Raw genomic sequence first — 527,908 nt, 5'->3', positions numbered from 1 at the left:
GCCAATCGCAGCGCCAGCAGCGAGGAGAGCCATGATTGGCCACAGGCAGGATGCCTGTGGCCAATCATAGCTCAGGCTGTGTAGTGCATGCCCCACACTATATAAGGCCGCCATCGCGGCGGCCTCGTGTAGTGTGTTGGCGTCTGAAGCAGTGGGTGTTCTGTGTACCTTCAACACAGTACACACCGATCGTTTTCGGCCGATTTTCTATCTTGCTGTTGTGTAGTGGTTATTGTCTGCGTGCCCTGACCGCAGTATATACCGCTATATTCACCTCACCTATATAGCTAGTGATCTATCTTTAATAATAGAGCTTGCAGTCAGCAGTGTTAGGAGATAGTGCGTGCTGTCTGCGTGCTCTGTACCCAGTACATACCGCTATATCCACCTACATAGCTCTTCACTATTTGAGCCCACTTGCCATCTGCAGGAGTTATTGGAAGTTGTGTGTGCCGCCAGCACAGCACAGTATACATCTGTATATACCCCTTTATCTCTGGTGTTCTCTGGTTATTGTCTGCGTGCCCTGACCGCAGTATACACCGCTATATTCACCTCACCTATATAGCTAGTGATCTATCTTTAATAATAGAGCTTGCAGTCAGTAGTGTTAGAAGATAGTGCGTGCTGTCTGCGTGCTCTGTACCCAGTACATACCGCTATATCCACCTACATAGCTCTTCTCTATTTGAGCCCACTTGCCATCTGCAGGAGTTATTGGAAGTTGTGTGTGCCTCCAGCACAGCACAGTATACATCTGTATATACCCCTTTATCTCTGGTGTTCTATAATAAAGGCATCTGCAGGAGTTAGTGGGTGTTGTGCCTCCAGCACAATATACACTACCCAACTGCTGTTTTACCCAACTCCCTTCAGGCCATTACCATGTCTGGAAGGCCAGCAAGGAGAGGCAGACAGGCGCGAGCCGATAAAAGAGGGCAAGCAGGCTCTGTGTCTAGAGACAACAGTGCTGGTCGTGGACGCGGTGCATTGTCATCAGCACGTGGCCATGGGACATGCTTGTCCTTCTTTTCGGCAGCTGGACATGTTGAACCGCAACATGCCAACGACTTGGTAGAGTGGATGACCAAGCCCTCTTCATCCTCCTCATCCTCTCTCACCCAGTCTCAGGGTAGTAGCAAAGCAGCTGCCAACGCATCGTCTTCCCTCCTCTCAATGTCATCATCAGTGACTCCTTCCCTAGACCCACCACGTCCTCCTGAGGAGTCTCCTGAACTCTTTGAGCACAGTGTTGGGTACATGCTCCAGGAGGATGCCTAGTGTTTTGTGGGCTCTGATGATGACACTCAGCTAGAGGAAGGCAGTAGCGTGAGCGCAGAGAGAGGGGATGCTCAAGAAGGACAGCAATCTGGCAGTCATGTTCCACAAGCTGCAGCATATTGCCAGGTTTGCTACAGCGATGAAGAGGGAGGGGATGATGAGGGCACTGACTCCACGTGGGTGCCTGGAAGGAGGGAGGAGGAGGAGGGGGAGGAGGCACATGTCCAACGAGGCAGGATGCCCTCCGGGGGCCAGCTTAGGGGCAGCACACCGACTGAATCACACTGCAGAGCTCCGCCTGTGCAGAGCGCTGCCTCTGCGCGTTATTCTAACAGTTCTTTGGTGTGGGCCTTTTTTGAGACGAGTGCATCAGATCGCACCGCTGCTATTTGCAACATATGTCTCAAGCGTATCTCACGTGGCCAAAACATCAGCCGCTTGGGCACCACATGCTTGACCAGACATATGTTGACCTGCCATGCAGCTCGTTGGCAAGCGTACCTCAAAGACCCACACCAAAGAACAAAGCGGACCTCTCCTTGCTCCTCATCAGCTGGCATCTCCAACCCCACTAGACCTTCAGTCCTCTCTGAAACCTGCTCTGAGAGGAATGAAGGTGTAGAATTAGGTGTGTCACAGCCAAGTGCTTCCGGGAACTCTGCTAGCGGTACACCCACGTCCGATTATAGCAGGCAAATGTCCCTGCCCCAGCTGCTGGACCGGCGGAAGAAGTTCACTCCCAGCCATCCACATGCCCAGCGGTTGAATGCTAGCTTGGCTAAATTGCTAGCACTTCAACTGCTGCCTTTTCAGTTGGTAGACTCGGCCCCCTTCCGTGAGTTTGTACAATGTGCGGTTCCTCAGTGGCAGGTCCCCAAACGCCACTTTTTCTCACGGAAGGCGATTCCGGCTCTCTACTGGCATGTGGAAGGCAATGTCCTTGCCTCGCTGGACTGGGCGGTCAGCGGTAAGGTGCATATTACCGCTGTGTCATGGTCCAGCAGGCATGGACAGGGACGTTACCTGTCTTTCACGGCCCATTGGGTCACTCTTCTGGCAGCTGGGAAGGACGCAGGACAAGGTGCAGTAGTGTTGGAGGTTGTTCCGCCACCACACCTCCAAAATGCTACTATTGGTTGTGACACACCTCTCTCCTCCACCCCCTCCTCTTCTTCTTCCTCCATGGCCTCTTCCAGTGCTCTGTCCTCAGAACCAGCGGTGCTCCGTAGGCGTTCCAGGGGCTATGCAAGTACGCAGGCAAAACGATGCCATGCCGTGCTTGCGCTGGTTTGTTTGGGGGACAGGAGCCACACTGGGGCGGATGTTTTGTCAGCTCTGCAGGGCCAGGCCGAGAGGTGGTTGACGCCACGCCAGCTTAAGCCAGGAATGGTGGTTTGCGACAATGGCACCAACCTCCTCTCCGCCCTCCGACAGGGACAACTGACCCATGTGCCCTGTGTACCTTGGGCAGGTACCCCGGCTTACAGGATGTCCTGAAGCAGGCCAGGAAAGTCTGTGTGCATTTCCCGCCGATCATTTAATGCCTGTGCTCGGCTGGCTGAGCTCCAAAAGGAGTTGAACCTGCCCAAGAACCGCCTTATATGTGACATGCCCACCAGATGGAACTCAACATTGGCCATGCTGCAGCGGCTGCACACGCAGCAGAGGGCCATCAATGAGTACCTGTGCGACTACGGCACCAGGACTGGGTCAGGGGAGCTTGGTTTTTTCTCACCACGCCAGTGGGGCATGATCAGGGATGCATGCACTGTCCTGTCACCATTTGAGGAGGCCACAAGGATGGTGAGCAGTGACAGTGCATGCATCAGTGACACTGTAGCTCTTGTCCACCTCTTGGAGCATACGCTGCATGGAATAATGGACAGGGCACTTGAGGCAGAACAGAGGCAGGAAGAGGAGGACTTCCTTGCCTCTCAAGGCCCCCTTTATCCAGACAGTGTTCCTGTTGTGCCACCCATCACACAGGAAGAGGATGAGGAGGAGGAAGAGGAGGAGGAGGATGATTGTGTCAACATGGAGGTGGAGGCTGGCACTCAGCATCAGCATCAGCAGCAGCAGCAGCAGTCTTGTAGGGATGATTTACAGTCCCAAGAAACACGTGGACTTGTACGTGGCTGGGAGGAGGTAGCTGCGGATCATGTTGTCCTTAGTGACCCAGAGGACTCCGGACCGAATGCCTCAGCTAACCTACGCTGCATGGCCTCCCTGATCCTGCAAAGCCTGCGGAAGGATCCTCGTATTCTTCGGATCAAGGAGAGGGACCATTACTGGCTGGCCACTCTCCTTGATCCACGGTACAAGGGTAAGGTTGCCGACCTTATCTTGCCATCGCAGAGGGAGCAGAGGATGAGACATCTCCGGGAGGCCTTGCAGAAAGGTCTGTGCAACGCGTTCCCAGAGACTGGGAGGTTACAAACTCCTGGTCCTGGACAACGTGTTGCTGAGGCATCGGTCAGAAGGAGCGGTGGAGAAGGTGGCCGTCTGACTGATGCTTTCAGACAATTTTTTAGTCCGCAGCCCCAAGGTATGATCGGTTCCAGCACCCATCGCCAGCGTCTGATTTACATGGTGCAGGAATACCTAGGGGCAAGGTCAGACTTGGACACCTTTCCCACCGAAAATCCTCTGGCTTACTGGGTCTTGAGGATGGATCACTGGCCAGAGCTTGCACAGTATGCAATTGAGCTACTGGCCTGTCCTGCATCCAGCGTTCTTTCGGAACGCACCTTCAGTGCTGCTGGTGGCTTTGTTACCGATCACAGGGTGCGCCTGTCCACCGAATCAGTTGATCGACTGACCTTCATCAAGATGAATCAGTCTTGGATCACCCACAGCTACCAAGCACCTGAAGCTGATGTAACCGAATAATTTTTTTTGAAATACCACATCCCTTCAAGACTGCCTATGCTGATGCTGAGTGACTGTCCTGTTATGTTGATTGTCTATCCTCTTCCTCCTCCGCTGATATGTTGGAAGAACATTTCTGGTTCTGGTTGATGCCATCAGCCCAATTTTTCTGCCCCTGTTTAACAGGGGCGTTTAATTACAATTTTTGATGCAATGCTTTGCAGCAGGGCTAATTCCTGCATTAAAACTAGAGTACCGTATATACTCGAGTATAGGCCGACCCGAATATAAGCCGAGGCCCCCAATTTACCCCCAAAAAAACTGGCAAACTTATTGACTCGTGTATAAGCCGAGGGTGAGACATGCCTGTCCATCCCTGTGTGTGTGTCCGTCCATCCCTGTGTGTCCGTCCATCCCTGTGTGTCCGTCCATCCCTGTGTGTCCGTCCATCCATCCCTGTGTGTGTGTGTGTCCATCCATCCATCCATCCCTGTGTGTGTGTGTCTCCATCCATCCATCCATCCCTGTGTGTGTGTGTCTCCATCCATCCATCCATCCATCCCTGTGTGTGTGTGTCTCCATCCATCCATCCATCCGTGTGTGTGTGTCTCCATCCGTGTGTGTGTGTGTGTGTGTGTGTGTGTGTGTGTGTGTGTGTGTGTGTCCAGCCTACCTGTGTCCCGAGCCTTTGTCCCGAGCCTCCGTCCCGTGTCGTGCCTTGCCTTCGTGCCTTGCCTTCGTCCCGTCCCGTCCCGTCCCGTCCTGTCCCGTGCCGTGCCTTGCCTTGCCTCCGTCCCGTGCCCTCTTCGTCGGCGGCCATTATAAAATTCAAAAGCCGCGCCTCCTCCTTCGCCTGTGATAGGCGGAACACTGAATTTCCCAGCAGCCTGTGTTCCGCCTATCACGGACGTCGTATCATCCTCGTCCGTAGTACGAGGATGAGAAGATGCCCGTGATAGGCGGAACACAGGCTGCTGGGAAATTCAGTGTTCCGCCTATCACAGGCGAAGGCGGAGCCGGAGGCGCGGCTTTTGAATCAGAATGGCCGCTGTCTGTCTGCTCGACACGCTGATCGAGCGGGCAGACAGCGATGACTCGAGTATAAGCCGAGGGGGGCACTTTCAGCCTCAAAAAAGAGGCTGAAAATCTCGGCTTATACTCGAGTATATACGGTATATGGCAGAGGCTGCAGTGTGGTGGCACCAGCACCAGTGCCTAAGGCCCAATGTTTCTGCCCCTGTTTAACAGGGGCGTTTAAGTACAATTTTTGATGCAATGCTTTGCAGCAGGGCTAATTCCTGCAATCAAACAAGAGTATATGGGAGAGGTTGCAGTGTGGTGGCACCAGCACCAGTGCCTAAGGCCCAATTTTTCTGCCCCTGTTTAACAGGGGCGTTTAAGTACAATTTTTGATGCAATGCTTTGCAGCAGGGCTAATTCCTGCATTAAAACTAGAGTATATGGCAGAGGTTGCAGTGTGGTGGCACCAGCACCAGTGCCTAAGGCCCAATTTTTCTGCCCCTGTTTAACAGGGGCGTTTAAGTACAATTTTTGATGCAATGCTTTGAAGCAGGGCTAATTCCTGCAATAAAACTAGAGTATATGGAAGAGGTTGCAGTGTGGTGGCACCAGCAGCAGTGCCTAAGGCCACATTTTTCTGCCCCTGTTTAACAGGGACATGTAATTACAATTCTTGTTATAATATTTCACAGGAGGGCCCCTTCCTGTGCCCACCCAGAGTAACGGTGAGAACTTATAGTGTTGTGGCACCAGCACCACAACCACCAAAGGTCAATTTTTCTACCACTGTTCAACAATGGCATGTAATTACAATTCTTGATATAATCGTTCACAGCAGGGTGCTCCAGCGCCCACCAAGAGTCACTTTGAGGGCTTACAATGTTGTGGCAAAACCAACACCTTGTTCCGCCATTTCTGCAGAGCATATAGAGCAGGCCCCTACTTTCAAACATCCAATTTACAAACATCTCCTACTTGCAAACGGAAGGAGACAACAGCAAGTGAGATGAAAAAAGATGGACGACAAAACAAATTATACAGGGGTGATAACCCTTCCCTATGTTTTCCAAAAAAGCTTAAAAATACGAGGTGGAGCTGTCCCCTTCCTGCACTTGGTATCACTTCGCCTGGGAGAGGAGCCGGCGCGATTGAGGAAGCATCTGCTTATGTGGCGGCTGCCTGCTTCCTTCACTGCCAACACCGGCTCCATGCACTCTGATGATCTAGGATGGCGAGCTGGCAACCTAAACCCTAAATAAACCTTAAAAACATAGCGTGAACTCTATCAGTTAATCTTACACTGAGAAAGTTAAAGTGGTTATAAAGGCAGAAGGTTTTTGCCCCCCTCAATCCAGAAATGTCCATGAGAGCCTTGCCTCTCCAGGGAATCGCACACAGAGACACACGGAGCTGTGGCTCGGGAGCTAGCCTGCTTGGGTGCCCCCACAGCAAGCTGTGGGGGCACCCAGCAGGAGGGAGGTGCCAGGAGTGCCATCGTGGGACCCAAGAAGAGTAGAATCCAGACTGCTCTGTGCAAAACCATTTCACAAAGCTGGTAAGTATAACATGTTTGTTTGAAAATAACAAAACAGTCCACAAGTGTTGTGATGATAAATCCTATATATACACCTGGTGTCAATCTCCACCACCCACCACCTTTTAGTGATCTTATGCATCAGTGCCTCCACCAAAAGATGAAAAACAAGGTGTCGTTTGCGCTTATGGCTTAAAACACAGCCAAAGCCTTTCACCATATCAGGTAACTCTCCAGCACTGGATCTCGCCTTTGTCACCATGTTGTAAGCATGGATTTCTCCCCCCTCATCGCCAGCCCGCTCTTCGGAGGATTCCGCCAGGGCACTTGGTACTGGAGCCAGTTGACAGTTAACACTGGGCGCCAAACCCGTGATGTACACTTCAGCCGTAACTCTCAGAAGTTACTTTACGGTAGAGAATAGAGCTGACCCCCTATATATATATATATATATATATATATATATATATATATATATATATATATATATATACAGTGCTCAGCATAAATGAGAACACCCCAACAGATTTGTTAGAAAACCTTTACTTTCCTTTCAGAATCAAAATTTTCTATAAGACACTAAACTACAAAATACTCCCACAAATGCGGGCCATTGATTGCAAACAAATTGTTTTAATTTGCACACACAATAATTTTCCTAACAAATTCATTCAAGACCATATTGCAAAAATGACTATACCCCAAAATCTTAGGAGCAAAGCTAAATTTTAAACAACAAAATCTTAATTAACAGGAATTCAACAGGTGTCCAGCAGACAGTTGATTATAAAAGGGCATTACTTAAAGCGGAGTTCCACCCAAAAGTGGAACTTCAGGTTTAAGCACTCCTTGCCTCTTTACATGTCACATTTGGCATGTCATTTTTTGGGGGGGGAGTGGGTACCTGGTTTTGAGAGGTACTTCCTGTCCCACTTCCTCCTTCCATCTTCTCGCCTAGATGACTCCTCCTCTGCCCGTAGGCGGCCCCTCCCTCTGCAATCTTCGAGGAAAACGTCACAGGTCCCAGCTGAATGTCTGGCACATGCGCAGTGCGCGCCCGGCTGTAAAGTGGCAAGCTGCCCACAGTTGCAATGATGGTGCCACAGAGAGGAGGGGGAGAGGAGTGAGGCTTCAGGGGGCTGCACAGCTGGACCGTGGTTCAGCTGAGTGTCTGTTTATTAGAAGTCAGCAGCTACACTTTTTGTAGCTGCTGACTTTTAATAAACTTAAAAATATGTGGAACTTCGGTTTAACAAAAAAAAACAACCTTCCCATGCTGTCAGCAATGGCACCACATGGAAGAGAAATGTCACAAGGCCTGAGAAAGAAAATTATTTCTTTACACAAGAAAGGTAAGGCTACAAGAAGATCATTAAAGCTTTACTTATCAGTCAGAATACTGTAGCAAAAGGGATACAAAAATTTAACAAAGATGGAACGGCAACCATCCCAAAGAAATGTCCAGGCCATCCACAGAAGTTAACACCCCAACGGGAGCATGATGAGAAGGGTTAAAGAAAATTGCCATGCAAGTTCACTGTAGTTAGCTAAAGAATTAGAACGCCAAACTGGGGGGATTGGTTACCGTGATAGAATATGTCATACATTGCAGAGGAATGGCATACTTGGGTGTCGTCCATGAAGGAAGCATCTCCTAAAGCCCATGCACAAAAAAGTCCACCTAGAATTTGCTAGGACCCATGCTGAACAAGAAGAAGACTACTGGGACTCTGTACTCTGGAGTGATGAGACCAAGATAAATGTTTTTGGAACTGATGGCTTAAAAACTGTATGGCATTACAAAGCTGAGGAGTACAAAAAAAATGCATGGTGCCTACAGTAAAACATGGTGGTGGTAATGTCCTTCTGTGGGGCTGCATGAGTGCTGCTGGTGTCAGGGAGCTGCATTTCATTGATGGTGTCATAAATTCCAATATGAACTGCTCTATATTGAAAGAGAAGATCACTCCGTGTCCATGGTCGTCATGCACTTTTCCAACATGACAATGATCCAAAACATGCATCTAAGGCCACTGTTGCATTTCTGAAAGAAGAACAGGGTGAAAGTGATTCAGTGGCAAAGTATATTTCCTGATCTGAACATAATCGGGGAACACCTATGGGGAGTTCTGAAGAGACAAGTTGAGCATCATTTTCCATCCAGCATCCAGGCTCTAAAAAAGGTTGTTCTTGAAGAATGAAAAAAGATAGATGTTGCAATATGTTGCCAACTTGTTCATTCCATGATGAAAAAAGTGGTATAATATCCACGCTTGGTAAAATTATTAGGGAATGTTGAACACTACCTGTGTGTTTTTCTTTGTTTTTGCAATGACATTAATTGTGTATTATCGAGCTGGTAACACATAGAAGCAGGCTTTTTCTAAATTTCCGGAAATTTTTTATTTTAAATGTAATATTGTAGTTGTTCTTTTTGTCCACAAGATGGCGATGTATGTGGATTTAGGCTTTAAGGAATAATGTGCATTTCCAAGCTATTGCATTGAGTATAATGCCTTCAGCTGTGATAATTTGGAATCTATCATTGCTCTGTATCCAATCAACATCATTAGAGATGGCCTTGCGGTTCGCCCGGCGGTCAGTTCACGGCAAATTTTACTCATTCGTGATTCGCCAAACCGGTGGAGTTCTGGCGCTGTTCGCGGCGGCCATATTTGTTTATATTGTGAAGAACTTTGACCCATGACACATCCATCATGGGGAACAGGACAGCCAATTGAGACATTTCAGCACATGGACAATTGGACATTCCCCCTACCTTATAAATACAGTAGACCTGATCTGGCGGCCATTTTACATTCTATCTTTTGTCAGTGTAGGGAGAGTTTGCTGTGTGGAGCAGGGAGAGACTGTAGTGACACAAATCACTAGCTATTAGGTCCACAAAAGTCCTTTTAAGGACTGGTATAGGTGTACAGTATATAGGGTTCAGGTGCACTGCTGCTGACTGCTGTGCTGCTGATTGCTGAGTGCACTGCTGACCGATTCTGCAGCTGTCTTTTGTCAGTGTAGGGACAGGACACTGTGTGGAGCAGGGACAGTCAGTTTAGTCACTAGCTATTACTATTAGGTCCACAAAGGTCCTTTTAAGGACTGGTATAGGTGTACAGTATATAGGGTTGTACACATATAATATACTTTCTTTCAAATATACAAAATATATTATGGTGCACTGCTGACTGCTGTGCTGCTGATTGCTGCCCGATTCTGCAGCTGTCTTTTAGGGACTGAGGGACAGTTTGGTGTTCTGAGCAGGGACAGTCTGCAAATCATTAGCTACTAGGTCCACAAAGGTCCTTTTATAGGTGTACAGTATATAGGGTTGTACATGTATAATATACTTTCTTTCAAATATAGACAGCATAATATACTTGACTGCTGTGCTGCTGAGCTGATTGCTGCCCGATTCTGCAGCTGTCTTTTATCAGTGTAGGGACTGAGGGACAGTTTGGTGTTCTGAGCAGGGACAGTCTGCAAATCACTTGCTACTAGGTCCACAAAGGTCCTTTTATAGGTGTACAGTATATAGGGTTGTACACGTATAATATACTTTCTTTCAAATATAGACAGCATATTATACTTGACTGCTGAACTGATTGCTGCCTGATTCTGCAGCTGTCTTTTATCAGTGTAGGGACTGGGGGACAGTTTGGTGTTCTGAGCAGGGACAGCCTGCAAATCACTAGCTACTAGGTCCACAAAGGTCCTTTTATAGGTGTACAGTATATAGGGTTGTACACGTATAATATACTTTCTTTCGAATATAGAAAGCATATTATAGTGCACTGCATGCAGTGCTGCTGACCGATTCTGCAGCTGACGTTTCTCCATGTAGGGAGAGACAGATTGGTTTTTGGAGCCGGCATAGTCTGCAATTCACTAGCTACTAGCTAGCTACTATTAGGTCCACAAAGGTCCTTTTAAGGACTGGTATAGGTGTACTATTTGGTGTGTAGTATATAGTGGTGTAATACACGTATAAAATACTTGCGCATATAGAAACAACAACATCAATTGAGCACTATCACTAAATCGCTCAATAATCACAAGATCCCCTATCAATGGGGTTTCCCGACTGAGCTAATTGTGAACAAAAATGGGGTGAAACATAACATCCCTACCGTGGGAGAAGGTATCCAATTGCTCTGCACTTGGGGAATCATTCCTGGAGAGGAGCCTCAACCCAACCTAAAACATCGCCCTAGCATCCACAATGCCAGCAACACCCATCCTACTACTTCTGCAGATTCAGTACCAGATTAGTGGTGTAACCATACACAACCAAACACTCAAGTACTATGCTGCGCCTCGGTGCCTGCTCATAGCAGATAGTACACAATCTTTCACCCTCACAACCGCCAGCAGCCTCAAATATACTGCTGATCCCAGTTTCCCCCACCCTTACTGTTAATACTACCTGCAGTAATCTCTTCTAAACCCCTTCTTCTCTCATCTACCCCTTTCTTGCCTTTGAGAGCACAGGAGTCAGCTTACCCATGGAACAACAACAACAGCTTCTCAACGTCCGCCCGTCACATCAAGAAGGCAACTCATCAATTCCTTGAAGAAGACATTCAACCCAACTAACTGTAAGTAAAGTTTATCACATATAGAATCCACGATCATACACCCAGGATGCCAAAATTCCTCTCTCTTAATTACAAAGGGTTAAACCACCCAGCCAAAAGAAAGTCTATGTGGCGCACCGCACTTGACTCTAACAGTGAAGTGGTGTCCATTCAAGAGACTCACTTCATGCGGAAAGCAGAACCTAAATGCACCAACACTCACTTCACTCACATATTCAAAGCTTCTGGACCACAGAAGAAAAACTGTGTTTTGATAGCCATCAAAAACTCTGTAGCGTTTTCCCTACATGATAGTATGATAGACGATAAAGGAAGATACCTAGCACTTGATTGCACCATAAACACTACAAGATACACGTTAGTAAATATTTACTCCCCCAATTCTAACCAGATCAGATTCTTAAAGAAGGTGATGAAAAAAGTCAACTCTTTCCGACATGGTCATCTCATTCTTTGTGGCGATTTCCATGGATACTTCTTCCCACAATAGCAGACGTTAATCCCCAATGGGAACGGGAACTTTTACCAGGACAAATGATATACGATGTTTGGAGGTGTCATCACCCCACTGAACAGGAGAACTCCTTTTTCTCCCATCGCCACAACTCCTACACAAGGATTGACCTTTTCTTAGTGGACAAATGGCTTTTACCCAAGATAAAGGATACCCAGATCTCCACTATAACATGGTCGGATCACGCTACTGTCACCATAATGACGGAGGACACTCCTACACTCACCAGAACCTTCTGCCTTTATTCAGGACAAACTAGAAGAATTCTTCAAACTGAATGAAGGGACTGTATCTAATGAAACTATGTTGTGGAATGCCCATAAGGCATTCATAAGGGGGATTATAATGCAAGTGTGTGCAAGGGAGAAGAGAAGGAGGACTCAGCATCTAGACACACTCACCTCTAGTATCAAGATTCTAAAGGCAAGCAATCAAACTACACCAGACCTCTCATTAAAAAATGAACTGACCCGCCTTAGACAGGAGCAAAGAGTACATCTATTAGACACTTATGAAAAAGCACAAATACGCTTTAGAGCCACACATTTCTCTACAGGCAACAAGGCAGGGAAAGCCATGACCAACAGAATAAAAGGTAACTACACCAAATCTAACATTTCACATCTCTAACATCCTATCATGCGGAAAAAATTGCTAGAGCCTCAAGCTATAGCTGATGCATTTAGTCTCTATTATAGCACATTATATAATTTAAAAGATGATCCTGACACTACACAACCTTCCATATACCGAATAGATGCTTTCTTAGCAGAAATAGACCTTTCCAAACATACACAGGAACAACTCACTGCTCTTAATGCTCCCTTCACATCAGAAGAAATACTACCAATTATAGCCGCCCTGCCGGCTAACAAATCACCAGGAGCAGACGGCCTAACAGGCGAATACTAGAAAAGGTTTAGCAACATACTTGCAACCTTCTTAACTAGAGTTTATAACGATGGTGCCTCCTCCTCCTCTCCCCCTCGAGAAATGTTAAGTGCATTAATCATCATGCTGCTGAAGCTGGGGAAGAGCCCACCTCCCCACAATATTTTCGGCCCATATCGCTCCTTAACCTTGATACTAAATTATATGCAAAACTTATAGCCACAAGATTACTAAATCTGATGCCCATGTTGATACACAGAGACCAATCAGGATTCACAGTCGGAAGACAAACTTACGATGCCCCACGCAGAATTATAAATTTGATACACACAGTTGAGACGTCCCGAATGCCTTCTCTACTCCTTTCTTTGGATGCAGAGAAGGCGTTCAATAGGGTCCATTGGTTGTATCTTAAGGCGACCCTCTGTAAATTTGGCTTTCAGGGACCTATTCTGTCGGCCATTCTAGCACTATACTCAACCCCAAATGCCCAGGTATACAACTCCGGAATGCTATTCAAACCATTCAGAATCACCAATGGCACCCACCAAGGTTGCCCACTTTCGCCACTGATTTTTAATCTTATGATGGAACAGCTTGCTGAACATATAAGAAGGAACCCATCAATCATCAAACTCAAAATAGGCTCATCTGAACATAAAATCAACCTGTTCGCAGATGATGTAATTATTATGATCTCCAACCCCCTTTCTTCCCTGGCTTTGGTACAGCAGTTGTTACAAAGATTTAGTACTATATCATATTACAAAGTGAAAGAACACAAGTCCTATATATTGGACTTAGGACTAGATGTAGTAACTAATGCCTTACTTAGAAATAAATTCCTGATGGGGAAATTACATACTTAGGAATCACTCTTACTAAATCCACAAAAGGGCTCTTCGCAGCTAATTATGTCGAGCCCAAACAAATGCTTCTCAGAGAAACGTCTAAGGGGTTAATTGAACAAGCTGAAGTTAGAAACTGATTAGCTACAATGCACAGCTTCACCAGATTTTGTGTGCACCAGTTTTAGTAAATCCCCCCAAGTGCAAATCCTCTAACCATTGTTATAATGTCTAACACTAGTTCACCCCTACTTGTTAGAGCAACAAGTTAACTATTCTGTGCCCTGTTTTTACAGCGCCAAAACGAAAAATGGCCATATACTGTAGTATATATTATGATACATAATCTCTCTAGTGCGGTTTTGCAGAGATGTGAGTGGGTAGGACAGTAACGTTGCTAGGTGGGGAAGGGGGGTACGGGCCGCACCAGGGTGACACCCGCCAGAGGGGTGACACCTGTAGATTGCGGGACCGCTAACATCGCCGCTGCCCTGATGATCTGCGCCTCAATCTGTGCCCAGTGGAGCAGACTGAAGCCACCTCTTCCTCCTCTCTGTTTACATCCAGTGAGGAGGAGTAGCCCGAGGGACACACTGCTGTGTGTGTACGTCCGCGGCCACGCTGTTCTGAGGTCTGTACTGTACACTTATATGTCTACTTATAAGTAGAGGGACATGTGTGGGGGGGGGGGGCGCTATGGAAGGGAAGAGGGGTGCCTATGCTGATGGGGGGGTCTGCACTAAGGGGGGTGTCTATACTGTGGGGGTCTGCACTAAGGGGGTGTCTTTTCTATACTGCAGGGATCTGCACTAAATCAGGGGTGTCTATACTGCGGGGGTTTGCACTAAGGGGGTGTCTATACTGATGGGGGTCTGTATTAAGGGGGGTGTTTATACTGATGGGGGTCTGCAATAAGGGGGATTTTATACTGATGGGGTTCTGCACTAAGGGGGATTCTATACTAATGGGGGAGTCTTCACTAAGGGGGTGTCTATACTGCGGGGGTCTGCATTAAATCAGGGGTGTCTATACTGCGGGGGTTTGCACTAAGAGGGTGTCTATACTGATGGGGGGGTCTGTATTGAGGGGGGATGTTTATACCGATGTGGGGTCTGCAATAAGGGGTATTTTATACTGATGGGGGGTCTGCACTAAGGGGGGTGTCTATACTGCGGGGGTTTGCACTAAGGGGGTGTCTATACTGATGGGGGTCTGTATTAAGGGGGTGTCCATACTGATGGGGGGTCTGTATTAAGGGGGGTGTCTATACTGATGGGAGGTCTGCACTAAGGGGGTGTCTATACTGTGGGGGTCAGCAATAAGGGGAATTCTATACTGATGGGGGGTCTGCACTAAGGGGGATTCTATACTGATGTGGGGTCTGCACTAAGGGGATTCTATACTGATGGGGGGTCTGCACTAAATGGGGGTGTCTATACTGATTGGGGTCTGTATTAAGGGGGGTGTCTATACTGATGGGTGGTCTGCACTAAGGGGGGTGTCTATACTGTGGGGGTCTGCACTAAGGGAGATACTATACTGATGGGGGGGGTCTGCACTAAGGGGGATTCTATACTGATGGGGGGGTCTGCACTAAGGGGGATTCTATACTGATGGGGGGGTCTGCACTAAGGGGGGATTCTATACTGAAGAGGGGTCTGCACTAAGGGGGATTCTATACTGATGTTTAATTTCCAGCACTGCCTTAACCCTCTTGGGCATGGAGTTCACCAAAGGTTCATAGGTTGCCACTGGAGTCCTCTTCCACTGCTCCATGACGACATCATAGAGCTGGTGGATGTTAGAGACCTTGCGCTCCTCCACCATCTGTTTGAGGATGCTCCACAGATGCTCAATTGGGTTTAGGTCTGAAGAAATGCTTGGCCAGTCCACCACCTTTACCCTCAGCTTCTTTAGCAAGGCAGTGGTCATCTTGGAGGTAGGTTTAGGGTCGTTATCATGTTGGAATACTGCCCAGTCTCTGAAGGAAGGGGATCATGCTCTGCCTCAATATGTCAGAGTACATGTTGGCATTCATGGTTCCCTCAATGAAATGTAGCTCCCCAGTACTGGCAGCACTCATGCAGCCCCAGACCATGACACTCCCACCACCATGCTTGACTGTAGGCAAGACAGACTTGTTTTTGTACTCCTCACCTGGTTGCCACCACACACGCTTGACAGCATCTGAACCAAATAAGTGTATCTTGGTATCATCAGACCACAGGACATGGTTCCAGTAATCCATGTCCTTGGTCTGCTTGTCTTCAGCAAACTGTTTGCAGGCTTTCTTGTGCATCATCTTTAGAAGAGGCTTCCTTTTGGGACGAAAGCCACGCAGACCAATTTGATGCAATGTGTGACATATGGTCTGAGCACTGACAGGCTGACCCCCACCCCTTCAACCTCTGCAGCAATGCTGGCAGCACACATACATCTATTTCCCAAAGACAACCTCTGGATATGATACTGAGCATGTGCACTCAACTTCTTTGATCAACCATGGTGAGGCCTGTTCTGAGTAGAACCTGTCCTGTTCAACTGCTGTATGGTTTTGGCCACCATGCTGCAGCTCAGTTTCAGGGTCTTGGCAATCTTCCTATAGCCTAGGCCATCTTTATGTAGAGCAACGATTCTTTTTTTCAGATCCTCAGAGAGTTCTTTGCCATGAGGTGCCATGTTGAACTTCCAGTGACCAGTATGAGAGAGTGAGAGTGATAACACCAAATTTAACATACCTGTTCCCCATTCAAACCTGAGACCTTGTAACACTAACGAGTCACATGACACCGGTGAGGGAAAATGGCCAATTGGGCCCAATTTGGGCATTTTCACTTAGGTGTGTACTCTTTTGTTGCCAGTGGTTGCCAGTTGTTGCCAGTGAAAAGCAAATTTACACTGTTATACAAGCTGCACACTCACTACATTACATTGTAGCAAAGAGTCATTTCTTCAGTGTTGTCACATGAAAAGCTATAATAAAATATTTTCAAAAATGTGAGGGGTGCACATTTTGTGAGGTACTGTATGTGTGCGTGCATATATGTATGTGTGTGTGTGCATGTATGTGTGTGTGCGTGAGCATGTGTGCATGTATGTGTGTGTGTGCATATATGTGTGTGCGGGTGTGTGTATGTGCATGTACTGTATGTGTGTGTGTGCATGTGTGCGTGTGCACGCATGTGTTGATATGTGTGTGCGCATGTGTTCATGTGTGTGCATATGTGCGTTTATATATGTATGTGTTTGTATAACATCCTATACATTAAGGTGAAAAAACACCTGGCAGTGACCAGCCACCCCGTTTTACTTTCCTGAGCCCTGGAATCTCACACACTGGAGATACGCTCTTCCTCTGGCCAGGGTTCTCGGCTCTTGATTGGATAGATTGATAGCAGTGCAGCCATTGGCTCCCACTCCTGTCAATCAAATCCAATGGCGCGGGCGCCGGGGAGCGGGGTCGAGTCTGGTATTCGTGTCTATGGATGCAAATGCTGGACTCAGGAGCACGCCCGCAAAGTAACCCCCTTGGGAAAACACTTCTCCTAGGGGTTATCTGATGCGGGGAGGAGCTGAAAGAGCCACAGAGGGGCCCCAGAAGAGGATGTTCAGGGCCACTATGGGCAAAACGAGCTGGACAGTAGAGGTAAATAGGATATGTTTGTTCTTTAAAAAAAACAAAAAAAAAACAAGCCTTTACAATCACTTTAACCGGTTCCCGACTGGCGCACGCTGATGTACGTCGACATAATGGCACGGCTGCGCAAATGAGCGTACCTGTACGTCCCTTTGAATTTGCCGCCATGCCACCGTATGTGCGCTGGGTAGGAGCGTGGGTGCCCATTGGACTCAATGTCCCCAGGGATACCCGCGATCGTCTCACGGAGATAAAGAACAGGGAGATGCTAATGTAAACAAGCAACTCCCCATTCTGCCTAGTGACACTATCACTGATCATAGCTCCCTGTGATAGCTCATCCCCCCTGCAGTTAGAGAACATCCCTAGGACACACTTAACCTCTACAGCGGCATCTAGTGTTAACCCCTTCACTGCCAGTCCCATTTACACAGTAATCAATGCAATTTTAATCGCACTGATCGCTGTATAAATGTGAATGGTCCCAAAATTGCACCAAAATTGTTCAACGTGTCCGCCATAATGTCGCAGTCACGATAAAATTCCCCCGGCTTCGGCCTACTCCGCACCAGCTTCACAGGCCTCGGCTGCAGATCTCACGGATTAGGCTATGGAGGTAAGCGGGGTCACCTCACCTACGTCCCCTGCCTTCACCGGTCCCCCCCCACCCCGTGGGCAAGCCTCAGGGACCCCTCACAATCTATCTGGGGATGCTAATTCGCCATCCCCCGGAGAGGATGGCCATACCAACCGCATAGCACAAGCGGTGGCGGCCCTGCTGTCTCCAATGATCACCACCTCAGTGGAAAAAGCTATTCAGGCTGGTATGAAGCAAATCAAGGCCCAGCTCACAGAGCATAGTACCAGGCTTAATGAACTTGAGCACCGAGTTTCTGAGGTGGAAGATGATCTCTATCAGTCCCAGGCCGCAGAGCAGTCTCAGGAAAAAACAATCCAATATGTCATCCAAAAATTAGATGATTTGGAGAACAGATCCAGACGATCCAATTTGCGATTCGTCGGTGTCCCAGAGTCGCTCCCTTCAGCCGAACTGAACGACTTCTGCTCTAAACGCGTGCCAGAGGCCATGGGACTCTCGGGTTTCTTCATAGCGGAAAGGTCTCACCGCATGGGTTCATTCAACGCTGACCGCAAGAACCCTCGCCCCATTATTGCCAAGTATCTCAATTATGCAGATAAAGCCGTTATTCTTCAAGCATTCCGGCAATCCCCATCCTTGCATATTGATGGTGTCAAGATACTCATTTTGGCAGACTATTCTATTGACGTGTCAAAGAAACGCAAACCCTTTCAACCGATCTGCTCGGAACTGTTTAAACTGCAAATTAAATTCTCTCTGGCATTCCCTGCAGTGCTCCATCTCAAATCCCCTAAAGGGGAACAACTCTCTTTCCAGGACCCCTCTGAAGCAGAAGCGTTCCTACGGTCTCTTCGTTCGGACACACTGCCAGTCATGCCCTCCAAACCGGCCTCATCAGTCCGAGCGTTGGATCAGAGAAGCCCTAGGAAGGACTCACCAAAGCGCTTTAGAGCATCGGCCCCTGATCACCGACACCGTACTTTTCCGCGCTGAAGCCTCTCCTGTCCCCATATGACGGATTCTCCTATTTCCTTCCTCCGCCCGGGTCACAAGGCAAGTTATGTTAAGTAGCGGTTGCTCGCTACTTTTGTTACCCTAACTTTTATCTCGCCCTCCCTCCATCATTCCTGATCCCAGGTTCGTTGCTCTCCAGTACCGGGATCTGCTTTTCTGCCGACCACGGAGGAATTGGACGCTGGGCACTACAGGCCTCCTGCCTTTGCCCCACTTCTGATGTTTTCCCCGAGTTCACGTAGAACTGTTCAGGTTACTTATATTACTGCATTTTCTCTTATTTTCCACTATGCTCTTTGCTGTTGTTTATATGTCGTATTGCCATGCCATGCATTACTGTAGTTACTACAACATGTCAGGTTCTAGCATGACTCCACTGTGTATCTTCCCCCTCCATTACAGTTCTGCCGCCACGCTGCGACACTTGTCCCAGAATCACGTGCTTACTGAGCATCATGGGGACTGCCCGCTGTCACTCCATCACATCCCCGGGGCTCTGCTTGAGGAGCTTCCCCTCCTACACAGTGAACTCATGCGGAAAAAAGAGAAGTGTGTGCTTATGTTTATTTGTTTGGTTATTCTTGTTTCACCACCGTTTTCCCCCCATGCCCCCTCTAAACTTACCCGCCCCCCGTTCTCCCCCCCTGCTCACTTGGGTTCACCCCTTTATCCATACAGGATCCCTGGAAAAGGCCCCTCGTCTCATATCTTTATTAAGTCCAGCCTAGACCACCTAACCTCCCATGCTCTTTTAAGACAGGATCCCAGCCTTCCAAGTCCACAGCTATTGTCCCTCTTAGAGTAGTCTCCTGGAACGTCAAGGGTCTCCGCTCTCCTCAAAAGAGGGTGAAGATCCTTCGACACCTTAAACGTCTCTAGGCAGATATTGCCCTTCTACAGGAAACCCATTTACTTGCATCCGATTTCCCGCGCATGCAAAAAATGTGGGTGGGTTCAGTCCATGGAGCTGAATCATTGGGACGGAAGGCTGGTGTACTGCTTCTAATCCACAAAAATCTTCCATGCACAATCCTATCCACCCTCTCAGATGATAAAGGTCGTTTTTTCACCGCCACGGTTCGGATAGGCACTAAAGAGCTGTTCATCTCCAACGTATATGCCCCTAACAACCCCACTAAGCAATTTTATACAGAACTCTCTACATGGCTACTTGGCTTCACCCACCTACCTCATTTGGTAGGAGGTGACTTTAACGATGTCATGCACCCCTCGATAGACAGATCCTCTCCAAAAAATCAGACACCAGGCACAGCTATATCGAACCCTACCCTATTCGCATCCACCATGGACTCCCTACACATGACAGATCTATGGCGTCTTTCACACCCCGTCGACAGGGAGTTCACGTTTTACTCTAATCCTCATAGATCCCTAGCGAGGCTTGATCATTTTTTTGGGTCAGACAATATCATTAACTTAACTTCAGATTCCGAAATTCACGACATTGCGATCTCAGACCATGCTCCGGTAGCAATCTCCCTAGACAGGCTGGATCTCCCCCCTCACCCTAACCTCTGGCGCTTCCCAGCTTTCCTGGCCAACAATTCAGATTTCATCACATATTTAGACAAGGCCTGGGCAGAATACTCATCCACAAATGCCCTCCATTCTGCTAACCCTAACCTATTCTGGTATGCCGGGAAAGCGTATCTTAGGGGGCGCATTATTAGTTATGCCACATCCTTTAAACGCAACGCTCTCCAACACTACAAATCGGCCAGTGCCAGGCTGCACGCTACCCAACAGCAGCTATCCTCCACTAGTTCCTCTAAGCATCACGATGAATGGGTATCAGCCAAGGCAGCTTTTGACAACTGGGCTGACACCCTTGAACGTACGAAGAAGGCTCACTTGGATGCCACCCTTCACAGGTACGGTAATAAAGCTGGGAAACTTCTCTCCAGATTGTGTAAAGGTGGCCATCGCCCCACGCACATCACCTCCCTCTGCGACCACACGGAACGCACACACTCCTCCCCTCAAGCCATTAATGAGACAATGTTGCGGTATTACACGAATCTATATGCCCCAGACCCCATCGTACAACAAAAGGCTCAGTCCTTTTTAGACACTCTATCACTCCCCTCCGTCTCGATGGAGCAATTGGAGACTCTCAATGCCCCCATCACTCTCCCTGAAATAGAGAATACCATCCGCCATCTCCACTCACACAAAGCACCAGGCCCGGACGGCTTCACTAGTGACTTTTACAAAAACCATATCCACATTGCGGCACCCACACTTCTCTCCGTTTATTCCTCGATCTGGACTGGAGGTCCATATCTCCCTTCCGGGAATCAAGCTGTCATTAAACTCCTCTCAAAAAAAGGAAAGGACCCGCTTCAGCCCGGATCGTACATGCCCATCTCCCTTCTTAATTTAGACGTGAAAATCCTCTCAAAGATCGTTGCTACGAGATTGGCCGATATCCTACCCCACCTAATCCACCCAGCCCAATCAGGATTTATCAAGGGTCGAACGGCCACTTTAAACATCCGTAAAGTTTTATTAGCTCTGGAAGCAGCCAAACAAAACCCCAAGGGTACCTATGCCATCATCACTTTAGATGCTGAGAAAGCCTTCGATAATGTCAGCTTTGACTGGCTCTCCTTGACCCTCTCCAAATTAGGTTTCTCAGGCCCCTTCAATCACCTCATTAACTCTATGTACTCCTCCCCTACCGCCAGTCTGGTAGCGGCTGGCCTCCTCTCACCAAGCTTTCCCCTACACAAAGGCACCAGACAGGGCTGCCCTCTATCCCCTCTACTCTTTAACATCGCCCTCGAACCTCTCTCTAGGTACCTTTACCATACGGCACCCCTCCACGGCATAAAAATAGGAGGCAGGGAACTCCGCACATCCTTGTTCGCCGATGATATACTTATCTTCACGTCCAATCCTGCAGCTGACATACACACCATTAAAGGCGTTTTCAATGAATTTAGGCTGTGCTCAGGGCTCCGTATTAACTACTCCAAAAGAGAGATTTTACCCATTGGCTCCCACTCCACCCCGTCCTGGGCTGTTGACTCTCTATTTTCGGTTGCCCCTTCCTTCATCACATACCTGGGAATTAAAATTGGGAAATTGCCATCCTCATTGTACCAGCTGAATTATCCACCCCTGCTCTCTAAGATATCCCAAGAATTGACCAACTGGATGGATCTGCCCCTCTCGCTCCTGGGAAGGTGTCACCTTGTGAAAATGGTCAGCTTTGCCAGACTCTTATACCCTATGCAAACTCTCCCACTATTGCTCAAACACAAAGATGTTACTTCATTGGATTCTGCTATCTCCAAATTTCTGTGGCACGGCAAAAGACCACGTATTGCCTACAAAAAATTACACCTTCCCAGGGGCAAAGGAGGTATTAGCTTACCTAATGTTAGACTGTATAATTTAGCTTGTCTACTTAGAACCAGCCTAGATTGGAACACCCACTCATCCAGGTACTCTAATTTTGAATTGGAATCTGCTATGGCTCACCCTTTCTCCTTAACTGCCCTGCTGCATTGCCGCTGGAAGTCGGTACCCCCCCCCCACCAACACAACCTTGTCCTCAGAGACACAGCGATAGCATGGAGGGAGTCAATGAAGCTGGCTAGACTTCCACCCTTCATATCCATTCACCTGCCTATTCAAGGAAGTCCTTGCTTCACTCCAGGCCTTCAATGCAAAGCTTTCTCGGATTGGTCTGCACGGGGGCTGTCCCTTTTCTCCTCCCTTTGCGACCCGATTACTGGCAGACCTCTACCCTTTCGGACGGTGATGGACTCATTCTCAATCCCCGCCTCACACTTTCTCCACTACCAACAGTGTATCAGCTTTATTAACCAGAATTGCAAGGAAGATCGTCTTCGTTTCCATTCCAGCTTCATGGACCAGCTGATACGGGACAGATGCTTTAGGATCTCTGATGTCTACAGACCTCTTCTGGAACGCTCAACGCCACCGGCCTCCACTACCTCCATCGCAAACTGGTCCTCGGCCTTCCCAGACCCCGACATCGTCCACAAGATTCTGCTGGGTCTCAACAAAGTACTGAGACTCACGCCCAATGAAATCTGGAGGGAAACCCAGCTCAAGATCGCCCACAGGGCCTACGTCCCGTTTCTGTCTCCCAAGTCCAAGCAAGACGGGGCATCCTGCCCCCACTGTCAATGTTTGAAGCCTCCCCTCTCTCATCGCTTTTGGTCTTGCCAGACTATATCCACCTTCTGGGACCAGGTCTTGGCTTTCATTTTTGATATCACTTTGCTGAAATTACCCAAGGATCCTCTGCTCCTAATTTTCGGATATTGGGACCCCTTGCTGCTGCCATGGTCTACTTCGTCAGGTGCTGGACCCATTCTAGGGCCCCACTCCCAGCATGCTACAGTCGACTGGATCCTACTATGTCTGCTTCAGGCCCGTCGCCTCATACTCCGTTTTTGGCTCTCGCCTCCTGGCCCTCCGGCCTCCCAACTTCTCAAGGACCTTCTATCTCTCCTGTACAAGGAGAGGCTCATGACTGACTTCTCCCATGTCTACCAAAAAGCAGCCTTCTACGCTAAGTAGCGGTTGTTCATAACCGCAACCATGTCACTACCTGATCAACGTGCATTGGATCAACTTTCTTTTACCTACAACGACTCGTTCACTCCTAATATTTCTCCATGACTTACTTCATTGCCCAGATTGCCATGGATCTTTTTCCTTCCCTTGGTTTCTTCTATGTGGCCATTACTTATGAACCCCTCCTTACGATATTTCTGTGTTCTTAATCTGCTTTCTCTCCCCCCCCCCCAGTCCCTTACCCTCCCCTTGTCCTTCCCTACCCCCCCTCCTCCCCTTCTCCTCCCCTCCTCCTTAATTACTTGGAATTATAAGTTTGTAATCAGGCACTTGATCCTTTGGGGAGCCGGTCTTAGCGCCTGCTCTGTTTAGGGTTCAAAATAGTCCCCGATCCATCCAGTTTGGTCCCTATTGCCCTAGACTACTATAGTATTACTGTTCGCTGAACTCTTCTGTGTTTCACGGTTTCCTCTGCCCCAGGGTTTGCCCTGGATATGTATATCTTCTCTTTTTATCACTGATTGTGCCTTTACGTAAGCCTCTGTATGTTCTTATCTTTTCTGAATAAAAATTATTTTTAAAAAAAATTTAAAAAAATCGCTGATCGCCACCATTAATATTGAATTTTTTTTATAAAAATGCCATAAAACTATCCCCTATTTTGTAGATGCTATAACTTTTGCGCAAACCAATCAATAAACGCTTATTGCGTTTAAAAAAAAATATGTAGAAGAATATGTATCGGCCTAAACTGAGGAAAAATGTTTAATATATTTTTGGGGGATATTTATTATACCAAAAGGCAAAAAATATTGCATTTTTTTTCAAAATTGTCGCTCTTTTTTTTGTTTCTAGCGCAAAAAATAAAAACTGCAGAGGTGATCAAATACCACCAAAGGAAAGCTCTGTTTGTGGGGGAAAAAGACGTACATTTTTTGGGGATATTTAAAAAACAAGAAACTGGCGCTGGAGTTATATGGTGAAATAAAAATATACAAAATAAATAAATGTGCAATATTGCAGCTGCTGCTACATAACATATTGGGGATTATTTACTAGAGGAAAATCCACTTTGCACTGAAAGTGTACTTGGAAGTAAAGTCGCTGTAGATCCGAGGGGGATATGCAAGGAAAATAAAAAAACAGCATTTTAGCTTGCACATGATTGGATGATAAAATCAGCAGAGCTTCCCCTCATTTCAGATCTACCCCTCAGATTTAGAACAACTGCACTTCCAAGTGCACTTGCAGTGCAAAGTGGATTTGCCTTTCATAAATAACCCCCATTGTGTTTATGGGCACGAGTTGTCACACATATTTATATGTATATATTTTTTTATATTTGCCAGCGCTGTTTGTCACAAGTTTACAATTTTGTTTGGGAGCCACGTCCCACGACCGCGCAATTGTCAGTTAAAGCGACGCAGTGCGGAATCGCAAAAAGTGCTCTGGGCTTTGGCCAGCAAAATGATCTGGGGCTTATGTGGTTAAGGTTGTAGGTGATTTTTTTTTAAGGGTTTGATAGGGAGCACTAATTTAATGACGAAGTGGATCAGTGTGGGATGTAGGGCTTTGTTAAAAACTACACCTATCATTTTTAGCTTAAGTGAAAGTTTTAACAATAGCAATAGTGTGAATTATACAGTGCTTTTATAATAGCATGTAGATTGTAAAAAGGCTCATTTGGGCAGCACGTATGCACTATTTAATGGCAATAATGTCTTTACTTTAAAAGACAAGATCCTGTTAAATGCTCTAACATTGAATACTGCATTTTTCTATTTCGTATTATCATTACCAGTGCATAAGTAATGTCTTTTATTATCTAAGTACAGTTAAATGTGTCCTCAGTTGATTTGTGTTTTACTGTCAAAGCAAAAGGAAACAGTTTTCAGAGAAGATACAAATAACTCTCTTGTGATATTTTCATTCTGAAAACTTTTCAGGTGTCATAAAGTTGTTAAGACCAAAGAAAAATGTATCTTGTCTGCAAGAAGAATGTATTTTTCCAGAAAACAGAATGTGCACGTCTGAAAAATAAAGATACGTGTTCTGTCCTTGTCTACGTGGTTTATGTTGCTGTACAGTTTTGATTTGTGAAAGTCATCTGGTCTACATTTAGTGTGACAACAGGGTGATTTACTAAAGGGGTCATTATGTGGTTTCAGGGGACCTGCAATAATTTCCGATTTTAATGTGTTTGGGATAATGATATATTGTAATGCTAAATTAATTTGAGGTGTGGCCATACTAAATAATTATCTGCAGTCAATGTAATGTTGTGAGTAGTGATGGACGAACTTCCGACAGGACGTTTCGCGAACGCGGACCACGAACGCAGCCGATAGTTCGCGAACCGGAACGTTCACAGCGGGCCCCATTGACTTCAATTGGAGGCGAACTTCGCAAACCTACAGGTCAAATTTGCAGCCACAAAATAATTAATAGCTGTGCAAACATAGTCCCACCACATGGCCAATGACATAACACATGTATGAGGTGAATCTGGGATCGACAACTACAAGCATTCTTTTTTTATATGGGAAATTGTTGTGACAATTCAGGACTGTGGAGTGCATGAAGGCAATGGAGGAGAGGGAAGGTCAGGGTAGGCAAAGAAGAGGGTGCAGGAGATGATCACCAGCAGTGTGACATACAGCAATGACACCTGCACCGTGATAGAGTCATCTGACAAAAGCACCGTGATAGAGAGCACTGACATCAGCAGCATGACATAAAGCACTAACACCAGCACCGTGAAATGCAGCACTGACAGCAGCACTGTGATAGAGAGCACTGACATCAGCAGCGTGACATACAGCAATGACACCTGCACCGTGATAGAGTCATCTGACAACAGCACCGTGATAGAGAGCACTGACATCAGCAGCGTGACATAAAGCACTAACACCAGCACCGTGATATACAGCACTGACAGCAGCACCGTGATAGAGAGTACTGACATCAGCACCGTGATATACAGCACTGACACCTGCATCGTAAGCAGCCCCAGGAGGAAGTCAGCATAGCACAGGGATGGTGGCATAATGAGCATAGCACAGGGATGGTGGGAGCCCCTCATAATAAGCAGCCCCAGGAGGATGTCAGCATAGCACAGGGATGGTGGGAGCCCCTCATAATAAGCAGCCCCAGGAGGATGTCAGCATAGCACAGGGATGGTGGGAGCCCCTCATAATAAGCAGCCCCAGGAGGAAGTCAGCACAGCACAGGGATGGTGGGAGCCCCTCATAATGAGCATAGCACAGGGATGGTGGGAGCACCTCAAAATATGCACAGCAGAGGTACAGCCCCAGGAGGAAGTCAGCACAGGGATGGTGGGAGCCCCTCATAATATGCACAGCAGAGGTACAGCCCCAGGAGGATGTCAGAACAGCACAGGGATGGTGGGAGCCCCTCATAATAAGCAGCCCCAGTAGAAATATGACACCGCTCAACCTCTTCAAAGAGGAGGGTACGGGCATATAGTACGGTGTGCTTTTTTTGGACAAGGAAGTGAGCCAAATGAAGAAAGAAGGTCTCTGTGCTCGTTTAAAAAAAATGTTTATAAACATATACATGGTCTACTGGTCACATGTGTTGAATTCCTCCGAGTACGCTTATCGGTCACGATCCCCCCTGCTGCGCTGAACGTCCTTTCGGACAGGACACTGGATGAGGGGCAAGCCAACAGTTCGATTGCAAATTGGGCAAGCTCTGGCCAGAGGTCAAGCCTGCCCACCCAGTAGTCCAGGGGTTCATCACTCCTCAGAGCGTCCACATCGGCCGTTAACCCGATGTAGTCGGACACCTGACGGTCTAGGCGTTCCCTGATGCTGGATCCGGATGACACCTGTTGATGGGTCGGCTGAAAGAATGACCTCATATCCGAAGTCACCAACACATCTTCAAACTGGCCTCTTCTTGCAGGCGCTGTTGGATTGGTACCCGCAACTCCTTCTCTGGGAGTGGGAATTGCTCCTCTGCCAGCGCACGCAAAGGCAGAATGCAGCATTTCTCGAAGCAAGGCCTGGAAGTGCTCCATTCTGCCAGCCCTCTGTGACGGCGGTAACATTTCCGCCATTTTGTGTTTGTACCGGGGGTCTAAGTACGTTGCCACCCAGTACTGGTCCTTGACCCTTATGCTTTTTATACGGGGGTCCCTATTAAAACACTGGAGCATGACGGCCCCCATTTGCACTAAAGTGGAAGTGGTGTGGTGGCCTGGCTCCTGCTCATCATCCAGGATAATGTCGTCCTCTTCATTCTCCTCTCCCAATCCACGCACAACAGGGATCCCAGAAAGGTTTAAAGCATGCTCTTCTTGCTCCTCCTCATCCGCCCCAGCACCATCCTCCTCTGACTCCTCTTCAGACTCCTGTTGTTGACTTGGCTCAGATAGAGTAGCCCCCCCTGGGAATTCATCCAACATTGCGACTTTCTCATCTTCTCGCTCCTGCTCCTCCACAGCTTGATCAACGACACGACGCAATGCACGCTCCATAAAGAAGGCATAAGGTACCATGTCACTGATGGCGCCATGGCTGCAACTGACCAGTTTGGTGATCTCCTCAAATGGGCGCAGAAGTCTGCATGCGTCGCTCATGAGCAGCCACTGGCGCGGTGAAAAAAAACCCAGCTCCCCAGAACCTGTTCTGCTGCAGAGTTCATACAGCTAGACGTTAACTGCACGTTTCTGCTGGAGCAGCCTATCAAGCATATAGAAGGTTGAGTTCCATCGCGTCGGGCAATCGCAAATAAGACGTCTGACCGGCAGATTGTGTCGCCGCTGAATGTCAGCAAGGCGAGCCATGGCCGTGTAAGATCTTCTGAAATGGGCCGAGATTTTCCTTGCCTGCCGCAAGATGTCCTGGACCCCAGGGTATTTGACAACGAATCGCTGCACGACCAAGTTTAAGACGTGTGCCATGCATGGCACGTGCGTGATTTTGCCCGGTTTCAATGCACTAAGCAGATTGGCACCGTTGTCACACACCACTTTACCAACTGTCAAATTGAGCGGTGTTAGCCACTGATCTGCCTGTGAACGCAAAGCTGAAAGGAGTGCCGGGCCAGTGTGGCTCTTGGCTTCCAGGCACAACAGACGCAGCACGGCATGGCAACGTCTCACCTGGCATGTCGAATAGGTTCTGGGGAGCTTGGGCGGTGCAGCGGAAGAGACGCTAACAGCGGAAAAGGAGGAGTCAGCCGAGGAGGAGAGGGAGGAGGATGGAGTAGGAGGAGGAGGAGAAGAAGAGTCAGGCCTGCATGCAATCCGTGGCGGTAAAACCAAATCTACACGGGTGCCACGGGCTACATGCTTGACAGCCGTCAGAAGGTTCACCCAGTGGGCAGTAAAAGTGATATACCTTCCCTGCCCGTGTTTGCTAGACCACGTGTCTGTGGTCAGATGTATCTTGGCACCGACACTGTGTGCCAGAGATACATTCACTTGCCGCTGAACATGGCCATATAGCTCTGGGATGCCCTTCTCTGAGAAATACTTCCTTCCTGGGACCTTCCATTGGGGTGTTCCAATGGCCACAAATTTGCAAAAGGCCTCAGAGTCCACTGAGAAATACTTCCTTCCTGGGACCTTCCATTGTGGTGTTCCAATGTCCACAAATTTGCGAAAGGCCTCCGAGTCCACCAGTTTATATGGCAGTAGTTGGCGGGCTATGAGTTCTGACAAGCCAGCCGATTGGGCAAGAGGGTTATCCGGCGTCATCATTTTTTTTACGCTCGAACATTAGGCCCACGGAAGCTTGCCTTTTTGCAGAAAAACGTGAGCTTGGCATGATGGAAGGTGGAGTGGAGGACAATTGTGAGGAGAGATAAGAAGGAGAAGTAGAAGACGAGGCTGGACAGTGAGAGCCTGGAGTGTGGCTTTGTATGTTCCGTTGCTCCCACTGGGCTCGGTGATGGCTGCTCATGTGCCTTCTTAAGGCGGTCGTCCCTAGGTGAGCGTTGGGCTTACCGCGACTAATGCGTTGACTGCAAAGATTGCAGATGGCAACGCTATTGTCAGCAGTGGACACGTTAAAAAAAGCCCACACTGCAGAGCCATGTGCCGGTGTCCTGGGAGCGCCAGATGTGACCGTACATGCTCGATGACTCGCTCCTCATACATTTGCATTCTGCTTTGTCCCTCCTGTGCAATGTAAGTTATTGCTGCTTCTCCTCCCTATCTGCTGGTCCATATCTCCCTCTGAACTCCCCTCCTCTTCCTCTCTTGTGGGCATCCACGTGACATCACTAGACACGTCATCATCGACGTCACCTTCCCCACCGCTATAAGTAGAGATCTCGGAGTAGGCAGCAACACCGGGGACAGACCTCCTCCTTGGGCTGATCTGGGAACTGTCGTCAGACTGCTGAGTAGCGGTTGTTGCTACCTCCTCTTCCTGATCCAATACCAAGAGTGGCTGCGCATCATAAATATCTTGATATGGATCGGAAAATAATTCCTGTGACTCAAGCGGAAGGTATGTGGTGGTGGTGGTGTTGTTGGTGGTAGTGTCTTTGGGGGTGCACATAGCAGAGAGTGAAGAAGAGGGTGCAGATCGAGAGGATGAGGAGGGTGCAGAAGAGTAAGGCTGAGTGAGCCACTCAACCAAGTCTGGTGCGTCCTTTAAAGTAATTGAACGCACCTTCTGCAACTTCCCACTTTGGCTCAAGCCTGTTGCTCCTGCCCTACCCCTACCACCCCTGCGGAAGGGCCTGCCTCTTCCTCTGCCTGTCATTTTTTAAATGACCCTGTGACAAAACTCTCAGTCCCTTTACCGATGAAGGCATGCTGCAGTATAGGGCAGCGGTCAGCAGTAGTGCACCTCAACCCTATGTATTGTGGACCTATACCAGTCCTTATAGAATAGCAGACTGTACCTCACTCAACCCTATGTACTGTAGTACCCTATACCTTACCAGTCCTTATAAGGACCTTTGTGGAACAAGTAGGTTGTGTTTGACTGATTAGCAGACTGTACGTCAGTCCCTATACCGATGAAGGACTGCTGCAGTATAGGGCAGCGGTCAGCAGTAGTGCACCTCAACCCTATGTATTGTTGACCTATACCAGTCCTTATAGAATGGCAGACTGTACCTCACTCAACCCTATGTACTGTAGCACCCTAGACAGACCAAGTTACCAGTCCTTATAAGGACCTTTGTGGAACAAGTAGGTTGTGTGTGACTGATTAGCAGACTGTACGTCAGTCCCTATACCGATGAAGGACTGCTGCAGTATAGGGCAGCGGTCAGCAGTAGTGCACCTCAACCCTATGTATTGTGGACCTATACCAGTCCTTATAGAATAGCAGACTGTACCTCATTCAACCCTATGTACTGTAGTACCCTATACCTTACCAGTCCTTATAGGGACCTTTGTGGAACAAGTAGGTTGTGTGTGACTGATTAGCAGACTGTACGTCAGTCCCTATACCGATGAAGGACTGCTGCAGTATAGGGCAGCAGTCAGCAGTAGTGTACCTCAACCCTATGTATTGTGGACCTATACCAGTCCTTATAGAATAGCAGACTGTACCTCACTCAACCCTATGTACTATAGCACCCTACACCAAGTTATTACCAGTCCTTATAAGGACCTTTGTGGAACAAGTAGGTTGTGTGTGACTGATTAGCAGACTGTACGTCGGTCCCTATACCGATGAAGGACTGCTGCAGTATAGTGCAGCGGTCAGCAGTAGTGCACCTCAACCCTATGTATTGTGGACCTATACCAGTCCTTATAGAATGGCAGACTGTACCTCACTCAACCCTATGTACTGTAGTACCCTATACCTTACCAGTCCTTATAGGGACCTTTGTGGAACAAGTAGGTTGTGTGTGACTGATTAGCAGACTGTACGTCAGTCCCTATACCGATGAAGGACTGCTGCAGTATAGGGCAGCGGTCGGCAGTAGTGCACCTCAACCCTATGTATTGTGGACCTATACCAGTCCTTATAGAATAGCAGACTGTACCTCACTCAACCCTATGTACTGTAGTACCCTATACCTTACCAGTCCTTATAGGGACCTTTGTGGAACAAATAGGTTGTGTGTGACTGATTAGCAGACTGTACATCAGTCCCTATACCGATGAAGGACTGCTGCAGTATAGGGCAGCAGTCAGCAGTAGTGTACCTCAACCCTATGTATTGTGGACCTATACCAGTCCTTATAGAATAGCAGACTGTACCTCACTCAACCCTATGTACTATAGCACCCTACACCAGGTTATTACCAGTCCTTATAAGGACCTTTGTGGAACAAGTAGGTTGTGTGTGACTGATTAGCAGACTGTACGTCGGTCCCTATACCGATGAAGGACTGCTGCAGTATAGTGCAGCGGTCAGCAGTAGTGCACCTCAACCCTATGTATTGTGGACCTATACCAGTCCTTATAGAATGGCAGACTGTACCTCACTCAACCCTATGTACTGTAGTACCCTATACCTTACCAGTCCTTATAGGGACCTTTGTGGAACAAGTAGGTTGTGTGTGACTGATTAGCAGACTGTACGTCAGTCCCTATACCGATGAAGGACTGCTGCAGTATAGGGCAGCAGTCAGCAGTAGTGCACCTCAACCCTATGTATTGTGGACCTATACCAGTCCTTATAGAATAGCAGACTGTACCTCACTCAACCCTATGTACTATAGCACCCTACACCAGGTTATTACCAGTCCTTATAAGGACCTTTGTGGAACAAGTAGGTTGTGTGTGACTGATTAGCAGACTGTACGTCGGTCCCTATACCAATGAAGGACTGCTGCAGTATAGTGCAGCGGTCAGCAGTAGTGCACCTCAACCCTATGCATTGTGGACCTATACCAGTCCTTATAGAATAGCAGACTGTACCTCACTCAACCCTATGTACTGTAGTACCCTATACCTTACCAGTCCTTATAGGGACCTTTGTGGAACAAGTAGGTTGTGTGTGACTGATTAGCAGACTGTACGTCAGTCCCTATACCGATGAAGGGCTGCTGCAGTATAGGGCAGCAGTCAGCAGTAGTGTACCTCAACCCTATGTATTGTGGACCTATACCAGTCCTTATAGAATAGCAGACTGTACCTCACTCAACCCTATGTACTATAGCACCCTACACCAGGTTATTACCAGTCCTTATAAGGACCTTTGTGGAACAAGTAGGTTGTGTGTGACTGATTAGCAGACTGTACGTCGGTCCCTATACCGATGAAGGACTGCTGCAGTATAGTGCAGCGGTCAGCAGTAGTGCACCTCAACCCTATGTATTGTGGACCTATACCAGTCCTTATAGAATGGCAGACTGTACCTCACTCAACCCTATGTACTGTAGTACCCTATACCTTACCAGTCCTTTTAGGGACCTTTGTGGAACAAGTAGGTTGTGTGTGACTGATTAGCAGACTGTACGTCAGTCCCTATACCGATGAAGGACTGCTGCAGTATAGGGCAGCAGTCAGCAGTAGTGCACCTCAACCCTATGTATTGTGGACCTATACCAGTCCTTATAGAATAGCAGACTGTACCTCACTCAACCCTATGTACTATAGCACCCTACACCAGGTTATTACCAGTCCTTATAAGGACCTTTGTGGAACAAGTAGGTTGTGTGTGACTGATTAGCAGACTGTACGTCGGTCCCTATACCGATGAAGGACTGCTGCAGTATAGTGCAGCGGTCAGCAGTAGTGCACCTCAACCCTATGTATTGTGGACCTATACCAGTCCTTATAGAATAGCAGACTGTACCTCACTCAACCCTATGTACTGTAGTACCCTATACCTTACCAGTCCTTATAGGGACCTTTGTGGAACAAGTAGGTTGTGTGTGACTGATTAGCAGACTGTACGTCAGTCCCTATACCGATGAAGGACTGCTGCAGTATAGGGCAGCAGTCAGCAGTAGTGTACCTCAACCCTATGTATTGTGGACCTATACCAGTCCTTATAGAATAGCAGATTGTACCTCACTCAACCCTATGTACTATAGCACCCTACACCAGATTATTACCAGTCCTTATAAGGACCTTTGTGGAACAAGTAGGTTGTGAATGATTAGCAGACTGCAGCAGAAGGGCAGCAGTCAAGTATAATATTCTTTCTATATTTGGAAGAAAGAATATTATACGTGTACAAGCCTATTACCATACCACTGATACCAGTCCTGAAAAGAACCTTTGTGGACCTAATATAGTAACAGCTACTGATTAAACTGACCCTCACTGCCTCACACACTGCTTCCTGCCTGTCCCTATATAAACTGACAAAACATAGGCTACTGGAACAATAACTGGAACAGCACTTTTGTGAACCTGATAGTAACAGCTAATGATTAAACTGACTGTCCCTGCAGCACACACCGTCCTGTCCCTTTCTCTACACTGACAAAAGACACTCAGGCTGCTGCAACAATCAGTATCACAGCAGTGCCTCAAACCTATATCCTGAACTACACCTAACACCTATACCAGTCCTGAAAAGAACTTTTGTGTACCAAATAGCTACCGATTTGGGTCACTGCAATCTCTCCCTGCTCCACACAGCAACCTCTCCCTATAGTGACAGAAGAAAGAATGTAAAATGGCCGCCGGATCGGGTGTATTTATAAGTTAGGGGTAGGGATGAGCTTCGTGTTCGAGTCGAACGTACGTTCGACTCGAACATTGGCTGTTCGGGCGTTCGGCGAAATCCGAACTCTTGGTCCGTTCGCGTCAAAATTCGTGTGGCGCGCGCGGACCACAATGCACTGCGGTGGCGCAGTGCATTGCTGGCTCGTGATTGGCCAAGCATGCACTGTGACCCCGCATGCTTGGCCAATCGCAGCGCCAGCAGCGAGGAGAGCCATGATTGGCCACAGGCATCCTGCCTGTGGCCAATCATAGCTTAGGCTATGTAGTGCACGCCCCACACTATATAAGGCCGCCTTTGAGGCGGCCTCGTGTAGTGTGTTGGTATCTGAAGCAGTGGGTGTTCTGTGTACCTTCAACACAGTTACACACCAATCGTTTTTGGCTGATTTCCTATCTTGCTCTTGTGTAGTGGTTATTGTCTGTGCCCTGACCGCAGTATACACCACTATATTCACCTCACCTATATAGCTAGTGATCTAGCTTTAATAATAGAGCTTGCAGTCAGTAGTGTTAGGAGATAGTGCGTGCTGTCTGCGTGCTCTGTACCCAGTACATACCGCTATAATCCACCTACATAGCTGTTCTCTATTTGGGCCCAATTGCCATCTGCAGGAGTTATTGGAAGTTGTGTGTGCTTCCAGCACAGCACAGTATACATCTGTATATACCCCTTTAACTCTGCTGTTTTCTGGTTATTGTCTGCGTGCCCTGACCGCAGTATATACCGTGATATTCACCTCACCTATATAGCTAGTGGTCCATCTTTAATAATAGAGCTTGCAGTCAGTAGTGTCAGGAGATAGTGCGTGCTGTCTGCGTGCTCTGTACCCAGTACATACCGCTATAATCCACCTACATAGCTGTTCTCTATTTGGGCCCAATTGTCATCTGCAGGAGTTATTGGAAGTTGTGTGTGCTTCCAGCACAGCACAGTATACATCTGTATATACCCCTTTAACTCTGCTGTTTTCTGGTTATTGTCTGCGTGCCCTGACCACAGTATACACCGTGATATTCACCTCACCTATATAGCTAGTGGTCCATCTTTAATAATAGAGCTTGCAGTCAGTAGTGTCAGGAGATAGTGCGTGCTGTCTGCGTGCTCTGTACCCAGTACATACCGCTATAATCCACCTACATAGCTGTTCTCTATTTGGGCCCAATTGTCATCTGCAGGAGTTATTGGAAGTTGTGTGTGCTTCCAGCACAGCACAGTATACATCTGTATATACCCGTTTATCTCTGCTGTTCTATAAAAAAGGCATCTGCAGGAGTTAGTGGGTGTTGTGTGCCTCCAGCACAATATAAACTACCCAACTACTGTTTTACCCAACCCCCTTCAGGCCATTACCATGTTTGGAAGGCCAGCAAGGAGAGGCAGACAGGCGCGAGCCGATAAAAGAGGGCAAGCAGGCTCTGTGTCTAGAGACAACAGTGCTGGTCGTGGACGCGGTGCATTGTCATCAGCACGTGGCCATGGGACATGCTTGTCCTTCTTTTCTGCAGCTGGACATGTTGAACCGCAACATGCCAACGACTTGGTAGAGTGGATGACCAAGCCCTCTTCATCCTCCTCATCCTCTCTCACCCAGTCTCAGGGTAGTAGCAAAGCAGCTGCCAACACATCGTCTTCCCTCCTCTCAATGTCATCATCAGTGACTCCTTCCCTAGACCCACCACGTCCTCCTGAGGAGTCTCCTGAACTCTTTGAGCACAGTGTTGGGTACATGCTCCAGGAGGATGCCCAGTGTTTGGTGGGCTCTGATGATGACACTCAACTAGAGGAAGGCAGTAGCGTGAGCGCAGAGAGAGGGGATGCTCAAGAAGGACAGCAATCTGGCAGTCATGTTCCACAAGCTGCAGCATACTGCCAGGTTTGCTACAGCGATGAAGAGGGAGGGGATGATGAGGGCACTGACTCCACGTGGGTGCCTGGAAGGAGGGAGGAGGAGGAGGAGGAGGGGGAGGAGGAGGAGGCACATGTCCAACAAGGCAGGATGCCCTCCGGGGGCCAGCTTAGGGGCAGCACACCGACTGAATCACACCGCAGAGCTCCGCCTGCGCAGAGCGCTTCCTCTGCGCGTTATTCTAAAAGTTCTTTGGTGTGGGCCTTTTTTGAGACAAGTGCATCAGATCGCACCGCTGCTATTTGCAACATATGTCTCAAGCGTATCTCATGTGGCCAAAACATCAGCCGCTTGGGCACCACATGCTTGACCAGACATATGTTGACCTGCCATGCAGCTCGTTGGCAAGCGTACCTCAAAGACCCACACCAAAGAACAAAGCGGACCTCTCCTTGCTCCTCATCAGCTGGCATCTCCAACCCCACTAGACCTTCAGTCCTCTCTGAAACCTGCTCTGAGAGGAATGAAGGTGTAGAATTAGGTGTGTCACAGCCAAGTGCTTCCGGGAACTCTGCTAGTGGTACATCCACATCCGATTATAGCAGGCAAATGTCCCTGCCCCAGCTGCTGGACCGGTGGAAGAAGTTTACTCCCAGCCATCCACATGCCCAGCGGTTGAATGCTAGCTTGGCTAAATTGCTAGCACTTCAACTGCTGCCTTTTCAGTTGGTAGACTCGGCCCCCTTCCGTGAGTTTGTACAATGTGCGGTTCCTCAGTGGCAGGTCCCCACTTTTTCTCACGGAAGGCGATTCCGGCTCTCTACCGGCATGTGGAAGGCAATGTCCTTGCCTCGCTGGACAGGGCGGTCAGCGGTAAGATGCATATTACCGCTGACTCATGGTCCAGCAGGCATGGACAGGGACGTTACCTGTCTTTCACGGCCCATTGGGTCACTCTTCTGGCTGCTGGGAAGGATGCAGGACAAGGTGCAGTAGTGTTGGAGGTTGTTCCGCCACCACGCCTCCAAAATGCTAATATTGGTTGTGACACACCTCTCTCCTCCACCTCCTCCTCTTCTTCTTCCTCCATGGCCTCTTCCAGTGCTCTGTCCTCAGAACCAGCGGTGCTCCGTAGGCGTTCCAGGGGCTACGCAAGTACGCAGGCAAAACGATGCCATGCCGTGCTTGCGCTGGTTTGTTTGGGGGACAGGAGCCACACGGGGGCGGATGTTTTGTCAGCTCTGCAGGGGCAGGCCAAGAGATGGTTGACGCCACGCCAGCTTAAGCCAGGAATGGTGGTTTGCGACAATGGCACCAACCTCCTCTCCGCCCTCCGACAGGGACAACTGACCCATGTGCCCTGTGTAGCTCACGTCCTTAACCTGGTGGTGCAGCGGTTCTTGGGCAGGTACCCCGGCTTACATGATGTCCTGAAGCAGGCCAGGAAAGTCTGTGTGCATTTCCGCCGATCATTTAATGCCTGTGCTCGGCTGGCTGAGCTCCAAAAGGAGTTGAACCTGCCCAAGAACCGCCTTATATGTGACATGCCCACCAGATGGAACTCAACATTGGCCATGCTGCAGCGGCTGCACACGCAGCAGAGGGCCATCAATGAGTACCTGTGCGACTACGGCACCAGGACAGGGTCAGGGGAGCACGGTTTTTTCTCACCACACCAGTGGGGCATGATCAGGGATGCATGCACTGTCCTGTCACCGTTTGAGGAGGCCACAAGGATGGTGAGCAGTGACAGTGCATGCATCAGTGACACTGTACCTCTTGTCCACCTCTTGGAGCATACGCTGCTTGGAATAATGGACAGGGCACTTGAGGCAGAACAGAGGCAGGAAGAGGAGGACTTCCTTGCCTCTCAAGGCCCCCTTTATCCAGACAGTGTTCCTGCTGTGCCACCCATCACACAGGAAGAGGGTGAGGAGGAGGAAGAGGAGGAGGAGGATGATTGTGTCAGCATGGAGGTGGAGGCTGGCACTCAGCATCAGCATCAGCAGCAGCAGTCTTATAGGGATGATTTACAGTCCCAAGAAACACGTGGACTTGTACGTGGCTGGGAGGAGGTAGCTGCGGATCATGTTGTCCTTAGTGACCCAGAGGACTCCGGACCGAATGCCTCAGCTAACCTACGCTGCATGGCCTCCCTGATCCTGCAAAGCCTGCAGAAGGATCCTCGTATTCTTCGGATCAAGGAGAGGGACCATTACTGGCTGGCCACTCTCCTTGAACCACGGTACAAGGGTAAGGTTGCCGACCTTATTTTGCCATCGCAGAGGGAGCAGAGGAAGAGACATCTCCGGGAGGCCTTGCAGAAAGCTCTGTGCAACGCGTTCCCAGAGACTGGGAGGTCACAAACTCCTGGTCCTGGACAACGTGTTGCTGAGGCATCAGTCAGAAGGAGCGGTGGAGAAGGTGGCCGTCTGACTGATGCTTTCAGACAATTTTTTAGTCCGCAGCCCCAAGGTATGATTGGTTCCAGCACCCATCGCCAGCGTCTAATTTACATGGTGCAGGAATACCTAGGGGCAAGGTCAGACTTGGACACCTTTCCCACCGAAAATCCTCTGGCTTACTGGGTCTTGAGGATGGATCACTGGCCAGAGCTTGCACAGTATGCAATTGAGCTACTGGCCTGTCCTGCATCCAGCGTTCTTTCGGAACGCACCTTCAGTGCTGCTGGTGGCTTTGTTACCGATCACAGGGTGCGCCTGTCCACCGAATCAGTTGATCGACTGACCTTCATCAAGATGAATCAGTCTTGGATCACCCACAGCTACCAAGCACCTGAAGCTGATGTAACCGAATAATTTTTTTTGAAATACCACATCCCTTCAAGACTGCCTATGCTGATGCTGAGTGACTGTCCTGTTATGTTGATTGTCTATCCTCTTCCTCCTCCGCTGATATGTTGGAAGAACATTTTTGGTTCTGGGTGATGCCAGCAGCCCAATTTTTCTGCCCCTGTTTAACAGGGGCGTTTAATTACAATTTTTGATGCAATGCTTTGCAGCAGGGCTAATTCCTGCAATAAAACTAGAGTATATGGCAGAGGTTGGAGTGTGGTGGCACCAGCACCAGTGCCTAAGGCCCAATTTTTCTGCCCCTGTTTAACAGGGGCGTTTAAGTACAATTTTTGATGCAATGCTTTGCAGCAGGGCTAATTCCTGCAATAAAACTAGAGTATATGGCAGAGGTTGGAGTGTGGTGGCACCAGCACCAGTGCCTAAGGCCCAATTTTTCTGCTCCTGTTTAACAGGGGCGTTTAAGTACAATTTTTGATGCAATGCTTTGCAGCAGGGCTAATTCCTGCAAAAAAACTAGAGTATATGGCAGAGGTTGCAGTGTGATGGCACCAGTGCCTAAGGCCCAATTTTTCTGCCCCTGTTTAACAGGGACATGTAATTACAATTCTTGATATAATATTTCACAGGAGGGCCCCTTCCTGTGCCCACCCAGAGTAACGGTGAGGACTTATAGTGTTGTGGCACCAGCACCACAACCACCAAAGGTCAATTTTTCTACCACTGTTTAACAATGGCATGTAATTACAATTCTTGATATAATCGTTCACAGCAGGGCGCTCCAGCGCCCACCAAGAGTCACTTTGAGGGCTTACAATGTTGTGGCAAAACCAACACCTTGTTCCGCCATTTCTGCAGAGCATATAGGGCAGGCCCCTACTTTCAAACATCCAATTTACAAACATCTCCTACTTGCAAACGGAAGGAGACAACAGCAAGTGAGATGAAAAAAGATGGACGACAAAACAAATTATACAGGGGTGATAACCCTTCCCTATGTTTTCCAAAAAGCTTAAAAATACTTTTTTTGACTGGAGCTACACTTTAAAAATGTACAAGTTGAAAATTACAAACAAATTCAACTTAACACAACAAACCTACACAGTCCCTGTCTTGTTTGCACCGCCTGTATACTGCTGTTCTGAGTATATAGGGCCTGGGGGCCACACACATTTCCTTTTTTTAATATGGGTACGGGGTTCCCCTTAATATGCGTACAAGACCCAAATAGGCTGGTAATGGGCAGGGAGGGCTACCCATGCCATTTTTCTGAATGATTTTCAACCATATTGCAGGAACCAGATATAAGATTAAAACCGCAAGCAGTTTTAAATGGTGTTATTTCCGTTTAATGTCATTTTGTGCAGGGACTGTTCTAAACACGGGAAACACGTGGCACTTCACAGGCATACTACAGACACCCCCCAGGCACCATATTTAAAGGAATATTTCACTTTTTTTTTTTCACTTTAATCGTCATTAAAATCAGTGCTCCCGCAAAAACGGCCATTTTTAAAAACATTTTAGGCATTGACCCATGTCCCCTGGGGCAGGAGCCAGGTCCCCAAACCCTTTTTAGGACAGTATCTTGCATATTAGCCGTTAAAATTAGCACTTTCCATTTCGAACGTTCGAGTCCCATAGACTTCAATGGGGTTCTAACGTTCGTAACGAACGTGGGGTCCGTTCGAAAGTTCTGGTGCGAACCGAACCGGGGGGTGTTCGGCTCATCCCTAGTTAGGGGGAATGTCCAAGTGTCCATGTGCTGTAATGTCTCAATTGGCTGTCCTGTACCCCATGATGGATGTGTCATCATAGGTCAAAATTCTTTTACACAGTAAACATGGAAGTCCGCCGGGCGAACGGCGCCAATAGTCCGCCGAACGGGCGGACCGCGAACAGCCGAAATTTGCCGCAAAACGACCACCGGGCGAACCGTTCGGCCATTACTAGTTGTGAGTGCCTGGTTCTACATATTTCTGCAAAAGTGTTAGAATATATAATTATTCTCTCGATATTCTGTAAAATTATATTGATGAGAAAAGTCCCAAAATAGAAAGTCCTTCCAGTTCTTGTGTAAAAACTCAAAAATGGATTTAATAATAAAATAGCATAAGATTACAAGAAAAATATTAAAATGCAAAATGTAAAAATAATATCAATAATGTAGTTATATTCTTAAGATAAATATTGTATGTCTCGTTAGATGTGTGTGTCTTCTCATGTCTGCAGTCATGTGAGCCCCAAAATGTCTCCTAACTTAACCATTTCAACCCCGGAAGATTTGGCTGCTCAATGACCAGGCCATTTTTTCCGATACGACATTGTGTTGTTTTATCTGAGAAATTACGCAGTCAAGCGATGCTGTACCCAAACAAAATTGACATATTTTTTTCCCCACAATTAGAGCTTTCTTTTGGTAGTATTTGATTATCGCTGCGGTTTTTATTTTTTGCGCTATAATCAGAAAAAAAAGCGTACATTTTGAAAAAAAAAACACAATATTTTGTACTTTTTGCTATAATAAATATCCCCTTTTTTTTTTTAAAGCGCATTTTTTCCTCAGTTTAGGCCGATATGTATTCTTCTACATATTTTTTATAAAAATATATATTCATATAAAAATAAGCAATAAGCATATATTGATTGGTTTGCGCAAAAGTTATAGCATCTACAATATAGGGGAAAGATTTATGGCATTTTTATTATTATTTTTTTTTTTACTAGTAATGGCGGTGTTTATTTTTATCGGGATTGCGGCATTATGGCGGACAGATCGGACACTTTTGACAAATTTTTGGGAAACGCAGGTTTCCGTTACATCAGAGGGGGGCGGGGTCACCCACATGTCATTGGGGAAGCCCGACTTCCCCATTTGCGTCAGAGGGGGGCGGGGTAAGCATATAAGAAACGTCAGGCCGTCGGGATCCCGCGGTGTCTCCTCCGTGGAGACCAAAGATGGATGGATTCGCTGCGCTGGATCAGATCAGCCATCACTGGACCCCAGAGAGATGATCATCCGTCGCTGGATAGCAAGAGTGGATTACCACCACTGGAATCTTTTTTTATTTATTTTTTATTTTTAATAAAGGACTTTTTCAAAAGTGTGTTTGTCTTATTTAACAATTTTTTACACTTTCTTTGTGAAATGGTAGGGGTACTTTTGTACCCCCTTACCATTTCAAAAAGGGGGGCGGGATCTGGGGGTCCCCTTGTTAAAGGGGGCTTCCAGATTCTGATAAGCCCCCCGCCCGCAGACCCCACAACCACTGGCCAGGGTTGTGGGGATGAGGCCCTTGTCCCCATCAACATGGGGACATGGTGCTTTGGGGGGGGACCCCAAAGCATCCTCCCAATGTTGAGGGCATGTGGCCTGGTACGGTTCAGGGGGGGGGTGCTCTCTCGTCCACTCCTCTTTTCCTGCGGCCTGCCAGGTTGCGTGCTCGGATAAAGGGTCTGGTATGGATTTTTAGGGCACCCCACGTCAATTTTTTTTTAAATTTGATGCGGGGGAACAGCACTTCTTGAAAGGGGCACTCAAGAAGAGGAGGAGCCAGGAGCACCACTGAGGGACCCCAGAAGAGGAGGATCGGGCCACTTTGTGCAAAACCAACTGCATAAAGGAGGTAAGTATGACATGTTTGTTAATGAAAAAAAAAATTAAGGTTTAGTTATCCTTTAACCAGTTGCCAACCAGTCACCGTCATTATACTGCGGCAGAAGAGAAGGAGACCTCTACCATGTCAGAAAAAGAGTGTGGTGCTCCCAATCCTGGTGCAATAGAGCAAAGATAAATAACCCCTAAATGGGACTTTGAAAGACCACCAACTCTGATGTAAAAATAAATATCTATAATTTGTTAAATGTAAATCTAGACAATGTGGTCATAGATAAAAAGACATGTGGGGTTGATTTACTAAAGGCAAATAGACTTAGATTAGTAAATGAGCAGAAGCTCTGATGACTTCCATCATCCAATGCAAGCAAAAATGGAAGCACAGATGGGCGCCAGACCAGGATGGCAGAAAACTTGAAATACAATGCATTTCCAAAATATGTATGGCAGTGAGTGTGCTTCGCAGTGTTAAGACTTCACCCATAAACAGTCAGTGCTTATGAAGGGTAATTGAGACAGGATGTCGCTAGAGCTTCAAATGTAGCTGCTTAGTGAGTGAATGATATCCAAAAACCTGAAGGGTCTGGTATGGATATTTAGGGGGAACCCCACGTCAATTTTTTTTTAAATTTGACGCAGGGTTCCCCTTAATATCCATACCAGACCTGAAGTGCCCAGTAATTGCATTTGGGGGAACCCAACGCTTTTTTTTATCAATGACTTTCAATGAGTGTTCTCTGTATTACGGGAGCCGACAATTCATTATAGCCCCGAGTGATTTTAAATGACTTTTTTTCCTGCAGAAATGACACTTTGTGCAGGGACAGTTCTAAGCACGGGAAACATGTGCCCCTACACAGGCATACTATAGACACCCCCCAGGTACGAAATTTAGAGGAATATTACACTTTTATTGTTTCACTTTAATCATTATTAAAATCACTGCTCCCAAAAAAACGCCAGTTTTTAAAACTTTTTTTTGTATTGATACATGTCCCCTGGGGCAGGACCCAGGTCCCCAAACACTTTTTAGGACAGTAACTTGCATATTAGCCTTTAAAATTAGCACTTTAGATTTCTCCCATAGACTTGTACAGGGTGTTCCGCGGCTTTTCAAATTTGCAGCGAACAACCCAAATTGTTCACTGTTCGCTCGAAGCTCACCCCTATCCCCCACCCAATTCCAGAATCTTTTCTCTCTGTCAAATATTTTCTCTCTATGTCGAATATTTTCTCTCTGTCGAATATTTTCTCTATATAATCTTGGACTAATAGAGGTAAAGTTAGGCACATTCGACCACAGGTTCAATAGACACAGATTGTTATTGTCAGAGTCACGTCGAATCTCCTATCTATATCGAACTGTTGTAACAACGAAAAACAAAAATAAAGCATTTATTTATGTCGGATCCTTCGTTTTTCAGATTCTGCACATTCGTTATCGTTTGTCAAAATGATAACGAAAGTACCTGAAATTCGGACGAAGATGCATTCGGATGAAAACTAATGCACATGTCTAGAAGTCAATGAAAATCTCTATGACCTTGTTACATGCACCACGTACATGTGTTTAAACTTTTCAAATTTGGCACTCCAATCCAAATTACATGCATACGTAGTGCATGGCCTACATGCTCAGGGTTTCAGTTTTGCTTCTACGTAATTTCAAATAGCAAGCTATTGAGCTGTAAGTTTGAAAATGATTTGTTAAGCTATTGCTAGACTTGCCGGGTTTCACAAGTTTGTTGCCCAATTACAGCAAGTTTACATTGCATGACTCCAGATCAACTTTCTTTGCAAACATTCAGCAAGTCTGCTACAAGTTCTGGTTCCGTTATGTTTTGCAATAGTTATCCCACCACAGTAGACTGTAGATTTGCAGAGCTATTGCAGTAGACTCTTCACTTCAACTTTGCTCTTGCTAGAGACTTGACACACAAATCTGCTACAAATTGCAAAAGTATCAACGAGAACTTTTGCTTCAAGTCTCTGCAAGTGTGCAACTTGCCAGTGAAAATGTATAGCGAGTTAACAATACTTACAATTCAACACTGCCACAAATTTGTGGCAAGTTGTCCTTGCAATCTGGAATGGTGTTGGTACTTCAGTCCACTGCACCTCATTTTTATGCTCATCCCTTATGCTTACCTGTTTGTAATGCACAAGAGGTATTCCTGAACATACCATTGCAGGCTCAATATTCACATACAGAAAGTGTAATGTATAACCTGTTAGTAGTTAGAAGTTTCTTACAGCCACCAATCACATGGAAAGCTGCCTTTAAAGTTTAAAGTGGAGGTCCGCCCACCGCTGCAAAAATTAAAAACCAGCAGCTACACATACTGCAGCTGCTGACTTTTAATAATCGTCCTGGAATCCAGCGATGTCGGCACCGCAGCAGATCTTTCCGCTGTTGGGTGCTGCCGCCTCCATTGCGAGTAAGAGAATCTGGCAGTTTAGCCTTGCGGCTTTATGCTGGGAACCCTACTGCGCATTCTCGAGGCACTGTTCCTCTCTCCTACCAGGGAAGGAGGAGGGAGGAGGAGGGAGCCCTGCGGTGACGTCAATACCCGCGGCAGAGGCTCCCGGAAGTGGGGACAGCATACCTGTGAAAGACAGGTATCTTGCTCCCCATCCCCCCCCCCCCAGAAGGTGCCAAATGTGGCACTGGAGGGGCATAGGAGTAAAATGAGTGGAAGTTCCGCTTTTGAGTGGAACTCCACTTTAAATAGGGTACTTAGCACATGATTCAGAAAGAACCTTTCTATATAATGAGCTATCTGTATTCTGGCTTCAGAACATCAAAGAAAACTGAGGAAAAGGGCTTATTGGCATGAGCCCACAGGTGTTAATATGCTTTGCATTGACCTACATTGCATTGAGTTACAAAGACTCTATTTTAATTCATTTGACTGGCAAACGACAGATCAGTGTACCTAAAATGCAGCCCTTTTTCAATGCACCAAACATAATAGAATCTGGAAACAAACTACTGTAAACAATGAATTTGCTGATGGCCATACATTTTGCATTGGAATACACATCTTGTTGATAAAAAGGTAAATTTAGTATACTTTAGCACAAATGCACCTGAGAAAAGAAAATAAGAACAAGAATGTAGCTGTTGCCAATAACTAGTTGCCTTTTATAGAGGAAAGATTTTTTTTTTGACCTTCTAAATATGTTTTATAAATATTTATAAATATTTATTTCTAAAAATTGGAAATTAAATTTTAGTTCTGTAAATATATTGCCTTTTATTGTTTTTTTTTAAATTATAAAAGCTTTTGTAAAGCTGTAGAAAATATAAACCAAACCATCTATTAGTTATCAAATCAATCAATACAATAGGCACAAAGAAAATCTGTGCTTTATATTAGTAATCATTATGTTGTACAATGTATTCCATGTTAAAAAAAAAAAAAATACTTCTATAATTTTATGATGCAAAATGTTTATGTGGTATTACACCAAAAATAGAAAAATGGACCAATTACACTTACAGCTCTTTAAAAGGACACTAGTTTTAAAAGATGCTATAAATGTGTAGTCTGCTAGTAATTACGCAAACTGTGCTGTATGAATGTTTGCAGAAATTTAATGAAGTATTGATAAAACTATTTCTCAGTAATTGCATCATATAAATAAATGCCTTATGGTCCGGACACCAAAAAAATTATAATACATTAGCATAAAATCTTTAATGTAACTTATACACAGAAGTACAATATCCACATGACACAAATGCATTATTAACACCAAACTATTTCTATTACTTTTCCAATTTTCTTTTATAAAATGTGAATATGAAGACTCCTACTGTGAACAGCATTTCTAGTTGTTTTTATTCTAGCAAATGTTTAGCCTGCAAAGTGTCACTCATAATGAAATTGGGCACAGAGGTATGGCAATGTTACCAATAGCAACCAGTGAGATTCCATCACTACCTAAAAGTAAACATGAGCACCTAATTACTATCATTGTCTGGTTCCTATGTCATCATTCATGGGAGCCTTCTGCGTTTGTTTTATTTAACCACCTGAGTTCTGTAAGGTTTTACCACCTTCTTGACCAGGCCATTTTTGAGTTCTTCAGCACTGTTCTCCTTTTATTGGCAATTGCTTCACCATGCAACACTGTGCTTAAATTTAATTAATATCATTTTTTTTCACACAAATAGAGCTTTCTTTTGGTAGTATTTGATCGATCAACACTGGGTTTTTCGCTATATAAGCGAAAAAAGACCAAATATTTTGAAAAAAACCCCAATATTTTCCACTTATAAATGTTTTCTGCTACACGTCTTTGGTATAAAAAACAAAAGTGTATATTAATTGTTTTTTGTGAAAGTTATAGCATCTACAAACTATGGTAGATAGGGGTGCAGAAGTGAAATGTGGAGGGGGGAAAGATAAGATGTGGCTGGGGGTGCAGAGGTGATTGTGGACTGGGGGTGTAAGCTGTGGATGGGGGGTGTGCAGAGGTGACAGGTTGACAGAGGTTAAGAGGGGAATTGTGGATGGAGGGAGGGGGCTGTGTATGATAATGTGAATTGTGAAATGCGGGGGTGGAGAGGGTGAGCTGGCTGTGGATGGGGGGATGAGCTGTCTGTGGAGAGGGGGGAGAGGGTAAGGTGTGGATGAGGGAAGAGAAGGTAATCTGTGGGTGGGGGGTGAGCTGTGAAGGGGAGTGTAAACTGTTGACGAGAGAAGAGAAGGTAACCTGTGGGGGGGGGGGGGTGAGCTTTGGAGGGGGTAGGGTGAGCTGTGCAGGGGGGGGGGGTGAACTGTGGATGAGAGAAGGTAACCTGTGGAGGGGGGTAGGTTGAGCTGTGGGGGAGAGGTGAACTGTGGATGAGAGAAGAGAAGGTAATCTGTGGAGGGGTGAGCTGTGGAGAGGATGAACTGTGGGGGGGGGGGATGAACTTAAGAGAGAAGAGAAGGTAACCTGTGTGTGTGGGGGGGGGGGGGTGAGCTGTGGAAGAGGGAAGAAAAGGTGACCTGTGCATGGAGGGAAAGGTAACCTGTGTGTGTGTGTGGGGGGGGGGGTGAGCTGTGAGGTAAGGGGTTGAACTGAAGAGAGAAGAGAAGGTAACCTGTATGTGTGGGGGGTGAGCTGTGGATCAGGGAAGAGAAGGTGACCTGTGCGTGGAGGGCAAAGTAACCTGTGTGTGTGTGGAGGGGGGGGCGGTGATCTGTGGGCAGGGGAAGAGAAGGTGACCTATGCGTGGAGGGGAAGGTAACCTGTGTGTGTGGGGGGGGGATGAGTTGTGGACAAGGGAAGAGAAGGTGACCTGTGCGTGGAGGGAAAGGTAACCTGTGTGTGTGTGTGGGGGGGGGGCTGTGGACAGAGGGGAGAAGGTAAAGAACACTTTACTTCTTTGGGGATGGGAATAGGGTGGGGTTGGAGGCGGGGAGTTGACTGGGGAGGGTGGGTTCCGGCATCTATTCTCTGAGAAAAAAGCCCTGGTATAGAGTATTTGAAAATTGATCAATTCCGATGTGCTCATGGCCTATATAATTTTTTGAGGCCCTTAAAATGGCAGGACGGTACAAATTCCCCCCAAATGACACCTTCTTGGAATATATACAGTCTGAGGTATTTAGTAAGAGGCATGGAAACATTTTTGAAGTTACAATTTTTGGTCACAAGTTTTTGGAAAATAAAGAAGTTAAATATTTTTCTTTACATACTGTCCCCAGTGATGATCATTGTAATAGCAACTGTCATGAATGGAGTACATTCATGGCAGCTGTGATTACTAGTCATCTGGGATTGGCTACAGCTAATCGCATAGTGATCACATGATCCCCTAGCCGCCAGAATCTGTACCAGTACCAGAATCTGCAATGGACCTCCTGACACAGTGGTCACCAGAGGGGCACGCTGCGCACCCCTAACCTGGAAACAGTTGGATGACATACATGTACAGTATGTCATCCAGCCTGCCTGTGCCAGCCACCCACAAAAAATGTACTGTGGGTGGTCGGCAAGTGGTTAAATGCAGAAGAAATTGATCTGGGAACTGTAGGCCCCATTCACATTGACCTGCAATTATATGGATTTTTGTGCCCTTATAGGACATTTATAAATGTATATAAATGGATGTAATGATTTTAACGAATATAATGCACACTGTACATTTACTTGTGTTTAGGTGTATTCAATTTAGTTGCATTAAGGAAAAATAGAATTCTGTGTTGTGTAAACATTTGTATACATTTACACATGTGTGTAAGGCTTCATGCACACGAGACGCAGATGCAAACGCTGCTGGACACATGTTGAAACCGGCGTTTAGAAACGCGCGGTTTGCCGCGATTTTTACCGCGATTTAGCGGCGTTTTACCACGTTTGCGTCTAGAAGCGTTTAGTTAAGCTAACATCATAGACCCTCCCCAGCTCAAAAAAGCAGTATTATTAACTATTTCAGCAATTTTGTGAGACCAGAGTGAGTAGCAGCAGCTGTGAGAGCTGCAGTGTACTTGTATTTAGCGTGTCACTTGCCACGGCACCTGCCACAAGTTGTGGATTGTCCACTTGCCACGTCACTTGCCACATCACTTGCCACGTCATCTGCCACAAGTTGTGGATTGTCCAACTGCCACGTCACCTGCCACAAGTTGTGGATTGTCCACTTGCCACGTGACTTGCCACATCACCTGCCACGTCACTTGCCACGTCACCTGCCACAAGTTTTGGATTGTCCACTTGCCACGTCACTTGCCACAAGTTGGGGATTGTCCACTTGCCACATCACCTGCCACGTCACCTGCCACAAGTTGTGGATTGTCCACTTGCCACGTCACCTGCCACAAGTTGTGGATTGTCCACTTGCCACGTGACTTGCCACATCACCTGCCACGTCACTTGCCACGTCACCTGCCACAAGTTTTGGATTGTCCACTTGCCACGTCACTTGCCACAAGTTGGGGATTGTCCACTTGCCACATCACCTGCCACGTCACCTGCCACAAGTTGTGGATTGTCCACTTGCCACGTCACCTGCCACAAGTTGTGGATTGTCCACTTGCCACGTCACTTGCCACATCACCTGCCACGTCACTTGCCACGAGATGTGGATTGTCCACTTTCCACATCATCTGCCATGCCACCTGCACAAGCTGTGGATTGTCAACTTGCCACGTCACCAGCCACATTACCTGCCACAAGTTGTGGATTGTCCACTTGCCACGTGACTTGCCACATCACCTGCCACGTCACTTGCCACATCACCTGCCACAAGTTGTGGATTGTCTACTTGCCACGTCACTTGCCACATCACCTGCCACGTCACTTGCCACAAGATGTGGATTGTCCACTTTCCACGTCACCTGCCATGCCACCTGCCACAAGTTGTGGATTGTCCACTTCCCACGTCACCAGCCACATCACCTGCCACAAGTTGTGGATTGTCCACTTGCCACACCACTTTCCACGTCACCTGCCACGTCACCTGCCACAAGATGTGGATTGTCCACTTGCCACGTCACCAGCCACATCACCTGCCACAAGTTGTGGATTGTCCACTTGCCACATCACTTTCCACGTCACCTGCCACGTCACCTGCCACAAGTTGTGGATTGTCCACTTGCCACGTCCCTTGCCACGTCCCCTGCCACGTCACCTGCCACAAGTGGATTGTCCACTTGCCACATCACTTGCCACATCACCTGCCACAAGTTGTGGATTGTCCACTTGCCACGTCACCTGACACAAGTTGTGGATTGTCCACTCGCCACGTCACTTGCCACATCCCCTGCCACAAGTGGATTGTCCACTTGCCACGTCACTTGCCACATCCCCTGCCACAAGTGGATTGTCCACTTGCCACGTCACTTGCCACGTCACCTGCCACAAGTTATGGATTGTCCACTTGCCACGTCACATGCCAGTCACCTGCCACAAGTTGTTGATTTTCCACTTGCCACGTCACCTGCCAGGTCACTTGCCGTGTCACCTGCCAGGTCACTTGCCACGTCACCTGCCACAAGTTGTGGATTGTCCACTTTCCACGTCACTTGCCACTTCACCTGCCACGTCACTTGCCACAAGTTGTGGATTGTCCACTTGCCACATCACTTGCCACCTGCCATGTCACTTGCCACAAGTTGTGGATTGTCCACTTGCCACGTCACTTGCTACCTGCCATGTCACTTGCCACAAGTTGTGGATTGTCCACTTGCAATTGCAATTGTTTAAAATATTTTTCTAATGGTTTTTCATCATTTGCAATCATTTTTGAGATTTTTAATGTAAAAAAAAGGTCACCTTTAAAAACGCATATAAACGCAAACGCGGCTAAACGCGGTAGCGGCGTTTTGCCGCGTTTTACCGCGTTTTGCGTCTGAAACGTGGACATTTTTGCTTCTGAACGCATTTTTTTGCTTCTGGAAAAACGAGATTAAACGCAACTGCATAAAAACGGAAAAAAACGAGACTGTGTGCATGGACACATAGGATAACATTAAATGAGTTCAGGGGCAGTTGAAAAAACTGTCCAACTGCATCTGAACGCGCGTTTAACTGCGTCTCGTGTGCATGATCGGATTTTCCGACAACTTGGTCCAACCGTGTGTATGCAACAGTTTCGGACACAATCCGTCGGACAAAATCCGTCTGACAAAATCCAACGGATTTGGTTGGCAGAATGTCCGACCGTGTGTACAGGGGCTTAGAGCAATTTCTATTGCGTTTAGAATGGGAAAGGGTTTTTGCTGTTGGCATCCCAAATGGCAAGATTTATTTTAATTTTCTTACTTAGGCTGCTTTCACACTGGGGCGGGAGCAGCGTCGGCGGTAAAGCGCCGCTATTTTTAGTGGCGCTTTACCGTCGTTTTAGCGGCGGTGTGCGGGCGCTAGCGGGGTGGTTTTAACCCCCGCTAGCGGCCGAAAAGGGGTTAAACCCGCCCGCAAAGCGCCGCTGCAGTGGCGATTTGCCGGCGGTATTGCCGCGGTGTCCCATTGATTTCAATGGGTAGGAGCGGTATAGGAGCGGTGAATACACCGCTCCTTCACCGCTGCAAATATGCGGCTAGCAGGACTTTTTTCACCGTCCTGCCAGCGCATCGCTCCAGTGTGAAAGCCCTCCGGCTTTCACACTGGAGTTAAAGGGGCCGGTTTTTTTCAGGCGTTACACAGGCGCTATTTTTAGCGCTGTAACGCCTGAATACCGCCCCAGTGTGAAAGCAGCCTTAGAGATGCAATAGAAAGGAAGAGGAAATCTAACCTTTCACAACTGTCACCAGAACAGGTTAAGAGATTTTTTTTCTTACTTTCTATGTCAATGAAAAGGTCACAGGACAAAAAATGATAATGAGTTCCGCAATGGGGACACGGACAATAATAAAAATATGAACTAATATAGAAACAAGTGCGACCACCTGCCTGGAACGTATGTATGGAATTCACTTTGAGAAATAAATATTAATGGGAGCTGATACCTTCAGAATAGAAGCATTGAAAAATAAATATATAAAATAAATAATGAATAACTTCTCCAGCTTTCTGCTCATGTGCATAGACAGCCCAAAGACAGCAATAGTAACCTTCACTGCTGACATAAGCAGAAAAGAAATGAACAAAGAGCAAAATAGTTTGCTGTTTCTAGAAAAATGTGCCTCCAGAGTGATCATGCCACTGAAAATGTTTAAAGGTTGTCTATAGATGTGCCTAGAATGTCAATGGACGGTTCGCCAAGAATACCTTTCTGCCTAACAATAAAATGGAGTAAAGCTATTTTCTTCCCCCAGTACTATTGCTGCCACTAGTTTATCTTAACAACCCTGAACACATCCATATACAGGGGAGCATGTGTTCCCAGGATGTACTGTATGGGACTGATTGGCTAATCCCCAATCCTGAACAATATCACCTGATTAAGAGGTTGACTTAATTAATCCTTTGTAAGCTCCGAACACCATCCAACACAGAGCATACACAGAGTTAAAGCTTAAACATTTGTTACCCTAATATATTTCTTGCATTAAGGTAAAACATGTTTAAGTATCAGCATCCTCCCCCTCCTTTGACTTACCTGAGCCCTCATTCGATCCATCGCTGTGCACATCTGCAGCTTTTCTCTTCCCTCACTTCTGGGTCTTGTTGGCTTTGCTGGGGCACTGGGAGCCAATGGCTCCCAGTTCTGTCAATCAAAGCTAGTGACGAGGGAGTGGGGGGGGGGGGGGGGCGGTGCCGAGGCACTGTCTATGTCAATGGAAGCGGCTTCCCATGGGGGCACTGGACATAGAGGAGGGGCCAGGAGTATCAGCGGGGTACCTGAGAAGAGGAGGTTTGCGGTCACTCTTCAATTCCATTGCACAGAGTGGGTAAGTATAGACGTGACTTTGCACAGGAGGGCCACCCTGCCACAGTATATTTGCGTGGGGCACTCCAGAAGAGGTTAAAAAAATAAATAAAAATTACCTTTACAATTTTAAGACTGAGAAGTGATTGAATAGTAGGGAAAGGTGGGTGTGAGTGTGATGGGGGAGGTAGCCTGAAGGGGCAAAGTGACAGAAGGTAAGTCATGAAAAATTATTTCAGGGCTATTCACAAAATAAAGGATATATATACTGCATATATCTCTGCAGAAAAAAAAAAAACCTGCCAAAATCACTTTACTGTTGCAACTAGTATGAATGATATATTAAACTGTATTGTTCCTTCTTTTGATCACTCCTTCATTTTTGCAATTCTTTTTCTTTTCAGAATTCATTCTTCATATATCACATTGGAACATTGACAAGGGACAATTACACTGTAATTTTGTCCATGGGATCTTATTTTCTTAAACGTTCTTTTAACTGGGTCAGTTAAATTAGATTGATGTAGAGCTGATGCAGTACAATTTAAGAAGTGTGGACCTGGAAGCTATAGGCCAGAAAGTCTAACTTATATCATGTGTACATTGTTTGAAGTTATTGTAAGGGATGATGTTCAGAAATCTATAGCAGAGAATAATATAATGCAAGAGAATGCGCATGAGATCATGAAAGAAAGGTAATGTCTAACAAGATCAGCTTTTAAGGTTGAGATCATTTAAAATATAGATGTTGGTACTAGTACTGATGTATTTGAATTTCTCAAAAAATATATTTTAATAGTTCTACTGGAATCATAGCTGTCTCTACAAGTTGTTCAAATCATGCTACACTTATCCATGTGTAACCTGACCGAGTGCATGCACTGATTAAGCTATTTAGGGAATAGTGATGGACGAACTTCCGACGGGACGTTTCGCGAACGCGAAACGCGAACGGACACAAACGTTCGCGAAAACGACCATTCGCCGCGGGCTCCATTGACTTCAATGGGAGGCGAATTTCGCAAACCTTTAGGTCGAATTTGCGGCCACGGGGTAATTATTAGGGGGTAGCACGTAGTCCCACCACCTGGACAATAGCATAATACATGTATGAGGTGAATTTGGGATCGATAACTACAAGCATTTTTTTTTTATTTGGGAAATTGTTCTGACAATTCAGGACTATGGAGCTAATGAAGGCAATGGAGGAGAGGGAAGGTCAGGGACCAGGGTAGGCAAACAAGAGGGTGCAGGAGATACAGAGCACTGACAGCAGCACCGTAATACAGAGCACTGACATCAGCACCGTGACATACAGCGCTGACAGCAGCTCCGTGACATACAGCGCTGACAGCAGCTCCGTGACATACAGCGCTGACAGCAGCTCCGTGACATACAGCGCTGACAGCAGCTCCGTGACATACAGCGCTGACAGCAGCTCCGTGACATACAGCGCTGACAGCAGCACCGTGACATACAGCGCTGACAGCAGCTCCGTGACATACAGCGCTGACAGCAGCTCCGTGACATACAGCGCTGACAGCAGCTCCGTGACATACAGCACTGACAGCAGCTCCGTGACATACAGCGCTGACAGCAGCTCCGTGACATACAGCGCTGACAGCAGCACCGTGACATACAGCGCTGACAGCAGCTCCGTGACATACAGCGCTGACAGCAGCTCCGTGACATACAGCGCTGACAGCAGCTCCGTGACATACAGCGCTGACAGCAGCTCCGTGACATACAGCGCTGACAGCAGCTCCGTGACATACAGCGCTGACAGCAGCTCCGTGACATACAGCGCTGACAGCAGCTCCGTGACATACAGCGCTGACAGCAGCTCCGTGACATACAGCGCTGACAGCAGCTCCGTGACATACAGCGCTGACAGCAGCTCCGTGACATACAGCGCTGACAGCAGCACCGTAAGCAGCCCCAGGAGGAAGTCAGCACAGCACAGGGATGGTGTGATCCCCTCATAATAAGAACCCCCAGGAGGAAGTCAGCACAGCACAGGGATGGTGGGAGCCCCTCATAATAAGAACACCCAGGAGGAAGTCAGCACAGCACAGGGATGGTGGGAACCCCTCATAATAAGCAGCCCCAGTAGAAATATGACACCGCTCAACCTCTTCAAAGAGGAGGGTAGGGGCATATAGTACGGTGTGCTTTTTTGGGTCAGGGAAGTGAGCCAAATGAATTAAGAAGGTCTGTGTGCTTGATTCCAAAAATTGTTTATAGACATATACATGGTCTACTGATCACATGTGTTGAATTCCTCCGAGATCCATGCCTCATTCATTTTTAGAAATGTGAGGTAGTTAACACTGTGGTGAGCTAGGCGAGTACGCTTATCGGTCACAATCCCCCCTGCTGCGCTGAACGTCCTTTCGGACAGGACACTGGATGAGGGGCAAGCCAACAGTTCGATTGCAAATTGGGCAAGCTCTGGCCAGAGGTCAAGCCTGCCCACCCAGTAGTCTAGGGGTTCATCACTCCTCAGAGCGTCCACATCGGCCGTTAACCCAATGTAGTCGGACACCTGACGGTCTAGGCGTTCCCTGATGCTGGATCCGGATGACACCTGTCGATGGGTCGGCTGAAAGAATGACCTCATATCCGAAGTCACCAACACATCTTCAAACCGGCCTCTTCTTGCAGGCGCTGTTGGATTGGTACCCGCAAATCCTTCTCTGGGAGTGGGAATTGCTCCTCTGCCAGCGCACGCAAAAGCAGAATGCAGCATTTCTCGAAGCAAGGCCTGGAAGTGCTGCATTCTGACAGCCCTCTGCGACGGCGGTAACATTTCCGCCATTTTGTGTTTGTACCGGGGGTCTAAGTACGTTGCCACCCAGTACTGGTCCTTGACCCTCATGCTTTTTATACGGGGGTCCCTATTAAAACACTGGAGCATGAAGGCCCCCATTTGCACTAAAGTGGAAGCGGTGTGGTGGCCTGGCTCCTGCTCATCATCCAGGATAATGTCGTCCTCTTCATTCTCCTCTCCCCATCCTCGCACAACAGGGATCCCAGAAAGGTTTAAAGCATGCTCTTCTTGCTCCTGCTCATCCGCCCCGGCACCATCCTCCTCTGACTCCTCATCAGACTCCTGTTGTTGACTTGTCTCAGATAGAGTAGCCCCCCCTGGGAATTCATCCAGCATTGCGACTTCCTCATCTTCCCGCTCCTGCTCCTCCACAGCCTGATCAATGACACGACGCAATGCACGCTCCAGAAAGAAGGCATAAGGTACCATGTCACTGATGGCGCCATGGCTGCGACTGACCAGTTTGGTGATCTCCTCAAATGGCCGCAGAAGTCTGCATGTGTCGCGCATGAGCAGCCACTGGCGCGGTGAAAAAAAACCCAGCTCCCCAGAACCGTTTCTTTCGCAGAGTTCATACAGGTAGACGTTAACTGCACGTTTCTGCTGGAGCAGCCTATCAAGCATATAGAAGGTTGAGTTCCATCGCGTCGGGCAATCGCAAATAAGACGTCTGACCGGCAGATGGTGTCGCCGCTGAATGTCAGCAAGGCGAGCCATGGCCGTGTAAGATCTTCTGAAATGGGCCGAGATTTTCCTTGCCTGCCGCAAGATGTCCTGGACCCCAGGGTATTTGACAAGGAATCGCTGCACGACCAAGTTTAAGACGTGTGCCATGCACGGCACGTGCGTGATTTTGCCCTGTTTCAATGCGCTAAGCAGATTGGCACCGTTGTCACACACCACTTTACCAACTGTCAAATTGAGCGGTGTTAGCCACTCATCTGCCTGTGAACGCAAAGCTGAAAGGAGTGCCGGGCCAGTGTGGCTCTTTGCTTCCAGGCACAACAGACGCAGCACGGCATGGCAACGTCTCACCTGGCATGTGGAATAGGTTCTGGGGAGCTTGGGCGGTGCAGTGGAAGAGACGCTAGCAGCGGAAAAGGAGGAGGCAGCTGAGGAGGAGAGGGAGGAGGATGGAGTAGGAGGAGGAGAAGAAGAGTCAGGCCTGCATGCAATCCGTGGCGGTAAAACCAAATCTACACGGGTGCCACGGGTTACATGCTTGACGGCCGTCAGAAGGTTCACCCAGTGGGCAGTAAAACTGATATACCTTCCCTGCCCGTGTTTGCTAGACCACGTGTCTGTGGTCAGATGTATCTTGGCACCGACACTGTGTGCCAGAGATACATTCACTTGCCGCTGAACATGGCCATATAGCTCTGGGATGCCCTTCTCTGAGAAATACTTCCTTCCTGGGACCTTCCATTGTGGTGTTCCAATGGCCACAAATTTGCGAAAGGCCTCCGAGTCCACCAGTTTATATGGCAGTAGTTGGCGGGCTATGAGTTCTGACAAGCCAGCCGCCAACCGTTGGGCAAGAGGGTTATCCGGCGTCATCATTTTTTTACGCTCAAACATTAGGCCCACGGAAGCCTGCCTTTTTGCAGAAAAATGTGAGCTTGGCGTGATGGAAGGTGGAGTGGAGGACAATTGTGAGGAGAGAGGAGAAGGAGAAGTAGAAGACGAGGCTGGACGGTGAGAGCCTGCAGTGTGGCTTTGTGTGTTCCGTTGCTCCCACTGGGCTCGGTGATGGCTGCTCATGTGCCTTCTTAAGGCGGTCGTCCCTAGGTGAGTATTGGGCTTACCGCGACTAACGCGTTGACTGCAAAGATTGCAGATGGCAACGCTATTGTCAGCAGCGGACACGTTAAAAAAAGCCCACACTGCGGAGCCATGTGCCGGTGTCCTGGGAGCGCCAGATGTGACCGTACATGGTCGATGACTCGCTCCTGATACATTTGCAGTCTGCTTTGTCCCTGCTGTGCAATGTAAGTCATTGCTGCTTCTCCTCCCTATCTGCTGGTCCATATCTCCCTCTGAACTCCCCTCCTCTTCCTCTCTTGTGGGCACCCACGTGACATCACTAGACACGTCATCATCAACGTCACCTTCCCCACCGCTATAAGTAGAGTAGGCAGCAACACCGGGGACCAACCTCCTCCTTGGGCTGATCTGGGTACTGGCGTCAGACTGCTGAGTAGCGCTTGTTGCTACCTCCTCTTCCTGATCCAATACCAAGAGTGGCTGCGCATCAGAAATGTCCTCTTGATATGGATCGGAAAATAATTCCAGTGACTCAAGCGGAAGGTATGTGGTGGTGGTGGTGGTGGTCGTGTTGTTGGTGGTAGTGTCTTTGGGGGTGCACATAGCAGAGAGTGAAGAAGAGGGTGCAGATCGAGAGGATGAGGAGGGTGCAGAAGAGTAAGGCTGAGCGAGCCACTCAACCAAGTCTGGTGCATCCTTTAAAGTAATTGAACGCACCTTCTGCAACTTCCCACTTTGGCTCAAGCCTGTTGCTCCTGCCCTACCCCTACCACCCCTGCGGAAGGGCCTGCCTCTTCCTCTGCATGTCATTTTTTAAATGACCCTGTGACAAAACTCTTAGTCCCTATACCGCTGAAGGACTGCTGCAGTATAGGTGAGCGGTCAGCAGTGGTGCACGTCAACCCTATCTATTGTGGACCTATAGCGGTCCTTACAGAACAGCAGACTGTACCGCACTCAAGCCTATGTACCGTAGCACCCTATACCAAGTTACCAGTCCTTATAAGAACTTTTGTGGACCAAGCAGGTTGTGTATTAGTGTTTAGCAGACTGTACGTCAGTCCCTATACCGCTGAAGGACTGCTGCAGTATAGGGCAGCGGTCAGCAGTGGTGCACGTCAACCCTATCTATTGTGGACCGATAGCGGTCCTTACAGAACAGCAGACTGTACCGCACTCAAGCCTATGTACCGTAGCACCCTATACCAAGTTACCAGTCCTTATAAGAACTTTTGTGGACCAAGCAGGTTGTGTATTAGTGTTTAGCAGACTGTACGTCAGTCCCTATACCGCTGAAGGACTGCTGCAGTATAGGGCAGCGGTCAGCAGTGGTGCACGTCAACCCTATCTATTGTGGACCGATAGCGGTCCTTACAGAACAGCAGACTGTACCGCACTCAAGCCTATGTACCGTAGCACCCTATACCAAGTTACCAGTCCTTATAAGAACTTTTGTGGAACAAGCAGGTTGTGTGTTAGTGATTAGCAGACTGTACGTCAGTCCCTATACCGCTGAAGGACTGCTGCAGTATAGGTGAGCGGTCAGCAGTGGTGCACGTCAACCCTATCTATTGTGGACCGATAGCGGTCCTTACAGAACAGCAGACTGTACCGCACTCAAGCCTATGTACCGTAGCACCCTATACCAAGTTACCAGTCCTTATAAGAACTTTTGTGGAACAAGCAGGTTGTGTGTTAGTGATTAGCAGACTGTACGTCAGTCCCTATACCGCTGAAGGACTGCTGCAGTATAGGTGAGCGGTCAGCAGTGGTGCACGTCAACCCTATCTATTGTGGACCGATAGCGGTCCTTACAGAACAGCAGACTGTACCGCACTCAAGCCTATGTACCGTAGCACCCTATACCAAGTTACCAGTCCTTATAAGAACTTTTGTGGACCAAGCAGGTTGTGTATTAGTGTTTAGCAGACTGTACGTCAGTCCCTATACCGCTGAAGGACTGCTGCAGTATAGGGCAGCGGTCAGCAGTGGTGCACGTCAACCCTATCTATTGTGGACCGATAGCGGTCCTTACAGAACAGCAGACTGTACCGCACTCAAGCCTATGTACCGTAGCACCCTATACCAAGTTACCAGTCCTTATAAGAACTTTTGTGGAACAAGCAGGTTGTGTGTTAGTGATTAGCAGACTGTACGTCAGTCCCTATACCGCTGAAGGACTGCTGCAGTATAGGGCAGCGGTCAGCAGTGGTGCACGTCAACCCTATCTATTGTGGACCGATAGCGGTCCTTACAGAACAGCAGACTGTACCGCACTCAAGCCTATGTACCGTAGCACCCTATACCAAGTTACCAGTCCTTATAAGAACTTTTGTGGAACAAGCAGGTTGTGTGTTAGTGATTAGCAGACTGTACGTCAGTCCCTATACCGCTGAAGGACTGCTGCAGTATAGGTGAGCGGTCAGCAGTGGTGCACGTCAACCCTATCTATTGTGGACCGATAGCGGTCCTTACAGAACAGCAGACTGTACCGCACTCAAGCCTATGTACCGTAGCACCCTATACCAAGTTACCAGTCCTTATAAGAACTTTTGTGGAACAAGTGAGTTGTGAATGTTTAGCAGACTGCAGCAGAAGGGCAGCAGTCAAGTATAATATCCTTTCTATATTTGGAAGAAAGAATATTATACATGTACAAGCCTATTACTGTACCACTGATACCAGTCCTGAAAAGAACCTTTGTGGAACTAATAATAACAGCAAGTCTTTAAAATTACCCTCACTGCCTGACAACACTGCTTCCTTCCTGTCCCTATACAAATTGGCAAAAAAAGAGAACGATTAGTGGTTACTGGAACAGCTCTTTTGTGGACCTTGATAGTAACAGCTAATGATGATGATGATGATGATGATGATGAAAGACTAATCTGGCTGTCCCTGTAGCATACACCGTCCTTTCCCTTTCTCTAAACTAACAAAAGACACTCAGGCTGCTGCAAGAATCAGCAGCACAGCAAACCTATCAACACCTAACACCTATACCAGTCCTGAAAAGAACTTTTGTGTACCAAATAGCTAGTGGTTTATCTCTCCCTACTCCACACAGGAACCTGTCCCTATCTTAACAGAAGAAAGAATGTAAAATGGCCACCGGATCGGGTGTATTTATAGGTTAGGGGGAATGTACAAGTGTCCATGTGCTGTCATGTCTCAATTGGCTGTCCTGTATCACATGATAAACGTGTCACCAAAGGTTAAAGTTCTTGTATACATTAAACACGTAAGTCCGCCGCGGCGAACGACGGAAAAAGGCGTTCGAACGTGCGGACCGCGAATGTCGGAAATTCGCCGCGAAACGACCGCCGGGCGAACCGTTCGGCCATCACTATTAGGGAAGCTTGATCCCAATGGGTGGCTGTCTGTTACAGTAAGTGTATTTGCCGCTAAGGTGGATGTTTCTGAATTTTCTTCAAACTCAAAGTGATTCATGATAGATAACAAGTATTTAACTGACTAGTTTCTGACCTTGACCTGGTTTGACTGGCCTAATGGTTTTATCGTTAGATCAGACCATGAGTTATATTTTACTGAAGTTCCCTAGTAATTAAGCAGATCATCTACCTTTTATTCAAGATCATCACTGACCATCATGTACTGTAGCCTGGCATATAAACGTTGGGAATATCCAAACAAGTAAACACGTGAGCGCAGAGGTTGCTACAGTTGAAGCATGTTATAGATTGGCTATGACACCTGACCCTTAATCTGTCCTTTACATTTCCTCATGACTGTTTGGCACACAAGTTAAAAATGCAAGGGAATGGCAAAACCTATGTACATTGAAAAAGAACTTTTAAAAGAACAGAATACAAAGCCATTATGAAAACTTTGAGAATTAAATACTGGATTACTTTTAGCAGTTTTTCACTGTAGAGATTAGCGTTGTGCTCTCTTGTATATAGGAACTTTGGTTCTCAACAATTTTTTTTTAAACAGCCATTTTTTTCGAGAGCAGTGATTTTAATAATGCTTAAAGTGAAACAATAAAAATTAAAAAATCCTTTAAATATCCTGCATGGGGGTGTCCTTAGTATGCATGTAAAGTAGCGCATCTTCCCCATGTTTATTACTGCAATTCTAAAGGAGAAAAATTTAATTTAAAATTGCTCTCAGTTGTAATGAATTGCCAGTTCCCGGCAATATAGAGTAAAAATAAAAGAAGAAAATGACGTAGGTTCCCACCACCAGTGCATAGCAGGTCCTTCAAGTCTGGTATTGATATTAAGGGAAACTCCATGCCAAAATGTAAAACAAAATGGCGTAGGAGTCCCCCCAAAATCCATATCAGACCCTTATCTGAGCATGCAACCTGGCAGGTCAGGAAAGGGGGGGGACAGGCGAGCGCCCCGACCTCCAGAACCATACCAGGCCACATGCCCTCAACATGGGGAGAGTGCTTTCGGGTCCCCCCAAAACACCTTGTCCCCATGTTGATCAGGATCAGGGCCTCATCCCCACAACCTCCTTTAACAAGTGGTCCCCCAGATCCCATCCCCCCATGTGAATGGGTATCTGATACATTCTACACCTACACATTCCTCTAAAAAAGCAGTGAAATGTGACAAAAGACAGCTTTTCACAATTCCTTTATTAAAAATGTTGTCTTCTTCTTTTCCCCGTTTTTTCCTCCATCTAACTCTGGTCTTCTTTTGGTTTTATCCTTCTTCCTCTAGTTTCTTCTTTCCCCGCTGCCTCCTCAGTCTTCCTCTGCTTCTTCCTCCGGTCCTCTCCATCTTCCTCAGGCTTCTTCTTTCCCCGCTTCATCCTCTGGTCTTTTGCCGCTTCCACTGAACCTCCTCCGATGCTGCGATGGGGCGGATGGCGTCACTCCGAGACCCTGCCCCTTGTGACTTCACCACCCAGGGCATAATGGGTCAGTGATGTTACAAGGGGGTGCGGTCTCCTGTTGACATCTTCCACCAACCACGCCCCATATTTATATATGAAATGTGTACTATGGAAGCAGACAGATTGGCTGGCCACAGAGTCATAGGAGGTTTGTTGTTTTCATGTTCAGCAGGTCGGTGGCGGGAGCAGCGGAGGAGAAAGACGAGATGAAGCAGGGGGAGGTGAAGTTGGAGGAAGATGAAGAAGATTGGAGGAAGAAGTGGAGGAAGATGGAGGAAGAAGTGGGGGAAGAAGAAGCAGGAGGAAGAAGAAGACCGAAGGAAGGCCAGAGGAAGAAGCTGGGGAAAGAAGAAGACATTTTTAATAAAGGAATTGTCAAAAAACAGCTATTGTCTTTTGTCACATTTCACTGCAAATGGGTAGGGGTACAATGTGCCCGATTCCCATTCACATGGGGGGGGGGGGGATCTGGGGGCCACCTTGTTAAATGCATTTCCTGCATTAAGGTAAAACATGTTTAGGTATCAGCACCCCCCCCCCCCCCTTGACTTACCTGAGCTCTCATTCGATCCAGCTCTGTGCATGTCTTCAGCTATATACCCTCCCCATGTTGAGGGCATGTGGTCTGGTATGGTTCGGGGAGGGTATGGTATGGATTTGGGGGGCCCCTATGCCATTTTTATTACCTTTTGGTGCAGGGTTCCCCTTAAAATCCATACCAGATCTGAAGGGCCCATTTTTTATGGTGCTACATTTAGCAAAACAGTTAGCATTAGGGTTTTAAGGGCTCTGCTCATAGGAAATTTGTCTAAACCTTAGAGTGGACACAGCTTTACTTTCAGTGTATTTTCTGCTGGAAGCTGCATTTCTGTGTACATGATTAAGCACTGAGATCAAAGAGCAGAAGGTCAGCAGATGTTCCCAAACCATGTTTGCATGGTCAGACTGGAACAATACACACACAACATTGACAGCATGGCCACACAAACCCACTTTTGATGGAACAAATGCACAAGAATGTCAGCAAACAGCCCTAGTTGGGTGTTTGTCAATAGGCACAATATCATTCATTCTTCCCCAAAAATCACAGCAAAAAAAATGCAATTTTAAATATCCAAGTCCCTGTGCATGATTATTGCTAACAAACCTTAACATCAGTCCCTGGCTGCAATGAGCTTCCAATCTAAAGTCCAAAGCTAACTTTCTTACATTAGAGACTATTTCAACAGGAGACAAATAAAATATCAGCATGTCTTTGGATTGTGGTGAGGAACCCACACAGGGGGAACATATAAACTTCAATACAAGCATTAGAATGTTGGGGAATTGAACCAGCAATCCCAGGGCTGCTAGATGGAATTGCTACCCATTTAGCCAGTAGGCAGCCTCACACATGTTGTCTGCATCTCTGTGGTGTGAACCAGCCCTAAGTTCATAGCCATGCTCAGTGTCACAAGCAATATACAATATATTGTCTAAAGTATTGGGGCACCTGCCTTTATACGCACATGAACTTTAATGGCATCCCAGTCTAAGTCCATAGGGTTCAAAATTTATTTGGCTCACCCTTTGCAGCTATGACAGCTTGTTGGAAGGCTGTCCACAAAGTTTAGGGGTGTGTCTATGGGAATGTTTGACCATTTTTCCATAAATACATTTGTGAGGTCAGGCACTGATGTTGGATGAGAAGGCCTGGCTCAAAGTCTACACTTTAATTCATCCCAAAGTTGTTCTAGCGGGTTGAGGTCAGGACTCTGTGCAGGCCAGTCAAATTCCTTCACCCCAAACTCACTCATTCGTGTCTTTATGGACCTTGCTTTGTGCACTGGTCCAAATCACTTGGTGGAGGGGGGATTATGATGTGGGGTTTTTTCAGGGGTTTGGCTTGGCTTCTTAGTTCCAGCAAAGGAAACTCTTAAGGCATCAGCATACCAAGACATTTTGGACAATTTCATGCTCCCAACATTGTGGGAACAGCTTGGGGATGGGCCCTTCCTTTTCCAAAATGACTGCACACCAGTGCACAAAGCAAGGTCCATAAAGACATGGATGAGCAAGTTTGGGGTGGAGGAATTTGACTGGTCTGCACAGAGTACTGACCTCAACATTATAGAACACCCTTTGGCTGAATTAGAGCAGAGACCGCGAGCCTGGCCTCACAAATGCACTTCTGGAAGAAAGGTCAAACATCCCCATAGACACACTAAACCTTGTGGACAGCCTTCCTAGCTTTCCCAAAAGCTGTTTTAGCTGCAAAGGGTGGGCCAATTCAAATTTTAACCCTATGGACTAAAACTGGGCTGCCATTAAAGATCATGTGTGTGTGTGTAAAGGCAGGCATCCCAATAATTTTGGCTAGATAGTGTATCTGGCAAGATTTACAATGGTGGTGGAACCCTCCTACTCGTAAATACTACATTTGGACATAGTTTTAGAACCTGAGTTAGAAGTTATGTTTTAACAGCATAGGGAGATGAGACAACTTCTCTACATGAAGTAGCATGTTTGGGATTCAAACCAGGATGCTCAGGGATGCTAAGCAGAAGTTCTAACTTCTAGCCACAGAGCTGCCACACGTGAAAACCTCCTACACATAAATACACATAAATACTGCAATTCTTTGGACATACAGGTGATGGAATTACATTACTTAAGAGTAATTACCTAAGAGTAATTCTTCTTAATTTATTCTGTGATCGTTGGTGGGTGAGTGTAGAATAGTGATATTACCTTCATTTTTTTGGAAATTACATTTTGATTTCTGATGTTGGTACACAGATCACATTTTTGGGCTCAAATTATGATTATTTGGAAATAATAAAAAGCACCAAAAATTGAGACTCATTTTAAATTTGCAAAAGATATTGTTTGTGGTTTGTAAAGACACCTGTGTCGGTTTGGGTAAAAATCACTGTGAGATGGAGAGTAACAAGTGAAAGTGACAGAGAAAAATATATTTTACTAAAACATCAAACATTCCACATTCTAGCATTCTTAAAAACAAATTAGATTAAGTAGAAGCAACAATGTTGCAAAGGAAATTTTATTTCAGACAAAGATACATTTCACCTCAACATTAAAAGGATTTTTTTGGGGAAGTTACAATTGTACCATTAGGATCAATGGTTCAAATTTGCATTGGACTATAATAGCACGGATTTTCAATCCCCAAAAATGCTCTTTAACACATCGCTCATTTTGGTATTTACTATAGCTCCTTGTAAAAAAGATATTGGAGCTAAAATTAGACTATTTACAGGTCTAAGCATGCTCTGTGGTGTTGGCACCTAGTACAAAAATGGGGGGAATTTATGTCTTCTCAGACTCTTAAAGATATTTCAGTGTAGAAATCACTTTTTCACACAGTTTAAAAGCAGATTATCTTTAAACAATATACTGCATATTTTAGTACCATTTATGCATATATATCATGCTTTAAACATTATTTCCATGTGCATTACTCCAGGCTTTAGCAGAGTTAGCCCTTGTATACACGGTCGGACATTCCGAAGGAAAATGTCCAATCGGACCGTGTTGGCGGATAATCCAACTGTGTGTGGGCTCCGTCAGACTGTTTCCGTCGGAATATCCGACGGACAAAGTTTTAGCCCTTGTACACATGGTCGGACATTCCAACGGAAAATGTCCAATCGGAATGTGTTGTCGGATAATCCGACTGTGTGTGGGCTCCATCGGACTGTTTCCGTCAGAATATCCAACGGACAAAGTTTTAGAGCTGGGCTATAAAACTTTCCGACTACATGATCCGATCGGACATTGTCCGATTGTGTGTAGAGAATTCGGATCGGACAAAGTGCCACGCATGCTCAGATCAAATTCCTAGACCAAAGCTATTGGCTACTAGCCTGAACATAGTCCCGTCGTAACGAAATAACGTTGTCACATTACGTACGATCAGATTTTCCGAAAACTTTGTCCGACCGTGTGTATTCAACACAAGTTTCGGACAAAATCCGTCAGACAAAATCTGACGGATTTTGTTGTCGGAATGTCCGACCGTGTGTACAAGGGCTTAGAGCTGGGCTATAAAACTTTCAGACAACATGATCCGATTGGACTTTGTCCGATTGTGTGTAGAGAATTCCGATCGGACAAAGTGCCACGCATGCTCAGATCAAATTCCTAGACCAAAGCTATTGGCTACTAGCCTGAGCGTAGTCCCGTCGTAACAAAATAACGTCGTCACGTTATGTACGATCGGATTTTCCGACAACTTTGTCCAACCGTGTGTATGCAACACAAGTTTCGGACAAAATCTGTCGGACAAAATCGTACGGATTTTGTTGTCGGAATGTCCGACCATGTGTACAAGGGCTAAGGGTTTGGGCGCTATTTGTTTTCAAGGAACTATAGTAAATTTGAGTTTGTGAGTATTTTTTTTATCAGCGCTGTAGTGAATACCTTTTTAGCGCTAATTAGTGCTAATTTCCACCGCTGCACTATAGTAAATGACCCCCAGAGTGTCTCAAAGAAAACATCTTCTGCTAGGCTCTGCCTATAGGAAAAAAATATATTTTTATATCAGTTTAATGTGTGTGTATTTTATTAAATGTTTATGTTTTAAAAAATAATATATATATATATATATATATATATATATATATATATACACATTTGCGCCCAAAGGTTTGCATACCCTGGCAGAAATTGTGAAATTTTGGCATTAATATTGAAGATTTTACCCCCTTCCTGACCAGAGCACTTTTTGCGAATCGGCACTGCGTCGCTTTAACTGACAATTGCGCGGTCGTGCGACGTGGCTCCCAAACAAAATTGACGCTCTTTTTTTTCCATAAATAGAGCTTTCTTTTGGTGGTATTTGATTACCCCTGCAGTTTTTATTTTTTGCGCTATAAACAAAAAAGGGCAACAATTTTGAAGAAAATGCATTATTTTTTATATTTTGCTATATTAACCACTTCAGCTCCGGACCAATAAACACCTTAAGGACCAGAGGTCTTTTTGCAATTTCGCACTGCGCTGCTTTAACTGGTAATTGCGCGGTCATGCAATATTGCACCCAAACGAAATTTGCGTCCTTTTCTTCCCACAAATAGAGCTTTCTTTTGATGGTATTTGATTGCCTCTGCGATTTTTTTTTTTTGCGATATAAATGGAAAAAGAGCGAAAATTTTGAAAAAAAAATATATTTTCTTCTTTTTGTTATAAGAAAAATCGAATAAACTAAATTTTAGTCATACATTGAGGGCAAAATTTATTCAGCCACATGTCTTTAGTAAAAAAAATGTCAATAAGCGTATATTTTTTGGTTTGCGCAAAAGTTATAGCGTCTACAAACTAGAGTACATTTTCTGGAATTTACACAGCTTTTAATTTATGACTGCCGATCTCATTTCTTGAGGTGCTAAAATGGCAGGGCAGTACAAATCCCCCCCAAATGACCCCATTTTGGAAAGTAGACACCCCAAGGAAATTGCTGATGGGTATGTTGAGCCCATTGAATATTTATTTTTTTTGTCCTAAGGGATTGAATAATGACAAAAAAAAATAAAAATATTTTTTTTACAAAAAGTTGTCACTAAATGATATATTGCTCACACATGCCATGGTTATATGTGGAATTGCACCCCAAAATATATTCCGCTACTTCTCCCGAGTATGGGGATACCACGTGTGTGGGACTTTTTGGGAGTCTAGACGCGCACGGCACCCCGAAAACCAATCACCACCTTCAGGATTTCTAAGGGTGCAAATTTTTGATTTAACTCCTCACTACCTATCACAGTTTCGAAGGCCATAAAATGCCAAAATAGCACAAAACCCCCCAAAATGACCCCATTTTGGAAAGTAGACACCCCAAGCTATTTACTGAGAGGCATGTTGAGTCCATGGAATATTTTATATTTTGCCACAAGTTGCGGGAATATTACAAACTTTTTTTTTTTGCACCAAGTTGTCACTAAATGATATATTGCTCACACATGCTATGGGCATATGTGAAATGACACCCCAAAATACATTCTGCTGCTTCTCCCGAGTACGGGGATACCACATGTGTGGGACTTTTTGGGAGTCTAGTCGCGCACGGCACCCCGAAAACCAATCACCACCTTCAGGATTTCTAAGGGTGAAAATTTTTGATTTAACTCCTCACTACCTATCACAGTTTCGAAGGCCATAAAATGCCAAAATAGCACAAAACCCCCCCAAATGACCCCATTTTGGAAAGTAGACACCCCAAGCTATTTACTGAGAGGCATGTTGAGTCCATGGAATATTTTATATTTTGCCAAAAGTTGCGGGAATATTACAAACTTTTTTTTTTTTTGCACAAAGTTGTCACTAAATGATATATTGCTCACACATGCTATGGGCAGAAGTCAAATTACACCCCAAAATAAATTCTGCTGCTTCTCCCGAGTACGGGGATACCACATGTGGGGGACTTTTTGGGAGCCTAGCCACGTACGGGACCCCGAAAACCAAGCACTGCCTTCCGGATTTGAATATAAAATGCTATAAAAAACAAACTAACCAGAGTCACCCGTAACACTTATACGGTGATCAGTGGTGAAAGGGTTAACTAGGGGCAATCAGGGGGTTCAAATTTTTATTAGGTAGTATATGGGGGTCCCTGGCGCTATATAAAAACCTGACGGGGAACCTAAATAACTAACTGGCTAACCAGCGTCACCAGTGACACTTATACTGTGATCGCTGGTGAAAGGGGGTGAAAGGGTTAACTAGCAGCAATCAGGGGGTTAAAACCATTATTGGGTAGTATATCGGGGTACCTAGCGCTATAAAAACCTGGCGGTGAACCTAAAAAAATAACTAGCTACCTAGCGACACTAGCGACACTGATGCAGCGTTCAGAAAAATTATCGCTTAGTGACACTGGCAAAAGGGGGTGAAAGGGTTAACTAGCGGAAATCAGGGGGTTAAAACCATTATTGGGTAGTATATCGGGGTACCTAGCGCTATAAAAACCTGGCGGTGAACCTAAAAAAATAACTAGCTACCTAGCGACTGTAGCGACACTAATGCAGCGATCAGAAAAACGATCGCTTAGTGACACTGGCAAAAGGGGGTGAAAGGGTTAACTAGCGGCAATCAGGGGGTTAAAACCATTATTGGGTAGTATATCGGGGTACCTAGCGATATAAAAACCTGGCGGTGAACCTTAAAAAATAACTAGCTACCTAGCGACACATGCAGCGATCAGAAAAATGATCGCTTAGTGACACTGGCAAAAGGGGGTGAAAGGGTTAACTAGCGGCAATCAGGGGGTTAAAACCATTATTGGGTAGTATATCGGGGTACCTAGCGCTATAAAAACCTGGCGGTGAACCTAAAAAAATAACTAGCTACCTAGCGACTGTAGCGACACTAATGCAGCGATCAGAAAAACGATCGCTTAGTGACACTGGCAAAAGGGGGTGAAAGGGTTAACTAGCGGCAATCTGGGGGTTAAAACCATTATTGGGTAGTATATCGGGGTACCTAGCGATATAAAAACCTGGCGGTGAACCTAAAAAAATAACTAGCTACCTAGCGACACATGCAGCGATCAGAAAAATGATCGCTTAGTGACACTGGCAAAAGGGGGTGAAAGGGTTAACTCTAGGGGCAATCAGGGGGTTAAATCTTTATTGGGGGGTGATAGGGGGCTACCCTGGACCTAACACTAACTGTCCTGACAGTTTTTACTGTCACAACTGACACTGAATGCATTGATCAGTAAAGAAATGATCAATGCAATCAGTGACACTGTGACTGGGGGGGGAGGGGGGGCGGGGGGGCGATCGGGGGGGGGATCGGGGGGGGTTTGTGTGCCTGTGTGTACCTACATGTCAGTGTAGTGTTGGTGCACACTTACTTTTACTCTTCTCCTCGTAGTCCGGTCAAAAAGACCGCCCCGAGGAGAATGACATCACTTCCTCCTTCCTGTGTAAACAATACACAGGGGAGGAAGCTTCTCATTGGCCAGGAGCGATCCAGAGGGGGTGGCCGAAAACCAACGGCCATCCCCTCATCACGGAGCGCTCCTGGACCGAATTGGACCGCCGTAAACAGCGGGAGGGGGTCCGATCGGACCCCCCACCCGCTGGAAGGCAATCACGTAGATGTACGTGATTGTGCCTGCCTGTGCCATTGTGCTGACGTACAATGGCAATACGGCGGTCCTTAAGTGGTTAAATATCCCTCATAAATTTACAAAAAAAAACATTTTCTCTCTCAGTTTAGGCCGATACGTATTCTTCTACATATTTTTGGTAAAAAAAAAAATCACAATAAGCGCTTATTGATTGGTTTGTGCAAAAGTTATAGGGGTTACAAAATAGGGGATAGTTTTATGGCATTTTTATTAATAATTTTTTTCTTACTAGTAATGGCGGCAATCAGTGATTTTTATCTTGACTGCGAGATTATGGCGGACACAACAGACATATGTGAGACATTTGTGGCATCTGTGTTAATTACACTGACAGTGAAGGGGTTAACCACTAGGGGGCAGGGTAAGGATTAAGTGTGTCCTGGGGAGTGTTTCTAACTGTGGGGGGTGTGGCTACATATGACACATAACTGATCTCTGCTCCCGATCACAGGGAGCAGAGATCAGTGACAATATCACTAGGCAGAATGAGGAGATGCTTGTTTAGATTAGCATCTCCCCATTCTTCCTCCCCGTGAGACGATCGCTGGTATCCCCACAGCGATCGAGTCCGTGGGACCCACGACCCGATGCACGGAGGTCCCAGCCAGCGCATACGCAATGGCACAGCGGCAAATTTAAAGGGACGTACAGGTACGTCCATTTGCCCAGCTGTGCCTTTCTGCTGACGTACATCGGCGTGCGCTGGTCGGGAACCAGTTAAGGATAGCAATCACACAAAGCCATTTATTATCACATAGTTTTTTGGATCCTTTTAAAATCATAATGATAACAGAACTCACCCAAATGTCTCTTGGTAAAGACACAGAAGGTGACACACACAGGTTAAACTGGCAAGTAAAGGTTAATTTCCCACATTTGTGGCTTTTTATATCACAATTAGTGTCTGTGTATAAATAGTCAATGAGTTTGTTAGCTCTAACATGGATGCACTAAGCAGTCTAGACACCGAGCCATAAGGAGGTAGAAAAGAACAGTCAAAAGACCTGCATAACATGGTAATGAAACTTTACAAGTTTCCTTCCTGCACATTTCTGTTGGTCCATGAAGCAGTTCATCATGGTGATGGGCCAATAGAATTTTGTGGAAAACTAGAGGAAACACCAAACCCCAACAATTTAAGGAAGCATAATAGTCTTTGAGATCAGAATAGTAGGCCACTTGCTCCTCCCTATCCAAATGTACAGAGTATTTTCTGAACAAACTGTGGGAAGATTATGTGTGTTCATGGGGGTGGAAAGCTTGAGGAGGGGGTGTCTGTGGACTAAAGCAAACCTATTGCTTTACCTTATATACTGATTTGCTTAATTTTTGCTTAGCATGTAGTCTTGTTGCAGCAAAATACGATACGCTTTAAATACGTTAATATAAGTGAATATGTCTATATAGATTCATATTTTGTGTTATGCGATTATTTATTTTATTCTATATAAAAACAGCTTGTTCTGTTTATCTACACTTGCAGTGCAGTCATAATAATAAATCCACAGACTTTTAGTTTTGACAAAGGTCTGTTATTGAAAACTACTGATGAATACACTGAATTTACCCATTGGAGTATGAAGAGTATAATACAACAAACATTATCTTGGCAAGCTGAAATGATATGCAACTTAAGGACGTTAACCCATTAAGGCAAGTATTGATGTTGTAATTACAAAAATTCCAATAGCTTTTACTGTACACAATGAAATTGCCGATGTCTTGTGGTAATAGCTAAAGAGCCCCAGTGAATTAAATGCTCACTTGTTCCATTTATGCTGAACTAAGGTGTTTCAAGCCATAATGTTTGAAGATTTTCTGCACATGAAGCACATTTTTTGTTTCCTAGAAGATGCAATTAAGTTATAATTAAGCTTGAAAAATTCTATTGAATTTAACTTACTGTGCGCATTCAAAAGAAATCTTTTAAAGTACAGAGAATTATTTTTTATGTGCTCTGATTTGCCTGAGTTGGAAATTGACTTTTAATATAGCATTTTAATATAGCAACAGTGCACTCAGAGTACAATAAACCAGTCATGTCATCTATAAAGTGAGCATTTAACTTGGCATTGAGTTTCTGAGACACACCATACCACTTGACAATTTTTGTATGTCAAAGTTTAGTCAAAAAGAGATTTGATGGACAATACTTTAACTCAAAGTAAATGAAAAGAAGTTGGAATTGCATTATTATAATAGTATTACTGATGTGTCCCTTTATATAAATGCTTAATGGCTAAAGGGAATGTATAGTGGGGATATGTAAATATTTTATTTGTCAGAAACGTGTTAGTTCTTTTCTGTAAAACAATAGCTTATGCTAAAATTTTAATCTGCAAGTGAAAGAAACAGAAGTTATTCATCTCCCTCACTCTTCCTCCCTTCATATAGCTCTGGGCATTATTTGTCCTTCCTGTGTGCACTTTAAATTAAATGTGAAACAAATCGGTAGCACACATATACAGTGGGGTTTATTTACTAAAGACAAATAGGCTGCTAATTTTTCAATGGGAGTTGCAATTTGCAAAGGCATTTTCTCCAGTGCTTAGTATAGGTAGGGCCTCAGTGTGCCTGAAGATTGGGAGGAATCACCAAACGGAGTTAGAGAAACACCGCTTATATTGTGGAAATTGAATAGGTGTAAACCACAAAATTGAATAGGGGTAAACCACGTTTTGCTGTAACAAGTGTGCATAGTGGGGACTGATGAGGCTTGAACGTAGAAGAAAAAATAAGACCTGTTCATTATTTTTGCATTTGGTATAGCATCTTGAAGTGCATTGCAGGGATTTTCAGGCTCCAGACATTAAATTACCCAAAGTTGATTTGCACCATGACAGAGTGGATTTGAATTGCTGCAACAATTTAAATTCTGTAACATTAAGGAGGCTTCTGTATATAAGAACATCAAATTGGTCCCCCCAGCTGCTGGATCCAATGGAAAATTTCTTAGCCTAAAGATAAAATAAACTGTGCAAATTTGTTGCTGCTATCAATACTATATTCACTAGCTAAACCTTTAAAGTATAATCAGTCTTTGACAAGGTCTTTTCTTGCTAGTATAGCTTTTAAAATACCATAGGTGCTCAGGGTGAACTTTTGCTCAACTAAATGGCCCATAAACCATCATTCATTTACTCCTACGTATGCTCATCACAGTAACTTCTCAACTGTTGGCTTCAGATAGGTGGGTAGTTAGTAGGAAGAATAGGTCTTAGCACACTGCAAAGATCACTTTCCAATATTCTACATTAACCTTTTTTAAGTCTATCTTTTGCTTTTTCTGGAACAGAAAATATCTTAATGCCACACTACATGCCCATGGCTTTGCATTCTCTGTTTAATAAAATGTTCACCTTGTGGTCAGTCTAAGGGAAACTTGTACAAAGGGAATACGGGGGCTACCAGTGCTGGCTGAGTTACCTAGCTGTAATAATTTGTGATGCACTAAACCTGTAATAAATATGCTGCTCAGAAGTTCTGACTTTCCTTTGACTTTCTAATCTGAAATTTTGTTTTAAGTCAGTGAAGTAGAGAAGCTGACTTATAAATTACTTGGAAGGAATTCCATGAACTAACTCGCTTTTTATTTTCCTATTACAAGTTTTCTTTAACCCCTTCCCACACTTCATCTGCTTTTAAACAATCTTCAGCATGATGTCTCTTGCTGGGGATACCTTTCTCAACATTCTCCCACTTGAGAACTGCCAGATGACATGACCAGTGCATGATCAGTGCAGCTGGTAGCACTTAACCCGGACAATCACTGAATGCCACAGAAATCATAACAGTGCTTCCTGATCATGTGATCGCTGTGTCAGCTTTGACATAGTAATTACATGCAGGGTGAAATAAATGAACACCTTCAAAATTTCAGAGCCATAGATTGTAATTACTGGATTAAAGTATTAAAAATAAAATAAGAATACCGTAATAAAGAAAGAGAAACATGTTGTTAATATTTTTATACAGTTGTAAGCTTAAAAAAAAAAAAACATCTTGATGTGTCTTTTAGCTTAGCATGTGCAATTTTCATTGGTTAGTGATCCAGTCACTTTTTCTTAATTTCAGCATATTTTTAAAAACATATATGGTGCCCATTCTGCAGTACACCTTAGGCCGCGTACACACGCACGGACTGTTTGCCCAACCTTGTTCGTCAAACAGTTTCGGCAAACAGTCCGCTCAAAATTTGCATGAGCGGACTTGCCCACACACGAGCGGACTGTTTGACGAACAAGGTTGGGCAAACAGTTCGCTCAACTTTTGAAATGAACGGACTCGCCCACGTAAGGAGGAGGCAAATCCGCCCATTTCGAGCGCGTGTACAGGTAGGCGGGGCCCGCGAGGGAGACGTCGCGGGCTCCGCCGCCTGGAATGGGCTTAAAGGGGAACCCCAACGCCGAAAAAAATCGGCGTGGGGGTTCCCCCAAAGTCCACACCAGACCCTTGTCCGAGCACGCTACCCGGCCGGCCAGGAAAGGGGGGCGAGCGAGCGCGCCCCCCCTCCTGAGCCGTACCAGGCCGCGTGCCCTCAACATGGGGGGGTGCCTTGGGGAAGGGGGGGCCGCGCGGCCCCCCCACCCCAAAGCACCTTGTCCCCATGTTGATGAGGACAAGGGCCTCTTCCCGACAACCCTGGCCGTTGGTTGTCGGGGTCTGCGGGCGGGGGGCTTATCGGAATCCGGGAGCCCCCTTTAAGAAGGGGGCCCCCGGATACCGGCCCCCCACCCTATGTGAATGAGTATGGGGTACAATGTACCCCTACCCATTCACCTGTGAAATAAAGTACAAAAAAAAACACAACACAGGGAAAAAATATTTTATTGCACAGCTCCGGGGGTCTTCCGTCTTCGGGGGTCTTCTCGCCGGACTCCTCCGCTATCTGTGTGTAGCTCTTTTACTAGCGGAGGAGTCCGGCTTTCTTCCTCCCCGCCGCCGGCCTCTTCTCCCGACTTCGGGGGTCTTGTCCCCCTCTTCGGTTCTTCTGCCGGGCCACCGCGCCTTCTTGTAGCTCTTTTACAGGCGGTGGCCCGGTCTTCTGTCGCCGATGTCGTCGCCGCCGCCGCCTTCCGTTCTTGTTCTTCTTCTTGTTCTTCTTCTTCTTCTCCTGGAGATGTTGACTCGACGAGCTCTCCGGCCGGAATGCCAGGGACACGCTCCGCTGCCACTTATATAGTGACAATGGGGCGGTGTCACATGGTATATGTCACATGGGTTGGTCACATGGTGACCCCTCCCCCTTACGATGTCATAGTCCCCATGTGACATCAACCCATGTGACCAACCCATGTGACATATACCATGTGACACCGCCCCATTGTCACTATATAAGTGACCGCACAGCGCGGCTCTGGCATTCCGGCCGGAGAGCTCGTCGAGTCAACATCTCCAGGAGAAGAAGAAGAAGAACAAGAAGAAGAACAAGAACGGAAGGCGGCGGCGGCGACGACAGCGGCGACAGAAGACCGGGCCACCGCCTGTAAAAGAGCTACAAGAAGGCGCGGTGGCCCGGCAGAAGAACCGAAGAGGGGGACAAGACCCCCGAAGTCGGGAGAAGAGGCCGGCGGCGGGGAGGAAGAAAGTCGGACTCCTCCGCTAGTAAAAGAGCTACACACAGATAGCGGAGGAGTCCGGCGAGAAGACCCCCGAAGACGGAAGACCCCCGGAGCTGTGCAATAAAATATTTTTTCCCTGTGTTGTGTTTTTTTTTGTACTTTATTTCACAGGTGAATGGGTAGGGGTACATTGTACCCCATACTCATTCACATAGGGTGGGGGGCCGGTATCCGGGGGCCCCCTTCTTAAAGGGGGCTCCCGGATTCCGATAAGCCCCCCGCCCGCAGACCCCGACAACCAACGGCCAGGGTTGTCGGGAAGAGGCCCTTGTCCTCATCAACATGGGGACAAGGTGCTTTGGGGTGGGGGGGCCGCGCGGCCCCCCCTTCCCCAAGGCACCCCCCCATGTTGAGGGCACGCGGCCTGGTATGGCTCAGGAGGGGGGGCGCGCTTGCTCGCCCCCCTTTCCTGGCCGGCCGGGTAGCGTGCTCGGACAAGGGTCTGGTGTGGACTTTGGGGGAACCCCCACGCCGATTTTTTTCGGCGTTGGGGTTCCCCTTTAAGCCCATTCCAGGCCCCATTCCAGGCGGCGGAGCCCGCGACGTCTCCTTCGCGGGCCCCGCCTACCTGTACACGCGCTCGAAATGGGCGGACTTTCCGAGCGGGAACAGTCCGCTCATTTCGAAAGTACAGCGGACAGGCCCACACACGGGCGGACTGTTCGCTCAAACACAGTTTCAGCGGACAGTTTTTCGGAATTTCCGAAAGACTTTGTCCGTCCAACTGTCCGCTGAAACTGTCCGCTGAAAGCCCACACACGGGCGGACTGTCCGCCCAAACACTGTTCAGCGGACAAGGTTGGGCGAACAGTCCGCCCGTGTGTACGCGGCCTTACAGGAACAGGAGACATTAAAGTAACATTGTTTGTATGTTCAAGATGCATCACAAAATAGAACTGCACCATATACATTGAACATCAGTGTACAATCAACTAGGTTCTGGTTCTCAGGTGTGAGTGCATATGCTGGCACTTGATCCAGTCATACATTTATGTTTTTTTCTTGCATTATTTATTTGGTAAACCTGACTTACGGTTTGAATTTTGACCTGGATCAGTGTCCTCCTGAGTTTACTGTTGCTTGCTGAGGTTGCTTACAGAAATTAGGGTGGACTGGGGGAGACCAAACTAGCACCATATGCCATATAGAAAGCATGAAAATCTGGACTTGAGTAATGGGAGAGTGGACTGCTGTGGATTTCATCGGCGTCTTTTGGCCTATCTTGAGTGAGTATGGCATGTGAGTTCAGCATAGATCACATATGACTACATTGAATTTGATTTGTAACAACATATTGATGTGCCTCACTATACCTTTACTGTATGCTAATATGTTCTAAAAAATTTTTTTTTCAAGTAGTAAATCTTCCTGACGAAGCAGACTACGAAACATGTTAAAGTAAATACTTACGAAAAACAAAAGCCGAACATCCACTGATATTATCTAAGCCATAAGGACACCGTAACTTGTATCATTTGTGCTGACAATGTTTCACTTGTTTTTATTGATTGCTAGTTTTTAACATGATTTATATAACAATACTTTTTTTTTTTTTAACCATTATTTAATATATTGTTTTGTCAGCACCTGAAAAGTCCCACAATTACCATTTGCTCTGTTTCTGGTGAGATTGCATAGCTGCAAGTCAAACATAATATTTCAGTGAAAGCTGGTGTACTTTAGCCCTTAGTTTCTAAAATTATCTGCAACAATAACTTGACATTCAGGTTTAATCCTGAGGCATATTCCTTTGAATATGAACTTTTACTTTACAGGAATATTCTTTTTCACTTTGTAACAATAACTTTGCAAACTGTCCAGGAAATGTCTGGCTTCCAATATAAACTGTTACTCTAGGCAGTAGTCTCTCTTCCTCACTTTCCATTGTACTTGCTAAAATGAAGGTAAACCAAACAAATGATCTTTCTCTTATAAATAGTATTTATATGTAGCTCCAAGAATGCTTAAAGCTGAACTCTGGGTGCAAAAACACTCATTTAAATATATTCCTCAATACCCACAATGAATATCAATGCCTTTTTTGTGCACCAAAGGCCTTTGCAAGCAAAGAGGGAACTCCCCAAATGGTTGGGACTTTAAGGGACACTCACATATATCACATATACATATTAAATATAAAGTTTATTTTGTATACATAAATAAAAAGTTTATGCCAGGCATAGTGCCAAGAGAATTTCAATATCACATCTAGCTCAGCCAATAGTCACATTTTAGTATGTATTGGTTATGTTGTTCCATGGTGATGTATGCATCAACTTTTTATTTATGTATATCAAATAAACGTTATATTTTACTATATATCTGTATATGTGAGTTGCCCATAAAGTCCCAATGTATTGGGAGTGGGTATCAAATGTCTTTGCAATACCAACTGATCACCTACCCCAGTAAAAGTAGAACTGATATCATTGTTGTGTTGTATATTAACATGTGCAGATAGAGATGTGGGCAAGACTACACAATATAGGAAGTTCTTGCACAGAGGCAAAGTTTCACACTGGATTACTGCACAGATATGGAAAAAAAAATACACAAAATATACCACGAGTCAAATAAGAACACTAATGCCTCTTATAGTTAGATGACATTTGCCTATTCTGGGGCTCAACTTTAACTCTCCTATAAAGCACTCATTATGAACAGAATAATTATTTGTAAATGTGTTAAGAGTATTATAACACTTTAGTTCAATCCATCCTTTTCTGCAATTTACTGTTAGGGTTTGTGACCAATAGGGATGAGCCGAACACCCCCCGGTTCGGTTCGCACCAGAACTTTCGAACGGACCCCACGTTCGTTACGAACGTTAGAACCCCATTGAAGTCTATGGGACTCGAACGTTCGAAATGGAAAGTGCTAATTTTAACGGCTAATATGCAAGATACTGTCCTAAAAAGGGTTTGGGGACCTGGCTCCTGCCCCAGGGGACATGGGTCAATGCCTAAAATGTTTTTAAAAATGGCCGTTTTGGCGGGAGCACTGATTTTAATGACGATTAAAGTGAAAAAAAAAAGTGAAATATTCCTTTAAATATGGTGCCTGGGGGGTGTCTGTAGTATGCCTGTGAAGTGCCACGTGTTTTCCGTGTTTAGAACAGTCCCTGCACAAAATGACATTAAACGGAAATAACACCATTTAAAACTGCTTGCGGTTTTAATGTTATATCTGGTTCCTGCAATATGGTTGAAAATCATTGAGAAAAATGGCATGGGTAGCCCTCCCTGCCCATTACCAGCCTATTTGGGTCTTGTACGCATATTAAGGGGAACCCCGTACCCATATCAAAAAAAGGAAATGCGTGTGGCCCCCAGGCCCTATATACTCAGAACAGCAGTATACAGGACAAACAAGACAGGGACTGTGTAGGTTTGTTGTGTTAAGTTGAATCTGTTTGTAATTTTCAACTGGTACATTTTTAAAGTGTAGCTCCAGTCAAAAAAACTATTTTTAAGCTTTTTGGAAAACATAGGGAAGGGTTATCACCCCTGTATAATTTGTTTTGTCGTCCATCTTTTTTCATCTCACTTGCTGTTGTCTCCTTCCGTTTGCAAGTAGGAGATGTTTGTAAATTGGATGTTTGAAAGTAGGGGCCTGCCCTATATGCTCTGCAGAAATGGCGGAACAAGGTGTTGGTTTTGCCACAACATTGTAAGCCCTCAAAGTGACTCTTGGTGGGCGCTGGAGCGCCCTGCTGTGAACGATTATATCCAGAATTGTAATTACATGCCATTGTTGAACAGTGGTAGAAAAATTGACCTTTGGTGGTTGTGGTGCTGGTGCCACAACACTATAAGTCCTCACCGTTACACTGGGTGGGCACAGGAAGGGGCCCTCCTGTGAAATATTATATCAAGAATTGTAATTACATGTCCCTGTTAAACAGGGGCAGAAAAATTTGGCCTTAGGCACTGCTGCTGGTGCCACCACACTGCAACCTCTGCCATATACTCTAGTTTTATTGCAGGAATTAGCCCTGCTGCAAAGCATTGCATCAAAAATTGTACTTAAACGCCCCTGTTAAACAGGGGAAGAAAAATTGGGCCTTAGGCACTGGTGCTGGTGCCACCACACTGCAACCTCTGCCATATATTCTAGTTTTATTGCAGGAAATAGCCCTGCTGCAAAGCATTGCATCAAAAATTGTACTTAAACGCCCCTGTTAAACAGGGGCAGAAAAACTGGGCCTTAGGCACTGGTGCTGGTGCCACCACACTGCAACCTCTGCCATATACTCTAGTTTTATTGCAGGAATTAGCCCTGCTGCAAAGCATTGCATCAAAAATTGTAATTAAACGGCCCCTGTTAAACAGGGGCAGAAAAATTGGGCCTTAGGCACTGGTGCTGGTGCCACCACACTGCAACCTCTGCCATATACTCTAGTTTTATTGCAGGAATTAGCCCTGCTGCAAAGCATTGCATCAAAAATTGTAATTAAACGCCCCTGTTAAACAGGGGCAGAAAAATTGGGCTGCTGGCATCACCCAGAACCAAAAATGTTCTTCCAACATATCAGCGGAGGAGGAAGAGGATAGACAATCAACATAACAGGACAGTCACTCAGCATCAGCATAGGCAGTCTTGAAGGGATGTGGTATTTCAAAAACAATTATTCGGTTACATCAGCTTCAGGTGCTTGGTAGCTGTGGGTGATCCAAGACTGATTCATCTTGATGAAGGTCAGTCGATCAACTGATTCGGTGGACAGGCGCACCCTGTGATCGGTAACAAAGCCACCAGCAGCACTGAAGGTGCGTTCCGAAAGAACGCTGGATGCAGGACAGGCCAGTAGCTCAATTGCATACTGTGCAAGCTCTGGCCAGTGATCCATCCTCAAGACCCAGTAAGCCAGAGGATTTTCAGTGGGAAAGGTGTCCAAGTCTGACCTTGCCCCTAGGTATTCCTACACCATGTAAATTAGACGCTGGCGATGGGTGCTGGAACCAATCATACCTTGGGGCTGCGGACTAAAAAATTGTCTGAAAGCATCAGTCAGACGGCCATCTTCTCCACCTCTCCTTCTGACTGATGCCTCAGCAACACGTTGTCCAGGACCAGGAGTTTGTGACCTCCCAGTCTCTGGGAACGCGTTGCACAGAGCTTTCTGCAAGGCCTCCCGGAGATGTCTCATCCTCTGCTCCCTCTGCGATGGCAAGATAAGGTCGGTAACCTTACCCTTGTACCGTGGATCAAGGAGAGTGGCCAGCCAGTAATGGTCCCTCTCCTTGATCCGAAGAATACGAGGATCCTTCCGCAGGCTTTGCAGGATCAGGGAGGCCATGCAGCGTAGGTTAGCTGAGGCATTCGGTCCGGAGTCCTCTGGGTCACTAAGGACAACATGATCCGCAGCTACCTCCTCCCAGCCATGTACAAGTCCACGTGTTTCTTGGGACTGTAAATCATCCCTATAAGACTGCTGCTGCTGATGCTGAGTGCCAGCCTCCACCTCCATGCTGACATAATCATCCTCCTCCTCCTCTTCCTCCTCCTCACCCTCTTCCTGTGTGATGGGTGGCACAGCAGGAACACTGTCTGGATAAAAGGGGCCTTGAGAGGCAAGGAAGTCCTCCTCTTCCTGCCTCTGTTCTGCCTCAAGTGCCCTGTCCATTATTCCACGCAGCGTATGCTCCAAGAGGTACAGTGTCACTGATGCATGCACTGTCACTGCTCACCATCCTTGTGGCCTCCTCAAACGGTGACAGGACAGTGCATGCATCCCTGATCATGCCCCACTGGCGTGGTGAGAAAAAACCAAGCTCCCCTGACCCTGTCCTGGTGCCGTAGTCGCACAGGTACTCATTGATGGCCCTCTGCTGCGTGTGCAGCCGCTGCAGCATGGCCAATGTTGAGTTCCATCTGGTGGGCATGTCACATATAAGGCGGTTCTTGGGCAGGTTCAACTCCTTTTGGAGCTCAGCCAGCCGAGCACAGGCATTAAATGATCGGCGGAAATGCACACAGACTTTCCTGGCCTGCTTCAGGACATCATGTAAGCCGGGGTACCTGCCCAAGAACCGCTGCACCACCAGGTTAAGGACGTGAGCTACACAGGGCACATGGGTCAGTTGTCCCTGTCGGAGGGCGGAGAGGAGGTTGGTGCCATTGTCGCAAACCACCATTCCTGGCTTAAGCTGGCGTGGCGTCAACCACCTCTCGGCCTGCCCCTGCAGAGCTGACAAAACATCCGCCCCAGTGTGGCTCCTGTCCCCCAAACAAACCAGCGCAAGCACGGCATGGCATCGTTTTGCCTGCGTACTTGCGTAGCCCCTGGAACGCCTACGGAGCACCACTGGTTCTGAGGACAGAGCACTGGAAGAGGCCATGGAGGAAGAAGAAGAGAAGGGGGTGGAGGAGAGAGGTGTGTCACAACCAATATTAGCATTTTGGAGGCGTGGTGGCGGAACAACCTCCAACACTACTGCACCTTGTCCTGCATCCTTCCCAGCAGCCAGAAGAGTGACCCAATGGGCCGTGAAAGACAGGTAACGTCCCTGTCCATGCCTGCTGGATCATGAGTCAGCGGTAATCTGCACCTTACCGCTGACCGCCCTGTCCAGTGAGGCAAGGACATTGCCTTCCACATGCAGGTAGAGAGCCGGAATCGCCTTCCGTGAGAAAAAGGCGTTTGGGGACCTGCCACTGAGGAACCGCACATTGTACAAACTCACGGAAGGGGGCCGAGTCTACCAACTGAAAAGGCAGCAGTTGAAGTGCTAGCAATTTAGCCAAGCTAGCATTCAACCGCTGGGCATATGGATGGCTGGGAGTGAACTTCTTTTGACGGTCCAGCAGCTGGGGCAGGGACATTTGCCTGCTATAATCGGACGTGGGTGTACTGCTAGCAGAGTGCCTGGAAGCACTTGGCTGTGACACACCTAATTCTACACCTTCATTCCTCTCAGAGCAGGTTTCAGAGAGGACTGAAGGTCTAGTGGGGTTGGAGATGCCAGCTGATGAGGAGCAAGGAGAGGTCCGCTTTGTTCTTTGGTGTGGGTCTTTGAGGTACGCTTGCCAACAAGCTGCATGGCAGGTCAACATATGTCTGGTCAAGCATGTGGTGCCCAAGCGGCTGATGTTTTGGCCACGTGAGATACGCTTGAGACATATGTTGCAAATAGCAGCGGTGCGATCTGATGCACTCGTCTCAAAAAAGGCCCACACCAAAGAACTTTTAGAATAACGCGCAGAGGAAGCGCTCTGCGCAGGCGGAGCTCTGCAGTGTGATTCAGTCGGTGTGCTGCCCCTAAGCTGGCCCCCGGAGGGCATCCTGCCTCGTTGGACATGTGCCTCCTCCTCCTCCTCCTCCCTCCTTCCAGGCACCCACGTGGAGTCAGTGCCCTCATCATCCCCTCCCTCTTCATCGCTGTAGCAAACCTGGCAGTATGCTGCAGCTTGTGGAACATGACTGCCAGATTGCTGTCCTTCTTGAGCATCCCCTCTCTCTGCGCTCACGCTACTGCCTTCCTCTAGCTGAGTGTCATCATCAGAGCCCACCAAACACTGGGCATCCTCCTGGAGCATGTACCCAACACTGTGCTCAAAGAGTTCAGGAGACTCCTCAGGAGGACGTGGTGGGTCTAGGGAAGGAGTCACTGATGATGACATTGAGAGGAGGGAAGACGATGCGTTGGCAGCTGCTTTGCTACTACCCTGAGACTGGGTGAGAGAGGATGAGGAGGATGAAGAGGGTTTGGTCATCCACTCTACCAAGTCGTTGGCATGTTGCGGTTCAACATGTCCAGCTGCAGAAAAGAAGGACAAGCATGTCCCATGGCCACGTGCTGATGACAATGCACCGCGTCCACGACCAGCACTGTTGTCTCTAGACACAGAGCCTGCTTGCCCTCTTTTATCGGCTCGCGCCTGTCTGCCTCTCCTTGCTGGCCTTCCAGACATGGTAATGGCCTGAAGGGAGTTGAGTAAAACAGTAGTTGGGTAGTTTATATTGTGCTGGAGGCACACAACACCCACTAACTCCTGCAGATGCCTTTTTTATAGAACAGCAGAGATAAACGGGTATATACAGATGTATACTGTGCTGTGCTGGAAGCACACACAACTTCCAATAACTCCTGCAGATGACAATTGGGCCCAAATAGAGAACAGCTATGTAGGTGGATTATAGCGGTATGTACTGGGTACAGAGCACGCAGACAGCACGCACTATCTCCTGACACTACTGACTGCAAGCTCTATTACTAAAGATGGACCACTAGCTATATAGGTGAGGTGAATATCACGGTGTATACTGCGGTCAGGGCACGCAGACAATAACCAGAAAACAGCAGAGTTAAAGGGGTATATACAGATGTATACTGTGCTGTGCTGGAAGCACACACAACTTCCAATAACTCCTGCAGATGACAATTGGGCCCAAATAGAGAACAGCTATGTAGGTGGATTATAGCGGTATGTACTGGGTACAGAGCACGCAGACAGCACGCACTATCTCCTAACACTACTGACTGCAAGCTCTATTATTAAAGATAGATCACTAGCTATATAGGTGAGGTGAATATAGTGGTGTATACTGCGGTCAGGGCACAGACAATAACCACTACACAAGAGCAAGATAGGAAATCAGCCAAAAACGATTGGTGTGTAACTGTGTTGAAGGTACACAGAACACCCACTGCTTCAGACGCCAACACACTACACGAGGCCGCCTCAAAGGCGGCCTTATATAGTGTGGGGCGTGCACTACACAGCCTGAGCTATGATTGGCCACAGGCAGGATGCCTGTGGCCAATCATGGCTCTCCTCGCTGCTGGTGATGCGATTGGCCAAGCATGCGGGGTCACAGTGCATGCTTGGCCAATCACGAGCCAGCAATGCACTGCGCCATCGCAGTGCATTGTGGGCCGTGCGCGCAACACGAATTTTGACGCGAACGGACCAAGAGTTTGGATTTCGCCGAACGGACGAACAGCCAATGTTCGAGTCGAACGTACGTTCGACTCGAACACGAAGCTCATCCCTAGTGACTAATAAGGATTATTGTGATAAGAAGTAGGTATTTCTCAGTAATTTATATCTTTATTATGTAAATAGGCACTATGTCCGGTTCTGATTAGATAGATTTGCCAACCATACTGGTCTCCTGTGAGGTTTTGGGTCCGTGGATCCCTATTTGCTGTTACCAGGACTTCCATGTTTTTCTTATGCTCTGTCCTGTCCTTTTCATTGGTTTTCTCATGAATGTCCCTTTTATTGTTTCTGTCTTTTTTTTATTTTTGATACCTTTCTGGCCCATTTTCTGGTTGTTTTCTTTCCACCTGCACTTTCAAGACCTCTAGTCTGTATTGGCTCTGCAGATATTCTGTGCTCCTACCCATCCACTGGTCAAAACTTTAAAAGTGTACAAACATGTATTAGACATATTGATATGTTATTTTATTTTATACAAAGAAAGTGATACAAACAAGAGTGAGTAATTCAAATATAAAAAATACTTATAAAAAAAACACATACAGTGCCTTTTAAAAGCATTCACCCCCTTGGCTTTTTACTTATTTTGTTACATTACAGCCTTTAGTTAAATTTTTTTTAATCTGAATTATATGTGATGGATCAGAACACAATAGCCTAAATTGGTGAAGTAAAATTAGAAAATATATATACAAAAAACTATTTTTCAGAAATAAAAAACTGATAATTGGCATGTGCGTATGTATTCACCCCTTTTGTTATGAAGCCCATAAAAAGCTCTGGTGCAACCAGTTATCTTCAGAAGTCACATAATTAGTGAAATGATGTCCACCTGTGTGCAATCTAAGTGTCACATGATCTCTCATATACACACCTTTTTGAAAGGCCCCAGAGGCTGCACACCTAAGTAAGAGGCTCCACTAACCAAACACTGCCAATGAAGACCAAGGAACTCTCCAAACAAGTAAGGGACAATGCTGTTGAGAAGTACAAGTCAGGGATATGTTATAAAAAAATATCCAAATCTTTGATAATCCCTAGGAGCACTATCAAATCTATCAAAACCAAATGGAAAGAACATGGCACAACAGCGAACCTGCCAAGAGACGCAGAGATGCAACACAGAGACCTAAGGTAACCCTGGAGGAGCTGCAGAGACTGGAGTATCTGTACATAGGATGACAATAAGCTGTACTCTCCATAGAGTTGGGCTTTATGGCAGAGTGGCCAGAAGAAATAGTTATGCACATTGACTTTTTCTGTTATTTTGTCCAATTTGTTGTTTGTTTCACAATAATAAAAAAAAACCTTCAAAGTTGTGGGCATGTTCTGTAAATTAAATGATGCAAATCCTCAAACAATCCATGTTAATTTCATGTTGTGAGGCAACAAAAAACAAAACACAAAAAATGGAAAAGGGGAGGGGGGGGGGGGGAGAATACGTTTGCAAGGCACTGTATGAATGCATATATTATGCAGTGGTGCAGTGGTGTAGCAATAGACATTTAGTTATAAAAAGAGTATATCATAGACAAAGCCTTACAATTACCATATAATTATTTAAAAAACGGTCACATCTTTTCCAAGAAAAATGTTTCCGGGTGGAAAACAGCTGGAAACACATTTTGTGCTCACTGCATGGAAGGATAGAAAGCAATTGCCAGAGCCTTAACTTATATATACAGTGGAACAGCCCTCAGCTACTGTGACATTCACCTGCTTCTCAACATAAAGTGACTTTTAGGGCAAACAAACACAATAACCTACCCAAATGTTTGATAAAATATAAAAGACAACAATACCCATCATGTCAAACCTTAAATTTCTGTGTGCCTGTGAAATGGTGACAAACTTTAGTACCCTATACTTTCTATAGGCAATGCTTTAATGTTATGGAGGAGGTCTTGTGCCAGAATTTGTGCTCTCACTCCAGTATTTGGGTGGTGATATATAACATGTATATCACAATCAATGTTTTCATGCGTAGGCGCCCTCGACATATGCATTTAGGTTCATACATGTCTATATGTGGGGATGGGGGCCTCAAAATGTTTTTGGGGGGAACTTGATGTGCTTGGATGTAACTTTTTTTATCACATAGGGGACAAAATGTCCTCTATGTGATGCTTTTTATGTGACAAGTTTCCTTTAATAAAACTTGCAGGGTCTAAAAGACCTAAAAGACTGAATGTAATGCAATGCATATCACATTGCAATACATCCTTTCCCTCCTATGCTAGCCGGGGAAAGTGACAGGGTGACCCAGAAGTAAGGTCATACACATCACTCTCTGGGTCACAGCAAGAAGGGGAGGAGAGCGGATGTGTGTCTGCTCTTCTCCCTCCCCTTCACCTAGTGACTCTCGCCATGTCAGTCCCCAGCCCACAGATGGGCAAGCTGAGCCCGGAATACATGGCAGAGGTGCGCGCGCGGGAAGGTGCCGCAACTGGGGATGTGTGGAAGCAATCAGGCGGCAGCACAGCCACCCGAATGCTTCCACAACGTATTTACCTGACCTCAAAAGGGTTAAAACCAACCTTCATTCACCTCAGTAGCTATAGACCGTGTGGAGAGATTTATCTTTGAAATTCACACAAAAGAACTCAAATCGCAACTTTTTCCATTTGGAGAGCAGAATCTTGGCAGCCTGGCAAACTTCTAATGTAAACCCACAGCAGATGTTTCTGAGCTTCTAAACTGACTTTAGACTTTATGTTGTAATTTTTAAGGATACATTATTTTACAGTAAAAGCAGCTAGAGAGGTAAAGGATGGTTTGTTTTAAGGCTTTATATGTCTTCTTAAGAACATATATATATATATAAAAAGGACACCATTTCTTAAGGCCGAATGCCATTTCCTTTGGCCTCCCATGTAAAAAGAAAATGAATAAAAAACAACAACACTGGCACAAGATGCTTGATATTTTTAAAGGTTTCCCTCTGTGTAACCAATAAGGTGTAGCCAAAATGATGATGTATTCATGCTGTGCCAAGTTCAGAGAAGTTGTAAATTTGCCATATCCCTGTTATGTCTAATAGTTAATTTTAGTTGATTCTCAGCTGTTCCTGAAAGACTGTTGTATGCAATCTGTTGCTTGCACCTTTGTCTTTTTCCTAAATAAAGAATAATACAAAAGAATGTGTAAAAAAAATTAATAAAGTATAACTAAAGGCAAAGCATTTTATTTATTTTTAAATGAAGTGGAGAGAAATAAGAAATCCTGTCTGGTTTTTATTGTTAGCGATGCCCCTGTTTGGGAGATTTAGGCTCGGTTGACACTGCTGCGATGCGAGAACTCTTGCGAAACCAGTATGGGTTCCCGCATCGCATACAACTCGCAGGCAGTTCACACTGTGAACACCCATGCAATCTGATTCTGGTGCCGACTTTGGTCCGAATGCAATCTGCACATGAATTGCACAGCAGTCAGATGCAAATCGCATGCAATGTCTAACATCGCAGCAGTGTGAACCTGGCCTTACTCTATCTATTTGTTATAGTAATGCCCCGTACACACGAGGGGATTTTCCATCTGAAAAACTTGGATGGTTTTTCCGACAAAATTACGCTCACGCTTGGCTTGCATATACATGGTCACACAAAGGTTTGCTGAACTTTTGACTGTCAAGAACACAGTGAGGTACAACACTACAATGAGCCGAGAAAATGAAGTCCAATGATTCTGAGCATGCGACAAATTGTTTCCGAGCATGCGTAGGAATTTTGCAAGTTGGAATTTGTACAGACGATCGGAATTTCTGATCGGAACTTTTTCCGACCGAAAATTAGAGAACGTACTCTCAATATTTTACTCGCTGGAATTCCACCAGCAAAAGTCAGATGGAGCATACACGCGACCGGGGTTTCTGACCAAAAGCTCACTTCAGACTTTTGTTGGCAGAATTTCTGATCGTGTGTATGAAGCTTAAGTTGTGAGGTGTGTGGACAGAGTTTACCGTGCCCAATATGTACATATTCCAAAACCGTAGAACTAAATGGTACTTTAAAGGTAATTTCTAGGGTGTGTTAAACACCAACTTGTAAGATATATAAAAGATTCCTAACGTTTTTGTCAGGGCTGGGCTCAGCCCTTCCTTCTCAGAGCAGGCCGCTCAGCTGTTGGTTGGTTAGTTGCCAGCTCCAATCTTTTCCACAGTGATTCATCTGATGATGATATCCTGTTTGTCAGTCCTGCTGGTTACTTAAGCTATTCAGTTCAGTTCCTCTCTGCCTTCACGTTGGTCAACACATCCAGAGACCCTCTCCTGTGTACCTGTTGGAGACTTGCTTGGCTGATGTCCCTTCTGGTTTCTGATCCTGCTTGCTTGTTCCACTATGCTGATTCTCCAGTTTCCTGATTTCCTGGCCTGTCCTGAAGATCTCTGGCTCCCTGACGTCCTGACTCATCTGACTATCAGTTTTGGTTACCAAACTCTAGCTATGATTTGACTACTTTGCTCTACTTACCTTTTTCTATTATTATTATTAAGTTCTTATTAAGTTATTATTATCAACTGTGATTTTAATTGCACTTCTGTCTTGGTCTGATTCATGTTTTCTGACAGTTTTACTTTAAGAATCTTTTATATATCTTACGAGTTGGTACTTAATATACCTTAGAATGTACATTTAAAGTCTCATTTAGTTCTACGAGTCTTGCATATCTATTTGTTCTGTTTACCTTTATCACTGAGAATGAAAGTGAAAGAAAATAGGGTTGTCACTAGAACACGAATAGAGAGGACATTTTCCAATGAGGACACTAGTTCTGTTGACCCTGGTGACAACCAGGGATTCCCTCACTCTGGAGGAATTTTCTCAAATTTTCTGCTTTGGCTATGGGACAGGAAGTGAAGTGCAATCTGCCAAGTTGGACACAGATAGCACAAAGTACAGACATGAATTAATAACCCCCTCTTATTCTATTTGAATGGAAGTTTTGGCTTTTAATGTCAATAACCTGAGCACAGGTGCACTTTATTAACCACTTCCCGACCGGCGCACGCCGATGTACGTCGGCAGAATGGCACGGGCAGGCATATTGGCGTACAGGTATGTCCATTTTTAAATGCCGCCCTGAAATCGTGTGCGTGCTGCTGGCAGTGCGCTCACATGACGGTCAGGACCCCCGTGAGTCCGGTCGCTGGGCCCATGGACTCGATCGCCGCGGGAATACCCGCGATCATCTCACAGGGCCGCTGAACGAGGAGATGCCGTTGTAATCTCCCCATTCTGCCTAGCAACAAGTGATGCTGATCTCTGCTCCATGTGATTGGAGAAGAGATCAGTGTTCACTAAAACAAAGCCCAGCCCTCCACAGTTAGTAACACGCCCCTAGGAACACTTAACCCCTACACTGCCACCCCCTGGATAACCCCTTCACTGCCAGTGTCATTTACACAGGAATCACTTCATTTGTATAGCAGTGACTGCTGTATAAATGACAATGGTCCCAAAAATGTGTCAAAAATGTCCAATGTGTCCACCATAATGTCGCAGTCACAATAAAAATTAGCTGATCGCCGCCATTACTAGTAAAAAAAAAAAAATATTAATAAAAATGCCATAAAACTATCCCCTATTTTGTAAACCAATCAATAATCGCTTATTGTAATTTTTTTTTAACCAAAAATATGTAGAAAAATACGTATCAGCCTAAACTGAGGGGAAAAAATGTTTTTTTTATATATTTATGGTGGATATTTATTATAACAAAAAGTAAAAATGAATGAGTTTTTTTCAAAATTGTCGCTCTATTTTTGTTTATAGCGCAAAAAATAAAAACTGCAGGGGTGATCAAATACCACCAAAAGAAAGCTCTATTTGTGGGAAAAAAAGGACGTCAATTTTGTTTGGAAGCCACGTCGCCCGACCGCGCAATTGTCAGTTAAACAACTCAGTGCCGAATCGTAAAAAGTGGTCTGGTCTTAAGCCAGCAAAATGGTCCGGTCTGAAAGTGGTTAAAGCTGAACTCCATCCTTTGTTAGACTTTACATAGTTTGTGTGGGCCAGCTTGGCCCAGATTAACTATGTTCCTCACTAACATGTTAAATCGCTGGATGTGCAGTATAAACTGTAGATAGCTGCAGCTATATACAGCATACCACATTGTGTTCTGGGTTTGAGTCGAGTCTTCCTGTCTCATACCCGGAATACAGTAGAGTCTATCACAGAGCCATTCACAGAAAGTGGTATATTCTATCAATGAATACAAAAGCTTCCACTGATTGGCTGAGTCAGATGTTTTGACATCAACAGCCCGCCTCTCTGACTTAGCCAATCAGAGGAAGCTTTGTATTTATTGATAGAATACACTGCTTTCTGTGAATGGCTCTGTGATAGACTCTACTGTTTTCTGGGTACGAGACAGGAAGTCTCTACTCAGACCCAGAACACAGCGCAATATGCTGTTTGTAGCCGGAGCCAGCAGCCTTACATGTTAGCAAGGTACATAGTTTGTTTGGGCCAAGTTCGTTTGCGCCAAGCTCCTTTGGGCCAAATAGTTATTGGGTTTGTGTGATGGGATTAGAAGTGCCCAGGACTGAACTAGAACTAGTACAAGCACAAATAGTTCATATCAATATAGTGTAACTTTTTATCAAGATATTTAAACTTTCACAATAATATTTGTTTCCCAAAAGTTTTTCTGGTTCAGTAGTGGTGTCCTCATCCCACGTATACATCTGTTTTGTACTATACATAAAGCTATTGCATTCACTTCCAAACACCAGATTGCTTTGCATACATTTCTGTTTTTCAAGTAGACATCCTCTAGTAATAAACACAGTAATTTGTATGTCTTTATATACAAACTGCAAGCTATTTCCTGGTGTACTGCGAGTTGAATTCAGTACAGAAAAACACACTTGGCTTTAATTATATGTTAATCAATAACTCCTGCTGATGCCACCATTCTTTTGAAACTGGAAATCAGAGCGGCTGTTGTACAATATGATTCAATAGCTTGCACAGCTACCAGTTACCTGTGGTAAACAATAATGTTAGAACCTATGGTTTCTGAGGGAACTCTGCATGCAAGTGCAAGCTATACTACTAATTTGACATGTGTTTTCTTCTGTCACATGTGATATGTGATGTTTAGAGAGGCATTATACTGATTAAAAAAAACCATAACTGCATTTAAACAAAACATAATATTGCAACACAAAGAAACACAATAACTTGACTACTGGACTGCAAGTGACACTGTTTCACTGGAGAAGTGATGTTTTAACACTAGTCTTTGTGTTTTTTTTTTTTTTTTTACATTTGAATGGCCCTATTTTTGTACAATTTTATTAGGTTTAATTTGTACAGTATGTCCAAGAGTGAAATATTTGTTTATTATGATACCTGAATCTGCTAGAGACAAATCAATCAATCAATCAATAAATTCAAAAAGACTGCAATTTAGAGACATGATATCTTGACAATGGAGTGGTGCTACAGAGTCTCAAACCGCCTCTTGATCCTAAAATGACTTGCTATTCCTCTGCATACCCTGAAATATAAAACCAACCAAAATCCCAAAAGGAGCATCACTTTTTATAGAATGAGGGTAGAGCTGGGGATTGTACAGATGTTGGCATGGCAGCCCCCAGGGTAAACAGTATCTCACAAAAGTGAGTACACCCCTCACAATATTTTTTTTATATCTTTTCATGTGACAACACTGAGGAAATGACATTTTGCTACAAAGTAAAGTAGTGAGTGTCCAGCTTGTATAACAGTGTAAATTTGCTGTCCCCTCAAAATAACTCAACACACAGCCATTAATGTCTAAACCGCTGGCAACAAAAGTAAGTACACCCCAAAATGAAAATGTCCAAATCGGGCCCAAAGTGTCAATATTTTGTGTGGTCACCATTATTTTCTAGCACTGTCTTAACCGTCTTGGGCATGGCGTTCACCAGAGCTTCACAGGTTCCAACTAGAGTCCTCTTCCACTCCTCCATGGCGACATCATGGAGTTGGTGCACGTTAGAGACCTTGCGCTCCTCCACCTTATGTTTAAGGATGCCCCACAAATGCTTAATAGGGTTTAGATCTGGAGACATGCTTGGCCATTTTATCACCTTTACCCTCAGCTTCTTTAGCAAGGCAGTGATCATCTTGGAGGTGTGTTTGTCATGTTGGAATACTGCCCTGCGGCCGAGTTTCTGAAGGGAGGGGATCATGCTCTGCTTCAGTATGTCAGAGTACATGTTGGCATTCATGGTTCCCTTAATGAACTGTAGCTCCCAGTGCCCACAGCACTCATGCAGCCCCAGACCATGACACTCCCACTCCCAAAGACACACTTGTCTTTGTACTCCTCACCTGGTTGCCGCCACACACTATCTGAACCAAATAGGTTTATCTTGGTCTCATTAGACCGTAGGACATGGTTCCAGTAATCCATGCCCTTTGTCTGCTTGTCTTCAGCAAACTGTTTGCAGGCTTTATTGTACATCATCGTTAGAAGAGGCTTCCTTCTAAGACGACAGCCATGCAGACCAATTTGATGCAGTGTGCGTCGTATGGTCTGAGCTGGTGGCACTGCAGAGCATCATTCTAAGGTAAGTATTTCATAATGAGCTAGTATACAATGCATTCTAGCTCATTATGCCTTTGTCCTGCAGGTTTTTAGTTTTTTTTGGGCAGGGTTTTTTTTTTTTCTGAGGTTTACAACCTCTTTAAAAGTTGACATTAAAAGTTTTGCATCATGTACTGCTGAGCCAGAAAACAAAGATGTATGACACATTCCTCTGATGTTTCAATTGACTTTATCATCTGTACTAAAGACGATTTCCGACACTTCTTAAAAACATTTACAAGAAAAACCTCATCAGGTCTTTTAATAGTATATCCAAGCATACCAAGCACTTTGGCAAATATAACCTTTTATCTCTTATCTTTTTTTTTAATTGCCTGTGGTTTAATGCGTATGCCCAGCCAAACCTTTTTTTATTACATTTCAGTATAGTATAGAAGGATTAGAATCCTCTTGAAATTATACTGCTATCTAGGACTTTGTTGAGATAGGAAGTGAGGGAAATATTCTAAAATCAATACAAACAGAATTTTTTTTAAAGAGTTGGGGACAGTTTGAACCCTCATCAGCTTTGTATTGCTTTATGTGTTTCTGTTTCAGATTTAACCTTGCCTCTTTCTGGTAAAATGGTGTCCCTGTGACATTAGTGAGGGGAGGTCAAAGCCCCAAATAGCAGCCAAACATTCTCTACTAATCTAGCCAAAACTAAAAAAAAAAAAATTTACTGGATGTTAAAGAGTTGACCACACACGAAAGCTAGTGTGAGCATTGCTTTGTTTGCATTAAAAAAAGGCACAGGTAAGAAATGTTGCTTGGTATTCCATGAATGACGTCATTGACCAAATAGGCACATGACCATATATTGGTCAATGATATCATGGCATTCCCTGTGATTTAATTGACCAAATATGGTCCACAGTTGGACAATGAAGTCACTTAGGAGACCCCGTTCCTTCTTTAATACTGAGCTGTCCTCACCTGGAGCTGTCATTCGTGGGTGAGCCATCATTGGGATTGGATCCTGTCAGTGGCTGGAGGATTTCTGCATTGTGCAACAATTCTCTCTCTTTTTTTTTTTTTTTTAGACCAACTCAATACTGGGCACTTTAACCCCCTTCCTGCCCAGATCAATTTTCAGCTTTCAGTGCTCTCACACTTTGAATGACAATTACTCAGTCATGCTACATTGTGCCCAAATTTAATTTGTATCATGTTTCACACAAATAGAGCTTTCATTTGGTTGTATTTATTTTCCACTGGGTTTTTGATTTTTTGCAATGTAAGTGAAGAAATGTGAACTTCCTGTTTTAAATATCTAATAGAATCTAATTTTGACATCAATTTAGGCCAGAATGTATTTTGCTACATGTCTTTTGGTAAAAAAAACAAAAAACAAAACCCTGTATGATAATTGGTGTGTGAAAGTTATAGTTTCTACAAACTATGCTACGTATCATTTCTTTTTTTTACGCAACATTGTCAACTGATAAGATACTTCTAACACGTAACATGTACACACCAAGAATTACACCCCAAAATACATTCTGTTACTCCCCATGAGTAGGCAGATACCACATGTGTGAGACTTTTCCCCAATCTGGCCACATACAGAGGCCCAGCATCCAAGTAGCACCTTCAGGCGTTCTAGAGGCATAAATTACACATCTAATTTCCTGACTACATTTCATATATTTGAAGACCCTGGAGCACTAGAACAATGGAATTAGCCACAAACTTACCCCATATTGGAAAGCAAACACCCCAATGTATATTCTAGGAGGCATAATGAGTCTTTTGAACATGTAATTTTTTCCACAAGTTTTTGGAAAATGTGTAAAGAAAATATATATATATATATATATATATATATATATATTTTTTTTTTACACAAAGTTATACATTTTATAAAATATTTACTAATTACAGAGGGATAACTGAAACGAGTAGTATGACAAATTAGTATGGCTGGCAATATATTGGCTGCCATACATAATACACTGCTCCACAATGTAATTTAGCAGATTGTCTGTAAAAAAAATAAGGCTAATATGGGTCCTACATCATTGTTGTGGATGGGGATTTTAGACATGTTGGTGTTTTTAGACATGTTGATGCTGCACTGCTGATATTGTTGATGTTGATCCCTGGTACAGATGTGGATTTGGCACCGGTACTGTGTGGTAGATGTTGATCCCTGCTAAACATGTGCTGGTATGGTGTGACAGATGTTGATCCCTGATAAAGATGTGCTTGTACTGTGTGAAATATGTTGATCCCTGGTACAGATGTTCTGGTACTTTGTGGCAGATTTTTATCACTGGCACAGATGTGCTTGTACCATGTGACAGATGTTGATCACTGGGACAAATGTGCTGGTACTGTGTGACAGATGTTGATCACTGGGACAGATGTGCTGGTACCGTGGGATAGATGTTGATCACTGGGACAGATGTGCTGGTACCGTGTGACATATGTTGCTCATTGGGATAGATTTGCCGATGTTGATTACTGGTACAGATTTTGATCACTGGTACAGATGTACAGATGTTAATTACTGGGGCAGATGTACAGATGCCAATCCCTGGTACAGATGTACACAGATGTTGATCACTTGGACAGATGTACACAAATGTTGATCAATGGGGCAGGTGTACACAGATGATGATCACAAGGACAGATGTACACCAATGTTGATCACTGGGACAGATGTGTTTTTACTGCCTGACAGATGTTGTTCTATAGGACAAATGTGCAGCTGTTCATTACTGGGACAGATGTACAGATGTTGATCACTGGGACAGATGTATACTTATGTTGATCATTGGGCATCAGGACAGATGTGTTTTTACTGTGTGACAGATATTAGTCACTGTGACAGGACACTGTGTGGGGACACTTGCTGGGTGAACAGTGTGTATAAAGAAGTAAAAGTGGTGTAAACTCACTGTTCCCCAGCTGGTAACACAGATCAGCTCTCCTTCTCACTGACAGGCTCTGTGTGAGAAGAAGCAGAGCTGATAAACTGACATGGAGCTCAGTTTACATTGGATGGATGTGATTGGACACATCCATCATGTGATCAGAAGGTCCAATCACAGAGCCTTTCTGCCGAGTGGTGATGCACTCCAGGGAACACAGGCACACCGGGATCGCACAGCTGCATGGCCATGTGACCGCACACGGCCTTGTTCGAAGGGACATGTGGGTATGTCCACTCAGAACGGCGAAGATCCGACCTGGTAGTTTAAGTGCAGTGGCCGAGTAGGAAGCGCTTCATAAGGACTTGCAAAAACGATGTGATAATACCTGCCGTTTACGGGTGTTATGTACATTCACACGGGGGAGCCAGGAATGCCCTGTGATTGTTACAGGGGGTTTACAGATTACAAAAAGCCCCTGCCCACAGACCCCCCACAACCACTGGGTCAGGGTTGTGGAAAGGAAGCCCTTGTGGGATCATAGATAGAACTTTATATTTTAATTAAATAATACTCAAGACTCAACTTATAAAATGTTAATAATCAATACTTATATCATATCTTAAAAATATTACATAACATACTCATAGCTCAGCTATATAAGCTTGAGCTAATACTGTAAAACCAACATAAAATCCCCTTTCAACCAAGGGATAGCAAAACAGAAACGGAAAGCTCAACTTTCAAATAAACATACACCTCATAAATAGCGCCATGACAGGGAGGGGAAGGGTGGGACAAGCTTCTTTCCATTGTCTTCTGCCTGTGTGATGATGCATCCTCTATCTTGTATAGGTACCTGCTCGAGCCAGAGGACCGTTTATTGGATAACTGACATTACTTTAAACCAATCCTAGGTAAGTATTATATTTTTTTTAATTATAAATAAAACTTTATATAAATCGATTGTCTCTCATGATCCCATATGTGGTGGGGGTGGGGACATGTTATGCCCCCCCCCTCACTTTTATGGGATCATAGATAGAACTTCTATATATTTTAATTAAAATAATACTCAATAACCTGTGGGTTGAATAGGCTGGGCCCTTTATTATTGGTATAATAATAATTTGTAAAATTACTCATTAAGATATTACATTTTAATAATCAATACTTATATCATATCTTAAAAATATTACATAACATACTCATAGCTCAGCTGTATAAGCTCAAGCTAATACTGTAAAACCAACATAAAATCCCACACGCCAGGTTCAAATTAATGAGACTTTCACACCCCCTGGGCCACACAGGTTTGAATGTCCATATTTAAGATATCAAGAGCTATGTCCGCCAAATATATAGGCAAGATCCAAAGCCAGACATACGCATGAAAAGGAAATATCCGCTAAAATATTCACAACATAAGAGTAAGAATATGAACAAGACATAAGGTAGTTAAGGAAAGACAAAATCAAGCCTTCCGAGAAGGAAACTTGTTGTAACCCCGATGACAGCAGAAAGGAACACCATAGCGACCACGCTGCCTTGTAGGATGCCCCACATGGTAAGAGCTACAGATTTCCTAATTGCGTGAAGAAGAGGATCTACACAAGGTTCCATAAGTGTTGCGGGCAGGATTGACCATTCAAATCTGCGTCTGGCACCAACTCCCTGAATTCCAAACTCTGCAAACGGGACAATCAGCTATTAAATTCTCAATACCAGGCACATAACGTGCTTTAAGCTTTATATTTAATGACAAATGTTCAAAAACAATTTGCCGTAAAATAGTAATAACCGGTAGAGACCTAGATGATAAACAGTTAATAGCAAATACTACTCCTTTGTTATCAGAGTGAAGCATAATCCAATGCAACCAAAACAGGAAAGAGTTCTAAAAGAACAATATTAGAATTCAAACCCGCAACTATCCACCTATCAGGCCATACTTCAGCTGACCAATGACCTTTCCAAAATGCGCCATATCCGCAAGACCCAGCTGCGTCAGTATACAAATCAGGCACAGAATCAGGACAAAAAGGCGTGTAAAAACTTATACCAAACAACTAAATCATCCTTGATGTCCTTAGTAGTCCTGACAAAATGAAACGGAGAAGACAAACTCAAAATAGCTCTATAAAGACGTTTGGAAAAAATCCTACCTATGGGCATCACCCTTGAAGCAAAAGCTAGCAAACCCAATAAGGATTGCAGAATCTTCAACCTAACTTTATCTTTTGCCAATACAAAAGCTAACAATTTTTGCATGCTCACAACTTTATCCAGGGGCAAACGGAATTCCATGCAGAGAGTGTAAATTTGTATACCTAAAAATTCAATATACGACGTTGGATAAACAGACTTTTCTTGAGCTAAAGGAATGTCGAATTCTCGACAAACAATCTTGAATTCAGTAAAAAAGATACAAACAATCAGCGGAGTCCGCTCTACCAATAAACAAAAAATCATCAAGATAATTAAGTAAATTATCAGAATGTGCACGACAACTAACAACCCATTCGATAAAAGATGAAAAAAGCTTGAAGTAATGGCATGAAAGGGAGCATCCCATAGGAAGACAACCATCGAAATAAAATCCATTTTGAAAATGAAAACCTAAAGAGTTAAACACATCTGGAATAATAGGTAAAAATCTAAATGCGGATTTGATGACTGCTTTTGCAAGTAAAACAGACCCACCTACCTTCCTAATCTTCAACAATGCATCATCAAAAGATGCATATTGAACAGAACAAAGATCAGGATCGATGTCATCATTCAACGAGAACCCTTCCATATAGGAGAGGAGGTGTATCAACCTAAACGTATGTGGTTCTTTCTTCGGAATAATTCACAAAGGAGAAATCCTAAAATTAGTGAAAGGAGGAACACAAAAGGACATGCAACTCTACTGTCAGCAACTTCTTTATCAATTTTCTTCCGAACTTCAGCCATATGTAAAGAAACAGAAGGAAGTTTATCAACAACAGAGCAACCAGAACCATTAAATCACGGCAGCACAAAACCATGTAAAAAAACATTATGCAAAATGAGTGCCTTCTGACGATCTGGAAACTGCAGGAACCATGGCAACATGTTTTGAAGAATTACTGGAGTGGCTGCTTTTGAGAAAAGGCTCCTTGGAAGCACCTGGTGAACCTGTGGATAATTTTTTAAAACATTGTGATGCTGAGTGTGGACCAGAAAAAAAAATTGCATTCATGTTTAAATTTGCAAGAATTGGGCCATTTACACTGACCATCATTAAAGTGAAAACAAATACCTCTCCTATTAACAGTAGGAGAAGTAGGATGTTGTTTAACTAATTCTTATTGAGGCAACAAAAGATTGAGCCATAATCCTACATCCTTAATGCCCCATGTCATGGACTTATGCATAATTTTTGACAAAACAATTCGTCATAAGCAAACCAGGAATGTCCAGGGAAATTCTTGTAGGCTTCTAGAATGATTTCCTCATGTTGAAACAAACCACAGCACAAGTCAGATCTTTTTTCTCCCAGAATGCTGGCTAAAACACAAAAAGCTTGTAACCAGTTGTTGAAAGACTGTGGTACATTTTTGCGTTTATCATATTTAAAAATCATCTACTTCTTTCTTATCAGTTCTATATTCTTTTGATGAAGGGATCAAAGAAAAAGGCAATATACTCGCCCCTCCATATCTTTTCTTTAATATTACCGCTCAAATGAAAACCTAAAGGCGATAATTCCTAAAGGCGATAATGAGACCTTTTTTAAGCAAGCTTCAGGAATATTCAATAAAGAATTGGTAACAGAAAGAGTATCAGCGACATTGGTAGCCATAGCAACCGAATTACAAGCTGGAGTACCTATAGCCGGCAGAGCAAGCCACGCAGGGGCAACACTCGGATTTAATGGGGGCAATGAATCAGCACATTTACTATTAGTAGAAAATTTAGACGTTAACTTAAAAAAAAAATATTGAAAATGTAATATTTCAGTGGACTCACCCTTGGTAGTCATAACAACAGGGATGGATGCATTATTAGCGTCAGAAGGCTGATGTTGCAATGCCATCTCATCCTTTTCCCCTGAGCGATGATCACAGCAACCTCAGAGCGATTAATATCAGCAGGAAATACACTGGAATGAATTTCATAAGAATAATCAGTTAACAACATGCACAATATCATCATTTAAAGTAAGAACCTTCCAACACAAAGACATATCCATTCCCGAATCTTTAGACCTGTTCTTACTTATTTTACCTTTTTTACAGTGAGCTGGGGAATCAAACCTGCAAGGCCATTTAAGAGATCTAGTAGGACGTATTTCTGTTCTCTGAGCTGTGTGATCATGTCTATCAGAAACTGTGGGCAGAGCAAGCTCCGGCTCTGGAGGCGGGACCACCATGGCGCTGGCTGTAGGCGAGACTGGAGGAAGAAAAACGAATGTCTGTGACCCGGAACTTCCTGCGACAGACTGGGGGAAATCAAAGGAGCACACACCGCTAACATAAGAGGACCTAGCTCCAGGCTCAGCCACACCGATTCCCAAAGAAAATGGGGGGATGATTCGCAAATCATGAGCCTCAGCAGGAGAAGAGAAAGCCAGGCAGCAGCACATCCACTCATCCCCGTCCTCGGCACCGGCCCTATCTATCATCCTATGCAGTAAGTTCTCCATCACAGCGGCATGGACAAGGTTCTTTCCATTGTCTTCTTTTCTTCTGCCTGTGTGATGACGCATCCTCAACCTTACATAGGTACCTGCTTGTGCCAGAGGACTGTTTATTGGATAATTACTTTAAACCAATCTCAGGTAAGTATTATTATTATTATTTGATCCCATATGTGGTGGGGGTGGGGACATGTTATGCCTCACCCCTCACTTTTATTCTCATCAACATGGAAACAAGGTGCTTTGCCAGGGGGGTACCACCTTGCATGATATGGTCTGAGGGGAGCTGCATGCCTCACCCCTTTCCTGGCCAAACAGGCTGTATGCTTGGGGTGATAAGGGTCAGGTGTGATTTTTGGGGGACCCTATTTTTTTCATTAGGCTTCTCCTTAAAATCCAATGATTCCAGGCTAAAAGGGTTTGTTATAGAATTCAATTTTTCTTAACCAGTTGCCGACCGCCGCACGCCGATGTACGTCGGTACAATGGCACGGGCAGGCATAAGGACATACATGTACGTCCCTTGCCTCCCGCGAGTCGGGGGCCCGATCGGGCCCCCGCCCGGTGCCTGCGGCGGTCGGTTTTCGTCCGGGAGCGATCCGGGACGAGGGGGCGGCCATTCATTCATGGCCACCCCCTCGCGATCGCTCCCGACGAATAGAAATCCCCGGTGACATCACTTCCTCTCCTGTAATGTAAACACAGGAGAGGAAGTGATGTATTCTCTCCTCCGTGTCGGTATTTTCCGTTCCGACACGGAGGAGAGCGGATCGGTGAGTTGCACCAACACTCTACACACACAGTAGAACATGCCAGGCACACTCACACCCCCCCTTTACCCCCCGATCACCCCCCCAATTACCCCTGCCCCCCAGTCACAGTGACACCAATGTCATTTTTTTTTTTTTTGCATTGGTGTCATTTGTGACTGTAATAACTGTTAGGGCAGTTAGAGTTAGCCCCCTTTAGTTCTAATGTACCCCCCTAACCCCCCCAATAAAGGTTTAACCCCGTGATCACCCCCCGTCGCCAGTGTCACTAAGGCTGGGTTCACATTGCAGCGGTTTATGAGAACGAATGTGATTCGCACCGCACTGCAGTGCAAATCACATCCGATCTCTGTGCGATTCGAGTTCAGCCATTCGCCGCACCCGCCGCACCCGCCACACCCGCCGCACCCGCCGCAAATTCGCACGGGACCCTTTTTTTGGCCCGCAGCAGAATCGGATCGCATGGGTGTTCACACCATGCGATCCGAGTTTGCAGATCGCACTGCGATATGCGAACTGATCTGGGGGTGTCAGTAACATTTCACTGACACTCCCAGCAGTTCGCATAGGGCAGTGTGAACTGCCGCCGGGAGGCATGCGATGCGGGAACCCGCCGCGCATTCGTGGCGTTCCCGCATCGCTCCAGTGTGAACCCAGCCTAATAAGCGATCGTTTTTCTGATCGCTGTATTAGTGTCACAGGTGACGCTAGTTAGGCAGGTAGGTATTTAGGTTCGCTGCAGCTTTTTATAGCGCCAGGGACCCCCATATACTACCGCATAAAGCCCCCTAATTGCCCCCTAGTTAACCCTTTCACCAGTGATCACCATATAACTGTTACAGGTGACGCTGGTTGGTTAGTTATTTTTTTTATAGTTTCAGGGCACCCGCCATTTATTACCTAGTCTCACTAGTGTACCCCTAAATTTAGGGGTGTCTACTTTCCAAAATGGGGTCATTTGGGGGGGTTTGTGCCATCTTGGCATTTTATGGCCTTCAAAACTGTAACGCCCTTAGAAAGCCTGAAGGCGGTGCTTGGTTTTCGGGGCCCCGTACGCGGCTAGGCTCCCAAAAAGTCCCACATATGTGGTATCCCCGTACTCAGGAGAAGCAGCAGAATTTATTTTGGGGTGTCATTTCACATATGCCCATGGCATGCATGAGCAATATATCATTTAGTGACAACTTTGTTAAAAAAAAAAAAAAAAAAAAAAAGTTTGTAATTTTCCCGCAACTTGTGGCAAAATATAAAATATTCCATGAACTCAACATGCCTCTCAGCAAATAGCTTGGGGTGTCTACTTTCTAAAATGGGGTCATTTGTGGGGGTTTTGTGCCATCTTGGCATTTTATGGCCTTCAAAACTGTAATAGGTAGTGAGAAGTGAACTCAAAAATTTACGCCCTTAGAAAGCCTGAAGGCGGTGCTTGGTTTTCGGGGCCCCGTACGCGGCTAGGCTCCCAAAAAGTCCCACATATGTGGTATCCCCGTACTCAGGAGAAGCAGCAGAATTTATTTTGGGGTGTCATTTCACATACGCCCATAGCATGTGTGAGCAATATATCATTTAGTGACAACTTTGTGTAAAAAAAAAAAAAAATTTTTTTTTTTGTCATTATTCAATCGCTTGAGGCAAAAAAATAAAATATTCAATGGGCTCAACATGCCTCTTATCAATTTCCTTAGGGGGTCTACTTTCCAAAATGGGGTCATTTGGGGGGGTTTTGTACTGCCCTGCCATTTTAGCACCTCAAGAAATGAGATAGGCAGTCGTAAACTAAAAGCTGCGTAAATTCCAGAAAACGTACCTTAGTTTGTAGATGTGACAACTTTTGCGCAAACCAATAAATATACAATTATTGACTTTTTTTTTACCAAAGACATGTGGCTGAATACATTTTGGCCTAAATGTATGACTAAAATTGAGTTTATTGGATTTTTCTAATAACAAAAAGTAGAAAATATCATTTTTTTTCAAAATTTGCGGTCTTTTTACGTTTATATCGCAAAAAATAAAAATCGCAGAGGCAATCAAATACCATCAAAAGAAAGCTCTATTTGTGGGAAGAAAAGGACGCAAATTTTGTTTGGGTACAACATTGCATGACCGCGCAATTACCAGTTAAAGCAGCGCAGTGCCAAAGTGTAAAAAGACCTCTGGTCATTTACCAGCAAAATGGTCCGGTCTGAAAGTGGTTAAACTATCCCCGTCTATTTGTACATGGCTGGGAATGCCCAACAAGTAAATAAATGGGGCTGGATGATGTCACTGGTTGCTAAGGGAGCTTTCTAAACAACTTTGACAGTAGAATAAGGAAACTGTTATATGTAGTAACAGGGAAAAAAAATCTGCTTTATACAGTGCCTTGAAAAAGTATTCACACCCCTTGAAATTTTCCACATTTTGTTGTGTTACAACCAAAAATGTAAATGTATTTTATCAGGATTTTATGTGATAGACCAACACAAAGTGGCACATAATTGTGAAGTGGAAGGAAAATGATAAATGGTTTTCAAAATATTTTACAAATAAATATGTGAAAAGTGTGGTATGCATTTGTATTCAGCCCCTCCTTTCTACTTTGTAGAACCACCTTTCACTGCAATTCCAGCTGCAAATCTTTTTCCAGACAATTGTACACCACTTCAAAGCAATGTTTCATATTCCTATTTCTAGATTCAAATATCTGTGTGCCAAGTATACCTTTTGTTTCATTATCATAGGGGAGAAAAGACTCAGAGGACACCACTCAGAGGACACAAGGGACCCCCCACATCACCACAAAGGGGAAATCAGCCCAAGCACCCACGAGGATCTGGAGGAAGGAGAGGTGGAGGAAGTGGGTGAGATTGTCACCCAAACAGGTGAGTGTCTGACACCCCAGCTTCAGGTAATCTATGTATGCCTGCGCATTTATAATACATGTTTTTAACCAATTTTTAGGTGATGTGCTGGTTGTTGAACAGCAAGCTGAACCTTTCACAAGTGACAGCTCACAAAGGCTCATCCACGACATCATGCTGTGGAATGGTGAAATAGACATTATAAGAAAAAAATTTAATGTTATGGAACAACAAATGAAAAACATGATAGATGTGTTGGGGAGAACATAAATTGTTTTTAAATCCGATCCATTTTCCATTTTTTTGGACTAAAAAAATTTTTTTTTTTTTTTACATTTTAAAAGCCAAATTTTGAAGATGCACATGGTGTGTCAACATGTGCTATCTTCCATCAGGGGATCTCAATGTATGTGTTTTGTGGGTGCAACTCCTTCCTCATATTGCTAGTAGGTGAGAGAAAGGCATTGCACCCACAAAACACGTCCATTGATCCCCCATGATGGGATATAGCACATGTTGATATTACCCATTTGGAATCCCAATTTGTGTGCATCTTCAAAATTTGGCTTTTACAGGGGTGACATCACCCCATCTGATTTATGGCAATATCAAGACATGACACTATAATTTTATAGATATTGAACTTTATAAGTTCTAGAGTTGTGTGTATGTTATGTTTTAAAACATGTCTGTTTAGAAAAAAAAAAATTTTTAAAACCAAAAAAATGTATTGTTATAAAAAAATATATTTAAAAAAAAAATGTATAAACGCACATGTGAATGTGCACAGATTAAAATGTTTGCTAATCAACAATGTGTGGCTTCTTCTTTCAATGCACAATACTAGTTTTGTAAGTAATTTGGTGGTTACAGTGACAATGGGGCTTATTTACTAAAGGAAAATACACTTGGCACTACAAGTGCACTAGGAGATCCTGGCATTGCAATGGCCCCCCTGCCAGAAAAATAATTTACATATTTCTCCCTAACTTAACGGGCACTTTAGGGGGGCCAAGCCAGTACGGCCAGTATCCAGGCCCATTAGAGGATTCTCGGGAAGTCCAGCCTCAGGCCCAACTGAGGCAATATAAATTCTTGAATTTTTTCTTAAAAAATTGGGCAGGATGCAGCATGCTGGGACAATATGATTATGTTTGTAGTCCGCCATATGTATTGCTGTCAGAAACAGGTGGAACCAGCTGGCCATTATCTCGATGGCATTCTCCATAACTCTGGCCAGCTGGTAGTTAAAAACCCTCCTCTCCGAGGTGAGGGTCCTTTGGGGGAATGGCCTCATCAGGTGCTCGCCCAGATCGAAGGCTTCATCCGCAATGAAGACAAAGAGGAGTCCTTACATGTTATTCACATCAGGTGGGAATCCCAGGCCACCACTCTGGAGATTCTGGTAGAACTCTGTATAGGTAAAGACTTTTCTATCCAACATCCGACCATTCTTCCCCACGTCCACATACAGAAATTCATATTGTGCCGACACCACCGCTATTAACACGATACTATGAAACATCTTATAGTTAAAATAGTATGACCCCGAATGGGGTTGTGGCACGATGTCTATAGCCCCTCCACAGTTGGTAAAGTCCCAATGGGTGGAAAAAATGGGATGCCACAGTCTGCCATTCCATAGGCGTTGAAGGAAACTGGGGAGTCAAACAAGAAAAAAAAATATAAGTACTTTTGCACATAACATTGCGAGCACATTACACAAAAAACATTCTGGCCCAACATCAGTAGAACATTTATTTTAAGTATTATTTAAAGACTAAAATATTAAGGCCCACTTATCAGATTCCTCACCCCCTCTGATGGCCCATTGATAAAATGTAAGTGGGGGGTGGGAATAAAAAATTATGTTAAGGATACACATACTATTTGGACACATTTTAAGGGGGGGGGGGGTAAAAATTAATTTAAGGATACACATTCCATTTGGACAGATTTTAAGTTGAGGGGGAATTAAAAATTAATTTAAGGATACACATACCATTTGGACACATTTTAAGGAGGGGGGTTAAAATTAATTTAAGGATACACATACCATTTGGGCACATTTTAAGGCGGGGGGGGGGGGGCTTATAAATTAATTTAAGGACACACATACCATTTGGACATAGTTTAAGGGGGGGAGTTAAAAAGTAATTTAAGAATACACATACCATTTGGACACATTTTAAGGGGGGGGGGGGCGCTTATAAATTCATTTAAGGATACACATACCATTTGGACACATTTTAAGGGGGGGGGTAAAGCACTACAATGACAAAATACATTGTTAAGTGACTAGACTAGGTGGATAATGGGAGGTTAGTAAAGGCAAATATGCATGAAGGACAAAAAAGGAGCATTAAAAGATTACAGCATGCATGAGGACAAAGGGGACATTCACAGCATATTGCAATCATGGTAATTAGGGATTGAGGAAAGAAATACAATACATTTGCAAACATTCAGTAAAATAAAATGTGATGTTAAAGGATAAATCTTACCTTAATATAGTCCTTCGGCAGGACCTGAATGATGGCAGAACAGGTCTCTGGGATAATGATCCCCAGAGCCTGGGGGGGATGCCTGTTGAGAACTTGAGGTCCTGCAGGCTTCTCCCAGTCGCCAAGTACCACAACGTGGCAACTAGCCTCTGCTCTGGAGTGATGGCTTGCCACATGCAGGTGTCCTGCCTGCTGATATAAGGGGTCAGCAAAGCCAACAGACAGTGAAAAACGGGGTCTGTCATCCTGAGAAAGTTCCTGAAATAGTCAGGATTATTCTCACGGATCTCACGAAGCAAAGGCATGTGAGAGAATTGGTCATGCTGGAGCAACCAATTCTTCATCCATGAACTCCTCCCCACCCTGTTCATGGACTGGGCTTGGGGCGAAGAATGAACCCCAACACAAAGCCCAAGGAAATTACGAACTCTATGAGTACGTGCACGCAACATGGTCTCCTGGTCAGAATGAATTTAACAGAACGCACTGAAGAACAGCAAGGCCTGTGAAGAGCGAGCTGACAAGAACACACTGAATTAATAAATGCAAACTGACTACACACACTGAAAAGCAGATACAAACCCCACAAGCACAAACTGAACAACAGTTAAACAATCTGAAAAAAACACGAGTCTGAAAAGAGCGAATCATCTCTCACCAAACTTCTACTCTAACACGAGATAAAGATGCAATTAACAGAACAGGCCCAAAGGGTGGTTCACTCGCAATTGTACTTCCGTTTTATAGTCTCGTTGGACCTGGTGTACGTCACCACATTCTAGATGGTCAGACTTTGGTGTGATCGTGTGTAGGCAAATCCATTTCGGTGGAACTCCATCGGAACTCAGTCGAAAAGTCCTTCAGAGTTCAGTCCGATGAGACGTCAGCTCCTGTGTACCCAGCATTAAAGTTAAGTGTTTTTAGCTTTCCTGTATGTGTAATTTTAAGGAAAGTTTCCAAAGTCTTGTGTATACCTCAGTGCAAATTCAGCAAAGTGCTGTACAATCTACATATGGGGTTTATAGATTCAAACAACCAGATGATGAAACTCTACTTGGCCACCCAAAGATTAAGCGCTGAGATCGCGATTATGAATCAACGAAAGGCCCAGGCTGAGTATCAAGCCACAGGTGCATACGATCTTCTATAATTAAGAGATCCATTGGAGCTGGTAAGCTGCAGTCTGTGTGGAGGTGGAAGACAGATCCTTTCCTTTTATCACTACTCTTGGGTGTTGTGTGTGATAATCAGATCGAGGATATTGAATATCAACCTAAATGGACTATCAATCATTTATTATTTGATTAGTTATTTTTCACTGCTTTTATATGTATAATGTCACAGTAACATATGTGTCACTTGCCTAGTTTATAGTGCGGCTTGATATTGGCAAACTTCTTATCACCAGCCATAGCTCTCCCCCCCATCTTTCCCTATTCCATCCATCAATAGGGACTGACCCCTGTCTGACCTGTCTGCCCCGTTATAATCTAATTTGCTCTCCCCCTCAATCCTAGTTTAAACACTCTTCCAGCTTTCCCATAAACCTATCCCCCAGAACAGCAGACTCCCTTCCATTTAGGTGCAAACCATCTATAGCATATAGGTTATAACCCAAAGTCATCCTAGTGCTTCTTCCATGGCAGCCCATTTAAATGAGATTGTTACACAAGGTTGGTAATTCATAGTTTTTTTTTTTTCTACTATAGGCTCTGGTTGAAATTTAAAATGTTTGGTTAAGAGGTCTGTCCAACTTTTTGGGATTTTGATGGTTTTACATGCTGGCCTTCAAGTGGTTAAGAATTTACCACACTATAGTGTTATTATTATGATCAATATGAGAAAAAATATTTCCAGTTGGTCCATTGTCCTGTCAGTGCTATTCTAAACATGTGTAGTTTCCATCATAGCTTGAACGTCTTTTAGTTGAAAAACAAACACTGAACACCAGATACTCTTTTTTTCCATGGCGCAAAATTCCTATACATAAAAAGTATATTTTGCGTAATTTACGTGAAGAAGATTTTGTTCAAATTTATTTCATACAGGGGTTGTATTAATTTATTTTCACAGTGAAAATCAATAAAATATGTAATTTGGCCAGGGATGGCAAAACCTTTGTATATGACTGTAGCACTGGCAATTGATAGGCAGTAGCAATTGCTAATGTACGTGTATGGAAGAAAGGCAATGGTGATGTGATTGGGTTCTGAGGATCATGTTAAGAAGCAAGAAATGTCTGTAGGCTGGAGCTGGAGCTGGAGTCTACAAGCTGATTAACAAGATGATATTAATTAAGTAGGAAAAAGGGTTAAAAATAATAAGGAAGCCTCTCAATAGCAGAAACGATGAGCTGGTGTTGTAATTTCAGAGAGACACAGCTCCACCTGATTGTCTATGGTATAGGACAGGAATGGTACAGCAAAAGCCAGGAATGTGACAGGGTACCACAGGGAGCAAACCAAATGCTATGCCAAGAGCAAAATCATGCCATAATTTTAGTGCAGACTACCAGGTGTTTGTACATTTTCATTCATTTGACAATACGAGGACCTTCTAATAATAAAGACATTCAAGTCTTGTATGGGGCAAGTCTGAATGATTGAAAGTATTCTCTTTTAGTTTTACTTGCACAAACTAAGAAAAAAATAAAGAAAATTTAAAATATGTCACTTTTAATCTACTATGTATTTGCGATGACATAATTAGTGATAGCAGTGGAGAGGTATTTGCGGGGCATAACAGCTCCACAGACAGTGAGATTATAGCTGCAAATGAGATGTCTTTATGCAGTGTTATCTCACGTAACCATTCCCTTTACAACTCTTTAGATGAAATACCATGTTTTTTAACAAGCATGCATATTAGTATTCAGTGTGCTTTTGTATTCTCTATAGACTCATAGTCAATTTATTTTTAGTATAATGAGAAAATTAACTGTAGATTTCTTTTAGACTAATTACTTAACTATAGATGTGATTGACATTAGTATTGGCAATAGTGTGGTAAGGTCTTACTCCTTGCGTCAGTTGGGAAAATCAAGCATAATGCATAACTTGTTTAGAATAGCAGCTGTTGTCAAAAAAAAAAAAAAATCTAAATAACATTTTCTATTTTAATTGTCCAACTGCATGAGATAATTTTTTCATGGGTTGATGAAATGGCATTCTTTATGTATGATGGATTATTAAGACTTATGGCTTTTGCCCATTAGCAAAAAAAAATTAAAAATAAAATCTCCAGAAATTGTTTAAGTATGTAAACAGTAGGGATGAGCCGAACACCCCCCGGTTCAGTTCGCACCAGAACTTTCGAACGAACCGAAAATTCGTACGAACTTTAGAACCCCATTGAAGTCTATGGGACTCGAACGTTCGAAATAAAAAGTGCTAATTTTAATGGCTAATATGCAAGATACTTTGCTAAAAAGGGTTTGGGGACCTGGCTCCTGCCCCAGGGGACATGGGTCAATGCCTAAAATGTTTTTAAAAATGGCCGTTTTGGCGGGAGCACTGATTCTAATGATGATTAAAGTGAAAAAAAAAGTGAAATATTCCTTTAAATATCGTGCCTGGGGGTGTCTATAGTATGCCTGTGAAGTGCCACGTGTTTCCCGTGTTTAGAACAGTCCCTGCACAAAATGACATTTAACAGAAAAAAAGTCATTTCAAACTTCTTGCGTTTTTAATGTAATATCTGGTTCCGGCAATATGGATGAAAATCATTGAAAAAAATTGCATGGGTAGCCCCCCTGCCCATTACCAGCCCCTTTGGATCTTGTACGGATATTAAGGGGAACCCCGTACCCATATTAAAAAAAGGAAAGACGTGGGTACCCCAGGCCCTATATACTCACAACAGCAGTATACAGGCGGTTAAAACAAGACAGGGACTGTGTAGATTTGTCAAAAAATCTATTTTTAAGCTTTTTGGAAAACATAGGGAAGGGTTATCACGCCTGTATAATTTAATTTAATTTAATTTGCCGTCCGTCTTTTTTCATCTCACTTCCTGTTGTCTCTTTCCGTTTGCAAGTAGGAGACGTTTGTAAGTTGGATGTTTGAAAGTAGGGGCCTGCCCTATATGCTCTGCAGAAATGGCCGAACAAGGTGTTGGTGTTGCCACAACATTGTAAGCCCTCAAAGTGACTCTTGGTGGGCGCTGGAGCGCCCTGCTGTGAACAATAATATCGAGAATTGTAATTACATGCCCCTGTTAAACAGGGGCTGAAAAATTGGGCTGCTGGCACTGGTGCTGGTGTCACGACACTGCAATCTCTCCCATATACTCTAGTTGTGGTGCAGGAATGAGCCCTGCTTCAAAGCATTGCATCAAAAATTGTAATTAAACGCCCCTGTTAAACAGGGGCAGAAAAATTGGGCTGGTGGCATCACCCAGAACCAAAAATGTTCTTCCAACATATCAGCGGAGGAGGAAGAGGATAGACAATCAACATAACAAGACAGTCACTCAGCATCAGCATAGGCAGTCTTGAAGGGATGTGATATTTCAAAAAAAATTATTCGGTTACATCAGCTTCAGGTGCTTGGTAGCTGTGGGTGATCCAAGACTGATTAATCTTGATGAAGGTCAGTCGATCAACTGAGTCGGTGGACAGGCGCACCCTGTGATCGGTAACAAAGCCACCGGCAGCACTGAAGGTGCGTTCCGAAAGAACGCTGGATGCAGGACAGGCCAGTAGCTCAATTGCATACTGTGCAAGCTCTGGCCAGTGATCCATCCTCAAGACCCAGTAAGCCAGAGGATTTTCGGTGGGAAAGGTGTCCAAGTCTGACCTTGCCCCTAGGTATTCCTGCACCATGTAAATCGGACGCTGGCGATGGTTGCTGGAACTGATAATACCTTGGGGTTGTGGACTAAAAAATTGTCTGAACGCATCGTTCAGATGGCCACCTTCTCCACCGCTCCTTCTGACCGATTCCTCAGCAAAACGTTGTCCAGGACCAGGAGTTTGTAACCTCCCAGTCTCTGGGAACGTGTTGCACAGACCTTTCTGCAAGGCCTCCCGGAGATTTCTCATCCTCTGCTCCCTTTGCGACGGCAAGATAAGGTCGGCAACCTTACCCTTGTACCGTGGATCAAGGAGAGTAGCCAGCCAGTAATGGTCCCTCTCCTTGATCCGAAGAATACGAGGATCCTTCCGCAGGCTTTGCAGGATCAGGGAGGCCATGCAGCGTAGGTTAGCTGAGGCATTCGGTCCGGAGTCCTCTGGGTCACTAAGGACAACATGATCCATAGCTACCTCCTCCCAGCCACGTACAAGTCTACGGGTTTCTTGGGACAGTAAATCATCCCTACAAGACTGCTGCTGCTGCTGAGTGCCAGCCTCCACCTCCATGCTGACACAATTATCCTCCTTCTCCTCCTCCTCTTCCTGTGTGATGGGTGAGACATCAGGATGGCTATGAGGATACTCATTGATGGCCCTCTGCTGTGTGTGCAGCCGCTGCAGCATGACCAACGTTGAGTTCCACCTGTTGGGCATGTCACATATAAGGCGGTTCTTGGGCAGGTTCAACTCTATTTGGAGCTCAGCCAGCCGAGCACTGGCATTAAATGATCGGCAGAAATGCACACAGACTTTCCTGGCCTGCTTCAGGATATCCTTTAAGCCTGGGTACCTGCCCAAGAACCGCTGCACCACCAGGTTAAGGATGTGAGTCACACAGGGCACATGGGTCAGTTGTCCCTGTCAGAGGGCAGAGAGGAGGTTGGTGCCATTGTCGCAAACCACCATTCCTGGCTTAAGCTGGCATGGCGTCAACCACTTCTCGGCCTGCCCCTGCAGAGCTGACAAAATATCTGGCCCAGTGTGGCTCCTGAACCCCAAACAAACCAGCGCAAGCACGGCATGGCATTGTTTTGCCTGCGTACTTGCGTAGCCCCTGGAACGCCTACGGAGCACCGCTGGTTCTGAGGACAGAGCACTGGAAGAGGCCATGGAGGAAGAAGAAGAGGAGGGGGTGGAGGAGAGAGGTGTGTCACAACCAATAGTAGCATTTTGGAGGCGTGGTGGGAGAACAACCTCCAACACTACTGCACCTTGTCTTACATCCTTCCCAGCTTCCAGAAGAGTGACCCAATGGGCCGTGAAAGACAGGTAACGTCCCTGTCCATGCCTGCTGGATCATAAGTCAGCGGTAATCTGCACCTTACCGCTGACCGCCCTGTCCAGTGAGGCAAGGACATTGCCTTCCACATGCAGGTAGAGAGCCGGAATCGCCTTCCGTGAGAAAAAGGCGTTTGGGGACCTGCCACTGAGGAACCGCACATTGTACAAACTCACGGAAGGGGGCCGAGTCTACCAACTGAAAAGGCAGCAGTTGAAGTGCTAGCAATTTAGCCAAGCTAGCATTCAACTGCTGGGCATATGGATGGCTGGGAGTGAACTTCTTTTGACGGTCCAGCAGCTGGGGCAGGGACATTTGCCTGCTATAATCGGACGTGGGTGTACTGCTAGCAGAGTGCCTGGAAGCACTTGGCTGTGACACACCTAATTCTACACCTTCATTCCTCTCAGAGCAGGTTTCAGAGAGGACTGAAGGTCTAGTGGGGTTGGAGATCCCAGCTGATGAGGAGCAAGGAGAGGTCCGCTTTGTTCTTTGGTGTGGGTCTTTGAGGTACGCTTGCCAATGAGCTGCATGGCAGGTCAACATATGTCTGTGGTGCCCAAGCGGCTGATGCGGCTGAGGCCACACGAGATACGCTTGAGACATATGTTGCAAATAGCAGCGGTGAGATCTGATACACTCGTCTCAAAAAAGGCCCACACCAAAGAACTTTTAGAATAATGCGCAGAGGCAGCGCCCTGCACAGGCGGAGCTCTGCGGTGTGATTCAGACGGTATGCTGTCCCTAAGATGGCCCCCGGAGGGCATCCTGCCTCGTTGGACATGTGCCTCCTCCTCTCTCCTACCAGGCACCCACATAGAGTCAGTGCCCTCATCATCCCCTCCCTCTTCATCGCTGGAGCAAACCTGGCAGTATGCTGCAGCTTGTGAAACATGACTGCCAGATTGCTGTCCTTCTTGAGCATCCCCTCTCTCTGCGCTCACGCTATTGCCTTCCTCTAGCTGAGTATCATCATCAGAGCCTACAAAACACTGGGCATCCTCCTGCAGCATGTACCCAACACTGTGCTCAAAGAGTTCAGGAGACTCCTCAGGAGGACGTGGTGGGTCTAGGGAAGGAATTACTGATGATGACATTGAGAGGAGGGAAGACGATGCATTGGCAGCTGCTTTGCTCGTACCCTGAGCCTGCGTGAGAGAGGATGAGGAGGATGAAGAGGGCTTGGTCATCCACTCTACCAAGTGTTCGGCATGATGCGGCTCAACATGTCCAGCTGCCGAAAAGAAGGACAAGCGTGTCCCATGGCCACGTGCTGATGATGACGATGCACCGCGTCCACAACCAGCACTGTTGTCTCTAGACACAGAGCTTGCTTGCCCTCTTTTATCGGCTCGCGCCTGTCTGCCTCTCCTTGTTGTCCTTCCAGACATGGTAATGGCCTGAAGGGAGATGGGAAAACCAGCAATTGGGTAGTGTATATTGTGCTGGAGGCACACAACACCCACTAACTCCTGCAGATGGCTCTAGAGAGAAGAGAAGAGCTATATAGGTGGATATAACGGTGTATAATGGTGTATACTGCGGTCAGGGCATGCAGACAACATGCACAATCTCCTACAACTGACTGCAAGCTCTATTACAAAAGAGCAATATAGCTAGCTATGTAGGGGGATATAACGGTGTATACTGCGGTCAGGGCACGCAGACAGCACGCAGAATCTCCTACAACTGACTGCAAGCTCTATTACAAAAGAGCAATATAGCTAGCTATGTAGGTGGATATAATGGTGTATACTGCGGTCAGGGCACGCAGACAGCGCGCACAATCTCCTACAACTGACTGCAAGCTCTATTACAAAAGAGCAATATAACTAGCTATATAGGTGGATATGCCGGTGTATACTGCGGTCAGGGCATGCAGACAGCACACACAATCTCCTACAACTGACTGCAAGCTCTATTACAAAAGAGCAATATAGCTAGCTATGTAGGGGGATATAACGGTGTATACTGCGGTCAGGGCACGCAGACAGCACGCAGAATCTCCTACAACTGACTGCAAGCTCTATTACAAAAAAGCAATATAACTAGCTATGTAGGTGGATATAATGGTGTATACTGCGGTCAGGGCACACAGACAACACGCACAATCTCCTACAACTGACTGCAAGCTCTATTACAAAAGAGCAATATAACTAGCTATATAGGTGGATATAACGGTGTATACTGCGGTCAGGGCACGCAGACAGCACACACAATCTCCTACAACTGACTGCAAGCTCTATTACAAAAGAGCAATATAGCTAGCTATGTAGGTGGATATAACGGTGTATACTGCGGTCAGGGCACTCCTGTGACCCGTCTTGAGCAGAGAGCTGACTGAGTCTGGATCCGCCAAGTTCCTGGACTGACACCCATCTGAGGCTCTCAGCGGCACTCCTGTGATTCATAGGAGAAGTACAGCCAAACAAACTTTTTTTTGCCTTGACATACATTTTAACAGATTTCTATAGGACAACTCTGTTAAGGCAAGATATTAATGGCTCTGGAAAATATATTTTTAACCAAATTATATAAATTTCACTGAGGAAAAAGGTCCATAGAGTGCATGCAATATACACCATTGATCAACATATTATACACACATTATGAATGCTGTTTATAGGGTATAAAAATATATACAAAATATATATAAAAAATGCGTAAATTCCAGAAAATGTACCCTAGTTTGTAGACACTATAACGTTTGCGCAAACCATATCAATGATTGTGGAAATTTGCATGTTTTCTTCAGGCAGTCATCTTCATACATTTCATTGGAACAGCACCACACAAAAGTTCCAGCATCTTCACCCACCCAATGCAGATTTGTAATTCATCGCTGAATATCACTTTCATCCAGTTATCCATAATCCATGATTGCTTTTCTTTAGCCAACTGTAACTTTGTTTTTTTTTTCTGTTTAGGTGTTAATACTGGCTTTTCTATATATAAATCCCATTTCCTTTAGGCGATGTCTTAGCCCTTGTACAGACGGTCGGAGAATCCGTCAGAATGTGTCCTATCGGACCGTGGTGTCGGATAATCCGACTGTGTGTGGTATGCTTCAGACTGTTTCCGTCGGAATATCCGTCGGACCCAATTTTACAACTTGTTGAAAATATTTCCCGACCAACTGGGCCGATCGGACATACTCCGATCATGTGTAGCCTACTCTGACGGATAAGGTGCCATGCATGCTCACATTCAAATTCCGACACGGAAGTGCTCGTTCAGATAAAACTACTGCTCGTAAGCGATATAGCACATTCGTCACACTGCAATGTTAAAATTCATTCATGAAGCGCATTCTCTTGTTCTTTACAATGCTGCAAGCACAAACTTCTTTTGATGCTCATAGTCACACACACTTCTCCCGAACGTATTTCATTACTCTTTCTTAACCATTTCAGCAATACAATTTTAGTTTGCATCACATCTACACAATTTTAGATTTGGTTTATTCTTTTTTGGATGGTTTTTTATTTTTAATTCCTAAAAATCTCCTTTAAAGACAGTTTGCTAATTTCTCCTTTTTTTGGGGTGTTTTTTGTGTGTAAACTTACCACAACAACATTATTTTATTTTTTATCTTTGGTTTTTCTTTTTTAACCCTTTCCCGCCGAGCGTACGCACATCTGCGTACTCGGCTTCCGGGGGTTATACCGGGATGATGCCCGCACCTGCAGGCATCATCCCGGTACCGTTTTTTACAGCAGGCGATTGGCTATCCAGGCATAACAACCGATGCGGCTAAAAGCCGCTCGGCTGTTATGCCGGAGGAGCGGGAGGGGACGTCCCCCCCTCCCGCCGCCTCTCGCCGCTGTTACCGGTGCTCCCGCTCGATCGGGAGCACCGATTAAACATCCGTCGGCTCTGGCTGCTGGGGAGGAACTGGAACGAAGCCGTAATCGGCTTCGTTCCAGTCTCCTCATCGTAAACACGGAAGCGACGTCATGACGTCACTTCCCGTTTACTCGGCTGCCAATGGCGCCGGTTTTAAAAAAATATCCGGTATTCAGAATCGCCGTTTTCGGCGATCTGAATACATTGAAGTGTAAAGGAGGGGTGGGGGGTCTTTTAGACCCCCGATCCCTCCATAAAGAGTACCTGTCACCACCTATTACTGTCACAAGGGATGTTTACATTCCTTGTGACAGCAATAAAAGTGATCACATTTTTATTTATTTTTTTTAAACAATTTAGTCATTTAAAAATAAATAAAATAAATAAAAAAATAAAAAAAAAATTTTCAAAGCGCCCGCCGTCCCCGCGAGCTCGCGAAGCAAAGAAAACGCATACGGAAGTCGCGCCCGCGTACGTAAACGGTGTTCAAGTCACACATGTGAGGTATCGCCGCGATCGTCAGAGCGAGAGCAATAATTCTAGCAGTAGACCTCCTCTGTAACGCTAACCTGGTAACCGTAAAAAATTTTTAAAGCGTCGCCTATTGAGATTTTTAGGTACCGTACTTTGTCGTCAATCTACAAGTGCGCGCAATTATAAAGTGTGACATGTTTGGTATCTATTTACTCGGCGTAACATTATCTTTCACATTTCGCAAAAAAATTGGGCTAATTTTACTGTTTTTTTTTTTTTTTATTCATGAAAGTGTCCCTTTTCCCAAAAAGTTGCGTTTAAAACACCACTGCGCAAATACCGTGTGACATAAAATATTGCAACGGTCGCCGTTTTATTCTCTAGAGCCTCTGCTAAAAAAATATATATAATGTTTGGGGGTTCCAAGTAATTTCCTAGCAAAAAATATGGATTTTAACTTGTAAACACCAAATTCCAAAAATAGGCTTAGTCATGAAAGGGTTAATCTACAGGAGTTTGTTTAGTGTTGGTACCCCTTGTTATTCATTTCACTTTGTATTTTTGAAATGTACCTGCCTGCTCACAAATAAACTGGCCTTTTGGAAGGAAAACACATTACACAAGTATTTCATCAAACAAAAAAAACCTTTATTTTGGTCGCTATAAAATAAAAATAGGAACGCAGCACTGGAGAAACTTCTTAACTTTGGTGCAGCCTTTGGCCCCCAGGGCAGACATGAACAAATTCTAATTGAAAAAATCGGTGGCCTGAGGAGTAGATATCTCAGGGAGAGAAGTCTGGTCCCGAAGTCCTAGAGAACAGGAAATTCAGATGCCATTTCTGTCCCCAGGATGTGGATCTTCAAGAGGCTGCATCTTCTGGCAGACCAGACTGAACCCAGGCCATCACTCTCTTGTCTTCCTTGGGCGCTTCCCACCAGGCATCCTTCCAGGCTGTGGCTCGGCTCCTGTAGTTGGGGCAGGAGGAGAAGGAGGGTGTTGTTCGACCTCTTGGCTGCCACTTGCCACAGCCTCCCCCCGACTAAGGTCTTCCTGTGTATGAAAAGGGGACATAGTTTTAGTTTTTTGATCATCAATCACACCATTTTGTGCTTCTGACTTTTGCAAATTGAATGTTACCAAATAGAACAGACTATCATTCTGAGGCCAGCATTTTTCTTTCCCGTCCCAATCATTTTTGGTCACTACTGTCTCTTGATATGTAAACCACTTTGTTAAAACACAACTTACTGATCAATAAGAACATCTAGTTAACATCATTAAATGTAACACAAGAAATATGTTCAACAATGCAATACCTGTCTCAAGCTGGGCCCCACCACATGTTGCTGCCTGGAAGGCCCAGGTTGGACATCAGAAGCCTCAGCTGGGGGTGAAGGAAGACTGGAGAGTGGTGGCCTGAGTGGTGGCCTGGGTACCCCTTGGTCTACCAGGAAATGCAGCCTGTCAAAGTGAACCATCCTGGGGTAATAAATGGCATCTGGATCTCCTGCTCTCAAGGACTCCAGGTGCTTCTTTCTCTCCCTGAAATATGTAAGCTTCATGGCCACAATTTTCCGATTCAGATAGTCCATGTCTGCTGTGGGGACCATGATCCGCACCAAAGAAAGCAGTTTCTCCACTGCTGTGTTCCTCTTTGTTCTGTCAGCATAAAACTTGTTGTGGAACTGCCACAGGCAGGGCATCTCCATGTACAGTTCTATGAATAGCCCCATAAAGTTTGCATTTGTGAAAGGATCCATATTGTCTGCAAGACACAACACAAGACAACTCCTCAAATACTAATAATGCCATTAAAAACCCTCCTAATCTTGTCCCAACATCGACCTAGATAGAAGCAGTCTAGTCTAGTGAAGCACCAAGTTAAAAATTTTACCTTCGTTTCCACGTTCGTCACGTCCGCGCCTCACTCTCTTCCCAGATCGTACGGACGATACACGCGTGTTGCGTTTTATATACAGTGCGCATGCGTGAAACTCCGCCCGCCCCTGACGTTCTTTCCAGACTATTCCCCACCCCTTCGCTTCTGGCGCAGTGGGGAGAGCACATGGCGGAGAGAACACAGGTGCGCACTAATAATAGTTCAACTAACGAGGAGGAGGGTGAGGAAAGCCCCGGAGCCTGAAACGTCCCGATCCAGGAAGACAAGATTTAAGGCCTCAAATATGTCTTTTGGAGAGATGTTGGAGATGGTGGACATATTGAACAGGACCGACTATGATGAGAAGTATGGGCCTTACCCAAACCCAAATATCAGAAAGGCCAAGATCATGAACAAAGTTGTGAAGAGTCTTCATAAGAATTTTGGGGTACACCGATCCAAGGATCAACTGAGAAAACGCTGGTCAGACCTAAAACTGAGGGAGCATGAGCAGTACATAAGGATCAAGCGTGTTCTTAAAAAAAGTAAGTAGTTGTCGTGTGTTTATATGATTATTCTTGCTTGCATACTGCTCCATGTGCTTGGATTTCATGTTGTGCATTTTAAAATGGCCACTTTCAAGTTCATGGTTTCGTTCGTTCGTATGAAACATCGTTCTGCAGGGAAGTATTCCAGCTTAACAAAGTGTCCCCAATAATGTTTTTACCTTGTAACTCAGCCCAAAAACACAATTGTACAACACTTCCAAGCAATGTTTCAGATTCCTATTTCTGCCCTCTGTGTGCTAATTATTCTTTGTTTACATTCTCATAGGGGAGAGAAGACTCGGCAAGTATGAGGACACCAGGGACCACACCCCTCCCAAAAAAGGGCAACTTCCAAAAGCAGAAACAGAGGAGCAGGAGCAGGAGGAGGAGGAGGAAGGGGAGATTGTGGAGGTTGGGCAAATTGTCACCACAGCAGGTGAGTGTCGGAGAACACAGCTTCCGGTAAGCTCATCAATGTATGTCACCATAGTTTTGATTACACGGTGTGTTTGTTTGCTTTGTTTTGTAGGTGATGTGGAAGAAGATTCCCGTTTTACCAGTGAAAGTGCCCAGATCTTGATCGAGGAGATAATGGGGTGCAATCGGGATTTGGAAATTATCCAACAAAACATCAATGATGTTAAAAATAAAATGAAGAACATCATTGATGTTTTGGGGAGAGTGTGAAACAACAAAAACTAGATAGGGTTTTATTTTTGCTATTTTAAAACAAAAATGTTGTATTTATCGAAATTCCAAATTTGGAAGATGCTATCTCCCTTCATGGGGGATCAATGTACATGTTTTGTAGAAAGTGTCTGAGAGGAAGGGGTTGCAGCCCCAAAGCATGTACATTGATCCCCCATGATGGGAGATAGCACATGTTGACACACTGTGTGCATCTTCCAAATTTGGATTTTTCAGGGGTGACAACCCATGTAATGAAGGCAATATCAGCCCAGTTTGTACATACTCATGTCTGATATTGTCTTCACTTTTCAAAGTTAAACTTTGTAAGTTCCTGTGTTCTGTATTTTACTATTTGATACATGCCTGTTTACACAAAAACAACAAGGAAACCAAATTCTGATTAAACTCTGTTTTGGATACACAAAATCTCTTGGTTTGTTGTAAAAACCTTTTCGAAATGCACATGTGAATGTGCTTGTATTAAAAAGTTGAATTCTCAACAATGTGTGGCTTCCTTTTTCATTGCGCATAAAATGTATTTGTAGTCAAATTTGAGTTTGTGCTGAGAAGGAGTGTGATTTACTAAAGGCAACTCCACTTTGCACTCCAAGTGCAGTTTCAGGTATACTTTTGCAGTGCACTTGTAGTGCATAGTGGATGTGCCTTTAGTAAAAAAACACCCATAGTGAGGTGTACATTTGGACAATCATGCCATTTTCCTGCCATGGTGCTGAAAATTAGCACGATTTTGGTCAGTAATTCACTACATACATTAGTTAATAAAAAGAAGGTGTGTGTGTAGCAGACCCACAACATAATAAGATTATCTGAAGAAGAGACTGTCCCCTCATCTCGCTCTGAACTTGGGTTTGTACTGTTGGTAAAAAAGGCACAACTTCAAAAAAAATGGCAAAGTGGGAGGCCACAGTCTGCCATTCCTGTGGCGTTGAAGGACACTGTGTAGTGAAACAAGAGCAAAAATTTGTAATTTGACAAATCAACATTGCAAGCATATTAGACACCCACATTTTTGGTCAAAATTCTTATAACATTTTGGGAACTGAGTATTTAAAGCCTAAAGTATAAGGTCCCCTTATGAGAGTCATCACCCCCCCCCCCATCCCCCCCCATCTGATGGGCCCTTGCTAAAATATGAGGGGGGATGTTTAGGACAGGTAACCCTCTCCACTTGATTGAAAGCTGAATGCCTAAATAATGTGTGATGCTTTGGGAAGCCCCTCCTTAGTTACACTATTGGCAGCCCACGGGACAGGTAAGAAGTGCCATAATAACAAAATGGAAGCACATTTTGACATTCTGCTATTACATAGCAAGAAAATTAATGTGTTAAAAAAAAAAAAAATAGCATTTGAAAGTATTGAGGCAGGCCCTTACACTACAGGCTTTGGTGAATTCGTCCATAAATGTGATCATGAAAAAGGTAGGTATAGTGTGTATTGGGTTTGGTCAAGTCATCAGATAGAAGATTGCTATCAGCTGAGCTGGCAGTTGGGGAGAGGGGGGTTACTAATGAGTTTGGCACAACTCCAAGAATAAAAAAAAGGTCACTTTGCATGAATTGAAGCACACACATCACATTTGTAGACATTTTAGGGGGTGTTTAGGGGAAAGCAATACTATGAAGCTGCCAAAAGACATTGTTACGTGACTAGACTATAGTTTTATGGGCCAAGAAGAGCATGGTGGGGAAGTTAGTGAGGCAAATCTGCATGAGGACAAAGGGGCCGAGCATATGAATTAGAGCATATTGCAATGATGGTAATTAGGGAATGAGGAAAGAAATGCAAGACATTAGCAATCATGAAATACATAGAATGTGATGTTTAAGGATAAAACTTAGCTTCATATAGTTCTTCTGCAGGACCTGAATGATGGCAGAACAGGTCTCTGAAATAATGATCCCCAGAGCCTGGGGGGAGATGCCTGTAGAGAACTTGAGGTCCTGAAGACTTCTCCCTGTCGCCAAGTAGCGCAACGTGGTGATGATCCTCTGCTCCGGAGTGATGGCTTGCCACATGCAGGTATTCTGCCTGGTGATATAAGGGGTCAGCAAAGCCAGCAGATGGTGAAAAATGGGGTCCGTCATCCGGAGAAAATTCCTGAAATGATCAGGATTATTCTCGCGGATCTCATGGAGCAAAGGCATGTGTGAGAACTGGTGATGCTGGCGCAACCAATTCTTGGTCCACAAATGCCTCCCCTCCCTGTTCATGGACCGGCTTGTGTCAAAGTAAGAACCCCAACACGAAGCCCCTGCACAGCACAAACTGTACGACGAGTACGTAGACGAAACATGGTTTGAAAATGGTCGGCTGGTCAGAACGGACACCAGAAAGCACCGATAAACAGCAAGGCCAAAAAGAACGACCTAAATAGCAGAAGCAAGCAGACAATAAAAAATGCCTTTCAAAGCGTACTATACTTAGATATAGTCCACAATGAGAAACAAATACTTAATGACTGCACGTACTGATTATCAGATACGCAAACACAAGCACAAACCGAAGAGCAGTAGCGATCTGAATCACTAATGTGAAAAGCGCGAATCGTCTCTCCCCAAACTTCTACTAACACGAGATCAGAAGAAGGAGCCAAAAGGGTGCCGGACGTGGTACTGAAATTCCCTTTTCTAGTCCCACCGTACACAGCTTACGTCACCGCTTTCTTGGCAACCGCAAAATCAGACAACTTGGTTCGACCGTGTGTATGCAACAGTTTCAGACACAATCCGTCGGACAAAATCCATCAGACAAAATCCGATGGATTTGGTTGGCAGAATGTCCGACCGTGTGTACAGGGGCTTAGAGTTCGGTCATAGACATTGGGGTCAGTTTACTGAAGGCAAATCCACTTTGCACTCCAAGTGCACTTGGAAGTGCAGTCGCTGTAGATCTGGGGGAAAGATCAGAAATGAGGGGAAGCTCTGCTGATTTGATCATCCAATTATGTACAGGCAAAATTGCTGTTTTTTATTTTCCTTGCATGTCCCCCTCAGATTTACAGCGACTGCACTTCCAAGTGCATAGTAGATTTGCCTTTAGTAAATAACCCCCATTGACTCCAGTTTGATGTCTTCCTTGATCTTTCTTGGTAATGAAAACCATTATGATGCTGGAACATGTGTTTGGTGCCGTTCCAATGAAATGTATGAAGACAACTGCCTAAAGAAAACTTGTCAGGTAAAGGTATGGGGGAGATGACAGTCATTAAATCTTTAATAAATGCACAAGGTTATTTTCGAGATTTTTGACACTTTTCTTATTCTATCAAATGAAAGGATGTTTGGTGATTATGACATCACTTTTCAGAATGTTATCTGATGCAGATGTTTGTTTTAGAACTGTAAAGTACTAAAAGACTGTAAAGAATAAAAATAGCAAATAAAGAAAAAAATAATATAGCACATATGGTTGCACACTAATCATTTTGTAGTTGAATGTTATTAAAAATGACCTTTCCTTTTCAAACTGCAGCCAATGTAATTTTCTGAGAATACATTGCAATATGGCTACCTGGAGTTTTATGTACACAGAGTATGTACTGACCACTCCCCAGAAACATAATTTCCTGTTTGTGAGATTGGCTCACCAATTTTCCCAGAAGTCTTCTAGCAAGGGAGGGGGGCGGGGAGTGTGAAGGAGGGCTGAGAGAAGTCATAAGAAAGTCATAGAAGCCTGCAGTGCCGGAGTGGGCTAGGATAAGGTTCAAGATAGGAGGAGTACAATGTCTCCCAGACACACATGTGCAGAAAGCAGAGTGCTTGTGACCCAATGTGTACAAGCTACTATAGCAGTGGCAAGGAGGCATTGTACTGCGCATGCATGAGATTTTGCAGGCCCACAAGGCAGGGCAACATAGACTATTGCGGAAAAACTGTGGCCAGGGCTACAATTGATCTTACTAAACATGGCTGCTTTGCACAAGAAGTGTGGAGTATGAAAAAGGAGCAGTTTGACAGGAAAAAAGTAAGGTTTAAAACAGTACTAATTCCTTATTGGGATTTAAAGTGTTAGAACTGCATATTGTTCCACTTTTGTTGGATTATTTGTGCTTGACTGCACTTTCTCTTTAAGGCGATGGCCCATTGTGTAGCACACACATAGCAGCAATATTTTAAATTATACGCCATATCAGTCAGTCCATCACACATCCAAAATATTGCGTACCATGAGCAGTGCAAACTCCAAACCAGGTATCAGAAACCTCAGTAAATAAAGCATGGAAACTAACAAGTGTATACTACCATCTACTGAGAAGTTTAAGGGTAGCTTCCCTGATGGTTAAGGATTTAGCACATTTCCTCCCAATCCCGAGGGGAAAATTGCATGTCATGATCCTCCTCTTATTTCTGCATATGAGGTAAAGGATTGGGGAACAAACATATAAACCAGATATTAATTGCTTCCCTCCTGGGTGAATTATGGCTTATTTGTTCATTTAAAGGCGGCAGGAATGGTTGGAGTTAGAGAATAGCAAGAACTATAGAAATGCCTAAATTGCATATAACTATACCTCTTCTGCTGGATATCTTTTAAAGCGGAGCTCCACCTAAAAGGGAAATTTTTACTTTAAGATATCCTCCCTCCGAGTTTTGACAGGTACCTGCTCCCACTTCCACTCGGATCGCCTAGGCAATCTAAGTGGAAGTTCTCCTTCCCCCCTCCCTGCACGCTGTCTTCTGTGAAACAGCACAGGCCCCAAAAGACTACAGAACCATTGACAAAGCACAGTGCAAGTCACACACGTGCAGTGTGCAGCCAGCTGTGAAGCCGAAAGTTGCACAGCCGACTGCCCACAGTTAGGATGCGGCACCGAGAACCTGATGACTAGTGAAGAACTAGCCCAGGTGAGGACAGACAGGTAAGTGTCCATTTATTAAAAATAATCTTGTTAAACGAAACAAGTGATACATATATTATTCTTCCACCAGAGAAAATTCTCAGGAGGAAAAGCCTGCCAGGAATGAAGGATCTTCTAGAAAGGAAGTCTAAGGTGAGGTCGCTGAGATCAATTGAAAATTAGTTGTATAGAGAGACCACATGCACAGAGACTGAGCCATAAGTCCATAAGTGTATTAAGAGGGGGCACAGCTTTATACAATATAGATGAGGACCACAACATGCCTGGGAAGTGATAAGGGTACATGGAACATATGTTCCATTGGGCAAGTTGGGAGAATCTGGAAGCCAGGTAAAACAACAAGAGTTTGGGTAATCCTAGGCCCCCCTTAGATTGGTGGTTGTAGAGAGTTTCTCTAAAGAACTTTGATTTTCTGTCTAACCTAATCAATTTGTTAATCTCTGACTTGATTTGATGCAGAAAAGATTTAGGAAAAGAAATGGACAGAGCCCGAAACAAATAAACCAATTTGGGTAAGATGTTCATTTTAACTGCCATAACTCCCAGTAAGGAGAGGGATATGACAGTTTGAGGGTGTTATGAATTTATGTCCATAATTTTTACAAAAGAAGAAGAAAACATTGGTGTTATACAACCTTAAAAATGGGAATTACATACTTAAAGTCACAGTGAGAAGTGAGGCGGTTAATAGGCATAACTAAATATTTAGATAGATTAACGATAATCCCGTCAGAATCAAATTGACATAGTACAGACAACAAATTTGGTAATGAAACCAAATGTTGGGAAATAAATAGCATGACATGGTTTGCATACATACACAAGTTGAATTGAGAGTGGCCATTAGAGTATCCTCTGACATCTAGGTGTTTATTGAGGGCAATAGGAAATGGCTCCATTGCAAATGAAAACAACAGGAGGAAACTGGACGTCCCTGGTGAGTACCACAGCCCTGTGTGAAAAACCCAGAACTGCAACAAGAATTTTGCCTCTACCTTTAGGGAGATGATACAAGGCTTGATAACCATGAAGAAACTCATTTTTGAAACCATAATGTTGTAGCACAGCGAGTATATAGGGCCAGGTGACACTATCAAAGGCTATATTGATATTAATGCTTAAAAGAAGAATTTGTTTAGAGTGTAAATTTGTGTCCTGAATCACATTTGAAACTAAGCGAATGCTATCTGTGATAAATCTATTTGGGACGAACCCTGATTAATCAGGAAAGGTTAGAGTTGGAATTATAGAGACTGTCAGCTAAAACTCAACCAAAGATCCTAAGGTCATTATTGATAATAGGCCTGTCATTTTGTGGTTGTAAATGGCAATTGTTTGGTTTCAGTAGCAATGTCATGTTAGCAAGTAACATCTCCTCAGGGATGTAGTTACCTTGTAGAATATTGGTAAAGAGTTCCACCAATTTAGTTATCAATAGGTGGGCAAAATGCTCATAATAACAAGAAGTGTATCCATCTGGACTAGGAGCTGTGGTATGCTTTAATGGTTTAATAACCCTAAGGATTTCCTCTTCAGTGCATGGGGCATTAAGAATGTTCTGCTGTGATGATGATTGTGATAAGAAATGAATATTAGAAAACCAAGAGGTTGCCATGGAGGAGATAAACAATGAAGGGCATGATAATAGAGATGAGAAGTCCTTAAAAACTTGAGGACCACTTTAGGATGGGTAACAACATTAACTGCTGAATTATGAAGTTTATATACATGGAGAGGATGCAGCGTATGGTTAAGCTTACAATTTACAAGCAAATTGCACATTTTGTTCTACTGTGGAAGAGAAAATTGTCTTTCGACCATCGAAATTGCCTTCTCTGTTTGCAATGTATCCAACTCCAGCTTCTTCTGAGAGATCATTTGGAAGAATGAATGTGAAAAATTGGCTGCATGTGATTTAAATAATCCCTCTAAATCCTTGGTAACTGTAAAACTTTTATGCCATCTTTCTTTATTGCGTGCTGCAGCAATACTAATAAGATGTCCTCTAAGGACCACCTTATGTTAGACCCATAGAATAGTGAGGCCTGGAACAGAAAATACAGAAAATACAGAAAAGAAAAAGTAGTGCAGGGCCGTGCATGACAGTGTGTTTAGGGGAGACAATGCATGGGTTAATATGAAGAGCTAAGAGGGGAGGGGACAGTGAGTAAAGTCCAAGGGGGAGTGGTACTATATAAGGAGGAGGTGGGACTGGGCTGGGGAACAGAAAGTTGTGGAGAAAGAAAGGAGGAGGCAGTTTTTCCCACCCGCCCTTCCTATATGTTGTCTGTGTTTGTTGGTTTATGTGTTTTCTTTCTTTCAGGAGGTTGTCGTGGCAGCTGTGGTTTGGTGGTGTTTTGTTGGTCTTTGACGGTGGCAGTAAACATATGTGATGGAAAGGGGTGGGGGGCTCATGGGTAGTATGTGCCCGTCCGGTGTATTCCAGACAAATTTTAGCTGGAATACTTTAATGGTTGTACTGCGGGAAGGGGGTTGTCTCCGAGCTGATTATCCGCTGGAGGCCTATCATGTGGAAAAGGGTCCCGCAGTGTATTGGTGGAATATGTGTTGGAGTTCGGGGGTGCCGTCAAAGACCAACAGACTGGAGTTATACAAGTTGTTACGAAGGTGATATTTTGGTATATATTTGATATTGGAGTTATTTATATGGTGTGAATAATAAATAGGCTGCTATGACCATTTATTCTTCAAAATTAAGGTGTGGTCTCATCATTTTAGAAGGGTAAGAAATGGGGATGTTGGAGTACAGGTGGTATAGCAGTAAGAGGCAGGTTGGGTACCTCTGAACTACACTGGTCAAGTCATAGAAATACAGTATAAGGGTTAGTATTCAACAAAAAATATTACAGTATTAAGCAACTTCTTGGTGGGTCTGTAAGAAGAGAAGCATTCAAGCGCCAAAAGAAAGGGATATCTGAAAGACAACAAATGTATTTACGAGGGTTGTAATTTGATGGTACAATCAGGGGTGGGGATACATATTAGACTTAACAGAGTGAGCCATAATAACTTGGGTGCAAAATATATAGTGCAACCTGGCATAAGTCTGATGAAGATGCAAAAAAAGTATACTCTTTGGCCTCTACGTCATGGGATTAATTTACTAAAACTGGAGAGCCCATAACCTGGTGCAGCTCTGTATAAAAAACAGTCAGCTTCCAGGTTTTTGGGTCAAAGCTTATTTGAAGAAGTTGATGTTAGAAGCTGAAGTGTTACCATGCACAGCTGCACCAGATGTTGCAGTTTTAGTAAATCAACCCCTATGTTTTCACTAGGAGGGAGTTGATTAATTGGGCAGCGCAGAGGGCTTTAGCTAGTGTTTTAGGAAACATTCTAGAGGAAGGAATAGGTTTGCTCTTATTGAATAAGGGGTAAGCAACCAAGTTAAAGTCATCCCCAATATACATATGGGAGGAGTATCCTCCTGACCAAATCTCCAATTCCATTTTCAAAGTCGCAGCCCCAAGCTTGCAAGGAACCTCTACCATGCTTCACTGTTGGTTGCAAACACACATTATTGTTCCTCTTTCCTGTCCTTCGTGAACAAACTGCCTCCTACTCCAGCTGAATATTTTACTATTTTATTTGACTCATTAGTCCAGAGCACCTGCTGCCATTTTTCTGCATACCATTTCCTATGTTTTCATGCATGAGTCAATAAGCCCTGGTTCCACATCTGAGGTATGGCTTTTTGGCTGAAATTCTTCCATGAAGACCACTTCTACCCAAACGTCTCAGGACAATAGATGGGTGTAACTGGAACCCACTGTGTTCTGCTAGTTCTGTACTGACGGCACTGATGGAGATATTCTGATGGTGAAGGTAAGTAAGCATGATGTGCCTTCCCTCTGCTGCATTGGGTTTCCTTGGCCGACCCCTGCATCTACGCTTCTTAGCATTTCCTGATTAATGGTGACCTTTATGCTGAGAAATATAGGCAGATACTTGTCCATCATGCCATACCATCAGGGATGCATACGATTGGCCCTAAATTTATTCTGCAGCAGGACCTCAAACATTCAGCCAATATCATTAAGAACTATCTTCAGCATAAAGAAGAACGGGGAGTCCAAGAAGTGATGGTTTGGCCCCCACAGAGCCCTTATTTCAAACATCATCAAGTCTGTCTGGGATTACATGAAGAGACAGAAGGATATGAGGCAGTCTACATCCACAGAAGATCTGTGCTGTGGCTAGTTCTCCAAGATGTTTGAATCAATCTACCTGCTTATTTCCTTCAAAAACTGTGTGCAAGTGTACCTAGAACTGATGCTGTTTTGAAGGTTAGTCACATCAATTATTGATTTGATTTTGATTTTTCTTCTAATCGCTCACTTTGAATTTAGTAAATTGAGAAAAAATATCAATGAAATATATATTTTTGAAAGAATTATTAGGGCTCTTTCACATGTCCATATACGGAGCCCGCTCTGCTCAACGGGGGGATCGCTCCGTTGACCCCCAGCTGAGCAGGAAGATGACAGGTCTGTCTCTGCACACTGTGCAGGGACGGACCTGTCAGAGCGCTGCTCTCCCCTATGGGGGGATCGGAAGAGGACGGACCCAATCCGATCCTCAGATGGATGGAAAAGTAGGTTTTTCCTCTGTCACACTTTTTCAGATCGGAGTGGGTCGGATGTCAGCGGACATGTCACCTCTGACATCTATCGCTCCATAGAGGTCTATGGAGCATCCATTCAGGTCCGCCTAAAAAACTGACAGGTGGACCTGAACGGACAGTCCGTGTGAGAGAAGCTTTATTTTACATTTTTTACATCGGCCTAAAACTTTTGCACAGTACTGTATATATAGCTAGTATAGTGCTCAATGCTTTTTTGAAATATAAAGTGAATATTTGGATAGGTTAAAAAATTGTTAAAATATTAAACAAGAAGGAATTGATCGATTTGCGTGGTTTAAGTAAGAATGAATTAATTATACAAATAATAATACACATTTGAACTAGAGGTAGCTTTGTGCCCATTAAAAAATAATTTTAAAATAATAAACTAATTTTAAAAAATAATTTTATTTTAAAAGGGATTAGTGTATATTTGATGCCTGGTATCAACCTCTTTATCCCTCTGTGCAGCAGAGCTCAAACTAAGAGAAGAAGAAGCCGCACAATTATCAAATCAGCTGTGGGGTAGTGCTAATGTGCTAACAAGGAACATGAAGCATGGAGGAGAGAGCAGAGCTCTCATCAGTCTGCTGCTTCTCCTTTTCTTTTTAACCACTTAAACCCGGTCCATTTAGCTGGCCAAAGACCAAACCACTTTTTTCATTTCGGCACTGCGTCGTTTTAACTGACAATTGTGTGGTCATGCAACGTGGCTCCCAAACAAAATTGATGTCCCTTTTTCCCCACAAATAGAGCTTTCTTTTGGTTGTATTTGATCACCCCTGTGGTTTTTACATTATTTTTAACTTTTTGCTATAATAAATATCCCCAGAAATGTATAAAAAAAAACGTTTTTTTTCCTCAGTTTAGGCCGATACATATTTTTCTACAGATTTTTGTTAAAAAAATCGCAATAAGTGATTATTGATTGGATTACACAAAAGTTATAGCGTTTACAAAATAGGGGATAGTTTTATGGCATTTTTATTAATATTTTTTGTTTTTACTAGTAATGGCGGCCATCAGCGATTTTTATTGTTACTGCTACATTATGGCGGACACATCGGACATTTTTGACACGTTTTTAGCAATCAGTGCTATACAAATGCACTAATTCCTGTGTAAATGACACTAGCAGTGAAGGGGTTAACCACTAGGTGGCAGTGTACGGGTTAAGTGTGTCCTAGGGGCCTGTTGCTAGCTGTGGGAGCGTGGATGTGTTTTACACATCACTGATCTCTCCTTCAATCACAGGGAGCAGAGATCAGTGTCACTGTTGCTAGGCAGAACAGGGGGATGCTTGTTTACTTTAGCATCTCCCTGTTCTTCCTCCCCGGGAGACGATTGCGGGTATCCCCGTTGTGATCGAGTCTGCGGGACCCGCGATCGTACTCATGGGGGTCCCGACCGGGGCGTGCACAGGATGGCACGGCGGCAAATTTAAAGGGACGTACCTGTACGGCCATATGCCTGTCCGTGCCATTCTGCTGACGTACATCGGCGTGCGCCAGTCGGGAAGTGGTTAATCACAGGCCAGAAGATGGGAAGGTCTATTAGTATTACTGTATAGAAAAGTCAGGTCTACACTACTGTGCTGTCTGGCAGGGCTGTGAAAATAATTATTGTACAGAAATTCAAAACTGTATTTATCTGTTTGCCTGGAGTTCACTTTTAAACATTTATAATAAACAGCAGGAGACATATAGATTAACATCAACAGAGACCCTATGGATATTAGATATCAGTGCTGCGTAATCCACCTTTTTGGACAGTATTGCAATGCTAAAAAAATTTTTTCATAAAGTTGAAATGCCTTTAGTTTAATGGTTTTAAAAAACAAACACTCAATGTTGGTAGGTAACATAAAAACATTTATTGTAAAATCAGATGATCCAGTGACTTTACACATTAATGATAAGATATTACCACGTTTTTTTTATACAATTTATTATTTTTACCTTTACCAATCTCCAGCCTTACATGGCTTATTTATATATACTAAAGCAAGGAAAATTGAAGCTGACATAGACCTTTTGTCCACCATAAACAATCGTGTTTACATTTTCAAAAGTTGTTTTTAGCAATAGCACCACTCTGACTCCAGTTTCCTTTGCTCCAGTTTGGATAAATCACTGCCAATGATATGTTGACCAGTCTTTTATCATGACAGAAACCATGACAAGATGTAGGTCAAAGGCCATGGACTGACAGTATGTTCTATAGGAGAGTGTTGGTGAGATCCACATGCCAGCACATGGAACACAGCGTTTATGGGGGTTCTCTCTCAAAGATCTGAATGTTATGACAGCTGGTATAATAAGTGGTCCTTGCATTTGGTTACTTGAAGTCCCCCTTAAATACTTTGCTTGTATTCTCTGCTATCTTATTTTCTGCAGCTCTTGTCTAAGCCACGCTGGCAAAGGTTGGCCAAGTCTGTGCAAAAGTTTGGACAATTCCACATTGTGATCCCGATAATAGCTTGATAGGAAGGCTCTGCACTAAAATAGAGAAGACAAGAGAGCGTTAATAGACCATAAACCCAATGCATTTTGTGTTAACTAAATTGTGTTTTACATTTGATTTTGCATGTGTTGATTTAAGCTGATTTATTATAGAGACTGAGAGCAGATATCACCAATATCTTGCTGCTTTGCACTGCAATGTTTGTCCACACTGCAGGCTACATTTTACAGCCCATTCATAAAATGTAGGACACAGTGTAGAGCCTGAGGTCTGTCATTGATTGAGTGTTCACTGGTTAATGCAACAGCAAACACCCTGTATTTAGAAGACTGGTGACATGACAGGTCAAGTGACTGGGCTCTCCTTTTGTTTTTTTTGTTTTTTTGTCCTCACTCACATTAATGGTAATAGTACTAAGCACATTTGTAAAGCATATCAGTGTGCTTTAAAAATTATAATTTTACATTTTGTAAAGGCATTTTCATAGAAAGGCTGTAGGTATGGTCACAGCGGTAAGGTTTTTAAATGGAGCTCTTTCGTTTTTAACTTTGAAATTTTAGGTATGTTAGCACACAACCCACATGGAAAGAATGTAACTATTGACAGGCTTATTTAGGCAATACAGTAATATATGATTTACAAAAAAACAAAAACAAAGGGGGACTCCAGTTAAGTGCAGCATCAATAGGTTTAGTATGATTAAAAAGTCAAATGCAAATTCACAGAAATATAAAATCAAAGAGCTAATCTGCAGCCATGCCACATTGGATGAAAGCCATCAACTGGAAAAGCCACTTGTGACAGAAAACAGCGTGTTCTCAGTAAGGAAACCAAGCCCTAGTGTTGCCAACCGCTCAGTAACTTATGGGCAGCCCGTAAATGTAAGCCCATTTTGGGGCTGCCCCGTAAATGTCCGTTACGGGCTCCACTACCCGTAGAAAAGATGGCCATGAGCCGACCATGCAACTGCGTGCTCCAAAGACGTCTGGTCTCAGGAAATCTCGTACACTCTAGACCAGGCGGCGCATGCGCAGTAACGTAATGTCATTGCCTCGCGCTATTTTTTTATAAAAGCCAGTCTGCTCCCTCTTGGCGGTGCCGTGGGGGCGCCTAGGGAACTCACTGCCAGTCGCCACAGTAGTCAGCAGAGGAGGAGCCAAGGACTGACTGGCTCTGACTGTGTGTGGGGGGGTAGCAAAATGGGGGCAGAGGAGGATATTACTGGGGGGGGGGTGAAGCCGTGCAGGGGACAGAGGAGGAAACTGATGTGCTGTTCTGTGGAGAGGTGAAAGGGGCACAGGAGGAAGACACACTGATGTGGAGAGGTAATATGAAAGCTACTGTGACGGGGTGAGGAGAACACTACCTTGTCCAAAGCCTCTGTCTACCTCATGTATCATGTCTGCAGCCTCTGTCTACCTCCTGTACCATGTCCTCAGCCTCTATTCATCTCCTGTATTATATCCGCAACCTTTGTCCACCTCCTGTACCATGTTTGCAGCCCCTGTTCACGTCCTGTAGCATGTGCACAGCCTCTGTTCACCTCCTGTACCATGTCCGCAGTCTTTGTCCACCTCCTGTATATTGTCCGCAGCCTCTGTCCACCTCCTGTATCATGTCCGCAGCCTCTATCCACCTCCTGTTTCATGTCTGCAGCCACTATCCACCTCCTGTATCATGTTTGCAGCCTCTGTCTACCTCCTGTGCCATGTCCGCTGCCTCTGTCCACCTCCTGTACCATGTCTGCAGCCTCTTTTCACCTCCTGTATCATGTTCGCAACCTCTTTCCACCTCCTGTATCATGTCAGCAGCCTCTGACCACCTCATGTATCATATCTGCAGCCTCTGTCCACCTCCTGTACCATGTCTGCAGCCTCTTTTTACCTTCTGTATCATGTCCGCAGCCTCTGTCCACCTCCTGCATCATGTCAGCAGCCTCTGACCACCTCATGTATCATATCTGCAGCCTCTGTCCACCTCCTGTATCATGTCTGCAGATTTTGTCCACTTTCTGTATCATGTCTGCAGCCTCTGACCATCTCTTGTCTTTTATCATGTCTGCAGTCTCTGAGGGGGAGTCTAGAGAGGAGAGCGCCACTGGGATGGGGATCATAGAAGGAGTCAGACCTGTGGACTGTGGAAAGGACACTATAGGATAAAACCAGAGCCGCCAACCTAGAGCCGTCTGACTGAGTCCTGCATGGTGCACCTGAGAGGAGGTCAGTGACAGTGCCACCAAGCCAGTCTGAAGGGGAAGGTGTTACTGATGTAAGGGGGGAGTGAATACAATAATTTATGAAGGCACTGATATAAAGGTTCCCTCTATATTATTTACTCTGTGGAAGGTGGTCTTTAGTCACCAGAGCCCCCCTTACATCAAAGTTACCCCTTAGATCATGGTCTGCAGCGTTCCCCTTTACATAAGAGTTTGCTTTCACTGTAAGGGGGAATCCTACAGACTATGATGTAATCACAAAACCCCCAGCAATAGGGGCAGCGCAAAGGTGGAAATATAGGAAAGGAAAAGACTCCCCATTGATGCTGCAGTTAGCTGGTGCCCCCTTGTGTTCTTTTAATGTAATTTCAGAAATTTGTTCCCGTCTCAGGTGGAGCTACCCACTGAAGTACGACACCTTTCCTATGAGATTTTTATGAACTCTTTAAGAACATTTTTTGAACTACCTATGTTGCAAAAGTGTATCTTCACATGTATCTAGGGGGGGTAGAAGCTAGCATTTGTTTGTGCCACAATATCAATTGTTGTTTGTGCATAAAATATGATTTGTATCTTTAAATGCTAAATGTCCTCATTCATTTCATTTCTTTACATTTCACAGTTCCCGTGTATATTAGAGGGCATGCATCCTAAAATAGAGGTTAATTGAAATCTATATGCAATTCATATCAAACAAAGCGTGGGCTTCTTTTATAAAAGAGTTAAGGGGGAATGTTACTTTATAAATAGGATGTCTGTTCCGCATTAAAGTATTCAAAGCTCCTTGTTCACTGAGATGAATGAATTCTTGCCCATGCACAAAAGTGATCTCTTTCCGGACCATCAAAGATTGGAAGCAGAAGTTGACCGGGTGAAGACGTTGGCAAGTGTTGAGGATGCACCTGAACACATTATCGCTACGTAGAGGCAGGTATAGTTCTGCTTTAAGAATCTTTATATAAATTATAAATTGTGTGAATAATAATTTTAACTATCCAGTCATGAGAAGATGAAATAAGTAACCAGGGATTTGCTTTTCACATTATTGGATAATTGAAGTGAATATTCACACAATGTATTTTTTCATTTATCTGTTTAAAATACACTATAACTGGAATATAATGAATCTTAGGTGTTCTTGTATACAAGCCTTAAATGTAACCTTTTTACAACATTGGCAGCTTTTTAAAAGAACAATACAGCTGTTATTAACTCTAAAAATACAGCTATTTAGCAAATGCTTCATCTTATATTACAAGAAAAATTCCCTTTTATATTCCAAAAAGTGAGAGACGCTGGCAATATCAGGATCTCATAGAGGGATTTTTTTAGCTGAGAGTGTTTCATTAAAAATTTAGTTGGCTGAAATTACCTGGAGCTTGGTGTAAGGCAGGTAATTGTCATGGCAGAATTATACATACAGTTGCAATTATAGAAATGTCTCAATTTTCAACACCCACTGAGAAAATAACATGGAACAAGACAATTACTGTAACACCATGCTGCTTGGAAAGTTCTCTTGTTCCTTGCTAATTAAGTAAAGTATGGCTAGATGTTACATGCTTAACGTTCAGCCCACTCAAATATGAATTGGACAAGAATCAGTTGTATCATCATATGGTTCTTCATCAAAAGAAATGGTGCATAGGCATAAACATTTCCATAGCAGGATATGGTACTGTTACAGATGCCGGCAACACCTACTCCCAGTTATCTCTATTGTAGAGCAGTGGTATGGCCTGAGCCATTTTTAATTAAGTCTTGTGCTGTCTCTGTACTTTATAATGACATGCAGATTACACGTGGCAAACCATTTGGACAAAAATCAGCAGGTGCCCATTATAGATATCTCTACTGGACTGCCATGGGAATATTCAGACTGTATCTCAATTATGTATTGCTTTAGAATAAAAAAAAAAAACTTAGCAGTGGCTTTTTAGAGTATCCAGAGGTCTTAGTAATGTTTTCTTTCTTTTATGGAGCCCTGCTATATACAACTTTGCCTTTGTACAACCAAAAAAAATACAATAAAAAAACACTACGTAGGTGGAAGTCAAGGGCCCTGAAGTCTCAAAAGGATCTGCCCTTTAACTTCTTTATGACACTGTAGAGAGTTGCTGACCTTTACTGCCTGTATTTTGAAGTGGTTGTGCTGATTAATGTCACTGAGTTATTTATGTACATTACTGTCTCTGTGTGGATGGGTTAGAAACCCCAGAAGGAGGAAGTAAATGGAGAAAGAGGATATGAGACTACATGTCCTACTTGGAAGGAACAGATACTAATCCAGGACCAAAGGCAGGGATTATAAGGTGTTTTTAATTGGTTTCTATGTTTAATAAATTACTATTGTTGTCCGTAGCTTCTGGGTGTAAAATATACTGTGTGTGTATTTATATATATATATATATACATATATATATATATATATATATATACATATATATATATATATATATATATATATATATATATATATATATATATATATATATATATATATATATAAAACCGAAGTACTGTATATGTGTTCCCTTGTTGTTATCTTACATGTGCTATTCCAGTTATTTCAGTGTAAGTGTGACGTTGTCACCTTTCTGTGTGTTAGAAGGGTGAACCCTTTCATTGCAAATAGTGTTTATATGCAGCTCCTGTTATTCTAGTTAACTGCCCCTTCTGGTCTGGAATTCTATAGCTAATTTTAGCTTGGGGGTCAGTAGCCAGCATAGACTAGAGACAGTTTAGGCACTAGGTAGCTAGATCTCCATGTCATGGTTATGCAATAAGAGTTTGGCTGCTCACCTGTCTCCATGTGTTCATTTCTAGAGACCAGCCGAGCCTCACCTGACTGCTTTTATAATTCATCCTCTGGCATGGCTCCACCCTAGCTCCTATCAGACTAATCTATATTAACCTGTGCACTGCTAGCCAATCCTGCTGGTCAACCTTTGTGTGTTAGCTTCCTGTTACTTGCCGTGTGCTCTTCTACTGTTTTCCGTTATCGACTTTGGCATGTTCTGACTATCCCTGTTTGCCTGTGATCCTGACCTTTTGGCATGTCCCCGACTATTCTTGTCTGCTTGTGGCCCCGACCTTGGCTTTGTCCCTCACCATCTCTATCCTCCTGTTGCCTACTGTGGGTGTGAGCTGGGGGACCCTGGGTGTCACGACCTGGAGCCAGTTGCAGCCAAGTTCATCCTCACCACTCGAGGCTCTGGTGAACACCTGCTGGCTCTTAGACTCCACGCCCCAGGGAATCTTACGCTCTAACCCCGGTGGGATCCATTTTGGTGTTCTGGCGGCCCTGCCTTCCTATCACCTTGACCCCTGTCCGCAGCAGTCAGCCGTAGGGTCCACAACCTTGCGGTGCTCTCCTAAGCCCTACGGTGTGCATCTGTCACCTGGGCTCTGCTTGTGGCCCCGACCTTGGCTTTGTCCCTCACCATCCCTATCCTCCTGTTGCCTACTGTGGGTGTGAGCTGGGGGACCCTGGGGGTCGTGACCTGGAGCCAGTTGCAGCCAAGTCCATCCTCACCACTCGAGGCTCTGGTGAACACCTGCTGGCTCTTAGACTCAGATGTAGGGTCCACAACCTTGCGGTGCACTCCTAAGCCCTACGGTGTGTATCTGTCACCTGGGCTCTAGGTGACCTGACACTCCAGTTGCATGGAAGATTAGGAGCTACTAGGGAATTAAAATGCAGAGTAGATAGGTTGACTCTAAATTCCAGTATCACACAACAGTTTCTGCTGGTACAGAGCTGCGTTTCGGGCCTGTTGGACAACAGTTGGAAATCACCCTATCATCATTAATGTTGTCTTCAGGTCTTCAGCACCAAGACGGACAACACATTGCAATCATCCTTAGCAGCCCCTGAAACTGTACATTGCTGCAACATTCATCTGGAGGTGTATCTTTATTATTAATTATATATATTCCTGGGTATATATGCACAATTCCACCAAGACTCTCGTTGGGCCCCTTGCTGATAATAACTGCTTGTACCTTGGTTGTATGTACGATTAGTAATCTTTTATTATATACAACTCATATTATTTCCATACTGCTGTGCATTTACAATATATACTTATGGTATATGCTTTGATTAGATTACTGGTTAATTTCCCAGGAAGGCATTAATGGTAAGAGGGTGTCTCATCATCTCCCCACCTGCAGGCACACAAGCTTTTTGAGTATTACTGAAATGACAACCTAGATATAGTGTGTAATGGCACCCTCTGCTTCAGACTGACAGCTAGGCTAGCCAATAGTGCAAAGAATAACAAGGATTTTTGCATTCAATCTTTAATGGTTCTTTAAGCTGCTTATTGAATTGTGGGAGGCTGGAGAGGGTCTTGGAGAATTTAAGAAAAAATAATTGCAGGCATTTGAAGGAGTTGCATTCAGATTGCTATTTTGTTACTTGAAGTCTGTCCATGCACTAAAATATATAAACTAAAGCCTGATACATGAGGCTACAAGTTTTTATTCATTCAACCCAGCAGGTTGCCAGAACACTCCGATCAGCGCACTCTGCCAATGGCGGGACCGAGCCAAGACTCTGTGTGTGAACGAACATGCAGAGCCGCGGATTGGGGGCAAGCCTGCTTGGGTGCCCCCAGAGCAAGCTGCTTGCTCTGGGGGCACTTGGCAGGAGGGAGTGGCTGGAAGCACTGACAGGGTACCCGAGATGAGGAGGATTCAGGCTGCTCTGTGAAAAACCACTGCACAGAGCAGATAAGCTTATCATATTTCTTATTTAACAAAAAACAATACTTTAATATCACTTTAAGATTTATAGAACCTTATAGGCAACATATACATTTTTTTTCAAAAGCTGTATATACATATGTCTTATACTGACCTGCTTATGAAAATGCTAGTTGTCTGGCAATTGTATTTTTGGAATGAGTGCCAAGTATGCAGAAAATAAGGCTAAAATGAAGTGATAATCCCTGGTCTGCATACATGTTTCAGGTCAATGACTAACATTATTATGAAGCTGAAGTAAAAGTGGAACAACCAGGAAACTAGCTTTTTTTTTTTTTTTTAAAAAGATCAGCAATGACAACCTAAGCGTAAGACAAGTTTTCTTTCATGTCTCTGATACTATCATTTCCAACAATCTCTAATTTGCACTTATTACTCTATTTCTTTTTTTAACACGTTTCACTTACAGTGATTCTGGGGTATAAAGCTGAACGCAATGTCTGGTGATGATTTTGTGTTAATAGTTGCTACCACTATTTTAAAAATGATAGCTAAGGTGAAAATACAACAGAGAATTTCAATTCCAAGTGAGAACTATACAGCTTCTGGCTCTTACTGTCAAATTTACAGTACTCTTCTACCAATGTAATATTTCAGGAAAAAAAAAAATCTTTCAAACATTTGTCTTTGTTGATATATCACCAGACACTGCTGCATCTGCGGAAAGTTTTATAATTTTTCTTTGAGTGTTTTTTTGTTTTGTTTTTGTTAAAACCTGTCTACAAGACTCACATAGACTGGGATAATCATGTTTGCTGACAGTAGATTAAATTATGTTTAGTCATTACACTTTTGTATTGCTATGATAGATTGCTACTGTTGATTTGTATGCTTAGCTTGGGATTTTATGTTCCAGAAAGTTTTAATGATAAGCAGAAGCATACACTGCAGCATAAACTTCAGGAAATGTAAGGAATTTTATGTAAAATAACTTGTATATATTAAGGCAAAAGAGGTAAGGTAGAAAACAAATGAATAAAATAAAAAGGAAACAGAGCATTTTATTGTATTTTATGTATATCTTATACATAGCTTGATCCAGCTTGGACCAATGTAGCTATTTACATGTATATAAATAAATAAATGGCCCTTCCACGCTAGAAATAACAACCCCACTGTGCAAATCAATTATAGCAGCTGTATAGTAATAACCCCACTCAAATGTCAATATGTCAAAAACTGAGAACTCGAAATCTACATTTGTGGTGAAGCACAAGTGACAACACTGTTTATTTTGTAGCACTTTACTTTGTTATTTTGTTTTATATGTTTTGCAGCATTGTTTCATTCGCGGTTTCAGCACAATATTTGTTGGAAATGTATAATTCTCACTTTTTTTTGGCATATTGCAGCTATGTATATACTATGTCTGGATCAGGGGTAGGCAACCCTTGGCACGCGAAGCCTCTTTTGCCAGCACTCAACTCCTGCCCCATCAGCAGTGCAGCACAGGGAAGTGTCAGTGCATTCCAATTTCAGAATTCTACACGCCACACCTGCACTAAGGGGGAGGCACTGTGCCCCCACACATTGTAAAAGATGGAAAACATTGTTTTGTTCTCTAATTGCTGTAGCTGCGTTTGTCAGCTTTTGTGATGGGGAAGAGATTGGGTGCAGTTCTACTGGGGGGGGGGGGTTGGTTTTCCAGAAGGAGGAATGTCTTGGCCACTGCTAAAGCCAATCACAGTCCTGCTAGCCTTGCCCGCCATCTGGAGGAAGATGACTTGCTTGGTTGCCACTAGGGATGAGCCGAACACCCCCCGGTTCGGTTCGCACCAGAACTTGCGAACGGCCCCCACGTTCGTTACGAACGTTAGAACCCCATTGAAGTCTATGGGACTCGAACGTTCGAAATGGAAAGTGCTAATTTTAACGGCTAATATGCAAGATACTGTCCTAAAAAGGGTTTGGGGACCTGACTCCTGCCTCAGGGGACATGGGTCAATGCAAAAAAAAGTTTTAAAAACGGCCGTTTTGGCGGGAGCACTGATTTTAATGACGATTAAAGTGAAAAAAAAAAAAAGTGAAATATTACTTTAAATATGGTGCCTGGGGGGTGTCTGTAGTATGCCTGTGAAGTGCCACGTGTTTCCCGTGTTTAGAACAGTCCCTGCACAAAATGACATTTAACGGAAATAACACCATTTAAAACTGCTTGAGGTTTTAATGTTATATCTGGTTCCTGCAATATGGTTGAAAATCATTCAGAAAAATGGCATGGGTAGCCCTCCCTGCCCATTACCAGCCTATTTGGGTCTTGTACGCATATTAAGGGGAACCCTGTACCCATATTAAAAAAAGGAAATGCGTGTGGCCCCCAGGCCCTATATACTCAGAACAGCAGTATACAGGCGGTGCAAACAAGACAGGGACTGTGTAGGTTTGTTGTGTTAAGTTGAATCTGTTTGTAATTTTCAACTGGTACATTTTTAAAGTGTAGCTCCAGTCAAAAAAACTATTTTTAAGCTTTTTGGAAAACATAGGGAAGGGTTATCACCCCTGTATAATTTGTTTTGCCATCCGTCTTTTTTCATCTCACTTGCTGCTGTCTCCTTGCATTTGCAAGTAGGAGATGTTTGTAAGTTGGATGTTTGAAAGTAGGGGCCTGCCCTATATTATAGCGGTATGTACTGGGTACAGAGCACGCAGACAGCACGCATCTCCTAACACTACTGACTGCAAGCTCTATTATTAACCACTTGACCACTGGGCACTTAAACACCCTTAATAACCAGACCAATTTTCAGCTTTTGGTGCTCTCACATTTTGAATGACAATTACTCAGTCATGCAACACTGGACCTATATGAAATGTTTTTCCTTTTTTTCACACAAATAGAGCTTTCTTTTGGTGGTATTTAATCACCTCTCAGTTTTTTTATTTTTTGTGCTATAAAAGAAAAAAGACCGGAAATTCTGCGAAAAAATGAATTTTTCTTTGTTTCTGTTATAAAATTTAGCAGATTAGTAATTTTTTCTTCATAATTTTTTTTTTACTGGTTACATGTTTTGAGTTGCAGAGGAGGTCTAGGACTAGAATTATTGCTCTCGCTCTAACGTTCTCGGCGATACCTCACATGTGTGGTTTGAACACCGTTTTCATATGTGGGCGGGGCTTATGCATGCGTTCGCTTCTGCATGCGAGCATATGGGGACATGGGCGCTTTAATTTTTTTTTTTTTTTTTTATTGTTCATTTTACTTTATTTATTTTAGTTTGACATTTTTTTCCCCAAAAATATATTTTTGATCACTTTTATTCCTATTACAAGGAATGTAAACATCCCTTGTAATAGGAATATGGGATGACAGGTCCTCTTTACAGTGAAATCTGGGGGTCAATATGACCCCACATCTCACCTCTAGGCTGGGAAGCCTGAAATAAAAAATAAAAAAAAAGATTCTGGCTTTGATCGTACTGGCGAGTTGGTAGAAGCATCGGAGGGCGGTGAGGGGTGGGGGGCGTCTATGGCTGGGTATTTCAGGGTATCACCGAGTATGGCTGGGTATCTCCGAGTATGGCTGGGTATGGCAATTTATGGCAGGGTATTGCAGAGTATTGGTGGGGTATTGGCGGGGTACTACAGAGTAATAGCAGGGTACTGCAGAGTATTGGGGAGTACTACAGAGTAATGGCAGGGTACTGCAGAGTAAAGGCAGGGTACTGCAGAGTAATGGGGGGTACTGCAGAGTAATGGCAGGGTACTGCAGAGTATGCACTGGTATTGCAGAGTATTGGCGGGGTACTACAGAGTAATAGCAGGGTACTGCAGAGTATTGGGGAGTACTACAGAGTAATGGCAGGGTACTGCAGAGTAAAGGCAGGGTACTGCAGAGTAATGGCAGGGTACTGCACTGCAGAGTAATGGCGGGGTACTGCAGAGTAATGGCGGGTACTGCAGAGTATTGGGGGGTACTGCAGAGTAATGGCAGGGTACTGCAGAGTAATGGGGGTTACTGCAGAGTAATGGGGGGTACTGCAGAGTAAAGGCAGGGTACTGCAGAGTAATGGGGGGTACTGCAGAGTAATGGCAGGGTACTGCAGAGTATGCACTGGTATTGCAGAGTATTGGCAGGGAATTGAGGGGTTAAATTCGGTGAGCAGCGATGTGGGCACTGCAGATGCAGCCCACATCGCTGCTGACACCGATCTCTTTCCCCTCCGCTGTACCGATCGGTACAGAGAGGGGTGGGAGGAACTGGCGTCATAACATGACGCCGGTTTGTTTACAAGTGATCACTCCGTCATTTGACGGAGCGATCACGTGGTAAAAGGCCGCGACGAGCGGCCGTTTACCGTGATCCGTGATGCGCCGGGTCCTGTGGACCCGGCGGTCATGGATGCTCTCGAGTGCGCGCCCCAGGGGGCGCGCGAGAGCAGAATTCTGGGAGGCCGTTAATTAACGGCCTCTCAGAGTTAAACAACCGCCCTGAAGCCGTTAATCGGCAATGGGCGGTTGTTAAGTGGTTAAAGATAGATCACTAGCTAGCTATATAGGTGAGGTGAATATAGTGTAGTGGTGTATACTGCGGTCAGGGCACAGACAATAACCACTACACAAGAGCAAGATAGGAAATCAGCCAAAAACGATTGGTGTGTAACTGTGTTGAAGGTACACAGAACACCCACTGCTTCAGATGCCAACACACTACATGAGGCCGCCTCAAAGGCGGCCTTATATAGTGTGGGGCGTGCACTACACAGCCTGAGCTATGATTGGCCACAGGCAGGATGCCTGTGGCCAATCATGGCTCTCCTCGCTGCTGGCGCTGCGATTGGCCAAGCATGCGGGGTCACAGTGCATGCTTGGCCAATCATGAGCCAGCAATGCACTGCGCCATCGCAGTGCATTGTGGTCCGCGCGCGCCATACGAATTTTGACGCAAACGGACCAAGAGTTCGGATTTCGCCGAACGCCCGAACAGCCAATGTTCGAGTCGAACGTACGTTCGACTCGAACACGAAGCTCATCCCTAGTTGCCACTACCAATCTCAGAAAGAAGGAATTTCACTATGATTAAGAAAACCACAATCAGGTGACAGTTTGTGGAATTACTATTGAGCTTCTGGGAACTTTGTTGAAATTATTCTGGAATCTTTGCATCACTTACTACTGAACCCCTACACTCTGTATCCCTTTAAGCTACAGCCAGTATTCAGTGCAATGAAAATTACACCCAACCACTTTTTCTCATCTGCAGTGGCCTAACCTATGATCCTGCACACAGGCCCACTGCTTTCAGAAAATGCCCCTGACCTGAGCTCATCATCGCACATCCATTCCATATGCTGGTATGTGACATCACATACATCACATACAAGCACGTGGGCTGGATGCTAGAGGTGGATCAGCAGGATGAGTGTGCCCGAACAGGTAGATGTTGTCTCATTTCTGCTTCCTTTCACCACTCTATATATTACGCATATCATAGTTGAGAAGAGGGTACTGCGGTGGGGAAAATGAGTAGGAGGGGTTCAGAGGTGGAACAGAATAGCAGAAGGGTACAGCGGTGGAGCAGATGTGCAGGCAGGTACAGTGGTGGAAGAGATGAGAAGAGGGTTAATCAGTGGGACAGAAGAGCAGGGGGGTACAGTGATGGGCCAGATGAGTAGGGGGGTTCAGTGTTGGGGCAGATGAGAAGGGGGTTGTGGCAAAAAAGCAGGGGGTAGAGCAGTGGGGAAGATGTGAAAGGAGGTGTATTGGTGGGGCAAATGAGCAGGGGGTTACAGTGGTGAGGCAGGAGAGGGGGAAAAGTGGTGGGGCAGGAGAGCAGGGGGAACAGAGGTGGGGAAGAGGAGCATGGGGTACAGAGGTGAGACAGATGTGAAGGAGGTGCATTGGTGGGGCAGATGAGAAAGCAGGGTACAGTGGTGCGGCAGATGAGCAGATGGGTTCACTGTTAGGACAGATGAGAAGGTGATTCAGTAGTGAGACAGATGAGCATGTGGATACGGCGGTGGAGCAGATGTGCAGGGAGGTACAGTGGTGGGGCAAATGAGAAAAGGAGTACATTGATGGGGCAGATGAGCAGGGTGGTTACGGTGGTGGGACAGATGAGAAGGGAGTTACAGTGGTGAGAAAGATGAGCAGGGGGTTCAGTGTTGGGATAGAGGAGAAAGGAGGTTCTTTGGTGGGACAGATGAGCAGGGGGTTACAACGGTGGAGTAGAGGAGTAGGGGGTACAGAGGTGGGGAACATGTGCAGAGCCGTGCAGAGGAGAAAGGAGGTACATTGGTGGAACACATGAGCATGGGGTTACAGTGGTGGGGCAGAAAAGCAGGGGGGCACAGTGATGGGGTAGATGAACAGGGGGTTACATTGGTGAGACAGATAAGAAGGAAGTTAGCCCTTGCACACACGGTCGGACATTCCGACAACCAAATCCATCGGATTTTGTCCAACGGATTTTGTCCGAAACTGGTGTTGCATACACATGGTCGGACAAAGTTGTCGGAAAATCCGATCGTTCAGAACATGATGACGTTATTTCATTATGACGGGACTACATTCAGGCTAGTAGCCAATAGCCTTGGTCTAGGAATTTGATCTGAGCATGCGAGGCACTTTGTCCGATCGGAATTCTATACAAACGATCGGACAAAGTCCGATCGGATCATGTTGTCAGAAAATTTTACAGCCCAGCTCTAAAACTTTGTTGGTCGGATATTCTGATGGAAACAGTCCGATGGAGCCCAGACACGGTCGGATTATCCGACAACACGGTCCGATCGGACATTTCCCATCGGAATGTCTGACCGTGTGTAAAAGGGCTTACAGTGGTGAGAAAGATGAGCAGAAGGTTTAGTGTTGGGACAGAGGAGAAAGGAGGTTCTTTGGTGGGACAGATGAGCAGGGGGTTACAGCAGTGGAGCAGAGGAGTAGGGGGTACAGAGGTGGGGCAGATTTGCAGAGGAGAAAGGAGGTACATTGGTGGAACACATGAGCAGGGGGTTACAGTGGTGGGGCAGAAGAGCAGGGGGAACAGAGGTGGGACAAATGTGCAGGAGGTATAGTCGTGGGGCAGATAAGATGAGAAATGGGGTACATTGGTGGGGCAGATGTGCAGGGTGGTATAGTGGTGGGGCAGATGAGCAGGGGGTTACAGTGGTGGGGCAGATGAGCAGGGGGTACAGTGGTAGGGCAGATGAGCAGGGGGCTACAGTGGTGGGCAGATGTACAGGGTAGTACAGTGGTGGGGCAGATGTGCAGGGTAGTACAGTGGTGGGGCAGATGTACAGTGGTTGGGCAGATGTGCAGGGTAGTACAGTGCTGGGGCAGATGTACAGGGTAGTACAGTGGTGAGGCACATGTACAGTGGTGGGGCAGCTTCATCTTTTACCACTTCCCCTCTTACACTTGTTTACCCCTTATGGACTACAGCAATTTTTACAAATCTGCTATGGACCTGTTTATTCAGCAATAATGTTGTCATTACTTAAGATAAGAAGATAATGCATGTATTCGTTTTTTAAGGGCAAAAAATGGTTTCGTTTTGTGATATTGCTGTGCAACAATTTTTTTTTTTTTGCAATCCGTAGACAATAAAAAGTAACACATGCACTCTTTCTTTTGTTTGACCAGCATTAGTTTAAAAATAAATACAGATACTTCAGGTAAATTATGATTCTAGTACAAAAAATTGAAAAGTTATTTACAGATGAAATAAGGTGTGTTTTTTTTGTTTTTTTTGTTTGCACATTTTTAAACATAAATGATGTAAAAATGTGTTAAATTGGCAAAAATATTAATGAACAAAACAAACAAAAACAAAAAAGTATGAATAGTAATGATTAATAGAATGGAAACTAACAAAAAATAAAAAATCAGCAGGAAGATAATAATCGAATGAAGAAAGACAATAAGGAAGAAGGAGTAAATTACGGCTGATTAGTGCAGTCTGGTTCAACCAGGGTGCCCAGGCATCCTGGGGTGCTTTGAAGTTTCTTTAGGGGTGCCTTGGCAAAATGCCTAAAAATGTATCAAACATGTATACAAGCCAGCAGGTGGATGAAGCCTGCCTTTTAGTTACATAAAGCCTCAGGCTTTCATTATGCACCATTACGACTAGACACTGCCAACTAGTGATGTCTTCAGTTGATAAGGATGATGTCTGTCACCTTAACAGCATCCTTGTTTGGCGCCTCTTTTCTTCTCTCCTTCAGTGCTGGAGTCACATTAGCTAACTGACTGATGGAGAGAAACTGAGGGAGAAGAGAACATTGGAATACTAGTCAGTACCAATGTTCAAAAGTGTATTTGCTTTGGAAGAATAACTCACCTCTAATGCTGGGTGTCCTACATATGTGGATGTTGCTGCATTATGTAAAACTATTAGAATATTTTTTCTTTTTACATTTTAGAATGGGGTCCCTCAAGACTGTCCATCATTTTAAAGCTTGTCAGATTGCTTTTAAGTAGAGCTATAGGCAAAACTTGTTTTTTTTTCCTTCATTTTGGATAGAGTAAGAGAGGGTTATAACCAGTGATATTGCTAGGGGGTGACTTTTGGGGCTAACGCCCAAATCTGGGGTCCATAGCCCCGAGTCTCTGCAGGGGAGGGGAGGCTCTCTAGGGACCCTTATGCAAGAGGGAGGCTCTCTGATAACCCTGATTTTAAGGGGTAGGCTCTCTGGGAACACTGAAGTAAGTGGGGGCCCTCTATAGACTCTGATGTAGGGGGGGGCTCTCTGGGGACCCTGATGTAAGTGGGGGGCTCTCTCAGGATACACACACACACTTATATTACTGTATATACATGTGTATGCCCGCCCAAGCGCAATACTTTTTTTACTACGCTGCTATGGGCTCTAGCCCCAGATCTTTTGTAGACCTAGCAACGCCCCTGATTATAATCCTTGTAATTTTTTTGTCATCTGTGCCCCATAGGGGAGATTCACCTTCATTTCCTGTTCCAGAGCCAAAAAAGGAAGTGATAAGAAATCCATGCAAATTAAGGTAATCCCTTGGGGACCCCCTGGTCACCAGAACTAGTGTCTCCATTGGAGGATTTCCCCTCTATTAGATGTGAACAACCTAAAATGTTGGATTTCTTTTTTACTTCCACTTTTAATTATAATGGTAAACAGGACAAATAGAGAGGGTGAATCTCCCTAATGAGGGCACAGAAGGCAATAAAAACTGATGGGTGTTGTGATCCATCTCCAATCCATAACAAAAAAAAAAGGTTTTGCCTTTAGTGCAGTGTTTCTAAACTCCAGTGCTCAAGGGATCCCAACTGGTCACGTTTTCAGGATTTCCTGAAAACGGCTTTGGCAATTACTAAGGCAGTGAAACTGATCACATTCCCTGTGCAAAATAATGGAACTCCTGAAAACATCACCTGTTGTAGAACCTTGAGGACTGGAGTTGAGAAACTCTGCTTTAGTTGTATTTTAACTAACATCATCTGCAGAGTTCACTCCTCTAATCTGCAAATGGGTGAACAGAATAGAAACAAAAGTAACAATGTTAGAGCCCTTTAACACAGTGCAGTCTTTAAGCTTCCCCGCATGTTTGGTGCACTTTCTGAAAGCACACCAAAACTCCTGCATGCTGCATCTTTGGTGCGCTTTCAGATAATGCACCAAACACGTGAGACACAATATAACTCTATGGGAAAGTGGAGCTAACCCTCTCCAGACCAGCGAGTAAACTGCGTTGCACCTGCGGTGATGAAAGAACGCACTGTGAAAGTGGTCTTACTTTGTATTTTTCTATTTCCCATCTACAAGATCTGCTTTGTGTATACTGCAACTCCAGCTTTGATTAATCAGAGGTTTGAATTGCTTTGTAATGGGTGCAGGGGTCCTGGCAGCAATGCAGGAAGACTGGATGTGCTACACACATCCTGCATACCTCCCAAATTTCTGAGATGGGAATGAGGGATGCCCATAAGCAAATAGGATGCACCCTCTGCCACTCCCCCTTACAAGGAGAATTAATACACAAAAAATGATTGGTTAAACCCACAAGTGCTTTTTTTATCAATACACTCCCTTTATACTGGCTTATGAAATGTACAAATCAGCAATTTAGAAATGGGATGAAAGATTTAACGCTGTAAAAAACGTATTGATAGACAAATAGTGCATTTTTAATACAGGTTTATTCTTCATACCAAAATGAGGGACAGATGAGGAGGAAAGAGGGACAGAGGGACATTGTTCCAATTCAGGGACAGTCCCTTGAAATCAAGAACAGTTGGGAGGTATGCATCCTATGTACTATGATGTTTGTTTTTTGGGGGGGGGGGGGTGCAGCATGTCCAAAGTTTTGAACTAGTTAAAGAAAACCTTTTTCAGAAAGAAGCATGGAGGCCACAATCACTAATTTTTCATTCTGCAAATACCACATCTCTTTGTTATCGTGCTATCGTTTTGATTCAATACTTTGAGCCTCAGAGCAGGTATACAGATGAGGATGTCTGACTTATGCCGCGTACACACGACCGGACTTTGCAGCAGACTAGGTCCGACTGAATAAGTCCGTCGGACAATCCGATCGTGTGTAGGCTAATCTGATCGTTTTTCATTTAAAAAAATCAGACGGACCTAGAAATAGAACATGTTTCAAATCTGTCCGACAGACTCAATTCCTATCGTGAAAATCGTTCGTTTGTATGCTGGTCTGACGGACCAAATATGATGCAAGGGAAGCTATTGGCTACTGGCTATTGAACTTCCTTTTTTAGTCCCGTCTTAGATTATCACGTTCAAAACAAATGGACTTTTGTTCCTTCGTATGTGGGCAAGTCCGTTCATTCGGAAGGTCCGTCGGAACTCCACCAAAAGTCTGTTGGGAAGACCGTCAGACCTAGTCTGCCGGAAAGTCCGGTCGTGTGTAAGCGGCATCAGAAAATATAAATTTCCGAGTGTCAACCTTATAGCCAGGCAACTATCACTTTCAAAAATAAGTCTGCAATGGCAGCCTCCACATTTTATAAATGTTTTATCTAAGAGGCCTAAACACCTAGGAAAGAAGAACAAACTTTTAAAAAGTTTGATCAGTTCTGGTTCAGCTGAACTTCACAAAAAAAATTCACAAACTTCCAAAATTCTGAATTTCTATAGAGAAATATGAACCTGATTCCAAGAGCTAAAGAGCAGCAAATGATGCAAAATTATGCACACCAGTTTGGGAAGCTCTTGGCGGTCCTGCCTAACAAAATAATGAGGCCAAACAGAAAACCTATAAGATCTACTTCCTTTAACAATTCTACCATGGCTGTCCGTGGTAGATGTGGAGTAATACAGCCAGTCATGATGTGGGATAATACAGCCAGTCATCTTCTACCATTAACAGGAACATCTGTTGGGTCAATCTATCCTATAATGTAACACTAAGCAGAACTGTACTCTCTCAATCAGCATTAAAAAAAATTGTAATCCCTTTATTGTTAGCATTAGTGAATAAATAGGAAAATATATCATATTTACTTATTTACATTTTTTTTTACACTTCTTCAGTTATATCCTGATTCCAGGCCTAGACAAATGGTGTCATAGATCACAGGAGTCTTTAGGAGAGGAGGAGGAGAGGAGGGGTTTTCCCTTCTAAGCACACCCTGTTGCCTGCCTGCCTGCCTGAGCTAAGGGCAAATGAGTTACAGGAAGTAAATGCTACATGAATCATCAGCCCTTACTCAAGATGGCCATGGCCAGACATGCTAGGGGGGTATTTTTTTAAAGTTATTTCTCAGCAAAAAAAAGCAAGGACACATGGATGGATGGGTGAGTTTGCTTTGAATATGAATGTCTACGAGACACAGACAGCAATAAAAAGTGTAAGAAAAATGTAAGGCTTTATAGGGTATCTTGAGGAAACAGGAAATTGAAATATTTCAGAAGGAGATAAAATATCCTATCTATCATATTCCCCTACTTTACTAAAAAAAAGTGTTTTTATTTCAGTCTGTGTCCCTGTTGCAGATTTGTCCATAAAGCGCAACTTCACCCAAAAGGGTGCCTCCCCTACCACCTTTTTCACAGTTTTTTTTTTTTGGGGGGGGGGCAGGTACCCGTTTTTAATAGGTACCTTCTCCCACTTCTGGTTGGATTGCTGTGCCAGATCCACCAGAAGTTCTCCACCCCTTCCCTTTTGGGACCATTCAGAAAGCAAAGCACCGATGGGCAGCTGTGAAGCCACGAGTCATAGCTGGCTGCCAACAGTTAACATGCTGGTGCCGTGGACTCGAAAACCATGATGGACTGTGAAGAACTGGCTCGTGTGAGGATGCCACTGGAACCTTGGACAGGTAAGTGTCCTTTTATTAAAAGTCAGCAGCTTCAAAAAATTTTGTTCATAGGGTGAAGAATCGCTTTCATTCCTGTCTGGTAAAATGTTATCAGCAGATCAAGAAGTGAGGTTAAATCTCTCTAATGCAGAATAGCCTTAAAAACCTGCAGTTTTATATCTTCTCTGTCTGAAACAAGTATAACATATTTGTCTTGACATACAATACATCCTAAATAGCGAGTTCACAGGAAACACAAATGACTGTACTTACACTATATATTTATGTTTGTCACCTGAAAATTATGCAAATAGTTCATTACATTTTTTCCTAGAAGGCTCTTAATTTAAGGAAAAAATTATACATGTAATTTATGATAAAGAAATACTCACCTCTGCATCCATTGGAGGATATTTTCTACCTTTGCTTTTTCCCAGACATTTTGTTTTCCCCTCCTCCAATAGCTGACACCAAAAACCTTTATGTGAATCAAACCTAAAATAAAAAACATCACTGGATCAAAATGGATTCCCTGGTATAAATATTGTCAGCTGACCATTACAATCCTCTTAAGGCCGGATTCACTCTGGTTTTCTGAAGTGTGACTGCAGTTTGGGTGTATGTGTGGGTTCTGTGCGTTTTATTCACATTTTTAGCTACGGCCCCATTGTCATCTATTAGGTTGCGCATTTTTGCCACATTTTCTAAAAGCGCAGCAAAGATGTTGCATGCAGGACTTTTGATGTGTGATGTTCAGAAAACATGGCAAAAACACACAACCTAATAGAATTCAATGGGACTGCCTCTAAAAACATGGGCAAAACTCAACAGGGAACCAGTGTGAACCCGGCCTTAGAGAAGGTAACTTGGAAACCTAAAAATCATTGATAAAAGGGATTGTTTTATATATTCTCCACTATATCTGTGAATACCATAGATGTTGCCAATAGTCACTTACAGGTTCTATTCCTTTCTCAAAAATATACTTACGTTAATGCTTCAGAATAGTTGTAATGAGGAGAAACACCAAGGAACTTCTGAACTTCATCCATCACATTAGCTGGGTCTGTTCGTAGTTGCTGTCCATCCACAATAAACAACTATAAAATAAACATGTAGATTTATGAATTACTACATTAGTAATAATATTTAGTGTACTAAACAGTAAAATAAATGTTGTACTGTCTATTACTTGCTGCCCTTTTTTCTATTCATTTTAAAGGGGTACATCTAATGGAGGACACTGCCAGACTGGTTTGTGCTCTATTGCAGACCTATGTAAATCTCAGGACTAGAAGGACTGAAATAAAATATTTTTGCAGGTAAAATGGATCTTTTCTAAATATTACATCTGTGCATATTTAGGCTGATTTCACACTGGAATTAAGAGAAGGCATTTGAGAGGCATTAAAAAGGCTGCTCAAACGCCTATGCACAAGAAACAATGGGCAGCACGTAGTGCTGTTCCCACTAATGCTGCGTACACACGTTTGGACATACCGCCAACAAAACCGTAGATTTTTGTTCAAAAGGTGTTGGCTCAAACCTGTCTTGGATACACACGGTCACACAAATATTGGCCAACAATTACGAACGTAGTGGCATACTATACGGGCTATGTGGTTTTTCAGCTCTTTAGCGCCACCCTTTGGGCTCCTTCTGCTAATTTTGTGTTAGTAGAAGTTTGATGAGGGTTGATTCTCACTTTTCTTTTTGCATTTTTTATTTTGCGCTATTATTATTATTATTATTCTTAGTATCACTTGGAAAAAAAAGCCTTTGAAAATTAGTGTGCAATAACTCCATCAGTTTCACCAGCAAATCAGTTTGTGAGCTTGAGCTTGTGAGCTACATTTGGAGATTTCCTAATTTTCCGTGTCACGAATGTTAATTCCCTATTACGAACACTAGTTTACAAGACTGGCTGCTTCTGCTTCTGAGCATGCGTGGACCTTTGTGGGCGACGGACTTATGTACACACGATCGGACTTTCCGACAACGTTTAGAAAATTTGAGAACCTGTTAGCAAACATTTATTGGAGGAAAGTCCGACAGCAAATGTTCGATAGAGCATACACATGGTCAAACTTTCCGACAACAAGCTCACGGCCAACATTTCTTGTTGGAAATTCTGGCCGTGTGTATGTGGCATTAGCGTCACGCCGCTTCAAAACTGAAGCCTCATGTCGAGTCAGGAGGTGTTTGAAGCCTTTCAGTGCCTCCCATTCAAGTTTATGGTAACGCCTCTCAAATGCTCTGACAGGGAGTTGCAGAGCATTTGCGGGCGTTAAGATTCGTTCACTCACTGTAATGGAATAGTGGAGCAGTTTTAATGCTCGTCAAATGCTTCAAAACTGCCCATAAGGCATTTGGGGAGCATTTTTAACTCCTCATTAATGCTTATAAACCGCCTGTCTAATGCCCATACTAAAGCTCATTGATGCCTGCCGGACGCCCAAACTAACGTCATGCAAATGTTATAAGAGCCTTTGTTGAGCGTTAGAAATTTAGGCAAGTGTGAACAAGCCCTGTACACACGATCAGACTTTCTGACAACAAAACCGTGGAATTTTGTTCAAAAAATGTGGCCTTCAACTTGTCTTGCATACACACGGTCACACAAATCTTGGCCAACAATTATGAATGTAGAGACATACAAGATGTACATGATATCAACATTATGAATGCTAATTTTACAAGGCTTTTGGCTCATACATGATTCGGAGCATGCGTGAACTTTTGTGCGACAGACTTGTGTACACACGTTAAGAAAGTCCGACAACAAAGCGTTATTGGCGGAAAATTCGAGAACCTGCTAGCCAACATTTGTTGGCGGAATGTCCAAAAACAAATGTTCGATGGCGCATACATACGGTCTGACTTTCAGCCAACAAGCTCACATCCAACATTTCCCGCCGGAAAGTCCTATCTTGTGTACGCGACATTACAGGTTTCCTTCCCACCCACATTCCATAACTGGACAGCATAGGAGAAGCCGGAAACTAATACATGTATCTTTGCCGTTCTGCTCTCTCTTCCTATCGCTATGCTGCTTGCACTTCAGCACAACTGATTGGCTGTTTGTTTTTCTACCGGTCTAAGCTCTTCTGTACAGGAACTGCCAGATGCTTATACAAGCCAAATTAAGGTACTTACACCACTTGCATATATAAGTGTATTAATGAATACAAAGCTAGAATAATCAGTGTCTTTTATATCTGCCTGGAGTTCAGCTTTGAGGTCCATTGAAGGTGAATTACATCCGGCTATATTTAAAATGGATTTAATCACATTTCTGAGAAAATATGCAAATGTATTCATCTTATCAGAACCAAGAATATATAACGTGAAGGTGGTATAGTTAGCAGCGATCTTTATCAAACTCAGTTGACTTAAAGAAATTCTGTCATTTTGGTGACAGCTTTTAACAATATGGTGTTGAAATAAAGCAATCAGCTGTTCAGAAAACTTACAGAAATGTCAAATGTTTATATACAGGGTGTGGGTACTTTTTACAGCTTTCACATAATATAAAATTTTCATTTTAGCTTTAGCAAGCCTTTTAAATCGCAGTCGTAGTCACCTTGCTGTTATATTTACAAGTCGCTCCAAACACACATTGTGAGCATATCAAACAGTTGTCAAGTTTGCAGTTTACAGATATATACAAGCAATGTTTAGCAATTTTTCTAGAATATTTTTTTCATTTTTGGAGGTGACAGCAGCCTGGTGTGACTTGCATGAAAGTATCACCTAAGTGATTAGACAGATATGCCAGCATAGAATAGAACTGTCTTGTTGACTTTACCATCTGTCCCCTAGAAGTGTCTAACAATGAGGATGATATATTGCCTCCTAGCGCCGATTCTGACATCCTTTTGACAAGTACTAGATATTTTTATGCTTTTTGCCTTATTATTGTGAAATCTCTATATATTTCTTAGTAATGGAAGACAGTATGCTTATTTGAGCATTTCATATTTACTGATTTTCAGTGCAAGAAAAAATAGTGCTATAGAGTGGAATGACAACATCTGGAGAAAATATAGAATTCTCTACAAGTAATTGTACTATCTTTGCTATTTGCTTTAATTAGGGTGACACACAACAGGGATTTTTCGAATGTTGCAGCTATATAGTCATAATCATGGCACAAAAATAGAACTTGTATGACAGCATAATAAATGTGCATATCTGTACATTAAAAATAAAAATAGCAAAATAAATAGGTATATTAAAATAGCATTATTTAATTTCATTATTTTTTTTTTTTTTGTTAAAATGATAACGCTGACAAATACAACTAGATGTATTCATATTCTTGTATACATGAAATTATACCTGTACAGGTGTTTAGGCCTCACGCTCATATCAATTAAACATGCTTTATTGTTAGTTATAAAGTATACAGTACATTACAACTTTCCTGAATATCGTCAGCTAGAAACTAAAAATATATATTGTTTTTTTCAACAACAGCTCAACTTTTTTTTTTCAATTCAAATAGCATTTTGGCCAGTTTGATAACTTATAGTGTCTTAACCTAAATAATTAATGAATCCTTTTTTTTTTTTTTTCAATTTATTTTACTTTACACTTTATTTAAAATTAAAAGAAAGACTGATAATTAACATGTCATTCGGGAAATGTGTACACTTTTCTTATGTTAGTTCGTCCTTTGCTGTAGTGCATTTTAAATCTGCAATGTTCATAAATTGGTTGTTGAAGTGTTACTAAACCTAAAAAGGTTTGTTTGCATTAAGGTAAAAAACATTTTCAGTTTCTCTGTTCCCCCCCCCCCCCCCTTCCTCTGTGTGAAGGGGAAGACAGGGGAGAAGAGATCAGTGCTGTGCACGGCTGCATCTATTCCCTCCTCTTTTCCTCTTTACACAGCATTCGAGCGGCAGCAGGAGCCATTGGCTCTTGCTGCTGTCAATCAGGTGCAGTGAAGAGGAAGTGGGGGGCGGGCCTAAGTCCCGCTGTGTAAGTCTATGGAGTGAGGCTCCATAGACACACAGGTCGGGAGCGCGCATACCGCAATCTCCCCATAGGCAGCGGCTGGCTATGCTATGGTAGTCCTAAAAAAGAAGAGGAGGAGACAAGAGTGCCACCAGGGACTCCAGAAGAGGAGGATCAGGGCCACTCTGTGCAATACCACTGCACAGAACAGGTAAGTATAACATGCTTGTTATTTAAAAAAAACAATAACAATAAAAAAAACTATTTGACTTTAGTAACACTTTAAGGACTAAATAACTAACTAAATAAAAGGACAAACATGCAATATGTGCCAGTTTGCAGTTCTTAGATGTGGTGGTTGAATTCGTTTTTTTTTTTTTTTACTAAAAAGTGCGACTAAAGGAAAAATGTTTTGTTTAGTTTTGGATAGAGTGGAAAAGGATTAGAACACCTGTCCCATCACTGTCTGCACCCCCTGTTAGGTTGATTCCCCCTTTCCATTTGTCCTGTTTATTGTTATTATCAAGAAATAAGCGTAAAGAAAATCACAAATTTTGGATTGTCCCCAGGACAGTGATACAGAGGGAATCTTCCAATGGGCACACTAGGTCATTTGACCTGGGGGCCCTCTAATGGTTTCCCCTGGGTTTGGCTGTGGGGTAAGAAGTGAAGGTAAATCTCCTCAGTGGGAACTGGTAGGGGTTATACCCTCTCCTTACTATAAAAAAAGGTGTTGCCCATTTTTCAAATTAGAGATTGTAACCCTAAAAAACAAAAACAAAATCCTGTTCCTTTAAAAAATGTTAAACTACATAGTGCTTGTGCGATGCAATTTGTCTTTTTCTATGCTGTAAAAAACCTGGTTGATCCTACCTGTTCCCGTGTCCTCCTAGGTGTGCTGACCATGGTAATCATCGATGCTGATCCATGATACCATGGTCAGTTTACTTGCCTCCATCAGCCAACAGTCTCTCCCTCTCTCCCCCTCCCTCCCTGCCTGTCTGCTCCAGTGTGTAACCTGATCGACAAACCCTCCCCTCCTGTCGCTATTCTGTGTGGCAGTAAAGTCAGTGCTCACAATTACTGCCAGCCTCTCTGTTATAACAAAATATACTACACAGTGGATGTGTTTTTTTCAAATTCTGCAGATAAATATCTTATTCTACATCGCCGATCCGTGGTTACGTGACCTCCCAGCTGAAGTCACAGGGGAATCGCACATCGGTGATGCAGAAAAAAATATTTAGCAGGATAATTTAAAATACACACATACACTGTGTGGTATAGCGTGTTATAATGGAGGGAATAGCAGTAATTGGGAGCACTGACTTTACAACCACTTCAAGCTAGGAGCATTTTGAGCAACTACAGAAAAGTACCAACCAGAAATGCAGTGTCCTTATCACTTCCTTTGAGCTGGACCAAGGAATATCTTCCTTCCTATTGTCTGTAAACTACAAATTACTCGTCCCCCTATGTAATGAAGATGAATAAATACAGTTTGTAGTCCATATCAGGAGAATAGCCTAGGCCCTAGGGTGACCATGGCGGCTCCCTCTGTAAATACAGTGGAGAAATGATGTAGCCACTCAGGGACAGGTAGTATGTTATTTTCAGGATTACCAGGTAAAAAAGATGCTTGAAAAAATAAAGCAAATGTACCACACCACATCAAGGACTAGTAAGCTGAAAAATATCACATATATGGTTTTGGGTTTAGATACACTTTCAATTTTTTTTCATGCTTTGGCCAGTTACATTATTATGATATCTCCCCACCAGAATGCTTAAATACTCTAGGAATATTTTCCAAAGACAGTTATGTCATAATTAACAGAATCAATATCAACTATAGGGTTTTATTTAAGGGGAGATGTACAGAGAAAAGCTTGCCCTTTAGAGTACTAGTCACCTGCTTGTCTTTGGCTTCATAACTTTGATACTGACCAGGAATAGGCATGTGGATCAGAAAAGTCAGAAAGAAGTCCTAATTTGAATGCTTATTCAGTCAGTGGCTTTGAAAGTACTGAAGCTATTAGATAAGCATGTAAGACAATGGCCTGGTATCTTCAGAATGAGAGGTCAGCAATGGCAGCCATTCATATGTTCTTTTTAAGGATTTCATTTAATGACATTGTAAAAAAGACTAGCAATACCTCCAGAATCATCACCAGGCATGTTTATTTTTATGGTAGAAGCCAGAAACTTAAGTAATCACAATTTTGCAGTGGGATTTCAAATTCTCTAAAACTTACAAAAATTGCATTCTAATTTCCCCATGCAACACAGCAAGATAACATGAGAACAAATGCTCACAATTTGAAACTTCCAATAATAAGCAGGTAGCCTAAGAAAGAAAGCTTGACTACCCTATGACATGTTTTTTTGTCATTTGAATGCCAGTCGTCATCATTTTAAGACAGTGCTCTTGTGCTGTATGCAAATGCTTTCTCACTCCCCACTGCTGTCTGACAAGCTTATGTCATGTAGACAAAGATTTTTTAAAGCCTTTTACTATGTTGGCTTCTCTGCTAATAAGTTGACTTACTCATTGCTGACTGTCAACTGTGATTACATTGGTGACTTGTTGTCCTCACTTAACCTTCTTAGATTTGGATGAATGGGATTTAAACCCATTCAAAAAGAATTTTGTTTTTGAATCTGTTCCTTTTTATTTTTAACTTTTTTGTGTGTATTTAGTCTTTTTTTCTTTTTTTTTCTTTACACAATAGGACTGCATTGTATTGGTCACACAATAGAACCGGAAGGGTTAAATTCTTTTTTTTTGTCTAGGAGGAACATAAACTCGCTTACAATGCAGACTGCTGGTACTGCATTTTGCATTCTATATAATGACAATAGTGTGCCTGCTATCAACAGAGCAGCGAAGAGGGACTTTTTTTTTTATTTTCCCAGTGTTCCAAAAAAATAAAATATATAAAAAAATTAACCTCTGCAGTGCTGAGGGAGTCCCACTGTACACACAAGCGTTTTTCCATCGGAATAAACTCTGAAGGTTTCTCTGATGGAATTCTGCTCAAGCTGTCTTGCACACACACGGTCACTGCAAAGTCTGACCGTCAAGAGCGCGGTGACGTAAAACACGTACAACGGGACTAGAAAAAGGAAGTTCAATAGCCAGTAGCCAACAGCTTCTGTCTCGTACTTGCTTCAGAGCATGCGTCGTTTTTGGTACGTCGGAACAGCATACAGACGAGCAATAGGAATTGGTTCCATCGGAAAAATGTAGAACATGTTCTCTTTTTAGGTCCGTCATAATTTTCGACGTAAAAAGTCAGATGGGGCATATACACAATTGGAATATACGATGAAAAGCTCCCGTCTGACTGTTTCTGTTGGAAATTTCGCTCGTGTGTACAAGGCATAAGGGTTCATTCCCCCCCGAGTTACGATTTAGAGTGACCGTCTACTTTTTTGGGATGTTTTATTGTTACATGTAAAAATAAAGTGAAATAACAATAGAATACAAAAATATTTTTCTGCTTTGTAAAACTTACAAAATTATTTTTGTAAAAATAATACAATACACCAAGAAAAAGTATAAGCAAAAAAAATAAAAATAACAACCCCCCTCCCCCAACCCCGCATAAACCAGATTAAACCAAAATGATTCCCCTTTCTCTTTAAATCCAATGCATTTTGCCTAAGGCCCATTTCACACTGATCTGATGTGCTTCTCCCGTAGTGTTGGTACAGCGCAGTGTACCCAGTTTTTGCATGGATTAGCTGCGCTTTGCCATAGACTTCTATTATGTCCCGCTGTTTTGGTGCACTGTCTGAAAGCACAGCAAATGTCCTGCATGCAAGACATTTGGTGTGGTTTCTGAAAGCACACTAAAAGTCTAGGACATAATTGAAGTCTATAGCAAAGCACACCTGACCTGTGTGAAAACCATAGATACACTGCTTTGCATCTATGCTGAAGGTGACGTGGAATGGATTAGTAATGAAAAGGACATTAGGCAAAATGTATAAGCCCTTGTACACATGGTCGGACATTCCGACAACAAAATCCGTCAGATTTTGTCAGACGGATTTTGTCTGAAACTGGTGTTGCATACACATGGTCAGACAAAGTTCGTAACGTGATGATGTTATTTAGTTATGACGGGACTACGTTCAGGCTAGTAGCCAATAGCTTTGTCTAGGAATTTGATCCGAGCATGCTTGGCACTTTGTCCGATCGGAATTCTCTACAAACGATTGGACAAAGTCCGATCGGATCATGTTGTCGGAAAATTTTTATATCCAGCTCTCAAACTTTGTTGGTCGGACATTCCGCCGGAAAAAGTCAGATGAAGCCCACACTCTGTCGGATTATCTGACAACACGGTCCGATCGGGCATCTTCCATCGGAATGTCCGACTGTGTGTACAAGGGCTTAGAGGTAAAGAGAAAGGTGAATAATTTTGGTGACAAAATTAGGGATATATGTATTCCCTTTATCCATAATCAAAAAAACAATGTTCCTTAAAGAGTATGTAAATTCAACATTTCATATTCCTGATATGTGCCCGTTGTACCATGTGCTTGTATGAAAATTATCCTGTTCTCTTTGCATTGCTTCCTCTGTGTGAAATTCCTGGTGTTCCTGACAGTCCCTCTGTTATCCTATGAAAAACTGACCACACTAGCAGTAGCAGGAGATATGTTATATTTTAAACAACACTCAAGTATAATTATCTAGTGAATAGTACCTGAGCAGGTGGAAAATAGTCAAGCCATCTGTCCATATGTGTAGAATACCACCCAGGCATCAGGCACTTCTTCTGAAGTGACCGTAATTCTGAAGATGATTGGCTGTCAGCTGTGATGACCTCATAGAAGCTGAATTTTAGGGCAGCAGGATCCTGGTGTGCACGCTGATGCTAAAAACAAGATCATTTCCTTTTTACACACATACAAAACATTAACTTTGTTTTTTCAAAAATATCAGAAGCACAATAAAGGCAAAAGGAAGCAACAACAACAAAAAGTAATTAAAATATTACATGTATAGGACCATATTTATAAAACTGTGAATCTGACATTTACAAACATTCACTGCAGGTAAATGCTCCAGGTGCATGTGTTTTAAGTGACAATGATTGGTTCCCCACCAGTGAATATTTAGTGAAAGAAGGCACTCATTAACGATTTTACAAATATGACCTAAAGTGTGAAAGGATGGGGTTTTAGAAAAAAAAGTACACATAGGTATATTCACTTCTGTCCCTAAAATAATTCATAAGTCTTTTTATCCAAATGTAAAAACATACTGTATAGTGATTTTGTACATATTTTTATTTTTTATTTATTATGGTGAGGAATACATGTTCCTACATGTATTTCTTGAAAAGGTACATATATAATATTGCATATTAATAGTTTGCACCATACTCTTATTCTTTTATTTTCTTTTTCTTTTTTTTGCGCATTTATCTGAATTCCTTTTATGTACAGCAGTCAATAGCTCAAGCTCACATTTAAATGCACACTTGAATGCGTTATTACAGTGGCCCATCCCATATCAGATAGTCCAATGTTTTGGTGAGAGACAGTCACCCTGAAAGAATATGACTTCTGTTATTCTGGCAAATAATAAACAAATGATACTTATTAGCTGCTGCAATCACTGAATGTGTTCCCACTCCAATGTAACCACCGTTAGGGCCGGTTCACACTGCGGGCGATGCGAGGCGACACCGACTTGCCTCGCCGCGACCTGCCGCGACCTCAGCGGCGATTTGCAAATGACTTCTGTATATAAGTCAATGCAAGTCGCCCCGAGGTCGCCCAAAAGTAGTACAGGAACCTTTTTTCTGAGTCGGAGCGACTCGAGTCGCTCCTCTCAGAACGGTTCCATTGTACAGAACGGGGGCGACTTGTCAGATCGCGGCGAGGCAAGTCGTGTCGCCTCGCATCGCCCGCAGTGTGAACCGGCCCTTAAAGTATATGTGCTTGCGCTGCTAAATCCTGCTACCAAAGTGTCACATATACAACCGACAGTCAATGTGAATCGTAATAAACCTGAACACCATGAAATAAAATGAAAACAAATGTATCAAAAAAATATATTATTTTTATTTTTCATATTTTTTTTTCATTAAGTTTCAAAGTGTTCAGGTTTATTACGATTTACATTGACTGTTAGTTTTATTTGTGACACTTTGGTAGCAGGATTTAGCAGCGCAAGCGCATATACTTTATTGGTAGCTACTCTTATCCTGTCGCCTTAGCTCATCCTTAATTAGGGATGAGCCGAACACCCCCCGGTTCGGTTCGCACCAGAATATACTCAACACACAGCCATTAATGTCTAAACTGCTGGCAACAAAAGTACACCCCTAAGTGAAAATGTCCAAATTGGGCACAATTAGCCATTTTCCCTCCCCGGTGTCATGTGACTCGTTAGTGTTACAAGGTCTCAGGTGTGAATGGGGAGCAGGTGTATTAAATTTGGTTTTATCGCTCTCACTCTCTCATACTGGGCACTGCAAGTTCAACATGGCACCTCATAGCAAAGAACTCTCTGAGAATCTAAAAAAATAATTGTTTCTCTACATAAAGATGACCTAGGCTATAAGAAGATTGCCAAGACCCTGAAACTGAGCTGCAGCACGGTGGCCAAGACCATACAGCGGTTTAACAGACCAGGTTCAACTTAGAACAGTCCTCACCATGGTTGACAGAAGAAGTTGATTGCACATGCTCAGCGTCATATCCGGAGGTTGTCTTTGGGAAATAGACATATGAGTGCTGCCAGCATTGTTGCAGAAGTTGAAGGGGTGGGGGGTCAGCCTGTCAGTGCTCAGACCATACACTGCACACTGCATCAAATTGGTCTGCATGGCTGTCATCTCAGAAGGAAGCCTCTTCTAAAGATGATGCATAAGAAAGCCCGCAAACTGTTTGCTGAAGACAAGCAGACTAAGGGCATGGATTACTGGAACCATATCCTGTGATCTGATCTGAACTTTGGTTCAGATGGTGTCAAGCGTGTGTGGCGGCAACCAGGTGCGGAGTACAAAGACAAGTGAGTCTTGCCTACAGTCAAGCATGGTGGTGGGAGTGTCATGGTCTGGGGCTGCATGAGTGCTGCCGGCACTGGGGAGCTACAGTTCATTGAGGGAACCATGAATACCAACATGTGCTGTGACATACTGAAGCAGAGCATGATTCCCTCCCTTCATAGACTTCATAGACTGGGCCACAGGGCAGTAATCCAAGATTATAACGACCCCTAACACACCTCAAAGATGACCACTGTCTTGCTAAAGAAGCTGAAGGTAAAGGTGATGGACTGGCCAAGCATGTCTCCAGACCTAAACCATATTGAGCATCTGTGGGGCATCCTCAAACGGAAGGTGGAGGAACACAAGGTCTCTAATATCCACCTTGTTCTGTGATGTAGTCATGGAGGAGTGGAAGAGGACTCCAGTGGCAACCTGAGAAGCTCTGGTGAACTCCATGCCCAAGAGGATTAAGGCAGTGCTGGAAAATAATTGTGGTTACATAAAATATTGACACTTTGGACCCAATTAGACATTTTCACTTAGAGGTGTACTCATTTTTTTTTGCCTGCGGTTTAGACATTAATGGCTGTGTGTTGAGTTATTTTGAGGGGGACAGAAAATTTACACTGTTATACAAGCTGTACACCTGTACACTCACTACTTTACATTTTAGCAAAGTGTCATTTCTACAGTGTTGTCATATGAAAAGATATAATAAAATATCTACAAAAATGTGAGGGGTGTACTCACTTTTGTGAGATACCGTATATATACACTAGACTGTGTATATATTTATATCAAATACACTGCCTGCACTGACTTGAATATAGAGTCTACACTGAATATCTAGTCTAAACTAAATGATTTTCTGTACCCGTAAAGTGTTATCAGAAGTATGAAATATGCATGAGTAGCCTAGTTTTGCAATTTTTGACCAGTAGTTTTTTTTTTAAAGTTTTACTGCAAATAAATACTTTATTCAAAATTTGTCCCACTTAAAATTAACCTAAAATAATATTTACAGCTGCAGGTTTTGGGGATTTTTTAGGTGGATTTTAGAAACATTTCAGGAAAATCCAAGAAAAATTGATAAAAAGAATTTATATTTATTTCAAACATTAGTTTAAAACATAGTATGTCCTCAGAACAACAACGTAGTACAATACAGTAGACTCATATGATACGGTCCTTATAAGTACAGCGATATTAGCTTAGTTCCAAACATGTTTCACCCTGAAACTGGGATTCCTTACGGGATGCTGTTCCCTTGAGATTAGAGCTTTCTAGTAAGAAAGATATGTAAAACACATACACACACACACACATATAAATATATAAATACTAGACTGTACACAAAGATATATATATATATATATATATATATATATATATATATATATATATATATATATATATATATATCAAATACACTGCCACTAACTAACCTGCCTGTCTAATCTAGCTCAAACTATCTCCATCCACACACTATACATGGCTGCTATTTAAGCACACTTATATAGTGTAGGGCATGGACATAGTCCCCCTGAGCCATAATTGGCTAAAGGAACCCTGCCTTTGGCCAATTATGTCTCTCTCAGCAGAGTGCGTTATGATTGGCCAAAGCATGGTCAGGTGCATGCTTTGGCCAATCATCATACAGCAATGCACTGCGATCTCACAGTGCATTATGGGCCGTTCCACGGTGCTTGAATTTCCCACAAATGCCCCATAATATTCGCTGTTCGGCGAACGGGCAAACACCTGATGTTCCAGTCAAACTTACGTTCAATTCGAACATCAAGCTCACACCTACCCTTAATGCTCTGGACAATAGTTGTTTATGCACTGTAAATGTTTATTTGTAAAACAAAAATGTAACAAGTTTATAGATTCATCTTTTTATCAAAATGTTTATTTCATAAATAATTCATAACACTTTTTAAAACATTATAATCTTTCTGATATGAATTTGTTCTTCTAGCAAAAAATGCATATGTGTTTAAGATTCCTGGTAGAGGTGATGGTGAAGGTTGTCCCTCCTCTGACTAATTCATTACAGTAAATTACAATCTATAAATTGTGGGGAGCTTGCACCTGCTGGTTGCAATAAAATACAAATGCTTATTTAATTTAATTGACTAAAATAAAAAAATAAAAATGTTTTTGAAGTAGTTGTATATAATCTAACGCTTAAAGAAGTGCAATCTAAATCAATTTTATACAATCTCTTTACATGGAGTAGATTGGTGTTATATATTCTTTCTTTATTTATTAAGGATAAATGTGATTTCACTTTAACATGCTCAATCGTCCGCGTATAACCATAGAAATAAGATGGAAAACCATAGTGCTCTCTACTACAAATAGTTTATTAAAAGCTGAACATAAGGATTAAAAATCATGTAATTTAGGAATAGACAAGAGGTGGCACCAAACTATATAAAGTGCAGTAAATGGTTAGTAGAGCTGCCCCTTTTAGTAAATCACCCTTCAAATAATAATAATAAAGGTATAAAAAGTTGGCACTAACTTGAATACACATACAAATACATTAAGTGCATGAAAAATAACCATACAAACCAATAACCATAAACAGAATGAAAGGAAATCCTGAAATTAGGGAGTCCAAACACCACAAATAAAAAGTGCTCTTAGTTATCTGTGCTCCACCATCATTCATGTGTTAGGAGAAATGCAGACTCACCAGATAACTATATATTAGGAGATATCTTAGGCTCAGATCCTTTAGAGGGTGTGTTGCATCCCTTGATGTATCCTTGTACTCATAGTATGAATATAGCTAGAAGCAAAATGATTCACATAGCGCAATATGCTTTGATGTATACAGATGCCAAATAGTAATACAAATGCACACTTAAACTGTGGGGTGCTAATATGCTAGCATCATGTACAGCGATATCCCTCAGTAACAGGAACACCGTGTAACCACATCTCAACGTGCGTTCCACCACAGCAAGGATTGGAACCAACCGTTCCCGGAAATACCGTCAGAAAGAGTGAGCATGCAGCCTCAATGTATCAACATCGGGAAGTGTAAGTGTGCATTTTTTTTCCAATTTCAAAATGTTTATTGAAAATAAATTGCATATCATGAGATGGCATTTGCAATACAGTAGACAAAAATGTTGTCTGTGTAAACATACATCTCTCGTCAAGGCACTGGTAAGGCATTGTTACAAAAAAGTGAAGTTTATCTAACAACCAGGTAATTAGTCACAACTGCTAATAAGGCACCTTGTTTGTCTGTCACCCATGACACCCCTAGCGAGTACACACAGGGGGTTATTTACGAAAGGCAAATTCATTTTGCACTGCAAGTGCACTTGACAGTGCACTGAAAGTACACTTGGAAGTGCAGTCCCTCTAAATCTAAGGGGTAGATCTGAAATGAGTGGAAGCTCTGCTGATTTTATTATCCAATCATGTGCAAGCTAAAATGTTTTTTTTTTTCCTTTTTCCATTTCCTTTCGTAAATAACCCCCACTGTGTCATGAGTCGACTGCAAAGGGTAAGAAGCATCAAGTGCTCTCTGTAATGTTACCAGGTCCAGCAACACGGAAATAGCAGTAGTTTCCAGAGTTGCTGGGAAATCTAACTGAGTGCATAACATCAGAGGAAGGAACATTTCAGTCTTGACAGGGAGTTTCTAGATGCTTAAAGTGGTTGTAAACCCTTACAACACACTTTGACCTACAGGTAAGCCTAGATTAAGGCTTACCTGTAGGTCCAAGAAATATCTCCAAAACCTACACGGTTTAGGAGATATTTGCCGAAAGACATGCACCGTAGACAGCGGCGCGCAGGCGCACTGAGCGCCCATCGATCAACGGTGATATGATCGCTGAGCCCTCTTTCAGGTTTTTAATCATGTTGAGGACTTCTTTTGCCAAAATAGGGGCGTCCATTATTTCCTTGTGGTCATTCTTTAATGTGGGAATATGTAGGTTGTTTAGGAGGGAATGTATTTTGGATGCATCTGTTGTGGTCTCTCCCTGGTACAATTTGGAGTATAACGATTGAAATATTTGTAATATGCGTTGGAGATTTAGGGTCGTGGATCCGTGTTTCAGACAAATGTTTGGTAATGTGAGGGATCGAAACCTGAGGCAAAGCTTAGTGTCTAACATAGTGCTCATCTTGTCCTTCTGTTCATAGAATTTTGCTCCACTCCAACGGATGGCTTTCTCTGCCTTGACCGTGAGCACCACGTTTATGGATAAGCGAGCTGTCTCAAGTTGTGCTATGGAGACCTTGGAGGGATCTTGCTTGTGGTGATTTCTTAGAATTGTAAAGTCCTTCTCTAGCTTATCTATGTCTGAGGATCTTTCCTTTTTGAGCTGAGACGCTATCTGTATAAGCTTGTCTTGGATCATTGCTTTATGGGCCACCCATAAGGTCTCAGCCGAGATGCCATTTCCATCATTAAGGAGAAAATAATCCTTTAATTCTTTTTCAATTTCTAGAACTCTAATGGGGTCATTAAGTATCAATTCATTGAGGTTCCAATGTGTCATGTGTGGTCTACTGGGGCATCCTCGTAAAATAAGGAGAGCCATAGAGTGATCAGATAGAGCTGTATCTTTAATGTGGGCTTTGCTGACAAAGGGGATGTGTTTAGCAGAGATGAATAGGTACTTCTGCTATGATCAATAATATCTAGTCAGAACCCAGAAAAGTCCCCACATGACTTCAGCATGCCAAATCATGTTGAGGCGTGGAATAGCCATTCCTTGATTTGGCATGCTGAAGTCATGTGGGGACTTTTCTGTTGAGGCGTGGAATAGCCATTCCTTGGGGGGCGTGGCTTGGACGCTGAAGGGAATGGACGTTGCATGCTGAGCTGAGCTGAGCTCCGTCGGACCGTGACACTAGCTTCCCCTCCAGCCAGCCAGATCGAGCTGTGCGATGGACGCCGCTTGTTGAGCTTGCCGCTTGCTGAGCTTCCTCTCCTGCCATATCAAATTGTGTGAAGGACGCCGCTAGCTGAGATGAGCTGAGCGTCGTCGGATTGTGACACCAGCTTTTTCCCCAGCCATATCGAAGTGTGCGATGGGCAGACGAGATAGACTGCCTGAATGTCCTGAATCACAGAGCCCCTATCCCACCTCTGGAGTACGCCGTATAGCGGACATTTTCGATTCTCAGGCACAGAAGACACAGAGGACTAGGGGCCGCCCCGCTAGTAAGATGGCGCTGAGAAGCCACGAGGCAGAACACAGCGAGGATTCCAGGTCGGCTTCAGAGGATAGGGTAAGGGAGCAGGATTGCTCAGATCACCCTCTTAAGCTTTCAGAAATGACAAAAATAGCTGCGGATATTAAAGGCACTTTGTTTTCTGCTATTAATGATTTAAAAGCCGACTTTATAGCTCTGTCGGATCGGCTGTCCCAGAATGAAAGAACAGAGGCAAAAAGGGATAGAGCGGTGGAGAGGCTGTCTTCCACTGTCTCATCCCACACCATTCATCTTATTCAGATGAACAAGCACCTCGAGGAACTTGACAATCGGGGGCGCAGACAGAACATTAGAGTGAGGGGGATCCCCGAGAAGATTGAACCTGCTCAGATAAAACAAGCATTGCAGTCAGTGTTTAACGGAGTGTTGGAGAGACCTAAGGATACTGACATTGAGTTTATAAGAGTGCACAGAGCGTTAGCATCAAAGCCAAGTGACACAGCTCCTCCAAGGGACATTATATGCTGCTTGCAAAGCTTCCCATTGAAGGAAGAGATACTGGGGAAAGCAAGGAGGAATGATCAGATCTTTTTTAATGAACATGCTGTGGCTCTATATCAGGATCTTTCCTACATTACACTACAGAACCGGCGAGCTCTGCGCCCATTGACTAACGTTCTAAGGGAAAGGGGCATCCCTTATCGATGGCGCTTTCCTTTTGCGTTGAACGCCACGTTTTTGGGAAAACAATACCATCTGCGCATGCCTGAGGATATTTCAAGCTTCTGTGCACAGTTACAAATTCCACTGACTGAAGTGCCGGAATGGTACAGGGAGTTTCGTTGCCCCCCGTTGGGGACCTCTCCACCGCACACCCCACAGTCATCTCCGTCGAAGCTAGTAGCCAAAAAACCTCGCCCAGACAAATCTCAGAGCTTGAATAGGGGCAGATCTTCACAATCTGGGACAGACCACTGGCTACAGCTACACGCCTGAGCTTAGAGTGGGAGCTTGTCTTCCTTTCTTTTTTTTTTTTTTTTTTTTTTTTTTTTTAGGACCGGTTAGTAACAGGTTCCATATATTTCATACTGGGGCACTGATATGTCGGATAGCCACTTCCCATAAGTAAAGATTCCTGCTTGGGGTCTGTTGAACTGTTTCTAGAGACTCCCCCCCATTAAAAAAGGAAATTTTTTTTTTTTTTTTTGTGTACATGCAGTGGTGGGGGAGGGATGGGGGGTAGTATCTGTATTATCTGTATTATCTTATTATTTTTATTTTTGGGCACTTTAGTTATGTTTATATGCTGGGGCGTGGGGCTTTGAAGTAGCGGTGATCCGATTATTTCACTTTTAGATATGGTAATTTAGTGAAGGAATCACACACCACTATAGGGGGACTGTGGGGGTGTTAAGTGTGGCAACTGGGGGTATATTGAGCACTAGGATCAGCCAGAGTATTATGGGGGGTATGGTAGTTGGCGATTACTGCAGCTTTCATTATAGTTTTCATTATAGTTGTTGTTTATTAAAGGCGCCTATAGCGCAATATTAAAATAAATTCCATGTTTATAATCCTGCTCATGATCTCAGCCTTCTGGCTGGAAGGGTATATATGTGGCCTTAATATGTGCTTAATTTTTGAGTCACGGAAGGATTGGAGTGGTTTTTCTTTATATTTATAGATAATTAATAGTTTTTGTGTTTTGGGTTTTAATTTATTACCATTTTCTGAAGGAAAGTCCTCCCATTGCTTCCACATGTGCATCGCTGTCTGGTTTTATCCAGACGGGGATTCACAACGTTTTCTTTTTTCTTCTCCTCTCCTATAGTTGATAGGAGGAGACATTTTATCTAGTGATTCCATTTGGGTGTCTATCCACCTAAGTGACGGGTTTGTTTTTTTTTTTTTTTTTTTGTTGTTTCTTATCTAATCTTTTCTTTTTTCCCTTCTTGCAATTGTATTTAATATGGCGTACTCTATGTTAGATGAACATGCTTTTGTGATCTCCCATAACGTTAGGGGTCTAAATACACCGGAGAAGCGAATGGCGGTGCTCAGGGAACTCCATAAGCAGAAACCGGCAGCGGTGTTTCTTCAGGAGACCCACTTCCGGTCCGATAAGACTCCTAGATTGCATGATAGACATTATCCATATGTTTTTCATGCAACAAATCCCGAGGCCAAATCTAAGGGGGTGACAATTTTGCTACATAAAAATGCTGATTTCACTTTACATCAGCAGATGGCGGACATTGCCGGAAGGTATCTATTTTTGAAGGGGATTTGGGCGGGAACTCCGGTTACCTTGGCCAATGTTTACTTCCCCAACACTGCACAGGTCACGTTTTGTCAACATGTGGTAGATGAATTGAAGGGCTTTGCATCTGGATGTGTGGTGTTGGGGGGAGATTTTAATTTAGCGCTAAATCCCCTTCAGGATACATCAGATGGCAGGTCCAGCATTCCGTATAAAAAGTTGCGTAAAATTAAGACACTTTTAGCTTCTCTTACTTTAGTAGATACTTGGCGTTTGGCAAACCCCTCAGGTAGAGATTACACATATTTTTCTTCCTTGCATAATAAATTTACACGCATAGACTACATTTTTGTTACTCAAAGGGATATATCCCGTATAAAATCTGCTAAAATAGGTGTGCAGACCCTCTCTGATCATGCCCCTATATCGTTGCAGTTCCATAAAACGAACATACATCGCGGCCCCCACTCGTGGAGATTAAATCCCTCCCTGCTCACGGATAAGGACAACACTGACAAAATAGCGGATATAATTAAATTATATTTTACAGAAAATGTCTCTGAAGAATTGTCGCCTTTTACAATTTGGGCGGCCCATAAATGCGTGGTTCGGGGGGAACTCATACGGCTGGGGGCCGCGAGAAAAAGGGTTGCAGAGAGGGAGATTAACGATCTTATACAGACCATTAGAGACCTAGAGGGGAAGCATAAACAATCCTTAGCAACTGATACAGCAGTAACTTTATTAGATTTAAGGAAAAAATTACAAGTTCATTTGAACCTTAAAGCACAGAAGATCCTTTTCTTTAAGAAGGGGTTCTTCTATGAACACAATGATAAAACAGGCAAACTTTTAGCGAAGGCCCTTAAGGAAACATTATTATCGACGAATATTGCTGCAATTAAAACCAGTGCTGGTCAGACAACACAGGATGCTGCAAAAATCGCGCAAAGATTTCAAGATTATTATTCCAATTTGTATAATTTATCACAGCTACATAAACCTAGCGACTTAAGGGGGACGTCAGCAGAGATTACTAATAAATTTCTGGCTGACAGCGGACTCCCCAAACTTACTGAGGAGGAAGCGCTGTCGTTGGAAGAACCAATAATTGAAGGTGAACTTACTACAGCTATTAAGGAATTAAAAAAGGGGAAAAGCCCTGGACCGGATGGTTTAACAGCCCACTATTATAAAACCTTTACGGAATTATTGATTCCATATATGATTAAGACATTTAACCACTTTCGAGACCCACAAACGTTACCAGAAGATTTTCTGAGAGCGCACGTTACAGTATTGCCTAAACTTAATAAAGACCCTCTAGATTGTGCCAGTTATAGGCCGATTTCTTTACTGAATGTGGACCTAAAAATTTATACAAAAATACTAGCGAACAGATTGCGCCCATTGTTGCACAAACTTATAGGTCCAGAGCAGGTAGGTTATATGCCTGGTAGGGAGGCGAAAGACAACGTGATTAAAGCCCTTAATCTTATACACAGGGCCCAAACAGAACAATTTGAAGGCATGCTCTTATCTACAGATGCAGAGAAGGCCTTCGACCGTGTGTCGTGGGACTTCCTGTATGCGACTTGCTCTCATATAGGTCTGAGAGCACATATGCTATCCTGGATTAAAACTATTTATTATAACCCTACGGCACAAATTAAGGTGAATGGGATACTGTCAGACAAGGTGCAGATACGGAATGGGACTAGGCAAGGGTGTCCTCTTTCGCCCTTGCTGTTTATACTAACCTTGGAACCGTTAATCCGCACTGTTAATTTATCATCCTCTATACATGGCTTCCACGTAGGCGATAAGGAATATAAGTGTGCTGCATATGCGGATGATTTATTGTTTTTTATAACTCAGCCGCATGTTACTATGCCTAATTTGTGCACTATATTTAAGCATTATAGCTATATAGCGAATTTCAAAATTAATTATAAAAAATCTGAGGCTCTCAACCTTACGCTACAAGAGACAACGCGGGAGGCTGTTTTACGCAACTGTAAATTTAAGTGGGAACCCCGCTCTCTTAAATACTTAGGAGTTCATTTGACTACCAGTTTAAACGAGATATATAGCCAAAATTTCTTGCCTTTGTTACAAAACGTGAAAAAAGACCTGGAGAGATGGACACTCAAACATTTCTCCTGGTTTGGTAGGGCAGCTATCGTCAAAATGACAATACTGCCCAGATTTCTGTATTTTTTTCAGACGCTGCCCATATGGTTACCTGCAAATTTTTTTCGGTCATTGAATGCTATTTTTAGACACTTTCTATGGGCATCTAAAAAGCCACGCATAAGCCTTGCAATACTTACTAGAGATAAAGGCAGTGGGGGAATGGGATTCCCCAATTTCAAAAATTACTATAAGGCCACTCATCTTACCAGAACGATTGACTGGACCTGCCATGCGGATAATAAAGATTGGGTGAAACTTGAAAATGAGGTAGGCCCTATCCCAGTGACATATTCCCCTTGGATTCCGTGGGACTTATGCCCTAAACAGCTTAAGCAACATCCCCTTATAGGGACCACTTTAATACTACTACAAACAGTGTCTCAAAAGACGGGTTTGACTACTTCACCTGGCCCATTAACACCGCTAGTAGATAATCCTGACTTTATACCAGGCATGCATAAACCCATCCGGCACTTTATATGTGAGAATCTGCCCTTATTAGCTATTCATTGCTTTGAGGGTAACAAGATTAAATCAATGGCGGACTTACAATATACTTTGGGCTTAACCGTTTTGGGACATTGGACGTATAGACAAATACATGATTATATTTTGAGCCCACGGAGGTTTAAACATTTTATACGACCATTAACGCCATTTGAGGCGGTTTGCCTTCGTGCTAACGCTTCTACGAAAAATATCTCTCTCACGTATGCTTGGTTACAATCCGCAGCATGTCTGGAACCTAATAAACATAAGCTTTTCTGGGAAGCAGCATTAAATGCATCATTTACAAACGATCAATGGCTACAGGCATGTGTATTTGCTCATAAATGTGCAATTAGCACCAGATTACAGGAAACTTCTTTTAAACTTTTGACGAATTGGTATAACACGCCAATTAAATTGCATAAGTGGTTCCCTGCTGTTCCAGACCTATGTTGGCGTTGTAATCAAACTAAGGGCACTTTACAACATATATGGTGGGAATGTGACCTAATCAGACCATACTGGGCCCAAGTGATTAGTATTATACAACAAATAACTGATACACAGATCCCCCTAGACGCTAAATGTTGTCTACTACACATTACTGACCTCTCAATGAGAGAATATAAAAAATCGCTGATCAGATTCCTACTAACTGCCGCCAAGACAGTGATACCGAGACATTGGAGGAACACTATGACTCCCTCAATTACGGAATGGCTGGGAGAGATAGGATATTTGCACAAAATGGAAGAAATTAGGGCTATAGCCCATGAAAGCACGGGCAAGTATATAGTTGTATGGCGACCTTGGGTAGTGTTTAGCTATTCTTCTGTATACGCCTCTCTGATACAAACATGAGGTGGAGGGGGCGTTGTGTGTTAGAGCTAGCAATGCCCGCTTATTACCTAGGGACAACTTTTTTTTTTTTTTTTTTTTTTTTTTTCTCTCTTCTCCTTTTTCTCCTTTTCTAAGGTGCTAGCCCTGAGATAGGCTGTCACCTCTTTTCTATATCCATTAGTCACATTTGGCCTTTGTATGATAGGTAATAGGGTGAATTTAGAGTGGTATAAAGTTATAAGGCAGACGTGCCGGGACAGGCTTTTACAATCCATTGATATATATGTTTAGGTCCCATTGACGCTTTGGGATTGGTAATGTATCTAACCTTCTACTAAGAGGTCTTTCCTTTTTTTTGGAGGGGCTTATTAGTTTAAGGGGATCTCTTGTCAATCTATTTATATGTAAACAGGAGGACTAAAAGTATGAGTCTGTAACACTATTGCTACCCTATTGTACACACAGGCAATTGTATTAGCGATTATTATGTATTGTTATATTTGTATTGTAACTGGGTAATTCTTTAATAAAATTCTAATTGTAAATAAAAATAAAAAAGAATAGCCATTCCTTGCAGAGCAGCAGAAGAAAGGAGTGGGAGGGAATTAAAAAATAATGCATGTCTCTTAGGCTAGTGCACGAGATATGTAAATCACCTGTCACCCACATCAAGGGGGAGGATTTGACAAAGTTTTTCTCTATTTGTCAAGATTTATCTCACTGAACAATAAAAGAGGATTTCTCAGAGCTGGATTAACTGTTTGTGGCAAAACTGGGCTCAAATGATAGGAAATATTATACTCTACATTATGACATCAACAAAAAATAAAATTCAGGTTTACATCCACTTTAAGGCCCTGAACATTGTGTGAGAATACTCACAGAGACAGGGTGGGTGTGGTACTACATGGCATAGCAGACGTCTTTACAGGGATCACTTACCCTTTGCCTTGGAGTCAGGGGAGGATCTATATGTGGCTAGAAGTAGAACCTGGGACATGGAGGAAATGAGATGCGTGGCTTTAGTCCCATCATTCAGGTATGGAACAGCCAGAGTTGAAAGATGGGTGGATACTCACGAATGCTGCTTCAGACAAAGCCAACCCTGGAAATGAAGCAAGTTAGTAAAAAACATAAAAATTGTAAAAACTATAACGTTAACTGACTTAAGAATTGTAATCAGCGGGTGCAGAGAGAACTTGGCCACTAGGCCATATTTAGCTAAAAGGGGAATTGGTTATAAAGGGGTGGCCCGACTGATTTCAAGTAGATGATTGGAAAAAGGTTGAGAAACCTTATCAATATTGTCCATCAGACTAAATCACGGTAGGTTGGGATGGTCTGATATCGTCCATAAGCCATCTGGGGAACTTTCGGAGGTGCAGCTTCCTGCTGTCACTTGAGGAATTCAAAAGCGTTCATGTAAGGGTGTCCCTTCCAGGCATTGTCAAAGTGCTTGAATGTCTCCTGAAAACCTGGAAATGATGTGACCCTCAGGTTGGTCCTCTGTGTGTTGGGGTCCCAAAAGCAATTCAATTGGGGTAATAAATGGATTGAGAGTAAAATGGGGTTCCTGGGGATCAACCATTTCTGGAGGGGAACCCCCAGTACAATTAGCTAGGCCGAGCTGTAACAATTGTCAGAGGGGTATTCCTGTTATCATGGTCAGGTGGGCATGGCTTCTTTCACTCTCCTGACTTTAGTGAATTTCCATGAACGGGTGATCGTGCTCATGGGCTCGGGTAGATCCTGGTTGGGGGTTTGTGGTATCCATTGCGGAGTCCTGGGTAATGAATTTCAGGTGAAGGAGCACCCATTCACCCTCTGGAAAGCTGGTGAAGAAGTGGGTTTTGCCTTTATAAGAAAAAAGGGAAAGGTCCACCAGTACTTGATTTGTGAAAGGATCTTTAATAGCGGATTAAGAGTTCTGCGGCATTGAATGGTCATGGGAGAAATGTCTGCGAAAATCTGAATGATGTTTCCCTGAAAGGATATGTGTGATTGTTGGCTTGAGGTTTTCATTATGTCCTCTTTTACCCCGTAATAGTGAGGCTTGACCACCACATCCCTGGGGGCTCCATCTTTCCAAGGTGGTCCCAGAGATCTGTGGGCTCTGTCCAGCTCCAGTTTGGGTGGTGCTATGGACCAAATGAGGGTTTTAATAAGCTCTTGAACTGCCTTGGGGATATCAGTGGTAGACTGTGGTAGGCCTCTAATTCTAAAGTTAGTCCTCCTCGAACGATTTTCCAGATTGTTGATCCTGGCTAGGGCCATATTCAGTTGCTCTTGTATAACCTGTATATGGTCAGTGTTTTGGTTAGCCCTGGATACTGTAATGTCAAGCTTGTGTTCGATCGCTTCCATCCTGGATCCCAGGTTTTGGAACTCAGAGCAAATGTCATTGGTGATTTTGTTGGCAGTATGAGTGAGGCCTCTGTCGAGCAGCTCGGATAATTTGAGGTATAGGTCACCTGCATTTAGGGGGATGTCCATCTCTGGGCCTCCAGGGGTAGTGACATTGTCCATGTGGACTGGGGCTGCCCCCATAGGAGATAGCCTGTATGTGTCCATCAATCGCTCAATAAGTGATTCTGTTGAGGCAGGAGAGGGGGATGAGATGTGGGTAATGCTGGTGACAGCCAGGGGAGTATAGGCCAGTGTAGCAGGGTTCAGGACTTCCCTGTGTTCTTGCTGTCCTCCTGAGTGCTGGTCTCGTGGTTGAGTAGCGACCACCAACTTGGATTCGGCCAGGTTACCCTCGGCAGAGAATTGTAGTCCAATGTCTGGGCGAGGTGCCCAGCATGTAGGTGCTCGTGGGAGGTTTCCCGATCGGCTCCCACTGTTTGCGGTTGTCCCCCTGGTCACGATCCGGTGTTGGGGTGGCTGGATGGCGAGGCAGTGTGGAGCTCCCGGCTTACGCTGCCATCTTGGAAGCTTCCGCGCATGAGCCCCTGTAAGTGTACATTTTTATAACTATTTAGCATCTGTATACATGTGAATAATTTTTCCTTTACCAAGCTATATTGTCCTGTGAGTACATGAATACATCAAGGGATGCAACACACCTTTTAAAGGATCTGAGCCTATGATATCTGATAGTATCTAGTCGATCTGATGAGTCTGCATTTCTCCTAATACATGAGTGATGGTGGAGCATGGATAACGAAGAGCACCTGTTATTACACAGACTTTTTACTTGTTGTGTTTGAACGCCTTAATTTGAGGACTTCCTTTTATTATACTTATGGTTATTGGTTTGTATGTTTTTTTTATCATGCACTAAATGTATTTGTATGTGTATTCGAGTTAGCGACAACTTTTTATACATTTTGAATAGGGATTAAAAACAATCACATAGCTACATGAATAACAGGCATATTAACAGCTCAACATCCTCATACAAGAGTGCAAACGTCCTGGGTAACAGTTCCTCCAACCTGTACACGTTACACCCCCTGTAGGGCTTCTTCAGACTTGCTTACGTGGAGTATATTGGTGTTATATATTTTTTCTTTATTTATTAAGGATAAGACTACAAAATATTATATTGGCCAGATATATATGAAATATGTATTATTCTATTCATATTCAGCCATCCGGGTTGATTTTAGGCTTTCACATTGTTTTTACTTTCTTTACCTGTAAAAAAGCTTGTTGTTTAAAGAGCTTAATGTGATTGTAGCCAAATTAGTGTGCTTGCAACAAGAACAAATGAACACTGTCTGTGATACTTTATTATATTTTTATTATTATTTTATAATTTTTTTATTAAACGCACTAACATTCAAATTTTCAAGACAATCTTTTGGGGTGGGGGGGGGGGTGTTCCCTTTTTCAAGACCCAAGCAGTACCAATACAGAAAATTTTATCAGAACGTTACTTAAGATTCTGCTAAATGGTGTATTAGTATTGCTTGGACCTTGAAGAAGGAGGTACCGTATATACTCGAGTATAAGCCGAGATTTTCAGCCTCTTTTTTGAGGCTGAAAGTGCCCCCCTCGGCTTATACTCGAGTCATCGCTGTCTGCCCGCTCGATCAGCGTGTCGAGCAGACAGACAGCGGCCATTCTATTCAAAAGCCGCGCCTCCGGCTCCGCCTTCGCCTGTGATAGGCGGAACACTGAATTTCCCAGCAGCCTGTGTTCCGCCTATCACGGACATCGTATCATCCTCGTACTACGGACGAGGATGATACGACGTCTGTGATAGGCGGAACACAGGCTGCTGGGAAATTCAGTGTTCCGCCTATCACAGGCGAAGGCGGCGGCGCAGCTTTTGAACTTTACAATGGCCGCCGACGAAGAGGGCACGGGACGGAGGCAAGGGAAGGCACGGCACGGGACGGGACGGGACGGCGGCGGCAAGGCACGGCACGACACGGGACGGATGCAAGGAGGCAAGTCACGGCACGGGACGGAGGCAAGGAGGCAAGGCACGGGACGGAGGCTCGGGACAAAGGTAGGCTGGACACACACACACACACACACACACACACACACACACACACACACACACACACACACACACACACACACACGGATGGAGACACACACAGGGATGGATGGATGGATGGAGACACACACAGGGATGGATGGATGGATGGATGGAGACACACACACACACAGGGATGGATGGATGGATGGATGGAGACACACACACACAGGGATGGATGGATGGATGGATGGAGACACACACACACAGGGATGGATGGATGGATGGACACACACACACACAGGGATGGATGGACGGACACACAGGGATGGACGGACACACAGGGATGGACGGACACACAGGGATGGACGGACACACACACAGGGATGGACAGGCATGTCTCACCCTCGGCTTATACACGAGTCAATAAGTTTGCCAGTTTTTTTGGGGGTAAATTGGGGGCCTCGGCTTATATTCGGGTCGGCCTATACTCGAGTATATACGGTACATCCCAAAAGCTTGTCTTGAAAATTTGGATGTTAATGCAGATAAAAAAGTATCACAGACTGTACTCAATTGTTCTTTTTTAAAGAGATAATTAAATCAGGCTGATGTTTACACACACTACTAAATCATTTATCACAGTAACTCTCATATCAGATGACTCATTCTAAGCTGGCCATACACCAGGAAATTTTGAACATTTGTACTAAAATTCGCAAGAAAATTTGCATGAAAATTCTTAGTACATTTGATGACTTGACAAATTTCATTAAAAAGTATTTCAAAATTTTGTTTGCTTCTAACATTTGAACTAATTGAAAAAAAATGTACTTTACTGAAGAGACATCACACTGTTAGAAATTTTTTCATTAGGGAAACATTTTCCATCCCGCTCCTACGAATTTTCTTGTCACCATGGTCAAAAACAAATGTTGATTTGACCCTACTAATATTTAGAAAATCAGACTAAATTCTACTAGTGTATAGCCAGCTTAATATTGCTCTAAAGCTGAAATGTTTTTTACCTAATACATTCCCTGCATTAAGGTAAAAACATCTCACAACACCTCCCACCTCCCTAAATACTTCCTCAATTGATCCATCGCTTTATCCAGATGCATCTAGTCTCTACTTTCTCCCTCTACTGACAAAGACTGAGGCAGCGATCTCACACATCTGCCCCCATAACAAACTGCTTGCTATGGAGGCAACCATAAAAGAGGAAGAACTGATGCCGGCCATACACGGTTCGAATTTCGAAAGAATTTTCTTTCGAAAATCGTATCTAAGAATTTTCGTATGAATTTCGCACCATTAGTGGGCTGCAGCAACAGCCGATTTTCGTGCAGAAATAAAATTTGAGGAATCGGACATGTTGGAAATTTTTAGAAAAACGAACGATTTTCTAATCAATGATGGGAGAATCGTGCGAGAAACGTAAGAAAATGTACGGAGATAAAAGAAAATGTACGGAGAGAAAAGAAGATTCCCAGCCAAGAAAATTCTTTTCTGTAGCAACATGAGGTGAAATTGAAGGCTTGGTCGGCCGAATTTCGAAAATCAATGGTGGCATCATCGGATCACAAAAAAAACGAATTTTCTGATTTTGAAAAGAAAATTCGTTCGAAATTCGACCGTGTATGGCCTGCATGAGAGTGCGCGTGGGGACTATGGGGGCTCTATGCAATGGTATTGGTAATTAGAATGCTGATGGGACATATTTTCTACCTCCTGAAGAAGATCTAAATAGCATTCATATCATATTTGGTTTTCTATAAAATCATAATTTCATTGTATCCAATTATATTTTTTTGTAAAGTGTCTGCTAAAAGTATAATATAATTCAGCATTCCTATATCACCTCCCGCCCCCACCATATCTTGTGTTTGGGTGAGTATTCTAAACCAAAATGAAATAATTTCTGCCTATGTGAGGGCTACAGCATTTCAAAATTTTGTTACATTACTGTCTGGGCGTGAGTATCACTGACATGTCTTAACTATCAGAATTACAGAAGCAAAAGCTGTAAATAGTGCATATTTCTATTAAAACGCATGGTGGTGTCCCATGACCTTGGATATTCTCTGTGTAGGGTAAGGCTATGCTCCTTTTAATAATTAGCAATAGTCTTACTTAGGGCCTTTGAGGGCAGTGTAATCAGAGGTCGACACAAAGTGAGCAGCTGGATGATTAATGCCCAGTCACAGGACTCTTTAATGCCTGTGTACTTCTAATAGTTCAGAGTTTTATTACCTTCTTCCAGGAACACCTTACACGGTACAGTAGTCACGGAAAATACCAAATGATGTTCAAATGAGGAATAGTCCATATGTGCTGAAGTTACATATACAGGTAGGAGGAACTGTTACCCAGGATGTTTGCACTTTTGTATCAGGATGGTGAGCTGTTGATATGCCTGTTATGCCAGCCATACACGGTTCGAATTTCGAAATAATTTTCTTTCGAAAATCGTATCTAAGAATTTTCATATGAATTTCGCACCATTAGTGGGCTGCAGCAACAGCCGATTTTTGTGCCGAAATAAAATTTGAGGAATCGAACATGTTGGAAATTTTTAGAAAAACGAACGATTTTCTAATCAATGATGGGAGAATCGTGTGAGAAACGTAATAAGAAAAGAAAATGTACGGAGATAAAAGAAAATGTACGGAGATAAAAGAAAATTTACGGAGAGAAAAGAAGATTCCCAGCCAAGAAAATTCTTTTCTGTAGCAACATGAGGTGAAATTGAAGGCCTGGTCGGCCGAATTTCGAAAATCAATGGTGGCATCATCGGATCACAAAAAAAACGAATTTTCTGATTTTGAAAAGAAAATTTGTTTGAAATTCGACCGTGTATGGCCTGCATAATTCATGTAGCTTTGTGAGTGTTTTTAATCCCTATGTTTGGCCTTTATTTAATTATTTTTAGCAAAGAGCACTACGTCTTTCCATTTATTTTTTATGGTTACACACAGACGATTGAGCGTGTGAAAGTGGAATCACGTGGATCTAAGGCATTCTCTGAAGGTGCACCCCCACCTCATCCCACACACTGGATCAGGCAAATTTGACTCTGTAATAGGGTCAATACTGGGAGGTGAGCAGGCATTCTGCTCATTGGTGGTGGTCACGGAAGGCACAGGACTCATTTTGCATCCTGTGAACTTATCAGGAATAGAGATTTGTTGAATCATTTTTTAATGACACAAATGTACATGGTCTTATTTTTTAACTATCAATATTATTTTTGATTGATCAGGAATAATGTAGATTTTGTGCTGCACTTATATTGTGTTATTTATTTGTATTATATAGAGTCACTGGTGGACATGCTCGAATTAGTGTTGGCCGTAATTCACTATATCTATTGGCCATTGATTATTTATTTCTACAATTTTTTCGCTATATCCGTTTCTTATTTTTAGACATATTAGCACTGATTTTATATATTTTTTTTTCTTCATTATGCTGGCTACATAATTATATCTAAAAAGTTAATAATTTTCTACCTAGGCCTTAACCACTTGCTTACTGGGCACTTAAACCTCCCTCCTGCCCAGACCAATTTTCAGCTTTCAGCGCTGATGCACTTTGAATGACAATTGTGCGGCCATACAACACTGTACCCAAATGAAATTTTTATAATTTTTTTCCCACAAACAGAGCTTTCTTTTGGTAGTATTTAATTACAGCTGGGAGTTTTATTTTTTGCTAAACAAACAAAAAAAGATGCAAAAAAAAAAAAAATCATGTTTAATAGTTTGTTATAAAATGTTGCAAACAGGTAATTCTCTCCTTCATTGAAATGCGCTAATGAGGCGGCGCTGGTGGGCACCGATAGGCGGCACTGATGAGCACTGATAGGCGGCACTGGTGGGCACTGATAGGCACAGTTAAGGCGGCACTAATAGGCACAGATAAGGTGGCACCGATAGGCACAAACAAGGCAGTACTGATGGGCACAGATAAGGCGTCACTGATGGGGAAAGATGGGCACAGATAAGATGGCACTGATGGGTGGCACAGATGGGTGGCACGGATATGTGGCATGGATGGACACTGATAGGTACCACTGATAGATGGGACTGGTGGGCACTGATAGGTGGCACTGATAGCTGGCACTGATAGGTTGCACTGCTGGGCATCACTGATGGGCACTGATGGGCACTGGTATATGACACTGATGGGCACAGATACGTGGCACTGAGGTGCAGCACTGTGTGTGCGAGGCAGATTGTGGGCACTGATAGGTGGCACTGTGGGCACTGATGGGTGGCACTATGGGCACTGATGGGTGGCACTATGGGCACTGATGGGTGCCACTTTTTGGCATATTTTTGGTGGCACTGGCAGGGGGCAGGTGGGCACTGATGAGCTGTCCCCAGCTCACCGTGATCGGGACTGATGTCCCGATCACGGCCACCAGTGATCGGCTTTTTTTTTTTCCTCGTGCTGTCAGCGTGAGGAGGAAAAATAGCCGATTACCAGCTGTGTTGTGATCACATCATTGGCTGACAGCTGATCACGTGGTAAGGGGTCGGGATCGACCCCTTGCTCCGATCCGTGATCAGGCGAGTCTCATAGACTCGCTGATCACAGAGTGCAGGCCGCTCATGCGCGGGATGACGTCAATAGACGTTGTCCCGGCAAAGCAGGTCCGCGCTGTAGCCGTCATTCGGCTATAGCGCGGATCTCAAGAAGTTTATTAGGGATCTCCAGTCAGGGGAGGCAGGTGAGGCAGAGCCATGAACATAAGGAAAGGATCAAAGCTCGGAGACTTGGGGTCACAGAGACCCCACATTTGGAGGGTATGTGGCTGAAGTCCTACCCCACCAGTGGAACCTTTAGTTTTAGAGATATGGGTCTTTTTGTGCAACCTGTCTGAAGCTACATACAGAGCGGCCAGTTTAAATACAAGCTGGCACACTCTGTTTGCAGCAGACTGAGAGGATGAGCTCACAGTGCCGCTCACTTCTTGTCAGCTTGGAGTTATAACTTCAAACTTCAGTAATTTGTTTCCGTTAAGCCACCTGCTTGAGTACAGTTTTTGAAAATATAGTACATTACCTTAAAAACAATATATAATAACTATTTGTATATTAGTTACTTATGGTAATTAACCACTTGCCACCCAGGCCAATTCTGATACTTCTCTCCTACATGTAAAAATCATAATTTTTTTCATCGAAAATTACTCAGAACCCCCAAACATTATATATACATTACACTATATATATATATATATATATATATATATATATATATATATATATATATATATATATATATATATATATATATATATGTATGTATGTATATATATATGTATGTATGTATATATATATATATATATATATATATATATATATATATATATATATATATATATATATATACAGACACCCTAGGGAATAAAATGGTGGTTGTTGCAACTTTTTATTTTACACAGTATTTGAGCAGCAATTTTTCAAACGCGTTTTTTGAAAAAAAAAAATCATGAATATTAAAAAAAAAAATTTGTACAATGTGAAAGATGATGTTACGCCAAGTAAATAGATACCTAACATGTCACACTTCAAAATTGCGCACACTCTTGTAATGGCAACAAACTTCGGTACTTAAAAATCTCAATAGGCGACACTTTAAACTTTTTTTACAGGTTACATGTTTAGAGTCACAGAGGAGGTCTAGTGCTAGAATTATTAACTCTTAACGTTCGTGGCATATGTAATGTGTGTATCTGGCTCTATTACTTGCCAGTGCCTCACCAGCCACTGGTCTCACCACATGTCCCTGGTCTTAAGTATAATAGATTTCATACAGACCCTTTTTTATTCTTAAGCAGAACACCCTAAGGCATTATCTAGATTGAAGCAGGTCATTAATTTAAAGGTTAGTATAAGAATGACAGGTAAAAATTAAAAGCTTTGCAACATCCCTGGTGCTTGTTACTATAAAAATCGAAAATGGAAGCAAGTTTTGATTTAATATGATGCTCATGCTCTGAATCCCAATGTCTTGTTTACCAGGAAGGATGCCCTGTATTACATTACAAGATTTATGAACATTAATGTCAGGAATGCAGGTCAAGCTCTCAAGTTGAGTTTAATGAGAAGGTGTAAATCTGTCTATGGAATGCTAGAGACATATAAAACCTCATTATGTACTGTTGTGTTGTGAAAAAGTAATATACATTTTCAATTTTGTGCTAAGCAAAGCATTATAGGACAGCACACTGATTTAGATCCACTTACTAAGCAATCTTAAGCAATTTATTTTTTGAAAGATACACATTAAAGACTTCCCCTATTTCAAACTGTCCTATTGTTTGATCTAAACTGCTTACATTTTAAACAAGTTTTGTTTTATTATTGGTTCATGTTGCATGCTTTACTTTATATGCAGGTCAAATTATTTTCTCTGGCATCATCCATCCCATAAACACATTCTATAATAACACTGTTATATAAAAGATCATATTCCTACTTTAACAGCCATATTTGGCATCTTCAGCTAACTTGACCTTAATTTGCAGGATACATTTTTAAGTTTCACTTGATTTATTTATTTTTTACAGGTATTAATATAGTGCTCCCCACTAAACAGAATTTTTAATAGTTTGGGAACATGTTCTCCAGTGACCATTCCCCATGACTTTTTTTTGACAACCCCTTGCCTATTAAGCTAGAAAATGGACATTACCGTTTTATTAACATTCAGCACTGCCTAGAATTGAACCCAGGTATGTTTTGCTCATTGCTAGTCTAATGTATTCTGGAAATATTAGGGGTTTGTAAACCTCCAAAGCCAATGACTATTTAATTAACCCTATCATAAAATTGCATAGCAGGATATCTTTTAGGAAATCAAGGTGAGTAGAAAATTCTGGACAGCCACATTCCAAATGAAACTTCTCGTGCCTTTATTAGAACATCAGGACCACACTGTACATGTCACAGCAAAGTAATACAGAACCAAAAACACTGACGCGTTTCACACTAAACGTAGTGCTTACTCATGAGTAAGCACTACGTGTAGTGTGAAATGCGTCAGTGTTTTTGGTTATGTATTACTTTGCTGTGACATATACAGTGAGATCCTGATGTTCTAATAAAGGCACGAGAAGTTTCATTTGGAGTGCGGCTGTCCAGAATTTTCTACTCACCTTGATTTGCTATATGCATTAGCCAGCACCTGGGGCTCTTAATTTCCTAGAGGAAAAACCTTTTTGTTTCAGCAGACCTACCTGGAGTGGTGGTAACCCCATCTCTTTATCAGGATATCTTTTAGGGCACGTTTGCTAATAGCTATAATAAATACTTGCAGGTAGCAAGTGGAATGCACATTCCTTTTTGATAACTGCAGCTCTCCAAATCCAGTCATATTCCATAAGATCCTGATCTGATAATATTTTATCTACACAAATGTACAAGAAAATACCAAACATTTCAAGACCAAACCTGACCAAATGTATAGGAGGTTAATAGGTCATGCTAAATGTCCTAAGTTTAGGACAACGTTTGTGCATGTTTAGTTTAGTTTCATTCTATTCAATTTTAGGTTAGTTGGTGGACTGATAAAACACAACAGCTGGACATCTAGTTAGAAAAATTACATTAAGCTTAGGTTCACACTGATGCAGTGTGAGTTGAATCCATTTTGCAGTGCGATTTCAAGGAGCAACTGTCTGCAGCTTGAGATGCAGTTAAAATGCAATTCAAATGTGTTTTTGATGCAATTTGGATACAGCTGTGATCTTTCTCTCTCTCTCGGATGGGAGGTGAGGAACCAAGCAAATACTCATAGAAAACACACTAGAATTGTGTTACTCAATAGTCTTAACCTGAATATCAGATTGGAAATATGCAGGGGATTCCAGGTTGTGGGTGCAGATGGAACATGTTATGGCATAAACTGATCTATTGGCTATTGTATGGTTCACACATGAATCTAGAACCTTAGCACCTTCAGTATCGGTCCTGACGGTATCCACCTTGGCTATTTGGGACTTGTTGCATTCCCGATATTCATGGAAATATAATTCCCCTTTGATGCCCTTGTTACACTGTTCCTATTTTTTGCTTGGTTCCTTAGATAAAGGGTTTAGGTCATGGTTTTTAGAGAACAAACCCCTACTTTACCATGTGACCGAAAACTCTAAAGTTAAATCTATGCAATTAATATGTGGTCCAACAAGATATAGGTACATGAATATTTGCCAATATACCCAGTTATCTCATTTTATAGGCAGTTTAGCACAACTTATTCAATCATTAAACAAATTAATTAAAGTAGAGGCAGAATTTCGACGGGCAGATTCTCCCCAGCATTGTATACCACAATTTTATAAAGCTTTGCTGTCTTTTCAAGAGCCTGGATATCCAGCGTATCTAACCCATTGGGAAACTGACCTACAATCTAGTCTTGATAATACACAAAGAAATAAGATTCTGATACTTTCTCACTTTACCTCCCTTTCTTACAGAATAGAGGAAATTAACTATAAACTGCTTGTTAGTTGGTACTGTACGCATGTGCATTCAATGTTCTCTTCTAATTCTCCTCTATGTTGAAGAGAATGTGGAGACTATGCTACTCGCGATCATATCTGGTGGCCCTGCCCTTTTATTCAAAATTAATTGTCAGACAGTTAATAATATGGTGTCTATAATACAAAAAATAAATACTGAGAATCATTCTGAGGGCCAATGACTCACACCTCAGTGAATTGGACTTTCCCAGAACCAAAGACCAGATAAACCTTGTTAAACACTTTTCATTTTTAATCCAATTTATTTTGCTGTTGCTATTGTCCTTTGTATGTCTTTTTATTGTCTTTTTTTCTGAAAATATGTTTTGCAGTTTATTTCCTGTCTTTTCATTAAACAATATTTAAATTTAAAATTGTGATGCTGTTTCTCTAAATCAGGGATATGCAATTAGCGGACCTCCAGCTGTTGCAGAACTACAAGTCCCATGAGGCATAGCAAGACACTGACAGCCACAAGCATGACACCCAGAGGCAGAGGCATGATGGGACTTGTAGTTTTGCAACAGCTGGAGATCCGCTAATTGCATATCCCTGCTCTAAATGCTTTAAATAACTTAAAGAATCATTGTCTCCTTGAAAAATGGAGACAAAAATTGGAGAGGGGGAGAAAAATGCAACAACTGTAGTGTAGCATGTAAAGTGTAATTTTAATAGAAAATATAAAAAAAAATTCAAAAAGATAAAATAGAGCTTAGCATTACATTCAAGTAGCCTTTGGGACCGAGATCAGACATGCAACCAGGATGCCTTGCCTTGGCCAACGGCAAGGGAGTGGAGATGGAATGAAAGCAGGGAACTGGAGAGTCAAAACCATGGATGGAAGACAGAGCCCAGGATATGAAGCCATCTTATGTAGTAGGAAAATTCTGTATCTTGATTAGGAATGCGTTTCAAAGCAACATTGCTTCTTCTTCAGCCTGTCTGCAGGCTGAAGAAGAAGCAAGGTTGCTCCATATCCTGAGCCCTGTGTTCCATCCATGGTTTGGCTCTTCAGTAACAGTGGTTCCCTGCTTCCATCCCATCTCCGCTGCCTTGCCGGTGACCAATACAAAGCATCCTGGTTGCATATCTGATCTCTGTCCCAAAGGACTCCCAGACACTCAGTCTGTCATGTTACTTAATTTCAGGTAAGAAATTATAAATTTTAGCTTATTTTGTTTAAATGTAAACATGCATTTTGTTAGGGTAGTTAGTTACTTCAGGGAGGCTCTGAAGAAAGGGGGTTGAGCTCCATAAACTCATCAGCCATTTTCAATATTAACTGTTGATGGACACTCATAGTTTCATAGTTAGTTAGGTTGAATAAAGACACCAGTCCATCCAGTTCAACCTGAGTGAGTGTCCACAATTGTCCCTATCCCTGTACATTGCACACTCACATTGGTCCCTACCCTCAAGGAGCCCACAATCCAAGGTCCCCATTCATATACTAGGGCCAATTTTGGACAGAAGCCAATTAACCTACCTGCATGTCTTTGGAGTGTGGGAGGAAACCGGAGTACCCAGAGGAAACCCACGCAGGCACAGGGAGAACATGCAAACTCCAGGCAGGTAGTGTTGTTATTGGGAGCGACCCTTCTTACTGCTAGGTGAGAGTGCTAACCACTACACCACTGTGCTGCCACTCTTTTGAATTCTAGTGGTATTTGTTGGTTTTCTATCCTTCCAACCCATGTGCTTTGGTGATCTGATCACCTTGATATGCATTGATTTTTTATGTTTGCTAGGATTATTCACATTTTATTATATATTCTATATTAAGAGTATACATATTTCACAAGGCCAGTGTGCTCTCTAGTGTTTCTGATTATGTATAGTACCAGATTTCCCTAGCTGTTAAAAGAGCTGCCTGCAGTGATGCAAGAATAAAGAAGACATTTGTATACATGGTTTCAAGATACACCAGCTGGCCTCACTAATTGCTATGGGATTAAAACATTTGTGAAATATTTTAAAATGTGTTCCATGCATTTAAAGGAAATTCTACTCAAATCAGTTGTATTGTTGCAATATTGCAATATTGCTACAATTAATATGGTGTGATACTGCCACTTTTGGACAAAAACACTTACACTTTGCCCATTCAGGTTAAAGTGACTGTGCCGCCTGATAGCCTATTCCCTCAGAAAAATACACACCGTGATTAGTGATCCACACTTCTTCCCTGTCCCCTGCTCTGCTTCAACCCTCACTCTATTGCTCTGGACAGAGGTATGGGGATGCATGTGACCATGTGACAGTATTCAAGCCTGAATGGAGGATGAGTAGGGATGCCACACATCTGGGTAAGTTCTGACACTGTGATACCAAGGTGGAGTCATGGTGCTTTCAAACAGAAAGGGGGTGTGAATAAATGAGCATGCCTTGCTGGGAAAGAGGGAGTGGGGTATCAAGAGCCACTGTTATTTTGCTCTGAATTAGCAAAATGACCATGCCTCTTAAAAGCCCACAACAACACAAAATAGATTTATTTTTGCACATCCCTCCCTCCCACCCACCAATCTCTCTAACACAGTGGACAAAGACTTCATGTTGGATGATCATGTGACCATGGATTAAGATGAGTAAAACTGGGGATAGTTCTTTTTTTCTTTTTTCTTATCCCAAGGTTTAAATGGGGGGAGGGACACTTTTATCCCGGAGTTGGGCTTTAATTAAGCTGTGTTAATGGTAATAGGGTTGAAAAAAAAAAAAAACGGGAATGTCAACATGAAATTTTGATTTGTTACTCTAAACTGCAGGCACATATATATTTTATTACTCCAGCCTATTTGAAAGCTGTTTTTCTATACCAATTATGATGTAGAAATATGTTTAGCTTGGAAATATCAGTCATTTTTTATGCAAATAAATGCATGAAAACAGAGAAAATACATTTGCTTCATTTGATTGAATTTAGTAAACCCATAAACGTATGCAGGATTATACATTTTATGTTCAGCTAGAAATAGGAAAAGTAAGATGCGGAATAACATAAAACACAATTAAGATCCTGTGCTATCATTTTTCACTCTATGCTATTGCCACTATGTATAATAATGCAGGTGTGATCTGCTTTTTCTGCTTTTCCACATTGCTACATCTTGTTCTTTTCCTAGAAATTACTTTTGCAATCAAAGTTCTCCCTTGCTTGCTGTCTATACCACTTGAGTTGATTATATATTTCTCTGCTGTTCTGGGCTGTCTCTGCATTCCGGACTTTGTAGCTGCTTTATGAAATTAGACCAAAGCGCAATGTTTTGTCTTAAGCGCCCTCAAAATGAATTACTCAGGCTCTGAATTTGTTCCCATTGCTAGAAAATGCAATGACTTTTGAACAGGGAAAGAAAATTCATATCTGAAGTGCCCCAGATATTCAGAGAATGTCTAATTCTGCTTGAGGATAAAAATGATGTCATATACTGTACAGTATCATCTATTATGAAGTCACATTTGGTTTCATTTTATCTGAGCCATAGGTATTTATTGGAATTTATTCCAATAATACAATAAAACTTTTGCTGTTTTTCACAAAGGTGCACGGTATCTGGAGAATAGTTCAGTTGCCATGACAGCAACACACTAAGAAGTCTGTTCATACAATAGAACCAAAGCCCAAGCACAAGCAAAGTTACTTGGTATATGAAGTCCAGTACAATAAATAATATTGTACTTTTGGGAGGCCAAAAATGCTCTTCAACTGCCTAGCTAACATAGAAGAATATGGCACATTAGGGCTCAGCAGTCTTCCTCCTCCTTAAAGCAGACCTTTACTTCAGAATTTATTTTTTTCTTCCCTACATTCCTCACCTCCCCAATATTAAAAGCCCCTTTTTAATTTAAAGTGGATGTAAACCCGATTTTTTTTTTTTTTATGTCTTAATGTAGAGTATAAGATTTCCTATTATTTGAGCCCAGTCTTGCCACAAAGAGCTAATCCATCTCTGAGCAATCATCTTTTATTGTTTAGTCAGATATATCTTGACAAACAGAGAAAAACTTTGTCAAATCCTCCCCCTTGCTGTGAGGGACAGGTGATTTCCATATCTCCTGCACTAGCCTAAAAGACATGCATTATTTTTTTAATTCCCTCCCACTCCTTTCTTCTGCTGCTCTGCCAGAATTGGATGTTCCCCACCGCAGCATGATTTGGCATGCTGAAGTAATGTGGTTATTTTCCTGTCTTTTCACTGGATGTTAGAGATCATAGCAGAAGTTCAGTGTAAGAAATACACAGGAGAATATGCATATTGACAAGGGGAGTGTAGAGGTGGGCGGGGAGTCTACTGACATCACGACTCCACCCACCGAGCTCCAGACAACAGACCCAACCACAGAATATGTAGTTTTTCGGGTCTTATGGCGGACAGAGGGGAGACATGTGACAGGTAAAGATATGTGCAGGAGGCGTATATATCCTTATAGATAACCCCTATGGCAGTAGTTTAGACAGGATGACCTGGAAGAGCATTGCCAGGACCAGCTGCAGGAACCCAAGAAGAAACAGCCAGATCCTGATGATATCAGAGAGGATTATGGCGACACAGGAGCAGTGACAGCAGAGTTTTGGACCACAGAAGAACAATATTGGATTCACTGAGCAAACAATAATGTTTTCCGATGAGAACCCTATATTACAGGTAAGAGGGGATAGGAAAAAAAAATCAGGGGGAGGTGAGGTTCCAAGGACAAAAAAAAAGGACCTCTTCCAGAAGAGGTCAATCTTTTAAAAGGGTGAATGCATATTTTGGACAAGGAGGACAGCTGGTTTGTAAGAGGCATGAAGTAGTCTTTCAACCTAGGACAACGCTTGCTAAACAAGGGTGTGGGTCTTTGAAATCCACTAACAAGTCTAGGTACTTAAGTCCTATTGTGTATTTAGGCTGGGTTCACACTTGTGTGATGTTGGACATCACATGTGATTTGCACTGTATTACTGTGCAGATGACATGCAATGTCTGTGCGATGCGAATTTCGCCATACAGATTGTATGGCTCAATTTGCATTGCATTCGCACCAAAATAGTGCAGGACCATTTTTTGGATTGCATGGGTGTTCACACATATGCGATCCGATTCCTGTACCATTTGGCAGTTCACACTGTGATCTGCGAACCGATTTGGGGGTGTCATTAACTTCGCATTAAAAACCTGCAGTGGTTCGCAGATGTCAGTGTAAACCGCCAACAGGTGACATGCGATGCGGGAACACGCACTGGAATCGCTCAGGTTCCCACATCACATATATGTGAACTGGCACTTAGAGTCAGTCACTCCATGTATGAAACTACACCCACGATAGTGTTCTTTATTGATAGAGAAACACTTATCCATGACTCATGTTGCTATCAACCACAAACACACAGATAAAGAAATAAAAGCCAAAAAAGGTTTACTTGTATAATGCATATACATGTCAATCAAATGATCCCAGTTAAGTGTAAAGTTTCTATGATGAATGGCCATTAGTTGTCCATGCACTTTTAAGTCAGTCCACTCAGTACAGCTCTAGCACAGCTGACTCTTGGTTTGGCCATACATCAACACTGAATAATTTAGACAGTATCTGAGCTGGATTTCTAGCTCATACCTTGGCTTCTGACCACTGTAACAATAAGTGTGCTGTTACTGGCCACATTATGGTATTCTGGCAAAACCGATGACTCCAAATCTTGAGAGAATATATTCCCGTGCAGTGTTGGAGTGTATTTTCATGAGATTTGGAGTCCTCAGGTCTCCCATGATCCCACTGGAAGACCGAATATTGTCACCTTTACTGGGGTCGGAATCTGGGATATAAGGTAAGTAGCTGTTCCTTCATATCCTAATGTTTGATTGTTTTTAAACTTAATTTAAAATGTTATATAGGAGGGGAGGGTCAGGGCTCTTTAGAAAACAAGCATGTCCACAACATGTGGACTTAGTGAGTGGGCTATCCAACTACAAAGGGCAATTGCCAGTCAGAAAAATACAAACATACAGCAAGTAGGCTTTGTCAGCAAAAAGAGTTTAAATGGTAACTATCTATGGTTTTACTGGAGTATACCATATTTATAATCTTTTGGTATTCTGGATAATGAATTTAATTTATCATTTCATAAGTAACAGTGTGAAGGCACTATTTTAAAGTGATGTAGAAACAGGGCTTCCCCACTTATAATTAAATTAAGGAACCAATTTAGCACCTCATCTATAAATATGTTTGTTTATACAAGGTGTAAAAAGCAATGTACTCATTTAAGTGTTGGCCTTGGTGTTGTTTTCAGTGCGGATTCTCACCTGATACCAAGAATAGGCTCTATCTGAAGGGTCAATCAGAATGATGATAATTTTTGCCTTTGGGATTAAAGCAGCTGCTCTTTTTGGAGCTTCTTCAGAGTGGAAATAGTTAGCACTTTTTTCGAACACCAAATCTGTGGTTACATTTGATGGGGTTGGGAAGAAATCCATATACCTGGGAAAATAAATGAAGCTGCAATTATTTCTCATTGGATTGTGTATAGACACGAAGATATAACACTGCTACAATGTCATGAATTTTTTTAGTTCACTATTAGTATATAAGTAAAATCACTAATCTCAACAGATTAGGCTGAAACTGAGGCAGATACTGTATATAGAAATGCTAATTAATTTTGTTTGTATTCATAAAAATCATTGCATGTATTTTAATGCAATTATTGTGAGTTCCTGAATTTGTGTTGATATTAGACTGCAATTTATATCGTACCTTTAGGAATGCAAAACAGGATGGCCTGCGTTTAAAGTAAATGTAACCTGGCTGCACTGAATATGTGCTGTCTATTCAGCGTGTCACTACTCCTTTGTTGCCCAGCCAACATAGTGTTCTTGACTAAGATTTGCTGCTATTTTTGCAGAAGAGTTTAAATTGGTTTTAGGCCGAGGCATTTTTCAGGCGCTTTTGAGCTAAAAATAGCGCCTGTAAAGTGCCTGAAAAATGCTTCCCCTGCAGTCTCAGTGTGAAAGCCAGAGTGCTTTCACACTGGGGCGCTGTGGCGGCAGGACGTTAAAAAAGTCCTGCAAGCAGCATCTTTGGCGCAATGGTATACACCGCTCCTCCACCACTCCTGCCTATTGAAATGAATGGGCACCACTGCGGAAGTGCCTGCAAAGCATTTCGGCAGCGGCGCTACATGGGCACATTTAACCCTTTATTCGGCTGCTTGTGGGGGTTAAAAGTGCACCACTAGTGGCCGAATAGTGGCACTAAAATGACAGTAAAGCACCGCTAACACTAGCCGAGTTTTACCATCAACGCCTGCCCACCCCAGTGTGAAAGCAGCCTTAAGGTAAAAAATGTTTAGGCATCAGTATGCCCCTCACCCCCACTTTGAATAATCTGAGCCCTCATTTGATCCACCGTTGTGCTCTTCTTTACTCTAATTTCTTGAGCTCTCAGCTCCCACACTGCTGTCAATCAAAACCACTGATGAGGGAGCGGGGGGGGGGGGGGCGAGTCCCACTGTTTGTTTTTAATAGACGCAGACAGCAAGGCTTGGGAGCAAGCCCATATGAGTGCCCCCATAGTAATCATCTTTCTATGGGCGCACTTGCCAGAGGGGAGGAGCCAGGATTGGCAGCGGAAGACCCAAGAAGAGGAGGTTTGGGGTTGCTCTGTGCAATGAAATGCACATATATGTATAAACCTGTTTATCATTATATTATATATATTTTTGTGCGTTTACAATCACTTTAAAGATCTGGCTTTGTTGCCTATCAGTTTTGCTTAAGTTTATGAAATTGGCAGCACAAAATTAGAAACCCTTTAACATAAATGGTTTCCAAATAGAGTTTAATTGTGCAGTTATTTGCTTGTCTAATATTTTAACTTAATAATTAATTAATAATAATAAATTACAAATCCAACATCTTATAGAAATTACGTTAACATTTACAGACCCAGAAACTGTGGGACAGCAATCTGGCCCTGGAATCCCCAACAGATTTAGTAAACATTATGTAATACTTTAAGAAAGATCTAACCAGAGATTGCTTTGCATTCATTGAGAAAATACAAACCTTTCTCTGAATGGCACCAGTGAGCAATCTCCTGCATTTAAAATGCAGCAAGGAAGTTGCTCGGCAAAAAAACTACTGGAGATCATGGTAGTTGTTGTGCTTATTACAGTGGTTTCCAGTTTCCAGGGGGGATTGGCCAGGTATGGTATATATATATAGTTCAAACTGGACCAATGTTACTATGTAAAAAATGCCCATACCTGGAATTCATCTTTAATGTGGGTAACTGCATCAAATAATTTAGCTACATCCAGATAAACTTCATCCACTAGCTTCTATTTATCCAAATTATTGTTCACTTCCTCATAAAATAATATTAGGTTGGTCTGACATGAACGGGCCTTTCAAAATCCATGCTGGATGTTACTTATGATACAATTTTTGCAGGTTAAGACTCAGATATGGTCCCTAATTCTTTCCAATGCCTTGCATGCTATTGATGTAAGTCTGGCTGGTCTGTAGTTACCTGGTATACATCTAGTCCCTTTTTTGAATATCAGTAACAGAAAGGTGGTGCCATTCCAGTCAGTACGTTTTCCTTAAAAAATGAATCAATGGCCTGGCTATAACTTAGCTAAGCTCCCGAGGACTCATGGGTGTAAGCCAGCTTGTCCTGGAGATTTGTTCTTATTAAGTTTTTCTAGTCTTTTCTGTCCGTGACTGAGGTGCCTCAAGTCTGCTGTTTTCCCCCTGTATAAACTGAATTTAGCTCCTACAAATTAATTAACTATCTAATGTAATACATTAAATCAGGATGACCAAATTATTTTCACTTGGTGATTTTAGGTAAGTCTAGCATGCAGAGTATTTAGAACAAGGCTTAAAAACATGGACATAATAGTCTATCAACATCTGAATTAGCTCACTAACTGCTAGATGGCTTCTGTATTATATGGACCTGACAATTCCTTTCATTATTTTACAAAAATAAATAAATTCAAAGAAAAACCTTTAAACACCCCCATGTCTGACATTTTATAAAATAAACTTTGAATACAGTTAAGATCTCCTGGGTGTTGTAATTTAACTTCACATCCAAAAAGCTGACTGGAGAAAAGCAAGTTATTAGATGTCAACTAAGAATAGCTGAGGTAATGATTAAAGCCCTGCTTGTAATTCAGCACAAGCCAGCAGTGTCTAGCAGTCATTTTGCTTCCCAGGGTTAGCGAAAGTTAGGTTTTATAAAGGTACAGAGTAATCAATGGTCAACAGAAGTAAAATAAATTGACTTAATGGAATAAAGTTCAGACTTGTGAAACTTGCTGAAAATTACCTATAAAAGAAAACCAAGATAGATATGATTGATATGTGAAAGCATATATAATATGTCATGGTCTAGATACAATGGCCACTTTCTACTGTTCACTTTTGAAATAATAGCTCAGTATTAGTTTGTTGAAACACAGCACAGTCAGCGGGCATTGGGGAACTTGCCTCATATTTGGTTAGTTTATGATCTCTGACTCACATGAGACAAAGGACTGTTTTGCTGCAGAGGAAAGGAAATCAGCTCTGTTTTATTGTTCTTATAGTAATGTAGTATCTTGGTTTGCTCAAGAGAGCTCCCGTTTTTCAAATTCATAGGCACAGCTTGACTGGAGTTTGGCTTGTTGTTGCCCAATATTGTTATGAGATATAAAAGAATATACACACTTGCATAGACTTATATTTGTATATTTGAATAGCAACAAAAACACAAAGACCTGAGGGGAGTCTTCCAAGATGCCAGCATCTTTCAAGGTGGACCCCATAATTTGATAATACAATCAGTTTGCACTCAGTTTGCACTCTTATAACTTTATTTGTTATTTGTACATTATATTATGCATTTGATACAATTGTTTGAGCCTTGTATGCTGTATTGTTTACTAAGGATGAGCTGAACACTCCTCGGTTAGGGTCGCACCAGAAAAAGTGTCAAAAATAGTAAAAAAGACAGGAGACACTTTGGGACAAGTCCTTTATTAAAAGATAAAAAAAAATGTCCCACGATGTAGATCGATCTCATGCCACAGACGAGCTGAAAAAAAAGCAGCAGCAGCTCCGCCTCCATGGGGGGTGCCCACCAAGTGACGCTTCTTCTCGGTGACAGCTGTTATATAGCTGAGGGCAGGGCCACCCGGTAAAGTAAATGGGTGACCCCACCCCCTGACGCCACATGACGTCAGAGGAAGACGGGATCACCCCTTTACATCATCGAGTGACTTTGTCCTCAGCTATATAATGCTGTCACTGAGAAGAAGTGTAAATCGGTGGGAGCCTCCCATGGAGGTGGAGCGGTTGTGACTTTTTTTTTCTTTTTTCGGCTCGTCGGGTGGATTGAGATAGATTTACATCGCGGGACATTTTGATTTTTTTATCTTTTAATAAAGGACTTGTCCCAAAGTGTCTCCTGTTTTTTTTACTATTTTTTACACTTTTTTGTGAAATGGTAGTGGTACAATTTAACCGTTACCAATTCACATAGGGGGAGGCCAGGATCTGGGGTCCCCTTGTTAAAGGGGGCTTCCAGATTCCGATAAGCCTCTCACCTGCAGACCCCCACAACCACCAGTCAAGGGTTATGGGGATGAGGCCCTTATCCCCATCAACATGGGGACAAGGTGCTTTGGGGGTGACTCAAAAACAGCCCCCCATTTTGAGGGAATGTGGCCTGGTACGGTTTAGGAGGGGGGCGATCTCTCATCCCCCCTCTTTTTCTTGTGGCCTGCCAGGTTGTGTGCTCGGATAAGGGTCTGGTATGGATTTTGAGGGGGACCCATTTTTTTTTATTTCTGGTTCGGGGTTCCCCTTATTCATACCAGACTCAAAGGGCCTGGTAATGGACTGGGGGTGGACATACACTGTTTTTTTCAAAGAGTTTTATCTATATTGCCGAAACCCAACAATTCATTACAGCCGCGATCAGTTTTAAGTTATTGTTTTCAATCAATGGAAGTCGTTGGTGAAGCCCGGGAGAAGCGTTGCCCACCATAGATGGGGTAAGTGCACCAGACCCACCCGATTGACTGTCCGGGGGTGTTACTGTTCGTCGCTACCCAAATGGGGTAACTCGATTATGTTGCTGTATGGTATTTTTTAGAGCGAGTTCTCTGATGGTAACCATAGTGGACCATACCTGAATAATATGTGTTGAAACAGCCACTAGTAATCTCTATCTGAAGCCTGTGCACATACATGATGGCCACAAAGGAGTAAAACTATGGTACATGGACAGATCATTGTCAACCTATAAAAGAAATTGCCTGAACAAACACTGCGATAGTAGGATCAATAGGTATTATTTTATTTAAAGCTTATTTAAAAATATTGAAATAACATTAAAGGCTACATAACATTTTTGTAATTGGGTTTGCATATACTTCAAGTGAAATACATGTTTATCAAAGCTATTCTATCTATCTATCTATCTATCTATCTATCTATCTATCTATCTATCTATCTATCTATCTTTTCACAAAAAGAGAAAGAAAATTGCACTTACCAATCCACACCCTTATGGTAGTTATTTCCATTGAAAAACTGCATCTCTTCAAATGTTTTTGGATTTGGAGAATTGCTAAAGATGGCAGGATGCATGACCAGGAAAAGGTATAAAGCCGTAGTACCTGCAACATAACCAGTTTTCTGTTCAATCTATTTTTTGTTGAACTAATGTTAATTCACTGTCGTTATTAAAGGCAATTAATAGTTTAAAGGTCAAAAGCATGAGGGAAGTAACACAAGCAAAATCCTAAAGCTGAATGTCTGGAGACATCAACCGGTTCAATAAAAACTGGCTGAAATTCGGCCCGTGTGTGTATGTCATTTTGGCTTCTGTCAGACAAGCATACTGGAAAAACAGCTGTCGACCAGCTCCCTATCAGCATTCTCAGCCAATGGCCTTCACCGCCCAATGGACTCGATCAGAGAGGGGTTCCAAGAAAAGATAAAGCCTCCATAGTGTAAAATCTTAATGTTAAAGGTAAAAAAAGATTTTGCACTTACATCAATAGAAAGTAAAACTCGCAGGTAAGTAAAAATGCAGCCCGTGGTCCGGGACTGGCGCAAAAGTGGTGACGTCAGCACATCACTCCTCCTGAGTTTTACTTTTTATTGATGTAAGTGAACCATCTTTTTTTACCTAAATAAACCTTAAAGTGGTTGTAAACCCACAACACACTTTGACCTACAGGTAAGCCTAGATTAAGGCTTACCTGTAGGTCCAAGAAATATCTCCTAAACCTACACGGTTTAGGAGAAATTTGCCGAAAGACAGGCACCGCTGTCTACGGCGCATGCGCCGTAGATAGTGGCACGCAGGCGCACTGAGCGCGGCACCCGTCAACGGCGATATGCCACGCGTGGCGGCTCCCGTGCGCATGCTTTACCTTTGCAGGGAATGAAAGAGGAAGTAAACTCTTTAAGGTTTACTTCCTCTTTAAGATTTTACACTATAGAGGCTTTATCTTTTCTTGGAACCCCTCTCTGATCGAGTCCATTGGGCGCTGGAGGCATAATAGAGTGATCTCACTGGATGATTAAAGACCCTGGGTGGGTACATAGCCAGAAGTGTTTTAGACCTCCTGCAATAAGAGGTCGTAGGAGCTGGTAGACGGCCATTTTATGAGGTGGAGGTGTCTCTCTGAACTGTCTCTAAAAAAGATTAAAAGAGATTTCTTGGTTAAATTATCCTCAATTAAGGGATCCTTCGTATACCATGTCACTATATGGACTTTCTTGCTTTTTATGCATACAGACTTTCTTCATCGGGTATAGTAGAATAAATCTACGACATACAGGGGGATATTTACTAAAACTTGAACACTCAGAATCTGCAGCTATACATAGTAGCCGCTATACATAGTAGCCAATCAGTTTCTAATGTCAGCTTGTTCAATTAAGCTTTGACAATAAAACGTGGAAGCTGATTGCTTTTTATGTAGAGCTGCACCAGATTTTGCACTCTCCAATTGTAGGAAATCTCCCCACTATGTAAGTCTTCAAGACAAGGCTTAAAAAAATGTGAAGCATAGTCCTTTTGAGTGGTGGTGGCAAATTATGGACAGGATATATAATCGGATGTGTTTGCCAGCAGCTTTGCTTGCTTTCTGAGAAGATTGCCACTGTTTCATCTATCAAGTCCACTACAACTTTATGCAAAATGCATTCTCTGGGTATGTAATACATAGAATGCATCCCCAAAAGGAAGGGGATATTAACAATGAGCCCTAAGCATTTATACATCTAAACAGGTTTTTTTTCAAAAAATCTGTCATTTTTGACAATTTTCTGTATGTGCATTTATTTATTCAATAGAAAGTCGACATTTCACTGACAGCTGTTTCTGCTTTATAATAATTTTTTAAAACAAATCTAATTGCCAAGTGGCAGTGACAGGTGATAAAAAATAACACGTTTTGAGGTGGTAAATTTTACCAGCTGTCTGTCGTGTGTATTTTTCAACTTGCTTTTGCGTTCATATTGTTACTGTCAACACAAATAGAGAAATAAAGTATGTAAAGATGCTGAAAAGCATAAATAAATCAAAGGACACTTGCCACCAAAATAGTAGTAAGTGGCCACTATAGATTTTTATATATTATTATTCATTTATTATAGATAATAAATATTTATTTAAAAAAAAAATTCTATGCAGTTGATCCAGTTTCATCCCAGGACCAGAGGTAGGGAAAGGCGGGGTTATATAGTAATAGCCATTTAGCATAACTAATGAAAAATAGACCTTTATTTAAATATATTTTGCATAATTACTGGTGCATTCTGAAAGCAAAGACTTGTTTGCTTATTAAACAGAGTGTATATAGAGGTACCAAGAAGTAAAGATCATATAGAGTAAGCAATATAGGGCATATGTATGGAAATATTGTACATCTGTAATATTTAACCACTTGCCGCCCGCCCTATAGGCAATTGACGGCTGCAAAGTGGTTTCATAATCCTGACCGGACGTCATATGACGTGATCAGGATTATGAGCCGCTGCGCGCCCCCGGGGGCGCGCATCGCGGCGATCGTTGTTGCGGGGTGTCAGTCTGACACCCGGCAACTACGATCTCAGTAAAGAGTCTCCGACGGAGACTCTTTACCATGTGATCAGCCGTGTCCAATCACGGCTGATCACAGTGTAAATGGGAAGAGCCGGTGATCGGCTTTCCCTCACTCGCGTCTGTCAGACGCGAGTAGAGGAGAGCCGATCGGCTGCTCCTTTGACAGGGGGGGGTCTGTGCTGATCGATTATCAGCACAGCCCCCCCAGGATGCCCACACTGGACCACCAGGGATGCCACCAGACCACCAGGGAAAAGGTAATAAAGGTCATAATCCTACCTAGACCACCAGGGATGCCAGTCAGCACAATGGGTGCCAATCAGTGCCCATAATGGATGCCAATCAGTGCCCACAATGGGCATCACTGATTGGCATGCATTATTGTTTGGCACTGATTGGCATCCATTACTATAGTATAACACCGATGCCGCCTATGAGTGCCCACCTGTGCCGCCTATGAGTGCCCACCTGTGCCGCCTATGAGTGCCCACCTGTGCCGCCTATCCACGCCCACCTGTGCCGCCTATCCATGCCCACCTGTGCCGCCTATCCATGCCCACCTGTGCCGCCTATCCGTGCCCATCTGTGCCGCCCATCCGTGCCAGCTATCAGTGCCAATTTGTGCCACCTATCAGTGTCCGTCCGTGTTGCCCATCCGTGTCGCCCATCCGTGTCGCCCATCCGTGTCGCCCATCAGTGCCGCCTATCAGTGCCACTTCATTGGTGCCACATTGGTGCCCATCGGTGCCGCCTTATCAGTGCCCATCAGTGTAGCCCCATCAGTGCCCATCAGTGAAGGAGAAAACGTACCTATTTACAAAGTTTTGAAACTGAAACAAAAAAAATACATTTTTTTTTCAAAATTTTCGGTATTTTTTTATTTGTAGCACAAAAAATAAAAACCCTAGAGGTGATCAAATACCACCAAAAGAAAGCTCTATTTGTGGGAAAAAAATGATAAAAATTTCATTTGGGTACAGTGTAGCATGACCGCGCAATTGTCATTCAAATTGCGACAGCGCTGAAAGCTCAAAATTGGTCTGGGCAGGAAGGTGTTTAAGTGCCTGGTATTGAAGTGGTTAAACATTCAAGAGATATATTGAATTTTGTTACTGTATATCTTTCATGAAATTGTGGTTTTAAGATTAAATTGTAAATAAAAAACGTAATTTTAAAGTATTGATGTTTGTAAATCTCTGTTACTTGCATTTAATGTGGTTTTGTGATTAATATACAGTAAATATGTAAGTGTGTGTGACAACAGTAATACAAGGGGGTCCACAACAGACTTTCAAGTTAGCCAGCAGAGCGGTCAGGGTGCCCATGCTAAAATGTGTCTGCAGGCAAAAGCACCTACATTGGGCATGTAAACATCAGAACTGGACCTCGGAATGGATGATGAATCACATTTTCTATTACATAATGTGGATGACCTGGTTCATATGCACTGTTCATCTTGAGAAGAGATGGCACCACTATGGGAAGAAGATTAATCAGCAGATACAGTGTGATGCTTTGGGCAATGTTCTGCTGAGAAATCTTGGATCCTGCCATTCATGTGGATGTTACTTTGACACGTACCACCTACCTAAACACTGTTGCTGACCAAGTGCACCCCTTCATGGAAATGGTATTCCCTGATGGCAGTAGCCTTATTCGGCAGGATAATGCACCCTGTCAAATGGCAAAAATTATTCAAGAATGGTTGAGGAACACAACAACAAGTTTGAGGTGTTGACTTGGCCTCCAAACTCAGATCTCAATCCAATCAAGCATCTGTGGGATATGCTAGAAAAATTAGTCCAATCCATGGAGGCCTCACCTCACATTTTACAGGACTTAAACAATCTACCACAGCATACTGTACCTTCCTTTGGAGGTCTAGTGGAGTCTTCAATGGGTCAATGGGCAGCAAAAGGGACCTACCGAAATTTAGGTGGCTGACCATAGAATTATGGCTGAGCCCTCTGTCACCTAATAGTTAGAGACCCCTAAAAAATACCCTAATTCTAAGCTTTAGGTAAGAGAGACCATTCACAAATAATTGTGTTTTTATTTACATCAGGACATTCCTGTGATGCTTATAACCAAGTGAATTTATGGCTATATAGATACACATGGTTACAAGAGTAACAGAGATGTCTTGATATAAATAAAAACACAATTATTTATGAGTATTTCCTCTCGCGTAGGTCTTATAAACTTTTTATATTTATGTCAATGTTTACATTTAACTCCATTAACCACTTGCCTACCAGGCACTTACCCCCCCTTCCTGCCCAAGCCATTTTTCAGCTTTCAGCACTGTCACAACGGCTGTTTACAGGTAATTGGGATTACATGTGGTTAGGGACAGATAAGGTACACTCATCTTTCCTTAGCTGCATGTAATCACTCCACAGGCAATTACATGTGAACAGCTGCAGAGTCTGTCAGCCTGTCATTGGTTTGTATAGGGTGATGGCAAGAACTTGGCCCTACCTGCCATAGAAAGAAGCTGATCTGGGTGGTATTATACAGCCCTAGAGGGCCATGTGAATGTGGTGTTATATAAACTTACTCTTCACTGTTGTTTTGTTTGTCCTTTGGGTTTTAAAGGACAGTTTAATAAAAAGGCAGTACTAATTTTAAAAGCAGTTTCTAACTATTAATATGGTATTGTAGGGTTGATTAATTAAAGAAGTAGAGACTGTTCACTTAGCTAATAAATGTTCTCTTTGTAAAGCAAATGTTCATTGAGCTTACCAAAAAGGGAGTTGTATTTACTTCAATAGTACAACCATTGCAAGAAAAAAAATCTTTTTATTTTATTTCCCTTGCACATGATTAGGTATTAAAACTGTGAATACAGTTCTACCATATTTAATAAATGCAGTGAACATTGACTTTCATTAGGACCCTTTCACACGGGCTTTCTGATCAGGTCCGCCTGTCAGTTTTTCAGGCGGACCCGATCGGACACTCCATTATCCTCTATGGAGTGGCGGATGTCAGCGGTGACATGTTAGACAACCGATGCTATCCAATCCGATACTGTCCTTGAAATCCAGATGGATGGTGACCCTATTTTCCATTTGTCTGGATTGGAAGAAAACATATAGGCAGTCCGTTTTCAAACGTTCTTCCCATAGAAGAGAGCGGGGCTCTAACAGGTCTGTCTCAGCACAGTGAGCGGAGATGGACCTGTCATCTGCCTGCTCAGTGAGGATCAGCGGATCGATCTCCCTGCTGAACAAAACAGAGTCTGCCAGGTGGACTGCCCGTGTGAAAAGACCCTTAGCAAATAGTATCTGTTTCTTCCACAAACCAACTCTTAAATTTTTCATACATGCCACAAGAGAAAATAAGAGATATAAAATGCACTTCTAGCAGAACTAAAAGACTGCTCACCAGTTTTCTGTGGCCCCACGACAAGAAATTTGGGTAAACGGTCACAGGTTTTTTCTTTTGACCATATATCACGGTGGCGCTTGTCATCACAGGGATTCTAAAAGATAATAGCAAACAAGCATCAGAAAAAAAACATGACATGATTTATCAATCTATTATATTATTTCCCCTGACAGGTTTTTGCAATTGGTTTTATAAAATAATAGTTATAGTAATCCCTCTTTCAGTTGCTGATTTAATCACTTATGGCATATGTAGCTTCTTTTTCTTATAATCCTTGCCTATGTTCCAGGTTTAAGCTAGTGCCACGATAACTGCCCCAGGTTTCTTGTTTCAGGGTGGCTCTCTTCTCTTGCAGAATCCCATGGATCTGGCTTTGCATGTAGGGCCTAGAGTTGTATGTCCCTACACTGTATTCATCAATAGAAACTCACAGCCCTGTAGCCAAGGTATGCAAGGTATTCCTTTGCTCCTCCCTCTTCCTTCCCCTCACCTCTCCAGGCAAACAGATTGGCTGGAGACTGCATTGTCCACTGTTAACTTTTATCTGTTAAAACCAGAAATTTAGAAAAACATTTTTTGGTACATTTTTTATTAGTAGGATATCTACCACTACATGCAAATCCCTTTAACATTGCCAGGTTACAATAATCTTCTGCAAACAACTCTCCTGTTTCTAAAGTGCTGATATTTTAGTGGATACTGTTGGAAAACATCAATATGTTATAACAGACTGTCAGTGTAGAGTGCCGTCCTTCCATTCATGCAGCACTTGCCGATAGTCGGAACCACAGTAATTGATCAGACTAACTAGAATGTTAGAAAAAAATTGTGAGATTGTTGGTAAGGATCTGCAGCTTCCCATATCATGTAATGTAATTGTGATGGGTAAATGTCTTTCATCAGTTCATGCTGACAGGGAGAGCAGATCAGCAGCTCTCCCTGTCGGGGGGGGGGGGGGGGGGTCTGTGTTGATAATCAGCACATTGATTATCAGCACAGCCTCCATAAAAAGGTGCCCATCAGCTGCCAAGCAGTGCCCAACATCTGCCAACCTGTCCCCATATTAAACGCCTGTCAGTGCCCACTACAGTGTCGATCAGTACCCACAGCAGTGTCAATCAGTGCCCAATAATGTGCCAATCAGTGCCCCATCAGTAACGCCTGTCAAAGTGGCAATTAGTGTAACCCAGTAATGTATGTCAATAGCTCCTCATTAGTGCTGCCTATCCACTGCCACCTACCAGTGCCCATCAGTGGTGCTCACCAGTGCCATCAGTGCCACCAATCAGCGCTGTCAGTGCTGCCCAACAGTGCCGCCTATCAGTGCCCATCAGTTTTTTTTTTTAATGGTCTGTCTTTTTTCGTTTATAGGTTTATAGTGCAAAAATTTAAAACCGTAGAAGTGATCAAATACCATCTAAAGAAAGCTATATTTGTGAGAGGAAAACATTTAGTTTGGGTACAGTATTGCATGACCACGCAATTGTCATTCAAAGGTGTGACAGCGCTGAAAGCTAAAAATTGTCCTGAGCAGGAAGGGAGGAAAGTGCCTGATATAGAAGTGGATAAAGCTTGTCAACACCTGGCTGCTTGAGCAATTACCCAATGATTTGGGGGTCCCCTTGGGATGTCCTTAACTCTGCCTTCTTGGCAGAAATATCCCACAGCCTCTGTAAGCCAGCAAGGGTAGGGCGAGGGAGCTTCTCCACACAAATAGAAAATTCTTCCACACCTTGGTACCCCAGTGTTCCCATGTCTGGTTCCTGCTCAGTGGTCTACAGCTGTCTGCTCCATGCTCTGCAAGCTTCAGATCCAATACTGCTGGTATCACTGGCACTCAGTTGGCCCTGAGTTAGCTCATCCTTTTCAGCTACTGTATAACAGCTTCAACTTTTCTGGGAAGGCTGTCCACAAGGTTTAGGAGTGTGTCTATGGGAATGTTTTACCATTCTTCCAGAAGCGCATTTGTGAGGTCAGGCATTTGTTGGACGAGAAGGCCTGGCTGGTACTCTCCACTCTAATTCTTCCCAAAGATGTTCTAACAGCTTGAGGTCAGGACTATGTGCAGGCCAGTCAAGTTCCACCACCCCAAAGTCGCTCATCCATGGCTTTATGGACCCTGCTTTTTGCACTGGTGTGCAGTCATGTTGGAACAGGAAGGGGACATCCCCAAACAGTTCCCACAAAGTTGGGAGCATGAAATTGTCCAAAATGTCTTGGTATACTGACGCCTTAAGAGTTCCCTTCCCTGGAACTAAGGGGCCAAGCCCAACCCCTGAAGAACAATCCCATACCAAAATCCCCCCTCCACCAAAAGCTTTGGACCAATGCACAAAGCAAGTTCCATAAAGACATGAATGAGAGAGTTTGGGGTGGAGGAATTTGACTGGCTTGCACAAATATCTGACCTCAATCCGAACACATTTGGGATGAATTAGAGTGGTGACTGCAAGCCAGGCCTTCTTGTTCACATTAGCACCCGACCTCACAAATGCACTTCTGGAAGAATGGTCAAACATTCCCATAGACACACTCCTAAACCTTGTGGACAGCCTTCTCAGAATAGTTGAAGCTGTGTCAACTCATTATTGAACCCTAAGGACAAAGATGTGCATATAAAGGCAGACGTCCCAATACTTTTGGTAATATAGTGTGTGTGTATATATATATATATATATATATATATATATATATATATATAGATATAGATATATTATAGCTGTTACTGATTAAAATTTTCGCTTTCGCTTAATTGATTTTTTTTTAATTGATTAATCGACTAATTTTGATTAATTATAAAGCACATACAGATCCAACTACTTTTAGCTGATTTCCTTGCATTGAAACTCTGCATTAGTCAGTGGTAAATGTGGTAAACACTATATACAATCACCTGACACTAGTTCCACAATCCATGACTTAACTTCACAGTTTACACAAATACGTTTTTAAATTCAAACTGTAGCACTGACGTAAGTTTTTTTTTTTTATTAAACTTTAAGAAAAAACGTAGAAATTTAGTTTAACTTTAATTATAAAAACGTATCTAGTATATTGACTGTGACGTCACCGGATCTCTGATGGAACTCCCTGAAGATCCGGAAGCCGGTGGAGAGGTGAGTACCGATCAAAAGAATTTTGACCAATCGAAAAAATGTAGGATTAATCTAGGAATTAATCTTTAATTTTCCCAGCCCTAATATATATATATATATATATATATATATATATATATATATACATATACTGATCAGACATAATATGGGCATCACAGTCTGCAAAAGTTTAAACTTCTCAATATAAGGTGTGTCACTATAGTGTTATGGCTGATTCTTACATATGCTCTTCTGTACATCACTTTATATACAACAGCAATTACTATCTGCTGATGCAGATAGTAGCCACAGAGACAGGAATGGTTAAATATTCGCATGACCTTTACAGTGCAGATGGAACTCTTCTCTTCACTAACTGTACATGAAATGCATACAAATGCATTATGTATGAGCATTCGAATAAAACTCTACATTTATTTTCAACAACAAACAAAAATGCGGCTTATTTTATTTCTATCTTGTGTTAGTGAATTTTTTGCTAATTCTTCTTTATAAACTACAAAGAACAATACATATGTACAGTATATGTTTTGGAACCATAGTGGTAATAGCACAATCTCTAATACAGATCTGAGTTCAAAGCAATACCATGTATTAGGCATTCTTGATGAATAAATTCTAATGATTTAGTAGTAATCACAAATACAATTCATACAATACTATTATTACATAATTAACATGAGTTAAAGATAAAGTGAACTAATATAATTATAACAAATTGCATCACATAAATAGCATATACTCCATTAGCAGGTCACATATAATGTAAATTGCATCAATGAAAAATGTCAGAGAACAGCTGAGCTAATTGTATCCAGCTATACAACATCTACTAAAATGGCATTATGGGACCATGGAATTATAGTAATGATTATTGATTAGACTAGGTGCTGCAGGTGAACCCAGTTCAATCCTGCAATAATCATTACAATACATTTGTGAACTATTGGTTGACATTCATATTAAAAGAAAACAAGTACAATCATTTTTTGTGTGTAGGGAAATTATTATAGTGTTTTATTAAAGATCATACTTAATTACAGTACGGTATTTGCATTAAAAAACATAGGGTACAAATAAACATATGTGCTAGCTGCTACTCCCTTATCTGACCTTTTAGTGGGCTTCCCTGCCACTATTAACAGCCATGGTATGTGAGACATCTGCTACCCTGTCAACTCACACAGATATTCTGAGAGTCAGTTGGGTGTTTTCTCTCTGCATAATGTGTATATCTTCTGAGATGCATAGATCCAGACCTCTTTCTCCATGCACCTGATTAGTCAACATCAGTCACAGGCAATGTAAAGTTACATTCTTTTAACTAGCGGGTTTGTGAGTTTACTCAATTTTCTGAAAAGTAGGTAGTTGCAATTCAAAAGGCACTCACCCTCACTTGAGGAGTATGTATGTAGACAGGTGCAGTGTACTTTCTCCACTGCAGGTTGCGGTCAATCGCACTGGCTTTGCAAAGGGAGAGGAAGTCAAGTGGAACATGGTTCCTCTATGGTTTCCTGGGTTAAAATGGAAACTGTCCGAATGGATGCTGCTTCCCCATGTGACAGCAATCTTGGATTAGACAGAGTCTATTGAAGCTCATGGGCTTGGCATGCATTTCATGTGTGGGTAGTGTAGGGACAGGCCCCATATGTCAGAGGCATCTGTCATGGAGTGGAGACCTCCCCATTTGGGCATGGACTGGCCAGGCCACTTTAAGACAGATGCTGTTGGTACATCAGACAGAGACCTGCTCTACTACACATCGCTGTTGCATTCTGTAAGTGTGCCTTCCCATTGGGCTTGTTTTTATTTGTTGTGGAGTCCTATGATAGATTTACATACATAGTCTAAAAAGCTTAACCTTCAGAATTCCTTACCCTGTGGGGTTCATTTACTAAAGGCACATTTTTTTAAGAGAGGTTGCACTTTTGAAGGCAATTTTCCCTAAAGCTCAGTGAATGAGGTGAAACTCTGTTGACTTCCATCATCCAATAATGTGCAAGCAAAAAATGCTGTATTTTTTATTTTTCTCGCACATGATTGGGTACTCTTAGCAAAGTGGAAATTCACAACATTCACTATGTTCTGAGGGGAAATTCCCATGCAAAGTACTTCTTCCCTTACAAAGTAAACAACCTATTTGCCCTTAGTAAATCAACCCTTAAGTGTATACACACTTACACTAAGGCTAAAGTCTCCCTATACATATTCTGGCAATTCTGATACCATTACTCTTACTCCTGCCTCTGTAAGCATTTGTCAGCATTGCCAGTGTAATGTTCACCAGACGTCACAGCAGAATATAACACTACATCACTGTATACCAGACAAGTAGTAGGTGTCAGATTGGGTACCCATGTAAATTACAAAGTGGGCCCATGCCACGTTGACAAGTTGAAATTCTTCTTCCATCATCCTACACCAATATTCTAATCTCCCTTCCACTCCAAAGTACACAAAACAAATTAGCCTTATTCATCAACCCTCAAAATAAACAACAATAATAGATCATTGGAGTTAAAAATGAAAAAAAAAAACCATTCTATTTTTATTCATTAATATACAGTAACTTAATTAATGTTTATGACAATATACATTAACAAAATGATATTCATGTATTAATAAAACTAAATTTATAAACAAACAAGGTTCCATGAGTTTGGGTTGCTGAACTCCAGAAATGGAATAAATTCATGCTGAAACATTTGTGTATTCCCCTGAAGGAACAGAAGGATTCAGTTTATGGTTATGCACACTTTACTTGTAGACATTTGCATTTATTTTGTAGAATATACATATTATAGATTTGCAGGGGAAAAAAAAAACAGTACAAGAGAAAAATAATGGTTTATGTGAATTTTCATTCACACAGTGCCCTCTGAGCGGGATTTAATTTATACACTCACCTGCCAGACAGGATCCCTCTGCTCAGGGAAAAGCTGGAAGTACTTATGTGCTAGCTGAATTGGAGGAAGCGTTTGCAACTTTAAATTGGTCCAGGTCTGCACAAATTTGGCCAAGTTCACAAAACTATACAAGCCAAGCCTGTCATTCCCATAGTTAGACAAGTGGGTCATGAAGATGCTGATCTGAAATACAATTAGAGAAAAATGTCAAAGTTTGCAGTAATATGTTGTGCCACTGGGGGACAGTCATGCAACATTTTTTCTATATTATGTGATTTTCTATTTAATTCTATTTTACATATCTTTTATTGAACTACATATCTTCAGAGCAGCTCAAATTACCAATAAGTGTAATGGTATTGAAACGTACTAGGCCATTATAAACGTTTTAATGTTTATTACAGTAGCAGTTAATATCTTCTTTTTGTCATTTCTTTTCTACAGCTAAGGAATAGAATAAAACACCTTTGCTTTAATTATTTATTTTTATACATCCATATAGCCACAGGATATTCTGCCATGCTTTGTAGGATGTGTAGAACTAGTCATTTAATTTCCTGCCCCAGTGGAGCTTACACTTTGTCTCTCCCCACCACAGTCTTGTGAAAATCTATGCACACGAAGGGCCTGCTCTGGGTTGAAGGTGATTGATGTAACGGTTCGTAGAGGGGAGCAGAATGGATGCTCACAGGTAATTTTTCAGGAGGGCAGAATTAGAGGACATTGATAGAAACAAGTGATACTAATAGGCAAACAGAAAAAATAAAGAAATTGTAGCTTACTTATATATATACATTGGTGGTCAGTGTCTGTGCCCCCCCCCCCTTATATTGGTTTACTGTGTCTGTGTCCCTTTTACCTTTGGTGGTCAGTGTTTGTGCTCCTCTTTCATTGCTGGTCAGTGTGTGTGTTCCTCATACATTGATAGTCAGTGTCTGTGCCTCTTACAATGGTGGTTAGTGTGTGTTCCTTTAACATTGGCATTCAGTGTATATATCCATCTTACATTGGTGGCCACTGTCTGTGCCCCCCCCCCCCTTATATTGTTTTCCATTGTCTGTGTTCTCTTTACATTGGCGGTCAGTATTTGTGCTCCTCTATCATTGCAGGTCAGTGTGTGTGTGTTCCTCATAAATTGGTTGTCACTTTCTGTGCCCCCCTTACATTGGTAGTCACTGTCTGTGCCTCTTACAATGGTGGTTGGTGTGTGTTCCTTTTACATTGGCATTCAGTGTCTATATCCGTTCAACATTGGTGGTCAGTATCTGTGCCCCCCTTTTATTGGTGGTCCTTGTCTGTTCCTCCACTTTCATTAGTGGTCATTGTCTGTGTCCCTAACATTGGTGGTAAGTGTCTGATTCTCACTCACTGGATGGACAGCCTGAGCTAGCCCTTGCCTGCACACCACCAGGGCTTTAAACCACATCTAGCACCAGATGTTTTCTTCCAGGTGCAACACTGCACTTGTAAGCCCTCATGTTCTATGTGCTACTTTTATCACCCCAATACATGATGAGACAAGAGCTGGATGCTGAAAAAGAAACGAAATAAAAAACTTGTGATTGCGGTGTTGGGACTTAAGATATCTAACAGAAGATGAGGGTAACTTGTCCTGGGTGCCCAATGCTAGTTACACCCCATATGACATGATGTTCCCATTGCTCTTCTACATGAAGTTCTTCTCACCATGTTGGCACACTCTTTGCATCTGCCCTTTTACTCTGAGCCTGTGCATTATGCACTAGAATTGCTCAGTAGAACATTGGCGGAGCTGGAGCACTGTTAAACTACCACTAGCAATATCAGTATCCCCAGGGGCCACATGGAAATTCCTGCTTGCTCTCTCTTTCTCTCTTTCTCTCTTGCTTGCTCTCTCTCCCTTGCTCTCTCCTTCTTTCTCACTTGCTCTCGCTCTACCTGTGTGAAAAAAATAATATGCCCTGGGTGTAAGTCTAATATTTTAAGTTTGGTGGATGGAGGACAGGCAAGGACAAGCAAAATCAGAACTTCTGATGCCCCAAGCTCTATACCTAGTGCAAATGCTCCCAAACACTGTGATGGCCCCCCTGCAGCTTTTACAGTTTTCCTTTCAAAAAATGTACATTGCTATTGAAAAGCTATGAATACATTTTGTATGTACTGTATAAAACCTACTATGATGTGGCAGACAATCAACAAAGAGCCTATGTGCAAGATCAATTTCTGCCCCAATCCCCCTGTGCATTTAAGTGTCAAGATAATAGATGAGGTCAAAGAGCAGCCTTTTCAATATGAAATATGCATATTGAAACTGGAAGCCAAATGCTGTGAAGAGGTAAAGGCAAAGCATATTGTACAGCTCAGTGTTGGTCAGGCAGGGAGGGACAAATGTTCTTACTGCCAACTCAACTTGGATATTATAAACCAGGATCATAGCAAGAGATTAGAAAGAATACCTCCTGCTCATCCCCTGTCCTAGCAGTGACTAGTGCCCAGGTCGAAGTGACAGCAGGAGAGGATCTTAATACTCACCAGTCCCACATCTTAAATAAGTAATAGGCTGTTTATAGGCTGTTCATAGTTAGTAAGATTGAATAAAGACACCAGTCCATTCAGTTCATCCTGTTTGGGTATGTGTTTGTGTATTTATGTTAATACCATTTTTATATCCCTGTATATTGTGTTAATTGAGATGCCCATCTAAGAGCTTTTTGAAAATTTCATGCAGACACCACCCACCATCTTTACTGCTCTGGTAGTAAAGAACCCCTTATGCTGTTTAAGGTTTAACTGCATCTCCTCCAACTTCATTGAGTGTCCCTGTGTCCTGTTAAGCAAACTGAGGCCGCGTACACACGCGCGGACTGTTCGCCCAACTTTGTCCGCTGAACAGTGTTTGGGCGGACAGTCCACTCGTGTGTGGGCTTTCAGCGGACAGTTTCAGCGGACAGTTTGACGAACAAGGTTTTTCGGAAATTCCGTAAAACTGTCCGCTGAAACCTTGTTTCAGCGAACAGTCCGCCCGTGTGTAGGCTTGTTCGTCAAACTAAGTTCCGCGCATGCTCAGAAAGGATTTACACGCCGAAAGTTATAATGCAGTGTATAGGACGTCGTATTTTTCGTCCCGTCGTACGTGCCGTTCACGTCATCGCGCACGGTTTCAGCAAACTGTTCGTTCGTCGTGTGTGGCCATGTCCGTCCATGCTAATTTTGAGCTGACTGTTTGCCGAAACTGTTGGACGGACAAAGTTGGGCGAACAGTCCGCGCGTGTGTACGCGGCCTGAGACTGAATAGATTCTTCCCCATGCTAGAATCACCATTAAGATATTTGTATAGCACTTTCATAGTCCTTATTAGGTGTGTCATCTCCAGGGAGAATACCTTTAATATTTGTAGTTGTTCTCCCGTAACAGAGGTCCTCCAGCCCCCTATTAGCTTTGTTGCCCTTCTCTGGACTGTCTCCAGTTCCAGCATATTCTTCATGAGGACTGGTGACCAGAACTGGATAACATACTCAAAATGCGGCCAGACCAAAGTTTTGTAAAGTGGCAGGATTATAGTCTTATCTCTTGAGTAAATATAATTTTTAATGCATGCATATAATCTGCTAACCTTGCTTGCTGCCACGTGGCTCATGCTATTGCTGAGCCTATGATCTACTTAAACCTCCAGATCTTTTTCCATCCTGGATTCCCTCAAAGGTTCTCCACCTAGTGAGTAACCAGCATTGATATTTTTAGTCCCCAAATGCATTAATTTATGTTTTTTAACATTAAACCTCATTTGCCATGGAGTTGCTCAACCCATTATTTTATTGAGGTTTTATTTTTAAGTTTCTACATCCTGCTGTGAAGTTATTGCCCTGCTAAGCTTTTTATCATCAGCAAACACTGAGATTAAGCTATTTATGCAAACCTCTATATCATTTATGAATAAATTAAACAGAATTAGTCCCAGGACAGAAAGGGTTCAGAAAATGAATCACCACCCTTTAGACGTGCCCCTGTAACCAGTTTTCTATCCAAGTACATACATTATGGTCTGTGGCAACAGACCTCAGTTTGTAAATTAAATGCTTATGGGGAACTGTATCGAATGCTTTGACAAAATCCAGATACACCAGGCTACAGGCCTTCCTTTATCTAGATGACACCTCACTTCCTCATCAAATGTTAAAAGAATGTTTGTCTAGCAGGAATTTGGTATTTGGGCCCCCAATTCTGAAGGACCCAATGTAGATATACAGTCTGCACACATGGTGGGGTTTATTTAATAAGCGAAAAAATGGTGGGGTGTTTATTTTGCGAAAAAAATTTCACTTTGAAATGTAATTTTTTCCGAGCTTACTAAATGGGGTGAAAATTTACTTTGCAAAGAGTACCCAAATGGAAAATAAAGATAATTTTTTTGCTTGCACATGATTGAATGGTGGAAATCAGCAGAGCTTTGCCTCATTTTCTAAGCTTGCAAAGTAAACAGCCTATTTTCTTTTAGCAAATTAACCCCAGCATGTCTACTGTTGCATATATGCAAGGAAAATAGAGGTCATGTTTTGGAGTGGGTTTGAACTTACATTTCTTCACCATAAATGTACAGATGCGCTCAATTATATCTATTTGGCTAAAATCTCCATTTAGCACGCCCCTAAGATACCTATAATATTTAATTACAGAAACACTGATGACTCTTATATGTTTATAATCAGCCTAAAAGGCTGTGTAGATTGCTGATGCTGCTGAGCATGTTGGGCTCTGATACTGTAAGCCCCTGTACACACGGTCAGAGATTTCCACAACCAAATCCGTCTGATTTTGCCCGTCGGATTTTGTCCGTCGGATCTTGTCCGAAACTGTTGCATACACACGGTTGGACAAAGTTGACGAAAAAAATCCGATATTTCAGAACGTGATGACGTAATTTCTTTACGATAGGACTACATTCAGGCTAGTAGCCAATAGCTTTGATGTAGGAATTTGATCTGAGCATGCGTGGCACTTGGTCCGATCAAAATTCTCTGCACATGATCGGAGTATGTCCGATCGGCCCAGTTGGTTAGGAAATATTTCCAACATGTTGGAAAATTGGGTCTGACGGATATTCCGACAGAGAATCAGTCCGATGTATACCACACAGAGTCGGATTATCCGACGACGCGGCCCGATAGGACACATTCCGACGGATTCTCCGACCGTGTGTACAAGGGCTAAGAATTCAGATGTCACATTTAATGTTTTGCCTTTTTTCTCTGATTTTATGATTATTATGTGTTATATTATCTACCTTTAATAATTCCATACAATATTCCTAGTTTAACATGTATAAGAAAAGCATTCATTATTTTGATATACAAATAACTGTGTATCATAGTAAAGTAAACCCTAACTGAATGCCATTTAATTTGCTAAAGCACTATGTAACTGCCATTTAGTTTTAAATACTTGTTTTATCCTTTTTTAGATGTTAGTACTGTTGATGTTCTGCAGCCTTTTCCAGTCTTCATGCATGCACTCAAGCTATGATTGCATGACAATTTTCAGGTCAAATTTCCTGATGTTGACCACAGTGGGCCATGCCAATGGAATGTAACAGAAACAAGGACCTCCATTGCAGGATTACAATGTATTATTTTAAGCAGAGTTGCAAATTTAAAAATAGAGACAATTCAAATTTAAATTATTTTAACATGTTAAAGCTTATACACCTTTTTGGTATATCAGGTTACAAATGCTTTAAATGCAGATAAAAAACAGGCAGTACATTCCATAAATATGTTCAATAAAACAGATGCCTATAAGCAATCTAGTCAAACATTCGTTAGGTAGCAGCCTGTTAGTAAACCTATGCAGGAATACCGTGAAAACAGTTGTTAATGTGCCAGGGAATACAGAAATGGAAATAACTGTAAAAAGTGTTAATTGTGCAACTGTAAAGATATAACAAAAAAAGTATAACCTGGCAACCAAAAAGCAACAAAAGACTAACAATATAATGAAACTATGTCAAGAAAATCTAATGAAACTCCTAGTAATGAACATGGTCATGTTTCACATACAAACAGGTCAGTTTTGAGCAGAATGGTAGAAAAAGCAATGGAGAACAACACAGTAATAGGTAGAATCTGATGACACTATCTGTCTGTTGGATAAGCATTGACATAAGGCATCCTAGCAGTCAGATGCAGATGATAATTAAAGACAGAAGTACATAGCTTGCAAAGAGAAGCCTGCTGGCAGTCATTAAAAACCTAAGTAAAGAAGTGCAGTGCCACCAGCAGCAAAAAAAAAATGGAAATAGTTCTTAGCATGGGATCAATATGGAAATACCTTAATTCCTTTCTGCCAGACTTCATATACAGTATTATTTAGTTAGTATGAATTCTGATTAATTTATTTTTTATTCACGTTCTAGTTCCAAATATTAGCCTGGCAAGAAGGGTCCAATTGGAACAGGACATGTCCTCTCTTCCACTGCAAACCCTTCCCTGCCAAACGACACCCTTACTCTTTGCAGTTAAAAACCTATTCCCTCATAGGTACCACCCTGGAAAAACAGTTTCAGGCATCTCTACTAACTAACCAGTTATGGTTCTGCCACTTTGTCTGAGGAGGTTGTTGGTGCAGGCCTGAGGAGATAGGGGACATGTTTTCCCCCCGCTAGATTTTTTGCGGGCAATGCAACTCAGGCACCTCTTAACGTCTACCCAGTTTTACAGAATACTGTGGAGGACTATAACCCTCTTTGAGAAATATTGCCTAGACCCATCTCCACTACAACACACTGTGTTGGTTTCCTATTCCTTACTGGTCAAGCCAACAGCAGGCTTTACACCGCTCTTTTTACAAAAATGGGAAATATATCTGGATCAGACTTTCATGAAGGAACAGAGGGCGCAAATCCTATATTTTTCTTACCACTCATCCACTTCCAGTCGCTTTCAGGAGTCTGGTAATAAATTTATGATGTGGTGATACCGGGTACCCACACTTCTGCATAAGATTTACCCAACAGTTTTGCTCCATGTTGCCGATGTCAAGGGGACAATGGATCCCTGTTGCATATCGTCTGGTCTTGTCCGCATATACAGTACATCCCTTCTGGGATTCCATCCGAATTATGATTTTTAGACTCGCTGATGTTTCCCTAGCAGACCACCTAGAGACCTGTCTGTTTCATCCACTGTCCCACCCTATGGTGGAACAGTGGATAGCCATGGTTAACGAAATTAATGAAATGGAACTCCTCACAGTGGACCTACAAGTGGCGGCTGGTCTTGGGTCATGGACGGCATCCACCATCCCCACCCATCTTCCGGTCAGTTGATCGGTTGGCCAGGTCAAGGGGGCCACAGGTCGGTCAGTTAGTAGTCAAGGCCCAAATGTTTACCCCCTCTCGCAGGCAGTGTTCTGGGCGGCGGCAGTTTCTCTTTGGGCTGTTCTCTCTAGCTGCTTCCTCGCTTCCCCTGCGTCTTTTCCTTCCTCCTCCTGTTGGCCAATCTGATCGGATCTCCTTTCCGCCAATAGGGTGACAGGTCTCACGACCCACTTCCTAATTGGCTAGGAGAAAATGTGTTAAAAATGTTAAAATAGCAAATTCATTTGCTATTGTCACACAACTGGGTGGGCATTGGGTGCAGTTTCCCGAGCCTACCCTTTTTTGAAACCTGTTAGAGCCTCTGGCTCTAATCATGTGCTTCAGAAAAAGAAAAGCCTTGATTAGAATCCATGCATATGGCACAGTGCATTTAGATTAGGGGGCTGGACGCATGCATGGGGAGGTGGCACCCGTGTATCCCTAATGGATGGGCTGCCACTGGGCACTACAGAGAAAAGAGGAAAAATCCAGGAAAACACTGTATTACAGCATGATTTTCAGTACTCCTGGGATTACAACACACATATAATTTCAGAAGAAACTCCATTGGCCTCACACAGTTAGCTGAAACATTCCTGATTGGCAGCAGGTCTTTGTGCTAATGCCTGGCCCTTGAGCGCTCAGCTGCATAACATGTTTGGAACCCCCCTCTTTTTTTCCTCCCTTTTCCCTCTAAACATTCCCATTTCCCCTTTCACCCTTTTCCCCCACTAGCTGCTATCAGAGCATTGTTTCATATATTTGGTATTGAAATAAAAACCTACACTGTGTTTTAGCTTTGCCTAATGTTAAGAGGCTCTGGCACCTAACCTGGGTTTTGTACTTCCTGGGAGTCCTATGGTGAATGGTTGACACCGTTTCACAGTTTTCCAGCAGTGTACGTTCAACTCAGTAGAGACTGCTATTTGCCAATAACTGTACCTTTATGGACCCAGGGTTAATGGTGTTGAATTTTTTAGATTTAGTCATGTGTGCACATTGGTATTGGTTTCATGTTGTCCTATTTTGTAACAAGCTATGCTGGATGGTGTAATAAAAAACTTATAAATGAAAAAAAGCCTGAAAAGAAAAGAGGTGTAACTATATGCAAGAGTTAGTTAGTTTTGACCATTATATAGAACTAATTTCTCAAAACTTTATGAGGCCCATCATTGACCTTATAAGTATTAATATATTTCCTAATTATATATTCTACTAAAATGTAAAGATTCATATTGCTTCCAAAAACATTGTGTTTCAAGCTTGAAAATGCTAGTATATTATCTAGTGGAAGGTATACTCAGCACTACTAAAAACATCTCCAGGTTTCAGATATTTATTCAAAGGAAACAATTTTTTACAATATCAAATGCCATTTAATAATTAAAAGAAGTTAAAAGAAGTTAGTCCATAAAGACATGGAAGAGCAAGTTTGGGGTGGAGGAACTTGACTGGCCTGCATACAGTCCTAACCTCAACCTGATAGCACACCTTTGGGATGAATTAGAGTGGAGATTGCAAGCCAGGACTTTTCGTTTAACATCGGTGCCTGACCTCACAAATGGACTAAGTCAGGGATATTTGTTCTCATCTAAATAACTATGCATCAGGCAAGTTATCCTTTTCATGTTCACTGTTCAAGTTTAGTTTAAATTATTTTAAATAACTATCAGGCTACAATTTAGGCATGTTTTATTGACCCGTATAAAAGCACTAGATGACTTACAATCACACTGTCGGTTGTTTTATTTACACAGTGATGACCTACATTCTTTCAAAATTTTACACTATAATGGTATTTAAAAAAAAAATACATATTTTTTTTGTAGCTGTTCTTTTCTGCATGAACTTCTATATATGGAAACGCATCCACGTACTTCTGAACTGTACATGCACCGAGTGTGGTTTTCTATGAGAATTTAAAACCCCTTCCCAAGTGAATCACATAAGAGACTGCCTGTGCTTATAAAGACTATAACTTTGGAAAGGTCAACAGAGCAGCACTTTAAAAGGATAGGACAGAGAGAAAATATTCTGTCTTTTTTCAACTTGATAGACTTATAAGAGCTCCCTGCAGGGAAGAAAATAAGATTTAGGAATAGATCTTTATCACCTGAACTATAACCTTGTGCATCAGATATTATTGATCTGCCACTGTTTACAAACTGTAGCGAGAGACAGCCAAGAAAAATGTGCTCAATATGTTTCATTGCTAGTTAAATGAGCTACGTAGAACTGCACCTAGTCAGTGCATGGATAAATATTTTACAAATCCGATGGTTCTACACATTTTGTTTCAATTAGAGGCTTATTTTACTCATATATCTTGCTGCTTTCCTAGCTCTGTCAACATTGTAAAGCTCAGGCTATTTTCACAAACATTTTAATGTTCTGTTTGGCTAAGCTGGTTTTAGAACATGCTTTTAAATGAATGCTGGATTATGGCTTATGGAAGTTAAAAGCAAAAAAGGCAATTTTCTTGGCTTTAAAGTGTTCATGAGTTTTTTGGACCTTATTAGAAATGTTACAATTTTGCAATGCGTGAGAGACAGGCAATGCATATACCACAGAAGACCTTTCAGATATGATTTGCAGTAATATAAAATAGTAAAAAAAAAATAGTACCCACAAGTAAAGGCATGTATAAAGAACTTCAAGAACAGCTTTCTCCATTTTACATTGGAAATTTTTAAGTTGAAACATTACCCAAAGCTCATATTTGTACCACTTAGATTACAGGTATCTCTTCCCACACAAATACACACACAATTTATTATGTTCTATTCCACACATTTACTTCTTTAAAATCTGTGACACATATTCAATATTTATTTTAGTAGGCACTGCTGTATCACATATTTCAAAGAACCTGACTTCTCCTGAAACATGGAGTTTCAGGAGAATAAGTACTGGAGTCACTGCTTGCAAGCACATATGTACCATAGTAAGTGTAATCCTTAGAAATGAAGGTGATTGTAAAGCTATATTTTTTTTTAAATAAAATAATACATAATTCATTTTTAATGAAAAAATAAAATATCAAACATCAAAATACCTGCTTTGTGCCTCGATCCCCCTCTTCTGGTGGTCCTCCACCAGCACTCCTGGCTTTTCCCCCCGCCGAGTGCTCTCATAGAAAGCTGCTTTCTATAGGGGCACTTATGTGGGCTTGCTCCCAAGCCTCCCTGTCTGCCTCTATTGATGGATCCCACTGCTATCAATCTTCCCAGTGAGGAGGGAGAGAGCAGAGAGAGCCATTGCTCTTGTGCACAGCACTGAATCAAGATTAGACTCAGGTAAGTGTAAAGGAGATTTGGTGTGGGGGGGGGGGGGTGGGGGGATCCTGTGTAAATGCATAGAATACATTCAGGTATAAAACCTTTAGGCTTTACAGAGAGATGGCCAGCAGACAGGTAGAATGTCAGGGCCTGGATTTGTACCTAGAACCTATGCTGTGTCAGGCAATGTCTCTTCTTGCTGAGCCACCTGGAATGCTGGACAGTTCACTGGACAATTCCTTGAATGATCCTGCCTTGAACCTTGTTTGTCTTGAACCTTAAACTCTTTGTTCCTCCCATAAACTTCTTTATTAAAGCCATGTCTCTGCCACTCCTGTTTGCCAGATTATCGTGCTCTTTTGAGCCAGTATCTCACATTTGTCTTTTCTGCTGCCGTCTGTATCTTTACTACCACTCGGTACTGATCCTAGGCTTGCTCCAGGACTATGCTTTAGCTTAAACCCAACCTGCAACTACTTGTTATTTGTTTACTGAGTACGCTTCTGCTTGATTCTTACCCACTATATCCGCTACTGAACCCCATAATGCTCACCTCTTGGTGGGGGCAATCCCAAGGACTGCGAGCTGATACTAACATGCAGCTAAACCAATCTCCACCATCAGGCGCTCTAGTGAACACTGGTTAGTTCTTAGGCTCTGCACCTCAGGTGAGCCTGTGTTATTTAGCAGTTGGACCTGTTTGTATACCAATCCTGCTGGTCAGTGAGAGTCCCTCTACTACTATAGCTACTGGTCTCTGAGCCTGACTCCTGACCCTGCGATAGCACTCACGATATGAAATTAGGTTTATCAAGTAAGCTTATATTGGATTGTCAAACATATATATTGTTTATATTGCTAATACAATGCTGAAAAAAAACCCTGTATGCTGTGGTCTTTAATGTGCTTTTTATCATATCTGACATGTAAATGAAATCAGTTAGTCAAAGGTAGGGATGAGCAGAAATGAGAGTTTGCACTTCACCTAGTATACCTTTTGATGGAAGGATGTGGGGTTCCAAATGCGCAAACACATTCAAGATCTCTGAGTAATGTACACAGGTAAGTGAAGGATTAGAGGAATGATGCTGGTGAGGGGGGTAAATTAAAAATGATCCCCATTTTTTAGTGAAGTTTAAATAGTTGCTTTAGACTAAACTGGTCCAAATGGACTATACTCTTCACTAACAGATGGAGTAGCTGGGAGCCGTGTATAAACTGTATGCAGCCCTAGCCACATACAGTATACATTGTTGTGTTCCGGCAGTAGAATGGGGACTTCCCATCCCATTCCCAGTACAAAAGCACTGCTCAGCCATTCACAGAGAGCTTTGTATTCTCTTGCATGAATACAAAACTTCTTATGATTGACTGAAGCAGAGAGGCAGGTGGATTACATCACAGTCTCTAACTCATCACAGGAAGCTTTGTAATAATTTATAGAATACAAAGCTCCCTGTGAATGGCTGAGCAGTATTCAGCCCAGCTTGATTTTGTTTTAGGAGTAGGATGAGAAGTTACTGTCCCACTGCTGGAAGACATCGCTGTATACTGTTTGTATCTGTGGCTACATGTAGCTTAGACAGCGCTCACAGCCGGTACATCTTTTAGTGTAGCTAATAGTTCATTTGGACCTATTTGATCCAAAGGAACTATTTCAACTTTACTAAAAGCTGTAGAATATATATATATATATATATATATATATATATATATATATATATATATATATATATATATATATATATACATATACATATATATACACTACCGTTCAAAAGTTTGGGGTCACATTGAAATGTCCTTATTTTTGAAGGAAAAGCACTGTACTTTTCAATGAAGCTAACTTTAAACTAGTCCTAACTTTAAACAAATATACTCTATACATTGCTAATGTGGTAAATGACTATTCTAACTGCAAATGTCTAGTTTTTGGTGCAATATCTACATAGGTGTATAGAGGCCCATTTCCAGCAACTATCACTCCAGTGTTCTAATGGTACAATGTGTTTGCTCATTGGCTCAGAAGGCTAATTGATGATTAGCAAACCCTTGTGCAATCATGTTCACACATCTAAAAACAGTCTAGCTCCTTCCAGAAGCTACAAAACTGACCTTCCTGTGAGCAGATTGAGTTTCTGGAGAATCACATTTGTGGGGTCAATTAAACGCTCAAAATGGCCAGAAAAAAGAGAACTTTCATCTGAAACTCGACAGTCTATTCTTGTTCTTAGAAATGAAGGCTATTCCATGCGAGAAATTGCAAAGAAATTGAAGATTTCCTACAACGGTGTGTACTACTCCCTTCAAAGGACAGCACAAACAGGCTCTAACCAGAGTAGAAAAAGAAGTGGGAGGCCGCGTTGCACAACTAAGCAAGAAGATAAGCACATTAGAGTCTCTAGTTTGAGAAACAGACGCCTCACAGGTCCCCAACTGGCATCTTCATTAAATAAATGAATAAGGAAGGCTATCACTCCATTTTGCAACGCCATGCCATACCCAGTAGACAGCGCTTGATTGGAGCCAATTTCATCCTACAACAGGACAATGACCCTAAACACACCTCCAAATTGTGCAAGAACTATTTACAGCAGAAGCAGGCAGCTGGTATTCTATTGGTAATGGAGTGGCCAGCACAGTCACCAGATCTGAACCCCATTGAGCTGTTGTGGGAGCAGCTTGACCGTATGGTACGCCAGAAGTGCCCATCCAACCAATCCAACTTGTGGGAGCTGCTTCTAGAAGCGTGGGGTGCAATTTCTCCAGCTTACCTCAATAAATTAACAGCTAGAATGCCAAAGGTGTGCAATGCTGTAATTGCTGCAAAAGGAGGATTCTTTGACGAAAGCAAAGTTTGATGTAAAAACAATGTTATTTCAAATACAAATCATTATTTCTAACCTTGTCACTGTCTTGACTCTATTTTCTATTCATTTCACAACGTATGGTGGTGAATAAGTGTGACTTTTCATGGAAAACACAAAATTGGGTGACCCCAAACTTTTGAACGGTAGTGTATATATATATATATATATATATATATATATGTATATATATATATATATATATATATATATATGTATATATATATATATATATATATATATATGTATATATATATATATATATATATATATATATATATATATGTATATATATATATGTATATATATATATATATATATATATATATATATATATATATAAAATTAAGGTACAGTTACTCTTTAATGGCAACTCCTTTCTACCTATATGAAGAATACACAGCTCTGAGTATTTTACCTAAAAAATATGAATTGTTATTGTTTTTCAGAATATATTTCATATGTTTAATTTCAAAGTAATTAATAGCTAAATAAATAAATACATATCTAAAATAATTGATGGAAAAAAAAAAGCTAACTTTTTTTTTTTTAATCCAGTAATGTTACATAATGCTGCACTTTATCTTGTTAGGCACAAGACTGAATTGCCAAAAGGTAGAAGGAACCATAGTGTCCTAATGCTGTAGAAATAAATACTTTATTGTCTGTGGATATTTAGAGCTACAAGCAAACTAAAAGGAGGAAAAACACAAACTAATCAACAGTTATTGTGCTTGCAAAATTCATGATTACCATCTTCATCATTGTGATAATTTAGAGCGTTATATGATTCATTGAACCTTTCAGGCAAACATGGTATTATGTTCATAGATAAGACCAGTTTAACAAATGTACAATATGTTTTTTTCTACTTTTAGCTTAATGCCTGTTAATCTCTAGAGTAACATAACAAATCCAACACCTGCAGTCAAAGCACACAGCATTTTTAGTGAATCAAAATCAGTTTGACCATTTATTTATCCATAAATCAGCTCTGTGTTCAGTTGCTATAATCTAAGTGAATGTATCTGGTGCCCCAACATCCTATTTGTTAACTGTATAGTAAAAGATATGAGGACATGGGAAAACACTTGTTTTAATTTCCTTTGTGTCTATGTTTTGCAAAAGGATTTTATTTCCTAAAGCATTTGCATCCATAAGAAAGGATAAATATGCATGCTTAAATAAAAAAAAAATTTAAAAAAAATCGCCCCCTAACAGAACTGAATATAGCTCGCAGTCACCCAACCAGTGAATAGAAATGATTAATGTAATGTCTTTGGAGAGCTGATGATGGGGGGATATGCCCCAGGGTCCACTTTGTTCTCTTTTCCTATCTGTCTGTACTGTACACATTTGAATAGCTTCCCAGGACACATCTGTCATGAACAGGAAATTTCAGCGCCCTTTACCATTTTGGAGCTTGGACCAAATTAGATTTGAAAGGATGCAAATAGAGTCTGCCACTTACTTTTAATATCGCTGTGCTGAATTATCATATTTGCTGAATGATACAAATTATAGCATTCCCATCCCTCCACAATCATTTACGGATTCTATAAGCGTCGACTTCCTCATCGCCATAGGCACTTCATATGTATTTTGCAGCCCTGTGTGACTTGGCTGTGAAGCAGTAACATGGTTTGTGTTCCAATTTTTCTTTGTACAGAATTAGAAATCACTGCCTTATTTTCCATTATTTTCTTCCATATGAATGATTGATGATTATTTCTATATTGTGGCTCCTATAGCAGGATGAAAGGAGGATTATGTGCGACTGGCTCCTTTCATTACTACATACATTTACAGTAGCTTGCACAAATGTTTACAGGTCACTAGAGTAAATAGAACTCTCTGACCAGCAATTTTCCAATTAATTTTTCATTGTGTATGCTATATGTGCAATCCAGAGGGTCTTTTTTTCCAGGACACAGAAACTTCATAGCAGCTGCTCCATTAGCCATTAGGCATAGAAGTTGACAAGCTAATTAAAGCAGCTGTGTTTATACAGTTATAACGAATTTAGAAGTGAGATTTTTCAGCAGATAAGAAAAATATCTATCTATCTATCTATCTATCTATCTATCTATCTATCTATCTATCTATCTATCTATCTATCTATCTATCTATCCATCTATCAGCTATCTATCTATCTATCTTACAGAGCACATTCTAATGTACTATTGTGCTGGTTATAATGCTACCCTCACACTTGTATGCACTGTATTCTGATAGCAGCTGGTGCTGTTTGGCAGTGCTGCCTGAATTCTGACAGCCACGGGTGCTGTTTGGCAGTGCCCACTGTATTCTGATAGCCACTTGTACTGTTTGACAGTGCCCACTGTATTGTGATAGCCACTGGTTCCGTTTGGCTGTACCCACCGTATTCTGACAGATGCTGGTGCTGTTAATCAGCATTGTTACGGTGATAGCTTCTGGTGCTTTTTGACAGTACCCACTGTATTGTGACAGACACTGGTTCTGTTTGGTAGTACCCACAGTCTTCTAACAGATGCCGATGCTGTTTGGCAGTGCCCACTTTTTTTTGTCAGCCTCTAGTGCTGTTTGGAATTGCCCATTGTACTTTGACAGATGCTGGTGCTGTTTGGCAGTGACCACAGTATTTTGTCATCCACTGGTGCTGTTTGGCAGTGCCCTCTGTATTCTGACAGCCACTGGTTCTGTTTGGCAGTGTCCACCTTATTCTGACAGCCACTAGCGCTGTTTGACAGTACCCACTGTGTAACTGTCTGCTTGTCACTTTAAATCTTTGTTCAGCACTGAATGACAGGTGGAACGTTTATTGCCTTACTTTTATTCCCCTGGGGAATGTTTTAATCACCAGACACTTTCTGCTTCTTCTAGTTTTGCAAGGGGCTTTCTCATTTATTCAGCATCCAGGCAAGCAGCAGCACCTGATCAGAAGGCGATAGTCTATGGAAATTTTCTAAAGTTTAAAGTTACACCCCTTGGCAAGTGGAGCAAGTTTTCATGGTGCATATGGTGAAAATCATACATATAGTGCTTATGGTGTTTAAGGAGTCAAAAATTAACCTCTTTGGTGTTCAACCTTAATGCACATCTTTGAGGCAAAAGAATAAACGTACTGTACCCGTCAGAAGCTCTCCTCTCCTTATTTACTCAAAGCCATTGGGGCCGCTACACACTGTATACTGACAAATGCTAGTGCTCTTTGGAAGTGTCCACTGTATTCAGATGTCCACTGGTTCTGTTTGGAAGTGTCCCATGTATTCTGACAGCTGCTGGTGCTATTTGGCAGCATTGAGTGTACTCAGGCAACCACTGATGCCGTTTGTCAGTGACGACTATATTCTTACAGCTGCTGGTCCTATTTGGAGGTGTCTACTGTATTCTGACAGCCACTGGTGCTGTTTGTCAGTGTCCACTGTATTCTGACAGCTGCTGGTTCTGATTGGCAGTGTCGACTGTATTCTGACAGCTGCTGGTGCTATTTGGCATTGCCCACTGTATTCTGACAGCCACAGGTGCTGTTTGGCATTAGCTTCTGTTTGGCATTGCCCATTGTATTCTGACAGCCACAGGTGCTTTTTGACATTAGCCACTGGTGATGTTTGGCATTACCCACTGCTGATGTTTGGCATTACCCACTGTATTCTGACAGTTGCTGGTGCTTTTTGGCATTGCCTACTGTAATCTGACAGCCGCTCGTCCTGTTTGGTATTGCCCACTGTATTCTGACAGTTGCTGGTGCTGTTTGGCATTGTACACTATATTCTGACAGCCGCTGGTGCTGTTTGGCATCGCCCATTGTATTCTGACAGCTGCTGGTGCTGTTTGGCATTGCCCACTATACCGTATATACTCGAGTATAGGCCGACCCGAATATAAGCCAAGGCACCTAATTTTACCACAAAAAACTGTGAAAACCTATTGACTCGAGTATAAGCCTAGGGTGGGAAATGCAGCCTGCAAGTGCCCATCATGTACAGCCTATCAGTGCCTGGTAATGAGATGTCACGCTGTGTGTCAGAGCTGGATCTGAATTGCTGTGTAGCCACAGTAACGATGTCCCTCCTCCTATGACACACTGCACAATGGTTCCTAGCATTGGATCAGTGTGCCCTCTACCACAAGAGGGGGTCTAAGAGGTGGAACATCATTACAGCAGCTGTACTGCGATTCACATGTCTGACACAAAGCATGGGAGGGAGGGGAAACTGACAGGGGCGCCTGGCTGATACATGTGCGTCACCCAGAGGGACGGCCCCACCCCTTCTTCGGCTCCATTTTCGGGACATTTTTTTTCTTAACTGGGACATTCACTCGAGTATAAGTCAAGGGGGGGGGGGGGTCCAGCCTAAAAAATGTGCTGAAAAACTCAGCTTATACTCGAGTATATACGGTATTCTGACTACTACTGGTACTGTTTGGTAGTGTATGAATGAAACTTTTTAGAAAACCGTTAACTTGATGGGTTTAGTTCCACTTTAAACTGATGTTTTATTTGTTTTAGTCACTTAAATATGAGCTATTGCAGAGGAATATTTCCTACTTACATTTCCAGTCACATGTATGCTGATTTTAACTACTTTGTGAAAAGAAAATGCTCATCATTTAGAGACCCTATAAGATCAAGAACTGATTACAGACAACTAAATGTGCCAGAGGAGTTACTTCTCCTGCCTTCTCCCCTTCTGCCTTGTCAGTGGGATACATAGATACTGCATGTTCAAATAGAGAGAAAAAAAAACGGATTCTGCTGCATTCTCTCTCTCTGTGCAAAAAATAAATAAAAAATTACCACTTTGTGAATATTTTGTCATCAGTGCACATGTTTATTTGTAAAATAGAGATTATGGACATCATATTAAAAATGCATGCATTTTCTAAAACATAAAAGTAAATTGTACCCATAAAATGATCACAGCTTCCCATTAAAACATCTTCATCATAGATACCAGGAGAATGGGCTTACTGCCCTCTCATTAACGTTTTTTTTTTTTAATTTATAGCAGCAACACAGTTGACTCAACAACCCACAGATCTGTGAAAGCCAGACAGCTGTATCATATGAGATAAACTTTATAAAAACAAGTATGTTTGCCTAACTGAGACCAATTATCTAAAACATCAATGATTATTATTTGCTTATGTTTTACGATAATTTGTTACATACTTTTGCTGGTTCCTCTAAACTAGGCTGTATTGCATTTGAATTTGTTTCTTTGTAGCAGCCTTTAATGTACCAGCCTGCAGTTTTGTTACGCAAAGAAGCCTCATAAAAAATACTACATTACCACTTGAAGGTTATGATATTAAGAGGTGCATCCCAAAAAATGTTGATATGGCACATGCTTTCCTAGAATGCATTACTTACGTCAAGTTCGTTTCCCCCAGTCACCACTCCCCTCTACCACCATCACAGGCAATTACTGGCTGTCATCTGGTTGCTTTTACATTACACAGTAGGAGCAGCTGTCACAACAAATCAATGTATTGCTTCATTGAATTTACTATTTCAATCATATGTAAATCAAAGATGTGACATATTACATCAGGTGAAGAACTCTTCAATTAGGTTAATTTTAAAATAAAGTGCATTCCTATTTAACCTTTTATTAAACCTAAATTAACCCTAATCAGCTCTAATTAACGTAATCATTCCCTTCTCCCCTTAGATATTTTTTTATTTTAATGTTTTGTGATTTTTACCATTTATTTATATTAAAGGAGCTTGTTTGGCTGTACTTCTCCTGTGGATCACAGGAGTGCTGAAGCCCATTGTCAGTTGATGTCACAGAACCAGTCCAGGCTTGTGAAAGATCGCGACCAAATGGCCGGGATCCGCCCACATGCCTGGACCGGCACGCGGCTCGGCCTCTCAGTGAACCGTTTCCGCCCCCTCCACAGCCCAGCCCTCCAGTGAGTGCTGGAGGGGAGAGATAATATCAGAGAGAGTAACAATATACACATGAGTGTGTTTTCTGGTTGTCAGGATAAACACGCACATGTGTATATTGTTGCTGTTGTTATGTGTTGTTTTTTCATTATGGATTACTTTGTGACATTTATAGTATATATATATATTCATATCTCTCTTACTAGAAGGCTCTAATCTCAAGAGAACAGCATCCCCTGAGGAAGCCCAGTTTCAGGGCGAAATATAAATAAATAAATAAATCATGTGCTACGTTATAAATTTAATGATCTGCTGAACCTGCAGCAAAGACCTAAAAAACAAAATTCAGGGCGAAACATGAGTCCACTTTATTGTACTACCGTACATTGTTTTTCATGAGGACATAATATTTTTTAAACTAATGTTTGAAATAAATATACATTCTTTTTATCAATTTCTCTTGGATTTTTCCTAAAATGTTTCTAAAATGCACCTAAAAAATCCCATACCTGCAACTGTAAATATTATTTTAGTGTCATAAGTGGGACAAAATGTGAATAAAGTATTTATTTGCAGTAAACAAAAAAAACATTGCAAAACTAGGCAACTCATGCATATTTCATACTTCTGATTACACTTTAAGTGTACAGAAAACAAAATCCTTTGTGTAAAACAATAACACTGGTCAAAACATTGCAAACTAGGCAACGCATGCATATTTCATACTTCTGATTACACTTTAAGAGTACAGAAAACAAAATCCTTTTTGCAAAACAATATTCCCAAAGGAAACCATAGCTCCCCCAAAGGGACATTTAACTTGTTGGCATGAGAAAGGACTATGCCACTCCACCAGTAGGAGTTGTGCGCATCAAAACATCAGTGACGTGATCACCCAGAGGAGGACCCCATCAAAACGTCAGTGACGTGGTCACCCAGAGAAGAACCCCATAAAGCAAACAGAAGAAGAGAGAAGGATCACCATGTGACCAAGGCTTCAGTTAGGTAAAACGGGCATTTGGATAGGTTTTTTTTTTCATACCAGCAGTTGGTTAGAGGGGAGTGGGAGAGATGGTTACTATTATCCTGTAGGTGGGCTATAAGTAATGGCAAAATTGTTAGTAAATAAACAGTGGAAATGAAAAATTTGACCTGAATCATAAGGGACATACAGGTAGAGAGTTGAAGTGGAGAATAAGACTCTGGGGGTTACGAAAGGCATATCCACTTTGCACTAGAAGTGCACTTGGAAGTGCATTCGCTCTAAATCTAAGGGGTAGATCTGAAATGAGGGGAAGCTCTGCTGATTTTATCATCCAATCATGTGCAAACTAAAATGCTGTTTTATATTCTCCTTGCATGTCCCCATGCATTACTTCCAAGTGCACTTTCAATGTATTTTCAAGTGCACTTGCAGTGCAAAGTGGATTTTCCTTTAGTAAATAACCCCCACTGTCCTTAACCCCCCTGACGGTATTCCCGAGTCTGACTCGGGGTGGATTTTTTATACCAAGAGCGGTATCCCCGAGTCAGACTCGGGACTGCATCGCTGGATCCAGGAGGAGGTTTACTTACCTTCTCCCTCGGATCCAGCTTTGTCTCCCCGCTGTACGAGCGAGCCGTGTGTCGCTCGATGCATTACATCGCCGATCTCCGTGCCGTGCGAGCGTTGCGACGCACGGGCACGGAGATCGGCGCCAAATTCAAAAAGTGAAACAAACAGTAAACATACAGTATAATGTAATCTTACAGATTACATTGCTGTATGTAAATATTTCACATCCCCGTTGTCCCTAGTGGTCTGCCCAGTGTCCTGCATGCAGTTTTATATAATAAAAACTGTTCTTTATGCCTGGAAACTGGAGATTGCCCATAGCAACCTAGATGCCTGATGAAGGAGCACGTATGCTCCGAACGCGTGCAACGTAAACTACAACGAAACGTCATCGCAGTGCGCCCCTCAACGTAACAACGAACGGACGAACGGACCTCCCTGACGCTGTTATACCAAGCCGTGTGACGCTGGGAACCACCGGCGCCATCGGACGAGAGATACAGCCGAACGAGTTACCGCTTCTCCTCGAGAGCCCTGCGATGCCCTCTAGATACATGATGTGCCTGAAACCTTCTGGTAGAGTGTGAGTGCATAACTTCACAAATTAAATGTCTTTGATTCAACAATACTGCACTTAGATTGGCGCTGTTTTTTCTTCTGCCCATAGCAACCAAAACTGTCACTGTACATCAAAAATGATTTTAGACCAGCTAGAAAACAGCGATAATAAATTAGAATCACTCGCAGAATTGAGCGATAGCGATTTGTGGGGAGATCCGTCATCAAATACTGAAAAGTAATGACAGTGACAATTCTGCAACTGAGCAAATTTCAGTGTTTTTGATTTGATTACATTATTGAATAATTTTTATTATTGTTATATTATTATTTGGTACAATTATTTATAATTATTTATTATTTTAATAATTTATGATTTAATTTTTCAAACTTTATCATACCCGGGATGTCTGCTAGACTCTGGTTTGGACAGATTTAAGAGAGTTATTCCTAAGAATTGCAGGACTACAATATAAAACGCCAAATTTTCATGCAAAATAATGGTACCGCTTTTAGCACCTAAAATCCGAAATAATCGTACCGCCAGGGAGGTTAAAGGGAAGGGGGTGACTTCTGCAGGCACCTACATTGACAATGCAAATACCTACAGCAGCCTCCCAAACGTTTCTGTCATAGATGAATCTCACATCATTCTGATAGGCAAAGGTTTGGCAGGCAAAACGTCAAAGTTTACCCACCCTTTCCTACCTCGTCTGCATTCTTATTCTCCAGTGAGTCTTAACATTTTAGTGGTGAGCCAACGGGAATGTGTAGGAAGGGGTATATCTGCAAAACTCTGACATTGCCTGAATGTGTTGGAGCTTTGCCTGTCAAAACCAGCCAGGATTCAATTTGGGCAGGAAGGTTTGTAAGGCAACTGTGTGTCTGCACGTCATAACCTTCTCCACATGACACAGGGGGTTATTTACTAAAAGTAAATCCACTGTGCACTGCAAGTGCAAACTACAAGTGCAAAGTGCACTCGAAATTGCACTGAAAGTGCACTTGGAAGTGAAGTAGCTGTAAATCTGAGGGGTAGATCTGAACTGAGTGAAAGCTCTGCGGATTTTATTATCCAATCATGTTCAAGCTAAAATGCTGTTTTTTATTTTCCTTGCATGTCCCTTTCAGATCTACAGCGACTTTACTTCCAAGTGCACTTTCAGTGCAATTTCAAGTACATTTTGCACTTGTAGTTTGCACTTGTGGTGCAAAGTGGATTTTCCTTTAGTAAATAACCCCCATAGTCTCTTTAAATCTTGGAGTCGGTTGTCACTAGTCCCTTGTTCACAATTACTATTCTATATGAAAAGGAATCTGTAACAGAACCATTTAGTAAAGCAGATTAAATGTCCTTATAACAGTTACTATATAAACAGTTCTTCCTATAATATTTTTGCCTACACTCCCAATATTTTGAAAGACTATTTAAAATGTCATGCTATAAGTGTCCTTCTTTACCTTTGAAATTATTCAGGATTCATCAGCCAAATAAAAAGCCTAGATAAGATTGCCCTTTTTATAGCTTTTTTTTTTTTTTTTTTTAAACAAGCAAATTTTATTTCTGCCAGGCTAGTAAAATCTAGAGGGATGGTGTGATTTATTTTTCAGTAACAATACCATTATGACCTACAACTGAGATAGCGACACCTTCCATTATTTTAATCTTGGCCTGGGGTAGTTTATAATTAATAATTTTTAAGTAATGAGACTAGGAGTAAAACTCAGCAAATACCTTGTCAGCAGTGGTATTTTCAGTGTTTCACTCTGATATAATACATAGATGTATTTGTCACACATTATATTGCTTTACGTTTTCCTATACAAAAAAACCCGAGCTTGCATACATGTGGAAAAAATTCTTGCGACATTTCCTCAAAATATTGTTTCCACTTGCACAAAAATATACAAAAAAGTGGGTGGTGTCACATTTAAAATTGGTGTGGCTGTACAGGGCTCCACCTGCCCAGTCATGTCACTTATTCACAGGGATCTGTGACTGAATGAGCAACAAGCTTATAATTTTCAATACACTATGAGTAAGATAATCAGCGCACTTGTAGCCCATGTAATCTTCCCTCAGCTCTCCAGCTGACAGCAGGTACAGAGGTATGGAGAAAAAACCCAGGAAGAAATTGCAGGAGCATGACATTGCACTTGTTATCCACTGATCACAGGTGCAATACTTTGAACAAAACAAATGTGTAAATCCAACCTAGTTATGAGTGAATAACCATGTACAAAGAGACCTAAAGTAGAACTTCCGCTTATTCGTCTCCTCCCCCCTCCGGTGCCACAAGTATCACCTTTCAGCGGGGTGGGGGAAATGGGGACCTGTTTTGACAGGCCCTTTTCCCCAATTCTGGGAGACTGGGCCACAGCGAAGTATGTCAGCAGCTCGACCCCCTCCTCCCTCCCCTTCCGCCGGGCAGGTGAGAGAGCACAGCACGTTTCACACATGTGCAGCAGAGACCCAGCCGTGAAGCCAAAAGACTACACTGCTGGGTTCCCTTACCACCAATGGTGTGCGGCAGCACCTGACCAGCCAATGTAAAATGTAAACATCGGCTGCTGTGCTGAGGTTGCTGGACTCCAGGACAGGTAAGTGTCCTAATGTTAAAAGTCAGCAGCTACAGTTTGTGTAGCTGCTGACTTTTAATTTTTAAAGGGGCAGGTGGAACTCCTCTTTAACATTTAATAGCTGATGAAGAAGGTATAAATCCAGCTTTAACTATAAATATATGTGACATCTGAAATTTTAATAGACTTGGTCGTGTTCTTTAAGGGATTATGGGGTTGATTTACTAAGAGTTAAACAATGGCAAATAATATGTGATAAAATACCAAATGCTGGGCGGATCGCAAGCTCAGTGGTGTTGCCGTGACTTACATGTTTCACGCGGATGCGCTTTGTCAAAGTCCTGCATCCCCTACTCCTTGCTTGGCTTACAGGGGGTGGTGTAATCTTGTCCGGTATGCAGGGTGAGATTTTTGAGTGAGTCTAGGTGGAGGCTTCTCTGGGAGGTTATGGGCATTGTAGGGAATTCCTCTTTTTTTCTAGTGCCATTTGTATAGTGTTTTATAATAAACATGTAGTTAACTCAGTTGGGAGTGTATAGTCTCCTTGTTTGTTGTTTTGTTTTTTGGCTATAGTTCATCTTGATTACACACCCTTATATACAGTGTGAGTACTACACCTCTTTACTAGATGGGATTCCCATTTTTCATTTTTTTAATATATATCTATATATATATATATATATATATATATATATATATATATATATATATATATATATATATATATATATATATATATATATATTACAGTTCAGAGTATATAGTGCAGTCAGTGCAGTATATATAATACAGTTCAGAGTATATAGTGCAGTCCGTGTAGTATATATAATGGGGAGGGTTTGGGGTGCCCCCCCAAAGCACCTTGTCCCCATGTTGATGGGGAAAGGGGCCTCTTCCCGTCAACCCTGGCTAGTGGTTTTGGGGTATTCCAGTGGGGGGCTTATCGTAATCTGGAAGCCTCCTTGAACAAGGGGACACCCAGATCCCAGCCCACCCATGTGAATGAGTATAAGGTACATTGCACCCCTAAGCATTCACCAAAAAAGTGTCAACAAGTAAAAACCTCAACAGACAGTTTCTGACAATTCCTTTTTTTTTAAAAGAAATACAAAAAAGGTTCCCACGATGTCATCCACGTTCAATCACACCACCCGATGGACCCAAAAAATAGAAAAAAATAGAAAAGCTCCATCTTGATGGGAGGCCTCCCGGTGACTGCTGTCTCTTGGCTTTGACAGCTGTTATACAGGCAAGGGTTGGGCCACCTGGTGAGGTAACCAAGTGACTTTGCTCTCTTCTGACATCATGTGACATCATGTGATGTCAGAAGGGGCGGGGTCATCTAGTTACATCAGTGGCTGGACCCAACCTTGCCTATATAAGAGCTGTTAAAGCAAAAAGACAGCAGTCACTAGGAGACCTTCCATGGAGGCGGAGCATTAAAAAATAAATCCATATACATGGGGACAAGGTACTTTGGGGTGGGGGGGGCGCAGAGCCCCCCTGCCCCAAAGCACCCACCCCCTCATCCTGACCTCCAGGCTGCATGCTCTGATAAAGGTCTGGAATGGATTTGAGGGGGCCCGACACTGTTGTTTTTTTTTTATTTTGGCTTGAAGTTCCCCTTAATATCCAAACCAGACCCAAAAGGCCTGGTATGGACTGGGGGGACCCCATGCCAGTTTTTAATAGATTTTTCATCTATATTTGCAGGAGTCGGCACTACATTACAGCCACAAGCAAGTTTAGGTGAAATGTTTACCTTTAAAAATGTCATTATTGTTGCGGCATGTTCTACACATTGCACAGATGCACCATTTTACAGGCATACTAAGGGGACCCCGGGTATGATATTTAAAGGAATATGTCATGTTTATTGTTCCATTTTAAGCATTGTTAAAATCACTGCTCCTGAAAAAACAATTGCTTTAAAAAAACGTTTTTTTGCATTGATATATCTCCACTAGGGCAGTACCCGGGTCCCCATACACTTTTTCTGGCAATAACTTGCATATAAGACTTTAAAATGAGGACTTTTGAATGTTCATGTTCGTGTCCCATAGACTTTAAATGGGTTTGCATTTTTGCTAGAACTTTTTGCCTGTACGAGGTGTTCTGGTGTGAACTAAACAAGGGGGGTGTTCGCTGCTATATCACGATTAATATCTGTTTCCACATTTGGATCTGCAGAATTTATCTATGTAGAGACACGTCATTGGGACTTTACATTGTTAATAATTTTTTTTGGTGGTTCACCAATGTTCACTATTTTTTCATTGTATGTATTGTTATCATATATGTATATATTTGTACTTTGGTGATTAGTATGTTGTTCTAAGCATCTTTGCCACAGTTATTGTGAATAGTGGTTTAGAAAATATTTTTTTCAGAGCGCCCCTTAATTACTGATATTATTCAATAGGTGTTTTTTTCACTTTCCTAGGAAGCAGCTTTTCGTTTGTATTTTTATTTGTTTTTTCACATGGCGCGGAATTTGCGCTGTTGAATTCCAACTGTTTTGTTCACTTTATCAAATTATAAGGGGGGTGTTCGGCCCATCCCTACTGACCATCCTATACACAAATATTACAACTGTCTAATGCAAACCTAAAGACATGCAACCCAGGTTTCTCTAATTAAATTTATCACGGGCATCTCAGTACGTTTATTTTCTCATCCAATGGACCTATATATTGTATTCAAAATATTGCAGTGGCTGATTTTCAGCTTCATAATTCGTGTATTTTATTTTACGTAACCTGAAAATGGTCCTTCTTTATTTTCACCAACATGACTATATGCAAATTGAGCAAAGGTTAGAAGATGCTACTCTACAGAGATGTGCCTTCATAAAATGTCATAGTGACTGTTGCTTTACTCATATTTTTCTTCAGTATTTTGACTCCTGACTGCTGAAATAGGCATGCTTTCAGTGGGAAAACATCAGGAACAATCTGCATCAAAGAGAGTCAAGAGTAGACACATTAAAAGGAAAGCAATCCAGGGGAAAATCAATCTCCCAACATGTATCTAGGAGGCAGCAAATCTAAACACATTTTGGGCAGAATTCTTTTTTTTTTTTGCATTTACAAATGCAAATCATATTGTAATTAAATGTTATTAAAAATTACCTTTTCTTTTCAATCTGCAGCGCTGTCATTTTTCTGTAAAGCCCAATGCAATAAGGCAACCTCAGAATAATAAAAGGTAGGAATCTGTCACAAAGTTTGTTAAAATCTCTGCAATGTACACTGATCGCCTAGAGGGGAAAGTTACTCTTTATTTTTTATATTGCATTTTAACTTTGTTATATACTCCTCTTCACCAAAACTTTGCATTGTTTTATTTAGACTTAAGTCTTCTTTAATAATTTAAATAACAGCTTGTGTTACCCCCTCATTACCTTAATGAACAATTACTCTGCCATGCCACACTATACCCACATGAATAATATATCCTTTTTCTTAGACTGATAGGGCTTTCTTTGGATTGTATTATATAACCACTGTTTTTTTTTTTTTGTTTTTTTTGTTTTTTTATTCTTTACTACTTATAGAAGACCAAGTTTAAAAAAAAAAATTAAAATTAAATTTACTTCCTTTAAGGTGATTAAAACATAGAGCTTAACAATGGTGTACTAGATACAATGCTTTCAGGTTTTACAAACTGAGGTGGTGAAGGGGTTAATGTACAGATCACATACAATAAGAGGATGGAGGGGGTTAATGTGCAGCACGGGTAAGGTTAATGGTTAATATACAGGTCACTGAAAAGACAGTATGGAGATCAAATGTAAAGGATAGGTTTAAATAAATATTACCTGTATCTGCTGCTGTATGGTGATCTGTAAAGTGATTGGTATAGACTAATACATTTATTGGTTCTTCTTGCCTCCCTTATCTCTGTTGTAAGAGGAAGGATAGGACTTGCAGATGTTAACACAATGATGTTTACATCTGTTATCGCTGTAATTGGTTTCTCTATGACCAATCACAGTGATCCCATGGTAAAGAGCTTCTTCGATTGGCTTTGTTCACAGTGTCTGTGAACTTAGCCATCCTCAGATGGCTAGGTTCATAGACATAAACAAGCACACTGACCACCAGATGATTATTTCTGCAGTAGTGTTTATAAACAACGTCGCAGACATAAGCATCCACCATTTCGCCTTTTGCAGATGGACAGCGGTAGGCAAGTGGTTGAGTCAGAAAATCCACCAATATTTTGACTCACTGTGTTCTCTATAATCCACTGTAGTCAGGGTTCAGAGATACGGGCCATATCACCAATCAGATGCAAACTTCCAAAGTAGAATTTAATTGCAATGAATGTCAGTGAACAACTTTCTAGTACAGACACCTTGTAAGGTTAGGCTTTCTGTATGGAATCTTGCATCACTTTACTGACTAATAGAAGTGGAGTGGACTGAGACATTATTACTATGCATCCATAAAAAAGATGGGGACTTCAGGTAGGCTCTGTTTTTATTCATTTTCATTCTTGGCTAGAGTCTACCTTTAATGTGACTTCTAAAAATTGTAATATTACCAATTTTCTAGCGTTCTTTTGACAAATGTTCCAACTGTCAACCTTTGATAGCTTTATATAGTGTTACACATATGTGGCACGCTCAACTGAATACATATTTTCATCTACTGTGTTCAAAGTAGAAAATACACGCATACAACACATACATTAATTATTTCTAGCTCTCCCATCAGAAAATTTCAAACCTTTTAACCCCTGTCTTGGAATTTAATAAACTAGTTGACTATTCATACAGCAACCTTCTAGTTGAATATCCCTTTGCCCAAGAGTCTCTATACAACTCCTCTTTTTACGCATATACACTTTTTTCTTTTCATTTGAAATTCAAGTTAAATTCTGATGCTGAATGCAAAGTAATCCAGTTATATAAGTTTGAAATATCCCACTGTTTGCACAAGAGCTACAGCATTAATATATTTGGCTTAACTAAAGGTACCTTTACATCAGCTTGTTCTGCAATTTAAAAGATTCCAACATGGATAGTATACCTAACTTTCTGAATGTCTATGGGGAGGATATAAGAACAGCAAATAAAACCCAGATTGGAAATTGTCAGTTAATTTATATTTATACTGCTGATATTACTGATTTAGCAAGGATAAGCCAGCATTTACAAGTAAATTAATGTATTTTTTTGCATGCTATTCTCATATTGAAAATGAAGAACTTACTAAAGTTACTAAAATTCTCGCACAACAGAATAAAAATTTGGACGTGATGTAATGTGTTGTAATGTATTTGTATTGTATTTTGGAACAACTGTACTGATTGAATGAAAAGCGTATGATCTGGTGTCGTACGAGGAAAATATTTGTGCTTGTTAGTGATGGACGAACGTTTCGCCCGGCGGTCGTTTCGCGGCGAATTTCCGACATTCGCGGTCCGCACGTTCGAACGCCTTTTTCCGTCGTTCGCCGCGGCGGACTTACGTGTTTAATGTATACAAGAACTTTAACCTTTGGTGACACGTTTATCATGTGATACAGGACAGCCAATTGAGACATGACAGCACATGGACACTTGTACATTCCCCCTAACCTATAAATACACCCGATCCGGTGGCCATTTTACATTCTTTCTTCTGTTACGATAGGGACAGGTTCCTGTGTGGAGTAGGGAGAGATAAACCACTAGCTATTTGGTACACAAAAGTTCTTTTCAGGACTGGTATAGGTGTTAGGTGTTGATAGGTTTGCTGTGCTGCTGATTCTTGCAGCAGCCTGAGTGTCTTTTGTTAGTTTAGAGAAAGGGAAAGGACGGTGTATGCTACAGGGACAGCCAGATTAGTCTTTCATCATCATCATCATCATCATCATCATTAGCTGTTACTATCAAGGTCCACAAAAGAGCTGTTCCAGTAACCACTAATCGTTCTCTTTTTTTGCCAATTTGTATAGGGACAGGAAGGAAGCAGTGTTGTCAGGCAGTGAGGGTAATTTTAAAGACTTGCTGTTATTATTAGTTCCACAAAGGTTCTTTTCAGGACTGGTATCAGTGGTACAGTAATAGGCTTGTACATGTATAATATTCTTTCTTCCAAATATAGAAAGGATATTATACTTGACTGCTGCCCTTCTGCTGCAGTCTGCTAAACATTCACAACTCACTTGTTCCACAAAAGTTCTTATAAGGACTGGTAACTTGGTATAGGGTGCTACGGTACATAGGCTTGAGTGCGGTACAGTCTGCTGTTCTGTAAGGACCGCTATCGGTCCACAATAGATAGGGTTGACGTGCACCACTGCTGACCGCTGCCCTATACTGCAGCAGTCCTTCAGCGGTATAGGGACTGACGTACAGTCTGCTAATCACTAACACACAACCTGCTTGTTCCACAAAAGTTCTTATAAGGACTGGTAACTTGGTATAGGGTGCTACGGTACATAGGCTTGAGTGCGGTACAGTCTGCTGTTCTGTAAGGACCGCTATCGGTCCACAATAGATAGGGTTGACGTGCACCACTGCTGACCGCTGCCCTATACTGCAGCAGTCCTTCAGCGGTATAGGGACTGACGTACAGTCTGCTAAACACTAATACACAACCTGCTTGGTCCACAAAAGTTCTTATAAGGACTGGTAACTTGGTATAGGGTGCTACGGTACATAGGCTTGAGTGCGGTACAGTCTGCTGTTCTGTAAGGACCGCTATCGGTCCACAATAGATAGGGTTGACGTGCACCACTGCTGACCGCTCACCTATACTGCAGCAGTCCTTCAGCGGTATAGGGACTGACGTACAGTCTGCTAATCACTAACACACAACCTGCTTGTTCCACAAAAGTTCTTATAAGGACTGGTAACTTGGTATAGGGTGCTACGGTACATAGGCTTGAGTGCGGTACAGTCTGCTGTTCTGTAAGGACCGCTATCGGTCCACAATAGATAGGGTTGACGTGCACCACTGCTGACCGCTGCCCTATACTGCAGCAGTCCTTCAGCGGTATAGGGACTGACGTACAGTCTGCTAAACACTAATACACAACCTGCTTGGTCCACAAAAGTTCTTATAAGGACTGGTAACTTGGTATAGGGTGCTACGGTACATAGGCTTGAGTGCGGTACAGTCTGCTGTTCTGTAAGGACCGCTATCGGTCCACAATAGATAGGGTTGACGTGCACCACTGCTGACCGCTGCCCTATACTGCAGCAGTCCTTCAGCGGTATAGGGACTGACGTACAGTCTGCTAAACACTAATACACAACCTGCTTGGTCCACAAAAGTTCTTATAAGGACTGGTAACTTGGTATAGGGTGCTACGGTACATAGGCTTGAGTGCGGTACAGTCTGCTGTTCTGTAAGGACCGCTATCGGTCCACAATAGATAGGGTTGACGTGCACCACTGCTGACCGCTCACCTATACTGCAGCAGTCCTTCAGCGGTATAGGGACTGACGTACAGTCTGCTAATCACTAACACACAACCTGCTTGTTCCACAAAAGTTCTTATAAGGACTGGTAACTTGGTATAGGGTGCTACGGTACATAGGCTTGAGTGCGGTACAGTCTGCTGTTCTGTAAGGACCGCTATCGGTCCACAATAGATAGGGTTGACGTGCACCACTGCTGACCGCTGCCCTATACTGCAGCAGTCCTTCAGCGGTATAGGGACTGACGTACAGTCTGCTAAACACTAATACACAACCTGCTTGGTCCACAAAAGTTCTTATAAGGACTGGTAACTTGGTATAGGGTGCTACGGTACATAGGCTTGAGTGCGGTACAGTCTGCTGTTCTGTAAGGACCGCTATCGGTCCACAATAGATAGGGTTGACGTGCACCACTGCTGACCGCTGCCCTATACTGCAGCAGTCCTTCAGCGGTATAGGGACTGACGTACAGTCTGCTAAACACTAATACACAACCTGCTTGGTCCACAAAAGTTCTTATAAGGACTGGTAACTTGGTATAGGGTGCTACGGTACATAGGCTTGAGTGCGGTACAGTCTGCTGTTCTGTAAGGACCGCTATCGGTCCACAATAGATAGGGTTGACGTGCACCACTGCTGACCGCTCACCTATACTGCAGCAGTCCTTCAGCGGTATAGGGACTGACGTACAGTCTGCTAATCACTAACACACAACCTGCTTGTTCCACAAAAGTTCTTATAAGGACTGGTAACTTGGTATAGGGTGCTACGGTACATAGGCTTGAGTGCGGTACAGTCTGCTGTTCTGTAAGGACCGCTATCGGTCCACAATAGATAGGGTTGACGTGCACCACTGCTGACCGCTGCCCTATACTGCAGCAGTCCTTCAGCGGTATAGGGACTGACGTACAGTCTGCTAAACACTAATACACAACCTGCTTGGTCCACAAAAGTTCTTATAAGGACTGGTAACTTGGTATAGGGTGCTACGGTACATAGGCTTGAGTGCGGTACAGTCTGCTGTTCTGTAAGGACCGCTATCGGTCCACAATAGATAGGGTTGACGTGCACCACTGCTGACCGCTCACCTATACTGCAGCAGTCCTTCAGCGGTATAGGGACTGACGTACAGTCTGCTAATCACTAACACACAACCTGCTTGTTCCACAAAAGTTCTTATAAGGACTGGTAACTTGGTATAGGGTGCTACGGTACATAGGCTTGAGTGCGGTACAGTCTGCTGTTCTGTAAGGACCGCTATCGGTCCACAATAGATAGGGTTGACGTGCACCACTGCTGACCGCTGCCCTATACTGCAGCAGTCCTTCAGCGGTATAGGGACTGACGTACAGTCTGCTAAACACTAATACACAACCTGCTTGGTCCACAAAAGTTCTTATAAGGACTGGTAACTTGGTATAGGGTGCTACGGTACATAGGCTTGAGTGCGGTACAGTCTGCTGTTCTGTAAGGACCGCTATCGGTCCACAATAGATAGGGTTGACGTGCACCACTGCTGACCGCTGCCCTATACTGCAGCAGTCCTTCATCGGTATAGGGACTAAGAGTTTTGTCACAGGGTCATTTAAAAAATGACAGGCAGAGGAAGAGGCAGGCCCTTCCGCAGGGGTGGTAGGGGTAGGGCAGGAGCAACAGGCTTGAGCCAAAGTGGGAAGTTGCAGAAGGTGCGTTCAATTACTTTAAAGGATGCACCAGACTTGGTTGAGTGGCTCGCTCAGCCTTACTCTTCTGCACCCTCCTCATCCTCTCGATCTGCACCCTCTTCTTCACTCTCTGCTATGTGCACCCCCAAAGACACTACCACCAACAACACGACCACTACCACCACCACCACATACCTTCCGCTTGAGTCACTGGAATTATTTTCCGATCCATATCAAGAGGACATTTCTGATGCGCAGCCACTCTTGGTATTGGATCAGGAAGAGGAGGTAGCAACAAGCGCTACTCAGCAGTCTGACGCCAGTACCCAGATCAGCCCAAGGAGGAGGTTGGTCCCCGGTGTTGCTGCCTACTCCGAGATCTCTACTTATAGCGGTGGGGAAGGTGACGTTGATGATGACGTGTCTAGTGATGTCACGTGGGTGCCCACAAGAGAGGAAGAGGAGGGGAGTTCAGAGGGAGATATGGACCAGCAGATAGGGAGGAGAAGCAGCAATGACTTACATTGCACAGCAGGGACAAAGCAGACTGCAAATGTATCAGGAGCGAGTCATCGACCATGTACGGTCACATCTGGCGCTCCCAGGACACCGGCACATGGCTCCGCAGTGTGGGCTTTTTTTAACGTGTCCGCTGCTGACAATAGCGTTGCCATCTGCAATCTTTGCAGTCAACGCGTTAGTCGCGGTAAGCCCAATACTCACCTAGGGACGACCGCCTTAAGAAGGCACATGAGCAGCCATCACCGAGCCCAGTGGGAGCAACGGAACACACAAAGCCACACTGCAGGCTCTCACCGTCCAGCCTCGTCTTCTACTTCTCCTTCTCCTCTCTCCTCACAATTGTCCTCCACTCCACCTTCCATCACGCCAAGCTCACATTTTTCTGCAAAAAGGCAGGCTTCCGTGGGCCTAATGTTTGAGCGTAAAAAAATGATGACGCCGGATAACCCTCTTGCCCAACGGTTGGCGGCTGGCTTGTCAGAACTCATAGCCCGCCAACTACTGCCATATAAACTGGTGGACTCGGAGGCCTTTCGCAAATTTGTGGCCATTGGAACACCACAATGGAAGGTCCCAGGAAGGAAGTATTTCTCAGAGAAGGGCATCCCAGAGCTATATGGCCATGTTCAGCGGCAAGTGAATGTATCTCTGGCACACAGTGTCGGTGCCAAGATACATCTGACCACAGACACGTGGTCTAGCAAACACGGGCAGGGAAGGTATATCAGTTTTACTGCCCACTGGGTGAACCTTCTGACGGCCGTCAAGCATGTAACCCGTGGCACCCGTGTAGATTTGGTTTTACCGCCACGGATTGCATGCAGGCCTGACTCTTCTTCTCCTCCTCCTACTCCATCCTCCTCCCTCTCCTCCTCAGCTGCCTCCTCCTTTTCCGCTGCTAGCGTCTCTTCCACTGCACCGCCCAAGCTCCCCAGAACCTATTCCACATGCCAGGTGAGACGTTGCCATGCCGTGCTGCGTCTGTTGTGCCTGGAAGCAAAGAGCCACACTGGCCCGGCACTCCTTTCAGCTTTGCGTTCACAGGCAGATGAGTGGCTAACACCGCTCAATTTGACAGTTGGTAAAGTGGTGTGTGACAACGGTGCCAATCTGCTTAGCGCATTGAAACAGGGCAAAATCACGCACGTGCCGTGCATGGCACACGTCTTAAACTTGGTCGTGCAGCGATTCCTTGTCAAATACCCTGGGGTCCAGGACATCTTGCGGCAGGCAAGGAAAATCTCGGCCCATTTCAGAAGATCTTACACGGCCATGGCTCGCCTTGCTGACATTCAGCGGCGACACCATCTGCCGGTCAGACGTCTTATTTGCGATTGCCCGACGCGATGGAACTCAACCTTCTATATGCTTGATAGGCTGCTCCAGCAGAAACGTGCAGTTAACGTCTACCTGTATGAACTCTGCGAAAGAAACGGTTCTGGGGAGCTGGGTTTTTTTTCACCGCGCCAGTGGCTGCTCATGCGCGACACATGCAGACTTCTGCGGCCATTTGAGGAGATCACCAAACTGGTCAGTCGCAGCCATGGCGCCATCAGTGACATGGTACCTTATGCCTTCTTTCTGGAGCGTGCATTGCGTCGTGTCATTGATCAGGCTGTGGAGGAGCAGGAGCGGGAAGATGAGGAAGTCGCAATGCTGGATGAATTCCCAGGGGGGGCTACTCTATCTGAGACAAGTCAACAACAGGAGTCTGATGAGGAGTCAGAGGAGGATGGTGCCGGGGCGGATGAGCAGGAGCAAGAAGAGCATGCTTTAAACCTTTCTGGGATCCCTGTTGTGCGAGGATGGGGAGAGGAGAATGAAGAGGACGACATTATCCTGGATGATGAGCAGGAGCCAGGCCACCACACCGCTTCCACTTTAGTGCAAATGGGGGCCTTCATGCTCCAGTGTTTTAATAGGGACCCCCGTATAAAAAGCATGAGGGTCAAGGACCAGTACTGGGTGGCAACGTACTTAGACCCCCGGTACAAACACAAAATGGCGGAAATGTTACCGCCGTCGCAGAGGGCTGTCAGAATGCAGCACTTCCAGGCCTTGCTTCGAGAAATGCTGCATTCTGCTTTTGCGTGCGCTGGCAGAGGAGCAATTCCCACTCCCAGAGAAGGATTTGCGGGTACCAATCCAACAGCGCCTGCAAGAAGAGGCCGGTTTGAAGATGTGTTGGTGACTTCGGATATGAGGTCATTCTTTCAGCCGACCCATCGACAGGTGTCATCCGGATCCAGCATCAGGGAACGCCTAGACCGTCAGGTGTCCGACTACATTGGGTTAACGGCCGATGTGGACGCTCTGAGGAGTGATGAACCCCTAGACTACTGGGTGGGCAGGCTTGACCTCTGGCCAGAGCTTGCCCAATTTGCAATCGAACTGTTGGCTTGCCCCTCATCCAGTGTCCTGTCCGAAAGGACGTTCAGCGCAGCAGGGGGGATTGTGACCGATAAGCGTACTCGCCTAGCTCACCACAGTGTTAACTACCTCACATTTCTAAAAATGAATGAGGCATGGATCTCGGAGGAATTCAACACATGTGACCAGTAGACCATGTATATGTCTATAAACTATTTTTTTAATCAAGCACACAGACCTTCTTAATTCATTTGGCTCACTTCCTTGACCCAAAAAAGCACACCGTACTATATGCCCCTACCCTCCTCTTTGAAGAGGTTGAGCGGTGTCATATTTCTACTGGGGCTGCTTATGATATCCCTGTGCTGTGCTGACTTCCTCCTGGGGGTTCTTATTATGAAGGGATCACACTATCCCTGTGCTGTGCTGACTTCCTCCTGGGGGTTCTTATTATGAGGGGATCACACCATCCCTGTGCTGTGCTGACTTCCTCCTGGGGCTGCTTACGGTGCTGCTGTCAGTGCTGTATGTCACGGTGCTGCTGTCAGTGCTGTATGTCACGGTGCTGCTGTCAGCGCTGTATGTCACGGTGCTGCTGTCAGCGCTGTATGTCACGGTGCTGCTGTCAGCGCTGTATGTCACGGTGCTGCTGTCAGCGCTGTATGTCACGGTGCTGCTGTCAGCGCTGTATGTCACGGTGCTGCTGTCAGCGCTGTATGTCACGGTGCTGCTGTCAGCGCTGTATGTCACGGTGCTGCTGTCAGCGCTGTATGTCACGGTGCTGCTGTCAGCGCTGTATGTCACGGTGCTGCTGTCAGCGCTGTATGTCACGGTGCTGCTGTCAGCGCTGTATGTCACGGTGCTGCTGTCAGCGCTGTATGTCACGGTGCTGCTGTCAGCGCTGTATGTCACGGTGCTGCTGTCAGCGCTGTATGTCACGGTGCTGCTGTCAGCGCTGTATGTCACGGTGCTGCTGTCAGCGCTGTATGTCACGGTGCTGCTGTCAGATGCCTCTATCACGGTGCATGTGTCATTCCGGTATGTCACGCTGCTGGTGATCATCTCCTGCACCCTCTTCTTTGCCTACCCTGGTCCCTGACCTTCCCTCTCCTCCATTGCCTTCATTAGCTCCATAGTCCTGAATTGTTAGAACAATTTCCCAAATAAAATAAAAATGCTTGTAGTTATCGATCCCAAATTCACCTCATACATGTATTATGTCATTGTCCAGATGGTGGGACTACGTTTTACCCCCTAATAATTACCACGTGGCCGCAAATTCGACATGAAGGTTTGCAAAGTTCGCCTCCCATTGAAGTCAATGGGGCCCGCGGCGAACGTTCGGTTTCGCGAACGTTTGGGTCCGTTCGCATTTCGCTTTCGCGAAACGTCCCGTCGGAAGTTCGTCCATCACTAGTGCTTGTCCCAATGGATACATTTGCATGAATTGTCGTGATTGGATTTCAAAAGCTTGGTACTAACAATCAGATTATCATACGATCGAAGCTGTATTTTTAGTGGGATTTTCTAATCATGTGTGCAAGCCTTTACAACTATTTCAGATCATGCTGATCTCCCCGTCAAAAAGCTGTAAGAGACCTACAATTTGGGGGAAGATGGAAACTGCTAAGATCCCAGGAAGTAATCTATCAATATGGGTTCCTTCCATGACACTTGGAGCCAAGATACCTTCTCGCATCTCCCCAACAATATTAGCAACACTTAAATCCTGGGTTTGATTTCTGCATCTAACTTCCTCACACCCTCTCCTACCAAAGTCCAAATTCCGCTAAATACTCTACATAATTTCATGAAGTCAACCTCATTTACATCATGGATAGAGAAGGGAATTAAATATCGATCTGATCTACTTGATAATAGGGTGATCAAACCATTTCCTACACTTCAAAAGAAATTTCAATTACCAAATTCAGATTTATTCCTCTACATCCGAACTAAGAACCAACCCCCAACCCCCAACCTCCCATCATGGACCTATAATGTTCCCCAATCGGCTTGGTCCTTCCTTAAGATCCCCATACATCAACAAAAAGGATCTATCTTTTCTATAATCTTCTTCAACAAAAAAGTGTGTTTATAAAGAGTATTCCTTTAATTAGATGGGAAGAAGACTTAGGATACCCCTATACAGTTGACCAATGGGAAAAAGCTTGTAACACCACATATAAAGCCACATGCTGCTCTACATTATGGGAAGTATCCATTAAATTGACTCTATATATCTAAATTCAACGGCACATTTGACGACAAATGTTGGAGATTGTGCGGAAAAAAGGTGATATGTTACATACATTTTGGACATGCCCTAAACTTGGGAAGTTATGTCTGAAATTACCAAAACAGTCATTCCTTCACATCCCTCACTGGCTCTATTATCCATTGATCTTGATCGATATCCTATCCAGTTTAGAAATGGGTTTACACATATTTTGCTGTCAGCCAGGATCAGTATAACGAGGAACTGGAAAAATCTTGATCCTCCTTCCGTAAAAGAAGTGATAGAATTGACTCAAACTCATTACATTTATGAATCAATTCTAGCTCTTCGGCCTCACAAAAAAGAACATACTCATATATGGCAGCCATGGTTAAAATGGGCTAGTCCCCAAAACATTGCACGAGTTCTTTGTTCCTAGATAACTTGAATTAAAAAATGACTTACCCCGCTCTAATATTTTAATCTTTGTTTTGTATCTATTAAATGACAGGTTACTATTACTGTCCCGAACACAGTTTAGCACCCATAGGGGTGTTCGGGAATATATTTAGGTTCATCATCTTTGAATTACTTGAATTGGCAGTATATAAATATATGAAGATAATATTTATATTACTTTTGTGTATTGTCTCCACAATGGATGTATTAATAACCTCCCAATCATTACCTTTATTATCCCTATTATAATTGAGATAATTAATATGGTTTTCTTTATATTATAGTTTGTATTATTTTTGGATACTATTATCTATGTATCTAAATACTGTAACTGATATGTTATTTAGTCATAATTTCTGTCATTTGTCTTGATAAAAATGTAAACTTTAATAAAAACTATTGATTAAAAAGCTGCAAAAGACAGGTTAACCAATTGCCAACTAGCCGCCGTCATTATACTGTGTAGCTGTACGTCGGTTCCTTTAAGCGGGATAGTTGGCACGTGCACTGTGGGGGTGCCGATGCTCATGGCTGGTGGTCGCGATGACCGCCGGCTAACCATGATCGTGGGCACGAGAGGCAGAACAGGGATGTGTGTGTGTAAACACACACATCCCTGTTCTGTGAGGAGAGGCAGATCGTGAATTCTTAATAGCTAGGAACCACGATCTGTCATCTCCTATAGTCAGTCCCCTCCCTTCACAGTTATAATACACACATGGAACACAGTAAACCCCCTTGATCGCCCCCTAGTGTTAACCCCTTCCCTGCCATTGACATTTACACAGTAATCAGTGCATTTTTATAGCACTGATCGCTGTATAATTGTCAATCATCCCAAAAATGTGTCAAAAGTGACCAATTTGTCTGCCATAATGTTGCAGTCCCAATAAAAATCACAGATCGCCACCATTACTAGTAAAAAAAATAATAATAAAAATGCCATAAATCTATCCCCTATTTTGTAGACGCAATAACTTTTGTGCAAATCAATCAATATATGCTTATTGCAATTTTTATTACCAAAAATCTGTAAAAGAATGCATATCTGTCTAAAATGAGGAAAAAATGTGTTTTTTTTTTTTTTTTTTTATTGAGATATTTGTTATATCAAAAAGTACAAAATATAGTTTTTTTTTTTTCAAAATTGTCGCTTTTTTTGTATATAGCGCAGAAAATATAAACCACAATGATTATAAAATACCACCAAAGAGCTATATTTGTGGGACAAAAAGGATGTAAATTTTGTTTGGGTACGACGTTGCACGACCGCGCAATTTTCAGTTATAACAGTGCAGTGCTGTATCACAGAAAATGGTCTGGTCATTGAGCAGCCAAATCTTCTGGGGCTGAAGTGGTTAAACATGATCATCTAAGGGATTGCCAGTTCCATAAGGAGTTCTTAAAGAAGTACAGGTGCATGTTGATCCTTTATTTCAGACAATCAGGCTGCCTTTCCTTCAGCAAAGTCTCTGCAACAGGTAGGTTTGCAGCCCTGTGCTTATGTATTCCTGGACAGCCTTGTGTGACAGTTTGCAAAGTTCAAAGACAGATTTATTACTGAATATAAGACAAAACAAGTGCAGGAGCAGGTGCATATTTAGGAAGTAGTAAGGGTCAGATTGCATTCAGTTACAAGTGCAATGAGGAGATTAATACTCATGATGTAACCTTGTCCAAATAAGAAAATAAATGATAAAAGATAGCTAAATTGTAGCTTACCAGTCGTTAGATTTACTAAAAAAAGGAGCTCCAAAGGGAGCTAGACTTCCCTTTTACACATGGCTGGCTGGGTTTGTAAATTCAGACGCATGGCCCCTTTAGAAGATTACTGTAAGATGTACTGCAATAGCTAAACCTTTACACAAGTAAGTGGAGCCTACCCAACTTGCTCTTATGAGCACTGTCAGCTGTGGGGAGAGACAGAAAAGGCAAAAGCAGAAACCCCAAAGATAAAACAGCAACTATTGTCCTGGAGAACCAGGTGCTGTGTGCCTAGAGAGAGCCAAGCTGCTTGTAACAAAGTCAGCATTCCTCTTCTACTAAGGAAGAGCTGGTATGACTTTTATCTGCACTCCTGTGCACTCCTACATGACTGTGCAGAAGTCATAAGGGAGCTGAGGACTGAACACTGTTTCTTGAAGAAGGGCAGAGATAGGGTTTTCACTAAGAACAATGAAAGTCCACAAGCTATAAAGTTACCTAAAAATATGGTGCTGTATTTAAAACTTCTGCAATGAGTGATCAACTCTTCCATGCCATTTGGGTTGGGTTTTCTGCCCAATCAAGGAGAGAACAGATTGATGTAATACTTAATAGAAACTCTGCTAGACACTTCTACTAAGAACCCACAGACCCTGCATTGAATTTATATATGATTATGGCAAAAAGCAACAACAGTGCTGTTAAATGAATCTGCTGTGGATTTGAATAACCCTTCAGTTGCTTACTTGCAACTTGAGGGTTCAGCAATTTGACAATCCCTGTTTGCTATTGTAGCGCTGGCTCCTGAAGAGCACATGCTATATGTTTTGCAAATGAATGTTACCCTTAAAACCGCAGTTTGGTATGGGTCTAATTGTTCTAAATTTTGACCTCAGCATCAGTCTGACTGGACTGCAGGGTGTTCTGCCTGGCCATGGGGGGCGCTGTCACTTTTGGCAGGCATGAAACGCAGTCTAGTTGGGTGCATTAAGGTTGCTCTTTTTCGGAACCAGCCCAGTGGGAGTGTCCCTCTTGCTGTGCTTTCTGGGAGGGGGTACTTAAGGTGCGGATGTCATGTGTTTCGTGGGTTTTCGGTCCAGAAACATGTTCTGACTGCATGGTCCTGGTCCTCCTGACCAGCCCCCACGACTTCCATAGCCTGGGGTATGGATCCACCTAACTTTATGTCTCGGGGCTGGCTACCCCGATTCAAGGAAACTGAGGGAAGGATTCAAAGGTGGTCCGGTGCCATCTTGGTTGAGAGGCCCAGCAACTGTGAAGTTATCCAGGGGAAGACTCTTCGGGAGAAGGCCACGCAAGGGTTGGCTTCTCAACAAGAGCCTGGAAAAGCTGAAGGACCTAAGCGAATCCAAGCTTGTGCAGTATCGCCGGTCCTGCTGCAAGATACTGGTACCACACGAGTGTTCCACAAGCTTTCAAGTTTCCCTCACGTGTTTTATATCAAAGTCTGTGGCAGAGACTTGTTCCTGATTCAGGCACCCTGTTGGCTGCTAGGCCTGGTGAGAGAAGGACTATCCAGTTAGGGTGAGGATCCAGTGTGAAAGGCTATTCTCTGGATTTATTCAAAGTGAGAGACTGTTTCCTACTGAATTTAACTTTAAGAGTACCTGGACTTTTCACCCAAACCCTCTGATCCTATGTTGAGAAACTGTGTTGTTAACTACTTTTTGCAAATAAAAATCCCTTCAAGTGGATCTGTCATCAGTCTCTACAGTTCTTGGGCCATCTACCTCAGGAAACCCCTAGACACATACGAGGTGAAGGAGGTAACGGTAAGCCCAATAAATTCAGCTGCTCCTTCGGGAGTCAGTGCTAAACTATGATATAATTATCACAGTATGTTGCAAATGCATTTTTAGAACCTTATCCATCTATTTTTTTTTTCAATCGCTAATTAACCTATTTAAAATAAAAGAGAAAATTATATGGAGAATAACTGCATACCTAATATTGACATAAAAAATTTAAATCACGTTATCTGTTAATTTTTTCTATACAATATATATTATAGGGAAGGCCAAAGGAGGAGTTTGACAATGCAAAGGTGGATGGAAAGTTCCAAAACGCCCAGGTGCAAAGTCAGAAATAAAGAAACACCTACCTTCCTGTTGAAAAAATTGAGATCCATAAGAATCCAGGGGATAATTCATCATATTTATTTGTTAAAAAATAGATATGTATTTTCCCACATTTAAAACAATTAGCATTAAAAGAAGAATTTAGATCATAGAAAGTTTTGCATGCTTATACTGTATATTAACCATGCTGAAAACCTTCTGTATGCTGTATTAGGCTAGGTTCACACTATTGCGATGCGGGAACGCCGCGAATCCGCGGCGTTTTCCCGCATCGCTCACCTCCCGCCGGCAGTTCACACTGCCCTATGCGGACGGCTGGGGGTGTCAATGTTATGTTAATGACACCCCCAGATCCGTCGGCATATCGCAGTGCGATCTGCCGACTCGCACAGGAATCGGATCGCATGGTGTGAACCCCCATGCGATCCGATTCCGTTGCGGACCCAAAAAAGGGTCCTGTGCGAGTTTGCTGCGGGACAGCTGCGAGTTCAGCCATACTATCTGTATGGCTGAACTCGCAGTGCTACGGAGATCGGATGTGATTTGCTGTGCGAATCACATCCGGTTCTCCCCCCGCAGCGGTGTGAACCCAGCCTTAAACACAGATTAAAGACTACATTAATATTAAAAACTTCTATAAAATTGAATTTTCATGCCAGGTTTTACTTATTTCCCTTTTTATGAAGGAATAAAATGTCATTATGTCTAAAAACCAGATTCTTCATCTTCAGTTCTTAAGTTCAAGCATCTGACTAGCTGCTATAGTTGATACATTCACTTTATCCTTTCTTTAGTAAATCATACAACAACCTGCCTATTGTATTGTAAGAATCATTTGATCCAAGATGAAAGAACACATTTTTCGGCTTATTCAATAAAGCAAAGAAAAACTGACTGTATTCAAAAAAGAACTGTAAAAATAAACTCAGGAACATAAAAAAAACATTTCTCTTTCCAACCTACATGGTATTTTGTTTATAGAGCAGCCTGATTGTCTGTCTAGGCCGGAATGTTCTCCATCCAGCGCACACTGAAGCCAGCACTGTAAATAGTTGTTCAGTGCTGTACTTGTGTCTAAATAAAATCACATTCATGTTCATTTCATACCTGCTCACTATGGCTTATGTTACAATAGAATTTATGGGAAACTTGTATTGAAATAGTTCCTACAGCTACTTGTAGAAGAACCATGATGTCATGCTGACACTGAGAAGTCCTTAGAGAGGAGTGATGCACAGGTGGCATATAGTAGACATGTGCGATTAGTTTCATACAAATCGAAAATTCGTACGAATTTCTGGAAATTCGCACGAATTTCTGGAAATTCGCACATTCGTACAAATCTGAAATACACATTTTTATGGTTACGAATTTTATACGAAATTTCCTTAATGAATTTCGGATCCAAATTAACAGAACCATGACTGGTGTTTTGTTCACCAATCAGAGGAAGTCAGCACAGCACAGGGATGGTGGGAACCCCTCATAATGGACACACAGCAGGTGTACAGACCCGGGAAGTGGGAACTCAGCACAGGGACATAATGATAAATTCATCATAACGAACATTCGTAATTGTTACGAAAAGTTAACAAACCTAAAAGTTAAAAACCCAGGAAGTCAGCACAGCACAGGGATGGTGGGAACCCCATATAATGATAAATTCATCATAACGAACTTTCGTTATTTTTACGAAAAAGTTTATGAACCTAACGAAAATTAGTATTTCATACGAATCCGAATTAAATTTTGTACACGAATTACGAAATAATTTTTTTTTTCATACGGAACAAAACGGGACAAAACTAAACAAATTTTTTGACGGCGCCCATGACTAGCATATAGACACATACTCTTTTCTTCCTAAAATACCAGATGATATGCTGTTTTATTTGTGCAAATACATACTGAACATTTAGCTGGATGATGCATTTATGATATTCCACTGTTTGTTCCTTTTTAGTATCTAATACTAATTCTTAAGTGCAGAAATTACTTAAAGGCATGGTAAACATCCTTACCCGCACAATGTGTTTTGATCTTGTAGCTTCATGGTATTATTTGTCACTTTGTATGCACAAGCCTATAGTAGAGTACATCTTTACATTCCTGTTTCTAGAGTTTCTATTGGTGTAGAAACATGAGGTATTTAGCATGACACTGCACAGCTTAATCCATAACCTCTGCCTGTAGGGTGAGAACTGACATTTCCTGTGAAGAAACTACATATTCCCCAATCCCTGGGTCTCTTTCTGACCCGAAACAGAAAGTGGTCCTGTTCTCTAAGAGCATATATACAGGGTAGCTGAAGCAATACATGGACATAATATCAAACGATGGCACCCTGAGGCCGCGTACACACGGGCGGACTGTTCGCCCAACTTTGTTTGTCAAACAGTTTCGGCAAACAGTCCGCTCAAAATTAGCATGGACGAACATGGCCACACACGGCACTTTTTTGAGCGGACTGTTTCAGCGAACTGTTTGCCAAACAGTTCGCTCAACTTTTGAAATGAACGGACTCGCCCACGTAAGGCGGAGGCAAATCCGCCCATTTCGAGCGCGTGTACAGGTAGGCGGGGCCCGCGAAGGAGACGTCGCGGGCTCCGCCACCTGGAATGGACTTAAAGGGGAACCCCAACGCCGAAAAAAATCGGCGTGGAGGTTCCCCCAAAGTCCACAACAGACCCTTGTCCGAGCACGCTACCCGGCCGGCCAGGAAAGGGGGGCGAGCGAGCGCGCCCCCCCTCCTGAGCCGTACCAGGCCGCGTGCCCTCAACATGGGGGGGGGTGCCTTGGGGAAGGGGGGGCCGCGCGGCCCCCCCACCCCAAAGCACCTTGTCCCCATGTTGATGAGGACAAGGGCCTCTTCCCGACAACCCTGGCCGTTGGTTGTCGGGGTCTGCGGGCGGGGGGCTTATCGGAATCCGGGAGCCCCCTTTAAGAAGGGGGCCCCCGGATACCGGCCCCCCACCCTATGTGAATGAGTATGGGGTACAATGTACCCCTACCCATTCACCTGTGAAATAAAGTACAAAAAAAAACACAACACAGAGAAAAAATATTTTATTGCACAGCTCCGGGGGTCTTCCGTCTTCGGGGGTCTTCTCGCCGGACTCCTCCGCTATCTTCGTGTAGCTCTTTTACTAGCGGAGGAGCCCGGCTTTCTTCCTCCCCGCCGCCGGCCTCTTCTCCCGACTTCGGGGGTCTTGTCCCCCTCTTCGGTTCTTCTGCCGGGCCACCGCGCCTTCTTGTAGCTCTTTTGCAGGCGGTGGCCCGGTCTTCTGTCGCCGCTGCCTTCCGTTCTTCTTTCGCCGCCTTCGGTTCTTCTGCCGGGCCACCGCGCCTTCTTGTAGCTCTTTTACAGGCGGTGGCCCGGTCTTCTGTCGCCGCTGTCGCCGTCGCCGCCTTCCGTTCTTCTTCTTCTTCTTGTTCTTCTTCTTCTTCCCCAGGAGATGTTGACACGTCGCTCTCTCCGGCCGGAATGCCAGAGCCGCGCTGTGCGGTCACTTATATAGTGACAATGGGGTGGTGTCACATGGTATATGTCACATGGGTTGGTCAGTTTTCTCCCCCCCCTCCTCTTCCTCCCTTCTTCATCCCTCTGTCCCTATGCTATCTGGTACCGTGTGAGCCCAATTTCTCGGTTTTTTTGATGCCACTGCGATTTTTGGGTACTAGCAAACAGTATATTCTGTGGACAGTAGTCCGTCTCTGACTCAGTACCCCAACTTATTTTTATTTGTTCTTGTTTTGCATTTTCTTTCAGATAAGTGCCACGTATGGTGAGAACTATAGATTAAAATATCTGTGAATAAATGTTGCCAAATTAAATGATTTAATACTTTATTTATTCTTGTCTACCCTTTTGCATGTATTGATGTTTGTAAAGTTAAGCGAAGTGTGAGACACTACACAGGCTTTTTGTTACCAGGCACTCTGACATCGACATGGTGCTTAGATTGGAGTATGGGAGGAGACTCCCAGGGGCGGGCACGCGCCTCTCCGGCGGCCCTGTAAGCCTCTCATTTGTGGGCGGCATCAGGTCCGCTGTAGCAATGAGTCACCATGGGTTTCCATGGTGACTCAAGCTGATGTGCGTCGCGACGTTTTCGCGCATGCGCAGTATGAGCGGCGGACCCGACGACGTCATAGCTCGGCGTCTGCGTCGGGCTTTTGACGTCGTCGGGCCGGAGGTTAAAGGTGCGCCAATATGGCGCATATTCACAGCAGCGGAACGGAGGACGAAGGACCTCCAGGCTAAGAGCGGTCGTGTTTGTGTGTGGGGGGGATTTCGCCTACCGGTAAGTGCTTCCCTTCCCAAACGTCCCCTATGCTGGCTACCCAATATATATATATATTTTTCTGATCTATATCTATGCATATCTTTACTAGGTTAACTTTGCACACATAAATACCTATTGTGCATCTGGCAAAGATTTGGACCCCTCGTTGTACTCTCTATGGGCGTACTGCCTACTGTGCACCAGACTTATTACCACACCTTCCTGGGCATGTCTAATATCCTTATCTGGACCCCAGCGTTGATGAGCTGATGCATTTTTCCATGCTGCATTATTTAAAAAGCATCTGGTTATATCGGTATGTTTATGTTATACCCATAGTAAGATATAAATGATATGCTACTTAATTAGATATATTTACTACTCAGATTCTCTGACTATTGTTTTATAGCTGACTCTGAACCTCCCGTGTCCGCCCCAAAGGGTGGTTAAAGCCTGGCTGGTTAGGACCACCCGAACTCCAAATGCTTTGTGACTTGATGCCTTTGTGGTGGTGAGCTGCACACTTCGTTTTCTATTCCTTGCCCCCTCCCCCTTTTTTTAGGGTTTTATAAAATAATACATCAAATATGTTGAACTATGCTAATTCTGTTAAATAAACTGTTATAAACTTCGATTTCAGACAAACAAGGTCTCCTGAAGAAGCGACAGTAAAGTCGCGAAACTAGTAGAAACCAAAGACCGAATTGGACACCCAATATCGTTAGAATATCTCTTTTTGTCTATGTTATAGCTACATTGTGCAACCATTGAAATTTTATGTCTACACAATTTTTCTCTTTATTTTCTAAAAAAAACTTTTTATATATAATAATAAACATTTGTATTTTTATAATATTGGTATCAAGACAGTCCGTTACTTTGCTGGGTGATTCTAAGGGAAACCATGGTTGTGATGTTCCATGTAATTCCCTTTTTTTCTCTCAAAACTTTCTTCTGTAAAAAGGGGTCAAATGCCTTTGGTGATTTATCATATACCCTTTGGGCACCCGTGATGAAGGAATTAGAATACTCCTCTGTCTAGAAGCACTCATTTGGTGTTGAGAATCATTCACATGGACATAGAGAAATCAATCAGCCATGACTCCAGAGGCATAATATTGATAAGACCCCGTGCAAATATTTTCCAGAGGTTACTGCACATCCTTACCCCTCACCCATTGATTGCTAGAGGTTACTGCACATTATTACTGCTCACTGATTGTTTGCTAGAGCTTACTGCATATCATTACCGCTCACCCATTGGTTGCACATCATTACTGCTCACTGATTGGTTGCCAGATAGTTTAGGCTACAAATGCAAAGCAGTCCCCTTGCCAGAGTAAAACTGATTGCTAGAGGTTATTTCACATCCTTGCCAACCACTGATTGGTTGCTAGAACTTACTGCACATCATTACCGCTCACCCATTGATTGCTAGAGGTTATTGCACATGATTAACCAGCACCCATTGGTTGCTAGAGGTCACAGCACATTATTACTGCTCACTGATTGGTTGCTAGAGGTTACTGCACAACATTATTGCTAACTGATTGGTTGCTAGAGGTTACTGCACATAATTACTGCTCATTGATTGGTTGCTAGATAGATTAGGCTACAAATGCAAAGCAGTCCCCTTGCCAGATTAAAAGTGTTGTCTTGCATTGCAGCAGAATTTGGGCAGAAAAGATGGGGTTAATGAAGCCAATCAGGATTATATTCAAAAACATTACTGGCAATGATCATAGCAAGCAGAGAGGCAGAGATAAGTTTTTGTTTAGTGACTAAAGAAGTGAAAGTTAAAAAAATTTTAACCACTCCCCCCCCTCCCATTGTCAAATGACGGCGGCAAAGTGGTTTCAAAATCCTGACTGGACGTCATAGACGTCCTCAGGATTTTGAGCCACTACCCCGGGGGTGCGCATCGCGGCGATCGTTGTTGCGGGGTGTCAGTCTGACGGAGACTCTTTACCATGTGATCAGCCGTGTCCAATCACGGCTGATCACAGTGTAAATAGGAAGAGTCGGTGATCGGCTTTTCCTCACTCGCGTCTGTCAGACGCGAGTAGAGGAGAGCCGATCGGCTGCTCTTCTGACAGGGGGGTCTGTACTGATCAATTATCAGCGCAGCCCCCCCCCCCCCGAGGATGCCCATGCTGGACCACCATGGATGCCACTAGAACACCAGGGATGTCCAGCACCAGGTATGCCACCCTAGACCACCAGGGATTCCAGTCAGTGCCCACAATGGATGCCAATCAGTTCCCACAATGGGCATCACTGATTGGCATGCATTATTGTTTGGCACTGATTGGCATATATCAGTACAATACAATGCCGCCTATCAGTGCCCATCCGTGACACCTATCAGTGCCCATCCGTGCCAACTATCAGTGCCCATCCATGCCGCCTATCAGTGCCCATCTATGCCCATTTGTGCCGCTTATCCTTGCCCATTTATGCCACCTATCCATACCAATTTGTGCCGCCTATCCATGCCAATCCGTGCCAGCTATCCATGCCAATTTGTGTCAGCTATCAGTGCCAATTTGTGCCACCTATCAGTGTCCATCCGTGTCGCCCATCAGTGCCACCTATCAGTGCCGCCTATCAGTGCCACATCATCAGTGCCTATCAATGCCACATCATCAGTGCTACTTCATTGGTGCCACCTCATCAGTGCTACCCCACCAGTGCCCATCAGTGAAGGAGAAAACTTACTTATTTACAATGTTTTGAAGCTGAAACAAAAAAAACATTTAAAAAAAAAAAATGTATTTGTTTAGCAAAAAATAAAAACCATAGAGGTGATCAAATACCACCAAGCTCAAAATTGGTCTGGGCAGGAAGGTGTTTAAATGCCTGGAATTGAGGTGGTTAAAAATTTGGTGCAGGGTTCCCCTTAATTTCCATATCAGACCTGAAGAGCCTGGTATGGATTTTAGGGGGACTCCCACGCAACTTTTTAAAAAAATTTGGTTCGAGGCTCCCTTTAATATTCATACCAGCTCCAAAGGGCCTGGTAATGGACTGGGGAGGGGGGGGGATCCCATGCTCTTTTCTTTAATTCAAATGTTTTATCTATATTGCCGAGACCCGACAATTCATTACAGCCATGATCAGTTTTAAGTGACAATTGTTCCTTCAGAAACGTCATTTTGCTCTGGTACTCTTCTAAACACTTTACAGCATACTATAGACACCCCCCAGGCAAGATATTGAGATTAATATTTAATTTTCAATTGTTTCACTTTAAGCGTTAAAAAAATCACTGCTCCCAAAAAATATTTTTGCATTGATACATGTCCCCTGGGGCAGGACCCAGGTCCCCAAACACTTTTTATGACAATAACTTGTATATAAGTCTTTAAAATTAGCACTTTTCATTTTTCATGTTAGTGTACCATAGACTTTAACGGTGTTCCGGCAGCTTTCGAATTTGCCCCAAACACCACATATTGCTCGGTGTTCGCAGAACATCCGAACAACCAAAGTTTGGCCTGAACTTATGCTCGGGCCGAACCGTTCGCCCCATCCCTAGTTAAAAGGAACAAATAATAAATTAATGGATAAACTCCTGCTTGTAATGTGCATGGCTATAAGCCTGAAACATCTAAAATGCTTTACAGTCTTTACAAAAATTAAACAGACACATGTTGTATTGAATATTCATTTTTCTGAATACAGCAAAAAAGTTATATATTTATATACCTCTACCCCTCAGCTCACCCCATCAATCTCCTCACGCATCGCTGATCTACTAACAGACATATCAGCCTGGATGTCACACCACTTCCTCAAACTTAATCTATCTAAAACCAAGCTCTTAATATTTCCTCCCCCACGTACCCCTTCGCCTGACTTCTCTGTCAAGATCAATGGCACATCTATCAGTCCATCCCCACATGCCAGGGTGCTAGGGGTGACCTTAGAGTCCGAACTGTCCTTTCAGGCCCACATACAAGCCCTGTCCAAATCATGCCGCCTTAGCCTCTGCAACATTTCCAGAATACACCCCTTTTTAACTAATGACACCACCAAGCTTCTAATTCACTCCCTGGTCATCTCTCTCCTTGACTACTGCAACTCCCTCCTCGTTGGATTACCTTTACACAGACTATCCCCCCTCCAGTCCATAATGAATGCCGCTGCCAGACTCATCCACCTTACCAGCCATTCAGTGTCCTGCACCCCTCTCTGCCAATCCCTGCACTGGCTTCCACTCACCCAACGAATACAATTCAAAGTACTAACAATAATTTACAAAGCCATCCATAACTCTGCCCCCAGCTACATCACTGACCTAGTCCCAAAATACCAACCAAACCGTCCTCTTCGGTCATCTCAAGACCTCCTGCTCTCTAGCTCCCTTGTCACCTCCTCCCATGCTCGCCTCCAGGATTTCTCCAGAGCTTCTCCCATCCTTTGGAACTCCCTACCCCAATCTGTCCGACTGTCCCCTAATCTATCCATCTTTAGACGATCCCTGAAAACCCTTCTCTTCAAAGAAGCTTATCCTGCTTCTAACTAACACTGTTTTACTTCCTCCATCAGCTCATCCCCCACAGCTATTACCTTTTGTATCAATTGCCCCTTCCTTTTTAGATTGTAAGCAGGGCTCTCTGATTCCTCTTCTACCAATTTGTAATGTAAATGTAATGTCTGCCCTCATGTTGTAAAGCGCTGAGCAAACTGTTGGTGCTATATAAAACCTGTATAATAATAATAATAATAATATAACATATAAGTAATACATTTTATGTGCGTATATTGTGGGCCTTAGTGACAGGCTTCAATCTTTAACAAAAAATAATAACTATATATTTTTTTTTCTTCATTTCTAGTCCAAAAGTAAACTCTCCTGTTTTCTTTTTTTTTAATTTCGAGTCTCAATGACAAAAGATATTTCTTAAAAAGTGTTAGTTACGTATGTGGCAAACACTGGTGGGTAAGTCATTCAGTATGCACTCAGTTGGTGATCTAGTGAGTTTGACCCTGCAACCAACTTTGCAGGTAAAGCATCCTGAGACCATTCATGTCTGGGGTTGCTTCTCAGCCAAAGGAGTGGACTCACTCACAATTTTGCCTAAGGACACAGGCATGAATAAAGAATGGCACAAAAACATCCTCTGAGAGCAACTTCTCCCAACCACCCAAGAACAGTTTGGTGGCGAACAATGCCTTTTCCAGCATGATGGAGCACCTTGCCATAAGGCAAAAGTGATAACTAGGCGGCTTGGGGAAAAACATCAAAATTTTGGTGAAAAAAGGTGAGTGCTACCATCAGTCCTGTATCATGCCTACAGTAAAGCATCCTGAGACCATACATGTGTGGGGCTGCTTCTCAGCCAAGGGAGTGGGCTCACTCACAATTTTGCCTAAGAACACTGCCATGAATAAAAAATGCTACAAAAACATTCTCAGGGAGCAACTTCTCTCAACCATCCAAGAACAGTTTGGTGACAAACAATGTCTTTTGCAGCATGATGGAACACCTTGCCATAAGGAAAAAGTGATAACTAAGTGGCTTGGGGAACACAACATTGAAATGTTGGTTCCATGGCTAGGAAACTCCACAGACCTTAATCCTATTTAGAACTTGTGGTCAATCCTCAAGAGGCGGGTGAACAATAAAAACCCCACAAATTCTGACAAAATCCAACCATGGATCATATAAGAATAGGCTGCCATCAATCAGGATGTAACCTAGAAAATGATTGACAGCATGACAGGGTGAATTTCAGAGGTCTTGAAAAAGAAGGCTCAACACTAAAAATATAGATTCTTTGCATAAACCTAATGTAATGGTCAATAAAAGACTTTCATGCTTATGAAATGCTTGTAATTATACGTCAGTAAACTATAGTTAGATCTGATAAAAATCTAAAAACACTGACTCATCAGACTTTGTAAAAATGTATATTTGTGTCATTCTCAAAACTTTTGGCCATGGCTGTACTATGAAGAACATGTAAGATTTTGTAATCAACAATAATGACCCCCAACTGATCGAAGTAATGAGTACAAAAAAGTTTTAATCTGCATAACAAAAAGTTCTGGCTCTAAATGTTGTAAAGTAGAACCTTATGACTGTTAGTTTATTTATTTCTAATGATATAAAAACAATGAGAAGAAGGGTATAACTGCAGAAGTTATTTCAAGCCACAAAGGAATTCAATGTTTCTGTTGCCATTATTTTGTGGTACGGACAGCCAAACACAAAAAAAACTCTGGGTTTCAAGTTGGCAAACTGCTATTCATAGATTCTTGTATCTTGATCACAGAGGAATTAAGGTGACCCCTAGAAGGAAGCACTGAACATTTTGAAATAAAGTAGTAAAATGATGGAACAACTAGCAAGAAAATGTAAAAAAAACATCAAAATCTAATTTCAGTCAATGTTTCAGTAATATGTAAAACAACAAAAGATTGCAGCGCTACTGTCTATTGAATAAAACTGGATAATAAATCCAGAAAAGTGTCATATAAGTGTCCAAACACTCCTCGATTCCGGGAATGAAGGAAAACAGAGAGACCCAAAGTGCACCTTCCACAGTGAAGTATAAAAGATGTGACCTTACCGGATAGCTAGACTCCACGTTATAGGGGCCTAGCAAAGCATGCATTTACAAACAACATTACGGATCCATCCATGGAAAGCAGACAAACATGGCATTGAAATCAGCCTTGCTGTTTTTTTCTTTCCTTGTTCTTTCATGCAAGAGATATAACGGAAGTGATATATGACTAGCATGAGAGAACAAGGAAAAGGAAGAACCAGCGAGGCTTATTTCAATGCCGTCTGCTTTTCATGGATGAATCCTTTATGGGCTATGTGAATCCATGCTTTGCTAGGGTCCTATAAGGTAGAGTCTATCTATCCAGTAAGGGCTCATCTTTAAGACCTGTATAGTGCCTGTAAATAGCCTCTCCTGTCTCTCCAGTGTAAAAGCTCAAGTGTTTTCATACTGGAGTAGTGCGCTTGCAGGACGGTAAAAAAAGTCCTGCAAGCATCTTTGAAGCGCTGTAGGAGGGGTGTATACACCGCACCTAAAGCACCCCTGCTCATTCAAATCCATATGGCAGCACCACTGAACCACCAGCAAAGCACAGATTTAACCCTTTTTTTGGCCACTAGCAGGGGTTAAAAGCACCCCACTAGCGGGCAAATAGCACCGCTAAAACTAAAGTAAAGCAACACTAAAAATAGCGGCGCTTTACCGCTGATGCCGCTGACACCTCGGTGTGAAAACACCCTTATACTTCACGGTGGAAGGGGCACTTTGTGTGTCTCTGTTATCCTCCATTACAGGAATCAAGAGGAGTGTTTGGACACTTAGATTGACACTTTTCTGTATTTATTATCCAGTTTTATTCATGAGACACTAGCGTGGCAATGTTTTGTTATTTTACATATTTTTACACAAATGTGCTGTTGTGTGATTGTCAGCTGCTTCTTTTTTTGATTCATGATTCGTTTTCACCTGAGCAGTTACTACATTTTCTTTTCTATAATGTTGCAGAAATACAATTAAAATGTATACTTTCTAAAAATACACTAGGTTTTTCGTAGGTACTTACTGGGTTGAGGATGAGTGTAAAGAAAAGCTCCCCTCCTTGAATGTTTTTATCAAGTTCAATTGGACCGCCAGGATACTCTTTATAGAATATAGTATGAGTGAATAAACCACATGTTTGCCGAGGAAGAACCTAAAAAATAAAATAACAATATCAACTTTTGTTACAGAAGATTTAGTGGGGTTGATTTACTACAACTGGAGAGTGCAAAGCTGGTGTAGCGTTGCATAGAAACCAATCAGCTTTTAACTTCAGCTTGTTCAATGAATCTTTGACAAAATAAATCGGGAAGTTTGGTTTCTATGCGGAGTTGCACCAGATTTTGCACTCTCCAAACCACAGTGTTTTTTATATTGTTATATTAATTGTTGCGACTTGGTAACAATACGTCTCCAACACCGCTGCTGAGCAGGTTTCCTAAACAGTAAATGTATTTTGCTCCACACAACAAAAACTCTTTTGAAATCCCACATTCTGTGTCCACATGCTATACATATACACAATGCATAAATAACTTTTCCAAATAGAAAGACTATAGATAGACTTCTTTGATTCTATGATCTCTCGACATACGTCTGACACTGCTTGAAAACAAAACTGAAAGTGGGGAACACAATAGTTTAGAGATGCTTTTATCTTCATGGCATCATGTCAGTAATAGAAAATAAAAAAATAAAAAAACAATGTATAAAAGCCTGGATTAGAAATAGCCTGACATCACAGGCAACAAATAGCTGTTCACTTCAAATACAAACCACTAAGCAGAAGAGAAGACAACCAAAGCAGTACTTGTTAACCTCTCCCACTGTAGTAGAGCTACAGATGGTATCAAAGGCAGGTTTTCTTTTATTTTTTTTCAATACCTTGAATTAGTGTTTACTAACATTCCCAGAACTTCATTACACTTAGAATTCACATGGAGTGGAAGTGTAATAACATCATAAAATGTATGCCAAATGCATTGTTAGATATTTCTATTTGTGAGCCAATGCCAGTTATACCTCAAGACATTTGCAAAGTGATTTGTTGACACTGTTAAAATGTATACAGCTACAATATACTATTTTTCTTTTTTTTGTGCCCCTCTGATGCAGTGGAAGGACGTGGAAGGTGGTCGTCCATGCTCCCCCCTACGCAAGACAAAATTGTACAATTTTTTAAAGAAGAAGGGATGCAGAATAATCTTATCTGCAGTATAGTTTAAAAAAACAACAACTATTAGGTAGGCACCTGAACGACCAGAACATAGAGGGATTTACAATGTAATACTGACATAAAATCACACACATAGGTTGGACTTGTGTCTTTTTTCAACCTCGCCTACTATGTAACTATGTAACTATATAGGTATAAGAGGGTGCAGTAGATGCAGAATAGATATTGCACAGTTTAAAACTGTGTATGAGTGCTGCACATCATAAATCAACATAACATCATTTTACATAATTTTATAGAATTTTATACATAAGTATTTTGAGTATGAGATCGGTGTAGACTGATCATAATTATGTGTTTCTAATGTGCTGGCCAAAGATTAAAGACCATAGAGTATTATCACATTGCCCAAAGTGACAGGTTCTCTTGTAAGCACAACTGCCATCCATTTATATAGACTTTAACTGCACTCCTCCACTACTCTTTTGCTCTGCCAACATCCTTAGTAAATAACTGTTATATCCAAGAATGGGGGGGGGGGGGGGGCGTGACCATGATGGAGTTCTTGGGGCTGAGAAGTCAATCACTAGGCAAAAAAATGGCATATGAGGATGATGACATTATTAACCCTGTGAAAGCTCCAACACTTATTAAATGTATAATGTTTACAAGTCTGCCATCAGCATAGAAGAAAAGTGGAGGATTTTTGTTTGACAAGAAAATGTACCCCCTAATCCTTTATGCCCGAGTGGGCAATATGTGTCTCTTTATTTACAAGCTACAATAGAGAGGGTTTGCCGAAAAATGCCCACATTGAGTATTTACATCCATCCATTGCAACCATAAAAACTGCTCGAATCCTCAGTACATTTAAAAAAGTGTAACTGCACAGGGAAAATAAACAATGATGGAGGCAGCATTGGGTGCAGAACTCTTCTTTTTTTTCAGGGTGGTGGCGGTGTTTATCGCAATTGATGCTTTGTTTTTGTTTTTTTAATAAAGGACTCATCAAAAACTGCTTGTGTTTTCATTTATTTTTTAAAATTTTTAGGTGAATGAATTTTTATTTTACGGAGTATTCATAGGATTAGTATGGAATTACTCAGATTACAATCTTATAGGATATGTTGAATTTTGTTTTTAAATAATTTATGGCATTGTTACTTTGCATTCCTTTGTTATTAGATCTGATGTCAATACCATTGTGATTTCTATTCGTTATGTGTTTTTGGTATGGGCCTCTTCCTCCATTGGTGTCACCCAGTGTTTGGTGACACACATTAAAAGATTCAATGTGCCCTTCGCTTCTCATCCCCTCGATTAGTTTGTATTGGGAGGAATGTGCGGAGAGGCATGGGATGAGTGATATACATGTGGGAGGAGTTAAGGTATTCAATGCCTTATACATCGGGAACGAGGCTTGGTTTGCACTGAGCCTGTATTTCCGGAGTGAGCGGAAATGAGGCCTGTTTTGGTTTGGGGTCTTTGTTTTTCGGCTCGTGCCGTCGCCGGGGCGTTGTCTGTGCGCTTCTGCCGGTTTTGGCGCGAACCGAAGGCGAGGCTTGGCCCCTTGTGGGCTTTGGGATGGGATGGAGGTGCTTGCGTGCTGTCAGGCGGAAGATGACGCCGATGGACGTCATTTCCGCCTCCGTGTTTACAGTGACCTTACCTCCGATTGGATATAGTGCATGAGGCGTGACTTAGCCTCTCTGAGAACACTTACTATTGGCTGCTCTGTGTTCGCTGAATGTGGCCATTGGGCAGCCATGTCTGACACATACCCGCTACTTACGGTATAGAATTGAGAACGAGGCCTGGGCTTCCCATGGAGGAGGAGGCTTAGGCCACTGCTTGTTATAAAAATATGAGGCGGAATGGCGTGTCCCCAGTACCCCAAGACGACGTGCCATATCACGAAACGCGTAGGGAAGTGTGACACGCTATTGTTTGCCTCTTAGCCAGTACAAGGATACAACTGTGGACAATTGCGCTCGGCCGACGTTTTCCACTTTGATATGCCTTCTCTTACATCAACTTTGTAAGTGTATTTCTTCTTTTTTTCTTATAATTTTAATAAATGGTATTACACTATTTGGAGCGTTTTTTCCTTTTTATGGCGGATTATTTGCTCGATTTATTGGAACATCTTTGAACTGTGATCCGATCTGAGAGTGGAAACAGGGCTGGAGAATAAGGCACTTGTGTGGTCTGGCTTGATCTCTTAAAGCGTAACCTACCAGGACGTCTGGTAAGGAGCCATCTTATCTTTTTGGTGGTGGTGCACTTCAGCATGGTTTATAAGTTGGAATACAAATCAGGAAGTTGACGCTATCTGTGACACGTGGTGTTTTGTAACATTCTCCCTCTCCGGTCTCATTCTAAGGACTATAATGAAAGGATTTTTTGAGATCTCATATGATTAGTTCATTATTTTTTTGCACAATATATTTTGTATTTTACCACAAAGTGTGGTTTAAAACTTAAGTTATTCATTGCACATGTATTTTGTGGCACTGTTGCACCTGCATGTTTATGAGTGTTTTAGTATATGTGACACAATATTTTGGGATTTACTATATGTATAAGTAACATTTTTATGTATGGTGTTTTTAATTATATCACACAGAATTTTCTTGCAATAAGGGACATTGCACCCCAATCACTATTGTTTTTTTGTAATTTTATTTTCTCGGCTGAGGGACGTACACCCTATATTAATTTTTAGGGATTGCGCGGTTCTTTTTGTTTCTTTTTTCACATGTATATATTATTTTGGTATATAACAGAACTGCAGCAGCATTGACTATCACACATTATTCTGTAGCGCAATTTTCTTTTCCTTTTTTTCAATGAATAGGGGTGCCCCCTACTCATTCACATAGGGAGGTGGGTCAGGATCTAGCAGACTCCACCCTTTTTTTTAACTTGGGGGTGGGGGTTCCCGTAAAATCGATATCAGGCTCTTCTGGCCAAAATTGGGGGGGGGGGGGGGCAGGACAACTCATGCTCTTTTTTTCTTCTCACGTTTGGCCAGCAATTCTTTTTGTGTGTGCCCTTATGCTCCTTCATCCAGAGGGGAGACACTATAATACAGGAGGTATGTTACTGGCCATTTCACCGGTGGAAGACAGAAGGAAAAAGCCTAACAATATAAAACTAATGCAGCCACCACAGCTAATGAATGGTAAGCTGCAGTATACTGTATGACTCTTTTGGTTTTGAGTTTACTGCTTTAAGTGTGCCAGTAAGTTTCAGGAAGATATGATTTTCAATATGAATCTGAAATCAAGAGCTTGAAGACATGACCTCAAACTAGCAGAAGGAAAGGGCAAAACTAAGATTAGAAAGTACTATTTTAAAAGAAGAGTAGCCAACATTTGGAACTGATATGCAGAAATGGTAGTAAGTCAAGCAATAGTAAGTGGACTTTACCACTTGCCTACTGGGGCAGTTTTGAAATTTTCACATATCTGTAAAAATTTGCATTTTTTAGCTAGAAAACTACTTGGAACCCCCAAACTTTATACATTTTTCGCATTCGGCGGTCACGGATGCTCTCGACTGCTCACCCCAGGGGGCGCACGCGAGAGCGGAATTCTGGGAGGACGTCATATGACGGCCTCCCAGAGTTAAACAACCGCCCTGTAACCGTCATTTGGCTATGGGCCGGTTGTTAATTGGTTAAAAAGAGTAAACACACTTGACTGATAGGGATGAGCTCGGTGTTCGCCTCGAACACATGTTCGACCCGAACATCGGCCGTTCGACTGTTTGGCAAATTGAGAACTTTGTGGACCATTCGCACCAAATTCGTATATATGGCACGAATGGCCCACAATGCACTACGCCATCGAAGTGCATTGCTGGCTCATGATTGGCCAAGCATGCACTGTGACCCCGCATGCTTGGCCAATCACAGCGCCGGCAGCGAGGAGAGCCATAATTGGCCATAATTGGCCACTGCGTGGCTGCCTTGTGTAGTGTGTTCCGGCGTGCAGGGAAAGAGTAAGATAGGCAGGGACAGTGTTCTTTGCTCAGGCATCTGCAAGGGTTAAAGTGGGTGTTGTGTGCCTCCAGCACAGTATACACCTGAAGATACCCCTTATTGCTGGCGTTGTCTGTTGCATATCTTGCATATTGGCCTTTAAAATTAGCACTTTTGATTTTGAACATTCGAGTCCCATAGACTTTAATAGGGTTCTAAAGTTCTTACGAATTTTTGGTCCGTTCGAAGGTTCTGGTGCGAACCGGACTGGGGGGTGTTTGGCTCATCCCTATTGACTGATAATAAATGGCTTCAGCCAAACACTAACCATGAGTGGAAAAAAAAAAATTTGTGTTATCATTTATATTCTCAGAAAAATGGCCAAGAAATCATAAATTCTGCCATTCGCCATGTAAACTTATGAGCACAACTTTATATATCAATGTATATATTTATATCAACTAGAACTTAATCTGTTACAGTTAAGAAATACACTGCTGAATCCTCCTTGCCCACAGCCTGTTGATTGGACATTGAAGGAACAGACTGAGGGAGGGGAAAAAAAAGGTCTTTTGCTTACAACATGAACTCATCTCTACTTTTTTCATTATGCTACATGAATATTCACTATGCAAAGTGAACATTCATTTATTGCTAAGTGGATTATTTCCACTCTCTTACTAATTCAACTCTGTAGAGTACAACAAGGACCAGTTTCTAGAATGAAACAAAACATTTTCTCTAATCCCAGAAGCAAGAGAACTTGTGACTTAATGCTGGAATTTTAAAAATCGTTCACCAGATGTGGGTGATGGAGAGCATTCATGAAGAAAAATAAATGATATGTAGTCAAAACCTGTACATAATGATCAACACTGTTTTCTGTATATTGAATATACATGTATCTCTTTGGAATAAAAAATATCAGAATATGTGCTTAACCATATCTTCAGCATAGTATTACTTGACCTGTGGCAGTCTGTATAAAATGGGTCTACTGAATACCATATTTATAACACCGTATTTATGAGAGAAATAATGGTGTATCTTGAATATGCAGCAAGCTGCAGAGTATAACAAAATCTGGAATATTGAGCAAGCTGCCTAGTGTAACAAAAAAAAAAAAACCCTCTATGCTTCTGCTGAGAAAAATGAATAGTCTTCCTATTGAGTTATAGATTATCATAACCTTTAGCCTTTCTGCATGTAATTTTTTTTAAAATCTTTTAAGCAGAGCAAGCTTCACTAACTGGTGACTAAGTAGATATTCTGGAAATGAAACCTCAGCATTCTCACTAGCCTTTGGATACTAACATGCTTGTTTCCGCTCTAGGACACAACGGCTAATGCCATAAACTCTCATGTATAATAAATATTGTATTGTGTCTTGCATAGCTTAATACAAATTGTGATTAAGTGTTATATTACTGATCAGATAAGAAGGAAATAATGCATAATAGGGATATTTCATGCTAAAATATTTTATCAACAGGAGGCACACTCAGGTCTATTCTCCACAATGTGTACCCAGTAATGTATTGCTATGCTGCTGATAGATATTTTTTTTTTCACATAAACAAATGCACATTACTGAATGAATCAGAGACAGGACATACCCCTTCAATCGGCTAGCTAGTACATTTCCATATAGTTTTTCAGTTGGACAGAGGTAGTTGAAAAACGCCAGAAAAAAAGGCATTATTCAAATGTGCAACAAGACTGTTTTTGTTTGTGATTTTAGTGCAAAAACATTTTTTCAAGTATTTTTAATAAACTTTTTGTCATAAGGTAACCCTTCTCTGTTGTTTTTAAATGAGCTTGAATACTGCTCAAGAGAAGAGTTACAGACCTGGTACAGTGCCTTAAAAAGGATTCATACCCCTTGAAATTTTCCACATTTTGTCACGTTCACATCCAAAAATGTAAATGTATTTTATTGGGATTTTATGCGATAGACCAACACAAAGTGGCACATAATTGTGAAGTGGAAGGAAAATTATAAATGGTATTCAATTTTTTTTACAAATAAATATGTGAAAAGTGTGGCATGCATTTGTATTCAGCCCACTTTACTCTAATACCCCTAAGTAAAATCTTCTGCTTTCAGAAGTCACCTAATTAGTAAATAGTCCACCTATGTGTAATTTAACCTCAGTATAAAAACAGCTGTTCTGTGAAACCCTCTGAAGTTTGTTAGAGAATCTTAGTGAACAAACAGCATCATGAAGACCAAGGAACACACCAGACAGGTCAGGGATAAAGTTTAAAGATAAAGTGGAGAAATTTAAAGCAGAATTAGGTTATAAAAAAATATCCCAAGCTTTGAACATCTCACAAAGCACTGTTCAACCCATCATCCGAAAATAGAAAGAGTGTAGCACAATTACAAACCTACCAAGACATATCTGGCCACCTAAACTGACAGACCAGGCGAGGAGAGCATTATTTAGAAAAGCAGCCAATAGGCCCATGGTAAAAAAGAGGAAAAAAGATTTCATCTCCAAATACTTAAAGGTTTCTTCACAGTGAGGCCGCGTACACAAGGGCGGACTGTCTGCCCAACTTAGTCCGCCGAAACACATTTGAGCGGACAGTCCGCTCGTGTGTGGGCTTCAGCGGACTTTTTCAGCGGACTGTCTGACAAACAAAGTCTTACGGAATTTCCGTAAGATTGTCCGTCCAAACTTGGTTTGAGCGGACAGTCCGCCCGTGTGTGTGCCAGTCCGCTGTACTTTCGAAATGAGCGGACTTTTCCCGCCCGGAAAAAAGTCTGCTCATTTCGAGCGGGTATCCAGGTAGGCGGGGCCCGCGACGGAGACGTCGCGGGCCCTGCCGCCTGGTATGGACTTAAAGGGGAACCCCAACGCCGAAAAAAATCGGCGTGGGGGTCCCCCCAAGTCCACAACAGACCCTTGTCTGAGCGCGCTACCCGGCCGGCCAGGAAAGGGGGGTCGAGCGAGCGCCCCCCCCTCCTGAGCCGTACCAGGCCGCATGCCCTCAACATGGGGGGTGCCTTGGGGAAGGGGGGGCCGCGCCGCCCCCCCACCCCAAAGCACCTTGTCCCCATGTTGATGAGGACAAGGGCCTCTTCCCGACAACCCTGGCAGTTGGTTGTCGGGGTCTGCGGGCGGGGGGCTTATCGGAATCCGAGAGCCCCCTTTAATAAGGGGGCCCCCGGATACCGGCCCCCCACCCTATGTGAATGAGTATGGGGTACAATGTACCCCTACCCATTCACCTGTGAAAAAAAGTACAAAAAAAACACAACACAGGGTTAAAATATTTTATTGCACAGCTCCGGGGGTCTTCCGTCTTCGGGGGTCTTCTCGCCGGACTCCTCCGCTATCTTCTTGTAGCTCTTTTGCTAGCGGAGGAGCCCGGCTTTCTTCCTCCCCGCCGCCGGCCTCTTCTCCCGACTTCGGGGGTCTTGTCCCCCTCTTCGGTTCTTTTGCTGGGCCACCGCGCCTTCTTCTAGCTCTTTTACAGGCGGTGGCCCGGTCTTCTGTCGCCGCTGTCGCTGTCGCCGCCGCCTTCCGTTCTTCTTCTTCTTCTTCTTCTTCTTCCCCAGGAGATGTTGCCTCGACGATCTATCCGGCCGGAATGCCAGAGCCGCGCTGCACGGCCACTTATATAGTGACAATGGGGCGGTGTCACATGGTATATGTCACATGGGTTGGTCACGTGGTGACCCCGCCCCCTTACGATGTCATAGTCCCCATGTGACATCAACCCATGTGACCAACCCATGTGACATATACCATGTGACACCGCCCCATTGTCACTATATAAGTGGCCGCGCAGCGCGGCTCTGGCATTCCGGCCGGAGAGATCGTCGAGGCAACATCTCCTGGGGAAGAAGAAGAAGAAGAAGAAGAAGAACGGAAGGCGACAGCGACAGCGGCGACAGAAGACCGGGCCACCGCCTGTAAAAGAGCTAGAAGAAGGCGCGGTGGCCCGGCAGAAGAACCGAAGAGGGGGACAAGACCCCCGAAGTCGGGAGAAGAGGCCGGCGGCGGGGAGGAAGAAAGCCGGGCTCCTCCGCTAGCAAAAGAGCTACAAGAAGATAGCGGAGGAGTCCGGCAAGAAGACCCCCGAAGACGGAAGACCCCCGGAGCTGTGCAATAAAATATTTTAACCCTGTGTTGTGTTTTTTTTTTGTACTTTTTTTCACAGGTGAATGGGTAGGGGTACATTGTACCCCATACTCATTCACATAGGGTGGGGGGCCGGTATCCGGGGGCCCCCTTATTAAAGGGGGCTCCCATATTCCGATAAGCCCCCCGCCCGCAGACCCCGACAACCAACGGCCAGGGTTGTCGGGAAGAGGCCCTTGTCCTCATCAACATGGGGACAAGGTGCTTTGGGGTGGGGGGCCGCGCGGCCCCCCCTTCCCCAAGGCACCCCCCATGTTGAGGGCACGCGGCCTGGTACGGCTCAGGAGGGGGGGCGCTCGCTCGCCCCCCTTTCCTGGCCGGCCGGGTAGCGTGCTCGGACAAGGGTCTGTTGTGGACTTGGGGGGCACCCCCGCGCCGATTTTTTTCGGCGTTGGGGTTCTCCTTTAAGTACATTCCAGGCGGCGGGGCCAGCGACGTCTCTGTTGCGTGCTCCGCCTACCTGGAGACGCGCTCAAAATGAGCAGACTTTTCTCCGCGTGTGTGGGCGAGTCCGTTCATTTCAAAAGTTGAGCGGATTGTATGGCGGACTTAGTCCGCTGTATTAGTCCGCTCAAAAAGTGCCGTGTGTGGGCAAGTCCGTTCATTCAAAAGTTTGGACGGACTGTCTGTCGGATTGTCTGACAAACTTAGTTGGGCAGACAATCCGCCCGTGTGTACGCGGCCTAAGAGCTGTGAAAATGTGGAATAGACTCCCTCCAGAGGTTGTTCTGACACGCTCAGTCAATTGCTTTAAAAAAGGCCTGGATTCTTTCCTAAATGTACATAATATAACTGGGTACTATCATTTATAAGTAAAGCTGATCCAGGGAAAATATGATTGCCTCTCAGGGGATCAGGAAGTTTTTTTTTCTCCTACTGTAGCAAATTGGAGCATGCTTTGCTGGCGTTTTTTGCCTTCCTCTAGATTAACTGTGGGTGTAGGTTTGTGTATATGGGATTGTATTTTTATTTATTTTTTGGTTGAACTTGATGGACTTTTTTCAACCAGACTAACTATGTAACTCTGGAGGAGCTGCAGAGATCTACAGCTTGTTTTGTGGATTCTGTCCAGAGGACAACTATTAGTTGTGCACTCCACAAATGTGGCCTTTATGGAAGAGTGGCAAGAAGAAAGCCATTGTTGAAAGAAAACCATAAGAAGTCCTGTTTGCAGTTTGCGGGAAGAAGGTTCTCTGGTCAGATGAGACCAAAATTTAACTTTTTGGTCTAAAAGCAAACCGCTACGTGTGGCGGAAAGCTCACACTGCACAACACCCTGAACACACCATTGTGAAACATGGTGTTGGCAGCATCATGTTGTGGGGACGATTTTCTTCAATAGGGAAGCTGGTCAGAGTTGATGGGAAGATGGATGGAGCCAAATACAGGGTAATCTTAGAAGAAAACCTGTTAGAGTCTGCAAAAGACTTGAGATTGAGGTGAATGTTCACCTTCAGCAGGACAACAGCCCTAAATCTACAGCCAGAGCTACAATGGAATGGTTTAGATCAAAGCATATTCGTGTGTTAGAATGGCCCACTCAAAGTCCAGACCTAAATCTGATTGAGAATCTGTGGTAAGACTTGACAATTGCTGTTCATAGACACTCTCCATCCAACCTGACAGAGCTTGAGCTATTTTGCAAAGAAGAATAGACAAAAATGTCACTATCTAGATGTGCAAAGCTGGTAGAGACATCCCCAAAAAGACTTGCAGCTGTAATTGAGGCGAAAGGTGGTTCTACAAAGCATTGACTCAGGGGGTTGAATACAAATGCATGCCACACTTTTCACATATTTATTTGTAAAAAAAAAAATGAAAACCATTTATAATTTTTTTTCCACTTCAGAGTTATGTGCCACTTTGTGTTAGTCTATCACATAAAATCCCAATAAAATACATTTGCGTTTTTGGTTGTAACATGACAAAATGTGGAAAATTTCAAGGGGTATGAATACTTTTTCAAGACACTGTACATACAGGCATCAGATAATAGGACTGCAGCAGTTTAGTTAGCATAGGACCTGGACTCATAAGCAGCAGAAAGAGTCTTGCAGAGCATCTTGTAGCAGTTTAGTTAGCATAGGACCTGGACTCATAAGCAGCAGAAAGAGTCTTGCAGAGCATCTTGTAGAGAGCATGACCTAACTTGCACTTTATATATGATCACTTAATATTGGTAATTGAACCTGCTTTGAGAGTGTGAAGAGAAACAGGGGAGAGGCTGATTGAATAAGGAAAAGTCAAAAAGTAAGCAGCCAATTCTGAGTTTTCTTTTTAGAAAGCAACACAATATAAATGTCAAAAGTAATGAACAAAAGTAACAAAAAAAAATGTAGCTATAGCATTGAAGTATTAAAAATATAAATGAAAGTCTAATTGTGGACAGAAGAAAATAATACAGTTGCAGTGATCCACCTCACCCTGCAGGGGTTTCTTTAGGTACTAAGGCTCCCTCCCAGTTTATTACCAATTCCTGAAGCAGCTTATCTTCTCCACTTCTCTGGACGCAGGCTTTATGACCTCATCACATACAATGCAGGGCCAACAGTCCTTCATTGTACATGAGAATGGTGAGGACCCACCTATATTTAAGGACATCAGAGAGTGGAGAAGAGCACTAGTTGCTGGAGAAAGAGGACTATGGTAATTGTTATTGCTTATTCCAATCACCCTAGCCAAAACAAGCATATAACCCTTCTAATGTTGGGGGAGAATTTCAAAGGTAGTTTTTACAGCCGAGTGGAGTTCAGCTTTAACCAAGAACTATTGTTATCTCTCTTTGACTCATAAACTCATTTGGTATGAAATATAGGCTTTAATGCACTAACGATTTAAAATACAAGATGTGTAGGGGACCTTTGGTGAGAATTTAAATTGGGTCAAAACCAAATATGGCAGATTAAGAGGTCACAAGACCTCTTAGAAAGAGACTGTAAAGTGGAACTAAAGTATGCACAGTAAACTTGCACATTATGGCAGACTTACCCCCTAGTTTGACCTGATCTAGTTGTCACTCTACTCACAGCCATCAACAACCTTTAGTCTTTTTCCCACTTTGGCCATTGGTTGACTAGTGATGATAAAACTACCACGCATACATACTGAAGTTACACTGGTTTGATTCTCTGTTTCCTACAGATGCTGGGGGTATGTCAGGAGTATGCACTGCATTGCACATGTCCACAGCAGTGTGCACAAAGAACAATAATTGCTAGCTAGACAAATTAAAGGAATTTTTTGGTGTAAAAGATATACAATGTCACGCCTACTAAAAAGCTCTACCTGCTAGCAATAATTTTCCAGTTTAGTTCTGCTTTGAAGAGAGCTTTAGTTAAACTACCCGACTCCTTGAATTAATACACTCTCAACAGTCTTAAATCAATAGCTTATAGTGGATAGATGAACATCAGAAGTCTGCAGTGTGATGGCAATGTATGTTTATTTTTGGGAAAAAAAAGAACATCACTAAAATTAATGAATTCAATAAATATTATATGGCAGTTAATTAAACAGTATGCAATTTAGGTGACTCAAAGGTAATGCATAGACAAAAATTTTTTTTAGCTCAAAATGTTTAAATCTTTTATGTGCGTTGCTCTGTAGACCGGAGTCAACATAAAGCTGTTAATTCATAATCCAAAAAGTTTGGTGGAGAGGAAGCAACCTAAAGGAAATTGGGTTTCATTAAACCCCTCTTTTGTACAGTTATGCTGTGATTAAAACTTAAGATTTTCACAAAACAGAAGTTCTCTTTCAGTATGTGACGCATAGATGTTATTATCCATTAGATAGTTTTCTCTTCAAGACATTGTTCTGATTCTGAAATAGCTGATTAAATACTAGTGCATTTATATCTCAAAGACACAGAGGGCAGTAGTATAGGAAGGAAATCTTTTCAGTAAAGCTTACATAATGAATTTATTATAAGCTTGTCTCCACAACTCCGTGGCTGCAGAAAATGAAAGCCTTTTCCAATGAAGATTTGGTAACCTAGGATTTCAAAGATAGAAGGTCTTAAAAATGCTTTTCTGTAAATTGGTTTCCGACACTTCTGTCCTATATCTTGGAGCTTATGATAAACCTTGGAAAATGCATGGCTTCAAAAGATGTATTCTACTGAAATTATAAAAGGAATATTTTCCAGTGAACCTTATTAGAATTCAACCCATTCTTTGAGAACGTCTGAAAATCCTTGGCTTTAGTAATTGCAAACAATACTGCAAAGTGTTGTGTTACTTTGATCTATGCCCAGAAAGGGCAATGGATAGAATATGCAAATCCCTTTGGCTAGTGTTTAACCTGAACCTTCTCTACACACTTATGAGAAAATTACTGCTTTATTCCTTCAATGATCAACTCAGTAAGTCATTCATTAAAGAGAATGCAGCGTCAGATCTATTTTGACTTAAGCATATGGCTGCTATGTAATGGGTAAGGCTAACACTTACAGGTATTTATTAGCTTTCAAGGAGATCACAGTGCTTCTCTAACAAAGCCCTCTTCTTTATTTTCACCGGAAGACTACTAACATGTTTATTCAGACATAAAACAGTCAGCATCTACTTCCTAGATTAAGTTGCTTGGTGCCTGTACAGTAGTCATTATGTTCTAGGCAAACATTCTATGAGGAAGTAAGCTGTAATTTGAATAGATGACCTTTGGATGTAGTTTATCTAGATGTCACTAAGGTTTTTGCTACAGTACCTCAAAAACAGAAGTTCTTTTGATATTGATGACATTGTACAGTATATACCGTACCTGGATAGAAAACTGGTTACAGGAATGCATTCAGAAAGTGGTGATTGATGGCATATTTTCTGATTGGCCAAGAGCTGTGAGGATGTTACACCAGAGCTCTGTCTTGGGACCAATTCTTTTTTATAAACTATATAGAAGTTGGAATAAATAATTCAATCTCAGTGTATGATAATTCAGAGCTAAGCAGGTCAATAACTTAACAACAGGATATATAAACTTTACAAGAAGATCTAGTGAAAATAGAGGGGTGAGAAGCAGTATGGCAGATGAGGTTTACTGTTAGATCTGTAAATATGTGGAGATCCCTTCCACAGCAAGTGGTGTCAGTGAAATAAATTCAAAAAAGTTTAAAACGTGTTTCTCATGAAACACAAGGTACCACATATACACATACACAAACAAGACCCCAAAGACCCCAACACACTGCTTGGATAATGCGTTACATTGCAGGAGGTAGCGCATGATGCAACTACAACTTGGAGCCAAATTTGTTATATTTATATGGAGCACTCCAAGGTTTAAAAGCTTCTTGTGCATATGGGACACATTTTCTAAATGTGTGGCTATTAGTGTATGCAGGAAACCATTTCTAACTACACCCACATCTATAGAAATGCAAGCCACAAATATGCACCCTGTAAACTTACAAATTCTTAGTTTGCTTTTGCTGCACCCTGAAAAAAAAATGGCCAAATCATAAAGTGAATCACATGCTTTATTTTCAGCAGTTAGATTTAATTGAATAAAACACATTTTCAAGATAATATTTACAGCCCTGGCCAAAAGTTTTGAAGAATTACATAAATATTAATTTTCACAAAGTTTGCTGCCTCATTGTTTTTGGATCTTTTTGTCAGATGTTACTATGGTATACTGTGGTATAATTACAATTAATAAGTGTCAAAATGTTTTTATTGACAATTACATTAAGTTTATGTAAAGAGTCAATATTTCCAGTGTTGACCCCTAATTTTCAAGCCCTCTGCAATTCGCCTTGGCATGTTGTCAGTCAACCTCTGGGCCACATGCTTGGAGTTTGTTAGAATTTGTGGGTTTTTTGTTCACAGAGGAATGACCACAAGTTCTCAATGGGATTAAGGTCTGGGGAGTTTCCTGGCCGTGGACCTAAAATTTCAATGTTTTGTTCCACAAGCTACTTAGTTATCACATTTGCCTTATGGCTGGGAATGCCTCATGCTGGAAAAAGCATTGTATGTCACCAAACTGTTCTTGGATGGTTGGGAGAAGTTGCTCTCTGAGAATGTTTTTGTAGCATTTTTTATTGATGGCAGTGTTCTTAGGCAAAATTATGAGTGAGCCCACTCCCTTGGCTGAGAAGCAGCCCCACACATGAATGGTCTCAGGGTGCTTTACTGTTGGCATGATACAGGACTGATGGTAGCGCTCACCCTTTCTTCTCCGTACAAGGTTTTTTCTGGATGTCCCAAACAATCGCAATGGGATTCATCAGAGAAAATTACTTTACTCCAGTCCTCAGCAGTCCAATCCCTGTACCTTTTGCACAATATCAGTCTGTCCCTGATGTTTTTCCTGGACAGAAATGGCTTTTTTGCTGGCCTTTTTGACACCAGGCCATCTTCCAACAGTCTTCGCCTCACTATGCATGCAGATGCACTCACACCTGCCTGCTGCCATTTCTGAGCAAGCTCTGCACTTGTGGTTCCCCCTGTCCTGCAGCTGAATACAATTTAGGAGATGGTCTTGTTGCTTGCTGGACTTTCTTGGGCACCCTGAAGCCTTCTTCACAAATGCAGTAGAAATGTTTTTTATGGGATCAAGTTCATTTTCATGAGAGTCTTTGCATCTATTTTCAATTCATCTGATCACTCTTCATAACATTCTGGAGTGTAAGCAAATTATAAAAACTTGAGACAGCAGACATTGTGAAAATTAATGTTTGTGTCATTCTAAAAACTTTTGCCGATGGTTGTAGTTTTGCCTACAGGGTCTCATTAGTTAAACAAAGTAGGAGATGATTATTATGCTGATTTTTAATTGCATTCTTTTCCTATGTGTACTCCACAGTAGTCAATGATGATCTTATTTTTAAGAATTCACTGACTTGGATATTAATATTGTCTGCTATATATTAAAATAGGACAGTATACAATAACTATATAGGCTATGGTGACAGAAGACTAAAGGAAACAAAATGCCTTCTAACCATATCAGTGCATAGCACATTAAAGCCTTCTTAGAACAGAAGGTATTTGCATTTCTCATTCCATCGCATTTTAGAAAAAATAAGAGGTACTGTATATACACAAATATATATATATATATATATAAAAGGAAAGGGGAGGAAGAATAGGAGAGAAGAAAAGAAGGAAAGTCGGTCAACCGGTCCGTACAGACCCAGGCCTTCATACGCTTGAGACCATCCCAATTCTGCAAATAACCTAGGGCTCAAATAGATAGGGGTCGAAATCCGGGGGTAGAAAGTGTTGTATCCAGGGTTGCCATATCTTGTAGAATTGGGGCATACGATCGAGGAGTTTCGCCTCTGATTTGGAGTGAATCATGGCCCTTGTTATCCTATTCTTCATTTCCGCCACCGAGAGCGTAGGGGTTTTCCACGCCTTGGCAATAGTTTGTTTAGCAGCTGTGGTGAGTTGCAAAAATAAGGCCAATTGACTACGAGTGTAGTTATGGGGAGTAGAGTTGAGAAGGGCCAACGAGGGGTCAGGTAAAATAGTGTGCCCCGCAAGGGTCAATGCAATCTGGAAGGAAGTTATCCAAAAACGCTGTGCTACTGAGCAAGACCACCATATGTGGAAGTGTGTGCCCACTGTGTTACAACCCCTGAAGCATGTAGCGGGATATCCCGGAACAAATTTGGTTATCCTGGCTGGGACCAAGTACCAGCGCATAAGGACTTTATAATTAGCTTCAGAGGCTATAACATTCTGCGTTGCTTTATTTGTGTTAGTCCAGATTGTGTTCCATGTGTCTACTTCGAGGTCCAGTTCGAGGTCTGTGGACCAGCCCCTAGTATAGGATGGGAGTGATGTAGGGGAGGAGGAGAAATGAGTGTACAGTTGGGAGATAATGCCTGGTGCATGTGGGTCTGTTTCGCATATTTGCTCGTAAAAAGAGTTACTATCATGGGGACTAGTAGGTTTAGGGATTGAGTTGAGGAAATGGGTGATCTGTAGATAACGAAAACATTCGCTATTGGGTATGTGCGATTGGGCCTGGAGTGTAGGGAAGGACCTGATTTTGCCCTTGTGCATAAGGGTACCAACTCGGTCGAGCCCTGCTCCAGACCAAGCCGTAAATAATCCAGGTTCAGAAAAGGCAGGGATAAATGAAGGGTGGCCGATAATAGAGAGTAATGGTAGATGACGAGATTTAAGTCGGAAAGATTTGTGGGTCTCGTCCCAGAATGGGCTGTAACCGGATTGCTGAGTCTGCTTCTCTGTGTAGGGGGGAGCCACAAGAGATTAGATATACTTATCGGGGAGGTGTCTATAGCTTCGAGGCTGACCCATATCGGTATCTCCGTTTTAGCATGGTATAGGGTGAGTTGTGCAATTTGAGCTGCACAGTAATAGGATCTAAAATTTGGTACTCCCAATCCACCTAATGACTTGTGGCGGTACATAGTAGCTTTGGTGACTCTAGGCCTAATTGTTCCCCAGATGTATTTGAATACTTTACCTTGAACCAGGCGATGAAAATATAATGGGACACGAATCGGGAGGACTCGGTATAGATATAATAATTTAGGTAACAGTGTCATTTTGACTGCCACTATGCGACCCAACCATGATACACACAATGGCTGCCAGAAAGATAGAAGACTAGTCAGCTTCCTAAATAGCGGAAGATAGTTATATTGGAACAAATGCAACGGATCTTTCGTGATATGGACACCAAGATATGGGATAGAGGATGAGGACCATTGAAAAGTGAAATTGCTGCGAAGAAGATTAAGCTCATCACTCGGCAGAGATACGTCTAGAGCTCTAGATTTAGCCTGATTGACCTCTAGGCCAGAAATAACAGCGAACTTCTCCAGTAATTTGCATAAATTAGGCAAGGTCGTATGAGGAGTTGTAACGAACAGCAAAGCATCATCTGCAAACAGACACAATTTATGTGTCGTGTTTGCTATCTCCAATCCCCGGATGTTCGGGTCTGCCCTTATTAAAGCAGCCAAGGGTTCGATAGCTAGGGCGAACAACAAGGGGGAGAGGGGACAGCCTTGTCTCGTTCCTCGCTGTATAGGAAAGCGTTCTGACTTAAAGCCGGCATAGCGTACATAAGCACAAGGTTGGGTGTATAGGGCTCCTATCCATTTGAGAAAGTGAGGACCAAATCCATGCAATTTTTTTCAATTATTTTTATCTATATTGCCAGGACCCGACAATACATTACAGCATGAGTGGTTTTAAATTACATTTTTTCCTTTAAAAATTTAATTTTGCTGTGGTATTATTCTAAACACAGTAAAAATGTGCTACTTTACAAGCATACTAAGGACACCCCCAGGCACAATATTTAAAGGAATATTTCATTTTTATTGTTTCACTTTAAGCATTATTAAAATCACTGCTTCCAAAAAAAAGTTACATTTTTAAAACAAACAAACTGTTTTTTGCATTGATACATGTCCCCTGGGGCAGGACCTGGGTCCCCAAACACTTTTTGTATGTACTTTTTTTATGACAATAACTTGTATATAAGTCTATAAAATTAGCACTTTTGATTTTTCTTGTTAGTGTACCATAGACTTTAACGGTTTTTCCGGCGGTTTTCGAATTTGCCCCAAACACCACATATTGCTCGGTGTTTACAGAACATCCGAACAACAAAAGTTTGGCCTGAACTTATGCTCGGGCCGAACCGTTCGCCCCATCCCTAGTTAAAAGGAACAAATTATAAATTAATGGATAAACTCCTGCTTGTAATGTGCATGGCTATAAGCCTGAAACATCTAAAATGCTTTATAGTCTTTACAAAAATTAATAAGACACATGTTGTATTGAATATTAATTTTTCTGAATACAACAAAAAAGTAATACATTTATATAACATAACATAATACATTTTATGTGCGTATATTGTGGCCTCAGTGACAGGCTTCAGTCTTTAACAAAAAATAATAACTGTAATTTTTTTTCTTCATTTCTAGTCCAGAAGTAAACTCTCTTGTTTTCTTTTTTTTTAATTCCGAGTCTCAATGACAAAATATATTTCTTAAAAAGTGTTAGTTACCCATGTGGCAAACACTGGTGGGTAAGTCATTCAGTATGCACTCAGTTGGTGATCTAGTGAGTTTGACCCTGCAACCAACTTTGCAGGTAAAGCATCCTGAGACCATTCATGTCTGGGGTTGCTTCTCAGCCAAAGGAGTGGACTCACTCACAATTTTGCCTAAGGACACAGGCATGAATAAAGAATGGTTCAAAAACATCCTCTGAGAGCAACTTCTCCCAACCACCCAAGAACAGTTTGGTGGTGAACAATGCCTTTTCCAGCACAATGGAGCACCTTGCCATAAGGCAAAAGTGATAACTAGGCGGCTTGGGGAAATTGCTATGGTAACCCGGAAGCGATGACCTGACATCACTTCTGGTTTAACCGAATGTGAATGGCACCATTTAAAAAAAAAGAATGCATTTTAAAACTTGGCATTTTGAATACTTTTAAGGTCAGAGGAGGTATTTGGGATCTTATAGGTCCCAGATCTCTCCATAAAAAGTACCTGTCACATGCCCATTGATTCTTTATTTTTTTGGATCACTTTTTTTTCTGTCACAAGGAATGTAAACATCAACAATTTTAAAATGTATTTGTTTACCCCAAAAATTGCATTTAAAAAAACGCTGCACAAATACCATGTGACATAAAAAAAATTCAAAACTCACCAATTTATTCTCTAGGGCCTCTGATTTAAAAAAAATATATATATAATGTCTTGGGGCTCTAAGTAGTTTTCTAGCAGAAAATACTGATTGTTACATGTACAGTGGGTCCTGCCGATATTGCTGGAAACACAATATTGTCGGCACCTACTGTAAACAAAAAGTGCCAGAAAAGGCCTCATCTGGAAGTGGATAGAAAAGCCTTCTTAGTATAGAAGGCATTCACGTGTCTCATTCTATCACACATCCAAAAATAGAGAGGATTATTCATCAATTCAGCAAAGTTATTCCTTTATGCCCCAACAGTCAGATGAACATGTTATGGAGCCATGTATTTCAAACTGCATACAGCTGTTTTAGGCTTTTTGGTCATCATCATTACAGTGAAATGAAACCATTGCTTTTATGGTGTATAGCTTGGGACTTGGTTATAGTAATTAGGGACTAAAAGAATAAAAAAAATCTCTCCAACTTAAAATTAGAACAGGAGGTATTTATATATCTCATTCAATCAAATCCTAAAAATAAGAGGATTATACCTTATTTTGGTACAGAGGGTGCAGTCATGCAAATCATTGCTCTTTGCCCAGTCAGATGCGTGTCTAAAACCATTAATGTGCAGTGCAAATATAGCTTAATATTATAGCACTATTTATTCCAAACTGCATACAGCTGTTTCAGGCTTTTTGGCCATCATCAGTGCAGTGCTTGGAAACCATGACTTCTATGGGGTATGGCTTATGACCAATAGCCTGAAACAATTGTATCTAGTTTGGCTCTATAATATTATGCTTTAATTGCACTTTTCACCACCAGATCTGCATAAGCAACTGGCTGTTGGGGCATTATGAAAGTATGTGCATGGCTCTGCCCACTGTCCTGAAATGAGGACTAATCTTATTTTTTGGTATTATAATTATTTTTATTTTTTGTTTTATAATGGAATAGAATATGTGGATATATTCTGCTTTACAAATGCTTTACGGTGTTATATTAAAATATAAAAAAATAATTTTACAGCTTACCATGATGTTTCTGTGTATGAACCCCTGTCTATAACGTGCAGGTTTCAGGTGTGGATACTCCTCTGTGCTGGTGACCTTGATATTCCATATCTTTTTCCAAGCATCGTAAAGTTGAATGTGTACAGGGTAGACACCAGAGTGATGGGGTGCCACTGCATATCCCATGTCAGTTGGAATACCATGCTCCTACAATACAAATTAACATTTGTAAATGAAATACAAGAATTGAATGATGAAAAAGAAAAACGCAGACTGCATTATGCTCTAGCTTTTGATTAGAACAAGTCCTAGAAACTATTAGGCAACTCTAGGGGAGATAGAAATAAATTACACTTACCACCCAGAATTTTTGATCAAAGAAATAACCATTTCCCGGAATTCAAATAAAATCAATTTGAATAGAATAGAAAAGAATAGATTGGAATAGGAAGATGGTTATATTTATTCTATTCTATTCTGTTCTTTTTTATTCTATTCAAAATCAAATTGATTCTATTTGAATTTTGGGAAATGGTTATATTTTTTCTATTTAATTCTATTTTTTATTCTATTTTATGCCTTTCTATTTTATTATATTCCATTTTATTCTATTCTTTTATTTTCTATTCTATTTTGCTTTGTTTGACTCTATTATATTCTATTTTTTTATTTTCTGTTATATTCTTTTCTATTCTATTATTTTTTCTATTCCTTAATTTTCTATTCTATTTTATTCTCTTTGGAAATTGGAAAACAATTCAAATTTGAAAACTATTCAAATTCGAAAACTTTTTGAATTAAAAAACTTTTCAAATTTGAAAATTATTTGAAAATGATTTGAATTGAAATCTCATCAAATTTTTTTTTTCTTTATTTCGGATTCGTTTAATTACTATTACTATAAAAAAAAAGTAGTATAAGTGTAGGTGGTATTGAAAAAATAAAAATAAATTGCATGACGCAGCAATGTTATTTAATTCCTTCACACTGTAACACCAGTAAACTCAAGCTCAATGAGCCACAACATTGTATCTTCTCACTTTATCTGCTGGAGAAACTTTCCAAAAGTAGGCAGAAGCAAACAATTTCCCTGGGCTTAGAAGAAATACATCAAACCCAGATAACATAAACAAAGTTTAAGCTGGCAATCACATGACTAGACACACTAGATTTGGGACACTCTATGACAAACAGGCATGGACAGTGGCAAGGGACAGGGTATTGCTGTATATAAACTGACATACAGTATGTGTCCAGACAGTTGTGGCCTCGAAGTCTGTACAAAGCAAAGCAATGACAGGCTAACAGGAGCTCCTGCTGCTCCCATGTGTCTGCACATCAAATGCTTACCTGTGATTAGGGGCAGATGTCCATCCTTGGATGCATCTGTGTTAGTTGAGGGTCAGACATCTTTCGTTAATGGTAAGTAACCACTTAATATATGGATACATGCAAAAATTGAGGGACAGCTGCAGCTCCTTTCAGCCAGTCATTGCTTTGTACAGGCTTCCGGACCGCAGCTGTCTGTAACCACTGTCAGTCTAGCTGCAGCAATATGCTTCTTTTACCACTGACTGTGATTGTTCATATGTTTACGAAGCTGAAAATGGTTTCCTATTCATACACTTATAAAAAAAAAAGAAAAAGAAGGTGTTACTTATAGAATACATGCACCTGTGCTTACTTGGAAGGAATTTTTTGTACAATGGCAACTTAATGCTTTTTTAGTGCCACATCCTATATTGAAACTAAAAGCAGAAAACCCCCTAGTGGTGGACTTTTGAGGCACATAGAAAGTGGAATAGTATCATAATACAATTATAGTTTATTAGATATATACATAAAAACATATTAATCGCATAACATGTAACATCCTGAATGCATCTATAGCGTATAACATCAATGTACATACAAAATACTCTTGCTAGCATCGCGTTTCGGAGTTTTACACACTCCGAAACGCGTTGGGTGCAAGAGTATTTTGTATGTACATTTTTTGATTTCGGATGTTACATATTATGCGATTAATATGCTTTTATGTATATATCTAATAAACTATATGTGCATTATAATACTATTCCACTTTCTATGTGCCTCAAAAGTCCACCACTAGGGGGTTTTCTGCTTTTGTGCTAACTTTGAATGTCCAGTCAAGGGCACAGAATTTAGTTTGCACATACTTGAATCATTATAGTGGATACAGATTCTTTGAGCTAAATAAAAATGTACTTGTTAAATTTTGCAAAGCCATGATTTGCTCTTTGTATTGAAGATCAGAGGATCAGAGGATCAGAAAATATATTTTTGACTATCCAGTCTCAGCCATTATTTTAAATTTATTGGCCAACAGAGTAAAAAAAAAAAAAAAAAACTAAGATTTGCAATGTGCTTAATTCGCCTCCTCTTTTTTTAAAACTCATTGCATTTGTGTTTATCTTGGTTAAGTGCCTTTTTTGCTTTTTCTTTTTTTTTAGATAGTTTTACTTTTGGTGGAATTGTAGAATCTGAACATTTTAGCCGTATTATAAAGGATTATGTACAGTACATCAGTTGAAGGCTTTGTCCACTATTCTGAAATCCTCAAAGACAAGATTTTTGATAGAGTTCAACAACAGATTTCTACTAAGAACTTACAAACACGACGTTGCTCTAAGACAATGATTGACAGTATAGTAAGAACATTCATCTTAGCAGAAACGTGGTGGTTACAAAGCTTAAGGGGACATCAGACAGATGAGAAAGGGCTGTGAAAATAGAATGAATGGATTGAAAAAAAATAAAATAAAAAAATGATTGTGGGTAGCATTGCTGTAACATCTATTTTGCGCATGTAGTCGTTTTTATAAGATCTGGCTCGGGATAGGAATGAATGTAATTTAAAGTATATACATGGTCAAAGATATGGTTCTCAGTTTGATATTTCTGGAAGCTTTATTATTTATTTTTTTTCAGCTGCTGATTTATGTATTATCCATTGCCTTTTTGCTATTTTATTTCAGTGAGCTGTTAACGTATGCTGCACAAAAGCATAGCATTTATGCGGCATTTTATCACGCTGGAAATGCAGAGGAACAAAACATTTCGACTATTCTTCCCAGAACTAGTTCTTTTGATCACACAGCTGAACGGATGTGTCCTCCGCAATAATGGTATGAAAAGGAACACATCCAAATAGGTTAAAGGGAAATGAAGCATGATCTTTTACTTGACTATACTATGGTTAAAAAAAAAAAAAGACCGTATGATTCATCCATGGATTGCTGTATTCTTCTGCACTCATGTTTTATGTTTCCATTTTAACAAGTGATAGGAAATAAAGAGTGTAACATTATAAGAATATAGCATTGTGTCATAATACTCAATGGCAAAACCATCCACATTTTCGTAATGTCATTTTAAAACATTGCCATGTTTCAGTGTAAGAATACATCATTTGCTTTCCTGCTGAACCGTAAAAACGGTATAACAGAAAATGATTGTACTATACCCATGTTTACTGCCAGATAACACATCGGACCTGATTTACAATGGACCTTGCATCATTGCGTACTCTCATAGTATTTCCTAATTTTGCACTATTCTCGCAGAGGTGTACACAACCTCGATAGCTTTCATATTGAGACTTCAATAACAAATGTGGTTAGCAGCACACGGTCCAGTGCCAGAATTTGTTAGCTACGCACTAGAATATCTAAAATAAAAATGGACGTATCTGTAATGTTTTAGGAGATATCTGACATGTATTAATTAATGTAGCGCTACTCCCGAAGAAGCTGTTGGATAGGATGGGTCCTCTGTTCTTGGCCTCAACTTTCTTAAGGAATTCAGCCCCTCTGACACACCAGGTTGAGTGTACAAACATACAATATCACAGGAATTCACTGACAGTAAAACTTAGTACTCAATAGTAGTGCTATATCAAAGAAAATAGGAACCAATCCAGGTAGTAAAGGCAAACTTAACCACTTCAGAACAAGGCACTTATACACCTTCCTGCCCAGACCAATTTTCAGCTTTCAGCGCTGTCACAATTCAAATGACAATTGCGCGGTCATGCTACACTGTACCCAAACTACATTTTTATTAGTTTGTTCCGACAAATAGAGCTTTCTTTTGGTGGTATTTGATCACCCCTGGAATTTTTATTTTCTGCTAAACAAGTAAAAAAAATGTTGAAAAAAAAAACATTTTTTTTGTTTCTGTTACAAAACTAGTTTTCTCCTTCATGGATGGGCACTGATGGGGCTAAACTGATAGGCACTGATAAGGCGGCACTGATGGGTACCGATGAGGTGGCACTGATGAGCACTAATTATGGGCACTAATATGCGGTACTGATGGGGCACTGATAGGCAGCAGTGATATGAGGCACTGATATGCAGCACTGATGGGTACACATAGGCATCACTGATGAGCACTGAAAGGCAGCACTGATGGGCACTGAAAGGTGGCACTGATGGGCACTGATAGGTGGCACAGATGTGCACTGATAGGCGGTAGGGATGGGCACTGATAGGTGGAACTGACATACACTAAAGGATGGTGCTGATGGGCATCACTGATTGGCAGGCATCCATTGTGGGCACTGATTGGCATCCATTGTGGGCACTGATTGTTATCCCTGGGGGCCATGGGTGGCATACCTGGTGGTGACTAGTGGTGGGCATCCCTGGTAGTCCTGGTGGCATCCCAGGTGGTCCAGCGTGAGCATCCTCTGGGGACCTGCGCTGATAATGAATCAGAACAGACCCCCTCTGTCAGAGGACAGACGCAAGTGTCTGTCTGACAGATGCAAGTGAGGAAAGGCCGATAAACGGCTCTTCCTGTTTAAACAGTGATCAGCTGTGATTGGACATGACTGACCACTTGGTAAAGAGTCTCCATCAGAGACTCTTTATCTAGACCGGTGTTGCGGTGTGTCAGACTGACACACCGCAATCGGAGAGGCCTGATATCATGTCAACGTCATATGACGTCCGGTCAGGATATCGCAACCACTTTGCCTAGGCATAAGCATAAAATGGATTAACAATGGTAACAACACAATTTAGCATGCAAAGTGATTAACAGTAGGGACTAGGCATATGATGACATTTGACATCCAGATCAGCACTGACAGTAGCAAGGCCACCTCATGTGCAGCAGTAACCAGTAGTAATACTTAATCTACCGAGTTTTGTATGAGTATGCACTGTTCAAAAGAAAAGAAGGATAACAGTAAAGGGGCAGGGGGAAACATGGATGGTTTACAGAATAATTATTATGGGGGGATAGTATTTTGGGGTGTTCTTCTTCTGGTTATCATTGGGGCCCATTAGAAGCATCCTTCCACTTAGTGTCAGTCCCAGTTAACCCGCATGTAGTATAGGTACATATGTACATACATACAGTATGGGTGATTTATGGAGTGGGTACATTTAGTGTCCTGCTCTAAAACCCCTTTCACACTGGGGCTCTTTGCAGGTGCTACAGCGCTAAAAATACTGCCTGCAAAGCACTCTAAATGAGCAGATCTTGTTTCTCCAATGTGAAAGCCCGGGCTTTCACACCGGAGTGGTGCGCTGGCAGGATGCTAAAAAAGTCCTGCTAGCAGCATCTTTTGGAGTGGTGAAGGAACGGTGTGTATACTGCTCCTCCACTGCTTCTGCCCATTTAAATCAATGTTCAGTGTGGCTATACTGCCGACAAAGTGTTGCTGCAACAGCGTTTTGTTGGTAGTTTTAACCCTTTCTTGTCGGTTAGCGGGGGTACACGTGCCCTGCTAGCAGCCGAATAGCGCAGCGAACTTGACAGTAAAGTGCCGCTAAAAATAGCGGCGCTTTACCGCTGTGAAAGGGGCCTTAGTAGCTCAGTCCCTGCTAGCAGTATCAACAATGTATGATGATAGCCTTTATGAACCATGAACAAAGGAATTCAAATGTTCCATTCTGGTTAAACAGGACATGGGGCAGTGTCATGACAATTGCCATAGCAGTCCAAAAAGTTGCCATGGGGCCTGGGGTAGGATGAGGGCCCATTATGTTGTGATCTTATACAAGTCTATGAAGGTTCCATTATAGAAGGACTGAAGTCAGACCTTATAATTGCTTCCTACTGAACTTCTTCTACAGGCTGCCTAATGCAGTCGCAGATCCCAGCGCCCTCTGCTAAAACCCTATAGGATGGCTGAGGATTGTAGTTATAATATTTAGAAACCAGAGTTTAAAGGAGTTTGTATTAGGGTTATAGAGAATTTGTGTGTAAGAGCATTAATCATTTGCCATAGTATAGCATATTATTAAAGTTATTATTATTACAATTAACTCATTTTTATCCAACGCATTGCTCTCTAGTAATCTGACAACACTGTCAGCTTTCCTGCTGCCTGTCCCTGATGTAGACATACTTTATGTTAAAGATTAATGATGAGTATTGTCACAGTTGACACTGCAATGTACTACAGAGATAATTAGCTGGGGTGCCCATGATTTGTGATTATGCTCCTGGGGAGGAATGCAAGGGGATGTAGCGGGAAACGAAGACAGAGATAGCTGGAGGAAAAGGCCAATAGAACAAGTGCTGGAAGGGGAAAGACTGTACTATGTGTTTTCTGAGCAAGAGATGAGATTCCATTAGAAACATTTATAACCATGTGTCAGTGATAGTTCAGTGTTATTTTGATACATATTTAAATAGTGCATTTTCTTCAGATAGTTTAGTTTGACTGCATGTATATATGGGTAGTTGGATCACATTCTTTTCTGAACAATTTCATTACTTGATTTATAATTTTATATAATTATCATCATTTATTTACATACTTTGTATTTATTTTAATTGTGTGAGTGTTTTAAAGTAGTTGTGAACATACAATGTTATAAACACTTTGGGTCCTTTCACACGGGGCAGATCAGTGATGATCCGCCCCACGGATATCTGCTTGCTCAGCGGGGATCGCTCCGTCGATCCCCGCTGAGCAGGAAGATGACAGGTCCGTCTCTGCACTGCTCTCCCCTATGGGAGATAGGATGACGATGGACCGTAGAGACCGTGGTCACCCAATCCGATCCGATGACGGATGGAAAAGTAGGTTTTTCCTCCATCACACTTTTTCAGATCGGAGCGGGTTGGATGTCAATGGACTGTCAGGTCTATAGAGCGTCTGTTCAGGTCCGCCTGAAAAACTGATAGGCGGACCTGAAAGGATCGGTAGTGTGAAAGAGCCCTTTCTAATACAGTTCTAATTGCTTTTACCTAGTTTTAAAAATGATCTGTCTTACTTTTTTTACAAGGTTAAAAAGTGTTATCATGTGACCATGCAGCTTTTCTTCCTGATATTGTCGGGGGTTACAGGACACTATGCAGGCATGTAGTGTGCCTGTATTCCCTAGTTTGTTAAGTCTAAGGCAAGATGCAGGCTGTGCTTAAGCAGGGGAATGTTCAATAGGCTGTGGGAGAGGAATATGTGCTGATTGGTCTGGAGGTGTGATGGCTGAACAAACTAACCAATACAAGTGAGCTGTATGTCTGCAGAGTGCCTGTGAGTTTCCAGTTAAAAGATGAAAACTGACCATGCTAACACAGATCAGCTTCTATGCTTTGTGTTGTCCATTGAGAACAAGAAATTAAGGTGACTGCCAGGATCAACCAGATACTTAAGGAAGAAGCACATGAAAATAATAGAGACTATGACACACACTAGAGACACACACATATAAAAAAATATTTAGGGTAATATACACTTTAACAACTTTAGCTCCAGAAGGTTTACCCCACTTCCCGACCAGGGGATTTTTTGTGGTTACGGTACTGCGTTACTTTAATTGATAATTGCGTGGTTATGCGATACTGAACCAAATAAAATTGATGTCTTTTTTCCCACAAATAGAGCTTTCTTTTGGTGGTATTGTATCATATATTGATTGGTTTGTGCACAAGTTATAGCGTCTACAAACTATTGGATATTTTTATTTACCTTTTGTTTTTTTACTAGTAATGGCAGCAATCAGTGACTTTTGGCAAGACTGCAATATTGCAGTGGACAAATCGGACACCTAACTGACACTTTTGACACTTTTTTTTGGGGACCAATGACATTATTACAGTGATCAGTGCTTAAAATATACACTACCACTGTATGAATGACACTGGCAGGGAAAGGGTTAAGATTATGGGTGATCAAAGGCTTAAATGTGTGATAGGGAAACCCCAGAACTCAAGGGGTTTCAGTAACGTGTTGACTGTTGAACCCGAATGCAACAAAGATGTATTTAATATAAAAGCCTAAAGTTTTAGCCATAAGAAGGGGAACAAACATAAATACAGTACATGGTGATACGTTCAAAAAGAATTGCTCTGAAATGGCAGAGAACCCTGCAATACAATTTATACATTCTGAAGGGAGTCGCACCTTGGCAACTTGGTACCTGGACTCTTTTGAACTCTTTTGGCCTGTACACACGGTCGGACTTTGTGCGATCGGATCGTGTTGTCAGAAAATCCGATCGTGTGTGGGCTCCATCGGACTTTTTCCATCGGAATTTCCAACACACAAAGTTTGAGAGCTGGATCTAAACTTTTCCGACAACAAAATCAGATCGTTTAAATTCGTGTGTAGACAATTCCGATGGACAAAGTGCCACACATGCTCAGAATAAATTACGAGATGAAAGCTATTGGCTACTGGCCCATTTATAGTCCCGTTGTACGTATTCTACCTCACCGCGTTCAGAACGATCAGATTTTCTGACAACTTTGTGCGACTGTGTGTATGCTAGACAAGTTTGGGGCAAAATCCGTCAGAAAAAATCCAATGGATTTTGTCGTCGGAAAGTCAGACCGTGTGTACAGGGCATTAGATGACATTCTTTGATATGCAGATGGTCATTTGACATATACACGTCACTTCCAGAGTTATCTGGGAAAAGCCAGATAGACGTATTCACAGCTAAAGGTGTAAATGGCACTTGGACACAACCAAGACAGCTGTTACATCATATGGCTTCTAACAAATTTGTTCTAAGTATATCTGCTTAATCAGAAACACATGTTTTGATACTTATAACTAAATGTTTGACAAATAAAATAGCTATTCCATTTACTCTATCACTGTGCTCCTATGGAGTGCTTACTAACTGTGGGGGAGGTGCTTTTACTACTTGAAGTCAAAGACATAGATCAATGTTTCTGTTTCACAGAAACACAGGATTCATGTCTTCTGTACTCACTGAATGATAGTCTGCCTTGTTTACGTGGGCAGACTGTCATTTTGTCAGAGTACCGGACAATCGGCGGGCCCCGGCAGATATCGGGTCCATGAGACCCACTGATTAGCTCCTGATGTGTAAAATCACAGCGGGAGTAAGCCGCCAGTGGTGCGCGCTCATGCCCAAAACCCAGAGGTGCAGAATCACATGTATATACACATGATTCTGCATAGAGGGGCCACCCTGTAGCAGTAAATATGCTATGGGGTGGTCGTAAAGTGGTTAAAACATTTTCTTAGCACTACAGTTTTCTGCCCATATATAGTACATTCTGAATGCATGGTTGTTACTGAATATTGCTTGGTTTCTGGTTTAAACCTTTTGCCTCCAAATAGTGCACCCTGACTGCTCAGCTCTTATTCCTTGTACACACGGTCGGACATTCTGACCACAAAATCCGTCTGATTTTTTCTGATGGATTTTATCCGAAACTGGTGTTGCATACACACAGTCGGACAAAGTTGTCGGAAAATCCGATCGTTCGTAACGTGATGACGTTCGTTCGTTACGACGAGACTACGTTGAGGCTAGTAGCCAATAGCTTTAGTCTTGTAATTTGTTCTGAGCATGCGTGGCACTTTGTCTGATTGGAATTCTCTACAAACGATCAGAAAAAGTCCGATCTGATTTTTTTGTCGGAAAATTTGTGATCCTGCTCTCAAATTTTTTCCATCGCAATTTCTGATGGAAATTGGATTTTCGACGATATAATCCGATCGGACCTTTTCCGTCTGAATTTCCGACCGTGCGTACAGGGAATTAGGGCTTGTTTATACTTGTGCTTTACATCCTCTGTAGAGCAATTTGCAGTGTATAACTCGTCAAACCATGTTTGACAGGCAGCGAGGAGGCATTATGTTTTAACCCCTAAAAAATGCATCACTGAGCTTTGGTCCAATTCAGGGCTGTTCTCTGAGCCCTCAGTGTGGCAACAGCCCTGTGAGTGCAATAGTGTGGCTGAAGTTTGCCTCCCCACAATGCTGTAGTTTATGTACAAGCCCATCTGCTACCTTTGCAGCTTAAAGCGGAGTTCTGCTTAAAAAAAAAATTAAAAAATGACAGGTCAGCAGCTAAAAATACTGCAGCTGCTGACTTTTAATAATCAGACACGTACCTGTCCCAGGGTCCAGCAATGTGGGGGAATGAAGCCCCACTCGTCTCCCACTCCTCGCTGTTGCACCGGCATTGCAACTGTGGGCGTCCGGCTATGGCTTCACAGTCGGGCACCCACTGTGCATGCGCGAGCCGCGTCACGTGCCATGACTGGCCAGACAATCATCTTGGACCTGTGACATGTCCCAGATGATTGCTGAGAGGGGGGGGGGAGAGGTGATCTCCCTTCCAGTGCCTCTGAGCGCTAGGAAGAAGTGGGAGCTGGGACTAGGGTTGCCACCTCATCCCTTTAAAACCAAACACATATTAATTGCACAGTTTCTGTGGCTGTTTAAGGTGATAATTAAACTCACTTGGTGCCTTATCTGCATGAAATTAGCCTCAGAATCTGTGTAATTCATATGTGTTCGGGTTTAAAGGGATGAGGTGGTAACTTTAGCTGAGACCCTCTGAAAAGAGGGTATCACCCCCCCAAAAAAATGACATGCCAAATGTGGCATGTCAGGAGATAAACTCCCTTAAAGTGGGAGCACTTTTTCATTGTTAATTATCACTAAGTTTTGTTTATCATATTGTTTTTAAAATCTGCTTATAATTGCTTATATCTATATGGGCATGCCATAGTAATTGCGATTCCATATGCTTGGGAAATCCAGCAGATCAAAATTACCACCACAATGTGTTCTAAAGGGTTAGAACCCCATCAGATTTTTACTGCTATGTGAGCCTCCATCAGCAAAATGTACCAACACTTCACGCATTTTAACAGACAGTAAAGTAGGGGCAATTCTGCAACAGTCAGCTTTTATGTGTCCCTGCTGCAAATTCTCCTTTGCTTACTGTCTGGAAATGTTGTTGCAAGCAGGACCAGAAGTGAAGACTTAAGCCGCGTACACACGGGCGGACTGTATGGCCTACTTAGTCCCTCGAAACACATTTCAGCGGACAGTCCGCTTGTGTGTGGGCTTCAGCGGACTTTTTCAGCGTGCAGTCTAGCGTACTAAGTATTTTGGAATTTCCGTAATACTGTCCGTCATACTTTGGTTTCAGCGGACAATCCGCTCGTGAGTAGGCTAGTTCGACGGACTAAGAATGGCGCATGCTCAGAAAAGATTTGCACGGCGGAAGGTTGCATTGCTGTGTATTGGACGTCATATTTCTAGTCCCGTCGTACGTGCTGTACACGTCATCGCGCAAGCTTTCGACGGACTGTTTGTGCATCCGTGTGTGGTCAAGTCCGTTCATTCGAAAGTATGACGGACTGTCCGTCGGATTGTATGACGGACTAAGTAGGCCATACAATCCGCCCGTGTGTACGCGGCTTAAATCTCTTTAATAGGGCTCTGGACATAAGTAAAAAAAAAAAAAACAGATAGGCGTTCTAAACCATCCCCACTCTAAATCTAAAACTATGCCCTATGGAATATTGAACATAAGAATAAAAGTTAGCCATTACTCTAAATGTTATTGTAGTCCATGTATGTTTATTTTCAACACAGTTTTTATGTATAATTTCTGACAACTGCAGCCCCGAGCAGTTTTTCTACTGATAACCTCAGCAACCTACTTCAGCCCTGGAAATGTTTCCACCATAAACCATTGCAATGCATTTTTTAAAAGATGGAAGTTAAAGTAGAAACCTTTCCTAGATGGCATTTTTAAAATGTTATCTTGAACCTATTTCTCTTGCTTTTTCTCTTGTATCTATGTACTTCCTTGAGCTTTTCTAAATTGGAAGAAAGGCCAGTAAAATGAATATTTATTTCTTATTTCATAACATAATGAAAAATCTATTTCAAAAACATGATCAAGGGCATTCAAGACATCATCTAGAATCATGCTTTCTAAAAAGGTCCAACAAACATGCATTTCATTACCAACGCAAATTTCTTGTTTAGAATCATTTGTTCCACCAAGGAGGACTCGTTATGGAAAAGGTGAGGCTGCATATGACTCCACATGTGAGGGAACCACCAAAACTCATCCACCGATCCTAATAATACATCATCTCCCATATCCTCTTTTTCAGTGCCTGAAAGTATATTCAGAAGAAATGTCAGTATGTAAAACATAAATGTAAAAATGCGGGTCATAAAAGTTAAATGCAAAGTCATACAGCTACAGTGCCTTGAAAAATTATTCATACCCCTTGAAATTTTCCACATTTTGTCATGTTACAACCAAGAACGTAAATTTATTTTTGGGGATTTTATGTGATAGCACAACATAAAGTGGCACATAATTGTGAAGTGATAGGAAAATTATAAATGTTTTCAAAATTCTTTACAAATAAATATCAGTGTGGCATGCATTTGTATTCAGCCACCTTTACTCTGATACACCTAACTAAAACCTAGTGGAACCAATTGCCTTCAGAAGTCATCTAATTAGTAAATAAAGTCCACCTGTGTACAATTTAATCTCAGTTCTCAGTAGCTGTTCTGCAAAGTCCTCACAGGTTTCTTAGAGAATCTTAGTGAATAAACAGAATCATGAAGGCCAATGAATACACCAGACAGGTCAGGGATAAAGTTGTGGGAAAGTTTAAAGCAGGGTTAGGTTATAAAAAAATCCCAAGCTTTGAACATCTCATGGAGCACTCTTCAATCCATCATCTGAAAATAGAAAGAGCATGGCATAACTGCAAACTTAAGAAGACATGGCTGTCTACCTAAACTGACAGGCCAGGCAAGGAGAGCATTAATCAGAGAAGCAGCCAAGAGGCCCATGGTAACTCTGGAGGAGCTGCGAGATTCACAGCTCTATTAGTCATGCACTCCACAAATCTGGCCTTTATTGAAGAGTTGCAAGAAGAAAGCCATTGTTTAAAGAAAGCCATAAGAAGTCCCGTTTGCAGTTTGCGAGAAGCCATGTGGGGGACATAGCAAACACATGGAAGAAGGTGCTCTGGTCAGATGAGACTATTTTGGCCTAAAAGTAAAACGCTATGTGTGGCAGAATACTAACACTGCACCTCACCCTGAAAACACCATCCACATCGAGAAACATGATGGTGGTAGCATCATGTTGTGGGGATGCTTTTCTTCAGCAGGGACAGGAAAGCCGCTCAGCGTTGATGGGAAGATGGATGGGACCAAATTCAGGGCAATCTTAGAAGAAAACCTGTTAGAGTCTGCAAAAGACTTGAGACTGGGGTGGAGGTTCACCTTCCAGCAGGACAGCGACCCTAAACATACAGCCAGAGCTGCAATGGAATGGTTTAGAACGTTAGATCAAAGCATCATCATGTGTTAGAATGGCTCAGTCAAAATCCAGACCTAAATCCAATTGAAAATCTGTGGCAAGACTTGAACATTGCTGTTCACAGATGCTCTCCATCCAATCTGACAGAGCTTGAGCTATTTTCAAGGAAGAATGGTCAAAAATGTCACTCTCTAGATGTGCAAAGCTAGAGACATACCCAAAAAGACTTGCAGCTGTAATTGCAGCAAAAGGTGTTTCTACAAAGTATTGGCTACATACAAACACCACACTACACTCTTCACATATTTATTTGTAAAAAATGTTGAAACGTATTTATGATTTTTCTTCCAATTCACAATGATGGGCCACTTTGTGTTGGTTTATCACATAAAAACCCAATAAAATACATTAACGTTTTTGGGTGTAACATGACAAAATGTGAACAATTTTAAGGAGTATGAATACTTTTCCAAGGCACTGTAAATATGTAATTGAAATATACATACAGTAATTATTTGATTATCAACAGTGTTTGCAATTCTATTCCGCTAGTCTTGTGATTCAGTTAGCTTTATAATTCAGGCATCCCTGCCAGACAGCACGGCTATGTTTAAAACCTAGTTTTCCTGTATTGCAGTTACTGTGGACCTTTCAACAACTTTACAAATTAATCTGAATGAAAAAAATCCAGTAATGTCATAATATATAAACAATTTTTTTTTTTAAAGTCATTATTTATGATTAAAGAACATTAGTAAGTCCCAACCAAGTGACTTTGCCTAGGCAGCATAATGTAATCAGTCTGTTGCAGGCAAGATGAAGCATTTTCTCAGTATTCTCTTACCTGCAATCAGACTAAAAAATTTTAACTTTGTGGCAAGTTATGGGTAAAAAGGTCCAGCAGCACTGCACAAGCACCAAGGTTTAAACGACTGTGTCAAGTATAACATCTAATATATTTTATATGTTAGGTGTAAAAATGCTAGGTAAAGATAAGACAGCCCATACATTGATAATTTTGTTTCCTTCAACCAGCGGGTTGAATGAAAAAAGAAAAGATCTGATTCCCTCATTCACACATTCAAGGCGGATGGGAAAATGACTCCAACTGTGCCACTGTGTTCTGATGGCAGGAAGCTTCCCTCACTTTTGGAATACACTGATCAGTATTGCAGGCTATAGCCAACTGAATTTCAATCCATATATGGGCAGGCTGGTTGTACAGAAGTCGATCTACCAATCGATTTCTGTACAACCAGCCTTTCAGTTTTTTTTACGAGTGATCAGTGCTGCTGGCTAAAGCCTGCAAAACTGATCAGTGTATTCTGACAGTGGGGAAGGCTCCCCCTAGTCAGAGCACAATGGCACAGTGGGAGTGATTCTCCTGTCCACCTTAAATATGTGAACGAGGGAACTAGGTCATTTTTTTTTCGTTCAACCCACTGGTTGAAGGAAATAAAATGCTCAATATGTGGGCTGCCTTACACTTTACCTAGCATTTTGACACTTAAAGCGGAACTAAACCCATCGATTTAAACAGTTTAAAAAAACAGTTACATTCCCGGCATGCCGGGAATGCTAACTGCACATGGGCTGTGCTCTCAACCAAACTGTCAAACCATCCAATGGCTGCTGTCTTAACGAATCACATGTGCAGCACCTTGGCAGTTGAAGATTAAACAGAGGCAAAGATGGCAGCTTCCTTGGCTGAAAACGATAGGGGAGTTTACTTCCACTTTAACATATAAAATATATCCCATGCTTGGTCTGCTTTAAGCAATGCAGCATGGTCCACAGTTTCAGCCAATCTGTTAATTTGACAGCAAAGGGTCAGAAGCATACTGATGAGGTCATTCTCATGCTCTCCTCTTTTGTTAACATGTTCGGACAACAGTGTGCAATGCAACAGAGCTTTCTTTGGCTCAAAATGCTAAACTATCGTATTCCCAGCTTGCTGTTTAGTAGATTACAAAATACTAAAGTAATATTTATGCAGTTTTATGTTATATATTTAAAAAAAAATATTTTGTCATTTAAGTTACTGGACTAAAATATGTTTTTACTATCTGTCTGGAAGTCATCTTTAATGTACAATTGTTTAATGTGAAGCAATTATTGTACAAGGTTTATGCTTAGTGGGATTAGTACATATCATCCTCAAAGAAATATCCAAAATCAATTTGTTTAACAATCACATGTGAAAAAAACACTCATAAGTCACTTTGAAATGTCTTTATTGTTTATCTGAGTAAAAGGAAGTGTGGAATTTTGATAGCTATCAATCAGAGAGGGCAGAGCATTTATATACAATAACAGAATCTCCCGGCCTTCTTCCTGCAATCACAGTAATGACAGTGTGGAAGAGTGAAATGTAGAACACCCCTGCTGTGGCTGTGCTTAAATTTATTGCAAAATGATATACTGTATGTTCTCAAGTATCAAAATCACTTGTGGCATCCTAGTTATAAAAGTGCTTTTGGGAAAATAAGTTGTACCTTTTTTTTATAATAAATGCATTATAATTTGACTGCAAAGGATGTGGTGGCCTTATGATATTGCTGCCCTCTCCTTTCTCACATTTTTTATGTGTAACTACCTTAACATTACATTTGTCTTTATTATTATTATTATAATACAGAATTTGAATAACGGCAACAGTTTGTGCAGCGCTGTACAATGTAGGGAGAAACTTCACCACAATGTACAATTCAAAACAAGAGGGTTAGAGGAGCCCTGCTCCTGGAAGCTTACAATCTAAGAGGGAGGGGCTGGTGAAACAAAAGGTAGGGGATGTGAGGCATTAACTGAGGAGGTGAGTAGAAGATTTGGTTGTTAGCTGAAGGCAGGATTGGCCTCCCTGAAGAGATGAGTTTTCAGGGATTGCCTAAAAGTGGACAGAGTAGGAGATAACCGTACAGATTGGGGTAGGGGGTTGGAGACGAGCATGGAAGGAGGAGACTAGGGAGCTAGAGAGCAGAAGGTCTTGGGAGGAGTGGAGAGGACAGTTTGGGTGATATTTGGAGATAAGATGGTGTTGTAGTTTGGGGCAGAATTGTGAATGGCTTTGTATGTTATTGTTAGTGTTTTGAATTGTATTTGTTGGGCAATGGGAAGGCAGTGGAGGGATTGGCAGAGAGGAGTGGCAGGCACTGAAAGGTTGGTAAGGTGGTATTGTGCACCGTTGAATAATGAATGTTTATTAAAGGCTACAATTATATTTTATATGGTATTTTTCAAGGTTATGAATCTGAGCCCGAGGCTTGAGAGCAATTTAAAGGTCGAAAAAATAAACTTCCACCTACTGGTGGACAGTTTTCAGCAAGGTTTCAGATATCCAACTGACAAGTCACAGTTTCTTTAACTACAAACTGTTAATTGGACGCTTTAAATGAATCTAGTCGGCAGCACTGGATGAGATCACTACCCACCCAACACCTTTGCTTGCTGACAAAACTTTACTGGGAAGTGTTGTTGTCAATTTTTTGGGTGCCCAGCCTATTTCAAATAATGTATTCAAGTGCTAAAAAGTGTTTTAATGGATTAATTCCTCAAGTTGGGAATACTGAGGAAGCTGTTAAAGTTGACATTTAATGATTTTATAGAGACACTGTCATCTTGCCAATGAAGGGCAAGGCGATATTGTCTCTGGGAAGGGCATTCACTGACCCCATATACTTATTTTACTTGAGCTCCTTCCTCCTCTGCAGCCAGCACTGAGAATGGCTTTGTTTGCAAACTGGGGGAGCGGTTACAGTGTTCCGATTAAGTGGTTGGCTGGCCCAGGCATTGTTACAGATGAGCAGGTCATAAACTCAGCCCTACCTAAAAATGCTAGGTATTCTTGCTAAATGCAAAGAAGCAACTAGTTGCAAAGAAGCATAGATACAGTAAGTATATGGAGCCATTCACAACACAATGCAGTGTGGGAAACCTATGTTCTGTAGGCATTTACACACTGCTGTTAAAAATGCACAGCAGTTGAGTTCTGCAGCGAGTGTCAATGTTAGATTAATGACTCCCCAAATGCAACACACAAATGCAATGTATTTGCCTGTAGTGGATTGCATGGTACAGAAGCACCATGCAATCTGGTTGCAGTGCATTTTTTAAAGTAGCGCGTGCACCACTTTTGGTGTGGTCCAGTGTGATTCAGTCCATTCAAAATAAATAGGCTCAAATTTCACCACACTGTGCCGCAGGTGACTCAAACACCCAACACATTCCTGTGCAATTCCTGATGTGACCCAGGTCTCTGGAAATCCCCTTTTCCAGAGCACTTTGAAAAGAGGCCATAGTATGCTTTATTCACTGTTTGGTGTCTGTGGGGATCATTTACTAAAGGAATTTATCCCAGAGCTTAGTGTAGGTAAATAGGTTTGTAATAACCAAGTAACCAATCACGTGCATGGAAAGTAAAAAAAGATGCATTTTTGCTTGAACCTTGCTTCACCTCATTTACTAATCTCTGGGGAAAATTCACTTGTGAATCAACCCCTGTGTCTCAATTATTTTACTATTTGTTTGAAGTTGTGTTGGTGTTGGGGGTGACTTCTGTTAAACTTATTTTAAACTACAGTTTAATCATCCACAAAGATCACAGTGTAACGGAAAACCTAGTTAAAAAAAGGCGTGCAAATATTATGACAGATCTGTGATATGGGAAGTGGTAATGCTTTCCTAATGAGATAAAAAAGGAAAAGATATAGGCTTAGTCATAGCTTATGAAAAGTCATTAACATTTCTGCAGAAGCAACACATGAGATTCAAGCAGAGTAGCTGGTCATGGACACAAGAGAACATGCAGACATGAAGAGGTACAGTAATTCAACAACCTCCAAGTATGTTTCTTGGGCAGCATACATATTATAAACATGAATGCTTGACCTGATGAGAGTTCATGTTTATGACCATCCTGTAGGTTAAAGGATAGCACTAACACACACCACTAAGGATAACAGTCATAGCATAAGTTTACAAGCCTGTCTCAGTAGAAGAGACCACGCAGGGGTCACAGACATGAGGACGTCACTAGATCTGGCCAATAAAAAATTCTCACATAAGATCTTTAATCCCTATATATCTACATAGGTTTTATCTTTGGTACATTATAAGCCAGTGACCCAAAACAAATATTTACGTATGGAAAGTCAAAGGAAAATTCCTTATACATGTCCAAATGACTGGTCAACCTCACACTGCAATGTCACTGATTCGCAACAATGACATTCTCAGCCGCACCCTTCACAAAAATTTTCCAGCTTGTTGGACTACAATATAGGTGCCAGCAATCTGAGAGCAATTGTCACTGGGTTTAGTTGCAGTGCCTTGAAAAAGTATTCACACCCCTTGAAATTTTCCACATTTTGTCATGTTACAACCAAAAATGTAAATGTATTTAATAGGGATTTTATGTGATAGACCAACACAAAGGGGCACACAATTGTGAAGTGGAAGGAAAATGATAAATGATAAATGGTTTTCCAAATCTTTTACAAATAAATATGTGAAAAATGTGGCGTGCATTTGTATTCAGCCCCCCTGAGTCAATACTTTGTAGAACCCTCAGCTATATAACAGCTGTCACCGAGTAGAAGAGTCACTCGGCGGGAGCCTCCCATGAAGGCGGACAAACTGCAAACAATACTTTTTATGGCTTTCTTTCAACAATAGCTTTCTTCTTGCCACTCTTATATTAATGCCAGATTTGTGGAGTGTGTGACTAATGCCCTGTACACACGGTTGGACATTCCGACATCAAAATCCGTCTGATTTTTTCCGTCGGATTTTGGGCAAAATTTTCTTGCATACACACGGTCACACAAAGTTGACGGAAATTCCGATCGTTCAGAACGAGGTGACGTACAACACATACGATGGGACTATACAGAGGGCAGTAGCCAATAGTTTTCGTCTAGTAATTTATTCGGGGCATGCATGGCACTTTTTCCATCTGAATTGTCTACACACGTTCGGAATTTAAACGTTCGGATTTTGTTGTCGTTAGATCCAGCTCTCAAACTTTGTGTGTCGGAAATTCAGATGGAAAAAGTCTGATGGAGCCCACACACAATCAGATTTTCCGACAACGCAATCCGATCGCACATTTTCCATCGGAAAGTCTGACTGCGTATAAAGGGCATAATAGTTGTCCTGCACTAAAAAAGAACACACTGCCCAAAGGGGCTTGGAGAGTGCTGCTCACCCTCGAACAAACATAAAAAATTGAACAAATTCCCCCACAAAGGGGTTTTTAGGCAGGAAAACAATAAATGTATGACAATATAGTATAAAAGATTTCCAATATTTATTAGTGTAAAAAAGTATAGCACATAGGTAAAAACATGAGCTCCACTGAACAGTTGAAAAACCCCAAATAATGGCACAGAGACTGTATGGAAAATATAATAACAACAATGAATGTGCAAAAACAGACATGACTATTGCTAACACTGTACAAATACAACAACAGTGAAGGTATAGTCCTAACACGTTTCAACCCGCTCAAGGGGTCTTCTTCAGAGAAATGGTCTGTTATAAAACAAAAATGTAGTAAATATATGCATCAAATATTTCTTGTCTATAATAGGGGTACCTAATACTTTAATATGGTTACCCGATGGTGCACGTCCAAAGAGATGAAAAGGGTAATTTCAGTGGAGCTCCCCCTTAAAACGACCGCCTCAATTTCCCCCCACATGTAGGGTGTCCCCAGGTCCACAATGTCGCCAAGTGCCAAGAGAGGAGGTTAAGGTCCAGGAGTGCCAACCTCCTCTCTTGGCACTTGGCGACATTGTGGACCTGGGGAAACCCTACATGTGGGGGGAAATTGAGGCGGTCGTTTTAAGGTTTTTCAACTGTTCAGTGGAGCTCATGTTTTTACCTATGTGCTATACTTTTTTACACTAATAAATATTGGAAATCTTTTATACTATATTGTCATACATTTATTGTTTTGCTGCCTAAAAACCCCTTTGTGGGGGAATTTGTTCCATTTTTTAATAGTTGTCCTGTGGACAGATTTTCCCACTTAAACTTAAACTGTGGATTTCTGCAGCTCCTCCAGAGCTACCATGGGAGTCTTGGCTGCTTCTCCGATTAATGCTCTCCTTGCCCAGTCTTAGGTGGACAGTCATGTCTTGGTAGGCTTACATTTGTGCCATACTCTTTCCATTTGATGATGGATTGAGCGCTGCTCCATGAGATGTTAAAAGCTTGGGATATATTTTTTTTTTATAACCTAACCTTACTTTAAACTTCTCCACAACTTTATCCCTGACCTGTCTGGTGTGTTCCTTGGCCTCCTTGATGCTGTTTGTTCACTAAGGTTCTCTAACAAAACCCTGGGGGCTTCACAGAACAGCTGTATTTATACTGAGATTAAAGTACACACAGATGGACTCTATTTACTAATTAGGTGACTTCTGAAGGCAATTGGTTAGACTAGATTTTAGTTAGGGGTATCAAATATCAAAGATTTTGAAAAGCATTTATCATTTTCCTTTCACTTAACAATTATGTGCCACTTTATGTTGGCCTATCACATAAAATCCCCAAAAAAATGATTTACGTTTTTGGTTGCAACGTGACAAAATGTGGAAAATTTCAAGGGGTATGAATACTTTTTCAAGGCACAGTAATGAAGCTAATAAGCCTTTAAACCCCAAACTGCCGCATAGCTGATCTATGTGATCACAGGGGAATATTGACAAGAAGGGTTTTAATGGAGAAACATCAAATGTCGGCTTCAGAATTCTTTCGTTATACTCAGATAACACACTTCCTAAATACCTTATCACGGAATTTCGATATAGTAACGATGTCCTCTATGGAAAATTTGTGTCAGAAATTTGATAAAATCCGAGGACATATCTCTAAAATGTGTACTATTTTTACTAATTCCCCTGTTAACCACTTAAGGACCAAGCCTCTTTCTGAGATCTGTTATTTACAAGTTAAAAACATTTTTTTTGCTATAAAATTACTTAGAAAACCCAAACATTATATATATTTTTTCTAACATCCTAGAGAATATAATTGCAGTCATTGCAATACTTTCTGTCACACCATATTTGCGCAGCGGTCTTACAAGTGCACATTTTTTTGGAAAAATATGTTTTTTTTGACACCAGTAAAGTTAGCACAATTTTTTTTTTATATTGTGAAAGATAATGTTACACCGAGTCCAACATGTCATGTGTCAAAATTGCATCCGCTCCTGGAATGGCGACAAACTTTTACCCTTAAAAATCTGCATAGGCAATGTTTAAAAAATTCTACAGGTTGCATGTTTTAAGTTACAGAGGAGATCTAGGGCTAGAATTATTGCTCTTGCTCTACCGATTGCGGCGATACCTCACATGTGTGGTCTGAACACCATTTTCATATTCATATGCGTGCGCTAGTCACATATGCGTTCGTTTCTGCACACGAGCTCGGCGGGACAGGGCACATTTAGGAAAAAAAAAGTTTATTATTTATTTTAACAGTTAATTTTTCATTTTTTACACCGTTCTTTAAAAAAAAATTGTTTCACTTTCATTTCTATTACAAGAAATGTAAACATTCCTTGTAATAGAAAAAAAGCATGACAGGACCTCTTAAATATCAGATCTAGGACCAAAAAGACCTCAGATCTCATATTTACACTGAAATGCAATAATAAAAAAAAAGTTGTCATTTAAAAAAAAAATGATATGGAGACTAGGGATGAGCCGAACACCCCCCCCCCCCCCCCCCCGGTTCGATTCACGCCAGAACCTGCGAAGAGACCTAAACTTCACGTGAACTTTAGAACCCTATTAAAGTCTATGGGACTCAAACGTTTAAAATCAAAAGTGCTAATTTTAAAGGCTAATATGCAAGTTATTGTCCTAAAAAGTGTTTGGGAACCCGTGTCCTGCCCCAGGGGACATGTATCAATGTAAAAAAAAGTTTTAAAAAGGCCGTTTTTTCAAGAGCAGTGATTTTAATAATGCTTAAAGTGAAACAATAAAAGTGTAATATTCCTTTAAAATTCGTACCTGGGGGGTGTGTATAGTATGCCTGTAAAGGGGCGCATGTTTCCCGTGCTTAGAACTGTCCCTGCACAAAGTGTCATTTCTGCATGAAAAAAAGTCATTTAAAAGCACTAGCGGCTTTAATGAATTGTCGGCTCCCCGTAATACAGAGAACAGTCATTGGAAGTCATTGATAAAATAAAAAAATGTGTGGGGTTCCCCCTAAATTCAATTACCAGGCTCTTCAGGTCTGGTATGGATATTAAGGGGAACTCCGCGTCAAATAAAAAAAATGATGTGGGGTTCCCCCCCAAATATCCATACCAGACCTGATTTTAAGGGGAACTCCACACCAATTTTTTTTTAATGACGTGGAGTTCCCCCCAAAAATCTATACTAGACCCTTTATCCGAGCACGCAACCTGGCAGGCCGCAGGAAAAGAGGGGGGGCGAGAGAGCACCCCCCTCCTGAACCGTACCAGGCCACATGCCCTCAACATTGAGAGGATGCTTTTGGGGTCTGTGACCCCTCAAAGCACCATGTCCCACTGTTAATGGGGACAAGGGCCTCATCCCCAGAACCCTGGCTGGTGGTTGTGGGGGTCTGCGGGTGTGGCTTTAACAGGGGACTCCCAGAACCCGGCCCCCCTATTTGAAATGGTAAGGGGGTATAAAAGTAAAAAACACAGACACCGTTGGGAAAAGTCCTTTATTAAAAATATAAAAAAAAAAAGATTCCAGCGGTGGCAATCCACTCTTGCTATCCAGCATGGGCTGATCTCTTCTCCGGGGTCCAGCGATGGATGATCTCTATATTTGGGGGGAACCCCACGTCATTTTTTTTTAAATTTGACGCAGGGTTCCCCTTAATATCCATGCCAGACCTGAAGGGCCTAATAATTGAATTTTGGGGGAACTCCACACATTTTTTTTATCAATGACTTTCAATCTCTGTATTACGGGGAGCCGACAATTCATTATAGCTGTGAGTGCTTTTAAATGACCTTTTTTCCTGCAGAAATTACACTTTGTGCAGGGACAATTCTAAGCACGGGAAACATGTGCCCCTTTACAGGCATACTATACACACCCCCAGGTACGAAATTTATATATATTAGCCTTTAAAATTAGCACTTTAGATTTCTCTCATAGACTTTTACAGGGTGTTCTGCGGCTTTTCGAATTTGCCAAGAACACCCCAAATTGTTCACTGTTCGACTCGAACTCGAAGCTTATCCCTAATGGAGACAAGTTGGGGCCATCTTTCACTCACTCGTCTCCATGTCAGGCTAGGGAGAGGATTTGTCAGGAAATGTTACATCCGCTGATATTACCTGTCTTTTGGCGTGCAGTACTGAGGTCCACCAGCAGGTGTCTCCTGGCAGTTTGGAACTGTCAGAGCTTATCCCTGCTGATGTCATATCATCTGTGGGCTGCAGTACTGGTGTCTACCAGCGGATGGATCCTGGCAGTGTGGAGCAGACTGCACCTCCTGCAATCAGGTGTCACTTGAGGCCAATCACAGGCCTATAAATAGCTGGCAAGCACTCACATGTTTGCCTTGGTATTGTCCTTGTGCCCTGACCTACTGCTTGTGATCCTGATCCTGATCCTGATCCTGATTCTGTACATGTTCCTGTGCCCTGAACCTGTTTCCCTCTCCTGGTCCCTATCCTGTCCCACCTGTTACCATCATCCCTGCCCTGCAGTCTGATCCATCCATCCTCTCCCTGTCTTGTGTTCCTTACCCCATCTGCTGATCTCCCCATGTATGACCTTGGCCTGGCTTGTGTCTCTGATTCTGGACTGCCCTTGTTTATCTACTGATCCTCTGTGCATGACCCTGGCCTGCCTATCGTTTATGATCCTGGTATTTCCCATTTATTGTACATATCTGTCTGTTGTTATTTGGGGGTCTCTGTTGGTTGATTTATTGCACTGTATGGTTGTACTTATATTATTTACTTCCCTTAATAAATCATTATATTTCACTTATACACATTTGGGTTTCCTCTGTTGCAGTCCACCCAGTTCTGGTCTTATCTGATACATGACAGAATACCAAGGCCATCCCTGACCAGAAGTGTCTACACAGAGGAACCATCTTGGTTCAGGTTGCTTACTGAAATTAATTTAGAGGTGATTCGTTATTATGCTTTGCTGGCGTCTGAGAGTGGAGACTATCTCCGTCAGGCACTGAAAGAGTGGACCAGTGATCAGCTGTTGGAAACCATTCGTTTAGCTCACTCCTGGGTTGATCAGGGCTGTATGCTGTTTGGGGATATTCAGCCGTTAATTCAAATCTGCACAGAGCTGGCCCTGCCCTGCATCCCGGGGGCCATGATGATTTTTCTCCCCCCTTCAGTATTAATCAAGTCACATCACTGGTATGGCTTCTGGAAGATGATTTCTCTTACTTTTTTGAGCATTACACAGCCTGTTCCCAACGGATGATAGTAGAATGTGTTGATTCTGTACAATCCCTTGTCAGACAGGCAGTATGTAACCCGCAGTTTGTACAACCACTACTTTTAGCACGGTCTGGTATTTTGCAATCAGCCACAGCCAGTCCACAACAAACCATCTCTGTTACCAAACACCTGCATGCCCAAGAGCCCCTTCCTCCATCAAATATGGCAACCTCAGTTTCAGCCCAATATACTCTACTTCCCACCAAATATCAACACCCTGTTTCTTCCTGCTGCACATACCCTGCCTTTAATCCGATTGCCTCTTTCTCGTTGCCTACTATCCCTCAAGAACTTCCCCCAGCCACTGTTATCTCTTCCCTGCCATATTCCAACCCTCCTCTCCAGTCTGCTTCATCCCCTTCAGTAGCTAAACTTAAAAAGAGACGGAAGTTCTTTCCTACCCATTTGATCCTGCCAGTAACGCAACCTGCCTCCACACCAACCAACCTGCTCCAGTCTGCCTGCATGCCAGCTGAACCTGATCACCCACCTGATTCTGCCAAACATCTGCCTGATGTTCCGCTGCCGTCCTTCCAGCCTGACGTCCCAATGCCTGCTGTCCAGCGTGATGTCCTAGCCTTCCAGTCTGATGTCCCGCTGCCGTCCTTCCAGTCTGATGTCCCGCTGCCGTCCTTCCAGTCTGATGTCCCGTCCTTCCAGTCTGATGTCCCGCTGCCGTCCTTCCAGTCTGATGTCCCGCTGCCGTCTTTCCAGTCTGATGTCCCGCTGCCGTCCTGTCCCGCTGCCGTCCTTCCAGTCTGATATCCCGTCCTTCCAGTCTGATGTCCCCTGATGAAGTCACGTGGTGTGATGTCATGCGTAGGGACAGGAAGGACGCTGACTGTGGATGCACTTTCTGCTGATTACTAGAAAAAGGCTTTTTTCTATCTATTAATGTGTGAGTACCCTGTGTATGGAAATTTTTAATAAATGCTATTTGTGAAATACTACACTATGGTATTCCCTCTCTATTAATCTATTGGGTCCTATGGAGCAATAAGAATAACATTTAAAGGAGAAGGTGACCGAATTTACCAGGAGAGAAGACATATAAAGAAATCTATATACCTTTATGCGAATCCCTCCTTGCTATAGGTAAGGGGCCACTGCACACTAAAGTGTGATCACAGCGGGATTAGGCACTGGGAGATCCACACCTCAGTTGAATTTGCACAAGTTTGCACAAAGCACTTGCACTTAAAGGAAACCGTTGTTTATTTATGGACTTGAATAATTATATCTTTTTATTTTTTTCTTTTTGATGGATTTCAATATGAATATGTAATCTATAGAGGCTGGATTCATTCTGATATAATGTGTGTTACAGCCGCTCTGTAGTGCGTTTACTACTATATATATTTTTTGTTTAATTCTAAAGTTTATTTCCATGTGATCAGGAGAGGGTACCCTCTTTTTGGTCTAGGTATACTCTTTATTATTTTCTTGTATATCATTTGTTTTTTTATTAGGGTGGTTCACTTATATCACCTCTGGAGAGTGTTTACTTATTTGCACATTTATAAGACGCACTTGGCACTTTATGATCAATTCACTGTTTTTTGGCTTTGCACTTAATTGAAGCAGTTGTGTTTCCGTGGAGGTTTTCAATTGACTATAGTAATTTTTTAAGAGACTGTTTTTAGTTACTTACCTTTGTTCACGTGATTTTCATTGATTTGGATTCTATCACCTCTGTGGTGTGTTTATTTTATTTTATTTAATGTAGCACTTTGCACTTTTTGATATTATTTAGTAGACATTTATATATATATATTTTTATATTACACTATTGATTTGTGTAACTAGGCATTATACTTATCACCCTCGGAGGGTTATTTAATATAGGGGCAGCGCAATACCAACATATCTTTAGTTTCATATTAAGTGGATACAGATGGTGTGATCCATTCAGGTAGTAGCAGCAGCCCCCTGACATTTGATAGATCGCCAGTGGTAGCCCAGGAATAAAACACTATCATCTCTGCTACCAAACACCTGTGTGCCCAAGAGCCCCTATCCTCCATCACCTATGGCAACCTCAGTTTCAGCCCAATATACTCTACTTCCCACCAAATATCAACACCCTGTTTCTTCCTGCTGCACATACCCTGCCTTTAATCCAATTGCCTCTTTCTCGTTGCCTACTATCCCTCAAGAACTTCCTCCAGCCACTGTTACCTCTTCCCTGCCATATTCCAACCCTCCTCTCCAGTCTGCTGTCCCGGTGCCGTCCTTCCAGTCTGATGTCCCGGTGCCGTCCTTCCAGTCTGATGTCCCGCTGCCGTCCTTCCAGTCTGATGTCCCGTCCTTCCAGTCTGATGTCCCATCCTTCCAGTCTGATCTCCCGCTGCTGTCCTTCCAGTCTGATGTCCGCTGCCGTCCTGTCCCACTGCCGTCCTTCCAGTCTGATGTCCCGTCCTTCCAGTCTAATGTCCCGCTGCCGTCCTTCCAGTCTGATGTCCTGTGCTGTCCTTCCAGTCTGATGTCCCGTGCCGTCCTTCCAGTCTGATGTCCCGCTGCTGTCCTTCCAGTCTGATGTCCCACTGCTGTCCTTCCAGTCTGCTGTCCCGTGTTGTCCTTCCAGTCTGATGTCCCACTGCTGTCCTTCCAGTCTGATGTCCCGGTGCCATCTTTCCAGTCTGATGTCCCGCTGCCGTCCTTCCAGTCTGATGTCCCGTCCTTCCAGTCTGATGTCCCGCTGCCATCCTTCCAGTCTGATGTCCCGCTGCCGTCCTGTCCCGCTGCCGTCCTTCCAGTCTGATGTCCCGTCCTTCCAGTCTGATGTCCCGCTGCCGTCCTTCCAGTCTGATGTCCCGTCTTTCTATTTTTATGTACAGATTGCATTCCGGAAACTGGTAGATTATTGTCCAGCATTATGATTCTTGAAAAACAAGGCTGCTAGACACAGTTTTGTGAGGGCCCAGTATGCATTACCATTACATTCTGCATCAGTGACTACGCAGGCATATCAAGATTGGCAAGAAAATAACAGACTGGAAATATGGATGTGAACCTGGCAGTGACTTTGCTTTTACATCTTTTGACCATAAGACATGAAAGAAATCATAGTAGACAAAAGTTATGTGGTTGCTATTTTTCGTCAAAATTTCAGAATGCTTACCTGTGTGGTAGAACTTTCCAGAAAATCCCAGATTAAATGTAAAATTTGTAACCATAGATCTAAGTAACTTCTGTGTGTCAAGAAGAGCCTAGGAGGAAGAAATAAAAGTCAGAAGATGTCCATAAAGGTAATACAAGAATTTAACCTATATGAAACTGATGTTGATCAAATAGTCTGCCCCTTGCTATACAGCAATGCTGCTAAGCCTAGCAGGAATTTTCTGTAACTGGAAAAATGCACCTAAAGCGACCCTGTTTACCTTGCCATATCAGTAAACGTAAAGAGGGTTTTATGTTTACAGGTTGCTAAGGACTAAGTCACACTATATTTATTTGCATTATTTCATGTTGTATGGAATGTATCCCTTAAGTTGTTTTGGTTTTGTGTGTGGGGGGGGGGGGGGACATTTATTAAAAATGTTATAAAAAGTTTATTGATCCAAAAAAAGTTACTTTGTCAGGAGATGGGAAACCTTTCAACAATACAAGATGTAAAAGAAGCTATCTGACACTTTAGTAGTGATGTAGCAATTGTTTGGAGGAACTACAGTGCCAAACAAGGGACATATTGAAGTGAATTGATTGTAGCTGTGCCTGAAGTTCTTTAACCGCTTTCTGACCAGCCGTCGCTGTCATGTTACGTCAGTTTGTATTTTGTCCACTAGGGAACCACGCCATAATAACACAGTCTCGAAAAAAATTGCAGTTCGCTGCTACTACTAATAAAAAAAAAAGAAAATTAATAATAAAAATGCCATAAAACTATCCCCTATTTTGTAGACACTATAAATTTTGCGCAAACCAACCAATATATGCTTATTGTGATTTTTATTACTAAAAGTAGAAGAATACATATCAGCCTAAACTGAGGAAAAAAATATATATATTTTTGGGGAATATTTATTATAGCAAAAAGTTTTTTTTTTTCTTTTTTCAAAATTGTCACTTGTTTACAGCGCAAAAAATAAAAACCGCAGAGGTGATCAAATACCACCAAAAGAAAGCTCTATTTGTGGGAAAAAAAGGACTTCAATTTTCTTTGGGTGCAATGCCGCATGACCGCTCAATTGTCAGTTAAAGCAATGCAGTGCCAAATTGCAAAAAGTGCTCTGGTCAGGAAGGGAGTAAAATCTTCCAAGGCTGAAACAGGTAAAAGAGACCCCCTGACACTTATACTTCTTTAAATGTATAAGCCTCGGGCTTCAGGCATAATCACTCAGCCACTCCTCACACACCCACCCCAGACCAGAGCCTGGTGCAAAGAGAGAGATTACTTGGCCTTTCCCAAATATTTATACTTACTGGTCCGCTAGGGGAAGCATAAAATTTCATAGGTAAGTTTTACTGTAGTTTCTCATACTAATACCAGAGGTACCAGCAATGCCTACTGGCAAAAGGGAGAAACCTCAGCTTCACTGAATTTAGGAGAAAAAAACAAATGAAGAAGTATACTATAAATCAGTTAGGTTGTCTACCACCCAGCAGAACTAAATTTGACTAGTAGCCTTTGCTTAGGACAGAGTGGCTACAACAGCATGGCATTATAAAGGCTCATTCACACCATTACAATGTACACATTTATGTGCACTAAAGCACTTTACACCCAGCAGCTAATTCATTTTGAATAGGTATTCATTTTAAATCAACATACTTAAATACAAAAAGTAGGTATTGCATGTTTTTTTTTAATGCAATGCACAGAGTGTTTTATGGTAGTGAATATGGGGGTGGGAAGGTTCAGGGGGGCGTTTTTTTCACTATGAAACCAAAAATCAAGAACATGGGGACAAGACCGCAAACTAACTGGAGGAAAGTTCAAAACTAATTTTAGAAAGTATTATTTTACTGAAAGGGTAGTTGATGCTTGGGATAAACTTCCAGCAGAGGTAGTGAGCTAGCCAACAGTAAATGGCTTCAAACATGCTTGGGACAATCATAGAGCTATACTCAAACAAAAAAAGTAACAAAAAAACAACAACAACAAAAAAACAACAACCCCCCCCCCCCCCCCACAAAAAAAAAAGTATATATGAAAATAAAAGGCAGACTTGATGAACTACTCTGCCATCACTTTTGTTTCTAGATGTACATTGTGGTGCAACTAACTTTGAATGGCAAAGCACAACAATACACATCTAGAGTGCATTAATATGCATTAGGATGCACGCTCATTATAGTGTGAAGAGCCCTTAGTTTAGCTTTCCTTTTTAAAGCCTTTCAAATTTCCATTTAATAACAAGTGTTCTAACATGTTGTTATCCATTAGTTATCCTTCTGTTTTATACTGAAGTACATTTTTCTCTCTGAAAACAAGCAAGCATGCAGCTGGATACATTTGCCAATCATTCTGAAACCACAGTTGTGCCGTTTTTCAAAGACACTGGATACTTGTTTTACCTTTAAAATTATCACTCTGCTTGACAGGCTTTCTGTCTAATTTTTAAAGTGAAGTGTAGGTAACATTGCATCTTTCTCCACCACAGCACCCAAAATGCCCCTCTTCACGTCTTACCCCAGCTTTTCTTGTGCTGTGTCTCCTCACTATGGTCCCAGACAACAAAACGATGGAGAGTCAGAGACTAAATTTGGCTTTGTTCTTCTCACTTGCTAGTGAATATTTGCCGATTGCATGACCTATGTCTTACCAATCCATGTATTCCAACATGGCTTGACAAGACTTTATTGATTATTTGTCTTTACATGCCTTCATGGTGTAGTTGCCCATGTTGCTGTTAGATAAGAGAAGTACTCCTGTGTGTAGGATGTAAATGTGCATGAAGTACATGTAGTCTTTCCCACAACAACAACATTTGTGGCAGGGTTACAAGTAAATGGCATCATGATGAACCATCACTATTTGTTAACAAGCCAAACCAGTAATCTACAACAGACAAGTGTTATTGCTATTTGTAGCTGTTGTTTCAAATATTAGTAGTGGCAAGTAACAAAAATAGTCAACATTTCTCTGTAAGTTTCTACCTTCTTAAATTGAATCCTGCACATATTTTAGCAAGCTCATCCTCATTATCAGATAATGGAATTCAGGGCTGGAGATCAGCTTTTCAGATAACGAGTACTGCATTTTTGAAGGGGCAAGGAGAATTTCAAATTGTCTCTGGTATGGGCACAAAAGGTGTAAAAGGTGTCTCACAATGGTACATAATATCAAGTGAACCCCTTGCTTTGCCTATTATGGCCAACATGCAGGTTTGCTTTAAGCAGGATAAGATAAATATGTATTTGAGTGTTCAAAATTCAGCCCTGTCTTCAGAATTCTAAAAAAAAGTGTGAGCGTTATCTTAACCACGCAGGTGACGCTGCTCTTTATAGGATTCATGACAACAAAGCCAGATTGTTCAAAATCTGTAGTCTATATATAAACAACTTCTCAAATAAAAGGTAAAAGCTCCTTCTAAAATATCAGCATAGTTTCTAGAACTGACAGTGAACATCAGAAAGTCTATAGAACTCCTGTCAAAACAAAAAGCATCTTATGTGTCAAAAGGATTGTCTGGAAATCTCATAATCATGGGATATTAAAACTTTTCATTGGGGGTTTTGATACCAAGTTATGAGAGGATCTATGTTTCAGTTAGATACTAAAAGTGTTGCCAAACCCACAACAGAAAAATCAGTCTGTACATGCAGTAAAGCAAGCTTGTTATACTCACTGTGAAACCTAAGGTGTTACTCCTCTGCACTGTGTATAAAGGCTGTATGACCCTTCTATGGTCCTAATTTTCTTTAGCTGACTCCAACTCATCTCTCGATAGAACAGAGCATGAGGAGTCTGGCTGCACATGCTCAGTTTGGTGTGTATTGCTAGAGAATTTCTTTGGAGAGTGCATGTAATTAGCACTAGACCAGTTAGCACTGTCCAGATAAGATCAGGGGAGACCGCTATATACTGCTGATTGAAAAAAAGTATTTGGTAGTTTATATTTACTAAAACTATTGCATTTCCATGTTCTGTTTACTGTGGGAGACCAGATATTGTGAATGCAGGTTCTGAGTTTAGTAACACTTTAAAAAAAAGCAAAGAACATTGGAACCTTTGAAAGTGCAGATATTACTATACAAGAGTCCTGGAATCAAATCTGAAAAAACAATGTAAAATCAAAAACAAATATTGGAGACTATACTGTTTGAACGCTGCTCCAGGAAGACGGGACTAGTGAAGGAGGTCAATGTCGCCGCCTCCATTGGCGAGATTGACACTTTGCTGGCCCCGTCACCTGGTATGAACTTAAAGGGGAAGCCCTACGCCGAAAAAATGGCGTGGAGGTCCCCCCAAGTCCATATCAGACCCTTATCCGAGCACGCAGCCTGGCCGGTCAGGAAAGGGGGTGGGGATGAGCGAGCGCCCCCCCCCCTCCTGAGCCGTACAAGGCCATGTGCCCCCCCACCCCAAAGCACCTTGTCCCCATGTTGATGAGGACAAGGGCCTCTTCCCGACAATCCTGGCCGTTGGTTGTCGGGGTCTGTGGACAGGGGGCTTATCGGAATATGGGAGCCCCCTTCAATAAGCATTCTCCGGGACTGTGACATCATAAGGGGGCGGGGTCACCATGTGACATCACAGGTGACCCCACCCATTGTCCCTATATAAGTCGCTGCGCAACGCATCCCTGTCATTGCGGCCAGAGAGAGCGTTGAGTCAACACCTCAAGGAAGAAGAAGAGAAGGTGACAGAAGACCGGGCCACCGCTAGTAAAAGAGCTGGAAGAAGATAGCGGAGGCCCGGCAAGAAGAACCGAAGAGGGGGACAAGACCCCCGAAGAGGGGGACAAGACCTCTGAAGTCCGAAAAAAGATCCCCGGAAGGCGGCGGTGATGAAGAAGAAGAAAGCCGGTTCCTCCGCTAGTAAAAGAGCTAGCAGAAGATAGTGGAGGAGTCCGGCGAGAAGACCCCCCCAAGATGAAAGACCATCGGAGATGTACAATAAATTATTTTAAAAACATGTGTTGTGTATTTTTCTTTACATTTTTTCACCAGGTGAATGGGTAGGGGTATACTCATTCACACAGGGGGGAGGCTGGATCTGGGGGTGCCCTTGTTAAAGGGGGCTCCCGGATTCAGATAAGCCCCCCACCCGCAGATCCCCACAACCACCAGCCAGGGTTGTGGGGATGAGGCCCTTGTCCTCATCAACATAGGGACAAGGTGCTTTGGGGTGGGGGGCCGCAGGGCCCCCCTTCCCCAAAGCACCCCCATGTTGAGGGCACGCGGCCTGGTACGGCTCAGGAGGGGGAGCGCTCATTCGTCCCCACCCCCTTTCCTGACCGGCCGGGCTGCGTGCTCGAATAAGGGTCTGATTTGGACTTTGGGGGGACCCCCACACCGTTTTTTCAGCGTAGTGCTTCCCCTTTAAGTCCATACCAGGTGACGGGGCCAGTCTCGCCAATGGAGGCGGCGAAATTGACCTCCTTCTCTAGTCCCATCTTTCTGGAGCCACGTTCAAAATGAATGGACTTTTCTCCGTGTGTGGGCAAGTCTGTTCATTTCAAAAGTCTGGCGGACTAGCACACAGACGGCCGGATTGTCTGGCAGACTGCCGAGTCCGGCGGACAATTTTGAGTCAAAACTCCTTTCTAAGTCCGCCGGACTTTTGGAAAGAAAAAGTCAGCCGGAAGCCCACACACATGCGAATTGTCCGGCGGACTCTGATCCGCTGGACCAAGTCCGCCGGATAGTCGTGTGTACGTGTCATAAGAAATACAAGTTGATAAAGAAATGTTTTCTCACGGTGCGCATTCGCGAGGCTCTCAAGATGGCTGCGATCATCTAGAGCCCCGCTGCCTCGCGGAACAACGGGACCCCTAGCGCACGGAATGGCCACCCTAACGCCTCCCGAGCAGCAAGGACAGCTTCCCTAAGAGTCGGGGCACACCATCGGATGACCAGGGGACCGGTAAAACGAAATCTGGGTCCGCTGTTCGCATCGCTGGATGAGAGGGAGAAATCCAAGATTGCCACCACAGCACAGCTCCTATCCCAGGAACTCCGCTCCACAGGCTTGGCAGACTACAGGTCAGAAACAGAGTTTCCACCTCTCCATGCCACCCCAGGCAATCTCAGGGGCCTACCCAAGGACACCACGCCATCCCCAGCCTCCACTGTGTCCCTCCTTGAACGCACCCTCCAGGAATTCTCCCCATCCCCCTCAGGGACACACATGGCTTCCCAGGCAGCCCTGGCCTCCCATGAGGTCTCTCATGCAGACCCAGTCTCTCACATGGATGCCCTATTCTGTAAGTTCTCTGATCTTTTGGAGAAGGGACTCTCCTAAACTGCCCTGAAAATCACGGGGGAACTAAAAGCTGACTTTATTAACCTGGGCTCACGGATTGAAACGATCGAACACAAAATGGAGGACACCATTGCTAGATCCAACCAAAACTCCAGGCACATTTATTCGGTGCAGGAGCAACTTGACCTGGCCGTGGCCCGCATAGATGACCTTGAAAATAGTTCACGCAGATACAACATCAGAATCCACGGGCTTCCGGAATCGATAGTTGATGTCTCCAAAGCGGTCCACGACCTAATCACGCAGCTAATCCCTGACATCCCAGCTACAAAACTGGAACTTGACAGGGTCCATAGAACCCTTGGCCCTCCTAGGAAGGATGGTACTCCACGTGACGTAATTGCCAAGCCCCACCATTTTTCTGTGAAAAGCCCCGTACACACGACCGGACTTTTCAACATCAAAAGTCTGACGGAATGATTCCGGCAGACTATTCGATCGTGTGTGGGCTGCAACGGACTTTTGATTCGCAAAAGTCTGACAGACTTTAGAAATGGAACATGCTTCAAATTTTTCCGCAAGAAGTCTGCCGGACCCAGTTCCTACCGAGAAATTCTCTCATGTGTATGCTATTCCGACGGACTAAAACCGACGCTAGTGCAGCTATTGGCTACTGGCTATGAACTTCCTTATTCGAGTCGAGTCGTACGTCATCACGTTCGAATCCGTCGGAGTTTGGTGTGATTGTGTGTGGCCAAGTCCGCTCATTCGGAAAGTCCGTCAGAACTCTGCCGGAACTCACTCAGAACTCCTTCGAAAGTCTGTCGAACATAAGTCTGGTCGTGTGTACGCGGCAAAAGAAGAAGTTATGAGGAGAGCCAGATCCCTGCAGCACGTCACGTGTCAGGGTCACCAGGTTCAGATTTTTGCAGACCTTTCCCCCTTCACCATACAGAGACGGAGAACACTGAAACCCCTTTTGCTTGTGCTGATGCAGAGAGACATAAAATACAAGTGGGCTTTCCCCTTCGCTGTCCGGTTCACTGACAAAGGGAAAACATGCGCTTTCTCAACATTCCCTGAGGGGGAGAAACTCCTCACCAGGCTGAAATTTATATCTCAAGAAGCTGACATGGACACTTCTAATTCTGGGCAAGGCTCACACAAACGGCCAACACCCAACAGCCCACAATGCACCTTCCTGAGAAGCACCCTGGCCTAAATGTCTACTCTTCTTTTTGTGACTGACCATCCGAGGTCCTGGAGAGGGCCAGAGGACTTTTCCCCATCCATCGGGAGACCGGTCCCCCACCATTGTCGGGCCCTGCTCTTCACTAGGACCTCTATCATCCTCACCCCTCCTCAGACTTTCCTACCCCCGGACGCCTTGCAGTCCCCCACACCCTCCTCTGGACTGACCTTGACCCCACTCCTGACCCGTGTCCCCTCTCATTAAGCCCTGAAGATTTTTTAGAAACCACTACAGAGGGCTACAGACTCCAGCAACCGCCCCGGGTATGGAGACTCATTTAATGGTTACTATTTCGTTTTTGCTGGCCTGTTTCTGCGTCACCTAAACGCAATGTTTGGCCGTGCCTCAAGTTTTTCCTCTTGATTTTATTGTTTGTTGTTAAGTTAACAGACCGGGATTTATTCTGGGGGTCCCTAGTTCTGCGAGAGACCACTTGCGTACCTCCCCCACCCTCGGTCTCTCTCGGGTGCCTGAGGGTCGGGACATCTGACCCTATGGGTCAGTTGATGTCATTGATCTTTCTTAGGACTTCGGGGGGTGTCTCCTGCCCCAATCTCCTCTTTCCTTTTCCAGGAACACTCTCTTTCCTTGTCCTATCCTTTCCTGTCTCCCCCTTAAGTGATAAGCTACTTCTATGTATTGTTTGCTTGACACTGTCGTATTTTTTAGGTATGTTCTGGTACACCCATCCTGCACTACACTCAACGAGAACATCACAGGCCAATGGTCCCACTACTGCTGCTGGGAGCTCCGCCACTGACTTGGTAAGTGAGGCCGTTTTCAGATGCTGGGCTCCCCCTCTGCTCCATGACTGATCACCCGGACGTTAGGCTCAAGATAGCCTCTCACAATATCCAGGGCCTCAATTCCCCCATTAAACGCAGAAAAGTTCTTGACTACTATAAGTCCCTGAAACTGGACATGATTCTACTTCAGGAAACGCACCTTCCTATCCGGTATAGTCCCAAGTTTCTTCACACACACTTCCCCCAGTTCTATCTCGCCAACGTAGAATCTAAAACCAAAGGGGTAGCCATATTGATAGCCAAAACGTGTAAATTCAACAAAAGCTTTGAAATGGCAGACCCGGAGGGAAGATTTCTACTTCTAAAGGGCACTGTGGGAGACCACCTTTATTCTCTGGTCTCCTACTATGCCCCGAACACGAGCCAAGTCAAATTTTTGGAATTCCTACTGCGCACCCTAGCCCCCCATTTAGAAGGGACAGTCATTGTCGGAGGTGACTCTAACGTCGCCTTCGACCAAGGCCTCGACAAATCCTCTCCCTTACATTCTCGATTGACCCAGCCCACTAAAGCAAGCCTGCGGATTGCCAAATTGATCCATGCATATGGCTTGTCCGACACTTGGCGGGAATTAAACCCCTCGAAGAGGGACTATACCCACTTTTCAGCACCACACTAATCCTATGCGAGAATTGACCACATTCTTGTACCTACTTCGCTCCTGCCCCAGGTCGTCAAAGCCTCCATCACTGACACGGTGGTCTCGGACCACTACCTGGTAATTGTGACGATCCTTGGGGGAGACACCCCAGACATTGGAGATTAAATGAATCTCTTCTGTCTGAGCCAACAAGATTAGTGGAACTTGACAAAGCACTACAGGAATATTTTTCTGTAAATGCGACACCAGACATCTCCCCCGAAACCCTGTGGGCGGCACACAAAGCATTTATTAGGGGTAAGCTCATACAGCTGGGAACTCAAATTAAACATGAACGGCAATCAGATATCCTCAAGCTGGAAAAGGAATACTCAAAACTCAGAGCTCTACACAAAAAGGACCCTCTCCGAGTTCCCACCGCCCTACTTGACAAGACCAGACTAGAACTCAACCTTATTCTAACCACTAAAGCTGAAAAATCTATTAGATGGTCCGGCCACAAATTCTATACACAGGCAGACAAAATAGGTACACTCCTAGCCAATAGACTCTCCCCTAGAACCAAGTTAAACACCCTTCCTAGGATCAGAAATGCGGGTCAACCGCCCACCTCTAACCCCCTCAAAGTACTTTCAGGACTTTTACACTTCTCTATACAGTAGCCCTTCATCTCCCAAACCAAACCTCCTTCCACAGTTTCTGGAAGGACTCCCCATTCCCGTTATATCGGATACTCACAAATAATGGATTCCCCCATTCGGACAGAGGAAATTCTGGGAGTCATAAAGGACCTCCAGAAAGGCTCCGCTCCAGGTCCTGACGGACTCTCGATCCCTTATTATAAAGCCTATGCTAATACGCTAGCCCCTCACCTAGCCAATCTCGGCAACCACAAAGCCAATGGAAGCCCCCTAGATCCCCACCTAAACACAGCGTACATCACGGTCATACCCAAACCCGATAAGAACTTGGAGGATGTCAGCAACTACAGACCCATCTCTCTCATTAATAATGATCTCAAAATTCTCACGAAAGTAATGGCCAATAGGTTGTCTTCCTTCATTGGGCGCTACGTTCACAAAGACCAAGTCGGGTTTATCCCTGGCAGGCAGGGACCAGACCAAATACGGAGGGCGGTCGACATTGTCTCCATATTGCAGTCTAATTGGGAGGGGTTACCCAAACAATCGGGCTTCCTTCTTTCCCTAGATATCCAGAAGGCCTTTGACTCGGTCTCCTGGCAGTACATCTTCCAGCTCTTTGAAAGGTGGGGATTTGGGGCTCGCTTCCTTGGCTTACTACAAGCTTTATACTCTCATCCGAGGGGCCAAATTAGACTTCAGGGTTACCACTCCACACCCATACCCATCACTAGGGTCACTAGACAAGGATGCCCCCTTTCACCCCTCATATTTGCAATAGCTATTGAAACGCTAGCAATAGCGGTCCGCCATCATACGGACATCAGAGGAGTCCAGTGTGGTAGCCAAACACACAAATGTGGGCTCTTTGCAGACGACATACTATTATTCCTTACCTCCCCTCTAACCACCTTGCCTAATTTATCCCGAGTCCTAGACGACTTTACCAAGATCTCAGGGCTACAATTCAACTACTCTAAGTATGTGGCACTTAATATATCTCTCCCCACCCAACTAGCTAACTCTCTCAAACAATCCTTCCCGTTCCAATGGAGTGATACTTCCATCAAATACTTGGGTATCTCACTTACACCTAGGACTGAGATGTTGTATAATCAAAATTATCCCAAACTCTACAGACAATTGAAAGCTTATCTCCGTTCATGGTCCAAACACGAATTATCTTGGCTTGGCCGGATTAACTCCATCAAAATGACCCTCCTCCCTAAAATCTTATACTACTTTCGAGCACTCCCTATACCCGTTCGGAAGGACCACCTTAGATCACTGCAAAGCAAAATATTGAAGTATACATGGGGAAACAGGGGGTATCGCATCCCGCAAAACACACTCTTCCTTCACAGGAGCAGGGGTTGGTTGGGTTTACCTAATCTCCACAAATACTACCTCGCAGCCCGCCTGGCCCAACTCTCCATGATCTACTCCAAATACGAGAAGCCGGACTGGATGTCCATTGAACGCTGGGCTGTACCCTCATTCACGCTAGACTATTTATTGTGGTGCCCTCCCAAAGCCAGGCCGCCCATCCTTTCTCCCACCCTCTCCCACTCTTGCTCCCTGTGGGACAGTCTCCGCAGGGAGCCGTCCCTGGTCTCGACAATAAGCCCCCTGGCTCACATCTTTCGCAACCATGATTTCCCTCCTGGCCTTAATATTATCGCCTTCAAATGGTGGTTGGACAAGGGACTATACCGGATAGGACATTACTTCACCTCAAAGGGACCAATCTCCCTCGCCCATTGTATCAAACACTTGGAGCTCCCCGCATCGGAGAGATTCTGTTTTCAGCAAATATCTTATTTTCTACACTCGCTATGGAAGAACAAGCCCCTTCCTCCCCCCTTTACTGAATAGGAAACCTGGTGCGGTAGGATCGGGGAGCAGAGGGGCGGCATATCAGTAATCTATTCGGCCCTCACTGGCCCAACGGGCAAATCTCCTTATATGACAGCATGGGAGGCCGACCTTCAAACCTCCAACAGTCTGGAGACCTGGCAGACGGCACTAGCCAGATCCTTCCGTGGGATCCAAAACATCTCACTCATGGAAGCTAGCATCAAATTGATAACTAGGTGGTATCTTACTCCCGCCAAGTTAGCCAAAATTTATCCCACGGCAAACCCTTTATGTTTTAGAGGGTGTCAACTTCGTGGCTCCATGAGCCACATCTGGTGGGAATGCCCCAGGCTTCGATCATTCTGGAGTAAAATCTTTAACATGATTTTTGGCGTAACAGGCTGCCAGGTCCCCAGAACCCCTGAAGTTGCGTTGCTAAATAATCTTGTTCCTTCGCTACCTATAAACGTTCAGAAACTGATCCACTTTATCCTTCTAGGCGCCAAAATTGCGATTGCCACCGCTTGGAAACAACCCAGGCCCTCTCTCCTCACAGTTAAGAGGAAGATATCCTAGATTATGTCCCAAGAAAAATTGTCAGGCATCCTGTTGGACACTACACCTAAATTTAGAAAGGTGTGGGATCCTTGGGCCTGGTACATGGGAATTTCCCTCCTGCCGGGAGTGCCCCCAGGTCCTTCATGGACGTCACGACCTAAACCATAGAGTCTACCCTCTCTGACTGAGCGGTAGACAAGCTAGCTTCTCATCCTCTCACCCTTCTTCGGGAGTAGCTTCCCCCCCTGCCTCTCTGTCCTCTTCTCTCCATCCTCTTTTCTCTTTTCTATCCCTCTAGATCACTTTTCTCCTGATTACCTCAACAGAGCGATAAATGACAGGTTTACCATACAGACAGAATGCATATTGGGGAGCCCCTTGTTCGTTGCCCATTGGATACCCTCTCCTTGTGGGAGGAGGGGGATCGGGGGGACCGCACCCCTATCCTGACACAGCAAGATCCCTACTAGGGGTGTCGGGGGGGGGGTCTCCTTGTTGCTCCCCCAGTCAGATGCTATCAACGGGCACCGGACAAGGCGATACCCTTTTGTTCAACATTTGGCCCCTGTCGCCCCGACGGGGGATGCTGTCTGTATTTTTAGTCATTATTCTATATGTTTGCACTACTGTCTGTTTGTATTTTACTTGCTCTATGGCAGCAGGCCTACCCTGCTGACGTCAGTTTGTTAATCTACCTATGTACTGGCAAGTGCCTTTTTCACAAAATAAAAACCTTTTGAAAGTAAAGAAATGTTTTCTCAAATAATTAATGATTATCAAACTAAATGTACTTAAATGGTCTATGAAGAATTTGAGAGGGTATACAAGAAAACAATGGTGTTTTGTTAACAACACTTAAAAAAATTCTGACATTATATACATTATTGAAGTTACACAAGAATTTACAAACACCACCAGGCAGACCAATTGTGTTGAGAGTAGGGTGCTAGATGGTGAATGCAAGCAGTTTTGGGAATAAATAACTAAGTCTCGTAACCATCATATATAAAAGACACAATTAAGCTTTTGAAAACTGATGGATTGATGGTCTCCTTGGTTACCCTACTGGTTACAATTGATGTAGAGGCATTTTATTCAAGTATCCCCCATGAATTAGGCATTGGCACAAGTACACTAATGTTATGGGCATTGCACAGGTACATCGATGCCATCTTAATCATAGGAGCAGTAAAGAAAACAGAATTAATGAGACTTCTGCAAATATTGGGAACTAATTAAGTTAATCTGCATTTTACAATGAACTAGAGTGAGTTAAAACAGTATTTTCTTGATGTTGAGATAAGTTTGGGTCAGGATGGGGTGCTATCTACAATGTTATATCGCAAGGCGACAGCACATAACACTATCCTACACACCACATGTACCCACCAAGCACCGTCAATCAAACACATTTCATTTAGTCAGTATTTGGGATTAAAACGGAAAAACAAGATTTTAATACCAGGCTTATTTTTCCTTTATTTTCATCTGACGATCTGTTCAATAATGAACTTCCTGTGAGGGCTCCACTATCCTTGGAAGAAAAAGAAAGTCTCCTTAGACAGTAGCACTGTTTGGAGATGGTAGTGTTATGCCGCGTACACACGTAGCGGACTATCCGACGGACTTAGTCTGGCGGACTTCCCGCCAGACTGTCCGTCCGACTTTCCGAACGGGCTACTTACCCACACACGGCACTTTTTCAGCGGACTAATACAGCGTACTGAGTCCGCCGTAATATCCGCCCTACTTTTGAAATGAACGGACTAGCCCACACACGCGGAGGAAAGTCCGCTCATTTTGAGCGGGTCTCCAGGTAGGTGGGGCCCGCGAAGGAGACGTCGCTGGCCCCGCCACCTGGTATGAACTTAAAGGGGAACCCCAACGCCGAAAAAATCCTGAGCCGTACCAGGCCGCGTGCCCTCAACATGGGGGGTGCCTTGGGGAAGGGGGGGCCGCGCGGCTCCCCCCACCCCAAAGCACCTTGTCCCCATGTTGATGAGGACAAGGGCCTCTTCCCGACAACCCTGGCCATTGGTTGTCGGGGTCTGCAAGCGGGGGGCTTATCGGAATCCGGGATCCCCCTTTAATAAGGGGGCCCCCGGATACCGGCCCCCCACCCTATGTGAATGAGTATGGGGTACAATGTACCCCTACCCATTCACCTGTGAAAAAAGTACAAAAAAAAACAACACAGGGTAAAAATAGTTTATTGCACAGCTCCGGGGGTCTTCCGTCTTCGGGGGTCTTCTCGCCAGACTCCTCCGCTATCTTCTGCTAGCTCTTTTGCTAGCGGAGGAGCCCGGCTTTCTTTCTCGCCGTCTGCCTCTTCTTCTGACTTTGGGGGTCTTGTCCCCCTCTTCAGGGGGAGCTGCATAGCCACGGACCAGCCAAGGTGCCAATGCTTACCCATGTCCACAGCCAAAAGCATCTACAATGGGCATGTGAGCATCAGAACTGGACCATGGACCAATGTAGGATGGTGACCTGGTCTGATGAATCACATTTTGTTTTACATTATGTGGATGGCCAGGTGTGTGTGTATTGCTTACGTGGGGAAGAGATGGCTCCAGGATGCAGTATGGAAAAAAGGCAAGACGGCAGAGGCAGTGTCATGCTTTGGGTAATATTCTGCTAGGAAACCTTTAGTCTTGCCATTCATGTGGATGTTACGTGACATGTGCCCCCTACCTAAACATTGTTGCAACCAAGTATACCCCTTCATGGAAACGGTATTCCTCGATGGCAGTGGCCTCTTTCAGCAGGATTACGTACTCTGCTGTGCTGCAAACATGGTTTGAGAAACACAAGTTTGAGGTGTTGACTTGACCTTCAAATTCTTCAGATCTTGATCCAATCAAGCATCTGTGGGATGTCCTGGAAAACAACTCCAATCCATGGAAGCACCACCTCGCAACTTACAGGACCTAAATGATCTGCTACTGACAACTTGGTGCCAGATTATTCAGCATACCTTCAGAAGTCTAGTGGCATTCATGTCTCTATGGGCCAGGGCTGTTTTGGTGGCAAAAGGGGCTGTTTTGGCAGCAAATGGGGGACCTACTCAATATTAGGTGGGTAGTCATAAAGCAAAGGCTGATTGGTGTATATACACTGTTAAGGGCTAACATTAGAAATCTGTGTTTACCTGTCCTATACTAGGCTACTGTGTTCACAGTTCACAAGTCTAAAAAGACAACTAATGTTTGGAAAAAAACTACAGTTTATAGAAATGTATATGAATGTGAAAAAAGTCATTGTGGGCAGGAGTACTAACAATTATGTAATAGCATACAGTATCACATTTGATCTTAAGTAGGTATGCACCGATACCAGTATTTTCACGAGTATCTGTACACGCGCAAATGCTTCCGATACCAAAACCGATACTTAGCAGTGCGGTTTGCATCAATATAAAAAGGAATACTTGCAAATCACATTGCAAAGTATCGCATACGATTTGAACAGGAATGCGGTGCGATTCCTGTCTGAATTGCATGCGATTTACCACTCCACTCCTATGTGTGTGTGTATAGAAGGGTGAACTCCATCTAGAGCAGGGATATGCAATTAGCGGACCTCCAGCTGTTGCAGAACTACAATGAGGCATAGCAAGATTCTGACAGCCACAAACATGACAACCAGAGGCAGAGGCATGATGGGACTTGTAGTTTTGCAACAGCTGGAGGTCTGTTAATTGCATATCCCTGATCTAGAGGGGAGTTTATGAAAACTCACATTAAGTACATACCTGGTCAAATGCAAAAGTATCCCGGTTCCGCCGGAAAGCACGGCCACTGGAGGTGCCCACGAGGCTACAGGAGAAGTTATGCGACCCATGTGGGTATAGGGAGGAAGTGATGTCAGCTTAGGGGGACACTATGCAGATTTTGAATTTGACCTGATATGTACTTAATGTGAGTTAAAACATTTTTAATAAACGGCATACTAGATGGTGCCTCCCTTTCTACACACACACACAAACAAACACAGGAGCAGTGGGGGAAATCGTATGCAGTTCAGGCAGGAATTGTGCTGCATTCCTGTTCGAATCGCATGCGATTCTTTGCAGTGCAATTTTCCCCCATTCTTTTTTTATTGACGCAAATTGGTTTTGGTATCAGGAGCATTTGAGCGTGCACCGATACTTGCGCAAAAACCCGTATTGGTGCATTCCTACTTAGACTCATGTGTGTTTATTGTTTTTGAAAATATTTGTCCAGACTTTGTTGTGCTCTGGGGTTTCCCGTTATAACATTGTCTGTCTGCTTATGTTTAGGTATCCAGAGGGCTGTGTCAGAATTGTAACATGGGTTCAATTTGCATATTTAACAGCTGTGCAATTACAGTACTTCAACATGGAACAAGGTCAGACAAAGCAGACTCACTGGGCAACATAGTTTTTCCTATGCCCAGAGACCTGATGGTGCCCACCTCCTCAGCTGTGCCCGCCTTGTCCCACCTGGCTCCTCAATGTCCTCCGCCTCCTCACTGTGCCTGCCTCATACTGTCCAGCTCTCCACTGTCCTCTGCCTCCTCAGCTGTGCCCACCTCATCATGTCTGGCTCCTCAGCTGTGCCCGCCTTGTCCTGTCCGGCTCCCCACTGTCCCTCCATCTCCTCAGCTGTGCCTGCCTTGTCCCGTCTGGCTCCTCAGCTGTGCCCACCTTGTCCCATCTGACTCCCCACTGTCCTGCACCTCCTCAGCTGTGCCTACCTTGTCCCGTCTGACCCTCAGCTGTGCCCACCTGGTCCCATCCGGCCCCCCACTGTCCTCTGCCTCCTCAGCTGTGCCTACTTCATCCTGTCTTGCTCCTCCTGTGCCCGCCGGACATTCTTTAGCCCCTCATGTTCCGCTGCGGGTGTGTCGGCCTGGATGTTACATACACATATTTGATGAGAGAATACAATACTCTTTGAGTAAGGATCAGTGTGGGGAAATCTGAACATTTAATCTGGGATTATTAGCTGTAAAGCAGTTTTGTTGTAACATTAAGTATGCTAGCCACACGATTCTACAATAACAGAAGAGAAAAGACAACCAAGAGCTGGTCGACCTTTATGTAAGATTCCATTAAAGAGTAAAGCAAGGATAAAGATTATAGCCTCTGAGCTTACACTTTTGTTATTTGAACACTGTCCTTGTTTATCAAAATGTACATAACCCCAATAATGCCAACAATACTTGAATATGGTCCAATCACTTGAAAAACTCAGACCTTATATGACTGGCTTTACTTCAGTGATTTTGTTGAAAGTGATCGAACTGCAAATGTGGACAAATAAGTGGAGTAAAGAGTAATGTTGTCCTTGGGCTGTAAGTCAGCCCTGAAAAATTCAATAAGTATAATTCTATTTTTAAAGGCTCTACCCAGTTGCTGAAAAGTGTCAGATTGTGTGCTGCAGGTAAGGATAAATACGCATATCATTTATTTTATCACTACCAAACACATGTCTATCTTTAGCAGCTCTTAGCTGCTTTATATTCATTCATTTAATTTGCATTTGCTTCCTATGCAAAGAATTCAAATCAATCTAAATCTTCTTAACATTTCTTCAATTTTTTTTCTTATTTTGAAAATCAAAGGCTGTCACCCAATTACTGCAAAATAAAAGCCAGATAAAGAAAAGTTACAGCCGTATTTGAAATTAACAGCCTGCACATGTTTTGACAATGCCACCATAACTTGTATGTATTTTTAATGGTTTAACTAGTAAATTATGTTTTCAAGTGTCTCATAGGATCAATATATTCAATGAGCATATGAGGTATGCACATTTCATATGGTAAATCATTTGAATATAGTTATCTGCTAGAATCATCATAGTCCCTGTGTAACCATTAATTATACTGTATTATACTGTTACTTATTCAATCCAAAGCTTTTGGGAGATTACTATTACCAAGACATGAAGCAATCAGTTTATAAATATACTTTATGTTCTAATATATCAAAATCATTTTCAGCACAGGAAACTGGATACAAAGATGTTACAGTTAAAAAATTCTCTATAAAAATAATAAAGTAAATTTGGGGTGGAGAGCATTGAATACAGATTGTAAGTATGATCATAATCTTATTAGTAGTCAAAACAAGTTGTAAAGGGTGGTCTTAACAAAAACGTGCAGTGATGAGATAGGAAAGTCGCCATTGTCAAGCTCTCCTTCTGAAAATAATAGCTCCCTGGCTGTTATGATGATCCTGTTGCTTCATTACTTTTAGGATTTTAAGGAAGACCTCCACACAAAAATATAACAAAAAAAGCATGTGGATCCCCTCAAAAATCCACACCAGACCCTTATCGGAGCACACAGTCTACCAAAGCCAACCTGCACTGCTTCAGGCAACATACCCTCAATGAGGGGGACTTGCAAGTGGGACCCCCTGGCAAAATACCTTATGCCCATGGTAATGAGTACAAGGACCTCTTTCCCACAACCCTGGCGCAGAGGTTCTGTGGGTCTGTGGGTTTGGGTGCTTACTGGATTTGGAATCCCCCTTAAACAATAAGTGGGCACCAGATATTGTCCCTATATGTAAATGAGTAAGGGGTACATAGTACAGAATTAGAAAAAAAATAAAAATGACAACCTTAACCACTTATGTACAGCTGCACACCGATATACATCCTAACTTTGAAGAGGAATAACGTTGTTACCGCAGCAGCTAGCTGCCATAATCCGGGTATCCTCTTCTTTGGCTGGCAGTCCACTTTCAGATAAAAGTGGTCTCTGCAGTGGAGTCGCCACGATATCACTGTTATCAGAAGCGGAAGAGGGCCCCCCTCCCACCTTGCTCCGGTGCCCTCTGCCACTTACTCGGTCCGTCGGCAGAGGCAGAGGAGATCGGATGTTTCCCCTTTACTGGGTATAGAGACGAGTAAGGGGGAGATACCCCCCTTCCCCATAACATTGCAGGGTTGAAGCGACGTCAAAACATCAGTTCCACCCATAGCTCTTAAAGAGCCATTTTTTTAATAACAATAATTTTTTTATTGCATTCTAGTGTAAATAGGAGATTTGAGGTCTTTTTGACCCCAGAACTTATATTTAAGAGGTCCTGTCATGCTTTTTTTTTATATTACAAGGAATGTTTACATTCCTTCTAATAGGAGAAAAAGTGACACATTTTTTTTTTTTTTAAAGAACAGTGTAAACATAAAAAATAAAAGGTAAATTAAATAAGAAAAAAAAAAACATTTTAAATGCGCCCAGTCCTGCCGAGCTTGTGTGGAGAAGCGAACGCATACGTGAGTAGCGCCCACATATGAAAACAGTGTTCAAACTACACATGTGTGATACTGTCATGATCGGTAGAGCAAGAGCAATAATTATAGCACTAGACCTCCTCTATAACTCAAAACATGCAACCTGTAGAATTTTTTTAACATTGCCTATGGAGATTTTTAAGGGTAAAAGTTTGTTGCCATTCCACGAGCGTGACATGTTGGGTATCAATTTACTTGGCGTCACATTATTTATTTATTTTTTATTATCCTATCTCATTATCTTATTTTTTAATTCAAAAAGTGCGCTTGTAATGACACTCACTGAATGAATGGCGGGTGCAGGTGTTCGCTGTTTCCTTAGCAACCACTGAAAACAGGAAGCTGTCATGTTTGTCCATGCTGAATGCTAGACGTGCAATTCATTTCAGTTCAAATGAAAACGCTGACAAATTTTTTGGTTACATCCGAATCACTGAATGAAATAGTAAGGCATATTAACAAATTCCATTGAAATCTATTCAAATTTGTTTCATTTATTCATTTTCTAATGATCTACAATTTTCGGAATGATTAAAATTCGGACTGGTTGAAAAATTATTGATTGATTTGAATTTTGTGAACAGCTGGTTGTTGATCAGTGGGCCGGGAAGCCGGCCACCACGACTATACCAACCGATGACTCATAAGCTGTCAGCGGGCTTCCCCACTGAAATGTAAACAAAACAATTACTGCAATAGAATATTCTGAAAAAGCAAACAGTGTGGAGTCCCCCCCAGGCCCTTAGGGTCTGGTATGGATTCTAAGGGGAACCTCACAGCAATATTTAAAAAGAAAACGACATGGGGTCCCTCCCCAAAATCCATTGCAGGCCCTATTCCGATCATGCAGCCTGGCAGACCAGGGAGGGTCTGACAAACAAGCACCCCCCCCCCCCCTCTTGAACCATATCAGGCAACATGCTGTTTTTTTCTGAATTTTCTATTGCTGCCATTGTTTTGTTTACTTTTTCAGTTGTCAGTGGAAAAGCCCGCTGACAGCTGATGAGTCAACGGTTGTTAAGGATGCAGCAACCAGCTTTCTGGCCTCCTGCTTAACAACCAGCTATTTTTTACACAGAATTCAAATTCATAAATCCTTTTTTGACTGATCCGAATTAGAATCATTCTGAAAATTTGGAATTAGTTTGAAAATTAATAAACAAAACAAAATGTAATGAAAATGAAATTAAATTTTCCGAAACGTAAATAAACAAATTCCCAAATGATACTAAACAAATTCCGAAACAAAACAAAATTAGTAACATAACAAATATATCCAAAATGAAACACATTTTTCCATTCTGTACATGTCTACTGAAAGCCCTAAGCATCTGACATTCGGACAAAAGTCCAAGCAACAAATGTTCTGTCAATTGAACATTCAGTTCTTCCCTGCTGCTGATCTCATCTCTCTTGGGCCAGAATGATATTGTTTCAAACAAATGATACATGTAAAGAAGTCAAATTCCCTGCGGCCTTTGAGGCAGTACGGCAGTATCAACAGAGATTATGGTATTCAAGGCAACATTTACAAGTGGCAGATCTTTTAGAATTTTAGGAATACTATTCCCTGTGCCCCATGCTCTTTGTTGTGATTAAAATTCAGTACCATGCAATAATCATTATACAGATATTGCAACATAAATAGAAGGTTTTGCAATGTTAACATGAACTGACACCCCAGGGCACATGGTTTTAAGCGTTGCCCTTGAAGATCAAAGTAACAAGATAATTTAAATGCCAACACACCTCCAAGTCCCCTTACCATTCCCACTGCTTCTTTTCATTCTCCCTTCAACTACCTATTAATCTGATCAAAGGATTGAAGAGATAAAGTTTCATGAAAGTTTAAAGCCAATAAGGTCATGCTTACACAGGGATAAAGTCTGTCACCCTGCACCCATGGGACGACACTCTGATCTGGTGATTGGCTGCTCAGAAAACCTTCACTGAATTGTGAGAGATACAGATACCCATTTGGATATCAAAGGGTGGACTGAAAAATATGATCATATCACAACCACATCAACACATCTACTATTTCTGGCATAATTTACAGGACTTGGATTTTTAACACCTGAATCTGTCAGATTGGGTCAATGTCATTAGACATTAACAAGACTATGTATAGCCAGCTTAATTGACAAGTAACATGTCATTTTAAATATACACAATGTTGTAACATCATGTCAAATGAACTAATCTCATCTGCATGCTGAGTGGATAAATTGCTTACATAAGCAATAATCAGAAGCATAAATGTAAAACCTTTCTTGCTAATCAGTTGAAATGAGTAAACCTACAAAGGTGAATGGCTTCCTTTGACATATTGATGAATGCTGTACAATGGTAAGATCATGCTGATTAAATCGATTATTCATGGCCAGTGCATACTTTATGGATAAATGAACATGCTTACCCCGATGACATCACATACAGATGATACAGCAGAAAGACAACACACCATTTGCTTGAAAAGTTAAAGAATGACAAAGTGTCAGTTTATAAATGCATAGCTAAAAATATCTTTTACCTAACATGTTTAATTATGTTATTATTGTAGAATCACCCCAAAGCAATGCAATATTTTCAGCAATAAAATAACCTGTTTTTGTTTTAAGATCATCATAAACGCAATCAGGTAAAATACTAAACTTCAGTGAAGATTCACTTCACTTATCCAATTATGTAAAAAGGTAATTCCTATTTATGTATTTAATATAGACATGATTGGGTATTATACATGAATACAACTACAATTTAGTAGGTGAAATAGTCTCAACTCCGTTCTTAAATTGGCCTAATGGTGTTTCATAGTTTCATAGTTTCATAGTAGGCAAGGTTGAATAAAGACAATAGTCTATTCAGTTCAACCTGTGTAGGTGCAAGTGTGCCAGTGTCTATAATTATTTCCCATATCCCTGTATGTTGTGTTCTTTAAGATGCACATCCAAAAGTCTCTTAAAAATACCGACTTCCGGTTCCGGCGCCACATGCGAAGGCTGTGAACGGTCACAGCTCCCGCTGACCCCCCTCCACACCGCAGCTTACAAGCCGGCTAGAGCTCCGGGGATAATCCCCAGACATCACCGCAGCAGTAGGGGGACACATGGACCGCTTTGTGGAGCTGTCCTACGCTCCAACACTCCCCGCTGAGGATACAGCATCAGGCGCAGCCAACATGGCGGCTGTAACACACGCTGAGGCAGCTGAACTTCTACCGCCGCCAGTGTTACAGGTGCAGGAGAACTTGCACCCAGCGGGCATAGCGCAGGAGGTAGTGGCCCTCCTGGGCCCCACGCTGACGGCCATAGTCGATGCGGCAGTGCATAAGGGCCTGGAACAGCTGCACATTGAACTGCAAGCACAGGCCCAGAGGATTACACAGACAGAGGACAGGATCTCTCTGCTGGAGGATGACACTACGGCCCAGTCAGCAGCACTAGCTCGTATCTCTGCTGAGAACAGAGAATTATGGGAGAAACTCGATGATCTCGTAAATTGTTCCAGGAGGAACAATTTGCACATTATTGGACTTCCAGAAGCTGTCGCAAACAATCAGCTCACTAACATATGTGCCAAAGTGATACCAGCTGGGTCTCCGCATACCATGTGTTATAGAGCGAGCACACCGTATTGGTCAATATGTGGATAACCTCGTCAAACCCAGACACGTTATTGTAAGGTACTTGAACTATGCAGACAAAGCTGCTATTATGCAAGCTTTCCGTCGCACCCGCACCCTGTCCGTAGATGGAGTGAAGCTGCTATTATTTGCGGACTACTCGGTTGAGGTAATGAAACAATGCAAGGCGTTCTCCACGGTATGCTCAACCCTGCACCACAACCAAGTGAAATTTTCTCTGGCATACCCTGCTGTTCTGCGCATTCAAACCCACCCAGGGGAACGGCTTACTTTTATGTCACCTGAAGAAGCGGAACGGCATCTAGCACATACCAGCTCTGCAATGGATCATACGGATTCTTCAGAAGGTTCAACACCCCATCTGAGCTCTCCCTCGGAGGCCCACAGACCACATTCCAGCCCCAGCAAACTGCCTTATAAACGCACTCGCCTTACCCAACCTACGGGGCGTACTGGTAATCGCGGGCGCTGAACGAGGTTCCTTACACGACTGTCCAGGCGGATGGACAGTGCATATCCAGAAGAAGGAGAAAAGTTGATAAGTATTGTTTCTGTTGCTTTCCTTACTTATTCCTATCCCTGTCCTCTCGCATGACTTTACACCTCCACGGCTAGATGGGACGCTAAGGCCCAGGTGAGGCTGCAACAGAACTGTCCTCTCTTGGCTATTTTACCCAAGTTGCTCTTATAGAGAGCTCTTTTGTACGGATCTAGGCCTTAAGTTACCATAGGCAAACTACTCACTCTGTTCGCCAATCAGTTACCATTTTGGGCCGGCTCCTGCGCTATGAGCGTAACAGCTCCCTAGGCCTGGGCCCAGCATATCAGGTAACGCCATTTATGACAGACCACGTACCTGTACCCACACCACCCCCCACTTCAAATGTTTGACTCGGCTCATAGCCTTCATTATACTGCATTGGGAAAGCGGGGTATGGTGGGAGGCTATGTTACTGGACCTAGCTGAATGTTCGAAAAAAGTGAAGTTCCTGATATACTGTATTTGTAGCTTGTTGCTTTAAGTTTTATTTTATTTTTTTTATTTTTTTTACGATCTATTGCAAAGTACATGTCAATTGATGTAGAATGTTTGCATGAATGCCTTATGCCTTCAAACCTTGGAGCCTGTACGGTCCTTGGGTGACCTGTTGATTGATGTAGTGATGCTCTGGGGGAGATTTCCCCCCCTTTATCTAACTCCGTATACCTCTCTGTATCAGACATGGCTTCATCGGTCGATAGGAATCACCTGAAGATTGTATCATGGAATGTTAGGGGGCTCCGCTCTCCAAATAAAAGTATGATGGTACTTAGACACCTGAAGCGTCTGTGGACAGATGTGGCACTGTTACAGGAGACACACCTCTCTGCCGATGATCTACAACGCCACCATAAGTTGTGGGTGGGGGAGGTTTTTGGATCACCCGCAGTGGGCCGTAAGGCTGGGGTAGCTATTCTACTACATAGGAACCTCGACTACGCTATCAAAGATGTAAAATCGGATCAGCACGGCCGCAAGATAACTATCTCCATGACCGTAGCTCATAAAGACATAGCTGTCACAAATATTTATGCACCGAACTTACCAGACTCTATTTTTCTGAGAACTGACGACATGGGTCACGTTAGTACTAGGAGGAGATTTTAACTCGGCAATGTCGCACACACTTGACCGCACGGACAAAATTACATGTAGAGGGACTAGTCAGGACGGATCAAACTCTTCCTCGACTCCCCTGGCGAAGACAATTGAGCAGTTGCGGCTTATAGACATATGGAGACTGAACCACCTAACGGATAGGGATTATACTTTTTACTCCCCCCCCCCCACATAACTCTTTTTCCCGTATTGATTACTTTTTTGTTTCACCAGCGCTCTCGCAAATGATTCTAGACCCGGAAATTAATGACGCTAGAATCTCGGACCACAGCCCCATAGCTATTAAATTGCTAGACACACAAACCTCATCCCCGTCAGGTATGTGGCGCTTCCCTTCATACCTGGCAGGCAATGAGGATTTTCGCTGCATGCTGGCAACAGCATGGGCGGATTATACAGCTAATAATGCTGAGCATCTCTCGGACCCAAATCTCTTCTGGGAGGCTGGAAAAGTCTTCCTGTGTGGCAAAATGATCTCATACACCGCCCAGTTTAAAAAGAACGCCAAACGACACTACGTAAGGACCAGCGAGACTCTTCGATTGGCATACGAACAATTAACGATTAATCGCACACCTGCAAACGTTCGGACCTGGACAGCCACCAAGAGGGGGTTCAACCTATGGGCAGAACAACAGGAGCTAGCCAAAACATCCTATTCCACCTTGTACTTCCACAAATTTGGTAATAAGGCAGGCAAACTACTTGCAAGACTATGTACTGGGACGAAAAAGCCTACTCGCATTCTCACCATGAAAAATGATGCGGGGATGGTACATACTTCACCTAAGGATATTAGTAAAATCCTAGCAAATTATTACACTCATTTATACTCAGTAGACCCTGTAGATCAGCGTGTAGCAGAGGCCCTTTTAGATAAACTACACCTACCCAAACTGGCAGTGGATGCTTTAGACGCCCTTAATGAACCTATTTCTATAGAGGATATCCAAGACACAATCAAGTCATTAGCCTCTTCTAAAGCTCCGGTCTTACAGCCAAATTTTACAAATTAACGAAAGATTTAATTCCAGACACATTGAAAATGTTTTTTAAGGCTGTCTGGGACGGAGGCCCATACCCTCCTACAGGCACACAAGCATACATAAGACTAATAGGCAAAAATGATAGGGATCCCACACTTCCAGGGTCATATCGACCAATCTCATTGATCAATGTAGATGTCAAAATTTTATCCAAAATGATTGCAACGTGCCTTGCACTTCTACTCCCATCCCTACTGCACCCGGCCCAATCGGGATTTGTAAAGGGACGTTCGGCCACTTTAAATATTCGCAAAGTCCTAACGGTACTGGAGTATGCTAAATTGCACCCTGATCAAGACGTAGCCAAAATGTCGTTAGATGCCGAAAAGGCCTTTGATAACATCAGCTTATCTTGGCTTTTTCAAGTGATGGAACGTCTAGCGTTCTCGGGACCAATTATGAGCTTCCTGCACCGACTGTACGAATCCCCGACGGCCTGTCTAGTTACAGCTGACTTTATTTCAGACGCAATTCCCCTAACGAAAGGAACACGACAAAGATTCCCCCTTATTATTTAACCTTGCAATCGAGCCCCTGTCTAGATTGCTCAACTCGCCTGACGGAATCAGTGGCATAACCATAGGGGACCAAACGCTACGATCCGATCTATTTGTGGACGATATATTGTTATTTTCCACCAAACCCGCAGAGGACTTCGAGAGACTTAGGGACATCTTCCAGACATTTCGGTTATCCTCAGGGTTACGTATCAATTTAGAAAAAAGTGAAATACTGTCGCTCAGACCTAATCTAGCTACTAATTGGCTTCATCGATCCCCTCTGGCAATAGCTATATGCTTTGGTCGAGAACCTTCCTCTCTGTACTCAATTAATTTTCCACCATTAATATCAAAAATTGTGAAGAAGCTGGAAGGATGGGCAGCTCTCCCCCTCTCGCTCTTTGGGAAATGTCATCTCTTTAAAATGGTATAATTTGCACGTTTGCTCTACCCCATGCAAACTATTCCCCTTCTAATTAAACATTCCAATGTCAAATTGATTCATAGTGCGCTAACAAAATTTTTATGGGCTGGTAAAAAAACATGGATTGCTTTACATAAGTTATGTCTCCTGAAGGCGGAAGGGGGGGGCGAGCTTGCCCAATATACGTTCCTATAACCTAGCATGTTTACTTAGGCAAGACCTTAAATGGCTATCAGGCAAATCCAGATATTCAAATCATCTCTTAGAAGCTGCAGATGCTACACCATTTACCCTATCAGCTATCCTCCACTCAAACCCAAACAAGCTACCTATACATCTTAAATCGAATCTGCTTATCAGAGACACGGTTGTAGCTTGGAGGGAGACCCGGAGACTGCTAGGGTTGCCTTCCAGTATCTCCCACCACCTGCCTATTCAAGCCAATCACATGTTCCCCCCATCTACTATGCATGGAGTATTTACCAGTTGGACAGCTAAAGGTCTTACTAAGGTGCAAGGCATTTATCTCCACAGTTTGGGCAAAACAAAGCCTTTTCAGATGCTGGCTAGGGAATTCTCTCTACCAGCAACCCATGTTTTTTATTACCACCAATTGCTCAGCTACCTGAAGAACTGTCATGGGCCTACTACGGACCCTTTCCAAAAATCTTTTTTAGATACGGTACTGAATAGTGGGGACTACTCTATCTCCAGCCTATATACCAATCTTATTTCCCACCAATCTGCCAAGTACCATCTCCAACCATTTCAAAAGTGGGCTGACATATTTGATGACGTCGACCTTCCCGGAAAGATATTGGAGGGCCACAAACGAGTCCGTTAACTCACTGTCTCTGAAACATGGAGAGAAACACAATTTAAGATCCTGCACAGAGCATACTACCCCTTCCGCATCAACCGTGCTGATCCTGAGCAAGAACGTTGCCAGTGGTGCTTGACACAACACCCCACACTTCTACATCACTTATGGGAATGTCCAAACGTTACTACATTCTGGGACTCTGTATTACAGTTCATTCATGAGATAGCTAAGCTTAAGCTACCCAGAGAGCACTTACTATGTCTATTTGGATGCACACCGTCCATGCAAGCATCCCCTGGGGAAAACGCTCTATGTATTCCTCAAACGCTCTATGTATTCCTGTGAAAAGGGCCCTGATTACTCTCTTCTACCTTGAAAGGCTGGATACCATCCTGTTGAGCTTCAGCTCCACCACACGCTTCTTCTCGAGATGGCGCAGATTTATGGAACATGTATTCTCTCAGGAAGAAATATGAACAAATATTCAACCATTTCGGTACACAGATTGGTATCTTAAAAGAGACCTTACAAACTCTTTGGGTGTCCTAAAGATACCCAACACGGCAACCTAATAGCGGTCCCCCGGCTCCGGTAGAACTACCATGATTAGGCTCTGGCATAGATTTTTATTTGTTTGACCTAGAACGTTGCTTCCACTCCTGAAGGCACTATATGTTTGTAGATGTCATGTTAGCACAACACTGAGACGTACTTATGCATGATCTGTTGATTTGTGTTTCATATATATGACATGTATGTGTATATGACTGAAAATCTTAATAAACACTGCAACCACCGCCAATTGTTGAAGAGCGTTCCACATCCTTATAGCCCTGGCAGTGAAAAACCCCCTACGCAGTTAAAGGTTAAACAGCTTCTCCTCCAATCTCATTGTATGGCCCAGTGACCTCTTACACTCCTTAAGACTGAATAGATTTTTTCCTATGCTGGGATCGCCAATGAGGTATTTGTAAATCTATATCATATGTCCTCTCAAGCATATATTCTGCAGCGAGAATACATTTAGTGTTTGCAGTCGTTCCTCACAATTGAGGTCCTCTAGTCCCCTTATTCGTTTTGTTGCCCTTCTTTGGACTCTCTCCAGTTCCAGCACATCCCTTCTGAGAACTGGTGACCAGAACTGGACAGAATACCTCAGATGTGGCCTAACTTGAGTTTTATAAAGTGGTAGGATTATCATTCTATCTCTTGAGTGTATCTCTTTTTTATGCATGCTAATATTCTGCCAGCTTTGGTACAGTAGCTGCAGCTTGACATTGCATGCTATTGCTCTATCTGTCATCTAGTAGGACCCCAGATCTTTCTCCATCCTTGATTCCCCCAGCGGTTCTCCCCTTAGTGAATAGTTTTCATTTAAGCTTTTTGCCCCCAAGTGCAATACCTTACATTTTTCCACAATAAACCTAATTTCCCATGTATTTGCCCACTCCGTTATTTTGTTCATGTTTTTCTGTAAAATTGATATGTCCTGATGTGAAGTTTTATATATATATATATATATATATATATATATATATATATATATATATATATATATAATGTTAAATTTGTGTCATCCGTAAAAAATAAGATTGATCTATTTATACCATACTCTAGTCTATATCATTTATGAATAAATTTAATAGAATTGTACATAATACCACATTTTCTGTATCTTTTTCAAACTATCCCTGTTTCTACCCCCAGATCCAATCTACCTTTGTCAAGTTCATCTGGGGGAACAAGAGATCTAGACTAAATTGGAAAACTTTAACATTACCCAAAACGGAAAGAGGAGCGGGTGCACTGGATCTTTATTCATATTATGTTGAGGCAGTCCTTACTAGATTAGTGAATTGGTTCCATCACTCAGATACTAAACAATGGGTATCAATAGAACAGGGGTTGAACCAGTTTGACCTTCAAGCACTTCCTTGGTTAGACCTATCTTATCAGGGTATTTATCGAGAACGAGATACGTCCTCTTCCTTACCCTTTCTTACTTCTCATTTATTGAGCATTTGGCACAAAATGATTTTGAATCTAGGGCTCTCTTCACAAATAGAACCAATTACACCTTTATTTGGCAACCCACAATTTCCACCTGCAATAGATCAGATACATTTTCTTATGTGGAATAACAGACAAATTCTTTGTCAGGGTAAACTCCTACCCACAATGAACTTAATGCCTCTACAACAGCCTTCATTTAGGCAATGGATGGAATATCAGCAACTATTTGTCTTTTTGTCCTCTATTACTTTAAACAGATTTTTTGACAGAGACTTAAATCTCTTTGAGTCCATCTTGATGCAAAGCACTAGACCAAAACATGTTTTATCAGCAATATATAAAATTCTTATTGAAAAAAATCACTCCCAGAATTTACAAATAAATGGGCATTTAATCTTAATGTTGAAATTGGAGCAGAAGAGTGTGAGAAGTCCTTTACCCTCACACATTGTTTGTCATTGGCAATTAAAGCTCAAGAGACAAGCTATAAGCTTGTTTCTCGTTGGTATCGATGCCCAACTTCCATACAGCGTATCTTTCCAGACGCATCGGATAATTGTTGGCGATGCCATTCTGCCAAGGGCTCGTTGCTACGCATATGGTGGGAATGCCCTCAAATTTGTAAATTCTGGGACAGTATCATGCAGTTGTATACTATAGTTGCAAGGGAGGTAATCCCCAACACACCTCAAATTACCCTGTTGTCCATCTTACCAGGCTCATATAAAAATATCAAAAAGGGTTTTCTTAGACATTGGATGATAGCTGCGAGACTGGTCATTCCGTGACATTGGCGAGCAACACAATCCCCTTCAGTGAATAAATGGGTAGTGAAAATGGACCATACCGAGAAGATGGAGACCCTCCTGGCATATGAATTGGACATACTTGAAAAATGTCGGCAGATATGGGCCCCCTGGAGGACCTTCAGGGAATGAACAGGAAACTAGAGGGTTAAACGGAAACGGAAACTAGAAATAGAACTTAAATATGATCTAATGAGGTTTCAATACAGGATGTCTATATGTTGTTGTTTTTGTTTATGTTAGTTTGTATGATGTATTTGTAAGATGTTTTGATGGTATGATATTACCTTTAATGTATGTATATATGTTACTTGGAAAAAAAAAAAAGAATTGGTCCCAAGACAGAACCCTGGGGCGCCCCACTTACCACTCCAGACCAGTCTGAAAATGTATCACTACCCTTTGGACACGCCCCTGTAACATTTTTTTTTTACCCAGGTCCACACCTGCAGACTAAGCGCTTATGGTTGACTGTTTCGAATGCCTTTGCAAAATCCAGGTACACTAAATCCAGGAGGAGTAGAAGGCATTTAGTACAGTTACCTTCTCTGTGTCAACCATCCTCCCATCCTCCCATCCTCATATTTTATGTGGGCAGTGATCTTGCCTTTTTACTGTTGAATCTATAAAATATCTTTGGATTTTTTTTACTCTTCTCCACTAAGTGTCTCTCATAATCTTTTTTGGCCACCCTGATTGCGTTCTTACACTTCTTATTGCATTCCTTGTAGTGTTTGAATGCTGATGGTGACCCATCCCCTTGATATTGTTTAAACACCATTTTTTCTCTTTGATGGGGCTTTTTACATTACAGTTTAACCACCCAGGTTGTTCTATATGTATTGCCAATTGGAATGCACTGCGTGGTGCCTTTGTTCAATATGCTCCTAAAGAATTTTTTTTCCATGTTCAATGTTTCTAGGATTTGGTCCCAATTGATGTCATGTAGTAATGACCGCAGTTCAGAAAAATTGTCTCGTTTGGAATTTAGTGTTCTTGTTCTACTCTTGTGCCTCCTTTTTCTATGCTTTACGTTAAATGTGATCATCTTATGATCACTAGATCCCAAGTTACATATTTACATAGTTACATAATAGGTGAGGTTGACAAAAGACACAAGTCCATCAAGTCCAGCCTATGTGTGTGATTATATGTCAATATTACATTGTATATCCCTGTATGTTGTGGTCCTTCAGGTGCTTATTTTCACAGATCAGCTGCGGAGCTGATCTGTGTCTCACCTTTACTGCTGTAGGTCGACTGGCACCTGTTGTTCCACTAGCTGGTGTTCAGCTCTGTGCACTCTGCAGCTATGGGCGTCGCTGCCCCTCACCTGTTGCCTAATATATGATTCCTTCCTGCTACTTCCTGTCCAGCCCCTCATGAGCGTCTCTATTTAAATCCCTTTCAAACCAGCTACTGGTTGCTTGAGCAACAATTGTTTCTGAGATACCTTCATGTAACCAGTTTTACCTGACCTCTCGTGAACTGATCTCTTGTGTACCGACCCGGCTTGTTCTGATTATGTTGTCTGCAGCCCGCCCTGACCTTGGCTCACTAGCCAGCTCTCCTTTGCTTCATCCATCCATCCATCCTTGTCTAACAGTGCCTTCTGGTACTTCCCTAGCGAGCAGCGTGAACCCTGGGGTCGTGACCTGGGGTCAGCACGCAGCTAAGCCCAAACCCTTGTGAGGGGGTCCCTGGCAGAATAAGGGCTGGCCCTTAGAATCCACGCCCTGGGGGATCCCGTGTCACCTGCTCGCCTGTGGGCTCACTGTAAGTAGTACCGTGACACTTATCTAATAGTTTTTTTGAAACTATCAATGCTCCCCGATGAGACCACTGCCTGTGGAAGGGAATTCCATGTCCTTGCCGCTCTTACAGTAAAGAACTCTCTATGCAGTTTAAGGTTAAACCTCTTTTCTTCTTGAAATGTGTCTTGTTTAACTCCCTTCTACGAAAAAGGTTTATCCCTATTGTGAGGTCACCAGTATGGTATTTGTAAATTGAAATATCCCCTCTCAAATGTCTCTTCTCCAGAGAGAATAAGTTCAGTGCTCGCAACTTTTCCTCATAACTAATATCCTCCAGACCCTTTATTAGCTTAGTTGCCCTTCTTTATACTTGCTCCATTTCCAATACATCCTTCCTGAGGACTGGAGCCCGGAACTGAAAAGCATATTCTAGGTGCGGCTGGACCAGTGTCTTGCAGAGTGGGAGAATAATTTTATCTCTGGAGTTGGAGCTTGGCATTGCATGCCATTGCTAAGCCTATCATCTACTAGGACCCCCAAGTCATTTTCCATCCTAGATTCCACCAGAAGTTCTACTCACAGTGTATAGATTGCATTTATATTTTTCCCACCCAAATGCATTATTTTAAATTTTTCTACATTAAACCTAATTTGCCATGTAGTTGCCCACCCCATTAATTTGTTCAGATTTTTTTGCAAGGTTTCCACATCCTGCAGAGAAGTTATAGCCCTGCTTAGCTTAGTATCTGCAAATATAGAGATTGAACTGTTTACCCCATCCTCCAGGTTGTTTATCAACAAAATAAATAGGATTGGTCCATTCCGAGTACTTCACATTTATTATCATCCTCTGAACTCGCCCTTGTAACCAGTTCTCAATCCATGTACTCACCCTTTGGTCCATGCCAACGGATCTTATTTTGTACAGTAAACATTTATGGGGAACTGTGTCTAATGCTTTTGCAAAAATGAAAAAAGATACACCACATCTACGAGCCTTCCTTTATCTAGATGGAAACTCATCTCTTCCTAGAAGGTTAATAGATTGGTTTGCCAAGAATAATTCTTCATGAATCCATGCTAATTACTGCTAATGATACCGTTCTCGTTACTAAAATATTGTATATAGTCCCTTATCATCCCCTCCAAGAGCTTGCATACTATTGATGTTAGGCTAGCTGGTCTGTAAAAGGGATGTATTTTGGCCCCTTTTTAAATATTGGTACTACATTGGCTTTTCTCCAATCACCTAGTACCATTCCAGTCAGTAGACTGTCAGTAAAAAATTAGGAACAATGGTCTGGCAATTACTTGACTGAGTTCCCTAAGTGCCCTCGGATGCAAGCCATCTAGTCTCTGTGATTTATTAATGTTAAGTTTTCCAAGTCTAATTTTAATTCTTTCCTCTTTTAATCATGGAGGTGCTTCCTGTGATGTGTCATAAGGATAAACACCAGTTTTGGTTACTCAAGCCCCCGGATTCCTTTGTGAAGACTGAGGAGAAGAATACATTCAATACCTTTGCCATTCCCCCATCCTTTGTGACATCCTTTGTAAACAGATGTTCTTCCTCATTCTGTATGGGCCAATATGGTCTGTCCTCCATTTTTTACTGTTTACATACTTAAAGAATTTCTTGTTTTTTTTTTTGCTCTCCTCCACTATGTGTCTTTCGTGTTCTATCTTAGACGTCCTAATTGCACCCTTATATTTCTTGTTGCATTCTTTATAAAAGTCTGAATGCTGATAATGATCCCTCAACCTTGCATTTTTGAAGGCCTTCTCCTTTGCTTTTATATGCATTTTGACATTGGAGTTAAGCTATCCAGGAGTTTTGTTCACTCTTTTAAATTTATTGCCCAATGGTATGCATTGGCTAATCCCCTTATTCAATATGCTCTTAAAACAAATCCATCTCTCCTCCATGTTCTTTGTTCCTAAGATTTTGTCCCATTCATGCCTTCTAGCAAGGTTCGTAGTTTGGCTCTTTTGAAATTCAGTGTCTTCGTCTTCCCCTTATGTTTCCTATTTGTGTAATTTATACTGAAGCCAATTGACCTGTGATCTCTGTTTCCTAAATTGCCCCGTATTTCCATATCCGTGATCAGGTCTGCATTGTTGGTAATGCTTTATTTCTAGTTGGTGCGTCTACCACCGGAACCATGAAATTGTCTTGCAAGACATTTAGGAACTGGCAAGCCTTAGACGAATGCTTGGTTCCCTCCAGCCAGTCTATGTCTGGATAATTAAAATCCCCCATTATGATAACACTTTCCATCATTGCTGATAATCCAACTTGTGATAGGAGATCCATCTCCTCCTCTTCCCTCAAGTTAGGGGGCCTATAGCATACTCCCAGTATTATTTTGCCCTGAGCTTCATCCCTTTGGAGCTCTACCCAAGGATTTCACCTCCTCCCTAGCTCTCTTAGTGATGTCATGAGAACTGTTGAATCAGGTCTCTGAGATTCCCACAGAACTTTTTGGCCATATTTACTCCCATTTGATCTGTACCCTCCTCATTTAGGTGCAGTCCATCCCTTCTATAGTACTGGTGATCGACTGTTAATCAAGTTGAAAAACCGCACAAGTCCTAGTTCAACCATAAACCATAAGTTGTCACATATTTCCTCATTTGAGATCAGACTTGGATTGTTTGTTATTAATAAATCTAGCAGGGCATTTTTTCTAGTTGGGGAATCCACCAATTGGAACATGAAGTTGTCCTGTAAGACATTCATGAAATGATGGGCCTTTAATAAGTGAGCTGTAACCTCTGACCAGTCAATATCGGGATAATTTATGTCCTTCATTATGATGACATTTCCCTGTCTCATTGCCTATTCTAATTCTGATAGTAGGTCCAGCTCCTCTTCCTCCTTCAGGTTGGGTGGCCTATAACATACCCCCACTATTAATTTCCAACTTACTGCTTCTCTTTGAAGTTCTACCCATACTGATTCCACCTCCCCCCCCGTCCCATTCACAATGTCGCTCCTCTCTACCACCCTTTATCATTTTTTACATATAGACACACCCCTCCATCTCTTCTACCTTTCATGCTTTTCCAATACAAGGAATTCCCCTGGATATTTGTCAGCCAATCGTGTGAGCTGTAAAACCAAGTTTCAGTTATTCCCACAAAGTCTAAGTCCTCCTCATGTAATAGCAGCTCCAGTTCCTCCATTTTGTTAGCTAGGCTCCTAGCATTTGTGTTGTGTATACTCCTCTCAGTGTTGTATGGGTGCATATTAACTTCCCCTTAGTTTTCCTCTGGCTTTGTTTTCAAATTGTCCTTGCATTCACCCCAGGATTAGAAGTTACAGCTGTATTATCCCTGCTGACCCAACTATTCCCCTCTGTCCTTTGCTCACTGCTGGCTATTGCTTCCTCTGACCCCCTTCCCGACCCAATACCTAGTTTAAAAGCCCCTCCAACTTTGTGGCCATCTTTCTTCCCAATAGGACTGTACCATCCCCATTAAGGTGCAGCCCGTCCTTACTAAATAGCTGGTGACCGATTGAGAAGTCAGCCCAGTTCTCCAGGAACCCACACCCCTCTTTCCTACACCAATTCCTCAGCCACTTGTTCAGTTCCCTAAGCTCCTGATGCCTCTTTGGTGTGGCTCGAGGTGCAGGTAGTATTTCAGAGAAAACTACCTTGGAGGTCCTTTTCCTCTTTCAATTATATTATAAATTAAAAAAAGGGCTACAAAGTGAGAGAAAATCCCCTCACTGAAACAGCTGTCCCACTGGGAAATCTCCACTGACTTATTGTTCTAGGGACAACTGTAATTTTTTGGACTTCAAGGGGTTGTAAACCCTAAAGGTTTTTCACCTTAATACATTAAGGTGAAAAGCCTTCTGTCACTCAGCAGCCTCCATGAGACTCTGTTATACTTACCTGAGCCCTGTGTTTGCCATGACAGGAATAACAGGAACAACCACACCAGTGTCTTGTGTCCTGATTGGATAGATTAAGAGCAGCACAGCCATTGGCTCCTGCTGCTGTCAATCAAATGCAGTGACGCAGGGGCCGGGGACAGGGGCCGAGTCTTGATTTCTGTGTCAATAGAGACAGAAGCAGGACATGGAAGCACACCTGAATGGGTGTCCTGAAGGAGAGCACTTCTCCGATGGGGCATTTGAGAAGAGCAGGAGCCTCCAGCACACAGAGGAGGTAAGTATGGCATCTTTGTTTACAGAAAACTGTACCGTATATGTAAAAGTCCTTACTAAATAGATTGTATGAGGCTGAAAATTGCTGGAAGCATGCTTGAATTTTTACAGAACAAAATTGTATGCTTATAAAGAAAAATACTCATCGCAACAAAACGTTTGCCTCAGTTTCTACTAGCAGAGATATAAGAAGCTAAAATTGTATCTCAGTTCATTAAAGTGACACTAAACTCTAGTTAAAAAGAGTATGCATGCCTAACTCAAAAATACCTTCTATTTGTCTCCTCTAAATCTCCAAACTAATCTAACTTAATGTTAGAGGGTAGCTACACATTTCCCATGGTCCTGAAGATGTCATGAAAAATAGATTACATAGCCATTTAGTAATGGATGTGTATGGATTATTTTTGGAGATTAAAGATTTTGTTTTATTTTTTATTTTTTTAAGGATTTTGTTTAGTGCCATTTTAAAATAGGGTGGTTGTTGATGTGATGTAAAAATTTTGCTAGATACTGTCAATGATACTGTCACTGATTTATTCATTTGCTAATAATCTACTGACAACTTGCTTTCTATGGAAATGCTAAATGTTTTCCTTGTGAATGAAGGCAGCTTCCAGTTCATACATTACCATTGGTCAAGGGTAGGGATGAGCCGAACACCCCCCGGTTCGGTTCGCACCAGAACCTTCGAACGGACCCCAAATTCGTACGAACGTTAGAACCCCATTGAAGTCTATGGGACTCGAACGTTCGAAATTAAAAGTGCTAATTTTAACGGCTAATATGCAAGATATTGTCCTAAAAAGGGTTTGGGGCCCTGGCTCCTGCCCCAGGGGACATGGGTCAATGCCTAAAATGTTTTTAAAAATGGCCGTTTTGGCGGGAGCACTGATTTTCATGACGATTAAAGTGGAAAAAAAGTGAGATATTCCTTTAAATATGGTGCCTCGGGGGTGTCTGTAGTATGCCTGTGAAGTGCCACGTGTTTCCCATGTTTAGAACAGTCCCTGCACAAAATGACATTTAACGGAAATAACGTCATTTAAAGCTGCTTGCGGTTTTAATGTTATAGCTGGTTCCTGCAATATGGTTGAAAATCATTGAGAAAAATGGCATGGGTAGCCCTCCCTGCCCATTACCAGCCCCTTTGGGTCTTGTACGCATATTAAGGGGAACCCTGTACCCATATTAAAAAAAGGAAATGCGTGTGGCCCCCAGGCCCCATATACTCAGAACAGCAGTATACAGGCGGTGTAAACAAGACAGGGACTGTGTAGGTTTGTTGTGTTAAGTTGAATCTGTTTGTAATTTTCAACTGGTACATTTTTAAAGTGTAGCTCCAGTCAAAAAAACTATTTTTAAATAGAATATTTTTGGAAAACATAGGGAAGGGTTATCACCCCTGTATAATTTGTTTTGTTGTACATCTTTTTTCATCTCACTTGCTGTTGTCTCCTTCCGTTTGCAAGTAGGAGATGTTTGTAAGTTGGATGTTTGAAAGTAGGGGCCTGCCTTATATGCTCTGCAGAAATGGCGGAACAAGGTGTTGGTTTTGCCACAACATTGTAAGCCCTGAAAGTGACTCTTGGTGGGCGCTGGAGCGCCCTGCTGTGAACGATTATATCAAGAATTGTAATTACATGCCATTGTTGAACAGTGGTAGAAAAATTGACCTTTGGTGGTTGTGGTGCTGGTGCCACAACACAATAAGTCCTCACAGTTACTCTGGGTGGGCACAGGAACAGGCCCTCCTGTGAAATATTATATCAAGAATTGTAATTACATGTCCCTGTTAAACAGGGGCAGAAAAATTGGGCCTTAGGCACTGGTGCTGGTGCCACCACACTGCAACCTCTCCCATATACTCTAGTTTTATTGCAGGAATTAGCCCTGCTGCAAAGCATTGCATCAAAAATTGCAATTAAATGCCCCTGTTAAACAGGGGCAGAAAAATTGAGCTGATGGCATCACCCAGAACCAGAAATGTTCTTCCAACATATCAGCGGAGGAGGAAGAGGATAGACAATCAACATAACAGGACAATCACTCAGCATCAGCATAGGCAGTCTTGAAGGGATGTGATATTTCAAAAAAAATTATTCGGTTACATCAGCTTCACCCTCTGCGATGGCAAGATAAGGTCGGCAACCTTACCCTTGTACGATGGATCAAGGAGAGTGGCCAGCCAGTAATGGTCCCTCTCCTTGATCCGAAGAATACGAGGATCCTTCCGCAGGCGCTGGCGGCCTTATATAGTGTGGGGCGTGTACTACACAGCCTGAGCTATGATTGGCCACAGGCATCCTGCCTGTGGCCAATCATGGCTCTCCTCGCTGCTGGCGCTGTGATCGACCAAGTATGCGGGGTCACAGTGCATGCTTGGCCAATCATGAGCCAGCAATGCACTGCGATGACGCAGTGCATTGTGGGCCGTGAGCGCCACACGAATTTGGCGCGAACGGCCCATAACGTTCGGAATTCGCCGAACAGCCGATGTTCGAGTCGAACGTATGTTCGACTCGAACACGAAGCTCATCCCTAGTCAAGGGCATCCAGTAAGTGAACACATGCATTAAGCAACCCCCTGTGTGACTCTGTGCCAAGAAGGTGTGGGAGCATAGTCTTGGAAATGTATTACAAAATCATCAACCCTAAACTTGTAAAATCACTGAGGCTCTAGGAGGATGTAAAAAAAAAAAATCAGTTAAAATGATACAGTGGCATTTTTGTTACAGTCAAGCCTTGTAATTTAGAGATGTTTCCTTTTCTCTCATGCGCAGTGAGCTAACATTTAGGATGCAATACCTGTGATTTTTCTACATGACCTGACATTTTACTTAGCATTTAAGATCTCACAACAAGATGCTGAGCCTCACTAAAGATATATTACAGCAGATGGCAGAGTATTTCTCCAGTGCAGCCATATGTATGTATTAAAATACGCAGTGTGGATTGGAAAATGTCACAAATAAATTAGGTTTGATTTTGTTAAGTTAAAGTGACTGCAACATTTTTTCTAATTATTTTTTTTTGTTCAACATAATTTTGTTATTATTTGTAACTATTTTGGCACAGATGGTCTACAATCATATATACTGTATGTTTAAACTCCATTAATATTTTACAAATGATGATTTATCCATGGGTATTTTTAATTATTATTAACATTTTAATAATTATTTTAATTATTATTATTATTATTATTATTAATAATAATAATAATAATAATAATAATAATAATTTCCTTTAGCTACACACTCATGAAAGCTATGATAACCAAGGGGTATGTTTTATAACATGATGTTTTGGTCAGGAAGTGGACATTGTACAAGGTACAACCTTTCAGAGAGCTTAGGAGACCAAAGGTTGGAGAAAAGTTGGTGATTTCTCTTTTACTCTTCTTTTTTTTTTCCAAAAATTCTAACAGGAGCTGCAACCCGTCACATTGTGTGCAAACTGTATGATTGCTTATTTTTGTAGATGTTAATAGCATGCTTTAGATTTGGATGGTTTATTAATGGAATTATTTTTACATGCTTAAAATGCTTTAAGATTTGTTTTTGTGAATCATTCACAATTCTGCATCTGGCTGTGCAGCTGACAAAAGCTTCAATATTTTAGAACGAATTTAGTCTGAAGCCAGTTAAGCCACCTGTATATGTTATGCTGTGGAAGTAAACTTCATCATTGGGAGGAAATTCATGCAAATATGAAGAGAATGTGTAAATCTTATCTGAACAGCAATTTGTGTAGAAGCTAAATTAAACACTGCAAGACAATAGGGTTGGATATTGCTGCCTTATTATCTCTATGTTTACCTAAACACTTTTTGCATAAACTCTATTTGCATCTAGGGAAGAGTCTGGAGATGGCTTAAAGTGTTTGATGTAAAAATGCATAATTACGACCCTTTTATATTTATTCCTCCAAGGCAAAGTATTGCAACATATCAAAAAAACAGACCTAGCATAAGCCCCAATAGGCTATTACCTAATGTGTCACATACTATCGAACAAACACTGCGCTATCCTTTAAAACAAAAACAATAACAAAAACAATAACAAAATTACCTAATGTGTGCCTGTGCTTTATGAGATTTTCAGGACTTTCCCGTTGAAACTGGGTAAGAAAAAAAAAAACTGTATACATATATATCACCAGATAAGTAGATAATTGTATAGCCCTAAGTCTAAAGCAGTCATCATAACTGTTATTTGCTCCTATTGGATAACCTTGATCCTTGGAAAATCTGATTTTTTTTAAATGTATATGATAATATGGTGAATAGACATGTGCACTATCGGATAATTTGTTTAGTTCAATTTTCGTTTAATTTGTTTTCTGTTTTTGTTTTCGTTTATCGGATTATTCATTATGATTGGTATTTGTTTCTTTGGGTCATTCATAATTTCGGATGCATTCATATTCGCTTTGTTCCAACCATTTAGATGTGGCATTCGTTACTTTGGATAATTCATAACTTTCGGATGCCTTCATATTCGTTACGTTCATTAACAGTTACTTTAGCCAAATTTGAAAGGAAATTCCAATAAAAATGTAAATCTAATCTATCCCAAATTAGCTGCTATGGCGCTGAGACCTGAATAGAAGAATTACTGACTTCAGCTATTTTACCTATAATTTAATAGTTTATAATAATAGATGATAATAACAATAAAAAATATAATAGTTAATAATTTAATCAAAATATAAAATAAGAAAAACAAAACTATCCAAATGTAGTCGATTCATTAAACTTGTGGGTTGAATCGTTATTCATTCTTTCAGATTTTTGTATTTTCGGTTTTTTGTTCTTTTGGATTTTCGTTCTTTCGAGTTTTTCTTCTTTCAGATTTTTGTTCTTTCTGACAATTCGTTTTCATATGCATTCGTCAAAAGAGTCTTTCATTCATTGGGATGCTTCTGAATGAAAGAATATGCTGAATTTCGTCCAAAAATGAATTCATAACAAAACAAATTGCACATGTATAATGGTAAAAGGAACAGGTGAAGCGGAAACATACAGGTGAACAGGAATATCCAAAAGTTCTATTTAGACTAGAAATCACGGGACGCAGATGTTGCTGGTGAAATCGTTTTTGTTTTGTTTTTTGTTTTGGAATAGTAAGTGGAAATCTGAACAAGTGTCCTATAGGGGCACTTGTTCCAGTGAAAACTGTCAAAGAGAATATTTCCTCCACACTTCACATAGGGGTTGATTTACTTGAACTGAAGAGTGCACAATCTGGTGCAGCTCTGTATAGAAACCAATCAAATTCCAGAATTTTTGTCAAAGCTTAATTGAACAAGCTAAAACTAGATGATTGGCTACCATGCATGGCTTCTCCAGATTTTGCACTCTTCAGTTTTGGTAATTAAACTCCCAATAGTGTCTATAGGACATGAAGGTAATGGGACATAGATGAAAAAGACAAATAAATAATGTTTTAAATACAAATTCAGGGGTTTCCTTCACCTACAAACTAAAGTTTTTTCTTTAGGTACTCTTTAAGGGTTGTTGAAAAATGAAGGAAGTTAGGTGTTAGGGAGGTGTTTTAGAATAGAGGATATTTTGCTTTAAGTTATAGCAGAGCTATAGGTCTTTAACTTGTTCTCCACATGGAGAGCTACACACTGAACACTACCAGTACAGGCCTTGGACACAATAAACATATAAGTCAACAAACATAGATGTCACAAAATATTTTTTAAATGCTTGCCGACCAGCTGCCGTCATTATAATGCGGCAAGTTGCGACGGGAATGCACCCACAAATCACCGTAGGTGAACTCGCTTTTTGTGGTGCATTCCCAAGCCATTGGCCAGTGGGGTAGCCAATCAGCGATCATTCCCCACAGTGACAGAATGGTGATCTGCCTGTGTAAACAAGGCAAATCTCCATTCTGACAGGGGAGATCACACAGATCATGTCTTTCTTCTAAGCAGGAAGATGGTCTGTGTATTTCCCCAGTCACACAGTCCCCCATCCAGTTAGAAAACACCTGCAGGGAACACATTTAAGCCCTTGATCGCCCCTGATGTTAACTCATTCCCTGCCAGTGTCATTAGTACAATAATAGTTCATATTTTTTAGCACTGATTACTGTAACAATGTCACTGGTTCCCAAAAAAGCATCAAAAATGTCAGTTAGGTGTCCGATCTGTCCGCCACAATTTTGCAGTCCCACTAAAAATCACTGATCGCAGCCATTACTAGTAAACAAAAATAATAATAATAATAAAAATGACATAAATCTATGCCCTATTTTGTAGCCATGATAACTTTTGCACAAACTAATCAATATACGCATATTGGGATTTTTTTTTAGCCAAAAATATTTAGCACAATACAGATCAGCTTGAACTGATGATTAAATTTGTTTTTTTACATTTTTTGGGGAATTTTTTTATAGGAGAAAGTAAACAAATATATATATATATTTTTTAAATTGTTGCTCTTTTTTTGTTTATAGTGCAAAAAATAAAAAACCACATCAATGATCAAATCAAATACAGTGATCAAATACCACCAAAAGAAAGCACTATTTGTGGGGAAAAAAAGGACACAAATCTTGTTTGGGTACAGCGTCGCACGGCAATTGTCACTTAAATCTAAGCAGTCCTGTATCGCAAAAATGGCCTGGTCAGGAAGTGGGTAAATCCTTCCGGGGCTGAAGTGGTTAAGCATAAAATTATGAGAGTGCAAAACCATGAGTCTGGTAATGCAAATTCAGTCCATAATGGTATATTTTGGATGCATATACTGTAGGGTGGTCACTGTAGAAAAGAATCATTTGAATAACCTGATAATGACTACATTTTTTAGCAAAACTATATAATTCATCTTTTATTGAAAGAATAATGTGACTTGATGACTCATCCATTACTGATAACCTTTCAGAATTCTGCTGAAGCGCACACATTTTAATGAAAATTGTCAGAGTATAGAGAGATATACACAAAATAAACCCCCTTTCCAGATTGCAACCAATTTCAAGAGCAATAATTGGTGTGGATATTCAAATTGTTCTGAATGATTTACATACATGTCTTTTTACTGGTTTTTTAACAAGGTAATATAATTAGTAGTTTAATCCATGTGTGCTGAAACTAGGGGCTCTGAATCATTAGCTGTTGTTAAAACATTGCTTTACTTAAAACCCAATTATTTCCACCAAGTGATTTCATTATTCTGCTGTTAGTGAAGATAAACATGTTCACATCCTTTTATTCTTTAATTGCAGGTCACAAACCTGTAAACCAATTAAAAAGCTGACTGGAGAAAAAAAAAAAACACCCTGAACATTTGCATCATTTTAGACCAAGCAAGCAATTTTTTTTTTTAAAACCAATTAATCAAGGTTTGCTGCACATTAGTTCTGCAGGTAAATCGACTTATTACAGAAAAAGCTTATATCTGCCTTTTCTTGAAATAAACACATATTTCCATGAATCGCCATTTCCCTGAGCCACTCAACCTAGAAATGATAGCGTTCACCATTGAAATCTTAGCTCAGTGTTGTTCTAAACAAAAAATGTATATACTTTTTAATAGGAATAAAGTGCATGTCAAGTCAAAAACCTCTTTTCTAGTTTTGGATAGAATGGAAAGTATTAGAGCATCTGTCAGGTTTTTACTGCCATTCAAGTCTCTGGACCATATACCCTATCCTGAATATATATATATATATATATATATATATATATATATATATATATATATATAAAATCATATCCTATACTGTTTTCCCAAGTGGGGGTAAATCAGCAACAAAAAAAAAATTTGACAGAGCCTTCCCCCACTCTGCTACAGAAATGCATTCATATATCTGTCTGTGTTGCTGTTGAAAGGGTACTCTCACATTCAATTCTGGCAAAACATAAGCAGAACTGGATATTACTAAAAATGCCACAGGGGTTCTAACCCTTCCCCACTCTATTCAAACCTAAAAAAAATGGTTTGGCTGGGCATGCGCTTTAAGGGGACTACTCTGGGGTAATCCATGATTATACAATTTCATCAGCAAGAAATGGCCTTTTGAACTACTCCTAATAGTTTTTGTATTGATTGACAGTATAGTTGACAAATATGGATGTGATGCTCGGCTCAGCTCTGCGCATGCACAGTTACGGTTCGGAGCTAGCCGAGACCATCTGAGTTCATGGTACAGTGTGTGTGAACGGCACCGGCGGAGGATTGACCTGGTGGAGGAAACGCCTGAGATTGTTGTGTGATACAAGGAGGCCGAGGGGAGCAGCCGGAGCCTCATGTACAGTTCTGTGGTATGGGAGCAAGGTAGGCCAGGAGCGAGACTGTCAGTGCTGCTTGGACTCGAGTAGACCAAAGGGACCACCTGGTGTGGAGAGAAAATGCCGCTGTGACTCGTGTCGGTGAGGTGTCATCGTCATCTGTGCTGTTGTCACTGTGAGAGTCAGTTTCAGTGTGTGCCGCTCATTCTAATTTCTTGTCCTCCTGAGGTCTGTCCCTGAGCTACTTACTTACTATTTCAAAAATGAAATATTAAATGTTTTTTGCCTCAATATCTACTTCAATTCATATTGCTAATTGCATATTGTACTTGTTTGTATTCTAAATACTGAAATCTGCACGTAAAACAGCAATTTTGTAAATTCCAGTAAAAACTTTACTGTGCCAGTAAATTTTGTGTCTCGTGTCAGTGAATTTCAATCTGATAGATTGGCAAAACTGCAGTGGAGGCTATTGTGAACATTACTGGATCGGAGTGAGCTCAGGTAAGGATTGTGGGGAGCTGGGGGTGAGGTGGGCATACAATTATTCATGCATAGAATTATTAGTTATTATGACCACTGGTAAACATGAAAGTCATGCCATGCAAGCAAAGGAGCCAGAGATAGTTAAAAAAAAAAGTGGAATTAGGTTCCACTATAATTCACACCAAGCCCTTCGGGTCTGGTATGAATTTTAAGAGCGACTCAACACAAAAAAAGAGGATGTTATAGGTATGGCATAAAGAAGAAACTTCAGGTATGGCATAAAGAAGAAACTAAAAAGTGTGAGCCTCCACTAAAACATCCACACCAGATCTTTATATAAGCATGCAGCCTAGCAAGACAGGAAAGAAGGGGGCTGGGTATCTGCCCTCCCCCCTACTCAACTATACCAGGTCACATGTTCTGAACAAGGGGAGTACCTGATGTTGATGTGAACAAGGACTTCTTCCCTTATTAGAATCTGGTTCATTTAATAATAAGGAGACCCCCAGGTATCACCCCATATGCACATTAGTAGGAGATATATAGCACTCCTACTTATTCACAAAAAAAGTTTGTCATTTGAGAGGGGTGAAGTGATGAGACTAGAAGTGTGTTGAGGTTGAACCTAAGGGTATCGCAGGTCTTTCGCAGTCCCAGCAACATCCCCTAGTCCTCCAGTGTCTTGTGCAGCCTGGTAGCCTTGCTAGAGATGGCAACAGTAAAATTTGCAGATGCCACCCCAATATGGGATTACTGAAGCCAGTTTGAGCATGTGCAGCAATTATCTTTTGGGCTGACTTTCCTACACCCTGCATAATGATTTTTAGTGATTGTATGAGTATATATTAACGCAAATGAGGCTACCTGATTACATTTTAAAATTATTGTGACTTAGGTTGTGTTTAAAAAAAAATGTCAGCCTTCATTTGAGGTCTCAGCAGTGTATAGCCCAACCCCACTCTTTCTTGTGATTCTACCTAAGCCTGTTGTGTCCACTGTGGATGTCCCAACCTCAATTAACATAGTTATTGAGGTAGTTGTGAGTGCCTTTTTCTTTTGTCAATTAGCCAAAGCTGGCCAAACACTATGCAATCAGATTGTACAATCTCCATACACTCTTCTTTATATTCACCAAAAAAATGTAAAATAAGGGCAAACCTAAAAAAAAATGCAATTTGTATGCAATAAGGACGGCCCTACACTACATAAATATATCTAAAGGAGATTGTAAAATCAGATGATATAGTGTATGGTCAGCTTAAAGCTAGATGTTCTGCTTCACCTCAGACATATTTTTCCACTTGGTAGAATGAGATTATATTGTGTCATTTTGAACTGTATTGTTTAATAACTACAGAGTGCAAGCATTGTGATCACACTATGCTTGCACTTTGTAGTTATTGAAAAATGCAGTTAAAAATGACACAATATGATCTCATTATTGAATATATATAGGATAACACAGCTTTGTTAGACTACAAATGTTGCTTGCAGACTGGTATATTTATCATACAAACTGCCTAATAATAGTAATTTTATGAGCTGTACTAGTTATTCGAGCTGTGTTTGCTATTTTAACTGACAGTAACTTTCTAAAATCACAAAGCTTTGGAATCGTTATTATTATTTTTTTTTCTTTTTCAGATGAAATATTAAACCACCACAGCATGTATTTATTATAAATCATTATTTTATCTCTATCTGAAATGGCTCCTTCTTCACCTCAGTAAACCTCACAATTAACTCCAGACATAAGGTAGTGATATTTTAAGAAGTGAAAACCCATGCAATTATTTTCGTGAATTTACCTTTGATTGCAAATTACCGCACAATCAATAATATAGCATGCATGGGGTAAATTCAGTTGTTCTGTGTAATAAAACTTGATTTGAACTGAATACATCAATTTCAATTGTAAGAATGCATTTTAATGAAAATACAGCAGGCATTACACTTTTGTGACTAGACCCTTGCCTGTTATGCAGATTATGACAGTGCTAAGAACATAAGCTAAGAGATCCTATGACCGATAGCTAATAGATCAACAGTTGAATTAATAAGCAAGAAATGATAAAACTCCCCTTAGTTTTTACCTGACAGCTATGGAAAGCCCCCCTATACTTCCAGGAGGGCTAGCTACACTTTCATAGAAGGAAAGGGTATGCTGTGCTTGGTGAAGAGTTTGATGTGAATTTACATTACAAATTACAAATGCAGTGGTAGCAAATATCAAAATGATGCTTCCAGGTACAGTTAAAAGCAGTGGCACCCATACGGGTGGGCACCACCCTCTAATCCATGTGCCCGCCCTTAATCTTCATGCAGGGCACCAGACGCATGGATTTCATAGGGTTTGTTTTTTTTAACCACTTGCTTACTGGGCACTTAAACCCCCCTCAGTCCCAGACCAATTTTCAGCTTTCAGCGCTGATGCACTTTGAATGACAATTGCGTGGGCATACAACACTGTACCCAAATGAAATTTTTATCATTTTTTTCCCACAAATAGAGCTTTCTTTTGGTGGTATTTAATTACAGCTCAGAGTTTTATTTTTTGCTAAACAAACAAAAAAAGATGCAAAAAAAAAAAATCATGTTTAATAGTTTGTTATAAAATTTTGCAAACGGGTCATTTTTCTCCTTCATTGAAGTGCGCTGATGAGGCGGCACTGATAGGCTGCACTGGTGGGCACTGATGGGCTGCATTGGTGGGAACTGATGGGCTGCATTGGTGGGCACTGATAGGCTGCATTGGTGGGCACTGATAGGCTGCACTGGTGGGCACTGATAGGCATAGTTAAGGCGGCACTAATAGGCACAGATAAGGCGGCACCGATGGGCACAGATAAGGTGGCACTGATGGGCAAAGATGGGCACAGATAAGGTGGCATGGATGGGTGGCACAGATGGGTGGCACGGATGGGTGGCACGGATGGGCACTGATAGGTACCACTGATAGATGGGACTGATGGGCACTGATAGGTGGCACTGATGGGTGGCTCTGATAGGTGGCACTGCTGGGCACTGATGGGCGGCACTGCTGGGCACTGGTAGATGACACTGATGGGCACGGATATGTGGCACTGGGGTGCAGCACCTTTGTTGAGGCAGATTGTGGGCACTTCTGGGTGGCACTGTGGGCACTGCTGGGTGGTACTGCTGGGTGGCACTGTGGGCACTGCTGGGTGGCACTGTGGGCACTGCTGGGTGGCACTATGGGCACTGCTGGGTGGCACTGACAGGGGGCACATACTTTTTTTAATGTGGCACTGACAGGGGGCAGGTGGGCACTGGCAGGGGGCAGGTGGGCACTAGCAGGGCTGGCCATGATCGGGACTGATGTCCCGATCACGGCCGCCGGTGATTGGCTTTTTTTTTCTCCTCGCGCTGACAGCGCAAGGAGGAATAATAGCTGATTACCGTCTCCGTTATATCACATGATCAGCTGTCATTGGCTGACAGCTGATCACGTGATAAGGGGTCAGGATCGACCCCTTGCACGGATCGGTGATCAGGCGAGTCTCGTAAACTCGCCGATCACAGAGCGCGCCGCGCGCGCCCCTCAGGGGGCGCGCAGGGCGCTCGTGCACGGGACTACGTCTTTTGACGTCGTCCCGGAATAGGAGATCCACGCTGTAGCCGTCATTTGGCTATAGCGCGGATCTCAAGTGGTTAAGCACGTGATTAGAGCCTAAGGCTCTAATTGGCTTAAAAAAAGGGAAGGCTCGAGGGACAGAGCATTGCGCCTGAGCCAACCTAGTTATGTGACAATAGAGAATTAATATTCCCTATCATCTTCCTGATTCTCCTCCCTGCCAATCAGGAAGCGGGTTTTGAGGCCTGATTGGCTAGGAACTGTTAGGACTCCTGGCCAATCGGGTCTCAGGACCCAATTACTGTTTGGTGCCGCCCCCCTAAAGCATGCGCCCGGCTCCTAATCTACATGCAGGGCACCGGACGCATGGATTTCAATTTTTTTAAGCATGTGATTAGATCCTGAGGCTCTAATTGGCTTCAAAAAAGGGTGGGCTCAAGGCGCAGAGCACTGTGCCCCAAGCCCACCCAGTTGTGTGACAATAGCGGTATCGTCTTCCTGATTCTCCTCCCAATCAATCAGGAAGCGGGTCCTGAGACCCGCTTGGCCAGGGAGTCTTAGGACTTGGGTCTCAGGACCCACTTACTGTTCGGATGAGAGGAAAAGCAACAGCCCCAGAGCAAGGAGTAGCTGAAGTGAGGAGCAGCAGCCCTACCCCGGATCCTTGTCATATGCCTTCTAAGATAAAGAGGCCTCTGATCGTCCATCTCCCATGTGGGGGGATCGCCTGTCCATCACCCGCGGGGGGATTGCCGCCTTCCCATCCATCTCCTGCAGGGGGGGTAGTTGGTTTCCCCCCCAAAATATTAAGCACCAGCCACCACTGATTAAAAGTCATCTTTGGTTAAAGCTAACTTTTTGATGATGTGATCTCCTTCTGACTCTTCTGCTTTATCCTTTTTTCTTCTCTCTATTTTGCGGAAATCTCTTGCTAATGAGTGATACCATCTCCCAGTGTCCTAATCCTTGGCTTCTAGTGATGCAGAAAGAAGGGTTCTGAAAGGGACCTTAAGTGCTATAGGTATGCCCTGGAGAGATAGTGACATGGAGGAGACCAGTCACCTATATCAAAGCTAAATTGTCACATCAGCAGGAAATGATGCCATTATAACAGTCACCTGGCAGCATATTCTGTTCAATTATAACTAAGAGTATTCAGTGGCTCCATAAAAAAGCTCCCCAAAAATAAGGTGGAGGCACTTGCTTACAGTCTATCTCTGGGCAAAACGTTTTTTTTTTTAGGTGTAGAAAAGTCCCAGGGCCTTGAGGCCTAATGGTTACCCCCAGGGTTAAGGACAGCTGACATCCTTCTGTGTAGAGTGGGATACAAGGCATGGTGAGGGTAATGCAAAATATATTGATGGGCGCCAGACACTTCTTGAATGCAAAGAGATTTATTGTCTCTTAAACAAAACTATGGGAGAGCAGGTTGGGGCCAGGACACCCTTAAGTTGATGCAATGTGCATTGGCAGACTCCGAGACTTCTATAGGCAGGGAAAGGCATCCAGCTAGACACCATATCTGCATGAGTAGGACCGCTGTCTCCTATGGCAACAATCTTGAAACAATTTCTAACAAAGGTTGTACTGAATTCCTTCACTTCTTTTATAATCTCCTATTGTAGCGCTTCACTCATCTGAGCTCCCAGTCTATCACTCAGACTTGCTGAACCACTGACACTGGATCCGCTGAGCTCTTCCAATCTTCTCTCTCTGTATCTTCCTCAAGCATCACCCCCGCATCCCTGCTGGGTCCCTAGCTTGACACCCACAGATACTCTTCAAGCGTGACCCCACCGGCTTGCTTGGTCCCTGGCTTGGCACACAATAATGCTCTGCAAGCATCACCTCCACTGACTGGGTCCCTGACTTGACATCTGCTGAAGTTTCCACATTCTTCACCATCCCTAGTAATAAGGTGGATGGTACCTTAATGGCGACAGCTTCCCCTCTACCTCCGACCATGACAGGCTCTCCGACCAGCAGAACCGTTACTTCTGGTTGGACTGCAAGCCACAGTCCCAAACCTACACTGCTCTATTGCTTCCGGATAGACCCTCAGACAGCCTAGCAGCCAGATGTCCCTGGGATAGGCCTCAGGTCTCTGGCCTAGCAGCCCAGGGCAACACGAAACACATCCACCCAGACAGCCGTCCAGGAGGCATAGAACACAGATCACCTGACTCCACCAAAATAAATAGGCTCTCCCAGCATGCCAGGGGAACCAAGAAAATCCCTGCCCATTGGCTGAGACACCCATTCATTCCTAATCTGCCCTTGCAATGCCCTTGTCTTATCTAATGCCACCAGATACCCAGCCATCTAGTGACAGAAGAGAGAATTGCAACAATTCCAGAATTAGAAATAAATTGACCTCCTATCAATTGGCCATGGCAACTATCACTTGGCAAATACATTTACTAGCAACCTTGCTTAAACATTAGGGTGCTACATAGGTTTTGGATAGAGTGGGGATTGGTTAGATATTCTATCAAGGTTGTATTGCTGTCTGACTATTGTCAACAAGGAAAAAGTGAGGGGAAATCCAAAATTGTAGAAGTCTCTCCAGAACAAGAGCTGAGGCACAATCTAATGGGAACAGTTGTCTAATTAAAGGAATTCTCCTCACTTTAAGACATCTATACAACTTCCTATTGTATGACTGTAATGGGAAGAGACATTTCACCAATGGTACACACACACACACACACACACACACACACACACACACACACACACACACACACACACACACACACACACACACACACACACACAAACAATGACAAAAAGCAATCTGTCACGGTTTAACCCTTCCTTACTCTATCCAAAACTTAAAAAAGTGTTTAGGCTATAGACACACTTTGATTTTGGAGTATATCCAGGTATCAATTTTGTATTTTAATCAAAGAAACAATAAGACTAATTTACTAAAGAGAAATTACCAAGAGCATGGAAAGAATGCTATTTGTACACTTGCACTGAAGCCTGCACGAGTGTGTAGATATATATGTACATAGTGAACAGCAGTGACTGAATCTACGTAGTATATCAAACACAGTTGTTTAATTTGCATAGTCTGGCCATTGATTGCAGTATGTGTGTTGAATGTCCAAATAATGCTGCTTTTGTGCCTTCTGGTCTGATAAGGTGTGCATGCCAACATTTTATAAAAAGAAAAATAATAATAATAATACAAACCTGACAAGCCTGCTAACCAAATGAATGCTACAAGCAAAGAGTCCACGAAAAGAGACTCATATGCCACCTGTCCACAGTTATTTATTATTATTATTATTATCTCAACTACAAGCAGCAAGGTATGGAATAATGTTTATATACTTGCCATGGCCATAGAAGGCACATCTGCTTTATAATACTTCCAGCACATTGTGCCCTATGGCATTTTGAAGGATGCACTGTACATTATATACTCCTGTGCAGTGATCATGATCTTAGCAGTCGCTGGTTGCTGAGTGGTCCTCAATTATTTTAATAAAGTTCTTTGTTAATGCAGGTTTGGACAATGTGTTAGCTATATGTCTCTGTGCAAAGAATATGCAAGGGAGCGTTTCATTGTATAGAAATAATCCTTTAACTTGAGGTGTGTGTGTGAGACTCTTGCTGCACGTTCATTCATATTTAGTGGATCCAAGAACTAAATAATATTTGTGTAGTGTATGCAGCAAGTTTAAAAGAATAAGTAACTGGTTGAATGATCAGACAGGGAGTAATTGTAACTTGCGGTTCACTTAACAGGCGCAACATTAGAAGCAAAGGTGCAAAACAGGTTGCAGATGGCAAAGAACATGGAAACACTACAGAATAATATAAAACAGGGTCAGAATGGTGAAAAATATAGACTCTTCAAAGCAATGTCTCCTTTACTCAATCAGGGTGACATATTGCTGCATAGCAAAGTCTTTTTAAGGTTTTATATGCAGTGTTACCCCCTCATGAGCTGCTTGATGCCTGATAGTCCCACTGACACTGATACTGGGAGCATAGATATAGATTACCTGCACACAGCTATGGTTCAGTATCAAAATCCAATAATCAGACTGGTTAATGGTAAGTAAACCCAATATTTTGTCCTTGGTTTCAGTAAATAGCAGTATGCACATAAAAGATAAAGTAAAGGATTAGGTCTAACACATTTTACTAGACAATATGTTCACTAAACTATAGCAGCATAGAATTGAATTCAATACTGCTAAATTAGAGTGAACCTGGTAATTCACAAAATCAGCAATAAATAATCACATTAGAACACAGTAACAGCAATGATAATCAATACTGTAATAACCCTGTAAGCAATAGGCTGTATCCACTAAAATGCACTCTATATGAATGTCAGTGATGACATTTAAAACTCTTGAAAGGAGCACCTCTTACTATGAACAATAGCCAAGGAATTTGTGAAGCAATCTTCAGCCACCTAGTGTTTGGGCCCAGTCTTTATGGTGGTGCACATGAGTACTTTCCCTGTAGAGCAATCATGCAGTTAGTAATGCTGCTAATTAGATGGCCCTGTGTGTTCAGTCTCTGCTAGTAGCAACAGGTTAATGACAACAATGTCCTCTCAGCAGTCCCAGCGACACAGCTACAAGGGTCTTGCTGTTCAAATGTCAGATTACTTCTGGATCTACCTGGAGGGATTACAATCCTAGCACAGGGCCGCCAGTTTATAGCAGGTTGATGTGAACACAGGAGCAGAAATGTGCACACCTTGGCTTCCTAGCAACAATGAGGAAATCCCTCAGTATTCTGCCTGTGAAAATACAGCTCTCTCGCTCTCTCTTCATACCCAAATCGCATTGGGAATTGTAAACCAACAGTCCAATAACTGCCATAGTAAAATGCATTTCTCAAACTTCATCTCCCATGTTTTAATGCTGCCAACCATCAAGTCTCTTGAGCTCCTTCTGCTTGTCAGTTACCCCTTGTGGATGGAGATTAGGTAGTGCTAACCCATTCAGCTGAAGTTCCATTGGGATGCACAGAAAGCACTGTAGTACAGTGTCCTAAATAGCTTTCTGTCTCTAGCCAAGCACCTGGCTACACATAATAACAGAGCAAAGACGAGAACCGCTACATCAGTAAAACAGTTCAGATCACAACTACTTATTATCTTCATAGACAGAGTCTCTCATAGTGGAGTCCAGGGTAGCTCTGTTAACACAAGTGAACAGCTGGAGGGATCCACAGTCCAAGGACAAAGAGACCACTGGAACTGGAGTACTGGACAGAGAACAGAGGAGAGCCTCCAACTTGGCTGAAAATCACTTGCCCAGCTAACTCTGCCTCATCAGGTGTGGACTTTCTGAACTCCTGAGGAAGGGAAGCTGAGGAATGTATACTCCCCCAGCATGTAGTGGAACCCAAGCATGGTAAGTAAATAGGGACCTTGCTACAAAGTACTATCAGGTTCTGTTTAATCATATACCTTTAAGCCACAGTCATTAAAAAGCATTTCCGATTTCTCTTTTCAGGGTGCCCTAGTTCTCCATGATAGTGTGAGTGCATTTTGATTTTAGAATCATTTCAGTTTAGATCTTTTCAACTGAATTTTAGGCACACTGGTCATTCAATTTCATACAGAATTATAAACCATAACGGTGGAAAATTAAGAAATGAAGTAATGATTGCTAATTAAAAAGAGTAAGTGACAAGAAGTTAATGATTTTATTCTTTTATCAGGGATGTGTTAATGTTTTTAAGCTATAAAATTGTCAGGCAAACAGCAGAATTATTTTAGCTCATCTAATATTGAGCACCATTATATCCTTTGGGACTTGTGTAGACTGGCAAATGCAGCATGCATTCAGTTTGTATCTAAGTATGTCCAGGATCATTTACAGGTGCTTCTGCGTGTCTTCTAATCTGCTTTAAAGTGAATTCTCATTGTTTAATGAAAAAAGATGCTCCTGTACACAAGCGCCTTTTTTGAGTAATATAATCTTTATTTAACTTAAAAATTCATCCTCCAGGTATAAAAAAGTAAAATGCAGTTGCTGTCTTTCAATTTGTTCATTCTGTTATGTAGTGATCAGTGTCACTTATACTTGGTGTTCTAGCTAAGGTCTCTGTAATACGTGATTATACATTAATTACAGTCTTGTTAGCAGAATGTTAATACAGTACAGTAGATTGATTATTATTTGGTGAGAGAGAGAGCGACATTAGAAAAAAAAACTAAAGTGTCACCAGCTACAAGAATAAGGAAAACTAAAAAAAACTACAGCTTTCCTCTATGATTTTTAGGTGCAATCAGAATGAGTCTCAGGCTAGTAAACTAAGCTTGAAAGATGTTACTACCCTGTTCCAGGCACTTTGTTTCTCTGCCACGTTCTCATTACTTGGGTGCTGGCTGTCATGCCAATCTGTGCAAATGTTTGACCTAACCTAGAAGAAAGGGCACTGTATATGGAAATACATCTGTCCTCTTCCAATTGGAGCTTAATCTCCATTAATAAAGTCTGCTGAGATCTAAAGCTTTTTTATTTAATTCCTGGACACAGTAGGGGATGGTTTAAATCCCAGTTTTTTTTCTACACATCTATGTACCATTCAGAAAGCACAACTGGAAGTGAATGAAATCTCTCCAAAGTGGGGAAAATGTCCTCTTAGACAGCTGTCAGCAGAACAAGTTATTGGACAATGTATTTTTATTCATGTTCTTAAAAGTGTTTGTAAATTTGTAAAGTGTGATCTGAGACCAGAATGGAGGGAAAGGACCCCCCACCCCCCCCCCCTATACATAGTCTTATTGGGAAACATGCACAGCTGAAACTCTCAAACACCTTCTGTGTGCTGGTGGGGTATGGGGGCATCTCTTGAGATTCTGTGGTGTCAGAAGTGAGAAAATACCAACACTAAATCCTAGTAAACTCTGTGCTAATGCTTTGAAAAAAAATCATTGGAATATCAAAAAGAATTGTATCAAGAAAGGTTATAGAATCCGACTTAAACATGTAACCAATATCACAGTTAAAATAGCTGCTTCCACTAGTATCCACAGACAGATACTTCAAACATGTATACATACATAACTGTGCTATAATGCTATCCTTTTAAGAATAGTGAATATAATGCACATGCAATAGTAAATGCAATAAAAACAAACTCAGTGCAAAATCCAAACATAATCTCAATATAATTTGAATCCACCACAATATTATGTAATAGCCCGCTAAAACAAGTTCTCCGACTCCCAGTGGATCACCATCGGAGACACTCCTTCACCGCCATCACCATTAAAAATATGCCTCTTACCGAATCCATAGACTCCTTAGCTATGGAAGTCACAAGCACTCTTTCATAATATTAAGTAGATGGTAGCTGGCAAGGGAATCACTCCAACAACCCCAGGTTATTCCTCTTTACTTCCAGGAATGCTTATGTTATATGTATCTCATCAAAGAAAAGGCAATACATAGTGTAACCCCAAAAGTGAATCAAAATTTATTGTAAAAATAATGTACTAACAAAGCAGCAAAAGAAATATAGCTGGCCACATTTTTGCCATATGGCACACAGGCGTAGTGAGGTCAGACTGCATGCCCCTCCCTACGCATATTTCATCAAACATAACATCTTCAGGGGAAAACAGAAATGCTATGGCCTTCGGTACACCTGTCAGAAGAAAAAACAAATTGTTACCCCAGCTCTACTGCTAATGTGAAAGTCCATGTCAAAAGTGACTCATGCGGATCGCAAAGGGAGAGGTAGCAGAAATGACATGCTGCGCTTTGGATACAGGCTAGTACACACTATACAGGGAAATGTTTTGTTCATTTTTCATTTCAGAGGTTTACCGTCACTTTAGGTGACAACTCAAATTTTTGGATGTTGCCTTACTTGAACTCCTAGTGAAAAAAAGTCACCACAAAAAATAGAGAGGGTAAAACGCTCTCTCAGATAACAACAAAAACCCTGACTGGGGTTCTAACCCCTCACCTCTTTATATTAAGCATATAAAATATATAGACATATAGATACCCATATAGAGACACTTTAAATTCTATTTAGAATGAAATGCTTCACAAGGAGGAGAATCTGATGCATGTGGATCAGTCCATTTTTCATGGTTTGCATCCTCTATTTAATTCTACATGTATTTGCATATCCATATATTCTTAGAGCAACTAAAAATCAGAATGATTACAATGCTTGTTTTGAATATAATGCGTCTTTTCACTGGTCAATATCTATTTGATCTTGTACAAAATCACAATCTATTTTATTGGCATAATTTTAGTTCTACAATGCTGTTTGACTGTAGATTTTATGAACTGTGTTATGAAACTCTTGTGTTCAAACTTTTCATATAAATTATTTGATAACAATAAACATTTTTTTTTTCCAAAACAAGGCTTTTTGTCTTCAACAGTAAATTATAGGCAAATACATTTGCTTTGCTTTCAGGTTTAGTCGCAGAGAGAATCTGGAAACAGATGTTCTCCAGTCTCCTCCTGCTCTCAAAGGTTCACCAGTTTATCATGGTCCCATGCTCCCCAGAAGAATGGTAGAGCCCAGTGACCTTCATGGGCTTGGCAGCAGAGAAAGTGGGATGCACTTTGGGAGCCCTATATATATATGATCCTGCTGTGGTGCTGACTTCTTTTACTGGATCTGTTATTGGATGGCCAACAAGGGCAACAGTCTGAGCACTGGTATCCCTCACCTGTGTGACTAGGTGAAAGAGCTGAGCGCAGACTGCATCGATATTATACATGAGAGTAGCGAATAAATTCAGCAGCAGTGCAGCACTGTTGCCACACCATCACAGGAAGTTCCATTCGGTGGACTTCATCAAGCTCAGTGCGTATTTCTGGGACTTTGTAGGGGATTAAGAGAAAACTGTTAGTGCAGATGAATTTATAATTAACTTTCACTAAAGTGCTACAGCATATTTGTTTAATAGAAGGCCATAGTTTTCCTTTAGTTATACTTTTAATAGCTTAGATATATATTTATTACTTTTAATTGTGTATGCACATGCAAAAGACATAATTCCTGAGAACCAGTCTATATGAACAATAATCTATAGACAGTTTTAACTCAACAATCAGACTCATACGTAAAATCCAATGTAACTTATTCCAGGCTGTCATTATAAAGATGTTTTTCTGGGCTAATTTTGCTGATGAAAGGCTTTTCTGACACAAAGGCTCCTTACTCTTCAAAAGCTCTATTTACTCAGCAAAGGTAAAACCAAAATTAACCTTGACCATAGAAAGACTGGGGATGTCTAACTAATGGTGGCCATGCATGCTTTGATAAATGATCAATGTGTTTCTCTAACGAATAATCTATCTATAGTTGACAACCTAATTTTTATCAAGTTGCACAACGATCAAATAATAAAAACAAAGAATGCATGACATCTACTGTATAAGGAGACTAGACTGACAGGAGCAAAACAGAGGGGGCATTAACTGCAGGGAAAACCCAAATCCATTATATAACATCAAATAATACTAGCACCAGTGGTATCACATATACCAATGTATTTGGTACACCTACTGTATCTGGTATTGGATATGAACCTCTTCTGCCTACATAATTCAGTTATTTGCAGCATAAATTCTGTAAGGAATTAGAGATGTTTCCTGGTCGATGCTGACTCCATAGCATCACATAGCTCCTTCTTATTTCTCAGTCACACATTAGAAGCTGTGACTGTCTCTGTCTATTTTATCCCATAGAATTCATGCTGTGTAAACCAAATATTGACCCTAATATCTGCATGTTAAAGCACCAGCTCACTCTCCGTGGTATTTATAGAGGGAGTAATGATTGCCACCAACTTTGTTGGCACCAACCAACCTGAACTTCAAACATTGCTGTTTTTGTTTATGTATGTGTACCCAGGAGCCAGTGGTAGTTTTAGGTACTCTGCTCTCTTTAGCCCTAGAGGATGCCTCACTCAAGCTGACAGCACCAGAAAACCTTGGCTGGGAACTCCCAACAGGCATACAAAGATTGCACACACTGTCTTTTAAAAAAAACAAAGCAGATTGTACTTCAGTGTCAAGGCATGTAAACATTACTAAAACAAATACAATTAAACTATACTGCAGTAGAAAGAACATAAACAGTAGCTCTCTGAATGTGAGGTTTCACCTCAAGTGACCAAGAAGAATTCTAACAAAAAAAAAAAAGATAAGACAGGCAAGGTTACTTGAGGGCTCTCAGACCAAGGGGCTAGGCCTTGAGAGCTCGTCAGCAACTCGGTTCTGCTCCCAGTGGAACAATTTGGACAGTGAATTTCTGAAGGCAATGTTGGCATGCAAAATTTGCAATACAAAAGGGTGAGGGTGTAGATGACTCGAAGGGGTTGCACTCAAGAGCGGCCTAAAGTAAAACCAGGCTAGATGGGTACGGAGGCACCTTATCACATCCAGACAGGGACTGAAGCCATTCAAAAATATAATTGAAAGTATAAAGTTTGAAGTATTAGGTAGCTGCGAGGTGGGGCAGATGGAGAGCTAAACAAAGTCAGTGTTCTGGAATATTGATGACTTAGAGACCTGTATTTGGCTCTGATAACTGTTGCCTAATTGAGAAAATAGCAGCAGACGTGATAGGTTTCAAAGTGACAATAAAAGGGGTTGATTTGTTATCAGATTTAGGCTGCAGGAAAGGGTTAACAGATAGTTTTAACTATAAAGCAGGTCCGAGATCCTGTCACTGGATCCCCTTGTGAGAGTCCTCAAGCAGCAGCAAGTAGTCTGTATGGTGGGAGGCTCCCCTAAACAGTGATGCAACGATGTCAACAGAAGCAAAACTTGAACAGCGATTCTGGTTGGTGGATGCCCATGTTCCCAATGTTCCCAATCAGCTCCCAGGTTTGGCATCCAGCACAGCAGTACACTCTTTGGCTCTGGCATGGCCCAGCCTGGTACAGTTCAGCTGGCACAGCACAACACAGCTTGACGCAGCATGACTCACACACTCCTTCCTGTTGGTGCATTTTCCCCAACTGCCCAGCTCCTTCCCAGGCTTGTACCTATATATCATCCCTCCACTCTCCAGGTGCTCATGGGCCTTGTAGTTGCCGCCCCAGAATGACTGTAGATAGGATCCGCCTTCAGAACCCCATCTCCCAGGCTGCCCCTGGCAATTGTATTCCAGTCACAGAAAGGCCAAACAAATTGGATCTGCCATCTTGTGGACAAAAAAGTTCTGCATCTCAGTAACAATGCCCAGTGTTACATATATTGCTTGGGTGGAGGTGGGATTAGAAATCCGCACAAAAAAAAGATAACATTATTTTATGAAACTGCATTTCTGCCAAGATCAACAGGTATTTTCGGAACTTGCTGAAAATGATTTGAGCATGAAAAAAATAAAAACAAATCAACCACTACATCAAAGGACTGGTAAGCTGTAAGATAGTAAATGTTTGTTCTTGGGTTTAGTTATAATTTAAGTTGTCCAGTTTTGATGATCTTGTGCTTACTGTAGTCTCATTTTATTTTCCTCAGTTTGCAGGAGTGGAGCCTGTTTTTTTATTCTGCTACTTCTACTAGCCACTATTGTAACACGTGTTTTTAAGTCTTCAAAGTGTAGCACACAGAAAGACCAGTAGGTCAGTAGTTTCTGCAAATGTTTCTAAATATCTAGTGTATCTATCTATCTATCTATCTATCTATCTATCTATCTATCTATCTATCTATCTATCTATCTATCTATCTATCTATCTATCTAGTCATACAGTGTCTTGAAAAAGTATTCATACCTTCTTGAAATTTTCCACATTTTGTCATGTTACAACCAAAAACGGAAATATGTATTTTATTGGGATTTTGCGTGATAGACAAACACAAAGTGAAACATAATTGTGAAGTGGAAGGAAAATTGTAAATAGTTTTCAAAATGTTTTACAAATAAATAGCTGAGAGTGTAGTGTACACTTGTATTCAGCCCCCTTTACTCTGATATCCTAACTAAAATCTAGTGGAACCAATTGCCTTCAGATGTCTCCTAATTACTAAATAAAACTTTTGGCGCTATTTAAATCATTAATAATAATAATAATAAACAAATATCCCAAGCTTTGAACATTTTACGGAGCCCTGTTCAATCCATCATCCGAAAAGAGAAAGAGTATGACACAACTGCAAACCTACCACACATGGCTGTCCACCTAAACTGACATGCGGGGCAAGGAGAGCATTAATCAGAGAAGCAGCCAAAAAGTAAATCTGGAGGAGCTGCAAAGATTCACAGCTCAGGTAGGAGAATCTGCCACAGGACAACTATTAATCGTGCACTCCACAAATCTGGCCTTTATGGAAGAGCGGCAAGTAGAAAGCTATTGTTGAAAGAAAGCCATAAGAAGTCCCAGTTGTAGTTTGCAAGAAGCCATGTGGGGGACACAGCAAACAAGTGGAAGAAGGTGCCCTGGTCAGATGAAACCAAAATTGAACATTTTGGCCTAAAAGCAAAACTGGCGAAAAAAGTGACACTGTACATCACCCTGAACACACCATCCACACTGTGAAACATGGTGGTGGCAGCATCATCTTGTAGGGATACTTATTTTCAGCAGGGACAGGGAGGCGCTTCAGAGTTGATGGGAAGATGGATGGAGCCAAATACAGGGCTACCTTAGAAGAAAACCTGTTAGAGTCTGCAAAAGTCTTGAGACTGGGGCGGTGGTTTACCTTCCAGAAGGACAACAACCCTAATCATACAGCTAGAGCTCCGACCTGGTTTAGGTCAAAGCATATTCATGTGTTAGAATGGCCCAGTCAAAGTCTAGACCTAAATCCAATTGAGAATCTGTGACAGGACTTAAAATAGCTGTTCATGGACTCTCCCCATCCAATCTGACAGAGGTTGAGCTATTTTGCAAAGAGGAATGGGAAAAAAATTCACTCTCAAAGCTGGTAGAGACATACCCTAAAAAGATTTGCAGCTGTAATTGCAGCAAAACGTGGTTCTACAAAGTACTGACTATAAATTAAATTGGAAACCATTTATCATTATGTGCCACTTTGTGTTGGGCTATCGCATAAAATCCCAATAAGATACATTCAAATTTTTGGTTGTAACATGACACAATGTGGAAAATTTCCAGTTGTATGAATATTTTTCAAGGCACTGTAAATTTGAAATTACACAGAGCAGAGAACTCTTCCCCCTCCACCATATGACAATTCCGGACCAATGACTTATCATGTTGGAGCACTTTTTCAAGGCACTGTATATGTTTTGAAAGTTTGGAGGTCCACATGTCCAATTATTTTACTTATGCCCAGTGGGGATCAGTTACTATGTCCAGTGGTGATCTCCCCGTCCAGTGGTGATCTCCCCGTCCAGTGACAGCCCCTGTGTACACTTGCAGTGCCAGTAGCCAAATGTAATTAATCTTAGTAAACAGCGGTGGCCCTGGTCTTAGTGGGCAATTACATTGTTACCCGCTTGAAAAGTGCGCTGATCACTGCCATTTTTTCTCAATCTAAAGGGTCACATTCGAGCACTTTGTGCCTGCAGGAAGCAATATGCTTCCAACCAGTTAAAGAGCAATCTTCTAGTGTTTAATTTCTATCAGGTCTTGCAGTATAAGTGGTTACATCCATATTGTCCAAACATATGAATGATAATGTATCCTTTTTTAGGTTCTAAGTATGTGGGGGGTTCATAGTTATATAACAGCATAAAACTCTCCACCATCCATTCCCCTCTCCATATCTGTAATGCTTTTGCTACCTTTGCTTTCTTACTCTCTGATCCTTGGATTCTCAGCCTACCTTTTAATTAAGATCCTTGCAGTACGTCCAAAGTCAGCACTGCAAGAGAGTAGCATTTCAACTACTCACAACAGCCGTGTGACCGGTGACTAGATCTTTTTTCTAGAGACCTAGAGTATAGCTTTACTCTCAGCTTGACTGACAAATCAATAATTAGTGGCAGTAGTTGTAAATTCAACATTCTGACAAACCAATTCCAAAAACATTATTCAGTGCTGTAAATACCTAATTATGACCAAGGTATCCTAAGGCTATATTTTACAAAATACTTAAAAAATTAATTTACATATATATACTCTATGGTTCAACCATGATAACATTTTCCATCTTTTTTTTATAAGGGTTGCTAGGGGCTGTTAAGCTTTTAAGAGTTTTCAGCTCTGTAAACGGCTTTTCATCATTGTTTCTTGTATTAAGTGTTGATCATAAAGCTTAGCCTAGAGCAGCTACATTAGCAATGCTATTTTTTCATGTACTCTACAGTACATCCATGTGAAAGGTCAAATGATCACTGTGGGAGCACTACAGACAGGGTATTCTAATCTTCACAGCCTTTAACACCTTGTCCCCAAAGAAAACATAACAGTATTGACTCTGAAACAATGTTGTTTCTACTCTAACAAATATAGATCCTTTGCTTTCTGTGTGAGATGCCAATTTTATTTTGGCTTTAAATTGGTTTAGACAGCAGTGTGAGGATAGCATAAGAAACAGAATGAATGTTTTTCACTGCAAAGATTAAGGAGAAAGTTATTAGCCAGATGCAGAATGAAGTTTTTGGGAATATATTCTGCTGTAAAGTTGCACTGGATAGCAGGATTGTGGATGGTTGGATGGTGAATATGTGTCATCTACTATAGGTTTTTCATCTGCACATGGTGCATGGGCCCTACATGATTGACTTATATGGAGAAAAAACAAACTTGTTGTTTTTAGCTTTGGGTGGGGATAAACCTTCATTCCTTGGTTCACATCTTATCTGGTAGCCAGACCTCCTTATCAATCTCACTTGTGCACAGGCCTTCATATGTGGTAACTGATTCAGGGCACTCATTCTTGCTCTCTCTGATATGTGAGTATGCCGCTGTAATAAAAGGCTGATTGCTGGCATAACACTAAAAATGTACAAGTGTTGTTTGTTTTGGGGTACCCATTAGGTAACATCCTGTTAGTCACTAATTTAGTTGAGTTAGTTAGTAGCTAAAGTGAACAATTATTCAGTTATATTTTATGCTATGGACTTGCTGTGCAAAGCCTTCCTACATTGAAACTATATATATTGCCTTGCTGAATAAATGCGCAAGAGAAGCTTTCTTGGACTGTTCCTGAGTGTCCTTGTCTTGTGCTTGGTTTACGCTTGCTGATGCCAGTTAAGAATGTCCTCCTATTATACATATATGTAATTTCAAGGGTGAGATCCATGTGAAATGCTCAGTTACTATATTACATTATTTTACAGAGCACCAACATCACAAACCACAGCATCTGCAGTTAGCAAAGAAAACTGAGACAGAACATTATGTGCATCCAAGATTAAAAGTAAGCTGTAAATTCAAAAAGATCAAGTTAGTAAAAGTATTTTCAGGTGTTCTGGCCCCCCATGAAAAATATCAAATACTGTAGCTATTGACCATGAATATTAGGACACTTACCTGTCCAGGGTTCCCACGATGTCGGCACCCCAGTCGATTTTCAGATTGGCTGTTGGGTGCTGCTGACGCCATTCTTGGTAAGGGAAACTTGCAAAGCCTGCTGCGTTTTCTAATTGGCACGGCGGCAGAGGAAGGAGGAGGGTGATCGAATTTCTGAAGTACGGCACCACTAAAAATGGTGAAGGGGGACCTTCCAAAAACAGGTCCCCCTTCCCCCTCACCCCTGAAAGGTGCCATATGTGTCACCAGAGGGGGGAGGAGACAGATAAGCGTAAGTTCCACTTTTGAGTGGAACTCTGCTTTAAGTAGAGCTATGGCTTAATATTACTTACTTACTAAACAAATGGGATGTGGCACTTAATTATCTTGTAACTGCAACTGCACTAACAATTTTCTTTTAGTCCCCTGCAAGGTTCCAGAAATATCCAGACTGATTCAGACTGCACACAAATCAGCATCCCCTAAATCTAAATGGTCATAACTTAATATTTGAATGGATTATGGTTCAGTGGTTTTACTGGTCCCAGTCAAGACAACAATACACTATGTTAGAATCTGATGTTGTATATATCAAACGTAATCAAAGCAAAAATTTCATTGTTAGTAATTGTTACAACCCTAGTAGCCTCAAAAAAACACTGGTTGGCTTATCTACTTTTTTTTTTTTTTTTTACAGAAACCTAGGTCATAACTTCAGAAGCTTATAAGAAGATTTTTTTTCCAAAAAGCAATATTAAAATGATACTTTTTTCTTATTAGAATTATTATTGATGTGGTTATTATTGTACACCTCAGTTTATTAAGTAGGCAGTTGCAATTAAATAGTACAATACACTAAACACTGAAATTCAATTGACTAAAGAGTAAACTGAATAAAGAATAAGTGTCTGCTCCTCTGGAGGAGCTATATGTTTCCTGTCTGAATGAAAGCTGATTCACAGTACAAGTATATGCCCTTAGAGATAGGTATTATGCAAAAAAGGGGAATGAGTGGAAGAAAGGAAAAAAGTGGAAGAGAGCATCATTTATTTTAGGCCCCAGCACCCCCTTTGGTTGTGGTTCATTTGAGCAGCAGAACTTAGAGTGGCACTCCAAAAAAGTTCTTACATGTTACAGCTTAAAAATGTCTACTATATTATAAAATTAAGCTTTTAATACAACAATATTAATCAAAGTGAAGAAGATTCCCACTTGCCCCACCACTTGTAATACCACTTGTAATACTGATCATTGGTATCTTAAACAGCCAAGATTGCTGAATACTCTTTTGTGCATTTCAGATGCCTAGTTCCCTTCTGTGCTCTGTGGTTTCATTGAGGTAGAGGACTAGATTAGGTTAGACTGAATCACTGTATGCAGCAGGGAGTAAGGCATCCAACAATCTTGAAATTGTTGAATGCAAAAAGTACTTAGCCATTATAACACTTCAAGTTAGGAATTATCAATTGTGTGAGTGTCGGGGACAGATAAGCATTATATCTTACATGCTGGGCTCATTTTAAGATTTGTTAAGTATTTTACACCAGTGACAGAGCCCCTTTAAAACATTTCTCAATATGTTTGCAATTAAAGACACATTGATAAAAACTTACCTTGACATCATTCATTTTCATTCTGGTTCCTTCTTTACCCACAAAAATGTCATCAATATCCACAAGAATATATCTATCCAATGACAAGGTAAACTTCTTTTCAGAAAGGAAAGATATAGCATCTACAAAAATGAGTTTGTGTAGCCAAAAGTTCAAATTATTGCCAAAAAACATCCTTTGAATACCATCTTGAAACCCCAAATCATGAATGACTGTGGCAAATAAGGACATTTTAGACAACTGAGGTGGGTCACCAACAGGCATTTTAACTTTTGTAAAAACTATGGGTTGATAAAATGAGTGGTTAACCTCGAACACTGTCCACTCATTTCCAAGCAAAGGCCCTTTAGGTGTTTTTGTAGGTTTTGTTATATGAAGTAATGGTGTTGTAGGATTGATACAAAAAGTCTTGACAGCCATGTTGCTGTGGATCATAAATGGGAAGCCCTTTTGGTGAAAAGTTTGAATGTTGCTCTCTGTGCCTTTAAGGAATCCAATGATACTAACGCCATATTGAAGGCAGTACTTGTCCAGAAGTTCCTTATTCCATGTGTCCATGTTGATGTATTTCATAAAGTTTTCATATATAATAAGTGCATATTTTCCAATGTGATTATCCGTTAGTGGTAGTAGGTCTCCCTTTCCCGGAGCTATTTCTGCATGGAATTTAAACCTGCTGGATTCTAAAATTCCAATAATGTCCTGGCCAAGTTGGGAATACTGACTCTCTATAAAAACCAATATAACAGACTCGGTTAATAAAGAAACTGATGGCTTTCCAGTTCTGTGTTCCAATAAGTTATAAGGTAAAGATTCAATATCTCCACATTCAATTTCCATGGATGCTTCTGATATTTCATTGTCTTGTTTATAGCCAGTGTACAAGTAATAGGCAGAAATGACAATGCTTACCATGCAAAAAGTGGCAAGCAGGAGAATTGTTCTTTGAAAATGTCTGTGAAATTTCATGATATAACTCATGCTGAGCTAATTGTTATACAGAAGTGTCACTGAACAAATAGGACTTAGTATTTCACTCCGGTCCAGCCAGATGATTTATGTAACCATTGCAGCACATCTGTCGCTTTCCAAAACACTTCAGAGAATGTGAAAACTAGAAGAAAGAGGAAAAAAATATGTTTTTATTTACATCATGCTTACATTTTATATGCTGCTTGTGACATAATTCATTTTGGAAAAACAGCTGTCAGCCTGTAAATTTATGAAACGCGTATGCTAGGGCACCTGACAGAAACACTAAACTGGGGAAATGTATAATTAAAAGCATATGCAAGCTACTTACAGTCATAAAACGCTATATTGTGTGTCATATAGCAGCCAAAAAGTCCCCATTTAAGAGGCTCCCTGCTTACAGTTTGTCTACTGCAAACATTTCTCAGATGTCAGTCAGGATATTGATTAGAAATACTGTATAAATATAAAGTTGTTTTAGCCATAGCCGATCAGAAGACCTGTACTGGCTGACCACATAACCTTTTATGTCTGCAGCAATGGCATTTTTTTTGATCATTTACAAAACATTTCTGTATACTCTATTGAGCAATGTATATTAGATTACAGGAAGTATGCTGAATTTTTTTTCTGGTTCACAATGACAAAGATTGTATATCAAATCTTCCTTTAAAATACACATTGGAGGATCTAGGGAGCTTATAACAATTGTTTTGCAGCTCCATAACTTATATAATAATAGCTCTCAAAAAAAACAAAAAACTTTTTATAGCATTTAAGAAATTGTGAGAGCACCAAAATAACACAAAACAAGAACAATTCCCACGTTCTGAATCCAAGCTTGATGCTGGTTTATTCTTCATTCTTATTAGTGTCTCTTTTTACCTTTTCCCAATACAGTTAGATTGTGTTGCATGCAACCCACCAAAGTATTCTATGTTATGTATTTTTCTTTTTTTTTATAGTTGCTTGACTGTAGCATACAGATAGCTCTCTGTATTTACTTCTACATCTACTGAAGAAGATCTTTACCCTGCCTAGGAGTATTCCAGGTCCCAGCTTCTACTAAGACAGCACCAAACATCTCTGGTGATAAGTTTTGTCCCCAATGAGAAGCCTATTCCCCAACTCAAGCAGCTCAAAAAGCTGACAGAGCCATTCACAATTAGTTAACTTCATCAAGCTATTTTGTGACGTTAGAGCAGTGAAGGGATTATATGGGAGGTGAAATAAAATGCATGATTGTGGTAAAAGGGATTGAAGAAGGTTTCTAACAATATATGTCCAATGTAAAAGACAAGTTCACTTTATTTTTTTATTTTTTTAAATGCACATTTTTTTCGCAACTAAGGGCGGGCGGTGACTGTAGCAATGGGAACATGTACCATGTTCCACCCCTTTTTAGGAAAATGTGTCCTTTAAGAGTGTTTGGCAGACAGGCATAGGCAAGCAATTGTCATTTATTCTGCAAGTTTCATCTCATGCCACTAGGTGGCTTAAAGCCCAGCTCCAGACACATTTTTTTTTTTTTTTATGTTTGTTGGATGGAGTGGAGAAGGATTGTTCCTGTGTGCTTATTGGGGATATTTCCCCTCACTTTCTGCCTGGACATAAAGTGGTGGGAAACCCCTCCAATGTAGACACAGACAAAAAAAAACTGTATTAGTAAAGTGAGAAAATTGTAGACATTCTGACAATATTTTAATGGTTGTGAAGGGACATGCTGATAGCTGGAGAGAGCAAGGCGACAGAGAGATGAGCTAATCAGTCTGCTAATTATCCTTCATTGTCCAGTCACAGGTTGGGAGTGGGGGGTTTTGGAAGGAGGAGTCATGCCTCTGACGTTACCCACGGCTATCTTTCTGAACGATGTGGATTGTTCTTTCACTAAGCACTTTGTTATGCACTTTTGAAAAAGTGGCATCTTTCTAAGTGTGTTATTTAAACTTTTTTTTTTTTAGTATAATAAAATTAGCAGAGAGCACTTTTCGTCCCTCTCTTGGTTTTTTATGTACACTTATTGCATCTGATGCATCTGATGTGTCCGAGGATTGTTTAGCCTGGAATTGTGGTGTTAACATGCCCAGTGTTACCTTTAATAGGTAAAAATTATTAAAGGTAAAGCTTGTTATGACCATCCTGTCGATTCAGGGGTCATGTCCATAAGGTGAGTGGCCACGATTGCTTTTGGTGATGGAATTGAGCTCTGTCTGCACCTGAAGGATGTGTTCGACATGTTTTAAACTTACTGGTCATCTTTGTGGAAAATTGGAGTTATATGAACTTTACATGAATGTTTCATTCATTGCACTGCACTTTTATGATATGAAGATTTTTTTTTGTTTACAAAAGCTTTATTTGTCAGTTAGAAAGTACAAATAAAATGCATACAATAATGTTTCTCAGTAGAGAGAGAAAAAAAAAGTTAGTGACAATACAAACTGGAATTTACACAAAGAGCGGGTGGTACAAATCTTAGCAGAGGTGGGTAAAGTGATACAGATAATAAAATTACGATTTTATGGACGTATCCTAGAGAGGGAAGGGTGGATTCGGGTGGGAATACAAGAGTATGATCAAGGTAAGGACCAGTATATCCATTTGTTGTTGAAAATGTGCATACTATCATGTAAGGTGTGGTGAATCCTTTCTGATAACTTGAGCATTTCCATACGGTTCAAAACTTGCAGCCAAGGAAGGGAACTAGTTCTCCAATTTAGAGCAATCATCCATTGTATCGAGCTAATAAGAGAGTGAAGCAGTCTAGTGCAAGGTGCAGGTATGTTTGGGACATTGGCGTACAATATGCATATTTGTGGTGTGAGGGAGATTTTGTGTTTTGAGGATAGTTCAAATCTGGTGATAGCTGCTTGCCAGATGGGTTTGAGATGACGGCAACTCCAAAAAATATGAGCAAATGTGCCTGGTTCTGTGCATCCCCTGAAGCAGTTAGGGGATGTTTCAGGATAAAAGGAGTGAATTTTGGTAGGGGTCATATACCATCTTGAGAATAGCTTAAGAGGGGTTTCTCTAAAGGCAATCGCTTTATTGCTTTTCCGGAGATTGTCAATCATCTCGTTCCAAAGTTCTGGGGTGTAAGAACAGTTAAGTTCCTCCTCCCAGTGTAGCATTGGGGCGGATTTTTCCGGGGTAGAAGAGGAGTTTAAAAGGTTATAGAGTTGTGAGATGAGACCTCTGTCTCGTGAGGAATGCAAGCAGATATGTTCAAAGAGTGTCTCTGAAGAAAGGGATTGTAAGGTGTAGTGAAGGGCAAAGAATTGTTTTATTTGGTTATAATGTGTAAGTTCCGTAGCGGGTAGGTCATATTTAATTTGAAGTGTGTTGAATGTCGGGAAGGATGATTTAAAGATAAAGGAGCCCAATGTGGAGAGTTTGTTATTGGACCATAGAGCATATTGATTATGAACATCATTTGATTGTGAAAATCTCATATCACCCAAGTATGAGGTTAGTGGGGATGTGGTAGAGGCAAGGTTAAATGGAACTTTGATCTTTGCCCAAATGTGGAAAAGTTGAGCAACTATCATGTTAGCTTTGTTTAAGATACGAAGGTTACTTTGATCGGACCATAAAAGGCCTTGTAGGTATAGAGGAAGGATTGAAGATGATTCAAAAGTTTTCCATGGGATATTATGTGTAGGGGCATGCCATTGGGAAATTTGTGAGAGCTTGGCAGCGAGGAAGTATTGCCAGATGTTTGGAAGACCTAGACCGCCAAGGCCCTGCGGTCTGTGCATGAGGGAGTTGCTACATCTAGGTTTTTTATTTGCCCATATAAATTTGTTTAATTCTCTTTGGAGTGATTGAATTCTAGTTTTGGGAACGTTTATGGGGAGGGCTTTAAAATAGTATAAAAGTTTAGGGACTATGGACATCTTAATGGCACAGATTCTGCCCAGAAAGGAGATATGGTAGGAGGACCATTTATTGAGAAGGGAGCTAATGTGGGAAAATAAAGGGGGGTAGTTCTCCTTATAAAGGGATTTGAAAGAGGGGGAGATATGGATACCGAGATATCTAAATGAGCTTGTGGTCCAAGTGAATGGGAAGTTTAGTTGTAGGAGATGTAGTATGTTTTGGGGGATGTTGATGGGAAGGGCTGAACATTTGCTGATGTTAATACTTAAACCCGAGAGCTTTTGAAAATCCTTTAGTTCAGAGAGAAGATTAGGTATAGAAATGAGAGGGTCAGACAGAAATAATAGGGCATCATCGGCGTATAAACTCAACTTAAAGTCATGGGGACCTTTGGCGTATCCTTTAATGTTGATGTTATTTCTTAAGGCTTGGGCAAGGGGTTCTATGGCTAAGGCGAATAGGAGGGGGGATAAAGGGCAGCCTTGTCTAGTGCCTCTACTAAGAGGGAAAAATTTGGAGTTTATACCAGGTATTTTGATTCTGGTGTGTGGGGAGTGGTAGAGGGCGTTAAAGCCATGTAGAAATTTGTCAGGGATTCCGAATTTGGGAAGAAGAAGATTAAGGTAGGACCAATTGACACTGTCAAAAGCCTTATGAATATCTAGACTGAGGAGACAAACTGGTTTAGAATGAAGATTGGCATCTTGTATGATGTTGGTGACAAGTCTAATATTGTCAACTATTTGACGGTTAGGAATAAATCCGGTCTGGTCTATGTGAATGAGATTGTTTATGACTGCTGCAAGTCTATCAGCCAACAGTCTGCCAAATATTTTTAGGTCGTTATTTAGAACGGATATTGGACGAAAATTTTGTGGAAGGGTATGATCTTTATGTGGCTTGGGGATCAAGGACATGTTGGCCAGGAGCATTTCCTCGGGGAACTGGTTACCCTGAAGAATATAATTGAATAGATTAGTTAATTTGGGAGCTAGGAGGGGAGTGAATTTTTTATAGTAGGAAGATGTGTAGCCATCAGGGCCTGGGGCAGTGGTAGTTTTAAGGGATTTGATGATTTTTGTGATTTCAGGAACCGTGCAGGGGTCTTTTAAGGAATTAATTTGATCATTCGTAAGGGATGGGAGGTGTAGGTTGTTTATCCAATCAAGGGGTGGGGTTTGAGGATGGGGACTTGGGTCAGAAAGTAGATTTTTATAGAAAGCCGTGAAGATTTCCATAACTTCTTGGGGGTGAGTAACTATGTTGCCATTGTTATCGCGCAATTTATATAAATGTGGTGGGTTAATATCTTGTTTGAGTTTTCGTGCGAACATCGTAGATGTGGAGTTGCCATGTAGTAGGAATTTAGCTTTAGAATATCTTAGGGCCTTTTCAGTGTTTACAGATAAAATAGTGTCGAGTTGTTGGCGTTTTTCTTGAATCTGACTATTAATTTCTTGTGATGGTGAAAAATGTATTTTTTGGTATAAGAGATCTAGATCTCTGGTAAGGCACTTAATTGTCGTAAGTCTCTCTTTATTTTTGGTTGCAGCTATGTGAATGAGGTGGCCCCTTAAGACTGCTTTATGTGCCGACCAAAGAGTCGTGGGAGATACATCGTCTGTAGAGTTATCTAGAAAGTAATTTTTGATATGGGTAGAGATCTTTTGGATGTTGGAGGGGTCTGTTAGTAGTGAGTCATTTAGACGCCAGTTGAAAGGGGTTGGGGGTAGACCTATGTAGGAGAAATCGATCGAGACTATATTATGATCCGACCATGGGCAGGAGTGGATAAGCGCTTTGGATGAGTTTGCGAGCAGGATGGGTGTGCAATATATGTAATCAAGGCGGGCATAACAGTTGTGAGGGTAAGAGTAGTGAGTGTATTCTCTAATGCCGATGTGGGTGAGCCCAACCCAGACTCTAATCATGTGATGTGGCTTAAAAAAAAAAAAGCTTGTAGAAACCTTTAAGTCTGGCACCCTACATGCATCCTCACATGCAAACTACGGGGGCAGCGCCACTGCACCCTTAATGGGCCGGCCGCTCCTGGAGCAGGTACAACACCTAGTTGTATTACTTTGTCTATGGTATCAAAAATACCCATCACACAACTTATTTGGAAGGTAAAGCTGCTTTCTTATAAGTATTTTATTTCTGTCTTTAGTCATTTGCCTAAAGTTCAACTTTAACAAACAGAGAAACAACACAGGATTGCAAATCCTGTTGATTCACGAGAGTTTTAATCACCAGGTTTCCATGAACTAACCATTCAAACTAGTATATAACAGACATGAGGACCTAACTATAAAAAGAGAAAAAAATGAAAAATATAATAAAGATAGGAACACTGTACAGATTAATAGCATCATACAACTTCCAGGGCATTACTACTTTTGTGCAGTGATTAGTGTCAGAAGGTCAGCCTTAGAGAGTTAGCATTAAACCTTTGTTACACATTTGATACTGCTATGGTTTTATATCTAGCATTAGATTATCTGCTGTAAATTCAGGAGATGTACTGAATTATTTAGAACTGCACCCAAGAGGGCTGTGATATATTGTTATTTTTTGGATCATATGGTAATATTGGAATGGTTCAGTGCTTTGGCTAAGTGTTACTTTACCAGTATAAATGTATAAAATCTACTTTCCACATGTGCTGTGATAGTGGTAATATTGCTCACTCAGTTACTTTAATATATTGAACTTCTCTCGCAGTTTTCTCTCCTGAGAATTAAACATATTGTGTCACTTCTCTTGTTTTTTCAATTTTTTTTAAAACTAGGGTTTTGCACTATGAACACGCATTGTCATTACCTTCGCTGCACAGAAAGGAGATTGTCAATAAGACAGAGCATGGTCACCTGCTGTTTTACTGATTTTACCAGTAACTAAACAATTATCTCAAAAATGTTCCACCATTTTTCCAGGAAGGAAGCCATCATTCTCAAAATCTGTATTATTTTACAGGAGGTTAAGGGACCATTATTCTCTTAAATGCTAAATTAGGTCAAGCCCACCCATTGGTTGTTCTAATTACCCTGGCCTTCCTAGGGCATTTGTTGCTCCAGTAGCAGTGTTCTTCTGTCACTACATTGTTTCCTTACAACACTTTGCAGACCATGTGGTCTAACATTAACTGTTTTAGTTATTCTGAACATAGAAAGGAAGAATTGCTAGTCTGGACAACTTAATGTCACTCTGCTATGTCAAATTAAGAAGATGTAAAGGAAAACACCTTTAGTTAGAGTGGGATGTAAAGAATTAGTTGCCATATATACCCCCATACATAGGAAGCAGGTCCACAATTTTCCACCAAGCAGATGCTTCTGAGAATTCATAATAAATCCCCAAACCAAAAATGTAATATGTTGCAGTTTACCAATAATTAGATATGGTGGCTGCATTCCTTTTCTCATTTTAGGCTTTTCCCTCTGTTTTCATCTGTTGATCTGACCAGTACAGTAACACACCTCCTGTATAAAGTGTCTTTTTATTCTGATTTTGTATGGACAAATAAAGGTTTTCAATAAAGGATTTTCTTTGGAGTGTGGTCATCTGGATTGTTTCTTTACCTAGATAAAGTGTCTCCACTCTAGATGAAGGAGCACAAGGGTACATTTGGACAGTGACAATGTTAATCTAGGGGGAAGGTAGTGTTAGATGTACTTGCAGATTTAGATACACTAACAAATCGAAACCAAACTTCAGCTCACACTTTATAAGAAGTTAAGCCTTTTTCTTTTCCTTTTGGGATAGAAAAAATTCCTTTCCCTTCCTGTTCAGCAGACACAATGAAGTGAGAAAAATATCTGCAAAGTGATGGAAAATCTACAGTGGTCACCAGTATGAATAGTGATATCTACCTTTTCAGAGATACTGAATGCAATAAAGAGTTGACGTGTGTTCTAACCCTATTATGATGACTCTATCCAAACTAAGGCCGGGTTCACACTGCTGTGATGTCAGACATTGCATGTGATGTGCACTGCAATGCTGTGCAACTCACATGCAATGTCTGTGCAATGCAAATTCAGCCATACAGATTGCATGGCTGAATTCACATCGCATTTGGACCAAACTCATACAGGACCCTTTTTTTGGTCTGCACCATAATCAAATCGCATGGATGTTCATACCCATGCAATCTGATTCCTGTCCGAATTTACAGTTTGCACTGTGATATGCGAACCGATCTGGGGGTATCATTAACTTTGTATTGACACCCGCAGCATTCTGCATAGGGCAGTGTGAACTGCCTGCGAGTTGTATGCGATGCGGGAACTTGCACTAGATTTGCATGGGTTCTCGCATCACAGTGTGAAATGAGCCTTGAACTAAAAAAAATTATTTGGATACACTTTAAGAAATTCAGTTCTTTCTTTGTTGTTTCAAGCATTATTTTCAATAGGGTTCCATGGTAATGTATATAACAAAAGGCCTTGATTCTTTCCTAGATACATATAATATAACTGGATACTATGAATGGGAAATGTGTAGCGCTAAAACTGAATAAACCCTTAGAAAGTAACCTAAGGAGGAAGTTCACATATAATTTACAGTAAAGTGATAAAACTGAAACACAAATTACAATGTGTTTAAAAATAATCAATTTTGCTGTAGTAACCAATGCTTGTGGGAAAACATATACAAGTGCACATACATGCATGACAATAATCAAAAGAAAAACTGAAAATATGATGAAATAATAAGTCCAAACAAGTAAATTATTCAAAAGATCATCTGTAACGACAACCTTTAAATGGATTGAATGTTGGTCTGTCCCCAAAGAAAGCCACAGATGGTAATGTTCAAATGACCAAAGATCAAGCAACACCCAGGGCTGTGCTTTTGTCACCAGGGGAAAGGGGGGGTGGGCACTCTTACCATAAGATTTGGTCCCACACACCATGGATTACAGATGGCGATCTCCTGAGATAGTTAAAGTGAGAACTTGCTGCAATGGTTGTGAGATGGTCAACAGGTACTGGAACCAAGAATGTAACCAAGATCCCCCAAGGGTGTGTGATATCCATGGATCGCTCAACAGTCGACCAAGGATGATACCAAAATCCCCTCAATGGTATATGATATCCACAAAGCACTCACTAATCAACAGTAGGAGCGATAATCATAAAAGAAAAAAGAGAGAAGGCCTCCACATAGCATACATCAAAAAACAATATAACATTTTAATATAAAAAAATACATACACCGTGACCGATGTGTACAGATTAGGTGATCACTAAAAGATATAAAAAAAATGGTATTGCACAGTGTGTAAAGCTTAGACAAGCATTATTCCAACCGGTTTTCTCCAACAGGACTTCAACTGGGGCTTTGGCTTGCTAGTTACTACTGCACTATATATATAGAAATGCATGACTCAATTGGTTTGGCAATGACAGTAAACAGGATGAAATTGGAGTACCTTGTGGTGAATGGCGTGCGTCTCTCACCTCGCATTCATCCACCAATCGTGGGATTACGACAATGGGGGTGGGTCCTGTACATCAGCAATGTGCACTGTACGTGTGTCCCATACCTTGCATTAAACTACTAATCATAGAGGGGCTATGTGTGGAGTGCGTCAGGCACAACACCAGTTCACGTTCGCGGGCCTCCTAGAAATCACGGTATTACAGCAGATAGCCAAGCCTCGATTTGATCACGGTCACGTGATTCACGGCTCGTAACACAGGAAGTGGTGGGGATGCCTTCATTGTCTCACGATAGCCTCTGTCAGTGAAGCCACGCCCATCTACTCAATGGTCATCACAACTCAGTTTAAACCCCCTCCTGTGTGACAAAAAACTGCTTCTCATATAATCATTCACCAAAGTGATACAAAGGGCAAATGGCCCCCATTTTGCATGAATACAAAAAAATCCATAAACATCAAAGAATTTAAATATCACTGAGAAATGTAAAATACATAATTGTAAAAAATACATCAAACTCCATAAAAGTACACTAATGAAGTCATTAATATGTATAAACTGTATAAACCAACACATATGAGAAATATCAATCTATACATAAAATGCTAAATATGAATGATGGAAATACTCAAAGGAAGAACAGAGAACAGCCAGTGTATGTAATGTGAATATATGTTTTTATGCTTGATTAATAAAGGCATGGTGTCCCAGTCTATAGTTATCCCGTAAGGTGAATAAGATTTTAATTGATAAATCCAAAAAGCTGTGAGACCCCTCTTAGGCAAGAATCGCCCCTCCAGTGAGGGATGAATTTATCGATAATCTGGAACTTGGTACATAATGAATTTTTATTGTGGTGATTTAAATAGTGTCTAGGAATACTGCGATTGATGCAACCTTCTTTAATGCTCGCAATGTGTTCATTTACCCTTACCGAGAATGTTCGTATGGTATGTCCAACACATTGTTTTTTTTACAAGGGTAGGTGATCAGATATACAATGTAGTGAGTGGCACAGGTGGTGAAATGTTTTATTTGATATTGTTGAGATGGTAGTAGTGGACTCAAAGGACTCTGATGTCCTTCTACCGCATATAATGTGCAAACATACATTACACCTATGACATGGATAATAACCCTTAAGGTCATGGAAAAAATGAAGATCTGACAGGGGGGTCTATGACATTTGGAGAAATTTGTCCACCCAAATGTATCAAACCTCTGTAGATGTCACCGGCACGACCTGGAAGGACTGGGCCAAAGGCCCAATCATTCTTTAGTACCTTCCAGTGACGGTTAAAAATGTTTTTATTTGTTTATGCTGTACAGAAAATGAAGTGATAAAAGACCACTTATATTTAGTATCTTGGCTACACCTGGATTTGTCTCTTGTCAATGTGGTGATTTAAATAGTGTCTAGGAATACTGCGATTGATGCAACCTTCTTTAATGCTCGCAATGTGTTCATTTACCCTTACTGAGAATGTTCGTATGGTATGTCAAACACATTGTTTTTTTTACAAGGGCAGGTGATCAGATATACAATGTAGTGAGTGACACAGGTGGTGAAATGTTTTATTTGATATTGTTGAGATGTAGTAGTGGACTCAAAGGACTCTGATTTCCTTCTACCGCATATAATGTGCAAGCATACATTACACCTATGACATGGATAATAACCCTTAAGGTCATGGAAAAAATGAAGATCTGACAGGGGGGTCTATGACATTTGGAGAAATTTGTCCACCCAAATGTATCAAACCTCTGTAGATGTCACCGGCACGACCTGGAAGGACTGGGCCAAAGGCCCGATCATTCTTTAGTACCTTCCAGTGACGGTTAAAAATGTTTTTATTTGTTTATGCTGTACAGAAAATGAAGTGATAAAAGACCACTTATATTTAGTATCTTGGCTACACCTGGATTCGTCTCTTGTCAATATATTCCTATCCATAGATGATATCTTGTTTATTTCTTCATCTATGATTGAAGGGTGGTAGCCTTTTTCTATGAATCTTGATTAAAGGACTGTAGCTTAATGGTTGAAATCTTATAGATTTGTGCAATTTTATCTGATACGGAGAAATTAGCTGCATGGAACCAATTTCAACCATGATGCATGATGGCAGCTATCGACCGGAATATATCCATTCCTGTCGGTAGATTTGAAAAAGGTTTATTAACCAGCTGGTGGTTCAGGACCGAGATTTCTAGATCTAGAAAGTGTATAGTGGTGAAACTGGCCTCATAGCTCAACTTGATGCCTCTGTTATTGCAATTCGGAGTAGTCATGAAATCACACAGAGAATCCTCATCTCCTTTCCACAGGAGGAGGATGTTGTCTATGCATCTAGGCCAACGGACTAACTCTGGTCTATTGAGAGCATAGATGGCCTCCTCCTCCCAACATGGTTATGGGGGCCAAATCCACCCCCAGCCTGCCAAACCTCTTTATGATCCGTTAGAAGGAGAAGGTCATCTATGTTCTCAATAGACCAGAGTTGGTCCTTTGGGCTAGATACATAGATGACGTCCTCCTTCTGTGGAAAGGAGATGAGGATTCTCTGTGCAATTTCATGACTACTCTGAATTGCAATAATAGAGGCATCAAGTTGTCCATGTCATAGGTGTAATATATGCTTGCACAATACGTTTGGTGGAAGGAAACAGAGTCCTTTGAGTCCACTACTACATCTCAACAATATCAAATGAAACATTTCACCACCTGCGCCACTTGCTACATCAGCACAATAAAATTCCATTAGGTATCAAGTTCCAGATTATCGTTAAATTCATCCCTCATTGGAGGGGCAATTCTTGCCTAAGAGCGGGTTTCACGGCTTGAGATTTTTTGGATTTATCAATTAAAATATTATTCACCTTATGGGATGAATATAGACTGGGACATCATCGCCTTTATCAATCAAGCTTAAAAACATATATTCACATTACTTATATACTGGCTGTTCTTTGTTCTTCCTTTGAATTTTTCCATCGTTCCTATTTTGCATTTTATGTACAGACTGATATTTCTCATATGTGTTGGTTTATACAGTTTATACATATTAATGACTTCATTAGTGTATTTTTATGGAGTTTGAAGTATTTTTTTTTTACAATTATGTATTTTACATTTCTTAGTGATATTTAAATTCTATAATTAATGTTTATGGATTTTTAATATTCATGCTAAATGGGGGCTATTTGCCCTTTATATCACTTTGGTGAATGACCAGTCTCCTCTGATTGATTACATGAGAAGCATGAGAAACTGAGTTGTGATGATCAGTGAGTGATGCAAGCCATTCAGGATGCTGTCTGTTCTGGCATAGATGGGCGTGTCTTCGCTTACAGGGGCTATCATGTGACGATGAAGGCACCCCCACCACTTCCATGATACGAGCCATGAATCCCATGACGGCAATCACAACGAGGCTCGGCTATCTACTGTAATAACACCATGTCTAGTAGTCCCATGAATATGAAATGGTGTTGTGCTTGATGCCCTCCACACACAGCCCCTTATGATTGGTGATTTAATGCGAAGTGTGGGACGCACATACAGTGCACATTGGCGACATGCATGACCTGCCCCCATTGAAGTACTCCCACTGGATGAATGCGAGGTGAGAGACGCACATCGTTCACTATGAGGTACTCCAATTACATCCTGTTTATGGTCATTTGCCAAACCAATTGAGTCAGGCATTTCTAGATATATAGCGCAGTGGTAACTAGCAAGTCAAAGCCCCAGTTGAAGTCCTGTTGGAGGAAACCGGTCAGGATAATGCTTGTCTAAGCTTCACATACTGCGCAATAAAAAATTTTCATATCTTTTTAGTGATCACCTTATCTGTACACATTGGTCACAGTGTATGCATTTTTTATATTATAACTTTACGTTTTTTGATCTACGCTATGTGGAGGCCTTCTCTATTTTTTTCTTTTATGATTATTGCTCCCATATTGTTGATTGGTGAGCTCTTTGTGGATATTATATACCATTGAGGGGATTTTGGTTGCATCCTTGGTCAATTATTGAGCGATCCGTAGATATCACATGCCCTTGGGAGATCTTTGTTACATCCTTGTTTCCAGTACCTGTTGACCATCTCACAGCCATTGCAGCAAGCTCTTACTTTAACTATCCAAGGAGATTGCCATCTGCAATCCTTGGTTGCATCCCTGCCTGTATAACTCACCGCTGCTGGTGTGTGGGTTCACATCTCATGGTAAGAGTACCCACCTAGTAAATATGAACAAAGAAGGAATGAATTACTCCTGCGCTTGTGAAGGTGCTGCTGGTATAGGGTGGTAGTACTTTCAAAGGCAGTGAATTTAACAAATGATCGTGCATGTCCTGCTGCCTAAACTGACCAGGGGTGGTCCGAAAAGAGCCAGGTGAAGAAGAAAAGATGGAAGGCACGTGATCTGACACTTTTATCAAAAGATGTATACAGTTTATTCACATAAAAAGTGATAAAAGCGTATGCAAAGTATCTACGTATTCATAAAAGCAGGTTAACAACATATTCACATTAAAAACTTGTTTTTAAAAACAGGCATGCCCATGCAAGAACAAGCATTCAAAAGGTGGGCTAATGCGTTTCGAGAATGTCCTCTTCATCAGAGCATTGAGTAAGAATAATAAGTCCGCACAAAAAATAAATATATATATATATATATGTATGTATGTATGTGTGTATATATATATATATATATATATATATATATATATATATATATATATATATATATATATGTATGTATGTGTATATATATATATATATATATATATATATATTATACGTATATATAATATATATATATATATATATATATATATATATATATATATAGAGAGAGAGAGAGAGAGAGAGAGAGAGAGAGAGAGAGAGAGAGAGAGAGAGAGAGAGAGAGAGAGAGAGAGAGAGAGAGAGAGAGTGGACCAACATGAAAGGGGAGTGGTTAGTAGGTAGATGTCACATGTTACGCGATGATTACTCCTTAGCTTTGCAGCTATCCATGTCCCAGTGCTCTAGATGGAATGGTCCCCAAAAAGATGTGTGTATAATATCAAGTATATGGAGCAAAATGTTGGAATGACAGACTATACAGTGCAGACCCTGAGATGTATAAGAGTGACGTTCTAATTAAATAGAAATGTTTAAGTAGTTGAAGTATTAAAACATTAAAACATAAAGCAAATAGACAATAGAAAGCCACTAGAGAACCAGTGAGAAATTAGTGATTCATTCATCTCCTATGGTAATGCTTAGGAGGTGTAAATACTATTTACTGTGGTGAGTTCACCAGACACATTCACATAGTGAGTGCAGGTGTGGATGGACTGTGTATACAGTATATGCATATACAGATTTATACATTTAGAAGTCAACATATTCAAAAATATAGGAGGACAATACAATTTGGAAAAAGAAACGGATCAACAACAAACAAGATATGTCCAATTCCTTTAGATTCAGTACGCAATACAACACAAAAGCATTCGATATCCAGAGAGTAATCCAGCTCAATTAGAACATTCTCAAACAAGATTCCATCCTTAATCAGATCCTGCCATCCAAACCAGAAGTCGTGTTCTGTAAATCAAAAGATCTTAGAAGTTTGATAGCACCAAGTAGAGTACGGAAAGTTCCAATTATAGCAATTATCACCACCGGACCTTGGTCATCAGTCTTTGATCAAAAGGGAAACTACAGATGTGGTGTCAGAAACTATGGAGCCTGTGCATTTACACATACAGTGGTGTGAAAAAGTTCATTTCCTCATTTCCTGTTCCTTTGCATGTTTGTCACACTTAAGTGTTTCGGAACATCAAACCAATTTAAACAATAGTCAAGGACAACACAAGTAAACACAAAATGCAATTTGTAAATGAAGGTGTTTATTATTAAAGGTGAAAAAAAATCAAAACCATCATGGCCCTGTGTGAAAAAGTGATTGCCCCCTAATAACTGGTTGGGTCACCCTTAGCAGCAACAACTGCAACCAAGCGTTTGCGATAACGTGCAATGAGGCTTTTACAGCGTCCTGGAGGAATTTTGGCCCACTCATCTTTGCAGAATTGTCCTAATTCAGTTACATTAGAGGGTTTTCGAGCATGAACGACCTTTTTAAGGTCATACCACAACATCTCAATAGGATTCAGGTCAGGACTTTGGCTAGGCCACTCCAAAGTCTTCATTTTGTTTTTCTTCAGCCATTCGGTGGTGGACTTGCTGGTGTGTTTAGGATCATTGTCCTGCTGCAGAACCCAAGTTCGTTTCAGCTTGAGTACACGAACAGATGGTCGGACATTCTCCTTCAGGATCTCTTGGTAGACAGCAGAATTCATAGTTCCTTTTATCACGGCAAGTCTTCCAGGTCCTGAAGCAGCAAAACAGCCCCAGACCATCACACTACCACCACCATATTTTACTGTTGGTATAATGTTCTTTTTATGAAATGCAGTGTTCCTTCTACGCCAGATATACTTGGGCACACACCTTCCAAAGAGTTCCACTTTTGTCTCATCGGTCCACAGAATGTTGTCCCAAAAGTCTTGGGGATCATCAAGATGTGTTGTGGAGAAATTGAGACGAGCTTTGATGTTCTTTTTGCTGAGCAGTGGTTTTCTCCTTGGAACTCTGCCATGCAGGCCATTTTTGCCCAGTCTTTTCCTGATGGTGGAGGCATGAACGCTGACCTTAACTGAGGCAAGTGAGGCCTGCAGTTCCTTGGACGTTGTTGTGGGATCTTTTGTGACCTCTTGGATGAGTCGTCGCTGCGCTCTTGGGGTAATTTTGGGTGGCCGGCCACTCCTGGGAAGGTTCACCACTGTTCCATGTCTTCGCCATTTGTGGATAATGGCTCTCACTGTGGTCCGCTGGATTCCCAAAGCTTTGGAAATGGCTTTATAACCCTTTCCAGACTGATAGATCTCAATTACTTTCTTTCTCAATTGTTCCTGAATTTCTTTGGGTCTCGGCATGATGTGTAGCTTTTAAGGATCTTCTGGTGGACCTTACTGTGTCAAGCAGCTCTTATTTAAGTGATGCCTTGATTGTGAACAGGTGTGGCAATAATCAGGCCTGGATGTGGCTAGAGAAATTGAACTTAGGTGTGGACAACCACAGTTATAGTATGTTTTAACAAGGGGGGCAATCACTTTTTCACACAAGGCCATGATGGTTTGGATTTTTTTTCACCTTTAATAATAAACACCTTCATTTACAAATTGCATTTTGTGTTTACTTGTGTTGTCCTTGACTATTGTTTAAATTGGTTTGATGTTCCGAAACACTTAAGTGTGACAAACATGCAAAGGAACAGGAAATGAGGAAGGGGGCAAACACTTTTTCACACCACTGTAGAATCGGCCAATTCATCAACTTTGGTACTTAGTATCTGGTTTATGGTATAGTCTGCCCCTGCGGCCTTCTTTACGTTGGACATACAATGCGTCCACTAAGAACAAGATTCAGTGAACATAAATGCAGCATCATCAATAGGAATATTTATGATCAATCTTTGAAAAATAAGAGACACAATTATTCAGTTCCCAGGCATTTCAAGGACTGTCACAATGGAAATACAGTAGGCCTCAAGATTTTTTGCATAGAAGCTCTCAAAAAAGATGATGATACAGGAAGGAGATTTCAGAGACTCTGCAGACAAGAATCATTCTGGATCTAGAAATTCATGGGGTAGTCTAGATGCATGAGTGCTTGCAGACTCTCTCTATTCATATTCCTTTTAAAAAAAAACTCTTCAGTCATGTTAGCCCTCCCCTGCTTATATTCTTGATTTATATATATGTTTATGGTTATACCTACACATATACATTATGGTTATATTTACATTTATATCTACATCAACATCCCTGCAGCACCAAACCTACATACATTTCCAGTCACCAATTTCCTGCAGTCACCAGCCTATGAAGCTATACATATATTTCATATTTCACTGACTAATCCATTTCCCCTGCGAGTATAGCCATTATTATATTATACATATAAATACATTTGAACCACATCATTGCCAGAAAAAGACATTCACTTGTACCACAGCATGGATCAGCACTAGACATATTACATTATATACCAATTTTACTTTCATTTCTAGAACTGCTTTTATTTATCAGAGGCTTCTTTTATTACATTTACCATGTTCTTTTCCTTTTTCTTTTTTTCCCCTCCTTATTTCTTACTGATGTCAATGCTGACCCATTCCCTTTTTTTGCTGTGTGTGGCTTCAGGCTATTAATTGCTAGGTTCCCCTCTGACTCCTACACATAGGTCGTAGAGCTTACATTCTAAAGGGAGGGGGTGGTGGTACAAAAGTGGTACAAAAGGTAATAGCTGCAGAGAATGATTTGATGGGGGTGGCTCTGGGACAGTTAGGTGGGTGTGGGATATATATATACACATATATATATATATATAATGTGCCATTTATATTGAGGTGTCTCTGGAGATGTATATATTTTTGAATATATATTTTTGAATATGTTGACTTCTAAATGTATAAATCTGTATATGCATATACTGTATACACACAGTCCATCCACACCTGCACTCACTATGTGAATGCCACAGTAAATAGTATTTACACCTCCCAAGCATTACCATAGGAGATGAATCACTAATCTCTCACTGGTTCTCTAGTGGCTTTCTATTGTCTATTTGTTTTATGTTTTAATGTTTTTTTTTTTTTTTTTTTTGTTGCAAAATCTTTTATTGAAGCATACACATGGTACAGAAAGTGTAAATACTGACAAACAGCTGAGCAACATAAATTGGTTTAAGAACAATGCTTACAACTGAACTTAGCGGACAGAAACAACTTATACAACAACACGTAGTTGGTATCTGGCTGTAAAACCGCCATTTTGAATAGCCAATCAATATTTCAATTGTAAAACCTAGATTAAACAACGATTGCCACACAGATTCAAAAGCATCCATGGAGGACTAGACTCCGATCACTGACGGAATGGCTAGAAAAATAACTATAGGAGGGGACTACATAAGAAGGGGTCTACGGCAGGATCAAGCGGGCAGGGAAATCAGCGCCCACTCTAGCACGGTGCGTATTTATAAGAAGCCCGCACGTGCGACATGTAGCTAGTTTAAGGAGACTAAAAGGATCAAAAAAAAAAAAACCCCATGAAGGGAGATACAGTGGACATCTGATTAGATTTGGAAACCTCATGGTGGTGAGACTCCGGTTAACAATTGGTGACATTCTGCTGAATTACGGAAGTGGTGCCAACAAGCCCAAGTCGCCCAGTATTTAGAGGGGGCATCCCTAGCTTGACTGATTAAATCTTCCATTGCAGCTACATTGGAGACTCTGTTAATCCAATTAGCGATGGAGGGCGGTATGGTAGATTTCCACAAAACAGGGATACACATTTTAGCGGCGTTAAGTAAATGCAATGCGAGAGAGCGGTGATATGTTTTGAATGGAAGTGTCGAGTGATGAAGGAGCATTTGGACCGGGGTGAAGTCGATATAATGTGTGGTAATTTGGCAGATTAGGCGGTGTACCTCTCTCCAAAAAGGTTGCAACTGTATACAGGACCACCAAATGTGCAGGAAGGAACCATCGCCGTCTGCACATCTCCAGCAAACCGCGGAGAAGTTAGGATTACGTTTGTGCAAATTGGTAGGTGTGAGATACCATTTGGTAAGAATTTTAAAGCTATTTTCTTGGACCGAGACATTGGATGAACCCTTGTGAATGTGATTATAAATATTAGACCAATCGGATTCTGATAGAGATAACTCAGTTTCCCAACTGCGAACTGCCAAATTGTCCTTCGTGCTATGAGCCGAAAAGAAAAGTGCATATATGACTGAAATGAGGTGGCGTTGCGGTTACGATTGTGTGCATAATTGTTCAAAAGGCGTAAGTTGTCTAGCAAAATCAGGTTTAAATTGGCGGTCAGTCAGGAAATGCCTAATTTGTAGGTAGGCCCACATTGGAAAGGGACGTCCCAAGGGAAGCGTAGGGAGATCAGAAATCGATAATAGTCTGGAATTAGAGAAAAAAAATTGAACCCTAACCTCGGGTGTATTCCATAAGTCGGAGAGGAAGGTATCGGATTGTCCAGCCGGGAAGGCTGGGTTGTGTTTAATAGGGGTCAATGGGCCCTGAGGAGTAGAAATGTGATGAGCTCGACATGCCGAGTGATATGCTTGTAAAGTACCCGCAATTAGCGGATGTAGTGTGCAGGTTTGAGGAACATGTTCAGGGAGTAACCAAGGTAGAGATTTAAGCGGGGTCTGGGAAAAAGCGCTTTCTATGTGTATCCAAGCTTTGGTCTCCGAATGGACATTCCAATCAACAATTCTGGCTACATGGCTAGCTAAATAGTATTTCTTAATGTCTGGAAGGCTGATACCACCTTTGACTTTTGGTAGAGACAATCTGGAAAAGCTTAACCTGGCTCTTAGTCCCTTCCAAATAAAATCGGTACAGAGGGATTGGAAAGATTTAAAAAAGGCCGGAGGTAGTTTTATCGGTATCGTTTGAAAGAGATATAACAAACGAGGTAAGATGTTCATTTTAATAATCGAGGCTCTTCCAAACCAGGAGAACAGCCCGGCAGACCAGGCGGCCAGGTCTGCCCTGATGGTTCGGAGGAGCGGGACAAAGTTGGCTGAATATAAGTTTCCTAGATTGGCAGGTGACTGGATGCCTAAATAAGTGATGGCTTTATCATTCCAGCGAAAAGGAAAGTTTTGGCGGCATAAATCAATCATTTCAGAGCTTAAAGATATGTTTAGGGCTTCAGATTTTGAAAAATTGATCTTTAGGTTGGATAGTACATTAAAGGCGTCAAGGTCCGAAAGAAGGTTAGGTAGGGAAATGAGGGGTTCGGAGAGGAAAAGGAGAATATCATCTGCAAATGCGGCAATTTTATGTGTCATAGTACCAATCTGAATCCCCTTAATGTCCGGGTTCGAGTTCAATTTACGAAGGAGGGGTTCTAAGGTAACGAGGAATAATAGGGGAGAAAGTGGGCAACCCTGACGAGTCCCATTGGACACGGAGAAGGCGTCCGACAGATGACCATTAACCCTGACCTGGGCTGTAGGGGACGTATATAGAGCCATGATAAGTGAGATCAGGCGGTCGGGTAATCCTATTTTTCGCAGAACCTCTTCCATATAGTCCCAGGCCACTCTGTCGAACGCCTTCTCCGCATCCAGCGAGAGAAAAAAACCCTTTTGTGTGGAAGAGGAGGTCAGCCAGTGGTGTATAGAGAGCGCTTTTATTGTGTGATCTCTGCCCTCCCTTCCCGGTACGAATCCCACCTGATCCAGGGAAACCAGCTGGGGAAGGAGGGGGAGAAGGCGATTAGCCAACATTTTTGCGTAGATTTTCAAATCCACGTTAAGTAAGGAAATGGGTCGATAGTTTGACACCTGTGATTCATCTTTATGAGGTTTGGGAATTACCGTTATATGAGCCCTAAGAGTATCTCTGGGAGGTGGTTTATCCGGTGATATTGAATTAAATGCCGCTAAGAAGTGTTGTTTTAAAGAAACTATGAAAGTTTTATAATAGCTGGAAGTAAGGCCATCGGGCCCGGGGCTCTTCCCCGGTTTCAGCTGTTTGAGGGCCGCCTCAATTTCTGAGGCAGTGAGTGGACCTTCCAAGGAAGTCGCTGCATCCTGTGAAATAGGGGCAGGAGCATACTTGTGTAAAAATTCAGCAATTATCTCCCTTCTGTGTGTCTGGCCCACCTGTGGTAAATGTTCCCTAAGGTTATATAATTTAGAATAATATTGGACAAACTGGTCTGCAATCATCTGGTTTGAGACCACTTTGTTACCCTTAGGATCAGTGAGTGAATGGATAGTTCTAGTGGCCCTTTGCTTTCTAAGTGCTCTGGCAAGAAATGTACCTGATTTATTACTGTATTCGTAGAAGAATTTACGTGAGAGCATATAGTTCCTCTTGACGCGGGCATTCAAAATTTGAAGCAATTCTTGTCTAGCTTGAGTTAGGTCAGTTAGGGTATCTCTAAGTCTGGTAAGTTTGTGAGCCCTTTCCAATTTTTTAATGCGGTTGGTGAGCTGAGTTATATGATTATTCCTCTCTCTTCTAAGTTTGGCCGCAGCTGCAATCAGCTCCCCCCGAATCGTACATTTGTGGGCTTCCCACACTAGCATGGGGTCCATATGTGGTGATTGGTTCTCTTTGAAATAGTTGGTTAGGTTGTCCTGAATAGAGTCAGCAATTACGGGATCAGAGAGTAGAGACGGGTCTAATCGCCAAATCGGTGTCGTGTGGGGGTTATCCGCTATTTGTAAGGTCATAGTAACCGGGTGATGATCAGAAATGTACATTGGCTCAATAGATGTGGTCCTAAGGTGTGGTAAATCTCTTTGCGAGAGAAATAGGTAGTCCAATCGGGAATACCGATTGTGAGGTGTGGAGAAGAAGGAATAATCTCTCCCTTGTGGGTTCAATGTACGCCAGGAGTCGTGAAGGCCTAGGTCTTGTAGATGTTGATTAATGGAGCGCAGCGCTTTGTATGGGAGTGCCGACGAACCGTTGGAAGAGTCTTGGAGCGGGTTGAGAGTGACATTGAAGTCCCCCCCCAAAATAAGGATACCCTCCTGGAAGGAAGCAAGTTTGGAACTGACTGTCCCGAAAAAGGAAGGTTGTCCTGTGTTGGGGGCATAAATGTTGGCTAGTGTGAAAAGTTTACCCCTCAGTTTGCCTTTAACAAAGATAAATCTCGCCTCTGGGTCCAGGATGGTATCCAAAATCTGGAGTGGGCAGTGACGTGACAGGAGTATAGAAACCCCTTTAGATTTAGATGTCGGGTTGGTGGCATGCACGCCCGACGGGAAACGATGGTTGGAAAATTTCGGGGTGTGGTTAGTCCTAAAATGAGTTTCCTGTAGGAAGACTATATCCGCCCTACAGGTATGAGCGAAACGTAACACTTGAGACCGCTTCTCAGGTAGGTTAAGTCCTCGTGCGTTCAAAGAAACTATTTTAAGTGCATCTCGAGTGTTCAATTGGTGTGAAGGAGCCATACTAAGAACTCGGTAAAGGTGTAGAAATTACCCTGTGTAGAGAAGTGTCCCTAGGGGCAAGATGAGCAAGTATGAGTGGGGACGAGCCAATTGCGAATGCAAACTGTCGACAGGGGGGGAGGGGAGGTAGAAAACTACTATGGAAGATTATGGGCAAGAAACCGGATTCTCACCACGCTATGTTCTGTAAGGGCCTAAAGAGATAGGTGGTAGGCAATTGTGTAAGGGTTATGGACCCTCAAAAAAAAAAAAAAAAAAAAAAAAGGAGGGGGGGGGGTGAGTCAGATATCTAGAACGAAGTAAATCCACTACAACTAGAAGTGGAAAAAATGAAATACAGTGACACCGCTGAAAAATCACGCGCAGATAGCAGGCACTAGGAGGTGCGGGGGAGGCTCCCCTAAAGGTACTCCGGAGAGGTGTAAGACCTGCTTACACTTCCACTGCCGATTTCTAAACGGGTAGAAATCGACCAAAATCCGGAAAAAATCGGTGTCTAGTCCGAGAAAATGAGCCGAGGAGTCATATATAGTTATACTAATGAATACCACCGTGAGGCGTGGGGTTCTGGAGCAACCAAAACAATAGGGAAGAGTGGAAGACATAACATATCCCACTGACAGAGGAATGTAAAACATGGGCCCCCTTTAACCGGGGGCCCCGCAATCTGAGAGGCTATCTGAGGATAGGCTGAAAAGAACAAAGAAATAATTGCATGTAACTTTCCAAACAATATATATTAGTGTGTTAGACTATCAAACCGAGTGGAGTATTAGAGGATCACATTATTGAGACCAGCAATTATTTGTTATAAGAAGAATTCGTAAATGAGTATAAGCTGTAACCCAAATGCAAGCCAAACCATCTGAACGCTTGGGTTGCCCCTATTGTAGGCAACAACCAGGGCGGGGTGGTAAAATACTACCGTTAGATAACGTTAAATGCAGAGCATACCTGTTTCCAACCTGAGAACCATATTAACTGGTTGGGCAACCCATCAAGTAAATAAAGTAATAACCAAAAGTATGGGAGTGCTCTTCTGTTCAAAAAAGGGAAAAAGAAACAAGGGGGGGGGGACGGGAGGAGGGAAGGGAGGGTAAAAGAAAAGGGAGACTGGAGGGGAGTATCTGTTGAAGCCTCCCCGAGTACTTATTCAACTTATTCAGTTTTCCCACATAGGATACACAGTTATCAATCTCTAATGACATTTATAATATTGGGCTTACTTACCCCGCGGAGGGCGAGACAGAGGAAAGGAGCTTGTAAGCAATGCACATAGGCTGAGAAATGAGCGGTATCTCTATATGCATGGATAAACGTGTATAAAGGAACATATTCGGGTACTCAAAATGATACCCCTAGTTCATGTGTGATTTGAGAGGGCTAATTACAGAAAAAAAAAAAAAAAATGTCGTTAGACGATAAGATACAGAAATGCCCTATCTGAGCTCCACTCCTCTATCTCCCCCCCCCCCCGGGAGGGCATAATACCACATGAAACACAAACAGAGAAACTGTGCTTAAGTCAGCCCCAAAAATATGTCGTATATGTTACAGCAAGGGAGGTCATCCGAGCTTGGGGTAGGATGAGGCGGTGTCCGTGACTAACACGAACGGTAGTCAGCCACCTTAGCAAGGGAGACATCCGGAGAGGCGCAGCACGTCAAGCAGAACGAACGAAAAAAAAAGGGGAAAAATGGCGGACAAGGAAAGGGAGCAGTAATAAAGGGGACAAGAGAGGAAAAGGGGATAGCAAGTGAGAAAAAGTAAAAGAAAGAGGGAAAGGGAATGAGCATAGTAATTGAACAATCAAGGTGTCGGTTCACGATGCATGTCTCATTCAGCGGTCTCTGTGGGCTCTCCGGGGCAGCGGTGCTCTCTGAGGGCTGTCATCTGGATCCACTCTGAGTCGGATAGGATGAGCTCTGGACTCCGAAGGAGAACGGCGTCTCCGAAAGCGAGAATCCTGGTACTCCATGGGCTCTTGCGAAGAGTGCATGCGTTTGGCCTTCGGGGGTCGAAATTCCGCATACCAATCCGGGACCTCAGTCACTGGTATAGCGAGAGTGTCACAGAAGTGACGAAGATCCTCAGGAACTAGTAGCAGTGCAGATCTCCCACCAGAGGTGGCCGAAAGAGCAAACGGGAATCGCCATCTATACGGAATGTTCCTGGCGCGAAGAGTTTCCAGCAAGGGGCGGAGCTCTCTGCGCCTTTGCAGAGTTATTGCTGAGAGATCTTGGAATAAAGAGATGGTAGCTCCATTATAAGAAAGCGGACCTGGTGCTCGTCTAGCTCTATGGAGGATCTCCTCTTTTATATTGTAGTCAATTAAACAGCATACAACATCGCGTGGCGGGTCAGTTTCTTTCCCCTTAGGTCGAAGGGCTCTGTGCACACGCTCTATACCAATTGGAGTATCAGGCGGCCTCTCCAGGATAGTATTGAAAAGATTGGTGACTTCCGTGGGCAGACTGTCCGGGTCAGACGATTCCGGTAGGCCTCTCAGGCGAATATTATGGCGTCTGCCACGGTTGTCGAGGTCCTCTGTGTGACGGTTGAGGTCTCGCAGCTGTAGGGTATGGGTGTCAATAATCTGACAAGATCTCCTCAGAATAGATGAGTGAGTGGCAGCAGTTTTTTCCACATCAGTCACTCGGGATGCCATAGCTTGTATATCGAGCCTCAGATCAGCTATCGCTCCAGTTAGGGCCGCAGTGAGAGACTCTTTAATGTTCTCTGCTATGGATCTCAAATCCTGAAGGCTCGGTTGATGATGTGGGGAGAGGACAATGTCCTCTGCTCTCGGGGCACTCCTTTGCGCGGGACTCGTGGTCTGTGCGGCCTGAGAGGATTGACTGTGCGCGGCCGCCATGTTTGAGCTATAGGAGCGGAACATCTCCGGGATATTTTGAGAGATCCTGCCTGAGTCGCCTCTCGGGGATCTGGACCGAGACGCTGAGGAGCTTCGGGATGAAGTTCCCATGATCTCCGGGTAAGATTAAGGGCAAAGTACCTCTGTAGTAAGCCGAGTGTTTCCTCGTCAGCGGGAGCTGGGAAATTAAGCTGCCATTTTCAGCTGCGTCCAGGCCACGCCCCATGTTTTAATGTTTTAATACTTCAACTACTCAAACATTTCTATTTAATTAGAACTTCACTCTTATACGTCTCAGGGTCTGCACTGTATAGTCTGTCATTCCAACATTTTGCTCTATATACTTGATATTATACACACATTTTTTGGTGTCCATTCTATCTAGAGCACTGGGACATGGATAGCTGCAAAGCTAAGGAGTAATCATCATGTAACATGTGACATCTCCCTACTAACCACTCCCCTTTCATGTTGGTCCACTCTCTCTCTCTCTCTCTCTCTCTCTCTCTCTCTCTCTCTCTCTCTCTCTCTCTCTCTCTCTCTCTCTCTCTCTCTCTCTCTCTCTCTCTCTATATATATATATATATATATATATATATATATATATATATTTCGTGCAGACTTATAATTGTTACTCAAGGCTCTGATGAAGAGCATTAGCATTAGCCCACCTTTTGAATGCTTGTCCTTGCATGGGCATGCCTGTTTTTAACAACAAGTTTTTAATGTGAATATGTTGTTAACCTATGTAGATACTTTGCATACGCTTTTATCACTTTTTATGTGAATAAACTGTATACATCTTTTGATAAAAGCGTCAGATCGCGTGCCTTCCATCATTTCTCCTTCACCTAAGAGTACCCACTCCCCTTTCCCCTGGCGACGGAAGCACAGCCCTGGGTTGTGCTCAAACTTTGGTCATTTGAACATTACCATCTGTGGCTTTCTTTGGGGACAGACCAAAATTCAATCCATTTAAAGATTGTCATTACAGATGATCTTTTGAATAATTTACTTGTTTGGGCTTATTATTCCATCACATTTTCAGTTTTTCTTTTGATTATTGCCCTGTATGTGCACTTCTATATGTTTTCCCACAAGCATTGGTTGCTATAGCAATATTGTTTATTTTTAAACACCTTGCAATTTGTGTTTCAGTTTTATCACTTTACTGTAGAATTAAATGTGAACTTCCTCCTTAGGTTACGTTCTAAGGGTTTATTCAGTTTTAGTGCTACACATTTCCCATTAATGTTTATAATACAATTAGTCTTATTGTTTTATTAGCTGCTTAGTTTTTCACACTGGTGGCACAATAATTGATTTACATTTCCAATAACTGGATATTAACAATTATAGATGAAGTTGATCCAGGGAATATTCGATTGCCCCTTGGGGGATCAGGAAGGAATTTTTCCTCTGCTGGAGCAAATTGGTTAATGTTTGTTGGGGCTATTTGCCTTCCTCTCGATCAACTGTGGGTATAGGATTGTATATATAGGATTGTATTTTTTTCCTTGTATTGTTTGAACTGGATGGACCTGTGTCTTTTTTCAACCAAACTAACTATGTAACTATATGAATAAAATGCCAGTATAAACTACACTGCAAACGCGTCACATGTAAAAAGAAAATATAGAATGGATGTAGCCATATTTTATCCCTGGATACAATACTATTGTATATGTCATGCCATAAATAAAACCATTGTGAACTCTTAATTTTTCATCTTTTAAATAGCTTTTTTAAGTTTGATATAGAGCTTTACTCATGGGGGGGGGGGGGGGGTTGGGGCAACTATAATGGTATTTTTGGTAATTTTATATTCAGACAGCCAGCTAAACATTGTAATGTTATCTGATTTGAGATCATGCAAAAATTAGGGCATTATAGCAGCCGATTTGCTTTACAAATAGAAAGAGCTGACACAATGTTATTGGTTACAGAAAGATACATTTATGATATCTTAGTAGAAAATGGTAAATCTCAGTATGATTCATTAAATTTTGGAGAACAAAAAAAAGAAAATCTGTTCCATCTCCATAGAGACACAATAAATAACAAAAAACGTGGAAAATGACTTTTGGTTATGCTCAAACCTAGTTAGAATAGGCTTATTTACAGAATATGTGGATAGAACAGCTATTTATATTATACACCAATATAACAAGTAAACCTTCTATAGAGAGTAAAAAAAAAAAAACATATTTGCAATTGTATATTTAGCCAAACATTAAAACTGAACTCCAGGAAAAAATAAAAAGCAAAAATGATTGCAGTTCTGAAATCATATAAGTCAATAAATATGTTTTTATTTTTATTTTATACAAGCAGTGTACCAGGTTTTGCGTGTGTCAGCCTCTTGCAGTCCCTGTAAAGCTGAGCTCAGAAAGTGGGAGGGAAAAGCAGCACAAGGAGCCAATCAGTTGTGACACAGTGACAAAGAGATGAGCTCATTAGTGTGTTGCCTCTCCCTTCACTGCCCATTTACAGAACGGGGATTAGACTTGTAAGTAAAAGTGAAACTGTAGCAGAGAAAAATCTCTCCCCTGCCAAGGCAGAGCTGTGTAAATCACTGAACTGAATTAACAGAAATTCATATCTGTTCAGCAGGCAAAACAGAACTCATTTATATATTTTATCTATGTAATTTAGCTGTTTTCCTTCAGTTCATTGGCAAAAAAAAAAAAGAACTGGCCAAAGTTTGTCTATTTTGTATATAGCTGGTAAAGACAAGAACACTGGTAAGGTTTTTAGCTGCTGTATGTTTCCCCACTAATGTTGCGTACACACGATCAGAATTTCCAAGAACAAATGTTTGATGTGAGCTTGTTGTCGGAAATTCCGACCGTGTGTAGGCTCCATTGGACATTTTTTGTCGGAATTTCCAACAAACAAAATTTGAGAGCTGGTTCTCAAATTTTCTAACAACAAAATCTGTTGTTGTAAATTCTGAGCATGTGTACAACACACAAAATTCCATGCATGCTCTTAATCAACTACGAGACAGAAGCGATCGGTCTGGTAAAACTAGCGTTTGTAATGGAAATAGCACATTCATCACGCTGCAAAGTTTTTAATCTTTTAATGCAGTGCATTCTCTTCTTCTTTAGAATTCTAGAATAATGAAGTTGTTTTGCTGCTAATTAGGGATGAGCCTGATTTTCGAGTCAAGCGTAAGTTCATCTCGAACATCAGGTGTTCGCCTGTTCGCCGAATAGCGAACAATTTGGGGTGTTTGCTGCAAATTCGAAAGCCGCGGAAACACCCTTGAAAAGTCTATGGGAGAAATCAAAAGTGCTAATTTTAAAGGCTTATATGCATGGTATTGTCATAAAAAGTGTTTGGGGACCTGGGTCTTGCCCCAGGGGACATGTATCAATGCAAACAAAAGTTTTAAAAACGGCCGTTTTTTCAGGAGCAGTGATTTTATTAATGCTTAAAGTGAAACAATAAAAGTGAAATATTCCTTTAAATTTCGAACCTTTAGGGGTGGCTATAGAATGCCTGTAAAGTGGCACATGTTTCTCGTGTTTAGAACAGCCTGAGAGCAAAATGACATTTCTAAAGGAAAAAAAGTAATTTAAAAGTACTCGTGACTAGACTTGTGCACAATGGAAAATTTTGTTTAGTTTCGGTTCGTTGTCATTCGTAAAATACATCATTTCATTCTGTTATATTCGTTATGTTACGTTAATACATTTTTGGATACTTGGTATTATTCGTGGAGTGTCGAATTAATTCATTCGTATTCGTTGAAATTCGCTATTTATGTATGTATAGACATTCGTGATAATGATTCGTAGTTTGGAAAGTCGTTTGTTTATTGAATCTTTTAGCACACACAATGACAACGTCTCTTCTCCTCGGCTCAAATACAATACAACACCCTTCTAACTCAGTTCTCAGGAATGCACTTTGCCAGTAATCCATCCTCCGGCACAAAATTAATTAGCTGATTGGACTATAAGATTTATTTTGAGCTGATCTTTTGTTTCATTAGATCTTTAAAGATTTACAAAATCATGTCAAATTCATTCAAATTCATTTGTTATATTTCTTTCGTATTCGTTGTTATTCGTTATTTTTTTATTCGGACATTCGGATGCATCCGAATGTCCGAAAGATCGAAACAAATTGCACAAGCCTACTCGTGACTATAATGAATTGTCGGTCCCGGCAATACACATAAAAGTAATTGACAAAAATGGCATGGGATGCCCCCACAGGGGAACTCCAAACCAAAATAAAAAAAATGCATGCGGGTCCAGGATATTAAGGGGAACCCCGCGACAAAATGTAAAAATAAATGGTGTGAGGGTCCCCACAAAAATTTATACCAGACCCTTATCCAAGCATACAACCTGGAAGGCCACAGGATAAGCGGGAGGGCAAGAGAGAACCACCTGAACCATACCAGGCTCCCCCAAGCACCTTGTCCCCATGGTGATGGGGAGAAGGGCTTCATCCCCATAACCCTTGCCCAGTGGTTGTGGAGGTCTATGGCCGGGGGGGCTTATTGGAGTCTGGAAGCCCCCTTTAACAAGGGGATCCCCAGATCCCACCCCCCTGTGGGAAATGGTAATGGGGTACAAATGTACCCCTACCATTTCACAAAAAAATTGCGAAAATTGTAAAAAAAAAAACAAGACACGGCTTGGGACAATTCCTTTATTAAAAAATAAAAAAATAAAAGTATCCCACGAAGTCCATTCATCTTCTTCTCCTCTCGCTCTGATGGACCGAAAAATAAAAAAAATAAATAAAAAAAGCCGCACGCCGCCACTGATCTGCCTCCATGGGAGGCACCTGCTGTAATGACTGCCTCTCAGGTGACAGCTTTTTTAAAACTGAGGGCGGGACCACAAGATGACATCGCCGGGAGACCCCACCCTCCTCTGATGCACAAGGACATCCCTATGGCTTTACCGTAGTGTCAGAGGGGGCTTGGTCACTTGGTTACTCGGTCACGTATAGTACGGTTAGTATAAAAGGGGTGTTTCACCTGCCACAGACAGGGCAGCTCTCTGTACATATCAATGAATTTGGGGAGGAAGTCATGATCATTGAATCGATCCATTTTCTCTGCAAGACAAACCCTAATTTCAGGCTAAACTCTCCTAATCTTGTCCCAATATAGGCCTCAATCTAGAAGCAGTATAGACCACTGATGCCCCAAGTTCAAATTGTACCTTCATTATCACAATCGGCGCTTACTCCGTCCTCCGCTACTCCGTCCTCCGCTCACAGATCGTACATACGACGCACGTGTGTTACGCTTTATATACACTGCACATGCGTAAAAAATCTGCCTGCGCCTGACCTTCTTTCTAGTATATTCCCCATCCCTTCTCTTTTGGCACAGTGGGAGAGCACATGGCGAAGAAAGTGCAAGTGCATGCAGAGGAGAACAGCAACGAGGAGGACAACGAAAGCCCGGAGCCACAAACGTCTCGATCCAGGAGATTTAAGGCCCCTAATATGTCCTGAGATGAGATGGTGGAGATGGTGGACATCTTGAAGAGGGCCGACTATGACGGAAGCATGGACCTTACCCAAACCAAATTGTGAGAAAGGCCAAGATCATGGCCAAAGTTGTGAAAAGTCTGCAGAAGAATTTTGGGGTATGGCGATCCAAAGATCAACTGAGGAAACGATGGTCAGACCTCAAATTGAGGGAGCAGGATCAGTACAGAAGAATGGAGAGAGTGCAGCGAAAAAGTAAGTATTTTTTTGTGTGTTCCTATTATTATTATTACATTCATGCTGCTCCATGTGCTTTTCTTTACTGTTGTACATTTTAAAATGGCAAGTTTCAGGTTCGTGGGCACAGTAATCGTTCGCAGTAAACATCGTTCGTTCGCCAACTAATATGATGTTTTTGGCAGATGCAAGTTAACTACATTTGTTCATGCCAATTTGTATTAAAATAATTTTGTTACATTGTTGTCTAGATGGGTTTGTAACTAGAATGAAATGCAAACTTGATTCAGTATAAGGAAAGGACACTCAGCAGCTGTTTACACATCTGGACACAGGAGCACTAGTGTGGGACACCAGAACAAACTTTTTAGGGATGTCGCACACAAGTGCTCCAATGGATACTAGGTGTGTCTCCATCTGTGAAATTTGCACAAAAAAGGTAATTATTCCAGTTTTTGAAAGGCAAAAAAAATCATGTTTTCAGCTTGGAACTCTGCCAAAACAGACAATTGTACGATTTCAAGCAATGGTTCATATTCCTATTTCTGGCCTCAAATATTTGTGTACTAAGTATACCTATTTTTTAATTCACATAGGGGAGAAAAGACTCCGGACGTCTGAGGTCACTAGGGACACCCAACCAGGGGAACTCACAACATCACAAACTCGCAATGTGGAAGAATGGGAGGTTTATGAAGTGGGCAAAATAGTGACCACAACATGTGAGTGTCTGAGACCACAGCTTCAGGTAATAGATGTATGCCTGAATATTTAAAATACATGGTGTGTTTTTTTATTTTATTTTAGGTGATGTGGATGTTGTAGAAGAAGAATCTCATTTCACAAGTGTGAATGCACACGTCCTGATTGGGAAATCATGGTGTGCAATCGTAATTTACAGAAGATCAAGGAAGACATCAATGATGTGGAAAAAAGACTCAAAAACATCATTGATGTTTTAGGCAGAATATAAAACACCCCAAAATTCTTCTAGTTTGTTTGTATTTTTATTATTTTCACACATTTTAAATATTTTTTAGAAAGCCAAATCTTGAAGATGCGCACAGTGGGGGTTATTTACTAAAGGAAAATCCACTTTGCACTGCAAGTTCACTTGATAGTGCACTGAAAGTGCACTTGGAAGTAAAATCGCTGTAGATCCGAGGGGAACCTGCAAGGAAAATAAAAGAAACTGCATTTTAGCTTGCACATTATTGGTTGATAAAATAAGCAGAGCTTCCACTCATTTCAGATCTACCCCTTAGATTTAGAGCGACTGCACTTCCAAGTGCACTTTCAGTGCACTTGGAAGTGCACTTGCAGTGCACAGTTGATTTGCCTTTTGTAAATAACCCCCAGTGTGTCAACATGTGCTATCTGCCATCACGGGATATCAAGGTACGCGTTTTGTGAGTGCATCCCCTTTCTCGCAACTAAAGTAGATGAGAGGAAGGGGTTGCGCGTCCATTGATCCCCCATGATGGGAGCTAGCACATGTTGACATTAGGCATGGAATCAGGAGGGAAATCCACATTTTGACACCCAATTTGTGTGCATTTTCAAAATTTGGCTTTCACAGGGGTGACATCACGCCATCTGATGAAGGCAATATCAACACAGTTTGGACATACTAATGTGGGATAATGCTTTCACTTTGTCAAAGTTGAACTTTGTAAGTTCCTGAGTTGTGTATGTTTATGGTTTTAAACATGCCTGTTTAATCCAAAAAAAGGCTATTTGTACTGTCAAACCTAAAAATGTTATACAAAAATATGCTGATTTGTGCAAAAACCCTTTTCTAATGCACATGTGAATGTGCTTTGAGTAAAATGGTTTCTACTCAACAAAGCGTGGCTTCTTCTTTCAATGCTCAATACCAGTTTTTGTAGTAATTTGGTGTTTACAGTGACAATGGGGGCTAATTACTAAAGGCAAATCCACTTTGAACTACAGATGCACTTTCAGTGCTGTTTCAGTGCACTTCCAGTAGTGCAAAGCGGATTTGCGTTTAGTAAATAACCCCCACAGTGCTATAAAATTTGCCCCAATCAGGCCAGTTTAGGGACTCAAAACAATTACTTCATGGTGCTGAAAAGGATGTGTTGTTTTATCATTAATGAATTACATGCATTAACAACAAAAACACAACATAATAGCTGAAGAAGAGATTGTCACCTCATGTATCAACTAAATTATGTTTGCACTATTGAAGAAAATCGCCAAAAAGAAAAGCCCATTGGAGATCCTAGGAGACAGCTAAAAGAAACACAAGCAGTAAATCAAATTAAATATTATTTCATTTTAACAAAAAAATGTATTTTAAAAAGGTTTATCAAACATTTTCTGGCATATCAATGGCCCCCCTACCCGCAATGTATTCCATATATTTTTTACGGACCTCACTGGCACTTTGGGGGGGGGGGGGGCAAGCCAGGATGGCAAGCTTCAAGCGCTGTCAGGGTTGTTGTTTGTTCTGGAAATCCAGCCTCAGGCCCAACATAGTTTGTAGCATTTCTCCTGAGAGAGATATAATATAACATATAATATATATAATATAATATAATATAATATAATATAATATATATAATATATATAATATAATATATAATATACTATAATATATATAATATATATAATAGAGAGATATAAGAGAGGTATAATGCAACATGCAAGTATTATATGATTTTGTTTATATTCCACCATGTTGACTGGCGTCAGGAACAGGTGGAACCGGCTGGCCATTATCCCGAAAGCATTTTCCACCACTCTTCTGGCTCTGGCCAGCTAGTAGCTAAAAACCCTCTGGTCCAGGTGAGGGTCCTCATCGGGAACAGCCGCATCAGGTGATCACCCAGCCCAGATGTTTCATCAGTGCCACAGACGAATGGAAGACCAGCCACGTTGTCTTCTGCAGGTGGCAAGCCACCACGTCTGTAGAACTTGGTCTGGGAGATGACTCCACCATCCAACATCTGGCCATTCTTCCCCACATCCACATAGAGAAACTCGTATGTCGCCGACACCACCGCCAACATCACAGTACTATTAAACCCATTGTAATTATAATAGTATGACCCCGAGTTGGGGGGAGGCACAATGTGGACGTGTTTCCCATCAATTGCCCCTCCACAGTTGGAAAAGTCCCAACGCTGGGCAAATTGGGAAGCCACAGTTTGCCATTCCTGTGGTATTGAAGGAAATTGTGGAGTGAAACAACAAAACGAAAAAATTTGGTATTTTTTTCACATAACATTGCAAGCAGATTAGACACAAACATTCTTGGCCAACATAAGTATAAAACATTGATTTTGAGGAGTATTTAAAGACAAAAATATAAGGTCCACTTATCAGATTCCTCACCCCCTCTGATGGCCCATTAAAATTTTTTAGGGGGGGAGATGTTTTAGACAGGTAACCCGCTCCACTTCATTGAGAGTTGAATGCATACATAATGTGTGTTACTTTGGCCAGCCCCTCCTTACTTCCACTATTGGCAGCTCACTGGACAGGTAAGAAGTGTCATAATCCAAAAATATGAATACACACTTTCCAAATTGAAGCACATTTTTACATTCTTCAATTTTCTATCAGGATGATAAGAGAACACAACTTTAAACACTACCATTTGAAAGTATTCAGGCAGGACCTTTCACTACATGCTTGGTGAATTCATCCATAAATCTGACCACAAAAGAGGTAGGTATAGTGTGTATTGGTTTGGCAAAGTCAGCAGAGTATTGGTATCGACTGACTTAGCGGTTGGGGGGGAGGGAGGGTTCCAAATAAGTTTGGGCCCCCCCAAAAAAAACCTAATTAGGGAATAATGAAATAAATGCAATACATTAGCAAACATTAAATACATAGAATGTGATGTTAAAGGAGAAAACTTACCCTAATATAGTCCTTTTGCAGGACCTGAATGATGGCAGAACAGGTCTCCGGAATAATGATCCCCAGAGCCTGGGGAGAGATGCCTGTCGAGAACTTGATGTCCTGCAGACTTCTCCCCTGGACAGCAGGGGAGCTTGGTGGACCATTGTAGAGAGACTCAGCACAGAGAAGCAGCCTTTCTCTGCACTTCCTTCCTACCCAGCCACAGGCAGTAATGAAGCAGTAGCAAATTATTAACGGCTTACTCCATGTTTTATACCATGTTACATATTACATCTGTATACATACCTGGTGTAACATGGTACCAAGTGTACCCCCCACCCCCAGAATACACCCCCCTTGTGATTCTTCTTCAGTCACTATCACTTTTAAAATTGACAAAGATCTGTGAATAAATTAACTACAAGCCCTGTCTTCCACCGCGGCTGAAGGACTTGTAGTTCTCAACAGTTTATGATGGCTTTGATCACACTGATATTCCATTGACACTTCTTCCAGCTCTCCAACTGAAAGCCTGTACCTGAGTATGGACAAAGAACTGAAGGAAAAGACTTTAGGAACCTGCCATAATACCAGCGATCCACTGATTGCAGGTGCAATGCTTTGCAGGCTTCTGTGCATAACAACAATAAATGCATATTTTGTATCAATAATTTATTATTTTCTTTAAAGATATACTTATCCTTTAATATCTAAAACAAGTGAGCCTGAACAATCTGATTACTTTCAGACCCCCGAATTGCAAAGTTCACTTCTCACCAAGCTCTTCAGATTTTTCACATTTTTCATACAAGAAAATCCATTTTGTGCATGCACAGGCAGAATATTTGTCAAGAACCAAGTTATCACTACTATAATGTAATGTCATATGCCTCCTAAAAGTGGTGCAATATTCTTAAGAGGTTAGGTCTTGGCCAATAGAACAACACTTTCATTCCTACCTGGGAATGTTGAAAAAATACAGTAAAGTATATACAAATGTGAGCGTGTATATAAGCACATGACAACCAGTTCACTATGGTAAACAGTTCTTAAGATTCAAAAATATTTACAGTGTATATACCGTACTAATGAAGTGTTTTATACATCACCACGGTTCAATTATATTGATGGCAAGCAATGGCCATAGTTTCTTATTATAGAAAGTTTAGCTGCTGAGGTATCCATGGAAACAACACAGAAGCATGTTCTATATATGTAAATGCTATTTTTTTTTCTAATCACTCAGATCCCATATTTTTATTTGTATGCCCAAAATGTATTGATAAATGCTACAATATATAGGGGTTGATTTATTAATATTGGATGATAAAAAGTCTGGTGCAGCTGTGCATGGTAGCCAATCAGCTGCTAAGTTCAGCTTGTTGAATTAAGCTTTGACAAAAAAAAAACTGGAAGCTCATTGGTTTCTATCGAGAGCAAAACCATATTTTGCACTCTCTAGCTTCAGTGAATCAAACCCCTTGTTTTATCAAAAGTGAACATGTTCCATAAAAATACAGATTCCACAGTTTCGGCTCATTAAAGAACAATGTTTCCAAAAATAATTAGCTTGGAGTGTATGCAAGGATCTAAAGTTTCCCATAAATACAGTGAATATCTTAAAAACAATTGTTTTAAGGTACTACTTTAAAATTGCATCATAAAGATAATTTGAGGCTGTCTAAGACCTAGGATCCAAGGTACAATCAGAAGAACAAGCAAAGATGAATAGGAATCATAACATCACAGCTCCCTCTAAGTGTAGAGCATCCTAAAGAGATGCAATGGAGTTGATTTACTTAAGGCAAATTCACTCTGCACTGCAAGTGCACTTGGAAGTGCGGTCACTGCAAATCTGAGGGGAAGCTCTGCTGATTTCTATCATCCAATTATGTGCAAGTAAAAATGCTGTTTTTTATTTTCCTTGCATGTCCTCCTAAGATCTATAGGTATTGCACTTCCAAGTGCACTTCCAGCTGCACAGTGAATTTTCCTTTAGTAAATAAACCCCAATATCTTTACCACTTGTCAGTAAAGATGGATTAAGGCCTCCCTTCAATTGACGTTAGTAAGAATTGCAATTATCACCAAGAAGCCACCCTATATACATTGTCTGCACTGGTTTTGCCTACCCAAATCAGATACCAACTGCCTTCTCCCTTGTGAAGGGATAGGCAGTTTCACAGCTTTGACCAACTACTCTATCTTCCTGGTTTGGTGCAAAAGCATGGAGGTTGTAGCTTGGTCCCTGGGACAGTCATTGATCCCTAGGTTGACTTGCTAATGATTTAGCTCTTTCTGTTGAAACATTCACATATATCGCTAGTTCTGCTGCCACCCAACACTCCTTCTTACGAAAATAAAATGGAATATGTCAACTTAATTTCTGAAAAAACAGTACATAGAATTAAATGCATACTTTAAATGGAATGTGTAGTACAAGATTAGCTTTGTACTGTACACCTTTATTTTATATTAGAAGAACAATATATACTTTATATTATATTTAATTATACACACATAAACATAAACACACTATAGTACAGATATAAAACAACAGTTTAATGTTGAATAGATGTTACAGTATATATGCTTTATATCAGGGGTCTTCAAACTTTGGCCCTCCAGTTGTTCAGGAACTACAATTCCCATCATGTCTAGTCATGTCTGTAAATATCAGAGTTTTACAATGCCTCATGGGACGTGTAGTTCAGCAACAGCTGGAGGGCCATAGTTTGAATAGCCCTGCTATATATAGCATATACAGCATAGACATTAAAGAAAAGCTACAAAAATAAAACTCAAATAATTATGTACATTTTTTAAATAAAGTACACACTGACTATGGGGTTGAATTACTAAAACTGGAGAGTACAAAATCTAGTGCAGCTCTGCATAAAAATCAATCAGCTTCCAGGTTTTATTGTCAAAGTTTAATTGAACAAGATGAAGTTAGAACCTGATTGGCTACCATGCACCAGATTTTCCACTCTTTTAGTTTTAGTAAATAACCCCTATATGTCCTTACATGTCATCGATAATCTTATCCACAGCAGTATAATATTGTTAGATAAAGGACATTCCGCAACTCCCTACATGCTGTTTAAATCAGTCCAAATTTATTGTATCTCCATAAAAGATAAAAGTACAGCAGAGGTAGACATGTTTCAGCCATAACAACCTTGTTAACAACATTAATGTACAAAAACAGCACAAAATATATTCTTGTAAAAAACACCCCCCACCCCCTTCATTGGTCACAGAGACTTCCAATTAGCCTCACAATAATAATATAATATTGTTATACAGTATGCTACTATGTTCTTTCATTCATTTTAATGAATAGACATATGACTAGACATAAGCAAAAATTAAAATAAAATATAATATGTAGCATAAGAAAATAAGAAGAGGAAAAATAATATGTAGCATATGCAAAAAAGAAAAGGAAAAAAAAAAAACCATTCTCTTTGTTCTTACACTTTAGCCATTCCTCGCAAATTGAGATTCAACCCCGATATCAAGGGTATCCGAACACCTAAAAAGGAGTATAAGTACGCTGCCTTCGCAGACGACATACTGCTATTCCTAACAAACACAGTGACTTCCCTACCGACTCTACTGGCAGAATTTAAGATTTTTCGCCTACTATCCAATCTAAAAATCAACTTTTCGAAGTCCTTTGCCCTCAACATATCCCTACCCCCACCTCTAGTCTCCCATTGCAAAGAAAACTTCCCATTCCAATGGAAGCAGGAATCTATCTGGGAATACAACTCCCATCCAAACTCTCAGATCTATACACATTGAATCACCTTCCCCTTTTGAACAAACTGTCTTCTGACCTTAAATCCTGGAACAAACCATTATTTTCCTGGTTCGGTAGGGCGGCAGTACTAAAAATGAACGCTCTACCGAGAATGCTCTACATACTACAAACTATCCCTATACAACCCCCATCCGTATTTTTCAAAGTATTGGCTCCAGATTCCTATGGGGGGACCGCAAATCCAGAATTAGTTACTCCCAACTTTCTCGCCCAAAATGACTTGGAGGAATAGGTCTTCCAGACCTCCTAAATTATCATACGGCCACATACCTTACAAGAATTGTTGACTGGAACGTTCACTCTACCCAAAAAGATTGGGTTTAACTTGAAGCATCCTTTACAAACATGCATCTGGACTCCCTTCCTTGGATTCTCCCAAAGCTTATACCCCAAAACTTAAAACAACACCCCCTAATTGGTCCCACTTTAGAATGCTTCTGGAAAATATGCCACAAAACCCCAGTATCCTCCACTCCTGGCCCGATAACACCGGTCAAACTAAACCCTGACTTTCCGTCGGGTATGCATAGCCGATTCCTCACTGAATACTGGCCACACAATCAGATGAGGGCACACCAATTCTTCCACCAAAATAAACCTCTGACAGCTTCCCAGCTATCTACCCAATAGGACAAACCACCTATTCCTCCCTGGACCTACCTACTGCTGACACGCTTTCTAAAATCCCTAAACTAAGACATGCAATGCTCTAGGCAGCTCACACCCTTCGAAAGGTTATGCACCCAACAGTCACCACAAGTCCACCTAATATCTGTTGCACATGAGTTCCTCTTCGCTAACACACTAGCCAATGAGAGCCCCACATGCAAAGCATGGGAGAAACACCTTGCCATCTCGCTCTCAGACGAGCAATGGGAATCGATCTTTCTAAACATCCATAAAGGATCTGTTAACGTTAACACCCAAGAAAAAGGATACAAAATCCAAACTAGATGGTACCGTGCACCCTCCCTCTTACACAAATTTAATCCCGCCATATCAAACGTATGTTGGAGGTGCTATCAGGAGAAGGGCTCCTTACTCCACATATGGTGGTCTTGCACTTCCCTTCAAACTTTCTAGAAAGAAGTCTGCCGTATCACATCCCAAGTTACCTCATACACACTTGATTTTACCCCAGCCCAATTCCTCCTCCATCACTCATCCTTACCACGCCATTCATACCACAAATCATTGGCAATGCATATGATTAATGTAGCAAAACAATGCATCCCCTTATTTGGGAACTCCACCCGTGCACCTTCACTCACAGACTGGCTCCACAGACTCAGTAAAGTGGCCGAAGTGGAGAAACTCATCCACATCGCATGGGACACTCCCACGAAATATATCGCAAAATGGGCCTGTTGGTCTCATTTTCAGTCAACACCAGAATATATGGCTATAATGGCCTCACCCACGCAGACGACGACCTAACATGGTCTCGCCCTCATATGCCACACTCGGAACTCCACTATAACCCCCCTCTCTATCCTGCTCCCTTACCACCTGATGAATCTGCCATACAGAAGACCATAATTACCCCTGATATTTAGGACCCCTACTGGAGCACAACGAAATATGGGAAGCCAGAGACGCCTCCCCCCCACATCCATCCTTACTTTGCCCCTAACACAACCCCATAACATCCCTATCTATGCATATTCCCTAACCAGCACCTTCTATCCCAAGACCAGGCAGCAAATACCCATAACACGAGCGGGAGAACGTCAGATCTCCTTCCCACTCACTTGTTCGCACACGACCAGGTTACTTCTAAGTTCCCTGGGCTCCTCTACAGCACATCTCCCCTTAAAGCGGGACTGTACTGGGGAAAAAAATATTAAAAGCCAGCAGCTATAAATACTACAGCTGCTGACTTTTAATAAATGGACACTCACCTGTCCCGAGGTCCAGCGATGCCGGCAGCCAAGGGCGATCGATCGCTCGGCTCTCGGCTGCTGCCGCCACCATTCTAGGTGAGGGAATCAGGAAGTGAAGCGAATCGGCTTCACTTCCCAGTTCCCTACTGCGCATGCCTGAGTCGCGCAGCACAATAGGAATTGTCCGCGCTGTCTCTGGGACCCGTGTGTGTCTCAGCAGACAGCGCGGCAGGACAGGAAGAGGCATAGACTCCCACGGGAGTCTATGCCCGGAAGTGGGTTTAAATACCTGTCTTTGACAGGTATCTCCACCCCCCTCCCCCCTAAAAGGTGCCAATTGTGACGCCGGAGGGGGGGAGGGTTCTGATCAGTGGAAGTTCCACTTTAGGGTGGAACCCCGCTTTAATTAAGCCCCTTCCACCCTACCACATGCTACCTCTTCAACATGCTGTGTATTACCACCTGGCATCCTACCCAGAACAGTAGGGTGGGTCACAACTCCTGACCCCCACTCTCCTTAGCTATGTTTTTGTACTATAAGTCATATATTAATGTGGAAGTCTTTGGCCTTGTAACCCCCTAACATGTGTTTATTTCTATAATTGTTGTGGGCTGCTGGCGCTACCTCAGGCTGATGTTAAGTTCGAACCCGCATTAACCATTTATTATCCCTAAAGACTATATATGTGTTGAGACCGTGTTTAATATTATATCCCAATTACCGTGATTATGCAAAAAAAAGTTTTTTTCCCCTTATATCCTTAATCCAACCAAATGTGACTACACAACACTTATATTAATCACCATAAGTAAACTCACTGAGTTCATCACTTCTTTCAACAAAGAGCTAAAAAACCACAGACAAAAAACAAAAAATCAAAAATAACCAAGTAATACTTAAACTATTCTGTGATACTGAAAAAAAATCCCCATATATGGGAGGTATAACACCTAAACCTCCACTGCACGTGCACAATCCTTGTGTTAGGTTTTATTTATACTGATAAACCCCCCGAGGTTTGATAAATAATAAGTTTGTGTGAAACACCAAAAATTATGAAAAATGCAACCTCATTCAAAAATAAAAAAATGAAACAAAAATACAAAAAAAATTGTGTAAAAATAAATGTGAATAAAAACATATAATTATATGTCAAAAGATTATATATATATGTATATAAAGTCCACAGAAAAGATCTTCTATCAGGTATTCCCAGATGTACAATTATTCTGCTTCAGGTAACAGGAAGGTGACTTTTGTGATTATGCCTGCTTATTGGTGACTTCCGTGCTCATTCCCCCTCAAGGGTCCCCACTCACCGAATCCACGTACCCCCTAGGGGGTTATACACCTGTAATCTGTATTCCACTTTATTGAGGATTCCACTGCTTGGCTCTGTCTTCAACAGGTCCACCCCAGGTTTTTTAGAGGAGATGAAAAAGGGCTCTTTTGTCCATCAGTAGTTCCTCAAAATGAAAAAAATCCGCTCATGGTGTAGTATTTTGATATACTGAACACTTTTAGTTGGGGGAAGTGGAGCAAGCTGCAAAAACCTCTTATGGTTTAAAAAAGGTTTTCTTTATATATATATGTATATATAGTGGGAGACTGATAGCCACTTAAAACATGCTTTATTACAAAAAATATTAAATATTAAAAAACGTTTCCATATGTCAAAAAAAGAATTCTGCACGACACTTTGTACAAGAAAGATTTTCCAAAAAAATTACAATCTATAACAGTTGTACTGCAGATCTGCAAAGTTGTATATATATAGCAGTCATACAGCTCGAAAAATAAGAAAAAATAAAAATCAGAAAAACAATAAAAATAAAAATATAAAAAAACAACAATACAGTCCTTTTTTATATATAGGCAAAGCAACGCTGTACTCAGTCATATAAAGCCTATTTCCCCAAATTTACACCCTCCTTCTGTGGTGGGGAGCTCTAATCTCAGGCTCTATAAGGCTACTTATATGCTGAATAAAAAATTATTATTTAGCTTCATAAAAGTTTGGCATCCTTGCACAAATGGAAGCTAAGATACAAGAACAACACACCGGTTTGCCAACATACGAGAGTGATCCCCCTGAGCGAGCGGCGTGCGCTCCAGCTGCGCTCCAACGGGTCAGGCGCACCAGAAGTGACGTGGTGTGCGTAATGACGCTGTACGCGTTTCGTCATAGACGTCCTCAGCAACGATACTGCACACACTCACACCCACGTCTTTGAAGATGCCTGTACCTCCCATTACCAGATTCCAACCAATAGCTGGTCTGGGTGGGGCTACAGGTTTGTTTACATTTTTCGTTCCTCATTATACCTAACAGGCCAATCCCTATATATATATATATATATATATATAATGTTTGTACTCATAAACCCTAAAAATAGTAAAGGAACACAACGGGTGGTGGTAAATACTATCTTACTATTCCTTACCATATCCACAATAATATAAAAGGGGGAAAGGAGAAACGGACACACGCAACGAAGAGTATCTTATTTTAGCCTTTAGCATGTTAGCTCAATGATATTTGTTTATATTAATCTTATTACGCCAAAGCGAGGGGCATTCCCCTTATTTTGTTTAGAGTTCTTTCATTTACAGTTAGGCTCAAATAATCCCTCAAAGCTATTTACAAACCAGCTAGGACTTATTTCTATTTTTGTTTTTTATTTCTCTACATCGGATACCTTTCACAAGAATTCCAGTTGTTCATCCCAGATGTTATCTTGTAAGACTCATGGTGAACAAGGGATATTTTAATTTCAAATATAGACTCCACATGGTCACTTGGAATCTTTTGCCAGCTTATTTATCCACATCCAATACCTCTCACAAGAATTCCAGTTGTTCATCCCAGATATGACCTTGTAAAACTCATGGCGAACAAGGGATATGTTAATTTTAAGTATACACCTCACATGGTCACTTAGAGTCTTTTGCCTACTTCAGGGCTATATCTACTTCTTCATCCCCAGATATTACCCTGTAAAACTCAGATGGGGAAATAAAATTCCCTGTTGTAACCATAATCAATCACATTTGTTTTATTGTAATATAATTGCCTAAATGGCTTGCTGACATACCATTGTCATTAGGCCTCGCCCCTTACACATATTCTATGTTTTCAATGTTATGTTATAAAGTTTCCAAAGGACGATTTTAATCACTCTCTCTTGATGTTTATCATTATTGAATTTAAATGGAAAAACATTAAAAAATCCTTTGGATTGGTAAGGTAAGGAATAGTAAGATAGTATTTACCACCACCCGTTGTGTTCCTTTACTATTTTTAGGGTTTATGAGTACAAACATTATATATATATATATATAGGGATTGGCCTGTTAGGTATAATGAGGAACGAAAAATGTAAACAAACCTGTAGCCCCACCCAGACCAGCTATTGGTTGGAGTCTGGTAATGGGAGGTACAGGCATCTTCAAAGACGCGGGTGTGAGTGTGTGCAGTATCGCTGCTGAGGACGTCTATGACGAAACGCGTACAGCGTTATTACGCACACCACGTCACTTCCGGTGCGCCTGACCCGTTGGAGCGCAGCTGGAGCGCACGCCGCTCGCTCAGGGGGATCACTCTCGTATGTTGGCGAACCGGTGTGTTGTTCTTGTATCTTAGCTTCCATTTGTGCAAGGATGCCAAACTTTTATGAAGCTAAATAATAATTTTTTATTCAGCATATAAGTAGCCTTATAGAGCCTGAGATTAGAGCTCCCCACCACAGAAGGAGGGTGTAAATTTGGGGAAATAGGCTTTATATGACTGAGTACAGCGTTGCTTTGCCTATATATAAAAAAGGACTGTATTGTTGTTTTTTTATATATTTTTAATTTTTTTATTGTTTTTTCTGATTTTTATTTTTTCTTATTTTTCGAGCTGTATGACTGCTATATATATACAACTTTGCAGATCTGCAGTACAAATGTTATAGATTGTAATTTTTTTTGGAAAATCTTTCTTGTACAAAGTGTCGTGCAGAATTATTTTTTTGACATATGGAAAAGTTTTTTAATATTTAATATTTTTTGTAATAAAGCATGTTTTAAGTGGCTATCAGTCTCCCACTATATATACATATATATAAAGAAAACCTTTTTTAAACCATAAGAGGTTTTTGCAGCTTGCTCCCCTTCCCCCAACTAAAAGTGTTCAGTATATCAAAATACTACACCATGAGCGGATTTTTTTCATTTTGAGGAACTACTGATGGACAAAAGAGCCCTTTTTCATCTCCTCTAAAAAACCTGGGGAGGACCTGTTGAAGACAGAGCCAAGCAGTGGAATCCTCAATAAAGTGGAATACAGATTACAGGCGTATAACCCCCTAGGGGGTACGTGGATTCGGTGAGTGGGGACCCTTGAGGGGGAATGAGCACGGAAGTCACCAATAAGCAGGCATAATCACAAAAGTCACCTTCCTGTTACCTGAAGCAGAATAATTGTACATCTAGAAATACCTGATAGAAGATCTTTTCTGTGGACTATATATACATATATATATAATCTTTTGACATATAATTATATGTTTTTATTCACATTTATTTTTACACAATTTTTTTTGTATTTTTGTTTTATTTTTTTATTTTTGAATGAGGTTGCATTTTTCATAATTTTTGGTGTTTCACACGAACTTATTATTTATCAAACCTAGGGGGGTTTTTCAGAATAAATGTTGTTGATGTGTTATACCTCCCATATATGGGGATTTTTTTTCAGTATCACAGAATAGTTTAAGTATTACTTGGTTATTTTTGATTTTTTGTTTTTTGTCTGTGGTTTTTTAGCTTTGTTGAAAGAAGTGATGAACTCAGTGAGTTTACTTATGGTGATTAATATAAGTGTTGTGTAGTCACATTTGGTTGGATTAAGGATATAAGGGGAAAACTTTTTTTGCATAATCACAGTAATTGGGATATAATATTAAACACGGTCTCAACACATATATAGTCTTTAGGGATAATAAATGGTTAATGCGGGTTTCGAACTTAACATCAGCCTGAGGTAGCGCCAGCAGCCCACAACAATTATTCAATTTCCAAACACAGGTTGTTTTAATGCAGCCTGTGTTTTTCAGGTAGGCAGCAACCTCATAAAGTTATTTAAATTTCTATATTTTGCAAAATCGAAGCGACCTAGAAATAACGGTATTAAAATTAATATCAGACTACTAAGAGAAAAAGGGTCTGGGGGTACATAAATATTCATATATATCACTGTTTGATTGTGGCCTATTCCATAAGCGCGGCCTTTCTTATATAATTGTTTCATGTGTTTATTTCTGTTGTTTGAGATTTATGTAAATCTTTTCATATTTCTCAATAAAGCAAAATTATTGGAAAAAAAAGAAAAGGAAAAATAATATGTAGCATAACCAAAGAGAAAAAAATAAGTAGCATATACAAGAACAGAAAAATACCTGTTGATCTCACAGGAAATCATTATGCTTTTAACTTCCTCTTTAAGCCAACAACTTAGCCTCTACTGCACAGAAATCATGAGCAGTATTTTAAAGCCTGACTGAGTTCTCTGATCACTGATGGAGTCACATGGTCTGTGACGATACGTGTGGGGCAGAGCCAGGTGATGCCGAATCTCTAAGGACCAGAAGTAAGGCTAGAGTAAGCTGGAGTGTTCAGAGTGATCGTTGTATCGTCAATGCAAATTGTTTTACATGTTAATGTGATTCCATTTTTAATAAAATAGGTGAAATGCTATTCTATGGTAGCATCTATGTGACTTTACGTTGAATTTGCAGAGGCATGGTGGTGCAGTGGAGCTCTTAAAAATAGCAACCTTGAAAAACGAAAGTGGCCAAGTGGCGCAACTGCCAAAACTGAGGGGCACACCACATTATCTCCAAAGTGGGGGCAGTACACTTTGACCTCTGACACTCAACCTCAATCACAGTTTGGGTGTCAGCACACCGATTAAAGATTGTCTGTATGCAGCACTGGGATGATGGGATCAGTCTCTATATGAGACTCACAGTGGAAGTGTTGAAGTCATGATTTACTGACGTATGAAGAGTTATTTTAAGTAGAATTATAGGCACTTAAAATTGATGCATATAGGTATTGTGTTTGAATGTACAGTATATGTATCTTAGACACAGATAAAGTGGAATTGGAATGTTCATTTTCCATTTTTTAAGTTTTATTTAGGCTATTAGCATTTAACACTTTTATGTTTTATTATTAGTCTTAAAAGTAGATTCACACTTACCATAGTTGTGTAAAAGATTACTTTCTGGTTACTGTCACTAACTCTTCAATTATCATAATATGATTAACATCTCCCATTCTTCTAGTGGAGCCACTCAAGAACATTTCCAGTGTCTAGGTATTATTCATCACGTGGCAGTGCTAGTTAATGTGAGATGTAGGTCCCATAATCATGAAGGATTAAAACTACCATGCTGATGTATTCTGCTTACCCCTTCAAGGATGTCAAATGTATTGTCCCAGAGAGTACCGATCGGAGGATAATGTCACTATTTGTGCAGATGAGAACATTTATCCTCTTGACACCTCCAGCATACATCAGATGAATGAGGAATATGTGATAAAGGATTGTCATGAATTCATGCCAGGTGAAGATAACTTTGTAGTTTTTCTTTCTTGTTTTTGGTGATGCTAAGGGAATGCAAATAGTTTAGGTTCTGATGTAAACTTCTTCAACTTCCTGCCCAAAGCTGTTTTCTATACCTTTACAAAAATGTTCCCTCTTAACAATCCCCTTCCCAAAAGCCCAGTACCCTATACCAGTACCCAATTTAGTAAGACAGCAAAAGTGCAATGACTGTAACCTATAGAAACTGTGAGAAATGCAACTTTTATTGGATGAAAACAAACTGTAAAAAGGATATTGGTGTTTGATTTTTTACATATGAACCCGACTATGCATAGTAAAGTATTTACATATTCCAAACAAGCAGTAAAACACTTTAAAACAGATGCTCATTCACCTTTATTTTTATAGGCTGTTTTGAGTTAAAAGAGTGTCAGCTTTTGTTGTCATCTTTGGGAAAGAATTATCTCACATTACATGCAGATGAAAAGGTTAATGCAGGCTTATTTTAAAGCTCTTCTACTGCTTGTTAAGACTTTATAGATACTTTAGTGTCTATTGCTTTGCAACAGGAGCCCTTAACCACTTCCCGATCGGAGCACGCCCATGTACATCGGCAGAATGGCACGGGCAGGCATATTGGCGTACAGGTATGTCCAGTTTTCAATGCCGCCCTGCCATCGCGTGCCGGTCGGGACCCCTGTGAGTCTGGTCACGGGTTCCGCAGCATACCCGCGATCGTCTCACAGGGCGGCTGAACGAGGAGATGCCATTGTAAACAGCATCTCCCCGTTCTGCCTAGCAACAAGTGATGCTGATCTCTGCTCCATTTGATTGGAGCAGAGATCAGCGTTCACTAAAACAAAGCCCAGCCCCCCACAGTTAGTAACACGCCCCTAGGAACACCTAACCCCTACACTGCCACCCACTGGTTAACCCCTTCATTGCCAGTGTCATTTACACAGGAATCACTGAATTTGTATAGCAGTGATTGCTGTATAAATGACAATGGTCCCAAAAATGTGTCAAAAATGTCCGATGTGTCCGCCATAATGTTGTAGTCACAATAAAAATTGCTGATCGCCGCCATTACTAGTAAAAAAAAAAATTACTAATAAAAATGCCATAAAACTATCCCCTATTTTGTAAACGCTATAACTTTTGCGCAAATCAATCAATAATCGCGTATTGCAATTTTTTTTACCAAAAATATGTAGAAGAATACGTATTGGCCTAAACTGAGGGAAAGAAACTTTTTTTATATATTTTTGGGGGATATTTATTATAACAAAAAGTAAAAAATAATGCATTTTTTTCAAAATTGTCGCTCTATTTTTGTTTATAGCGCAAAAAATAAAAAACACATAGGTGATCAAATACCACCAAAACAAAGCTGTATTTGTGGGGAAAAAAGGACGTCAATTTTGTTTTGGAGCCATGCCGCATGACCGCGCAATTCTCAGTTAAAGCGACGCACTGCCGAATTGCAAAAAGTGGTCTGGTCTTAAGCCAGCAAAATGGTCCAGTCTGAAAGTGGTTAAAGCAACTTCAACTTTCTTTTCACTAGAGCTGAATGGAATAATCCATCCCAGCATAGATAATACCTCTTCCTGCTTCATCTTAGACATTTGTTTTGGTACAAATTCAGATGAATTATTGGTTATTCAGAGATGTTTCAGAATCTCTGAATTAAATAGTAATGAATAGTAATGAATTTCATTAAAATCAGTTTTTTTTTTTGTTTATTCATTTTCTAACGAATTCCAACTTTTCAGAACAATTAGAAAACAGATTGGTTGAAAAATGATCGACCAATATAAATTATGTTTGAAGAATAGCTGCTTGTTAAGCAGCGAGCCAGGTAACCGGCCACCCGCATCCTTAACAACCCACTGACAGACGACTATAAAGATATAGTGTGCCAGCAATAAAAAAATGTTTAAAAAAATGGCGTAGGGTCTCCTCCCCAGTCCATACTAGGCCCTTTGGGTCTGGTATTGATTTTAAGGGAAACCCTAAGCCAAAATTAATAAAAAACAACATTAAAAAATAAAAAAAAATTGTGTCCCTCGATATTGTTGCATCGTCCATCATGACGCCTGCCGACCCGAAGAATGTCAAAAAGCGATCCGCCTCCTAAGAGGCTACCCGCCATATGCGCTCTCTTCGGTTTTGGCAGCTCTTATATAGGCAAGGGCAGGGCCACCCAGTTACATCACCCAATGGCTCCGCCCCCTTCTGACATCATATGACATCACTTGATGCCATCCGCGGGCATCGTGATGGATTAAGCATTGACATTGAGGGACACATTTTTTCTTTTTTAATAAAAGGATTTGTCAAAAACTGTTTCCTGTCTTTCTTAATTTTGACACTTTTTTTGGTGAATGGATACCCGATACTCATTCACATAGGGAGGGTTGGAATCTAGGGGCCCCCTTCTTAAAGGGGTCTTCCAGATTCCAATAAGCCCCCCACCCGCAGACCCCAACAACCACAGCCCAGGGTTGTGGGGAAAAGGCCATTGCCCCATTAACATGGGGAGAAGGCACTTTGGGGTGGGGACACAGAGCCCCCATGCCCCAAAGCAACTCCCCCATGTTAAGTGCATGTGACCTGGTAAGGTTCAGGAGGGGGGCACTCGGTCACCCCCCTTTTCTGAATTGCCAAGCTGAATGCTCAGATAAGGGTCTGGTATGGATTTTGGGGGATCCCATGTCGTTTTTAAGAAAAAAATTCTATTGTCGCCATTCTTTAGCTTTATATTTATCTATCAGTGGGGAAGCCGCTGACAGAGGATGACTCATGGTTGTTAAGGACATAGGCAGCCAGCTTCCCGCCCCGCTGCTTATCAACTAGCTATTTCTTTACACAGAATTCAAATCGGTTGATCGTTTTTCGACCAATCTGAATTCATAATTGTTCTAAAAAGTTGGAATTCGTTAGAAAATAAATTAAACTAATTTTAATAAAAACAAAATGAAATTTAATAAAACCAAACTAAACAAATTCCGAAATGAAACAAAATGAATTCCTTAATGAAACAAAATTAGTAACAAATCTATCCGAAATGAACCTAAACAAATGTTCCCATTCTGTCCATGTCTACTTCATCTCTAGCCTAGAACACAACCCTCTGCAGTCTTTTCAGACTCTGCAAATTATGTAAATTCCTTCACAGCTCTGATGGTGAGTGGGATGGAATACATCCTAATTACCATTCAATTCAGCCCAGTCATACCTACAGGAAGAGTCCAAGTCCTACCTCACAGATCCCAGTTTTATTCAAATAGCGAATGCCTTCATACACAGCCTGGTTTGAAAGCTAGCTGTGCTGATGCTGGGCAGGATTGAATAGATCACTATTAGAATTTAATCCTGCCCCAGGTGGAGTCCCACCCCTCAAATCACCCCCTTCCAGAGCCCTGTTGTCTGTGAAGTGATTAATTTACCTTTAAAGGAAACACCTCCATAATAACCCCCCATAGCTCTTCCTCTGTAGTCTTGCAGTAAGCCATTATTCTTTGGCAAGCTGCAAGACAGGAATGACACAGGAGGAGGTATGACACATTTACACTTGCTTTGCAGACTGAAGAGTGATCTGCATTCATAACACTCTTCAGAAAGCATCTAACAGGCGGTGAGGAGGAGTTGTATTAGCACGTATCACCTATTTTAACCCTCTATATTCTGTAGTACTGCACTGCAAACTTGCACAATATGCACAACTGCAGTGTGGCTCCATTCACTAGAACTGGTTGTGTCTGGCAGGCAATAGTGCCCACCGAGCACAACAGGAGGTAGACCCACAGTAACACTAGTACCCCTCCACATCCATTCCCAGAACTGATACACGTTACTCCTATAGCCTGGCCTGAAACTACAGAGGCTCAAAGCATGATGGGACATGTAGTATGAGGACTGATAAAGGAAGGAAACAGGAAGTCAGAGAACTTTGAAATTCAGCAAGGAGAAGGAGTAAGCCCCTGTACACACAGTCGGAAATTCCGACCACAAAATCCGTCTGATTTTTTCAGACGGATTTTGTCCGAAACTGGTGTTGCATACACATGGTCGGACAAAGTTGTCGGAAAATCCGATTGTTCAGAACGTGATGACGCTCATTCGTTCCAATGGCACTATGTTCAGGCTAGTAGCCAATAGCTTTGCTCTCGTACTTTGATCTGAGCATGGCAGTTTGTCCAATCGGAATTCTCTACAAACGATCGGAAAAAGTCTGATCAGATTTTGTTGTCGGAAAATTTATTCTGTCAGAATTACCATTGGAAAAAGTCCAATAGAGCCCACACACGATCAGATTTTCTGACAATATGATCCGATCTGAGCTTTTCCGTCAGAATTTCCGACCGTGTGTTAGCCCTTGTACACACGGTTGGAGATTCCGTCGGAATGTGTCTGATCAGAACGTTTTGTCGGATATTCCGACTGTGTGTGGTATGCATCGGACTGTTTCTGTCGGAATATCCGTCGGACTAAATTTTCCAACTTGCCGGAAATATTTTCTGACAAACTGCTCCGATCAGACATACTCCGATCATGTGTAGAGAATTCCGATCGGACAAAGTGCCACGCATGCTCAGATCAAATTCCTACATCAAAGCTAGTGGCTACTAGCCTGAACGTAGTCCCATCGTAATAAAATTACGTCATCACGTTCTGAAAGATTGGATTTTCTGACAACTTTGTCCAACCGTGTGTATGCAACAGTTTCGGACAAGATCCGTCGGACAAAATCCAACGGATTTGGTTGTCGGAATGTCCGATCGCGTGTACAAGGGCTAAGAGGCATAACTCCACAGACACAAAAACGTACCTTTTATAGCTAAAGTAAGTAAGATACAGATAGAATGAGAGCTGGATTGTGATTCATTTACATGGACAATACATCTGTTGTTTTGGGGAGGAAAAGCTGGAGTTCTGCTTTAATGAGCATTAAAACAAGACATTACTGGCAAATTTTACACAATAAATGCATTCACTTCATTTCAATAGCTTAGTTGGTCCTGCTTTTCCCACACACCAGCAATTGTCAGCCTGAATTTTTTTTCTAATCTTAAAAGTATAAAACACCAGGTAGATAGAAAGAGTAGGGACACAGTATTAGGGCCTGACATAAGCAATTTCACTGCATTTCTTGTAAATGTCAAATGTCATTGACTAAATACAGAGTTCAGTGAGGGCTAGTATTTATGCATTAGGCTATTTGCTATTTAGCTGGCAAACACACTTGGCTATTATGGCTCTTTACCTTGCATGTAATAATAGAGATCTCCTAAACATATTGGGAAATTATAAACCATTATTATTATGGGAAATTAGTTAATTGCACTTGCCTCCATGTTGTCCATTGCTAGATGGAGCTCTCTGCGCCAAGAGTGCAGTGGTACCATTAGCTTAGCCTTCCCATTCTGTGCTCTACTAGTTTCCTTTGTCAAAATAAGAAACAGTTGCACCTCACGTGGGTTCCAAGTAACGTTTATTGGAATATGAAAATATACAAAATGACACCAGAGGACACCAGGTAGATGTCCTTTGCACAAGAAACTTTGCTTGGAGCCCACGTGAGGTGTAGCCATTTCTTATTTTGACAATTTACCACAAAGACAAGCCGGGGCTAGCACTCAGGTGTGTGTTCCAGTGGGCATATCAGTTACACCTGGAGAGGTGAGTTCTTTTCATTTGAACTTTACTAGTTTCCTTTAACAACTAAAACAATGGATGTGGTCATTACCACAAAATATCTCTAAACGATTATTTAGGTAGCAAATACATTGGGATCTGGCTCTGCTCACTTATGTGATCTCTAAGAACTAACATCAATGTTAAAGACCAAGGTGGTAAAATAAAATGTGTCTTTCGTATATAGCGGATCCTGTATATAAAGAGCTAATTTAATGCGATAAATCAGGCTATATAACTGATAATTAACTTTCAGAGTGTTGAAATGTTAAAAAGCCTCATAAGAAGAATACTACCCATTTAAGAAATGTATAATTTAGCAGGCTCTATATTTAGTGCTACACCATTACTTCCGAGGGTAAAAAAAGGTGCCCAGTGTGGCCTACCATAAAAAACAAAACTGCTTTCAAAGCAAAACTGCTAATTGGGTACATGAGCTTCTTATATTCATTATTCAGTAACATTAAAGATAAAGCCAGTTTACAGTACCAATAAATATATCTGAAATGAAATGTGTATTTTGCTACAAGGTGCAATATAAAGTGCTTTGCAATAATATGTTTCTAATGGCTCCCAGATGTTATGTGTGTTACAAGAAATATATGTTCTGTTTTAAGTAGGTTTTATTTACCTTTAAATAGACAGCTTGGGAGCCTATTATGGGGATAGTACTTGCTTTTACTGCAAAGTTGCTTTATACATGGTTAGGGTTTTACACTGTAATGTGGCCACTTTGTACAGTAACTATAAATAAAAGGAAAAACTCAGCTCAGCAAATACACTTGGTTATGTTTATATTAGTGCAAATTGCACTTGCTTGAAGTCATCCTTCAAGCACCAGCCAGTAACAGAATGATTGTCTAAATCAAATCACATACATTTTATATAGCATCACTATTTTCAGAAATTCACAATTTACTAAATATGCTTAGTAATACGTTAATGGCCACTGGATTTGTATTGCAAAAGATTGTATTAGTGCTTAAAGGCTTCCTGTGTGTGCAGTTCATTTTGCCCAATATGAAAGCTTCCAGAACTAGCATGCAATAATCACCCTCTTGTGTAGGGAGGGATTAGTTGTGTGGTATCAGTGCACTCTGGGGGGGCCGCTATTTCTGTCACTAGCAATTAGATAAAATTAAAATTATTCTTTATTTGATTAATTTATAACACTCTTTGTAGGTGTAGTAATGTAAATTGGTGATTTTCCTCTTCAATGCAATGCAGTGCAATGGCTCCTTAACTTACGCTGTAAGGTAACAGCGTAAAAATAGCCAGTGGCATCCTGGAACCAGATCTCTGTGCATGACACACTGGATTTACACTGGATTTACACCATTACTGACTTATACAAATGAGATATATTTATAGATATATAGATGATACTTATGATATTGGCAGCCATATGAAAATCTTAGGGTGACCTACTGCAGGACACCAGATTTCCAGATTGCAGTGGCTATTTTTACGCTGTTACCTTACAGTGGTAAGGTAAGGAGCCATTGCACACTGAGGTGTGACTGCACTGAAGAGAAAAATCACCAATTTACATTACTACACCTACACAAAGTGTTAATTGGAGCCCAGCACTTTATTTATTGCACTGTATTCTCCAGCATCTGCTTGAAGACTTATGCTCACCTTGGACTTTATTTATTTGTTTTTTGGTACTAGTACTTTATTTTGTTTAGGATAACATAGATGTGGATGTTATTCCTTTGTATTGCTATTTGCACCTACATTGGGAGTTTACCACTTATTTATTTTTGAACACTCAGCACTTTGGGTTGCCTATTATCATTGTGCATTTATATTGTGTTTTTTGAAGTTTATTAGTTATGTATTTGAACACTTAGCACTTTATAGTAGTTACCTGTTTGTTATCACTTGGAGCACAACACCATCTATTGATTTTATTTAGTGTTTGCAAAGTGTTTCTGATCAGCATTGATGTATATTAAGGTTAGGTCAAACAGGTGTCCTGTATATTTTCCCTGCTGGAACACATGGTAAAAACAAGAAGTATATGCAAATATACAGTATATGTGGCAGGAAACGTTTCTGTACTGCATATGTATTGACCAGGAAAGAAATACAATCAGGTGTGACCCAGGGGAACTCAAACTTTTAGATGGATATCCAAACTTAGTGAAGCTGATATGGTCCCTTTATTTTCTGCAGATCTCTGCAGGGCACAAACTTTTACTTGTAAAGGATAATGTTTTACTTTAATACTGGTTAAATCCTTAAGCTGTTTTAGGTAAAGAAATTGTTCACACGGAAAATAGCAAAGATTTACTTCAATTATCCAATCATGTGAAAAGCAAATTCTTGTTTATTTATTTTATCTGGTTGGATAATTAAAGTGAATCTGCGCTCCTTTTATTTTGTGGGAGCATTCTTGATTTCTCTGGTAAATCAGCCTCAGTCTCTCAACCCATTTAGGTCACTAAGCTGGGACAGTTCATCTTCTCTTGGTGGGGGAGGAACAAGGCCATCTGTAATTTTCCTGATTTGCAGTACAGTAGAACAACAGCAAATTGTCCACTGCTCCCATTGGTGTTGAGGTCCCCCAGGTCCAAAATCAGTTCTGCTAGTCAAAACAAGTGCACACTTCTGTGGACATTATGTAAGTGGCCTTCTCAAATATCTTCTATAACATGCCCAATTCCTGAATCAGAGGACAGGGCTTCTCATGACCATACAGTTCCTAAACGTAAGATAGATCTCCAAGAACCTTTAAAATTCATAGTTGAAATCGTTTTTTCTTTAGGATAGTGTGGAAGATTAAACACGGGGCCACATACGACCTTTTATCTTTTCCAAATATTGATTTTGAAGGGAAAAAAAGAATAAAGAAAGAGTAGCACATTTGTGAAGAATAGTGATGGACGAACTTCCGACGGGACGTTTCGCGAACGCGAAATGCGAACGGACCCAAACGTTTGCGAAACCGACCGTTCGCCGCGGGCCCCATTGACTTCAATGGGAGGCGAACTTTGCAAACCTTCATGTCGAATTTGCGGCCACGTGGTAATTATTAGGGGGTAAAACGTAGTCCCACCATCTGGACAATGACATAATACATGTATGAGGTGAATTTGGGATCGATAACTACAAGCATTTTTATTTTATTTGGGAAATTGTTCTAACAATTCAGGACTATGGAGCTAATGAAGGCAATGGAGGAGAGGGAAGGTCAGGGACCAGGGTAGGCAAAGAAGAGGGTGCAGGAGATGATCACCAGCAGCGTGACATACCGGAATGACACATGCACCGTGATAGAGGCATCTGACAGCAGCACCGTAATACAGAGCACTGACAGCAGCACCGTGACATACAGCGCTGACAGCAGCACCGTGACATACAGCGCTGACAGCAGCACCGTGACATACAGCGCTGACAGCAGCACCGTGACATACAGCGCTGACAGCAGCACCGTGACATACAGCGCTGACAGCAGCACCGTGACATACAGCGCTGACAGCAGCACCGTGACATACAGCGCTGACAGCAGCACCGTGACATACAGCGCTGACAGCAGCACCGTGACATACAGCGCTGACAGCAGCACCGTGACATACAGCGCTGACAGCAGCACCGTGACATACAGCGCTGACAGCAGCACCGTGACATACAGCACTGACAGCAGCACCGTAAGCAGCCCCAGGAGGAAGTCAGCACAGCACAGGGATGGTGTGATCCCCTCATAATAAGAACCCCCAGGAGGAAGTCAGCACAGCACAGGGATAGTGTGATCCCTTCATAATAAGAACCCCCAGGAGGAAGTCAGCACAGCACAGGGATATCATAAGCAGCCCCAGTAGAAATATGACACCGCTCAACCTCTTCAAAGAGGAGGGTAGGGGCATATAGTACGGTGTGCTTTTTTGGGTCAAGGAAGTGAGCCAAATGAATTAAGAAGGTCTGTGTGCTTGATTAAAAAAATAGTTTATAGACATATACATGGTCTACTGGTCACATGTGTTGAATTCCTCCGAGATCCATGCCTCATTCATTTTTAGAAATGTGAGGTAGTTAACACTGTGGTGAGCTAGGCGAGTACGCTTATCGGTCACAATCCCCCCTGCTGCGCTGAACGTCCTTTCGGACAGGACACTGGATGAGGGGCAAGCCAACAGTTCGATTGCAAATTGGGCAAGCTCTGGCCAGAGGTCAAGCCTGCCCACCCAGTAGTCTAGGGGTTCATCACTCCTCAGAGCGTCCACATCGGCCGTTAACCCAATGTAGTCGGACACCTGACGGTCTAGGCGTTCCCTGATGCTGGATCCGGATGACACCTGTCGATGGGTCGGCTGAAAGAATGACCTCATATCCGAAGTCACCAACACATCTTCAAACCGGCCTCTTCTTGCAGGCGCTGTTGGATTGGTACCCGCAAATCCTTCTCTGGGAGTGGGAATTGCTCCTCTGCCAGCGCACGCAAAAGCAGAATGCAGCATTTCTCGAAGCAAGGCCTGGAAGTGCTGCATTCTGACAGCCCTCTGCGACGGCGGTAACATTTCCGCCATTTTGTGTTTGTACCGGGGGTCTAAGTACGTTGCCACCCAGTACTGGTCCTTGACCCTCATGCTTTTTATACGGGGGTCCCTATTAAAACACTGGAGCATGAAGGCCCCCATTTGCACTAAAGTGGAAGCGGTGTGGTGGCCTGGCTCCTGCTCATCATCCAGGATAATGTCGTCCTCTTCATTCTCCTCTCCCCATCCTCGCACAACAGGGATCCCAGAAAGGTTTAAAGCATGCTCTTCTTGCTCCTGCTCATCCGCCCCGGCACCATCCTCCTCTGACTCCTCATCAGACTCCTGTTGTTGACTTGTCTCAGATAGAGTAGCCCCCCCTGGGAATTCATCCAGCATTGCGACTTCCTCATCTTCCCGCTCCTGCTCCTCCACAGCCTGATCAATGACACGACGCAATGCACGCTCCAGAAAGAAGGCATAAGGTACCATGTCACTGATGGCGCCATGGCTGCGACTGACCAGTTTGGTGATCTCCTCAAATGGCCGCAGAAGTCTGCATGTGTCGCGCATGAGCAGCCACTGGCGCGGTGAAAAAAAACCCAGCTCCCCAGAACCGTTTCTTTCGCAGAGTTCATACAGGTAGACGTTAACTGCACGTTTCTGCTGGAGCAGCCTATCAAGCATATAGAAGGTTGAGTTCCATCGCGTCGGGCAATCGCAAATAAGACGTCTGACCGGCAGATGGTGTCGCCGCTGAATGTCAGCAAGGCGAGCCATGGCCGTGTAAGATCTTCTGAAATGGGCCGAGATTTTCCTTGCCTGCCGCAAGATGTCCTGGACCCCAGGGTATTTGACAAGGAATCGCTGCACGACCAAGTTTAAGACGTGTGCCATGCACGGCACGTGCGTGATTTTGCCCTGTTTCAATGCGCTAAGCAGATTGGCACCGTTGTCACACACCACTTTACCAACTGTCAAATTGAGCGGTGTTAGCCACTCATCTGCCTGTGAACGCAAAGCTGAAAGGAGTGCCGGGCCAGTGTGGCTCTTTGCTTCCAGGCACAACAGACGCAGCACGGCATGGCAACGTCTCACCTGGCATGTGGAATAGGTTCTGGGGAGCTTGGGCGGTGCAGTGGAAGAGACGCTAGCAGCGGAAAAGGAGGAGGCAGCTGAGGAGGAGAGGGAGGAGGATGGAGTAGGAGGAGGAGAAGAAGAGTCAGGCCTGCATGCAATCCGTGGCGGTAAAACCAAATCTACACGGGTGCCACGGGTTACATGCTTGACGGCCGTCAGAAGGTTCACCCAGTGGGCAGTAAAACTGATATACCTTCCCTGCCCGTGTTTGCTAGACCACGTGTCTGTGGTCAGATGTATCTTGGCACCGACACTGTGTGCCAGAGATACATTCACTTGCCGCTGAACATGGCCATATAGCTCTGGGATGCCCTTCTCTGAGAAATACTTCCTTCCTGGGACCTTCCATTGTGGTGTTCCAATGGCCACAAATTTGCGAAAGGCCTCCGAGTCCACCAGTTTATATGGCAGTAGTTGGCGGGCTATGAGTTCTGACAAGCCAGCCGCCAACCGTTGGGCAAGAGGGTTATCCGGCATCATCATTTTTTTACGCTCAAACATTAGGCCCACGGAAGCCTGCCTTTTTGCAGAAAAATGTGAGCTTGGCGTGATGGAAGGTGGAGTGGAGGACAATTGTGAGGAGAGAGGAGAAGGAGAAGTAGAAGACGAGGCTGGACGGTGAGAGCCTGCAGTGTGGCTTTGTGTGTTCCGTTGCTCCCACTGGGCTCGGTGATGGCTGCTCATGTGCCTTCTTAAGGCGGTCGTCCCTAGGTGAGTATTGGGCTTACCGCGACTAACGCGTTGACTGCAAAGATTGCAGATGGCAACGCTATTGTCAGCAGCGGACACGTTAAAAAAAGCCCACACTGCGGAGCCATGTGCCGGTGTCCTGGGAGCGCCAGATGTGACCGTACATGGTCGATGACTCGCTCCTGATACATTTGCAGTCTGCTTTGTCCCTGCTGTGCAATGTAAGTCATTGCTGCTTCTCCTCCCTATCTGCTGGTCCATATCTCCCTCTGAACTCCCCTCCTCTTCCTCTCTTGTGGGCACCCACGTGACATCACTAGACACGTCATCATCAACGTCACCTTCCCCACCGCTATAAGTAGAGATCTCGGAGTAGGCAGCAACACCGGGGACCAACCTCCTCCTTGGGCTGATCTGGGTACTGGCGTCAGACTGCTGAGTAGCGCTTGTTGCTACCTCCTCTTCCTGATCCAATACCAAGAGTGGCTGCGCATCAGAAATGTCCTCTTGATATGGATCGGAAAATAATTCCAGTGACTCAAGCGGAAGGTATGTGGTGGTGGTGGTGGTGGTCGTGTTGTTGGTGGTAGTGTCTTTGGGGGTGCACATAGCAGAGAGTGAAGAAGAGGGTGCAGATCGAGAGGATGAGGAGGGTGCAGAAGAGTAAGGCTGAGCGAGCCACTCAACCAAGTCTGGTGCATCCTTTAAAGTAATTGAACGCACCTTCTGCAACTTCCCACTTTGGCTCAAGCCTGTTGCTCCTGCCCTACCCCTACCACCCCTGCGGAAGGGCCTGCCTCTTCCTCTGCATGTCATTTTTTAAATGACCCTGTGACAAAACTCTTAGTCCCTATACCGCTGAAGGACTGCTGCAGTATAGGTGAGCGGTCAGCAGTGGTGCACGTCAACCCTATCTATTGTGGACCTATAGCGGTCCTTACAGAACAGCAGACTGTACCGCACTCAAGCCTATGTACCGTAGCACCCTATACCAAGTTACCAGTCCTTATAAGAACTTTTGTGGACCAAGCAGGTTGTGTATTAGTGTTTAGCAGACTGTACGTCAGTCCCTATACCGCTGAAGGACTGCTGCAGTATAGGGCAGCGGTCAGCAGTGGTGCACGTCAACCCTATCTATTGTGGACCGATAGCGGTCCTTACAGAACAGCAGACTGTACCGCACTCAAGCCTATGTACCGTAGCACCCTATACCAAGTTACCAGTCCTTATAAGAACTTTTGTGGAACAAGCAGGTTGTGTGTTAGTGATTAGCAGACTGTACGTCAGTCCCTATACCGCTGAAGGACTGCTGCAGTATAGGGCAGCGGTCAGCAGTGGTGCACGTCAACCCTATCTATTGTGGACCGATAGCGGTCCTTACAGAACAGCAGACTGTACCGCACTCAAGCCTATGTACCGTAGCACCCTATACCAAGTTACCAGTCCTTATAAGAACTTTTGTGGAACAAGCAGGTTGTGTGTTAGTGATTAGCAGACTGTACGTCAGTCCCTATACCGCTGAAGGACTGCTGCAGTATAGGTGAGCGGTCAGCAGTGGTGCACGTCAACCCTATCTATTGTGGACCGATAGCGGTCCTTACAGAACAGCAGACTGTACCGCACTCAAGCCTATGTACCGTAGCACCCTATACCAAGTTACCAGTCCTTATAAGAACTTTTGTGGACCAAGCAGGTTGTGTATTAGTGTTTAGCAGACTGTACGTCAGTCCCTATACCGCTGAAGGACTGCTGCAGTATAGGGCAGCGGTCAGCAGTGGTGCACGTCAACCCTATCTATTGTGGACCGATAGCGGTCCTTACAGAACAGCAGACTGTACCGCACTCAAGCCTATGTACCGTAGCACCCTATACCAAGTTACCAGTCCTTATAAGAACTTTTGTGGACCAAGCAGGTTGTGTATTAGTGTTTAGCAGACTGTACGTCAGTCCCTATACCGCTGAAGGACTGCTGCAGTATAGGGCAGCGGTCAGCAGTGGTGCACGTCAACCCTATCTATTGTGGACCGATAGCGGTCCTTACAGAACAGCAGACTGTACCGCACTCAAGCCTATGTACCGTAGCACCCTATACCAAGTTACCAGTCCTTATAAGAACTTTTGTGGAACAAGCAGGTTGTGTGTTAGTGATTAGCAGACTGTACGTCAGTCCCTATACCGCTGAAGGACTGCTGCAGTATAGGGCAGCGGTCAGCAGTGGTGCACGTCAACCCTATCTATTGTGGACCGATAGCGGTCCTTACAGAACAGCAGACTGTACCGCACTCAAGCCTATGTACCGTAGCACCCTATACCAAGTTACCAGTCCTTATAAGAACTTTTGTGGAACAAGCAGGTTGTGTGTTAGTGATTAGCAGACTGTACGTCAGTCCCTATACCGCTGAAGGACTGCTGCAGTATAGGTGAGCGGTCAGCAGTGGTGCACGTCAACCCTATCTATTGTGGACCGATAGCGGTCCTTACAGAACAGCAGACTGTACCGCACTCAAGCCTATGTACCGTAGCACCCTATACCAAGTTACCAGTCCTTATAAGAACTTTTGTGGACCAAGCAGGTTGTGTATTAGTGTTTAGCAGACTGTACGTCAGTCCCTATACCGCTGAAGGACTGCTGCAGTATAGGGCAGCGGTCAGCAGTGGTGCACGTCAACCCTATCTATTGTGGACCGATAGCGGTCCTTACAGAACAGCAGACTGTACCGCACTCAAGCCTATGTACCGTAGCACCCTATACCAAGTTACCAGTCCTTATAAGAACTTTTGTGGACCAAGCAGGTTGTGTATTAGTGTTTAGCAGACTGTACGTCAGTCCCTATACCGCTGAAGGACTGCTGCAGTATAGGTGAGCGGTCAGCAGTGGTGCACGTCAACCCTATCTATTGTGGACCGATAGCGGTCCTTACAGAACAGCAGACTGTACCGCACTCAAGCCTATGTACCGTAGCACCCTATACCAAGTTACCAGTCCTTATAAGAACTTTTGTGGACCAAGCAGGTTGTGTATTAGTGTTTAGCAGACTGTACGTCAGTCCCTATACCGCTGAAGGACTGCTGCAGTATAGGGCAGCGGTCAGCAGTGGTGCACGTCAACCCTATCTATTGTGGACCGATAGCGGTCCTTACAGAACAGCAGACTGTACCGCACTCAAGCCTATGTACCGTAGCACCCTATACCAAGTTACCAGTCCTTATAAGAACTTTTGTGGACCAAGCAGGTTGTGTATTAGTGTTTAGCAGACTGTACGTCAGTCCCTATACCGCTGAAGGACTGCTGCAGTATAGGGCAGCGGTCAGCAGTGGTGCACGTCAACCCTATCTATTGTGGACCGATAGCGGTCCTTACAGAACAGCAGACTGTACCGCACTCAAGCCTATGTACCGTAGCACCCTATACCAAGTTACCAGTCCTTATAAGAACTTTTGTGGAACAAGCAGGTTGTGTGTTAGTGATTAGCAGACTGTACGTCAGTCCCTATACCGCTGAAGGACTGCTGCAGTATAGGGCAGCGGTCAGCAGTGGTGCACGTCAACCCTATCTATTGTGGACCGATAGCGGTCCTTACAGAACAGCAGACTGTACCGCACTCAAGCCTATGTACCGTAGCACCCTATACCAAGTTACCAGTCCTTATAAGAACTTTTGTGGAACAAGTGAGTTGTGAATGTTTAGCAGACTGCAGCAGAAGGGCAGCAGTCAAGTATAATATCCTTTCTATATTTGGAAGAAAGAATATTATACATGTACAAGCCTATTACTGTACCACTGATACCAGTCCTGAAAAGAACCTTTGTGGAACTAATAATAACAGCAAGTCTTTAAAATTACCCTCACTGCCTGACAACACTGCTTCCTTCCTGTCCCTATACAAATTGGCAAAAAAAGAGAACGATTAGTGGTTACTGGAACAGCTCTTTTGTGGACCTTGATAGTAACAGCTAATGATGATGATGATGATGATGATGATGAAAGACTAATCTGGCTGTCCCTGTAGCATACACCGTCCTTTCCCTTTCTCTAAACTAACAAAAGACACTCAGGCTGCTGCAAGAATCAGCAGCACAGCAAACCTATCAACACCTAACACCTATACCAGTCCTGAAAAGAACTTTTGTGTACCAAATAGCTAGTGGTTTATCTCTCCCTACTCCACACAGGAACCTGTCCCTATCTTAACAGAAGAAAGAATGTAAAATGGCCACCGGATCGGGTGTATTTATAGGTTAGGGGGAATGTACAAGTGTCCATGTGCTGTCATGTCTCAATTGGCTGTCCTGTATCACATGATAAACGTGTCACCAAAGGTTAAAGTTCTTGTATACATTAAACACGTAAGTCCGCCGCGGCGAACGACGGAAAAAGGCGTTCGAACGTGCGGACCGCGAATGTCGGAAATTCGCCGCGAAACGACCGCCGGGCGAACCGTTCGGCCATCACTAGTGAAGAACATTTGGCTGTGCACTTTGTTTATGTGTGCCTTCTCTGTTATCCATCTGTGTATGGTGCCATGTGCACAGGAACTCCATTACTACACAAATGACAAAGTGTTCTCTCTGCAAGTCTTTCTGCCATATGCTTGTCCCCATTTTCTTTTTACAGATAAAAGATGAAGCTAAAGACATTGATATATACTAGCCACAAATCTTGCTGCTATGTACATGTTTTAATACAGTGTATAGTGGGCTGCATAAAGTTTGGACCATTTAACAGAAATCATCTAAATCTTTCATAAAAAAACAAATCAAACAAAACAAATAGATAAAAAAAAATCAAAACAACAGTTATAATAGGAGAAAAATGACTAAAGAAATCTCACAAAACTTTTAATACACCCCAACCCTTAGATTAATGTTCTCCCACATGTTCTCAGTACTGGAAAATTAATCATCCTGCTACACTGCAGCTAAGCACTTCAGTACTGTTCCACTCATCTGTTGGACCAGATTGCTGCTACCCTGTTTCCCCGAAAATAAGACCTAGCATTATTGTCGGTGATGGCTGCAATATAAGCCCTACCCCCCAAATAAGCCCTAGTTAAAGTCCTTGTAGGTCTTATTTTCAGGGTAGGGCTTATTTGTGGGGAAACAGGGTAGGGCTTATTTGGGAGGTAGGGCTTATATTGCAGCCATCACCGACAATCACGTTAGGTCTTATTTGCGGGGAAACAGGATAGTAGCATCAGGTACTATAAAAGTGATCAAGAATGCTTTATGTGGTTCCAGATCATACTAGCCCTTATGTATTTAGTACTGTTCAATATTTTTTAGTATCATCTTCCAACCTTCTTTTTAATCTTCCAATAAAATATTCCTCTTAAAGTTAATTTTTGAAGTAATTTTTAATTCTAAAGACAATATAGTGATAGAAAAGAAACCACTAAAACATTGCATTCTAAAAGCCAACATGCAAACCTTTTAAGCAGAACTAATGTAAAAAAATATTTTAGGTCTGCAGTTTTCTTGCACATACCTTTTTCCTGTTCCATACCTATTCCATGTGCTAAACCTTGCTGGTCTTTAACTAGTAGGAGTTAGTCACATACAACTGGACATGTGTAATGTTGAAGATGCTTCTCTAAGTACCTAATTAATTTGCAATGAGTGCCAGGAAATGATACCAGCATTTACATCCACACAGCTAGCACAGACACCTTGATCCATTCATCAATGAATGTGCAGATATTGGTTGTCCAAGAATAGGATGGAACAGTCATGAAGTCTGCACATGTGTTAATCCCTAGTTACATGGCTAAAGATGTGAAGTGTTCTCAAATTGCCAGGGTAAAGGTGTTCAAATGTTCAGCATTGATTGTTGAAGTTTGATGTTGATGGTCCTCTTGGGAACCACTTGTGCTATCTGTCCAAAATGTGCACCTCACTGTCCTCAAACAACCAATGTCTTTTAAATTGGCAGCAGCATGAGTAATCTGTGAATCTAAAATAATTATATTACATTAGGCCCACTATAAAGTGGACTCCTATGTAAATGGTAATTTTTATCTATCTAACAGGGATTCATTATAATGCAATTAATTGTGACAAAGTACTGTAAATCATAAAAAAAATTAGCATATAATTCTAAATTAGAATTAGTAGAGCATTTCCACACATATGACAGTGAGCACTCTGTCTTTTTATCCTTACAGAAACAGCAATTTGATTGTCAGACCCCACCAATTAATACTTCCAATTACTAGATTACATCCATGGTGTCATCAGGGGGCAAGGACTAGCAACACAAAGATTTGTTCTATGTAGACAAAGGAGCAGCTGTAGAATGACAAATGGTATCATTTTTGTTTTCTTATTTTTATTCACAGCAAATTTGTCTCATACAAAAGGTAAGGTCTAAGCCTGCTTTTATTTGATCCTGTACACTTGAAAGCAATCCTGCAATTCCTCCTATTGGCGGCTGCATCACTACTGTGCCCTAGTACTGATGTAGCGTCCAATGGGAAGGACCATGGAGCCTAGTGGGGGACAGGCTATCATATACACCTGTAAGTGTTCAATACTAGAGATAAGCGAATGTGTCCTGGTTCGGGAGGGGGCATTATTCAATCTTGGGTGAAGTCCAAAAAACACAAACTTAAATTTGCACCCCAGTGAAAACTACGGAGTGGGGGGGAGGGTGAATCTTGGTACTGAATTCTGCTAATTTTTAAAGCAAATAGGCAGGGTATTGTCAAAAAAGGGGCATGGAAAGCTGTACACTGTCATGGGGTCATGAGCCATGCAAACATTTTTAAAACACCATAAAATGGGGTGAGGGTCATTCTTTTAAAGTGACCTTGAGGACAGCATGGGAAAAAAAACACTGATCCTTTACATTACAAACTACATTACAAAATAAGAAAGCGCACTGAGGCGATTCAGTTCGCATAGGTAGCACTATACAAGTCATTCATTCATTCATATGAGGTGTTGGAGAATATTATTTTTACAGACTGCATCTGTGTGTGTTGTGTGGCATCACACAATTTTGAATATATATTTGATTTCCTTAACTTTTATATTTAGCTCTACTTCTATATAGCAGCAGCACCCCAATCTGATTTATTTCAACTTAAAAAAGGCTTTTTAATTTTGACATGAACTCACCAGTGGAAGTAGCAGCCACAAAAGATCTAAAAGCTAACACCCTCACCTTCATTCTCTTTCTTTTTACAGTAACACACTTCATTCTCTTAAAGTTTAATAAAGTGTCAAAACAAATTGCACAAAAACGTTTCAAAACCACAGACCCAAATTCCCTGAACACATATTGGTTTGTTATTTATTGTGAGGTACCTTTGGAGAGATTTGGGTATTTTTTTTTCTTTAAGAAGAAGCTGGGAATGAAGTTTCATTTACTGGCATTTGTAACTGTGATTTTTTTACATTCTAAATGTCGCTTTTGCAGTAGAACATCATACAGCCAGCATGAAAAAAATAATGTGTGGAGTACCCCCAAAATGCATACCCGATCCTTTGGGTCTGCTATGGAATTCAAGGGGCACCCCTAAAAATCCTTATCAGACCCTTAATCTGAGCATGCAACCTTACTGGCAAGAAAAGGGGGGATGAACATGGGTCCCTCCCTCCTACCATACCAGACCACATGCCCTCAACATGGTGTGGTTGCTGGGGGGGCTGGAAAAGCCCCTAATCCCCATGTTGATGATCACTCTTTCCCGCAGCCCTGGCTGGTAATTGTGGGGATCTTATCAGAATTTGAAACCCCCCTTTAATATTAATTATTATTATTATTATTATTATTATTATTATTATATTATATGTGGTTAGACAGTTATTTTTTATTAAACAGGCATAAAATAAAACGTCTAAATTTAAACTGTCACCCAGCATCCCTTTGCCTCTGGACATAAAGGTGTTAATGAGAAGACATATAAATGTGAAATTGCTTAAAGGGAATTTATACAGTGTAATAACAAAGTTCAGCTCTGTAAGGGCATAGCGAGGTATAAAAAAAAACATAATTAAAAAACACATAAGTTGCCACTCATCGAAGTGAACATACATCAAGCACTATTCAGTTCACGACAAGTTCATGGAATGAAAGACAATGTACTTGAAAAATGATTCTTGGAATGGCAGAAATGATCAACTATCTGTCAGGAAAACACATGAGGAAAATATTACCCACAATAAACATGTTTAACCTAGAGCTATGGGATTCCACTTAATAATAATCTTCAGGATATGGAAGCCAACTCAAAGGCTTGTGAAGTCTGATGTCAATGGAGTAAACCTATGAATGTGATTACAGTGAAAAAAGAAATTATATGGACAGCTCAGCTACATGGACAGTGAATACAGGAGCAAGACTTCACTCATATGAGACCTTGGTGCACACAGCATTGTATTCATTGGGATGGCGAGTAACTGGCAATGAAGAAAAGCATCCAGTGTTTGTAAAACTCTGTTGTATGTGTCTATCACTGCCAAGCAATAAAGCAATAAAATCACTGCCAAGCAATAAAACCTAGTCAAATTAAAAAAGGCTATCCCTCATGTAGACTGTGCCCACTTGCAATACAATGCAATAAAACAATGTTGCAAAGGGCCTGGCTCTCTGCATTATAACTGTTGATTAACAAGCATGTAGCTTGTCAGCCTGCATCTGGCCACACCTAACCTACCCACTGTTCTCTGGATTGGCACAACTGACAGTGCTGCTTAAATCCTCCCACGGTGAGCTGCAGTGCCTAGTAGGGGGAGCATGTGAGACACAAATGAAGGATGGTTTGGCTTAGTCAGGGATGATAAAGGGCAATTTTTAAAAAAATTTGTGATGGTCTTGGTAACTGGATTTGAGACCTGGTTAGACTGTAACACAGCATTTAGATATACTTTTACGCTTAGCTGACGCCAATGCATAAAAAATTGTTACATGTTTTTGTTACTCCCTCTTATTCCTAGTGATTTTCTATTTAGAGCACACTGCCTGTGGCACATGCACTATATCCAGCCACCTGTAATATGCCAAGAATGGAGTCAGGTGCCAGATGAAATGTATTTCCTGTGCACAGAAAAAGAAGCAATGATGAATGCAGCAGGAGCAGCTGAGAAGATGGTGGTGGGGGGACATGAGGTAACAGCGAACATGGACCTGCCAATGCTGATAGAGGCTATGTTGAGAGGCACATTATATTTTCTTATTATGACAAGTAGCCCACACCACCCAGCTGGCTTAGGTTCCGCCTTAAAGAGGTTGTAAAGTCAGAAGTTTTTTTTATCTTAATGCATTATATGCATTACGATAAAAAGCCTTCTGTGTGCAGCAGCCCCTCTCAGCCCCCTAATACTTACCTGAACGCCCTCTCTGTCCAACGATGTCCACAAGTGTCTTGGCTATCCTGGACTCTCCCTCCTCAATGGCTGAGACACAGCAGCGGTGTCATTTGCTCTCACTGCTGTCAATCAAAATCAGTTAGCCAATCAGGATGTGAGAGGGGCAGGGCCGCAGATCTGTGTCTGAATGGACACACAGAGCTGCAGCTCGGCTCAGGTGCCCCCATAGCAAGCTGCTTTCTGTGGGTGCACTCAACAGGAGGGAGGGGCTGGGAGTACAGAAGAGGGGCCCGAGAAGAGGAGGATCCGGGCTGCTCTGTGTAAAACCACTACAACAGATGAAGTTAGTATAACATGTTTGTTATTTTTATAGAAAAAAAATAGAGACTTTACAACCACTTTAATTCAATTGCTAGACATAATTTTAATGCACAAAAGCTTTACTATATGTAATTTTGGCTTTACGTTTTTTATCATCTTTGTAGAAATATTGCACAAAAGGAATTAACTCTTATTATCAATAGAAAAATACACATACAATTGTTTCTTGATGTATTTTACCAAGTCATGAGGCATTTAAACACTAGCAACTGTTTACTTGTGGTATTATTATATCTCATTCTTACAGTAGCTGCAGAATTACATTGCTGCTTACGTGACCCAGAGCACTAAAGGTATTCTAAAGCAGTAATAAAGTCTACTTGTTTTTTTTTATACCTGCAGGTAAGCCTATAATAAGGCTTAACTGTAGATTTCAGTAAATATCCCCTAAACATGGACTGTTTAAGAGATATTTACTTTAGTAGCAGCCGGTGACTTCACCAGCACAAGCACACTGTACTCTCAATAGATGGCATGCATTGAGAGAAATGTTCTGCAGGAGGAAGATTTTTTTTTGGTTTTTATTTTTTATTTTTTCAATGTAATACCATACACAAAAAGCTTATGATGTATGCTGATAGCATGTTACTTCTACCAGGGGACACTGATTCTTCTTTGTGAGCAGCCATTATCACAGAATCACAGAAACCATTAAGTGGTCCAAATCTGCTTTATTACCTCTATATGGGAGGATTAGCTCACAGCAACACTCCTTTTACCCAGTCCCTAATGTCCCCACTTTGAAATATTTAGGAGTAGTCATCTCCTCTGAGATAACACCATACTCTCAATTGAACATCTCTCTCTTGCTCACTGGATTCTGGGATAAAATCAAACTCTGGCATAAATTGAAGATCTCTATGGTGAGGCAAGCTAATTTGGTAAAGATGAATGATGTGTTTATTTAGTAGAACCTAGGGGATAAGACCTTGGTCAAATCACTTATTATTAGGAATTAGCAAAATTGAAAAGTTTTAATTCAGTAATGTTTCTATGAAATCTGGGCACCAAACGTGATCCAGTCAGGGCTGGTTCATCAGCAGGATGAAAACAAAAAGAAGCATATAGCATAGCATATAGCATATATATATATATATATATATATATATATATATATATATATATATATATATATATATGTATATATATATATATATATATATATATATATACCCTGTTTCCCCTAAAATAAGACCTAGTGCGATTGTCGGTGATAGCTGCAATAAAAGCCCTACCCCCCAAATAAGCCCTAGTTAAAGTCCTTGTAGGTAGGCTTGTGCAATTAGTTTCGTAACGAATCGAAATTCGGCCGAATTTTGCATCTTTCGGACATTCGGATGCATCCGAATGTCCGAATAAAAAAATAACGAATAACAACAAATACGAAAGAAATATAACAAATGAATTCGAATTAATTCGACATGATTTGGTAATTCTTTAAAGATCTAATGAAACAAAAGGTCAGCTCAAAGTAAATCTTATAATCCAGTCAGCTAATTAATTTTGTGCCGGAGGATGGATTACTGGCAAAGTGCATTCCTGAGAACTGAGTTAGAAGGGTGTTGTATTGTATTTGAGCCAAGGAGAAGAGACGTTGTCATTGTGTGTGTTAAAAGATTCAATAAACAAACGACTTTCCAAACTACGAATCATTATCACGAATGTCTATACATACATAAATAGCGAATTTCAACGAATATGAACGAATGAATTAGACAGTCTACGAATAATAACGAATTATTCTAAAACGTATTAACGTAACATAACGAATATAACAGAACGAAATGATGTATTTTACAAATGAGAACGAACCGAAACTAAACGAAATTCTACTTGTAGGTCTTCTTTTCAGGGTAGGGCTTATTTTTGAGGAAACAGGGTAGGGCTTATTTGGGTGGTAGGGCTTATATTGCAGCCAACACCGACAATCAGACTAGGTCTTATTTTAGGGGAAACAGGGTATATATATAGCATATAGCATAGTGTAACGTATAAAAAACAATTATTGAAAAAATAACAGGTAAAACTTGTCCAAGGATTTGAAAAAACTTGCCCAAGTATTTACTTACCGGTAATGTGATTCTTTTAGCAAGTTTTACTTGTTATTTTTGGAATAAATGTTTTTTATGAGTTACACTATAGGTGTATATGCTTTTTATTTTTCATCCTGCTGATAAACCAACCCTGACTAGATCAGGTTTGGCGATTTGGGGTTTCCCTTCATAAGGATATGTAACACATGCATTTGACCATACTATATGATGGTCACAGGATTCGGTAAGAGACTTTAATACTTGCGTGTCACCTGGTGGTGGAAGCACTGCAAATTGTGATTGTGGGGACACTGGCAGAGCAAGTGAATGGTGGATGATTTGTTTCCTTTGGACTTTCTTGTTTCACATACGTTTTCCATTTTTAGCCCTTGTGAATGGGCTCTTATGTCCCGTACACACGAGCGAATTTTCTGTCGGAAAAAACTTGAATGGTTTTTCCGACGGAATTCCATTCATGCTTGGCTTGCATACACACGAAAGTCACACAAAAGTTCGCTGAACTTTCGATCATCAAGAACGCGGTGACGTACAACACTATGACGAGCCGAGAAAATGAAGTTCAAGAGGAAGTAAACCCTGATGGGTTTACTTCCTCTTTGATTGCCTGCAAAGGTAAAGCATAATGGACTACTATGCATTGCATAGTAGTCCATTATGTGTCACTTACCTGACACAGGAGCCAGCGAAGTCACTGCTGTCCCCTTGTGTATGGAGCCTCCATCTGCTCAGTGGGTCTTGCTGCCCCTTCGCTGTCATTCGACGAAGCCGCAATGACGTCACTCCTACGCATGCGCCCAGGAGCCGCCACTCGCGGCATATCGCCGTTGACAGTGGCGTGCTCAGTGCACCTGCGCACCGCTGTCTATGGCGCATGCTCCATAGACAGCGGTGCCTGTGTTTTGGCAAATATCTCCTAAACTGTGTAGGTTTAGGAGATATTTCTTGGACCTACAGGTAAGCCTTAATCTAGGCTTACCTGTATGTCAAAGTGGTTTGTTAGGGTTTACAACCACTTTAAATGCTTCTGAGCATGCATTGAATTGTTTCTGAGCATGCGTAGGAATTTTTTGCATATTCGGAATTTGTACAGGCGATCGGAATTTCCGATCGGAACTTTTTCCGACCGAAAAATTGAGAACCTGCTCTCAATCTTTTGCTGGATGGAATTCGGCCAGCAAAAGTCCGATGGAGCATACAAACGGTCGCATTTTCTGACCAAAAGCGCCCATCGGTCTTTTGCTGGCTGAATTTCCAATCGTATGTACGGGTCATTATGGACACTTATTTACATATTTGGTGTGATTTCTTTATACACGGGCTCTTGGGACAATGTGGAGAAGGGTATTAACAGCATAATGGATAATGTGGACACTTATTCAAGGAACCAAATGAAACCAAACAAGAAACAACTGTAATAATTAACACAGCCCTCAAATTTTCCACTCGCCTACTTGCATTATTTCTGATGAGTGTGGGCAGCATAGGAACCGTTCTCCCAGCGATCGCTCAGGGGAAGAGTGAGGGGAAGAAGAGGCGAGTGACAAAACAGACGTGTTCTAACTAACTCTATGTTATCTGCATGTTGGACCCTTAAAATGATAGGGACACAGATTCTAACTAAGCACAGGGCAGGATAAGGGGGTCCCCTTGTTAAAGGGGGCTTCCACATTCTGATAAGCCCCCCGCCCGCAGACCGCCAAAGCATCCTTCCAATGTTGATGGCATGTGGCCTGGTACGGTTCAGGAGGGGGGGCACTCTCTCGTTCCCCCCTCTTTTCCTGTGGCCTGCCAGGTTGCGTGCTCTGATAAAGGGTCTGGTATGGATTTTTGGGGGGAACTCCACACCATTTTTTTTTTAATTTGGCATGGAGTTTCCCTTAACATCCATACCAGACCTGAAGGGTCTGGTATGGATATTTGGGGGGAACCCCACGTCATTTAGTTTTTTTATCAATGACTGTTCTCTGTATTACGGAGAGCCGACAATTCATTATAGCCGCGAGTGCTTTTAAATTACTTTTTTTCCTTCAGAAACTACACTTTGTGCAGAGACAGTTCTAAGCACGGGAAACATGCGCCCCTTTACAGGCATACTATACACATCCCCCAGGTAAGAAATTTAAAGGAATATTACACTTTTATTGTTTCACTTTAAGATTAAAATCACTGCTCCCAAAAAAATCTGACATTTTTAAAACTTTTTTTTGCATTGATACATGTCCCCTGGGGCAGGACCCAGGTCCCCAAACACTTTTTATGGCAATAACTGGCATATAAGCCTTTAAAATTAGCACTTTAGATTTCTCCTATAGACTTGTACAGGGTGTTCCACGGCTTTTCAAATTTGCCGCGAACACCCCAAATTGTTCGCTGTTCGGCGAACAGGCAATGTTCGAGTTGCACATGAGTTCGACTTGAACTCAAAGCTCATCCCTAGTCTTGGCAATCTTCTTATAGCATAGGCCATCTATATGTAGAGCAACAATTTTCTTTTTCAGATCCTCAGAGTTATTTGCCATGAGCTGCCATGTTGAACTTCCAGTGACCAGTATGAGAGAGTGAGCATGATAACACCAAATTTAACACACCTGCTCCCCATTCACACCTGAGACCTTGTAACACTAACAAGTCACATGACACTGGGGAAGGAAAATGGCTAATTGGACCAAATTTGGACATTTTCACTTAGGGGTGTACTCCCTTTTGTTGCCAGTAGTTTAAACATTAATGGCTGTGTGCTCAGTTATTTTGAAGGGACAGCAAATTTACACTGTTATACATGCTGTACAGTGACTACTTTACATTGTAGAAACATGTAATTTCTTCAGTGTTGACACATGAAAAGGTATAATAAAATATTTACAAAAATGTGAGGGGTGTACTCACTTTTCTCATACTGTATCTGCTTTACTGTTATTCTGTGACACAGATTAGGTCTTATTAAAAGGAGTGCGAGTCTAATAGTCTTTTAATCAAAATAGAAATGCCAAAAACCTGATCTTTGATGGTGCTGAGTGCCAAATACTATTTCCCCACCCTCCACTTCTATTCTGTTATTACTTACAGATTAGCATGTTTTAATTTATCATATTTATCATATTATTAAACATACACATACAGCCTAGAATAACTGAAAACTGTGCATGTGAAATTGAGGTTAAAAAAAAGTGTCAGGATATAAAATCTCCCCACCTGCAAATTTCCCATGACACCTAACATTTTACTCCATATAGGACATTCAGTGAAGGATATACATCTACTTTAACACATCATTGCCTACAAGTTCTTCCCTATCCCAGCTAAGCCCTTGTACACACGGTCGGAGAATTCATCGGAATGTGTCCTATCGGACCGTGTCGTCAGATAATCCGACTGTGTGTGGTATGCATCGGACTGATTCCGTCGGAATATCCGTCGGACCCAATTTTCCAACATGTTGGAAATATTTCCCGACCAACTGGGACGATCGGACATACTCCGATCATGTGTAGAGAATTTTGATCGGACCAAGTGCCACGCATGCTCAGATCAAATTCCTACATCAAAGCTATTGGCTACTAGCCTGAATGTAGTCCCATCGTAACGAAATTACGTCATCACGTTCTGAAAGATCGGATTTTTCGCCAACTTTGTCCGACCGTGTGTATGCAACAGTTTCGGACAAGATCCGACGGGCAAAATCCGACGGATTTGGTTGTGGAAATCTCCGACCATGTGTACAGGGGCTAAGAATAGTTTTATTATGGCTACTGGGAATGCTGCCTTTTTATAATTAGGGTCTGGCCTATACAAAAGCCCCAATTATTGTCCATTCTTAGCCATCTGACCTAAGTTCAGAAGCCAAGAAGCGCATTACTGAGTGTTGGTTTCTATTGCAGGGAGGGACCACATAAGCTAGGTCTGTGAACCACAAGTGGTTTGGCTTTGCTGCAAACCCATGTTTCACCCAAACCCAAAGGTTATTCCTGTTAATGGGGGAATTTATATTATACTTACATATTTATTTTATTTCTATAATTTTATGTATACTTACATATTTCATTTTATTATATATTTATATATACAATTTTATAAAGAGACGGGTGTAATTGGATAGTTTGATAATTTGCAGGAATTTAACATTGATATGTTTTTAAGTATTTAAACAACTTTGTTTATGTCACTTTATGACGGGAAACCAATTGTATATGTATTTGATATGTGGTGGTATAAATATCCCACTAGCCGTTACAGCCTCAATTCCTCAAAGACTAAGCCTTAATATGAGCTAAATGCAACAGTGGTAGAGCTTGCCTCCAGCATAAGATGTGCTGATTTTTAAATAAACTACAGATTCCTCGGATTCAGTGGTTGCATGACTCTAGCTTCTGTTTTTATTTTGGTTATTGGATATAGAATAGATCCATGAAGAGCCCTAAGCACCTGCAGTCAGTTTGTGTAGGTTATTTTTTGCATAAAGTGATACCTGAAGTGTGCAAGTGCTTTTTTATTTATTAAAAATATAGACTGCCAAATCAAGGAACAGCTTATTTTCTAAAACTGACCATCAAATTACATACTTTATAAAAATCCACCAAAAGAAAAAAAAATGTATTTTCCATATGCAAATTGTGTGCTATTTAACCATTCTTTCAAATTCTAAAGTAATAATAAAGAGAGTACTTTTACATTTAGATGAATACAGAGCAATTTCAGACACGTCAGTTCAGTGTACAATTATAAGAAGGAAAAAATAAGGACCAAATGCCTGAAATGAAAGCTATAATGCTCCTAAAGTGTTATCATTAGGCATACTACCTTTACTATATCAATAAAATCCATCATGCATTAATATTGCTGTCATGTCATGTGTGAAATCCTATTTACATGTGTCATACTTTACACTGTGCCAGCAACAGTTTGAATCACAAAGCATGCTGTGCCTGGAGCAGCGCATGTGTAGCCCTGAATAAATTGGCTGTCATAAGGCAGAATTAATCATTATATTATACAACCTGTTCTGTTACTACATTACAGTAGTGAAATAATTGTCCTTTTGATGATTCCATTCATATGTTTTATTTGCAATTGGCTAGCAAAATGTGGTATGTCCTTTAGACTTTTGAAAATATTTTTTGCATTGTGATCTGTACTTTTCACATGTATGTTTTTTAAAAAAAAAAAGCTGTATTCTAATAAAAGAAAAAAAAAAAAAAACACAAAATTGACATTGTAAAGCCTCATACACACGATCGGACTTTGTACAAACTTTCCTGTGGATTTTTGTACAAAGGGCGTCAGCCGAGAACTTGTATTGCATACACACGGCAGGACTTTTTCAGCCAACTTTCACCAAATCATGTGGTTTTTCTGCTCTTTACCGCCACCTTTGGTCAACTTCTGTATTGTTGTCTGATCTTTTGCATTGGTTCTGAGCATGCCTGTTTGTACTTTGTACAAAAGTCCTATGGTTTTCTGTACACACGATCAGACTTTGCTCCATCAGACTTTTGTTGCCAGAAAGTTTGTCCATTCGCACAGCCAACAAAAGTTCAGATGAAAACTGAAAAGTTTGTCCGATGGCGCGTACACATGGTCGGATGTTGCTCCAAAACAGCTAATTTGCATGTTTGTTGTCAAAAAGTCTGATCGTGTGTATGGGCCTTTAGACACATCTCTAACTTAAGGCCTGTACACACGATCTGACTTTTTGACAACAAACATGCAAATTCTGATCGTGTGTACAGAAAACCATTGGACTTTTGTACAAAGTACAAACACGCATGCTCAGAACCAATGCAAAAGAGCAGACAACAATACAGAAGTTGACCAAAGGTGGCGGTAAAGAGCAGAAAAAACACGTGATTTGGTGAAAGTTGTCTGAAAAAGTCCTGCCGTGTGTATGCAATACAAGTTCTCGGCTGACGCCCTTTGTACAAAAGTCCACGGGAGAGTTTGTACAAAGTCCGATCGTGTGTATGAGGCTTAAGAGTGACCAGATGTCCCAGGTTTTTAGGGGCAGTCCCTAATTTTTTAATAAACTTACAAAACAGCAGAAATTAAAAACACAGAATTAACACTGTAAAACAGGTCTCTAGTTTGATTTAGAGTGACCCCAATTTAAGGAGGCTTCTCCTAGAAAACAGTCTTCTTGGATTCACCAGCCCTATTTCTTCAAAGGCATCTCCGCCTTTTTTGCAAGTTGTCAGCAACAGAGGCAGACAGAAGGGGAGTTGTGCTGTTATCTCTGATCCCTCATTCTCATTCTCTGACTAATTTATTACTGACCTCTGAACTCTGCATTACCTACTACTGGCCCCTGAATCTGCATTATTTACTACTGACCACTGCCCCCTGTGTTACTCTGTGCTACTTACTACTGACCTATGAACTCCACATTTACTACTACCGGTCTCCTGCACTTAGGATTACTTACTCCTGATCCCTGCACTCAGAGTTACTTACTACTGACCTCTGCACTCTGCTTTAATATTATCCCTGTACAGTGCATTCGTTAAAAATCTGTGTTACTTACTACTATTTCCTGCACTCAAAACCACCCCTTATTCCCAGTGACCAGTCCACAGTGAACCCTCACACCCTCTTTCTCCCCTCTATGACTGTGTAACGTAATGATTCCCTGTTTGTTGATCATGTTTTGTCATAATTATCTATTTCATGCCCATGTAGAAAAAGAAAATCATGGGCATATGTGGCTTTTGGAACACACTAGCAAATCCAGTGCAATGTCAAGGTCTGGTGGATACAAACCAGATAAGAGGGGGAGTTTTTGATGGAGGTGTTTTTCTTATGTAGTGGGTGGGGGAGAGGGTTGTATTGGGAAGAGGGGAAATTTCTACTTGGGTAGCATTTTGTGCTTTACTTACTTTTGACCTCTACCCTCCTCACTCCTTAACATTGTGTAATATGCATTCTGACATCCATACTCTTTACTTTATGCACTCCTGAGCCCTGTAATCTGCATTAAACACCTTTGACTCAGAGCAGAGTAGACTTAGCCCTTGTACACACGGTCGGAGATTACGACTACCAAATCCGAGTAATTCCGACGGATAAATTCTGGAAGAGGTCCGGAAGTGATGTTGCATACACACGGTCGGACTAAGTTGTCGGAAAATCCGATTGTACATATCGTGATGACGTTATTTCGTTACGACGGGACTACGTTCAGGCTAGTAGCCAATAGCTTTGGTCTAGGAATTTGATCTGAGCATGCGTGGCACTTTGTCCGTTGGAGTAGGCTACACATGATCGGACTATGTCCGATTGGAGTATTTTGTCGGAAAGTATTTCCGGCAAGTTGGAAAAGTTGGTCCGACGGATATTCTGATGGAAACAGTCCGATGCAGACGACACACAGTCAGAATATCCGACAAAACGCTCCGATCTGAGACATTCCGCCGGAATCTCCGACCGTGTGTACAAGGGCTTAGGTTTTATTTAACCATACAACTTAAAGTAGAGTAGACTTGAACTCCCACTGTTAGTACAATTTGGCCACACCCAACATTCTGTGTAGTGTTCTTCCAGCGCCACTATTGTTCCCAACCGCTCCATTATCCCTATTTCACCCTATTAAATGTGGGCTTGGTCAGTAGGATGTCCCCGGATTTCATTCTGAAAATCTGATCACTTTACTGTTGTCTGGCAAATACACAAATTGCCTGCATAAGAGCTCCAATCATGCCCATCTCCAAATTTACAGGTAGGTTTCAGGAACTTAAAGTGGACCTTCAGTAATTTTTTTTAACTTTCCATTTATTACATTTTCTGCCCTTGATGTTTTAACCTTGGATAGTAAAACATTTTTTTCTGCCAGTAAATACCTTATACAGCCCACTTCCTCTTTCTTGTCTGATCTTTAGCCTAGACTTATGACATCATGCACAGCTCTCTCTCTCACTCTTGTGAGAGTTTGCCAGGAAGGGAGGGAAGATGAGTCACAAGAGGGCCAATGAGAGCTTCAGAGCTGTAGGTGTGTGTGTCTGTGTACATCCAGGAAGTGAAAAGGTAGCAGCTTCAGCTGCCCACAGTTAAAATGGCTACAGCCAGACTCAGTGGAGGGAGATTTCTGCAGCATATTTGACAAGTACAAAATCACAGTATAAAATAATATGCAAAATGGTTGGAGGGAAGCTTCAGAATGGAAAATATGTTGTTATTACAAATTATGTGAGCAGACTGCAGTTCCTCTTTAATGTATTTTTTTCAAACTGTGGAAATTTAAATGTTTACAGGCATTTTATTTTGTATAAATAAACCAATTTTGAGCAAGATGACTTTTTCAAGATATAAAAGCTTGTTCTTTATTCAATGTTATTAATATTATCATATTGTTCATGTTCTTACATTCAACCAATTGGACCTCAACTGTAATAAACACTATACGATTATTAAATGACTAGAGTTCTATCAATTTGAAATGTTCGTTTTTTTCATCCCTGCATTCTTTATTAGTATGTTTTTATTGTGGTATATTGTCTTGATTATTGTTTGCAGTGTCAGATTTTATGGTATGGTATGGCTGCATGCTTTATGGGCTGAACGGTGGTATGGCAATTTGTATTAATGAGTAGGAGTAAATAATAAAGTAGCCAGAGACCATATGTATTTCAAATGTTTATTTAACTGCTTTGTAATTCAGTTCATAACTCTGTTTGCCACTATCATGATTCACACACTCACCTGCTACACTATATAACAAGATAATTAAACCTCTAATTTTTGCCTCACCATCTTGCTTACTGGATTTAATTGATTCATTAAATTATATCCTACTGGTGAAATTTTCCCCGCGCTTTCCTCACTTGCAAGCGTTCCTAAATTGCCCCTTCTCAGCCACTAGTGATTAATAGTTAGCAGTCTGCAGAACAGGTGAACCCTTTTTAAATGTAAACGTGTTTGAAACTAGATGCCAGCAGTTTGCTTTTCTCTACGTTTCTTACACCAATGATGTTCTCACAGGCAAAACTTTATTAAGCTGAAAAGCTTTAGCACATGGTCCTGCCTCCAGGGCCACCACTTGTTCATGGGCTTGGGGTAATCCTGGGGGAAGGTCCACGTGCCTAAGTTTGCTGACTAAGTAACAATTTGATCAAGTCTAACAATTCACGTTAAAAACAGAGGGATTCGATGCCTCACCAAAGCTCCTCTGTATACTGCGGTCCTAACGATACATTTCAACGTTTGAGTATATACTGTATAGCTATGAATGAGTAAATTAAGGGCAGGTTTACCTGGAGGAAGCCCACTCCTCCTTAAAGGCATAAGGACACATTAGATGCCCAGCAAGAGCACAATGACAACTGAAGACCTCAAATGTGTCCCTGTGCCTTTAAGGAGGAAAACAAGCTATACAAAAAAATGGCAACCACCCCAGTTTATAACTAGCCTTTGCAGCAAGGGGCACATAGAAGAGCTTTGCACATTGCAAACATACAAAATAATTCCAGTATATGAGGGGGAGCACTTGGAGGGATGGAGTGGTGCACTTTTCTTTGAGTATACAAACTGTAACTGCAAGTATGTTTTACTTATTATAAAGATCACATTACTGCCTCTGACAATGCTTTCATCTGCTTTTTCTGCTGAAGGAAGGAAGGAAGGCATGCTCAGGCAATATTTAGAGGCAGAATCTTCTTACTAGACTGATATGTTGACTTAGAGATGACACAATCATGCAAATCCTTGTGCCTGTGCAAATCCTGGTTCAATTTACAGGTGTCTGACAAGGTTGCAGTATGACCACGGGGGAAACAGAGACTGAGGAAATGCTTCCTTCTGTAGCAGCACCATGGTGACATCATCACACCCTAGGTAAAGTCACTGCACTGAAGCTCCCCAACTGTTTTGTTTATTATAAAAGGCATGTCTCACAACTTGAAAGTGGGACACTTTAAGGATACGGGAACCAGCAGAACTGTGTGTCCCATGTAGTGATGGCCGAACGGTTCGCCCGGCGGTCGTTTCGCGGCGAATTTCCGACATTCGCGGTCCGCACGTTCGAACGCCTTTTTCCGTCGTTCGCCGCGGCGGACTTACGTGTTTAATGTATACAAGAACTTTAACCTTTGGTGACACGTTTATCATGTGATACAGGACAGCCAATTGAGACATGACAGCACATGGACACTTGTACATTCCCCCTAACCTATAAATACACCCGATCCGGTGGCCATTTTACATTCTTTCTTCTGTTAAGATAGGGACAGGTTCCTGTGTGGAGTAGGGAGAGATAAACCACTAGCTATTTGGTACACAAAAGTTCTTTTCAGGACTGGTATAGGTGTTAGGTGTTGATAGGTTTGCTGTGCTGCTGATTCTTGCAGCAGCCTGAGTGTCTTTTGTTAGTTTAGAGAAAGGGAAAGGACGGTGTATGCTACAGGGACAGCCAGATTAGTCTTTCATCATCATCATCATCATCATCATCATTAGCTGTTACTATCAAGGTCCACAAAAGAGCTGTTCCAGTAACCACTAATCGTTCTCTTTTTTTGCCAATTTGTATAGGGACAGGAAGGAAGCAGTGTTGTCAGGCAGTGAGGGTAATTTTAAAGACTTGCTGTTATTATTAGTTCCACAAAGGTTCTTTTCAGGACTGGTATCAGTGGTACAGTAATAGGCTTGTACATGTATAATATTCTTTCTTCCAAATATAGAAAGGATATTATACTTGACTGCTGCCCTTCTGCTGCAGTCTGCTAAACATTCACAACTCACTTGTTCCACAAAAGTTCTTATAAGGACTGGTAACTTGGTATAGGGTGCTACGGTACATAGGCTTGAGTGCGGTACAGTCTGCTGTTCTGTAAGGACCGCTATCGGTCCACAATAGATAGGGTTGACGTGCACCACTGCTGACCGCTGCCCTATACTGCAGCAGTCCTTCAGCGGTATAGGGACTGACGTACAGTCTGCTAATCACTAACACACAACCTGCTTGTTCCACAAAAGTTCTTATAAGGACTGGTAACTTGGTATAGGGTGCTACGGTACATAGGCTTGAGTGCGGTACAGTCTGCTGTTCTGTAAGGACCGCTATCGGTCCACAATAGATAGGGTTGACGTGCACCACTGCTGACCGCTGCCCTATACTGCAGCAGTCCTTCAGCGGTATAGGGACTGACGTACAGTCTGCTAAACACTAATACACAACCTGCTTGGTCCACAAAAGTTCTTATAAGGACTGGTAACTTGGTATAGGGTGCTACGGTACATAGGCTTGAGTGCGGTACAGTCTGCTGTTCTGTAAGGACCGCTATCGGTCCACAATAGATAGGGTTGACGTGCACCACTGCTGACCGCTGCCCTATACTGCAGCAGTCCTTCAGCGGTATAGGGACTGACGTACAGTCTGCTAAACACTAATACACAACCTGCTTGGTCCACAAAAGTTCTTATAAGGACTGGTAACTTGGTATAGGGTGCTACGGTACATAGGCTTGAGTGCGGTACAGTCTGCTGTTCTGTAAGGACCGCTATCGGTCCACAATAGATAGGGTTGACGTGCACCACTGCTGACCGCTCACCTATACTGCAGCAGTCCTTCAGCGGTATAGGGACTGACGTACAGTCTGCTAATCACTAACACACAACCTGCTTGTTCCACAAAAGTTCTTATAAGGACTGGTAACTTGGTATAGGGTGCTACGGTACATAGGCTTGAGTGCGGTACAGTCTGCTGTTCTGTAAGGACCGCTATCGGTCCACAATAGATAGGGTTGACGTGCACCACTGCTGACCGCTGCCCTATACTGCAGCAGTCCTTCAGCGGTATAGGGACTGACGTACAGTCTGCTAAACACTAACACACAACCTGCTTGGTCCACAAAAGTTCTTATAAGGACTGGTAACTTGGTATAGGGTGCTACGGTACATAGGCTTGAGTGCGGTACAGTCTGCTGTTCTGTAAGGACCGCTATCGGTCCACAATAGATAGGGTTGACGTGCACCACTGCTGACCGCTGCCCTATACTGCAGCAGTCCTTCAGCGGTATAGGGACTGACGTACAGTCTGCTAAACACTAATACACAACCTGCTTGGTCCACAAAAGTTCTTATAAGGACTGGTAACTTGGTATAGGGTGCTACGGTACATAGGCTTGAGTGCGGTACAGTCTGCTGTTCTGTAAGGACCGCTATCGGTCCACAATAGATAGGGTTGACGTGCACCACTGCTGACCGCTCACCTATACTGCAGCAGTCCTTCAGCGGTATAGGGACTGACGTACAGTCTGCTAATCACTAACACACAACCTGCTTGTTCCACAAAAGTTCTTATAAGGACTGGTAACTTGGTATAGGGTGCTACGGTACATAGGCTTGAGTGCGGTACAGTCTGCTGTTCTGTAAGGACCGCTATCGGTCCACAATAGATAGGGTTGACGTGCACCACTGCTGACCGCTGCCCTATACTGCAGCAGTCCTTCAGCGGTATAGGGACTGACGTACAGTCTGCTAAACACTAATACACAACCTGCTTGGTCCACAAAAGTTCTTATAAGGACTGGTAACTTGGTATAGGGTGCTACGGTACATAGGCTTGAGTGCGGTACAGTCTGCTGTTCTGTAAGGACCGCTATCGGTCCACAATAGATAGGGTTGACGTGCACCACTGCTGACCGCTCACCTATACTGCAGCAGTCCTTCAGCGGTATAGGGACTGACGTACAGTCTGCTAATCACTAACACACAACCTGCTTGTTCCACAAAAGTTCTTATAAGGACTGGTAACTTGGTATAGGGTGCTACGGTACATAGGCTTGAGTGCGGTACAGTCTGCTGTTCTGTAAGGACCGCTATCGGTCCACAATAGATAGGGTTGACGTGCACCACTGCTGACCGCTGCCCTATACTGCAGCAGTCCTTCAGCGGTATAGGGACTGACGTACAGTCTGCTAAACACTAATACACAACCTGCTTGGTCCACAAAAGTTCTTATAAGGACTGGTAACTTGGTATAGGGTGCTACGGTACATAGGCTTGAGTGCGGTACAGTCTGCTGTTCTGTAAGGACCGCTATCGGTCCACAATAGATAGGGTTGACGTGCACCACTGCTGACCGCTGCCCTATACTGCAGCAGTCCTTCAGCGGTATAGGGACTGACGTACAGTCTGCTAAACACTAATACACAACCTGCTTGGTCCACAAAAGTTCTTATAAGGACTGGTAACTTGGTATAGGGTGCTACGGTACATAGGCTTGAGTGCGGTACAGTCTGCTGTTCTGTAAGGACCGCTATCGGTCCACAATAGATAGGGTTGACGTGCACCACTGCTGACCGCTCACCTATACTGCAGCAGTCCTTCAGCGGTATAGGGACTGACGTACAGTCTGCTAATCACTAACACACAACCTGCTTGTTCCACAAAAGTTCTTATAAGGACTGGTAACTTGGTATAGGGTGCTACGGTACATAGGCTTGAGTGCGGTACAGTCTGCTGTTCTGTAAGGACCGCTATCGGTCCACAATAGATAGGGTTGACGTGCACCACTGCTGACCGCTGCCCTATACTGCAGCAGTCCTTCAGCGGTATAGGGACTGACGTACAGTCTGCTAAACACTAATACACAACCTGCTTGGTCCACAAAAGTTCTTATAAGGACTGGTAACTTGGTATAGGGTGCTACGGTACATAGGCTTGAGTGCGGTACAGTCTGCTGTTCTGTAAGGACCGCTATCGGTCCACAATAGATAGGGTTGACGTGCACCACTGCTGACCGCTGCCCTATACTGCAGCAGTCCTTCAGCGGTATAGGGACTGACGTACAGTCTGCTAAACACTAATACACAACCTGCTTGGTCCACAAAAGTTCTTATAAGGACTGGTAACTTGGTATAGGGTGCTACGGTACATAGGCTTGAGTGCGGTACAGTCTGCTGTTCTGTAAGGACCGCTATCGGTCCACAATAGATAGGGTTGACGTGCACCACTGCTGACCGCTCACCTATACTGCAGCAGTCCTTCAGCGGTATAGGGACTGACGTACAGTCTGCTAATCACTAACACACAACCTGCTTGTTCCACAAAAGTTCTTATAAGGACTGGTAACTTGGTATAGGGTGCTACGGTACATAGGCTTGAGTGCGGTACAGTCTGCTGTTCTGTAAGGACCGCTATCGGTCCACAATAGATAGGGTTGACGTGCACCACTGCTGACCGCTGCCCTATACTGCAGCAGTCCTTCAGCGGTATAGGGACTGACGTACAGTCTGCTAAACACTAATACACAACCTGCTTGGTCCACAAAAGTTCTTATAAGGACTGGTAACTTGGTATAGGGTGCTACGGTACATAGGCTTGAGTGCGGTACAGTCTGCTGTTCTGTAAGGACCGCTATCGGTCCACAATAGATAGGGTTGACGTGCACCACTGCTGACCGCTGCCCTATACTGCAGCAGTCCTTCAGCGGTATAGGGACTGACGTACAGTCTGCTAAACACTAATACACAACCTGCTTGGTCCACAAAAGTTCTTATAAGGACTGGTAACTTGGTATAGGGTGCTACGGTACATAGGCTTGAGTGCGGTACAGTCTGCTGTTCTGTAAGGACCGCTATCGGTCCACAATAGATAGGGTTGACGTGCACCACTGCTGACCGCTCACCTATACTGCAGCAGTCCTTCAGCGGTATAGGGACTGACGTACAGTCTGCTAATCACTAACACACAACCTGCTTGTTCCACAAAAGTTCTTATAAGGACTGGTAACTTGGTATAGGGTGCTACGGTACATAGGCTTGAGTGCGGTACAGTCTGCTGTTCTGTAAGGACCGCTATCGGTCCACAATAGATAGGGTTGACGTGCACCACTGCTGACCGCTGCCCTATACTGCAGCAGTCCTTCAGCGGTATAGGGACTGACGTACAGTCTGCTAAACACTAATACACAACCTGCTTGGTCCACAAAAGTTCTTATAAGGACTGGTAACTTGGTATAGGGTGCTACGGTACATAGGCTTGAGTGCGGTACAGTCTGCTGTTCTGTAAGGACCGCTATCGGTCCACAATAGATAGGGTTGACGTGCACCACTGCTGACCGCTGCCCTATACTGCAGCAGTCCTTCAGCGGTATAGGGACTGACGTACAGTCTGCTAAACACTAATACACAACCTGCTTGGTCCACAAAAGTTCTTATAAGGACTGGTAACTTGGTATAGGGTGCTACGGTACATAGGCTTGAGTGCGGTACAGTCTGCTGTTCTGTAAGGACCGCTATAGGTCCACAATAGATAGGGTTGACGTGCACCACTGCTGACCGCTCACCTATACTGCAGCAGTCCTTCAGCGGTATAGGGACTAAGAGTTTTGTCACAGGGTCATTTAAAAAATGACATGCAGAGGAAGAGGCAGGCCCTTCCGCAGGGGTGGTAGGGGTAGGGCAGGAGCAACAGGCTTGAGCCAAAGTGGGAAGTTGCAGAAGGTGCGTTCAATTACTTTAAAGGATGCACCAGACTTGGTTGAGTGGCTCGCTCAGCCTTACTCTTCTGCACCCTCCTCATCCTCTCGATCTGCACCCTCTTCTTCACTCTCTGCTATGTGCACCCCCAAAGACACTACCACCAACAACACGACCACCACCACCACCACCACATACCTTCCGCTTGAGTCACTGGAATTATTTTCCGATCCATATCAAGAGGACATTTCTGATGCGCAGCCACTCTTGGTATTGGATCAGGAAGAGGAGGTAGCAACAAGCGCTACTCAGCAGTCTGACGCCAGTACCCAGATCAGCCCAAGGAGGAGGTTGGTCCCCGGTGTTGCTGCCTACTCTACTTATAGCGGTGGGGAAGGTGACGTTGATGATGACGTGTCTAGTGATGTCACGTGGGTGCCCACAAGAGAGGAAGAGGAGGGGAGTTCAGAGGGAGATATGGACCAGCAGATAGGGAGGAGAAGCAGCAATGACTTACATTGCACAGCAGGGACAAAGCAGACTGCAAATGTATCAGGAGCGAGTCATCGACCATGTACGGTCACATCTGGCGCTCCCAGGACACCGGCACATGGCTCCGCAGTGTGGGCTTTTTTTAACGTGTCCGCTGCTGACAATAGCGTTGCCATCTGCAATCTTTGCAGTCAACGCGTTAGTCGCGGTAAGCCCAATACTCACCTAGGGACGACCGCCTTAAGAAGGCACATGAGCAGCCATCACCGAGCCCAGTGGGAGCAACGGAACACACAAAGCCACACTGCAGGCTCTCACCGTCCAGCCTCGTCTTCTACTTCTCCTTCTCCTCTCTCCTCACAATTGTCCTCCACTCCACCTTCCATCACGCCAAGCTCACATTTTTCTGCAAAAAGGCAGGCTTCCGTGGGCCTAATGTTTGAGCGTAAAAAAATGATGACGCCGGATAACCCTCTTGCCCAACGGTTGGCGGCTGGCTTGTCAGAACTCATAGCCCGCCAACTACTGCCATATAAACTGGTGGACTCGGAGGCCTTTCGCAAATTTGTGGCCATTGGAACACCACAATGGAAGGTCCCAGGAAGGAAGTATTTCTCAGAGAAGGGCATCCCAGAGCTATATGGCCATGTTCAGCGGCAAGTGAATGTATCTCTGGCACACAGTGTCGGTGCCAAGATACATCTGACCACAGACACGTGGTCTAGCAAACACGGGCAGGGAAGGTATATCAGTTTTACTGCCCACTGGGTGAACCTTCTGACGGCCGTCAAGCATGTAACCCGTGGCACCCGTGTAGATTTGGTTTTACCGCCACGGATTGCATGCAGGCCTGACTCTTCTTCTCCTCCTCCTACTCCATCCTCCTCCCTCTCCTCCTCAGCTGCCTCCTCCTTTTCCGCTGCTAGCGTCTCTTCCACTGCACCGCCCAAGCTCCCCAGAACCTATTCCACATGCCAGGTGAGACGTTGCCATGCCGTGCTGCGTCTGTTGTGCCTGGAAGCAAAGAGCCACACTGGCCCGGCACTCCTTTCAGCTTTGCGTTCACAGGCAGATGAGTGGCTAACACCGCTCAATTTGACAGTTGGTAAAGTGGTGTGTGACAACGGTGCCAATCTGCTTAGCGCATTGAAACAGGGCAAAATCACGCACGTGCCGTGCATGGCACACGTCTTAAACTTGGTCGTGCAGCGATTCCTTGTCAAATACCCTGGGGTCCAGGACATCTTGCGGCAGGCAAGGAAAATCTCGGCCCATTTCAGAAGATCTTACACGGCCATGGCTCGCCTTGCTGACATTCAGCGGCGACACCATCTGCCGGTCAGACGTCTTATTTGCGATTGCCCGACGCGATGGAACTCAACCTTCTATATGCTTGATAGGCTGCTCCAGCAGAAACGTGCAGTTAACGTCTACCTGTATGAACTCTGCGAAAGAAACGGTTCTGGGGAGCTGGGTTTTTTTTCACCGCGCCAGTGGCTGCTCATGCGCGACACATGCAGACTTCTGCGGCCATTTGAGGAGATCACCAAACTGGTCAGTCGCAGCCATGGCGCCATCAGTGACATGGTACCTTATGCCTTCTTTCTGGAGCGTGCATTGCGTCGTGTCATTGATCAGGCTGTGGAGGAGCAGGAGCGGGAAGATGAGGAAGTCGCAATGCTGGATGAATTCCCAGGGGGGGCTACTCTATCTGAGACAAGTCAACAACAGGAGTCTGATGAGGAGTCAGAGGAGGATGGTGCCGGGGCGGATGAGCAGGAGCAAGAAGAGCATGCTTTAAACCTTTCTGGGATCCCTGTTGTGCGAGGATGGGGAGAGGAGAATGAAGAGGACGACATTATCCTGGATGATGAGCAGGAGCCAGGCCACCACACCGCTTCCACTTTAGTGCAAATGGGGGCCTTCATGCTCCAGTGTTTTAATAGGGACCCCCGTATAAAAAGCATGAGGGTCAAGGACCAGTACTGGGTGGCAACGTACTTAGACCCCCGGTACAAACACAAAATGGCGGAAATGTTACCGCCGTCGCAGAGGGCTGTCAGAATGCAGCACTTCCAGGCCTTGCTTCGAGAAATGCTGCATTCTGCTTTTGCGTGCGCTGGCAGAGGAGCAATTCCCACTCCCAGAGAAGGATTTGCGGGTACCAATCCAACAGCGCCTGCAAGAAGAGGCCGGTTTGAAGATGTGTTGGTGACTTCGGATATGAGGTCATTCTTTCAGCCGACCCATCGACAGGTGTCATCCGGATCCAGCATCAGGGAACGCCTAGACCGTCAGGTGTCCGACTACATTGGGTTAACGGCCGATGTGGACGCTCTGAGGAGTGATGAACCCCTAGACTACTGGGTGGGCAGGCTTGACCTCTGGCCAGAGCTTGCCCAATTTGCAATCGAACTGTTGGCTTGCCCCTCATCCAGTGTCCTGTCCGAAAGGACGTTCAGCGCAGCAGGGGGGATTGTGACCGATAAGCGTACTCGCCTAGCTCACCACAGTGTTAACTACCTCACATTTCTAAAAATGAATGAGGCATGGATCTCGGAGGAATTCAACACATGTGATCAGTAGACCATGTATATGTCTATAAACAATTTTTGGAATCAAGCACACAGACCTTCTTAATTCATTTGGCTCACTTCCCTGACCCAAAAAAGCACACCGTACTATATGCCCCTACCCTCCTCTTTGAAGAGGTTGAGCGGTGTCATATTTCTACTGGGGCTGCTTATTATGAGGGGTTCCCACCATCCCTGTGCTGTGCTGACTTCCTCCTGGGTGTTCTTATTATGAGGGGCTCCCACCATCCCTGTGCTGTGCTGACTTCCTCCTGGGGGTTCTTATTATGAGGGGATCACACCATCCCTGTGCTGTGCTGACTTCCTCCTGGGGCTGCTTACGGTGCTGCTGTCAGCGCTGTATGTCACGGAGCTGCTGTCAGCGCTGTATGTCACGGAGCTGCTGTCAGCGCTGTATGTCACGGAGCTGCTGTCAGCGCTGTATGTCACGGAGCTGCTGTCAGCGCTGTATGTCACGGAGCTGCTGTCAGCGCTGTATGTCACGGAGCTGCTGTCAGCGCTGTATGTCACGGAGCTGCTGTCAGCGCTGTATGTCACGGAGCTGCTGTCAGCGCTGTATGTCACGGAGCTGCTGTCAGCGCTGTATGTCACGGAGCTGCTGTCAGCGCTGTATGTCACGGTGCTGCTGTCAGCGCTGTATGTCACGGAGCTGCTGTCAGCGCTGTATGTCACGGAGCTGCTGTCAGTGCTGTATGTCACGGAGCTGCTGTCAGCGCTGTATGTCACGGAGCTGCTGTCAGCGCTGTATGTCACGGAGCTGCTGTCAGCGCTGTATGTCACGGTGCTGCTGTCAGCGCTGTATGTCACGGAGCTGCTGTCAGCGCTGTATGTCACGGAGCTGCTGTCAGCGCTGTATGTCACGGAGCTGCTGTCAGCGCTGTATGTCACGGAGCTGCTGTCAGCGCTGTATGTCACGGAGCTGCTGTCAGCGCTGTATGTCACGGTGCTGATGTCAGTGCTCTGTATTACGGTGCTGCTGTCAGTGCTCTGTATCTCCTGCACCCTCTTGTTTGCCTACCCTGGTCCCTGACCTTCCCTCTCCTCCATTGCCTTCATTAGCTCCATAGTCCTGAATTGTCAGAACAATTTCCCAAATAAAAAAAAAATGCTTGTAGTTATCGATCCCAAATTCACCTCATACATGTATTATGCTATTGTCCAGGTGGTGGGACTACGTGCTACCCCCTAATAATTACCCCGTGGCCGCAAATTCGACCTAAAGGTTTGCGAAATTCGCCTCCCATTGAAGTCAATGGAGCCCGCGGCGAACGGTCGTTTTCGCGAACGTTTGTGTCCGTTCGCGTTTCGCGTTCGCGAAACGTCCCGTCGGAAGTTCGTCCATCACTAGTCCCATGCCTAAAAAGCTGACATGATTACATTGTGCAAAATATTGGGCTGACTTAATGCCTTCTCACAGTATACACCACACATTTATGCTGCATTTCTTGTGCTCAAAAAACTTTGCTTAATTACAGTGACACAAATGAGAATCCTACATATTTCTCAGCAAAAAGGATACATTTTTAAAGCTGGAACTCACATTACATGCCTTTCCGTATATTAAATATAGTCAGACAGCTAACACTTTGTCTGATCCAAACCTAAAGAAGAACTTCATTAAACTAGTTAGGGACTACATAGCAACTAACAACTGTTGAGATAATAAACACCATGGTCAGGAGTGCGTAATTTAGCACAGCCTACAGAATGCAACAGTCAAGACTGTATAACATATCACAGTGTACACCATACAGTAGTCGGGAAAATGTAATGTACAACAAAGAGTATAGAAGACATGTGTAGCACCCTCCTAGGTAGGCGAAAGGATTAGTCTATATTCGTTTTTGGTTTCTCTGCTAAACAGATAGACAGCTAGGAAAATCAAATTGCTATCTGCTTAACAGAGAAGAGTGATCGGCTAGTGTAGTATTCTCAATGTGCTCTGATGTTGCTCATGCTGTCTTGAAGATTCACTGTATCTTAGCATCTAAGGAAAGTGCTGCATAATAGGTAGAAACCATACAGATGTGAGTATGAATATTCATACAGCCCTGTCCAATTACAGGGGGAGGTGTACCTATGCATGGGTGCCTGTATTTCTATTCTAGGTGCACGTGGGTTCTTCATCTTTCCTAATAGAGGAGTGCACCAGGCTGGGGGAAAGGTGATGCGCCTCTCGGCATTTGCTGCCTTGTGGCTTCAGGTGGGGAACCTGAGGGCCTGAAGCCTGTGTGACTTACCATGGTCCTACTATAGTTGACAGAGGGAGAGTCTACAGTGCATCTGGTCTGGTATAACTGAGAGAGAAGACTGCCGGTGATGCTTCAGGAGCCACGTGAGTACAGACACCCTAAGGAGCTAAGACAGTTAACGTCCCTCTTGTTCTCTAAGTCAGTAGAGGATCCACTCAAAAAGAACACTGGCTAGTGTTCTTAGCACTTTGTTCAGGACTGTCCACTACTTTACTGATGGACATTGCTCAGTTCTGCAATCAGTTTGCTGCTGCTGTGAAGAAGTCTTTATCTGCCTTCTGCAAGGACTTCAGCCAAGTTTCACTAGAAAAGAAAGTTAGCGCCCTCGTTGTGAATAGTTCAGTTTTGAAGTATTCTCCTATATCCCTTACCCTATCCACTTTCTTCAATAAAACATCAAAAACAAAACCCCTAGACTGGTAATTTGAGTAACAAGTGGAATTGAGTGTGCACCTGACTGTAGCTACCTTGTGCCTGGCACAAGCAAAAGTGGAAAAGACCTGGGTAAACATACCAGCGGCTCCAGCGGGGGGTACACATGGATCAGGAATAAAATACACACCACAAGAGCCTAGGGGCTTTCCTCCACTCTGTCACTCTGTATGTGACAGAACTATAGGGTCTTTTTTAAATCCTCGGGACAGTCTGAGGTATGGTTTAAATACAAGAGCTATGAGCATTCTTACTGGGATCATGGTGGCCAGAAAGTAATCCAACGTTAAACAACTCCTTCACGTTATCTCTGTCTCATGTAATATAGACTGCTTTTTGCAGCTTTCTCTCCTGCCCTCTCTCCTTGTACAGGGTGACTGGTCTTATATGTGCTTCTTGTAGTTTTCTTTAAGCAGCCTATAGTGGGATTATCTGTTGGGTCCCACCCACAGCTCTGCTCTCTGCATTGGTACCTTACAAGGTAATACCTGGATTTACAAGGGCATTTGGTGCATATAAAGTAGATTATTATTATTATTATTATTATTATTATGATTATTATTATATGCATGAGGCTGGGGCAGGGAGTGAAGGGAAATTGCCTACCAGGGACACCGGGAGCAACCCAACAAAGTTTTTCCTATATCTATAAAACAAATTTTCTCCACTGTGTTCCTCATGGAGATTACAATGTTTTTTTTGCTGTGACTCCTTAAAAAGAAAAAGAAAGCAGGAGAATTGTGGAATTTAGAAGAAAGAACCAGTGATGGAGTGCAGAGGTGAACCAAACCAGAACTTGGAGCAGACTTGCAGTATGTTTGCAAAGAAAGTTGATCTGGAGTCATGCAATGTGAACTGGCTGCAATTGTGTAACAAACATGTCAAGCCTGGCAAGTCTTGCAATAGCTTAACAAGTTATTTTCAAATGTGCAGCACAATTGCTTGCTATCTGGTAGTGAAGTCATAACGTCATATTCGTTTCAGATCAGTGCCACAAAAAATATTCACTCATATATGAATGACGGCCAAGTTGATAGCATTTGCATAAGGACAGGTCAACAATAGCAGCCACCATATTTTGTCACCACAAGTTATTTTTGGCCATTCATTGGTCTGTGTAACCTGATCTGTGCCAGTATTCAGTTTTATTTCTCAGCAACACAGTTTTTGAGCTTGTGAAAGGTTGTTCTGCTCAGAGAATTCCATCTGCTGACAGTAAGTGGTAAATATGAAATACTCACATGAATGCTTACCTGCTCAAAAACAAAGAATATAGAAAAACTCCATGATAAATAACTACATAATATATTACATATTACACTAAAAAGTACATTATATAAATCTAATAAATATATGAGGAAACTGATCATGTGGTACAGAGGATGTGAGTGCTGATTTTTTATCTGATAATGTTAGTCCAGCCCTCAGAAGTGCTGAATTTGAAGACACTGAGGCTGTAGCACTGGTGTGGAGGGTAGAAAGGAGGCACAACCATCAAATAGGTTAACAGTGACAGCTGATGGTATATTTTTGGGGGGGGGCGGCGAACAATGCACCCCCCCGGTGGGTCAGTCTGTTACCAGCCCCATACTTACCCCATCTACGGCGCAAAATACCCCATCTATGACAGCACTTCCGTCTGGGCGACAGGCGGTGGCTTCCCCTGCATCTAATCCTCTGCATCACGGCGGCCATTCATCTCCTCCCTCCTCCCCCTAGGCCAATAGGATCGCTTCTCCTTTCGACCAATTGGGAAACGGGTCTCACGACCCACTTCCTGATTGGCCGAGAGGTGAATCAGTGTGATAATAGCGAATATTCATTTTGACTTGTTTTATTTGTATTTGTTATACACAACTAGTGCTCTGCGCCCTATGTCTACCCTTTTTTGAAGCCTATTAGAGCCTCAGACTCTAATCACATGCTTAAAAAACACCCCATTGGAATACATGTGTCCGGCGCTCCTGCATTGGATAGAGGGGAGGCATAATGGACCGCCACTGCAGGTGAATATACTACCTCTTCTCTTGCAGGAATCTGGCCTTTTAATTAAATTAGAGGTCTTACAGGGTAATGGTAAAGAATTTACCTAGGGTTCTATTTAACCTCTGTGGATCAATAACTGAAAAGTATAAGTGAAAATGGCAATAGGATGAGCAGCTCGAGACTTTTCAATCTCACAGTTTTTTTAGGACAGTGTTATGTTTACAGGGTGGATGACATTGTATGAACATCATGTTGTATTGTTTTGACTCTTTAGAAGGAAAATGAATGCAGAAGAAAGCAGTGATGTGGAATTTAGAAGGAGGAACCAGTGACATCTGTGGATGGCAATGGTGTTAGAAACTCACAGATGTTATGACTTCCCAGCAGATTTCAAGAGGCTAGTTCTAGTGATTGTCGTGGATATTAGCTACATCGGTGGTAGGTGAGGAGAGTATTCAATGTTCTCTTTAGAGGTATAGGCTTGATGTAAAATATTTTAGTACATGGTGGGGTTGTTTAAAAAAAAAAAAAAAAACTACTAATACTTCTTAAAATGAGTAATTGAAATCAGCTAGAGCAAAAATGCATACTGCTTCATATTACTGCCATTTTTTCTGTTCTGAATAACACTTCATATATTAAGACAACACGTTTATACATAGAGGCAAAATATGAGCAAACAGCTGCAACAGCTTTAGTTGTTAATTTGTCTGCCAAAAGTGCAACATGCGTTCACAACAGGAACAACACCGCATCAACTTGTGTGATTCACAGAATACAAATGGGTGGACTCACTAAAATATATTGGTTTAGTCTGTCTCTGAAAAACTCTTGATCTCAGTGATTATAATTCATGAGAAGTGAATTTTGTGGAGGCTACACACTTTATACATGGTATTTTCAGATTTGGAATCAGAAATTTTCTATCTTGGTGCCTTCTTTTCAATTAACTTTTTATGCTTTTGATTCTATAAACTAACATTCAGCTACATTGCCAGAAGCAAATGCAGCTGCATGTTAAGGCTAGTTAGGACACATGCTTAAACTGTATCTGAATTGTATGTTCACACCAGAGCAGAGCAACTTTCTAGCGATTTTATTTTAGAGATTTTTTTTTCTTTTTTTTTAGAATTTTTGCAAGTAGTTTAGAAGCATATTAGAAGTGTTTTACAGCTTCAGACATTAGAGGTGGAGAGCTGCTATTTGAGCAGAAAACATGAGACTAAACACTCGTAAAATGCTTAAGTCACACTTATTTAGGCATTTCTATTGAAGTCTATGGGGCCAAATATGCTTGCAATCTGCCAAAAAGAAGCTCATGTACTTTTTTGAGCGACAGACATTTTGCTTCAGGCGTCAGATGTGAACAGGGACCATTGAAATGAGTGGTATTTGCTTTTTGAGTGTTTTAGAGCTAAAAACGCTAAACAAGCCAAATCCCACTCCTTTCAATGGCCCATGTTTATATCTGAGTATCCTTGCACCTGAAGCAAAACACGTATCACTCAAAAAAGTACATGAGCTTCTTTTTGGCAGAGTGGAGGCAGTCTCTGGAGCCCATAGGATTCAATGGGAATGCTTGAAAATGTGTGACATGTGCGTTTTATGCACATTTTTCTGCTCAAACAGCAGCTCTCCTCCCTAATCTTCCTCACCTCTCCTTCCCCTAGTGCTTTCTATTGGCCAAATAAAAATTCCTGAAGCTGTAAAACACTTATCAAACAAAACAAAATATAGTGTAGTGCAGGGATATGCAATTAGCGGACCTCCAGCTGTTGCAAAACTACAAGTCCCATCATGCCTCTGTCTCTGGGTGTCATGCTTGTGGCTGTCAGAATCTTGCTATGCCTCATGGGACTTGTAGTTCTGCAACAGCTGGAGGTCCGCTAATTGCATATCCCTGGTGTAGTGCAACCAAAAACAAATACAATAAAGCAAGTCCAAATATAACAAAATTCAACTGTTGTGCAACTTTCAGTGACAGTTCATAAATTTCTAGTGACTTCAGTGACCACCACCTCTAGCTGGAATTCATGCTCACCTCCAAAAGTTGACCCCACTACAGAGTCACACATGCCTGTGATTATATCTCTCAGGATGCCTTGAGAAAACAACTCCTCCTCCTGGTGCTCCTGGACAAGACAGCCCTCCTCTGGGTTCTCACTATGTAGACCCCACTGCAGAGACACACACGCTTAGTGTAATATCTCTCAGGATTTTACAGGATCACAGTGCATCTAGACAGCTCAGACCTCTTCCCGGGATCTCATTTAGTCATGTATGGTCATATAAAACAAAGGCAAACCATAGTGTTTTCTTCTAATAACATTTATTCAAACTGTAACTTAGGGATAAAATGTTCACATATAAATGTGAAAAACATGCATATCATCAATCATGATGTGAACAGTGAAAACATCCTAAATGGTGACACCTCACACGAGTACAAGTAAGGCTTTCTGACGAGCTTCTTCAGTTTCTTCTTGACCTGCTGAAGAAGCTTATCAGAGAGTGTAACGCATACAGGTGTGAGGTGTCACCAATCAGGACCATACAGCAAAGACGAATCAAAAGATACAGACAGAAGTTTTTTTATTTTTTTTATCTTAATGCATTCTATGCATTAAGATCTAAAAACCTTCTGTGTGCAGCAGCCCCCCAAATACTTACCTGAGCCCCATTTCGATCCAGGGATGTTGCATGAGAGTTTTGGCTTTCTAGGACTCTCCCTTCTCATTGGCCGAGACAGCAAAGTCAATAAGCCAATGAGGATAGCTACGGCCCGGTGTCTGAATGGACATACAGAGCAGTGGCTCGGTTCGAGTGTCCCCATAGCAATTTCCCTCTTTAAATCCTATTGAATAAAAGGTATGCATTCAAATTTTCTGCAGACTGAGACATTGTCCATTCTCATAAAATTTACAAAGTATTTTAGCATAGGGTACAAAACTCAAGTTATTAGTTGCAAAATGAACACATCTCTGAAGTAGAAAACCAACGGTATTCCAGAAAAGAGGTAAAAGGCTTTGGGCATGAAATGATTACAGGAATTTATCCTATCGGATTTTATTTTTATTTTATTTTTTAAAAATGAGACCTAGTTGGCAGAGAACATACTTTTAGTAGAAATGCTTAAATGCCTTCTTTCAATTTTCCTACAGATAACCTGGAAAATGAATCCCATCTATTTAAACATAATTTGATAGAACAATTTTCATGAAAAGGCTGACAAGTACTACACTTCAGTTTTTTCAAAACCTTTAGGAAAATCGTTACAAACTGTGTTTTGACATAGTTCAAATCTCTCTTAAGTCTACTACCATCATAGTATACAAGTAAATACAATGTTTTGGCATCCTTGATCAACATATTTGAAAGTACTTTTTTTACATTTTAGTTGTTCTATTATAAATTTTATTAATTTGTGGTATTATTATGTGCATCAAAATCAGCAAACAACATAGAAGATGTACAGTGCCTTGAAAAAGTATTCATACCCCTTGAAATTTCTCCACATTTTGTCATGTTACAGCCAAAAACATAAATGTATTTTATTGGGATTTTATGTGCTAGCGCTAGAGCTAGAGCTAGTTCACAACTATGTGACACAAAGTGGAAAATTGTTGTGAAGTGGAAGGAAAATGATAAATGGTTTTCCAATTTTTTTACAAATAAATATGAAATGTGTGGTGTGCATTTGTATACAGCCCCCTTGAGCCAATACTTTGTAGAACCACATTTCGCTGCAAATACATATGCAAGTCTTTTTGAGTATGTCTCTTCCAGCTTTGCACATATAGAGAGTGAAAATTTTGCCCGTTCTTCTTTGAAAAATAGCTAAAGCTCTGTAAGATTGGATGGAGAGTGTCCGTGAACATCAATTTTCAAATCTTTCCAGATTCTCAATTAGATTTAGGTCTGGACTTTGTCTAGGCCATTCTAACACATGGATATGCTTTGATCTAAACAATTCCATTGTAACTCTGGCTTTATGTTTAGGGTTATTGTCCTGCTGGACAGTGAACCTCTACCCCAGTCTCAAGTCTTTTGCAGACTTTAACAGGTTTTCTTCTAAGATTGCCCTGTATTTGGCTCCATTCATCTTCCCATCAACTCTGACCAGGTTCCCTGTCTCTGCTGAAGAAAAGCATCCCCACAACATGATGCTGCCACCACCATGTTTCACGGTGGGGATGGTGTGTTCAGGGTGATGTGTAGTGTTGATTTTCCATCACACATCACATTTTGCTTTTAAGCGAAAAATGTTCAATTTTGGTCTTGGTGTCCCCCACATGGCTTTTTACAATCTGAAAATGGGACTTCTTATGGCTTTCTACTTGGCACTCTTTCATAAAGGCCAGATTTGTGGAGCGAATGATTAATAGTTGTCCTGTGGATCTTTGCAGCTCCTCCAGAGTTACCATGGGCCTCTTGGCTGCTTCTCTGATTATTGCTCTCCTTGCCCGGCCTGTAAGATGGAGGTCCATGTATGGTAGGTTTGCAGTTGTGCCATACTCTTTCCATTTTCAGATGATGGATTGAACAGTGCTTCATGAGATGTTCAAAGCTTGGGATATTTTTTTTTTATAACCTAACCCTGCTTTAAACTTCTCCACAACTTTATCTCTGACCTGACTGGTGTGTTTCTTGACCTTTATGATACTGTTTGCTCTCTAAAGCCCCATACACACTATCAGATTGTCTGCAGACTTTTGTCTTCAGATTTACCAAAACCATATAATATGAGGTCAAACCTCAAGAGTTTCAATGTGTATGCAATCAGGCAGGCCCTTCCACTACATGGTTTTGGTAAATCTGAAGACAAAAGTCTGCAGACAATCTGATAGTGTGTATGGGGCTTAAGGTTTTCTAACAAACTGTGCTTCACAGAGCAGCTGTATTTATACACACAGGTGGACTCTATTTACTAATTAGGTAACTTCTGTTAGGATTATCAGAGTAAAGGGGGCTTGATACAAATGCACCCCACACTTTTCAGATATTTATTTGTAAAAAAATAAAATAAAAAACATTTATCGTTTTCCTTCCACTTCACAATTATGTGCCATTTTGTGTTGGTCTACCACATAAAATCCCAATAAAATACATTTACGTTTTTGGTTGTAACATGTCAAAATGTGGAAAATTTCAAGGGGTGTGAATATTTTTTCCAGGCACTGTAGTAAAAAATAAGGTTTGTATTGATAAAGTCTGGGTGAATCAGCATGCATTTTGTCTGCCTTGGTTCACTTCGATTCCCCTCTTTTCTTTAGCAACATCCTCTTTGACAAAGCTGAATGGCTTATGGGACTGTACAATGGGAGAACCATCAGTAGGTATGAGCCGAACACCCCCCGGTTCGGTTTGCACCAGAACTTTCGAACGGACCCCAAATCCGTACGAACTTTAGAACCCCATTGAAGTCTATGGGACTCAAACATTCGAAATTAAAAGTGCTAATTTTAATGGCTAATATGCAAGATACTGTCCTAAAAAGGGTTTGGGGACCTGGCTCCTGCCCCAGGGGACATGGGTCAATGCCTAAAATGTTTTTAAAAATTGCAGTTTTGGCGGGAGCACTGATTTTAATGACGATTAAAGTGAAAAAAAATGTGAAATATTCCTTTAAATATGGTGCCTGGGGGGTGTCTGTAGTATGCTTGTGAAGTGCCACGTGTTTCCCGTGTTTATAACAGTCCATGCACAAAATGACATTAAACGGAAATAACATCATTTAAAACTGCTTGCGGTTTTAATGTTATATCTGGTTCTGGCAATATGGTTGAAAATCATTGAGAAAAATGGCATGGGTAGCCCTCCCTGCCCAATACCAGCCCCTTTGGGTCTTGTACGCATATTAAGGGGAACCCAGTACCCATAAAAAAAGGAAATGTGTGTGGCTCCCAGGCCCTATATACTCAGAACAGCAGTATACAGGCGGTGCAAACAAGACAGGGACTATGTAGGTTTGTTGTGTTAAGTTGAATCTGTTTGTAATTTTCAACTGGTACATTTTTAAAGTGTAGCTCCAGTCAAAAAAACTATTTTTAAGCTTTTTGGAAAACATAGGGAAGGGTTATCACCCCTGTATAATTTGTTTTGTCGTACATCTTTTTTCATCTCACTTGCTGTTGTCTCCTTCCGTTTGCAAGTAGGAGATGTTTGTAAGTTGGATGTTTGAAAGTAGGGGCCTGCCCTATATGCTCTGCAGAAATAGCGGAACAGGGTGTTGGTTTTGCCACAACATTGTAAGCTCTCAAAGTGACTCTTGGTGGGCGCTGGAGCGCCCTGCTGTGAACGATTATATCAAGAATTGTAATTACATGCCATTGTTCAACAGTGGTAGAAAAATTGACATTTGGTGGTTGTGGTGCTGGTGCCACAACACTATAAGTCCTCACAGTTACTCTGGGTGGGCACAGGAACGGGCCCTCCTGTGAAATATTATATCAAGAATTGTAATTACATGTCCCTGTTAAACAGGGGCAGAACAATTGGACCTTAGGCACTGGTGCTGGTGCCACCACACTGCAACCTCTCCCATATACTCTATTTTTATTGCAGGAATTAGCCCTGCTGCAAAGCATTGCATCAAAAATTGTAATTAAATGCCCCTGTTAAACAGGGGCAGAAAAATTGGGCTGATGGCATCACCCAGAACCAGAAATGTTCTTCCAACATATCAGCGGAGGAGGAAGAGAATAGACAATCAACATAACAGGACAGTCACTCAGCATCAGCATAGGCAGTCTTGAAGGGATGTGATATTTAAAAAAAAATTATTCGGTTACATCAGCTTCAGGTGCTTGGTAGCTGTGGGTGATCCAAGACTGATTCATCTTGATGAAGGTCAGTCGATCAACTGATTCGGTGGACAGGCGCACCCTGTGATCGGTAACAAAGCCACTAGCAGCACTGAAGGTGCGTTCCGAAAGAACGCTGGATGCAGGACAGGCCAGTAGCTCAATTAATATAGATGGTGCAGCGCAAAATACAAAAGTCCACACGTATTGGTCATATATGACAACATAAGAGCATGTAGAGCTGGAACACCACGTGGAAAGACCGCTAATTGCTTGTATGTGACACTCCTTCCACCAGTAGGAATAAACTCTTACCAGCTCTGATGGACCTCTGAATTTTCAGATGGTCAAATGCGCGTGTTCACACTCTCGGTGTGCAGGAGTCTTTATTTCCACATACAAATAGAGCAGTAGTCCGAATCCTTTGATCACATGCAGCCGACTCCAGAAAAAACCCCAATGGATTCACTCCAGATGTAAGTAGGTAGGTATATGTGAACAGAAAAATCCAGGAATTGGTGCAGGGCCCGGACACCGACAGTCAGCCGCTCAGCGTCCTCTCCGCTCTGACCGATCACTGCATACTGTGCAAGCTCTGGCCAGTGATCCATCCTCAAGACCCAGTAAGCCAGAGGATTTTCGGTGGGAAAGGTGTCCAAGTCTGACCTTGCCCCTAGGTATTCCTGCACCATGTAAATCAGACGCTGGCGATGGGTGCTGGAACCGATCATACCTTGGGGCTGCGGACTAAAAAATTGTCTGAAAGCATCAGTCAGACGGCCACCTTCTCCACCGCTCCTTCTGACCGATGCCTCAGCAACACGTTGTCCAGGACCAGGAGTTTGTAACCTCCCAGTCTCTGGGAACGCGTTGCACAGACCTTTCTGCAAGGCCTCCCGGAGATGTCTCATCCTCTGCTCCCTCTGCGATGGCAAGATAAGGTCGGCAACCTTACCCTTGTACCGTGGATCAAGGAGAGTGGCCAGCCAGTAATGGTCCCTCTCCTTGATCCGAAGAATACGAGGATCTTTCCGCAGGCTTTGCAGGATCAGGGAGGCCATGCAGAGTAGGTTAGCTGAGGCATTCGTTCCGGAGTCCTCTGGGTCACTAAGGACAACATGATCCGCAGCTACCTCCTCCCAGCCACGTACAAGTCCACGGGTTTCTTGGGACTGTAAATCATCCCTACAAGACTGCTGCTGCTGATGCTGAGTGCCAGCCTCCACCTCCATGCTGACACAATCATCCTCCTCCTCCTCTTCCTCCTCCTCATCCTCTTCCTGTGTGATGGGTGGCACAGCAGGAACACTGTCTGGATAAAGGAGGCCTTGAGAGGCAAGGAAGTCCTCCTCTTCCTGCCTCTGTTCTGCCTCAAGTGCCCTGTCCATTATTCCACACAGCGTATGCTCCAAGAGGTGGACAAGAGGTACAGTGTCACTGATGCATGCACTGTCACTGCTCACCATCCTTGTGGCCTCCTCAAACGGTGACAGGACAGTGCATGCATCCTTGATCATGCCCCACTGGCGTGGTGAGAAAAAAACCGAGCTCCCCTGACCCTGTCCTGGTGCTGTAGTCGCAGAGGTACTCATTGTAGGCCCTCTGCTGCATGTGCAGCCGCTGCAGCATGGCCAACGTTGAGTTCCGCCTGGTGGGCATGTCACATATCAGGCGGTTCTTGGGCAGGTTCAACTCCTTTTGGAGCTCAGCCAGCCGAGCACAGGCATTAAATGATCGGCGGAAATGCACACAGACTTTCCTGGCCTGCTTCAGGACATCCTGTAAGCCCGGGTACCTGTCCAAGAACCGCTGCACCACCAGGTTAAGGACGTGAGCTACACAGGGCACATGGGTCAGTTGTCCCTGTCGGAGGGCGGAGAGGAGGTTGGTGCCATTGTTGCAAACCACCATTCCTGGCTTAAGCTGGCGTGGCGTCAACCACCTCTTGGCCTGCCCCTGCAGAGCTGACAAAACATCTGCCCCAGTGTGGCTCCTGTCCCCCAAACAAACCAGGGCAAGCACGGCATGGCATCGTTTTGCCTGCGTACTTGCGTAGCCCCTGGAACGCCTACGGAGCACCGCTGGTTCTGAGGACATAGCATTGGAAGAGGCCATGGAGGAAGAAGAAGAGGAGGGGGTGGAGGAGAGAGGTGTGTCACAACCAATAGTAGCATTTTGGAGGCGTGGTGGCGGAACAACCTCCAACACTACTGCACCTTGTCCTGCATCCTTCCCAGCTGCCAGAAGAGTGACCCAATGGGCCGTGAAAGACAGGTAATGTCCCTGTCCATGCCTGCTGGACCATGAGTCAGCGGTAATATGCACCTTACCGCTGACCGCCCTGTCCAGCAAGGCAAGGACAGCGAGGCCTTCCACATGCCGGTAGAGAGCCGGAATCGCCTTCCGTGAGAAAAAGTGGCGTTTGGGGACCTGCCACTGAGGAACCGCACATTGTACAAACTCACGGAAAGGGGCCGAGTCTACCAACTGAAAAGGCAGCAGTTGAAGTGCTAGCAATTTAGCCAAGCTAGCATTCAACCGCTGGGCATGTGGATGGCTGGGAGTGAACTTCTTTCACCGGTCCAGCAGCTGGGGCAGGGACATTTGCCTGCTATATTTGGACGTGGGTGTACTGCTAGCAGAGTGCCCGGAAGCACTTGGCTGTGACACACCTAATTCTACACCTTCATTCCTCTCAGAGCAGGTTTCAGAGAGGACTGAAGGTCTAGTGGGGTTGGAGATGCTAGCTGATGAGGAACAAGGAGAGGCCTGCTTTGTTCTTTGGTGTGGGTCTTTGAGGTACACTTGCCAACGAGCTGCATGGCAGGTCAACATATGTCTGATCAAGCATGTGGTGCCCAAGCGGCTGATGTTTTGGCCACGCGAGATACGCTTGAGACATTTGTTGCAAATAGCAGCGGTGCGATCTGATGCACTCGTCTCAAAAAAGGCCCACACCAAAGAACTTTTAGAATAACACGCAGAGGCAGCGCCCTGCACAGGCGGAGCTCTGCGGTGTGATTCAGTCGGTGTGCTGCCCCTAAGCTGGCCCCCGGAGGGCATCCTGCCTCGTTGGACATGTGCCTCCTCCTCCTCCTCCTCCTGCTCTCTCCTACCAGGCACCCACGTGGAGTCAGTGCCCTCATCATCCCCTCCCTCTTCATCGCTGTAGCAAACCTGGCAATATGCTGCAGCTTGTGGAACATGACTGCCAGATTGCTGTCCTTCTTGAGCATCCCCTCTCTCTGCATTCAGGCTACTGCCTTCCTCTAGCTGAGTGTCATCATCAGAGCCTACAAAACACTGGGCATCCTCCTGGAGCATGTACCCAACACTGTGCTCAAAGAGTTCAGGAGACTCCACAGGAGGACGTGGTGGGTCTAGGGAAGGAGTCACTGATGATGACATTGAGACGAGGGAAGACGATGCGTTGGCAGCTGCTTTGCTAGTACCCTGAGACTGGGTGAGAGAGGATGAGGGCTTGGTCATCCACTCTACCTAGTCGCTGGCATGTTGCGGTTCAACATGTCCAGCTGCTGAAAAGAAGGACAAGCGTGTCCCATGGCCATGTGCTGATGACAATGCACCGCGTCAACGACCAGCACTGTTGTCTCTAGACACAGAGCCTGCTTGCCCTCTTCTATCGGCTTGCGCCTGTCTGCCTCTCCTTGCTGGCCTTCCAGACATGGTAATGGCCTGAAGGGAGTTGGGTAAAACAGCAGTTGGGTAGTGTATATTGTGCTGGAGGCACACAACACCCACTAACTCCTGCAGATGCCTTTATTATAGAACACCAGAGATAAAGGGGTATACTGTAATGGAGTCACACAACACCCACTAAGCCCTGCAGATGGCTCTATTAGAGAACAGCAATAAAGGGTAGATACAGGTGTATATTGTGCTGGAGGCACACAACACCCACTAACTCCTGCAGATGCCTTTATTATAGAACACCAGAGATAAAGGGGTATACTGTAATGGAGTCACACAACACCCACTAAGCCCTGCAGATGGCTCTATTAGAGAACAGCAATAAAGGGTGGATAGAGGTGTATATTGTGCTGGAGGCACAAAACACCCACTAACTCCTGCAAATGCCTTTATTATAGAACACCAGAGATAAAGGGGTATATACAGATGTATACCGTGCTGTGCTGGAGGCACACACAACTTCCAATAACTCCTGCAGATGGCAGATGGCTCAAATAGAGAAGAGCTATGTAGGTGGATATAGCGGTGTGTACTGGGTACAGAGCACGCAGACAGCACGCACAAGCTCCTAACACTACTAACTGCAAGCTCTGTTATAAAAGATAGATCACTAGCTATATAGGTGAGGTGAATATAGCGGTGTATACTGCGGTCAGGGCATGCAGACAACAACCACTACAGAAGAGCAAGATCGAAATTCGGCCGATAACGATTGGTGTATACTGTGTTGAAGGTACACAGAACACCCACTAACTGCTTCAGACGCCAACACACTACACAAGGCCGCCACGCTGGCGGCCTTATATAGTGTGGGGCGTGTACTACACAGCCTGAGCTATGATTGGCCACAGGCATCCTGCCTGTGGCCAATCATGGCTCTCCTCCCTGCTGGCGCTGTGATTGGCCAAGCATGCGGGTTCATAGTGCATGCTTGGCCAATCATGAGCCAGCAATGCACTGCGATAACGCAGTCCATTGTGGGCCGTGAGCACCACACGAATTTGGCGCGAACGGCCCATAACGTTCGGAATTCGCTGAACGGGCGAACAGTCGATGTTCGAGTCGAACGTATGTTCGACTCGAACACGAAGCTCATCCCTAACCATCAGTGAATATTCACCAAATGTATGTGAAATCTGCAGTACATGTTCAACTGTTATAGACTTAAGCAAAAGAATAATGCAAGTCTCAAAGGAGATCATTTGAAATGACAGAAATTGTGATTTCTAAAGGGTAAATATTAACAGGCAAACCTTCCCTGTTACTGTATATAAATCAAGCTAATGTTAGAGGGAATATAATTTTAAGTGACAAATGTATCCAAGGTAAAAGCCGTCCTTTAAAGCATTCTCTCACCACCTTTGAGGCATGCCCCCTGAAGAAATACTTACCTTTATCCTTGAGAAATCTTCACTGTGTGGCCCTGTCTGAAGCTGCACAGCCTTGCTTTAGAGGATGTTTCTGATGGGTCCAGTTTATCCTGCGCATAAGTGCTATGGCCCCAGTTCTTTCTTTTAGGTAGCTGTACTCATGGCAGTCGATGGGATGTGGCTTTTCTCAAACAAATGAGTATAGCAACAGCACACATGCACAGGATGAAGTGAATCCAGCCAGAATGCTTTCTTAGGCAAGGCTGTGCAGCTTTGGGCAGGTACTCAGGGCATAGATCAATTGATTAAGGAGGAAAATACACATTTCTCTTGTATGCTGCACTCAGATTTGCAGAAACATGCCTTAAAGTGATTGTAAAATCTTTTTTTTTTCTATAAATATAACAAACATGTTATACCTAATTACTCTATTGCAGTGGATTTGTACAGATCAGCCCAGATCCTCCTCTTCTTGGTTTCCTCTTCTGTGTTCCTGGCCCCTCCCTCCTGTTGAGTGCCCCCACAGCAAATAGCTTGCTATGGGGCACCCGAGCTAAGCTGCAGCGCCATTTGTCTATTCAGATACGGAGCAGAGGTTCAGCCCCACCCCCTCTCTCTCCTGATTGGCTGACTGACTTTGATTGACAGTAGTGGGAGCCAATGGCACCGCTGCTGTGTCTCAGCCAATCAGGAGGGAGAGTCCCGGATGGCTGAGACACTTGTGAACATCGCTGGACAGAGATGGGGTCAAGTAAGTATTAGGGGGACTGAGGGGGGCTTCTCCTCACAGAAGGCTCTTTATCCTATGCATAGAATGAATTTAGATAAAAAAAAAAACCTTTTGACTTTATCACCCCTTTAACAAATGAGGGTCAATGTACATGCTACAAACAATTAAAAAAAACTGAAGAATTGAAGTAGACAGTGCTTGCGCTTAACATCCTGTACCTCTTCCCCACCGATGCTTCCCCTCACAATTTCCTGTGATTTTCAAAATAATAGCCAGAATTTGCTGTATAAATACAGCAGCTGTGCAAGATGTTGCTGTCAAAATACAGACATGTATTTACCATTAAGGATGAACCAAACACCCCCCCACCCCCCGATTCAGGACCGGTTTTGGACGAACAAACAAACACTGTTAAAGTCTATAGAATGTGAACATGAAAAATCAAAAGTGCTTTTAAAGGCTTATATGCAAGTTATTGACACAAAAAGTGTTTGAGGACCCAGGTCTTGCCCCAGGGGACATGTATCAATGCAAAAAAAGTTTTAAAAACTGCTGTTTTTTTGGGAGCAGTGATTTTAATAATGCTTAACATGAAACAATAAAAATGGAATATTCCTTTAAATATCGTACCTGGGCTGTATCCTTAGTATGCCTGTAAAGTGGCACAGTTTTCCCATATTTAGAACAGTACCACAGCAAAATGACATTTCTAAAGGAAAAAAGTCATTTAAAACTGATCGCGGCTGTAAGGAATTGTCGGGTCTTGGCAATATAGATAAAACTCACTGAAAAAAAATGCTCAGTCCATTACCAGGCCCTTTGGGTCTGGTATGAATATTAAGGGGAACTCCGAACCAAAAAAATAAAAATTATGTGGGGGTCCCCCCAAAATCCTTACCAGGCCCTTCAGGTCTGGTATGGAAATTAAGGGGAATCCTGCACCAATTTTTTTTAAAAATGGAGTAGGGTCCCCCCAAAATCCATACCTGTCCCTTATCCGAGCATGCAACCTGGCAGGCCACAGGAAAAGAGGGGGACAAGAGAGAGCTCCCCCCTCCTGAACCGCACCAGGCCATATGCCCCCAACATGGGGAGGGTGATTCGGGGTAGCCCTCCTAAACCCCTTGTTTTCATGTTGATGAGGACAAGGGCCTTATCCTTACAACCCCTGCCCAGTGGTTGTGGGGGTATGCAGGTGGGGGGCTTATTGGAACCTGGAAGCCCCCTATAACTAGGGGACCCCCAGATCCTGCCCCCCCATGTGAATTGGTAAGGGGTACATTTTACCCCTATTATTTCACAAAACAAAGTGTCAAAAATAGTAAAAAAAAATAGGAGACACTTAGGGACAAGTCCTTTATTTAAAAATAAAAAAATATAAATGTCCTGCGATGTCCATTCATCTTCTATGACGCCGCCTGGCGAATAAAAAAAAAACCTGCAACAGCTCCGCCTCCATGGGAGGCTCCCATCGAGTGATGCTTCTTCTTAATGACAGCTCTAATATAGCTGAGGACGGGGCCACCCGGTGATGTAAACAGGTGACCCCGCCCCCCTCTGATGCTTTGTGATGTCAGATGAAGGTGGGGTCATCCGATTACATAACTGAGTGGCCCTGCCCTCAGCTATATAACAGCTGTCACCAAGAAGAAGCGTAACTCGGTGGGAGCCTCCAACGGAGGCGGAGCTGTTGTGATTTTTTTTGGTTAACAATAAAACACAGTAAACAGTAAAGTATAAAAAAAATTGACATACCTGAAAAGCAAACATGATAAAACATAATAACAATAAAACATTGCAGAATAGAATATTCCAGGTTTGGGTCTCTCAAAATGTGATGGCACCTTGGGAGACCCTGTGAAAGTATCCCTAGCCTGTGCAGTGCTGTACCCTGCGCTAATACTCAACTAGTGTATGATAGCGTTCAAAACATTCACCAATGCAAAGACGAGGATTGTCAGGACAGGAGGGACAATAATAACGGGTGTCACATCTATATCTGCGCTTGCTGCAGACATGACATCTTCTTTGGGGGACTCATTGGGTAAGGGTACTCGGGAGGACATAAGGAAAATCCCTCTCATGCAGTTGGCTTACTGAATTTGGATTGGGAAGGTGAGGTGGAGCATTGTCTGGAAACAGAAGGGCTCTGACGATCTCTTCCTGGAACTTAAGGAAGGATCCAGTCCGTCCTGAAGCTCTGTATAGCACATGAGCGTTCAGCAAAGCCAATTCAAATAAGTATACAGACACTTTCTTGTACCAGCGTCTGGCCTTAAGGGCAACTAGGTACGGCACCAACAACTGGTCGTTGAGGTCCACCCTCCCATATTTTGGTTATATTCATAGACACAGAAGGGTTTCTCCACAACACCAGTCGCCGTAGGAATTTGGACCAGTGTGTCTGCATGAAGGCAGGTAAGAATGAACATTCTTATTATCCCTCCACTTCATAGCGAGCAAGTTATTACACTTGAAGCAGGCTCTCTCCCCCAGCCTAAGACGGGAATCTACAAGCCACTGGGGAAAGCCCTGGCAATTAGGTGCCACATACACCAATCTGCTAATCAAACAAGTGACTAAAAAGTAACATGCTCGTGTAATAATTGTCCACGTACAATTGGTACCCTTTTCCGAATAATGGTGACACCAAGTCCCACACAATCTTGCCACAGCTCCTTATGTAATCTGGACAGTTTGGCGTCTCTACATGGCTATCTTTTCCCTCATAAACCATAAAACTACATGTATAGCCTGTGGCCCTGTCACAGAGCTTCTACATCTTGACCCCGTGACTGGCACTCTTGCTGGGAAGGTACTATTTGAATGATAAGCGGACAGAAAACTTAATCAGAGACTCATCAATGCAGACAACTTAATGAGGAGTAAACAAGTCTGCAAAACGTTGGTTGAAGTGGTTTAACCACTTTCAGACCGGACCATTTTGCTGGTCAATGACCAGAGGTCTTTTTACAATTTGGCACTGCGCTGCTTTAACTGGTAATTGCGCGGTCATGCAATGTTGTACCCAAACAAAATTTGCGTCCTTTTCTTCCCACAAATAGAGCTTTCTTTTGATGGTATTTGATTGCCTCTGCGATTTTTTTTTTTTTGCGATATAAACGTAAAAAGACCGCAAATTTTGAAAAAAAATGATATTTTCTACTTTTTGTTATTAGAAAAATCCAATAAACTCAATTTTAATCATACATTTAGGCCAAAATGTATTCAGCCACATGTCTTTGGTAAAAAAAAAGTCAATAATTGTATATTTATTGGTTTGCGCAAAAGTTGTCACATCTACAAACTAAGGTACGTTTTCTGGAATTTACGCAGCTTTTAGTTTACGACTGCCTATCTCATTTCTTGAGGTGCTAAAATGGCAGGGCAGTACAAAACCCCCCCAAATGACCCCATTTTGGAAAGTAGACCCCCTAAGGAAATGGATAAGTGGCATGTTGAGCCCATTGAATATTTTTTTTTTTTGCCTCAAGCGATTGAATAATGACAAAAAAAAATATTTTTTTTTTTTTACACAAAGTTGTCACTAAATGATATATTGCTCACACATGCTATGGGTAAATGTGAAATGACACCCCAAAATAAATTCTGCTGCTTCTCCTGAGTACGGGGATACCACATATGTGGGACTTTTTGGGAGCCTAGCCGCGTACAGGGCCCCGAAAGCCAAGCACCGCCTTCAGGCTTTCTAAGGGCGTAAATTTTTGAGTTCACTTCTCACTACCTATTACAGTTTTGAAGGCCATAAAATGCCAAGATGGCACAAAACCCCCACAAATGACCCCATTTTAGAAAGTAGACACCCCAAGCTATTTGCTGAGAGGCATGTTGAGTCCATGGAATATTTTATATTTTGCCACAAGTTGCGGGAAAATTACAAACTTTTTTTTTTTTTTTTTTCACAAAGTTGTCACTAAATGATATATTGCTCACGCATGCCATGGGCATATGTGAAATGACACCCCAAAATAAATTCTGCTGCTTCTCCTGAGTACGGGGATACCACATATGTGGGATTTTTTGGGAGCCTAGCCGCGTACGGGGCCCCGAAAGCCAAGCACCGCCTTCAGGCTTTCTAAGGGCGTAAATTTTTGAGTTCACTTCTCACTACCTATTACAGTTTTGAAGGCCATAAAATGCCAAGATGGCACAAAACCCCCACAAATGACCCCATTTTAGAAAGTAGACACCCCAAGCTATTTGCTGAGAGGCATGTTGAGTCCATGGAATATTTTATATTTTGCCACAAGTTGCGGGAAAATTACAAACTTTTTTTTTTTTTTTTTCACAAAGTTGTCACTAAATGATATATTGCTCACGCATGCCATGGGCATATGTGAAATGACACCCCAAAATAAATTCTGCTGCTTCTCCTGAGTACGGGGATACCACATATGTGGGATTTTTTGGGAGCCTAGCCGCGTACGGGGCCCCGAAAGCCAAGCACCGCCTTCAGGCTTTCTAAGGGCGTAAATTTTTGAGTTCACTTCTCACTACCTATTACAGTTTTGAAGGCCATAAAATGCCAAGATGGCACAAAACCCCCACAAATGACCCCATTTTAGAAAGTAGACACCCCAAGCTATTTGCTGAGAGGCATGTTGAGTCCATGGAATATTTTATATTTTGCCACAAGTTGCGGGAAAATTACAAACTTTTTTTTTTTTTTTTTTTTTCACAAAGTTGTCACTAAATGATATATTGCTCACGCATGCCATGGGCATATGTGAAATGACACCCCAAAATAAATTCTGCTGCTTCTCCTGAGTACGGGGATACCACATATGTGGGACTTTTTGGGAGCCTAGCCGCGTACGGGGCCCCGAAAACCAAGCACCGCCTTCAGGCTTTCTAAGGGCGTTACAGTTTTGAAGGCCATAAAATGCCAAGATGGCACAAACCCCCCCCCCCCCCCAAATGACCCCATTTTGGAAAGTAGACACCCCTAAATTTAGGGGTACACTAGTGAGACTAGGTAATAAATGGCGGGTGCCCTGAAACTATAAAAAAATAACTAACCAACCAGCGTCACCTGTAACAGTTATATGGTGATCACTGGTGAAAGGGTTAACTAGGGGGCAATCAGGGGGCTTTATGCGGTAGTATATGGGGGTCCCTGGAGCTATAAAAAGCTGCGGCAAACCTAAATACCTACCTGCCTAACTAGCGTCACCTGTGACACTAATACAGCGATCAGAAAAACGATCGCTTATTAGGCTGGGTTCACACTGGAGCGATGCGGGAACGCCACGAATCCGCGGCGGGTTCCCGCATCGCATGCCTCCCGGCGGCAGTTCACACTGCCCTATGCGAACTGCTGGGAGTGTCAGTGAAATGTTAATGACACCCCCAGATCAGTTCGCATATCGCAGTGCGATCTGCAAACTTGGATCGCATGGTGTGAACACCCATGCGATCCGATTCTGCTGCGGACCAAAAAAAGGGTCCCGTGCGAGTTTGCGACGGGTGCGGCGGGTGCGACGCAAATTCAGCCATACTATCTGTATGGCTGAACTCAAATCGCACAGAGATCGGATGTGATTTGCACTGCAGTGCGGTGCGAATCACATCCGTTCTCATAAACCGCTGCAATGTGAACCCAGCCTTAGTGACACTGGCGACGGGGGGTGATCACGGGGTTAAACCTTTATTGGGGGGGTTAGGGGGGTACCTTAGAACTAAAGGGGGCTAACCCTAACTGCCCTAACAGTTATTACAGTCACAAATGACACCCGCCGGGTGATCAGGGGGTTAAACCTTTATTAGGTAATAAATAGCGGGTGCCCTGAAACTATAAAAAAATAACTAACCAACCAGCGTCACCTGTAACAGTTATATGGTGATCACTGGTGAAAGGGTTAACTAGGGGGCAATCAGGGGGCTTTATGCGGTAGTATATGGGGGTCCCTGGCGCTATAAAAAGCTGCGGCGAACCTAAATACCTACCTGCCTAACTAGCGTCACCTGTGACACTAATACAGCGATCAGAAAAACGATCGCTTATTAGGCTGGGTTCACACTGGAGCGATGCGGGAACGCCACGAATCCGCGGCGGGTTCCCGCATCGCATGCCTCCCGGCGGCAGTTCACACTGCCCTATGCGAACTGCTGGGAGTGTCAGTGAAATGTTAATGACACCCCCAGATCAGTTCGCATATCGCAGTGCGATCTGCAAACTTGGATCGCATGGTGTGAACACCCATGCGATCCGATTCTGCTGCGGACCAAAAAAAGGGTCCCGTGCGAGTTTGCGGCGGGTGCGGCGGGTGCGACGCAAATTCAGCCATACTATCTGTATGGCTGAACTCAAATCGCACAGAGATCGGATGTGATTTGCACTGCAGTGCGGTGCGAATCACATCCGTTCTCATAAACCGCTGCAATGTGAACCCAGCCTTAGTGACACTGGCGACGGGGGGTGATCACGGGGTTAAACCTTTATTGGGGGGGTTAGGGGGGTACCTTAGAACTAAAGGGGGCTAACCCTAACTGCCCTAACAGTTATTACAGTCACAAATGACACCCGCCGGGTGATCAGGGGGTTAAACCTTTATTAGGTAATAAATGGCGGGTGCCCTGAAACTATAAAAAAATAACTAACCAACCAGCGTCACCTGTAACAGTTATATGGTGATCACTGGTGAAAGGGTTAACTAGGGGGCAATCAGGGGGCTTTATGCGGTAGTATATGGGGGTCCCTGGCGCTATAAAAAGCTGCGGCGAACCTAAATACCTACCTGCCTAACTAGCGTCACCTGTGACACTAATACAGCGATCAGAAAAATGATCGCTTATTAGGCTGGGTTCACACTGGAGCGATGCGGGAACGCCACGAATCCGCGGCGGGTTCCCGCATCGCATGCCTCCCGGCGGCAGTTCACACTGCCCTATGCGAACTGCTGGGAGTGTCAGTGAAATGTTAATGACACCCCCAGATCAGTTCGCATATCGCAGTGCGATCTGCAAACTCGGATCGCATGGTGTGAACACCCATGCGATCCGATTCTGCTGCGGGCCAAAAAAAGGGTCCTGTGCGAATTTGCGGCAGGTGCGGCGGGTGCGGCGGGTGCGATGCGAATTCAGCCATACTATCTGTATGGCTGAACTCGAATCGCACAGAGCTTGGATGTGATTTGCACTGCAGTGCGGTGCGAATCACATTCGTTCTCATAAACCGCTGCAATGTGAACCCAGCCTTAGTGACACTGGCGACGGGGGTGATCACGGGGTTAAACCTTTATTGGGGGGGTTAGGGGGGTACATTAGAACTAAAGGGGGCTAACCCTAACTGCCCTAACAGTTATTACAGTCACAAATGACACCAATGCAAAAAAAAAAAAAAAAATGACATTGGTGTCACTGTGACTGGGGGGCAGGGGTAATTGGGGGGGGGGGTGATCGGGGGGGTGTGAGTGTGCCTGGCATGTTCTACTGTGTAGTGACGTGTTGGTGCAACTCACCGATCCTCTCTCCTCGGTGTCGGAACGAAAAATACCGACACGGAGGAGAGAATACATCACTTCCTCTCCTGTGTTTACATTACAGGAGAGGAAGTGATGTCACGAAGGATTTCTATTCGTCGGGAGCGATCGCGAGGGGGTGGCCATGAATGAATGGCCGCCCCCTCGTCCGGAATCGCTCCCGAACGAATACCGACCGCCGCAGGCACCGGGCGGGGGCCCGATCGGGCCCCAGACCCGCGGGAAGGCAGGGACGTACATGTACGCCAATATGCCTGCCCGTGCCATTCTGTCGACGTACATCGTCGTGCGGCGGTCGGGAAGTGGTTAAGAGGGGCCGAATTTTGTAGAGCCGATCGTATCTAGGGTCTCCATGAGGGCATGTTTTTTTGCATTGATACATGTCCCCTGGGGCAGGACCCAAGTCCCCAAACACTTTTTATGACAATACCATGCATATAAGCCTTTAAAATTATCACTTTTGATTTCTCTCATAGACTTTTAAAGGGTGTTCTGCAGCTTTCGAATTTGCCGCGAACACCCAAAATTGTTCGCTGTTCGGCTAACTGGCGAACAGCCAATGTTCGAGTCAAACTCATGTTCGACTCGAACCTAAAGCCCATCCCTACTCTTCTCCCCTGTTATCTTCCTGCTGATTTATTTTTTTATATTTCAATTTTTCTAACCATTATTATTGGAATTTTTTAATTTTTATTTATTTTATTTGTTAGTTTTATTTAGTTATGCATTAAAAACATGTGACATTGAAAAAAGGCCCTTTTATTTATAATAACACTACTACTTTTGTTTAATCTAACAGTAGAAAAAAGTGTGTTTTTTTGTTTTATTACATATTTTATCTAAAGATTACTTAAATGGATATATATGTTGTAGCGTTTCAAAGTGACTAAAACAATAACATGACTGAACACATCGTGTGTAAAAAAGTGACAGAGACTGGTGGTCAGTATTATGGCACACTAGGTAGTGGCAAACAATAGCAACCACTTTTATGGCACACTCAATAGTGATAGGTACTGGCAACAAATCTTGAGGAGGATGTCAGAGAAAATGATAAACAATGGAAAAGTGACTGGTGTAATAACACTGAAATCACATATATATAAACACAAAAATAAAATGAACAAAAATTGAGCCGTCCGAAGACGGATTACAACATTGAAGCAAAAAACACAAGAAGAAAATTAAGTGACAAAATGAAATATTTAGGTGAAAAAGTCCATTGAGGATCGTGCCAAAAGTCCGAAAAAGAAGTTTGCACACTCTTCAAATGACCAAAAAACAAAGTGTCTGGCAATCATCAGCGTGACAAGACCACCACCAGAGAAGATGTGAGCTTACCAGATAGCTCAGACCCACCAGAGCGTATGTTCTGTGAGTCAATAGAGCTTAGAATGTCAGCAGACAACCAAAAAATGGTCCCTGCAGATGTGTCCCAAAGCTTTTTTAGAGGTGTCCCATCTCAGCATAGGTAAGTATAGTGCTAGGATGCAACCGATATGTAGAAAAGGATAGAGAAGACCATATAGTGTAATTCCATATGACAAAAGGAAATTTATTAAAAGGTAGTACACTTACATTAAAAAAGTGTTTCAAGCGCTTGTCTAAAACAAAAGGTGGCGGCAGTGGAGTCCTCCCAGGACTGTGCAAATTTTTACACTTTTCCTTTAACCACTTGAGGTCCGGGCCATAGCCAAATGATGGCTACAATGCGGACCTCAATTTCCGGGAGGCCGTCATAGGACATCCTGCCTTGTGCACGCTCCCTACGTGCACCCTGCAGGGCACGTGGGGAGTGTGCTGTGATCATTGAGTCATGGAGACTCGGCTGATCACCGATCCTAGTAAAGGGCCAGTCCCGGCCCCTTACCATGTGATCAGCTGTCAGCCAATGACAGATGATCACACGATGTAAACAAAAGCTCGGCAATCGTTTTTTTTTCTCCTCACACTAACAGCGTGAGGAGAAAAAAAAGCCGATCACCAGCTTATGTTAAAGGGACATCAGTCCCGAAGAAGAAGGAGGCACCCCTTGCCAGTGCCACCTGTCATTGTGCCCATAGTTCCCACAGTGCCCACCAGTGCCACCTCTCAATGCCCACCAGTGGTGCCAATCAGTGCCACCTAGCAGTGCTGTTTATCAGTGTAAGCAATCAGTGCCCATCACTGCCACCCATCAGTGCCAATCACTGCCACCTCATCAGCGTACATCAATGAAGGAGAAAAATTACCTGTTTACAAAATTTTATAACAAAGTATAAAAAAAAATATTTTTTTAACCACTTCAATACAGTGCACTTAAACACCTTCCTGCCCAGACCAATTTTCAGCTTTCAGCGCTGTCGCAGTTTAAATGACAATTGCACAGTCATGCTAAACTATACCCAAATTAAATTTTTATCATTTTTTTCACACAAATAGAGCTTTCTTTAGGTGGTATTTGATTACCTCTATGGTTTTTATTTTTTGCTAAACAAATGAAAAAATCCCGAAAATTTTGAAAAAAAATATGTTTTTTTTGTTTCAGTTTCAAAACTTTGTAAATAAGTAAGTTTTCTCCTTCACTGATGGGCACTGATGGGGCTACACTGATGGGCACTGATAAGGCGGCACTGATGGGCACCAATGAGGTGGCACCAATGAAGTGGCACTGATGAGGTGGCATTGATGGACACTGATATGTGGCACTTATAGGTGGCACTGATAGGCGGCACTGATGGGTACTGATAGGTGGCATTAATGGGCGACACGGATGGGCACTGATAGGTAGCACAAATTGGCACTGATAGCTGGCATGGATTGATATGGATAGGCAGTACAGATGGGCATGGATAGGCGGCACAGATGGGCATGGATAGGCAGCAGAGATGGGCACAGATGGGCACTGATAGGCAGCACAGATGGGCATTGATAGGCGGCATTGTATTGTTTTATACTGTACTAATGGATGCCAATCAGTGCCAAACAATAATGCATGCCAATCAGTGATGCCCATTGTGGGCACTGATTGGCATCCATTGTGGGCACTGGCTGGAATCCCTGGTGGTCTAGGGTGGCATACCTTATGCTCGGGATCTCTGGTGGTCTGGTGGCGTCCTTGGTGGTCCAGTGTGGGCATCCTTGGGGGGGCTGTGCTGATAATCAATCAAAGCCGATCACCAGCTCTTTCCTATTTACACTGTGATCAGCCATGATTGGACACGGCTGATCACGTGGTAAAGAGTCTCCATCAGAGACTCTTTACCGAGATCATAGTTGCGAGGTGTCAGACTGACACCCCACAACAATGATCGCCGCAATGCGTGCCCCCGGGGGCGTACAGCGGCTCAAAATCCTGATCACGTCATATGACGTCCGGTCAGGATTTTGAAACCACTATGCCGCCATGCTTTTGTTATAGGGCGGGCAGCAAGTGGTTAAAAATGTGGTCTTTTTCAATTTTTTTGACAAAAAATTAAAACCACAGAGGTGATCAAATACCACCAAAATAAATCTCTATTTGTGGGGAAAAAAAGCTAAAAATGTTATTTGTGTACAGTGTTGACCGCAAAATTGTCATTTGAAGTGCGACAGCGCTGAAAGCTGAAAATTGGTCTGGACAGGAGGGGGGTTTAAGTGCCCAGTAAGCAAGTGGTTAAAAATGAGTCATAGCCTGAGTAGAAAAACCTGTCTCCTGTCAGAATGCGGCAGAGACAGGTAGCAGTGATTTGTAGAGTTCTGACATGTCCCCTGCTTAGTCAGAGTTGGAGCTCTTCAATCAGCAGGGAGCATAAGCAGGGTTATAGGTTTGACTCAAAAGGGGCATGTTGGACCTCTGCATTGATAAAAAAGGCATAATTCAATCCAAAGTTTAAACTGGAAGTGAGTTATACCATGAAAGAATTCAGCTGTCATAAACTAACACAAACAAGGTGTTGAATGTTTGAGCTTCCTCCACTCTGTCGGTTAACAGCCACTTATTTTTGTAATCAAAGTGGTCAGGGATTCTCTTTATGTATACCAGACCCTTATTTTAGATAATGGTCTGATAAGGATGTTATTGAGTGGCCCCACATAAAAAATGCACCAGGTTCCCTCTAAAAATAAATACCAGACACTTATTCTTGATGAGTGACTGGCATAGCTATTAAGGGGGACCCTTTGGGTCCAATATGAATTTTATTAGGGAAGAGCAATGCAAAAAACAAGAAAAAAAACATGAGGCTCCCACAAAAATGATAGCTGTTCCTTACTCAGGAATGCAGGGAGATGAAGTGTGGCACCCCCTTCCTGAACCATACCAGGCTACATATTTTCAACATGGGAACGCCCTGGCAAAACACCTTGCCCCCATATTAATGAAAACAGGGGAATCTTCCCCACAACCCCAACCTAGTGGTTATGGGAGTCTGCCTGCGGGGAAACCCATTTAAGAGCACCTCCCAGATAACACCACCAATGTCAATAATTAACCACTTCCTGACCGGCTCACCTACATATACGTTGACAGGTTGGCAGCCCTGCGCAAAATGATGTACAGGTACATCGGCTCCTTTAAGAGCCTTTGCAGGCGTGTGCAGGCACAAGAGACAGAACGGGGATCTGCGTGTGTACACACACAAGTCCTGGTTCCGTCAGGAAAGGAGAGAAAGGTTGTGTGTTCCTATTAGTTAGGAACGGCGATATGTCTCCTCTTCTAGTCACTCCCATTCCCCAAAGTTAAAACACATTTAACCCCTTGATTACCACCTAGTGTTAACCCCTTCTCTGCCATTGACATTTATACAGTAATCAGTGGCTATTTTTAGCTCTTTTTTAAATTTTGGTAAAATTTTAAAAATTAAGTGTTGTATCGCACAAAATGGACTGGTCAGGAAAAGGGCACATCCTTCCAGGACTGAAGTGGTTAAGGGGTACTACTACTCATTCACCAAAAAAAAATTTAAATAGTGAATAATTACACCGCATTTTTTAAAAATCACACTGCATTTTAACCACTTGTCTACTGGGCACTTAAACCCCCCTCCTGCCCAGACCAATTTTCAGCTTCCGGTGCTCTCACACTTTGAATGACAATTACTCAGTCATGTAACGCTGTACCCAAATGAATTTTTTGTACTTTTTTTAATACAAATAGCGCTTTCATTTGGTGGCATTTGATCACCTCTGGGTTTTTTATTTTTTACGCTATAAATCAAAAAAGACCAAAAATTTTGAAAAAAAAATAATTTTTCTGTTTCTGTGATAAAATTTTGCAAATATTTTTTTTTTCATGAATTTTGGCCACAATTTATACTGCTACATATCTTTGGTACAAATAACCCAAATTAGTGAATATTATTTGGTCTCTGTAAAAGTTAGAGAGTCCACAAGCTGTAGTGCAAATGATAAAAAATTGATCACACCTGATTCTTTGCAATATTAAGATTGTTTTATTTTTTATTTTTTTTCCACAAAATTGTCATTGTAATAGGTTATTTCTCTCACATGATATGTGTATACCACAAATAATGTCCCCAAATACATTCTGCTACTCCTCCTGAGTACTACAATACCACATGTGTGGGACTTTTTCACAACCTAGCCACTCAGAGAGGCCCAACATGCAGGGAGCACCATCATGTGTTCTAGGAGCATAAATTACACATCTAACTTGTTGACTACCTATTACACTTTTGAAGGCCCTGGAGCACCAGGACAATGACACGTGACACTGATGTGGCACTGATGGCAGATAACACTGATATGTGACACTGATGGCATGTGACACTGATGACAGATGGCACTAATACAGGGCACTGAGGACACGTGACACCGATGACAGATGGAACTTATATGTGGCACTGATGACATGTGACACTGTGGCACTGATGACAGATGGCACTAATACATGGCACTGATGACAGATGGAACTAATATGGGGCACCGATGACAGATGCCACTTATACGTGGCACTAATGACAGAGACAGATGCCACTGATACGTGGCACTGATGACACGTGACACTGACAGGTGGCACTGGGTACAGGTGGCACTGATAGGTGTCACTGGGGACAGGTGGTACTGGGGACAGATGACACTGATAGGTGGCACTGGGGACATATGGCACTGATAGGTGGCACTGGGGACCGATGGCACTGATAGGTGGCACTGGGGATAGGTGGGCATGTGTGTGTGTGTGTGTTTCACTGTGCGTGTGTGTGTGTAGTATACTGGGGGTAGAAATATCAATGCTATCTAGGATTTTTAGCATCCGCTGAATGTGCAAAAATGTTCTGCCATTCAGATGAATGCCTGAACAGCCTTCAGTCTAATGTACTATAACAACATTTGTAGTCATAGGACTTAATGTGGACATATATGAGAAGAATGAGTATCATTAAAATAATTTTATTCAATTAAATTTAAAACATATACAAAAACATTTAAAAAAGATATGCAATGATATGCTGGAAATATGTGAATACTGCAGGACTTTAAGGTGTGCCCCTTTTATGGACATTGCTTTGGAAGTCCCTGCTGTCTTTGGAACACACAAACTTTGATTACCATTTTTTCTATACTGGTGACCACTTTATGCTGTGATATTATAACTACACCATTGGGGTTTGATTGAAGATTGTTTGTTAGATTGCTAATTACTTCTCGGCTACTTTACGGTGTCTCTATCTGAAAGGCAGTGGCTCCATCCTGTTTTTTTGGACACACTTCTTTGGGAAACATGTCCTGAAGTGGGTTTAATGTATTGATTCCTTTACAGTTACTCCTTAAGAGTAACTGTAAGATGTTGTAAACCGCTAAGTGGAGCGTATCTTTTTAAAATGTTTTTGTATATGCTTTAAATGGAATTTAAAAAGTAGTTTAGATGATACTCTCTCTTATATATGTCCACATAAAGTCCTATGACTACAAATGTTGTTTATAGTATTATAAATTATAGTATATTATAGTATATTCTATATGATGTTAAGGGATGCGTAGACATATAGTACACACAGTCTGGGTTTTCAACTACGAATGGATAAATAACTGTAAAAACTTGTGTCTGGACTGAACCTAGCAAAGATTTAGAACTTGCACAGTGATGAGAAAGGCTATCATCAGAAGAAGGAAGTGGAAGGCAAGATAATGTGTTTTCTCCAACACTGGTGCATGTACCTACACCAAACTCTCAGCTCCATTCCCACTGAACAGTAAGTGGCTACTAGCAATGGCTCATAGTTTTACAATGCTCCAAGTTGTCCCAATCTACATGACTTATGTGCAAGGATCGCAATTGTGAGTACATTATTTGATATTGCGCTCTGTTTTGCTTAATGTTTAGCAACAAAAAACTACTAATTATAACCCTTCGCTACTCTATCCAAAAAAATAAAAAACTTTGACTGTGCATACCCTTTAGAAATAAAACTTATGAAGTGTAAGGGTTATGTAAATATTAAGTATAAAAGGTAGTTTCTTAACTTATGCTTAGTTCCAATTGCTCAGATTTCTTAGAGATTTACGTAAAGTTGAACATGGCACTCTATCTCTAATTCCCCATAGGAATAATTGAGAACTCAGAAGATGGAGCTTGCTGTCATGCTCAACTTTAAGACAAATGAGATTGGAATGGATGTGTCAAGAGGACAGTGTCAGCACATTGCTTTTCTTGGGCCCCGGAGCTAAATAAGGCTGTAATGTGCTAATTAACAATGAATTTTCAGAGATGCCTATTAAACCTCTATTATGAATACTATCATGGCTATTCTTTACCACTTGATGAAAATGTGCTATATATAAGTAATAGTCCAAGATGAATCAATATATTTTTACTGGATATGAATAATTTTAACAAATCAAATTCATTCACAATAAAGAAAACATAATAAAGTCAAAGTAAACCCTAACTGAATAGCATCAAGTTTGCTAAAGCACAGTGTATCAGAAACAAACAAAACACATGTTCATCTTTTTAAATATTCTTTTGCATCTCAGTGCTGCTGATCTCCTGCAGCTGTTTTTACCAATTTATGTCTGCATGCACTCCAGTGATGGCTGCATGTTATTTGCCAGGACAGATCTCCTGAGGGTGACAATAGTGTACCATGCCAGTGCAATGTGTTTTGAAATGGCCACTTATAGTCTCCATTGGAAGCCCATGTGACAGAGTGACAATGCAGGCAGGGACAGTATTTTCATTCAATAACAGGAAAAGTCTGAAAATTACCTTCACGGAAGCATCATTAGGTATTTTTAAGAAAAGTTGCAAATGAAAAAGATTGAAAACTAGTTTTGAAATAACAATAACATGTTAAAGCATATATGATATTTTAGTAATTGTAAAGGTTAAATGTCTCAAGGACCTATGCAAAGCTAAGAGTTGTTTAAGGGAAGCGATAATGTATTGTCAACAAGTACACATTTTAAAGTATTTTTTTTATAATTAGTCTGATAACTGTTTTTGATGAAACATCTATGTTTGTTATGCTACTTTTCAATATTTGATATATCCTTTTCATGAATATCTCTCTCTCTCTCTCTCTCTCTCTCTCTCTCTCTCTCTCTCTCTCTCTCTCTCTCTGTATATATATATATATATATATATATATATATATATATATATATATATATATACATACATTAATAGCAGAGAGAGAGGGAGAGAACAATGTTGACTCCTCAATAGTGATCCTTACTTGCAATTTTTTCAATTTACCCAGTCTAAGAGACCCCAAATTCATCCCTCTCTGAAAGCATTCAAAACACCAAGATCAGCGTTTTTGAATAGTTTGGATCTTTTTTAAAAAATGGTGCCTTTAAGATTCTAGTAAACCGGAAGTGATGTAATTACATCGCTTTCAGGTTACTACATCCGAGACACAATCAAGGCTGATCTAGGCTTTTTTCGGGTCTCCAGCCAGCCGGTGGATGTGTCGGCTGGTCATTCGGGTCTCCCGGTGGGAGGGGAGAGCACGGGCGAGTGGTGAAAGGCAGCGGAAGGGCACGATGTCCCCTCCTGCTGCTTGTAATAACAACTGAATGCCTGCTTAGCCGCTCTGGTTGTTATTACAAGAGAGCCAACTATCTGCTCTAAACAACAGTACAGGGCTGATGCCTGCAGCTGCAGGTATCACTCTGGTACAACCACTTGAAGCCAAATGACATACAGATACGTGATTTGATAGCAAGTGCTAGGTGGGAGCCATTTTACTTAGAGTTATTATATGCTTGGATGGTGGGTGGAAAGCAGAGCGTGGACAGGAAACAAACAAATGAAAACATACAACCCCCATACAGTAAGTATCCTGGATGTCCCCATCAAAAAATCAATGCAGGTAACTACTACGCCAAGTAGAAATAAAAACTAATATACAAAGGGACCAAAGTCTATACTCTTTTATCTTTCTTAATTCTTTACTGGTTTGAGGTTTTCATCTTGATGAAAAATAAAATAGCGCAGACAGTGGAGGCCAAATCAAAATTAGATAGTATTTAATTCTTATGATGGTCCTATAGTTTTGCCACAGAGCACAGTCCTTATATTGAAATTCATCTAGAACTAAATGGTACCTAGGTTTGACTAAGCAATCTGACCAGAAGTTCTCCAACATCCACCCCCAACTACAGCTTTGCAGGTCCCAGAAGGCTTCAGGACCATTCACAAAGTGCAGTGCAGCGTGGCCCGGGCATGCACAATGGGCAACTGGCTGTGAAGCCACAAGAAGTCATAGCTGGCTACCCACAGTTAGCATGCCAGCGCTGGGGACTGAAGACCAGTAAAGAAGCTCAGGTAAGGACAGCACTGGACCCTTGAACAGGTGATTATGTTTATTAAAAGTCAGCAGCTATAGTTTGTGTAGCTGTTGATGTTTAATTTTTAATTAAATTACTGAAGGACCCCCCAAGGAAACTATACAAAGTTTTTTGTTTTTTTTCTTATCCTAGGTATTTCAATACTCCAATTTGTAGTTGTAAATGCCCACCATGGTCTCTTTGGCTGGTGCTGCTGCCATTGCACTTGGAAGTGGTATAACAGGTGGGTTTCAACTACAACCCAAAACTCTACATTGCAATAAATTAAATGTATAAGAGAAGAGAGATAGGACAGGGTGGGAATTTCCCACCAGGAGATAGGACAGGGTGGGAATTTCAGACACATTTTTTAGCTATATTTAACAAATACACATAGAATTTTAAAATGTTTAACCATAATGAAATAGGCCAAACTATAATGTTCTCATTATGTGCTTATAAATGTTGACATACTGTATGTATTGCAGAATAAGTAAACGTGCAAACAAACTGTATATTTCGGTGACATGTTTCTTACTTTATATTTAACACATTACTTACTACTAGATGTCACATAGCTCATCTGCTGTAGTACACAATTGTTAGATTGTGTTTGTTGCTTACATCTACAAGGAACAAGGGTGTCACTTTGCTTATCAATGAACTTACCTTGTCTATATTTCACAGCTTTTGACAAGAACCTGCTCACTGAGAAATACTGATAAATCTCAAGCCAGCCCAACTAGTATTTACAGCTGCATTCTGAGTCACAAATTGGATTCTAACAACCTCTTGTGGATTTATAACACTACATCTGACAAATGACAAGCATGAACCAGCTGCTCAACTTATCTACCAATTTGGCTTTGTTAAACTACTCAACTCCTACAACCAATCTATCAACCAGATTACAAACTTTGCGGAAATATTATTAACCTTCTATTTACTGTTGTATGTTATCTGTATTTCAAATATTTCTAGAAACAATATATTTTTATACAGAGCAAATAGGAAACAAGTTTGTTTTGACATTGTTAAATTGATTGATTTTTATTTTTTTTTACTAGCAATTGCAATGTGTTTCATGATCTAACCCCACCGCTAGCTTATATTGATCTTCTAGCATTAATTTCCTCAGATATGTGGTGTTCTGGCAGAAATATCATCTTTAACACCAGTGGATGATTTTTTATCCTGTGCAATTGCCTCCAGAATACATCAACATGAACTCTGCCTGCAATAAATCACTCTTATAATTATCAAGTGAAGAAAGCATTCTTAAGACAAGTGACAGATTTTTGGCAACTGGAATTCCTCTATCTATTTCTTAGTAGAGGAACCTATAAAATCAATTTCCTGATTTATGAGTAATCTTTAAGGAACACACATACAGTGCAAACACATACATATATATTTCAATTCGATGACTGCTGATGTCTCAATAGTGCTCTCTATGATACTGTTTCCAAACTGGGCTGCATGTATAATCCTATGTGCCTTGTGTTAATTATTAGAGGAATCAATCAAAATACCATGGATCATAAAACACAAGAGGGCATCCATGCTACACATAAGATATATGGAATATAACAATGTACATATAGAAAAATAATAACCGCCAGACACACAAGGGAAAATGGTTTCTAGCATGAATATATTGACTGTAGAAGCTCATTTCATTAAAAGCTATGGAAATGCTGACATACAGAAGACAGCAGGGAATGTTCACATTTCTTATTGTCCTATTATTTCATGCCTATGCAACTGGGAATTAAGCACATTCCTCAATTCACTATTCAATGAAAAAAAAAAAAACAATATCACTGTTAATTATATCAAAAGCTTATCAACAAGATGGCACCTTACAATTTAGCAACATTATCAATAACATTGCCCGATGAATTTTATTAAAAGTATTCAGGAGAAGATAGTTCACTAAATGAACATCATTATTTCTAAAATGCAACGTATATTGGAAGCGTTACTATATACAATGATCACAATTGAAAAATGTTATTTAATTCCACAAGTTCAATAACAAAAATCATGAAATCTTTTAATAATTGCCTGCAATATCTACTACATGAAGCACAAACAGGGTTAAATATTACAAAGAAACGTGCTGTCATCAAACTTTCTTTCTATTAAGCTGTAGAACGTTCAGGTGGAGGGGGGGAGACAAACTGTGAGATTAGTGTAGGTAATACCTGGAAATTCTCTGGGTCAACATGTCAAACTTGCACTTGTGTCGGTGATGATGATGTACGTCTGCAGAGAGGCGTTAAGTGCTGTTGGGGTCGTTTTCAGTCTTCGCTGGGACAGTCCGACTTACAAGGTCCTCCAGTCAGCACCAGGGTCAGCTCCTGTTAGCAAGGGAGGGGCTGAGCAAAAGCTGCCTGACCCATGCCTATACTCTATCACTGCATCCCTCTCACTTTAATGGGCAATGTGACAATGTGCAGAATGAAAGAAATAATTCATTGGAATGGGGAGAAAAAAAAGAAAATGTTAAACAGCTCCATGCACACAAACCAGCTCTCAGCTACTGTAGAAGGAAGACTGAGCAGTAGAGAAGGGAACTGTCTGCTAGTGCTGATTTCAGTCTATTCATTGTACCTTCAGCATCCTCTCCTCCTCTGCTGCTCTCTCTCCTCCTTCTGTCAAGAGTCCGTGCAGCGGGGGAAGGGAGTTGCTGGATTCAACACTGCAGCTCTGTTTGGCTGACTCGTAATGACAGACACTTTTTTTTATGTCTAGTCTATTCTTGCCAGAAGGCAGGGGGCCTCGGGAGGAAGACTTGTGCTTTTTGTTAGGGTCTAGATTGGAATTTAACCCCCTGTGTTTCTGCAATGAGTCAGTGAAAATGAGCAACTTTTATTAAGAGGAGCAACTTGAGGTCAGTCTGTTCACTCCATTAGCTGTGCTAAAGTGGATTTCCACTCTTACAGTCAGATTTGAGAAACCCCAGCTGTATGTTTACTACATCTTCCCATTCATAGTGCACGCCTACAAATAATTTAAAGGATAAGTAAACCTTTTAAAAAATAAAAATAAATGCACATATTTTTGCAGGTAAAAAATGTGAATATTTTTTTTTCTGGAGCCTACAGAGCATCAGCAGATCGTGGGCGCAATGCCAGGCCCCTGAACACTCTCTGTATAGCTTGGTCTGCCCGTATATCCCATATGAGTAGACAGCAGTGGCGGCTGGTGTTATATTCTTTGGGGGGCGGAAAACATCCCTACCACTGACACCCCCCACTGGGCACTGCACCCCCCCTTAGCCTGGGCCTCGCACTTACCCCATCTCCTGGCCAGCGCGGTCAGCTTCGATCCGGGCTGCAGGCTGCTTGTTGGTTCAGTTCCCATCTTCTCCCTCCTTTCTTCCGTGTGTCTCCTTCCTCCTCCTCCAGCCAGCCAATCTGATCTCCTTTCGGCCAATCAGTTAACGGGTCTTATTCCTGGTTGGCCAGTAGGAGATTTAGTGTTACAATAGCAAATATTCATTTGCTATTGTAACACAACTGGGTGGGCTCAGAGTGCCCAGAGACCACCCTGTATTGAAGCCTGATGGAGCCTTTGCTTAACCCCCCCCCCCCCATTGGAATCCATGCTTTTGGCTCCCCTGCATATAGATCAGCAGGCCAGATGCATGGATGGGGGGTCAGCACCTGTGCATCCCTAGTGGATGGGCCGCCACTGGTAGACAGTTAATGGAGAGCAGAATGATCAATAAAATATGGGAGTGCTTACCAGTGCCCTCATAGTTCACTGAGAGCTACAAGCCTTCAGCCACAATGGCAGATGGTAGTTGTAGTTCACTTGTTCACAGAACTCTGTGAATGATTGATGCAACTGTGTGGGCAGAGCTACTTTTAACCCCTGGAGCTAGTGCCTGCCAGCCCCTTGAGGGGTTTAGAATGCCAGGGGGGTTGGGCAGGGCTTAAAGTGATTGTAAAGCTTAAAACATTTTTACTTTACTTTCCTGAGCCCTCATTCAATCCAGTGCTCTGCACTTCTGCAGCTCTTCTCTCCCATCACTTCCGGGTCTCACTGGATTTGCTGGGATACTGTGAGCCATTGGCTCCCACTGCTATCAATCAAAGTCAGTGATGAGTGTGCGGGGCACGGTTACGAGAATACACAAGTGCCCCCATGGGAAGTGGCTTCCCATGGGGGCACTGAACAGAGGGGAGGGGCCAGGAGCACCTACATGGGACCTGAAAAGAGGAGGTTTGCAGGCGCTATGTGCAATTCCATTGCACAGATCAGGTAAGTATAGACATGTTTGTTTAAAAAAAAAAAATTACCTTTACAATCACTTTGAGGTCATGTGACTGCTGTGATTTGCTGTCACGATGGTCACATGATTGAAAATCTCTAGATTGCTGCTTGCGATTAGGAGTTTTCTGTTAGCTGCTGGTGACTGTTCCAGGGGGTTGCAGGGCGCATGCTATTGGCACAGCGCTATTTCCACTAATGCACACAAATATGCGGCTGCTCACCACGAAGGCCCACCCACCAAGAGGGCGCATATTTGCGTGCTGCCGGTGCACAGAGTTAACTTGTGACGGCAGGTGTGGGGAGAAAATTCCCAGCCTGCTGTTACAGTGGATGTTCAAGGGGATGTGGATAGTTGCTCATTGGCAACATGTTACACCCCAAATACAAGTGTATCATGTTACCAAAGGTGAACTTATTTTTTTAAGAAAAACGTTCAAAAGGATTCAAATGTTTTTATACAATCACAGATCATAAAATTTAATTCAGGTATAGCTCTACACAGAACATAATGCAAACATACATGCTTACCAGCCAGCTATTTCCTTTTCCTTATTTCCTGTTAGCTGTGTTGAGCTTTAGGTGATCTGGTACACTGTGTTTTTATTGTGGCTGAATAGCAAAATACAGTTGAAATGACATATGTTTTTATGTAAAGCATGTATACTAAGGCAAAAAATAATTAAAGTGACACTAAATTATATTATTATTATACAGAAAAAAATGTATATACTTGCACTGTGTAATGGGCCTGTAAAATTTTTCATGAAACCATTTCCTGTTGAGTTTCTCTGCCTATTTGTAACATCCGCTGTGAGATGCAGAACCTCTCCTTTTCTCTCTCACTTCCATATGTTTGGAATAAGCAGTGCTTGGTAATAACGGTCATGTCCACTGCTTTGTATGCGCAACACATAACTTAGTCCATAGTCCATCTTGGGAGCAGGCAAGAGTAAATGGCATATAGTAGGACCATGGAGAATGAACGTAACCATTTCTCTAACAGGAACACAGATTAACGCAGCAAAAATTAAGAAATGTAGAGATTTAGAGGAGACAGAGAGCAATAGAAGGTACTTTTTTTTAAAGAATACATACTTGAATTAACGACTTTCTTTTTAAGATAGAGTTTAGTGTCACTTTAAGGCCTAACTCTGTGTTTAAGTGAACTTTAAATAGTTCCTTTGGACTCTAACACACGTAGCAGCTCTCAGCGCTGTATCAATCTTATGTAGTCTCAGCTACAGTGCTTTACTCCAGCAGTGGTATGCGGACTTCCTGTCTTGCTCCCAGGAAAAAATGGAGTCAGGTTGAGTGCTGATCAGTCATTCACAGGAAGCTTTGTATTTGCTAGATGAATACAAGGCTTTCTCTGATTATCTGATTGGTTGAGGTGGAGATCGAACCATCATCTGCCTGCCCCTCCACCTCAATATTGTTTCGGGAATGGAACAGGAATTGCCCACCCCACTGCCAAAACACATTGCATTATACTGTACATAGCTGAGGCTACATACAGTGCTGACAGCTGCTGCATGTGTTAGTGAAGGAAATACAGTGTTTAGCAGGGGTGGACTGACAACTTATGGGGCCCCCGGGCAATAGGAGATTATGGGACCCCCAGGCAATCAGAGATTATGGGGCCACACAGTATACACAAACACACACACAGTATAAAATCACACAGGTTACACATACATGTACACACAATACACACAGATATGTTTTTATTGGCTGAAAGGTACTGGAGAGGTGAGGCAGCTATAATCTTGGGATTTTTAGACCAAAAGGATGTCGGCAAGGGACATTTTAGATGGCAGATGTAAAAAAAAAACACAGATTTTTACATACTGTCCCTGGTTTTACTGAGGCTGGCAACCCTGATGGGGCCCCCTACTGGCCCGGGGCCCTCGGGCAGTGCCCGAGTTGCTGAATGGTCAGTCCGCCCCTGGTGTTTGATGTTTGATGTTATATGGTGCTATAGTTGTATTACTACTGTTAAAGTTATGCAACTGCACTTGATAAAACAAGAGTAAAGTATTTGAAGGGATGTTAAGGGACTCTACTTAGAGGTTGTCTGAGATAAAGGTATCATAAGTGACAACCAGCATGGATTCATGAAATCCTGTTTTGTCTGACCAACCTGTCATTGTTCTGTTCTACGAGAAAGAAAGTGAGAAATTAGATGGTGGAAGTCCAGTGGATGTAGTTTAACTAGGCATTTGATACTGTTCAGCTAAGGGCAACAAAATTAATAAATGGGGTGGAGGACCTCAGCTATGAAGGTCGATTACATAGATTTTACATATTCACTCTGTCACTCTGAACAAGATGCACTTAAGAGGGGGTATGATTACGATGTACAAATATATCCAAGGTGACTCTAGTAACTGTTGTATACTGTTTACTCTAAGGTACAAGATAAGGACACACGACTACAATTTGCGGTTTAGAAGAAAAGAGGTTTAACCTTCGATTTTGAAAAGGGTTCTTTAGTGTTGGAGCAGTAAAATGTAGAACTCCCTCCCCCAAGACATGGTACTAGCTGAGTTGACAGCTTTTACAGCAGATGTCTTCCTCAAGAATCAGAATATACCGGGCGATAGGAATTATTATGAAATAAAAATCACAAACCCATGGACCTGTAACATTTTTTTTTCAACCTTATAAACTACGCAACACAATCTTCTAAATATTTTAGTACCCATGACCCTTCATATTGGAAGAACCTGTATTATGTGTGACTAAGGCTCTAGGGGATATTTGTAGAGTGTGAAATGATCAATTAACCAATAATGTATTTCATTTTCTACAAGTTTATGGCAGCTTCATTTCCAAAACGCAATGGGTGTTAATAATGACCAGCGCATTCACCCAACTGAGTCACATTTATCATTGCTTTTCTATGATCTGGTTTTTCCCACCCACCAGTGAACAAATAGGAAAGGAAAAAAAAAGTATTGTCAAAGACGTAACTTATAGCAGCTTTGTTTTTGTTTCTGTCCCAGCTGGAGATATTTCCCACCACTTCGTGTATTGACAGGCTATAAAGAGATGCATTGTCAATAAAAACACAGACAGCAATAAAAAGCTGACAGAGGCACCAGCCTTTCTCCATTATCAAAAATACTTTGACTGAAGTTGGGCTAAAATGTTCATTTCCATTCTCTGACATTCCCCAGGTGAGCTGGGCAAGGAGAGTATAGTCAAATCCAGGAATAGAAAGAAAAAAAAAGATAGACCACAAAGGAGAAGAAGAGGAGAGGGGTGTGAAACAATGTTTTCAGTGGTTTACATATATTCTTCCATGAACCTTGGCGTATTTTGTGAATTTCTTCCAGATCTGTGCAGTAATCCAGTGTGAAACTTTCCTTCTGTGCAGGAGCTTTCTGTAATAAAGACCGGTCACTGCTGTCCTCTTTCCTTATGCAGGGTGACTGGTCTTGTCTCTGCTCCCTCCTGTAGTTCTACAGGCATCCTCTAGTGGGTGGGTCTGTTGGGTCCCTCCCAAAGCTCTGTTCGCGTACCAGCTATGTACAGCTCAGTGATAATGTCACTGCTACTTTTACAAGGTAATACCTGGGTTGGCAAAGTCATTTGATGCTCAGAAAGTGGATTTATATACTTTGTGGCTATTGGGGAAGATATACACTATATTACCAAAATTATTGGTACACCTGCCTTTATACACACATGAACTTTAATAGCATCCCAGTCTTAGGCCCTATACCCACTATTCGATTTTCTGCAGATTTGTGTCTTCAGATTTACCAAAACCATATAATATGAGGTCAAACCTTAAGCCCTTGTACACACGCTCGGACATTCTGATGGAAAATATCCGATCGGACCGTGTTGTCAGATAATCCGACTGTGTGTGGGCTCCATCGGAACTGTTTACGTCGGAATATCCGACGGACAAAGTTTTAGAGCTGGGCTATAAAACTTTCTGACAACATGATCCGATCGGACAAAATCCGTCGGACAAAATCAGACTGATTTTGTTGTGGGAATGTCTGACCGTGTGTACAAGGACTTAGAGTTTTCATTTGTATGCAATCAGGCAGGCCCTTGCACTAAATCGTTTTGGTAAATCTGAAGACAAAAATCTTCAGACAATCGAATAGTGTGTATGGGGTCTTAGTCTGTAGGATTCAATATTAAGTTGGCCCACCCTTTGCAGCTATAACAGCTTCAACTCTTCTGGGAAGGTTGTCCACAAGGTTTAGGAGTATATCTATGGGAATGTAAGATAATTCTTCCAGAAGCGCATTTGTGAGGTCAGGCATTGATGTGGACAAGAAGACCTGGCTCACAGTCTCCACTCTAATTCATCCCAAAGGTGTTCTATCATGTTGAGGTCAGTTCCTCCACCCCAAACTCACTCATCCATGTCTTTATGGATATATTTTATGTTATATATTTCATATTATGTAACTGTAATGTAAAAGCAGATCTTCTCCCTCTTTTTCAAGTATGTATAATTTTAAAGTGATTGTAAATGATCACCTTTAAAACAACCCATTCAGTATAAAATAGAAATAAAAGGCAAAACATTTTTCCTTTTTTTATAAGTGATCACATTCCTTTTGTTCTCAGCTGCATAAGAGCTGGGGGGGGGGGTCGAGAAAAGCAGCAGAACACTGAGCTTGGCATTGAGTAGTAGTGCAGCGGAGGGTGTGTCAGGACATGTGTGATCATTGGAGGAGAGTACACCACGCTGTGTTCTCCTGCTTAGTGCGGTCAGTTTTTAATAGGAAAGCAAGGGGACTAGCAGGAAAACCCGGGATTTCACGTAAAGAAAGCAGTACAAAGAAACCAGGATACTTTTTCATACAGGTACAGCAGGCACATATCAGAAATATGAAGTGTTGGGGTAAGAAACTCTTTAATAGTGAGGCAAAGTTACAGTGCCTTGAAAAAGTATTCGCACCCCTTGAAATTTTCCACATTTTGTCTTGTTACAACTAAAAAACGTAATTGAATTTTATTGGGCATTTGGCTTCTGCTCCTTCCTTTGGACACCATACACAGCCTACCTTCCCTTTTTGATTAGTAGGCAACACCTCCCCTTATCATTCCATCTTACCATCCCACTCTTTACTTTCTGGTCATGTCAGTCCACTTTTGTGGGGGTTTCTTCACCATTCGCACACATCTTTGCTTTTCTTCACCCTTCCCCCTTTTGGGAAACTGCCTGATCTTCATGCAATTTTTCACCTTCTATTTTCTCCCCGCTTTGTGGTATATTTTCTTTGACTTTAAATCCATTATACGCTTTACTTTTCCAGGCAACAATGAGTGCTGGTTTCCTATCCATGATTAAAAATGGGAAGAGCCCAGGCAGTGTCGGGTGCTACTTATACCCCCACTGGGAGTTTTGTCCACATTCTTTTTTTTCTCCTCACATATGCACATCACGTCTCAGAGCTTGTCTCTGTGCGATGTCACCAGGCAACTATCTTGTGATTTACTCTCTATCACCCAGACTGCACACCTATTTGTTTTCCTTCACCCTTTCCCTTTTGGGGTATTGCATGATTTTTCACTTTTTATTTTTATTTATTTATTTTCTTTTCTATTTATGTGATTTGGTCTACTTCATACACTTTCATGCACCATATTCCCTTTTTCCCTACTAAGGATCTCATACACAGTTATTTAATACAGATATCACTCACCTTTTTAATTTTAATTTACTTTTTACAAGCCCAATTTTATTTTTGCGATCACATATGCTCACTCATATATCACAGCCTGATGCATGACCGGCCTTTGGAAGATTGCCTGTTGGGCTGTCTGTCGCCTAACATACCATCTCAGCTCCCGGAAAAGATGTTCCCAATGTGGGGATACTCATGACCATCAGTACCATATCATTTGTACATGAATGCCCTGTACGTATTATATAGAGTGTTTTACCCCTATTTCTTTTTATATTTTTCACACTTGTGACTATATTAGACTAACTAGAAATGCATAATATATCATTACAGAGATATCCTGCACATGCATATACTTGCTTCTGATGAGTGACATCAAGTCACGAAATGCGTTGAGCTAACAGATGTAGAATTCAAATCGTATACTGTATCCTACCATGTCATTGTGGATTCTGTTCGTGCATTATGTATTTGAAAAGTTGTGGAGAAGTTTAAAGCAGAGTTAGGTTATAAAAAAATATCCCAAGCTTTGAACGTCTCACGGAGCATTGTTCAATGCACCATGTGAAAATGTAAAGAGTATGGCACAACTGCAAGCCTACCAAGACATGGCCATCCACCTAAACTGACAGGCCATCCAGGAGAGCATCAATCAGAGAAGCAGCCAAGAGGCTCATGGTAACTTGGGAGGACAACTATTAGTCATGCACGCCATACATCTGGCCTTTATGGAAAAGTGGCAAGAAGAAAGCCATTGTTGAAAGAAAGCCATAAGAAGCCTCATTTGCAGTTTGCGAGAAGCCATATGGGGGACACAGCAAACGTGAAAGAAGGTGCTCTGGTTTGATGAGACCAAAATTGAACTTTTTGGCCTAAAAGCAAAATGCTATGTGTGACAGAAAACTAACACTGCACATCTTCCTGAACACACCACCCCTACCATGATACATGGTGGTGGCAGCATCATGTTGTGGGGATGCTTTTTCAGCAGGGTCAGGGAAGCTGGTTGGAGCCAGAGTTGATGGGAAGATGGATGGAGCCAAATAGAGCGCAATCCTAGTAGAAAACATGTTAGAGTCTGCAAAAGAATTGAGACTGGGGTGGAGGTTCACCTTCCAGCAGGACAATGACCCTAAACATACAGCCAGAGCTACAATGGAATGGTTTCGATCAGGGGTACCCAACCTTTTGAAGAGCAAGGGCCACTTAAGCGACTTGGTAACCGGTCACGGGCTATAATCAGTGGAGCAGAAGGATTACAGTTCCATGTCCACTCTGCATATGCAGAGCCAACACGGATTCAACCCACTCTACTCTATGAGCCCTTGGATCCCATTTGCTCAGATAGAAGGGGAAGGATCAGATTGGAGGTAAGTGGGGTGTAAACGGCCACAAGTCTGTTTACATCTGCGGCTTGATAGAGGTGAACGGAGGGTCAGACTGATAGTGTCAATGGGGCCTAAGGTTGTTTTCACACTGATGAACTGCGGTTTACCCACACAGAGGGTACAGACACGTTCACCTGTGGCTTTCCTGCTGGTTAGCTGTACTTTGCCATAGACTTCTATTATATCCTGCAGATGTGGTGCACTTTCTGAAAGCGCACTAAACTTGCAGGTAATAGCAGAAGTCTATGGCTCAGTGTAGATAACCCGCAGGTGTTTATATGACCATATATACACTGTGATTTAAGTAATAAACTTACCTTTAATAACAGTTTTGCATTCAGGTATCAGTCTGTTGTCCCAGGCAGATCGCATTTGGTGTCACTCCACCCGTGAGAGAAGTTGATGCTATACAGGAAGCATTGGCATATGTGGCTCTGCAGCCGCTTGCTTCCTCTACCAGTGGCTTTTTTTTTTAACAGAAGCTCTACCAATGGATTTATTCTCAACACTGATGCTCTGGGATGGCGGGTCGGCAACCCACAATCTGGGCTTGCCAGTCCACCCTCCCAGAGCAGGAGGTCGCGGGCCTCATCAGAGGGCTCCGCAGGCCACTGGTTGTGCACCTCTAGTTTAGATCTTATTCATCTATTCGAATGATCCAGTCAAAATCCAAACTTCTGTGGCAAAGTTTGAAAATTGCTGTTCACAGATGCTCTCCATCCAGTCTAACAGAGCTTGAGCTATTTTGCAAAGAAGAATGGGGAAAAATGTAACTTTCTAGATGTGCAAAGCTGGTAGAGACATCCCCAAAAAGACTTGCCGCTGTAATTGCAGTAAAGGGTGGTTCTACAAAGTATTGACTGAATACAAATGCACGCAACACTTTTCACATATTTGTAAAAAAAGTAAAACCATTTATAATTTTCTTTCCAATTCCACTTTGTGTTGGTCTACCACAGGGGTGGCCGACCAGTGCTCCGGGGGCCATATGTGGCCCGCAGAGCCCTCTGATGTGGCCCGCGACCTCCTGCTCTGGAATGGCGGGTTAGCAAGACCAGATCGCAGGGTGCTGAGCCGTGATACCACAGCATCAGTGTTGTGAATGAAGCTGGTGGTAGAGGAAGAAAGTGGCTGCAGAGCAGAGCCCCATAAGGCGAAGCTTCCTGTATAGCACCGGCTTTTGCCACAGGTAGAGTTTATGGCAAAGTTCAGTTAACCCACAGGATAGACACAGGTGCACTACACTGCACCTGCGGTGTCGGTAAACCACAGCATATCAGTGTGAAAGCAGTTTAGGCCCTTTTGACACGATCGGCCCTACCCAATCGGACCCTTGATTCACCTCTACAGAACGGCAGATGTAAACAGACTTTTGTCCGTTTACTGCCGCCTGACTCCAATCCAATCCTAAAAATCTGATAAACAAATAGAAGGGAATTCGTCCCCTTTCATCTGGGGGGATCATATCAGAGGGCCTATAGGGTAGCCCTGACCTGTCATCCACCCGCTCTGCTCATTGTGGCCCGCGACTGGTTACCAAGTTGCTTAAGTGGCCCATGCTCTTAAAAAGGTTGGGCACCCCTAGTCTACCACATAAAACCCCCCCAAAAAATCTATGTTTTTGGTTGTAACATGACAAAATGTGGAAAATTTAAAGTGGTATGAATACTTTTTCAAGGCACTGTATGTTGTGCTTTGATAGTCCAATGTTTTTTTCTGTATAAATACCTGAGATTCTGAGGTATGTAACAACAAATTAAACTTGTAGACACTAGATTTTTATTAAAAATAATAACCTATTTTGCGTGTTCACGATTCGCCAGATCGGCGGACTATTGCCGCTGTTCGCCCGGCGGACATATATGTTTACAGTGTGAAAGAACTTTGACCCATGATAACACATCCATCATGGGGTACAGGACAGCCAATTGAGACATTTCAGCACATGGACAATTGGACATTCCCCCTACCTTATAAATATACCTGATCTGGCGGCCATTTTACATTCTGTCTTATGTCAGTGTATGGAGAGGTTGCTGTGTGGAGCAGGGACAGACTGTAGTGACACAAATCACTAGCTATTAGGTTCACAAAAGTCCTTTTAAGGACTGGTATAGGTGTAGTACAGTATATAGGGTTCAGTGCACTGCTGTGCTGGTGATTGCAGCTGTCTTTTGTCAGTGTAGGGACAGGACTATGTGTGAAGCAGGGACCGTCAGTTTAATCACTAGCTATCTATTACTATTAGGTCCACAAAGGTCCTTTTAAGGACTGGCATATGTGTACAGTATATAGGGTGCTGGTGCATTGCTGTACTGCAGATTACTGCTCATTTCTGCAGCTGTCTTTTATCAGTGTAGGGACTGAGGGACAGCCTGCAAATCACTAGCTACTAGGTCCACAAAGGTCCTTTTAAGGACTGGTATAGGTGTACAATATATAGGGTGCTGGTGCACTGCTGCTGACTGCTGCCCTATTCTGAAGCAGTCTTTTATCAGTGTAGGGACTGAGGGACAGTCTGCAAATCACTAGCTACTAGGTCCACAAAGGTCCTTTTAAGGACTGGTATAGGTGTACAATATATAGGGTTGGGGATGGTGCACTGCTGCTGACTGCTGCCCTATTCTGCAGCAGTCTTTTATCAGTGTAGAGACTGAGGGACAGTCTGCAAATCACTAGCTACTAAGTCCACAAAGGTCCTTTTAAGGACTGGTATAGGTGTACAATATATAGGGTTGTGGACGATGCATTGCTGCTGACTGCTGCCCTATTCTGCAGCAGTCTTTTATCAGTGTAGAGACTGAGGGACAATATGCAAATCACTAGCTACTAGGTCTACAAAGGTCCTTTTAAGGACTGGTATAGGTGTACAATATATAGGGTTGTGGTGCACTGCTGCTGACTGCTGCCCTATTCTGCAGCAGTCTTTTATCAGTGTAGGGATTGAGGGACAGTCTGCAAATCACTAGCTACTAGGTCCACAAAGGTCCTTATAAGGACTAGTATAGGTGTACAATATATAGGGTTGTGGTGCACTGCTGCTGACTGCTGCCCTATTCTGCGACAGTCTTTTATCAGTGTAGGGACTGAGGGACAGTCTGCAAATCACTAGCTACTAGGTCCACAAAGGTCATTTTAAGGACTGGTATAGGTTTACTATTTGGTGTGCAGTATATAGGTGTGTAATACACGTATAAAATACTTGCACATATAGAAAGCATAGTATAGTGCATTTCCACTGTGCAGCATTGTGACTGCTGAGCAGTTCTGCAGCGATACTACAAAGAGTGACAAACGCAATAAAAAAAAGTATTATAACTGCTGTGATAGACCAGTGGCCCCCAAAAATGACAGATTGAAGCGGGGTGTTATATACCTTCTTCCACATACATACTGCACTTCTCTAGAGATTTTTATCACAGGGTTATTTAAAAAATGATAGGCAGAGGAAGAGGCAGGCCCTTCCGCAGGGGTGGTAGGGGTAGGGCAGGAGCAACAGGCTTGAGCCAAAGTGGCAAATTGCAGAAGGTGCGTGTGATTACGTCAAAGGACGCATCAGACTTGGTTGAGTGGCTCACTCAGCATTACTCTTCTCCACCCTCCTCATTCTCTCGATCTGCACCCTCTTCTTCACTCTCTGCTGTGTGCACCCCCAAAGACACTACCACCAACACCACCACAATATACCTTCCGCTTGAGTCACAGGAATTATTTACCGATCCATATCAAGACATTTCCCATGCCCAGCCACTCTTGGCATTGGATCAGGAAGAGGAGGTAGCAAAAACCGCCACTCAGCAGTCTGACGACAGTACCCAGATCAGCCCAAGGAGGAGGTTGGTCCCCGCTATTGCTGCCTACTCCGAGATCTCTAATTATAGCGGTGGGGAAGGTGACGTCGATGATGACGTGTCTAGTGATGTCACGTGGGTGCCCACAAGAGAGGAAGAGGAGGGGAGTTCAGAGGGAGATATGGACCAGCAGATAGGGAGGATAAGCAGGAATAACTTACATTGCACAGGAGGGACAAAGCAGACTGCTAATGTATCAGGGGCGAGGCATCAACCATGTACGGTCACATCTGGCGCTCCCAGGACGCCAGCACATGGCTCCTCAGTGTGGGCTTTTTTAACGTGTCCGTTGCTGACAATAGTGTTGCCATCTGCAATCTTTGCAGTCAACGCATACGTCGCGGTAAGCCCAACACTCACCTAGGGATAAAAAGGGGGAAGAAGAAATAGACCTGGCGCTGTACGTGGACCATATGCATTTAAATTGTAAATAGTCTCTAGTGAGTGACGGAATCTTCCGTGCGTGAAGGAGGGGGGGTGATGATTTCCAATATTATTCCCCGTGTTCAGTGGTCACTTCTATATTATGCTCTCACCGGAAAAAGGACCCCATCCGGGGTGTATCAACCTTCACAATATCAGCTATTGTGTCGCTCTCTGGCTTGCTTCAGATGCAATGCTGGGGATCCCTCGTTTTTCCGTGAGTGTAGTGTGCCACGTTGTGTATGTTAAAAGAGAGGCATATCCATAGCGTAATAACGTTTAAAAACTCATTTTTATTCAAAATAGATTAAAACTACTTAAAAAAGCAGAGTTTTCAATTGTGGTTGTGTTACAGCTTTAAAACGGATTTAAAAGTCCCGCTCAGCTTCCTGGTGTATGCTAGAGGTGTACGTTGCCTGGCCACGCCCTACGCATTTCGTCATTCAGACGTCATCTGGAGCGGCCATCTTCATACACCTTTAGCTTTATATAGGGTGTATTGTTCCTATCGCGCATGCGCGGTCAGTCGCCGCCATTTCTAGTGAGGGAATGCCCTCATACTTTAGTACTGCGCGATGTAATGTTCCTATTGCGCATGTGCGGTCAGTCGCCGCCATTTCTAGTCAGGGAATGCCCTCTTAATTTGCTGCTGCGCGATGGACATTACACCACTATAGTTGAAACTGCAACTTAACCCACTCCAGGCTTAGCCAGAAAAACTTTATCAGAGTTGAATTCTATTGCACATAAAAAATAAAACAGAAAACGAGTGTGGGGACTGCTGTGGTGAAGGATCTAGTAGAGAGGATGGTTATGATTAGAAGGATATGATTTTATTTAAACGGTAGCATAGCATACACCAGGAAGCTGAGCGGGACTTTTAAATCCGTTTTAAAGCTGTAACACAACCGCAATTGAAAACTCTGCTTTTGTAAGTAGTTTTAATCTATTTTGAATAAAAATGAGTTTTTAAACGTTATTACACTATGGATATGCCTCTCTTTTAACATACACAACGTGGCACACTACACTCACCGAAAAACGAGGGATCCCCAGCATTGCATCTGAAGCAAGCCAGAGAGCGACACAATAGCTGATATTGTGAAGGTTGATCCACCCCGGATGGGGTCCTTTTTCCGGTGAGAGCATAATATAGAAGTGACCACTGAACACGGGGAATAATATTGGAAATCATCACCCCCCCCCCCCCTCCTTCACGCACGGAAGATTCCGTCACTCACTAGAGACTATTTACAATTTAAATGCATATGGTCCATTGTTTATTTATATCTTGTTTTTTCAATTCTCACTGCACTCGTTTCCACTTTTATTTATTTGCAGTGTGCTAGTCACCACGATATTAACCTTGATTATACTTTGCATGATATTTTTTGTAAAACACCCAATAGACTAAGTACAGTCACTATATCCACCGGCAGTTCAAAGATATCACATTTTGTTTTGTTTTACTTTATTTCTATATTTTTAATTTTAATAGTCCTTTTTAATTTTATGTATGACAGCATACAGTTATTGGCACATGTAAATTCACTGGCACTTGCACTTTATTATCATTAATAGTAGCATACTGTTTAAGCTACCTATGGTATATGGATGAGCATTTTCTATTTCATGGTTTTTATTTCATGATTTTCATTTAATTGCCAGCACGCTGAAAATTATATGTAACAGAGTTCTCACGTACAGATTTCTAGTAGTAAATGGTATAGCGCCAGGTCTTTTTCTTCTTCCCCCTTTTTAGCATCTTTCCACCCGTCAGGGTGGAAATAAATAGAGGCTACTCTTACCTAATTTTTCATATTTTAATTTTTCATATTTTATTTTTGAGATTATCTTTGATCTTTACATTATATATCCATTACCTTTTAAATTGAGTGGTCCATAGCGCAATCTACCCCCCCTAATCTTACTCACCTAGGGATGACCCCCTTAAGAAGGCACACGAGCTGCCATCACCGAGCCCAGTGGGAGCAACGGAACACACAAAGCCACACTCCAGGCTCTCACCGTCCAGCCTCGTCTTCTATTTCTCCTTCTCCTCTCTCCTCATAATTGTCCTCCACTCCACCTTCCATCACGCCATCCTCACATTTTTCTGGAAAAAGGCAGGCTATTGTGGGCCAAATGTTTGAGCGTAAAAAAATGATGACGCCGGATAACCCTCTTGCCCAACGGTTGACAGTTGGCTTGTCAGAACTGATAGCCCGCCAACTACTGCCATATAAACTGGTGGACTCGGAGGCCTTTCGAAAATTTGTGGCCATTGGAACACCACAATGGAAGGTCTCAGGAAGGAAGTATTTCTCACAGAAGATAAAGGGGTGGGTCCTGCGCAAATCGTGCCACTCAAATAAAATACACAAATTCAAAATAATATAAATATGTGCATACATACAATGCCGTGAAAAAAAATATAGTCCAAAAAACAGCACGCATAAAAATATATAAAAAATATATAAAAAAATGGAAAAAAGGTTTAATGATAGAACAATAATAAAATGTCCGCTACTCAAGGCTCCCAGAACTCTCACCTTTAAACGAAGTGAATAAGCAAATCAAACAAACTCCAGGATTCTCTTATTTCATTCATAAATAATAAATAATAGCCATCAGGCAATCCAAAGGAGGGATGCAATGATACAATTCCGCCACTAGAGGGCCAGTCCCAGCTTCCAGAATAGCTGAAATGGATCTTCACTTCTATTTCACAGTGTATGGCTCAAAATAAGAGAGAGGAGGGGGAGAGAGAGAAACAGGAGACTTCCATAGTGTAGTAGTTTAAAAAACGGCAGGTAAATTTATTAAAAAGCAGTAAAGACTCTCACATTTTAATTGCAAAAACAAGCACAATCAGGAAGAGGGTATAATGACAACTTCCTCCCACCTTACTCTACTTCCGGTTCGTCCTCTGGCCAATCCCTACGCGTTACGTCATGTGACTTCCCCATGAAGAAGTCACATGACGTAACGCGTAGGGATTGGCCAGAGGACGAACCGGAAGTAGAGTAAGGCGGGAGGAAGTTGTCATTATACCCTCTTCCTGATTGTGCTTGTTTTTGCAATTAAAATGTGAGAGTCTTTACTGCTTTTTAATAAATTTACCTGCCGTTTTTTAAACTACTACACTATGGAAGTCTCCTGTTTCTCTCTCTCCCCCTCCTCTCTCTTATTTTGAGCCATACACTGTGAAATAGAAGTGAAGATCCATTTCAGCTATTCTGGAAGCTGGGACTGGCCCTCTAGTGGCGGAATTGTATCATTGCATCCCTCCTTTGGATTGCCTGATGGCTATTATTTATTATTTATGAATGAAATAAGAGAATCCTGGAGTTTGTTTGATTTGCTTATTCACTTCGTTTAAAGGTGAGAGTTCTGGGAGCCTTGAGTAGCGGACATTTTATTATTGTTCTATCATTAAACCTTTTTTCCATTTTTTTATATATTTTTTATATATTTTTATGCGTGCTGTTTTTTGGACTATATTTTTTTTCACAGCATTGTATGTATGCACATATTTATATTATTTTGAATTTGTGTATTTTATTTGAGTGGCACGATTTGCGCAGGACCCACCCCTTTATATTCATTATTTGATAGTTTGTGCTCACTATTTTGTCCTGCTGCATTTTTTAGTTAGCATTTGCACTTTATATCACTCAGGCTCTTTTTCACAGCATCTGTGTTTCATTATATCTGATTTTGGATTTTGTTCCACTTTAGTCACTTATTACCACTTAGCGGCGCGAAGGCTGACCACTTTTATTTCTCACAGAAGGGCATCCCAGAGCTATATGGCCATGTTCAGTGGCAAGTGAATGTATCTCTGGCACACAGTGTCGGTGCCAAGATACATCTGACCACAGACACGTGGTCTAGCAAACACGGGCAGGAAAGGTATATCACTTTTACTGCCCACTGGGTGAACCTTCTGACGGCCGTCAAGCATGTAACCCATGGCACCCGTGTAGATTTGGTTTTACCGCTATGCATTGCATGCAGGCATGGCTCTTCTTCCCCTCCTCCTACTCCATTCTCCTCCCTCTCCTCCTCGGCTGACTCCTCCTTTTCCGCTGTTATTGTCTCTTCCACTGCGCTGCCAAAAGCTCCCCAGAACCTATTCGACATGCCAGGTGAGACGTTGCCATGCTGTGCTGCATCTGTTGTGCCTGGAAGCCAAGAGCCTCACTGGCCCTGAACTCCTTTCAGCTTTGCGTTCACAAGCAGATCAGTGGCTGACACCACTCAATTTGACAGTTGGTAAAGTGGTGTGTGACAACAGTGCCAATCTGCTTAGCGCATTGAAACAGGGCAAAATTACGCACATGCCATGCATGGCACAAGTCTTAAACTTGGTCGTGCAGCGATTCGTTGTCAAATACCCTGGGGTCCAGGACATCTTGCGGCAGGCAAGGAAAATCTTGGCCCATTTCAGAAGATCTTACACGGCCATGGCTCGCCTTGCTGACATTCAGCGGCGACACAATCTGCCGGTCAGACGTCTTATTTGCAATTGCCCGACGCGATGGAACTCAACCTTCTATATGCTTGAGAGGCTGCTCCAGCAGAAACATGCAGTTAATGTCTACCTGTGCGAACTCTGTGGCAGAACAGGTTCTGGTGAGCTTGTTTTTTTTTCACCGTGCCAGTGGCTGCTCATGCGCAACGCATGCAGACTTCTGCGGCCATTTGATAAGATCACCAAACTGGTCAGTCGCAGCCATGACGCCATCAGTGACATGGTACCTTATGCCTTCTTTGTGGAGCGTGCATTGCATCGTGTCATTGATCAAGCCGTGGAGGAGCAGGAGCGGGAAGATGAGGAAGTCGCAATGATGGATGAATTCCCAGGGGGGCTACTCTATCTGAGACAAGTCAACAACAGGAGTCTAAAGAGGAGTCAGAGGAGGATGGTGACGGGGCGGATGAGGAGGAGCAAGAAGAGCATGCTTTAAACCTTTCTGGGATCTCTGTTGTTGTGCGTGGATGGGGAGAGGAGAACGAGGAGGACGACATTATCCTGGATGATGAGCAGGAGCTAGGCCGCCACACCGCTTCCAATTGTGCAAATGGGGGCCTTCATGCTCCAGTGTTTTAACAGCGACCCCCGTATAAAAAGCATAAGGGTTAAGGACCAGTACTGGGTGGCAACGTACTTAGACCCCCGGTACAAACACAAAATGGCGGAAATGTTACCACCATCACAGAGGGCTGTCAGAATGGAGCACTTCCAGGCCTTGCTTCGAGAAATGCTGCATTCTGCTTTTGCGTGCACTGGCAGAGGAGGAATTCCCACTCCCAGAGAAAGAGTTGCGGGTACCAATCCAACAGCACCTACAAGAAGAGGGCGGTTTGAAGATGTGTTGGTGATTTCTGATATGAGGTCATTCTTTCAGCCGACCCATTGACGGGTCTCATCCGGATCCAGCATCAGGGAACGCCTGGACCAACAGGTGTCCGACTACATTAGGTTAACGCCCGATGTGGACGCTCTGAGGAGTGATTAGCCCCTGGACTACTGGGTGGGCAGGCTTGACCTCTGGCCAGAGCTTGCCCAATTTGTAATGGAACTGTTGGCTTGCCCCTCATCCAGTGTCCTGTCCGAAAGGACGTTCAGCGCAGCAGGGGGGATCGTGACGATAAGCGCACTCGCCTAGCTCACAACAGTGTTGACTACCTCACATTTCTAAAAATGAATAAGGCATGGATCTCGGAGGAATTCAACACATGTGACCAGTAGACCATGTATATCTCTATAAACAATGTATTTAATCGAGCACACAGACCTTTTTTCTACCTTTGGCTCACCTCTTTGTACAAAAAAAGCACACCGTACTATATGCCCGTACCCTCCTGTTTGAAGAGGTTGAGCGGTGTCATATTTTTAGGCCCCAGCAGCGAGTTGCTGGTATCAGTGCTGCTGTCAGTGCTCTCTATCTCGGTGCTGGTGTTTGTGCTCTATATCATGGTGCTGGTGTTAGTGCTCTCTATCACGGTGCTGGTGTCAGTGCTCTCTCTCTCTATCTCGGTGCTCATGCTGGTGTCAGTGCTCTCTATCATAGAGCTGGTGTCATTGCTCTCTATCTCGGTGCTGGTGTCAGTGCTCTCTATCTCAGTGCTGGTGTCAGTGCTCTCTCTCTCTATCTCGGTGCTGGTGCTGGTGTCAGTGCTCTCAATACCGGTGCTAGTATCAGTGCTCTATATCACAGTGCTGGTGTCAGTGCTCTCTATCTCGGTGCTGGTGTCAGTGCTCTCTATCATGGTGCTGGTGTCAGTGCTCTCTATCTTGGTGCTGGTGTCAGTGCTCTATATCATGGTGCTGGTGTCCGTGATCTCTATCTCGGTGCTGGTGTCAGTGCTCTATATCATGGTGCTGGTGTCAGTGCTCTCTATCTCGGTGCTGGTGTCAGTGCTCTCTATCATGGTGCTGGTGTCAGTGCTCTATATCACAGTGCTGGTGTCAGTGCTCTCTCTCTATCTCGGTGTTGGTGTCAGTGCTCTCTATCACAGGGCTGGTGTCAGTGCTCTCTATCTCGGTGTTGGTGTCAGTGCTCTCTATCACAGGGCTGGTGTCAGTGCTCTCTATCTCGGTGCTGGTGTCAGTGCTATCTATCTCAGTGCTGGTGTCAGTGCTCTCTCTCTATCTCGGTGCTGGTGTCAGTGCTCTCTATCTCGGTGCTAGTGTCAGTGCTCTATATCACAGTGCTGGTGTCAGTGCTCTCTATCTCGGTGCTGGTGTCAGTGCTCTCTATAATGGTGCTGGTGTCAGTGCTCTATATCACGGTGCTGGTGTCAGTTCTCTCTATCTCGGTGCTGGTGTCAGTGCTCTCTATCACGGTGCTGGTGTCAGTGCTCTATATCACGGTGCTGTTGTCAGTGCTCTCTAACTCGGTGCTGGTGTCAGTGCTCTATATCACAGTGCTGGTGTCAGTGCTCTATATCATGGTGTTGGTGTCAGTGCTCTCTATCTCGGTGCTGGTGTCAGTGCTCTCTATCACGGTGCTGGTGTCAGTGCTCTCTATCTCGTTGCTGGTGTCAGTGCTCTCTAACTCGGTGCTGGTGTCAGTGCTCTATATCACAGTGCTGGTGTCAGTGCTCTATATCATGGTGCTGGTGTCAGTGCTCTCTATCTCGGTGCTGGTGTCAGTGCTCTATATCATGGTGCTCTCTATCTCGGTGCTGGTGTCAGTGCTCTCTATCATGGTGCTGGTGTCAGTGCTCTATATCACAGTGCTGGTGTCAGTGCTCTCTCTCTATCTCAGTGCTGGTGTCAGTGCTCTCTATCACAGGGCTGGTGT

General features: G+C 42.5%; 1 protein-coding gene across 1 annotated transcript; it reads right to left on the bottom strand.

Annotated features, from left to right (window-relative positions):
• Positions 1–131,946: 131,946 nt before the first annotated feature.
• On the bottom strand, positions 131,947–507,656 carry LOC143974941 (bifunctional heparan sulfate N-deacetylase/N-sulfotransferase 3-like). The gene is made up of 14 exons (XM_077476811.1): positions 507,194–507,656; positions 380,088–381,201; positions 314,666–314,753; positions 298,751–298,905; positions 286,537–286,722; positions 265,569–265,697; positions 211,204–211,386; positions 205,179–205,275; positions 199,224–199,347; positions 193,979–194,153; positions 161,454–161,624; positions 152,767–152,876; positions 152,169–152,271; positions 131,947–132,594 (listed from the first exon to the last, which is right to left on the bottom strand). The coding sequence occupies exons 2-14, from the start codon at positions 381,066–381,068 to the stop codon at positions 132,475–132,477; spliced, it is 2,622 nt and encodes an 873-aa protein (XP_077332937.1). The 5' UTR covers positions 381,069–381,201; positions 507,194–507,656; the 3' UTR covers positions 131,947–132,474.
• Positions 507,657–527,908: the final 20,252 nt, after the last annotated feature.

This window comes from Lithobates pipiens, unplaced genomic scaffold (assembly GCF_037356315.1).
Source record: "Lithobates pipiens isolate NorthernLeopardFrog02 unplaced genomic scaffold, aLitPip1_a1.2 Scaffold_13, whole genome shotgun sequence".
Lineage (NCBI taxonomy): Eukaryota > Metazoa > Chordata > Amphibia > Anura > Ranidae > Lithobates > Lithobates pipiens.
This window is presented reverse-complemented; position numbering and strand designations above follow the sequence as displayed.

Bases quoted from the DNA above. Each gene is read 5' to 3' on its own strand.
- LOC143974941 (XM_077476811.1), bottom strand. From the start codon at position 381,068: ATGAGTTATATCATGAAATTTCACAGACATTTTCAAAGAACAATTCTC. The intron at 286,723-298,750 runs GTAATGAAATGC...TTTGTATTGTAG, and splicing joins TAAACAAGAAATTTGCGTTG to GAGCATGGTATTCCAACTGA. The intron at 152,272-152,766 runs GTAAGTATATTT...TTTTTATTTTAG, and splicing joins AACTATTCTGAAGCATTAAC to GTTTGATTCACATAAAGGTT.